Source organism: Vidua chalybeata, chromosome 1, assembly GCF_026979565.1.
Source record: "Vidua chalybeata isolate OUT-0048 chromosome 1, bVidCha1 merged haplotype, whole genome shotgun sequence".
NCBI lineage: Eukaryota > Metazoa > Chordata > Aves > Passeriformes > Viduidae > Vidua > Vidua chalybeata.
The window spans coordinates 62,808,744-63,385,459 of NC_071530.1; the positions used below are offsets into that span (position 1 = coordinate 62,808,744).

The window sequence follows — 576,716 nt, forward strand, 5'->3', positions numbered from 1 at the left end:
TTCTGAGTGCACTGCCTGCCACACCTTCCAGCTGGCAGGCAGTCCACGGATTGGAGTGAGAAGAAGCTTAATATCAAATGGTGAGATCAAAGTCAAGTCTTTTTACACCATCTTATGGAAAAATCTTGGCCCCTTTCAAATCAGTAAAAGTCTCCAAGGTGTTTCAAAAGGCCCAAGAATTCATCATGAGCTTTGATATAAGTCTTAAGATGCTTGACCTGCATCTTTGCCAAAATGCAGGTGGATCTCATTCAAAATTTTTATAAGGAGAGATAATCAGTAGTATATGCTCCCTGAAGATACTGCACTATTGCTTCAATATGACCGCACATTTGGGGTAGGTTGCAATTACTACTGTGTGCCCAAAAGGGAGTGCTGAAAGAAAAAGATAAAAAACCCTGCTCTTTCTCCCGTTACCCTTATTCCAGAGAAGTACTGGATGTTTAATGGTTTCTTATCTATACAAAGCCACAGAAAATCACCTCTTCATCCTAAACCCTGCCCTGAGCCTGGAGGCTCCTTAGGCTAGCGGCACCCCAGCATGCCGGTGCCTGTTGCTGGCGGGAGGGCCGGGACTGGCATTGCAGCTGCTGCCGCTCACTCCCCTGCCCAGGCAGAGCCTGGGGCAGCACAGCCAGGCAAGGCATGGGGTGCCTGGCACAGATCCGGAGTGAGCCTCGGCTCCAACACCTGTGGATCTGCTGGAGACGACTGCAGCCCCTCGGGCAGCTCGCCTGCCAATGCAGCACACACAGATGCTATCAAAGCAGTAGCCCTACAAAAGACTGGGAACTGATTTCCTTGGTTTTCTCCACACCTCTTCCCTGTCTTTCACCTGGTCCCGTGCCTGAGACAACACCTTTTCTTAAAGCGTGTGTTCTCCTCTTGCTTGTTTTGATTTTACATTTTGAAGAGGTTAATCATCACTGTCTGACAGATATACCAAATTCAAGATTCTAAGAAGTCTTCAGGTTAACTCCTTTTCTAAGAAAATTAAATGTATATTTAAGCCTCATGTTTCAAAACATTTAATCTCACCAAAAACATCTTTCACAATCTTAACTGGCTGAAGCATGACCAACCAGCAAAGCAGGCTTACAGCACTCCTAGACTGTTATAGTCCTTCTTCATAGCATAACTAAACTTTCAAGAAAAATTCTCTACCATAGTTTTTCTTTTCCATTTTCAGTAGCAATGTGCTATATAACTTAGAGGACACTTTTTAAGATTACCATGCGCTGCTTATATATTATATATATTAATATTATATATGCTCATACAACACTTATACCAGGATCTCACAAATATGAAGAAATAAATCTTACCACATATGTTTACAGAGCTGTTTGCAAGATTTTGGAGTCTAATTAACTGAAAGTTCTCCCCACATGAGAAAATTAAAAATCACAGGGAGATTGAGAAGTGGCAAAGGAGTGGAATTGTCTCAGGAAATTAATCAAAATGTGCATAACCAATTATTTGACAGATATTACTTCTTCTAATTATAGCCAGATATCGCAGCTGACAGAGAAGGTAAGGTAGCTTTTTACATAACAGCAGAGCACAGGACATCTGTCACCAAAATCTATTCCACAACTAATTCTCTTAGTATCTCATTTAAGGCTGTCTCTGATCAAAATCATTGAAAAGTAACTCTCTACATTTTCTATTCTGTGGCTTTGTAAGCAAATGAAGTCCACAAGCTGCTAAGTCTGGAAAATACTGCCCTATGTGCTCAACTACCTGCCCACAGTCATGGAGAAATCCAGTTGAGACTGGTCTCTTGACCCATGCCCAGCTTCTGCTTGCAATAGGCTTTTGTGCCCACGTTATCCCATGCCACTTGAAAACACAAAACAACGTTGCTGAGTTTCTAACATCCATTATTTAATCATTTTATGTGCTGCTAATCTTCAGGGCTGAGGAGGACTTTGTTTTGTTTCAGAGTCATCAAACTAAACTCAGTCCTCTAGGGTTAATTCATCACCAGCAATGCTGGCAAGATTTTTATGCTGCTCCAAATACTGCCAATGTACAGTTCAAGCACACATATATCTGTGTTCACACATGCCCACACACACATAAAGGTGTGTATATATAAACTTATGGGTACACACACACACAGAAACAAGCACAGTTTCATCATGCTTTCCTTTAAAAATAATTTTAGCCAGTGGCATTGCAAAATCTGCCTGGCCTATAACCAGGAGCCTGCACCTGCACAGATCCCAGTTGCAGAACCCATCCTGTAATTGTTAAGCAATTTGCCTGTTAAACACCACTGGCAAGAGACTGGCAGATCTTATGTTCAAAAAAAATACCCAGTATTTGTTTGGCTCATATGTTACTAAGACACTGCACTGTTCCTCAGACCATCTAGAAAGCTGTTGTTGTCATGCTGGCAAGAGGTTTTGCTTTTTCCTTTAAATTAATGAAACATTCCTTTACATGCAAGGAGCACAGCTCAGAAGTACCAAATCCTTCCTAAAATGATGTTTCTATCCTAGACGCTCTTCCTATATTTGGAGACGTAGGAAGGAGCAGGGCTCATCGTTCCCTGTTCCCACTCCTACTCTTTTAAAGAGGAGCTTACTCTGGAAAAGGAGGTTCAGGCTTTTTCCCTTGGAGAAAACAATTACTTTCTATTTCTTCTCACTTCAGTCTCTTGCCAGACTTTTAGTTGCTCCTTCACGAATGTTAGCATATCCCTCCTGGTCAATACAGCTGGCATGGGCAAGAGCAGTGAAAATGCACTGCAGCTCAGCTTCAATATATGACAGCAGTCAGACTAAAGATGACCCACAGACTTTGGGTTCCCATGGCTCTCTGAAAACCACATTGCTCTGTCTTCACTACTACTGCCCTGTTAGCACATGCTACTTATTGGTGGGGTGCAGAAAAACATATCCAAAACCACCAGCAAAAACAAGATTTGCATAAGCACTGTAACAGGACTGCAAATAAAGGCTCTCAAGGACATCAGGGAACTGCTGGCAGAAGAGGTATAGAGGTGAGGGCTGAGACATATTTTCCATTCATTTGATTCCTCGGGTTCCAAGAAAGCAGAATTACTTTCTAGAAAAACACAAATGTTGATCAAAACTATTCACTGGATACCTGGCTATCCATTATACACAATGTCCAAGGCACTACATTTTGGCTTCCTGCTCAGCTCAAAAACAGACAACAAAAATTAGTCATGTTCTCCATTTCCTTGAGCTTCTCTTTCTGGATTCCTCCCTTTCTTTCTCGGTAGAACAGAGAAAGAACAAAAATAAGCAAGTGGGCAGACCAATGTTGAAAAATTTTCAGCTTTTTCTGGAGCTAAGTGCAAAATCACTTCTCATAAAATCACAACCTCTCTTTCAAGAAGCACATCTGCTGACCTGAAACATTTGTCCTCTCCAGTCAGAACAGGGCAATAGCTTGACAGATTAACCCTCTAGAGGTGTCAGACTCAGATATATGCCCTGGACAAGATAAAACAGACTTTGGAGATGCCTCTCTCTCCAAAGTTAACAGTAGGAGTACCCTGGAAAACTTTGGTTCATGTACGTTTATAAGGGCAGTAATACATGAACGACTGGCAGTGAAAGAGCAGAAGTCGGTGAGAGAGGTCCTGCCTTAAATATCTTGTGGCAAGCATAAAACACACACAGAGAGGCATGGCAAGTCTGAAGTGCTGATTGCTATAGAAACCATAGTACCATTTCTGTGTCTTTTTTTCTGTGTCTTAATTTTTATTTCTCCTGTAAGTCTGGCATAAGTAAAAATCTGGACTACCAGTCCTTTCCTTTGTGGTTTGTTTTTTTTAACAGAACAAATTTTAAGGCCATTCTTTGCTTTCTTTACAATTTCTCCCCACACACATACCAGATGAAAAGCTTTCTACCCATGCCATTAATCTGCAGGTGCTTTAGTGAGGAATTGATGTGCAGGTTTAACAAACTACTGAAGATCAGTGCTTGAAAAATGAGGACCATTATTATTCCATGCCTTGCAGATTATGAACTGATAGCTGTAGCCTCCATCCTTTGCTTGTGCTTCATAACTTGGAAATCTCTGCACATTCAGAGAAGCATTCAGTTAAAACGGAAATGGATTTCTCTGTCTAATTAGACTAAGTGCTCTCTCCTAGCCTTTGTCCTTGTCTTTCTGGGATCTCATTTACAGTGCTATTTAAAAGGAGCCACATCTGTTGCAATGAGCTGTCTGTCAACTAAACATCCCATATCAGACACAATTTTCTCTCACCTTTTACTTATACTTCTCAATAACAAGATGATAGATGCAGATTTTAGTCAGCAGTTTTTTTTAAAACTGCTGAAAGGAAGTATGCCCTCCTCCCTGTTCTCTTTCAGCTTGCAATATGGTCCTGATTTAGAGACACCATGAACACTGAATTAAAAACCTGGATTAGTTTGGCCTCTAAGTTTGCTTTTATTTAGACCACTAAAATAAAAATCATCTTGGTCTTTGCATGTTTTAATTGAAAACACTGTTAATCGCTCAGTAGCAACGGACATATGCCTCACTGTAAATTTTACATTCACCCCTAGCAGCTGCAGCTGGTGTTGATTTAGTGTTACCCTGATAACCCTGCTGGGTGGTTTTTTTACTTGATTTACATTCCCTGTGAAGGGTGGAGGTAACATTTCTGAGAGTGTGAAAACAAAGTGACCTTACAGCTAAACTCTCCTTCCTACAAGCAGCAAAGCAGTATTTTTTACGGTCTGACCTTTAAAAGTGAAATTCCAAGGGTCATCCTGAGCAACTCTGCTGCAATAAGCTTTGTTTTAATCTACCGTCCACAAGCATTCAGGGTCAGCTCTGAATGTTTGCTCATTACTTTGATTTTCCTCCACTGGTGTTTTTTGCACATGCCCAGGGGAAGGCAAACACAGCCCAGGGGAAGGAGGGATCCCCTGCATGGGTGGCTGGCTGCAGGTGTGGGTCTGTCTTGGGGATACAAACACACACAGCACCATGCTAAAGGCTGCTGTGCCACCTCCAAGCCACTCAACCATGTTTTCCAGCCCAGTGCTGGACAGAGAAGTTAACCTGGGTCCTGCAGCCTCATCAAGGCTCAGCTCAGGGCAGCAATCATGTTGCTCTGGCAGGGGCTGCAAGGATTCAGCTGCAATTTTCAGGCTGGATGTTCTCTCCACAGCAGCTCACTGTGCTGCTTTTTATAAGACGGCTCTTTCTTGTGGCTCTCTTGTGCATTTAACCTGTGTATTCCTACTATTTGTTGGGCCTGGTTCATCAGTGATCTGGTTTCACTAGGCCTTCAGGGACTCAGTCATGACAAAAATAATGATTAATTGTAACAATAAAATCCTTTGTCTGAATTACCTGTGTATCATTTGTAATGGATAGCTGGCCACTTTACTCTGAAAGTTTAGCATTCTCCAAGGAAAATAACAATTTAGGTTTTTTTAATCCAATCCCTATAAGTGTGTCATCAGACATCACACAGTTACTTGCTGCTCTCTCGTGTACAAATTCCTGTGGATCTGAAGCCTAAGTTTTAGTCTAACATTTCAGTCTCAGTTGAAAAGCAGACATTGCCCTTCCTCCATCAGTTGTGTATTGAAAGCCAACCTTAACATTTCATGTGGAAACTGTGAGAAGAGTGAGCAGAAGCACAGCTCAGCCTTTACAAAGACCAAGGTGTGCCTCTGCCTGAGTGAAACAGCTGTGACAATAGGTGGGACCAACACGTTGCTAACTGCTTCTTTATGTCATTTTCTATCATTTCCCTTTCAGGCAACAAAACTCCATTGGCACCAACTGCTGCTAAACATCTAATGTTTTGAAAGATTTGGCCTTTTGGACTGCAGTAGGATTTAAATTAAATTTTGACACATCATCTTAGCATACCTCTTAATATCTCTAGCACTAGTTTACACCACGAGGAGGGTATGATAGATGCATCCCTTATCTGATCTGAGCCAGCCACAAAGCAGGCAGTCTTTGAGGCTTTTTATCTTACAATACAGATACCTTCTCTTGGATTGTATTTTGTCTTTGCCAAATTTAGTGTGAAGCACAGTGTACAGCCAGAGGGAACAAAATCTATGTTTTTAAACCATGTTCTTTAATGAGCCTGCCCCAAATTAAAACAGACTCTGTTATAACTTCAAAAACCTTCCCACATCTCAGAGATACACTCACTGCATATATCTCAGAAGCAAAGTTCATGCCAAAGGGCTTTTTATACTCTTTTTTTCTAGCTTAGCTGCCAAATGCTGCATTAACTCAGTAGCTGAAATGCTGACTCATCAGACCTTACTCATCAGAAATGACTGTGTGCTCTCAAACAGAGATTGCTTTCTTTTCTGAGAGTTTAGATGCCTCTTCTGTGACAAGTTTCAAGCTTTATGGCCTCAAAAGATATTTTATTCTTATTTGATTCTGAATTGCCACCATAGATTTAGACCTATTGGCTACCCTTTCAAACCCTCTCATGTCTGAGTGACATGATATTATTATTATTATTATTACTACTATTGTTGCTGTTGATGTTTAATATTTTTATTGCTGAATTAAATTATTTGCTCTGGCGTTTTTATAAAGTTTTCTCATTTGAAAGCTGGATCACAGGTGTTGCTATCTATCCATCTTGTGAAGGATGTTTGTTTCAAGGGACCCCAGCTCAGCAGGCACACATTCTTTAATTGAAACCAATTTACAGTACCATCAGCTCCCTGTATTTTCAGATTTCACTGAAATCACAGGATTTCAGCAGGAAGTTGGAAGTAAAGACAAAATTAACAGAGGAGCAGAAATAATGAGAGAATGGCACAATGATGCCGAAATCGCAGGAAACAGTATTGTTTGGGTAGTTCAAGGCAAAATTAATTGCTGGGCAGAGACAGATGATGTGGCCCAAAGTGTGTCTAGTGGGGGGCAAAATCACCTTGCTCAATAAATGTAAGAGTACTAATTTTCTCACATACATTTGGTAAATGCAGTTTAGAAAAAAAATTACCACTTTTTAACCTCAAAAATGCCATAAAATTTACAACCTGACTTATGAATCTTAAGGGTCTGAGTCTGGCAGAATCTTTTCAGGTTGCTTCTCTGATCAATGAATCCATAATAAACAGTTTGGATTAAATTCATTCCTACGCAGACAGTATATAGACCATAGAATATGATAAATTTCATAGCATGAGAAAAAACAAAACCTCACATCTGATTCACACAAGTCTGGTGATGAAGAGATTCCAGCAAAATTTCATTTTTACATTCAAAGATACTTGGGTTTGGCCTGAATCTGTTCAGATACATCTCCTGTTGCTATTTACAATGTTATCAAGTGATAGTGGTTTTTAAAACATTGTAATTCCCCTTACACTGGTATTTTATGAGCAGAAGTCCCATGATCCCTCATGCAGCTGTCAAAACCTCCAACTTTCCCAGGACAACTGTTTCAGTTTATTTAAGTGCTGTCAGTGCCAAAATCTGGGGCATTCTGGAAATCTGATGGTAGCATAAAATAAACTGAAGCTGAGTGTCAGAAAAAAATGGAACGGAATATATTACTCACTGACTGAGTTAATAAGAAAATGAATTATATAATAAATTTCTTTGAAAAGAGCAAGCCACCACCAAAATTTTTAGTTTTACTGCAAAACTCAGTACAGAAAGGCTACAAAAAGTAGGCACTTCACCCCAGAACTGAGGGCTGGCTTTGCACCACTGTGCAAACACAGCTTTTGCCACAGAACAGTCACGTCCTTTTATGGCTTAATAAACATGGCAGTCATCCAGTCACGTCCCATGCATGCCAAACCTTTACTTTCCATACTCAGCCCTCCCCATCAAAGACTTTTCTTCTCTGGTGAGACCCCACCTGCAGTGCTGCATCCAGCTCTGGGGTCCCCAGAATAGGAAGGACATGGACCTGTTGGAGCGAGTCCAGGTGACTGACACCAAATCATCAGAGGGGTGAAGCACCTCTCCTATGAGCAAAGCCTGAGAGAATTCAGATTTTTCAGCCGGGAGAAGAGATGACTTCAGGGCAAAGTAATTGTGGCTTTCCACCTAGGGAGCCTACATGAAAGATGGAGAGGGGCTTTTTACAAGAGCAAGTAGTGACAGGACAAGGGGGAATGGATTTGAACTGCAAGTAGATTTAGATGAGATATTGGGAAAAAACCCTTTTGTCAGGGTTGTGAGATACTGGAAAAGGTTGCCCAGAGAAGTTATGGATGGCCCATCCCTGAAAGTATTTAAGGCCAGCTGTCTAATGCCAGGATGGGGCTCTGAGCAATCTGGCCTAGTGGAAGCTGTCCCTGCCCCTGGAGGGGCCATTGGAACTGGATGATCTTTAAGGTCTTTCCCAACCCAGGACATTCCACAATTCTATGACTCACTGTGACTTCTACAGGGCCATTTGCAAGGATGGGAGAGATACCAAGATCTGACCCTAAAGGACCCAGGTATGACAAGCAAAAAATGAGCATGTCTGAGAAAGATTAGAAGAGCAAAGACAAAGGTCATAACAAAAGTTTATGAAAGCCTTTTCTCCTTGTAGGTTTGCTCGCGACTTTCTTGAGAAGAACCTGGTCCTCCCCAGTGGCAGAGGGGCACTTTGGAGGTCAGTGCTGGAAGGTAGTGATTGGATCAGCCAAGAGGCCACAAATCATAAGGCTTTTCCACTGCATCTTTTAGATTTGCTGGCCTGCTGAGTTGCACAGCTTTTCTGATACAAAATGTAGCATCCAAAGAAAGCACACTGATCAATCTTAAGGTAAATGCAGGGTTACAGACTTAGTTTTTAAAGTTTCCTTTCAATTTATTGTAAAAAAAATTAAATTGGTGATACCAAATTTAATGACAAGGTTACCCTGCTGAGTTTGGAGCCCAGAAAGCTATTGTCTCCCTGGTCTATGTATCCTAGACTGTGCTAATGTTTCCTATAATGCGGCTAATAACCAACCATCAGCAATAAATGCCTTGTCATCTCATTGTTGCACACAGCAATAGCTGGAGCAGTGATACTGACAAATGAACCTGTGTAATCACTTTAGATTTCTTTGTTACATTTCACAGTGTGAAGACTGCTTCTGCTCAGCACGTCACAAAAAAACAAACAAGAGCTATAGCTGTCTCTTCCATCAATCTCAGCTTATTTTTGTCAGTGCTCTGCCTGTACAACCACAACCCCACCACTGCATGACAGTGAATGAGAGAACTGAGGGTTTGAGGAAGGGAAGATGGATGGTGGTCAGAGCGAGACAGATGGACCTCTGCACTCTCCCTTCTCCTTTGTAAACATTTTTTGCCTTGAGAGAGCAAGCAGGCAGGGGGAAACTGAACTTTTTTTCCTACTTTCCAAGGCTGCTTCATATGGAAAAAGAGAAAAGTGGGAAGGGGGGGACTCTCATTAAAATCCAGTCGAGTCTGCCATTTTCTCTTTTACCTTTTCAATCTTTTTATAGTTTCAAATCATTAACTATCAGCATGAAGCTCAAAGGTAGCAGTAGCCGTCTATGAAACAGTGACACATTTGACAATAATGCTTTTGAAGAGCTTGTCACATCCTCTTCCCAAATCAGTCTCATTAATGCTCAGACTGTCTTCTCTTTTCTCCCTGCTTCTTTTCTCCTGATTTCTCTCTAATTAGCTTGTTTTTTTATGCTCCCTCGTTCCGCAGTTTGAGCTTAAAAAAAAAAAAGAAAAAAGAAAAAAAAAAGAAAGGAGGTGGATGTCATTTCCATGAACCCCAAGGCCAAGTTAATCAGCAGAATTAATGACTCTATTACCCATTAGACTTGGGGCTATGGTGCTTGTATGGCAGCACCCAGTGTTCTTCAATCCCACGCTTCTTCACTTTGCTCTCACAAATGTAAACTTTTGCTGCCTCCTGCAAGCACACTCCCTGATGCAGTCTGCCCATCACGCTCCCCTTTGTCACAGCAGCTGCCATGACCCCAGAGGCAGCCTGGGCACGCTGCTGCTGCCCTCCATTACCTCTGCAACAGGGAAGGGAGAAAAACTTATCATCTGAAAAAAAGGAGATGGGGAAAAGTGGGGTGGTATTACTTTTTCTTCTTTCTTTGTCACATTTATCTCCACAGCACCGTGCCCAAGGTGTGTCAGTCCCACTGCACGCAGATGCTTTGGGCTCCTGACTTGGAAAAGTGGATGGCAGATCTCAGTGCTTCAAACCCAAGGTGAGGCACGAGACTCTGCAAAATAGGATGTCTGCGGGACTTATCTCCTCCAAAGTGCTTTACATCTTCACAACCCACTCATGGAATGGGCAAAACATCACTTACCTTTTCCTGGAACAGAAATGGGAGCAGAAAGACAGACTTCAGTGCCAGAACAACCAAAGGGTTAGAATTATCATACTGAGATGTGAGCTCATGATGTCTGTGGTGTTGGAGGATGACCATGAGGATGGATGGCAGGGAAGAGCTTGCACAGGCCAGGAGTCCCTCTGTAAAGCCAGTGGGTTCCCCAAAAGCCATATGCAGGGTTTATTTTGAGAATCCTATCACGGCACAGAGGACCTAAGCTGCCCTTATCAGCTACCCTGCTGAAGGGTGCAAGTCCTGGCTCTTCCATCACTGGGAGCAGCAGAGCAGAGGCACCCGAGACCCCTTGGCATGGGCAGTAGCATTGCATTTGAACTTGCTTTTTTATAACACCAGTATGACACCAGTGTGCAGATTAGGCCAGGATTCAAACTGGGTCACCAGGACAGTTTGCTCTGTCTTCTGTTCCTCACTTTTAGGAACACTTTCACCTGGGAGAAAGTAATGATATTGCTTGCATCACTGGAGAGAGGACATGCAAAGACCCTGAGCTGACAGAGGGTTGCTCTTTTTGTGTCACTGAGTTTCGCGTGGAAAATTTGGGTAATTTTTTCTTCTGTTGATCCAATTGCCTGATCCACAGTTTTAACAATATTGTATTGCTACATAGTCAAAATACAGACAAAATACTGCTCCCCCATACTCACCTACCTCTGCTCAAGAAACAGTGATCAAGAAAAGGATATGATAAGAAAGGGCTTTGCTCAGCTTGAAGAATGAGAGGGGCTTAAACTGTCTTTCTGAGAGGATAACCTTATTTTCACTCTTGTAACCAAAATAAAGCATGATCCCTAGGAATTATTTGCGCACCTGCTCTAGTCTGTAGCCATGCAGCCTTAAAAATCAGTGGCAGCTCTTCTTTGATCTTGCTAGGAGTGGACTGACTTCTGGCAGGCGTCTTGTGCTGAAGCAATGCAGCAGAGCATCATCCACTCGACTCAAATCTCCCAGAAGTCACAGCAGCCATCACAGAAATATCTGTGCGCTTCTGGAAACACCTCAATCCTTTTAGCCTGGGTGAGCCCTATACTTTAAAGGAAACAGAAAATTGAGCTTCCCCTCACACCGTTTGCCCATTGTAGCCATTTTGCCAATAAAAACGCAGCTTCTGCACTGAGGTCAAAAACCTCTCCCCACAGGAAAGTGCAGGATAACAAACCCAAGCTATATGAGGTACAAGCTGCTTGCATGGCAACTAGTGGGATATTTTCAACTACCAAAAATAGAAATAAAAGGCAAAAGGCAAACATTACACGTCAACGCATCCGAAAGCATCTTGAAAAGACAGCTACCCCTTCGTACGTGCACCCCATTAGCTCACTACACAGATTTCACACACAGACAAATCATGATGTAGCACAGATGCAAAACAGGGGCAGACAAAACTGAACCCTCCCTTCTCCTTTGCTGCAGAGCACAGCATTTTAATGAAGGGGACAAAAATAGGACAAAGCCTCCAAGTGGCCAGTGTGGTTCCCTGCTCCTCCAGGGAGCAAAAAGGCTGGAAGCATGACCTCTGCCAACTTTGCTGTCTGCCCTGGACAAGCTCAGCCTCTTGCCAGAGTTTTCATGTGATAGCTTCATTACGGCCACCCTGGTGATCATAATGACCGCTCATGGTTTCCAGCTCTGTCCCTGACCATTTCTCTGAGTACTCAGCAGTGCTGATTTGGGTGCCATGGCTCACCCCTGCACCACATCCTCTTCCACTCAGGTGTGAAGGTTTACGCTGCAGCAGCTTGCATGCTTGCACCAGCTGCTTACAGTGCTAAGCAAAGGCCACGCTGAGCCTCAGCATGCCAGCTTCTTTCTGTGGGTTGTAGCCAGGTGGAAGGTGGTCTCATCTCCCAAGCACCAGCAACAGGAAAAGAGGAAATGGCCTCAAGTTGTTCCAGGAGAGGTTTAGATTGAATCTTAGGGGCAAAAAGTTCTCAGAAAGAGCTGTCAAGTACTGGGACAGGCTGCCCAGATAAATAATTGAGTCACCATCCCTTGAAGTCTTTAAAAGCCATGTATTTGTGACCTTGAGGGACATGGTTTAGTGAGGGATTTGGCAGTGTTAGATTAATGGTTGGACTCAACGGTCTTAGAAATCTTTTTCAACCTAAGCAATTCTATGAAAACTTTTCTTATATGAACTCTACAGTGCAGCAGAAAAAGTTGGCCTCAAATTTCCCTGTGAAACAGAGCGCAAAGTTACCTTGGTGGTCACCAAGGCAGAACAATAATCAGTGAAAAAATTAGGATAAAATCCATGAGTAAAAACCGAGAAATAGCCGGCCAGTGATTATCATTAGTACATATCCTACATGGAGCCATTATTTTGCCACCATATTTTTCACACGCTGTTGTTTCAGATTCACTGGACCAATGTGACTGAGCAAGTGCTCCCCACACCCAAAACTAAACTGACCTGAGAGAACATCTTTGATTTTTGCCTGGCCTTAAATGCCTGCTCAAAATTCAGTGCTTTTTTACATATAGCTTTAGTATGCGCTTTTCCAAAGTGCTTTCAACAGTAAATATAGGAGGCCAGGGATAAATTTGGCCCAATGTGTTTAACCACATGCAATAGAACTAAGGCACAGGAGACATCCTTGAGTTCCAACTCATCTGCCCCCCAAAATCCATAGTTAAAAATATTTTTATTTTAGCACTCATATCTGAAGGCCTCCAGGTACTTTAAAAAAATGTACAGAGTAGTAAAAGCAATTTAGTCCCCAATACTTGCGTATTTTAATTCATGGGATATTATTATTCCTCTGCACACATATTGCTTTAGTCATCTACATTTTTATGCCCTTTCTTTTTACTGTACAACTGAATTCTTAACTATATTTATGGAATGCTGTATTTCCCCTGTACACCTATGCACCTTATTATTTATTCATAATCTCCCATTTCCTTTTAAGCTATTGATTGCAGTATATTTTTTTTTTAATTAATAGTAAAGCTTAAGCTCCAGATTTTGACTTTTTAAACTAGAGACCACACAGGGCTAAGTAATGCTTTGTTTACACAAAAGAGTGAAGACAGGATTTGGTCCAAGGATACATCACTCCAGGTATGAGGGAAACCATTAAGATTCACACTGCATCCTGCATTTCTGGCACACAAACAATGGGCAGACAAGTATCAGCCAACTCCACACTCATTGTGAGGAGTATTCACTTTGCTAGCACAGACGTCCCATTTATGATCAAAATTCCTTGTAGCAGCACGTTACCCAAGGTTTTGCCAGCGTGCTTCAGCATTTCTCAAAACACTTTCCTGGAAGCAAGGATACTCTTATCAAGTCCTTCCCAAGACCACTGTCCCCTCCAACAGCACCAACACAGGAAGGTCTGCATGCAGCCATTCAATACAGGAGCGCTGTGGCACCAATTATCTGCTTTGTATTCACCAGCATAGGATGCTTTAAAACATTACACTGCTCAGATTGGTGTTTTTCCACATCTTGTTCCCTTGAAGGGCTTTGCCAGAGAGGAAAACTGAGTACAGTTAATCTGAATTAACTGCCAAAATGGATTAGTTGAAAATGCATTAAATCTCTGTGTACGTATTCTCCTTCAGAATTAACTTGGCCTTTATGAGACTTATCTTACTTTACCTTAATTCTGAACAAGGACATCTACACAGGGATTTAATGAAATTTAAGCAGTTCACTTTAAATTCAGATCGTTTAGCTAGGTTGGGTTTCTTTTCTTCCACATGCCTCTGTAGACTAACCTATGACTCAACATATCTGAGGAATGGCTGATGGAGGGTAAGAATTTATACAGCATTGCAGCCATTTTCCTGAGACATGGTGTCTGCTTCCTATTTTCACATACATGTATGCACTCAAAAAGTCTGACAAAGCATCCACATGCCCTTGCAGTTTTCAAAGAAACTTGCTTCTGAAAACAGCCAGGATCCTCTCCATCATAACCACACAATGACACACAGCAATGGCACTCAGGAAGTCAAGGTCTGACACACCAGGGGTGACACAAGACCCTCCTCCACGTAAAATTGAGACATCAGGATGCAAGGGGACACCCCTACCATTTTTTGTTAATTGCCTCCTAAGGACCAAGTCATGAGGAGACACAAACACTATTTCTTAGAGCAACTCTTATTCACCAAGCTGTTATTTCCAAGAGGACATGACACAGAGGTTTTTTTTTTAATCTAGAAGCTATTCCAGCAAAAAAACAAATGTGTCCCTGGAGTTACAGGAGACCAGTTCATCCCACTTGATTGTTTTTGGCAATGTGTAAATGCAGATCATTTAAGCTGTTCAAGAGGAACTACCATGTTCCTCTGACTTCTCTGTTCCAAAAGGGAGGAAAAATGAGCTGTGAATGCAAAACCTTGCCATCTGCCTTACAGCTTTCTCTCTTTCCCCATATATTCGTACCAATATATCTAAGCCACCTTCTTCTTCATTCAGTATATTTCTCTTCAGAAGTCACATATTCCACTGTTCATCTCCTAAGGGCAGCCAGAATATCACATGAAAGGGAGTTGTCATTTTCTCCGCTATACTTTTGGGTTTCATATCATAATTCAGAAAGTCCCAGACAAGCCTGTAACCTGCAGGATTTTGCAAGATCTTCTTTCATGCTGTCTTTTCTAAAGACATTTGAAAACAAATTCTAAATACCACCAGCCTTGGTACATATAAGAAAAATGTTTTTTGTTGTTGGGTTTGAGATGGAGGAAGAGACACCAGTGAGAATCAGGAAGATGCTGCATTGGCTTAGAAACAAGTGAGGTGTAGGCTGTGTCACTGCCATCTCACAACTTAGCCAGTTAGATTGCATGAGGAAAGATGGAATTTTAACATTGTACCTGTCCAGCCACTGCTATCTAAAAAACAAATTTGGTTTGTCATGAACACCTGACACATCTCACCAGAGCTCTGTCAAAGATAGATAAGATTCATAAGCAGATGTGTTTGTTCCAGATTTCATGTTTGTTACTAAGGCAGTGGATCTATGTCTTTCCCTCCTTTGTCCCTCCATATAGAGTCAGGCAACAATTCCTCAATGTATTTACAGCACTGCTCTGTCTCTCTGCCTGCATCTGTCCTTGGCTCTTTGGCTCTACCATCATCTTCAAGCTCATCATCAAGCTCTGTACACTAGAGGGGAACTGCCATGGATTATCCCTTCTCTGACATATCTACAGAGAGCCAAAAAAAAAACCCCATTGCTCTATTTTCAGGTCTTCCTTTTTTCTGTTCAAATAATCAAAGCATGTGCTACTTACCTTCTTGAGGCCTACAGATTCACCCCTGCAAGGGATATTGATCCTTTGCAGTGGCATTACCTCCTCTTCCTTCTAAGCACCTTCCTTTTAAGTTGTGATGTTGGTCTCCAGCTTTGTGCACCTCACAACTTTCATATGCACTCCAGCCTGTTGTTTCATTTCCAACCAAATATCTCTTCCATGCTGCCACTGACACCAGCCTTGCTGCTTGCTCTTCAGCTTCTTGTGATGTTTTAATGTGCTGTCTAATACAGGTCTTTATGCAAACACCCTCTCTATGCCTGTACACCAGGTTTCTCCACCAGTCATGCTCATTCTGCTCCTCTCTGAAGAGAAGTCCCACAAAACCAGCCCCTCAGCAATGGCTGGGCAGCCGCCAGCCAGATAAGGCAATCTGCAGCATTTTTATAGCAATGGCTATCAAAGCTTGGAATTCCTTCTCTCTTCTTTGCCTTTTCTCCCTTCTCTTAGGCTACACAAACTTGTAGCCCAGGAGGAGGGAAGTATATACACACTTGTATAGCATCAAGTAAGCACTGCTACTCCCGAGTCCCAATTGCTCCCACTGGAATGCAGACATTAAAATACAGCGTCTTTGGGCACTGGAAACACCTTGAATGTTAAGATAGGCATTGCCTAGTCTAACACACACACACATATTAAGTGCTCACATAGCAAATAAGTGAGAGGCACTATTGAAGATACAGTTAGCAAATTGCCCTTTTTTCTTATATCTTGTTGCAGTAGGAATATCTGTCACTCTCTTAGTGGTTTGCTGCTTGGAGGGTGATTTTAATTAAAATGTAAAATGTCAAACATTAATAAGAAGGAGGATAACCCTGTGGGGAGTGAGGATGAATCAAATTTATTAGTCACTGAGCAGCAGGCTGGTAGCCCTTCACTTGGAGAAATCTTAAAGGCAGTTAATGTGAAATAAAGAATCATTCTAATCTCCCCCTATTCAAACTAACCTTCTGAAAAACACTATCACATGTTTCCACTAATTCCAGAAATTAAAGACAAATCTGCTGTAGAGATCAAAAAAAAAGCCTCATTTTGTGTGTGTAGAAAACACAAAAAGTTAAGTCCCATTTATGAACTGTAAAGGAAAATGCCTCTCTTAGGGACATTTCTCCCTGTCATAAAGAAATGGCTGTGTTAGCACTGTACACATTGTGCAATAGGATTGTTAGAGCCACTGGCATTTGGTAGCAAACATGAAAACCAACCCTTGGGACTATTTTTTAGGGAACTGTTTCCAAGAGCAGAATTTGCCAGTCCACAGTACTCAGGAGCAAGGATGGTTATAAAACCCTCAGGAGTAGAGAAGGTCAAGACTGCAGCACATGCAGGCTCCTCCTGTCCTCATACTGGCCTGATAGTCTCTGTAGTTCTGCTTTACACTGTTGCTGAATACATTGGATGTTTCTATCGTCCTTATCATCCACAGAAAAATAGTATCTCTGTCATTTTGCAATATTCCCTTTAAAAAAACATTTCCAGTGTATTTTTTACTTTGCTAATATAAAGTTAACAAACATTTTATTTTTTTCAAGTTTCAAATTTAATAGAGTCAAAAGAAGAGTAAAACAACATCCTGTCTATCCCATAAAGAGATTGCCTTGTGGCTTATTTCCCATAAAGGTAGCTGAGAAGCTTATGGGGACTTTCAGCGCCCTTTGCCTAACAGAAAATGCACATAGTGACAAAGTTAATGCTGTCTTGCAAAAGAGGGGCTGTGGGAGGCAGACTCGAGGTAGATTTTGAGCTCTACAAATGGACAGTGGCATTTTCTCTGGGCACCTCTATGAATGGCAGAAGTCACCGATTTTGGTTTGCAATCATGTCCTTGTGCTTATTTCTAGTCCCTGCATGCTGTTTAGTCACAGGAGAGGCTACAAGCAGTACTCTCTGGTCATTCATGGTCCACATTTGGGCTGTGCCCTCCTTCATGCTAGGGCTAAGCTAACTTTTGCAAAGGCGGAAATTCCCTTCCCAGAGAAGGCATCAGCTGCTAGAGAAGGAATCAAGGCAGCTGTCTCAACAGAGACATTAAATACAGGATAATTTTCGTACCATCATTTCACAATGCAATGCTTTTTTTTTTTATATACTTTTTTTTTAACTTATGATGGGGTGTAAACTCTTGTGAACATTTTGAACAGCTTTTATCTAAGTGTCCTTCAAATTAAACTGTTTGATTCAGCTTGAAATCTAATTCTATATGGCAGAAAAGACAGGCAGCATTTGGGAGGTGGGGGGAGAAAAAAAAAAGAATAGAGCAACAATATAGAGCTTACAAATTACAACCAAGTGGAGCTGTCAATAAGATCTTGCTCACCATATTGTCACAGAATTTTCCTTCTGTGTCACGTTGGTCATTACTGTAACACTACATGAGAAATCACTCCATCTGTTAAAAAAGAAAAGAAAAGCAGCTGCTATCCTCCTGCAAAGATAGAATTAACAAACACACAGTAACTGTACTCCTTTAAACATTTGCAGCCACAATTTTAGTCCCATTTTATTTGTTCCACACAAGCCACCAAGCAATTCCACTGCCATAGTAATAAGGCCCTCAAAAAGTTCAGTAACCAACATGAAAGGCGCTACCTATGGAAACTGTATGACTGTGACAGCTTTAGTTCTTGCTCTGAATGTTTGGAGGACTTTGGATTTTCTCTGGTGGCAGGGAAGGAGAGTTGAACATTTGGGGGAGGGGAGCAGTAACCCAGTGATAGCAGGAGACTAGGAGAAATCTCCACAGAGATTCAAGGTTATTTTGCTGACTTAGCTTAGCAGTGGAAACAGGTGAGTCCCATTATGCCCAACCACATAAAATAAAAGCATTTGAATGCGTGTAGCAGGAGAGCCTGGATCAAGAGCAGCAGGCTACCAGCAGAGGCACTCAGGCTCAGGAGGAAGCCTGGGTTAGGATTTTATGGCTTGCCATTAACACTAAACAATACATGGAGCCCCTGGGAACAGGCTCCTTCAAGATCACAGCTAGGCTGTATATACCAATAAAAGGGTTGGGTGCAATAGCACCTATGTGCCACAGTTTTCTGTCCCTACATTATGCTAGAGGGTAACCTCTGCAATTTGGGGAACATCGATCCAAGATCAGGGAAACCCCAAATCAAACGCCTAACAGAGAGCAAATCCCAACAGTCACATTCCTCCCATGAAGGATGAGATCACTAAATACGACTTAACAGCAGCAAAACCAGACACAATAGCCAGTGCATTTGAAGAGCTACTGAAAGACAAAGGCTGGTTTGGATGTGATCAGGCAGGACTGTACTGGAGACAGCACATTCCAGGTAGATGGAACCACTTGTAACATCTCAGGCAAGCTGCAGCCTGCCTGGGGGACACCCCTTCTTCTTCATATTTGTGTGTACCTACTTGCCCTCCCCTCCCCTCAGGCTTGGCTCTGGATGTATACATCCCACCAATGTCTGCCTTCACACTGGCAGATCCCTGCACCAGCTTGAGCTGTGACCAGCCGTAGTCAAGAGCCATGGAGCAACCAGAGGGTGTTCAGACATCATGCTCATGTCACCCTTCTTACACCCTTCATCATGCAGCTGCTCTTGGCCAGGAACAGGGATAGGAGCCTTCTTAGAGGCTGTACAGTGAGGACAGCTGCCACCATGCAAGGGTGACCTGGTTTTTGGCCTGGCAAGTTGCTTCAGCAAGCCTGTAGGCACATCTATGCCGAAAGAGGAAACACAAGAGGCAAATGCAGCTCCAGCTGTTTGAACAGAAACACCCTGTACTCAAAGAGAGTTCACTCCAGGGGCATTCCTGATCCATTTGCTATCCTGTAGGACTCTTCAGTTCACTAGGGAGTGATTTGCAGCTATTTTGTGGCAGAAGGAATATGGCATTAGGTAGCATCATTCCAACAATCTGCAAGATGGTACGTTAATTTTCTGGAAAGAGTGAACTTCGCTATAAGCGTGTAAGTTATATCTCTGCATCTGGTCTGTTAATTCATCCAAAGGCTTCACAATTCTAATATGCTCAATGGCTACTGTAGCTGGTAAGGCGCCTCAAAATAATTATTAAAGGTATTCCATTAAATAGAGTATTATTTACTTTGGAGCAATACAGAAATCCAACTGAGATCAGTGTTCCATTTCCTAGCACAAGTGATAAAAATCTAGTTCCAAAAAATTATAATGGAGAAGGCAAGTAATGGGAGAAGGGAAATTAAGACACAGAGATTTGAAGCACTACTTCGGCAGGGTAGTAAAGCAAGAAATGAAATTATCTGTTTTAACCCCACTGACACATTTATAAACAGGACCTTCATGTTAGTATCAATGTAAGGTATTCAAATAAACTGTACTGCTAGTAAAAGTCAGCTAAAAATTTTTTAAAAAACAGTGTCGCATTAAAGATGATTAGAAATTTTTCAGAGCTTGGATCAAATGTCATCAGAAGGAAGTATGATTTTTTTCATTAAAACCCATTCGTTTCCAGAAGGGGAAAAGAAGAAAAGTAAAACAAAGCAAAGCAAGAAAGAAAACCTGTCTGCAGAAGTTTCCTCAATCCCTGGGTGAAATTTCTGGCCATGCATAGAGAAAGCCCTAAGTGACTAGAGCCCACTCTAAGATGATTCAAACCACAGACTGGCCCAAGGTTTCCTTCATACTGGAGCACTCTGTCATGGCAGGCCGAGTCCTCCTCATTTTCCCTACACACTTTTGCAAGTGAATACAGCTGGACTGATGCAGAAGATCAGGTTTTCTGTCCCTGTTCTGAATAGGACTAGAAGAAATATTATACAGGGACTTCCAGCCACAGGATTCATCTTATCAGCAGAGTAGTCAGATCTCCTCCTGCCTACCTCTGCTACATACACACGACAGAACCACTGTCATAGCATACATTGTGGATTTTAAACACAACAAAATATTCTGTAAGGGCTGCCTGACTTTCCAGCCCTATTGTTTTTACCAGGGATAGACCAAAGGGTTTGGATGCATGCAGGGATTTTAAATACCACTAAGTTTATTAGTACCATTTATGTGGCTTTGGTTCAAGCCAATCCATTCTGACAAAAAAGGAAACTGTTTTTTTGAGGCAACACAACATGAAGGCATTCAATGCATCTGCCGGCTGCCATCATGCAGTTTTTCAGTGTAAAGGGTCAGCAAAACCACTGCACCACACATGAACTCTTACATAGCAATATTTATTGTGCAAATGAAAAACTATTTTACACAGCATGCCCAACCAAGAGCTTGGCACCACAGCAAGAACTAGTCTCTATAGCAAACTGGATTTTATCGCAGGCTGAAAGACTCTTAAAGTCCTTGAATACAAAGAGCTCCATTTAGAAAGAAATTGCAGTGTGTAAATATAATCCACAATCAAGGCTCTCAGAGTCACAAAATAGCATGACTATATCTCTGATTACTAATTTAATCAGGCACCACAAGCACTTAAGTGAAGAACCCCAACCAGACAAAGGGAGCTCCTTACAGTTGTTTTTAGCAGGCTGTATTTTGCAATAGGCATGTGAGCACAGATCCCAGTTTGTAAGAGATCCCAGGTCTGAGGGGCAACATTTACCAAAACAAAGTGAGATTGCAGTGAAATTAATCACAAGAATCTGCACAGACCCTGCACAGACCCAATCCTGCAATGCTTAACTGCATATTCTGTGGTGTGAGCGAATATGAGTCTTGGCACCATCCACACTGACTCCTTGTTAGTTGAGATGCGTAAGAAGCAAGAGCTAGCTCAAAAGGCTGAAAAAAAGGCACTTATATTAGAAAGATCCACCATTATTTTTACTACTGAAATCAATAAATGAATAAAGTCAAATTAAAACCAGATAGGTGTCTGCTACTGATGTGAGTGTCATTCCAGACTAAGCAAAAGTCTTCAGTAACTTACACTCAGTAAAACAGCTGAAGAGAGCAAGACTTGGTAGGACTTTTCTGAGCTGAGACTTCCCTACAAGTTCCAGAGGCATGAGGGTTACCACTGTCCAGCCCAGGGCAGCAGCACTTCCCACACAGCAGCTGTAAAGTCTCCCTGACCTCCTTCCCTCCAGGACCTCGAGCAGTGTCTGGGGGGAAAGTAGGATCTTATGTCTCTTTATTCTTTTTTAATTGCCAGAGAGCACACAGGTATCTCCAGCTATATATTAGGTGTCTTAAATATATTTGTGGATCTCTGTACCAGAGAATAAAACAGTGTGAGTATGCAGGCAGCCTTTGGATTTTAGCCCATTTTCCTTTCTCCCCCATCCACCTTGTTCTGTCTGCTGACACAAACCCTTTGGAGTGACTCATCTACCACAAAGGCACCTTCTTTGTGGTGTTCTGCCAACCTCATGTGGATACCTCCGACACAGGAGGCCAGCCAAAAAGGATACAACCTTTACATACCTATTGGTAAGTGCCGTGACCAGCCCACTGCTGCCTACAGACAAGAATTATGTCCACTAGCTTAATTTTCTGATAATATCTCAAAGTGATATTAAAATATCTATACAACACATACCTTCTCCTCTCCCACCTTCCTCCCCACTCAGCCCTAAGTAATCAATGGGTAAAAAAAAAAAAAAAAACCACAATATCACAATGCCACACAACAGGAAATCTCTGCTTAGTTGGATGTATTAATAGTTCAACTCATTTTCTGATGTAATTGCTTTAATTGTTTCTGTCCCAGCTGGTTTGCCAGGAGAAAAAGGAAGGTTCATTTAAATATTAAACACAGAAAATGTTGGGGTTTTTGTTACGGCTTTACGCGCAGATGTGAAGCAGAGTGCTAAATATCAGCACTCTGCCTAGTTGAAGACTGTTGTGTTAGCAGGAATCCTCACCTATTCGTACAAACTAGCGTGTACCAGATGGCTCCATGGGAGTCAGGAGGCTTGAAATGGAGCAATCATTCAGTCTGCAGATGGAATATACAGTACGTTCCCAGTTAAGTAAGGGGCTCATTTATTCAGATAGATTCTGCATATATGGAGCGTGTCTCAGAGGATAAGCCAGTTTTGATCTCCAAATTTGTAGCAAATTTCTAAGCTAGGTCCATCCTCCATATACTTCTGCTACTAGACTCCAAAAAAACTAAAGTTCCCTTACTTAAAACATGAAACTTTGCTCAAGCTGTGCTGAAGTATGACACTGAAAACAATAATCTACAATGTTTTAAAAATCTTCTCAATCTGGAAAATAAAAGGTGCTCCAATATTTTTTTCGGTACTCATTATGCAAACATTTGGACAGAACCTCTGGATTCAGTGTAGAAGAACTACATATTTATAAGCTAGTTATGACTATTATTTTATCACCAAAAACTAAACCAATGACTTAATGGCAAGGAAGCCCTGAAGCAGCAACACCCACTGCTGCCGTGCAGAGTCCCAGCAGACAGTCAGCCATGCCTGCCTTTGACTTCTGCAGAAGCACAGGGGCAAGATGTGAGCCTAAGGGAAAGGGGCAAGAAGGAGTCTGCCTCTTGAACAGACACCCTTAGGAGTCCAAGCTAGAGGTTTTTGACATGGGACTGTTGTTATTTGTACAATAATATGAAACAGATGATGTCCTGAACATGATTAGGGTGGGAGTTAAACTATTCAAAGATATTGCAAAGCAACCTTCGTCTCAAAGACAAAGATGAAGCAAGAATTCTAGCCTCAGATTTTCACTGGCCTACTGAAACTTTTCTGGGCAAATAACCAAAGAAAATTATGAAAAAGCTTTTTCACTTGTCAGGGTGGAAAATATTATTTGTTTCATAGTGTAAAGCTTTTTAGAACCTAATGTGTAAGAAAAGGAGTATGAAAAGATATCTGGGTTTTGGTTTGTCTTAGCCAAAATGCATGAAAACACAAGTGCTCATGTTCCACAGAGAAGGGAAACACATCCTCCTGTGTTTTGGCTTCCCAAGCCAAGTGATTAAAAACATGTAAAGCTTTTCTCTCCATACAAAGTCTGAAAGTAGATCCTGAGAGCCTGGTCAGGCTATGACCTAGATCCACACCCAACAATGCTGCTTTCCACAGTGGTCCTTCTGGGACACCAGGTTACTTCAATACACACAGCTGTGATGGTTTAACACCAGCAGGAAATTAAACTCCAAATAAGTCACTCCCCTTCCCCCTCACCTCTTCTGGTAAAGGAGGGAAAAAAAGCAGAAACTATGGGTTGAGATAACATTTTACTGAAAGCAAAAAGCAATGGGATAAGACATGCGTGATAATAACAACAACAATATTAATACCAAAAGTATTCAAAGGGAGAAGGTGTTTTACCCACAGAAAGGTATTCACCACGGGGAACAAAAACACACAGAGGCTGACCCAAACAGCCTCCCACAGGAGAGGGGAAGGCAAACATGGCACACTCCCCATGGGACGCCCAGCTTTTCTCCCAAAACCAAGGCCCCTTGTGATGATGTGGATAGTGCAGAGCAACAAGCTTGACATGCCCACACCTTATCTCTGCCCCATCTCTGCAACCAGAACAACCATCCCCTTTTCTGCCTCTTGGAAGCACCAGCACCTCCTGGCGTGAGCATTTCCAACAATTTTTGGCAGCATTCATAGAGGCAAAGGGAATGTCTTCCAAGCTTTGCTGGGTTTGCCCTCTCTATACATCATGCTGCAGCTGCCTTCTGGGGGACCTCTCACTTGATCCTGTATTTGGCTCCTGGTACCTGACACAGGCAGTGTAGCATGTGATAATGGTATAGTTTACAAATGTGAACATCACAGGGTAAGTATTGATTTATAATGACAAGCTGGCAGAGCAGGAAGAGGGAATTGTTAAGAGACTGCCTCCTATCCTTTTCCAAGGATGGGAAGAACTCAATTATACCCAGCAGCCTCACCTAACGTAATTGTATTCACTGTCTGTTTGCCTTTGAAGTGCCTCTCCTGCAGTATGTCTTGGCAGTGTATTCTGCCACATCAAAAAGGAAAAAGTTTTACTACCTGTGCTTTTGGAGGGCTCATTAAAAATACACCAAGTAGAGAGATGGAGCAGAAAATTGTTATCAAATCCTCCGGGGTTTTTTGTTTTGTGTTGTTTTTCTTCTCAGATCACACAAAAGCCCATGCACTTCGTGGACTCTGTTACAGAAACGTTGATAGCACAGAATGTTGTTAATTCATCACAGCTTTGCTAGGCCACTTGTCTTCATTTGCCATGAACACAAACAAATTCTACAGACACACCATATCAAATCTGTTCTCCTGAAAAGGCACATTCACTGGTGAAACAAAGAGAAACGTAATGGCAATTAATAAACTAACATTTACTGCACTAATTAGCATCTCCTAGAGGGCTTGATTATCTGTTTACACCAGTTAGATACAGCTCAGTATGAGAAAATACCCACATTTCATACATCAAAAGACATTTCTTTCATATTTCCTCTTCCATTCTTATAGTAGTGAAGTGTGAAGACAAGAGCATGAAGGAAGGTAGAATAATTCATTACCTTGTCTGCTACTGATTTGTACATTCAACATTTTTTTGGAATAAACACAAAGTCATAAATTAGCTTGTAGCAAAACAGAATTAATTGAATGTCTTAGTAGGATCATCAAACCAAGGTTTAAAGTCAATTTATCTGCCTGGGATATTGCTAATGCAGCTTCGGCTCATTAGGGTGAGAGCTGATGCTGTGGATGGGACTACACAGGCTCATGAAAACACACACCAACCCATGTCTTCCCTATGTAGGGACAAAAATGCTTCATCTGTTTCATGCACAAACACATGCATATGTATGTACATGTATTGACATTCACAGAGAAAAAATGTGAGCCATAAAATAAGTACTCTCAAAAAAGGGATTTTATATCAAGGATTTCAAATGGCTCCTGAAGACATCTAGTCATATTTATAAACCTAGATTGTCACAGCTTCCACTGGATCCTTGTAGCACCATGTTAATTCCTTAGCTCATGAACAACATAGATGCCTCAGTGGATACCAAGAGGCAGTGTGGTTACATCAGCCCTTCCACCTAAGAGTGGAATTCCAAGGCTGAAAACAGGTGCAGGACAGTTAGGACACGGAAGTCAGTACTGTGGGTTTGGGAGACATGTTGGGAATAAATACCATAATAATCTCTCTGGATGCTTCACTACAGCCAGAACATTTGCTGTCAGGAGGGCTTTGGACAATAAATGCTCCAGCAAAGCAAGGCAGATGGATGTCAGGCTGCAGGAGCAGCCTGACACGGAGTGTGCTATCGGCTCCATCAGGCAGCTCCTATAGGCAGCAAGTTGGAAGGGTTTCCTGAGCTGGTGTCACAGAGATGCAGGATTTAACAAGCACCTCAAATGCAGATCAGGACTTGAAGCTTATCCTAATACTCTGTGCTCCCAGATGTGTTCTCCAGCAAGAGCAAAAGATTTTCATGGGACTGGTGAAAGAAACCCCAAAACCATCATGGCTCAAAAGCAGCTCCCAGTTGTACCAGGCTAAAGGAAAACCCTCACAAGAGTCGAAGTACAACCACTGTGTGTCATTAAGTGGAAGGATCACACGCATTGCAATTCAAACAAATTCTGGGGAAGGAAAAGGCAACGCAGTGCAGCACTTCAGCACAGCTTCAGGTGAAATTCGTGACGGTTGCACAGGCTGATGCCAAAGGCCAAATGCAACACCTGGCACATGAACAAAGTCAGTGCACTGAGACATGCAGTCAGGATATAAACGGCATTTCAAATCTACAAACCAGTGACACACAACTTGCCAGCTGTGAGCATCTCACTTCTGTCACTACATACCCACCTCATGCTCTTATTCCTCTTTACTGTTTGCATCTTGGGAGGACTTACAGTCTCAGCCAGCTGTGCTGAGAGCCACATAAGTGTGTGATGGCAGAGTCTGTATCTCACAGTCTAGTAAAAGGAGGAAAGCAGCTGCAGCAATGATAAGAAATTAAATGATGAGACCTCTCATAAAGGGTCTTAAGTGATAGGCTGCTCAAGTCACATCTTTAACACTCTCTTAAGCACAGCAACACATTACTGCATACACACCTAAAGATTCAGACAGCAGAATTATACAGGTCGCAATCTCCAAAAGCACCCATGTTCAGATCCTCCTGAATTGGGCACTCAGAAGTTTTTGATAATGCCAGTAGGTGCCTATGAATGGTTTGCTGAGAAAACTTACTTTAAGAACTTCAGGGTGTGGGAGACACTTCAATCAAACCTTTAGTCCTTTAGTTTAAGCAGACTCATAATGGCAGTTTTAGTGACAAGCTGTGAATAGAACACTTCTTTATTTACCAGCAGCCCAGGGGTAACCCAGAGGTGTTACCAGCAGCCTTACCCTTCTGCAGGGGCAAAGCAGTCACCCTAGAAATCTTTCATCTCGCCACCACTTTTGTTCAACAAGCTGGCCCTGACACAGACTGTAAGTCTGGTGAGCCTGCCACATCATAAATATGGGGGCAACCTCCTCACCTGCACACCCAAGCCATGAGATTGAATTCTGTGTATGGGTATGAGCAAGCTGTCCTAGGCTCATTCTCCATTAGGCAAAAGCAATGCCTGTAGGTGTTTCAAAACATGTAACAAAGGCTTCTGGTGCTCAGGTGACTCCACTGGACGTTCAGGCCTGACTTTTTCCAGGCTGCCAGTTTGCAACAAAACTGGATCAGATGCTGCTTTTAGATTCCAGGGGACAGTCATAGGAGGAATATCCTTTTTTGCATTTCAGGCTGTCCAGAAACTTTGACGTCTGCTGCTGCAGTTGAGATTTTTACCATTTTGAAATCATTGAAACTTCTGTCCTAAGTTTCAAAGATTTCTAAGTACAGCAAGCTAGCTCTGTGAGCATATGGAAGCATAAAATGGATGCAGAAACATTTTTGATCTTTCTTCTTTTTGACCACCTCCCTATTATTCTACTGGCCCCTCTTCCCCATTTTCTGATCTGTTTGCTAGAGGCAATGCAGTGGCTCCTTAAATGGGATATATCCAGCTGGGACAGGGAATCTAGCTGGCAGCACCACTGCCTTCTTCTAATGGCCCCAGCTTTCAGTTGTCTTCTCCCTTGCCAGACGTCTGTCCTTCTGTAAGCATTGCTGGCTGCACTCCATCTGATATGAAGACAATGTCTGGCAGCTCATGCTCAAAATAGACTCTTTGATGTAGCCCCTCATCCTTGCCAAACACCCCAGCACTAGGCTAAGGAAAAGGCAGGGCTAAATTGTGTATACAACTGTATAATACAAGACTAATACACATATTTGTCTAAATATTCAACTAGTATCAAACCAGCACCACTAGTTGTAATGGACCAATGCCATTTCACATCAGTCCTCCTAAACAGGAGCAAGCTGTTCACAGCATGTTTAGCTGTAGATACAACAGAACTTCAAAAACAATTCTTTATGAAAGACCTGTTTTCCTAGTACCTTAATCATCCCTCTTTTGGGCAAAATTCCACTTTCATTTTATGGAGGTGAATTAGGACTAAGAAGTCTTAGAAAGAGTCAGCAATAAAGTAAAATCAGGACTGCTCTGAAATCCAGCCTATAAACTGTGTGGTTCAGACTCCGAACTCTCCCATATTATATAGATTTCTGATGTGCATCTGTGTGTCTTCAGAATAGTATTTGCACTTGTAGTTTCCCATTCTGTTCACACAAGTAACTGCCTTCCTCTCCTAGAGAGAAGGCATTTGCCTTTCTGCTATGTCTTCCTCCTCTACAGATTAGAAGGTCCTTCTGGCCCAGGGGGTATGGCAGTGCATAGTTTCTGCACACTTTTTCAGCAGCTAATTTTTCAGCTACTTGAAAAAGCAAGAATTTCGAAATATCCCTGCTTGAAGAAAAGCAACCTGTTTGTTTTCTTGCAGTAGAAATGACCCTGCTTTAGTTAATAAAAAGATTGTTTATTTTTGGTGAATTTACATTTGTTGGCAGCTTGAATGTCACACCAGCTCCACTGCTTCCCTGTCCCTCCCTTTCATGTGATCTGAAAGCAACTTCGGTTTGTTTCTCACTCACAGCAAAACAGAGCTGCAATAACAGCAAATGGTCCTTGGAAATCACAGTCACATTAGGCTTCTGTTCAAATAGCTTTTAGGGCTGCGATAATAGGAGGCATTCCTAATAACTGGTGACTCAGTGAGACCCTGCACAGAAGGCCTCCAAATGACAGTACACAATTTAGAATTTAATCTAGAAACAGCGGCGGTGATGAGATTCCAGCTGGGGACCTTCTGGTCTGGAGGCCAGTGCTGTACCAAACAGTCTACAGCAACTACTTTATCTGACCAGAAAGGGGACGAGTCTCTTCTCTCTCCTGAACTTCACTACAACTTTCAGGGTGGTATTTCACCCATGAAGCAGAGAGGGCCTTCAATGCTGCCTTGGCTCTGGAGACTCACAATCTTGAACCATGGCATATTAAACTGCTAATATGTGGACAGCATCCAGTCACGCAGCATTAATACTAAAGTTAGTTCCTGAACACTGAATTTCAGCACACCGGTTCACAGGCCACCTGTACTGGACTGCCATTGGTCTGCTATAAATCTAGACTGGATGCTTGCCCAGAGAGAGCAAAGAGAGAGCTGTCCCCATGCTCTCATTTCCATCCAGAACACATCTTATGTCAAAATCACACAATGCTGCTAAGCATGACCTGTGCTTGGCAGCCCAGCAAACATAAAGAAAAGGTTTCTTTTTTTTTTTTTTTTTTTGTTTTTTTTTGAGAGGAGAAAACCATGACCCTGGTGGCAGAAGAATTATGTTTTGTTTCTTAAAATAGAGCCTTTGAACACTTAGTCTTTGCCTTTGTGATGTGCAGAGAGGGGAATGTGGCACAGATTTGTCTTTCCAAGAAGAGTCTTGAGTGGGCACTGGAAAACAGACAAACACAGTGCTTGGGAAGAGAGGATGGACAAGGGCCTCTTGGGTACACACATACACCTCCTGCCCTCCTACTTAAAGTTCCTCTGATGTGCCCTGGCAGCATCCAGTAGGAACAACAGGAAATCTCTCACACATAGGAGAGAAAGGAAAACTCCACTTCAGGAAAGCAGGTTGAAAGGAGACATAATTGCACTCAGAGAGTTGGGTCCCACTTAGTGAAAAAAACACTGTGGACAATAAACTTCAAATAGCCAGGACAGCATTTACTGACTAGTGGGCAGAAAAAACAAATATTAGTACTTAGGATTTTTTTTTTTTTTTTACTATCAGGGGTCTTCCAATGGAGTGCAATATTTGCTAACATTGAGTAATTTGAGTTATCCACAGGTAGTTCAAAAAAACAAAGAGTTCATTGCCCAGATATCTCTATTGAAAATAGCTTTGCTTTTGTTCAACAGTGTAAGGCACATGGCTGAGAAATGGCAAGTTGCCAAAATGAAACTGCTCCTAATTTTCAGAGGAGGCCACCGGCTAATTACACAGACTGCAGGTGTGAAGAGAGAAGCTCAAAGTAATCAATAGTAGTAATTAATCTGCTAGACTGGAGCTAAAGAGCTAACAGCTGGACATCAGAAATGGACACATGCAACAAGATCAGCAATAATTACCTCTTTAAATATTGAATTTCCATAGCAACAATTAAGCATATAAATAAAGGCTTGAAATCAAGGCTCCGAGGCATGATGCTGAATTGCAAACACAACATTCTCCAAATCAACCCTTTTAATAAAACAGTAACAATATGCTTGGGCTGGGTCGACTGGTCTCTGGTGCTAGCAGAAACTCAGCTTCTGCTGCCTCCAGATTTTTTGGCTCTTCTTCCTTGGCTGCCTCCAAACCCTCAGGTTCTGCTATAACTTCTCCTCATCCAACTAGCATCTAAAGAGACCTAGTGCAACACATGCCTGCTACTCACCCCTTCTCTTCTAAGGCTGTCCATGTAACAGCTTTGTTTTTTCCTCTCTCTGGAGATGGCTTCCCCTTCAGAATTCTCTGCTGAGGCACCATTTACTTTAGGCTAGCAGTGCCATCTTGCCTGGGCAGCATCAAAGCACTAGCTGCTAGGTGACCTTACTGCAGCTTTTGCTGAGCTCTCACAGATGGATCAAGGGCCAGAGGAGCAGCTCTGCTGTTCATTACGTTTTCAGCTGTCTGAGATGGCTTCCATGGATCCTGTTCTCTGTAGACTGCGCCTAACCACAGGCCATGTCACTGCAGTTCACATGAATTTTAGCATTTAAAGCAGAGAAGGCCAATCTGCCTCCAGCTCCATCCTGCTCATAGCTTGACTGCAGAGATGAGTTGCCTTCTCCTTCACAAGAGTTAAATAGTTAAATCTCCAACATATTTGACAGGCCACATAATAATTCACACCCCAGTAATAAGAAAGAAAAAAAAAATCCACTTGGCAGCTATGAACAGAGGCTATATTGAAACACTGTCAGGGGCATTATCCTCTCTACAACTGCTTTAGCACAAGAAAAACTAAATCACACCTATAAAAATCCAATAGAAAAAAGGAAATCCTAAATTACATACTTCAGTTTGATCCCTACATTCCCAGAATCAAACTTGGGGCTACATGAAAATTTGAGGATCTGTTTTTACAATTTTTAAATTTTCTGCATTTTAAATATTCCTATCATTTATCACTTCATTAATCCTGCTTTCCAGAATTTATTTTTTCCTTAAAAAAGCTAGAAGAAAGGGACACATTTCTATAGAGTAATACTGGCTCCAGTTAGATAACTCAGCTGAGGAACAGAAATGCCTTGAACTTTTCATTGCTTACAGCAAAACATTATAAAGGTCCACAATAAGTACTCTTAGGGTAGGATAGGGACCTATATTTTTTGCCTCAGAAGGCAGTGGCATTTCTTAATTACCCTCATGTATTGATTCACCCAACCATGTCAGCAATATTTCTTTGTCTCCATGGTCTGTAAATATTTCTACACACTGTGTTTCAGACTCTTCTGTAGTATAGATTTATGATGTGCCTGTCATGCTATGATGTTTTACCAGTGCAGTGCTTTTGCAGCTTTGGTACTGACGGTGTTTTTTGTCTTTCTAACAAGTGTGCAGCAGTTCAATTCTCTGTGAACAACCATTCAGGTTGCCAGGTGTTACCAACTCATCTAAGTTGAGTTTGCTTTAAAAATTATGTGCTTGGCTGGGTGACACATTTGACTTTGTATCAGGTGTATAGAAACTATTAGCTCAACCCAGCCACTAGCCCAAAACCAGCTGGATGAGGATCACCTGCTTCTCTCCCAGGTTCTCATCCATGGAAGAAGCAGCTCAGTTGTCCATAGGTGACACATCTCTGCCATTAAGAAATGTTTGGGAGAGGTAGAAATATGAGGCTTCTTCCCAGTCTCCACTCTGAAGGGCAATCCCATCTGCTCTGGCATCTCAGTGGTTGGTTGCTAAAGATCAACATCCAGGAACCACAGAGGTGCCTGGCCCTGGTGAAATACCAGGAAAGGCCAGAGGAGACAAGCAGCAAACTCAGCTCACCATCAAAACACAGCTAGAAAAAAACTCAGCAGATCCAGCCATCCGGTGCCTCATATCTTCCATCTTATGAAAAATTATGCATTTACATGGTATGAGAAGTGCTGCCATTCTGGTTCAGGGATTGAAAACAGAGAGCCCACAGGAATGTCAGCTCCATGGGGCTGAAGATGAGTGTTTGCTCTTAACTCCACTGCAGCTCTCCTGTGACACTTAGCTAAATTGCTCACACCTATCTTGTTGTACCCATTCATAAATATGTTGGACAGACACATGAAGAAATTATTTTCTTTCCTGAATCACCTATTTGGTTTTGACTATTGAGGATCTCTTTCTTAGAAAAGTTTGTCTAGATTAGGCAGAGAATTAAAAATTAGCCTACCTTCCCCTAAAATGGGCAGATACACACAGTGGGGGCCAAGGTCTGTATTAAGGTCCTTCCCTATCATTGTGCAACATCAGAGATCACTGAATGAGGCACTCATGTTTTCCAGCCGTTAGAGGATTCCAAAAACAGTACTAGACCCCAGTCAATCCTCAGAGTTTTTTTGCCAGTGACTGTTCTTGTATCACACCAGCAGTCCCTCCACATATGAAAACAAAATTGGAAAAAGCCTGTGAAACACTTTTTCTCCCTCCATTATTCGGGATATATCAGGAATCCCTGTCTGTGACCTGAGGAAACAGGGACGCAGAGAAAGAGGGATCCTGTCATACACAAACGTAATAACCAACAGCTATTCCCTCTGCCCAACTCTAGGCAGTAAATTTAGGTGCCAACACTGAGGGAGATAAGTCATCCTAAGCTGCCCGTTTATTGAGAGAGGAAGTTACCCCTCTGAATTTGTGGTCAGAGGAGGATATTAAATTCTTGTTTGCCCTCTTCTGCCTGGTGCACTAAGCCTCCTAAAATGCATGTTGCACATGATTCAGAGGTTGATATGTTCTAAGTCAATGTTGGCATATGCTTAAAGGTGGAGTACAACTGTGTTTTGATAGAGCAGCAATTATTAAAATACAGTGTAGAAAAAGTATAGTTTTTAATATAAGTACAGCTGGAAAACAAACTAGGGATGTGAAAGAGATTCTTCAGTTTCTTTTCCATTCAACTGTCTTTGGGGGAAGAAACCACAATAAGCTGTCAGGTCAGTGTCAGTTCATAGAAAAAATGCCAAGGCTGCCTTCCCAGGATATTTTGAGAGCATTAGCACTGGAAATACACAAGAATAAGAAGTCTCATGACATTTCTGCCAATTCATGTCTGGATTGCATTATCATTTGAGGAGAGACTGAGTCCCTCCCAGAACAGGGAGTAATTTCCATGAAGTGCTGTGAAATGGAGTCAAGGCTTAGAGCATATCAAGGGGGAAGCCAGTGCAGCCTCAGGCCCCCAGATTACCCTGTAGCAAGTGGGGCAGTCCCTCAAGGTCCTGCTGCTGGCAGCGGGGGGCAAAGCCAGGAGCCCTCCTTTCTGACTAAAAGTCAGGAGTCTGTTTTCAACACTGAGATAGGAGCTTAACTTTAAAGACACTTCTCTCAAAACCAGAAAAAAATAGCCTCTCCTAGATTCACATCTTCCCATGATGGGCATTTATTCAGTCATACCAAAAAGATCATCTCTGTCAAGAGAAAAGCTCTCCCACAGGGAAATTACCAGAAGAAAAAATTCTAGCTTTGCTGCTTTAGCACATAGGAGGAGTTTCTGCCTTCCTCTTGACCCAAGCAGGAGCCTGGAGGCACTAACCTTGCTGGGCAAATGATAACCTCCGCAAACACCTCTTCAGCACTATAAAAGAGTTTATAAATTTCCCATCCAGGACAAGCTTGCTCACTACTTTGCAGAATCAAATTGACTTAAATCAGGTATGTATAGGTCATGTGCAGATGTACATACATACATACATATATATATTCACACACATATATGTGTGTGTACATGTGTGTATATATGCACTTGCGTGTGTACAATAAACAACTTCATAATTATTGTTTCAGTATACAATAGACTTTCAGAGAAGCATCTCATTGTTAAAAGGTTAAGCTTAAATAGCCCTGCTCTCCCTGTTTCCACCTGGTCAGATTAGGGTTTCCCACTGCATAGCTGGCTGATTAATTAATCCTGTGTTTTCCATATACCTCTCAGCTTTTTCCTCCCACATCATGTGAGGCACTCGCAAGGAAGTGAGCTTTGTGTGTATGGTTGCTGGTTGGGGCTGGTGGATCCTGACAAGTGCATCCTCTAGCAGGGTTCACTTCTTCCCTGGGCTGGCAGCCAGCCAGTAAATTCCAGCTTGACCACCTGTATGTAGCATTCTGAGACATAAAGAAGATGAGGAAGCACAGCATTGTGTGCAAAAAGCAAGGACCATGCTGGATGGCAGAAAGATGTAGCAAGAAGTTGCGGTATGAAAAGCTCACAACAACTTGCCTAGAATTGCCAACCATACAGAATAATATCAACCACACAAAGGTTTACCAGGTGCTTTTGAAGTCATCTCCAACCCAAAGAAGCCACCAAAGAGACCCTACAAATTGCTAAATGTTCTTTAGATCTATTTCATTGACAATATGGTCAGTCATCTCCAGAAGGAATGTCTGCAACAGGACAGGGGTGGAATAAGCACTGAAGTTCCTATTCCTGCATGCTGTCATAAGCCACTCGCTTAATGACTTTGTGTGAGGATATCCATTTTATCAGACCAGCTCGGCAAAGAGACATAACATTACACAGGCCTCCATCTCCTTGGATATCTATGAATTAGAAAAACACTGTCACATCAGGAGCTGCTGTTGAGTGAGTGTTAAGGTAGAAATGTCTATCAGTGTGACACATCACAGCCTGTAGATACTGAAGGAGACATTTCACTAAGGTCACATGTCTAGTGCCAGCAGACGGGCAGCTCTTGCAACCCTTGGAAATGACCCAGAGCTTAATGCAGACAGCCATTTCAGGGAGACTGACATGATATGATTATTCTCTGTATTGCAGCACAGCTCCATAGCTAAACACACTACTCAGCTCACAAGGACTGAGAATTGAACTAAGTTCTGTTTCCACATATCCTCAGCTGAAGTCATTGCATGGGGGTGGGGGGTGGTGAATGGGGGAGTTGTCACAGGAAAAAAACAGGTAGTCAAGTTTTTCCAAACTTGGTAACTTGTGAAACACTTGGACTACCATACTTGGAGATTAAAAACATGCACAAGAAGCATAAGAGCATCTACTGTGACTGTGTAAATATCTGGCCTATATAAACCCAAGTCCTCATTACTGGTTTTGTTGTCTTCCTTCCAAGTATTATTATATCTTCTCAGACTTGAACTGTAAAATACTTCAAGAGTAGAGCATTTCCTACTTTGGTCTTACACAGGATCTAGTGCAATGAGGCTCAAGCCACCATGTTACCAAAACACAACATCTTGGGTATGTGATTTATTGCTGCTGTCCTCATACATGCTGACACAGAGGACACCTGGTTTAAAACAAGATGATAGCTCTAAAGACCTCGGAGTTTTGATTCTCCAGATCTGTATGCTGACCCCTCCTGCCCCACCCTGCTTTACAGGTCCCCATTCCAACTTAGTGGGATGCAGAGTAGGGTTGAACCTCTCCATCCCGCCAGATGCCACTCAAGCAGCTGTTAGTGAACACTTTCTCTTCCCACAGTTTAACATCTTCAGTGTTTAGTAAAACTACACGTGTACAATGCTTGCCATGCTGTTCACACAGGAAATCAAAACTGTTTATTTTTGCAACAGGCAAATTGTGGGCTAATTTATACAGATGTATTTATTCAGTGACTCATTAACAGTAAGTATCACGAACCTAATTTACTGCAACATCAGCCCACAGATTGTGGCAAATTATGTTACAGAAAGAAACAGGACCCAGGTCTGTCAGAACTGACTTTTAGAATTGAGGTTTATTTTTAGCATCCATTTCACAGCCAGCTTTACATCAGCAGGATGGATTTTGTCAGTACCTTCTGCCTATGCTTACTCACCTACCTTCAAGTCTTTTTTATTAATTTCTGTTCTAGTGACAATTTTTTCTGCATGGCAAGACATAAGTTTTGCTGAGGATTAAGTACAAAAGTAAGGTGGGATTTGAGTGCTTTAAAACACACTTAAGTGAAATGACATTACTAATTGATTCCTTATACTTTAATCAAACTAAATAATATTTTGGGAGCAATATAAGGAAGAGAAATATTTAATTTTTCTAGATCAGCTTTTTAAATTAACTTTGTTTTTTTTTTTTTTTCCTAGGAAACAAGTGCAAGCCAAACTTATTCTTCAGATCCAGTTTGAAAAAAGTTTGTACTTAAGGCACTTGCAGTGAAAGAAGATCAGAAGTAAGGATGAACACACACACATGCTGCAGAAGGGGACCAGAATCTTGCCTGCAATTGTCTAGTGGTCAGAATATTCACCCTAGAGGCTAAAAAGCATTTTCCTTCCCTCCACCTGTTTCAAAGAAATTAAGCCATGCTCTCTAACCATCAGGAGAAAGTTATAACCATCAGGTAGGCTGCAGGGTATTCAGTTTTTCCTTGATTCTCTCCTATTGGAGTTGTTCTGCTTCTCAATGAATATGTATGAATTCATTAAGAGACAGAGAAAGAGAGACTAATTAGTACACTTAGCTGGGAAGGCTGGTTACCCTGTCCCAGTCTCTGCTCTAGTGAATCTCTCATTAACCATACAAAGAGGAACCAGGGGCAAAAAACAAGTTATAAACATTCCCCTTTCCAAGCCAGAGCATCCTATAGCTTAGCAGGCAGAGGTCATATGTGCACATGATTGAGTGCCCTGAGAAGAAGACTTGACACTAAAAGATGATCCATAGTGACCAATCTAACCTCAAAAACCCTGCCCCTCCCCATCTCTAAGCATTTAAGAGTCAGAAAAGAAGGGGAAAGGCAAAGGTCCCATTCTGATTTCCAGACACACATTGAGAAATAAAAGCCCCTAAAATCATCAGTGCTTCCCAAAAGCTTCAGACAACATGTCCCCTTCCTTACTTCTCCAGATCAACACCTGTTAGCTTGGTTAGATGCTCCCAGAGTTTTTTTTTAAATATAAACAATGCATATGTTTTGACTGCTGGGTTTTTCTCTCACCTTACTTTTCCCAGATTGACACATGAAAGCTTTAGTATAAGCATCCATTTATTGCTTGCATTTAAATTTATACACAGCCCATAAAAGATTAATACATATCCATGAAGAAGACTTTTATATCAGTCAGATCAAAATTAATGAAACCAGTCGAGTTAGTAGGTGGTTGGTTTACATGTTTTTATTCTAACATTATCCTATCACATTATACTACCCTGAAAGTGGTTTAATGTATTTTGTACGTGTTGTGAAATGCTTTTGTGGTCTCTTGCCACTGCACCCTGGTGAAAAACGCCCCCTGGTTAGAACTGTTTGAATAAATTACTAAATCAAGCACAAAGGAAGAAAGCCAGTACAGAAACTGGGGAGGAGGATAAATCAGTGTGAGGAGAGAATATATTCTGAGACATAAAATCCCTTGCATAATACTTTGCTCAATAGATCATATTTTTCTTTAGCACGGAGGGAAGAGGCTTTTTGCAGATTAGAACATTTTGAGCATTTGACTGAAGGCAGAGAAAGTTTTATTTATAAACAGAACTGCAAAGGAATGATAGGCACTAACATCTGTAGTCATTTGTGAGTTATGTGTCTGAGTGTCAGCCTGAGAATATGAATTATTTCTTTGCAGACCACCCATTTCATCACCCAGTCCAGTTCAATGAAAATAAGAACCCCTACACTACCTTTATTTGTCTTCAAGACTAAACATGTACAAGACAAGGGCTTTTGTTTTTGAGGGTTTTTGGTTTTTTTTGGGGGGGGGGGTTGGTTTGGTTTTTTTTTTTTTTTTTTGAGAGCAGACATATTTTGTTACTGAAGAGCTTTTAAATCATGGGGGAAGAAATAATTTCCTCTAACCCTTCTCTTTCTCTCCATTGAAGGTATAAAAACTGTGCTCCACCTGTTAACACTCACAGACCAATAACTTAAATTTTTGGCACTTATTTATAGACTCAATAGATCCATCCACACCTGCTTTTCCCTTAATTAGTTGACTATCCAAAGGCTGCAGACTGGCTGCTGCCAGCTTCCTGTGCTAATAGGAAGATCATTTAGGGCTGAGGTAAAAGCACAAAATAAATGAATAAATAGATCTTATGCAGAAACAGTAACAAAGGAAATATTAACACAAGAGAGGAAAAAAATAACAAAAAGTGAAAGGGACGTGTATTGCTGGGGAGGGTTGGTTGCTTGGGTTTGCTGGATTTTTTATAGCCAAATCTGAGAAACATTTACACGTCTAAAACATCTTTAGAGTGATACATAAGCAGAGCAGGACCCAAGTTCAGCACTCTTGCACTACTTCCAAGGAGTTTGGGATCACCACGGAGGAGATGAAATATTTAGCCTTTACACACTTTATAGAAGAGAGCTATTGTGGTGGTAGGAGTCAAACTATTATTAGATTAGCTATTACTCAGAGGGAGGAAAATGCTTGAGAGAGATTTTCTTTTCACTGTGCTATCAGCTGAGATGTTAGAATAGTAGGCGTTTGAAGACTAAAATGACAGGAACATTGTAAGCACCTAAGCGGGCAGGGTTTTGGGTTGTTTTTTTTTTTTAAGAAAACACTTGAGTCCTATTTTTCCAGGCTAGTAACACAGAGGCATCACTTACTACATTTAGCCAGTGAACATCCTAGCACAGAAGTTAAGTCTCTCATCCCCAGATAGGGACACTTGCTGAGTGGAGCACTTGCATCCTGTTTGAACTTGCACCTAACCCATTTCAAAAGATGGAATTAACTCCAAACAAGGGCTGCAAGTAGCACAGAATATAGTGGTTTTCTTGAGAGCTCTACTGCTTTTAAGTTCCTGCCTTAACACAAGACGTACAGCACCTAGCACAAGGACACCCTCATCCATCTTATGCCCTCCAGACAGAGCCGTAATTACAAAATATGATCCTACTACTGCTCAGATTGTTCTAAGTTTTATTTTTAGGAGAGCAGTTCCAGTAAAGCACTCAAGTCATACTGTTTCCAAGGCTCAAATGAAAAAAATTGCCTGGTGGTGCATGTTAGGACAGGAGAAAAGGAAAACTGTGTAATTAAATACCTAATGATGAAATAGAACTAGTAGGATAGTAAGAAATAATTACTCATCTGGAGGTTTGCTTTGACCCGCTATTCTGCAGTCACACCTATTTTACTATTATGTTACAATAACCCATTTTGTTCTGCTTCTAGGCTCAGATCTATGATATTACATTAGATGAATTTCCCATGTTGTCCTTTTCTATTTGGGAAGTAGTATAATTATAGTGACTGATTTGGGAGAGCAACAGTTTGAAAATGTTGCCTGAGGCATACCGAAGTCCCTTGACTTTTAATAAATCCCTTCTCTCCCCGGGGCCTCCTTCTTGAAATAATGTTAGCACTTCATTGCAACGTTTTCCTCAATTTGCGGGTTTGCCAGAAACCAGGGATAAGAGAAGAGGTTCAGGTGCATCTGACATATCAGAGGGCCAGCTTGGCTCCCACACGGGCCAGGAAATCTTTCCTGTTAGAAGGCTGAGTCTTCAAAGAAGTCTGAAATCACTGCTGACTCAGACTATACCTTACCTGAAATGCAGGGAGGCAGGATGGAGATGTATCAGCCTGCTGTTGCAGCCCCCACAGGAAAAAATACTGAAGACTTGGAGAGACAGACCACAATTTTGAATTCCTTTCCTCTTCTGTTAGCCCACAGACATTTCAAAACATTACTATAATTTCCATTACACATTAACAAAACTGATTTTGTTACATAAAAAAGAGCACAACCACTTGAACATAAGACACCTTATTTCGTTTTTAGTGATCTACATACCAAGCAAACTTATGTGTTAATTTCAACTGCTTAAGTCACCACTATTTTCAGTAACAACAACAAAAAAAGAGCTTGACAAAAAAAACATTTCTCTTACTACTGAATAAACCTAGGAAATTCACTGACAAATACCTTTGCTATCAGAAAACCTGGGCTGCCCAGTAACTTGTATCAGTCTGGATAAGCAATCCTTTGAAAATAAAAAAAAATTCAGTTGCACAACTATTTCTTGACCTCAGTTCCCCAGCATCACACTTTATAAAGACGCAAGGAAAGGAGGATGACCACCAATAACCACAGTGAGACAGCATCCAACCCCTTCCGTGTGCCAATACTAGCTGCACTGCAGGTGTGCTGTGCCAGAGGGAAGTTACGCACATCTAACCCACACCCAGACACACAGCCTACAGCAGCACCTCACTCCAGCACTAAACTTGTAAGTCAATGTTATCTTATGCCTTTCTACCATGAAAATCCCATTTCTAGGTACATCTGCTTACTGCATCGCAGTGCTGAAGTGAAATTCTGAAGTTCCCCCACATGCATACACACACACAGGTATGTGCATTCAGCTTCTCCTCTCACCCACTCTGAATTTTTTTCCTTTTATCCTCCAAGCTCTGCCAAACTCCAGCTAATCCTTCCACCGTTCAATACTGCTCCAGCTAATACAGTGACTGCAGCTGGAGTGGTTGCAGATAATTCCCAGTGAGCAGCACTAGCTCCAGGGGGCCAGAGCTAATGTTTTATTGTCATGTACGTTGATTCTGTACTTCCTGGGTTTGAATTTTTCGTTTGGAAAGGTCTCTGCTACAACTAGGTCATCTTAACTCTGCATTAATAGGGATTTGTTTGGGTTTTTTCCTTATAACCCTCAGAGCTTCTTTGTGGTAAGGTAGCTGTAATTATCTTCAAAGACTTTCTTTCAGAGTTTTTAGCATCTCATGTTGCATATCACCTCTAGAATCAAACTGAGATTTGTAAAGCAAATTACATCCCAAATACTGAATGCAGAAAGCTGTAAATGTAATTTGACCAATAAGACATCTACTTACAAAAAGAGCACATCTCTGCAGCATTACAGAGTGAGAAAACCCAGTGCTAGGTGTGGGGGGAGAGGCTCTGCATGTGCTGGGACACCAGGATGGAGCCAGAAGCTCACTGTAGCTTTCAGGCAAACATTCGATTCCTTGGAAGCATACTCCAATCACTTAAAGCAAGGATGATGACTGCAGCAGGTTGGAAAGCTGTGGTGGGCTTTCAACCATCACCACTCCTAGGGATGTAGGATAAGTATCATTCTCCTTTTCTGTCCTTGTGAACAGCCCCACTGACGCAGCCCAGTGGGAGGAATTGGTGATTCCCCCACCCCACCACCATGAGCTAAGCAGCTCCCTTCCCCAGACTCTCTGGACCAAGTAGGCATCCCAAAGTCACACTCCTCCCTGGGTCCTAACAAGTGGGCAGCCAGCAGGAGCTGCCACAAAGGAACCCAGATGAGCCTACCAGGAGCAGCTCAGCACTGTACAGACCCTACCAGGACAGCACTGCCAGCATTTCACACTCTCAGTCTAGGGACAAGTCAGGCAGGGGTGTGTCACCATCTAAAATAAAAGCCTACAAGCCCTGGTTGACCACCTGCTTCAATCCTACTTCCTGCTTCCACACAATGTGCCCTGGGGGAGTCTTCTTCAACACTATGCCAAGCTGTAGAATTATGACTTTATTCTGGTGGTTTAGCCCAGTTTCAACATTGTCCAAGCCTTATATAAATGTAAACTTCCTGCTGAGACTGAGAAGAGGGTGAACAAGGTTCTGCCGCTTCTCCTTTTCATCATTGCTCAGCTGTAAACCATTGCAGAGCAGATAAAGAAGAGAGCACACAACCCCATGGTGGCCACAGAGAGGAGAGGGCAGTGCCAGCTGACCCTGTGTGAGGTACCTGCTTTCATAAAGGGAAGGCCCCTATTAATCCCAGGCTTGCAGTATGCCATCAGCATCACTGTGTTCCAGCGGGGCAGAAGATGGCAACTTCCCCTCTTCCTCCTACTCCAGCCTCCATGACCATCCTTTTCCTTGCCTTTCTCCAAAGTGACCACTATCCAGCCACAAAGCAAAGGTTTCCTCCCACATACCCTGTGAATGTGTTCTCCCACCCAATGCCTAGAAAAAAGTCAGCAACTTGACCCAGCCCAAAGCATTTCATCTCAACATGTGACAGTGTCACCACTGCTACTACACATGAAGCACACCTGCCCACACACGAACAGTCACTTACAGGTGATGCCTCTGGGATGGCTTGAAAGCAGACCTAGGTTCAAGCCAGCTATATTATGTATTAAAGCCTGGAGCTGGAGTTTTTCCTTGATCATCATTAAAGAACATGACAGCTTTCACTAGACCAGGCTAAAGGATGTGGATAGAGTAGTTTATACTGACCTTGATCAGAGGTTTCTCATTCAGCAGCACAGGAGATGTCAAAATTTGGCCAAACATTTCTCCAGAATGACCCAGTTGTTTCAACACGAACAACCATGGGGTAATATGCTGCTTTTTCCTCTTCTCCCTCCCTCCCTCTGCAACTGCAATGTCACTGGGAAAAAAAGTTCCCTTATCTAGTAAATAAAACAACCTTTAGTTTTGACTCACTCTTAGGAATAAACAGGATTGAGCAAAGCTTATTTCTTGAGAAAATTCTTCCATGTCCTCTATGTCCTACCCTATCCTGCTGCAACACAACTTGGATTTTAATTCCTCAACTAAAATGTTTGGCTTCTGCATTCCATGCAGAAGTTTTTAAGTAGAGACCGCTTTTTTATCTATTCCTACAGCTGCTTTCTTACAATTACATTAGCTATCTATTTATTTTCCTGCTTTAAAAAAAAAAAAAAAATTGTCAAACCAAACAACTCACCATTATGTCTCTTAAAGTATATATGCACTTTTCTATAAAGCTCTGGAAATCCGACAGCACTTCATGCCCTTCTTCTCCTAATAAGACTTATTTTAAAGGGCACAAATATTCCCAAAGAAATGGTGCAGCCTTCTCTTACTGCACCAGAAAACACATTTCAAACATAAACAAGCTAGCAGCGACCATATCTTTGCTTGGCAAACGGAGTAGTCTCATCACTTAGTCCTGTTCATAGCAACACACAAAGGAGTACTCTGTAGCCAGGGGTAATAGCTGATCCCATAATCTGGCAGTAACACTTAGAAAGATTAATTACCCTATTAAGATCTTAGACACTACTAAGAAAATCTTTGTATAAACCTTTTAACTCACAACAAACGCAGCATATTTGGTGCCATCAGTTTGTTGCACAATAAAGGTTCTCACCCTCCCACACTTGCTCAGTTTAGTCTCTGTCTCCCATACTATATAAAAACACACACACGTGCTCACACACACAGCACTTCTTTCCTTTTTTTTTTTTTTTTGCTTGTTTTTTTTTCCCTCTTTTCCCAATACAAAGGAATAAAGTACAAGTGTGTTTGGAGCAGATAAAGTAAAGACTCCTTCTGTCCCCAAATTGGCTGCCTCAGAGATTAAGCAGCAAGAGCAGACACTCGCTGATTCAAAGGCTGCTGCTGTGTCAGAAACCAGAGGCACCTAAGCAGATTCAGGTTGTAAACCCTACACAAATTATATATCCAAAAATATAAGGAGGGTTAAATTATAAAAGCACATTATGAAAAGACACCTTCTAAAGTACATGGTTCCTGATTAGCGCCATCAGATGCCAATGCAAAATAGCTCGTCACCTTGGCACGGCCTCCCACTTCCACACTATCTCACTCTCTCACTCTGTCCTTCTCCGCCACATCGTCACCAGCAAGAAAAGCTGCAACAGTGTGAACAGACTTAGATAAAGCAAATGTGAGGCATCCAGCACTGTTTAAGATCACCATTACTGCCCCGACTATCCATAAGGCGATTGCATGTGATTAAAGTCTGGCGCAAGGGAAAAATGTGTGCTTTGGGCACAGCCTGTGGGGAAGCAGGCAGGGGCTCTCCTCAGCTGGGAAGCAAGTGGGAGGATGCAGGGAATAACACTTTACCTGCACCCTGCTTCCCTTACTTCCATCTAGGGACTAAGCACCAGATTTTCTACTCAGGGAACACTTGGCCTGAAAGTCAAAGATGTGGTTTAACATTTCACAATCCTTTTCTGAGGGACCATTTCCAAAAAGAGCATTGTAAAATCTTTGATACTTCTGTCTTGTAAATGAAGTGGTGGGAGAAACTGCTAGCCTAGATCCTAAATGCAAGAGGCATAAGCAGTAACTTCCAGTTGCCAGCACACTGCCCATCCTACAAAAATCACATCTGCTTTGATGCATTCCCCCTGAATGCTTGTTGTCTGAGCTTACTATTTTGATTTCAAAATATATCTGAAGAAGCTGACCTTGGAAACATACCAGGAAACAAAAAATAATAACATTCACATCCTAAAGCATAGTTTTCTTATTGCTCATCACTGCTTTTCTAGATAATTGCCAGGCCCCAGTTTTGTCAAGGACGATTTCATTTGTCAGAGGATGGTGCGGGTGGGTACTGGCCAGCGTTCCTGGTACACAGTGAACATCCTACATGGCTACAGTCCTTCACCAGGAGCTATATGAGCATCTTTTGTTATTCCCATCCAACACCAGCCACACAAGTAGCTGCTGTTTTGCAAATCAGACCCAAGTTCCCAAGCAGACTCGTTGCATTTTCAAAGCTTTGCCCACGAATACTCAGTTAGGCATAACCCACTGCTCAATCACATTGTTCATATATAAGCACTCAATGACATTATTTGCAAAAACCTACGCTGAGGATGACCCATTTCTTCCTCCCTGACATCTGGTAGGTTTTGTGCAACTCAATGGCCAGGACAGAGTGCAGTAACTCTAATAATCTTCCTCTGCCATGTCCAGGTCCCTTTCAGTGCCTTATGGCCTGCGCTGCTCCTGCCGCAGCGATTATGGAGACAGCAGTTGTGCTGTAATTAGGATCCTCCTGGGCAAGCCAATCTGAGTTAGCAGCAGAGGCCAGCTGCTCCATTGCCAGCCACATCTTTTTGGCACACCCTCCTCGCAGGCACTCATTCCCTTCTCTCTTCCCAAGCACCGGCAATGCTCCGACGGGCCTTGGATGAAGAAATTTGCCTCCTTTCCACCACTGCCAGCCCCATCCAACACTGCAGCCAGACAAAGCTTTCCCCAAGGAAGGCTGAGCCCGGAGCACAGCCCAATACCCCCCTGTTCTGTCCTACAGGGACCTGCTGCTGTTTCAGCCCTTTCATGCTGTTTTCACTGCCAGAAGCCACATTTTGCACAATACGGATGTGCACGTTCCTTTTTGCACCAAAATATAAAGGCGGGAGGAAGGAGGGGGTGCATGTTTAGTATAGTTCTACCCTGTCCTTTTTACTTCCTGATAATGACCCAGACAGTTAGAATTTTGACCACCTCTGAGTCACACATCAAGAATCTCATTATAGTTCCATCTTTTAACTTTTTCCAGAGTTAGAGTCCTGCACCATTCCTGTTTCCTTTCATTACGAAAGAAAAAAAGTGTTGATTTTTTTTGTTTGATTTCTACTGATACCAACAGCATATAATAGCCTGTCCTTAAATATATAAATTTTAAAAGAAAAAAGAACAAAAATCCACACAGGTGTCTTTTCTCTTGACTTGTTAGTGTCTCTGTTTTTTATCTGTTCAGGCTTGAGCAACAGACAGGCTATGGACACATTCATTCTTAGTCAGTTTTGCTTTCTATTTTTATTATTATTTTACTTCCTATTTTTATTACTATTACTTCCATGCTGCAATGAACTGCCTTACCTTTTTTCTTTCATTTTTAACATTATTAGGAAAAAAAAAAAAGGTCTACTATCATCCCTCAAGAGCACCCCCTTAAAAGCATATCTTCCAAGAGATGGCAAGACCTTTGCCTGCAGCATTTTACAGTACAGTGCTATGACCATAGCCATAATAAAAAAAAGTCTAGAGCAGAGATGCACATTTAGTTTTCTTCTTACAGGAACAGTAGCTCATTCTGGCATTTCTAATTTAACCAAACAACACCTTGCAGGGAAAATGGATGGTCCCCTTAATCGCAGTTGAAGGTGAAAAGAGCATAGCTACTCAGTGCCTCTCTGGTGACAAAGGTGACCTTAGTTACTTTTCATAATCACAAGTCTAGGGCAGATTGGTAAAGAGCTACCAGGTTTCATGAAATAAGGTCTGAAAGCAAAGAGAAGTTGTTCTTCAGTACTTCCCATGGGATCAGGTTGTCTTTACAACCGTGTTCCCATTACTAGGTTGAAATTGTCATCATCTTGCTCTTAAACTAATTTCAATTTGCTATGTTTTCAATAAAAAAGAAGGGGTGTCTGCGGTGCACTGCTTCAAGAATACAAAAAAAAGTTTCTATCTGCTTTTCTTAAAGATTTGGTTTTGTTTGTTTTTTTTTTCTTTCATTAAATTCTGTCGAAGGAAAACAGTCCACCTACTACAATTCTACATGTTCTTCACCTATTAGGTCCTAAGAGCATCAGCTCTCCTGCCTTGAGTGGATAGACGGAGCAGACTGGAGAGGGCGATAATTCCGTGTAGTTTTCCTCCCTCTAGCGATGGAAACCGATATTGCGGGTTGCCCCTGCTCGGAAAGAAGACAAGAAGCTAGAAGGAAATACCCCCTCAAAAGTTAGGCACCTCGCCTTATGCTGGAGGAGCCCGGTGACCCTTCAGACCATCTCCCAGACCCCAGCACACGAGTTCTGTGCCAGCCCAGGGGCTCAGGAGCCCTGCTGTCCATTCTCCACTTGCAAATAAACCCTCTCTGCCAAGAATTAGGGACAGAAATTTCAGCCTTGACCCAAGAGGCATCCAAGCGCATTTCCTTCCACAGACAAGAACAAAATGGGGTGATAAGCGTGAACAGCTCTGGCTCTTCCATTGCATTTAGCCTGGGTTTAACGATTGTGGGGCTCATAAAAGAGCATGTGTCTTCACAGGGCTTCTCAAATATTTACAGAATGTATTTGGTATCCCCTGCTAATAATAGCCCATTAGGTCCCCAGATAGAGTGCAAGAGACTGAGGCACTCTTGTTCTGGTTGCTATTTCGCAGCCTTGCTTCACAATGCTGAAAGGCTCCTCAGTTCTTGTAAAAGGGTAAGAGACAGGGAAACAGATTGCAGAGGTTCCCGAAGCTGTAATTTTAGGAAACACTGCTTCATCGGTGGAATTGCATGCTTTCTCCAACCAGAGTTGGGTGAGGTTCACACTTACTTTGCTTCAACTTACTTGTTGAAATTAAGAATAAAACCCCTCATAAGTGGACAAGTTTGCTAGACAGATTTCTTGGGCTTACTCTTCTGAAGACAAAATTACTTGTTTTGACCACAATACATGTCTGATACCAGATGCCAAAACACCATTTCAAAGCTGCCTGTCCTTGGCAATGAGCCACCCCAGCTAAAGCCTACCTATGCAATGGGCAAAGCCAGAGTCTCACCCTTTGCCCATAGGGTCAATCCTAAACTACCTGGAGCTACTCAGATTGGAGGAAAGGAGTTTATCTTTCATGATCTGGGATGATAAGAGCCAAACAGGCTTTGTGGGAGTGCTTGCCAGGCAGGGACATATAGGAAAAAACATATTTCCCACACCCTTCCTTTGATCTCTGATACACACACACACAGGGGCCCCAGGGACCTGAAGTCCCTGCTGCAGTAGGAAAAGGAAGTCAACAGCATCAACCCTCTATGAAATCTCTGGGAAGAGGGGTTACTTTGTATTGCCCATTCCCACAGCAACCCAAACACAGTTCCTCCCATCCCATTCTACATCCTCTCCTCTCAAAAGCCACAGATCTGGTCTCTCTCTGGAGATCCTCCAGCATCATATCTGTGGATGCAGAGATAACACCTGAGCTAAGATGGGGTCCAGGGACAGACCTGTACAGCTGGATGGAGATAATCACTCCTGCCTGTACATCACTGATGCACTCAGGGTGCAGGATCAACAAAATCCAAACTCCTCCCCAAACAGGCATAGACAGTCCCTCTTTCACTCCTTGTATCCAGCTGCAAACATTAGAGAGGGATCAGGCCTGCCTCAGCTGCAGGTCTTGCTTGGCGCAACAGGGCAGTTACAGCCTGCAAATGAGATCCAGGTCTCGACTGCATATTCCCTCTCTTTAAGCTTCACTCAAGTCCCACTCAATCTCAGTTTGACTCCAGCGTGCAATTAAATTCTGTCCTAAGTGAGAACACTCTTATGAACTGGGCTTACAAACACAGTTTGCCCAAAGTGTGTTTTAGGAGCAGCAAACTGAAGAGAATGGCTGCTGTCAGGCATGGTGCCAAAAGCATCACCAACAAAAACAGTCCCCCAGGCAGCAGGGTCGGAAGCAGGTTGATCCCAAATAGAGTTGGGAAATTTTCTCCTTCCACACATGTGCTTTTTGGGTTTTTACCCCTTTTTTTTTTATTTCTTTTTACCTCCCCCCACTTCCTTCCACCTTCATGACTGAGGGGGAAGGAAGAAGCACAAGTCACCAGCTGTATTTTGGTGCCAGAAGCATTAACAGCACTGATCAGTGGTGGCAGGGGTGCTCTGTGGGGCACATCTGGGACTCCAGAAAACCTGGAGCAGGGCCAGCCATAAAGGAGGCACATCTCTCTCTTGTTTTCAAGAGCACAAAAGCAGGCATACCAAGGGCAGAACCATATTTTGTATGAAAGTCTTGCATAGGATGGCAAGGAAGCCCAATCAAGGAGATTTGATGCATAAGAACACAATTAAATGCCTTTCTTTCCTGGCTTTATGCACAGTCTTCATACCGGGCTGTAAACAAGTACCCTAAAGCCAAAATGATGCTTCATTACTCAGAGTGCTCCATACAGAACAGGCACTGAACAGAAACCATTTCCAATGCATTTGTTGTTTCCTGCAGCACAGTGCTGCTCTGGGCTGAGCCCAGGTTCTTACTGGGACAGAAATGTATTGACCCGAAAGCCTACAAAGTGAAATGCTCAACAGTCGTGGGCCTGCACCCTTCCCCAGAGCACAGCAAGTGCACAGGGAAAAGGGAGGAGATTCTTCTAAACAAGTCTAAAAACTACCCTTAACAGCCAAAAGACGTGTTAACATTGGCACCAAAAAGAAGCAAGGACGAGTCCGCCAGTTAAGGAAAAAAGACATGTAACTGCAGTGGAATTTCTAGGAATAGCTTCATTTCTCGTTCCCTCAAGAATTCATGTGAAGAGCTGGAAATACATAGGATGAAGCTAGGCACACACAGATGTCCCAGGGATGTACTGAGGGACGTGCCAGGGCAGCTTCTCCAGGCGCAGTTCCCTGCAGATGGTTGTTAAGTACATCCGTATTAGGCCAAGGGTGTTGCTGCACACCATCTGAAGTCAAGGAGATGGAACAGGGCTGCACAAGCAGAGGCTGTACAGAGAGCCCCCAAGGCTTCCCCCTTCCCAGTCACACCCTTTCTTCCCACCTCAACCAGTACTGGCAGTCCCACACGTGACACATAGGGACAAACGCTGACCATCAGCACTGTAGAGTTTGCATTGACTGGGCTTTCTTGATTCACAAGAAATTATCTGCCTTAAGCACTCTTCCACCACATCCTACAGTGAGAACTGCTCACTCCAGGCTGTTGCTGCCTCATCCTCTTGGGCAGGTCCTTTTGCTTAACCATTTTCACCCTGTTGGTCACCATTAGCTTCCTCCTAAATCCTAAAAGCTCCATTAGTCTCCACCATCAGGGAGCACTCATCTACTGGCATCCCATAGGACACCCTAAGACCGACAATACTGGGAAGAATAGATCCAAAAATGTGTGCAAAAGGTGCACATCTGAATCCAAATTGCACCTGCTTCCAAACTAGCCAAGCTGAGTCTCCAAGGACATCACCACAAAGCAGCCAGTGTCATCACAGACTGGAAGACTTCCAGACTGTGCCTATTTAGGTACTGGATCCTCTATGCTTTGGTCCCTCCCATCCAAGCCAGTACAGCCTGCAGCAGCATGGGGACACATGCTTTTGGGTGACTCAGCCTTCTCCATTCCCAAATCTAAAAGGAAACCTTGGAACAACCCAATACTCCATTTCAGCTCACTTCTTCTGGAGGGAACAAACATATGCACGAGTGTGAAAGTGAACACCTGAGAAAGATAGGAGTTGAAGAACATACATACATACACTTGTGGTTTATGTGCATTTGATTCATGATGGTTAAAGCATCACCAAACACATCCCAGCAGCATTTAACAAACCAAGAGCCATTCCTGGTTACTAGATACAGTAATTTTCTACACAGATATTGCGATTTGTCCTTCAGAAAACTTCACAGCCTTGTCATGAATCTCTATGATTTACAGTACCTGCTGCTAGCTGGAGCTCACAGATGGAGCGCCAGTACTCCAGACTGACAATACGCAGCCAATAACACTGAGCAGGGATGTGTCACCTCTATAAAGGTTGAAAATAGGACAAAAATATCTGAGAACGGAATAAACTTCTAATAGAGGCTATTTTAGTCCTCTAATCTGAATATTGAGGCTTAATTTGGTATTTTACATGGGGCCAATTAGACATCCACAAAATGACGTGAGACTGGTTTGCCACTGATGAGTATTCTGGGTTTGTATTTCTTCTGTCAGCACACTTAGTCACTTGCTATTTCATGGTCAACTTACAGATACCTTTCCAGGGAGGTAGCAAAGAAGGAAACATATTATCTTAAAAAGATATTAATTTAAATTCCATTAGGAGACCATTCCTTCCCACTTACGTATGCAAGTTTACTTAACTATGTTGCCTGCCATTTTCAAACACCAGAATTTCAATTTTTCTACCAAATTAAACAGTTACCTTTCTACCCCAGGGGAAAGCTGCACGGAGGGAGGAACAGGGGGAAAACGCATACACATGGGCACACATGCACACTTTTCTGGCTTTTAGAAACAAGGAATAACTTTTTTTGTTATAGCAGCATCAGATCATCTAGAAGAAAAAAAGAAAAAAAAACGTAATTGTGGGATTTACCAGTTAGTTCCAGCAAGGGTATAGGGTGCTCAGAAGGGAACATGCAACTGGCTATCAGTGGAAGTCTCTGCCACATCAGTATTGTGAGCCAGCGCTTCTCCGTTTGTGGCACAGCCTGAAAGGGACTGCATGCCTGTCTGTCATGAGCAGATCACTTAAGAAGTGATGAGAAACATTTCTAAAGGAATGATGAGAAGTGTCAAAACATTTTAAGTGTTAAAAGCAACAAAAGATTTGATTTTGAATTTTATTCCTCTATCCAGCCAGAACTATTGTCATCAAGGATGCCTGAATCTTCTCAAATATTCTTTCTCTTAGCATTGATAACCAGAACTTTGCAGGGTGGCATCCTCACCTAAGGAGGTTTAGGCCATGCAGGAGACAACACACATGTTCAGCACAGCTCTGTGCCTGAAGGGCCATGCTCTGTGGAAGGGGAACTGCAGAGCTTAGTGTCCATCACTGCATGCACGTGAGAGTGTATGGGCACAGCCATGGCAACCACTCAGCAATTTCAGGTTAAGAGGGAGAATTGAAAAGCATAGCAAATGGTCAGGATAAATAGACCTTTATTTTATCTTTATTAGAACATATCTAATAAGCAAAACTACAATGATAACACCAATACCTTCACAGCAGCTGGCCTCCAACATTCTTTCAAATGCTACCTTCACAAAGTCAGAACTCTTCCCAGCTGAGAAAGTAAACAAGCCATGTTCGCCCTGCAACAAACCTGTAGCTGACTTGGGAAGATACTGCTAAGCTCTCACTGAGGGAGAAAGTAGTGCTTGTGCACTAGGTTTGGTCCTGGGGCACTCTAGTCCCACAGGAGTTTGCAGAGGCAGCAAACACCAGCCACAATCTTATGGGTTGAGGATAAGATTCAGGTCATGAAAGGGGTCTCAGCTACAGACAGGTCTTAGAAGAGCTTTGCATCCTCCAAAAAAATTTAAGGAACTGTTTTTTCCTAGGAAGAAGGCAGATTTTAAGTGACCTATTTCCAAAAAAAATAAGAACTAAAAAGAAGTTGTATTACAGTTTTCTGTTCTCCTTACATCTTTTACTTCTCATTTCCTCTCACACACTGAGAACTCCCTTCTAATCAACTTTAAAAAAAAAACACAATCAGAATTAAAGAAAAGGGCAGCCTTGGACCTGGTATCACATGCTTCCAAGACAGGCAGAAGCTTTTTTCAGGAGACTAACAGATCAGTCAAACACAGGACTACTCATTTTTATAACTCCCATCAGGAGCCTTCTTGCCCTGACAAGCCTTCATTGTGCTCTCTGCGGGCAGCAGCCAGTGCAGACCTCCAGCATCTGATGAACCCAAAAGGATCAGTGGCTGGAGGGGAAAGGGGACAAGAAGGGTGACCCTCCTAAGTAACTTTTGCAAAGTGACTCATCCTTTCACTGACAGCATTAACATCTCTGCTTCTGCCAGCTGGGCAGCTGCTCCAGCCCTCGGAACAGTGAGGAATGTTTTGTTCCAGAGATGGGAAAAGGGGGGCGCAGGGGGAACAACCCTTCTGTGTGCATGTGAGCGTGCATGTGTAATTGCCATATGATTTCAGCTATTTTGACCTAATAAGAGTTATTGCATTAGTCACCAGCCCTGGTACAAACAGATGGGTTTGCAAGAATTTAAAACAGAAGGGGAAGGGAAAAAAAGATATGAGATGCCACAGTCTCCAGGGCAAAAGGGTGTCCTGGCCATGGGAGCTGAGGAGGTCCCACACAGCACAGCCCCACTGAGAGCAGCTGGCCCACAGCACCTGGTGGCTTCCCGCCTCTCTGCAATGAAGTGCCAGGAGACCCCATCCTTCATCCAAACAACTGGACTCAACACTCCCCTTGTGCTGAAAAAGTTTCTCATGAAAAAGAAAAAGCACAGCTGACGTTATACAATGGTTTCTTTAAAACCCTCCATATTTTTGTCACATTGTAGGATCAGTTTTCAGGTCTTCATCATAAATTTGCAGTACAAGTCAATAAGGCTTGCTTGGGACACAGACTGCCTGGTTTTGTTCAGGGAGCATACTTGGTGCCTGACTAAAGAAAAAGGCACGGCAAGGCAAAAATCAGCCTTCCTACCCTCTGAAGCATCTAGATTAACCAAACATAAGCCTCAGGTCCACAGGATTGAGCCCACCAACGTTAGGAAAGCAGATTCAGTGCATCTGGAGCTCTGTTCCCACAGCCAATATTTACTTTTCCAAACTAGAGCAGGAAGGCTTTGCCATCATTCATGGAAACATGGGCAGTTCTCTACTAAAAATACTTTCTAGCCTTCCCCCTTTCCTCCTCCCTACAGCATTCCCTATTTTCTTTCCAAAAGCTTTGGACAGGCCTCTGCAGACTCTACTGCCAAGAGTGACTGGACACACACACACACACGTCTTTCCTGCCTGGCTCCAGCAACACTCCCGCCATCCACACAAAAAGTCTTCTTCACCCAAGAGCTCTGTCCAAATCCACAGGAAACTCCCATTGGCTTCTACCTTGGAGCATTAATTCTAAAAACTCTTCTCTGAAGTCTCTAACTTCCCCACCCTATCCTTCTATATTTACTCTTTGCCCCAGCACCTTTCATTAAACCAGTGCAATCAATGCAACATTCCAGGTACCTGCACCAGAGCATTCACCAAAACACAGTTACAGTCAGTCCTGCACAGGGTTGAAGGTGGGACATGACAACAGGGAAGGGGGTTCAGTTCTAAGCACAAGAAGCCCATGGACCAGAACATACTACACCTCTGCCCAAAAAGATGGGAGCTGGGAACACTGATGCCAGGCCTAAATATCAACCCTGAGCCCCAGTGTGCAGGGAAAGGGAGGGGGAAGCTTCTTGCACTAAATCACAGGTCTGAACATCAGTGAGAGTAAGCCCATTCGACGAAAGCTTGTAAGAACCTGCCCAAGCACATACATTTTCATTCTGAAATAAAGAGAACAAATTTGGGAGCATAAAGGTTTTTAATTGTTGATTGGAAGATTTGCATGTAGACAGAGTATTGTTTTCTTCTCCGGGCTCACTGGGTAGCAAAACAGAAAAATTATGTGTAATTAAATGGAAACAGTATCAATTAGCTGTGATTCTCCAAGCTGTGGAATGAGTAAACCAATGAGGAAAGACTGTTCTTGTCCTCTGGCAGCCTCTTCATGTCAAGATTATTCTGAAGATATCTTAAATCCACTTAAGCATGAACTATGCAAACAAATTTTAAAAGAAATCAGTGCAGGTGGAGGGTTATTTACTAGCCAGCATATTACTCAATCAAACATATCCTGAGGAATTAACTTGATTGCCAGTACTTGAGCTCATTTCATTAACATTACATCTTTGTCCTACTTGAGTTATGCCCCTGAAGTTTAAAGACTAATCTAGACAGAGACAGGCTTATCTTTTACCACTATAGAAAGTGGCCTTTGAGTCAACACTTTTAGATACTCCTAGAAAAAGGACACACACAAGGACAGAAAAAGTCAACAAGTTACTGTATCCAGTACGCACAAAATCCTGAGCTTCAAAACAGTCAGGCAGACTCCACAAAGACATTGCCCATAAGTCCTATTGCACAATAACAAATTCTGAATGAAGTAGTGTTTTATTATAGACTTATTTTCCCCTCTGAGATATTGTTAAGTCAGAAATGGCATCACTTAAATCTATTAACAATAAGAACAACTTGCTTTCCATAGTATACTGAGTGCACAGATCAGCAAAGATTAATATTCCTGGTTTCTATTAGTGTTTCACACAAGAGCAGAGTTGGACCTGAATTCAGGTTCTTCTAATAGTTCTCATTCAAGAGAATAATTGCTGAGACGTGAAGGAGATAATTTAACGCTTTGTGGTGCAAATCCAGCATCTCAACTCAGACTTCTACAAGACAGACATCCACCAAAACACCATCAGCACATTGGTCTCCCATTTTTTAATGCATATTTTTAGGCTCAGCACCAAAGGGGCAGAAGTACATAGAGAACACATTTGCCAAAAAAAAAAAAAAAAAAAAAAAAGGAAAAAAGAAGTTACCATTTGACTGAGTCACCATTTGAAGCCATTTCATAAAATAACACTAACTTCTTCCTGTCCCAGGAATGATTTGTTTTGGTTTGGTGGTCTTGAGAGCTTGATATTAACACTCCCCAACTAAAATTTTTTCTTCTGACCAAGCAAATGGCAGCTTGTATTCTCTAAAACCTCAGGACTGGACTGCTGCTCCCTACCTGGGGATTTTTGTGGGTACCAGGAGTGCACCTTGGAGCTGAAAGGAATGGAAACTGTGTGTGGCCAAGAGGAACCCCCTTCTACACGCCAAGGTTAGCCCAATACCATGTGTCCTGCCCATTCTCCACCATGGTGTGACCCTGTTGGCCTTCCTCCAGGCAGGGAGCATGCCACCTCCATAGCACCTGCCAGCACCCTTTCAAACTATTTGTCAAGTAATTTGTGAAGAATTCTTTTAGTGCTGATACATTTTATAAGTTGGCTGAAGATAATTAACAAATAGGGGAAAAAATACAATTGTGAAGTAGAATAATTTCTTGCTAATTATTCTCTCAGGTCTAAGAGAGCTGCTGACCTTCTCGATACATTTGTTTTAGTTAAATGAGTACAAACAGATGCTGACCTTCATCAAAACAGCATTGATAGATTTCCTGAGGAAACACAAATGAGAGTGTAAGGACATAACCAAACATATCCCAGCCAGTCACACATTAGGCATGAAGAGCATTTTGCAAAGTGCTTACTTGGTTCTAATGCTTTGTGTTTTGGAGGGGAGTAAAGGGCACGTCACACCTCTGACAACTCAAGTACAATAGTCCCGGAGTTGAGCAATTGAAAACCCAAGGGCAGAGAACAAGTGGATATTTCAGACCATTTTATATATTGTTTTGCACTTTTTTTTTTTTTTTTTTTTTTTTTTTTTTGTCAAGACAGCTTATGGACCATTGTTACTCATCATTTGCATCAAGTTTTAAGCTAGGGACAGCAAGAACTGTGAGTTTAAAATGTGACACCACACATCACAATTTAATGAGGCCTCTAGGGCTACGTGCAACACAGCCCCATTCCCTCTGCACGTACAAACACACTCAGATGGTGAATCAGAATAGAGAGCATCTTGTAAAGCACCCCAGGGCTTTATTTTAAGGAAAAAACCCTACAATTTGTCAAAGACACTACAGCTCCCTGGAAAGAATGAGATAGTCTGAGTATTTGTGCTCATGCAGACTTAGAGATCCTTGTCAGGAGTGGAAAATAGAATCGTTCTGGTTTTTAATCCTGAGCAGAAAGTCATTTTAACAGTTTCTACAAAATCATTTTTCTTGACCTGAAAGGGTACACACATACAGTCTCCTACAGATGTGAAAAGCAGTTAAGTCAGTATAGATGCTCCATTCAAGGCCTTCCTGAACAGAGATGCCAGTGCTACATAAAGACAGGTATTCATAGCATCCTCTCAGAGCAATTCCAGCCATCCAGCTTGGACATTATTTACAGCAGCTAAACTAAGAAACACAAGTTTCCTTTGCAGTCCCTGGAGCGAGGAGACTGACCAAGCACAACTGCGATACTAGCACCATGCTATACTAGAGTGGGATGGGCTGAGTGAGGACCACTGCTCCCTGTCAAGAAATTTTTGAGATACAAATCAGTGTCCTGTGTGCAACAGACCTCACACAAGAAACTAGTTGAAACCAGGTAACAGGCTACAATCAGGCACTTTAGGCAGCTTTGAAATAAAATTACCAAAACATCACATATCCTTTTCCCTGGCTGCTGGGGTAAAGAAAGAATCAGAATTACAATAATAAACTTCTGCTTTTAGTGTTGAAGGATGAACTGACAAAAAACGTTCAGTGCAGATCCACATCCCAGTTTCCTTCTAAGGCTCCCCAAACATGTATTTCACCTACTGCTCATGCACACTGAAAAAGCTGAAAACACTAACTTTGATCTAGCATAGAAGTCATTAATTACAGAAGGGAGCTTAAGCTTCATCTTTTAATTTTCAAAATCCTATCTCTCTGTAGGCTCTGCATCTATGATGCACACATAACATACAGGAGAGCTCTGTTTTTCCAAGTACAAGCAAACTGCCACTCATTATGAAAGTTAGTACCAAACTCTGTTACTTACACATGGAATCATAGAACATTAAGGGTTGGAAGGGGACTTTAAGGATCATCTAGTCCCAACCTTCCTGCCATGAACAGGGACACCTCCCCACTAGGCCAGGTTGTACAAGGCCTTATCCAGCCTGGCATTGGACATTGCCAGGGATGGGGCATTCATAACCTTCCTGGGCAACCTGTTCCAGTAACTAACCACCCTCATAGTAAAGAAAATCTTCCTAATAGCTATCCTTAATTTCTCTCTTTGTGTTTGTGAATAATCTGACACTTGGAAATTAAGGCCCTTAACGTAGGATTCATATTTCCCACATGGCACTGCCTTAAGTGTCAACAGTGGTCTGATAGACCACTTTTTCCTACCTACCAGGGCGTTGCACATTGTCCACAAAGTCCAGGTTTTAAACTTTTGGAAGGTTTATTGAAGACCCTACAACACTGCCTGCATATCAAAAAGCATTGGGAGGGCTGGTGACACTGTTAGACCCCACAGCTTTGTGATGGCTGAAAATTCCAGACATCTGGAAAAGGCAATTTGTGTCCTATATTGCAAAGAAAAGCAAATAAAGCCTTAAGGCTTTCATCATTTGACCCCACACATCATTCTGACTTTGGGCATTATGTAACCAGCCCTATCCACAGGAGTTTAGATCCCCTATCCAGAGCTCTGCTGACCATGATATTTCAGAGAAAAATAAGAGCTAAAAAACCAGGAGAACAAATTCCCAAGCTTGGAAAACCCCTTACTAGCAAGCAAGAAAAAAGTTTGACATCCGTTTTGCAGGCTGTGGCCCAACAGGAAACACAGCACTCTACCCCATGAAAAGAAACCCTTCTTTCCTGAATATCCTCAAAGACAGGGATGAATGAAGGGATCCTTGTACCAAAAAGTAGTTGCTGAGTTCACAAAATCTTATTGTTTAAAAAATACAGCAAACAAAAAAAAATTTTTTTTTTCTTTTTTTTCCTTTTAAAGCTGCAAGTAAAGCTCTCCTCTGCTGAGCTGCTCCTCTATTTGCACTACACAAATATCTGCAACACCATCTCTCTTACCAAGATTAAACTCAGGGAACTGACAGGGACTAGCCAGCAGCTCTTTCACAGAAAAATAGTTCTGGAAAAGGTGTCTGCGTCTTCCAATGGAATGATCAAGTTATCCATCAGTCTGATTCACTGAAATGTATGAACCTCTTTAGATTCACTTCATAAACAGATTTTCTAACACCCTCGTCATTTTGCTGACCTTCCCTCAGATTTTATTTGCACCTCAGCACTGATTCTATTAAGAATTCAGAGAGGGACTGTGGTCCTTTCAACATGAACTTGACAGCTTTAGGTAAAAAAAAAAAAAAAAAAAAAGAAAAGAAGAAAGGAATATCAAGAAGATAGGAAGTTAATTTCTCTGAAGGCATATGACTGTTTGCCCGTTTTGACAACAAAGTCCCTTTCACAGTGTAGATACAAGTTATCATCCGTTGTTCTCAGAACATTAGCATGCAAATGTCTGGATTAGCACATCTAGCTGGAGCAGAAGGAACTGCATTATGGATTTCAAAGGTAAAGAAGAGCCCAGAACACCTGAGCATCACAAGTGCACACAGCATACTGTACTTTGAACACCAGCCAGTGAGACTACATTGAGCTGAAGCACAGGAGGGATGACAGTCTTACTTAAAAGAACCAAAACAAAATCCAGCATGACTTGTAACTCAGCAAGTAAAACACTAACTCCTAAGTTAAAGCTAGGACAGAAAAACATGCAGAAAACAGTGTCTCCTAATGAGAAAAAAAAACTATAAATAGTTCTTCAGAAACATGCATCTTCCTTTACTCACCATCTTAGCAAAAGTATGAAGGAGGAAAGCACTCTTTCAACATTTTACAAACTTAAGAAAAAAATCAGTGAATCCCTCAAAAACAACAACTTACCTAGGACTTTTCCCAAAGCTGGTCTACTTCCCTCAGGAACCACACAGAAAGCCACCTCACTTTCTGCAGCTTATAGCCATGAAGATCCTTTACAAATACCTGTCTTGCTCTCTGTAGACTTTTGTGATCCTAAAATAGTGTTCAAATGGAAACAGCTGCAGAACTAAGGGAGTGTTGGAACTAACATACCTTCACCCTCTTTTCTCCTTGGTTTCACCTTTGCACTAGAAGATGCAAGTATCTGCAATGCTTGGTCTTTTGAGACTATTCACTTTCCTTTTACTTTAAAGTTATACTTCTCTTTGTTACTTTTAATGTTCTGTTTGCATGTTTCTTACTGTTTGCAGAACCATCTTAAGAGGCCTAGGAAGACAAGGCTAAATCCCATTTTTGCCTCCATGTAAATGATGTTATCCATGGGGAAACCAAATTCAACTTTTCTAATAACAGCAGAGAGAACATATAATGAAGGGATTTGGAGAAAGCTGGGTCTGACCAAACCTTGGTAGTTAGTGAGGTTTGGGACTGGAGATAAGAAATAAGTCTGTGGTGGGAGATGCAAGGTGGGAAGCTGAAAGTAGCTATAGCTTTGGTGGCTGGAAAGAAACCCAGGGGCTACAAGGGTCAGGCTGACCCTGGCCTTTCTGGAAAGGTCTTTTTCTGTCCCCCCAGCTTTCCATTTCTGTAGTCACTGTGACTATCTTCCTTGCTTCCATTCCTTTTCCTCCTATTCTCCTCCTTGAGAAAAAAGAGAAGCTCAAGGGGTATTTTGTAGTACTGGATATCAGCATTTGTACATCTTCTTGCTGTCAACTCCTTCACATGCTTCCACCTCCTCATGGCAATGGTCAAATACAAGGCAGGGATGAGGTTCTCATCTGACTGGGGCAAGGCAGGCAGGTCCTTCTTGTGGACCACAAAGACCACACACACAGCTTGGGGACTGCACCTGTGATGGAGAAAGCCATGCTGAGCCAGAGAGAAAGGAGGGCAGATACAGCCAAATATGTCAGGACTGCTGAGGAATCAGCCATGCCTCAGTGATGTTGGATTCTGCTCTCTATTAATAGGCCACCAGCTTCCTGCTCCTCCAAAAGTCAGAGATGCTTTGAAGTAAAATCAGCTTTTCCGGGGACTGATCAAAATAGAAACCCAAGCTGCCTAAATCTGCAATGGAAATTTCAATCAAGATTAAGTTTTTAAATAAAATTTGGACTCTATTCTGGTTCAAAATGAATTGAATAAAGAAATCAGATACACAAATAAGGCTTTTGGTCAGCTTTTGCTTTACATTCACTCTAATAAAACTTCCTGTAAAATGAGTATTAACTCTAGGAGATCCCAAGTCCTCACTTGTGTTGAGACACTCCAAAGATGCCGGCAGTCAGCCCAAAGAAAACAAAGAATAACTAGAAATTTTGTACAGGTGGAGACCCCATCCTCCAGTCCTGACAACTCCCAGTTGGTGAAGTCAGCCTCCCAAAGAGTTAACGTTCAGTGGGCCAATAAAGTGTGATTGATTCATCGATAACACTCTGCTGCCTTGGGGAGAGGGAAGAAGCCATCTCCAGAGACAAGTGAGGCAATTGTTTGCTGTCCCTGGTGCCCGCAGAGTGCCCTGCGGTAACCCCTGTGCTCTGGAATACTCATATTGGTTATTTCGAAGCGGGGTGCAGAGCTGTGCTTTCCCATGGCTGCCACTAATGACTTGCAGCTGTTGCTAATCCGTGCCTCTGATTTCCTTTGATTGCTGTGTGTATGGATGCCTGTGGTAAACAGGCATCTGCCAGGTGCCAGCACAATCAGGGGGGAAAATATAAAAAGTTCCCTGTTTCAAATTCAATGTGACATTGTGCTTGTTGAGAGGCAGCCGTTTAACTATTTAAGGGGAACAGTTTCCTGGGCTCTTCACTGGCCTCCTGGCTATGTAGGATATTCTCATGCATTTTGGTGACAGCAATCTCCCAGCCCCAGCTGTAGGAAATAGCCATGGGGAGAAGCCGGTGTCTGCAGGAACTGTCCCAGCCATATAACGTAGCCCATGACATGTGAGTTTGGCTCTGCTATCCCAGAAAGCAGGGGTTCTCTGGCTCCACTCATTCCTCTCTCCTCAGGCACAGCATCCCAGAGCTTTAGAAGGACATTTTTTCCGATGTGAACACTCAGGCTGACCTCAGCTTGCCGCCCCTTTCTCCTCGACATTCTCTGCTCTTGCTTCATATTACATGGAAAGGCAGTGGAACACCTCAGCTCACAGTTCCAGGCTAAAAAGAGTGGAGGAGTGGAGCAGAGGCTTCCTGCAGCCCATTAGGAAAATATATGTCTTGATGGAAGCCAAGGCTAATATTAAATTTTCTGGAAGGAAGCACAAGGGTGTCACAATAAGAAATGTCCCTGAAAGTGTTTCCCCAGCACGGTGCTGTAGCCTGTTTCTTGCACTAATGTTTTGCCTCAGCCCCACAGACCCTCCAACCAATTTCTCTGGGCATTTCTGATTCCCCTCCTGTCACAGCAACCAGCTGAAGATGCCACCCAGCTGTTCCGTGCCTCCATCCATCATCCTTCCTCCTGGTAGCAGGTAATTATTCCCAGCTGTTCATTACCCAAGACTATCACACCTGACCCATATTGTTTGCCTTTCATTTGCACCTCAGATACAGAAAAGAAATACATAAAGGAAAGCCTCAGAGAGGAACGGATTATATGCCAGAGCTAGAGAAAGGGGTATCCTGCTCTGTCCAAAGCTGTGTTTGGGGTTAATTTCCTTGGATTGCTGCTTACTTGTGCACCAGGTCACATTTAAGGGGCAACAATAAGTCAAAGGCACAAATCTCCTGGAGCATTCATAGGTATCCTCAGCATTGGCTCATTCTGGTTTCCCTGCCTGCTCATCCTGCTTCCCTGCATGCTGTGAGCAGTCCTCAGGCTCAGGAGAGTGAGAGGCTCTGTGGAGCACAGCAAAGGATGCAAAAAAAAACAGTGCTGGAGAAAAGTAATGGATATTGAAATTTACTGCAGTTTCTTTAAGTCTTGTTCTACTCCCTATTAGAAAGAAGGGGGAGCTCAGCTTAGGAGATGCCAGTGATGTTGCACCTGAAAAGCCAGGAGGTACAAGACTGCAAAAGTTATGTTCTCTGAGAGTCATAGCTGTGTGCTGGCATTTCAGATCTCCTTCCCACTTAAAAAAAGAAGGCTGAAAATGAACCATATATCTGAATGTGCACACACAATTTCTACAGCCAGAGCTGTTCACCTTGGCTACCAACTAGCAGCTAAGATAACAACTAAGAGTTATTTGACTCACATCACTATCATAGCCGATACTATCCTTTCAGTTTTGTGCAAAGTGCTAATTCTAGTTCCCTACAGATAGATGACTGAAATGGAAAGCTGAGCACCCTACTCTCCTAAAACAAGGCAAATAAGGTGCCTTAGAAATCTAAGGTATCTCCGTTTAAAATGATAGGGTTGAGCTTGGTTTCAGAGAGCCAGGATGACAGAGGGAGTTGATGAGAAGCTGATGCAGATAGAGAAGGAGAAAAGCCCTTCATCAGTGTGCCACAGTGCACAGCCCATAGGAGAAGTTGAGAATGGGATTTCTGAGCTAGGGGGCAAGTGATGAGAAATGGGGCATTTGAAGAAAGAGGCAGCCTTATAGTTGTTTGACTGCTAATGAGTTCAGGGTAACACAACCTTATACTTGGGAAATATCATCTGACTTCAGAGACAACTGAGTTCTCTATCAGCCTTTTCTCCTCCGTGGAATAACTTCAACTTTAGTTGAAGTTTTGGTCATTATGTCATATTTAGCTGATATAGAAAAAGCACACCAATTTTGGTCACTGAACAAGAGAAAGCAAAAAAGTCCTCTAGCAAATATAATGTACATCCAAAAAGTTTTCTTTATCTTTAAGACTGGGTGATTTTGGGCTTGGAGCTACACCGGCCCTCAAGACTTCTGCCAAGGAAGACTGCTCTGCCCCTTTTAATCAACACTGACACTCCAGACTTCCTCTGGGCTGTAAAGCAAGGCTTTCCACATTCCCAGTTCATGGGGGGAAAAAGATGGACATTGGCAAAGAGCAGCAGGGTGAAGGTCACAGCATCTCCCAATTAGCCTGTCAACTCCCTTCAGAAAGTCACATATCCTTGTTCAGATGTGGCTGGGGACTCAAAGGGACAGGAAGGTTTTACATTTCACCACTGAGATTCCCAGAGGTTTTGCCAAGTACTTACCAAGTTATTTAGAAGGAAAACAAGAACTCGTCTGGGCTTCTCCTTTGTTTCAGTCCTGCTCTGGGATCAGGCACCTGAGCTGGCAGCTGCATCTCTTTCTAATGACACAAGAGAGAAGGGGACATTCATGCTGTCATCCCTGCTGGCATATCTTGTTTCTGTAAGTACACATCTTGTCACTAGCCTAAGCTAGTCAGCGCTGTGTTTTTCAAGGAAAAGAAAAACATCTGAACTTTGGCATCAAACCCCTCTGGAAACTGGCCATTGCCTAGGACGTAACCAAGCCCTTCAGCTCGGCTTTCATTACAGCAAGATTTCCCAGGAGAAAATGCACAGAGGTCTAACAGCAAGGAGCTTTCTTAGGATTTACAGTGTCACAGACCTGGTTTCTGCAGCAGTAAAACACATACACCACCAATCCCACTCAAAAGCCATTCACAGACCCACACGACCTCTGCTGGGAGCACACATCTGTTATCAGCCTCCCCCCAAGCAAAGTAGGAGGGTGCCTGAGTACCACCTGGATGCCAGTGGCAGTGAGCAGGTTCTCCCAGATATCCCTTTCAATGTGGCAGCAGGCAGCACAAAGAACAGTGGGGGCCCAGGGTCCCGGCCCAAGGAGGGTGCCAATGATGCCAAAGAGAGATACCTGCCCCTAGGAAGGCCTGTAGGGTCACTCCCCATGAGGGAAAGTTGAGGATCAGAGCAGACGCAGAGTCTGACCCTGCTTCCCTACATGGATTTGCACTCTGTCCCCTGAGCATTATTTAATCTCCAAGGTACACTGGCCACTACCAGGTCTCAGTGATGGCCCATTTCACAGCTCCAGCCTCCATAAAATAATAGAGTGGGGCAAGTGCCTCACAATGGACGGATGCACTGCTCAGTTTGCCACTCTAATCTCTTCCCACCATACCTAGGAATGGTTATGAAGATAAAAGAGAGGCTGGAAACTGTTATTGTATCAAAGCAGATCTGCAGTATCCAGATTTTTTATGGTTCTGTCGTATTCTCCTCTGCTGACTCTCTATTTTTAAAATCTGAGCGACAAAAAATAAATTACTCTCGACCTGAGTGTGAAAAAGAATTTTCTTTTATACTGGAATCTTAACTTTATCTGATAATGAGACCCAAGTAATTTCCTTGAGTTTCAGCTGCAGCAAGTAATGAAACAGTGAAATCTTTCTTCGCTGATTAACAGTATTAGGCTTCCAGGGAACTGAAGCAATTCTCCAGTCTCAGGGAACATGAGAAATTTGCAGGTAATCCTAACCTCATCCGTGTCCCCTCTGACTCCCCAGCTTCTGTCTCACTCAATATGTTAGGTTGGCAGAAATGCAGCAGAACATAACTTCCCAAATCATTAAACTGATTTAAACCTCTTGGGGAGAAAAAGTTTATGGGATTTGTGTTGTTGTTTTCCAGAGTTTCAAATCCTTAAGGGACACATTTCAAGATTTTTTCATAACAAGGAAAGGAGACCTACTTGCTCTCCCTTGGTATTTCTAGCTGTGTCATCTCAGCTAAAGTACACAGAAAGGAGAGACTTTCCATTAACTTTAGTGGGCTCTCAAGCAGTGGGCTTGTCAAACAACAAACATTGTTTTAATCCAGAAATAAGTATAACTCCCTATAAACTTATATCTGCATTCAGGCTGTGCTGTGAATCCACATCTTAAACATATAAATTACAATTTGATTATTATATAATTATAAACTATCCACATTTTAATTATATAAATTCCACATCTTCTCTTACAGGTTTTCTGATATATCAGCAGAAATGAGAAATGATATATCAGCAGAAATGAGCACCAAGCCTCAGCACTTGTACTTCACAGTGATCGATCAGCAGCCAATCAGCTAATCTCCAGTTTTCTTTTTGCAGCCAGGAGACCATAGGCAGTCACAGGCAAAAGCAGCCACATTTTGGGAAGAAGTAAGTGTGTTGTAACAGAGACCAATTATGACAATAACCCATAGCTGTGTTACAGAAAGAATAATCTAGAGTCTTTTTAGAGAAGTTGTTTGGAAAATAGCTCGTAATTTTGGTGCCAAATGGGATATAAGCATCTGGTTTCCAAAGACATCTCTGCAAGTTTCACACACTGGCCATTAAAAAAAAAAAAAAAAAAAAAAAAAAAAACCACCAAATTTATCAACCACTAGGCTGCAACTAGTTCTTTTTCAGAGGCAAGAAAATTAGTGGGATGATGAAGCTGCAGATAAAACTTCCAGAAGGTTTTTCTTTATTTCCACATGCTGTATCCTTTGTGCTGATGCTTGCAGACCTGCTGCTCCTGGTGCCTGCACAGCGTATGGTAACTGAGTGTGACATTAATGCTCAACTCTGTGGCAACCACATGCCTGCCTACAACTGAAGTCAGTTGCACACACTCGTGTATAAGCCTACTATTTGGGTATTAATTGAATAAGCTTTCAGAAATAGTTTAAGCAAATTAGTTCCTGATACATTGCACATCTTGAGCTTTCCATTTGTCGCCTTTCATTCATAGGCTATCATCCACAGAGTGAAAAGAAGCACACTTCACTCTAATTAGGGAGGAGCTAATTATCCTGCATCAATTAGATCCTACAACACTTATCTGTAAACAGTTGCTGGAAAGGTACATAACAGATTAGTGACTGAAGACCTAATTAATAAGGAATAATGAGCTCCTTCCTGCAGGAGATAGAGGAAATGTGCTCTCACTCCTTGAAAATGCCTATAAAAAAGACCATAAATATGGCAGGAGTCATTTTGTACATAAGAGTTTTCTCATTTTTACATCCGATGTGCAGCCATGCCACACCACTCTGCCTGCCACCAACAGGGTCATGCAAATAAAGTGAAGGAAATGTTGGATTTCCCAGCTCTTATGCCTCATCTGCTAGTTGTACTTCTTTTCATTAAATTAAATACGTCTATTTTCCTCTGCCTATTTATAGAAAGGCAGCAGTTTAGTTTTTTTTTTTTTCCTAACTGGCTTCACATGTGATTTTTTCTGCTTACACCCCAGCAGTTTTATGCTGCTCTGTCGCAGTCACTGTCAGTTACAAGTCCCCATTTCTACCTATCACATAAGTCCCTTTGATTTCTAGGTCTTGGCTCCTGGTGCAGTTGGATGTTGCTGTCCTGCTCAGTTTCCTCTTTCTTTCGCATCAGGATAGTTTACCATTCTGCTTTTGTTAACAGCAGTTTCAGTACCTGACAGTTCATTTCTCTTCAGTATTATCTTCCCAGAAGACACACATTTACCTGTTTCCCAGGCTTGTTGACGTCTGCTTTTTGAAGTTCACTACTCTTTTTCTTCTCCTTTCACTCCTTCCTTTCCCCAGAACAGTGATTCTGTTGTTTCATGGTTGCTTTCACTCAAATTTCTTTTTAACTCTGGTTTATCTCCATCCATTCATCCCTTGCAGAGTCAAATTTTAAAACAGACACTGCTCTGATATTTTCAATATTATAAAATCTGAGCTTTTTATGCACCAAGGTGTCTCACCAAGATGTTTCTCTTACACTCCATCCAGTGGAAGAAACTCATCAGGTTACAGTAAAACCAAATAAACCTGGATTCCTTTAAAATTGCTTAACTCTACCAGTATTCAGTTTAAAAAATATCAGGTAATACGTATTCTGCAGATAAATAAATTATATCAGTCAATGAAAAGTTCTGTGAGTGTCCTACAAAAATTGTTCTAACCCACATCAAACAAATGTCTAACTTTGAAACCTTTGAAAAGACAGGGAAATACATTACTCCTGAGGAATCACTGACTGAGATTACTTAGAAATAAAATGAGGAGGGGAAGGAATTTAAAAAATTTAAAAGGAAACCACTCAAAAGATCTCAAAAAACCCAGCAAATGCCCCTCTTAGTAGTTTCCCTCTGCTGTTAAAGAATCTCCAGTAGTGATTATAACAGTGCAGATGAACAAGAATTTCTAAGATGGACCTGGTCCCAGTCTGCTCCAGACTTCAGAGCAAGAAGATTTTGTAAGGGATGAGGTGACAGAAAGCCTGATTATGATCTGGCTGGGAGGGAAGCAGCAGCAACTTCAGCCTGTTCCTGCAGCATATACAGGCTTTTCAAACTTCAGCATTTTCCTAGAGTGTGTGTGTTAGTCTGCAAACCCAGGAACAGGCAGAACAGAGCAATGGACAGTGATTTAATGCACACAAAAGCCAGATATAGTGAAGCTTCAGAGTTTTGAGGAATGAACACATGACAGAGTCCTGATAGTTTTCCAGAAGACAGAAACTGGTCAATATTAGAAAGCTGTAGAGGAAACAGAAAGAAAATTTGCTGCTCCTATACATAGCAACTTGTTTATTCTGCTCAGGATGATGAGTTAAGCCTCAACTGGAGCATGGTCTCCAGTTCTGGGCATCACACTTTGAGAAAGATAAGGACTAATAGTAAAATATTTAGAGAGCCACAGAAACAATCAGGTCTCAACGGGTTTACTTTTTGAGAAAAATTAGTTTGAACAATGCCAATTTATTCAGAGGAGAGAGAACTGAGAGAAGTGGGATGGGTTTAAGAATTAAGTGTTTTATCCAAGGAAATCTGTTTCACATACTGAAGAGAAGAAACAGATGCCCTGCACTACCATATTAGGGAGGGGAAAAATCAGGTAAAACAATAGGAATGGGATTAGTCTTACTAAAAACAGGTGTCTCTGCTGTAGGCATCTTGAGCTGAAGAAATCAACATCAGTGAAGGCTGTGGTGAGACTCTTTTTGTCCTCAATAGATGACTACAGTCAAATTCAGCTACGCTGAACAGAGAAACTAAATGTCCATCGAGCATCACGGCAGCCAAGAGTGCTGGGTCAGAATACAGAGAACAAGGGAAGTCCAGTTTCATGGAGCAGGTTTCATTCCAGTCAGAGACCAGAACTGTGACAAAGTCCACTAAAAAAGATACAGAGCAGCTGGAACTTCTCAGGACTCTCATTCAGCTTAGCATCAGATAAAAGTAAAACTTATATTCAAAATACTTTTAAACCAAAAAAGTGCCCATGTGTGCCAAGATGTACTTGAAGGCAGCTTTAACAGGCATCTTACTAATAAAGTAATATAAGTAACCTTAATTCACTGTGAATATTTATATATTTAATAATAGTACACACAATACTTAGCTATAATATGAAAAAATAAAATAAGGTTTCAATGGGAATGTTTGAGAGGGCTGTTACTAACTCAGCAAAACAGGGACTTTTGGAATACAGACATCTTATCAGCCAGCTGCCTGCTTGGGTAGATCCTGCAGACATCAAATCAAACTCTAAGAAAGCCATTCTGAATAGAGCACAGATAAACCTAAATAAACCAATACAACAAGCCCCTGGTGAATTTGGGGCAAATCCCCATTGCAGATCAAATCCTCAGCATTCAGGGCTACCTCTGTTTTCCAGGTCCCACAAGGCACAGCTGAATGGCACCAAGGCTGAAAGAAGATTTTTTGCTCTGGACCCAGATCTGGCACTTTCACTCACCCAGCTGTTGTACCAAGCCACCACCACAGAGCCCCTCTGCCACTAGAGCTGCTAAAGAGCCAGGACCATGGTGATTTGCACTCTGGTCACTTACAGCAGTGTCCCAGTTGCTTCTGCAAGCATACATGGCTTGAAGGAGGCTCAAGAAATGTGTGATCTCTGACTCTATGGGTTACCTAAACAAACGCTAAATTCCAAAACATTTTTAATCCACACAAGGTTAAAATCTAGGCCTGTCAAAAAATTTCCCTGTGCAAGGCCAGCTTCTTTTTCAATTACCCAGCTCAGACACTGTCTGACAGAGTCCAGAAGTGCAGCTCCCTTAGGATAAACAGGGATGACCTGAGATAACACTGATGAGATGAGTAGGACTGATTAGGATTACCATGTCAGGAATTTGTCCGTCCTTACCTACCTTACCACAAGAACTACTGGACAAACCTGATGGCAAACCACCATTGCTTTCTACCTCAAGGGCCCTGGAAGCAAAGACCAAAATCATGCTCATTTGTATGAAAGCAAGCATGCCTTCAGATGCAGAAAACTTCAGTGAAGAGGTTTTCATTAAACATTATTGTCCATATAGAAGCCATGATTTTTTTAAAACATCTTCAAGACATCATGACCCAGTGAAGAAATGAAAGACTGCCACCAAATCAAACAGAAAAGGGAATCTATGTGGATGCAGTGATACTCTAGCTGCTCTTCACACCCCAGGAATGCTCCAGATGGGAATGAATAGATTGCAGTGTTAAAAAACCAAGGTGATCACATGTGTTTTATTTCTGCATGTATCCACCACTAGAAGCCCTTGCATATCTCCTCCTCTGAGGAAGGCTGCCCTCACTTAAATCCCTGTGGCTGAGCACAACAAAAAATTACATACTTTTAAATCAAATTCTCTGCTTGAGGAGTTCCAGCCCAAATGACTGATAAGAGATAATGGCTGAAACTTTAAGCCTGTGATTTTTCCTGCCTTAGCATCCAACGCTCAGCCTGGGGGCTTTAGGTTTGATACATAAACTTCAGCAATCTCACTTAGGCTTCTTGTCCAACTTATATCTTCTGGCATCCTTTCAAGACAAAGCCAGATAAATTTTTTTTTAGTCCATGTATTTAATTCAAACAATATCAGAGGATTATAGTTCACCCGTGTGCTTACATTGTGTTTATACAAACTGCAAAAGACACGCACAGTTTTCTGCCTGCCATGCAAGTAAAGCAAAGCACTTTCTCAGATGTTTTTAATTAGTTTTACAAGGAGTTCTGAGGTCCCAATTTTGGTCCTCTGATGCAGCTGGCTGTGAAGTTGATCTGAATGTTTGCCATGTGCATGGCTCCTAGCATGGGGAAAGGCTGTGATGAGACTTTGTTCATAATACAATAATACAAATTCTCTTTTTCCTCTGCCTCTAATGTTACTTCACTAGAATCATCTTCTGATTTGGCTTATTGAAGCCAGCTGGTCATTTCTGCATCCTCATATATATTGGGGGAACGAGAGGATAGAGGGCAAGAACTTGAGTGTGACTCCTGCTAGATCCTGCTTCCCTATCCTTATTCTAGCAGAAGGTAAAAAGTAACATAGAACAGCTCTGGAAATGTAAGGCACCTGAATCCTTTGCAAGGAAGATATTGCAAACATTAGGATTTGACATCACCAACATAAAAGTCTTGTGAACTATCATCTAATAAGTTTGGGGTATATACTGCTGCTCTTGCTATGCCCTGAGCCCAATTACTCATGGCTTTGTTGCACCATGACTTTGGGAAAGACATTGCATCTTGATTTGGCAACTTAAAATGATGGAGATTGCACCATACAGCCCAGGAAAACTGTTCCAAGAGTAACACCCCTAGTTACAAATTTGGTCTGGTTTCTAGTCTGGACATGCACTGTGTACGTTGGATAATGCTCCATGAGAGTCTTTTCCACTCATAGCTTGCCATTATTAAACCTGTTGGGTACTACATGCCCAGGGTTTGGTATTTGTGGGCTAAATTCCTCCAGATGGACTCAGTGGGACAAGACAAAGTGCAAAATCCTTCCTGATTAGTGACTCTTGGTCATCAAGTGTGACCAATGACAACTCCACTGATGCAGAGGACACATCTATCCTGGAGCTTAAGTTCTACCCTGCCCCAAAATTAATGCCCAGATGTGGTGTGGCCAGATGTTTCACGAAGCTGGCCTCCTGATAGGAGCAGCAAAGAAGGGATGCAGTGGCCATCAGGAGCTGGCTGTGCCCAGCAGCAACTCTGCTGCCCCCACACTGCAGCCCCCTCAGCCACAAGCCCAAAAGCTTACAGGTACATCTCTCCTGCTTCTTACTGGAGACAAACTGGGGCAAAACAGGGGCTCATCAAATCCAGATGGACCTTATTAGTTATCTAGTGCCATGGTACATGCCCAGGAAGGGAAAGTTTGACCTGTCTACATGTGGCTGGTGAGGAAATGGCATGTGTCTCACCTTGTGAAAGTCACTGCTCTGCTTTTGTGCACTTCTCACCACCTTAGTCTCATTTGCACTCCTCCAGGAGTTTTTTGACTTTACCTCTGTCCAATTTTTTTACCTCCCCAGTGATCAAAAAGTATAGCAAATCTATCACAGCAAAGATAGATTCACCTTCAGAGCAGGGAAGTACTTCACCACCATCCCCTCATGAGGCTGTCTGACCCACCAGCAGACCCAATTCACCTCTCACATCCCCACCTTAGTGCACTGTCAGCTCCTCTGGGGTCACACACACATCACCTTCCTGTGTCCAAACAAACCTCCCAACTCCAATGAAGGGGACTGTCATCTCTAATTCCCTTGTAACAGTCTTTAAAACATTATAGATGGATAAACAGTCATCACATTTTTAAGGCAATTACACATTTGTTCCCTTTTTAACAAGAGATCATTAACCTTGTTTCAAAAATACACAAGTTGGAAAGCAGTAGTTTGAGTGTTATATTCCTGTTTGGCTGCTTGCACTGCCCTTGGTGCCAGCAGTTTGCATCTTATCAAGGATTTAAGCTCTTCTGGGATGATGGCAAGGTTTTTTCTGATGGCTGAAAGCAAGGGTCACTCCAAGTAATTACTACAGCTGCCCCCAAAGACACCAGCAGCACCAATGATTTATCACCATGACTCCCTGAGATGCCAGGGAACAAAAAGGACTGAAGGAATGGTAATGAGACACCTGCAGTATTTCTAGGCATCCTGCTTTCAGCAGCAGAAGACCTCTTAGTGGGTCTCCCTGCAAAGCTTCACGCTTGGAGGAAGACACGGCAAAAGGGGATATAAGGAAAAGTCATTGTGTAATATGCTCTTTCCATGACAGATCTTGCAAGATGCTGTTTGGAGGCAGAGGGAAGAAGCCTGCTAGGTGGTTCTTGTCAAAGATATTTAGAGACACAGGAGCAAGGTTTGAGTGCCCGTAACATATTATACTGGGATGAACAGGCCACAGCAGCAGCACACACAAAGGAGCTCCAGGAAGCTTTCTAAAAATGTTTCCAAAGTAAAAAATATTATCTTCATCATGTTTTTATTTTGAAGGAGCAGAAGGACTCACAAGTTTTATAGTGAAATCTCAGGCTAATCAGAATTTATAGAAGCTTCTTTAATTTCTGTAGAAAATGCACAGATTTTCACCTGTAAGCTCAAGAAAGTCCAGTTAGAAGTTGATTCATTGCAATCCTATTAATTTTCTAGAGCTGGAAGGGTCAGGATTTGTGTGAGCCCTATAAACCATTAAACAATCCATTAATGCCCTATTTCTCTGCTTTTCTAGGTCTGCCTTACACTTCTCCATGGGAAAAAAAAACATTATAGGTTGTGGTCCATTGTTATTAGGGGAGCCTGAAGCATTTGAAAATACAAAAATAAATAAAAATAAATAGATGTTTCCCTTTTGAATTGAGTTCCCTCCAGATTCATCAGCAAAGTTTATCTCAGGGTCTCCTTGCCCTGTCAGGGGCATCACCAGGGCACTGTTACAAGCAATGAGCACAGCCAAACAAAGCCAACTCAAATGTGCTCAAATGTGGAGACACAATGCTATGGAGGAAAAAACCCAGCTTTAATTTTGCCTCAAATCTGGGAATAAACCTTATTCAATAACAAATATGTTTCATGACTAATAACCCACCAAAACCTGTCTTGGCGTGCCGGAGTTTCCCACGGTTGTTTTGTAGGCGATACAGGATCCAGGCACCGCGGTGTTTCAGGATTGTTTCCCCGCCATTTGTCTTCGCCAGCTCAGCGACCTCCGCTCGCAGCCCTGCACTAGAACCAAGCATTTTTTTTGACATTTTTCGGTACCCATGAAAGTCACTAGATGGCAGCAAGAAACTGCACTTGGCAACCCGATGGGCCTCTGCCCACCTGAGTGCCCCCAGCTTCCCCTCGCCTGAGGGCAGGGGCAGCTCCTGGGGGCTGGGAGCTCACTTTGCCCGGGAGTATCAATCCCCTTTACCCGGGACACCAGGGATACAGCTTGCTGCCCATCGCAGTCCAGCAGCTTTACAAACCCAACAGCACCCTTAACACACAATAAGATCACTTAGAGCCTAAAACTTCACAAGTTTCACAATGCAGGCAAGCGTTACCTTTCCAAGAAGCTGGAGGCATGTTCCCATTTCCAAATTCTCTTCATGCCCTTTTTATCACACCTGCCTCATATCACTTCTTGCTTTCCCAGCAGTGAATGTTGTACATCCAGGTGGCAGAGAGGGATCTGCTGGAAAGGCCCTCATCCAGCTGCATCTCCAGTCCATCCCAAATCAGGACCTCCAGCAGGAAATGCCTCCTCAAGAGCATCTTTCCTCCACTGGCCCCTGGTTTCTCTAGTAGATGCTTTCTCAAGCTGTGCTTACAACAGCAGGGGTCACACACACTTGGTGTCAGCAGAATGCTCTGTGCTGTGCTTTCTGAAAACCTTCCTCAGTTACCAGATATCTGTGTTTAGCCTTCCATATGCCCCCACTATCTCTGTCTCTTGCCCTCTGATAGAGCAGTTTTCTCCCAATGATAATTTGGAGCAGCTTTTCAGAGTGTTCCCACACACACTCACTTCTCCTTCAGCTCTAAGGCCTTGGTTTCTTTCACCAACCCCTCTTTTGCTTTATTTTCTATTAGAGTCAACTTTTTATATAACTGTACTGATCTGCATGAGAGAACTGTCTCTGCCTGCCCCAGCTCACCCCTCTGTCCTGACATACCTATAGAGATGCCCTCCTCACCTGCCTGATGGGATGGAAGGCCAGAGAAGAGAAAATAAATGGAATAACCCATTGGATTTGCTTCATTCTCTTTTCAATATTCACTTAGAGGCCATGGACAACTTCGGTCACTCACCTGACCATGCATTGTGCATTTCCATGACAGCTCCTCTCAGGGGGCAGCAGAGTGTCGCCTTCTGATGAGAAGGCGGGCGACCTGGTTTCAAGATACAGCACAGCAACCCGGCCTCCCCCGGGTCACTCGGTCCACTGACATGCACAGACCAACGTGGTGGATGGTCAAATGGCATTTATTATCTCATCTCGTGAGGTTAAATAGTCAAGGGGGCTTTACTACGTCAAAAGGGGATGGTGGGTCTGGCTAGGGTTAGTAAGGAGTGGAAAACTACTGGGGTTAGGAGGGGCTGCATGCTTCAGGGGTGATTGATCACTTATAGCAGGAAGAGGGGGAAGGGTCTTGCTTTCCGTCACATCCCGAGATTTTCCGTTCGCCTGTCCCTATCTACCACAGCAGAGTCACTAATATATCCTGCTTTTGTCAACACATTGGTGTCTCCTATCCAGGGGTAGAAAGAGCAACATGGAATAGGATCTTTAAAACATATGACAACAGGCTCAAACTCTTCTGTGGCACAAGAACTAGGACTAAAGAGGCTGCTCACAGCTTTGTTTTCCCCAGCTTTATTTCCCACACAGAGGCACCCAACTATGCAGCTTCTCAAACTGTGCACCCCTCATAAGCCTCTGCAAGCAATGACAACCAGTGGCCACCTGGAGAGACTATTTTAAGGGCCTTCCAGTGCTGCTCAGGGGAAGCTGAGGGATTGTACTGGGGTACATCATTTGTTACACTCCATTCTTATGCTCGTTCTTTAGGTGAAGAAGACAGGATGGGTTTGAGGTGACTCCTTTGTCTACATAAGCAGCACAGTGCGTATGTTCATGCCACACAATATAAAACACATACCCCCTGTATTTACTTCTGCAAGCTGCCTGACTCTTCGTGGGGGAGCCCCAAACCTGCCAGCACCAGCCTTGAACGTCTCCTCGATCAGCCACAGAAGCTAAAGAGGAACACAAATTGCCCAGTCTTGTATCCATAATAACCACCTTTCAACCCCTTACTGGCAGAAGGGGAGACCATGAGCACCTCTTACCATAGGAAGGATGAGATCTGACAGACAGCCAAAACTCCAGTTACAATTCCCCTTTTACATCAGATGCATTTAGCATCATGTGCACTTAATCCCCCTTTTCTGTTCTCTCCCCAAAACTCATCCCCTTACAGTTATTCCAGAGCAGCCCACAACGCAAGGAAGCCCATATCTCATCTCTGCTCTGCCACAGGTGCCTGGTGCAGGAGCCAGGACCTGCCCTAGCTACCTCCTGCAGCCAGGACACACTTGGGCAAGGCTGGGGTGTGGGTTGGGAGGTACAGCATCCCCCAGCTATAGTCCCAGTCCCATGGCAGGGAGTGAGCATGTGAGAGCTGCCAGTGCTGACAGCAACCTGAAAGAGTCAGAGGTCATTTTGGCAAACCTGTGCTTTGTACCTTAAAGCTACACAAGCTTGGCCAGCTAAAGCGGCTTCCTTCTCCCTTCTTTGCTAACACTGCTCAGATTCCTTCCTTCACTGCACTGGGTTTCTAAAGACCAGGGAGGAAACATAGCAAAGTGAAAACAGGAAGTACTTTCATACAGTCTGTGTGCATTTCTCCTTCCCTGTTAAGGCTGCTTTCCTCCACTCTGCTAAATCTGCTCGTTCAAAACACACACTGACCTTTGATGTCTCACCCACATCCAGTTAGTGTGCTGCAGTACCCCTCACTGTGGCAGTGATTCTGTTCAGAGAGCCCCATTTCACTCAGAGGCTGCAATTTCACCCTCTCTCTCTTTTTTCCCCAGCATTTATTCCAACCTGCTGCAGCACTACCCCAATTCATATTTGCTAGCAGCAGCCAACCTTCAGCTTCACCAGCTTTCTAGCCAACCCAACAGCAGTTCCAGGGAAACCTCACAGGCAGCAGAAGGGAATCCTTTGGCATTTCCAGACCTTTTAGAGCCCATGCCAAGAAGAAAATAAAGACTTTACCAGGAAGAGTATAACACTGTTTTCTGGTGCCCACTCTAAGAGAAGAGATATTAATTTTCTAAAAGGCAAAGTACTGGCTGTCATCTTCAGCTGGATTTACCACCTACTGGGAAGGTCACTCCCTGGCCCTTGCCACAGTGGCCACTTCTGCAGTTCCAGAGCACTCATGCAGCTTTGGCTCTGAAATGACACTTGGCTGAAACCTCTGTATTAGTCCTCTGCTTTGTCCCGTGGGGAGAGCAGCTGCCTGGCAGAAGGGTAAGAACATCAATGATTTCCCTTAATCCTACCCCTTGCTATTTCTTTGGGTCACACCTAAAGAAAGGGGAAGAGCAGCAAAGAAAAGACACTAGAAAGCCTTCAGTACACAGAAGAAACTCAGGTTGTTTCCAGACTCGTAAAGGCTCTGTTCCTGCAAGTAGTAGCAAAATTTTCCATACAGAGAAGTGTCTGAAGCATTTCAGAGACATGCGTTAACTTCCATGAAAAGCGACACTGTTTCGCTCCTACAAAGCCTCACACATCACAGCTGAAGCACACAGCAATCCATGGTAAAAGCCCTTATCCCAGTTAATGGGAAGTTGCATCACCCCAGCAACACAAACCATGTTTGGATGTGTCAGATGTTATGGCATTTGGAGAATACAACCTACTTCCTCTGGCTGAATTTTCTCTTATTTCCAGAGAATCAACCACTGCAGCACAGCCAGGCAGGGGAGCAGAGCTTGCACTCAGTTGTGCTGCAAATCAGTATTTAACCTTCCCACTGCTGCAAAGGGGAAATTGCTGTGTATGGATCCTTGTAGGGCCAAACCTCACTAGTTCATTCCATCTCTATTCCCACCCCTTGCTAGATGTCAGATAAGAGAAATGGACACTGTCCAGCAGCTTGCATGGCCCCATCCCCTCCTGCCCCTCTGTTCCCAGATTTTGGAAGTTGGCACTTGCTCAGTCAGAAGCCATGAGGTGCCCCATTATCCAGTCATCAAGCCCACACACAGGCATGATTCAATTTCTTCTGCAACCCCTCCAAGACCCTTGTTCTCACTGTTTAGAGCCCCCAGACTTGGCCCAGCTGTGGCAGAGTACATGACCATGGTCAATCTGCACCTCTGAGAAAAAGGATATCCTACTTTCTGGAGCAGGAATGTGGCTCTGCCCAGTGTGTCGGCTTCACCCATCCTTGAGGCTACACAAGGAAGATCTTTGGGGGAAGTGGAGGAGGAGCACAGGGAGGAGCAAGGACATAAACACAGCTTCCCATTATTGCTCAAGGATGTTCAAGTCAGGTGCTTCCAAGAGTTATGCAGAAGAGCCCCATCAAGTCAAAGGTGTGCCCACCTGAAGCCCTAATATAGGCTTGAAAAATTCCCCCAGAGATGTTGGAGAAGAAGATTAGGTGCTGGTGTCTAAGATGTCAGCTCAGGGCTCTGTCCCACCCCAGTGCTGGATCCACTAGGCAAAAGGCATGATCTCATATGACATCCCCTGACAGCAGGGCAGAAGGGTCCCCACATGCTCCCCCTCTGTGGGTAGCTGTACATCTCTTGTGCCCTGTGGAGCCAACACCAGCTCAGCAACACATGCAGGTCTCCATGGGGTAATTCATGCTGTGGTGTGTGGTGTCCATCCATGTGCCAGTCCCTGAGCTGCCACTTTGAGAAACCCAACTTCCAGACCCTCATCACCCACCTCCAACATCCAGAATCACTTCTGCTGATTCCTCCAGGAGCATCAATGTGCCCACATCAACTATTTCCCAGCAGAGACTGGGCAAATATTAAAGGAAAAACAGCTAAATCACTCCATTAAATCAGCTGGCAAGAATCCTACATTGTTTTTTTGCCTTTGAGTCAGACAATTATTGTAACCTGGTTTTTGTTTCCTGGCCCCTGTTTTGCCTGTTCACGCCTGTAATCCCTCATTTACAAGTTGTTTCCCTGCCATGACACAGGCAGGAGATTCAGAGCAAGGAGCACAGCCAGCAACTGATGCCTCTCCACAGCTTTTCTGGCAGCTCCATTGCTTCCTGGGAACAGAGATGATGTAGCCCAACCTGCAGTATCATTCCGATGGTGGCTGTGATGGACAAGGAAAACTTCAGAAGTGCAAGACAAATCTCTCTGACACTCATCACTATTTCCCTCTTGCTCTCCTTCTCCCTTCCCACATTCGCTTTCTCCTCTGCACAAAGTCACTGGTGAGCAGTCGCTGTTCCTGCGCTGCTGCTGTTCCTCCCTCACGCATCACCTGCCCTGTGCTCCTCAGGGATGCAAGCAAGGTGGTGAGCTGGGTTTTACCTAAGGGCATTTGACTCTCAATGTTACCACTTAGCCCAGAGATGCACTGAATGGATTTACTGCGGTTACCACAACAGTAAATGGCAGAGTCCTATATCCAAGGCAGTATTTGGTTTTTCTTTTTTCTCTCTTTCCCACCTTCGACTTGCACATCTTTCCCCCACTGTTTTCCCAAAGATGTAAGTGAAACACAAATGATACAGCATGAAACAGTGCAAATGGTTTCTAGTTAAACCCTGTTTAAAAATAAATGGCATCTTTGCTTTTAGTACATTAGCATCCATTTTTTAAAACAAATCTTGGGGAGGAAGCTATTATACTTTGCTTGATGCAGTCCATAGAGTATAAAACAGTCTCTTCTTCCTCTGTCCTGCCAGGCCACGGGAATGCTGCAGCCCAGCGGCAATCCCAGCAGGCCCACATCAGTGCCAGCTTTACAGGAAGCTTTGGATGTGCAAAATCCCGTAACAAGAGGCAGAGGACACATCTTTAGCCAAAATCACTGTCATTTCAAAGAATGACCAGGGCTAAGGGGGACAAGGATGATGGTGACACATGATTTGCAATGAACAAAATAACTTCATCTTCCTCCACAAAATGCCTCCATCCTCCCCTAGCAAAGCAATGCCCTACATAGCTCAAATGCCTTATCACCCCTGGACTTCTCCAGGCCTCAGACAGCCAGGTATTTTAGTTTCACATGCACTGGAGCATAACCATGTTTGGGAAGAAACTGGTCACTTCAGGTGTTCCAAGATCACCGTGTGCATATAAATATATAGTTAGATAAGGACAATTATATAAAATTATATGATAGTATAATGATAACATGAGTAATGGGGCTTATAATAACACCTCCACTGCTGAGGTCATAAGCAATCCTGGTTGTCACTGGTGCTTATCCTTCCAGCGTGACCTCAGTTTAATGACAGTTGCAGACGTGGACTGACACCAAACCCTGGGTCTGAGAGGGACTCACCTTCCCAGAGGAGTGGAAGCAGGATTACTGAGTACCTTGCTGCTCCTGTGCAGATCAACCTGGGGGAGAAGAGGTGAGCTACAGACATACCTCCCTGCCAGGGTATGTGTGCTGGGGGCACACATTTCCTTCTAGGCCACCCTCACAGCCAGAGATAGATAGATCCTTAGATTATTACTTGTAGATACTTACAGCTGTAACACCCCCTAGCCCAGCCTGCACAGGCTCCAGGGTCTGCTGGAGTGAATGTTTACTGTTCACTTAGAAAAGCCACCAGGCTAGTTAAAATCAAGTCTCTCCTTGATTTTAACTAGAAGGCTGGGTCTCACCATGCCTTAGTAACACCTAAAATACATGGATGCAGGAGACACAAGCTGCTTAGGAAAAGAAGGGATGGTGTCAGGGAATGGGTGTCACCCATTCCCTTGCGTGGTGTCAGCAATAGATGAGGCTGCTGGAGGGAGGCAGGCATGCAATTCCACCAGACTCCGTGCCCACTGCCATTCAGGGTTTGTCTCCTGCAGAGATGTCATCCCACAAAAGTTTATACACAGGCACAAACTTGGCACAGAACACATTGGCAGCAATGGGACACACATGCACACATATCACTAAGCACAACCACAAGCCCAGGCCTGGCACCATCAAAACCCAAGCCACAGCTGGCAAGAGGGACCAAAATCCTTAGAGGGACTATGAACCACCAGAAGCTTAGAATTAAGGGCTTGCTTTTAATTAACAAAGAAGTACATGCTTGATTTTTGGTGAGTTACCCCCTGTTGTTTACATACATGCTCTTTTCTTTGAATTCTTTTATTGATCCCATATGCCTCAACACTGGCAGCTGAACCAAGTAATCTTACAAAAATTGACAAAAATAATGTAATCTTACATATTACTCCCATGATTTGTTCTCCAACCCAGGCATTTGCCTTTCCCTACTTTGAAAGGTGTTTTCTCTCTCTGCAGTCAGGTTTTCCCTCTGCAATATTCATTTCCAGAGGGATTTGGAGGGCCTCAGAGGAAGGGTCTTGCCACACCAGAAGCTAACTGCCAGGAAGCAAATGTGAGCAGAGCCCTGGAAGGCAGGAGAGACACTGGGGCAGCAGCAGTCAGGTTCCCCCTGGGTCCCCAAACCTGCCTCTTCTTCCAGGCTCTTGGGGAGTATTTTTCATATGCCCTGATCAGGTCCAAAGCTAGGATTCAGGACATTGGACAAAAGCTTCTACAACCATGCCCATTCCCCTTGTGTTTCCTCTATAAACGGGTCTTACCTTAAGCACACAGTTTTACTGGCTCATCTGAGATGGGATTAGGGCATTGTTGAAAAAAGTTAACTCTTACGTGGAGAAGAGAGATAAAAGGACCAAATTCATGACAAAACTCTCCCTTCATATCACCATGGAAGTACCCTGTCCAAGCTCCCTACAAGTGATGAACAAGTCCAAGCCAAGCTCTGTGCAGCAGCACAGCCCTGCAAAGGAGACACATTTACCACCTCTCACAGTGCTCAGGCAGAGAGATCCTCTGGAGTGGCTGTACCGGGCACCAATTCAAATAATTACAAAACACCGTGAACAGCTGTGCCACTTGTCTGGAGGGAACAGGCAGAAAGAAAACCCACAAGCATCACAGTCTATATGAGGGATAGGACATTATGGGAAATCATATATCTTCACAAATTAGAATTAGTAAGAGGGTCATATTTACCAGCTGAACTTTAACCAGGACACCTTTGGCTAACTAGTGAAGTGTTTTTTCCTCCAAATACTATTTGCAATACAGACTGAAGCCTTTGATTAAACACTACCACCACACCAAATGTTATACATTTGGTGGAAGAGAGAAGAAGAAAGTTTTCTTACAGCCACCCAGAACCTCCATTCCACCTCCCAGAGTTCTCCTGCGGCCCAGAGCCCTATGACCACATATCAGGGTGATGTGAAGACAACATAGCTCAGAGGTAGTAGAAATGAGTGTAAAACCCAGCCAACCCACCACTACCACAAGCACTCTTCTGGTTTCTGAGCCACCACAGATTTATCAGGCCCTGCTGCACTTCCTTGCTCAGCCAAGAGGGACTTGGGTCTGGCTGCAGCCCAGAACATCCTTGTTACCACTTTGAAACCACTGCCCCTGAGGAGCCATAAACTGCTCCCTACTGAACCTTGTGATGACACATGCTGGAGGCCCCAGGGCACATCACATTTTAGTTGTTTGTAGTCATAGCCTGAGCAAAGCTAAAAGTCTCCTATCCATTCCGATAGTGTGTTTAAAATGACACTACCTCACTTGGTGCCACTGGCACTACGACGCTGCTCACTTTAGCCAACTTTGGTAGCAGACATGCCACAAGGCTTCTACAGTTGAAAGATCATCAGGAACACTGTCCCTTCCAGGCAACATATAGGTCAGCAAAACTGAACACAGCATAGCAGAAAACAAATTAGTTCCCCTCTCCTGGCAGTGCTGGGGGCAGAACAACAGAGCTTAGTCAAGCTTCAGTATCCCAGATATCAATCTTTCCCATTGTATATCTCACTGTACGCTCTGACTGGGAATCCCAGGAAGAAAAACCTCCAAATGGGAGCAAGTACAGCTAAAAAAACAACCTCAAAGCTTTCTCAAGAGACATTCACCTGAGCAAGGCTCAAGGTCCTGAACTACCTCCTCTCCTATCCAGAGCACTGCTTCTGGGCACTTCCACAGGGCACTCCCTGGAGTCCCCTTCCTAGGGCCTGACCCACAGACCCCCATCCCACAAAATGGTTAGGGTTGTAAGCATTCTCAAGGTCATCTAGTTCCACCCCCTTGCCGCAGGCAGGGACAACTTCCAGTAGACCAGGTTGCTCAAAGTCTTAGCCAGCCTGGTCTTAAACACTTCCAGGGATAGAGCACCCACAACTTCTCTGGGCAACCCAACCAAGCAATAGAATGTTCAGACACACTCACATGGGTCAATCCAACAGCTCCCAGAGCAGCTTCCCCACTAGCTGTAGTGCCCAGGATGAGCAGGGGCTGCTGGAAGCAACAGCAGTCTCTTACTTCTCACACCTGGAAACCACACACTACCACAGGCACCTGTGCCAACCTGGGCTTAAATATAAATTTTTTAGCCAAGACCCAGGAAAACACAATTGCCAAGTAATTGGCCAGTTCTCTAGGTTTCTCAAAGTCTGAGCTCTTGACACTGGCATGGATCTCAAGAAGGTGAGACTGTGAAATTACCGACTGTGCTTGATAATGGATTATGCTAAGAAAGGGTGAGCATCAGGAAGGATTTTTCATTTCTTCGCTACATGATACTACCAAGGAAAAAGACATGGGGTGCTCTTGCTCAGAGGCTTCACCTTTCTGCAGACACTTTTTCTAACCCCATTTTGAGAAATCAGAGATCCTGCACTTTTCCCCTTTTGGATAAAACATGAGCATGTCTTCAGGCAGGTGTGGACACAAGACTTGCTTAAGAGCTCTGACACAGTTATTCCAGCATCCCTGCTAAATTTTATAGTGCACCTATTGCTAGGTGCACTGCTCTCTAGAACACCTAGAGCTCAGATTAGGGAAAGGAATGACAAGAAAGTATTTTATTTTTTATATTGAGTATCACAATACAGATTTGAAGACTTGAGTTTGCCCATTGCCCTGTGAGACTCAGCATGGCAGTGGCTGCAGACATAGCTCACTACAGAGGTGTTAACAAGGTGTTCTCTGGGCTGAGAAGCTCAGCATGAGACATCCCATGCAGGAAGTAACCCATGGCACCAAGTAAAAAGCATTTCCTCTGAGAAGTATGATTTTGTGGGTGGTATAGGATGTTGGTTTGGGTTTATTTTTGTTGTGGGTTGCTTTGGGTTTTTGATTTTTTGGGTGCTTTTAAATTGTGTGATATCCATGGAAAGTTCTGTAGAAAGACAAGCCTTTTTGTTCTAATTTTCCATGATTTCTGGTTTCCAAAAAATTAAAAGTTTCCAGACCAGAAAAGTTGTAGAACTTGAAAGAGAAAGGAGCTGCCAAGCAAGCACCAGGATCAAAGGACATTGGGAAAGGTATTTGCAAGGGCAATCCTGAAAGGCGGGCCATTGCTGCTTACAGAGGAAGGATTCCCAGGAGAAGTCACGGGCCCCCACAGGAAAATGTGACAGAATGATGATGGGGTGGGCGGCACCACCCACAGGTTCACCCCAGAGCAAAAATGGGAGACCAGGAAAGGCTTTTTAAGAGGGTGATGTGGGTTGTGTTTGTCAAACTGGAATGATGGATCAGACTGTGAGTAGTGTAGAAGTGGGTGTGGGTGAGTGGATGGATGTGCACACACAGAAGTTAGGAAGGTAAATGACATCTTACGTCATTTCAAAAAACATGTCGAGTTTAAAATCGAGGGATTGGGTTACAAATAACTCTGAAATAAAAAGATTCTGAAGAAAACTAATCTTCATGACAAATGCAGGAGCTGAGAGGGGAACTTGAACCTTGAAGCTGGGATCAAATCAAATTTGAATCCATTGAGTTTGTTTTTATTTTCCTGGTCAGAAGATGTTTGGGTTGCTTAGATTAGTCTGATTTGGAATTTTAAATACTGGAAATTCAGAAATGTGTATCTTTTTCTTGGGAAAGATTTGTTGGTGTTTTCTTCAAAGTTGCCAGGTGAGGAGCTGGCAGGTCACTCCTCTACCAGGTGGGAAGCCGGGCAGTTTGCCCACCACTGGCAGCTGGCAGGCTGGCAGGGTAACAGGCACACTGGCTGCCAGCAGCTGGTGTCCATCACAAGTCTGACAGAATGGACACATTCCTATCAGAAAGCTGGTTCTTCAGTAATCAGCAAGATCCTCTGAAGAAAAAGTGCTGTGCAGGAAATCTTCAGTCTGCTGCAAGTCATCACCTTTGTTAATATGTGGACTGGTAAGTCCACTTTGTTGCACAAGACCAGAGTCTTGAACACACACATTTAAATTTTACTTTAAATGTTTAAGTGGAATAGTATCAGTGCTGAATTTACTCTAAGCAAACTTGTGGGGGAAAAAAATGTACATTCATGACCAAAATTTGAGCTTTAAGTGACAATGGTGGTATTCTCCTCAATCTTCATCCTGAAAACATGTTCTCTGAGGCAAAAAAAATAGAGACCTTTCAGATACTATATTGAGGTGAAAAGCCCCACAAATGACACACAAGGTTTTCAAGGATGTGTCAACCAATTGGAAAATCCTACCTTCAGATGCTGAGTAATTGTAGCTAAGCTAGAAATATTTAACATAAACATCGCCTTCGTGTGTGATACTCAGAACCACAGCTGTGATTGTCTCTCGTAAGCACTGCAGGATGTGGGAGTGTGAGGAGCATGGATGTCTGGAAATGCACAGCAGGATTCAGCCTTCCATCAGGTCTTTTGGAAACTCAGAGCAGGACAGGCAGGGCTGAGGGAGCAAGTGAAGAGAAAGGGGGCTCTGAAGCAGCAGAGTTTGCTTTATGTAGCCTGCCACACATCCCACATCCACTTCCTGGGGTAGCTCCAGCTCCTGGTAGCTCCCAAGCCACAGTCTCCACCAGACTTCGCAGGGGAGCAGATCTTTAGTAATCCTGCATCCCACCTATGGAGAGCAAACACCACTGCTGTCTGCAGGTCACTGCAGCAACTCCCAGGGCTCATCCAGATCCTGCCCCACGCTCTCTAAAAGGATTTTAATGGCAATTATTCTTGAGAAAGTAAATAAGAGTCAAGACTCTTGATCCAGCTCTTTTACCTTCTTTTATCCTCAAAATTTCCATTAACCACATCTGATGTATTCAAATTCTTTCCATAAATTTTCTATGTTATCTTTTTAAAGGCAGTTGAAGATTACAACAAAATGAGATGATGTCTTTACACTGATTTTTTAATGTTGCACATATTGCATTTTATAACACCAGAAGAAAAAACCCCAAAGTAAACCTTAAAGACAGAAAATAAATATAATTTTTATGAATATATGCAGAGAGAGTGCAAAAAACTGCATCTGTAAAACATTTAAATGCTGAATCATACCACAAAAAAAAATTTACAAAAGCACTTATTTCTTTATACGTCAGCTTTCTTCTTATAAACACAAAAATATTTTAACAAATCTTACAAAGATCAAACCCTTTTGCCCTTCACCAGAAGAAAGGTGGTGAAGAAAGTGTATTACCCAGAGGAAAAGAAAAAACATAGAAAAACATATAAACAGAATGTAAAATCTGCGAGGGGCAGGACAGGGGTCTATGGCTGCCGCTGATTCACACCACACGCACAAACACACCCAGTGTCAGACTTGGACACTTCCATCTACACACATTTTAAACACAGCCTTTTTTCAGAAATAAGCAATGCTGGGGCAGTCAAAAGAGCTCTCACACAGCAACCCTTGGTGCCTGTGATGCCAATACCAGCGTGTGGAACAGTTCTGCTTCTCTTCATTCCCAAGCCTTGCTCATTAGGGAAAAGTAAATTATCAGACCAGCTGAGCTCCAAATAGCTCATGTCAACTGAAGCTTCTGTGAAACTGGACCAGGCCAGCAGCAAGAGACGTGGAAAATGAACAGGTTTACTCTGGGTTCTGGGGCATTTTGGAGGTGGGCTGGTAGCTATGGAAAGGGCAAGCTTGAGATAGGGCCCCTGATGAAGATCCAGGATACGCTCGAACATGGTGAGATGGCCCAGCACATGTGCCATAGAACTGGTGACATTTAAATCCTCACCTGGCCGAGTCCCTTGTGCACCACATCCACCACATCTACTGCATGGGCCCCAGGAAGCCATAAAGCTCAGGCACCTTCTTGAAATTTAAGGAACTCATTGCGCACGTGCTGCAGCATTGCACATTCAACGTGTCGGGGATCTCCCGGCACATGGCCACCAGAAGCTGCAGCTTCTGTCTGGACATCCAGAAGGCATAAGCAGATAACTGACATCCTTAATTTTCATCCAAGAAAAGATAAAGTTTCTTGGGAAGAAGGAAGAAGAATAAGATTGTGTCCTCTAAAAAGCTGGGGGACCTTGCCAATCAGTATCATCTTTTATAGCTCAGATTGTGACAGTCAATAAAATTCATTGCTAGGAAATTACCTTTTCTAACAATAGAGATTTGCTCGATTCAAAGAACTTGAGGGATCATAAAAAAACCCTCTGATATAATTACAAAATAGTAGGAAACATTTACTGTGGACTGCATCATATCACAGAAATTTACTTTGCAGGTGCACCATGACCTTCTCTATGGGAAGCAGAGGAGAAAAGCCTTCCAGTATGAATTCGATTAAAATAAATGTATCTTATGATAAAGGCAATGATACTTCATCCTTAGTCTTTTATAATTACTAATTATAAATTATATTTGCATTGCATAAATTATAATAATAAATTATAAAACCACATTGGTTATGAGAAACGAGTGTCATGACACTTGACACATCTTTGGGCTTCCTGTCCAGCAATATCATTCAGCTCTCACTTCATTATTTTACTAACTAGAGGAAAAATGAAAATGAGACTGCAGTTCTCCAGAGTCTTAGCAGTAATTCAACCTTCCAGAAGACTGCAGAAGAACCAACTCTTGCTCTTCCAGGAAAGGTAAATTTTCACATCTTTATTTTGAGCCATGTAAATTACGATCTCATCCTACACACTCATGTGTGAGAGATGTCTGACAACTGTTTTATAACTAGTACACTCTGTTCAACTGCCTCAGCATATTTATGAGATTATCTTCCTGGTTAAGTATACCCTAGAAAGCCTCCAGAGAGTGAGTCCTTAAATTATGAATCTATACAAGAGAAGTATTTTTGACTTATATAATAAAAATATATATACAGGATGTAGGGTTTCTTTTGTTTTTTTTTCCCCCCAGCACATTTCCAAAGGAGTCTGCTTAACAATAGAAGCATCTCTTCTGTGAAGCTCAAAAGCTGTATGGCTCCCGTATCTATGAGCTCTAACAAAGCAGCCCTTATTTAGGTCTTACAAGAGAACTTCTTAAGCCTCAGTAAGTTTTTCTAAACAAGCTAAGTCTGGAATTTCTAACTTTGGTCAGGTAACTCAGCATCAAATTTCTTTTTAAAACCTGGGAGAAAATGGCTGGAAGATTTTTTATCCTCATACGAAAATATCTACTAGCTTTGCTCTAAGACTCTTTGGCCGGAATACAGGATGAAAAATAAGATCATAAAAGGAATTAGTTTGAGAAAGAATGACTGGAAGAAGGAGATTACAGTGCAAAACAGATTTCAAATTTTTAAAGTGGCAGGCACTACAGTACAAGCACCCATTGTGGTACCAAAAAAATGGAGTGACCAAAAGTTGATTTTATTGTCCCATTGTGGAAATGCAGTTGTATCTGTCCACTTGTATTTATTTCTTCATGCAAATATGGAGGAAATATCCAGTTTCTCTTAGTTCATTCAAGTAAACTTTGTGTACATTTTAAACTTATCTTTGGACTTCATGCTGTGTTACTGGACAGACAACAAGATGTAGCATTTAGCATCATTAAAGCACTGAGAAACATTCATTATTGTTACCCCTTGTGCCCGTCTTTGGGGTAAGTAACCCCACGCACCAAAAATAAACCATCACTTACTGAAGGACAACACTGAACACCCACTATAGTTCTGGAATAAACACTGCAGAGATGCACTTATGCTGTAGCATGACAAATATCTTCTTTTTATTAAGAGATGGATTTGAAAGCAGGTATCATCATCCTCATTTTAACACATGGACATGGAATGCTGAGTAGCATCTTCAGCTGTATCTGACACAGATCCAGTGACTGCTGGGAAATGACATGATATGTGTCCATGGAGATTAGTGGCCAGATGCAGTACAAATCCAGATTTCTAGGATTGGTCTCTTAAGTTTAGGAACTGACCTTTAAACACCTAGAGCCCAATTTTCATAAAGTCTGAATGCTCCTGGTTCAGAAGGAATGGAGTACTTTCCACTTCTGTTCTCCAAGAGAGATGTCTGTGAATGTAACATTAAAGGCCCAAAACCCCCAGGATGTCTCTCAGTGGTTAAAGGCCCAAGAACAAACTGGTGATGAGTCCAGGGTGGGTAATGTGCTCCTGTGTGGTACCTGCACTGCCACAGCCCTGAGCTCTCCCCTGGCTGCTGCCCCCACACCAGCCACCTGCCACAGGGGCAAGAAGAGAGATGGGAAGAGCAGTGAAGCCTGGTAGTTGGTATTGTGCACCAACTACATCGCACAGATGGAGCTCAGGAGAGTGGATTTACAGATACCTTGATTAAGAAGAGTCAGATGTAGTCAGAGTCCTGTCGTCTTTCATTCTCCCTAATTATTACTAGTATTATTTGTCATGCTTTCAATATATCTTTTATAAAGTGACTTTAAAGTTTCTTACAAAGTTAAAAAACAAACAAAAGCAACACAAAAGCAAAAGCCAACACTGTAAAAAGATTCCTACTAAAATGTTTCTCTGGAAACTCTGTGAGCATAGCCAGTTGGTGCAAAATAGCTGCCTTCTGGAAAACAAAGCAACAGGGCTTTCCTGCTCCCAGCACTTCAGCGCAGGTAATGCTTAACTCGGCCAGGCCAGGGTCTACTTAAATGCACATGCTCAAGTATTCCCACGCAGTGAAAAGCCAGGATACGTGGGGCATTGGACATGGCCTTTTAAAGAAAATCATTGTAAAGCCTTAATTTTAAGCTCTGAAGATGTCTAGAGTTTCTTTCTTGGTCCACTTGTTGCACCTACACAGCCAAAGGAAGGGGTGCCTGTAGCTCATGCTCTCCTTATCCAGTTTTTGTGTAAAGATCTCCAGCAAAAGCCTGGGCTACCAATCCACATCTAGATTTCTTAGATGCCTGGACTGGCACTGAGATTGCCAGGCTGCATGATTAATTTATACCAGTTTTGGTACGCCCACCAGGCACGTAAACTGGTGCAAGAGAGCTGCCTTCAGCTGCATTTCTTTAGCAGAGGGAAAAACCTGACAGTTTCATTAACACAACAGTATTCATGAAAAAAAGATCTGACACCTTCATTCCAATAGGCATTTTAGCAAAAACAGGCCAACAGAAAGAGGGAGAGGACAAGGAAAGAAACCAGACTAGCAAAGGATGCATTGGTCGTGGGTAAGATCACAAAACATGAAAAACCCTCAAATTTCAACATGCAATGGATATTGGTACACTGCAATGCTGGTTATGGTTAAAGAGACTGTACGGCTCCTACATCTTTGTCCTTGAGGCTTTGTTAAAGTAAGACTTGCAACTTCAAGTTCATAAATAAAATGGAAATGACAGTAGTGCCATAAAAACATAGGTAGAAAAATAGTGCAAAGCCAAGGGCTGGACACTTTAATCTGTCACAAGTACCCCAATGCACTACCATTAGTGCTCTTCAAGAAAACAGATACAGAAAACATTCTTTATTTATTATAAATGGCAGTTGCCTGCATTGCACTCTGTATTTAGAATGTACTGTCTACCCTTCTGCTTCCCTTCAAAGCTGAGGATGAAGAATAAATATAGCCTTTCACACTGGCAAGCACTGCCTGCCCTCCAGCCACGACTGGTAGCAAAGTCAGACAGTATTTATAAAAGAAATCAATTAAAAAGTAAAAGAGACAGTATCATTTAAGGCCTCTGTCCTTGCTACTCTGCTCAACAGACTACACTTTCTCAAAAGAAGATAACCTGCCACTTTTGTTACAGTAACCAGAGAGTGAAGTTGAACAGAAAAAAGGTCACATATACAGCTGCCAAGAAGGCAAAGTTCCTGAGGCTCGGCCAAACACCACACACAGACAGCACTCACAGCACCCTCGCATCACTCTCCAGGTGACCTGCGCTGTGTGTTTGGAGAGGGACAGCTGGGCAGAGCGCGAGCCCGACACCACACTCAGACTAAGCATCTCCTTCAAACCCTGCAGCCCTTAAGGAAAGGGGTTTGGAATTACAACCAGTTATACAGTACAAACTTGCATCTGTTCCCACAGATACAGAATGCACAGATGGGAGTCCAGAACAAAAGCGCCACCGGCCCCGGTTGTGAGAAGCACCATCCATTAAGGAAATAAACTCCAGGGAGCAGAGTCTGATCTCAGCTACTCCTGACTGATCCTGGAGTAATTCCAGCTCTTCAGTGAGCTTTCAGTGAACTTATACAGGTGTAAGTGATACCAGGGTTTGAATTGGTTTGGTGGTGAGGCACCAAATTAAAATGAAGTACTTATTAAATGACAGCCTTTCAGATTTAGAGTAACTAAAATATTAATAATAGAGTTTGTTAACCTTGAGCAGGATGAAATAAATACCCACCAATGGACGGAGGTCACATTTACACAGCATTTCTCAAGTATTCACTTCAGCAGGTCCATAAGATTTTGAAGGAGGGCTTGGCTTAGCCTGGTTTCAATAACTTTTTAACAGGGTTCTTGCTGCCACCCCATGTAAACTGTTGAAAAAAATACACTGACTGCCCATACGTACTTGGTATATCTGTGCCCATGCCACCACTCTGTACACACCCACCAAGATCCCAACACTGCACAAAATGGGAACTGTATCACAGTCTTACAATATTACCTTCACTGTGAGTTTGCTACACCCATGATACTGACAAAAGGCGTGTCCAATGATAGGGAAATATGCATATTTCTAATATTCCATGGTAGATATGTCATGTTTGATGTGAAAAAAATAGCAGCTTTCTCAAGGTAGTCCAGTCTCTCAAAAGAGAGCCCTATCTTAGAAACAGTTGTGTTGTTTTTTTTACTTCTGTAGTTGAGATCAATGGCAAAAATCAAACAGATTTCAATGCTGAAAAGAAATGCCATGGCAGCCAATTGACAGGAAACTACCAAACATATTTTCTGAATGGTTTGTTACATTTAACTGGACATAAGCTAGCAGACAGAAGAACCTAATCAGGCTTTTCCCTCTCCCTCTTTCACAAAAGACCCAAAACTTTCTGAGAAATCTGTGTCACCAAAAACCAACAGCAAGCACAACAGTAATGACTGAATCTGCAAAGACAGAGTAGTGCGGCAGGATCAGGTCATGTGCAGCTGATGGAAAATGGGAATGTTCTATCAGTCTTGAACAGTAGATCATACTAAGGTATGAAGTACTGAATGGTGTCCTGTTTTCCTCTTCAGGAAGCAAAAACCTACACTGCATGTACTGCACAATAATCTGTCTTGTTAGTGATAGAGTAGCCTGTAAAGAATAGGCACTTATCCCAAGAACTGGCAAAAAAAAGGGAGCATTATTTGGTAGGTATGGCACCAAAACACAACCATTGTGCTTTCTCACATACATATGCTGTACAAATGGAGACTCAAAAAGACACAGAGTTTTAGGTTGTCGGCAGGCTGGGTTTTTTCTTTTTGCTCCGGCAAGATTTGCAAATGCAACAGATGATGCATGGAGATGCCACAAGCAGCAAGGGGGAGGTAACCAACGCTATGATACCTAGTCCAACGAGGATCCCCACAACCTGAAAGACAGGGTGGTGAAAAATACATATTTAGATAGCATGGAAAAAAAAAAAAAAGCATGTGCATGCATAAACATAGCATAGGTCACAAAAAAAGAAAGATTAAAAGATGAAAATAATCATCTTGGTTCTTCTCTGAAGGCTAAAATCTCGTTGCTTCATATATGCATGAGAGCTCTGCCCAGCTGGCTAGGGACACACCTGTGTTCTGTTCCACATCACTGAAGCCCGTGAGTGGCCCAGCTTGTTTCTGCAAGGGCCTCTGTCGTAATGTCGTAAGAAAATATCATTCTGAAAAACAAAAGGAGAAGCTGTAAGAGCAGATTACAGAACTGCAGGGAGAAGTTCAAGACCAGAGTGAAAACACAACCTTCCTGGCACTGCTTTGAAATTGCCAGCTGCCAGCAGACAAGTTCACCTGTCTTCTAAATATTACCTGGAGTAACTTCTTGCAGTTTCAGAAACTGGCATATGTTTGGCACCTGAGCTATTATACAGCATCTTTCCTCCTCCACTTTTAAAAAGCATAAGCACATGAGTTTCATCTAATTGCACAAGTACCTGGTCTATAATTTGGTGATGATAAAGGGAACTGAAAACAAGAAGCATTTCTGAAAACTAACAATGTGAGGGATCATCTTCCTGAAGTATTTTACCTTCTGTTCTCCTGCTGTACCTACTTCACAGTAGTTCTCTTCTTAGACTTAACAGGAAAATACAAAAAGTACAAAAATCCTGTTTCATTTCTCTTTCACCATTAATACTTATTAAACTACCCCTTCTTTTCTTCAGAAGATGACTCATGCCCTGCATTACCCTCCCGAAACCACTGTGCTGTAACCTGATGCTGCTTCCCCTTTCATTTTTCAGCTCTGCTCTCTGGCTTTGCAGGTATTACCTTCATGTATGCCCGGAGCTCCTGTAACCCCCACACATTCATAAAACTACATTTGAATCACACAGGTACAGTTTCTTTCTCTCTCTCTTTCTCCCTTTGAACTGACAAGAATTCTATAAGGGCATGTCTGCAGAGTCTGCGAGAATTTGACACTCTTCTCGTTTAGCACAGAGTTAAGCAATCACCATGTACTGCATGTACTCTGAGGCAAGCCCTAATACTCATCTTGAAAAAGCACATTCACCCACAGAGAAAGGGGACATAACACTAAGGGAAACCTGTTTAGCATGCTAAGTAAAGGATGAAGACTGAGGAAGTCTCGTTTGCTGTCTATGGACAGGAAAAGACAAGAAAAGCTAGGCAGCACGTAACATTTTATTTCAAGTGCTGGTAAAGTCCTTTTCACACTCCCACAGTTGTTACTGGTGACTGTGCCAAAAGGGCAAGCTGCCATATATAAAAGTGCATTACTTCCAGGACTCTTCATGCTGCTAGGATACTTGAAGTCCACACGAGTTGAGACTGGTTTGCAACCTTTGAGAAATAACTAGCAACATGTACTTCACAATCCATGTTCATGATCCAACATTTTTATCCTCAAGCCTAACAGCCAATCATTCTCTTCAGCAAACACAGCACTAGAGATGGACTAGTAAAGGAGACCTAGTCCTCCCTAGCAGGGAGCCCTTAACCCACCATACCATGGAACAACCCCCTTCACCCAGTACCATATCATTTTTTAGACACCATTTTGTGTCCTTTCCTTTTGAAACAGGTGGAAGACATCTATTTCCCTTACTCTCAACCAAACTGTTTTTAGGAAGAGGGAATCGGAGCAAGGTATTGCTGGAACAAACCTCCAGAAAGCAACATTAGTCCCATTTCCCTCAAAGAACTAACATGGGACCACAGACATGGCCATAACCCTTTATGGAAGAAATAAAAAACTATATTGATACAAATAAAAGGACTGGGTGAGAGAAAGCAACTGAGTCAGAAGTTGAACTGAGCCAAGAAATTCACTAGGATAGCAATGAACTAACAAAGAGCTTGCGCAGGGCCTCAGACTAACCCTAACCCCATTATTATTTATCCTGGTGCTTTTTCTGCAGCACTTACATCCAAGTTCTGTAGACAGTACCAGCAAAACGTGTGCTTGCAGTTCTTGCACATCATCTGAGCACAGCCCTCGTTTCGCTCAATATAAATTCGACAAACTGGGCACTGCTTAATTGGCGCCTCTGTCTCTGCTCCAATAAGGAACCTAGAAAAGTAAGGAAACATTAAAGTGAGATGTGAACAAAATTGTTGGTATTCAGGTCCACTGCCTGATGTGTATTGTGCTTATTTTTCAGAGCATCTAATGTTGTTGTCCTAAGTGTCCTCAATGTGAGAAGCTTCTTATCTTCAGTACAATACACTGAAACATACTCACTACAAGTGTAAGACTATTAATATCACATAAAAGTGAAAATCCCTTGCTTTGTTCCTATATGCTATATAAAACCAGCACTCAGTACACCCACAATTAATCACCTATAGCATTAAAACTTAGGACATTGTTACAGAGACCTTGCACAATTCACTTAACAGGACTGGATTATGCAATTCGTAATCCTTGTCTCAATAAAATAGGCTTAAACTCCACCACAGCCAGAGATCACACCTAGAGAAGTAAAATCATAGCAAGAACTTTTTGGCAACTCTTATTCCATGGAGTCTTTAGAAAGCAGAATGCTCTAGGTTTGAAGTTTTTCATTTATTGAAAAAAAAAATTATAGAAAACTTTGAAAATATGACTTAACATAACATGATTCTGAAAACAAAGATGGATAGCCAAAGACATGACATAATTTAAACACAGAAGTCTCTCCTCTACAGATTAATGCCTTTTACAACCTGAACTGCAGGTTGTTTGCACTTAAAGAAAATTAGCATAAATCAGGCTTCTCACTCCAAGTGAAATTTACACTGTGTAGGAGTTAAGATTTTTCTATGCAGAGATTCTATAAATATTAAGCAGGGGTGATTTCTGAATCACAGTATAAGCAAAATTTGAATCTTGCAATATTGGTATATGGGATGTTTTGTATGGGCACAGGTCATAATTTTAGCATGTGAACTAAGCCTTTAGGCAGATTTAAAGTCCTGGAGGGCTTCACCTTTTAGAAGAGTCAATTGCAACCCAAGCTTGACAAGTACACAGATAATATTAAGTATTAAAAATAAAATGTATCATTTAAAGTAATATTTAGACTGGAATTGTATTTAGGAAACACCAGGAGAGGGACAGTCTCTGAGCTGAAGCTGTGGACCTAGAAGGAAGTTGATCCATGAACCCGATGTTAGGCCCCATGATGAAAAGAACCAAAAGACGGCATGGCCATTGTGGATTCCCATCTTACCCCTGCTCGGTCGGCATTGGAGTCGTTTGGTTTTCCTGGCACAGGTGCTGCCCATGCCACGGCTCCTTGCAGGAGGAGCAGAAGGTCAGGTGGCAGGTGGGGCACTCCACTGGCACCGGTGCTCCCGACTCGCTCGGTGCGATGTGGCACACTGTTTGGCAGTCGGCTGTGGGGCACCATGTTCTCTGGGGGTCCAAGTGGACTTCTGAAATGCACCAGAGAGAGAAATAAAACTCTTTATACAGTCCCCCTCTTGTTTCAGTGACGTGTGTCTAGGTATACAACACCCAATTCTGCACAAGAGTGTGGAAGCCAAAGCGCTCCACACCCACGCCCATGGGCATTTGGGCCTTCTCTTCTTGAGGCAGGTCTGCATTTGTGCTCTGCTAAGCAGTTGCACTGAAAGCATTGCAACAATAGAAATACACTACAAAGAATGTGTTCCTTGACTTTTTATAGGGAGGTTCCTATAAAATATGAACCTAACTGCTGCTTGCTGAGAAGCATGTGTCTTCTATAACACTAGGCCACTCCATGTCTTTGACATGTGCAAGCCATGCAGTAACTTCCATATAAACAGCAGAAGAACTGTAATTAAATTAATGTCAGGTCACTTTCCATGCCTTACTTATTCTTCTCTATCTATAAACTGCAGTTAATATTCACTTTATCATATCATTACTATCTGTCTGGTATCGGATTATTACAGGAGTCAAGATTTAGGGTGTAGACACTGAGTTACAGTCATCACCACATGGAGAGCACGATAAATGTTGATCCTCTCTCTCACTTCCCAATCTTTATTCAAGGAATTTGCAACAAAAACCCAGCTGGGACATATTCACTGTTGCTCATTTGCTACTCAATTCCATGAGATGCAACTGAACACTCACACCCTGCAGAGCCTCCCCAGAAAAGGGCTGTCATGCCTGCAGGAGCTACCTTGCCCCTTCTCCTTCCCTGGGAGCTCTCTGGTACCACCACTGAAAATAAATAGATGGAGGGGATGTCTCTGAAGTCATTGGAAATCCTGACTGTGAGGTAGCAAAAGCCATTACAAGGTACCTCCAGCCATTACAAGGTACCTCCAGCAGATAAAATTAGTTGTCCCACTTGAAACAAAAAGCTGCACAAGGACCTCATATATATGTTCTTTGGCAAATTTTGCTGAAAGCATAAATGGATGTTCATCTTCTCTGCTGGCTGCAGGACACACAGGTATACAGTGCTCTGACTCCGGGTAATTTCTGAGTCTGTGTCAGAGTGCTCCAACAGATGTAGAGAATTTCTATTTCCATGCAAAGGTTGTCACCTACAATTTAGGCAGTGACAGCAAAACACCTGTACCATCTATCTTCAGCCATTGCATGGATCTAGTTGCATTCTTTTCTCTGTCTTGCACATACCTTCTTTACCTCCCAAACAAACATTTTGCTTTCTACTGAATGAAAGCAAAAACAAATTAGTTCTCAGCTTCATTAGTAGGGAGAAGAGAGCCACAGCAAATCAAGTAACTTTTCATGTTTACATATTTTAAAAGGTAATGTCCTGACTGAGAAATTTTTATTTCTCAATGTTCCTTTGATGTCTCTTAAAAGAAACTCTGAATTGGGTAAGACTATGGCCTAGTACTTGCTATTGAATTTAATCCTTCACACAATAGGTTCTGCATGTTTTCTGTTGAAAATTCAGCTCTGGAAACCTAAATTCCACTATCCTGTGTTTGGGTGAAATACAGAATGTCTGGTTTTGACATCACTGGGAGGAGGGGAGTTGGGTTGTAAACCTGTTTTTTATTAATTTGTTGCAGCAAGATGTAATGCAAGAGATGAAAGTCCCTCCTCTTCTACTTCCTCCATTTTACAAAGAACCTACAGATGGTGTTTTGCAATCCATGCTGTCTCATACTGTTTGGTTTACCATGGAGTACAAGTGAAACCAGAAAAAACTAAAAAGGCACAGCCAAAAAAGGGAAAGAGGCTATCATCCTGCTCTGGCAAGTTGCTCCATCTCTTGGTTAGGGCCATTTCTCTCCCTAGCCTTTCCTCTGCTTCCCTGCAGCCAGTTCAGTCACAGCTCCCTCCACTCTCAGGAGTAAAAGCCTTCCCAAACAGTGCCAGTTTTGGGCATGGATCTGGCCAGTTTTCATAAAAAATGCAAGCCAGCAGGTGAGATGTGGGTGGCAGACAGGGGGAATATAGCACCCTGAAGAAAATAATTTCTGGCTCAGAAGAGGTACTCACTGGAAGGATAAGACTATGGCTGTATTTCACAGAAATCTCCATTTAAAACAGACTACTTTTGAGTCAGGCATAAAACGGAGATTCTCTTCATCTACCACTCAGCCTACTGAGTAACTGTCACAGAAACAAACATAATGCATGTGCCCTAACCACTTACCATTCCTCTGTTTCTTTACTTCTGTTGACTACATCAAGACCATCCTAAATAGTTGTAGAGCAATTACTGTTTTTCTAATAAATATGCTTCACAGAAGCTCTGCGTCTTAGCCCTGACTGGATGCAGAGAAGTTAACAGATATGCAAAAAAAATCTTCTTTTTAAAAACACATTTGCATTTTAAGAACACAAAACTCACAAGAGAATAGCATATTATCAGTGCATCTATTATTAAATTTAACAATTGTCTACAGATACACCATTCTATACCAATTACTTCTCACTATGTTTTCACACAATATTATTGACCCATTAAAAAAAGAAAGCAATGAAAATGAGAAGAAATATATTCTATTAACATAGCTAACACAGATGGGGGATGGGAGAAATGGCTTTTGGATACATAAGACCTTCTTGGGGTGTTCCAAATTTTCCTCAAAGTTCATCTCACAATGGAAAATGTCTGGAAGGGCTCGACCAATCACTTGAAGATCAGGAAGGAGTCTCTGGACAGATTCTGGGTCAGAATTCATCCCCTGCAGATGCCATCAGTGAGGTTTATTGTTAGTTCAAGAAGAAGAGTGTCAGACCAGGGCAGACAGGCTTTGCCAGGTAAGTCTCAGGTCTGAGAATGGAGCTCCTGGCCAGCAGAAGCCAATAAGCCAAGTCCCACTGATGAGTGCAGAAAGGTCAGCCTTGGGGACAGCACTAAATCCAGGATAGGCAAAAGGTCTTGGCTAAGACTGGGATTAGTGCTGGTTGTCCAGGTCAGAGCTTTAGCTAGCAGGAATCTTTGTTCCCAGACATCAGTAAGCTGGATTTATTGCTGGGGCCAAAAGGCAAGGTAAAAGGGCTATGTCTAAGTCTGCTGCTTGGACGCCAGTTTTATCATAAAGGAGCAAGGACAGATCTTAGAATAATAATGAAGAGAGATAGCAGAGGTGGAAGAGGATTTGTCAGACTTAGGCAAGAAAGAAAAGGAAAGAAGGATTTAAAAAACAGACAAGTTTCAGACTTCTCTGTGTGGGAGGCAGGGGAAAAAAAAAGTAACAGTGAGTTGGGCAAAAGATCATGAGTTCAGCTTTGGCTAGTTATAGAGGAAGAGATACCAGGAAATCAATAGTTTCAGAGTCTTCAGTTAAAAATGGTTTTACAAAAAACAGATTAATGTATTGCAAGAAAGTCTCTTTTTCTTAACCCTTTAATATGGTGATTTAACAAGCTCTGATTTCCATTGTCTAGGACTGTAGACAAGCCACTTAGCTTATGAACTGGAGAGACTTCATAAGAAATCCTAAGAATAAACAAGAAAGTGGTAAAACAGGAGAAAGAAATAAAAAATAAAAGCAAGGTTTGGGGTTTGGGATTTTTTTTTTTTTTTTTTACCTGAGTGCCTGAAAATCATAGCTACAATCTGCAGTTGCCCATAAACTCTGGGGCATATTTGAGTATTTTGCAGTTTTTCTACCTTGTGGTCATTCACAAGGATTCATGTCAGATGAGATTCTGTAAAAACCTATATATTCTTCTACCCGACCAACTTTTCAAGTGCATTAATTTGCCTAATTTTTACAGACCTCTGCATTGCCAATCCATTACATCTAAGCAGGCATGCAGAGCAAGAATATAAATACAGTCTTTCAAGGAAAGTTTGAGAACAGGCAGAGTGGGGCAGTGTCTCAGACACACCACTCTGCATATTACCATGCACTGAGTTCTTTGAAAAACACTGCACCTTCCAGCTGAAACTTTCAAACTGGTGACAGTCTTTAAAACCAGAAATGGGATCTCATCTTTAAATAGCAAGTTTATTCTTCAGCCTTGTCAAGGAACAATCTCTTGATGCAGAAGAGTGACTTATGGGCATAGGAAAGCTTGGCCTCGGTGAGACTTTCAGATTTAAACTTCTTTACAAAGTAGGCCTTCCTCAGGAACAAGTGGACCTACTATTCCTTGGGGAAAAAAAACTACTAGATGAACACACATGAGGCTTCTACATAACCAAATCTATTTTGCAGAGATGCTTGCAAAAATTCACATTGCATTTCAGAATATGTGTCCCCCAGAAGCTCTGACGACCCCTTTGGATGTGTAAAAGGACTGTGTGCCCTGGCCAGCACCAGGTGCCTCTAGCGCCTTGACAAGTTCTACCAGTACAACCAGCTCAAGCACCCAAGATGAACATGCCATCGGAAGAACAATGGAGCCCCAGGCACACAGGCTGAGAGTGTTGCCCACAAGCTTGAGGAGAAGTCTGGTAATTCATTAAGATGCTGCTTTTTTGATTTTGCAAAACAGAGAATTTCAAATTTGTCTGTGGAACACAGTCAGACCTAGTGACTGCTCTTAAACTATTTCAAAGCAAAGACATCTTCTCTGTCTCTTCCTTAACTCACTCAACAGGCTCAGTCTCCGCCATATATAACCGGGCTGCCTCCACTGACAAAAGAGAAGAAAATAGAAACAAAAAGCTTCACACCTCGTTCAAACTTCAACCTCTTGTATAACTCAAACAGGTCATCAGGAACCAAACAGGCAATCTGAAATGAGAAATACACAAAATAAGCATTAGAAATACAAACTTTAAAAAGTTAATAGGCACTATGTTCTACACACCTGCTTTCCTAAGTTAGCTCTCAAATTCACCTTTTTGTTCCTGCTTGCTTTCAGTACCATGTTCTTCCATACCCTCACTTCTCCAAAACTTAAAAAAGTAGTTCTTAACCTCCCCTATTTCAGCCACACAACCCAGTAGTTCAACCCATGTCTTTCTTACCATGCACACAAAAACCTTCTCTATCGACTACCTATTTACTTCAGGCTTCCCAGTTTTATTTCATGTTGGTTTAGTGTAACAAAGGGTGTGACATGTTGCCAGCCCTGGAGATTGCAGCATGCTGTTCATGCACAAGAATACGACTCAAATGAATGGCTCTTCATTCATGTCTCCCAGTGTTAATGGCAGGGGCCACTTAGCTCTCAGGAACTGAAAGCCAGTCTGGTTTCCATTTTTTAATCATTTCATGGGGTTTGGGCCAAAACAGCTAATGCCATTGCTGTTGGAATTTGCCTTAGACACGGAGCAGCCTATTGGGAACCCGACTGACGTTAACAAATTTCGTTGGCATAGACAAGCAGGCTGATACTTTTTACACATTACCGTAATTAAACTAGCAGCCTAAAAGGCTAAATGCTCTAAGTCCAATTAACAGTCTACGTAAGAAGACCAAGTGCCCTATTTAAAACTAATAAGCAAACCTGCATACAGGGTATGGAGGGGTTTAAAAGAAACTTCACAGGCATTTCAAGAGTCACACGTTTGTTAGATTCAGAATGTGGGACTATTCTCTTTATCTGATCCATTTGTAATATTGTACCAGCGCTGGAATTTTTTTTTTCTCTTTTACTGAAAATAAACCTAGACTAATATACGACCTGGACCTGATCATTTGAAGCACTGTGATATAGTGTAGAACTGACAGCTTCAAAGTGACAGGCTTTCAAATCTCACATCCAGTATCCTACCACAGTCCTTCAGATTATTGTAAAGGGCAAAATTTGCCCTCAGCGAAGTGTACACTGGCCCTTGCTGTCCTCCTCAGTTGCGGGGTATAGCACTCATGAGAAGAAATATAATGACAAAAATCCAATATATATTCAATATCATGCTGTGAATACATTCTCTTTCACAGATGGAAAAAAAAAACTATTATAAAATACAAAATTGCTTTATTAATATCTCAAATCAATTGGACTTGATTGCACATAACTGTATTTTGTAGCATATCCTTGGATCATTTGCTTAACCTAAGCCAGAGGAATACAAAAATGAATCCAAATTATGTCAAGATTTAATAATTTAAAGATTCATATGGCTGTAATTAATTAATATTTAAGATTAATATGACTGTAAGACATGGAGATTTTTCTGGGAAACTCTTCACCTGTTCACCAGAAGTCAGCTGAAACAGTCTTGGAAAACACAAAAAAAAGCCTAAATCAAATGGGCAAAAAGAATGAAGTTTAGTAATTTCAGCAATGACACATCATTTCAGTTTTGCCCTCTCCTCCCCAGGGCAGCTTTGAATATAAATAGTTTGGAAAGTGAAAAGAGTAATCTGCATTTCTCTAGCTGGGTGAGCACTGGCAACTACTTTAAATTTTCCTTCATTCCAACTAATGAAAAGAGTGAGCCTCAATGTTGTAAGAGCCACTTGAGTGAATTGTTTAGTTGGCCGAGGTCCTTCTGTACTTGCTTTTACTTCTAACAAACAGTTTTTTTTAAAAGCACTTCTATTGAGCCCAGAATTTCCCATGTATTAAAAATCAGCCTTTTTGATTACAGGGGGAGCAGAGTTATGCGCAGATCTCAACAGGAAGCGGAGGCAATGCTGAAAGCTTCCCATTCTCCTGCGGAAAATTTGAGCTTACCATACCAGTTTTCCCCATTGGCTTCACTCAGCTCCACTCTTTTTCCTACATATCCTCTTCACAGTTCAGCTTCCCCCTCCCTGTTTGCAGCCCATCACCTGTGCCACTGACTTGCACAGGCGTGGAAACACCAGGTCCTGAGGGCACCCGCAAATGGGTCAGCCTGAGAGGTGCTGAGCCAAAGCCTCTCACAGATTTAGAATCTTCAGGCATGAGGAAAACAATGCACAAATTCCTGCTGCTTGAATTCAGTGCCACGTGAAAGCTGTATGTGCAAACTTAATTGAAAAAAAAAACAACAAAACAAATATTAATATCAGGTCCCTATAAAAAAGCAGAAAATCCTTTCCTCAGGGAACTTTTAATCTCATTTACACCCAATCAAGAAGGACAGTGGTAAGTACAATAAGTGGATTAGGTGTTTATCTCCTACTTCTTGGCATCAGTCTAAATGTACATTTCCAGACAACTTCTCAAGCCCCACCTGGGTGTCTGTCCAGCCCATACACCTCCTCTCCTGCACAATCACTCATGTCTCTGGGCTGGTCAGGGTATGGAAATCTGGGGGGGCAGCAAACCAGCAACCCAGCAGATGGCAAAGAGCCAAAAGAGGAAGACCATGAGCATACCAGAAAGCAGGCTTTTCTTATTCTATGCTATGAAATTATTCAATGTAGGAAGAAATGCTAGAGGACAGTTTGGTGAACTTTTCCTTTTTTTTTTTTTTTTTTTTAATACTGAGGGTTTTAATAAAAAAAATACAGGCAAAACTCTCCTCTCCTGAAAATATCTTGATTTGAGACTTATCAGGCTGTTAGGAGTTGAAATAAGTTTTCTGATTTCCCATATCCTGTAAGCAATATCTGCAGTTAAAATACTCTTTCTACACAGCACGAGACACACAAGAGCTATTGCTAAGAACAGCAGCATTCACCTGAAGTAAAAATATTGATGGACAAAAGCAAAATTTTGAAGGCCTACTACCACAAAGGCCTCCACAGCTGGATCCTTGTCAAGCATCCAAAAAGATCATGTCATGAAATGTGTCACAATAACCAGGGTCCCTGCTACTACATGAGAAAAAAAGAGCAAAGAAAGAAAACTGAAAGAGTTCAAAATAATTTGGTTCAGTGTACACAGCAGCAAACTTTTCCAGGCAGTGTAGTAACCAGGACCCAAGGAAGAACAACTCCCCTGTTTTTAAACACTGGCTACCACAGTGGAAAGGGAAAATCACTACTCCACCTATTCTTGGACTTTCAAGAGAGATGCAAGGAGGCAATCAAGCAAATTGAATAGATCTTACTTCCTTTCACACCCATATGAATCAAACCTTGATAATGCCAAGGGAGGGAACTTCAGCAGGACAAAAGCTTCTCCCTTTGTCACTTCAGCAGACAGGCGGCAAGGACAGATCCTGCACTGGCAGGGTGGCAATGCCCACCTCTGCCAAAGCCCCACTCACAGAGGCAGTGTCTTCTTTTGCAAGCAGTGTAAAACGGTTCCAACAGGGGCTCTGGCTTGCTTTTGAAAGGGGTATGGGAGCTCAGTCTCTATGCTGTTAGAAATTACACCCACAACTTTCTTTGTCAAGTTACCATGCTCACCAGAGTCATAATGAAATACTAAATTATTCATGTTCTCCATTAAAGAGCTCTTCTCTTCTTTAGCGACAAATAAAAACAAAATTAAGGCTCTCTCACTTGCTCCCCTAGGTTTTATTTAAAAACAAGTAAATAAGAAGAACAAAAATTTTTATTTTGACTCTGAATAAGACAGGTCAGCCTGCAACATTTTCTCACATTCCTTCTCATTTTACCATTTCAATATCTTCTGCAGCAAAACGTAAACCAATTTTGAAATTAAAAATAAAACTGATATTTTAGACCAAGTCCCAGTGGGATTTTGTGTTTGGCTACATATGGAATATAACACAATTAAGAATTCTAAGATCTGGGTTACTGTCCTATTTCAGCATGGCTTTACAGAGTGCTGACAACCCCTCTGTCAGGTTAGCACTGGTGTGGATCACGGATTTACACAGACAGAGGGATAATGAGCAGAACCTGCGCTGCATGCAAAGAAGTAATTCTGGACAAATTTAAGAACCCAAATCAGTGCCTCTGTTACCGACTGCTGCAGTTTTAATCCAAATCAGATTATGTATACATGGATCACTGCATCGATGTTATAAACCTTAGAACAATACAGGAATCAGAAACAGCAAAGCACAAAGCCCTAGATATTATCCAAGTGAGTATTACAGTAGAAGTCCCTGTATGCAGTGGAGATTTACCCTGATTCATAGCTTACACTGGTGACTGGATTCACACCAAGTGAAATCATTTCAAACCATGATAAATTACCCCTTATTTAGATTAGGGATATTAACTGGTCCAATTAAATCAATGGAGTAAGTTCCCAAGAGAGACAGAAATATTCTAGACAGAAGTCTGCATGTTTAAAGAGAACTGTATTAACATAAGATGTTCCTTCTACCTTCTGCTTCCAGGAAGGAATCCAAGTAATCTTTGTTTATTGTGCCATGGAGCTTGAAAGGGCAAACATTTTGTTTAACAAGATTGCTTTTGAACTTCCCCTGTTTTGGGTAACCAGCTATATGAAAAAGAGTCTGTAGCCAAAACCATTGCCTTACCACCACCACCCCTCATTTATTTCTGCTACAAGACAGCTATACTACAAGCAGCTGCTATCTAGATGTAACAGGGCAAGATGTGACCTAGGATTGCACTTGATTTCCAGCACTTCAGTGGAACAGTTCCTTCTGTTTGAATGCACTATTTGTCAAAACAAAAAACCTACTGGGAAATAAACCAGTTTCAACTAGATATTGTTGAAGGAAAAAGAAACCCAAGCCAGAGGGGTTTCAGAAAACATATTTTCAAAGTACTGAAAAGTACAATTTTCTAGTTCAAATGACTGCTCACTTTATGCATTTTAAGAACAAAAAACCTGGAACATTTTTTCCTGAGGTCTAGAGGGACCTCAGAAAGTAAAGCCTTAATTCCCAACATCTCCTATACTCTATGAATAAGCAGTTTATTCCTCAAGCACTGATGAAATATTCAGCTGTTTTAGAGAAACACATTCCTACTATTCACACTTGCTCATTTCTTCATGAGACATACAAGAAGAAATTTTATTCTGTGTTTAAATTGTTAACCAGAGTTTCTCCCTCCCTCCATTCCCCAAAAGCAACTGAAGAAGAATACAAATCAGAAGCAAGGCAAGAGCTTTGAAAAGGCTCTAGTAATTTAGGAGCAAACTAGACAAACTCTTCAGAATTTTACTGAGAAAATAAACAGGACTTAATTCTGATTTGTCTAAATGAAGACAAACAGGTCACTGGAAAGCACTGAAGGAATGTTACACACCTTGAATAAGAACCTTGAGAGGGAGAAGAAGAGGAACTTTCATAGCTATACTGTGTTCATAGCTATACTGTGTTATATATGCTTATAAGCTTTGTTATTAATTGTTCAGTTTTCTAATTGAAGAAAGCTCAACCCAAAATGCACTGAAGTCAAGGAAGAGGCTTTCCTTCACTTCAAATTATATCTAAAATAATCACCTTTATCTCCCTTGTGCAGGCTATAGCAAAAGGTGTTTAAAAACGCAGACAAAACAACTGCTTTAGCTAACATAAAGAGATGCATTTGGCCCAAAGTATAGGACCCAATTTAGCAACATGTCCATGACAAAGACAGTTTGAACTGCTATTTTTTTCTCCAAATTGTAACAGTATCTGATGAACAGCAGTCACAGCATAGTCTGAAATGAACATGACATGAAAAATATACCTTTTCAAAACACAGATGCTATCTTAGAGGAGAAAAAAAGGACCTTTTATTTTGGTTTCTCCCCACAGTACACGCAAAATGTCATTCCTCATACCATGGTCCTGGTGAGGAACCTTGTCCTGACAGAAGCCAGAGACAAAAAATCCAGACCCCTCCAGAGGTGAGAAGCCTCCTACTTTTACACCAGGAGTTTGAGAGTGTAAGGAATAAACTGTTACTCTAAACAGTACTACCATGCCAAACAATAGTCCTAGTTAAGCACATTCTGTATCATCTGATACGGTTTTTTAAGAAATAGCTTTAAAAGGCCACATTTTCACAAAGAACAGTCTTTATTTATAGAGAAAGAAAAAAAAAAAGGAATAGAGAGTGTTAATACATAAATCTGTAGTTTACATACTGTTCTTTTGGATTGTGAACAGAGTCAGTCTATTCTTTCTTTCATTACCGTTTTTCTGTTTTTTTTTTTTTCCTTAGAGAAGTAGATATTTAGTAAAATACATAAGCAGTAATTTTAACCAGGTTGGGGATTTGTTTGCTATTCAAGCAGAAGGCTTGTGTTTCAAGAACATTGCCAAAAGGGAGTGTCAGAACATTCAGTCATCCATGGGACACTAATGCACATTTGGGCTGTTTAGTCATTCTGCTGTCAGCCCAAAAAACACCCAAGGATTAGGCCAGTGGTCCATTATTAAATACCCCTGGAGTGTCCTTTACTAAGGGGAAATACATCTTTCTTAATTCCTATAGCACTATAACCCTGGTTGAACAGAGCAGAATTCTTCCTGTCATTTGGCAATTTTCCTTTAAAAATAGATTTTCAATAAAGGCTAGATGCCTCCAATCTGGTGCAATGGGTTGAAGAACATTGCTACACCCTCTCTGTATCTTTGCAGAAAGAGGAGAAAGGGAAACAGCTGAATACTTTTCACAACAGCTGGATTCAGCCCAAAAAAAGGCTCCACCATATGCCTGCATGCCATTACAAACATAGCTGAAAGTCCCATGACCTGATTCAACTAAGCATAACATTTCAAATGTATGCTAGAGAACAGATCCAGAATTTTTTCTGGAGAAAAAGTCATTTTTGGTATCGGGAATCACACTGTCACTGATGGCATTTGAATAGGATTATATACTTCTGCCACAGTTATGGCATCTGTGTGCACAGGGCTCGAGAGAATCCAGAAGACAAACTTCTCTTTTTCAGTTCAAGGATGGAGATCTAATTCTCCTTGATTTAATTCCTCAAATGCTGAGAGAATGCACAAAACCAATCAAAATTCTTTAGCCATCTTATTTTTTTCTGTTTGGTTGGGGTTTTTTTTGTCCTACTTGTATCCTGAGGCCCAGCAGGGACATTCCTGCCTCACAAAGCAGGCAAGCAAGCATCCCTTGGGTGTATCCCAAGAGACACCTTCCGTATCTCTTAAGACCTACTTCTACCTGGTGTTGTGCAGGTGCCTTTCTTTCCATATAATTATACAGCCCTGCATGATTATATTGGACTTCAAATTGGTTGTTGCAGCCCAAGATCAACATACACAAGGAAATTCTGGCCTTGCAAACCATAAATCCAAGTTCTTGCTCTTAAGAAAGATACAAGAATTTCAGTGTTTGCAGTCAAATCAAATCTGACTAAACTGACAGTCTAATGGAGGCTCAGCAATTCTGGTATTCTGGTTAAGTCACCGGCATGGGTAATTCAGAGGCTGTCCGGATGCCAAAGGAACTTCTCCCCGAAGGCATAGAGGGAGGGAAAAAGGAGCAAAACTCTTGAAAAACATCTGTTTGTTTCTATCGCCTCTTGTCAGTCAGGCCTCCTGCCAAAAGCTCATTAAAGGTGATTAAAGGGAGGAAAAATTGTATGATTATATTTATTACTATGCAGAAAAAGAAATTTGGGGGATATACATTAAAAAAGAAAAAAAGAGAGAGAGAGAGAAAGAAAGAAGTATGAGAATTATAGATACCTCTGCTTCTTGTATGGTCCCATGGTTCAAGCATACCACGTCTGGACATGTGATAGGGGAACCACAACCTTCCTGAATTGCCAGCTCTGTGTACTGTTTTAGACACTAGAAACAAGAAAAGCAAAGAAAAAAAAAAAAACGTTATAGCCCACATGTTGGTAACAGCCAGATGTCAGAGATGCTGTGCAGTTCCCACCTTCACCACCTTAATTGGCTGTCCTGAAGCTCCAGCACACAGCAAACATCAATTACTGTAAGTGTGAATGCTACAAGTCATTACATTGGAAAGAATGCAACAAAGAACAATTAATTATGCATGACTTCATCTGCCAAGCACTGCATTTACCTAAGTCAGCAAGTCAGACCTTTCAGACCTAACAACCCCTATGCTCTGCTAAACTGGGATTGGAGGATTTGGTAGGGGTGAGTATCTTTTATCCAAATTAAACAGGCTTTGTGCCTTTGTTTTTCCTCCTGTGTTCTTAATTCAGATGCTCAGCCAACAGTCACTGTTGTAGGAGAACTCTTTTACAAGAAAGACACTGTTCTCAGCTGCACAAAAGAGGAAAGGGGTTTAGCACCTGGTTGGGAGGTTATAATCTGCCCTAGAAGATGTGCAGCTACCAGTTTTTCCTCCCCCTCAACCCCACCTGCCCCATAGATCAAATAATTTCCATAATTTATCATAAGCCTTTACTCTATCCAAAGTCTATTTCCAGCATGGAGACCACTTTATGAATGTTTCCAAATTGTTCCATTACAAAACAGCAGGTTTCCCCTCTAAGTTCAAAAAACAATCTGTTCTCCTCACACTTTATCTGGCATGCAAGTTTCAAATATATTCAACTTGTCTTTATAACATGTATTATAGAGTCTTCAGTAAAATCACGGCACAAAACTCATGCAATGGACCAAAGAACAGTGCTTGAACTGTTCCTCCAAACTGAACAGATAAGTAAGAAAGGTCACTTCTACATAAAACAAAACTATAGTCTCCTCAAAATAACGGCAAAGCATACAATAAATTGCAAGTCACCATTAAAAGAACAACAAAGTATGGACTTCTGACAGATTTTGGTATCAGCTTGCATAGTTTACTGTAAATGAAAATAAACATATGTTATGAAAAGTAGGACTAATGTAGTTTTTTCCCTACAGTTTTATGTTTCATGCCCACATTACAAACCTCCTCCGCAATACTGCTGATTTCTTCCTTATTGCCTCATCAATTTTCAAGAAATACGTCAAAGTGAAATATGGTTTTGAGACTTCTGTCTCTCCATCAACTTTTGGAAGAGGCACTGAGTTCAAAAGCTAATAGATGACTGATGGGAAAATCGCAGACCTTCTGCATATGGCAGCCTTAGACTCTTCAAAAAACATTGGTTTATTATTTACAGGCACATAACATTCAAGTCTGTGTTAGTCTGGACTGTTCTGAGAAGGCCTTGCATATTGTGCTCTGATTAAAGAAATTTCCTAATTTGTATTTTTTATTGGAAAACTGATTCCCTCTAAACTGTCAAGATAATTAGGACTCTTACAAATGGAAATGAGATTTCCTTATTATTCTGTCTCCCTACTGAAATCTCCACATCCACATTTTGCTCAATTCTGATGAGCTATAGAGATATTAGCTCAAACAAGTAGAATCATCTTAAGTTAGTAGCATTTTAAATTAACTTACTTTTGATTTGTAAATATTTGAAGTGTATTCTCTTAGGAGAACATTGGGATATAACCTCACTGGTAAGCTTTAAATGTGTATCTCATTAAGGACTAATGTGTTCAGATCCAGCATGCACTCCTATAGGAAAGCAGCAGAGCAGGTTGTAAGGAATTGATGGTGCAAGTAGTATGTGGGAGGCGAGGGAGATACTCACAAGTGAAAAACAAAAAATAAATCGTGTCAGTCACTGAAGGCAGTATTAGCTCCCTAGGGATTAACAGCCCAGATGTAATCAGGGGTTATTCTTTTATTATTCCAACAGCAGTCTCAGCGCCCTGTCCCAACTTCTCACCCACTCCTCCCAAAGGCATCCAGGCACAGTGCTTTTACAAAGTCAGTTTACTCACGGGATCAAATCACCCCCCGGCACAGCAGCTCCCTCACAGAGCAGTGAGCAGTAAACAGAAGCAGGTATGGAACCACAGTGGTGTCTGGGAGTGGACTCCTGGTGACACTGGAGCTGCCAGGGCCGTGCCCATATCTGCCACCATGGTCTGGGCAGTGGCAGCAGGCGACAAAGGGAAAGCCCAAAAAAAGCATGACAAGAGCCCAGGGGGGCTCTGAGTGATGCAGATGGAGGCTGTGGGTGACCTTGTCCTGAAGCTCTGTATTCATAAGCACTGAGCATTGCCCACATGCTTCAGCATGTATCACAGAAGAAATGGGGCAGCAAGTGCTCACTCCCTACACAGATTTTCTCCCTGTTTTGTACCTGTACACAGCCACCTCCACAATTAATGTAAACAGAAAATTCTGCCCTCAGGAGTCCCTTCTCCAAGGCCTGCACATGCTGCAGTGTGTTGAGTGCACTTCTTAGATACATGGGCAGAACCTCCTTACATCTCACTTCATCTCCTCATGGGAGACCTGATTGCTTTCTGGATCAAGTCTCAGGGCAGCATTTGGTGAAGGGCAAATGTTTCCTTCCCGCCAAAGCATTTTAGGTTGCCTTAATTCCTCAGCAAGCATGAGAGAGCAACCTTTTACTTTTGCTAAGATCCTGGCTTCTGTCTCCTCTGCAGTGCCGCCTGATACTTAGTGATGTGTTTTGACAGCATGGTACAGTGGATTTGTATTCTGGGGGCAGCTCAGGTCAGGTGGTTACAGAGGGAGGACAAAGCCTGCGAAGTTACTGCAGGCCCAGGAGCAGCCCAGAGGCTTGTTCTTAATTTAGACTCTCAGGACAGGAGCTCAAGAGTGCTGACAATTACGCTTCTGTACAAGGATGGGCATTAAGCTCTTAAGGAGCTTCAATCCACAGTATAGATTTTGCAATAATTTTCCATATGCAGTATCTAAGTCATTAGGGGTACCAAGCCAGGAGAACAGAGGTTTCTGAGGATCGCTAATGATCTGGATTCTTCTTCTCTTCTAACCCACTGCTTGGATGTAGGGGAACGTAAGTGGGCAATCAAACATTCTGTGGTTCTTTTAGAGGTTGCTGTGTTTTCAGCTTGGAGAGATTTTGTAACTGGGCTGTGCAGTGCCATGGCTCTTCAAGTATTTCCCAGAAAATCTCCCTGTTAAATCATCTTCGTATCTATGATATGAAATCTTTGGTCTTGACTTTCTGTGCTTGGAGAAGGTACTTTGGGTGCAATACAAGAAGGGCTTAAAGTTGCTGGGAAACTCAAAGGAAGCATTTAATATTTATTGCTCAAGGATTAGGCTTTTTACCAAAGTATGTACATGAATGAAGATGTGAATTTCTTGTTCCCTCTTAGCACCAAAGAAGAAACACTGGAAAATCACTGAAATTTTAAAATGTGCCTTCACTTTGCAAAGAAACTGTTTTCAGAGGGGTTTTACCATTATTTACAGCTCAGCTACTAATTTAGCTGCTTACTTGAGAAGTGGCAATGAAGAGTATATGAAAAGATGCAAGCCAAAAACGTGATGAAAGACGTTTCCATGTCTGTATAATGAATCACGACTGACCTTCTCAGCAGTGTGTCCTCCCACACTTTAGAGAATACATTATTATAGATATAAAATGGCAAGATTTTTTGTGCATTTTGTCTGCAAAAATCAGCAGTGTCTCAGGAAAACTGCATACACTACATATGCTACTTAACTGCTCTTCAAAGCAAAGGGAAAATCAAGATGCTCTGCCTTCTGTGATACAAAGCATTGCCTGAAAGGGTCTTAATCTTGACATACTAGAAATCATGAGATCTCAACACCCTGGGCTACACTCTCCCACCAATTTCCTGAAGTGCAGTGACTTTTGAGCATGGAGAGCAGTCAGTGGCTGGAGCGGCCTCAACACAGGATCTGTGGTTTATGGTGACATTAATGCCATGCTCTTATTTTCCATGGCCAGACCCAGCAAAGTTTCCCAGAATATGTCATACAGCCAAGGCAGAATGGTTGAGACAACAAACTAAAAATCGACCAAGGTCTTGCTGAACAGGTTAGAATCCTTCTGACTACAGATCACACACTGGAGGCTTGATTCCATTACGTTCACCCCTCAAATAAAAAGCAGACACCAACACAAGTGATTTTAATTCCCATAGCTCCAAGTGTGCTTGAATCAGTTAACTCGGATTTTCCTCACTGAGCAATTATATCATGTACATATCTGTGTTCTGGGAAACATAATAAAATCCTGAGGCATTCAAGCAAGAGTGATCAATTAAAATGTGATAATATAATTCCACTAGTAAAACTCAGTACACCTAACAGAATGTTTTGTTGCTGATCTAGCTTTGCAAAGCACATTTTGCTCCTGCTGGACTACTGACAACTTCAGTCAAAAGAGGACTACAAGTATTTTTTTTCTCTGCCTGAGATTCATAACATACAATGACTTTTTTTTTCACTAATTTGCTGTCTAAGCGTTTTGGGGCAAGATTTTTTCCTCTTATGCTGCTGGTTTTGTCTTTTAGGCCATCACCTTCCTGTGTTTAATAAGATCAATATCCGATATGCAGTTACTTGCTTCACAAAATGCTACTCATGAGTATCTAGGAAGTTAAGGCCTATAAAGTACCTGGATCAAATTATCATGCACCATATATGCATTTCTTTTTCTTTTTATCTTGCAAGACTTGTAGGAAAGATTATGATTTAGGCAAATTCTTACAAATTCCCCAAGAACATATTCCCCTCCTGGAGCTAGGGGTTAGTTGAAAGACTACATTGAAACGTGACAGAGTAATCTTTAAAAATATACTGAAAAGACTAATCAAGGAATGCACAAACTAGTAATGTAAAAGATTCCTTCTTCAATAATAAACACAAGTGCTTTCTATGGTCAGCTTTGAGCCTAAGAAAGAAAATTCTGTTCAGACTATTCATAGATTTTTCATTTCAACACTTCTGCATGCTGCTCTAACTTCAACCTTTTTTACCCCAAAGTATATTGTACAGAGGCTATTTTTAATGTACTTACCAAGAAAAAGATGTCTGTTTGGTTGTGTATTTACTTTGCAAAGGGATCATAACAGTTCTGCATTTTAACACAAAAATGAGTTCAAAGTATAACTTCAGTGTTAGGTTGCTAGGTAATGATGTGACAAAGGCACTATATCCCTTTCACTGTGAAATCCAAAATTTTTATTCAAATCCGCTTTCAGACAATTTGTATCAAAGACAAAAGATGGATGTCAATCATTCCCACATAATGCTTTTCAAGTACCTGGACATGCTCTATTACCTTGCTCCTCTCCGACCTGCCTGCAGCTGTTCAGCTCCCAAAATGCAGCCTCATTAGTTTGGATAGAGAAGCATGAAAGAAACCCCATATGTAATATGACAAAACTGAACAGATATCTTTATTAATAAAATGGAGGGTGGGCTAGAAAGAAAAAAAGAAACAGAAAACACTGGCTTATTTTCCTGTCAAATATCACCGATACTGCTGCCAGCCACTGTGTAGCAGTTGGTACAGGATAAGCAAGGGTATTTGTCTTTAATTCAATTATTGAAAAGTGAAGAACAGATCTACAGTATTTCCCAGACAGTACTAGTTCATGATCTATATTAAATGTGAAAATGCACAAAACGATTGAAGGCATCTTGCCAAAACAAGGTCTTTCCTCCTAACATATAACTTGAAGACAATTTCCATTTCAAAAAAAAAAAAAAGAAGAAAAACTCAGGTCTTCCTCTTAAAATCCACAGGAATTATTTACAGTGTTAAATCTGTCTTCCAGAGATCTTCTCAAAACTGTTTGAGGTTTGGGTTTTGTTTAGCCTAGGCTTTTTTACAAACTCCAGGTTTGGGGCAGGGCATGGAAATACTGTATATGGAGAGAACACAGCTTTTCAGTTGACATTCCAGAGTGTCTCATGCTTCAGAATAGATTAATAGATAGGCATTCAGTTTTTATTTTAGTTCTGGGCCATGGTTATGTACTTTTTAGTCAGTAAGACACAACATTCCTTTATTTCTTATACTTTAGAAATGTTACCTGTTCCTTAGTGTGTACACAATCTAGTATTACTAATTTTGGTGAGTCAGTTCACGTCAGAACTCTAAATTTAACCACCTTGATCTACCCAGTATCTAATCAAACATGTACTAAGATAAATACACCCCCTAGACAGTACTCGTAGTGTTTATGGCAGATCTCTATACTGTTTAATAATACATTCATCATTGCTGTGACATCTGCACTTGCACATGTTCAATCACCAAAATGGATCAGTCACTTTCAATGTGTGGTACTCAAACTCCTCAAGTATCTCTCAGAAGGTCTTAAAACTAGATTAAACAAGTGTATTGGCAATTAGCTTGGAGGCATTTGCACTTCACTTGGAAAAAAAAGTGAGGCTCTTCCAATTAAAGTTTTTAGACAAAAATAGAAATCTCTTCATTTGCTACAAATAAACTTATGATAGGCACAGTTTAAAGTGAGAAACAAAATTCCAATGAAATATGCATATTGCCCAATCTCTATTTTAACTGCTAAGGACCAGATACAGTGATAAATGAATGGATAGAAGATCAAATGGATAGAAGATCAGGCCATGTAAGAGCCTTATCAAGAAAGATGCTTGAAAGAGAGTGAAAAAATGCCCCTGTAGCTTCAAAGAACATACAGTCAGTTCATGGTTCAGTATGAGGGAAGGAATAACATCACTAACAAGAATTTAATTTTGTCATGGCCAAGTGAAAACACCAAGCAAATATGACAATGGACCAGAACGTAATTGTCTCCTCTTGGTCCACCAGCCTGTTTTTTATGGGATCCTTCAAATGTACCTGAGAAATATATTGTCATCAACATTGTCTCAAAATATCTACCAGTGATGCTGAATTCTGCTCAGAAACACAGCCTGAAACCAATTTACTCATGGCCCAAGACATCCTGGCAGCCTTTCATAAAAAGCAGGAAAGGTTCCTGGTAATTGTTGCCATGAAGTGGTACCACAAAACAGAAAAGGACCAGAGAACAGGACCAGAGAAACTCATCCTTCACAAAACTGAACCAGTTGCAAATATAATTTCTCTTGCCAAAAATCATGTCAGGCCAAACCCAGTCTTACCAACAGCTACAAAACAGACACAAGCATGATGCTTATGTCAGAGTCTGGCTCAGTTATTGTGGCACTTCAAGGCATTGACAATTTACTTCACATCAATTTTTTCATTGGTTAAATGGAGGTAACACCAACTGCATTGATGCAATGGTGTCATTAAAACATTAGTTCCCTCTTCCTCCCATCTTCCCTTGGCCATCATCCAGAGGCTGCCACCTCTACTGACTTCAGAAACATGCAGTCCCTCTTCCTCCATTGTAGTATCCCTCAAAAGTCAATGGGTACATCTATACTCTTTTGGTAACCCAACTCTGCCTTTGGTGTTACTCTGTAGAGAAATACATGCAAGAAGTTCTTAAACCATCTAAATTACTACAGAAGTGCTCTGTGTTCAGTGCCAATATTACCAGGTGTAGGAATTCTCTTTTTTAAAAATTATTCTGAAATTATTCTGAAACATTTCAAATGTCGAGCTGGGAAAAAAAGAAACCCAAATGTCAACACTTCCAAATGGAAAACAACCTGAGATGAGCTTTATATAAAGTAAGTGGGGCATTGCAGCACAAGGTATATTTAGGAAGAGGAGAAGGTAGTGAGTGTTCTGGTGCAGTTGTGAAAAGGTGTCTCATAGGATGGGGAGAAAAAGAGAACAAACCCCTTCTTGAAAATGAGGACAAAGAAACAGAAGTGATACTAAAACCCAGTGCTGGCTAGATGATGGCAAATCCAAGTATTCCCTTACTCCTAAGTTTTACTAAGTATTATTTCAGTGGGTTATTGATATACAGTTGTTTCACTTAGCAGGCATCCCATTCCTTTTGCCATCTGCCTTCTCCTTGTCCTTGATCTACTTGGTCTACTCTGCTCTCAGACTAGACTCTCATGTTTTTTGTGAAGACCCCTCACATTACTTTTTCCAATTTCCCACTGCTCCCCTCCACAAACAGTCTGAAACTTCGCAGCGCTAAGGGCCAAATGTCACTATTCAGCTACCCAAAGGAGGCAGGACAATGCACAGCTGTTCTTGAAAAGATTAAGGAAAGCAGAGGAACCTTACAGCACCTTGTTGATAAAGTACCAACAAAGAAACTCCTATTTCTCTAAGAGTTTCTTCTTCTCCTCTACTAAAAGCAGCTGTCAGCAGCCTCTTTCTGAGGCTGAAGGCCCCCCAGGGCCCAGGCAGGTGGCTACCCATGGCACCCACAGCAGCAAAGGAGCCTTTGGAGCCCATGTCTAGCCTTAGCCTTGCTGTCATACATCGCTACAGCAGAAAATCTTGTTCTCCAATTGCCTTTGGAACACCACCTACTTGTAGAAGCACAAGTGAGCACAGAAGCTACCTGGGCTTGCATGCTGACTTCTCCTTCTCCTAGGCTGCATGAAGTTTAATCTCATTTGGACTGCATTGTGTGCACCAAAATTACAAACATGTAGATCACCATGGTATTTGTTTTGCACACTTTGTAACCCAGTTGCCTCACACACTTCTCAGAAGTACAAGACTCAACAAAGACTTTGCTTGGGAAAAAAAAAAAGGGTGAATCATGTTAGTTCTGCATAAACCTGTGCCAACAACACAGAATAACATACTTGAAAGCATCTTCTGTTTTCAGTTTATTACACATCTTCGACATCTCAAACCCTGTGCCAGTAAATAACACACAAGACAGATGGACGTAAGCTGCTGCTTGACATAAATAGCAGCAATCCCATTTACTGCTCACCTGGCTCTCATTGGGGCCCTGAAATGCTTAAGAGGAGGAAAGAAAAGAGGAAAGACAAAACCAGAAAGAACTGATGTGCAGTTCTGATGTGCAGCCGATGCTGGTTTTTTACTGACACCTAAGACCACATTTCTGCAACAGCAGTGCACTGGTTCCCTCCTGTCACCACTGCCACCAGGGCAATCTTATCCCACCTACTAAAACCTCTCCTCCACAGCTGCTTACAGGCTACAGACTCACACCGAGTCTTTCACAGGGCCCTTGGCATTTCCAGTGTTACTGTTAGTCCCGCACTCCTCTCTAGCGCTTCCAAAGGGTAGAGCGTGCTGTGCCAGACACCAGGGCAATTCTACCCAGGGGATGCGAGATGCACGTGATCACACCACTCACTGTCTCTCCCTGCTGCTTTCCCAGTTTCAGCCATGTTTTGAAAAGGCAGGAGTCTCTTAGATGCACACTTTCTGGACTGTCTAATGAGCACCAATGCCTGGGCAACACCCAATGCACTGTGCAAACGCAAAGTGGGGAGGGTGGCCTGTCCATTCCTGGCACTGCCCCACCAGAGCACTCCTGAGTCTTACCTGAGTGAGGCACTGCAAGAGCTCTCTGGGCAAAGAAGGAAGGAAAAGAGCAAACATTTAGGAACTTTTATTAGAAATAAGTATAATATTCAAAGTATTATTCTGTAAGAGAATCAATCAAGAAGTAATTAATATTAGTTTGCTTTGGACTCAGATACACTAAAGTGCACTAAAATACTGTATTTTTTAACACTATAATGGTGTGAATAGACACGGTGTATAATTATTTCACATGCGTATGTGAGCACCATGACCACCACAGGGGCAAAAACCTGAGTAGTTGCACATCCAAAGAAGAGAAAATTGCAACAAAAGGTAAACCTAAGGGCCTGCTAATAAGAAGGACATCCCCCCAACAAATACACAAGGATGAGTGGGAAGTCAAGGAACAAGATGAGCAGTATCAGGAACAGATGAGGCTCCCCTCCCCTTTCGGGAAAGGGACAAGTAAAGGTGACAAAGGGACCATAAAATAGTGCAGCTTGAGCAGTACAGATATTGCTGAATATCCATATGTAAAAGCGTGCACCACAGCATGGCACTCTGCAGAGGTTTTATAGATACAGGAAATGAACTGAATAATGTAAAGTTCAGACCTCTGAAACTTTCACAGATAAAATATATCTCACATCCCTTCCCAACCCTCTTCAGGGATCAGTCTTTCATTCAAAACTAATATAAATCCGACACAATGAAACCAAGTCATTAGGTACACTACAGCTATTTCCAAACTCTTGGGATGTGTAAATGTGTGCTTTATCTCACACTGCAGTGGAATCTTATGCCAAGTGCAACACATGTTGAAAAATACAAGGCTAATGCCTCTTCAGACCTGGCTGAGCTACCAAGTAAGATGGCAAGTATGCTCTGCAAGCCATCTGCTTTTTCTGCTGAGAATAGAGAGATGTTCACAGTTATTTGAAAAACTCCTGCCCTACTAGCAACATTCCACCAAAATGCAAACATACACATTCTAAAGCACAGTTTACTTATTTTGGCTAGAACACAGTTTTTATGGGGTATTTTGTTTATTGCAAGAGTTTCCAAGCTGAAAAAAATAGCTGTACACAATTCTAAATCGTTTGAATGCCTTGGTTTTACAGGTTACAAATGGAAAGGAAATATAACCTCACCCCCACAGATATCTAAGTAGTAACAATTTCCAATTATTTCCACAGCCACATACTGTGAGAAACAATCATTACAGTTCAGAAGAAAAAAAAAAAAAAAAAGAAAAGACTTCACATGCAACAGAACAAAAAATTAACTAAATTTTCACCGTATTGGAGCAGAACCTATTACGTCCATGTCAAACCCTTTTCTATTTCAGGTTTAATACCACTCCTGGATCTATGAAATTACCCTGAGTGACAGAAGGATAAGCTATACAAGCTGAGAGCATTGCTGGCTGAGAAACTGCAAAACTGATTGGTGCTCAACCCCATAGCTCACAGTGGATATTCTTACCCCAAAATCTTTCTTAAGTGTAGTGTGAAGATATCTAGATGTCCTGGCATGGGTGAGAGAAAATTTAGGGCATGGCACACCAGTAGAGGTGCTGCAGGCTGTGTCCCAAGCAATCCTCCATGCAAGTCCCAGCACTCTGTGTCAAGCTGCTTCTGACACTGCTTTTTGGAGGCTGCCCAGAAGTGCAATTCATATGGCCTCCCAGAAACTGCTCTGGCTTCAATACAGAGAGCCATGTAGCCAGGTTAAAAGTTTCCAGAGTCCTCTTTGTTACAGGATACAAGATCTATATGTCTGGGCATGCATCAGCCCAGACACATCCATCGGGAGGACGTTGGGACACAGGCAACAGTCAGACAAATGATGGATTTGGGAGCATAAACACAACTGAGACATATTATGCCTATTGAAATAAATAGAGCATGTCTAAAGGCTTCTCCCAGCAGCACTCAGGCTCTCTCATGGCTAGCTCTTGGTTCAAAGTCAGCAAGTTTGCGCAGATGCCAAACAACTGTGACTACACCCTCCATGTCACTGTCACAGCACTGGAGCACCAAGCTCACCATGGACACTCTTCCTGGTGCTGGCCAGGGAAGGAGTGTATGAATGTGATGGCAACTGTGGCACTAACAGGGGACATGTGTGCACAGCAACCTGCCCAGCCATCCCTGGCCTCTCCCTTTGGCCAGTGTCCTGTTGGAGTGCAGAGACCAGCTCTGCCTGGCAGAGTCCTCAGCAGCCCATGCTTCCCTAAGGGTTACTCTACCCAGCTAGCAGTGAGGGTCATGTACCATTAACAATACTAAATCAGAGACACTGAGTTCTTGGACAGGAGGGGGCCACTGTAAAAGTATTAACTTCTCCAATTTTCTGGGGTTTTTTTTGTATTTAAAGCAGTATCTTCACATCTACCTTTTAGGTTATGTGTTCTTCAAACTTTTGTTACAAACTAAAATACAGAAATGCTCCATCCAACTCAGTATGGAAAACAAACTTCATGAAGTTCAGGTTGAAATGCATATTAATTAATCTTATCCTAGTTTCTTGAAATACACAGCTAGATTCTCATCCTGTTTAAGTTACCCTGAATTCAGCATAAGTGAAGATATTCTCACTCTCACTGGCTTCACAAATATCAAATTCCTTCATTAATTCAAACAAGGGCAAAACTTAAACATACTTCCTTGATGCTTATCCACAATTTGTTTTTTAAAAATGAAATCATGTACATTTATTCTAGAGTTTAGAAAACCAACAACCCTGAACAAAGCAAACAAACAACAAAAAAAAAAAAAACACCACATCAACATCCTCCAGTGACTTTTGACCTGTTTTCAGGTCAGGTACATTGGTTGCCATTAGTGAGGTGCATCAAAGTCACTATCACCAGAGAAACAAGGTCCATTTTTCCCCATGCTGACAAAGAGACCAGAAGAGTACTACTATCTGTAGGGCTTTTATCAGCTCATTCAACCTCTCCCTCTATCATTTCCACCAGCTTTATTTGATCTGAATTTGCAGGCCAAAAAGTCCTTACTGGCTACTATAGGCAATGCATGACCTGAGTAACACGTCTGCAGCACAGAGGCAAAGGTTCAAAAGGCCATTTTCGTTTAGGTTTTCTGACTGCCCTTAAAAGTTACATAGAAGACATTAAAGGTCCCTGAGAACTCAGAAAAGGATAGTAGGGAAACAGAAGCTCACAGCTATCCTATGATATTTCAAGATTTTGCTTCAGAAAAAAGTAAGTACTGAGACTGCATGCAAACTGTGTATGTTCTCCAACACCCTTAAACTGCATCTTTTTCCCTTTTATTCCTGGGTTTTACTAGTACTTCCTATCGGAACATATGTTAGTTACAAATTATCAAAAGTAAAATGACAAGAGAAATCTTTCAAATAAGGCCAGACACCAAATGCTCTTCAGAAAAGCATCCTGTGTCAGCATGGGTAATACATCCTTCTTGTACAAGACAAGCTATCCCATCTCATAGTTCTGTCTATCTTCCATTATCCCACTTCTCTAATGTAAAGGCACTGACAGATCTTACCGCTGTACAAAAGATGCAGCTGCATTCCTGAAGAGTGGTCATCTTATCCAGGAAATATTCACAGAGACATAGCTTGCACGTGAGGAGAGGCTCCAGAGCTAACTCTCCAGCTTCTGACTCATCAGCTGTCATGGTGTGAGGACAATCCTTCCCAGCAGAGCCCATTCAGTCATTAATGGTGCAACTCAGCCTAAAAAGAGAAATTTGAAAAATGAAAAGGAGCTGAAACTTCGTACAAGCTATGCAGTCACTTCCATTGCTCTGAGAATTTACATCTCAGATCCATAAAAGTACCTGCACACCCAAATGTACTACTCAATATATTGGAGCCAGTCTCAACTTCAGGCCATTCAAAATTTACAAAGAGAGCACACTTTCTCAATAGACCTGAACTGGCTGGGTTCTCTGAGAACATTTACCTTGCTGGCACAAAGCACCTCAGTCAGGCTGCTTAACATCAAAATAAAGAAAAAAACAAACACAAAACAAAACTCACAGTGATGGGGCATTATACATACATATATATATAACTCTGCCTTTTCAAATGAGTTTCAGACTCATACTCCTCCCACCCAAATGGGATCTTTCAGTCTTAACTGCACCCACACAGTTCCAGTGAATGTCTCCACTCCCACTTTCTATTCCAGCTGGTGGCTTGGAAACTCCCCTAAGCACTGCAAGACAAGAACAGATTCCCACTTTCTAGGCAAGCACTTCTAACATTTAGTCTGTAATGTTGGTGGTGGGTACCATGAACTCCACCTTCTCCATGAGTCGTCACTGAGATAGTGAGCTGGCTCTCTATTGCAAGAGGGATGGCGAAGGCATCTAAACCCAGGAAAGAGCTTCAGCTTGCACGTGCTACTTCACACAGGTCTAGAGCATAAACCAAATGAGTAAGAGCATTTCATGTGCAGTCCTCTTTTTTGCATTGTCTTAATGATGCCAAAAGGTAGCTTTTGTTCACCCCACTTCCTGGCATCCAGCTCTTCTATTTATTTCATAGACCTCTGAGGCATTTAACTGATGTTTGTGAACCAAGTGCCCTAGCACTTTGACAGAGAGATGCTCACCAGAGCCATGTTCTCACTACACATCACAGCAGTGCTTGGGGATGAAATTTCTCTTCTTTGATGAGCAGCAGATGGAAATGCCATGCCTGCATGTAATACTTTCCGGCCTAAGCATTTGAAACCACCACACCATAACAGTAAAAAAATTGCAAGATCCTCATTCTTACACAGTAACACTGAAAAAGGAATTAAAGAGAATATCCTTGTGCTTAAGCTGAAACAATGCAAAGCCTATTTGCAGATTTTACTCACCTTAGCACAGACAGTGAGGTTCGCTACAGTATTTAAGGCACAAGAAAAATCTATCCCCACCTCTAAGAAACTTGGCCCAACTTCCACAGACCTCCTTCTGAATACACTTTGCTGATGGCCTTCACACATATTTTACAAGCAGAGACCTGATAGCCAGCTGTGCACAGCTGCTTGCAGCAGCACCAAGAGTGCAGCTCTACTAAATCTGAAGAGCTGCATCACAAATGAAGGCTGCATGAACATGAAACCAACCAAGACCTATCAATGTGCCTGTCAGATCTGACAGCTCATGAGGGAAACCAGAAACTTGAGCCCTTTGGTCCTCTTCTGCTGGCCTCCCCTGCAGCCCTGAGCACCCTCTGGGCAGGGCTGTCAGGTCACATTTGGCAGCATGTCCCTGCTGCCATTCTGTGGCTACCAGACTGGCCAACACAGCTGCAGACCGTCAATGCATATGTGATGTACTGACTTGCAGTGCCTGCTGAATTCCTCCCTAGGGGAGAGTGATGTGGCTCATGGAGTTTGTGGAACCTTTCCCTGCAGCTCCCACCTCATAACCTTATTCACAGCTGAGCCCATCCCCAGTCCTGTCCCCAAAGTCTCATACCCTCTGCTCCCATAATCTGCAGGAAGACACCTTCCCTTCAAAAGCCACAAAACCACAACAAATCTGGGTCAGAGAACACTTACCGCTTTTTAATTTTTACACTTGGTAGTCTCCTAGCCTAGCCTGTCAGAGAAGCCATCAGATTTGTACCTTGGAATGTCTTTCTTGTAAGCACACAGTTTTAAGAGATATGAACATCATGGCCAAGATTCTGGCAACCAAATTCCTGACCACAGATCCAAAGCAAACTCTCCTTTTATGGCTTGCTATCAGTAGTTCATAACATACGCTATTCCTACATTATTCTTGTTGCAGTCCTTGGGCTTGCTACCATGATGCCCCTCACAATTTGCTCCATAAAGCTGCAGAACTGGAGCTCCAGCATGGCCAGAAGCCTTAGAAGGATGCCTCCCTCTGAGTCAGGACCTGCAACAATCTTCTGTAATTACTGCAGCGGGGTGAGGGGGAACACTGAGTCACTGGAAACGCTATGGCAGATCAAGAACTACCTGTTATTTAAACCTACATGCTAGACGTTATCTCAGTATTTAAGAGAATTGTAACACATTTACTTAGGTTGCTTTTCAACAGCAGCTGCATCTGTACAGGTGAGCAACTCACCCTCACTCTGCAATGATTTGAAATCTCTTCATTTACACAGTAAAAGACAGCAATGCTAAAAGGATGGATGCACAAAAGAACAGGTAGGAATATTTCAGGATGTGGGAATGGATATAAAATGGATATAGCTGTTTCAGAAGTCAGTGTTCTTCTTGTAACTAAAAGGGTTATGACCCTGCATGCAGGCAGCATTAAGGCAGCTGTAGGAAGATTCAGGTGTATGATTGAGGTTTAGAGCTAGAGGCTAATTTTAGATGGCCTAAATCCAGCACTCAGTGTGATAGTGAAGAGCAGGCTCCTGATACACCGCTCTGCGCTAGTAGCAACCTAATGCCACAGTGTGATGCTTTAGGGATTCACTATGATATCCCATTGTCATTGATGATAACCCTTGTCCCCAAAGACTGCAGGTTAAATTCAGTTTTGCTCCCTGTCCGTGCATACATTCACCCTTCCCTCACACCAAGATGCCAGAGAACAGCTGAGGTTCTCCCTAAAACAGGCAGAGCACCCTGTGGAAAACACCAGCAGACAACACCATGCAAGCCTGGCACATCAGAGGATCCATCCCCAGACAGCCCAGGCTGGCTCAGCTCACCGCAGCCTCATCAACTCCATCGGAGTTCATCAAACGAAGTGAACAGGATCAGAGAACATGGAGACAGCTGCTCAGATGAACACGGAGAACACGGAGACAGCTGCTCAGCCCTTGAAGGAAACATTGTGGCTACCAGGAAGAGCAGTCCTCCCACAGTCCCTGAGAGGCCAGCTAGTCCACAAGCAGCTCTCCGGGTCAGGCTGGCACAGGCAAAGCCATCCTGCTAGCGCTGAACACCTGCCTGCCAAAGGGAGAGCAGATGTGTGGCCTGCTCCTTCTCCCAGAGCAACCCAGCCCACTGGTCCTTGCATCTGCCCATTAGAACTGGGACTTCTGTTACTTCTGCCAAGGGACACATGCTGGGGAAGAGCTCAGGGTTACAAAGAAGGGTAGCCCCATGAAACAGCAGCTGGGCTCTGAGATCAGGTCAGCAGGAGAGGTTCATTCTCGTCATCCTCAGATCAGATGGTGGTAACAATATCTTCCTCCAGTTCCCAGCCTCTAGTCCTCCTGTTCTTTCCCAACACTTCAAAATGTGTTGTCCTCTCTCAAGATCTCCAACTATCTCCTCAACATTATAAGCCTGGCGGAACTGACTTTTCTAGGTGCTGCAGGGAAGCCATGAAGTTCCACCTCAGCTGCTCTGAATTTTTATGGCTTTCACTTTGCTACGCTTATTCCACAGACTGTCATTACTTAATTACACATCCATCAGTCCTCTTCACAGAGGATTAAAATTCCTATTGTAATTACAAGTGAGTTGCCAATAGATCAGATTGATTATTAAGCATCTTGGGTGTATGTGTTGTGCACAAGAAGAGGGACTCACTGAAGAATGAGTTAGGAACAAAAAGTAAAACACCATTCCATGTTTAGTTATATGAACAAAAGTAATCAAAAATTAAAGTAAATGGAAAGTTTCTGAAAAACAACGGACACTCATATAAATACAACACATTGTTAAGCATTAAAACCTTGCTTTCATGCTTAAAATAAAAATGCTGTTTAGGAAAGCATCCCAAACAAAGCAAGAAATGTGTCACAGAAACTGTAGTGCAGCACCTCAACTCCACAAAAAGAACTCCACTGAACGGCAGCACAGGCTCCATGAGACATTGTGGAATACGGATAAACACTTCTTGAGGGCATTCTAATCCAGAGAAATATACTGGTCTGAATCCTGTACCAGCATGAATCATGGCAAGGCAGGGTCAAACTGGCCCCAGCATGCATGAACACTCAGGAACTCTGACGATCCACTTTTTTTTTGTCTCCTATCAGCCACATGCACACACGCAAATCATACTCTTTTCACACTGCACAGGATTTCCAGGAAATTGGACATCTTTCCTCAAATTGTATGCTGCTCAGCTCATAAGAACACTCATACTTTCCCTGGCTGTGACCCTGATGGTGCTGATGCCACAGGACGAGGCAGGACCAGAAAGTCTGAACAAATGTGAGCGAGCTAGGGAGGGTCAACCCTGCTGGGTGTAAACTGCACAGCCACCAGGACCACAGCTCACCAAGCGCTCAGACCTGTCAACGTTTCTGTTCCACTCATCTGCCTGCGGACACTTTCACTTTGTCTCTGGTTGTTGACAAAGCTTTGTGCTTTCTTGTAGCACTGGAACATCTCAACATCGCCCGTAAGCAAGAAAACATTAGAGTGTGCTCAAAGCAGAAAGGGCTGAGAAGGGTAAGTATAAGCAGAAACACTAACACAAAAGCATGAAGATTTTGAGTGAAATATGAAAAACAGGAGAAAAGCACTGGAGGAAAGAATGCAGAACTTGTCTGCCTTCGGGGCCTCCTGACACCAGAGTGTCTGATGTCTAACCTTGAAAATTACTTCCTAATAGCAAGTATCTGCAATGCTTGCTTCTAGACAGGTACCCATTGCAAATCCTGGCATTAGCATCCCGAAGTGGAAACTACTAACTCCCTGTGACGGGGGTGAGAGAGCAGCTGGGTGGGTGTCCGGGAGACATCCAAGGCCAAGCCATCTCAGTTCCATAGAGGTATCAAAAATCGATGCAACCTACTGCTGAAATTTTCCCTATAAGCAGGAATTTTAAGGTAACTTCCTTGTTACAGTCACACAAAGGCTCACTTGAGCCTGCCCAGCTGCCTCAAACCATGACTACCACCAAAGAACAGACGTTACTCTGTATATGCAATAGAGAAAACAAGTCAGGCAGTCTCCTGAGCTACAACATCAGGACTTTATCAGTGTGCCTGCAACCAAGTCACTGTATTCAGCTAAAAAACGTGTCTGAATGTGACTTTCACCACTTAGAAACATCACACAGAATCATTAAAGCCTCCTGCACTCAAGCTGGAGGAGAATGGATGAATTATGTTCAGCACCACAAGTTACACATTCATTTTTCATATGCTGCATCCAATTGCAAAAAAAAGTAGCTTGGAGAAGCTACTTCAAGCCTGTGCTTACAAAAAATTCTGCCGAAGTTAGTCAAGCTGTATGCTTTTATCTGCAATTAGAAGGAAGCCAAAAAATGCACAGGTATGAGACACATTGCTCCAGGAAACATTCATGGAACAAAAAGGATCCTTAATGTGTCCCCCTGTCGGCTGGCATGTCCATCCTGTGGGTAGGGTGAGACCTGAGAGGCCCCTCTGCCCCAGTACACCCATAAACCAGCACTCAGCACGTGGATTTGCATAAACATGGTGAGATTGAAAAGAGGTATAAGCATACATGTGGGTCTAACACCTAGCACAGTACTACCTGTTTTACCAAAAAAAAAAAAAAAAAAAAAAAAAAAGCATCAAAACAAAACAAACTCACAGCATGTGTGCTACACTCCTATTTGGTGTACCAGGTATTTATTTTTCTCTCTCGGAGAAACATTTGCAAGCACTGCAAGTAATTCTCTCATGCCCTAGAGATTTTTCAAGTAATCCACCCATTATGAAATTGCTTCAGTGCCATACAAAAACCTGGTTTGACATTGTTCACTCAGAATTCTATTGTTTCCTGTAAATAAGGTTCCTTCCTTGAAAAAATAAAATAGAAAAAGAAAACTGCCTGAAAAACATGAGTATTCAAAACCAATGCTAAAAATCAGGTCCTTGGGGAAAAAGAGTAATTACAGAAAGATTTTAAAAATGTAGCAGAGTGGTATTAAGATTATGGGGTCAAATTACAAGATATAAACTGGCTATGAAATGAGGACTTGTGAAGACAGCTGTCAGAAACCCACATTTCTATCAATTTCAGTGAAACACCGTCATTACCAGTTTTGGTTACAAGTCCTTAGCTGTCTCAGCTCTCTCAAGACAATGTCATTCAAAACTCATTACTAAGACAGACTTTTTAAAGTCAGCATCTCTACTCAGAGAATTAGTCTGAGTCAAGTGCACTGGAGCTTCTGTAGTTTTGCAGACAGACCACTAACCAACCCATGGTGCATTAATTTGTCCTTATGATGTGCACTGCCTACACAGAGCTACCTATCCAGTCCACACAGCATTACTTATCAAGCAGTGATCCAGTTAGGCTTCAAAACATATGATTAAAGCCACAATTTTAAAAAGCCTTAATCTTCAAGAATGATATTTAATCATATGTTTAAGTGCTCCTGTGTATCAAAGCCTGAATGTTCTACTTTATTGCAATGAGGTTATTAAGAAGTTAAAGAAGTACTTAGATTTTCTGAAATCATGGTCTCGAAAAAAGCAACCAGATCCACAAATAGAAGGTCTCATTTTAAATACATTTTTAATATATTCAGAATTACTGTATTACATCTGAGCCTTAAAACAGCAAGCAGTTGATTACATGCATGTACAAGGAGAACCTATTTCTGGATTACCATAATACACTACCAAGTTGAAGCATTAGAGAGAATAAAAGTATTTCAATATCTGTTCTCTTTGAGTGAAGCTTAAGAAAAGTCAGATGTATAATATTTCATGACAGCTTTCTACACTGTAAACTTTTTATTGTCAGAAAACTTGTTTAAAGGACAAGCAGCCTAAGTAAATGTGCTGGTACATGAGAACACACCAAAGGCAATTTCTCTCACTTGTTTTCATTGGAATGCCTGGGAAAAAAAACCAAAACCTCGAGCTGCTGCTCAAGAAGCAGTAGCTATATGGAGTATTTTCATATCATTCTAGCAACCAAAAAATAAATATATAAAATACTTTGAAAGGAATGCAGTGAGTGGAAAGCCTCTTGCACAAAAAGAAAAGAAAAGAAAAAAAAAAGTTAAAAAAAGTTAAGGGACTGACTAGACTGACTATAGTAATTCAGAATATGATCCAGATTTCTGCCAGGAATTTTTATACCAGCACTTCAGGATATTTAAAATACACATTGAACAGCTTCCCAAATATCACATGCACCCAATCATTCCAAAACATTCTAATAAACCAAAACACCACTAGCACACATATATATCAGTCTCCACAAGGCTTTGAGAATATGCTTGTTGGGCAACTTCTCTACTCTACTGTAATACTGTGAGGTATGAATAACTTTGAAAATTTAGAACACCAGTTCTTCACAGCAACTTCTTGTGACCCTATGTCAATTCATCCTCAGGGAGGTGGGGTTGCAAGACCATGAATATTAACTGAATATAGCAGAATATATTTTTTTTTCTGAAACAGATGTGAATCTTCAATTGTGGGAATCCTTTATAGATTTCCTTGCAATACTGCTTGAGAACAGGCAAGAGGGAAAAAAGTGGACTTTTCCCCCTTCCACTCTTAAAAAGCAAGAGAGCTCAAGAACAGGGAATCTATAAGATAATGGTGAAATAAATGCTGCTACTCACAGCTGAAGGGAGCTAGGAAAAGCACTTTTGGATCATTTAAAGATAAAAACATGCCAACTATGAGAGAAATAACTCAACCTGTTATTAAACTGAAATGCATAATCAAAACATGGTATTTGACTCTTTCCAATACTGACAGGAGCCACACAATGGCAATACTCATTGAATCCATGAAGATGGGAGCAAGCCATTCTGCAGGGGATGAGGTCAGACCATGTTGCAGAAGCCACCACTTTCACTCAGTTCTGTGCTTGAAACTAGCACATATCATAGTTCAGGACACAGCTCTATCAACACGGGCAGGCTGAAAAGTCACAGCTTCCTGCACCAGATCTACTGGATGTGAGTGCTGGGCAGGCCTGCGGGTTTCCATCTCAGGGTGACCCAGATGTATCAGGCTTACTGTGCCTGAGCAGTGGCATGGTGCTGGGCACAGGCTTATGGTGACCTCCGGGACCTGCAGGAGGTCAACAGCAGGATTCTCCTAAGGTTTTATGTTCATCCTGGTCACAGTGCTCAGCAAAGTTGATCAGCACAAAATGCAGTGAAACAAAGTGCAGTCAGACACGAGAACTAGAGTGTTTTGGCATGAAACATTTCCAAATATTTCCAAAACATATTCAAACAACAGAACTATACCAAGTGGAATTCCAAGTACTGGTTACCAGGTCTGAGATTAAAATCTAAAGCTTTTCTAAATAACATCCTCTGTTCTTAAAGACACTATGCAACATATGTTAATGCTAAGCTACAAGGAATTTCCACCCAAACTAGTTTGGTGTACTTTACTTTTAACATCCTGTTGACAAGAGGTAATATACCACTATTAAATAAAAACACATTCTTCAAAATGACAAATGATAGATATTTCTTTCAGACCACATGAAGGCTTTTGTAACTGTGGCATTTACTAAGTAAAATGAATTGACCTTTTGGGAGGTCAAATGGGTTGATAACTTGGCTAGCTGTCTCTGCTGAAACAGGAAGAGAAAGTCAGATGTAACAATTTGCCTTTGACACAGAAAAAAATGTTTATTTTTGTAAATCAGATAACAAAACCTTGGGATATGCTAAATCCCTGAGCTGGAATGTTTACAGTTTCAATAGGGTGTGTTCAGAAGATATTTGCAACACTGTCCTGTTCTAACATAAAGGATTTTTAGGAGATATTTGTAAACACACATAGTTAAAGTGAAAGCAGTGGAAAAGCAGTGGAAAACAGAGGAACCAGCTTCATGATTGCAGTTTGCACTCTTCTTCTAACAAGAAACTAATTGGGCTTTTGGGGTCCCCTGGCTGGAAACTGCCAAAGCTGTGTCTGGAGCAAGCAGTGTCCTTACTGCAAGGCAAGCAGATCAAGGCAAATAGAGATGTGACACAAAGCCAGGCCTCCAAAGGGCCAGCAAGAAATTTATTGGTGTCAAGAAGAGAATAGAGAGTTTGCCAAAAGCCAAGGAACAACTCAACTGACAGGAACAATGAACCTGATCCTCCACTGAATTCTGCAAAATGTACTGAAAGCCATCTATTGGGAAAAAAAATTACCATGTGCTTATTTTTAGAAGGGATGATCTGAGAATTTTTCTTTCAGTGCTTGCAATAAGATGATACCTTTAACATCTCTGTGATGTAGTTTTGTTAAGCCACAGAAAGTGCAAACTTGCAAGAATATGGTCCTATAGACTCTTTTCACTGCAAGCACTGAAAAGCACTTTTAACAACTTTAGATTTGAATCAACAGAAATAACAGAATAAGTTGATTTTCCTCCTATAACGATTTTTGTGTGACTGCTCAGTGAACAAAACTAATACATATAATATTTTAATCTGGCCGTATCTTACAGTCAAATACGCTGTTCGTTATTAAACAGTAAATATGTTATTTGAAGTAACCAAAATAAAACAATTAAAAAAATTGAAAACTGCCCTTGATCCAAATGTATCTCAATGATTTAGAAAGCTTACCCAGTGGTAACTTTCAAGTCTTAGCTACAGGGACAGTCAGTGAATCAAAGACTGGGAGTTAAATCTGAGGATTAGACCTTGGGGAAGTCACTATCTCTAACATAAGCCTTTGCCATTAAGAAAACAACACGAAGAGCTACTGACTGTGCTGAAATTTGGCAAGAAAAATAGTAGAGGTTTGGACCCGGACATGAGGCTGTTTTGAAACTAAACACATTTACTGAAGTAACTATTACTACTGCTTCTCATGACTGGTAATTAAATAAGTCAGAGTGTATCCCTAAACCACTCCTCTGCCAGCTCCTCAACAAGTTCTCCCAAAGGCAACTGGAGATGAGAAAAGGACAAGTTCCAGCTCTGGCAGAGCTGCAGAGGCAAAAAGGAGAAGTAAACACCAGTAACAATCCCCTGACTTAGCATCTCTCTGCTTGTACTCTCAGTATTCACATTTCATCTCCCTCTTTCCCAGCACACACATGGGAAAACGTAAGAGCCCAGCATGCTGTGAGAGAGATCATGGGAAGAATTCTGCTGCAGGCAATTCCTTCCATATTGCCTACTGCTCCAGTGTGGAGGAGCCCCATGTGCCCAGGCTTTGAATTTGGGGCACCTCTAACCTCTGATAGGCCTCACCTACAAGCTACTGAACAGAAGATGCAAACTATGCTGGAATTGCAAAAATACCTTCAACTACTATTAGTCTTAGACTCTTGACTAACAGCCATGGATTTTTAAAACAACTGTATATTCCCATTTTTATAAATAAATAGTTTTAACACACATTATCTATTGTGCTCTGCATTTTATTAACAGTGTCAGACAAATACGACATTTGCTAAAACCTGAGTAAAAAAGCTGTTTGACTGATGACACTATCACACAACATTGTGTCACTGCTGCCCTGCCCTCTCCCACTCTATTTTCCACATCCCCCTTCTGTCTCTGTGCTTCAGGCTCCAAGCATTCACAGGAAAATTTTTGCCTGTACTGTGCCAAGCACAGGGAACACAGTTAGTTTCTCAGGGGCTCGATGCAACTACTTAGAAATCCAGGTTAATATAAGACATAATAAACCAGAGGTGTCCATCAAACGCAGTAAGAGGTTTGCATTCATCACTCCCTCACTTCAATTCCAAATTTCAGCATTGATTGCAGAAATAATTACAAGGGAGAACAGCAAACATACGAGATTTCAGCCTCAAGTGCCTCAGCACCTGGTAACAACTCAGTCTCTACATGATCTTAGCCATGCAGTCCAAGTCCTGCCAAGGGGAGTGTTTCCAAAGGAGTGTTTTTCAATGGACCTGTGCATTATGTGTGCAAAGATAAGCAACTGGGAGCTTATCTTTGAAAGAAGCTGCCCCACCTCCCAAACTCTCAGAAAAATGAGTAAATAGAACTGAAATGAACTCATAGACTCGTTACATGATAGGAGGGCAGTCTTACAGAAATCTTTCTAGAAACTTTCTGCTAGCTGGTCTTTTAATTATGACCATGACAACTAATGCCGATAGGCAAAATAGGCACTTTGTCCTCATTTTTACAGAATTTGGAGAAAACACAAGAATTCTTGACTTTTTTCTACTCTTCACAAGTGTATGTTTCCTTAATTTGTTGGTTCATCCTCCCAAAATGTGATAAGCAAAGTTAACAAGGGGGTTGAAATTGCTCAAGCCATGCACACTGTTGGGTATTTGCAAAAAAAACATTGACCAATCCTAAAAATACATGTCCTCATAGTAGTACCATCTAAATTATGTACACGTATGTGGCTTCTATTTCACTCCTGGCAAAGGGCATGATTGCCTTTCCCACAGATTTTCTGTGGAAACTGTGATGAAGAATCCCCACCACTGAAACCATCAGGGCAACTGTGGAGAGGTCAAGAGGGTGCAAGATTGCATCTTCTTCATTGTGCAAAATTTCAGCAAGCAAGTTGTTGCTGGCCCTGTGGATGTTATCGTAGCCCTAAAATGGGTAAACCCCATGGGAAAGAGTTCTAGTATCAGTGGTTGGCAGAGCATCCACTGCTGTGAAAAATGTTCCAGTGACTGCAATGGTAAACAGCCCACAGGATCAGCTCCATTTCCCCAATGACTACAGATTTGGAACAATCTGGTTTTTTGAAGTGGGGGGGGGGGAAGACTGGCTTGCTTTCCTTCATCGTCTCACCACCTCCATCAGAATTCTTCAAAAATTAATCACAGGCAGAACATATGAACACTCCCATCTACTGTTCAGACATAACCAGTGCCAGCCTGTGTGTCACTGCTTCTACTTAATTCTGGAATTTTCTTTGCATGCAAAGGATTAGCCTGGATGCTAGTTGTCATGAAATGTATTTTTCCTTCTATGTACATAGGGATTTAGAGCGTGTAATTTTGAACTATTTGCAGCTATACATACACATGTGCAAAGAAATCTCTCCTACGCCACAGCAACTTACAGTACGTAAGAGTATAAGCAGACGTAGCCTCGAAGGAATCGTTTCAGTCCCTGAAAATGGATACAGCTCTTCTGTTCCCATGATTTTTCCTCTTTGCAAATATATAGAACACATAAATGTTTTCAGATCTGCAAGTTTCGTTCCTGTCTATCTGAAAATTCAACAGTTTGTATAACCAAACATGAATATCATCAAAGCCTCTGTCAGATACTCAGACAACGTCCACTCCTTGAGTAATGACTCATGTCTTATACTCTCCATCCTCTCCTCATTTTTACAACAAAGCAAAAGGCAGAAAAGCTTGCAACAGACACAAATACTGACAGTCTCAATTAAAGGGCAGAAGCACGAGCATGACAGTAAAATGGTAATTTTTCCTTCTAATAAAAAGTGATTCTGTATTCTGTCTCCTAACCAGCATCTGGACAAACTACAGAAGTGGGTGCGTAAGAGCTAAATGGTTCAGCAAGTTCAAGCGCAAAGTGCTGCACCTGGGTCAGGGCAATCCCAGACACGGGTACAGAATGTGAGAGGCATTCACTGAGAGCTGCTCTATCAAAAAGGACTTGGCGGTTCTTGTGGATGAAAACAGCATCAGTACTTGCAGTCCAAAATGCCAACCACACCCTTGGCTGCACCAAAAGCAAAGTGGGCAGGAGATTAAGGGAGGGGATTCTGCCCTCTAATCTGCTGGGACCCCACCTGGAATTCTGAATCCAGCCCTGGGGTCCTCCGCACAGGAAGCACATGGCCCTGTTTAGAGCATGTCTAGAAAAGGGCATCAAAGATGATCAGAGGGCTGGAATAACTCTCCTCCAAAGAGAGGCTGAGAGAGCTGGGATTGTTCCATCTGGAGAGGGGAAGGCTCCAGGAACACATCAGCATGGCATTCCAGTAGCTAAACAGAGCCTATAAAAAAAGGAAAAGTAATTTTTACACAGGCAGATAGTGATCGAACAAGTGGAATGGTTTTAAACTAGAAGAGGGGAGATTTACATTAGGTGTTAGGAATAAATTCTTTCCTCAGAGGAGTAGTGAGACACCAGAACAGACTGCCTAGAGAAGCTGTGGATGTCTCATCCTCGGAAGGCCAGGTTGGATAGGACTATGAACAACCTGTTCTAGTGGAAGGTGTCCCTGCCCATGGCAGGTAGGCTGGAACTAGATGGTCTTCAAGGTCCCTTTCAACCCAAGCCATTCCATGATTCTATTCTCTCTTGTCTCTCCTTGCAACAAAAAGCACGTATAACAAGTACCCCTGATAGCTGTGTCTACAACAAGTTCGGAAAATACACAGGAAGAAACTCCATGCAGGGAATTTGTTCTAGTGTGCATGGACCCAAAAGTCAGACTCCTGTGTCCCAAATCCCTGTGCCTGGTGCTGGCTGGCTTTGGGACCCCAGAGATTTTGACTCACTCAAAATGAGCAAGGATGCTAAGTTAGCCCAAACTCCACCAAAGCTGGAACTGTGCTTGCACAAACCAAGGACACTCAAGGCAGAAGGTAAACTGGTGACCTTTCTAACAATGTATTATGGATTTTCTCTTGCAGGCTGAGCAGATTTCCTTAAAAATTTAGGAAAAAAACACCCAGATGCTGGGCAACTCAGGACATTTTTTCATTATTATAATAGAATAAAAGAAAAAATGAGAAACGCTTATGTCATTGTGCACAAGTAGCAATACATACAAACAGATCTAGGAAACTCCAAAAAGGAAGTGGGTTTTTACATAGCTACATTTTTTATTTGAAAGTATATTTGCAATGCAATTAACCTAGTTATGCTCTGGAGCCTAAAAATTTCTACTTGGCACCTCTGTTTCTCCTGGAAGACTAGGAGTTGGAAAAGTTCTACTTCAGCAGGAATGGAAGGATAAGGACCTTTGTAATTTGAGATACTCTTTTTTTTTCTTTTAGTGTTTTAGTATCTCCTTGCAGTGACCTACTTTATGAATATAAAGCCCACTCAGTTGCTACTGAGCTGAAACCATTTAGAAGAGACACAGAACAGTTACTGAACACTATTTTCTTACTGATCAGCACAAAGTTATTTGGCACAAGCATCTCTGTAAATGTTTGTCCAAGACTAGGTAAATTTGCAGTGTACGATGGCCCTCAGACCTGTGCTTCTGTCAAGTAAGAAGGCTCATAGTCTAGCATTGCCGCTGAGCTATGCTTCAGCAGAAATACAGAATGCTAGAGGCTGAGCTTAATATCACTGCTGTCTTTCCCTCTGGATTTGCTCTTTCTTGTTTTGTTCAGTGTTTCCCTTTGCAAACCAAAAGAAGATTAGTTTTCACGTGGAATGAATGTAAGGGCAAAAAAGACAATTTGGAAGTGCATTGGCATGGAGAAATCAGAGGAAGAGGAGAGAATTGTACCCAGCTCTGGGCAAGTACCAGAGAAAAAGCACAGCTCCAGAATCACTTTCAGCCTCATGAAGCTGAAGGCAAAGTCTGCTTTAGGATACGCAAGGAGGTCTGATGGAATCAGCTCAGCGACGCTGGCAGCCTGCCACAGTATTTTGTTCACGTGTGCCTGAGATATCCATGGGCCCAGAGCTGTAATTATGGTCTCAGATATCACAGTACTACTAGCCCAGGAGATATTTATGGATTTGATACTTTCAACCTATAGGCACTGTGAAGTTTCAGGCACATTCAAGAAAACTCCCCACTCCAGAAGAGGGACAGCAAGTCTACAGCAGTTCTTTCGAGCTACATCAAAGCAAAACACTCCACTGGGTCTCACCACTGAAAGTCACTGAAAGGTCTGAACAGGGTGAACTGCAGGCACAGGGCTCAGGCTAACACCACAGATGATATCAGAGGCATACTAATGAGCTGTGAACTAGGTTAAGCATTAGCACTGCTTGTTTCCTTATGGAGTGGCTTGCTCATTCTCACAGTTGCATTTTAAACTCACAATAATAATATGGACAAGTACATACTTTCCTCCACCAAAAGGGAAAGGCCAGACAACCACTTCCACACTATTTATTTCTACAAAACTTATGAAGCATTTAGAGAATAGAGTGCAATCCAAGAAACTAGCTAGAGAGAAAAAAACTTCATATTGTTTGCTATCTATATTGCTAACTTTTGGCCCAAGGCATACTATCACATAAACAGAATCATCAAAATGTCACATCTGTGGGAAAGAAGCCCATGACCACCAGCAAGGTGCATGCAGAATATACTTCAGCATGGGGAACAGAAACTATTCCAGGCTGTCAAATGCTAGTTCCACATGAAGCCTAGGGAGGTTTCTGTGTCCTTGTGTGAACAGACAGGACTTTGTGTGAAATACCCCCATCAGCCAGTAAGATGCATGGGAGAAAAGGAGTCTGATTCTCATCACACTTGCTTGGCTCTGGAGTAGCTCTGGTTTAGTTTGAAAGAATACCTCCACTTTATTACAGCTTTAGACACTCTGCAAACACACACTTCTCAATCCATAATCTAAAGCATTGCTTTCAGCAGCCTAACTGCAGCCATGCAGGCTTTTCAATGTGCAGTACTTTCTCAAAATAGCTTACGTTCATTGATGGAAGGGTTTCATCCACTTTCATGTTAAAACAACAACCCAGACACCCACTCACATTCAGGCACAGACAAGTTCTATACAGGACAAGCATCAGGATAATATGTTTGTTTTGAAAAATATTTAAGGACAGGATTTTGAAACTTCTGTTTCCGTAAATATTGGAATCCCAAACCCAGTGCCTGCCCTTAACCGAGACCACTTGCCCTTCAGGCTGAGGGCAGCCAAATGTATCAAATTGCTCTGCCTGCTCACATGCAGTTGGAAAGCTGCATGGGGGTATTTTAGTCACAGCCTGTATCTCTGCTAAAATTTACTTCTTTAAAGCATTTGGTGTCTATTGACCAAGAGGATTGAAGCCACCCTGCAATTCTTTCTTTACTATAGTAATTCTAAATATTTTACAACTTACAGTGCTCTCTGAAGGAAGACATTGCTGTATGCAGTTAGGAAGCAGAGCGCTTTTGTATTACAGAAAATACAGAGCTTTAAAATAAACTAGACTGAAATATCTTCATTACTAAAGCTGCTTTGCACTGAGAAAGCCTTATGATGAGAAAGCACTGCAAACGTTCCAGTAAATGCAGTTGTCTATTCTCAGTGTCAAAAAAAAATTTAAATGCAAACTAGAAAACTAAAGTATGGCAGATTTTGTATGTGCTTACATAAACGACATAACCCTAAACCCTGATCAGATTAGAAGCGTACATTAACACGGATTAGAAGTTAACACATTTACAATACAGATGAACGTATTTTTTCCTTCCTGATACCAGCTGCTTGAGACTGTGGCAGAAGAAATGCCTTTAAACCAGGAGAAAGTACCAGCATTTTAAACTCAGGCTTCCTCCAGCTTAATCAGGTTTTTTTCAGTATGAAAGAAAGTTCTTCTATTTATACTAAAACATATGCCATTTTAGCAATTGCCTTTCACATGGATATATCCTAATTCTGCAGCATTTTTAAACACTTCACACAGATATTTTTCTAAAAGTTGCACTGACAAAAGTAATTTCACCCTTTTGGGAAGTTCTTGATGTCTATTTATTTTCAGCCTTTTAACAGTCAGGACACCAAGGTTTCCTTCTGACTCAGCTCTAAGCACCATATAGTTTGATTTTAGCCAAACCACAAATAACATTTTTTAGCTATTTAATTATTCTAGTCCTTACCTTAAAAAAAAAAAAAAAAAAAAAAAAAAAAGCTTTTCCAATTTCTTCCATTAGAAGCAAATGCTGCCTTTCTGTTCTTTTAGGGTATCCTTTGCTGTTAAGGAAAAAAACAGACAGAAATCTGTATTCCAACATACCTTGAAAGGAGAGTAGCACTCGCTGCCAGCTGTGTGACTTTTCAGTGGCTGCACTCAGACTCGGGCATTCCCAATAACCACGATGTCACAGAGCCCCGGAGCTCGCAGTGAGGAGCGGAGCCGATTGCTCTCACACGCCCTTCCCCGTCCCTGGGTATTTGACAGCTGAACACTTTTAAGGGCTGCAGCAGGGCTCGTCTCCCAGCCCCTGTGCCACTCCGAGAAATCATCCCCTCCCTGCTATTAAGCACATGCTTCCATTATATCTTAAACGCGCGTCACAGCCTGCATGCAGTGGCTGTGGGAAAGCTGCATCTATTTGTACAGGAAGCTTGAGCACAGCACTTCCTACTTCCCATGCGAGACTCAATTCAGCCGCAGGTGATCACTGACACCCGGGCAGCTCCCAGCCAAGGCACACCCTCACCTTCTGCTTTGGGTCTCTGTGCAGCTTTTAACCACGACTCCCATCCCAACCCCAACACGGTAAAACTGAAAGCAGCGAGGCTTTAGATGAGACACTCATCAAAGTCTTCCCAAATTAACCTGTTTGGGGAGAGCAGTTTGCATAGCAGCTGATGTCTGAAACCTTGCTGGCTTCTGCTTGTGAAAAATGTCATCTAAAAAAAAGAAAAAAGTGATTTCTTCACGTTGGAGGGGAAGTGAGCAAAAAATCTAAACTCAAAAGTAAAGTACCCATGTAATTTCAGATCTGAGTGTTTAATGATGATGGTGCTCGTCTTATTCTGTCAACACTAAAATTTCACTCTTTAAGCTGTCCCTGTGTGCAAGAGGGGTTGGGAATCCTGGGGTTACGTATTCCAGACCTAAGGGTCTGATTCACAGCAGCCAAGTAGCAGGAGAATATCTAATTGTGCCACATGACACCAAACCCTCAAGAACTTTTCCTGCTGTAGGAAATGCACCACACCCACAGATAAGAAATATAGTTATATCAGAGTGCAGAGGGTGCAGAAAAACAGAAGGAAGTATAAATGTTAATCTACAATTTTCTTATGATGAAATAAATTTACTTTGTACTTCATGCAATCATTGCTGGCGTTTTGCCTTCAGTACTTTCCTGTGAAAAATTATATATAGGCATTTCTTCCGGGGTGCATAAAAGCTCACAGCTGAGCTTTTAGTTATTTTCAGACAATTATACCTCATCAGATTAATTTAAGGGAAAAAAACAAAAAAAAAAAAAGTCTGTGCAACTTTAATTCAGCCTCCTTGCTGAATTATTCCTTTATATTACAACTTTGCTTGAATTACCATCATATACTCTTTTCCTCTCAAAATAAGTACAAACCTAGAATTTGTCTATTTAACTGGATGTTCATATAACTGGATGTTATATGTAATTTTTGATATAGTTATAATATATAAATACAATTTATATAATTTTATAGATACAATTTTTATAAATTTATATATTATTTAAATATATATTTAGGGAGGGAGGGGATAATAGCCAGAAAAACTATAGCTGTTCCAACATGTGGAATCTTGTTTGATCCTTATGGTATTCATCAACAGGGTTACAACAGGATTAGGCAAACTAGAGCCATGTCACATTTACTGCCACTTGAGCTAGCAGAGCATTTCCCAACAGAATCAGACATATATATTGTCAGCAGTGGCCAATCCTAGACAAGACTCAAGAAACACTGAGGGCTCAGAGCTATTTTTTTAGGCTCTAGAGCAGTACTGAAAATGTGGAATTCTTTGGAAAACTTTACGAGTAGAAAACTACTCTCCTTCTGTGGTTAGATTTTTATCCTCTGTGTTCTGTTCTAGTATGAAATAGCTTGAGCCTCTATCACTAGTCTCTTCACTACCTTCCCTCTGCTTCCAGCTCCTATATTTTCCTCCTGCAGCTGCCCCCTTTGCTACTCTGCCTCCATCACACAAGTACTTGATAGGCCATAGATGAAGCTCAGCAGGAAAACTCTTCCTGTTCTCAGCCCCTGTGCTCAGCACCACAGCACGTGAACAGCAAAAGGCAATTATCTCAAGGAGGAGAGTGGTGAGAGGGAGGATGAAGGAAATCAAGTCATTCATGCAGGTGTAGGAAAAATAGCAGGGCAGTAAGTTCAGAAGCAGAGCAGGGCAGCTGCCAACAGCGGAGTAGCAAAAGTAGCATCTGGTTTGGTACTTAATCCTTGCTGGCACAACAAAAGAAAAACAAGCTTCACTGAAGTAGCCTCCACTAGTGAAGAACAAAACTACAACAAAGATTAGCCATTTTCTCTTCAGATAAATGATGAGGCCAGCTTGTATCTGGGGGGGATGTTCTTTTAAACTATGAAAACTAGATTTAGTGCATTAAAAAGCACAAAAATTCTGGAATCTTCAGCTACAAATGTCCCATCGTATTTTTATCCCATTTCCTACTGTCTCCATGCAAATTATAATGTGATTGCATAAACATGCAAAACTATTTTCCCTTAGACATCACAAAATTGGTGAGAAAAATTATGTTTCTCGAGACATTTAATTAAGTGGAAATGTTAAGGTTGTTCCAAGCACTCCACTTCTTGGGTATCAAATCCTAAACTGTGGGGCCCAGATTTACATGCCAGACAATCACTTACTGATGCTCTGTGGACAGCTGGCTATGCCCCTGCTTCCATCTTCTCTTCAGTAGTTGCCCCTACTTTTGTGCTTATCCTGGATCTCCACAGCAAAGGGGAGCTGAAGGTGACGTGGCATTGTGCAGGAGCTCAGGCTATAAGGACTTGAGATGATCAATACTGATGATTCTTTCAATTGCCATCACCAAAAGACATGAGCTGGACTTTTATGAGCTCTTCTGTCAAAATTATTTCTCTTCCAGCTATACCTCTAACCCAGGTACGTCACAGTTTCACAGAAGCACATCTTCTTGGCAAGCTAATTTTATGAAGTGTTATGAGTCATGCTAAAATTGCTACCCAGCTCAAATCCCTGAATCTCTTAACCCAGATTGATTGGCTTCCTTTCTGAGCCAACAAATAAAAAAGAGGTTCACATTGTCACACAATTCCAGACAAGGCACAAGCTAAGTTCTCCCCATTTGCTTTCTTCTTGGACAGCTGTGATATAAAGCACAAAACTGAAAGGGTCCAATTAATTTTTTGGACACACTTAACTGATGCTTTTATACCTCCATACTGGGGTAATAGCTGATTCTTTGAGATGTCAAAATGCAGTATCACTGGAAACTTTTAGTTGAGTTACTAGCCAGAATAAGAATAAAGGCTGGCATAGTTAATTACTAACATGGCTGTGTCATCCTTGAAATACTTCAGAAATGACTAAGCCATTCTGCATTAAATGAAATTACTAATTAATTTTTGACATAGATAGGTAAAAAAGTAATAGCGTGACCAGTGAAAAGATTGCTGACATCCCACAAACAAAATACCATTAACAGCAAGTGAAAACACTGAGTTAGTGTATAACTAACAGTTTCATTGTAATTCTACATAAAGAAAATAGGACTAGCTTAGGAGGGGAAAAAAAATTAAAATTCCACTACCCTGTTTTGCAGTTTTCAACTAACAAAAACCAAATAACCTGAAAAGCAATAGCTATCTATAGGTGTAATATAAAACCAGGTTTTATAACAAAGTTTTTAAAATCAGAGCCTAACTAAAAAAAAAGAAGCTTTATCCATTTTACTTAGTGTATGTGCAAATAATCCATTTCCCTATGGAAAAAGAAAGTATTTGTAGATGTAAGAGAGACAGTTTCACAACAAAAATAGATACTAATGAGTAACATAACCAATGCTGAAAACAAAACAGGAAGGGGTTTTGCACCGGGAGTACAAAATACATATATTATCTGAAGTTGCAAGTGTGACGCCCCTGATGTCATGGACTATTAATAGTTGTCTTCAATGGGAACTATTTTAAAGGGGAATTACACCATAAAAAGTCATTTGTGGTACCTTCATTAACCAAATGTTTTAAAAAAGAATCTCTATTCCATATATGTATTTATACAATCACAACAATGCTAGAAATCAGATGTCAGTGCAGAAAAATACCGAGCTATGTAATATTTGCATGCAGACAAGCTTTAATCAGTATAGCTACAAGAAAATCCACAGGACCACATCTTTTTCCTGTTTAAATAACCCTATTGTTCTACAATTCTGACTTGGTATGCAAGTCATTCTCTGACAAACCAGGCTTGAAATCTTCATTAATCCCTTTAGCTAAAATATAAAACTTTATTATTAGTTTTCTATGGAAGTGAAATAAATCAAGCTAAATGATTTTAAAGAATAGTAGGTGCAATGTCAAGAGTTTTTAATTTTACAGTAAAAAAGGGAGTGGGATAGCACACTGTCTACTGAACATTTATGATTATGATCTCAAAATGAGTGGATTTGTCTCAGACACAAAGAAGAGTGGTAGGTGACTTATAATCATCCTGCTCCTACGAACAAAGCAAAATGCAATATTCATTAAACTTTGTTGGCATAGTGGACCATCTCCAAAAAAAATCATATGGCTTCCCTAAGTTCTATATTTCTTCTCCATCCATATTTTTTTTCCCTGTGTTTATACTTTAAACGATCTTTTGGTATTTGATCCATACAGAACCGTGCTAGAGGGGGAAAAATAAAACAGAGCCTTAGCAGAAAACCATGAGAAGTCAGCCTGCTACCCCAGTGGGTGGGTTCCAGGTGCTTAGAAATTTCAGCTTAAAGATCCAGGCCGATGGCTTTGACAGTGTATTACTGGAATTCCAGTGCAACTTGTCTCCTTGGGACCTGGAAGCATCAAAAGAGACAAAGTGTATTTGCCCCCATAGCAAAACCTGCTACTGGCAATACCACAAGGAGTGGACATTTTGCCAGTGGCACCAAACAGCTCTGCAAAAGCTCTACAGAAATTTTTGCTTAGGCTAACTCCTTCCTGCTCACTAAGTGCATGAAGAACCAGCCTGCAAGAAGAAAACAAGTTAAGTTGCTATGAGCCTGCCATAAATAAGACACTGATGAGCTGCCAGTGAACAGTAGGCATCCAGCCCAGAGCAGCACCCTCAGCCCAGGGCACTTCCTCAGCCACCTCCTTGCACTCGGGATGCAGGGAAGAGGCAGGCTACTGTCACACTCCCCCCTTGACCTTCTGTGACATGAGGTGTGCCAGCCACAATCTCACAAGGCAGTTGTGTCCCTCCCCAGCCACACAGCCACACATCAATGAGGTGACAGCACTGCTTCTGGAGACTCTGCAGCCAGGGTCATTGGACACCTCTCAGGCCCAGAGGCCACCTTGTGCAGGCAGGTCCCCAGCTGGACAGAACATGTAGCCCCCCCAAACCAGCACCACCGCATGAACTGATGATAAAAAATAAAATTAAACCAAACAGCTTGCTTTGCTCTGATATTCATGTGTTATACATACAGAAGTGGAGCTGCTCAGTTTTATGAGCATCAGATAACAGGTGAGACTCTCTAGCTGTAAAAAGAGTAATTTATAAAGCAGCATTGAAGTAACCATACTAAATACACATGAAAGAGGAGACACTGAAGCTGTCCTCTTCTCCTGCCTTCTCTTAAAGTTAGCACACATTTTTAACAAGAGTACATAAAGATTTCATGGGGATAACTTAAGGCTCAGATACATTAATTTGTTTTCTATTAACTGTGCTTATAGCTAACTTCAGAGCATGGCACAGACTTTCAATCATGCACAGATTTTTTTTTTTCTTTTGATTGTGTGCGGCAACAATTGTGTGCCCAAAATGACACATTCTGTTGACTTTTAACAAAGTGTTTTGGTAATGTACCTGGAATTGCAGTGATTTCAGACATCAGAATCATCATCAGTTTAAAAATGGAGAGGGAAAAACCACCTGGCAGCTAACACAGGAAGCTTCCTCTGTAACAGAAGAGGTCATCAACCTGTCCTTGTCATGAGATAAAAATGTGCACTGTTTTCACGTCTCTGATTCTACTGTGTTTTCTGTCCTGCCTCAAGCTCTTAACTGCTTTTTTGGGAAATATTAAGAGACAGCTTTATTCCTTCCAACCCAAGCCAGTCTCCTAGGTGTTGGCTTTGCCTTAGCCTGATGAGACTCTATCTACAGGTTTATAAGGCAGGTAGAATTTGGAGGGGAGGGTGGCAGGGGGCACATAATAATACATTTCAGTCCAGACCTTGTTGATTTAATTAACTTCTGAAGTCAAGGATGGGCACGTCAGAGATGAAACAGAGCTGAGGCACTTAATTTTATGGCTATAAAAGCCAAAAAGAAGACTTTCACTGATATATGGCAGGAAGGACCAATGTATGGAGTTAATATACACCTTTGAGTCATAACTTTTCTTTAGTATTTAAGTATGACACATACACTTTGGTTTATTTAGGGTGAGAAATATTTTCCAAGAGGGATTGGAGAGGGGTTACTCCAATGGACTGGCTATGCAGGGAAATAATGGAGCTGAAGCATACTCATAGGGGAAAACCAAGAACTTGTCCCTCTCTGCCAGGATCCCTCTCCTTACTCAACTTCCAGGAAGGGTCCCCATGCCATTTCACTCCCCTTTTACAGTCTCCTTTCCCTACCAGAATTTACATCTCACCTATTTATGATGAGACCAGATATGAAAAGGTTTGTCCAGATCCACTTTTTTCTTGATGGAATTCAATCATGTGGTCAGATAACACAACTAATAGTTTCTAAGGATTTCAGCCTCTCAGTGCACCACAGCAGGGCTGTTTGATCTTCTCCCTGCTGCTTTAGGCTGGCCACCTTTGTAACGACAGCATCCAACAAGGACACAGTACCATTTCCCAGATGAGAAGCAGCAACGTGTTAAAACATGTGCAACTGTTTGCTGGCAGCATTCTTATCACATCACAGCTGTAGTAACAAAATCCAACATTGCTTCACATTCTCGTTAGGATAGTGATAAAACTTTTTCTCTCCTCTGCTTAGAGCAGAGCAGACAGCAATTACAACAATCTCCTTGAAAGGACACCTTTAACACGCACCAGCTAGCAAGCAATTGTTAAATTCAACAATCCCAAAATTAGGATAGTCGGAACTAAAAACCAAGCACATTCCTTGCTTTCTGCAAGTGACATAAGAATTTATTCAGTTGCACTGAAATAATTTGGGAAAGGTTTACTTAATCTTTATTTTTGTATCTGTTACAATCAACTGCCAGGTAACTTCATTAAAAATAGGTGCTTTTAACCTAGTAATTTGTTTAAGACTCTTATAAAATTAGGGATACCCAGCTGGGCAGAGAGAATCTCTAGGAAAAGAAACCTGAGTTTTACAAGACTGATCAGGGGCAGGAGGGCAGGAGACATACCAAAACCTTTGGTTTTCCAAACACTGCTAAAATCCAAGCAAATAGTTTTCTGCTTCAGTACTATCTGCGGTCATTGAAGAAATTACAAGTGAAATCACATCTTTTTGTTAAGCTTGACTTCATCTTTGAAAAGCCCCTGGCTCCACTTAACTGCCCTATACTCTTCAGGAAGAAATTTAAACAGATCAAGTATTTCCTTCAAGTTTTGATTTTATACATGTATACATATTTTCTGGCATATGACAAAACACAGTCAGGGCAAAATGCATCAATAAATCTGTTCCCACAGAGAATTACTTTGCATTATACAATATAAACAAAGCTTTGAAGTGTGAACTCTGAATTTTTAGTTTCCATGAGTTCTGTCTTAAAAGGTGAAGAAATCTGTTCAGTGACCTCTGACTGTGAGTAAATTTTTCTAAACTAAATTTTTCCTTACATTATCTTTACATATCCTTTCATACTCTCTGCATGCTTGCAATTTATATATCTTGGGAAAAATAATATCCTAAATCACAGGGAATGGAAATGCTGCATTATGGAATAAGAGAAAGTGACATTAGACAAAAGGAGAAACAACTGGCCTGCTTGCAAGGAAGAAGTCCTGACACCTCTCTCACTTACCAAATGAGCAAAGCTAGGTCAGATCCCACCTGCAGAAGGCAGATGGGAAGAAACTTCCAGCATCTTGAAATCTGCCAAGGAGGTGTGAGAGAACATGAAGTTTAAGGAAGAACTTAACACAGAAAGATTGGTGGATGAGAGGCTGGACATGACCCAGCAATGTACACTTGCAGCCCAGAAAGCCAGTTGTACACAGGGCTGCATAACAGGAACCATGGCCAGCAGTGTGAGGGAGGGGATTCTCCCCCTCTCTGCTCTCACAAGACCCCACCTGGAGTGATGCTTGCCCCTCTTGGGTCCCACACACAAGAAGACCATGGACCTGCTGGAGTGAGTTCTGAGGAAGACCACAAAGATGATCAGAGGGCTGGAGCACACCTCCTACAAAGACAGGCTGAGAGAGTTGGGGTTGTTCAACCTGGAGAAGAGAAGAGTCCAGGGAGACCTTATAGCACTTTCCAGGGACCTACATGGGAGCTAGGGAAGAAACATTTTAGAAAGGCAAGTAGTGACCAGTCAAGGGGGAATGGCTTTAAACTGAGAAGTTTAAATTAGATATTAGGAAGTGGGGATGGTAAAACCCTGGAAGACATTGCCTAGCAAGGTGGTGGATACCCCATTCCTGTAAATGTTCTAGGTCAGGTCGGATGTGGCTCTGAGAGGTCTCATCCATTAGATGAGAAGAAGATGTACCTCCCATTGAGGGGAGTTGTACTAGATGGGTTCCTTCAACCCAAAATGCTCCATGAGTCTCACAGACGCCAAAGGCAGGGAAACCATTTGACTTTCCTGAATATGAAATTAGCAGCATGAAAAGACTGAGCATAACACTCTCCAGTCTTTCTGGTTTTGGTTCATGAATAGAGTACATTTGCTATACTGAAAAAAAAAAAAAAACAAAAGAAAGGGAAGAAGAATCATACACACAGAATATTTCAAACATTGTGTGAAAAAGCACTAAGACCTTTTAGCTTTGTATATCTTCATGCCTTTTTGAACAACATAAACAAAAAGATGACAAACAGCCCTTCCCAATAGCCTTGCAGAGAACAAACTCAGTGTCAGAATCCAGACACATAGCATCCCCAGCACCCCTGTTGGTGATCACAAACATCTCACCAGTCTCTGGGTGTCCCAGGGAGCAAGCCGCCACAGGCTTCAGCTGGGAAAGCAGCACAAAGCACCTCTGTGGGCTGACAAAACTGGAACAAATAGGCTGCTTCCTACTGAGCAAACCTCAGAGTAATTATACAGCACCACTTGGTAAGAACCCAAAAACCTCACCTGAGATCTTCTTGAAATATGGTGATCATCACACTATGCCACAGAAACAGGATTTACAACAATGGCTTCTTGCCTTTGGGTTAAAAATAGTATCAGATCATGATGTGAGATGTAGCACTCAAACTTGTATGTGGAAACTGAATTCGGACAGCAGGAGAGCATAGCTTATTTCAGCTATGGATTTATTCCTGATAATACTGGTTTAAGGATTTGAAGAATTTCTGGCAGTTCTGTTAAATTGTTTATTTAAGGATACTTTTTCTCTTTCCCCAGGGAAAATGACAGGAAACATGAATCAAGACTATTCAAAAACTAAAATAACAACTTCCTTTGTCCTTATTGATAACATTTTTGGTTTTGTGACCTGAGCGGGTATTTGTGAGTGTGTTTACTGTGTGAAATCTTTTTATAAAGAATCATTATTTTGATGCAATATTTTACATAAAGCAAACAGCTGATCTTTTGTGTAATTTCTTTTGTTGTCCTACTGACAACAAAAGGACTAGGAAGGAGAGGAGAGAACTGAAAAATATGTAGGAAGAATAAATAAAATTAATGTTTTACAGGAAATCAGATGTTCTCTGGATGTTCTGCTGCTGTTAATTTCCACTAAACACAGCAGAGTATGACGGGAATGGAGATAGTGATGGCGAAGGAAAAATTCCAATAATGTGCTTTCATTCTTTGATTGTCTTTCCAGAGGAGCTGCTTCAGCGTCCTTCAAATGGCAACAAGTGCGCAATAAATTTTTTATCTCTTAGTGATAACTCAAATGTGCAACACTCCACATACCAAGATGTTTTGAGTTTCAATACTATTATGGGCCACAAGGCCCATCCATCACTCTGTCTAGACCACACAAAGTCTGTTATTGGCACTGTATAAAGGTTTAAGATTCTCTCACATTAAAGCATCCATAAACTGATGACCAAGATCTCTGCTCTCTATACCATACATTGCCAAACAACTTTATTTTTTCTATTGTAAAAAGATTTTTAAAAGCTTATGCTTTTAAAATAATGAACACTTGTACAAGTGTTTCCAGCATGTTCCTGAAAACCAGTCAGTGAGTAAATTGTTTTCCTCACTCAGAAGATATTGCAAACCATGGTTTTCCCCAGAAATGGAGGTTTATTAATTTGGCAGATTTTATGCTCCAAACTCATATGTGAAGAAATGGTTGAGCAGCAAAACTGACAAAGCCTGGTTTCTAAGGATTTGTGTGCCTTAACACTACTAAAACAATAACCCTAGTTCCCTAGTATCACTTCCAAAGTGCCCCTGGAGCGTCATAAACTGCACTGCCCCACATGCACACTGATTAGCGAGCCTTATACATTATGCTGCTTTTTTGACTGGATGTACCAGAAAATGTCCTGCCTTTTTACATCGATGGCTCAGAAAGTTGTCAAGCATATCAGCAGACAAATAGTGTAAACCACATGAGCTCTATTTCCCTAAGAAATTCAGTTAAGCAGGAGACTTAAATCAGCTCAAACCTTTAAGGACTAGACTGATCATTTCACAAAAACATAGCAAAAGTCAGGGCAGTTTACGGGGTACTCTTCAAACATCTGGGTATGTACAGCCCTTCGGTTTCATTATACACAGTAGGAGGTAAAGATGAAACACTTTCATTTGACATGCTGGTTTTGACCAGTGGAAGTCAGCTTCAGGAGTTTTGCAATAGGCTTTTCAGCTCTTTAACAAAAAATACCTGGAGCACAGATAAAAGGTTTAGAATTTTTTCTTCTTCTTTTCTATATTTTGCCACAAATACCCTCTGACCTTGGAAAAGCACAGTAATTTTATCATCTCTAACACCACAAAAAAACTCCACAACCTTACTTACTTGTATACAAAGTATACAACACATGCCTCAGCTGTCCTGTATGCTTTGTTATGGAGTGTTAAGTGTCTTGCATTCAAAAGCAAAGCAGTGAAACACAAATTTTCAAAGGGAAATCTGGAGTTAATTAAAAGATGAAAAGTTAATCCCTATAAAAATAAGTTTTCTAGTGAACATCACTGATCTGATGAAGTATATTTGTTTGGAAGATAATACAAATGATCATTCAAACAATACAAAGTGTCTACATGTGTTTCCATCAATCTTGCCAAACTAAGGTAGAAGAAATAAATGCCATATACATTCTACCCTCCGAAATACTAGATGCTAATACAAAATAAATACAAAATGCCTGCAGAGGAGCCAAGGGGCCACTGATACCTCTCATTTCTGAATCTCCTCCTGTATTCTTCCTCCCACCTTCCCACCATCTTCCCTTTGACTCATGCCCTTTCTATCTTGTTATCTCAGCCATACAAAATGTTTGGCAGACAGTTCCTAAAACTTCCTGCACTACCTGTCTGAAACCTGTCTGAATCTACTCTAAAGGTCTAAAATCTTTTCACCTTTTCTTCAGAATAGTTACTTCCATAAGTAAACAAAATTCCAAATATCCCACTGTGAATATGGCACTAGCTCATGATTTTTTTGTATCTGTAGAAATATATAACATGCTCCAGTGTGCTTGATCTTGTTTTTGCCTTAAAGGCCTTCTTGTGAAATGTGTTGAACAAACAATTTTTCTTCTAGTATTTACATCTGGGTTCCTGTGCTACTGCAAATGTAATGTGCATGACCATGACATTTTACTGTTTGTCATTAATGTGTGCATAGGATTATCAGAAGGCAACTCCTTCGGGTAACACCTATTTGACAATTCCTAACTGCTAACATTTCTACTCTTAAAAGTAATGATAAGAGGCTCTACTTTGTGAGACTATGAAATAGCCTGGTATCAATACTTTTTATGTTACAGGTTTTCTGTACCCTACTTCAGACTGCAGTCCGGCTGCAAGGCATCACCCAAACACACTGTCAGGGAGTTCACAGTCTGAGTTGCAGTCAGAGGGAACCAGAGGAAGAGTTGTGAAATAACACAAAAATCAAGGCAGGAGGAATGTTACAGGAAGAAGATACAAGATACCTTTGTACACAATGAAATCAGTCTGAACATCTGACATTTCTTCTTCAGCCTCCTTTCTTTCTCATCAAGAAAATAAACAGCTGCAATTCTTGACCAGCATTAACTAGTCATCACTGTTGGCTAGCCACAGGTACAAGTCATAGAGGAAGCAAAGAAACTGAAAGAAGAGATGTTTCCCTTATGAATAATAAGGCAAGGTGCTTTTTTTTATAGATGGGCCCACATAAAAAAATCCTAACAGCACAAGCAAGGATGACATCAATGGCAGAAGACAAGGGAGTAGCAGTGAGTTGTGAAGGACCAAAAAGGTAGAGAGGAGAGGCAGCAATCCTCACTGCTGAAAGGTTGTGGGAGAGAGGGTTCCAAGCACAAGCTACAGGCCAGTGCAGGGACTGAGCAAACAGCTGAACAGCCACAGCCAGCACCACAGGATGTTTGATGGTAACACCTAATGCCTGAAAAACACTCACAACAAGAACCACACATTTCCTTTCACTGTTTCCAGAATTGGTCATTTTGTCACTTAAAAAAAAAAAAACCAACAAAATCCCCAAAACAACAACAAACTTTTTCAAGATTCTATCCATTGGCCAGAACACTATTTCAGACTTAAGAGCCCCATGAAGCACTCATCGATCTCAAACATTTTATCACAAAGCTGACAGTCCCTGCATGGGGACTGTGAATAATTCCTGGGAGATTTCCCCCCTTTTCAGCTTTTCCTAGTTCATCCACCAACCCCCTCCCCACCTGCCCCCTCCCCCTCAAAAATCCTCAGTGTTTCAGACAGGTCTGGTAAGAACCTGTTTTAGTAATCAGTAGGGTGCTCCAATTACTTCATCCTGACACAAATATTGCCAACACCTCAGATGCAGAGGTGTTTCTGGCAGAGTCTGTGTTTTGCCTTGTAGCCTTCCTCCACAATGGGAGTCACCTTAATAAAAGAAGACATTTTGCTGACATGCATAACTGAGAGGAACTTTCCTTGGCATTTGTAATTGGAGCCTCAGTAACTGATTGTCCTGAAAAATGATACAAGGAAACTATTCTAGGAGGGATTAGCTCTTAGTTAGGAGATAGAAACAAAGCAGAGTGTTTAAATGCCATGAAACCAAGGAGCACTCTACAGACCACTCTGGAAGAACAGCTCTGTGTGGATCAGCTTCCTGAAAACAGACATAGAAGAATGCAGAGACCAGGCTCTAGAAAACTCCTGTTTGTCTGTATGTCTCTGGGGTTGGCAGTAGCCAGGCAGACAGGTTAGTGATCCCCTGACTCAGCACCCTTGCAGTGTCACGTCACACAAGAAAGCTTTGGCTTTTCTTGTATACGAAGTCCCAAGCCCTGCTGACAGTCAGCAAGGGATCAACTATCCCAGTCCTTAGCTAGACACGTTTCTCTTTCCAAAGTCCGTTTGAGCCATTTAATTATCATGAATGCTGTCTTTACCAAGCCTGCTTCCAGTCAAGTGGCAGATTCAATACTACTCAATACTGTCTGGCAGAGTAATTGAAACTCATAAAGCATGTGCAGAACAGCACTCTGCTCCCCTGAAGCTCGGATAACTCTTGAGCATTGCCTTGCCATGATTTTAGACACTGGGAAAGATTTTTGCCTTTGAGAAACATAGGGGCTCCAGAGCTCCTCTTCCATTTCCACCTCTACTTCCAAGTGAGAACAATTAATCCATTTTGCCAGCCTGACCCAACTGAACAAGCTCTCCTCTTTTTTATATACATCTATTTTTCAGTCCCTTCCCCCCATATTGACACCCACTACAAGAAAACAGTATTGGCCCATTTGTGCTTCCTGCAGCTATTCAGCCTCTTCTGGGCCATGCTACATTTGTAGACTTCCTCTCAGGACAACTGCTCCATGTTAGGTAAAAATACAGTAAAATAAAAAATGGCTGACAGAGGGGTCTGGCCTGAAAGTCAAAAGGTTCACACAGCATGTTACCAACATCTGAAGTGTTGGACAACCTTTAGTCAAGTATTTTGATCATACAGTTGCATTATTTGTCCTAATATCATGCACAAAACAAACCTGATGGTATCTAATGAGCTTTTCAACTTCTGCAAAAGGCAAAATCACTAATGCATACTAGCACTGTGTATGAATTTCCAATAAGGTTTCCAAGAGGCAAAAACAAATGTGATAAAAGCCCTCTGCTTCTGTACCCTATCTCCTTCAAAGAGCTGCTGAGCAAAGTGCTAAACGCACATGGCTACGAGGTCACCTGAAAACCAGCTCTGACCAGTTATTCAGTGGTTCTTCAAGAACAAAATAAATACTGGACACTTCAAAATGCAGGTCATAGTTATTATTTACCCTAGCTTAAAAGGGGAATAGTCAATAAAATAGAAGACTACTTAGTCAAAGATACTGCAGTAAAAAAAAACACAGAAAACATTAAAGAGAGAATGCAAATTAAGAGTTGTGATAACTGGATAGTGTCTGGCATTAGTAGGCTGAAGAAAAACACACTGCTGTGTAAAAGATGAATAATGTCTGGAAAGAAGTGCAATTAGGACCAGCTATCACAGGATTTAACACATTATCTCATCAGACTACACCAAACAGATTCATGAGGATCTTTGTTAACTGAAATCAGATAGATGCTGCTGAAGGAGGAAGTTATTGGTGTTCCCAGTGGCTCACTTGCAGGATAAATGCCTTTGAGATCCAGAGCACCAAATAGTGCACTAAACTACACTTTACCTTTTTTGATTGTTTGTCTTTCCACACTGACCATAGCTTGCTCATTAAGCTTTATTCACTCCTCTTTCCACCTTTTTACTTTGCTCTGCATTACAATGTGTGGGGTAATGTTGTTAAACAATCACATTTGTGAATGTTAGAAAAAAGTATCCTTTTGAAATAATTCAGTGGGAATCAGAAGAGGAGTTGCATACAAGGACCAAAGATTATTCCATCCCCTCCAAAACTGTGGCTTGTCAGAAGAGCTTCAATTTCCCTTTTGATGTAACTATATGCCAGTCTCAATTTTAAAGATTTCAGTAGAGCTACTGCCTCTGCATTCTTTTAAACTATTGTGAAGAAATATGAACACAAAAAGATCTATTTTTATATCAATATTCTAAAGGCACATAAAAGGGACTCAAGCTTTGTCCTCATGATTTATATTGTCAATAGAAAGCTTTAACTAAGTTACAGTAATATTATTCAGTTGGATTTGGTCTTTTTTGTACAGCAAACATATGTGAGCTATAAATCTCAAGAAACAAAAAAATCTATTTAGCTGTAGGCACTTTTGTATCACCAGCAGGCTTAGGTATGCTTTCAACATTTTGTCTGTTCAATGCTAATGGCAATGGATTAGGCAGATTAGATATGCCTACCAGTGCAATTCTCCGATAAATTACAGGCTTTCTATCCTCAGCAGGCCCTCAATAATTCCATTTTCTGTAGAAATGAAAATGTGTCTTTGGAACAAAAGAAAGTACTCAGTCTTCAAGCCATTCACAGAAAGTTTTGCTGGTATACAGCCATATGTCAAAGCATGCCTACTGTTCTCTAAGTCACCCTGGGAACAGCAGGACTAATGAAGCCTGGTTTCCTACAGAAACATGTCCTACATTTAGCACCCACAGTGTAATGCAGTGTCTGAGCCCTCCAGTGTAACATAGCTGTATTGCCTATGCTCCCTCACAGCAATCTTGCACAATACCTGAACTGCTCCACCACATGCAGCTCTGCCTGAGTGTCCCCTCACAGCATTTCTTCACTGCCTGCTCTCCACACCCTTCCCCTTCCTAGAGTTACTGCACTCGTCCTTCCTCCTTCCCAGCTCCTGCCAGCCTAGTGCTACATCTGCACTGATGGGTGACCAGCAGCAGCTGAAAACTAGACCTGAACTCTGTCTCCTCCAGCCTGGCAGGAACCACTACAAGTTAGGCACTGAATCCAACACCATTAGAAGGAAGATGGACAGACAAAGGGATACATACTGTATTTTCTATGAAAGCAGAAAATCTAGTCTCTTGAGAAGGCTGCTGAGATGCTTCTTGGTGCTTCTTTTCCGGAAACACATCAGCATGACAGACTTACCAGAAAATTCACCCTTCAAATTGCCCTGAGATAATTATTTTCATTGCACAACTTCTGCTTCGGAGAGTTTATTCACACAGCTAAGTCAAAAGAGAGAAAATAGCCAGTAAGTGTGTATGTTAAGTTTTATGCATTTTATTGAAGCCAATAAGAAGCTATCTAAGAAGATCAGTACTGCTGCCTCAGACTGAGGTTCTCAGCCCTATCTTCCACCTACAGAAAGGCCTTGGGATGACAGAAGAGGATGCGCTATGCCATTCCTCAAAAAATATGGACTTGTGGCAAGCTGTTCAGTTTCCTCTAGCTGTGAGATATCAGAGCTGTATCAGCAAGAGATTTAGCAAGGTTTTGGCTGCTGTGTTATAAGAGAGATCTCAATAGCAGCCAGACAGTTTTTGTATTTGTATTTTTAAAGTGTGTCATGGACTCTAAAGCAAAATTTGCTCTATGGAGGAAATGTGCAATTGGAAAAAGTATGAACTCTTGGCAAAACAAACATGGATAGCTGGGGCAAGTCCACAGGATCCAGCCTGTCTTTGTGAATCTTTGGACAGGCTGTCCCATGAAAACTAAATAAAAAGCAATAGTGGAAAGATAGGGACACAGTCATGGGTACACTGAGTGTGTCTGTATGCTTTGCATTGGGAAAAGGGTTATTTTTTACCACCACCCACATAAAATTTCCCACTTCCAGCTAACTTCTCAGCTGAAAACTGGGAAACATCAATTTTAGATAACAGGTAGAGAAAACTATATCTGCATACCTATCACAGAAAAGTATTTAGCTGTGATTACAGTTGCCAACGCCCACCTTCTGAGATTATGAATAAGCTGCATTTATATGAAAAGCTATTAACATTAATTATATTGCTTATATGGGTTACTAAATACTTTTGGGGTTTATAAACTTCATCAAAACCATAGACCTCTTCGGCATTCCCACACCTGCTGGTATACAAAGTAATGGGAATTGGTTTGGCCCTATTGTCACCATTTTCTATTGGGGTATTTCTAAGTCAGGGTCTAACATTAACATTTCACTTTTTTCCCTTCCTTTTCTTTCACTGCCTATCTACAATCCAGATAGACATTACTTTTTCCTCTAGAAAGAGCCATGCCTTTGAAGAATGATATTAATATAACTTGTTATAAATTAAAAGAGGCATTGAGGCAAATAATACTATATATGAAAAAGGATTACCCACATTTGTTAAAATTCCCAATCCCCACATTTGTGAAAATTCCCAACAGAATTTCTTTCATCAGAAAGACAGAGTTCTAAATGTGCTTTTAATTCTTGATTTTTTTTCTTATGATTAGGCTTGGCATGTTTACTTATTTACAAAATGTCACAATTATACATTTCATTAATTTTTTTTATGTTTTTACCAGCAATATAGTCAAATGCTGTCTGTAGCAAGTTTTTGCTTCAGAATTTATGTAATACAGAACAAAATTATTCTCCTTCAAAGAATCATGTCCTCAGACAAGTTATCATTTTAGAATTACTCGATTCTTTTAAACATAAGCCTTTATCTTCTAATAATGTGAAATACATTAATGTTTCCTGACTCTATTTGTCAAAATTTAGTTTCCTCCTGATGTGCTGCAATTCTTGGCAATTATTTGAATCTTGCCCTAAAACCTAGAACCGAAAAAAGCTAAAAATATTACAATACATTATTTCAAGTAGGAATTACATATATGTATATATTAAGTCACATTAGCAAAAACTTAGTAGAGCTAGGAAATGAGCAGAATCACAGTATGTCACATTCTATTTTTTATTCAAACAAAGTCTGGTCAAATAGAGCTAACCATGACACAGAAGACTGAAATATTTTTTAAAGGCATTCTGTTCTTTTCACTGAGCATTCAGTCCATTAAGCTTAGTGCCAACACAGGTTCTCCTTAAACCCTAGACTGCACTCATGGGATAAACTGCTGATTATATCAAAGGCATCTTCTCATTGCCAAAGCATTTGATACCTGGCTGGCATTTTCCCTAGGCAAGTGTGTTTTGCAAGCTCTATGAACTGTGTTGTAGCTTATGCTATTTTGGTTCTATGATAGTTAGAAGCAGCAGCTGAGACAGATCCAAGCCTGCCAGCTTCTAGTCTAAGTCACCACACACATCATGCTTCATCAGTGATGAAAAATAGAAATATAGCATCCAGACACATCTTTGGCCATAGAGTGTCCAGAAGACATTTTAATGAAGTCTAATGTCCATAGGTCAAATTCACTTTGTGTGCAGCAAACTGAACTACACAGCCAGTGCATTCATCCTCAAAGAAAACTGAAATTACTTTGATTCTGGTAATTGTTAGGTCTAATATTAGAGTGTTTGGGGAAAGACAGCTATGCTATCCTCCATGGAATCACTTCAAGGCACCTCAGCAAGATGGATAAAACTAAATGCTACTGCCCCAAGGATGAGAAGAAGCTAAGTACTTATGTCCTCATTCCTGTGCCAGCAATATTTAGAAACAGCAGGGGTATAGGTAGGGCAGAGGTGATAGGAGTGAGATTATGGTAGGTGGACTGCAGTGGAGAAAGGGTGAGGACACAAAAAAGGTCTGGAGGATTCCCAAATGTCCCTAGGGAGTGGGTACCAGCAAGGAGTTAGAGGGTTCTGAGCGGGGTAGAATGTTTGGGAGCAGTCAGGGACGATTTGTGCTTGTAGCAGGTTTTCTTTGCCTCTTTTCCCCCTAACCTTCCCATTTCTCCTCACAGTCTGACCTCAGTACAGCAGATCCCTCAGCCTATTGCTTTTCAACACTGTATCTTCTTTCCCTATCTTTTTCTCTGGCAGGCAAAGCACCCAATTCCACCTCTTACATACCATTCTCCAAATACTCTCTTTCTCTTATGTGGCAAGCACATTTCTCTCTCTCTCAGGATTTTTTATTGAGGTGCACAGAGAGAAATGAAAGAGAAAACAATTTCTATTTCTGCTTCTTGTTTTTCTCTTGTGGAATGTGTTTGGAGAATTGTTTACCCAGAGTGACTGCTTAGTTGGATCATGGTGGATAGTTTGGGCCTGATGGCCAATCAGATCCACCTGTGTCTGGGCTCTGGAGAACAGGGTCATGAGTTGTGAGTTAGATATGATAGTTAGAGAAAGTAGCATGTAGTATTTAGTATCCTTTTATATAGCATATTAATGTATTATAACATAATTATAATAAATCATTCAGCCTTCTGAAATGGAGTTAGACATCATCATTCTTCCCATTGGGTTCGCCAACATCTACAACACTCTAATTTCCCCCAAGAGCTTCTAGCATGTAAGAGCAATTAAGTGAGCTTGATGGGACTTGGAGGAGAGAAAATTATAAAATGGACCCCAATGTTCTTTCCTTGCTCTCTTTGCAAGCTGTTCTGGTCAGTTAAACTTCACTCAACATCAGTAAGAATCTTTTCTGACTAGGAAAGATTCCTTCTTGTAAATTCATAGCCCCCTTTTGAACAATGGATATTTTGAGTCACCAAGTCTCAGGAACCTGAAAGAAAAGCCAGATGGGAATAGATCACTCTGATCTTGAAACAGTTCAAATAGATCTCCTGCTCTTGGGCCCACTACATCATTACATTTCTTTACTTCCAAAAATTTCACTTGGAGGCAGAATGTTTTGTACAGAACACCACCACCAAGGGCTAAAAATAAGTTGCATATACCTGTGACTGGAAGCAGTACATCAGGGCCAGGAAAATACAAGAAAGTGGGGAATGTTTGACAGACAAAGAAAGTGTCTGAAGTAAAATTACCCTGCTGCTGCAAACATTATTTAAGACAGAAAAATCTCCACTGGTTTCTAGAACATTGGTCCCACAAATGAACTATCTCTCAACCTTTATTTAAAGTCTCATTTGCTGCTTTGATGACTGACTTGCTATCGGGAAAAAAATGCCCTTCATTTTTCTAAATAAGCAGCCTACTCATTGTTCTCTACAAAGTCTACTCTTGAAACAAGTATACGTTTGTGACTATTTAAAAGCTTTACATTTGAAAGCACAGTTGTACTAATTTTATTTCATAATTTCAGGCTTCCCTCTGACAATAAAAAATTATGCTACCTAGAGTGATGTAAATTGGGTACCATAATAACTAATTCAATTTTTAATGTCTCTCCCTTTCTCAAATATCAATTACCTTCTGCAACACCACGGTGTCCTTGAAAAACACTCAAATTATGCACAAGAACAACTATACAAGAAAAAATCAAGAAGATGTATTAAAAAATATATCTGACTACAAAGACTGTGTAAACCAAGAGCACTGTTCCCCTTCAGCTTATAGAGTGGTCCTCTTTTATGATTTTTTTTTCCCATCAGCATAGAGTAGGTTTTATAGCTCCTCCTCTCCCCCCATATGGCATCAACTAACTCTAGAATAAACACACTCAGTCTACATATCAGGCAGTGTAAGATGGCAAAGCCTTTTCAGGCTGCACTAGAAATTCAGACCAGCTAAGAATCATTTTTTACATTCATAAAACATATAATGTTTGGCCCTTTTTTGAAAAGCAAGTTCAAAGTTTTTGAAAAACACTTCCAAAGAAGCATAGCTACATTTTACATTCACCTCTGCATACAGCAATCACGTTTATTAGATTGCAAGTCAGACTTGGGCTTCATAATACAGGGGCTATTATAAACTAACCACCATGTAAGGAAAGACATTTAAAGGTGGACAGACAAGCAGAAAAAAATATAAACTATGCACATAAGATAAATTATCTTAAAATAAACCACTTGGAAAGGGAACATGAAAAAGATCTTGATTGCTAATCAAAAATATGTATAAAAATTTAAACCAGTAGGATGCCTACATATAAAGGCAACATTTCTCAAAAATTCAAACACTTGCTATGTAACAACAGGCTAAACTCCTCTCCTTTCAAAGACATTGATTTATTTTTTTCTTGAAAAAGGAAGCCTTACACTATTCTAATGAAAACAGTAGTTTTGATTATTTAATTCAAGATACCAAAATGCCTCAGACATATCCTCAATGATAAACATGACGTGGTATTCTTTTGCTTTAGTCTAAGGAGCCCTCTAGTGCTCACTAACAGCAACAATAATACATTATTTCAAGTAAGGAATTTCCTTGCAAAGCTCTGCCTATTAGCTCTACCAAACACCTCCAGCTAAGGGAAAAAAAATGAATCTGAGGTACTGGGTGATACATCTGGATGATGCATAAAGAAAGTAACTTAAATTCCATAGTTAAGACTGTTATTTGGAAAATATATTTACATTGCTTTCTTATAAAAAGGACTCATGGATTTAAACAACTTTCAGTCATCCTCTAATAATATTCATTGATACAAGTTTATTTATATATATAGAAAAAGAGCCTTCAGTTTTCAAAATTATTCAGCTCTGTCAGTCACCACTGATGAAAATCAGTGACTAATGAATCATGCTGCAATTATCTCCAGACAGGTATTTTTTTTTCCATAGAGGACCTATTCAGGTAACTTCATGAAGGACCACCCCATTCCACTTTAAACAATTAATTCACTTTAAACAAAAACCTCCAGATCACGTTGTGGAGCAAAGGTGCTATTGGCTTAAGACTTCTTATTCATTCACATGCCCTATTCCCTCATTTGGGTCAACAAAACTGCCTGTGGAGATAAGCTGTGAACCACACCATGACATTCCTCAGTGCTACCACAGGCTGTAGAAAAAGAATAGAGAGAATATGACTTCAAGTTCCCTATCCACCATCTGAGAAAGGATTTTAACCCATTCCTCCACTGAAAAGAGCTGCAAAACAGAGAGATATGACAATCCATAAAATTGCACAACATTTTCTTACATTTTGTCTGGAGGGAATCTACTGATAGACTAATTTGATCCACTCTCTAATGTCCAATATCCTGAGTTCCTGTTCCTAAAAAAGTTTAGTTTAGCACCACAGTACTTGTTGAATCTTCCAACCCCCACCAGTAACAATCCCATAATGGATTTACCAGTGAAGGGTGGTTGCCAGCTATCCTAGAATGAATACCATTCCCATTTTTAAGGGGAAACTGATTCTTATCCAAGCAGCTATAATAATAGAATGAAGTTAGTACAAAACTGTAACTAATTTCCTTTTCTTTTCCTAATATCAGCAAGTTACTGTCACTTATACCTTAGAAACACTATTTTGTCAACTGCAGTCACAATCCAGATGTGAAAGAAAAATACATTCTCTGCACTTCAAATTTAAGAAACTACTTATATACTTACAAACACATGCCAGAGCATTATTCTTTCATTGTGCAACCAGTATCATACTAAAGCCCATACCCAGACTCTGCAGGAAGCTTAAAAAACAAACAAACAAACAAAAACAAAAACCAAAACCAAACAAACAAGCAAAAAAACCCACAAAAACACACACACAAAAAAAAAAAAAAAAGCAACCCCCCCCTCAAAGCACCAAACCTCCCCTCTCGTTTAGCTGAGGACCTATATATCTTGTATTTACTAAGGCACAGACAGAGCCTTTGGTCCTTTGGTCCTAGTAATGGCAAAGGTTTAGATGTAACACTGCCACCCTTAGAGACAAGAATCATGCACAGGAGATGATGAGGTTTCTTCAGCTCTCACAATTCTCCTAGACCCCACTATGCACCCAAAATTGTCCAGGACAAGGTACTTCTACTACCTGAGCCAGGAGTAGAGAATATATGTGTCTAGAGGATAATGAGATGGCAAAGATAAAACTATTGTGTTCTTTAAGTCATTACTTGTATGGATTAAATGGTTACAGTGGTACTTCTACAGCACTTTACTAGCCTTGATACAGCTCTTGAAAGTGAATTTTAAAAAGTTTCTCAACCTGAAGGATCCTTGTTGTCAGTAAGAGAGGCAATTCTTCATCTACACCAAAGCATTTTCTTTAGGGAGATAATGCAATAGATGTCAAATTATTGTGATATTTTATTCTTGCTTCTTTCATGATTTGTAGTAGTTTTTTATATCCACAGCATGATTGCAATTGAAAAAGGGCTAGAAATTTAATGCTGCAGTGAGATAAAAGCTAATATATTAAATACTTTTACAAGAGATATTAGATTTCTATAATTTCTTCATTTTTAGAAAGACTGTGCAAAAGTTTTGAGAATAAAGTTTGGTAGCAAAGACATGCCCTCTGACTAAACTGATATTCATCCTCGAGATGTCATTTCAAAGTCCACTTTTGGATTTGCTTTAGTGTAATGTTATATTATGTGCAATCAAAATCACTGTGAAATTAACGGGATTAGGAGGCATAGCATCTGCCTTTGTCTGAGCTCTGTTAGGCAAGCTGGACATATGAAAAGCCACATAGTGACTTCTTGTTCACTCTTCCATTAGGAAGAATATAGAATATGTAACACAGTCTTAACTCCCATATGTTTACCTACAGGATTCTTTCTTCAGGGACTTGTGTGTTGCAGTCGCTGTAAGAACAAGAAGTGTAAATTATTTTAAATATGCAATGAAAATGTTAATTCACTTAACTCAGAGAACATTTGTGCAAAGGCTTTAGAAATGTTCATAACATCCTGGCATTAGCACAAGCTGGTTATCTAAAAGTAAATGAAATTTATGTTTCCTATGAAATCAGTAAAATTATCTAGAGAATATAAGAAAAAAGAAAATACATTAAATCCTGTAGTGAATTTAGGTCTGTGGAATTATTCTATTGAGGTCATTGATGACAAGGTCAAAGTTCATACAGCTTCACCAAGAACAACAACACCAAAGAAAACCTTGTTTTCCCAAAGGAAATTTACTGCTATTTTACTACTATTATAATTTCCCATGTAAATTAGAGTTCATTTCTCAGTGTCCTGTTATGATTTCTCTCTTCCTGTAGCCTCCATTAGAAAATGAAATGCAGTATGAAAGAAAGCAGACTGACACTGGAACAAATTAATTATGATGCTCTGACACAGGGGATTGGATTGGTTTATTATATTAATGATAATACAGATTAATTTTGAAGAACCCTACTGGTCCTAATTCACAGAAACTAGAGATGCCACAAGACTTTTGTTAAAACAAGCAATAATTTTCAAGGTCAGGGAAGAACTTTGTATGTCATTATTTGACAGGAACATTTTCAAATACTTTCATGACTCAAAAACATGTTTGACAGCTACTCTCAGGTCAACTGTCGCAAACACAGGGTTTCATTTTCACCCTGACATAGCCAAAACTATCAAGTAATCTATCCCCTGAGAAAGTCACAATATACCAAATTAATTCAACTTTTTTTTTTTTTTCTCCTCCTTGAAAAAAGGCCAGGGTAAGGAAAGAAACATGCACTACAGATCCCTGTTGAGAGATGACTCTGCTAAGGTCAACTCAAGTAAGCAAGCATATTTTCTTTATCTGAAAACTGAAAACCATAGCATGAATACCCATCTTCTGCAAATGATTTAAAAAGAACTGTAATTCTGTAGTTACAAAGGTTACAAGTGCTTCTGTCTTCATCTTTTAATAGTACATTGAACAAAAATAATTTGCAAGCTGTAACTTCACACTTTCTGTTCCATGTTGGATTAATGACCTATTTTTCTTTTGCACTTCTCAGAGAGATTTCAGAAATGAACACATTTTCCTTCTGCAATCAAAAGGTTTATGGATCTCATAAGACTTTACATTGATCTCTTCAAATGCCTGTTAACATTACATGTAAAAGATTAGGAGATTTATATATTTGCCTGAGATGCTTTCAACCCATTTCAAATGAAATAAAAGTCAGACATTAAAAGTTTTACAACTGTTTCAAATAAAGTCAAGTATGACCTGAGTTCCTAGTTGAAACTGAAGCTTCCTTCAAATTCTGTGGAACCCAGAACAAAGCAGGGAGCTGCTGCACAATGGCAGTACATGCTACAGCCACCATCCTGCCTGGAAAAAACAGTTTGTAGCCCTGTACTCAAATGCTCACTTCTAGCTATGAAAGCTTTAAAGAGAGCAGCCACCAGTGCTTCAAAGGCCTCACATTGGAAACTGGTTGAATTGTACAGAATTAAGAATGGTGTGACATTAAAATTCAGGACTTCAGAGCAAATCATAATAGTAAACAACCTGAAAAGCAGCCAAACTCTTGGACCTTCCAGAGGCAGCTGGAGTGCTCACCTCCCAGCAGTGGCTGCTCTCCTGGTTCAGCAGTGCAGTTCTGAGTATATGTCTGGGGGCTGCCTGCAGCTGTGCACAGACTTTAGACAAGCTCAGTTTTGATTCCCTGCATTTACAGCATTGTGCTTCACGGTAACATATCACATGATAAGCAATATTTGGCACATAAATCTCCAATATTTAAATAACATTATGAAACATGATTTTAAGCAGTTATTAGGTCTGTAATTGTCCTTCCTACAAAAATACACTCAAACTTTTAGGGTGCCTTCAAAGCTCAAATTTACTAACACTAACATAATGAAAAAGAAAAGAATGTATTAGAACTCAGCTCCATACATTAGAACCAGCAAGTTTTCTCTTCTAAAATAAACCTAACTGGGAAGGCAACAGGATTTGGGAGTTTTTAAAACTGTTCTTTGTAAAAGTCTTTATATACATTTAACTGTTTATTTAATGAAGAAGTAGCAGGGGAAAAAACAACTGTTCTGAAAGTTGTCCAGCTCCACAAAGCTTCACTGTGTACTTTAATATCTGTGGCTCACATGGCATAGTTGAGCCTTCTTTACATACTGGAAGACTGCTCTAAGGTCTTCCTCGAGCCTTTTTCAGGCTGAACTACCCCAACTCTCTCAGCCTGGCCTCCTATGGAAGGTGCTCCAGGCCTCTGACAGTCTTCATGGCCTTCCACTGGACTTGCTTCAACAGATTCACATCTTTCTTATGCTGGGGGCCCCAAAGCTAGACACAACACTCCAGGTGGGGTCTCACCAGAGCAGAGCAGAGGGGCAGCATCCCCTGCCTCAACACACATTATGCTTCTTTGATGCAGCCCAGAATGCAATAGGCTTTCATATTCGGTTTTTCATCCAGCAGTTCCCACTAGACTCTCTCCACAGGGCTGTTCTCAATCCACTCGTTGCCCAGCCTGTATCTATGTTTGGGATTGCCCCAACCCAGGTGCAGGACATTACAATTGGCCTTGATGAATTTCGTGAGGTTTGCACACTCCCACCTCTTAGGCCTGTCCAGGTCCCTCTGGATGGCATTCCTTCCCTCCAGCCTGTCAACCTCACCACACAGCTTGGTGTCATCAACAAACTCGCTGAGTTGGTGTTGTTTGTACTACCCAAGTACAAGCAGTAGTCCTAAACCTAAAATAATGTTTAGTGAACAAACAACCCACTGTTTTCTCAGAACACATCCCCCTTTCGCCTTGTTAATGTCATCAGGTTGTCTGAGTTCAGTTTGAACTAACAGCTTTTTATCCCAAACTCTTCTGTCAGAGGGCCAAGAGAAGAGATAATGAATAGGCAAATGACAAATGAGTGCTTGGTGGCACTCATTCAGAAGATGGACATAGAGAGGCAGGAGCTCAGTAAATTCACACACACCAATATTCTGGATGAGGGAGGTCCTTAGGTACCTTCAATTCCCTCCTGCCACCCCAAGGGTATCACCATATGCACGCTCTTGATCCCTCTACACATTGTGCCAGTCCAGCTTCTGCCTGTGCTTTAATTCATTCCTGCACCCTTTCATTCACTAGTTGGATCTCCTTAGCTGATGGACAACAGGACCATCACAGCTCCCTTAATTCCCAGGCAGCAACTCAGGACAAAGTAGCACGTGCATGTGTCTCCTGAGAATAAAGAACCAGGTTACAAAGTGCACAAAGGGAGTCAGAGGTAATGAGCACATAATCAGAGCTGAAAGGCACTCTGCACACTCTATGACTTTTTTTAATGCCTGCCTTTTACAGCTTTTGTAAATTAACACACTTAGAAGGCTGGTGGGAATCTGAGTCATGTGTAACAAAAAAACAATGTATTCAAGTGTTAAAAACAAGCAAGTATAAGTTTCAGGGTTTAGGTGATATTAGAATTGTAATTTATTTTGTTTTGCTAATAAAAATATGTTCATGTATACTGTGTAAAAATCTAATGTTTTATTCAGTAAATAAAATTATTCAATGAACTAGTATTCATATTACTTCATATTTGTAAAGACCCAAATCAGCTAATCTCTGTGGATGCTGCAAAATCTGATGATTAACACAGACTTTATTAACACAAAAAAGAGAAACATTTCATAAGAGCTAAAAAACCCCAGAAGCATTCAAAATAATTGAAACAGTGGTTTGTTTTGTTAACGACAAAGGTCTAATTCTTATTAAATTTTCCCTTTATGACAAAAGCCCAACTATTTTATTCAAAAGCAAGTCATTAGAACTGTGAGGACAGAAAGAAACGTACCCTCAACTGAAATTCTACTCAAATTTGTACTTTGTTATTTTAAATATTTAGATGTAATATGTCTTCAACACCTTCCAATCTGGTGCAGCTTTGGGCTTCCCCTGAAAAAAGAGCTCCTACTTGCCTCGTTCCCCCTCACCTCTCTCTTCCTTAGCTTCATCTCCACTGGGAAGCAGGTGGTAACTTGTGGAACCACAAAGACAGTTCCGCTGACTGATCTGACAGAAGATTTAGTCTTCTGCCAACCTCCAAAAAAGAAAAACAATTTTCATCAGACCAGTTTACTGGACTTGCCCCAGGAACAGAGGAAGTATAAGAACTGGCACAGAAATGTAATAGAAATCCCCTTCTTCCTATGGGGATGGCAGTTGTACTAGACAGCATCATATCCAGCCACATGCTCAGGGCATAGTTTTAAGCTAAAACTGATCTAATTCCGTCTCATCCCTCAGAAAGAAAGAGGGTCCTGACTTCTATTTGTGCCAGAATAGCACTGATGTAGGCACGTGATCTGCAAGGTCTGGGCACTAAGCAGAGCCTTAAATGACAAAAAAACTGATCCCTTTCCCAATGGTCCATGTCTATTATCCAGTTAATTATGTGGCTAATAAATGCTAGAAGCAGCATAAAAGAGAGCAGCAACCACTTGGTGAGTGGCCAGGAGGAGGACAGAGACAGAAGCACAGACTGAAGGTATTTCTATGCAATGATGAGGACAAGGGCAATTCCTCCAAAGGCCCAGAGCAAGGTAAGGAAGGAGAGGAGCTCCACCTCATGAGGCCAACAGGCACCAACCAGCACATTAGTTCTCTGTATTCCTTGCATAGACCCTTGTGATGGATGAATGGTCAGGCACATGAGAAACTTTCTTGTGTCTGAATGGGTTCTACAGTTTTTTCACATCCTTCCACTCTCCAGTATTGTTCATTTTCTTCTGACAATTTAATGAATGACAGAGTGATCTTACTAAAGCAGCACACTTTTGCAATAAATACACAGGAGTTCTCTTCCCAGTCCATTACTATTTTAATAAATAAATAAACCAAATCATTTCACTTTAGCTGGTTTTATTTTTTTTTTCTTCCCATCTTCATCTCATTGTACTGAAAGGATCTGGAAATCTACTGCCAAACATACATGCTGTACATGCAACATTTTTCCACCCCTCTCCTCATCAGCTATAAACATTGATTAATTCATTTTTTCAATTACTTACAGATTTGCTTTTAAAATATCCTGAAACACTTGAGTTCTTTTTCAAATGTATCTGAAGACATCAACTGGCACAAAAAACCTATAGACAAATTTCCATATTGTACTATATTTGCCAGAATAAAATGCAACACAGAAAGCAAAACAGACCAGTAATCAGCTCTGCAATGACAACAGAATGCAAGTAAGCAAAAATCTGCATTCCAAAAAACAAGTTTTAAAAGTCCCAATATGCTGTAAGCATGAAACATTTAATTTACATGAGCAAAATACAGAACAGAAATAGTTGCAAGTCTATGAAGACAACTTATTAACCCTTTACAGAAGAACCCCAAGCACAAAACCAGGTATCCTCAGAAGAATGCAGAAACCAATACCTAGTAGTAATTCCAAAGAAGCTGCTTCCAGCTGCTCTGAACTGTTTCAGTTCATTTTCATGACTGTTTCCCTGAGGTCAGGAGCAGAGCCTATGCCAAAGAACATGATCTGTTTCACTAGTCAAAAGGGAGTATTTGGTTTGGGAAGCTTCAGGAATGTTTAAGGGGGCATATTTTGTAGTTTTTTGCAGGTTAGTACCAGGAAAATTCCAGATTATTTGGTCTAGATTACAGGAGAAGAAAGTGATGTGTAACTACTTAGAGGTTATAAAGAAGCTCAAAATGCATTACTACACACTAAGTTTGAGAAGCAGTGTTCCCAGCCAGAACTATATAAATGAGAAAGATTACACATGTTCATCCAAATCAATCTGTACAGAATGTAATCGTAACTCCAGAGAAGGAAGCTTGCCTTATCCCACCACTAACTGCATTCAAAATTTCCTCTTGTACAGTTTCACTGTGTGAAGACCTTTGGGATCAGGAATGCCCACATGAGAAGCAGATTTTTGTACTGCTTGAAAAATGTGGAAAGATATTCAAGAATACATTCAAGAATTACATTAATAAAGAAAAGGACTCTTACAGCTTATCTACACAAGGAAATTGCTCAGTATTAATTGAAGGCATGAATATATAGTACAAATTCAAACACTCAACGACTACTTCCACATGCAATGAGCTGAACACTCCAGTATAATGGGCATTATGATTCAGTATAATTTACATTGAACAAGAATATTCAGTAACACCCTAGAGTGGAGTCAGTGTGGAGCAACACATGTTTTGTACATTCTGCTTTTTTCCCTGGCAAATTCCCTTGGAAGAAGCATTTTCAGTATCGATAAAACATAAACAAAACCAAAAAATAAACAAAAACAAATGAACAAACAAACAAACAAAATCACCAAAACCACCTCACTATACAGTTTAACTTAACACAGATTTCCAGGAGAGAGCACATTCCTATTTCACTGTTTGTAGACAGATCATTTACAGAGATGTTCTTGCTACTGACGCAAGTCCTGCCAAAGCCTGAAAATGTCAGGGAACACTGAAGATGTTACCCCTTTTTGCTGCCTGGCCCCCTTTCTGCAAAAGATGGCCCTTGCTGCAGAACAGTAAGCAATCTGTCCGTGCCTCGTGCCTCCCCAGCTCACAGTCCCCTGTATTTCCCTTCTCTGAATGTAAGTTTGTGCTGTCTACCATCTGTGAACCACCCTGGCTGCTCAACAAGTATCCATGTTGTTCTGTTGCTCTTTGTCCAGCAGACTGAGAAGAGCAGAACAGAGAACTAGACATAGTAACCTCTACAATCACCATACCACAACTTAAAAAGGTTTATTATCCAGAAATTTCAGGAAGATTAATTTCAAAAAGCTTTTAAAATGTATTAGTTAAACCATAACTAAAGTTTAAAGGTGACTGTAAAATGCTCTTGCTTAAATTACTTAAGTAGTAAATTTAACTTAATTTGCTTCAGAATTCACAAACAAAAGTCACTTCCAAACAAAAGAACCCGTAACAGATTTGAATGTGATTTAATTGATAAAATTTTGATGTTAGCTCAAATTAAAAATAAAGAATGTTCATGTTGTAATTTAGAATATTTTTTCCTGAATGTTCCCATATATGCAAGCTGAGAGACTGCTATTCATTTTTTCTGAGAGAGAAAATGCAGTGAAGACAGAGGGCTGTGTTTAGAACTGGGCAGGAAGGTAGCTATGAAGAAGTGTGAAGTGAAAATATTTCAAGTAAGTATTTTTGTAAGGCACTTGCAAAAATGACAAAAATTGCTCTGTTGCCTAGCTCATTTTTCAACTGAATTACTTAACCAGATGGTAAGCCAAGATATGTGACCTTCTGTGCCAAGTAAGGTCACATATCTGGGGTTTGGGGCTTTTTCCCAATAACGTTTAAAAGTAAAAAATACTCTGAAAAGACATGCAAAACTTTTTTTTTTGAAAACTAAAGGTGAATGCATTTTCTAAAGGATAATTGCTTAGTCAAGAAGCACACAAGAGTTGTAATCTAACAACACTCAGACTTCTAAGAAAATACCTATATATAATACCACCCCTGTATTATTGACCATTCTGATGCGTACTGCAGGCCAAATTCTATCTTGCCAAGTCACCTCTTAAACACACCAGGAAAAAAAAAAAAAAAAAAAAAAAGAGAGAAAATGACATATATATGCATATTTTAAATAAGAAATAGCTACAACATAACAAAATTCTTACTCTGATGAGAGCCATGGCATTTGTTTTTGATAAGCCTTAAGTTCTGTAGTTAATGCTAGATCCTGTTTAACTTTTCAGCATCTGCATTCCCTCACAGCAAAGCCTGCTGCAGATTAGATGGGGACTTAAACTTACAAATTGAACTGCATTTACAAGTCAGAAGTGACACACAGAAACTCTGCAATTGAATCACTCAGTCTGGGTACACTCTCAGCTGTCTTCAGTAACAGGATACATCAGATTGTAATTTACCATGGACAAAAATACTTTTTTCACAGTTACTACATCCAGGACTTTGTTTAAACATTGGAAAGTTTTTATGAGGCTTTAGGACCTGACAGATCTTATAGAAAATTTTAAGGAAAATTAAGCAAATTGTTAGTGTTTTGGACATGTTTACTTTTAAAGCCCAAAATGGGAAGTGTTATAGAACAACCAGGCTTAATAACATTAGGTAGTACTCTCTTATATAAAGCTTTAAAACCTGTTACAGAGATGTCAGCTATGTTACATTATTAAGGTCTACAATCCTACACACAAATGTAGAAACCTTGAGTATGTGAATAATCCACCTTTATTTGGTGAGCAAATCAGGAAACCACTCTCATAGGTACTTACAGCATTGGCGTTTCAGGACCTGTTTCTGAGATGCAGACTTCTTCCAACACATCAGAGTGTTTGGGTTACAAAGCTCACATGTGACCAGGGATCTTGTCATCAATGCTGCAATCCACCACCAACAAGTCTAATACTAATGAGTAATAAAAGCCGCTTTACATAGTGGGTGTTAAGTATTTCCCTTAAGGCCTAACTAAGCATCCAAGGAAGCCTCATCCCATCAAAGCAGCAGCAAGTGCAGTAGGTATTTATTCATTTGTACTAATTTACAGCAGTTTAAAAGCACAGCAGTACAAGCCTCACCAAACCATAGCAACCAGCATGCAAGTCTTTCAAAACAGCATAAAGCAGCTAAGAGTAAACTAGAAACAGACACCAAAATTTTAAAATACTTTTTCAATTTTTTATTTCCAAAGTAATTAAACCCTCAATGAGAAATGGCCACGCTAAAACTGTCAGATTATGCAGTTGTGTTTATATAACACCAGTCTCTTTCTCCAGTTACATTTCAAATGGGAAAAGCATACCATTTTTTTTTTAAATCAAAACCAGCCAAAGTATTTTCCCATAAGCTTTCCAGGAAAGTCAACTTCTGGACTAAAACCAAACATAAAACTTTCATTGGGAAAGGAGAATATTTCATTAAATTGTGAATACGCAAAGACAACATTTAGACATAAAAATAATGGAAAAAATTTCTTATGTAACTTTCCACTTAGCAGCTACTACAGACTACCACCTATTATAACAAGAACATAACATAATTATTTATTTCAAAAAACTCAAGTCAAGGCACAGGCATTACATTGTCTGTTCTCCACTTCTGTCTCAGTTTTGTACATTAATCTTCAGCATCAGGAACGAATGATCAAAAAGCATGAGAATATGTTCTACTCCACAAAGCTACTTTTGTCCACATAACTATGCATGTTTTGTTCCAAAAACCAGTAGATAATTTCATAGAATCACAGGATTTTGATAAGTTTGATGGTTTTCATTTTTCAAGTATTAAAGACTTTTAGCTTATTTATAAAATAATTACTTGGAGAAGTTGGGATATGTATTTAGAAATATGTATCACCTTCCTATAAACAGAAGAAATAATAAAAATAACTGCAACAACAAAGGTTTTGTAAGAAGAAAAAGTCTGAAGTGTCTTGTAAAATTATTTATATAAAAACTATAGGGTAAAATTTGAAACACTCCAGAAACTTTTGCAGAAAATTAACAAACCCAAGGTCTATTTTACCAGTTCTTAAATCTTTCAAAATTATTGTAATGCCTCTATCTGTGGATACTGGACCATTAATAAGATTTAAGTGAAACACTTGTTCTACATAATGTTCAAAATAATGCACCATCTTAAGCAACTTCAAAAAAATAAAAACAGTTTTGAAGTTAATTTTGCATTTCAAAATCTACCTTAAAACCTGTTCACAATGTACATAAAAATGTGGGAGTGAGAATACAGGAGACATCAGACCTGTGCATACTTTGCTCTCACTAACACCTCTTTGTCCTAAAATAGGGCAGCTACAGTAACAGATGTTTGGTTGCTTTGAGCTGGAATCCTGAAAAGCACAAACAGCCAAAGTTTTAAAGTCACCCTCAGAAACTGAAGAAAATAATCGTGTTACAGTTTTCGTGCCAGCAAAGCATGCATCATAAAACACATACACATTCACAAACACAGAAAATAATACTTGGAAGAGAAAAGTCATCCGTTTATATCCAGTATATGTTTGGGTTTCTGTCCTGAATCCCAGCTGCCTTTCATGGATGGCAAGCCAGCACTTCATCCTAACACACCAAGCTGTAGAGCACAGTGAGGCTGCTGCTTCATAGGCAGCAAAACCACCAAAGAAGACAGAATGGACATCAGAACCATTTCCAGATAAACTGTTCCTGTTAGAAATTAAAGGTCTTATGGGACTGTACAGTTTGATCAGCTTACTGTTCTACTGACTTTCAGGAAAGATGTTGTAAATTTCCATTTTCTTTTTCTACTGCCCACACAGTGTGGATAGAAATCAGCAGACTTGGAGCCTATTTCCAGTTCTGCTATTAAATAATATTCATACTATGTTAATCCTCATTTTACTAAGACATAAAAAGAAAAAACCCCAACCAACCAAAATAACAAGGAAAAAAACACTGACTTTACCTGAGAAGCTACTCCAAATTTGGTGGTTTGGAGGTGGTTTCATGTAGAAGTGGTTTCATGTAGAGACACTAAATGGCAAACTCCAACTAGTTTAAGAATTTCACCTAGCTAGTCTGTGCATTTTCTAGAAAAGCTTAACCAACGATGCCTGTGGGTAGCAATGTGATGTTATTCCTGGAAAGTGTATTTGTAGTGTCCACATTTCAGAAGTGGCATCTTCAGGCAATTCAGTACTCAAATTCTGCCTTCTGTGACATCCTTGCAGTAATTTTCACTTGTACAGGGATTGCTGTAACTGTAGTATTTTACAGAGCAATCTAATTTTTAGAATTTCATCAAGTAAAATAGTGTATTGATATCATCTGCAAAATAAATAGGATACTAGGGTACTGATTGCCAAGTAAGTGGATACTCTTGTGTTTGGGTATTTTGACCAGAAAGGCTTAGCCCAATTTTACAGGCATGACTCAAAATACAATGTACAATTCCCTTGTCCATTTTGAGAACTTATACAGCTACCATTCACCAGGCATCACACAATATTTCATTTTTTGAGTGAGCTTCAGAATATCCCTGCTAGAGCATGGTGCTAACAGCACCAAGATTGTGGGCTCAATCCCCATACGAGCCATTCACTTAACAGCTGGACTTGATGATCCTTGTGCATCCCTTCCAACTCAGAATATTCTGTGAATCTTTAATTATTTACTCCATATTAAATCTACAAAGCCCAGGTACAGAAACCTTCGTAATTTGTCTTTGGTGACACAGGAGGTAACAGTCAGATTCATACACATAGGACTTGCAACTTGTCTTCTAGTTACATACTGAAAAAACCTTTCCACTTTTTCAAAGATGAAGAATTAAGCAATATTTGGTAAAAATATTTAAATTTTGAGCAAATGTTTTCTAAAATCCATCAACACATGTAAATACACTACTTTACACTAGGAAGACTTCAGAATGTATCCATTATCATCATGTGAAAAGGACTGAAATACCAAAAAGTCTGTTTAAAGGAACAATAAAATTTATAACTACATGGTTCTTTTCTGTACAGAAAAAAAAAAAAAAAAAGCTGAGCAGCCATTCAAGATCAGTGACTTAAAGTCAAATGTCTTCATCCACAACAAATGGCTGAAGTGCTAGGGGTAAAATTTGGGAGAAGTGAAATTCTGCAGAACTGGCTCCAGCTTTTGCATAGCAGCATCTCCAATCACTCCTACTCCAGCATCTTAATTTCTTTATACCATACCAAAAGTAATGAGTGTCCTTGAATTTCACTCCTACTTGTTACAAGCAAAATTATCCACCTCACGTTTTAACATGGGGATTTTTCTCTTACCTATTATAATTCCTTCAATCCAGATTGTTTTATCTGGTAATTACCAAGGCGCAGTCTTTATTTTAAGCTCTGGTAAGAAAGAAATTTTTATCACCATGTCCACAGCTGCTAGTCAGGAATTATTATTTTCACAGCTTTCAGACCTTGCCACATCATTTGAATGCACTATACAATGGCACATTTCAGAATGATGAGCTTCTTCAGCCGGTACATCCACTGGAAAGAATGGTGATTGATTCAGTCCTCTCAGCCTAAATGCACTCTCCCTTTTTACAGTTTTTCATAATCATGACTGCATATGGATACCTCTTGAAATTACTGTAATGTATGCATGTCAGTACAAATCTATCATGCTCCGAACTCTAAATAAAACATATCAATTAAAGTTTACTTGGAAAAATGATAAATGAAAAGGCAACAGGGTGGAGAAATATAGTTACAGAAACTACAATTAAAAACTTCTAAACTTTCTAGAATGTTTAGATTGGGCTGCAGCTCTGCAAAAACTTCCAAGTATTTATTTTAATTTTTCCCTTTATGTAACAAGCAGTTGAGTCTCACATACAAAATTAGGTATTAAACCACGTTTTCTCCAAAATAAGGATACTGCTATCAAAAGTGATATTTCAGGTAAGTGTTATAAAATTTGTTTCCACTTAAAAGTATTGTAACAACATTTAAGTAAGACTTTGACAATCAATTTCCATTCATTCATATTTGAGTATCAAATTTCTGTATAATAAATAAAATGAGGCATTTCCCCTTTACATACTTTAATAAATTAAAATATGTCTTTCTAGGTTCTTATACTGAAAACAAACTTTACCTAAATGGCCCCTTAAATACGCATTAACACGGAACAAGAACAAACCAAGACCTGACTTACAAAACAGTAAATTTTCTGTCCTGTGTTAAACCCCTGCAGCTCTCTACAGGCTTCCTGCAACTTTCCTTGGTGTCCTAGGCCATGGTGGAGCCCACCTCACACTAAGAGGAAGCCAGATGCAGAAACCAGTGAAGCCTCTGAGTCCAGCCACCAGAAAGGAATATATGATCTTCCCATATTTAAATTGCCTCTCTTTCAGAATATCATTGCTAGAATTCTTGTAACACTTTAAAAGCCTTTCTCATCTCAACTTTGCAAGTTTATTTATGTGTGTACACATAAAATAGTTTCCCTAAAGCCTTTAGTTCTGTCATATCAGAATTGCCACTAAAAAGTCACCAGGACTGAAAGCTTATAGCTTTTAGCCATACAAAACAGCACTGTGGTTTCTTGTCTCTACTACAAGCATATTTCCAATTCTGCAAGTCCTAGTAAAGAGGGGAATCAATTAAACTGTGCATTATCTAATTTACATACAAATCCTGTATTAAAAACTTTGACTTGAGCTGGCAAAGTAAAAAAAATATAACGGAAGCTATTGAAGAAATTAAGGCTCCAGTTACAGTCAGGTAAATCTGTGGTGACAGCTCTGAAACAAAGTTACCATGGTGTAAAGTCTGAAGTAGCTGGGAACAGAACTTGGCCACCTGGCATTTACTTACTTCACTAAACCTAAAGCCCTGCAATGGTCAATGAATAACTACATAGTTTGTGAGAAGAAATGCCTAGAAACCCAGGACACAGAGGTCAAATGAGGATAAATGCTTTTCTTCCATACTGAACTTTATGGCTTTTGTTAGTTGAAGCCAGGTCATGGATATTGCTTCAATATGCTATTAATATTTTCAGTGTAAAATTAAATTCATTAAAAAATAAGGCATGATTCATACAGAATTCACATGGAATTTTAAAGTAGATTGAATATTACAACCAGATGTATAAACCTTTAAACCACTTCAGTTGGGATTTCTTTTTCCACATAATAAATGTAATTGTTTCAACTATGGACTAGGAATACTTGGATACTTTAATATTTGTTTCTGCATCTAGTTTATGTATTTCATAGCAAACACTAAGGGCCTGAACCTGAAAAATATGAAGATTAATCACAGCAGCAGTCCCTTCAAGGCTAAGAAGCTTTTGTAGTGTTGCACTTGTACCTTACATGTAGCAAAGCGCACCTAAAGAAAAGGTACATGAAAAACAACTTAAAACTTAAAATTGCCAAAATTACAGAGAGAACAGGCTTAAATGAATGCTATTTAAAATAAAAAAGAAACCTCAATTAGGCTTCAGAATATTGCTTGTAAGGATGCAAAATGAAACCCCCACTAAATGCCATTATCCCATTATGTTAGCCTCGGAGCATACTTGCATTCCGAAGCTTCCAGTCGAGAGGAACCCCACGCAAATCCCAAAGCAAACTTCAGTTAAACTTTAAAAGTTCACCTCTTTTGCATAAGGTAACGCAATTAACACACATGCTTCGAGCCAGCAATCACCTCCTCTTCACCTGAAAGGCGGGGGTGGAGAAGCTTCGGGAGAAGTAGGGAAGGGACTCAGCTCCCTTCCCCGCGCTTGCAGGCGCCGGTCGGCGCCTACCCGGGCCCCCCGGGGAAGAGCGAGGCGCCGGCGCTGGGAGCGCAGCGCCTCCCGCTGCCGGGGCGCGGCGGCCGCTCGGGACCGGCGGTGCGGGGCGGCCGAGTCCCGGCGTCCGCTGCCGCTCCCTACCGTTGCCTGGCCGCGGTTTTCTCCTGGGTGCGGGGCGGGCGGCACTCCAAGAGCGGTATCCCACGGGAAGACGGCCGGGGAGCTGCTGCGAGCCCCCGGGCCGCGCTCGGGTGCTGCCGCCTTCGCAGCTCCTCTCCCGCGTCGCGCATCTGCCTCCCGGCCCGGGGGCTGGCGGCGAGAGCAGGGACCGGGGGTGCTCCGGCCGCCGAGGCCGCTACCGGTGGCGGCCCCGGGCGTGCAGTTGCAGGCGGTGCTGCCGCCGCCGCCTCCCACAAAATTCATTTTCCACGTCCCGAGCGCGGCGGCGGAAAGGCTCGGTGCCGGGTGCGTCCCACCGCTACCGGGCGGCTGTGGGGGGAGGACCTCTCTCCAGAAAGAAAAGCCTATTGTCTTCTGGACAGCGTCGAATTGTATCATGTCAGCAAGACAAGTTATTACCAAAATCATCTTAAATTATTAGAAAGCCACTGTGTTTTCCTTTTTCTCATCTTTGGTTCTTTGGTGTTTTTTTTTTAAATAGAGGTTGCCAATACCTACACACAATGTGTGTGGAAAACCACTAGTTTTCACTTTGTAGCACAACTTGACGGTCTAAGTGTAAACTCCTCCTAGTGCAAAGTAGTAATAGCCCCAGCAATGTTTTCCATGTACAATAAGTTCAAAAATGTGATATTGTAAATGAATTATACAAATACCTATGGACTTGTCAAGTAGAAATTTACAGGCTCTAACCTTTAAGGCGTAAATGAATGAACAGTGTTTCTTTTTCCAAAGTGTGAGTTACATAACATTTGCATTGCTCATTGGCACATCCAAGCACTATTCATTGCAACGCTCTCCCCAAGGCAGCAGGAGGCCAGTAACTGAGTGAGCACTCACTGCGGGTCAAATTCTGTCCTTGCCATGCTTTACTCTGGAAACAGTCCTGTGAGCACAGCTCGACAGTGAGAAGCGAGTGAGACATTAAGACAAGGGCCGTTTTACACCCTTCTCCTTGGTGTCAAAAGCAGAGTTCTTTAGGGCTGTCACCTGCCAGAGGTACAAGTCATCCATGCACAGTTCCCAGGCTCTTCCTTCTAAATACTGCATAGAACACATAAAAGACATGCATGCTTTGACTGAACACAGAGTTGTAGGTCCTCCCAAACACACACAAAGTGGTAAATTTCAAACCCTGCAAAGTAGGATTTGACTTTGTGGTAAGTGGAAGGTAAACAGAAATCCCCACACAGAGCTCAGTCTGACAACTCATCGATGTTGTTATTTAGACACCAATTAAAAACATGTCTTTATATCCTACTTTGATTAATTGTCTATCTCTGATGTTTCTTTGTACTCTACAATTTTGTTGAATCTTGCACATACTTACCCTGAATCATGGCACAGAAAGGGATTTCTAAAGTATAGGGAATCTGTTAATTGATTTCATATTGATTACACATTTCATGTTTGCAAGTATTTGTATTTACAGGGACAACTCTTTAGGCTTCTTTAGGGTCAGTCATGACAAACCTGATGATGGATGCAATAGCCTGCTAATCCTGAAACATTTAGATGGGGTATAAAAAAGGAAATGAATGTAGGATGCAGGACCCCCTTAGGAAACACTGTGCAAATTGAGTGTTCTTATCAGTAAATAAATGTAAAATGCCTTGCACAAATGTGCAGTGAACACCTGAAAATTCTCAGCTTATGTTATTGATCACATCACAACTTAACTGCATACTACCCAAATAGTTTTCAAGTTCTTGTCTTTTAAGATGTATTAATTAATACAATTATTGGGTCATATTTAGATTCCTGCTTTCAGCAGTGATTAAATAACCCTTAGATTCAAAAGCCACACACTGCTCCTAATGGTAATAAAGATGTACTTGGTATTCGCACAGAGTTTTCTCAGAATTTCACAGGCCAGGCATTTTTACATTTCTAGGAAACCTTGTCACATGACTGTTAAAAAACCCTGAAATGTGGACACACACACACACATATATATTTAAATGACTCATACAAGAACACAAAGCAACAGTACCTACATTATTAAAAAAGTAGCATCCCATCATTTGTTGTTGTGGTATTTTACTCTATGGAGTAAAATGAGAGGTACTTAGTGTCTACTTTGATGCAGGGCACTTTCTCTGCAATCCAGAGCTGACCTTTTCTATAGTTTTGCCCACAGCAGACTTGCCAGTTTCTGTGCTGATGGCAGGACATTACAGTAAACAGGTCACTTTGGAAACAAGATAAAGGCAACCCTGGGGGACTTTGTAAAGGGAAGCCTACATTTCTGCTCCCAAAAGCTTCTCATACGTTCTTTTATGCTCTATACTGAGAGCCAATAAACATTGCTTGCTAATACAAGCTGCTCTGAACTAACTGAAAAGAGCTGTTTTTATTAATTAACAGCAGCTGGTGACCATGTTTAAAACTGCACTGTCTGGTGCACTTCAGCATAAAATACAAGCTTGTAATGTATGCTGAAACATGAAGCAGCTCCTTTTTACAGTCCACTCAAACCAGTTTTTCACCATTTAATGCTACTGAGCTATGATGTCTAAGAAATGTACCCTTTGATATCTAAAAGTGAGCCCCAGGTACCTCCAGGAGAACTGTGTTTCATAGAATTGGCAGATGGAGATAGCTGTCAAAACTCACTGTGTCCTTAAGATTAGGACTCTAACAGTAGAGAAGCACGCTCTCTGTGATGGAATAAGGAGAGCAGGCTATAGGAAGCAGCTCTTAGGAACTACTTAAAATTACTTATCCCCTTCCAATTTGTCCTTTTTCCGGGACCAAGGTTTTTAGGTTGCATTTAGAACCTTTCATTACACTGTCTAAACACCTTAGATAATGCTAATATTTTATACCAATATCATTATCTCATCCAGGTCTTTCAAATCTCACCTGAAATAATATAATTAAGTGAACTTCCTCAGACTGGGAGAAGACAGCAATATAGAAGTGTTGATACAGCATATCATCCCAAAGCAGTATATTGAGAATCAGCATTCTTACTCATAGTCAAAATGAGAAGACAAACCTGTTTCAAACTATTTTCTTGAATTTAGAAATTTCCCTTTAAAACATATCTGATTTTTTTTTTTCAAATTGGTCCCTTCCTTCTCCCAAATTATAGCTTTGCAGATTTTTTCTGAAGTCTTCTTAACCTGTATTGTCTCAGTCTTATCTGGGAGATGCAACAACCAGTTATTAAACTGTTGACAGCATACTGAAACTACTCCATAAAGCTGTAAATCAAAAAGATACTATGAAGGGCAGAGAAGGTTTCAAAAAACACAACCAAGAGAAGTTATCATAGCTGTTGAAGTTCTGCCAGAGGAACCTGTGACAAAATGAAATTTACCTGCACCAAGTATATAAATTCCTAAATTACTGGATTTGGTTTATGTTTAAGGGTCTGTCAGCTACTAAAGTGGTATGACTTCACTAAAGGGATCAATGAAACCATTATCTTCTATTTCTCCTCAAGATGAAGGAGGTATGAAGGTGGTATGTGTGGAATATCAACATATGTAATTCAGTTAGGCAAATCATCTCCATTGGGTAAATACCTCCCTCTTTACAAAAGACGATCTAATTTATCATCACAACCTGAAGCACAGCCTTTGGATATCTTCTGTCACAATTCTGAATTAATCCAAACCTATTCATCTTACAGGAAGTAGTTTGTTGTCTTCAAACATCTGTCTTGTGCCATTTGTGTAGCCCATGGCTCAATTATATTTTTGTCTCCTTATTAACAATAAGCTTGTCTAATTACATATTGTTGGTAAATAACTTACATTTTCCCTTTTAAAATGACTACCATTTGTGATTGCATGGGCTTAAAAAAAAAAAAAAAAAGAAAGCTTTAAAACAAGGAATCTGCATCTCTCTTGCCTAAATTGGGCGGTGATTAATATACCCTCCCCAGACTATCCTTTTGTACACAGCATATAAATTGTAGTATTTCCTAATATCTTTATCCTACAGATTGCCCAGAGCAGCTGTGGCAGTGTTCAAGGCCAGGCTGGACAGGGCTCTCAGCAACCTGAGCTAGTGGAAGGTGTCTCTGCCGGGGGACTGGCACCTGATGACCTTTAAGGTCCCTTCCAACCCAATCCGTTCTTTGAGTCTAAATATTTTGTAATATTTGTGTTACATGTATTTCCTGTGTTTATTACTAATTCTACGGGACTATGTTTTACATCCATCTAAGATGAACAATTCACAGAAGTGTGACACTCTTTTCATTTCCTCTCTTATACTGTACCTTTACCTCACAAAGTAAGAGCCACATACCTACAGCTCCTCACAGTAGCTAAGAAACTGCTCTTGGGATAACACGACTTTCAGACAAGTCACCTGCACTGGCTAGTTCGGGCTGCTTTCCTGCAACATACCGTCTTGTGTACTTCTGACTCCTGTTGAAGGCAACGTGAAGACCAGCCTGGCCACCTCTCAGGCTTCAACTTAAGACCTGAACTCGGGCCACAGCGCGGGGAGTGGCCCTCGGCTCTTTCGGGGGCCGTCTGTGACCCTACATTTTGCAAGAGCAAGGAGGCGACCTCAGCCCTTGCCTCCCGTTGGCCGCTACCCCCCGTCCCCCCGCGGCCCGAGCGAGGCGCGGCCGTTGCAGCGGCGCGGGCCCGCCCAGCGCCGCATCCCGCCCGCGCCGCCGCCGCCGCCGCCGCCGCAGGGATCCCCCCGCGCGGAATCGCGGCAAGGAACGGGCGCTTTGCTCCAGCCCCCGCGGGGAGGAGCCGCGCTGGAGTAATACAGAGGAAGTGGGAAGAATGCCACCACTCCTGGGAATTGTTCATCGTAGGCGCGCGTGAAGCATAGTCACATAGAACTGGTAGTAAAAGTAGGATATATGTGTAAGACAAACACTAATAAATACTTAAGAACCTAGAACGAATTGGGTTGGAAGGGACCTTAGAGATCATCTAGTCCCAGCCTACCTGATGCTGGCAGGGACACCTTCCACTAGCCCAGGTTGCTGAGAGCCCCATCCAACCTGGCCTTGAACGCTTCCACGGATGGGGCATCCACAGCTTCTCTGGGCAACCTGTGCCAGAGGTACTGGGAAACACTACAGTGTACAAAAGCAAAGTCTGGGGAGCATATATTAATCACCGCCCAATTTAGGCAGGATAAGTGGTGTGGATTCCTTATTTTAAAGCTTTTTTGTTTTTAAGCCACCTTAGTTAAAGACAGTGCCAGTTTTAAAAGGGAAAACGCAACGTCGCGCCGCTCACACCCCCCGCCCCCTCTCCTCAGGGGGAGCGCGCGCCCGCCGCAGCGCGCGGCCTGACGTCACTGCGGGCGGGCGGGCGTGACGCGCACCCTCCCCGCGCCGGCGGGGCCGCGGGCGCTGATTGGCCGCCGCCTTCCCGCTTCCTCCTCGCCGCCCGAGAACCCGCCATTTTGAAAACCTTGTTGATTCCGGGAGGGAGGGAAGAGGGAGAAGGAGAGGGAAAGGGCAAGAGTTGTTGCTGGCTGTAGGACTGCGCCGCGGCGAGGCGCGTGTGTGTCGCTGCGCCCGGACCCGGCTCGTCCAGCAGTAACTGCCGCCTTCAGCTGCTGCCGCCGCCGCCGCGCCTGAGGAGGGAGCCGGGGCTCGTGCTGAGGTGGGTCCTGCCGCCATGGCCGTAACGGCGCTCGAGAGCGGTCCCGCCTCGCCGCGCCCGGGCCGAGCGGGGACGGACTGTGACGAGGAGAAATGAAACGCGGTCGCCGTGCCGCCGAGCTCCCGTCCCGCCCCCGGGGACGCGCCGTGTGCGAGGCGCTTGTCACCGGGGCCGCCTCCCTCCCGGCCCCTGCCCGACGTGTTTCCTGGGTGCTCCGGTGTCCTGCGGCGGGAGCCGAGGGAGGGGTTGGAGCGATCCCGCGCCCGGCTGGAGCGGGGAGGCGATGGCGCCTTAGCCGCCGGCGCCACCGGGCGCTACACGTCGCCGTCGATTTGCCCCAGCATCCAGCTTACAAATCGGGAAGGAGGGATAGGTGGAAAATCCCCGTGTGAAAAGCCCCAGCCGAGGGCGGGAGACCCTCTCCCGGTAAGGGTGGATCCCCAGAACCCTTTTGCTCTAAGCAAAATGTCGTCCCGAGCCCAGGTGGTGGAAAGCTAAGAAGCCTCTAACTTTCCTTTCCCACTTCTGTTTCCATTGAAAGGGGAAAGAAAGACAGCTTGTAAGTGCTGCTCTTGCTTTTACTCATGCCTTCAAGTAAAAGTGAGTAGTTGCCGTGAAAATGCCAGATTACTTACTACAAATGAAATATTGGTAGTAATACCCTGAAGGATGTATTTTTCCCTGGTGATTTAGCCAGGACACTTTACTTTTCCCCGTACTATTGGTAATAAATATTACCTCATGCTTTCTGTCATTTGGAACACGACTGATCTCTGGCACCTACTAATGCTGCACATAAAAAGCAGATTTAAATGTTACTTTTTGTACCTGATTACTTGCAGATAATACTGGCTTTAGTATTACAAAAATAAAATTGTTAATTGTGTGAAATTCTGTTCCAGATCTAAACGGTGAAAATTTTTGAAAGAATTTTTTTTAAAATGAAACATATAGTTATCTTGCTCTATTGGATAGATATTTTTCTGTTAGTAGGAAAATGGTACATGTATAACTAAGATATTTTCGTTTTAAAGCTTACATATAGGCCACTTCAGATGTTAAGAAAAGACTCTTAAATATGCTGAGTATGAAGCATTTATTCTTTTTTGTTGTAGATCTGCAAATTAGAACCAGGAAGTATTTTCATGCCTAAAGATGCAGCATCTGTCTAGGTTATGAAAGCAGTGTTAATTCTTTCCTGAATTGTTTGTAACTTTTTTTTTTTAATGTTTCTTTTCCCATTTCCCATCTAAATAAGTAACTTGTTTAAGTTACTAGGAAACTTGTATGCATAGTTAACCGTGATCAAGAATAAGTATTAAGTTTATCGCAGGGTGCAGTAAAATAGTGATATCTTAAAACACTGCAGTTTTTAATAGATAACAGTATCAGCTGCTTTGAGTGGGTGCTTCCGAATGCTTCACAAAAGCAGCTTGAAGACTTGTGTGTGAATAGAATTTATAACCTCTTAGAGTATTCTTAACCAGACTAATTGCAGAATGGATGGCAACTTCTTCTGAAAAGTTGTGTGTATTGTGTGTATGCCAAACACCTTAGTGATTAGAGAATGTGAACAATCACAGTACCAGCACGCTGCTTCTGCTGCACAAAGAGATAATTTTTGAAAGCAAGATTTCCCTGATTTTTATGGATGTTGTTCTGTTGATGATGGTTTCCCCTGATTCTTTCCACAGAAGCATACACCATGTCTTCTGTTGATTCATCAAAAGAAGATACAATGTTGTCAGAAAAAACAGATGAGAAACAACCTGAAACTGAAAACAAAGCTGAGGAAAGTGATGAAGATGAAGAAGAGGAAGAGGAGGAAGAGGAAGAAGAAAAGGGTATTTTTTTCTCATTGAATAAGTTGTTCTTTAATGGATGCCAAGCTATTGAATGCAGTCTCCTGTGATTTTGGCTAATTGTATAATTATTGAGGAGATTCCATTATGCATCTGTCTCATGGGTCATAATAGCTTCCCAGTAGCCTATAACAGGCAGTGCTAAAAACAGTAGTGCTGATTTGTCTCAGAAAAGATTTAAGGAATTGCCAGCATCCTGGACTTCTGTACTAGGGCTTTTTTTTGTTGATGTATAAATTTTTCAATGATTATAGGGGGTAGTGTCCCTTATCAAATTGTTTTTTGCCAGTAACACTCTGAAGTGATCTGACGTTTGCAAAAGAGAAACTTTTAATTGTGCAGTAGTTTTGGAAGCAATATGGATGTCTTTGCTTAACTACAGTGAATTAATTTTCTGGGTATCCAAATGTAATTATATTGAGTCAGCGGAAATTCCTTTAGACTAATTTTGGTAATAAAAAATTGTGGCAATATGATAGGGTGAGCAAGCAAGGCAAGTTTTTTGTTGTGGCATGTAATTGAAGGTAGTCAAGGAGAACAAAACAAGATGAAGGAACTACTAAGCAAAAATGTTAATTTCTGTTGTGAAGTCTCCAGGCATATGTTTTCAAAAGCAAAGCATTCATGGAAATAGAGCTGTGATGTGGCACAGTGAAAACCAAGTCACTGATGCTCTTGGATCTTTGAAAGAGATGAAGGTTGTCTTTAAGGAAGGTAGTAGAAAGAAGATGGATTATGCCATTTGGAAAACAGCAGAGTAATTAGCATTGGATTTTCAGAAAAAAAATTATTTTTGCTCTGGTTTTGATTCTGTTCATACAGGTTTTGAAGCTGCTTTCAGATGTTAAAGCCAGGACAGCCCATCTGTTTAGCTCTAAGGATAGTGTTACTTGAGGTCAAGTATTTTAGTATTAAATGTTTAGGTGAAGCTTTAGGGGTTTCTTTCAGAGTGGTATCATTAAATGAGCAATGTGCAGGGTGTACATAAAACAATCTAAATGTATTCATTAGTAAGCAATACCAGAATTACTGGGAATAATATTGTTGTTGTATTCGTGACACTTATTATTGTGCCCTGCAGAATGCTTCTCTGTGAACCCTGGGATGTGCAGCACAGTCCCACTGCACTTGCGCTTCTGCCTCTTCTGCTGAAATGTGCAGTTTCTCCAGTCCAGTAGTGGGAAACAAATCTGTATGCAGGCATCCTGGACCCTGCTTTTGCCCATCTAGTGGTAGTATTCTTCAGAGTGCTGTGTGTGGAGCTGTGTGCATAGGGACTGCAGCATCCAAGGAAAATGTGTAAACAGGGTCAGTTTCATACCTGAAAAAGGCAGTGAAAGGAGAGAAGGATGGATTTCTGAAACATGTAGTCTTGCAGTCTCCATCATGGTAGTAACTTCCTAAAGTTGCTGTCAGGAAATGCCCAGTCTTGTCTTCAAGGTTACCTTGGATACAAGATTGTGGTGAAGGACTAGAGAGACTTCTAGTTATGTACGTGCAGCACCATAGAATCACATTGGCTTATTAGCCAAAGGTCTGAAAGTGTCATAGTACCTGATTATGTCATCATCCATTTTTGATTTGCTATTTTAAAGAGTCAGTGTTGTGTTGCCTGTCACTTAGTCATATCTGCAATGAAGAATATTGTGTTTAAGGAAGCTGTCTTTTGCAGAGAAGAGTCTCATCGTTGAAGGAAAGAGGGAGAAGAAGAAGGTTGACAGACTGACCATGCAAGTGTCCTCACTGCAGAAGGAGCCTTTTACAATTACACCAGGTAAGCTTGACTTCTCACATATGAATTGTGAGTGTTAGGAATGGTAATGAAAACTCTAAAAAGATGAAATTACTAATTTGTTGTAGGTGAGACCTAGTTTATAAGTCATGATCCTTTTTGAAATAATAAGGCTATTACATGAAAACCCTCTTTTATTCTGTAGCATCAGTTTATACTGTAAAAGTTACATGATATTTAAACTTACTTGGATTAGGATCTTTGGTACCTCACTACTACTAACAAAGGCAGGAGCAGCCAGAATACAAAGAAATGCCAAATCCTTGTACCCTTATCTAAGTAGTATCAAGTAAGGCAGGTAAAGAGCCTGTCAGGATGCCTGATAGGAAAAGGCCTGCTTAATGTTTGACCTATTATAATGTCTAATGCTGTTTTTAAGTAACTTATTTGCTTAAAAAAAAAAAAAAACAGTTGAAACTTTAAGTTATATACACATAGGTAAATATGAATGTGATGAAGAGCATAAATTATTTCAATTGTTTCAGGAAAAGGACAAAAACTCTGTGAAATTGAGAGGATACAGTTCTTTCTGAGTAAAAAGAAGACAGATGAACTTAGGAACCTGCACAAACTCCTCTACAACAGGCCAGGCACTGTAAGAATTTCAATCTTATATATCCATTAGTTCTCATGTATAGTGAAAATGTTTGTAGTGCAGTTTTTTACCCTTGCACATATTGATCTATTTAAGTGTTATTTATTACAAGCTACTTAGAAAATGAGTATTTGCAGGACCAGTTAAGTAAGCCTCCTCCTTTTAACTCCTATAAACTCTCTTCCTATAAAAATCCTGTGGTAGGATGTACTAAATCAAAAGTCTCTTGAATATAGATTTTTTTTTTTTAATGGGGTATGGTGGATTACCTTACAAGAATGAGTTGGAAATAATTTATGGTTCACGTACTAAAAGCTGCTGACATGCAGATGACAGTCAAAATACTCCATGTATTAATACATAGCTGTTTATCTACTATTTTTCTCATTGTTTGCACTAAGCAGTAGAAAGATAAAAATGATAAAAATCACTATGAAGATTTTATATATAACAATTTTCCTTAGACAATTAAAATATTATATTGTCCATTTTGTATTTAAGGATGACACTTATATTATAATGGCAAATCTTTCTTGCAGTGGTTTATGTATCACCAATTGTGCCTAAAATTTCAGAGTAAATGTGACTCATTTTCCTTGCTAATGGAGGCAAAGTGTGAAATTGAGGCAGATTAACATGTATTTCTATACATTTACTATAATTATTGATACTTTTTAAAATATCTTGGTGTATTTTGGAGAATTGAACAGCTAACACAGAAACCAGAAATTGAGTATTACTAGTACAGATGTGTGCTAGCTCTAATTCTCAGACCACTGCTTCCAATGCAGTGTTTGTTTAAATGGCAAAGAATGATCTGTACCCACAAGTATTGAGTAACAGAATATATCAGTATGGTTTCAGTCAAAACTCTATCTAATCATTTTTGGGAACTCAGAATGCTGTTTAATATAGTGAAGGTCAGATCTTGTCTTGTATGCATGTTCTTGTATGTGCTTTTAATTGTAATTAACACTTCTAGTAAAACATACCAGTATCACCTGCAAATTTTCTTAAGGTGCTGGACAAAGCTCTTGGGAAAAGGAGCTCAGCTTTGGTAAAATTATAAACTAGTGGAGAAACAAAATTTGTAGAAATACTGAAAGCTAGTTCAAATTATTCTTGATACTTATAAAGAACACAGAAGACAGAAAGATCTGGGGTTGCTTTTTACTTTTTTTTTTTTTGTGAAAGGAGATGAAGTGAAAACAAAACTTAAATACACTTGTGATCTTGATGGGAGCAATTTTCCCATTATAAGGGCTGTTGTAATGGAAGTTCAACCCAGATCGGACATCAGGTGTCATGGTAGAAGCTGTAGATTGGGTGCTATGTAAGCGCAAAAATTGGTCCTACTAATATGAGGTTCAAAAATATAGTCAGGGTTCTATATAAGACTTCAGAATAGCTAGTGAAGCAAATCTACTTCAGCAGATTATAGAGTAAAAAATAAAATTACCTATTTTGTAACAAATTACATGATACAAAGCATGCAACCAGCTTCATAATGTTGTAGTTTTGCAAACTTGTAAATCATCATGCAGTACATTCTAAATGAGCTTGAAATGGCAGGTGACTTTGTCTAGTAAGTTATTAAGAAGTTGAGCTTAATTCTTGTAATTTGTCTGTCATGAGATATGTAAAGGCATAATCCATGTAGGTTATAACTTCAAAGGTGTAGCTTTGTCAACAGAAAGCTAAATGCTAGAACAGATTTTTCTTGTATGAAAGGTTAACAAATGTTATTTGATTAAATCTTTTAAACTGCTTGCAATGAAAAGTAATCTGTGTGCTCTGTTCTAGGTTGCATCCCTAAAGAAGAATGTGGGTCAGTTCAGTGGGTTTCCATTTGAAAAAGGAAGTGACCAATATAAAAAGAAGGAAGAAATGTTAAAAAAGTAATGATCTCTTGATAGTTAACATGGCTTGATTCATGCTATGCACTCTATTTTTTCTTTTTTTTCTTCCACAATTTTACTTCAGATTAAATTTAAACTATAAGCCAGGTGGCTGTTTAGTAGAACTCTACATTTTTTTTCCGAGTTCATTTTAATCACACAAACTGGTCTCTTTAGACAGCTTAAAATGTATTAAGAGTTATATTGTGAACATTTTACTCACAATTCCTGCATTCCTGACTTTAACTATTGCATACTAACTAGTAGATTCTTCTGCCAAGTAAGAGGAAAGCTTTATTTCCCTGGGGCAAGCATAGTGTTGTGAAAACACAGTTGTACTTCATTCGTGGTGCAAGCCTGCATCCTTCTATGCCTCAAAACCTTCCTGCTTCAGAATCAAAGCCATTTCTGCTTATTATATATTAAACATACTAGAATTGCTGTAGCAACTAGTCTCAGAAATGTTTTTTTCTTTTTTACTGGCTCCCTTTGTAAATTGCTTTTGCATCAACAGGGGAAGCTGCTGCAGCTTAGTTTAGGCTGCACTGAAAGGGTTTAAAATGCCCTTGCATATTTGTGTAGCTAGTTCTAACAAGTGAAAGAACAACTAACACCTACACAATATATTCTAAAACTTGGGAGTTTTTTTAGTACCTGTTTGCTGATAGTGGGAAGGATTCCAGAATTTGGAATTTCCAAATTTTTCTTCTTCAGCTATGCAGTTTTCCAGGAGTATGGTTTGTCAAATATATGAGAATCTACAAGACAAACTCTTATCTCCCGATGGGAGTTTTGAACATTTCCCAAAGGTTTAATTGGCTAATTCCCCTTATCAAAAAAAAAAGGCTGCAAAATAAAGTAATTTTGCACAAATTTTTTCATATTTTCCATATAAAACAACTGCTAGCAGCAAGTATTCTGAAACCTTGTTGCTTTGGGTTGCATATGAAGTGCAGAGCCCTGTGTGCTTGCCTTACTGTGGTAGCTTCTGCTGCTGTTTGTAGCTTGTAGAAAACAAGCTGTTGATCAGTTTGTTAATTTGTTGTGCCTCTGTGGTTGATTTCTGCCCAGTCTTTATACTTGCATGTCATATTTTAACAGCATTGAACAAGATGAACGAAGGTCAAGAACTATTTTACAGAACCTTACTATTCCGGCTATAGATCATAAAGAATGTAATACTTTTTTTACTATGATTCCTTAACTTTTTTAACTATACTATTATACAGATATATAGATTTGGGAATTCTCTTTTATTTTGCTTTATGTAATATAGTGATGATTCTTTGCTTAACCATAGATAAGACTGGAAGTGTAGTTGACTGTGTATATATATTGTCAGGTGGCAGACACAAACCGGACAGCAGCTTCTAGCAGTCAAATGTTGACTATTTAGTATGTGATACTGAATCTCTTTTTTTCTTTTCTTTTTTTTTTTTTTCCCCTACAGATTTAGAAACGCAATGTTGAAAAGTATCTGTGAAGTTCTTGACTTGGAAAGATCAGGAGTTAATAGTGAGCTTGTAACCAGAATATTAAACTTCCTTATGCATCCAAAATCTTCGGGCAAGGTGAGATACAGGTTGTTATGCTTGCTTTTATAGCTCTGTTCTGATGGAAAATGCATCTGTTCTCTATTGCTCATTGTTTGCTTGTTTCCAGTGATAATACAATTTCTGTTCTAACTTACTGAAGTACGAATGACTTCTTGAAAGAAAGTAGTTCTACTACTGCAGGCATCCATAATGGGGTGAAGGCTTAAATAGAAATTCTGTTTACATGTGGGTGTACCCATTACACACTGTTAGTGCACATAGGTGTGAGTTCAACACATGGAGCTAAATACAATATCCATTCCCAAATACCAGTTAGCCTCTGCTTTGTGGGTGGAGGAGAATAGATACATGAAAGGACAGGAAAATCAAGTGTCAGATGTTACTTGTGTTTGCTGTATTTGGCAAATGTATGTTATCACATTTGGACATCACCAAATGGAATTTGTTGCAGGATACAAGACCAGTGCACTAGATTCAGAGTGCCACTGCTAAGACTGCTAAACTCTGTTGTTAATCTTCTTGGACTTTCAGTTTTTAATCTAAGAGTAATACTAAAATAGTTGCACTGATGCTCAGGAAACTAAATCTATTCCCAGCAAACACTGGGAAGTGATGTCAATAAGGGGCTGGCATGCTGCTTTAGGGACACAGGTACTGAGTTACTGCAAAACGCAGGTTTGCATAAGAATTCTTGCCTTTAAGTTTTCTGAGTTGTCAGCTGACTTGTTACCAAAGGAAAAGGCTTGTTTTATGGATTGGTAGGTAAAAGAACAACCTAGAACTTTTCTTGTTTCCCTTCCCTAATACCCAGTCTTTGAAGATTTGTTTGCTTATAAGGAAGGTGTGCACTTAGCTTAGAACTGAAATTTCGTTTTGCTCAACTCTGTCTCAATAGTGAGTATTTGCTTGCTGCAAAATATTATGACTTAAATGTACATAAAATAGTCCTGGGTTGTGTTAAGACACCTGTATATTTGTTTACTATTCTTTCATGTAATTGGAAAGAATTTATCTTTTTTAAATTAACTTTTGTATTCCTACTTGGATTACACACGTCTCTTGTTTCTCAGCCGTTGCCGAAGTCCAAAAAACCGCAAAGCAAAGGTGGCAAAAAAGAGCGCACTAGCTCTGGAACAACAAGAAAAGCAAAACGTACCAAGTACCCAGAGATCTTGTCAGATGAATCCAGTAGTGAAGAAGATGAAAAAAAGGAAAAGGATGAGTCTTCGGAAGATAAAGAAAGTGAAGATGAGGTAATGAGTTGTTTTCTTTGTTTTTCAACATTATGTCATTGCTATCAATTGGTAACTCTTGGAACACAGAGTTGGGGAGTAAATGATGTTTAACTGAAAGAAAAGGGAACACATCTGCAATTTATAAGAGGTTTTTTTAAATTCTTAGTGTGTTGAATTTAGAGAATCATTTAGATAAAAGGCAAAAGTTCTGATTCTTGGGTGTATGTATGCAACTTATAAAACCATTTGCTATGTGTCATTTTGGGGCAGCCAGGATTGCTAATGTAATTGATTGTATTTCTTATATCATCTTGTGATGACTTCATTGTAATTTCATAATGCAGTGTTTGATTTGATACCTAGGACTTAACTTTGAATTCGGTAGGAGTCACTGACCTACCTGACTGCATTGGTGTGGGATCTTGTTTCCATATTCCTCCTGGGTTTTATATCTTAAACTCTCTCTTCAGGTTTTATGTCTTAAAGTAAGCAACAGCCTTAGAAGGATCCCTGCAATCTCTGAAGTGTCTTCATCTCATTGTATTTTGTGTTTTCTTTGAAAGTTTTTGCATACTAGGCAAGAAGCATCTAATCATGGAATGGTTTGGGTTGGAAGAAATCTTTTAAAGGTCATCTAGTCCAATCCTCCTGCAGTAAGCAAAGATATCAGCTGAATCAGGTTGCCTCATTCAACCTAGCCTGGAATGTTTCCAAGAATGGGCATTCACTGCCTCTCTGGGCAACCTATTTCAGTGTTTCACCACCCTTATTGTAAAATAAATTCTTCCACATTTGTCCTCTAAATCAACCCTTCTTCAGTTTAGGACCCTTAACACCTTATCAGACTCCTGCAACAAAGTGCAATTAGTCAAATTGCTGGTGCCCAAGAAAGTTCTTTATGGAAGCTATGGAACCCTTGTCTATAATATAAGGCCACTGTTTACTTGGGTTAGGTTCTGTCTGTTGAAATGGATGTGTGACAGGGTGTTAGGTTAATAGCCTGAGCTATAGGAAATTGTAGCAATCTTTAGTTGAAAGGCAATTAATGTAACTTAACGGTTTGTTTTGTTGGGATCATTTTGTTAGGTGTTGGGTTTAATGTAAAAAGGTGGTTCAAGGAAATTTTTATGCCTCAGTGAAGCAATGTTAATGCTTCTGTGCCTTTTTCTTTATTTAAAAACGGCAAATTGAAAGAGGGCTGAAATATTAAAAGTTGACATATGTGTTAATTTTTTTAGGAAAACAGGCTTCCTACTGTGAGGAGAGGAATATCTGTTTCAGAGGCAGTTGTTGTCATATTTCTAAGAACTCCCTTATTTAAAAAAAAAAAAAAAAACAACAAAAAAACCAACAAAACTCTAAAACCCTCCAAACAAACAAAAAGGTCTAACAGTAAACTCCATTGATGTAACTGGGTAATCTTTGTCTTCTCTCAAAAGGTAGGAGTTAGGTATGTCTACAATGGCTGAGTGGACTGAAGTCCTCAAAAACTGAAGTTTAGGTGCATGGAATAAAAGCATAATTATTCCAAAATACTGGTTTGTCAAATTAGTTTGAAAATAGGACCTCATGAGATGGAAAATGTCTGTACAGCTTTAAGATTGCAGCATTTTTTAAGAGTTAGGTTTGTGACACCTTTTGATATACTAGAGTTAGAAGGATGTAGGCAGTGTATCTGTTTTGCTGCACTAGCTCTGTTGGAAACTTAGGCATGGAGTGGCTGGAGTAAATTGTCCTCAGAGTGGAAAATTTTCCTTTATGGAAAAGAGGTATGGATTGTTGCAGTAATACCCGTTACTTTAATTTTCTGATTTTCTTTTTGTAGCCCCCAAGAAAAGTAGCAAAAAGAGAAAGAACTAAAAAGATGACTTCTAAAACCAAGAAAGCTGTGAAGGGTGCAAATGTCAAGAAGGCAGACAGCAGCACTACTAAGAAAAACCAGAACAGTTCTAGAAAAGGTAAATGCTTTTAAGTCTTTCATCATACATTGCCCTGTAGCTTAACTGGCATGCTTATTAGAAAGCAAGCTTTTGCACCTTATTGTGAAAGAAAATGGAATTTGGTAAATTGTTGGTTTGCTACTTGATGTTTCTTTTCTTGAAACAATATTTAATAAAAAAAGCTGTTGGTTTGGATAGATTTCATATATTTCCTGCTGTGTGCATGTATAGATTTTATTTGCATATAAACTGAAAGTATCAGCCACATTCTCCATTTTGCTGGAAGAACCATTGGTAAAGTTCTGTTTGGGCCTCTACAGTGGCTTTATGCAAATCTTGCAATTGATCCAGTGGTGTGTATCCCATGTGTGTGTCTTTGGTTCAGCAGCTTGATACGGGTTTTTTTTAACATGGATACGGTTCCTCCATGCATCCTTTTGCAGTTAGTTTTCTCATATCTCATGGTGTGCATAAAGGATATACAGACATTGAGTTTCTTAATAACTCTGTAAAGATTGCAGTAGTGAGGGTGGGGACGGGGTTGTCTTCCCAAGCACATTTGCCGAAAAGGGCCTTGGCAGGGGCAGAAGGTTCTTGCAGGCAGCTCACGGAGGCTATTCAGCAATGGGCACTCCTGATAAAGAGCACTGACAGCACTTGGGGCTCTTGCAGCAAGTGTGGGGCCAGTGGCTCAGGGAAGTGACTTGGCACCCTGTTCAGCACCTGTGAGCTGGCCTTGGCAGCAGGGTCCAGCTGTGGGCTCCCTGGGGCAAGGCAAGCATGGACATCATGGAGCAAGTCCAGTGGAAGGGCACCTCCACTGGTGAGGGGGCTGGAGCACAGGGTCGAGGAGGGAAGGCAGAGAGAGCTGGCCCCGTTCAGCCTGCAGAAGAGACGGATGAAGGGGGATCATCTTGCAGTCTGCAACTCCCAAATGGGAGAGTATGGGGAATGCAGGGTCAGGCTCTGCTTGGAGGTGCACAGGGAGAGGATCGGAGGCAACAGGCACAAGTTGTCACCAGGGACACTGCAGTTATTTGTTAGGGGAAGAAACTTCACCATGTGGGTGGACACAGAAATGCGGCGTGGAGGAGTAGTGGAATCCTCATTGCTGGAGATGTTTGGACATCAGCTTGGTAGGGGCCCAAGTACCCAGCTCCATGTTGGCCCTGTTCCAAGTCGCAGCTTTGGTACCAGATGATCTCCAGAGGTCCTTTCCCACCCTAAATTTCTCTGGCACTCTGCGATAGCAGCCATGTCTCACAATTGTAGTCTGAGTTACTAATGCTGTTTATATCCATGCTGAAAAAATACTTCCTTTAATGCTGACACTGGCATACGCATGCTACAGAACAAGCATCAGGTCAGATTAGTTACCCTTCTTGTCAGTGCTTTGCTAAAAGGTGCAGGTAAATTCTTGGGCATAGAATTATGCTAAATTTTTTTCATAGCCTTATTTCTCAGCAATGTAACTGAACTCAGTGTATTTTCAGTTTGATTTCTAAATGTGGCTGTGTTGTGTGTACACCTTATTTTGTCATCAGCATATGCATGTACACACAAATGTTATATATGTGTTTTTCCTTTAAGTTATGTAATATATTTGTAATTTCTTATTTACCCCTCCTGCATTTCTGTTTTCAGTTTATGTTTGCTGTGCAAAAAATCAAAATGTTAAGTAAGTCATTCTGTAAGGTCATTATCTAGTTGGTTTGGCATCTGCTCTGAATTTTTTCTTGTTGGCAGTAGAGGAACTGAGTGGAGGTTGGAATCATTCAGTCTAATTCATTTTCTGCTGGAAAAGATTGTAGGAGTGTCCTGTGCCCCTTCACTTAACTTTGTTTACAAAATTCTCCCTATTTGTCCTCTTCTCATGGTGCTTCCTGATAGTAAGTTTTCAAAATTACAAGAGCCTAGTGTGCGACACTGTTAGGGGAAAAAAAGAAATATAAACTCCTTTTTAAAGGAAATAATTACTTTTTATTTTCTTAGGGCCATAATACCTGAATTAGAATTGTTCTAATAAGTATTTTTCATTAGTTTGATAGATTTAATTAGTCCCTTACTTTTTATAGTTCTTGTTGATTTGTAAACTGATGGTTCATCAATAATTACACAAATTCATAAATAAATGTAGTACTGATTGCATTAGCTTTGTTTTTAAATGGATAGTTTAGCAAGATGTCTATTTTAAAGGAAAACATCTGGATTGGATGTTTGAAAGTTCTGATGGCTTCTATTTTTAAGGAAGAAACAGACAAACCGAAAACCTATTACAATCCAATTTGTTCTTCCTATTTAGAAAGCGAGTCTGAGGATAGTTCAGATGATGAACCTTTAATTAAAAAACTGAAGAAACCACCCACAGATGAAGAACTGAAGGAAACTGTCAAGAATTTGTTGGCCAATGCAAATTTGGAAGAGGTTACAATGAAACAAATCTGCAAGGAGGTAAGTACAATTTTGCAGTCTCTTTATAGGTAGTAGATTGTTTGTGAACTGACTTTTATCATCCTATCAGAAATGGAGGCTTGTACTCTGTTGTTCAGAAACTAAATAGTTTTGCATTGGTTTATTTACTTACTGATAGCTATAACAGAGAGAGATTTAGTCTTTAGATATGCAACACTGGTATCAGCATTGAAAGGGAAATACTAAAACTAGCTACCTGGAAAGTAGTAGTATTACCTCCAAACCAAGTGCCATGTGTGACAATGCAAATATCTGACATGTTTAGGCAGTGCAGCAGCTTTGCTGCTGTCCATAGGGGAGGGCTGTGTCCTGTGCTCTGTACATTTCTGCTGCTCACCTTGCACACTCTTTTTATGTTCTCTTTATAAGTCCATTCAGCTGTTTTCTATCAGCATCTATCAGTATAGTTCTCAGATGAGTTAGTGAGTTGAATCAATTCAGCAAGAAATCCAGTAATTGTCAGAACAGGTGGGAACCATGTGCCCAGAAAAGGGAAAGGTGGGGAAAAGTGACCAAAACACAAACAGTACAGTTACCTTTATATTTTCTGGTTAACTCACATGTTTGGTTTTCCTGGTAATTCCAAGTTGTCTTGAGAAAACTAAACAGAAGTTATGAGAAAACTGTATGTAACTTCTTTCATATTTATAATAATTCTGGAAGTCTGAGATTTGGTATGCTGAAATAAAATACTCTGAATTGATTGTCAGTATTGGCATCTGGTTTTTGTTTGATCCTCTCCCAAAGAGTAGTTGTACAATAACACTCAAATATGTTGACTCTTCAGTTAGTCTCTTGAAAGGATCACAGTTTTGCTTATTATCAAATACCAAGGCTTATTTATTTTTCATTAATTGTTTGGCTTCCTACACTAATGTAGGGCTATCTGACTACTTAAGAGAGCATTTAAAACAAAAATTGGAGAATTCTTACTTGTATGATATGGCAAGCCAAGCATTTCAGTTTGTTGATGTGAAAAATTATAGTAGCAGTTTAGTCAGTGACCAAACATAAAAGAGTACATGCGTTTAAATATTTATGTGGTCAAAATAAGGGCAGAAAAATAAGCTTGTGTCTTTCCCTAATTAACAGAGGGCATTTTGGCAGTTGTAGTACTAGAAGCACCAATGTCAGTTTTTGCCCTAATTTCACTTAAGCTTCTTCTACTCATACCATCTATTGAATGAAAGTAATTTGAGGTTTATGTTTTTGTTTTGCTTTTACTTTTCTTTAGGTATATGAAAAATATCCTAGTTATGATTTATCTGACAGAAAAGACTTCATTAAAAAAACAGTCAAAGAGGTAAATACTTTATCATTTAGAAAATACCCTGGGTTGGGGTGGGCATGGCATGGCAGCTTGGCATGGCATCCTCTTACACCAGTTTTAATAGCTTTTTGTAAAATACTGAAAGTTTAGTGCTCATCTAAACATAAACCTTTGGTGTTTGGTTAGGTTTTTTTTTCCCTTGTGTTTCCCTCTTTAAAAAAATAATTGCTTCAGATTATTTTCTTAGCATGCCACTACTACTCTTACACATTTCTTTGGTAAGCATAACTAGCATTAAGGTTATCATAGTTTTTAATTACTTGTACTCTGAAAGCTATGAATTTGCTTTAACTTGCAACCTTGGCTACAAGATGCACTTTAATTCAGGCACTGGCCACATACATTGATAGATAACAATGCATGAGGTTGTACAAGCTCAGCAGACTTGTCAGATAAGGCAAAAGAGAATAAAGATGGATAGCTTTTCTCTGTCCTGGTGGTAAAGTGTGGTAACTGGTGGTACAGTTATGATGATGTTGCCTTTGTGTTTGCTATGCTGAAGATCAGGCCTTACCTACTGTACTTAAGATAGAGCTTTGTAATTTATATAAAATAAAAAATCAGGTTTCATTACTTTTTCTTGCCCTGAAACTAAAAATGGAACCGTAGAAGTGAGGTTCATTTAGTGGAGTTAATAAAGTAAACTTCACTTTCTTGTGGCTTCACTCGGTGATGTTGATACGTGGCTATCTAGAATTGCTGTGTCTATGTCTTGTGCATAGACAAGCAAGATAGTGTCCTATCTTACTATCCACACTGATAGTCCCATGTCACTATCAGCAAAGGCATGAAAGAGCAATTTGGTTGCTCTAGGGATGTTTTCGGGTTTTGTGATAGCAAAAGGAGAGTGTATTTTCATGATTGTTTGATACAAAAGGAGAGGTTATATGTGATGGCATTGAGAAAAAGGAGAAAACTAATAGACTTCTCTTTTCAGTTGATTTCATGATCTGATTTGACTGTGGGACATGAAGAATCCTGGGTTTATGTTTCCATGGATTTGAAGATCTGATAGGCACCAGCAAAAGGAATGTGTCTTACCTTTGTGGTATTTAGTCAGAGCTAGTTCTGCTGATCTAATGTTAAGAGTGTTAATGTAAATTGCTTTGTGTGGTTTTTTTTGTTGTTAAACAGAACTGCATTTGATGCAGTTTTTAGTTGAACATACTTAAGTTTCATGCATGGCAATAAATGTTCCCTTTTTATAGTTTTGTACATTTTGAATTGCATTGTATAACTAGATTCATTAAAGCCATTGTAACTTTTTAGTGTGGATTACCAGCGTACAGGAGATTTAAAAATCTACTAAGATGAAAGCTGCTTATCTACACGTATACATGCAGAGACTGGAATATTGCAGTATTGGTTACAAAGATATTTTGAATACATATTAATTCTGAAAATAAGAAGAGTTAGTCACGTATTAATCTCTTTTATATTCTGATAAATTCTACAGATACAGAATTATTCTGAATCTAGATTACAGTCTTGCATGTGTAGGCACTGAAAGAGCTCTCACAGCATGGTAACTAATTGGCATATAGATGTTATTTTTGTACTTTCAAAAGGTTTTTTGTTGTGTATATAAAGTTATTTCAAATTTCTTTTGTGCAAATCAGTTTTTTAATCTTGGTATCTTTGAATTTATGACATGAAATGTCAGTGCTCAGCAGTGAGGCAGTACTAACAAGTGGTGTGCAGAAGTTTCATGAAAATGAGATGAGGTTTCATGATGTTTGTCTCATCTTACCTTGTACAAAAACTAAACTGTAGGTTTATACCTGTAATTTAACTTTATACAAAGACTACAGACATTGTTTCAATGTCTTGGATGTAGTGCATAAAATCCCTCCAAAGGCAATAGGAAAATTTCTAGCATCTCACAAGTGGGTATCCAAGATATACAGCTGGAGGCTTGATAGCTTTGGAAATCCACAGTAGGGCTTCTAAATCGGACAGCACCAATGTGAACATGTGTTTAGCCTCTCTTCCATGTGGGAAGACTTTTCTGAACCTGAGTTTCATTGCCTCAGCATGAACAATGGAACTTGTAAGCCTGCAGTCTTGAACTTTGGCTGGCAACTTTTAGGATCAAAGTGAACTCTGTGCATAAGTTTTGTTTAGGTTTTCTCCATACCCCTTGTTTCTAATATAGGACGTCCTACACTTAAAATCATGAAGCTAAGAGCTGCCAAAGTGTGGGCTGCCATTCACACTGTGAGCACAGAATCCTTCTGACTAGTATGGATGGAAAGACAAAGTGTATTTTTTTGAATTTTATTATTGTACAGTTGAGAAGTAAGGGTTCATAAATTATCTAAATTCCGAAAATGTTCAGCCAGTTAGACTGTTGATCTTACATATACACGTTTGAATTTCTTTGCGTGTAATCATTTATAATAAGGCTGAATGTAATGGGGATTTTTTGTATTCAATAAATGTGTTTCACAAAAATGTAAATCAGTTTTAATCTAACATTTGCTTACATCTATAGTAAAAAAAAAAAACCTATACAGGAACATTGTTGTATTTATCTCATCTGCTAGAAAATATTGGCTTCTCTACTTTAGAAGACACTATTGCTGAAATGTATGTCCTTGCACCAGGATTTTATATCTTTGTGAGGTTGATTTGTGTTTTGTTTTGATTTGTTTTGTAGGTTTTTGTCTCTGAACTGTCTTAGCAGAAAGAACACTTTTTAATTTGCAATTTAAAACGTCAAAAATTTCCAACTCAGTCTTAAGAGCAGAAAGTTACTTGTATTAAGTTTTGATGTTTTACAAATACTTGATCTGCCTTTTGATTTTTATGTAAATGTACCAGTTTTAATTATATGGGTCAGGAAGTGTTTTTAAAATTCACAACTCCAAAGTATAAATATTTTTAAATAATTTAAATTCTAATGAAAACTTAAAAAAGGATAGCATACTTCTATTTATTGTATATATGCATTAGTTGCCACTTTGGAATTGCATAGATGGAATGGAAATGAACTTGACATTCTTCAAATGCTTTGTTTAAATCTCTTAACAACTCAGTGTTAGTCCTTAATGGAGAAGAGGACTGCCTGTTTCCTTGCTAATCCTTACCAATCTGGCTGCAGCTGATACAGGATTCCAGTTCTTTCTGCAACTGGGAGAAAGGCTGCAAGATAGTACTGAAAGGTAAATAAAATCTCCTGCTTCTCCTGATGCTGTTGGATTAGAAGCACATCTGATCAAAGATCTATTCACAGTGTCTCATAGAAGTAGAAATGGGTTAACTGGATAAAAGGTAACTGAATAAATTGTTCAGGCATGTGCCTTCCAGATGCTTAAGGTAATGCTCTGACCACTGTACTCTAGAGAAAAATAGTCCTAACATCTTAATTGGATTACTTCCAGCATAATTCCTACAGTCCAGTCTGTTGGTTTCTCTCTTTGGTTAGGTTTTTGGTATTCAGTATTTTGATTGGTGACTTGCAAAACCACAAGTTAATCTGAATGATTTGCATGTATAAACACCTGTTCTTATGGGCACTTGTGACAACAGTGTATGGGACCTGTAGGAGAAGGAAGATGGAGAGGGCTAGGTGGGAAGGAGATCAGCAATTTGGACTGAAAAGAGGTTACATGCATTTAGAGTTATGTAGTAACCCATGGTATAGTGGTCAGGCTTGTCTAACCAAAATGAAATTACAAAGACACCAGCTGTAAATTCAATCCCACTTTTTTCCAGAAGCTCTAGACTAACAGCCTTCTTGGACCTGAGTAGGCTGTTTTTAGGGTCTATGGTCTTTCTATGTTATCCTGTTACAAGGCACATGACAAAGCAAGATTTAAGAATTTCTGAGTTTATATCAGCCACTGCTAAGTACTTAATCTGGAGGAATAAAGCCCCTGGCTGTCAGCATAGTGATTCAAGTAAAATTTATTATTAGCTCTTCTGTTTCAGTGAGAGGGTGGCTCACGACCACTTGGGCAGATGTAATCTTCCTTGTTTCCAAATCAGAAAGTTGACTATAATACAGTAGCTTAAACTGGACTAGATGAAAACATCCCTGAAATTACTTTTGGTGGTTTTTATTTAGGGAGAAGAATGGAAAAATCTGTAAGATACCAGAATACTGTCTAAAAACTTGCAGTAAGAAATTTAGTAAAATCAATATTCTAGTCACTGAGAAAAGAAGCATCTTGAATGCTGACAAGTGTGGTGTTTTCCTTCTGCAAAGAAATGTTTCTCCTGCCTTTGGATTCAGAAGTATTTATTAAAGCAAGATGCTGGAAATTACAGGTCTAAAGGTTTATTCTTGACTTGAAGAAGAAAGGGATTGACAGGAATCTCATAGAGGTTAACAAAAGCAGAAGCAGCATCCTTCTTTCTGGGACAGAGTATCTCCACTGAGGGTCAGGTCAGTGGTGTCTTCCCAAGCACATTTGCCGAAAAGGGCCAGGGCAGAAGGTTCTTGCAGACAGCTCACGGAGGCTATTCAGCAATGGACACTCCTGATAAAGAGCACTGACAGCACTTGGGGCTCTTGCAGCAAGTGTGGGGCCAGTGGCTCAGGGAAGTGACTTGGCACCCTGTTCAGCACCTGTGAGCTGGCCTTGGCAGCAGGGTCCAGCGGTGGGCTCCCTGGGGCAAGGCAAGCATGGACATCATGGAGCAAGTCCAGTGGAAGGGCACCTCCACTGGTGAGGGGGCTGGAGCACAGGGTCGAGGAGGGAAGGCAGAGAGAGCTGGCCCCGTTCAGCCTGCAGAAGAGACGGATGAAGGGGGATCATCTTGCAGTCTGCAACTCCCAAATGGGAGAGTATGGGGAATGCAGGGTCAGGCTCTGCTTGGAGGTGCACAGGGAGAGGATCGGAGGCAACAGGCACAAGTTGTCACCAGGGACACTGCAGTTATTTGTTAGGGGAAGAAACTTCACCATGTGGGTGGACACAGAAATGCGGCGTGGAGGAGTAGTGGAATCCTCATTGCTGGAGATGTTTGGACATCAGCTTGGTAGGGGCCCAAGTACCCAGCTCCATGTTGGCCCTGTTCCAAGTCGCAGCTTTGGTACCAGATGATCTCCAGCTTTTCTGGGTGTAAAAGGATGGCAGTATGGTTTAACTTGCCCTGCCTTTTGACCTGACATCATTCACTGGACTGCACTATTTCACTTTTTTCTGATCTAAGTGTTAGACAACTGGGCCAAAAGGAAAAACATACCCTCTGTTTTTTTTAAGGATTGTAATTGTTATGGGGGAAGTATGATGTAATCTGCTGATTTGTACATTATTTTAAAAAGCAGTATTTAATTTCAATTCTAAAGCTTGTTTTTCTTAAAATGTAGCTATCATTTTTCAAAAGCAGCATCAGGTGTAATGAGTTGGCATTGGGAGAACAAAACACATCTTCAGGATACGAACTTTGAACTGCTAACCAAATATGACAAGTTTAGGGGAAAGCAGTGAATCTTGCCCCCAGTAAAGCTTTCACTGGTTCAGACCTACATGTAGGTGAAATAAACTTTCAAAGTATTAAGAGTATTTTTCTCTTAAGGCAGCTGCAGTCAGACTAAATGAACACCTAACATCCCTGTCACGAAAAACAATGTACATAAGTGTTACTAGAAATTGTCATATTTTGTATTTTAAACATTTTGAGTATGTAGTCAGGCTTGCACATGCTTATAGTGGTCTGTGCTAGTAGGAACCTTTCAGGACCATGATCTTACAAAGCGTTCACACTACACTTACTCCATGAAAAGCATTAAATGCTTATTTGTTAATATTTGAAAATCATGGGACATGCTTCTCAACAATTACTACTAGCTTAAATTTCCTCAGGCCTAAGGAAAATAATCTAACACAAGCTTATGAGTTGCTTTGTAAAACTTGGAAGCAAAAGACAATGACTACAGTATTGTCCAAAGAAGAGCAGTTAGGACTTAGGCTTAATCATTAGTTAAATTTAAAGAAAAAAAACCCCAAGAACCACAACAACGTGGATACTTTCCAGTTTTATTCTGCTGCCATAACATAGTCACACAGAAGAACTGAAGTGTAACAGATCATGCTCTGCATTCAAATCTTTTTAATACCATTTAAACAAACGTACTCAAAGAAAACATTCCCCAGTTCTTTATTTGAGGGAATAAATTAAACACAAAAGAAAAAATACATACATGCTTGAAATAAATTTTAACATAGATATTAAAAAAATTTTTGGGCAACATTAAAGAATGAAGTCTCAGAACCAGCCTGATGTTCTTACATATTTCAAATGAACGTAAATTAAAATGGAACATACTTATTTACTCCTCAAACTTCAGTGCAGCACAAAACAGTTTTAAGTGCCCTGGCACAAAAACAATATACAAATAGTTAGTAGACTAGGCCATTGGTAAATTTATCATTTGTTACCAGTTTTTCTAATGTTGTAAGCATGCATCATGTAAGGCTGAATATGATAGTATTTCTTCATGTCCATCTCTCTTCTCTAGAATACAGCGTTTATCTAGCTGCAAAGTTGTAGGTAAATTGAAAACCCCAAGTACAAATTAACAGAATGACATCAAGCATGTTCATACAAACTTTGGACTGGAGAAATGGATGCTGAGCTAAACTTTCCAGACCATTCCTACCTGAAATGTGACATGTTTGTATCTATTACTAAGCTGACTGAGGTTTTTAAGCAAGGTTAGCTGAAGCAGCCATTGAATATAAGGTTTTGGGCTTGTAGTAATAAGCTTTTTTTCGCACCACCAGAAGCTCCTCTCTTAATAATTTGTCATACATGATAAAGTGGGAAAGTAACTTGGAACTCAAACAAACATACATAGATCTCAATCCTTGCTAGTTATGCCATAACTTGGCCTGTAATATATGAAATTAACAAAGTGCAAATGACTGCTAAAAGCAAAATTTGATGTCCTAATTGTTTTTATCATCAGAAGGCTTTGTGTTGCTTCTTGCAGCCTTCAAACTGCAATTTAATAATTGGAAATACTTTAAAACTGTACATACCAGTATTTATGTAGAGGAAAATTATGAGCAGTTACACTCTTCCTATTAGTCCATATAACTCAGCTTTAAGAAGCAGAACAGAATATATATCTGAAAAACATCTAGTTATATAAACATCTTCACCTTGTCAATTAGAGATTGACTAAAGGGTTTTAACAATATCATACCTACTCTAAAAACAAAATACTACATTTGAAAAGAAGAATTGCATTTATTCAGTAGGACCCTGGTGGTGTTCCAAGACAGGTTGGATAAGGCCTTGAGCAACCTGGTCTAGTGTGAGGTGTCCCTGCCCATGGCAGGGGGCACTGGGATTAGAGGATTGTTAAGGTCCATTCCAACCCCTTAACATCCTATGATTTTTCTTAAGATTGCCTGTTGTTTGTTTCCAATGATGCAGCTTTAAGGAAATAAGCACTTTATCATTCTTAGATGAAGGGTTTAGTAAAAGAGAAAAGCCTATGCATGAGAATGGGGCAGGATAGAGTAAGCTTATGTTCATTTCAGAAATCATGACATCTGTGCAGCCAAGTTACAGAGAAAGTGTGGGGGAAGAGATCTAAAAGTGGATTTAATTTTTTTTTAATTAATACCAATATAGTGGAACAGTATTACAATAGGTATCCCAGTTACATCTCTCTTTTCATCATTTCTGTTGAAAAATATTTTCCTCTCTGTCCCATGAAAAAGCTACTATATAGATGTCTAGCCATTACTGAATTACTCTCTCAAGTTGTTTTTAATAATACTTCCATAATAAAAGAAAAAAAATAAACTTCAAGTCAAAGTGCAAGCCACCTTGTTTCAGCCCTTCATAAGAATGTTAACTTTTTTCCTCATTCATCTTCACTTATTTTTTAATATAAAACTTCCATGAACTATTAGGAACTTACAGTCCTGCTCTCCTCACTGTACAGTCAAATCAGCAGATACTTCCTCTATTCAGTCCAAATGAATCTGGAAGTTTCTTTTCAAAATAATCATAGCAATATGGTATTTTTAAGCTGTCCGGTTTCTACAGAAGTAATGAGCAAATCTAAACTCTTAGCCTATTATTGTAACAAGAATTTCTCTGAATAAGTAGCAGAGATATTTCATAGTTTGTTAAAGTAAGCTAGAAGTTAATTTTTCAAGTTTTGATCAGCTACAATAACCTTTCTAGGATTGCACTGTAAACTGTTCCAGTTCTCTTATTTAAAGGAACAAACTTCATATCCCAAAGCCCACTTAGTGGATGCTAAGAATATGAAAAAATATTATAGAAAAGGTTACTGACTGCAAGTGGGAAAAGTGATAGTTGAGTTTCTTCCTACATTAATCCTAGATTTTTTTTCTAGGCTATTCAGGCTCTTGGAAGCCAGTTTGAACTCCTATGAGCATAATCAACCTGAGAAGCACAGTTAGCAGAAAATTCCCATATCATTACTAACTGCCAGCATTTTTAATGCTGTATGTTAACTTAGTCTTGTTTTAATCTGACCTTCTGAAATGAAGGTTCACAATAGCATGACTTGAGCCATACAGAAGAGGACTCTTGACAAGAGTTCTCTTAGTTAAGCTGTGGCTGATGATTCCAATGTCACTCCTGCTAGCAATACCTTAGCTGGAAAAAAGCCCCCAACAATATGTATCATCAGGGCCTAAAAATGGGGTGGGGGAGAAAGAGGAAAAGGAAGATGAAGACTTTATCTTCAGGTACCATATACTATTCAAGTAACACGTAGGAAAAAGGCAGCAATAGGAAACTTGAAAATAGTTTTACCCACAGAAATCAATTAAAAATATATCTATAAACACAAAATTTTGGTACTTAAAATGCTGCTATTTTGCTGGCTTCTCGAACCCCACTCAAATAAGCTCCTGTAACGGTCTGAGGAAAGTGCCTATTTGTGGCCTGTATTAAAAAAAAAAAAAAAGAGAGAGAAAGAAAAAAGTCAATTGTTTCTAAAACTAATAGTACAAAATTTTAGTTTATAAGATCAGATTTGTTTTCCTTAAGCATATACCTACATTTTTAAAAGCCATGGGAAACTCCTTAGAAAGAACATTAAAGGAAACACTCAAGATTTTTAGCAACTTCAAAACTTGCAAGCAAGTCAGCTACAAAAGCAGTAGTCTGTTCTGCTATCCGCACTTTAGTGGGGCAGTTTAAGTTCTGCCCCAGTACAGAATGCACCCTACACCATCATGGTGCATTTGTTATGTTACCCACAAATTGAGTAACAGAAAGACAATTTGAATAAAAATTCATTTTACTCCTGACCTGAAATATTTGGCAGACTTCCTATGCCCAGTAATAATATGAATAGAGAGGGCTCTGTGTCAAGAATCATTAGCATATTTATATAACAATATTTATATACTACCTCTCCATTAATGGTGTCGGGTAGCAAGAGGTGATCTTCCATAAGAAACTGCTCTCAGTAACAAAGATACTTACCTCACCAGCAAAAAAAACTTTTCCTTGTATATCTTCAGCTATCATGTCATAAGCTTCACCGCTGCCCCCTGTTTTCACAAAGCTGTACGCCATCTGCAGCCAAGGGTCATTGCTCCATCGAGTAACAAAAAACTTCACTGGGTCAGGAACCTCCTGCATAACCAAAACAGAAGTCAAACACTGCAAAGAAAAGTTCAGAATTGCACAGCTTTTTCTCAAACAGTTTCTAGTAATCTTTGGAGTATTTAGTATTATTAAGATACAGATTAGATCACAATCCAGAATAAAATTCCGTTATTTTATTACAGTACTAACCACAAAAATAATTTTGTTTGCTAGACTCGCCTGATGCCTGAAACATCACAGCTGCACTATTCTGAATACAACAGATCTGTATATTGTAATAGACCAAGAAATCCACAAGAAAAGAAATCCCCTTAAAATACGTATACACATACTCTTGTAAGCAAACACAATACTGATACTGTTCAACATGTACGTATGTATAATGTAAGCAATTTTTGGTTACATAATGTCTTGGGTAGGCATAATGCTTATTACATCTTGCTTGTTAAATCTCAAAATTCAATTTTCATTTCGGAGGTAATTTTATTCCAATGGATAAATAAGATGATTTATCTAAGATCAGAAAATGAGCTGTCTTGAAAACTAGGTTCAGGGAGAAAACAAAAACGAGGAAGTCAATGTCTGGCTGAGCCATGACAAGTAATACTGTGCATTCTTTGTCACATTGCAGCATGCAAATTCCACAAATTTCTACTAAAAAGAGCCTGAGTAACACTTGTATGAAGGCTTAAGTCAACTACAGCTGTGTCTTACTCTGAAGGAGCTCATGACAAGTAAACAGAAGCAGCTCTGCTTTCCTCTTGCACAAGGTCTGGTATCGACAGATAAAATCCATTCAGGCAGCACATGAGAAACTCAAGCTCAAGCAATCAAAACAAGGACCAGCCAAATATGACAAGTTGTATGGATGTCCAAGAAGTAGCTCTGGTACATCCCTGAAGCTCTTTTGTCTTTGAAAATCCCACTGCATCATCCTCAGGTGACTGAAATTCACAACTGCTGTAAATCATGGAGACAGCCATGAAAATCACTCTTCTAGACCAGAGTGGCACTGAAACCAAAGACCCATTTGCTGCATTTTCATGAGATCAAGATACAGGTATGTGAATTCCCACTGAATGTGGTTCTAGTAACAATAAAGCCATTACCAAACATATGTTTCTAGGAATAGTTGAGTTTTCAGATACTGAAGTTCTTCCAAGATCATTAATCCTAACATTTGAACCATCAGTAAAACTTGAGAGATCACCCCTGAACACAGTCATTCCTGGGGATCTAACTGTTCTAAGTAAATTAACTGAGGCATTATTGTCTCTAGAGTGGAATGCAAATAACATTGCTAAGTGATATTGTTTTGCTTTCCCTGATTTTCCTATTAAATTTTATCCTAATGATGATCTGGGGGAAGGAAAAAAGGTAGAAATTTTTATCTAGTGTTTTCTTTTACATTCAGGATGTAGGGCCCGTGCTAGATCATTTTGCCCGTACCTCCATCCCAAGACAGCTGAGAAAGGATTGTTAGTTAGTAGAAGAGAAATTGATTGGATTGGTTTGGGAGTGTTGTAATTTCAGTTGCCTTGGCATGGCAGAAGTCAGAAATCAATCAAATTCATCTAGCTTAAAGATCTTATCACGTATTAGAAGTGGCGATGACCAGAAAAAAAGTGACAACTAAGTAAGAAGTATGTTTTGTGTTACCTGCCTAAAGTACTGCTTTTAATTAATTTTGCTTTTTAAAAGCATTTTAAAGGATGATAGTTAATTTCTATTTTTCAGTTATATACTACTGTCCTTTGGAGAGATCTACAATATTTCAATATACATTTTTCACACAAGAGACCAAAAACTGTAATTTTTAGTATGTCTCAAAGAAAACCTATTCCCTGAAACTGAGAAGAAAAGAAAAATAGTTTTAAATGTCAAAGGTCTGCCTATACATCAGAAAATACTACATTTGAAACTTTGAAGTACTGCATATGAAAGCTTGTCACCAGAAAGCTTCTGGTGACAAGGTAATTCATCTCTTAATAGAAGAGACTTCTCTTACCTGCTCCTTAAACAGCTCGCGGAGTACAGTCATACACTGTTGCAGTACTTGTTGATCATCTAAATTCTTAATGGTTGTCACAGCATCTCCGGTGACCACTGACATTAAAATGCTTTCTTTGCCCTAAAAACAAAACTTTATTAAGTATTTAATAAATAGTCTCTTTTTATTGGTATTGCAAAGATATTTTCAGCTGCAAAGCAACTGTTGTTCTAGAGAAAAGCAGGTTTGATTCCTTGGAAAAAAGGGTGCATAATATACAGTATTTATGCTCAAATTACTACATCTTCTGATGCCTTGTTCACAGATCTGTTACAGTTAACCCCTTGTACAACTTGCTGAATTCACTGAACACTTCCTATCTACCTACTTAAAGGCTGTACCCCAAAAAAATTACATTGATAGTGTTAGTCTTTGTACACCCTCTTAAGCTTCAGTTTCATGCCAAACTTTCACCTCAGCTGTACTCCATTTTCAAAATGTGGTGACAGAGTCTATTTAAATACTAGTTAGATATGTTTTTGATTAGACCAATACTAGGTTCTTACCAGCAGATTTTGGACCAAAAAACAAAAGGTCACATCTACTACTATTTTTTCCACTTCATGACATCTGCTACCCTGCAGAAGTTTTAGAGGTGAAGTAGTAGAGTAGGGTAGAGTACACAGGTTCTGAGTGCCTTTAAATAACTCTGCCTCTCTTGTTTATGTAAGGTAATAATTCTTCTGTTACTAACTTTAATAGCTAGTAGAGAATAATTATCAAGCAAATTAAGCATTATATGTAGGGTCTCTGGACAGCACCAGCACACTGAACCTCTTGTAGCACGAGTTTAAGAATACTGGAGAGAATTCATTTAAGCAAAGTTCTATACAGGCACAAATCAGGCAGTAACAGAGCAGAAATGTCACAGGATGGTTTCCTTTTGGAGTAAGACATCAGGTTACAAAACGGCCTTTTAGTTACTGCCAAGTAGTAAGCAGCAGTTGTTGTAAAATTATGAAGAGGTACAACATTAATGTGTAATGTATCTGCTTGGAACTGGCAGGGAAGAGAAACGTGATGTCAAACCACTGGTTTGAATTTGCTTTGAAATTCATGAGTATGAAACTGACCCTACAGATCTCAGTTTCATGCAGAACTTCATGTTTGTCTTTTCTTCTGCTAATCTAAATAGTTATTCAGACTACTGCAAGCCAGTAAGCATTAGTAAGTCAGCATGATCTTTTTAACTGGATTTTTAGCTGATTTCAAAAGTGAACAGAGTCCTAAACTAGAAATGACTAATAGCCTTTTTCCCACATTAGCAGATTTATAGTAAAGTATTACAGCCTTGTCTTCAGTAGAGATTGAGAATGTACTTGCTTGTATATTAGTCTGTATCCAAACAATGAAATACATTCCCATTTATTACAACAAAATATTGATGAGCTTTATCTAGATAAATAACACTGCTTCCACTGCTTTTAATAGTTACAGATGTGGTGGGGCAGGGTGGGGTGGGAAGAAGAAAAATTTTGTTGTTCAGTAAGTATTGCACCTAGATTTGAAACTCAGCTTATGAAGGGCCAAGAGAAAACACAGTTGGCATATATCATACCTCTGGATCCATGTCATAGAAGACACTAAAGAGCCCACGTAGGGTGGAATTGGGTGGAACATGACCAAAAAAATCAGCTCCTTGAATTTTACTGTCCCAAAATCTATATGGAAACTGCAAGGCAATCTAGAAAGATATAGAAAAATGGTATTTAAGCATTTCATACCACACAACTCATAACAGGATATGGTATATGTTCTTCTAATCCATTTTCCCGTTTCCACTCATTTAGATACTGCTCTTCCTATGAGTGGGTCTCAACAGAGAACATATGAACCTGTCCTCCGAGGGGGACAGGCAAAGAAAAAAAATGTTGATGTCATAAATTGCAAATGCACAGAATATCAAATCCACAATGGAAGTAATTGTGTAAAATGCTCAAGAAATTCAGATTTTTTTTTTTTAAACCTAATGTATAACTTAAATGAGCGGCATCCTGTATTTGGAGTTTCTTAATCTTGTCTTTAAGTTTCAAGATTGTCATAATCCTGTTTCTGGCATTACTTTGTTACTGTTTTGTTCAAAGCACACATCTTACTGGGGAGCTTTTCAGGAGAGGCTGTGTTTTTGTATTGGGAAAGGGTAGGAGATTTTACAGTGGTCCAACACACAATTTTCAGTATTCTTTGCAAATACTTTATTAATTTACTAGGTTAAAATGACCTAAAATAAATACATTATTGGAATTCTGAAAGATCCAAGACCATCTTGAATCAAAATTAATAACAAAATATTTATGCCATGAAATTCTTCTACAAACAGTTTCTTTAAAAACACAATTAAGTTGTGAGATCTAATAAACAGAAATACATGCGATCCCTGATAACATTTTGCTCTTCTGGGTTACTGTATACAAGCAAAACATAAACGTATGTTTCTGCATCATAAACCCTGATAAATACACTGCAAAAGTAACAGGGACAAAACAGCCAATGTTTCTATGAAAAGAAAATTAAAGATAATACAAAATCACTTACTTTCTCAATGACTCCTGCTCCCAAACTATTAATGGCTTTAATTTTTTTTTCTGATAGTGGAGGATTAAACTGAATGGCATTTTTCTGAAGAAGGGCCAGTGGTACAGTCACTAATACCTGAAAGAAATAGCTACAATCACAACAGTACCAAAACCTGAATACAGCACTTAAGCCTCACAGCATCCTCCTAAATGTCTTGGATTATGCTAGTAGGATGCAGCATAGTAACACACCAGACATTTCTAGATTAGTGTCTGGTTTTAGTTCCCATTAATGGGAAACACATGCCTTCCATTCAGGTGGGAACCGATCCCACAGTTCACTGATCTTAAGTCACAGTCTGATGAACTGCTTGTATCACAGTGGCTAACCATGCTACCAATACTTCAGTAAACAATAGTCAATGGCTCTCAGATTAACAAAACCGTTTGTTTGAAATCAGAGATAGATAGTCAGTGATTTGGTTTGGTTTGAATTTCTTCAGAGATTCCTTCTCTTTAAAATACACTCAGTAACACTGTTGATGTCAATCCAAACTTTATCAAGTTTACATATCATTTTAAAAATTACTGAAAGCTAAATTACTCAGCATGAAGAAGGGGGGGATACAAGGAATGAGAGACTGAGAAGTAGGGGTTGTCAAATCCTGGAAATTTTAACATGATACACATGCTAAGGGGGTAAAGCTGAGCACGGAATGGAACTAGATAATATAAATGTTACTTCAAAGACCAGATAAAAATCTATTTGCTTCCCATTTTCAGTACTACCCTTTATAGTCCTTAGTTTTTCAAATCAACTCATACTCAGATCTCAAGCATGCTCAAAAATTAGGCTCTAGGATACCCAAATAAAGGCCACTAAAATACATGAGTATTCATCTTTGAATGGGGAGAAAATGGACTAAATAGTAGTCTAAGAGAAAGAAAAGAAAAAAATGGACATGTACTGTTTGTTCTCTAAAATTCTCAGTCTTGAAGTGTACTTGGTACCTTTTGTGTTGTCCACACTGTTCCATCTGCAGTAGTGATCTGCACTTCTTCACCAGAATAGTCAATACTCTGAACCTATTGAAAGACACATTGAGAGACTGTAGTACAAAATGTACATATGCAATGCAAATTCCAGCAAGAATAGCTAAAATAGCACTGGTCAGCAATCAAGAAAGTGACTAACACAAATTTCCAGAGAAATCCTGAAAGACAAAAAAATAGCCTTCATAAATCTGAAAAAGAAAAATCATCTTGATTTTAGCATGTAAGATCATCATATCATAATACTTAAGTACTGATAGTCCTCAGGGAGAATTTCAGAAATGTTGAAATTGTCCTCTTTGTTCTTTTTAAAAACAAACTGAAACAGTCACAGGAACAGATTTGCCTGGTCCCAAAGAATACAAATATGACTGGGTGTTTCAAAGCAATCCAAGACAGGCACTGCATCAACGTTTTCCAGACTCACTGGGAAGTTCAGCCGGATGTCCAGCCCTTCTGCCAACTTATCAATCACAGTTGAATATCCCACAGTTAGAAGAGTGTGATCTCCAGCAAACTGGGCAAAAAATTCATTGTGGTCCCATGAGCGTGCAGATACCTGTGGACAGAACATAACTGGCTGTTTCTACTGACAAGGGGACACAGGTACTATGAGAAGTTTAGAATAAGCCACACTAGCCCCTTTGCAGCTGGGAAAAAAAAAGTGTATTAGCAGAATTTATGGCAATGCTGACAAAATCAAAATGCTTATTTACCCAATGCTAGTATGTAACACATGAATTGCTGGATTAAGAAAAGTCATAACATGGGTTGGTCACTAGCAGGGAATTTATGGTTCTGCTTAGTAGAGAAAACAAGAAAAATAGTACAAAAATCCAGGTGAATTGCAGTGTATTTATTTCAGTTGTCTGTATCTAGCAAAGTAATCAGATTTTACAGCCTTAGGACTTCATATAAAAATGGAAATAGCTTATTTCCCAAAATGAAGAGGAAAATAAGACACAAAAAAACCCCAACACAATGGAATTTTTCTGTCACTTTGGAGGTTGTTTCATGATACCTTTCATTGACTTTGTCCTCCAGCCCCTGCAACCTTATAGTTAATAAAACAGTGGTATTTGCACTAAGCAATTGCCACTTAGCAGTGAAAAATCTGAAACAATTCTTGAACTACTATTCAGATGCATAAAATCAATCACATTTTGATTTTAAAATTAAAGGTAGAGGTAGATTTTTGCATCTTTCTTCATTCCCCTGGGTGCTTATGGAATATGAAAACTTGACCTATCAAAATATTTTCCAGTGACTACTCTGGTATAGCATTGTCTTGCAGGTTTTTGGTATGTTCTTGTGTGCTTCTCAGTTCAGATTTGTGCATGTGTACATGTCAATCAGCTGTCCCACTGCTGTAGTACAATTGACACTAAATGTCTTTAAATATAGCAACAGGACTGAGTAAACAATGCACTGCCAACAACATGATACTCTTGTATTTCCTGGAGCTGCTTGGCTAAAACGGAAGTCAGGAGGGCAGCCAAGTATCGGGTAGCCAAGAGAGTACCTAGGAGTGGTGAACTGGGGCTCACCACCAGCGGGTTGGAACACTTTAGGAGTCAAATGCCTTTATTCTCAAGATATGTAGCAGGGTAGAGAAATACCTCAGTTTCTAAACAGAACAGAGAAGCAGAAGTCACACCCAACATCTGAGGAGGAATAACTCTTCTGTGAATCATATCACCCAGCATCTCAGCAAAATGCCAGCTCCCTTCTAGCCATCTACTCTCAACTTCTACTTAAAGGGTATCTCACTGGAAACACATCAGAAACTCCCATCAGATTAAATAAGGCAGTGTTGGAGTCAGCGTCTCAGTGCTTTCAAACAACAGGTTATGGGTGTAGGAATAGTCAGGATAGCTGATTCTTCCTCTAGGGCCATCTAGGAGATTTCTCAGGGTTACTTCCGACTCTGTCTTCTGTGAAGCTCAGTCACTTCACAACACAGCTGTCAAAACTCACCTGAGAGAGATTGCTGCCACAGGCATATTCCAAATTACTGAGATGGAACTGTAGTACTTTTTCTTCCAGCTCACTGAACTGGATACCAGACTCCTGAATAAAGGCTTTATAGATTTCTTGTATTTTTTCTGTGAAAGAACACATTTAAAGTAAGAATATATGACAATCTGTCAGAAGTGCTACTGCATTTCAACATGCTGCTCCCTGGATCACAAGATTTTCACGCTTATTGCTAATTTGTACCAAGATGTTTTTCTTCTCACAGAAAAAAGAAAAAAAAAAAAAAACAAAACCACCTTTTCAGTTATAGAGTACAACTCTGTTGTTTACTCATAGGTTTCTGAGTGAGACAGGAGAGAAATTAATTGTTTAGCTATCAATATACAGTTGAAGATTTCAGGTAAAATACACTTTAAAATAATGGAGGATCCTTGCAAATAAATCCTGATTAATTTTTACAAAATCAAAGAACTGAGAAATTTGATCTAGGGTTCACTGCAGAACATAGGAGGTACTAATTCTGTCTTGCAGAATCCATGCTGAAGAGATTTGATAGGCAGACATTTCTGAGCAAGTTTATTTTTTGCTGTTGAGTTTGCAAGCTGTAAGTGTGGTGGGAGGCATTACCAATGGAGATGACACTATTCTTGCCAGCAGAAGGCTTTGATCAGGCTCTTTTTTAGGCAGATTAGTCAACAAGTGTAAGAGCTAAGTCTAGCTATGGTCTGCTTCAGCCAGAAGCTAGTCTTCTGAACTGCTAGTGACACTAGTTATACTGAAAAAGCTACCTCATGAAAACAAGGTACAATATCAGAAATATCTATTGGATTTAAGGTCTGATGGACAGCCATACACTTCTAAAAATGTCTGATGTAAGAGCCAATTTAATATAGAACTTTATGAACACAGCCAAAATCTTCACTTTGCAGTACATGTCTCACTTACCACCAAGAGGAACATCTTGATGTTGGGTTTTATCTTTTCTCCACTCAGAGACGACATCTAGGATGGCATTGAAATGGAAGTCCATACGTTTATCAATAGTGGGATCTGTTATCCTTCCGCCTTCCTGGATCAAGTCACATTTCTCCCCTAGTTTGTGCATTTTAATGCCAAGCTTAAGAAAAAGACATTTTATTGGTTTTTTTAAGTATGGAAAAACTACAGCACCCAGCCTGCTCAAAGTTACTTAACCTAAGGTGAATGCCTCACATTTAAGTGATACCATTTAAAAAAATCAACAACTTCAGTCAGAGTAACTCTTGCACTCTTCAAACTGGAATATCAATAATCCTTCTACCTGTTAGTTGTCCACAAATTGTTTTTTTCCCATTTTTTTCATCCTTTCCTTTATTGGGGATTCACAGAAACTTCCTCTGGAACATTCCTGTCAGGCAAGGGCTAGTACAGAAATTTAGTCTGGTAATCAAACATGATGAACCAGTCTCCTTTATTTCTACCTCAATTTATTTTCTAAGTCACAATTAAAATCAGTTACTTTCTACAACTTTCTGGTATCTGAGGCCCAAACAGTTCCCTGAATTCAGGAATTGACAGGATATTGCTTGCCAATTAACCACCAGTGTTATTAACAACCAATCAAAGAAAGACATTATTTGGAATTAAACCTTGCTTTGCTTGTCCAACCTGCATCAAAAACACAACAGAGCTAAATTAAAATGAAGATGGTTTTGCATTCTACAGAGTCAATCCAGAAAAAATAGCACAAACATAGTGCTAATTTTTTCCTAAGGCCTTGTTACTTAGGGCATGCTCCAGTGTTTTTCACACATCCTCACATCTCTCTGATCTTAAGATACAGCTGTATTTTCAATAAAAAATTACATTAAATGACCACAAAGGGATGAGTATCTGAAGTGTGTCCAGAAATCATTGTTCTCCATTTCATAAATAAAGCATGATTTTCTCAAATAACTAGAATTTCTTCATGGCACTATAGGGCACTAAACAATTAAAACAGCATGAGCTGGATTTGCATGTGTGTCTGAGCAAAACCCATACTCAGATTCCACATGGAGAAATTCAGATTCCTACCTCCAAAAAATCAAAACCAAACCAGCAAGTAATAAGAATTTTTAAAGAAATTGAACTGCAGCATGTTTGCATCAGTAGCAATTTAGTTGTTAGACATGTTATTCTTAACTTGTGCAGAATTTAACTAGAAATATCGAGAGGCAGCAAAGGCAAATCCGTCACAAAAGCAGTAGCCTCCCACAGTAAAGCCTTTCTCAGCCCTAAGGAAAGCTGCTGGGGACCTTTTATGTTGCAATCTCTAGAAAAGAGGAAAAAATGGTTCCTTCTGGTTCTGAAGCTGGAGCCACCTTGCTTTTCTTTACATAATGTGCCTGAAACCATTCTAGAGCCCTTCTCTGTTCCCAACTGTTATCGAAGATATATTAGCAACATGGAGTTTACTTACAATGCAGAACAGGATTTTAATCATGTCACAAGAAAAGGACTCCCACCCTTACCCAGCCATCTGAGCCTGGCTTTAACAAGTTTTTCACTAGTGATAATCATGACCACTGCAGGAACCCACTTGCTCACACATTAGTGCCATTGGGTTGTTGACACATCCGTTGACGATTTGTGCACCTCTTCCAACAGTGACTCCTGTGAACGTCTTATCGTCCCACACTCGGCCACCAATTCTGTCTTTAGCTTCTAATACAATGACCTGTGGCAAAGTGCAGCTTAGGAAATTGCAAGATTTAATTCTATTAAACATATCTGTTCAACTCCAGAGCAAAGGAGAAAACTAAATGAAAAAAAAAAAAAAACCCTGAGCAATCCAGCAATATTAGCAATCTTAACACTTTTTTTTCATTTCTGGATTATTTGTAGTTAATTTATGCATTTAAATCATCTTAGGTTACACTTTAGAGTATACACATATAAAGATAACTGTTACTTTAGAAACAACCCTAACAAAAATAAGCCTTCTTTTTAAAAAAGCTGAAGATTTATTCTGGAAATCTCAAAATTGGAGTTTAAGGCATGCTACAATCGGCTAAACACAATGATCTGGGTGCAGTGTCTATACAAAATATATATATGCTGCATACTGTTTAATTTTAGATACAAATAAATGCTGGTTTTAAACAGCAGGTTTACTCAATAAAATCCCAGATTTCACAGATTAATTAGGGTGCTCTATACATACATGTTTGTAACAAGAATGTAGGCCTTTTCTTTTTGATGAACACTTTTCAAAGAGAGGAAGTCTGATTTTTTTAAGTAATGTAATCTAAAGCTTCTTACCTTAATTCCAAAGTTGTGCAGTTGTCGGGCTGCTGCTAATCCTGCTGCACCAGCCCCAACAATAATGACAGATCTCTGAAAAACATTAAAGTATTTAAATAAAAATAGTTAGAAATAAAATAGAAATTGTAATTTCACTTTCATTTGCTAAAGGTAAAAATGTTTGTATATTTCAGAAGTCTAGGCTCTCTTGTCATCTAAACTAATCTGTGATAACTTTTAAAGATGGAAGTGCATTTAATATAGAAAAAAGATCAGTGGCAGCTTTGAAAATAGTTAAAGTTTTTAAGGATTTCAAAAAAGATGCCTCAGGTTTTTTTAACAGAAAGAGCTGAAGTAACAAAAAAACCACCAAAAGTAGGCATCTAATTGAATTTATCAGACAAGAAACATACTTACCTTGTAAAGATTTCAATCATAGATTGGGTTGACCAGAAAAAACTATTTTATAAATTAAAAACATCTACAAATACACTTTCCAAACATGACTTACAATTTCTAGGTGATATCCTGTTACAGAATACAGTAATTTAATAAATTTTGGGTGCTATCTAACAACTTGCTAGTCATAAACATGTTCTGTCTTAATCACAGATGTTGCAAACCAACCTGGAATAGCAGTTTCCTTACCTATGGAAACAGATGTATTCTAGGAGCCACAGAACCTCTGTATTTTTCACACAGTTCCCATCCATTGAACAGCACTTTGGCAGCACAAATCCATGGAAATTAATTCCATAGATTTTGGTGGAAAAAAATCTTTTTTGGAAGGAGTCTAATTGATGTTGTTTCCATGCCCATTGAAGGCATAAGAGAACAATGTTAAAAACTTCCCACATATTAGGTTTTAGATGTAACTTTACCTATCATTCCATCCATTTATGTAAATGAGCCAAAAATCCAAAACCAAAAAAATTATTGCCTGCACCATGTAGTTTTATAGCACTAAAAATGTAGGGATTATTACAGCAACTTACATTGTGGTATTCCTTAGGAAGAAGGTACTGGTCAGGACTGACTGACAAAATCCCTGTATTAATTAGCCCTTTCCTTGTCATAAAATACAGGATCCTCTCCATTTCCTGTACACAGCGAATCCGCACAAGCCCCCGAACAATTATATGATGGATACATTTTTGAGGGGTGAGAGCCTCCTGCAAAGGAGAAAGGAAGAATAGAAATCGTTGATTTTATAATATTCTGTTTATTCATACATTTACATCATATTTCAACTGTAAACCAAATGGTAAAAAATCACACCTCAGGTTTATGAGAGCATTTTAAAAGAATTTTTGTGGAAATTTCTTGTTAGCGAGCTTTACACAGTAAGGTAACAATTTATTAAGTAAGGTTAGCATGGAATAAAACCAAATGAGTCTACAAGAGACTTCTGATAACTCCATGGTGTGTTCCATAAGTACAGGCATGGTATTGAAACAGATTCCTGTTTACAAAATGAATATACATGGTGGCAATGTTCACAATGGCATTCCAGTAAAATCCATTCCAAAATGGCATTCTGAAGGAAAAGGAGATTAATATCCAAAACCTTTCATATAAATGTAGACATCCATATCAGAAAGCATTGGTATGTGAAACTTCAGCAGTTCTATCAAAGATAGTGCCATAGGTTTAGCCTAAATAAAATGACAATCACCTCCTTGTCCAACGATCAGGTTAAAAAAAAAAATCAAATTGTAAAGCACCACAAAACACTGTTTTGTGTTCAAGCATCCCTTTAACAAGTTAATAGCTGGGCAAGCATTGTAGAGTAATAATAATTTTAAAACTTGATTTTTACTGCAGAAGAAACTTCTATGCAGGGAAGGGATAGGGAAAGGGGGAAGTGGGGGGGTGGAAGGGGGCAAAAAGGTTGGAAAGGGGAAAAAAAAGGGAGGGAAGGGGAAAAAAAAGGGAGGGAAGGGGAAAAAAGCAGGGGGGGAAGGAGGAAAAGGGGGGAAAAAGAAAAACTCTCAACACCAACAAGCCCCCAAAACCCAGCCCATCTTGGAATGGATTTTCAAAAATATGGGAGCAATTTTTCTGGTGCATAAGGAGACATTGAAGAAGTGAGTCCCCATACCAGAAAAGCTGCTATTGTTTTTAAACAAACAAATTAACAATGAGCATCTCTTACCTTGCAGTTTGTGTACCACAAAGCCAAAATCAAGTTTCTCAATGCCAGGTACATGGTAGGGTCTCGTGAATATTCTGGGAACTCATAGAGCTCATCCAATTCCATGACATCTGGCCTCACACAAAGTGCTTTCCCACATTCATTGGGCTGGTAAAAAGGCTGGAAATACTTGTTCATGCCTGCAACTGCATAAAGAACACACCAGGAATTAGTCATACTCCATCATATCTTCATCATGTCCTTCTTCCTCTAAAACAATCCGCGATCCTCACACAGATAACAAGTAAGGAAGCTTTCCAGCCTCTAGGAGCCTCCAAAATTATTTCATCTGCATGGCTCTCCTCCCTCTTGTCCTCTTGGCTGTGCATTAATTATTGTCCTGTTGTCTCATGGGTACGACTGGGACCTATCAGAGCTGAAGTTTTGTCAAAGAAACAGTAATGCTCCAATGCTATGAGGAGTCCAACACGGAGTAGGATCTAAATTCAAGTGTGAGGACTAGCATCACTGTACAGACTCAGGCAGTACTCTGAACTCCTTTCTTCTTCAACACCCAGTACTGCCCAGAGGGGGTACTAGTTAATCATCTTCCACGTTCGGTATTGGTAGCTCTATGTAATGAAGTTTTCTGTTAAGCAGATATAACATCTGTTGAACATATGAATAGATTTATTTTCAGCACCTAAGGAGAACAAAGCCTGCTAAGACAACACAGAAGCTGAAATTTCCTCAAAGCACTCTCTCTGAGATAAGTATGAGAATCCTGAATTACCTTTCTCTATACCTGACCTATTCTGCCGATCTGTACTCCCAGGCTGTCACTAGCAAAAAAAAAGAAACCTAAACAGAATCTGAATGCCTTAAGAAATCGATTTCTTTTCTTCAAAGCCCCAAAGATCAATGATATAAAAACTAGCTGAATCCAAGGGTTTTTGATAAATCTTCTTTTCTTTAAGAATGTAAACAGTCTTTAAGTACCCGCATGGTAATTTCTTGTTTCTGTACACAAAAGACAGTGGCACACAGAAAGCCCCCGCAGTCTGTGCTTACTCCCTAAAGAAAAGCTATAAGAAATGTATTACCTTTATCTTACAAACAAGCAAATGGCATCAAGCAACAGAGGCAGTCACACAGACTCTGTGTATTAGTACTGAGAACAGAACCAGTATTCTGAATCAGGGGAATAAATGTGCCTTATAAACTCAGTTATAAGAGTTTATCACATCTATTTAAGCAACAGAGCCTGCAGATGGCCCTTACCAGTCACATTAGGCACGCTCTTTAGGTGCTCTAACTTCACAAGGTTGGATTCACCAGGTAACCGATTAGTGCTGGTACAGGATGGACTCATGCCCACGCAGTCTGGATAATATGCAGCTAGAAAGGGAGCTGCCACACTGTCTTTCAGCAAAGGAGGGAGTATGAGCATGGAGTACCACCAATGGTCTGAAACTTCAGCCACTCTCTGGCCAAGCGGAGAAGTGAAGGAAAGAGGGGAGAAGAGAACATGTCAGTACTTCAAAAACATTGGAAAATGAACCAATTTCCCCCCTCCCTCCAAAACCGAGACCAAAAAGCACGAGAAGTACCAATCTCAGAATTGCAAGTCATAAAGACATTTTCTCTCCCTCTTTCCCCTTCCTCAGCCTGACACAGAAAACCTGTAGTATTGATCTCTTCTTAGACACGGAGCTGAAACTTCACAAACTCCACACCACGTGGAAAGCAAACAAATGAGACATGCCAAAACAACATGTCTATACCTTATCAGGCTCTTTATAAAGCATTTACAGTCACTTATGCATCTAGAAATCTGAACTTAGAACTACGTCCACACTAACTGATTAATTTAATTTAGATTCTGCTATCCCCATCAAAGACCTACTAGAACCCTAATACGTGCTAGTGATTCACCCTTAATTTAGAAGTCAGACATGGATTAGGGAAACAAAGCCACAAAGCTTCTACAAGAGTCAACAATAAGCTTGAATGCGTTCCCTGTAGAAGTACCCTGTAGAACACATAGAAGTACCTCAGGTACACTTGTGAACAAGGTTATTGAACATAAGTTTATATGAATCAGAAATGCAGAGTGACATTATCACAAACGCCTTGAAACACCAATATACATCTTGTATGTACATTTTGTATTACAAGGGAGAGGAGAGAAAACATGCTTAGGTGCTCTCTTGCAGTCTTCAAAAAAGTGAGACTAGCTTGACTAAAAGACCTGAAAGACAAGGACATTTTAGGATGTGGAATTTTACTTGAAAGCTGGCAAATTAATACTGTTTTGCCTGATCAAAAATGAGAACTAGGAGTAAACTTTGAGTCACAGGCCATGACTAAAGGACACCACAAACCACTTGAAAGCTACTTAGTATGGTAAGGGAAAAGAGGAAAAAGAAGAGAAAATAAAAGGCCCAAGGCTCTCTTGCAAATAGTGTCTCTCAGTTTCTTGAGCAGAATGCATAAATACTGACATAATTGGCCAAAGAAGCAAAATAAAAAAGGAAATAAATATGGCATGCTTCAAGACTGTTTTCATATTCTAGGACAAATGAGGAGGAACAGCCACTACTCACCAAGTCCTCAGGCATGGAACACTGGTCTGAGCCCTCAGTCTGAAAGAAAAGGGAATGGTATGAGAGCTTTCTTAAGCTGTATGGAAAAAATTAAGTATAAAGCAAGACAATTTTCTCTAAATTAAAAAAAAAAACAAAGTGCTTAGTGTTAGCCTACTGTAGTAGACATGATTGCTAAAAAAAAGGTAGAGAAATGTGTAGGTTAAAAACATAACATACCATAAAGCAAATGTTTCTCATTTGTTAAGTTAATTTCTACTGACCAGACATTAAAATATACATTCTAGTCCATAAAAAGGGGTGGAACACTTGAAACAAATTCAGAAAAAAACCCACAGAATTTTATAGAAAAATTCTGGAAATATCCCACATTTTTCCAGAGCAACTCTTCTAGTCTAGAGTAGAAAAGAGAGTTTCTTATTTATTTTAAGAGTATCTTTATCACAGAGTTTCAAAATTAAATGCTGACCCTTCTGGTTTTCATATGGTCACTATTTTCATGTTATGCTTTTTCATGTTATAAGCGCCATACAGATTCTATGGCACTTTTCCAAAGTGCCAAATTTCCAAACTCTTCCAAATTTCAGGAGTTATCTTCATGCCAAAGCTGAAACTTTTTATGTAAGGCTCTATGAAGATTTGATAGCAAGTAGGAAAAGCTCACTGAGTTTTTCAAATGCTTTCCTCAATAATGAAAAAAGGCCACACAAAACTGAAATGAGAATGTTGGTATATTTCTATTTTGTACATACTGATAATAATCCCCTAGCTGAAGAATTTTACAACTGACTGTGCAGACAAAGATATTTCAGATGCTTCTTTCTTGACAGAAAACAAAAAGTCCAAGCAACATGTAGGCCTGTCACTGTGCAGCTCTCCAGGCCATCATACTTTCATTTTGACATTAGAGACACTGAGCAGCAAGCAAGAAGAAATTTATTTCTGCAAACAAGAAATCCCAACTTGTTAAGTTTCAATATGAGCAAAACTGTTGTGAGGTACCTTGGTGGAATTGTTCAGTTTCATACCACATCTGTAGGTTTTTGCTATTTGTGGTGTCAGCTGGATTTCCTTTGTCAGCTGACGCCATTTACCACATTCTGGTTTTGTGCACTGCACCTACAAGTCAAAAAACAAACATGTTTTTACTTGTTGCTTGTGATTACAGATAAGATTAATGCAACTTAAATAACCAATTAGAAAGAAGCCAGACATGAGAAAGTTGTAAAATGCAATTGTTAAATATGTTCTTGTGTAATCATCAGGTCATAAGTACTGTTTGATCTACAGAAATCTTGTACCCATTTCTGCAAAATTGAATTTCTGCACAGAACCTAAGGCCAAAATTAATTTAATTCACCATTACTATGGTCTTAGTAGACTTTGCAAGCATTACTTCAAAAATATATTCTTCATCACTTAAAGAAAAAACAAAAAAAACCCTCAAACAAAACACCACCACCACCAAACTTCCTTCCATTCCCATCTTTCTTCTGCTCTTTTTACCAGGGAAATACAAAATCTGATTTCAAAGTCTTTCACCCTCATACTTTTCCTGCCAAATCTTATTCTACCTAAAAATCACAGCTGCTGCTTCACTGAAAAGTAACAGAAGATTGGTCTTGTGGGGTGTGGAGAAAGTCTCCAACAGTGGAAGAGCTGATCAGAATTTTTATCTTGAGCTTTTTCACAATCCTCTAATACTAGGAAAAAAAAACCCCAAAAACTCAGCTGACCTGCTGCTTGAACAGCAGAATATCAGAAACACATCAGAACATCACATTCCTATTAAATAAATCACCTTTCACCTTACCCAGTAAGGAAGCTGTTGATCAGCCATAAAAGCTTTTGGACTGGGCTCACTTTTACCATTGCTTGTCCAAATCCTTTTCCAGGCAGTGTATTTCTCATAGCCATCTTTATGGCTAAGAAGAAAGAGAAAACAGCAAGCAGTCAGAAAATTGAATATCTAGTTCGCTTCAAGCAATAGCAGTTACTCTAAAATTAAACATTTTATATAAGGACAGAGAAATAAGTCTGTAGAGAGCACTGTATTTCTGCTGTTAAAAGGAGAGAATCATGGTTCTTACGACAGCAATAAATTGCATCCTGACCATTATGTCCAGTTGCTTATGAGCACAATTCCTGGTACCTAAGGCCTGGACTGACTGATGGGTACTGCTGAGCACATAAGCACACAAAAGTCTTGGTAGAGCTGGATGTAACTCCTACTCAAATGGGAAGGAGCTTGGAGCTGAAAGTATTCTGTCAGCCTGATAGGAGTCTTCATGGTCACTGAACTGCAATAGTTAAACTGATTTCTAATTGCTTTTTATTGTACTGCTTTAGAGATGCAATGTCTTCCCAATGCACAGTGTAAAGTGAATTTATAAAGGAAAACACATTTACTCATAATTGTTCCCATAATTTAAATTTCTCTGACATTGTTTTTAAGAAATACAAAAGCTTCAGAATAATTGTACACGCAAACCAGCCTGCCTGAAGTAACCAGTTTTGTTCACGCTGCCCTGTTGAAGTTGATTAGTCCATACAACACCTGCAGATTTATCATCAATGTCTAAGCCTCACTCTGAACAAAGCAAGCAAGCACAGAGGACCAATCTTTGTATTATGTCTATGTACATGATGTTTCAACAGCTGTAACAGCTGCCAAACTTTAATAAGCTCTGAACAGACACAACCTTAATTGGTAAATCTACCTTCGGTAATAGTGGTCAAAACATTCATTGCAGAAGTGTTCCCCACAGGACAGATGATACCATCTAGACGTATACCCATTTTTTGCACATCTGTAATGCAGGAGACATAGAAATAGTTTTATAGTACATTTAGGGGGGAAAAAAAAATCTTTCTATTGACAGTAGCACGTTCTAGAATGTGAACAAAATATTCAGAACAAGCCAGGGCTTTATGTTACATTCATGATGGCTGACTTACACATGGCACTACAGCCATACAAATAACAATGTTATTCCAATTGTCTCAAACATTTCCAGTTTCCAAACTAAGCAACACCAGATGCAAGGGAGGCAAAGCGTACACAATGTGCAGTTTTATAGTTGGTCTCGCTTTCAGCGGCTTCCCTCTAACAATGGTCATCTGAGCCTGTCTTTAGTACCCTGTAAGCAGGCATTTCCTGAACATGAAACAGTGAATATGTGCTTTTTGAATATGTAAGCCTTTTGGAAATGTGTAAGATGACAAAGCTTCTCTCCACAAGAACTTAAGAGTTCCTTTACTTTGATGTATTTTCTTCCAATATTAGTGCAGAGTTGGGAGGGATCATTCAAATTAACATTTTTCTTGTACATGTGATCAATTGATTCATAAGTCATTACAATGTTCTGTCCTCAGAACAATTGGCAAAACTATAAAGGCAAATCTGAACACAAAACAGATGTTCCATACTTTTTTTTCTCATGAACAACTTGTGATTTTAACCCAGTGAGACAAAACCCTAAGGAAGCAGTTACGCATTCTGGGCATTTGTTCTTTACTAGTCTCAAAAAGAAATATGCATTACAAAGATTACATTCATCAGATAAAGCAATCGTTCTTCCCTTAGAAGACTCTCATTAAACTCAGTGAAATTATTCAAGATAAATGCACAAAGTAAAAAGCAGTGACCTAAACTACTAACTCAATTAGCCATGAAATGAGCTCATCTCAAATAGATAAAGTTGAAAGTATGTACTTGAGGGGGTGGGAAAGATGAAAATCAAAATACTAAAAAAACAATTCAAGAAGATGAGTAAGCAGTATGCATTGTTTCCCAAATCAAAACTATAATATCACCAATGCTGATTTCACAGGTGCTCACTTCCCAGACAAGTCTCTCAGGCAACTGCCAAAACACTTGGCTTCTCTATGACAACATCCAGAACACACTGACTTCCTGCCACCCAAGAACAATCCATGGATATAACTAAATGAAACATGTAATTAGTTTTATTTATTTTTCAGTGGTATAAAGAAGAAAAGTTTGTCTCAATTATCAGGGAGGGAAGAGTGCTACATAACTACAGTGTGCCTGCATCGTAATGAGGTCTAACTTGTTGCCTATTATAGGTATACATTGCCAGTATCATGCATTCAAAACCACCAAGTCAGAATGCAAAAGCACTTGTGAAAGTGCAGAGGAAGTGTACAAGAACAAAGAGTTGATATAAGTATGACTATCTCTCCTATGACCTAGAATTTCAAGGCTAGAATCTCACCTCAGATTGCAAAGCATTCCAGTGAAGGAGTGGTAAAGACTTTCTACAGTAAACAATGGTTTCATTTTCCATCTTGAAAGCAAGTTTAGCTTTCTCAGATTACACTAATATGCTCTCAGTTTCATAGAAGCAAGGCATGTTCCAGAGGACACCATTAATAACATAAATAAGCATATCCCAAAGATACTCTGTATCTGAATTAGCAACTTGCACAGGAGAAAGTTATCGACAAGAATAACTTGTGACATTTTCCTGGCACCTTAAGACTTCTATTAGCAGCATCTTTCAATTCTCCCTCTACATTTAGATATGAAGGAATTTTTCAGAATATAGTTAGAATCCTAAACTTCAGCAACAGATTTAGAAAGTCCATGAAAAATGCAAATAAAAAGTAACAAACCTTTCTGCTGCACTGGCAAAGCAAACGGGACATGTTGCAGTGCATCCAGCTTTTTCACATTTTCTGTATTTCTTCTCTGACGCTTCATCATCATCATCTGCTGCTTCAGCTGCTTTCTTCTTCACCTAATAAAGAATAGTTGGAATCTGACCATAAATGACACAAATGCATCTTCTACAAAGCAGCAGACAATTTTGCAGCTTGTGAGTGGCATCCCCAAGTTAAAACAATCCTAATGAAAATCTTTGTAGCCATTGTGAACTAGCTGCAGCATGAAACAGTTGTCAAATTAGGTCAGATTTTTCCACTAAAAAAAAAAAAAAAAAAAACCAAAAAACCCAAAAAAAAAAAAAAAAAAAACACAAAAACAAAAACAAAAAAAAAAAAACAAACAAACACAAAAGCCCACCAAAAAAGCCTCCAAGCCCAAAGTAAGACTGGAAATATCATTTATATCTAAAAATTTCTTGCCTTGGTCTAATTGATGGCACTGAAGAAATTATAAGCAAAGCTTCCAGTTTAAATAGTATTTTAAGCTCCATCATGTGTTATTGAGTCAAGCCTCATGCATTCATTTTATTTCTCCTTCAGAAAATCTCCTCTTTTATAATACTTATTGATATTAATTACAAGTGGCAATCCTATCTGTGCCTCAAATAAAATATTAGGGTAGGCTTAGTATGGGTGTTTGCATTTTTTGGATACAAAACTGTATACCAAATGTCTCTTCTGGGCCTCAAAAGTACTGTTTATTATGTTGTTTTAGGCTTCTGTCTGGATGGGCAGGCAGCTTTGTCTGACTGTACAGAAATCTGTGATTGTATTTTTAACACATTAAGTACTAACAGGTTATATAGAGTATTTATCCTTTCTGAATATTGTTTGCAAACTGAGACACTTGACCTGCTTAATGAATTAACTCATTCTCCTTCTCTGTGGATAAGTACTCTAAGGCCTAACTTACCCTCAAGGAAGCCCACTTCCTTTACAAATGTCAACAGAAAATAAAAAATAGCAAAGTATAAACCCATGTGTTTTTAAATTATTATAAATACCTGTCTTCCAGAACTCCTCACAGGAAGGTTGTCTGGAGAGTGATCTGAAGAACATGCCTTTTTCTTTGTTCGTACCCTTCCTGTTGACATCGTATTGTTAGATCTGAAAAATGGTAGGCAATAGTTAATTAATTTAAATTGCTTGACTTTGCAGAACTATCACAGCCACTCACAATACTACTTTTCACAGAGTTACCTAGGTAAGAATCTGTTCAGCTTGACTGTTAATTTGAGAGGAAAATGGGAACAAGGCATTACGGGAAAGGAACAATACTACTATTTTAAACTAAATTCGTTGTTAAGATTAGATCCCTGAGTACATCTTGACAGGATGTTCCAGATGAGCATATATCCTGGATTTCAATAATCTGATTTGCATTACGTGAAGACCTGGACTGGAATTTGGGTTGGCAAAGTGAACAGACATCAGCTCAATGCTGATGCAAGCATTCAAATACCACTCAGAGTAAAACTCATCCTGCTAACTACTGACTTATTGGCAGCAAGAGATTTGCATGGTAAAGCACTTTTCCAAACAGTGAAGAGACATCTAATACCAGATGAACAACCAGTTCCCAGACTTGCACAGCCTCCTATGGAAAGAGATCAGAATCTGAAGTCTAGACTACCATAATATTGCAGCTGTAAGTGACTGGAATATCACAAAGTTTGTTGTTAAGTATTCTATTGGTCAAAATAAAATATTTACGGCAGGAGAGCACTCTGTAGCTGTCTTTGACTGCATTGGTAGGAGCACAGAATGGACCACAGTTAACCATGCAAACTGGAAACCAGAGTATAAGAAAGTATGATGCAGAAATATGAAAGCATATTTTAAATCAAAGGCATTCTTTTCACAGGGAGTAAAGCACAAAGACAGCCTAGAGGAAGAAGTAAATCTAAAGAGTGCTCTACAACATACAGAAAATAAGTGGAAATTAACCCCTTGTACTACAGCACTGCATCGTGAATGTTATTTTGTTGTAATAGGGATCAGTTTGTAATTACATTTTGGGAGGGTTTTTTTAATATATATATATATATATATATATATATACTTCTCAATTCTCCCTGTTTCAGGATGCAACTTCCTTATTCAAGCAAGCTGTCAGTGATGGACAAGGCAGCAGTATTTTCGTTCAGAAATTCTGTTAAAAGTCAAGGTGACAGGAGGAGATCGGGAATTTTTACAAAATTTTATATTAAGCTGATTCAAGTCAAGTAAACTGGTGCTTCATTCTCCTCTCAAGATAGGAAAAATTATTTGTGAGAGGAAAAGAAATCACATGAGGATATCCACACAAGAGAAAAATTAGTTCAAATAACCCAATACAAAATTAAACTTTCTTTCTTGCATGTATCACCTCCAATTACAACTAGTCAGAAGTAGGAAAAAAGTTATTAAGTCAATCTCTCTTGATTCCTGAAAAAAAAAAAAAAAAAAGAAAAAAAATCAGCATCACTTCACTGTAACTTACCACTATATGGGGGTGGACGAGGTTGGAGAATAAAGAAAACCAACCAGTTTCATTTGCATGAGATTTCCCTAAACTGCTGCATAACGCCCCAGAAAATGGTGGTTTTTTTCCCCCTAGAGCTTTCTTTATGTATCAGTGGCACAACAGTATCTCTCTGTGACACCTAATCTTCTGATGGTAAATAATCGTTCTGACATGCCATGGTCCTTACTGTCAGAGGCTTCCAACTGAGCAAGGAGTGCCGAACAAGGCACTAGGTGACTCATTTTGGTGACCATCAGGTGATCGCAGTCTGGTGCTGCTGTGGGACCCTTTTATCCAAGAAGGTAAAGGAACACGTGAATTTTGCATTATGTATGTGGGGAATAGAAAAAGTGTCAATCACTAGGAAGCTTGGTAAAAATATTTCAGATGCAGAGAGGCTGCCCATTTTGAAAGGCAGAGGTCAGTTGTACAGAATTGCAGACATATTTTTGTTCTTATCCCTTTAGGGATAAGAGGGAGGTGGGGAGAAAGGGAGAAGATCAGGTGTATGATACTTTGTGCCCACTTCCCCTGACAAGCCAAAAAACACCCACCCAAAAAACCACAATTTTTTATAGAACAAACAAACATGGCTTACTCTACGAAGCTTTACATGACTTTGCATCCTATCCTGTAGACATCTTACTGGCTGAGAAAATAAGCCCTTTAAAAGGAGAGGGATGCATAATGCGCGAATGTCACATTCAATAACGTTTCATCCGTCTGTAATGCGTGGCCTATATCGGAAAGCTTTCTGGGGTTTACCTGCACAGTTTGCAGGAAGTTTGCCTTTGGGAAAGTGAAAAAAAAAATAAGAAAAGAAACCACACAGACACACACTGTCAGAGACAGGGAGGAAGCGAGAGCAGCCTGATTAACACGGGGAGTGCACACTCTAAAACTCAGCCAGAGTGAAGCGGCGGCGCCCAGCCCCGCCGGCCGCGGCTGACAGCGTCCGCCCCGGGCCGCGGCTGCGACAGCTGGCGGGGATCCCGAGGGGCACCCCCGGGGCACGGGAGCCCCCGCAGCTGGCTGCCCCGGAGTCAGGCGGGGCGGTCCCGGCGGCGGCGGCGGGGCAGGCGCTGCGGTCGGCACCTAGCACTCACCTCGGGGCCGGGTCACTCGGGGGCCGGAGACCACATTCACGCGTGTCCGCACCGCCTCCTGCTAGAGCTGCAGCGGGGAAAAGGGGTGGAGAAGGGGGAAGGAAGGGAGGGAGGGAGAAAGAGAAGGGGGAAGGAAGAGTGAAGCGGGGAGGTGAGGACGGGGGCAGCGCTGGCACCTGCCCCGCCAGTCCGTGGAGGGACAAGCGGCCCCGCGGTGGGCGCTGCAGCTGAGGGAGGGAGTCACTCACCGCCACCGCCGCCGCCATCCCCACCTCCATCCTCCTCCTCCTCCCCGGTGCCGTGCACCCTCAGCCCGCCTCCTCCTGCCGCTGCTTCCGCTCTCCGCGGTGCGTAGTGAGGGGGAGGGCGGGGAGGCACCGCCCCGGCCCCGCCGCCCTCACGGGACCCGCGGCCGTGCAGGTACCGCGGCTGCCGCTGCCTGGGTGGGGGGCGCCGAGCGAGGCGGCGAGCGGGGCGGTGCTGAGCCGCCTCGGGTCACCCCGCGGGTCCCCCGGGCCCAGCAGCCGCTCGCCTCCGCCTTCTGCCCGCGGGTTTCATGAGAGAGAAATGTCGGCATCTCCCTCCTTCGTTACCGGGGTAGGGGGGCTTCTGGATGGGTGCGAAAAGGGAGGCCACCCGCGGACCCGCCGTGCTGGACAGGCGCGTTCAGACGCCCCGGGAAAAGGGGTCTGGCCCACGCTATCGGGAGCAAGAGTGTGCCGATTGCTCTGTCGCGTTCGGTACATTGCGACTGTCACCAAATGGTGATCTCTTGAGATCTACTAAATTTTTGTCCGGTTCGAGGAAGTAAGAGCCAGTTCCAAACAATGCATTGGGTGGGGGTAATTATTTCCTCTTTTTTCACAGCTACAAGCATTCCCTGGAGATATGGACCACTCAGCCGATGGTTCCGGGCTCCCGGAAGGCTGTGATGTTGAGTCTCAGAAAGAGAGAGTGGTGACAGAGGAGGAATGGCTACAAAAATGGGAAATGGGTAACATCGGGTTTCACAAGGAACAAGGGCATCCGTACGTGACTTCACTCTTCTGCCTAAGCTGTTTTAAGTAATGCCATGAGATGAGTGGCTTGGCTCATTCGAGAAACTCTTAATTGAAAATGGAACATTTGCAAAAAGCAAATTATCTGACATGGGCACAGCTTGAAACAAAAATTAATATAGATATTTCTGTGACCTACATTTGTCAAAGGACAGAGAAAAGAAACTATTGTAAAAGATTAGAGCTTTTACTCTTGAATCAGGTTTTAAACCTTAGAGCTTGGATAGTTTGGCTAGAAAATCTTGAATTTTCTGATGGACATGCTTTACACTATTGTTCATGTTGTGAAACTGGGCCTTGAAACAATGTGCAGAGGGCATCAGAACAAATACCATGCAGTAAAAGACAAGGACCTAAGAGAACAAACCTGATTATATAGTCTTTCAAGACCTGTAAAAGTTAATTGCTTGATGGAGAAGTTTCATAATCATTCTGTTTAAAATCTCTATTATGACCCTCTTAAGGTGGGTTGATTGGATTGTTCAGTTGCAAAGACAAACAGAAAATAGAACAGAAATGTGTTAATTTCTGAATGATGTGAAATTTACTTTCTTGCTATGTAAGTAGAAGGTGAATGCTTTTATTTTATGTTTTTATGTCTAATGGCATGAAGCAGGTTGAGCTAATTACATGTGTTCCATCATGGAGTTTTTATGCTACCTGGCATAGTGTGTAACACTTGGCTTTTCATGTGCCAACACAAATACTCGCAGAGTTAAGTAAAATGTATCTGTTCTGCAGGCTCCTTCAAAAGTATCTGGATGTTCTTTTAAATGGCAGGAGTGGACTGAGGATATTTTTCCCACTTTGTGGAAAAGCAGTAGAGATGAAATGGTAAAACACAGATAATAAGAGCAAAAATCTTATTTGATGTGGGGAGGGAGGGAGGGAGAGGGGGAATTCCCAACCTTATATTGGCCAGTGGAAATGTGCCACATTAGTACTGCTAGGAAAACAGTGTCACTGGAAGCTGAAGGGAGGAGAAGGCTGATGTTTCATATAGTAGCATAAATTGAATGGGTAAGGTCTGATCTGAAAGTCCTACTGATTGTCCCAAGTTCAGCTTGGGGAATGCTGAATTTAGATGGACAGAGTGACTGAAGCTATGCCCTTACCACTGCTGCTTTTCGTAGCAATGCCAGCTTAAATTGCCCACAATGAGATCAGTTGTGTTAGACATTTTCAAGACACCATGTGGCATGCCACTCTGGAAATTTAAGTGATTTGGGCTAAATGTAACTTCCTCTTTTTTATATTTCTTATTTTACTTTTACCTTTTTTTTTCTCTTTCGGAAAGGGATTGGGGGGGGGGCAGGGGGAGGGAGTGTTGTATTTAAAAGTAGGGCCTATATAAGCCAGTGATTCTCTTGGAGGGAAGGAGCACAATCCAAAACCTACATCTTCAAGTAATCCAGTTATCAGGTTTTATCACAGTGCCTACTTCCTAGGCTGACTGTGGGCTCTGACACATGTTGGTGTTTTGCTGAGCTGCAGCAGTGCAGAGGTTACTGCATCTCCTTTGCTGCCCATTCCTGCCAAGCCACAGAGGCAGCTGGGTGGACACTGTGCCTCAGTCACCTCAGTTCAGAGTACAGCACCTTTCTGAAATGGACAGTTTCTCAGTGTGATCACCTCTGTTTTCAGCAAGTTAGTAGGAATAAATGAATAGTTAATTAAATCTAAATAAAGCATATGACTCCTCATCAACTGTATGCTGAGTGGTGCCAATTTAAGCTCAGATCATGGAAGGGAGCTGTTCAATATCATGTGAACACTTCAGATAGTTAGACATATCAGGGCACCCTAAAACTAGGCTTTCCCTAATAAATAAATGATGTATGTGAGATACACATTTTGCCCCCCCTGTGGGCCTCATGTAAACCTGGGCCTTCTCTCTCTTGTGTGCAGGCTGGCGGACATGGGGCACAGTATTGTTGGTGTGGAACTCAGTGAGCAAGCAGTAAAGGAATTTTTTTCAGAACACAGTCTGCCTTATTGTGAGGAGCAAGTCCCTGAGATTTCAGGAGGAAAAATGTTCCAGGTATGTCAAATTATCTGGTGTGGTTAATCATGCAATACTGGCATAACTGAGCAAACAAGTCATTCTGCTTTTATGCATCTGTTTTACTGGTAATCATTCACCTCTCCTGAAGAGGTCTAAAAGGAAGCTCTGAGTTGTGTTTTTGGACTAAAAAATTATTCTTCTAAACTTACTACTTTGGCCTTCTTATGACAGTGAAGCACTTGAATGTAGATGAAATGTGTTTTAAAACTGGAGGCATGCCTTGATAGATTAGAACCTCTCTGGAGGGGATCAGAAGAGTTACCTCAGTAAATTAAAACTAAAAATATTTCTCAGCGTTTTTCCCCATTGCGCATAAATGTATTTTTAAAATTTAATTTTTAATAGTGTATGGGTATATTTTAAGATATATATATATAGATATATATATATATATATATACACTTATGAGTGTGTATATAAATATAATTAGCTGATAAGGATTGTTTGCTTTTATTGTAGAGTACCTCTGGCAACATTTCCCTCTACTGCTGCAGTATTTATGATTTGTCCAGGTAGGCATACTCATAGTGTTTTACAATTCTTCATAATCGAATATGTATTAATACTGTCCATTACTATTATTTTATTTGAATCGTGCAAAGATTTGTCAGGTCCTCTTAAGCAAACTTATATTCATTTGTATGAGAAATCTGAATGGCCAATCTCCAGCAAAAGTCTAATCCTGTTGTTAATCATTAAGGATGACCTATTTTACTAATTATATTTAAATGGACTTCTTATTCCAAGCCATTCTGTGAAAGTTATCAAAAAGCATTTTTGCTTTTACAGTAAAACCAAATTATCTTTAACATTACTGATGAACTCTATGAAGCAAAACTTTAACACAATCCCTTACTCAGAATAACTTAGTAAAGATAATTTATCCAGAGGTGTCTTAGCACAATAGTTCCCTCTTCTTGCAGTTCTTACTCAGATGTGATTTTTTTCCCTAGATTATAAGGTTTTGGTGAAGTTTTTTGTGTTTGTTTGCTCTTCTTACAAACAACTGTCAGGCACAAGAATTTGTCCCATGGCTCTTCAGTAGGAAGGAGGTAAAGTCTGGGATTTCCATAACTAGTACATACAGGTGCAATAGGTAGTTCAGGACCCCAGAACACAGAGTTTACTATATGATTTTTTTTTTCAATCTGCCAAAACACTGGAAAAAAGACTATTCATTACTAGAGTCCAGAGTCTTTCAGACAGTAAACCATGACTGTGCCTTCTGCTGCTGCAGCTGACTCCAGTCTGTTTGACTGGTGTATATATGTATCTAGTCCTGCAAAGTGTCCAACAGATGCGGTGTGAATGAATGTGACTTTGTAGATACTGCCTAGTTTCTTACCCGCCTTGTCCCTCCAGTATAGTTACTTGCTACACTGTCGATCCCTTTAAATCTTTCTTGCTGTGAGTTGACAAGTTGCCCAAGGATTGCTTAAGCTTCTCAGAAATTTTTGAAAAATTCAGTCATAAGTTTTGTAGCAAATAGTGTGGTGAAACTTGTAACTTCTATCACAACATGGTGTAATAATACTTTGAAATAAACAAAATTAGGTAATTAGTGACAATTTCAGCCCATATCACTGGATCCAGTACATAGTTTATGGTCACAAAATAAATTGGCAAATAGACGTTCTGAATGCAGAATGAACTATATTCCCATCATCAGTCAGCAGATACCTGTGACTAGAAAAATGCACACACACTTCTAGTTTCTGTGTACAGACAATTTGATTAATTACCCAGTAATTATGGAAATTAAATTTATTTCTCTCTTGCTAAGACTGGCCTACTAACAGGTCCCTTTCATCTCCATTAGCCTAGCATTCATTAGAAGAAAACTCAAATGTGCTCCTGACCTTTGTCAGAATGGGACATTTCAAAGACTCTTGCTAGTTAAAGAGTAACAGGAATTACTGCTCTTTCTGGGAATTCTGGGACATATGTAAAACAGTTATATTACACAATCACTGTACCTCTTAATACAATTATGGCTGCAAGACTTCAAAAGAATATAAAAAATTGCATTTACTGAAACTACTAAACTTATGCAGATATAGAAATTCACAAGTTTCCTCTTAAACCCAGTGGGTTTTCTGCAGATATGTGAATTTCTGATTTACATGTTAATTTTTTTTAGATGTAGTAGTACCTAACCCATGCTGAATGCTGTATAAACACATAGCAGTGTGTTACAGTGAAAAGTGCTTCTTCATACCTTAGCTTCATCGTGACTCCACATCAGGATGAAAGACAGTTGTGTGCCTGTTTTGACTGTTTCCTCATGGCTTCATTATGTTGTGAAGGAAATTGGATGTCCAGAGGGACAAGGAGCACCCAGACACTCAGCAGGTCCTGAGATCTTGGCAGTCAAGAGACCAGGACTGGGACAGGGCCACAGCATAAGCCTGCCTGCAGCCTGGTTTGTCTGTAGGCCTTGATGAAATTGCTTGGGAGTAAAGCACATGAAATGCATGTTTGGAGCCACTGCTGCCATTCCAGTTAGACCAGATTAAAGCTGGAAAGAAAAACCAAGTGCAGAAAACCACAATGGCTTGCCTGAGGTCACCCAGCAGACTCATCTACACAGAGAGGAGAACTGCCTCCAAGCCTCAGAAGATCAAGTTTGTCACCTGCCCCACTAAACTCTCCTTTGTGCCCTGCATGTCCATTGCTTGTTTAACTGTCTCTTTAAAAATCTCCTTTCAGTTGTGAGGCTGGTTATTTAAATTAGATACTTAGACTTGGCAAACTTTAAAAGAAGTCAGCACTTGAAAGTTTTATCATGTCTCATCGCAGTAGAGTGGGAAATACAAGATCAGCTTGCAGGTTAGATACCAGAGGCTTAGCAATGCCATTGCAATGAAGAAAGCAGTGGGCAGAGAGAAGTTCTCATGGTATAACTCTGGCTGAGGTGGTGGAACTAAGCACCACACAGCTGCTTGCCCACTCTCCCATCATCTCATGACAGGGGACAATCAAAAGGGTAAAAGTGAGAAAGAAACATGTGGAGATGAAAACAGTTTAATCATTAAAAATAAGTTTTAAAAAGTTGTAAGGAAAAAAAATTACACAAAAAAGAACAACCAAAGAAAGAGAAAAATAAAACCCAAGAAAAACAAGTGGTGCAAATGAAAGCAGTTGCCCACCACCAACCAAGCAACTGTTGCCTAGCCAGCAGCCAAGCAGTACTCCCATCCACCAATCTCCCACCCAGTTTTATTGCTGAGAGTGGAGCCAGATGGTCTGGAATATCCCTTTGCTCAGTTGGGGTCAGCTGTGCCTGCTGTGTTCCCACCCAGTGTCTCATTCATTCTTGTGCTCTCCAGCCTACTCACAGGTGTCAGGGTGGGAGGAGCAGAAAAGGTGTTGGTGCTGTGTAAGTGCTGCTCTGCAGTAACTAAATTGCCAGTGTGTTATCAACATGATTTCAAGCCCAAATCCACCAACCCATGCAAGCTGCTATGAAGAAAGGTAACTCTACCCTAGCCAAAATCTGTACAGAAATGAAGACAGAGGTGATGCAACTGGTCTTGGACACCTGCCCACTAGGCAGAAGGGTATTGCACAATTCCATGACACATTTTTCTAAGTAAACTTATTCAAACTTTCTTTAAAATGACACTATTACTTTATTACTACCTTACTGTCTAACCTATTTTAATAATCACCAAAACCAAGGCTCTTTCTTATCCCCAGATATTCTTTTGTGTTGCTCTGGCTGCTCTTACTATCCATTAATAAAGGCATTTCTTGATAGTCTTGCTCACTTGCAGGCTTTGGGTGGCCAATGAAGCCATCTGGCAGCATATCCAGGACCAAAACTAGTGTCTGCAGCAGAGTTGCACTGAGGCAAGCAGCAGTGTAACTTAGCTTTTCTAGCATTAAACAAATTGCAAGCTGAAGCTAACTGTCCTGGGCATGTAGCTGGGAATTCAAGTGGCTAAAGTTACTGAATGTGCTGAGTCAATGATAGTAAAGCAACAAGGCACCTTCCTTAGCCTGCATATGAAATCATGCGTGCGTTTTAGAAGATGGTCAAGAACTGTTGATGTGCTGAGTGCATGTTAGACAGAAGGATGCAGTTACTGAACACCCAGACTTGTAGCCCAAATGTGTTAAAACTACATTACTTCCTCCCTGCCGTGTCACAGCAGCTCCTAAGAATGGGGCAGCAGTGACCTATTCCCACACCTCTGTACTATCCCACACCTCTTTGCAGTAGGACAAAGAACCAGGAGGGTTTCTTGAGTTCCAGATCCTGTTGGCTTGGATTACGAAAATGCTGCACCATAACAAAAAGGTGGTGGGGAATCTGCATCACTGGCTGCAGAATCCTTGTGACCTCACAAAAGAAGATGAAGGTCCCTTTTTACTATTTTAAGCCTTTTCCTTATCTCCTTATAGCTCAATAGTTGGCAAGTTTGATGGGGTTTGGGACAGAGGAGCTCTTGTAGCCGTGAATCCACGCGACAGACAACGGTTAGTAAATTGCATTGTTACTGTGTTTTCTCTGAGGTATCAGTGACAAGTTTTTGATCCTGTGACTTGTTAATCAGTCCTTTTTCATTTAAAGGACCAACCTACACAAGTTCTTCTCTACCACAAGCATCTGGTGCAGTTGCAGAGTGCTGTACTCTTCCTTCAGGAAGCCACCCTGCCTCTTGGTGGGAAAATATGTGGTTTGTTCCAACCGAGCAGAAGTAGGACTGCAAGCCTCATCTGAATTCTATTATTTCCTTTTCATCACATCTGCTTCTTCTGTCTTTGTTCTTTTCCCCCTCACTCTCTTTGATTACAAATTTTTGTTCTTGCCTATAGTCAGCCCAAATTTAGTTTGAACCTGCTCCCAGGATTTTTAAATTAGATACAGAATCTTCAATTCACAATAATTTTAAAAGATAAGTACTGTACTGTGTACTATATTCTAGACTGTGGCAGATGAATACTTTGCTTGTCTGTTAATCTTGAGTTCAATGTGCAAGAAAAGATAAATGCTTATGATGAATAAATATAACCTTTATTTTATGTTCTTCATGTGTAGCATGAATTTAATGCTCCTGAAATTTAAACTATGTTTTGCTTAGTCTCTCTGCAGTTCAGTTAAAATTCTGTCTGCATAGAAATGCAATTTGTTGAATATTTTGAATGCTGTCCTTGAATGCTTTACAAAAATAATAAAGTATAATTTTATTCCTTTTAGCTATGCCAGTTTGATGATCAACCTAGTGGAGAAAAATTCTTCTTATCTCCTTGTTACGGTTTCATATGATCCAAACAAACACAAAGGTGAGAACTTTGTACTGTTCATATTGTGATTTTCCTCTAATACAAACTGTATAAAGATATAGTAGATGTATTAGTATCTTCCCCAAGATTTTTACCTGTATAGATTTGTTAGATGGTGACACCAGTATAACTGTGGGTTAAAAAGTTTAGATTTTGACCAAGCTTGGGACTAAATTTGTGTTTTCTCTAGCATTCAGTAATGCTAAAGTTAAGTTGAGGACAGTCATGGTATATTAATAATGAAGCTGGAAGTCAGAGCATTTAGTAACATCCTGTCTGGCCTCGGGAGCTTGAAACACTCCCAAGAACATCAGCTTCATGCTGTTTATCCAGTATTTGCAACCCAATGTGTTGCCCATCTTGTGCGCCTCTCTCAACCACTACCACGCTCTGAATGTACTTGGAAAAGGTGAAAATCTGTAAAATCATAGGGTACTTCTCCTTTTATCATTTTTGTATAATATACTGAAGTGGGAGATTTTTAAGTTAATATTAACTCACAAAAGAAAGAGATCTTTTTCTGCTTTTGGGTACTTCAGCATAATTATCCCCCCAAAAAATAGGTCTTGCTATCACAAGCAAGAACAGTTTAATTCATTACTTTTCCTCTGACAATGTTCAGCTCTTAGCCTTAATCATGCCATTGTAGTCTAAAGAGATTGTAGACTGGATTCATACAGCACACTGAGAGTGGTCATATCGACGTCACATTCATGATTCCCTGCTGCAGCTGGAGATCAAGCAGCAGCAACACCTGAAGCTGTCTGGCCCACCAAGGTACCACAAGATCCTGGACATGCCTTCTGGCTCCTGCTGATGGAGCTGCACCCTGGGGCCCCATTACAGGCCAGGTGCTGTGAGTGAAGGGGTTGGCTCTCCTACTGCAGTGTAAATTTTGTCTTCTTCCCATGTCTCCTCTCTGATTAGCTTCACCCCTTTTCTTTCAGGCCCACCATTTTATGTTCCTGAATCTGAAATTAAAAGTTTGTTTGGTGAGTAAAATTTCACCTAGCCCTTAGGAATTTTTTTCCAAAACACATAAAGATGTTTATGTGCCTTTACCTTGCCCTGTGATGAGTGATACAGTCATTTGCTTCTTATCTAAAGGCTAGAGTCATGGAAAAGTACTGGGAAAAATAAATATGATTTAGCCACAGGGATTTTGCTGTCACGGAAAATTCTCAGTTCTTCAAAAGATATGAAGAAAACCCAAGAGACAAAGAGTTTCTTGTCTCCCTTTGGTACCTTTTTATTCTCCCAGGATTCATAATGCACTCAGTAATCCTGTAGCTGCAGTCTTAGAGTCCTATTTGACCATTCTGTCTTTGCCTGCACCTCATCAGCCAGTTGCCCTGGTTTTAATACAAGTCCTACCAGTGCTACAGTTTCTACTGTACTTTTGTGACAAAGAAGAAAAGTAGCATGGCACTCAAAGAAAATGCTAGAAATGTACAACTCAAATCCATCAAAATAATGAAATGTGGAACTATGTCAGGAATTTAATTTTAGGAGTTCCTCCTGATGTGCTGTAATATCTCACTTTTAAATTTACAACTTTCTGAGACTGGCAGTGTTTGCGTGCAGTGACTCATTGGCATAGACAGTTGCATCCCAATGCAAAAGAGAGCAATTAAGTTTTCCCCAGTGCAATTTATGTCACTCTGTTAGGCACTATGGGGAAATCTGTGGATAAGATTTTTTTTTTCTGGATAGTTTGCATTTTTCATTGACTAATCATTTACTAATTTGTTATTCTTACCTCCTTTTCAGGCAACTGCTGTGAAATTAAGTGTCTTGAAAAAGTTGATGACTTCTCGGAGAGGCACAGACAATGGGGACTAGATTATTTTCTGGAGGTGCTGTATCTATTAAAGTTTGTAGCTTGATTAAAATTTATTAAAATAATTTGCCTCCCACCTTGCTATTTCTTGTATGTCACACTTTAAAATGGGGCATTCTTAAAGCAGGGGCTTTGTGCATTTTGCTTACCAATTCAGGTCTCCTGCACAGCTGCCTTTACTACCTTGAGATGTGAACAGCTTTTCTTAAACTCCATGCACAACCAGCCATTACCAAAGCATACCTTTTTCTTCCATATCGATACAAATCATGAGAGCTGTGAGAAAGAAATGTTCGTTTTCAGCCATTGCTGGTCAGTGCTGTCTGCCTGGCACTCTGCAACTCGGCCTTGTCAGCCAGCAGCCCTGGGGGTGTGGCAGCTGTGGTTCAAACACTGTTTTATGGGACACTGGCCTTGCACCAGGCTGGGCAGAGAGAAGTGGGAAGCTGCTGTAAGTTGGTTCTCTCCATCCCTGTGAATATAGGTCAAGAGAAGGGCTGGCAGTGAGTGGGCAAGGCAAGGCAGCAGCTGCCAAGAGGAAATTACCATTCAGCAAGAAAGGCTGGAGGGAAGTAGACTTGGATGACAGGGAGAGGGGAGAGTATGGGTGGAAAATGTCCTGGCAGTTGCTCACAAGTGTGCTGCTCCCTCATTTGAAAGTGCAGCTATGGGCAAGCAAACTAACATGACTTGGGTAAGAGGGTTCAAGGAGTGCTGAGAGAGCTGCAGATGTTATTCCATCATAGCTGAAAGGTCACAGAGTATGGGAGGGGTGCCTGAGGACTCGAGGAAAACCAATGTCGCTCCAGTCTTGGAAAAAGTGCAAGGAGGACCTAGGAAACTATAGGCCAGTCATTCTTACCTTCATCCTTGGAACAACCCATCCTGGATGTCACCTCTAAGCAAGTGGAGGAAAAGAAGGTTATCAGGAATAGTCAATATGGATTCACCAAGGCAAACGGGCTAGGTTAGTGGACAGTGAGGTAGATTGAGAACTGTCTGAGTGGCAGAGCTCAGTGTTGTGATCAGGCTAGTTGGACGGCTTTAGCAAGCAATGTTCAGGGGACTGTACTGGGTCCAGTCTTGTTCACCTTATTAATCAGTGACCTGAATGAAGGGACAGAGTGTACCTGCAGTAAGTTTGATCATGATACAAAACTATGGGGAGTGGGTAACACAACACAGTGCTCTGTGGCCATGCTGCAAGACCTGGCCAGGCACAGGAGCCAGGCAGGGAGGAACCTAGTGAAGTTCAGAGAAGGCAAGTGCAGGGTCCTGCACCTGGGGAAGGAAAACCCAGGTCACCAGCACAGGCTGGGGGCTTACCTGCTGGAAAACAGCTCTGTGGAGAGGGACCTGGGAGTCCTGGTGGTCAACAAGTTAGCCAGCAGTCTGCCCTTGTGGCCAAAAAGGCCAGTGGTATCCTGGGGTGCATTAGGAAGAGTGTGGTCAACAGGTCGAGGGACGAGATCCTGCCTTCTACTCAGCCCTGGCGAGGCCACATCTGGGGTGCTGAGTCCATGTCTGGGCTCCTCAGTACAAGAGAAACCTCAACATGGAGTAGGTCCAGGACTATAAAGATGGCTGGGGGACTGGAGCATATAGTTTATGAGGAAAGGCTGAGAGAGCCATTGTTAATCCTGGAGAGGAGGCAACTGAGAAGGGACCATCAATGCTTACAAATATCTTTAAGGGTAGTTGACAAGAGGATGGGACAAGACTTTTCAGTGGTGCCCAGAGATGAGGAAAGGAGCAAAAGGCACAAACTGAAACACAGGAAGTTCCATCTCATTACGAGAAAAATCTTCTCCACTTTGAGGTTGACAAAGCACAGTGACTTCTCCCCTTTGCAGCTTATTTTGAAAGGAAAGGTATGACTGCAATGTAGCGTATCATCATTCATCAAGAACAGAAGGCAAGTAAAAGCCATGGGGCTTTTTAGAGTGCCATAGTCCTAGAGCTGCAAATGGGTCTGCTGGTTTTAGCACAGTCCCCACGCCCACAGCTCATTGGAACACTCAGTATTGCTCGTAAATACTCGTGTTTTGAGGCTGGGTTGACAGAGAGAAGAAGGGTGTAGCCAATGGGCCAGTGCAAACTGGGAGCTGCTGGTTTTGTTTGTTTTCACTCCTGGCCAGTACTGCAGCTACCAGGTTAAAGCATCTCCTTCCTTTCAAGTTTTTTTCCAGATGCAACATGAGAGCTCCCAAAGTTTATCTCAGACTTTGAGATATGTGATAGCTGCAAAGGGCCAGGCTCTTGGCACGAGGCTGCCTCATGCTATGTGGTGTCCTGCACAGGACTCCCAGGCATGCGACAGCCTGGCAAGAGCAATGCCACGTGCCAAAACAGCCATTTTAGGATGTGTAAGATCTGTGTGTACCCTGCAACTACTCTGAGAATACCCTGTAAATACACCTAGCAGAAGGAGCACATGCTGTCCATGCACCTTACAGAAATGTGTGTACGTGCCTGAGAAATGTGTGTACGTGCCTGAGAAATGTGTCTACAAGTGATGAATGTAAATATTTTCTAAATTTTGCCAGAACAGCAGGAAAATCCAATGAAACCAAGATGTTCAGAGAAATGGAGTACCTCTCCTATGAAGACAGGTTGAGAGAGTTGGGATTGTTCAGCCTGGAGAAGGCTCTGAGGAGACCTTACAGCAGCCTTCCAGTACCTGAAGGGCCTGCAGGAGAGCTGGAGAGAGTTTTTTTACAAGGGCATGTAGTGACAGGACAAGGGGAAATCTGACAGAGGGTAGGTTTAGGTGATATATTAACAATAAATTCCTTAGTGCAAGGGTGATGAGACTGGAACAGATTGCCCAGAGAAGCTGCAGATGCCCCATCCCTGGAAGAGCTCAAGGCCAGGCTGGATCAGGCTTTGAGCAACCTGGTCTATTCTGGTCATCCCTGCCCATGGGAGGGGGATTGGAACTAGATAATCATCAAGGTCCCTTTAATCGAAACTGTTCCGTGATTCCACGATTCTGTGAAATTGTGGCTTAATTCCTTACTCTGACAGGGACATAAAGAGTAGTAGGGGTACAGTAACTTGATAACTGGATGTCTGTAAGAATCTGGTGGATATGTGAGTATTCTGGCGGGTAGTTGAATATTCCAGTGGATATTTGGATGTTCTGGTGGATATATGAGCACTGGTGGATATCTGCGCGGGTGCAGCGGTGAGTACAGGGACACTCCGCGGTCCCGGCGGGAAGGGCGGCCCGGGCCCTGCTCCGCTCCCGCTGGCCCGCAGGGGGCGCGCGGCCGCCTCGGCCGCGTTCAGCGCCCGCCCCGCTGGGCCCGGGGAATTCGGGGCCGCTGCGGGGGCTCCGATCGCTCTCCTCAGGCGGGGATGGCGGCGGAGGACGAGGCGGAGCTGAGCCTGCTGGAGTGCCGGGTGTGCTTCGAGCCGTACGGCCCCGACGGGCAGCGGCGGCCGCTCAACCTGCCCTGCGGGCACGTCCTCTGCCGGGGCTGCGTGGGGGCCCTGGCCGCCGCCGAGCGCCAGAGGCTGGAGTGTCCCTTCTGCCGGCGGCTCTGCGGCCCCGCCGAGACCAGCGACTGCCTCCCGCTGCTGCAGCTGCTGGAGCTCCTGGGCCCCGCCGGCGGCGGCCTCGCCTCGGCCCTGGGCAGGAGCGGCGGAGGGGCGGCGGGGGCGGCCCCCGCGGGGCTCGGGCTGCGGCTGTGCCTGGGGGGCTGGGGGTCGCTGGTGAACCCCACCGGGGTGGCGGCCTGCCCCGGGTCGGGTCGCCTGGCAGTGGCACACGACGGCAAGAAGAGGATCCACGTCTTTGGGCCGAGCGGGTTCTGCCTGCGGCGGTTCGGGGAGCGGGGGGACGCGAGCAACGACATCAAGTATCCGCTCGATGTGACGGTCACGTCGGACGGGCACGTGGTGGTCACCGACGGCGGGGACTGCTCCGTGAAGGCCTTCAGTTTTGAGGGAAGGGGGGTCCTGGCTGTCCGGGAAGGCTTCTGTTTGCCCTGGGGCTTGGATGCCACCCTCAAGAGCGAAGTAATCATGACCGACTCGGAGGCAGGCGCGCTCTACCGCCTGGCGGCCGACTTCCAAAAGGGGGAATTAAAGAAGTGCCAGATGATCCGGTCCCAGCTTGTCAGCCCCAGAGCGGTTGCAGTCTGCCAGACCTCGGGTGCTGTCGTGGTAATAGAGCACCTGAAAGCTCGAGGACTGAGCAAGGGCAGCACCCGAGTGACGATATTCAGTGCGGCGATGGATCTCATCGGCCAGATGGACAGCTTCGGTCTGAACCTCGTTTTCCCCTCCAGAATATATGCTACGGCTGTGGCCTTTGACAAAGAAGGTCGTGTTATTGTAACGGATGTTTGTAGCCAGGCTGTCATATGCTTAGGAAAACCTGAGGAATTTCCCATCTTTAATCCTCTAATTAGCCACGGGCTTTCTTATCCTGTTGGGCTGACTTACACGGCAAACAATTCCCTCGTCGTTTTAGACGGCGGTGATCATTCAGTGAAAGTATATAGCTCTAGCTGAGTGGGCTTAGATGCTTACTGCTGCAGGCTCAAGCTGCTTCTGGCCATAAAGCATGCGGAGTTCTGGAGTTTGTAGGAGTGGAGGGAGGAGGCGGTTTTGAGGCTTTGAGTGAAATCACCCTCTGACCAACACGCCTTGCTTCCTGCAAAACTTGTACCACGTCTCTTGCCTACCTGTGGGAGAGGACTTGGCTGTTGCTGCCTGTAGCCAACAACAAATCAACCAAACAAATCACTTAGCATTTTAAAACTATTCCATGCCTTGACAACTAAGTGGTTTTGGTTCTTTTTGACACGTAATCAAAGACCAGCACATGTGAAAGTAATGCGTCATTTATTTACATTTCCCAACACATAGTTATCATTATTCTTAATTAAGTATAGATATGCTCCTGACAGAACTGTTTCCAGGAATTGTGCACAAGGAAGGAGATTGCCTTGACAGAATGATAGGAGAATTGGAAGCCTCCATTCAAGGTTGCATAAATCCAGCTAAAATCATTGTGATGGAGGAGCTACCACTAATGAGTGAGTTATGAGAAGTGAAATCATGTTCAAAGTCTTATTTTTTCCAGGAAAATGCATTTCTGGGGGCACTCTTTTCTCTGCTAGTTTATTCCCACCTTTATTAAGGTTGTACTGGAGCACTTTTTTTTCCTATAAAATGCCCAAGTCTGTGTCTTTATCTGGAGGTAGTCTGGTGTGTGGTTACACAGCGTGAGCTGCTTTGCCTAAAAGCCTCTTGAAGCTACGATTAGACCAGAAATACTCCTGCATATTAAGTTTGAGTTGGCTCTGCTGCTAACACGGCTACATGTAGGAGGTTCTCAGCACTGCCTGCTCCTGTTTTGTCATTAATATAGTGCTTTTGCACTCTCCAACCCCAGGATTCAACTGCAAATTGCAATGTTAGTGAGAGGTAAGCCTCATTTTTTTTCATAGCTTCCAAATTCGATTTTGTTGATTGTGAAAACACAGGAGATTTAGATCAGTTTACATTCTCTTGTTTTACTCACAGTAATATTATATTCTCACTTATATTCTCACAGTTTTACTGTGAACACAAGTCTTTTTGCCTTATTGCATAGTGGAAATTATGGCATATATGACTTTTTTTGAGGAGGCTTTAATACACCCACTAGAAGTCAGTGCTGCATTTTTAGGCATTTACTTGCTGCTAAAATGATTACTTAGATGGTTCAGCATTAAAATGAAGTTAGATGTAAATGCTATCTGAGGTAGAGATGAATAGGTTAAAAGGGCATAAGACTTTTGGGATAATTTCTTTTTTTTTAGTAATTGAAATAATTAATATTAACTAATATAATTTGAAATTCACAGACAATCTACCAGTAAATTTTTTATCTGGCTTTTGGTCTGACTTCAGGGCATTTAATAACTGTATGTGTTACAGCACCAGTGATTTACCAAATACTTGCATTAAATTGGAGCAGTTTAGCTCTCTAATTCAGCCAATATGTTAATCTGTCACATGTCAACATTTATATAAACAAAACAAATCTATTAATCGCAGCTATTTGTAAGAGTTAATTGAACAGTCACCTGCCAATAAAGTGTGATTTGCTTACTTCTATATTTTAATAATTTAGTGATAATTCCTCATATCTTTTCATCACATGTTTCCTTGTTACAACACCATTTCTGTATTGCAGTTGCCCTGTAGATGGTTTCTTCTTCTGTTTGGCGATATCCTGCAGAAGTTGTTATAGGGCCGTTTTTTGCTATTGAAAATTATATGGATGTGCACAGTCTGTATTTTGCAGCCTTCTCTACTGCCTGGCCAGACAGCAAGTGCCTTTGGAAGAACCAGAAATCCTCCTTGCCTGTTCTGCAGCACGAGCTGTATGGCCCTGAGCACGAGCCCAGTTGGGAGGTCAAGAAGGAAATTTACTCAGAGAAGGAGACCCCTGGATTATATATTCCTTTCTAGATGCCAAGGAGATGCCTGCCTTTGATAGAACCAATTAGATAACACTTCCTTTGGGAGACTGCTGTGTGTCAAAATGCATGCAATGCCCTCAATGCTGTATTCATACAGAATTAATACTTAGTCACGGTAACACTTCCTCTGAACCATGGGATGTGAGCTTTCATCTTCTCAAACCTTTGTGTGCACCAGGAGCTTATTTTTTGCATCCATGAATTTGCTACTAAATTCATGGATGGGAAAATTTCCTAGGACCTACTGCCATGTAGGCAACTTTCCAGCAGTTGAAATGCAGATTTTTAAACATTTGACTCATGCTGTTTTAAAATCTACAAAAACTCCCATTACTGCCCATTCTGTTCCTGACTCCTTTGGTAATTAGAAATCACTTGAATTTTTGATTTGTAAGCAAAATAAACTTTGTGACTTTATTCTACCTAATAGATTTCTTTTTTCTTTGTGCCATCTCCTGCAGTCTCTGTTTTACCTACCTACTGAAAGCAAATGTAGACTTCTTCTGTGAACAATGCAGCTGTTTTCTTTTTAATCTACAGCTTGGTGCTTAGTGTTGTACACCACTGCATCGAAGGAACCATTACATTCTGCCTGAATTAATTGATGCAGGTACCTAAATTGAGGCATAATGAACTATATTAAAAATTTTGAGTTCTTTGGTGCTTAAGGGAAAATGCAGCAGTAAAGCTGAAATCTTTCTTTTGACACAAGATCTTGTGTTCTGAGAGAGGGATGGCAGATATTGAAGAGCCCATGCTTGAACTGATTCCTTAGGTTTGGGGTCTGACTGGCTGTGCTTGGAATGGGGATAGCTAGATGTGTGCTTACCTTTGGAAAAGAGTGGTGGCCATTCCATTTAGAAAGGAACATAGGGCTGTGTCTAGATGCTTCAGTGACAATTAGTGTTGAGTTTATTTTTTAAAAATCCATCATCTTTGCATAACTTTCTGCACCTCATGCTCTAGCCATTGGATTAAAACCAAATAAATATAATGGACAGTCTTCCTTTAATGTCATGTCTTCAGCCCGTAGTAGAGATTGCTATGTCTGTTGTACACACACACTGCAATTCCTATTTGGTTTATTTTTAAGCACTGATCTCAGGTTGCATATCAACATATCAGGGTATGTTTATAGTGTTAAGGAATTAAAGGAGTCAGAGGAGTTTCAGAAATGCATATTGAGATGATGTTCTATAACATCTATATCATCTATCTATATTTTTTGTTTTGCTTGGGAAGAAAATAATTTTAGATAAAGACTATATTTTTTTCGGATTGATGAATAAGAGAGAAAGGTAAAAAAAAAAAGTAAAACTTACTTCATTTTGGACATTGTCCATTTGAGCACCTGTCCATTCCCTCCACTCACATTGCTGTGCACATCAGTTTGATCTTTATATTTTCCCAAAGCATGCATGTAACATCACTGTAGCATTTTTTAATATGGATTGATTTCAGGGGAAGAGGGGATCTCCTGTAATGTCCAGTCCCCAAACTACTAAGAATGTTATAGAGCAGGTCCATCAAGATGATAGCCTGCAATATAGGAGTCCTTTCAATTCTGGAAGGGTTGATGGAGGTCAAAAAGCAGCTCTCTTTCCTGGGACCATGGGTCACAGTGCTGTTGCACTCCACACAGGAGGAATTTCTTTTCTTTTCCTTTTATTCAATGTTTGGGGTTTTTTTCCCTGACTCTTCTCAGAGGCTCCTCTTACAGTTTACATGTCACCTGTGAGTCACGGCTTGCCTCCATAGGAGCAAAGCAAAAACTACAGATATTTTTCAAGGGAGTTTTAAACCTCGCTCTTCATTCAGGCATCTTAGGAGAACTGACAGATCATTCGGAGAACAGCAAGCACTTCTTTGATAGTGTTCCATAAACATCCAGGCTTTCTCTGAAGTGCCTCCTTTGTGTTACATGCCTGACTCTCCTGGACAGCTGCAAAGCTCTCTAATACTGGAGAGGTTCTCAGGGAGCAGATTATGCATTGCACTTTCACCTTTTTCTCACTACTGCTCTCCAAGAGATTTACAGATATTCCTGAACTTGGCGCTCCAGCCTCTCTGTGAGGCAAATACAGCACAAAAATCTTGGCCCTGCAGCTGCAGACAAGAGAGCTGAGAATCAAGGGAAGCCTTTGGCAGACTTCAGGCTAGATCTTAGAGTTCCCATCAAAAGGTTACCTTAATAAAGCAGGGAGAGTCTGTGTTTAATCACCCTCTTGTCTGGGAGGCGCCTTACTGATTTTGGAAGAAGTTTTGACACTATACTGATGATCTGGTTACTAATTCCTTTGGTGTTTCCTACAAATCATGGAAATTAATACTTTTCCAAACCTCAATGTATTCCTAGATAATTGCTTCCAGTGTGCTCCACAAAAGTGTGTGGTTTTGAAATGCTCAAATTTCACATTAAGGATGGAAAGGAGGGGATCAACTCTGAAAAGCAGAAAAAATTAATGGAAGGTGTCTGTGGCTTAAGCAGAGGATGAAGTCCACCAAGTCAGAGAACAGAGCACACCCATCATTCCAGTAAAGGGAATGCATTCTTAAGAGGTGAAGCATTTCAGCCTGGAAAATGATAAGGGCTGTTGCCTTTTGATTTGTATTTACCTCTGGCAGAGGAATAACCTGCATTTGAACAGATTTTCCAGCTACAATTAGACACTTCTCAGATGGCAATTCTTAGGAGAGTTATCAGTTACTTGTAGCTTTAATTATCTATTAGTTTGTAGAAAAAATCTGGGGGGGGGAGATAAAGATTTTGAGCAAACTAGGCATTTTAGGGAAGTATGCTTCCTGTAATTGAATTAATACATATGTAGCATTTTTCTAACGATCCCTCTTAATGTAGGCAATTTTTATTCTTTGCTCACAGGTGAGGACTATATGGGCAGAGAGTTGAAGTGAGAGAACAAATCCTGCTTTCATGGAATATATTGTTTTTTATATCAGGAAACTATTGCTTGTCATAAGATTCTGTAAAACATTTAAAATACTTTATCATTATATGCCTTGTAATTAATAAAGTGTAGGCAATTTTAAGCAAGACATAGGATTAGAGTTCTAAAATTATAACTGAGAAAAAGAAAGGATTTACTTTGAGAAAACTCTGAAGACACTAAGAAAACCAAACCAACCAAAAAATATTTTTTTTTATCAAAGCTTGCTTTTAAAACTTCTAGTACCAAAAAAAAAAAATCTTGAACTGTACACCTACATAATCACAGGAGGTAACTCTTACTGGGAATTTTTCCAAATATAAATAGATGAAAGGTAAAACCCATTTGATACTCAGCTAGCATGAGTTCCTGAATAATATGGACTGTGGAATTTAACCAGTATTTAGTAACTACTCATCTCTACTAAGAGTAAGAAACAAAGAACAATTGTGCCTTTTATTATCACAGACTAAGGCACTACCATGAGAAGAAATATAATGTCATTATAATATGCTTTATAAGAAATATAGCAAAAAGAGTCAGACATATTAAGTATTAAAAATATATAATCACTTTAATATGAAAAGGATGTGCCTGGCTCCCTTATTTGTCATTGTCCTTAATTAGGTAGGAAATAGGGCTCTTCAGTGAGTTCTCTGCCAACTTCCCTTCAACTTACAGCATGATATTATGGAGCCAGAAGTATTTAAGGTACGTGTATTAGTCTTTTTCTATTCCTAATATTACTTGAGCTGACTTGTTTGAGTTGAGACTTGCTCTGTCATGAGCATTTTATCTGTGCAGTCATGAGTACTGCAAATGGAATTGTCCACATAAATAAATGCTGCAGGACTGGGCTTGAAGTCAGGGAGATTCAGATTAGTGCAGAGGTTTGCCCTGGAGAAGTCTTTGCAGCAGACTTTAGGATGACAGTTTCTGGGAATGCTGCTTTGGGGTTTTATGTGCTGAAAGTCCTGTGCATGTTTAGAATATATTATGAACAATTATGACTTTCAGCATCAGAAATCCTTTGTGAAATAAATTTATTGTAGTAGTTTAGCTTTTCTTATTTATTCTTTCATAATATACTGAACCCTTACTTGGTTCCTAACAGTCCTTTAGACTGAGTGGAGCAGTACCACACTTCCCTTTTGGCATGTGCAGTTGTTCAGTAACCAACCAGCTGGGGCAAGACCCACTTTGGACCAGCTTCACTGAAGCTGGTCCTGAACATGTCTTGCACATCCTATAGAGGAGGTTTTTAGTCTTAGCCAACAGGTTAGAAAAGATACAGTGTTTACACTGTAGTAGAGATTACACTGTAGGTTCTAGTCCCAAGAAGACTGTGTGAAAACATTTCTAAGGCTGCAGGGTAGTTAGCCACTTCTAATTTTATTTTGCAAGAAGAATTGCTGCCTTTCAAAGATCAAGTGAAAAGTGCACCATTTCTTTCCTAGTATGGCAAAATGAAATTGAAGTTACGCCAGGCCCAGCATTAGAACTTTTTGTAATTTATTTTGTGACATTCATAAAGCTGTTCAGTACTTGGATGATACTATCATTAAAATGCAGCTGATAGTATATTTCAAATATTTCCACTGTGCCAGTGTTACTGAGATAAAAAAAAAAAACAAAAACAAACCCAAACCACTTAGAAAAGTGTACCTTGAAGGCAGAAGTAAATCTTGTCTTTCTTGTATCTCTCACTGGAGAAATAAAAGCCATGCAACTGAATTATTATCAGACATCTATATCAAGCCATGGACTTTCACCCTTTTGTTTGACTTGACTTGAACCTCAAGTCAGTGTTCTTGATGATAAGGGTAAAGTTTTGATTTTTGAATTTCAATCACATTCTTCCTATTTGTGACTTCTGCACAACCCTTACCCATTATTCCCAGCTGGTTTAGTCTGTTCCCGAACTGTATTTCTCATTAGCTGTTGTTCAGTCAAACTGTGGTGTACATGTGTGTCCTCCCCACTTTGATTTCAGAAGAAAGGTTAATTCCCCCAGAGGTTCTGTCCATGTTTTGATTTTGCTGTGTTTCTTCTCTAAAACAGCCTTTCATCTTTGCTGTCAGATTAAAGGGAGGAAACCTCAGATCACAATATGAATGGTGGGAAAGGACCTAAGTCGTTCAGGGAATGCCTCTGGGAGACAGGCAATGCAAGCTTTATTACAGGAGATAAGAGGGTGAAGGACTGTACAATTAAAACTGTGTGTGGACTAACAGTTTTAGGAATCCTTCTACCCCAGCTCCTCCTGTGCAGCTCCATTTGTAATAGTGATTGTGGGAAAAATTAAATCAGAAGTCACCAACTTGCAAGTCACTGGTTTGTTGGGGTTTTTTTCAGTCCTCTGCAATAGCAGTAGGCTCGTCCCAGTGACCATGACCCTGTATTGGATTTTGTGGGTGATTGCTATAACTAGTCTGAGTTTTCATATCAAATGCTGGTGTAGACAACTTACAAGAAGCTTGGAAGCTTCCATAGGCCATCTGTTCTTCAATTTATATTTTTACCTGCAAAGAGCAAGCCTTTTGTCATGTGTTAAAGAAGATAAAATTTGAAGTGACATGACAACAAAGGATACCCAGCAGTTGAACTCTTTGACAGTCTTCAATAGACAAATGAGAGTATGATCTGTTGCTGATAATTTTGGTGGTGCTGGTAGTTACGAGACTATTGTTTTTGGTATGTTTTCTTCAGACTGGAGAGAACTGGGAGGAGAAATGATGGGGTGTTTTGTTTTCTAAATAAAAGATCATAAGTCTTATAATGCACCTTAATTAGCACCTTCAGCACTTGTTTCTACCTTCTACAGGAACTGATGAAACCTGCTCAACTTAATGTGACTCTTCCTGATGACTTCCAGAGACAGCATACAGATCCAAGATCTGTGCTGACCTGACTTCCATATGTTTTGACAAACACAATTCCACCTCCTCTCTCAAGGCTTTGCCTCACTCAGCTTCCTTACTTTGCTGACGTACCCATGTGTACTGTTCTCTTTTCTAATCTCTTTCAAGCAAGAGCTTCTTTCCTTCTCCACACTTTAAGAACATAACACGTTTGGCTGGAGTGCTTATTTGTAGGCATCGCTAAAAAGTAATTGCGTAAGGAGGAATTTTGGCTTGGCCAGCATGGTTAACAGCTCAGCTTACTTAGTAAGCAAGCTTGGTGGATGTACTCCTCCCTCCCCACCCTCCTCTTCCTCCCAGGGGCAAGGCTCCAGTTCCAAGTCTCTCCTATGGTAGCCAGCCAAGTTCAGCTTCTCTCTCAAAGCAGAAAGTAAACCAACAAAGGGACTGTGACTAAGTGCAGAAGGGTTAACAGGAAAGCTGCTCTTTTGTTCCAAGAGGCTGCTGCCACTAATCAGGCTGTTTATATTTACAGCTTTCCCATTCATCCCTACTGAGCAAAAGGCTCACCTCTGAAGACAGAGTCTGAGCACTTCTGTGTGTTTGACAGACTGCATGTAGTATCTGTTTGCTAACTGAAGGCACTTGAAGGCTCATTTTTCCTACCTGTGGAAAGGCACACACCTGCACTTAGCAAATGCATAATAATTTGTGATGCTCTGGACAATGTTTGTGAGCCAACTCCCTGCTCACAAGTGCCCTTAATTTCAATTTGGGACTTGCAGTCACAAGAGAATTCCATGGTTGTGCTGAAGTGATGCTTGCATACCAGACATTCCTAATCATAGAGATGAAGAGGGGCAAGAGCTTTCTGGGTAGGGGGAAGAATGGCAGGGTTGTCTTTTCCTTCAGTTCACTGGGGCCTGCCTACCGATTTAAATTGTAAATAACTTTACAAACCAGCTATGGCACTTTGTTTAGGCAAAGCATCTGATTTCTACTAATACATAGTAGAAAATTGAAAGAAAAAAAAAAGGAAAATCTCTATTAATTTAACATCAATCCCTTTACATAATTTAATAGTTATATTAACCACAGATAGGTGATGTCAGCTCCTTTGGGACCTTGTGATCTTACTTTTTAAGAGTACAAAACTGTTTCCTTTCCCTTCCCTTTCCACTACCATAAAACATTATCATTACCATGACGTTTAAAGACTGTATAGTGGCACATGTCTGGTAGGGTCAGCAGGAAAGGTTCCCTCCTATCATGTCACCTAACCTAATCAAGCTCACTCTTAAAATTAGCTTAATTTAGTCCTCTGGTCTTCTGTGTAAAAAGCCATTCATTCCTCTAGGGGTAGAAGTCAATTCATTTCCAGCCTGAGACAGAAGCACAGAAGGATTGAGGTTGGCAGGGACCTTTGGAGCCCATCTGGTCCAACTCCCCTTCCCAAGCAGGGCCACCTAGTTTTGAGTATCTGTAAGGATGAACCTTCTACAACCTCTGTGGGCAACCTATGCCAGTAGTCAGTCACCTTCACAGTGAAAAAGTGTTTCTCAGTGTTCAGAGGGAACCTCCTGTGTTTCAGTGTGTGCCTATTGCCTCCTGGCCTGTCACTGGGCACCACTGAAGAAAGCCTGGCTCCCTCTTCTTTGCATTCCTCTTCAGGTATATATGTATATATCTATACATTGATAAGATTCTTCCCTTTAGTCTTCTCCATGCTAAATAGCCCCTGTTGTCTCAGCCCTTCTTCTTAGGAGATGCACCAGAGCCTTAATCATCTTTGTGGCCCTTCACTGGACTGTCTCCATTATGTCCATGTCCCTCTTGTACTGGAGAGGCCCGAACTCTCCCCAAACCAGCATTTCAGGTGTGGCATCACCAGTGCTGGGGTAGGATCACCTCCCTTGACCTGCTGGCAGTGCTCCTCCTAATGCAGCACAGAATAAAAGGACTGTATAAAAGAGAGTTTACTCCCATTTGTTCTTGTCCTAGTGTTTTTCCTGGAACTTCAGTAGCACCATGCTTTTGACTGGCCTGAAAGAAAGCATAAACAGCCATATCCCTTCTCAGTCTTTATTTTGCTAGACTAAACAAACTGAACTTTTTTAGTCTGGTCTTCTTTGATAATGTTCATCACTCCACAGTTCTCCCAGTAACCCTTTAATGGATCTCTTCTGAACTCCTCTTCCTAAATGCTGTACTGAATTTCCAGATGGAATCTCAGCTATTCTTTTTATCATGTCATCTGTACCTCTTCTTTCACTGTAGGAAATAATGGAAGTGATTACTGAACTACATAGGTTTTCATTCAGGTATTACTTGGTTGAGTCCAGGATAAAGACCCACAGCCCTGCTCTCCCTGGTATAAACAAATTTAGGAAGGTATTTGAGTTAGGGGTGGAGTGTTCCCTGAAGTAAAAAAGGGATGGCATATAGATAATTAACATCAATAACAACAAAAATGTTAATAAAGCCATCGTTTCTTTCCTCGACAACTAAGGAACGTGAGCTACATAGAACATGACTAGCTATCAGAGGAAGACACAACTGTTGCTCATATCTGAGGTTATAATTGCAGGGATGTTAAATTTCCTGCCATAACCAAATCCCTCCCAAGATGACAGTAAGGTTCAGTTTGGATTCAGTAAAAGCTTTAGTCACACTTTTGTAGTATAGGGAAATGTCTCTGAACAATATAAAGAAATTTTCTTTATTTCCCATCAGTTTCCTTGCTACCTTTCCCCCCTTTTTTACTACCCATCAGTTTCTTTGCTATAGCTGCATTACTCTGCTTCTAAGCTCATTTATTTCTATTAATAGGACTTCTCATCTGTAGGTAGTAATGACCATTAAAGTTCTCACAGTAATTTGAAACTATTTTTCTGTTCTAAGTGATAGGAGATGGGGAACAGAGCTCCCTGCCCCCTCTTCTTCAGTGAGTGGAGCAAAGAGATTGTCCTCTGCAGAATGGTCATGGAGTTAAATGTAGCTAAAATTGAGCAGCTCCACTTACAAGTGATCTTACTGCACTCAGCTCCACTTACTGCACTGATCTTGGGATGAAGTTTATAAAAGCCTATTGCAATATTGTATCAGAGGCAAGGAGAAAATATCAGATTTTATCAGTAAAATTGCATGTGATATTTTTCCCCCCACAGCAAGGAATGTTTCGGCTCAATGGAGATGTGACTACGCCTGTCTTGGGGACGTTGATTTGTTGTAATTGTTCACCTCTGATCCCAGTGTGAGATCTACTGTAGACCAGCCAGGGTGGGCATGGAGGCAGAGCTAGGGTCTAGCAAAGGTCATCACCCCAGCAAGGTGAAACCAATCATGTAATTCAAAACATTTGTAAATTAGCCTGTAAGCACAGATTTAGTCTGTTCATCACAGAAAGGCAACTGTTCAGAGCTGAGGTAGGTTTAAAATGCAGTGCCTGTTCAAAGCTATTTACCTTGTGTAGCTTTGAGCTACCCCACCTGTCAGGCAGGGTAATGTTTAGGTGCATATATTCTGCATTTGTTCTTAATGCTGGCAGTCCAAACTGCTTCATTTTTTTTCCTGACTGTCAGAAGAGCATTTGTCACTGCAGCCCCTTTCTGGGCCCAGAGTGTTGCCATAAATATGCTGGACATAGAGGACAATTTTCATGCCTCCTGCACAGCTTTAGAGACAGTCAAAACAGATCTTTGATAAGACAGAGGTGGCAACCATCCAGCCTGACTAACGTCCAGCTTGAATTTGGAGCAAGAAGGAAGGGGAAAAGCAGCCTGAAAAGTGACCTCAGACAGGTCACTGGCTAAATTCCTGCCCTCACACACTTGTAAATTCAGTGCATCTGTCCAGTAGGGTTACTTGCAAAACCTGGTGATGTGTGACAGAAGTTTGGTTCCTGGTGTGCAATTATGGGCAGACAGTTGCTTCCCCAGGTTCTGTCTAAATGCATTTTATTAAATGAAAAATTCAAGTTTGTCTGCATAACAGGACACTCATTTGTGTCCTGTCACAAATTTAGTCATATTTTATCCCACCCCTCCAATATGAAATATTTCTCCCTTCCATAATGACCATACCTCCTTCCTATGTGCTAAATGCTATTTTAAAAAAATGCACAAATTATTAGCCATTCTTCTTTCTCAACAACATGAAAAGTGAATGATTTATCAATTATTTTGTTAAAGCTATGGTTTCTTCCTGTTTTTTCCTAATTTAAGTGTAATGTATTAGATTATTAATCTTAAAATATCTGTTGGTTTTATAATATTTATAGCTTAATTTTATATTTATATTATAAATAGTATATATTTGTTCATCTTACCTCTGACTCGATGATGCTATAATGTGTTTGGGTTCAAAATAGAAGTTTTTTCTCTGTTAATTCAAATTCTAAAATATACTTCGTAAAATTTTGGAAACACAAAACTCTTATTTGGGCCAGTCTTATAAAATACGGTCCTTGGGGTAAATTTTGTAGTAAAAACCTTCATTGTAAGCATCTCTTGGATTTCAGGTGCTGTAAAATTAAACACATTGTCTTTCTTTTATCACTTTCAGCACCAAAAGAATAGCACTGCTTTCCCATGCTCCCACCGCTGCCAGCTCCTCCTCCTCTCTGGCTCCTGTGACACAAGATGAAGTTAGATGTGCTAGTGACAGCATGCATCAGTCAGGCACAGTAAGGTATGTGCTGGGGATGCTGCTGACAAGATGGATATTCTTGGCAGGCTCCGTGACATTTCTCCTTGCTCTTTGCTGAAGAAAGAAGGTCACTGGAACACCATCAGGGCTTCAGGCATCAACCTGGATGCACAGAATTACTCCCCCATTTCCATGTCATGAAGCAAAGCAATTGATCCTCCTGCTCAGAATATATGGGAAGATAAATTGTTGTAATTGGGCAAATCACATCAAATCCCATTACCTGTGGTATGCCTTGGGAAGATGAGGAGCAATTGAAACTTCCCACCAAACCAAAGGAAGGAGCAATGTTTTCTTTATGCTCTTTGCTGAACTGTGGATCAATGGGCAAATGTACAGAAATGCTCTAAGGCAAGAAAGAAGAATGAAACAGGTGGAAAACAAGAAATAGACAAAGATTAAATCCTGGCCCTAGTAAAGCTCCAAAATTCCTGTTGACTGCAGCAGTAGAGAGCCAGAAAAAAAATAGAGGGTGGAGGAAAATAGAGGAAAGAGAAATCAGGGAAGGATGGCTCCAGATGATTTTATCCCCATGTTTCCATCTCAGTTCCCCCCACCCACCACCAGTCTCCACTTTCTCCAGCTCTCATCTTTTCTCATTGCTGAAGCAGTAAGTTGTCATTTCTCATCCGCTATCTCCCATCCATCCATCAGCATGTCTGGGATAGCTGGCAGCTAATTCCGATGGGTTAGCGACCCATCGGTATCCCTTGCCAGTTCCCACGGGGCATGTAAACTGATCAAGTTAACAAATTCTGACAGGTGAGAGACATTCATCCTCAGCTGCTACCGGTAGCAAAGACAGAGATGTAAAGGGTTCCATATGGAATTCAATGGGGAGATACAATGCCAGAAGAGAAACGTCTCGTCGGCCTGAATTCAGAGTTTGTTCTTTGATCTACCTAGTAGTCTCATGAGGCCTCTATAACATGACCCTCTTCCTATTCTGCCCTAATGGCAACGGGTTGGGAGAGACCAGAAATACATTCTACTATACGCCCAGTAGGTGTGGTCCAGTCATGGTACAAATGTTGCCAAAAGCCCTTTCTTGAGGGGGCAGAACCAAGACAACATTTTTGGCAGCTGTTTCTCAGGGTACATTGATGTGAATGAAAGATTAAAAATCCCTTTCTCAACTACCTAACACTTGAATAAATCAGAATTTCACAAGAAGTGAACAGTTACAGTCTGCATTAGAACAAATTAGGTTGCATCTGCCTTTTCAAAGAGTTTTGCATGGCTGGCTTTCTGTACCTCTAATGATGGAATATGATTCACAAACCTATACCAGACATTCATAAAAATTTTTTCTGAAGACTCTTCCCACAGCCAAAATCATAGTCAATCTCATAAAGACTCTCCTTAGTTTCTCTTCAGCTAATGTAATTGTTTTTATGTAATCTTGCAATGATGTAGTTTTTCCACTAAGAGGTGGAAAATTGAGATGGGAGTATTTTCCCTTCCATCTGTTGGCTGTCTTCTCTTTCCCAGCAGTGTCCAAATTTCACAGAACAACTCCCTTTTTGCACAGCCATTTCAGACCTCATGCGTTGTCTTGAGCCAGCGCTTACTTTGATCTGGGTTCTTACATTCTACAGCAGTAAATAGGATGTCTCATGTCAACATCACTCCTTCTCTTTACTCATTGGGCCATGTGCTTATGATGCATTTCATAATGAACTTCATTCCTTATGCCTGCTTCTACAGGCAAGAAGTCCTGGTACTTCTGCTGACATTCTCCAGATGCCTGGCTCTATTTGGTAACCTTTCTCTTTTGCTGTGCTAAATGCGTGTCTCGTTTCCTTTCAGCATTCCTGTGAGTTGTGACCATTCGGGACAGCCAGGCCTCCTCCAGAAACAGTCCTCTCAGTGGCTTTGCAGGGCCCTTCTGGTTGGTGTGCTGGCAGCCAGGAAGGGGTTGATCTTCTAAGCCTCCCTCCATTGTTTCCACCTCTGTTTGAAAGGTCTGCTCTTTCTCAGTGCAGCTATCTATTCATCACTGGTTGTTTAGCCCATTCTCCCAACAGTGGTTTAGCCCCAGAGTAGACAGAATAATCCCATTTGGGTTTGAGCCTGTCTTCCGTAAAGAAAATGTTACAGACATCGCTGTTTTGCACTGGGATTCCTGCCAGTTAGCTGCATTGATAATAAGGATTGATTCTTTGGAAGATATTTTACTGACACTAAGGAAACACTTCTGGGGAGAAAAGGTTTTAACAAGACACTTTGAAAAGAGCCCTAGTGTATTTTTAACTAAAATTCTTTCCTGGCTTGCCCACTGGAAGCTCGGCCATCCTCGGAGCTCTTGGTTGCTGGATAAAACACCATTGTTCATAATGCTTTCCCCCAATACTGAACTGGCCACTACCCTGTCCTGCAGTGTTTGGCCTGGCACTTGTCAGTGGCGGCCCGTCGCTGCCTGGAACAGCAGGACAGTGCGAGTGGCCCCGGCACTCCGCAGGTAGCCCATTTATAGCCAAGGAGGTGACGTGCAGGCTGGAGCCTGGGCAAGGGCTCCTTGCTCCATCACCTCGAGGTGCTGCACCGCTTCCATGCCTACATGCACGTTGCACCCAGGTCATCCTGGGTTGTGCATATTTTACCAAAAAAACATCCCCTGACGCTATAACATTTTTTTTTTCCGTGGCAGATAGTGGCTGTTCATTTCTTTGTCCCAAGGAAACCTGATGTACAGTCGGGCAAGCCGGTGTCTCTGCGGTGGCGGCGTACACCTGCACAAGGCAGGACGGTGGCTGTCGGGCAGAGCCCGCGGGCGGATCCCACTCCCGCAGCATCCCCGCTCCCGCCGGCGCCGCCTTCCCGCGCAACGCGCATCCCTCCGCGCGTGCTCCTTGGGAAGCAGCGGCTGGCCGAGGATGGGGCGGGGGGAGAGGGAGTCTCCCCACGCCCCCGCTCCGAAGGCGCTCGGGTGTTTCCGTCTCTCTCCGGCGCCATCGCCTTTCCCCGCCCCCTCGCCGCCTGCCTGGCCGCCCGCACTCCCGGCGGCGCGGCGGGAGGAGGAGGAGGAGGCGGAAGATGGCGGTAGGGATTGGCAGGGAGGCGGCGGCGGCGGCAGCGGTTCTGCAAGCGAGCCCGTCGGCAGCCAGCGCCGGCGCGGCCCGCGGCTGAGCAAGGAGGTGGCTGGGGCTGCGCCACCGCCGCCCTCCCCGGCGCCGGACCCTCCTCCTCCTCCTCTCCGCTCCTTCCCTCCCTCGCTCCCTCCCTCTGTCGCCTTCCCCGCCTGCCCCGGCCCTCCGCCCTCGCGCCCGGCCCGGCATGGACGCTGGCGCTCCGCCGTGTCGCTGCCGCCGACGGCGCTGAGCGGGGCCGCCCGCCCGCCACTCCCGGGAGCGGGGAAGATGTCGGACACCAAGGTGAAAGTTGCCGTCAGGGTCCGGCCCATGAACAAGAGAGGTAACCGGGGTCTGGGGGCATCTCGGGGCGGGGGCGGCACCGGACCGCGGCGTCCCCCCGCGTTCTGCCCGGGCTGGTGGGAGGACGAGACCCCTCGCCCGCCCCCCGCCGCCCCAGCCCCTCGCTCCCGGGGGAGCCGGCGGGGGCCGAGCTGCACCGGCGTGCCGGGAGAAGGGGGCTGCGCTCGCTCGCCCTGGCTGCAGCCCCCCGCCGTGTCGCCTTGCAGAGCTGGACCTGAATACCAAGTGCATCGTAGAGATGGAAGGGAACCAGACTGTGCTTCACCCGCCGCCTTCCAACGCCAAGCAAGGAGAAAGGTAAAACCCCGAGTCGCCGTGGCCCGAGTGGGAGCCCAGTCCCGGCTCCTCCGCCTCGCCTTCGCAGACGCCTCGCTTGGCTTTGTCAGGGCAGTGGCGGGGTCCCTGGGGTGTCGCTTGGTGCTTTTCGGGTCTGCAGTGGGAAGGAGAGGGCGAGAGGCGAGTGCTGACCGGGGCTGCTGCGTTGGGTTTCCATCCATGGGAAGTAAGGGTAGGTTTTTTACCTGGCTTCCTGGGGGAGTCAGAGGTACCCAGTGTGGAGACAGAAGATCCGTGTAAGTTTCCCAGGTTTAGAAGTCGATTCTTGATTGACTGCTCAAAAAAAATAAACTGTTGAATAGGTAAGGACTTAGACTGTGTGTGTTGTTTTCAGAAATTTCCCTTGCGTGTAGGCTGTTAACAACTTGGTGTAACCTGTGGGGGAACAAGAAGCAGAATCTGATTTTTATGCTACTGATGGATTTTTTTTAATATGTAACTTTGTTTACTAGGTTTTAACCTATTTGCATTTGAAAAGGCTGTAATTGCTAGATCCTTTATTAATTCAGTGTTGTTCTGTGAAGTAGCCTATGAGAATATGCTAACATATTTTTGAAATCTGGCATTTAGTTGTGATGCCCCAGTAAAGAATACCGTTGGAAAAAATCCAAAATACCAATGCACTAGACTGTAAAAATAGATCAGAACAGGAAAAGATTTCTTTCCTTTGAGGGAATGTGGGGAAAGACGGGGAGGTGCAAGGGGAATAGTTATGTTGTATGCTCGTGTGTTCAGTTACCTTGTGTTTTTATGTGCTCGGTTACCTGTTGACTGTTCAAGTTGAATTGATCTTTTAAATGCATTTAATGCCAGATAGTGAGAAATCATTTGTATGGGTACGGAGATTTTCAGCCTAGCACCTTCCTACTACTTAAGCCTTTTTAAAAAACATTTTTTACTCAGTTTATAATAGTTATGAAGAAAATGTAGTGTGAGAATATTTTTTTTTTTTTTTTTTTGCAAAGGCAGAGTGTCATGTTTTGGTAGCTTTCCAACGGAAAAGGCTGAGATCTTTTGTATTCTTACATGTCCAAGGTGTGAAGGTGCTTCTCACATTAACCCAAGTACTAGAATATAGCAGTAATCACACCAGTTTATTTTAGATCCAACTTGCATTGTCTTCAGAACCATTGTTGTGGCTAAAGTGCTGGCCTGCATCTTGAAAGATCTGTGCTTGTTTCCTGCTTCTTTCACAGATCTTTGTGTGATCTTCTATAAGTTGTCCTGCCTCTCTGGGTCTTAGCAGCTCATCTGTGAAATGGAAATCTTGGGGGATTTAAAAAACTATTTTGTTTTAGAATGTATGGGTTTTTTTTCAATAAATAGGAGTTTCTTGAAGTGTGTATATAGCTTCCATCAGAACACTGGTGTAATAAGAATAACAAACTCCTCAAAGTGAGTGGAATTGACAAGTATGAAACATAAAATATAGAATTGATAAAGCAAAAACAAAATTAAGATTTAAAAATCGCTATTTCAATAGACTTGAGAGACTAAAGCCAGCTAGTTTAATGAAGAGCTGGTAATGTGGGAATTTTGCTTGCAGGTACTCAGTGAGACTGTGCAATGACTGTCTTTTGAGAGCTTGTGTGTCTTGTGTTTATCAGGCTTTAATATCTATAAAATATATAAATTCTCTTGGTGGGAACTGGCTTCTGTTTCTACGTCAAGAGCCTTATGGGTGAGCTGTGACGCTTGTGTGCGACCTCACTGTCGGCAGCTGTGCTGGCAAGGGATAGCTGTCCTGCTTGCAGTACAGTGTGAGGCTGGAATTTGGCTAGCTGCTAACTTGTGTATTTGAAACAACTGCCAGATGTGTTATTGGAAAGAACAGTCAGAAATACTGATCAGAAGTAACTTTCATTAGTGCAAACAGATAGTTTGGGTGCCTGCTTAATGGCAGACATTGTGTGTAAACTGTCAAGACGCCTAATGGGCTTTCCAGCGCCTTATGAACATCCTTACCTTTCCTTCAGTGCTGAGCTGCTGGTTTGTATTTTTTACTCAATATAAATAGTTTAATTTCTCATGATGAGAAATGGATTTTGTTCTTCTGTGTGTACCCACCATAGAATGTCTGTATAAACTGGCTCTAAATTGCTGAGTAGTTGCTGCTTGTACTTGGATTGATGCCTTGGCAGGGTTAGAGATGTCAAACGGATTTTTGGTTTTCTTTGTGTAGCTTGTTTTTATATAGCTTAACTGTATTTTTCTTTCAGAGCAACCATGTCATTGCAAAAATGATTTAATTTGTTAGGGTGATTAATTGGTCTTTCTCTATTCCATGTGTTATTTTAATATTTTGTTTAGTCTTACCTTTCCCTTTTTGTGTTTTATCTTTTTATATGGAAATTTCCCTTTTCTAACTGAATGGAAGTACAAGTTTGTGCTGTGTTTTGGAATAAGAATAAGTAGCCTTCTAAAGCAAATTTGGTTTCCAGGGCTGCTTTTTTTTTAATTCAGCTGAAGCCAAGAGACTATAGGGTGTAAGGAGTAGAATTCAGGACCATGCTCTTTATTTGCTTTGTTCTCTCAGTTATAATTTAAAAGATAGTGACAGAATTTTCTAAAGTAAAATTAGGTAACTCTTTAATAACTATAAAATTACAAAATTTGCTCTTGGAAGAACATCCAAGGTTAGGAAAATCAGATTTTATTAGCTTTGTCTATGCTGTATGGAGTTTTTGAATTAAATCTAAATTCAATTGTATTATTTTAATTAGTCTTTAGGCATTATTAAGGATAGTTCTGAAGGATTTTAGATGGGCAAGTAATGCTAGTTTTACAGATGATGTAAAAGGCCTAAAATCCCGGACAGTGCTGTCATTTGTCCAACTTTCATTTTGTGTTAGAGGTAAAGTTGTAACCATAAAGTAGAACAGGATTCTGACTGCGTTTTCTAACTGCTAGACCACACAGCACTCACACTGTAACAAACACAGCTACAAAATAGTAATTGTTATTGAATGCAAGTGTTCTGTCTTTTTATAAGCAGCAGGCCTGCTGTTGCCCACAGGCACATGACTTCCAGTGTTCTAAACTAATGAAGGAGGAAAACCAGAACATAGTAAAACTGAACAGTCTGAGTCTGAAAAGAAAATCTTTATCAACTGAAATAATAGGAGACAGAGTTCAAAAAGGAATGGTTTTCATTAACTGCTATCAGGTGCTGGCAAAGTTTTTGGAAGTTCGTTGTTGGACTTCATACCTTTAACCCATGTTTTGCTTTTACTGGTAGCAGTAGTTTCCTTTATATGTGCTGAAGTGTGCTTGTGTGTTCTTTAGTTACCTCTCATGTCTCTCAGGCATTTCCTTCCCAAACCAATATAGATATCCATTTCTTCCCAAGAAGTAAGTTTCTGGGAACTCTCTGATTTTTCTCCTGTCTTTACCTAGCAGCCTGAATTTCCTTTCTCAAAGTACTTTCTTCACAGAAAAAAAAAAAAAAACTATTCTAACTTATAGTCTTTTAGAAATGGGTATTATGTTTCAAAGCCAATCGAATACATCCTGCTGTCCTGCTATAAATGTTTGTATTTAGTTGTTGGCAACAAGGTGCCATATTGAAATGTAACTATGAGATAATTAGAGAATAGAGTCACAGACAATCCTGCAAAATGATTGAGTAATTTTTTACAATGGAGATTTTACATCTCTGTATCTACTAAAGATCCGACTTTACATTATGGATGTTATTTTTCAGTAGGACAAATGAGGTCTTGCTGGATTGGTTCCTCCTCTATTTCTGATTGTTAAAATATGCTTTCCTTCCTTTCCGCTACAACTTTCTTACACTGAAAAGTTTTATTTTAGCTCCCTGATAGCAGTTCTTCATGACATGATTTTTCCTTTAGTAAGCAAAATATTTGTCTTGACAGAAATAAACAAGGAACCATGGAGACAGTAGAACTGAAATGCTATTTCATCTGTAGTTTTAACTGAAACACAAATTCGTTTATTGGGCAATTCATTCCATTAGAGCACAGTAGCCTGATGCAAACTTTGCCTTAATAAAAATCTCAGATCAGAAAATAAGAAAGGTGTCCTCAGATTGTAGACCTGAACTCAAAATCTCACTTTTTTCTGAAAGTAACCTTCTTGCTTGTCTTAATTCTTAACCCCCCCACCATGCTATGACTTGTTTGTTCTGCTGTCTTCCATCCTCATTTTGATAAGACAAGTAGCACCAAAGCCCAATTCTACTTAAAAAAACCCTCTTCCTATAGTGCTAAATGACTGAAGATTTCAGAATACGTGGAGACTTTCTTGTTTTTTTCATAGGTTTAAGCTCTTTAATAAAATAAATAGCTGGGAACAGATGTGTGTGTCTATCTAGTTTTTGTAGATCATAATACTTTCAAAGATTAATATCTGAAGCACAGATTTCATCCCTAGGCAGCTTGTCCTAAAACTCTTGTTTCCAGAAAACAGCTGTTGCACCTTCTGCTTTGGAGAAAACAACATTTTGGATGGTCTTTAGTACACAGTCCTTCCCTTGGTGGATGCAGTACTTCATAGTTTTTTATATGTTGCTTTAAGTAGCATCAGAGATGAGTGAGAGCGCTCTTGGAGGCCTTCATGATAATGGTAACTTTTTCAAACTGAAACTTCTGGAAGCTGAAATAGGACAGCTGCTAATTAGTTCTGTATCTGAAGAAATGACTGACCAGATCACGTCTTTGTTGTGTGAACTTCCAATTATCACCTGTCGGAGGTGGATCATAAAATAGTAGAAGGCAGCAACTTTTATCTTTGCAGGAAATTGTAAAAATAATCTGACTTTGACCTGTGTAACTTTCCTGTTAGACATCAGTGTTCAGGATGTGAACTGTTAGCTTTGAACCTTGGCAGAGGAGATGGATTTGAATTATGTGTGGTTGGAAAATGTCATTTTGGGAGCTACTTTTGCATTGCTTTAATCCATTTGTGCCTCAAATGCAATACTTGATGCAGTTCCTTGAAGCTGCTTTTCTAAAATTCCATGTAATTTGGAACACAATGAGGCACAAACTTGTAGTCCAAAATACTGTGTGATATGGCTCTTGGTTCTTCATGAGGCGACCTGAACTGTGAATAAATGCAATATCCATTATTTTACCATTTTACCATTATTTTTGTAAAATCCAGACTGCTGATAGGACCTTGTAATTTGTTCTTTAAGTGTGATTCCTAGAGGAAACTACTGTTGGAAGCTGTTGGGATAATGGGTAAGCGCCCTGTAGTACTTAGCTGGCAAAATTTCAGAATAAAAATAGATAAAGCATTTGAGTAGAAGGAAAACTGTTCTTAGAATGACCATGTTTAGGCAGTCGTTGCTTTGTAGCCATTCTGTGCTTTTGGACTACTGAGTGTTATGTTCAAATATTTCTGAGTAGAACACAATTGAATGAGGTGCAGCTTCAAACCTGTCCAGTTTTTCTCTTTTGCTGTGTTGGAAGTATCTAAGTTGTGGAACGGGAAAATAGGTGTAAAAAGATCAGTAAGCCTATAGACATGCTTAGCTTCTGTGTTTGGAAGGTACAGCTATGCATGCATATGTTTATTTCTGCAACCAGGGGTGTTTTTGAGCTCTGGATTACTAGTCAATACACCTTGAATATGTTGTCTATTGAAATGAAATATGAATTTTAAAAAATTGCAGCTCTCTTAAAATGGAGGGGGATTTTTGTCCTTTTTGGGGGGATGTCAGGACTAAAGGAAAAGTTTTCTTTTCACCCCCTTATCCTCTTAGTGTAAATAGAGACAGTTGTCTTGTTTTGAAAACAAGATTTTCTGCTCTGTTGTGCATCTAGTAGGTTTATTAAATGTGCATGTGGTAAGACTCCTAATTCACTGTACTTTAATAGTTAAAAAACTTGGAGTTAAATGATGCTTGTAAATATATTGTAACCCAGATGTGGGTTAGATTCAAGATACTTTAGGAAGTGCTTAAGAAGTGCTGGTGCTGCAGAACCTGAGCTCAGGGAGCAGCAGTGCACACCAGCTGCCCTTCCATGCAGGTCTGTGTGCTGAGCAGAGCTGGGGTGTGAATCTTGGCACAAAGTGTCAGGGACAAAGCAAATCCCTTCTCAGCCTGATCAGGCCTGTGGGGCAGCATGTGCAGGCAGGCAGCTGCTGTTCAGGCATTCAGCATGATGGTACTTCTAGTAGTAAGATTAGAGCTAAATCTTTAAATTGACAAATGCACTTGTTGCTATTGTGTTTGAGACTTCACCAGATTTGAACTCCTGCGTTCCTCTGGTGCAGACTGAGTAGTGGTGGCTGCCTCTGGCTGCAGAGCCAGTGTCTCTTCCACGGACAGACTGTCTTTAATGATGAGAAAGTACTGAGAGAGAAAGTACTGATGAGAAAGCCTTTGCTTATTTGGCCTGCCCTGGACATGGTTTGAATCTATTAATGGAAACAATTACTGCCTGCTCTAGTAAGATGCCAACTACTTATTTCTGAGTAATTCCTCTGGTTGTTTGATATTTTGGGAGAATTTCTGTTACTGATGGCAGACTGAAGAAGGCTCTTTAAGGAAGTGTAAAGTGTTGGCTGGAGACAGTGAGCGCAGGCCACAACAAAAAGGTCCCTGCCATGCAATGATGTGCACCACAGGACACAACTCTTGAACTAACTTGTGACCCAAAGCACCAAGTTAACTAAAACAGTTGTGTCCTTGCCTGGAAGTAATTTTGCTGTGTATGTTACAAGAAGGAGTACAAGGGCCATAAGTTTGTCTACCAATACATACTTTGTATGTTGATATGAAATTGGTCATTAGAGTTTGAGGTTTGATGGAGCTTGGGGTGATCGTGTCTGCCTTTGTGGTTCTTCTATGTGAAGCTTGAGGTGGGTGTTTGCTGTGGGGTGATAGAGGAGCTCAGTAAGTTATCTTAGAAAGGAAGGTCCACCAGAAAAATGTATTGCTGACAGGAGTTGAAAATCAATGACTTCAGCTCAAGATATCCATGTTGGTGAAGAGCAGGAGTTACACAGGCTGTTTTCAATGCCAGGGGAGAGTGTCCCTTTATCTAATTTCTCATTTTGGGTGAAAAATGAGTAAGTGGCTTTCTTGTAATGTTGTGCTGGGTTAGTGTTATCATCTGTAATTCTGGCCTTTTTTTTTTTTCTTTTGATAGTCACCTTTTAGTATAAAATCAATAGTTTAAAAACCCAACCCTCAGCCATCAAAACATCTATAAATTCATAACCATATCCTGAACTAGTATATTTTGTACTTACCAGCCACACCCTTAATTTGGCATTTTATTACATCCCAAATAGAGACATCTTCACATATATGCTTACCAAATACTCCTACATCATCTTTGGATAATGTGAAGCTAGTGGCTTGTAAGGTGGAACTTTTCCAAGAGGAGGTAATTCGAATGTTTTGTCTCATTTCTCTTGGATCACTATAGAGCAATCTGTGTACTCACAGCCCCTCATGAAGTCCCTGGCAGCTTATCATCCTATAGTGACTTATTTGTTATAACTCAGGACAGAAGTTTACACCACAACTACTATTTGACAAGTTAAGCCATGATTATATTTTGGTGCTTATTAATGGTACAGGGCTTATTTTGAGGTGCATCAGTCAGCACAGCAGCAGAAAGGTGTGCCTGAAACATTTCTGGGTGCTTGTGTTAGTGCATGGTACGTAGCATGGTTAATGATGATGCTGCAGATGGGTGCTGAGAGGCTCATTGTGCACTAGCAGCAAGTTCTGTATTCAGCTGCTTCTTAAAAACTAGTCTCCACCAAGCCTGTGCTGCTGCCTCTTCATGTTCAGTAACAACACAGACAACAGGCTAGTAGTGGCTGGAGATTCATGGTGTCACGGCATCTTCTTTTTGCAGTGTGTATGTGTATTCCAAGAATGTTAAGCATTTCATAAACATGAATCAAAGCAGCTGCCGTGGCTGGAATGACATGCTTATCTCTGCATGTACTTAGGGAGATACTACTCCATATGTTTCAAAAAGTGCCAGGGTGCATTGTGAACTGTAAACGTTTTATAAAGTAACTTGATGCTTTGTTTTAAAAACATATTGCTGAAAATGTCAACCCTTGAATATTTTTTTCTGAAATTTCTTTGTATTAGAGAATATTTTAGGCTTACAAATACAATGAAAAAAATACACATCATATTTTATTTACTGAGCTTACATTTCATTAGTTTATTCCACAGTTTCTTCTCTTTTTAAACACAAATGTCAACTCAGTTAAATAGTGTACAAAAACCTCTCGTCAAGATTAAATTTTCTTCTAGTGTAAGGCTTCAAAATTCTGAATCTGTCTCTTGAGCTACTGCAATAATTTTTCTAGTGTTAAATACTAGTATGTGGAGCAGTCTGTTTTGCTTAATAATTCTTGCATGATGACAAGGAACAGAAGATCTTAGATAAGAAACTATAGGATTTGATACTTCTTCTCATGTGGTTTCCCCTTTCTGTCTGACTTCAGTATTAAAATCATGTCCCATGTAGCTGAGGTGGCCTTGCATAAACTTGATTCTTTCAGAGTTGAAGCAAAAAGGATCATGTGAGGTGGAAGGGGCAATTTATCTGCAAAAGAAACTGACTTGTATGGTTACTGGCATTGGCTGCAATGCAATTTTTAAAACTTCAGGGTTCTTATTCTTGTTGAATATTTACTTTAAATTCAGTTTTACTTTGTGATTCAAAAGCCCAGGCTTATTTTACAGTTGACAAGCTTTTGCAAAAGATAAATCAACAGAGCATTCCAGTAGAGGCACAGAGCTGGTGAAAGTTCTCTACTGGCAAAGCTGCCTTATGGCCCTGAATGAGTGGCGTTCTGTTCTGCTTTGGAAAGTTTCTTTGTCAGCATCTATCAGTGTGAGTTTTTAAATACACAATGTGATGTGAGTCTGCAGTGCTCCAGACTTGTTTTGGCTCAGTAGTGCCAACTCCCTGAATGATGCAAGTCCTTTTTTTTTTTTTTTTGATGATTTTTGATTTTTTTAAATGAGTTTTGGTATTTTTTCCTTCCTGACATACTGTGTTGTCATTCTTTAAGATAGTTCTCAATTTCTTTTTGACTTCAAATACGTTTTCAGATAATTTTGTCTAGCAAAATCAGACTGAAATAGAAACTGGCATTTTGGTAAAACAGAGAAATGTTAATTTATTCATCATATGTAGCTGAAGATGTTACTACATTACTTGTGTATCCTCTGAATGCTCAGAAACAAGTAGTTGAGCTTGAATATGTTTTCTTAAGAGACCTGTGCAGTTATGTAAGGGAGTAAGAGCAAAATGTATTTGCAGATCTCCTGTGCTTTGCTGTTTTATTATATTGATATAAACATATGGTTCTGAAAGTTTTGTTTTAAGTGTGTAATGGACAATCATCCCAGCACTCATGTTTTGCTGTTTTGGAGCTTCTTTCTGGGTCCACAGCAGATATGCTATTCTGAAACAAACTCTCCAGAAGGCAAGCTAGTACTTTCCATAGTGCCCATTACATTTAAAAAGAAGGAATTTTTGAATAGTTCCTATTCTTCTAGTGTAAAACTAATCCTTGAACCTGCATTTTTGATAGGAGTGCCCTTGAGAAATGCTGCTTCAGTGTCTGCAGAGAAACTGACACATAAGGTAACCCAAGAAATGGCTTGTTAATGGATTTGCTGCTGATGTGGAAGAATATATAGGGAAAGGATACTTGGGAACCGGGACAATGAAAGGCAAAAGAGAGCTGCAGAAAATGTTTGCCCAACAACAGGATGAAACTCCTTAAAATACTTGTTGGAGAAAATCAAACCAACCAACAACCTCTCCTGCCTTCACTCCCCACCCCTTGCAAAAAATAAAAGCTTCTTTTCATCCTCCTGAAAACCTGGCATTCTCTGGGGTGGTACTAGTCTTCATGGGTGTTCTGGTTGAGATCCAAGTTGAAAACAAAAAGGAAAATCAGTTATTGTACCATTGGGTAGCTTGCTATGTAGCTTCCTTGTCAAGAGCTTCCAAGTCCTTAGAATGTTTAATGTTTGAGGTGTTTATAACATTGTAGCTAAGTCCATGGCATGTTTCAGTGCATGGCTGTAATCCATATTTTAACACTGAATTTTTAGTGTTTATTACATTAAATGTCATGAATGAGAACCTTTTTAAGTTGACTGTGAAATAATCTAACGGGAGACAACTTGTGTGTCCATCAGAAGGATGAGTGTGTTTGAAGATGGAGCATTTAAGTGTTCTCCTCAGGTCCCTTTCAATGGAACAGTAACTTGCATATTTTAATAAATTAACATTGCAGTACCATGATTGGATTCCTCTTTACTGTCAGAATTGTTGTGTACTAATGGAGGGAGATGTCTGACTTCTGCATGGTGAAAGGTAGAAATTAGCTCTTGACAGTTCTATTTTCAAGTTCTCAGCAAAGTGTGGTGGATAAGTACTGAACCTGGATAGACGTCAGTCTAATCTCTCCTTCCTTGTTTGTTCCTTGGGGCAGGCTGCATCCTCTCAAGTAGTTTTTGAAGTTTCAGTTTTGCAGATGTGAATGTGACAGTGGCGCTCTTTTTGTCAGAAATGCTAATGCTGTCCTTGCTGCCATCTACAGTCACAGATAGAAGTTTTGTGTGTGCTCTGAGGAATGTGGTATATCTCTGTTTGGAATTTCAGGATGTCCTCTTGCAACTTTGGGCTAGTTGAAACCCAGAAATGCAGGTTGGCAGTGTTGAGTTGGCTGAATGCCCTTAGTGTTTTGCAACACGTGTATTTTCTAAGTTATGGTTCTTCTGGTGTGTGGCCTGACCTGTACCATTGGTTGATATTTCAGAATTTCTTACCTGAATGAGGAAGAAATCCATAGCTCATGTGCAAGATAGATCAAACAGACTCTGAAAACACTCTTGTACTCACATGATCAAGGTGTGAAACTAGTTTTATTAAAACTTGTCTAAGTCAAATTGATCTTAATCTGTCATCCTTTGTCTAGGATGACTTCTGAAGGATCTCATGGTTCAAATGTTTTTCTGAAGGTATTGGCATCTTCATCATGGTTCCAAAAAGAGAGGCAGATGAGCTTGCCTTTGCTCAGATGGAAAAGGGAAAGTAAATGCTGGGTCTTTGTGGACTCTGAAATGGGATATTATAAAATGGAATTGCAGAACTGAATTTTGAGTAAGGAATTTTTCATTAGCAGTGTTTACCAAAGAATGAAAACGGAAATACTGACAACAAGCAGTTGTGTAGGAAATGAAAAAACTGAAGCTAGCTAGTTTCATTAATTTCAAGAAACATTTGGAAGTGATAGGAGTCTGACAGCCTGTTGACTAGTAGCTGTAATGAGAAATGTCAGAGTTCAGTGAGCTCAAAGTGTTTGATTTGACGAGGAAACTGGCACATTTTTTCCCAAATAATGGAAATATTTCGTATTTGAAATACTTTTGTAATTATCATTCTGCTTTGCTTCCAAAATAGAAGAAAAGTTATAAATTCCCTGCAGAATGTTTTCTCCTAATAGAAGGAACAAAGGCTGCTTTGTGTTGGTCTCCTGTGGCATTTTTGGTTGGTTTGGGTTTTTTTTGTAGTATTTTTCTCTTAAAGTACTATTAATCGAAAAGTATTTGAAATAGGATACCTGCCTTAGCTGCTGCTACTCTTGTAGCATGCTCTTTCAGTTTCATGTCTCAGTTTGCAGGTGTAGTAGATGAAAATAAATTAAGCTGGTGTGGAATTACTGATCAAACAACATGTCTTAGCCATTTTTTTAGTAGAATGGTTATTTAGGCAAAAAAAGGAAACAGATGACTCCTTATTACATTGAAAATTGAGAGCTGAGGTTTGCTCTGACTTAAAATATTAGTCATGATGGTCAGAGTGGGAAAGCTACACTGAAGAATCAGTGTGATAAACTTTTAAATTAATTTTGAACTTAATGCTGTATTGAAACCTGAGGGTTTTTTTGCAGTATTGCTCCTCACCTACTTTGCTCTTTCACATTCTTATCCTAGTGTTACTAACCCCGAACTGCTGACCTCATTAATGCTGCTCCCTAATTAATGTAATGCTTATCTGAGTTCAGAACCTGTGTGCCCTTTCATATGACTTTTCAGGGTGTTTCAGACTGATCTGCTTGCTCGGAGTCCTTCTTGTTCCTTAATATATGGCTTCTCATTCTCTTCTAAGGATTTTTGTCAACTTTTTGAGAGACCACATGTAATTCTGCTTTATTTCTTCTTGCTTGTTTTGTGTAACTCTATTCACTATGCAGGCAGATGCCTGGATAGATCATTTAGGCCGTGGGTTATTTATGGCAGAGATAATTAGCTGAGATGCAGCTCCTGAAACAGAAGAATTGCAGATCAGTGTCGTGGAAGTTTAGCTGATAAGCTTTGTGGGGCCTCAGCTCCTTCCGTGCCGAGTCAGATCAGGAGACTCAGTGCTGGACTCCCACAGTCGGGGTGTCTAGCAAAGCTCCATTAGCCTGTGCTGCCCATTCTGTACCTGGTGTTTGCGGCAGTGTTGGAGTCAAGAGCAATGCCAGGGACAGGAAAGGGCAAAAGATAGGTGGGTGTGGGCCTCCACTAATGCTCTCCTGGTTCAGATGCAGTGCAGGATGAGCATGTTCAGGTAACGAGGCAAAGCTGATGGGGAGTCTCCTAAAATTCATGTGTGAGGACTGGCTGTGTAGAGATATCTAATGGACACCATGGTGTTGATTTGGTGTTTGAGAATACCTCAACATGCAATACCACAACATGCCTCTAAGTGTACACTCTTATTATCTGGGATTTTCTGTTTCCAGAATGGTTCAGCCTACTCCCATCACGAGTGGTAGAGCTGGTTGCAATTGCAACACAGCTACTAAATGGAACTATAAAGCTGTGTCTTAAGTAGTATTTAAAGTATTTTATTGAATACTAGAAACGAAGTAGTTGAAATACTTTGCCAAAAAGTCCCAAATCAATCACAGATTGATTTAAATATACCTGCTGACCTTACTGATTGAGCTGAATGTTAAGTTTAAAGCACAGTTATTTGCAGTACCTGGAGAAAAACAATCATTAGGAAGGAATAAATTTTTCATGGTTCTCTCTTTCTATGAAGGAGACTTTCCATTGTGTAACTGCAGTACAGCAGCACTGGTGAACACTTCATATCCCAGTGCAAAATCCCAGAATTCCCTTCTTAACTGCCTCTGACTGGGTGCCAGCACAGGCCACAGATCCTCCTGCAGTCTCTGGGTCAGCATGCAGGAGCTGGGCCCAGTAGCCAGGCCTGACTTATCACCCTGGAGGCTCTTTAAACATACTCAGCTAAACCAAGTACTGTAATTTCTGTGGAAGCAGATCCATAGATAAAGTTTATGCCTTTTTCTGTTCTCCTCAAGTTTAACTTCCTTCTTTTTCTACCTTTTGTTCTCCTGACCTTTTACCTGCATTCTCCCATGCCCTTTAAAAATACCATGTAAAGTATCATCTCCAGAAATGATGGTGCTTCAGAATAGAGCTTGAATGCTATTAGCAACTCCCAGCAGCACTCTGCTGCTTACTCTAAATTGGAAGCTTTGATTGCATTTAATCATCTGTAGTTATTATGGTAGTGTGTGTGTCATTCGTGTTTCAGCTCTTTTGTCTGCTTTGTGTCTCACTCCTCTGAGTAACTTCCCTTATAGTAAGTACTCACTTACAGGGATTGGGGCTTTTTTAATCCTATTATTAACTGATTTGCATTTATATTTTTGTATGCTAATTGATAAATATCTTTCTCCTGCTCTGAAACATGTCCGGGCTGACAGCTTCATTTGATTTTAAGATGTCTAATGTAGAGTTTGGTTGTTTTTTGGTTTTTGTTGTTTTTTTTCTGCTGCAACACGACAACTCTTATAACGGAATAACTTTTTTCATAATGTAGTTGTGCTTAGTATGCTGCTGCTGAATGAAAAGGCCTCTGCATTTCTGCAGGATGGTATAGACTCTCCCGTTCTCAAACTCTCCCTCTCTTAACCTGGAGTGTTTCTTGGCACACTGTATCCATGCTGAAGCTGGGCCCCTTTTAGTACCTAATCATGTGCTTTCCATTGCATGAAAGGGTCCATGCACCTTCTCTATTTTTAGGCATTGATTTGTCTCTTTGCCACTTCTTTGCTTTGTTTTATGCCCCGAGTTAAAAAAAGAACCCAACACCTGGCTGGATTCAGTGCTTGGGTATTTTACCTGCACAATAAATCTGCAACATGGCTAAAATTCTCACAGGTAAAGGCAGTGGGAAGATACTTCAAAAAAACTACTGCCTTTTACTATAATAATACAGTAGTGGTCCACTCTTTTTAAACAAATATTCATAAAAAGATAAACCTATCTCTGCAGTCTGAGATCATAGCTAAAAAACATTTTGATAGGCTATTGTTAGCTGCAAGCCAATGAGGGGAAAAAAGATTCCAGTAGGAGTTTAAGAAAAATGAACAAGTTTTTAAGAAAGAAGGATTATCATATTTTTAAAATATTTGATCTGTATATAGGCTTTGAGTAAAATTCCACTGAGAATACTGCATGTTGTTTGAACGTGTGTTTTTAAATGTCAAAGTATGTGTAGAGAGAAACAAATTGTGTAAGGAAAAAAGTATTTTCTGACAGCAGCACACTGTGCCGGCTACCAGTCAGAGTTCCTGTGATGTCTGCTATCAATAAATGTGAGAGTTGCACAGTGTAGGAAGTCAGTTTGGGAAGGTGATTATGATGACTGGCAGTCTTTGAGTAAACTCTGTCAGGAACTAGGTGGCAAAGTTGCTGATTTTGTCAGTACAACCTTTAAACTATGATAGGGCCTGAAAAGATGCAAAATCAAATTTTTGTTAGTTATTATAGCCCTGTGGAATTTTAGAGGCTAGATTCTTTACTTCAGATTTCTTTATTCTCAGTTCATTGTGTCTGTGCTGCCTGTCACTCTATCTCTTGGAGCTTAACACCAGTTGCTGTGGTAGAAAAGAGTAGATGTACCCGTCTTTCTTTTAGTGGCTTTGAATATGAGAATAGTAATTTTGCCAAAGCCAGCATGCTACTGCAAATTCACTGGACAAGTTCTGTAGAGAGAGAAGCTGTTGATCCCAGCTAGACATTTTTCAGAGCAAAACCTGCTAGGACATGTTTCAAGCACATTTCAGTGTTTATATGCAGAGCAATGCATGGAATAAATTTGTGATCAGAGGTTTGGTGAAGCATGTTACAGGAGTAGTTGGGCTGGGCATGCTTGTGTGAAATGTTGGGTTTTTGGGGAATGGGACAGGCTTCAATTCAGAATTAAGGTAAATTTTTAATGTTTCTCCTAAATTTACATTTGAACTGGGTTTTCTTTTGTTTGCTTGTTTGTTTTTTTGTAACAAAGGCTGTGAAAGCTTAAATACTTATTTTCAGAGTTTTAAAGTTTAAAAGTCAAAAATCAAAAGAATCCAAATATTTTAGTGAACAAATGTAGTAGTAAGTTGTAGATCTCTGTAGGTTGTATACCAGTTGTGATTTTAAAATGCTGTAAAAACAGTGCATTACTGATTTTAGTTTGGGCTTGATTTTTTTTTCTTTTTACATGATATTTGAGATAATGTTTTTAAAGTAGACATCAAATAGTTCCTATTTTCCATCCCTTTGTCAGAATTGCCTTTTCTGAGCACTTAATTCTCTGGGACCTCAAAAACAGGTGAGGATTAATCACTTCTGAGCATGTTCTTGCTGTCAGAAGGATATTTTTCATCATGTTCCCAATTTTCTTGAACAAAATGTTCCAGCTGTCTTCATTCAGTAAAGATACCATCAATTACAAGTAATTAACAGGTCAAATCAGATTATGATCTGTGGATTTTCTTTTTGAGAAGTAAGATGATTAAAATGTCTGTTTTAATCTAATAATTCTGCATATGGCAGATCCAACCTGAAGTAGTTTCTGAAGAGGAGAAATGTATTGTGGATGTTTTTTCATATTTAACATTAAGAGTTTAAAAGGTCAATATATGAATGAGTGCTGAAATTCAACAAATTGATGAGAGGCCAGATTACTTTGGCTTAGTAGTTAAATCTCTCCCATGCACCTTCTTCTGGCTTTTTGAAATGAAGTGCTGCATAACTTACTGCTGAAAGTTCCAGCACTTTTTCACAGAAAATTGAGTGAAACTGTAGAACATTAACTGGGACTGGATGAACAACTGGCCTTGAACTGAAGAGTGTGATCAGGTAGTGCCTTGCACATCAGATGGAGAGACATCAGAAGTTACTACCCTTCATCTGTTTAATACTGTGCCCTGAGAGTGTCAGTGTCAATGAGGTTCTTTGTATTTCAGTTAATTTTTAGCTGTAATACTTAGGTTTTAAGTAAGAATATTAAAAAAAATTACTATTTTACTATTGCTAATGGTATTTTACTATTGCTAATGGTAGATGGATAATTTCATACAAGGAACAGAAGGTTTCATAAAATACTAAAGACTAATAGTTGAAAGCTCAAGTCCAGTGGAGGGTTTGGGGTGGGGGAGGGGAGGACAGAAGACCATTTCTTTAGTTATTGGAAGAAACTGCTAAAGGAAAGAAGGAATATATCTCCTGACTTAAGGAAACAAGATAGATGCCTTTGATCACTTTGTGCTTCTCTTGTTTCTGAATTGTATGGTGGGTGAGACAAGTCAGTCTCCTCTCTGAAGTGTGGCATGCTTCGACTTTGACTGTTTGGACAAAGCTGGGATGGTGGTCACCATCTTCTGAGTTTCTGGTATCGCAGAAAAAAATCTTTGGTCTTCAAGGCCTGCACTAAGAACTACACCTGCAACATTTTCTTTCTTTAATACTGTGTCTCAGGTTGCTGGTGGTGTGGAATGTTGGTCAATAATGAGAATTATAGTAAGAAAATTTTAAAATTGTGAATAGTTTCTTCTGAGTCTCAGTATGGGATTTCCCAGGTTTGAGAGAAAGTATGTGATAACACATTTTGCTAACCATCAAATATAAGGTGGTAATTAACTTATTTTCATTGCCCATGTCTATCAGCTGGGAACACTGCCTTTTAAAAATAGCTTTTCCTTTGGTATTTGTTTGGCCTGTGTATTTGGGCTCAGCAGTTTAGTGAAAGATAAGAATCGGGGATGACTTCTAAATGTGAAAAATTTGAGTCACTTGAAGGCAGAAGGTTTACCACTGAGATGAGTACAGCTTTGGATAGAAGCTGTAGGAGGACAAAAGATAAAAGGGCATTGTGTATTATGAGCTGTATCAGGGGGGCTTCTTCTGTAACGTGTAGATGAGAAAGAAAAGTTTTGAGGGACCATGATAGAATCAAAAGCTGGTAACAGTTCACAAGAGAATTTCTACTGCATTTGTACATTTAATAAGCTAAATTAAACTGTTCAAGTTGTGTTTCCTTGGTGTTCATGCTTATTGATGCCTACAGTAACATTGCAGTGACTTCAGAGAGGAGGGAGAATGGAAAGCCCGCTACAACTGTTGTTAAATTTCATCCCTATCATCTCCCAGATTGTAGTCCCAAAATTCTGCAATTTGCAAGCAGGGGAGCATAAAATTCTCCAGTGTGTATTTAAGGTGACAGATTGCTTGAGCAACCCAGTAGTTTGTCTTGTCTGTTTAAATTATAAACTGACATGTAAAGACTGAATAATGTTGCAATTAAGTGATGGTTGAGTGGTAAAAAATTGTTTCCTTAACACTTACTTCAGAGATGCTCATTCTCCAACTGCCTCTAATAGCATTATAGAGGTCTCTGATTTTAGAAATTTATTTTGGTTTGCATACAGGAAACACCATATTGCCTTGATGGAGCAGCTTTTCTTTTTTTAAAGTAATTTTGGCTCACTTGATAGGCATATTTGAAAAAAAACTCCAGCATGTAATTGTTGTGAGGCTTTTTGTGATTGTTATAAAAAACAGGTGCCAAGTAAATAGTCCTGGAGTTTTTTTTTAATGGTGAAAAGGTTCATGGAGATGCTTAGTTGTCTCTCTGATGTAAGCAGAAACTTTGCTATGCAAGACTGCTGTTAATGAGCTTGACTTTTATTATTGCCAGCTGAACAAGCAGCTCAAAGCAGCTAACAGAATTTTATGTTAGTCCTATACCAGCTGGAGTCAGCACAGATGGCAGTAATAGTTTCCATCACAGTGCAAAGATAAATGGCTGCTCTCTTGTGCCATGGCAGAGTGTTAAATAGAAATCCCAAGTAATGCATTTACTGGTACTTATTAAGACATATAGAGTATCTGTAAGACCAAGTCCTGAATGTTAAATTTCTCTGAACATTATTATGAGCTGCCGTGATGTGAAGAAAAGCACCTTTTTAATAAATAATAAACTTACTTCAAGAAGGAAGTGATGTATTTGTAAAGAGACAAGGTTTATGGATCAGATACTGAATATGTGCAGTTACAGTAAATTAGAATCATCAGTCTTGGATTTGGAGGACAGAATTGCTGGGAAATGTTTTCTTTTTCCTCAGCTTGTGGCAAAGGTGCAGAACAGAGGCAAGGTTTCACACAGGGGCTGCAGGAGGTTGTAAATAGAATGGTCAGTGTTTAGTGTTGGAAGAAAAATCCTGTGATACAAATTGAAGCTTAGATGAGGTGATTTAGTTGGAATTGGGTCAGAAGGCACTGGTGCTGTTGGAAAGGGAAAATTGCTGTTAATCCCTTATCACAATTTTCTGAGATTATGGAAGTAATTTACAGTGATGAAGACTAGATGACTTTTAAAAGCTCTTCAGGAATTAGTCTGAAAAAAAAAGTACACAAAAGTAACTTGTCTGTTTTCAAATGCAAAAGCATTTGAAACTTGTTCTCTGAAGAAATACATCTGTTTGTGTGTTGTTTGGGGTTTTTTTAAAGCTTTTTCCAGACTTAGCTATTCTCTAGGTTATGGCATGGAGGAGAACAAACCATTCAATAATTGCTTTGACTTTACCCACATCCTGCAAAGAACTCTAAAACAAACAACTGAGCAAACCTGGAGGGCAGAGGACTTTTTCATTGTTCCCTGCCAGGGTCACCAAGCCTCCCCTCACTGAAGGCAGCAGGCAGAATCTCCAGCATCTCACACAATCCTACAGGTAAAATGAAGTGAGCATGTCTGTGGAACAGCTTTGGATTACAGTTGTTCACATAAGTTGGTTAATGGGGTGATATACTGGAAGAATATTTCTAAGGTTGGGGTATTTAAGAATTCTTAACACTTCTTCCACTGTTAATCTAGTGTTGCTGTTGGCAATGAAGGAGTGAAGGTAGGATGGGTGTAGGTGTGCCTGCTGCTGTTGAGCACCAGAGACAATCAAATGTTGCTATGCTGTGCCTCCCTTCTGGAGAAGAGCTACTGTCAAGGAATAACATTTTAACTTTGATTTTATGTTAATGTGCCAGATTGCCAAGTTTTGATACCAAATTAAGATGTATAAGAACAATAATCTTTCATTCAGGAAAATCTGGGGTATATTTTACTGCAGTGAACAACTCAGGTCTGACCATGAAAATACAATTGGCACTCACAGATGGCTGAAGTATAGTCAGTGTAGAGAGTATAGTTTCTTCTTTTTATGTGATTTTTTTTTCCTTTTTCTTCATATGTGAGGTGTGTTTTTGGAAGAGAGTTGCTATTAGCGACAAGTTGTTCTTAAGAAAAACTTTTTTGAGACAATTCTTAAAATTGGCCAAGATAAGCTTAGTGAGATTTTAGGTTTGCAAAATCTACTTTTAAGCAGCTGAGTTTGTTGGAAACAACCACTTCACCCAGATTTCCCTGTATTGTTGTCCCTGCTATTGGCTCCCCCAATAAAAACATACGTTTCCAAAATCTTTCTTGGAGTTGTTTGCTTATGTGTCCCTCTGAAAGCTTAACTAGGGGATAGCTACTCATAATGCAGTAACAATAGGTTTACATTAGTTCTACTAAGCTGCTCTCTCTGATTAGTATTGCATGGATTTTATTCCTTTGGAAAATTACTAGCCAAGATACCAAGTTTACCAGGGGTGCTGTCATTAGTCCATTGTTGTTGTTTGTCCCAAAGCATGAAGTAGGTAAAACGCATATTTAAAGTTCTTGCTGTTTTGGGATCTGATGCAGACACCTTTGTGGTCCTGGAGTTTTTATAGGTAGGTGTCTGTTTATGTTGGAAGTACTCTTAGAAGCAGAAATGCTGTGTGCCACCACTCATTGCACAATTCAGAACTTAGACCTTTTCCTGAAGTTCTCTGTCTGTTTCTCTACCTTTAAAACAGAGAAATTAACAATCTCTGAAGTTGTTTTTTTTTTTCTAGGCCTCTGATTAGCATAGTAAATATTCTTGAGTTGTATCACCTTTTTTTTTTTAACAGGTTTGCTGCATTTCCACAGAGCATCCCTTTTTACTGTAATTTAGTGTTATGTTTGACCTGAAGTATGAAACTCATGAGTACAAAATATCTGGAAGGATGGTTCAAGGACTGGGCTGCTATTGAGGCAAGACTCCTAGTTAATTTTTGTGCCGATAGTTAGAAAATCCCAATTAGAAAACAATTACTTTTGTTGGTAATTGTTCCTTCAAACGCTCCTTTGAGGCTGTTCCTTCATAAGGAAGGCATGCGCTTTGATGGAGAATATTGCAACATATTTTTACCACTGTTTTTCTGAGGAGAATCTTTTTGAAAAATATTAATTATCTGTGAACTATTAATACAGTGTAAGAAAGAAAAGCTCATCTCCTGTGCCTCACATATGCAAATGATGCTGAGTGTGCAGTTTTTGGTTGTGTTAGTGCTGTGGGTTGAGCATTAGTATGCAGAATACACATGTAACATGCCCCAGGACACAGACACATGAGTTGGTTAATCCATGGCATTTCACGCACTCTGTTTTGAAAGATTGCAGACACCTCGTGAAACCCCTAAAGGTGATTTGTCTATAGAAATATGACTATGTGTATCTCTGGGTGAATTCAGGCTGCATTTCTCACGATGAAGTTCCTGCTTTTCAAGGCACAATCTTCTGTTTCTCATATTTCTGACAGTGTCTGGTTGGCATATGCACCTGACTTGATCTAAGGTTGTTACTTACACCTTACCCTTTCTGCTCTGGATTCATAAAGCATTATTTCTGTAAGTTCTTGGGAAATCTTGTAGTCAAGTACTGTAGGGTCTAGCCAGCCATTGGATTATCATTCACGTTATTGCAACTCTGTGTTCTGTGTTACAGTAGTTTTTTTCTGCTTGGTTTTTGTATATATTGTATTTTCCCTGTGGCACAAACCAGCTGATTTACACATTCTTTTCAGATATTTTGGAAAAACACCCATTCTCTCACCTTGTATTTCTTTAATGTTGATCCTGTTATATGAAGGTATTGCAGAATATGAATTTCAGAATTAATTTTGCAGAATGCTGGGTTTCCCACCAAGATCACCAGTGAGTTACAGAACTCTCCCCACACACCCTTATCTTCTGTTCGTCATATCTAACTGGGCTGTTGCTTTGGAAACCGTTGTAGTGTCGCAAGTGACTTCATTATGATTAAATGAGGGGAAAAAATAGCACAAAAGAGCACATTCCTGTTTCAACATGCAACTTGGAAACTAAAACTGTCTCACATACATTCTCTGTGTTTCAGAGCACTTTTTGGTAATAGTACAGATCTGTCCTGCTAGTCAGGAATAAAATCTATGCTTTAAAATTCCTATTATGTATTTCCTTTAAATAGAATCAGTAATCAATTGATGTAGTTAACAAGGATGACTGGCTTATACTCTATTAAAAGCTGTGCGTGGTTCTGTCAAAAAACCATTTATTGTTCACACTTCTTTGTCTATCACAGAGACTTAATTAGTTGTCTTTAATACTAAGAACATTGTAGTTTCCTGTTTTATCTGGGAGTATTTTCTATTTATTTCTAGTATCTGTATAAATATTTGGGTTTCTGAAGCAGGTCTAAACAGAAGATTATAAAAATGTGCCAGGATGCTGCAAAACTTTTTGGCACTGTGTCAGCATTGTTACTGATCTGAAGAGATTGCCATGTATTTTGTGGTTATGTTGGAGGTTTTTTTCTCAGTTTACACTTAATAGCTTGTCTAGTAAATTTAGGTCTCCAATGCTATATGGTAAATAAATGAAATTTACTAATGACTGAAGAAGAAAAAAACAGAGTTATGGTTTCCTCGACCTTCCCCCTTCATGCTCTAGAAGCTGTTTGCAGAAGGTTGCATCTAGTTTTCAAAACAGTAAACTCTTCTATCTGTGCAGCTTCCATTCAAAACCACAGAATGGTCAGGAGCCAGATCAATGATAGTTGCTTGGAGGTGAGAGTGATAGGAACAGGAGGAGACTCTGCAGGAGTTCCCACCCTCCTTGGCACTATGGTGTATGTGCATTGCTGATTGGATATCCACTGGTTAACTCTGGTCCTCAGCTCTGGGTCTGGGTCACTCCCTGGAGTCTGTAGTAGCTCAGTGTGCTGCTGCTCACGTGCCAGCGCTCTGCTGGGAATCTCTCCAGAACAGGTTACTGAGCCACCAGCTGGGCCTTGCTCTGGGCCTTAGAGAGAAAGGGGCTGGCAGTCAGAGCACTCCTTGCTATGACTGCTCCTGTGCCAAGCTGAAATCACTAACAGGTCTGCAGAAATTTAAAGTGCTAGGCATGGACAGCTTGATTAATGCCACAGCAAATGAAGATAGTTTGCGATGTGTTGAAATCCAATTCTTTTTTTTGTTTTTCTTCATTCAACTTTATTGTCACTGGTTTGTTACAGTGAATGAAGTGGTTGATGTGTGAGATAATGTTACAGAAGCTGGGGAAGTATAGAAAATAAGTGGGGTGTGAGACTTGCTGCAGAGACTAGTATTTTTTCCTTTGGCTATATCCATATGAACTGCTAAAAATGACATTTACAGCCACTGATAAACTTTTAAGTCATTAATACTTTCAAGTAATTTGTCATTTTTTTCCCTGTGTGTCCAACACCTTCCTTTTTTGGCTAAGCAAAATGAATAAGCCTATCCTGAGTAATACATGAAATATCTTTTCCAGTATCTGTCAGGAAGTTCTGATTGTTTCTAAAACGCTGCGTACTACTGATCTGCTACCTGAGGAATGTGTCCACTCCCTCTATTGTATAAGTACGTGGTGTAACCATTAGTATGAATTTGTTGTTCTCTTGTTCTTTCTGGAAAAACAATTAACGGTATTGAAATAATGTTTTTTTATACCAAAAAAAAAATTATTTCTGAATGTGTATTTTTACCATCTGACTAGGTAGCTGCAGATGAGCATCATATCCCTAAGAATCTCTGCATAATATCATGTCTTTTTGCTTTTGTGGCTGGAATCCCAAATTAATTACTGAATCATAAATTCTGATCTTGATCTTTATCCAGACAGCCTCTTAGTCATGGTATTTCTGTACTACCAAGGACAGTAGTGGTTTATCCAGAAATATATGCATATTCCTCGATAAATCATATACTGATAACACTCACATACACTTGTTCATTATAGTATACACTTCTTCAGTCAGAAGTCCATCAGAGAAGTACACCATCAATTATCATCATCTAAATAAAAGAGATAGGATGTGTAAACAGGTATTTAATTCACAAAATTCAGAGGGACTTACTTTACTGAACATACTTGGTATTTTTAGCAGATACACGTTGAACTGAGGCACAGTATTTGTGAGAGGCCAGTTCTTTCTGAATTCTATTTATAGGCCGGCTTGGAATGCTCACATGATGATACTGTTTGTAATCTTGGGTGTTTTTATTGCCAGTGATGCTATGGCAAAGAGCTTCTCAGTATTTCCATTATACAGTTCTATTTCTAAGCTGTATACCTAGTGCCTAACTTAAAAGCTTGGCTTAGAGATTGAGGATGTGATTCCTCTGCAACTGGAATAAATCCTGTCTTTGTATTTTTGGAGGAGTTATGTGATTGCAGTGACTTGTATAAATTTCATTATGTTGCTACAACAAAAAGCACATGGTAGTTAAAACAAGATCTGAAAAGTATCCATGGAAAATGGTCAAAGAATAGACAGAAAACTAAAACTGCAGTGTTGCAGTTTGTGAGCTCGCTCTGGTACAGTGGAGTTTAATCCAAAATGTTCAAGCCATAAATGATTTTGAGCTCAGTTAGTGAGCCTGATAAAAATACTGGTCAAAATTAACATTGGCAATATTTCAGATTTTTTGTTTCAGCGTTCTTCAGTTTTATTAGATTCAATCCAGTTCTACAGTGTTAAAAAAAAAAAAAAAAGGCAACCAAACAATTTTATTTGAGGAGAGTAGAAAAGGAGGAGCAGAAAATAATCAAACTGGGAAGAAAAGAATAATACTCATGTGTAGTTATAATAAAATATGTCAAAGCAAAAAGGAAAAGAACTATTTCTTTTGGTTGAAATTTTTTTTTTGGTCAGCTGCTTAAAGGAATATATCTATCTTCCACCTGATGACCACTAATGGTCATTTTCTTCTATAAGGAAAAAAGAATCTTTCTCTTCCACTTCTGGCCGTCACTCCCTCTTTCCTTCCCTCCTGGGTAGAACATGATACTATTGCCTTTTCTTGACAAGCAGGGTTGCATTTGATTTAGTGTATATAATATTATTTTCCCGAGGACTTTTTTTTTTATCGAGTGAGACAGTATTTAGAAAGTGCTTAATACTTTTTGCAGCACTTTACAGAAAATGTATCTATTTGTAATTGCCCAAGAATCAAGAGTTATGGTTCTCAGTGTAACTAAAGGAATTACCCTATCTACCTTATGTGGATTAGTCTAAAAAGAGCTATTTGGAAAAGCTAGGTTTCTATTGAAAGGTTACAATTTTTATATATCATTATATTGTGGAGTTAACTTATTTTTGTCTGAGCTTGACAATAATGTTTATGCAACTGATGCATTACTAAAGGAAATGTTGTATTGAGCTTTTGAGGTTTGGTTCTATTTGTTAGGGATAGGTTCCATTGCCTACAAAGAGATTAGGAGACACACACTAAATATGAAATAATTGCATTTCTGCTTTTCTGTTGACTAGTTACCTACTGGCGTTGCACAGAGGAGAAGGTACATGTGTGTTCAGTAGGGCAAGCAAAGAACATCCTTTTTTGTCAGATGTAGCATAATGTACATTAAATAAAAACAAAATTGCAATCCCAGAATGTACTCAGTTTATACTACAATAATAGATATGGAAAGCTGTGTTCGAAGGAAGCTTTTGTGTGTTTCACTTATCTTGATCTCAGTATTTGGAAAGTGAGGGGTAGAAAAGATAAGATGTTTGTATAGTATTCCATTGCAAACTGTTGAAAAGAAAACTGAAAATGAAGCAAATATTTTTAGTCCCTCAGATATGCTGTCTCTAGCCTTGCTTTTTTTCTTCTGGAGTACAGTTTCTTGGGTGCAGCTTTTGAATTAGATGATGCCACATAATTTGTTTGCAATATATTTAAATAAAAGAGTACTGAGTATTGCTTCATGTCCCAAGCTTTAGATTTGATTGTGCATACACGTCCAAAGGTGGAAGGGTATTTTGCTTTTGAAGGATATGTCAAAGCTCAGTACTGTAATTTTGATTTTGGACTTTTGTATTACTTTCTTTTCTAAGTGCTGCATTTTTTAATTCGGCATCTTTTTCTTCTGAAACAAGCATAAATGGTGTTCTAGTAATGGCATCATCATTTCAGATAATTGGGAGAGGCTGACCAAGAGGTTCTGTAGTTAACTTATCAACACTTAGTTTAGTTTAAAAACCTAGTGTCTAGCAAAAATACTGATAGCGTTTTTAAGACTCAAACTTATTTTCTACATTGCTTTTCAGCAATTCCTATATGAATGGTATTGGGTGTATAGTTTAGGTGTGTAAGGTTTTGCACATGATTTGTTCCGTTTGGAAGGGATGTGCAAGATTCCTTAGCCTGTTTTTATAAAGACTTCTGGAAGATTCAATACTCAAAATAATTTTACAGTGAGTTATTTTAAGCTATCAAGGCACTGATATTTGTGCTTCAAGTGCTTTGGAGGGAAAGAAGTCAGCCACAGCTCACGGACTTGTGACTTTTAGCTTCTTCCACTTAATTAAAGTAACAGACTCAGTAGGTATGAGCCACATGTCCAACCAAAATCCTTTCTTTCACCCCTGAACATCTTGTACGGAGTCCTGAAGAGTCTCTGCTTGGTCTGGTATTTCTTCTTCTATAAATGAATGCCAGAAGGGGTGAATATGGGTGTGATGGAATATATTGGCAAGACGGTGTTGGTGTGGTTTCTGTTGGAGCATGGCAGCCACAGAAAGCTGTGGGATAGCCTTCAGGTGGGTTATGGCTGAATGATAAAGGGGTACATGAAACTCACAGTGAAACACAAAGCTCTTATGACCTTATGTACCCAGCCATGGTTTTTGGGCTCCCTGTTCCCAGGCAAATCACTTTGGAGTTGTGCTCATTTGAGGGAAACCTCAGTTCAGTGCTCAGCAAGTGGGTGAAAAATAGCAAGAGACTGACATGACCTACTGGGAAAGCATGTTGGGAAAGAGCAGGGAATGAGGGAGGGAGTTTAATGTCTCTCTATGGCTGCAAAGTGCTCTTCACTGTTGTGTTTTATTCTGGCCCTCCTGTCTCAAAAAGGTCTGCTGGAACTGGGAAGAGAGAATGGCAGTAAGGGCGGTGAGCTTACAGACCACTTCTACATGAAGAGCCAATAATAAAGCAAGTAGTCTTTAGTCTAGGAGAAGACAGCTGGGAGGGAAAAGGGATGTGGTTAGGGATCTGTACGTCCATGAACAACAGGAGAAAGGATTTACTGCCCATTGCCTTGCAAGAGCTGTGGGACTTTAACTTAAATTATCAGAAGGTGGATTCAGAGCAAGTACAAACATATGTCTATAATTAAACTGCGTGCTTTGTGACAGGATGTCAACTTTCAGAAGTCTGGTTAAAGAATGGTTAGGTAAATTAATATATAAAAACCCAGTCATTGAAGGCCATTAAGGTTAAACATACCAGTCAATTCCGTCTGTAGTTTCTCACTGTCCACGGCTGCTGAGAAGACCTGTGTTTTGCAGCTGCAATAGGCTGCTGCTGGGTTGTCTGCTGTGTTCATCAGGTGGCTTGATAAAAAGACCAGATAGCTGTCAAAGGCAGAATCTGCCCCTTCTGTGATATGGCAGTGATCTAGCAGTCAGTACAGCTTCACCCCCTCTCCCTTGGTTCCTTGCACATTGATGCTTGCTATGTACATTCCCTGCATTGGTAGACCTGGTTTCTGGTTCTGTAAAACTAAGATAATTTTTCAAATAAAGAATGTCAAAGCAAATTAACCTTTGCCCAGTCCTCCCATTGCCTTGCATTTTTCTGGCAGAAGCATAGCAGAATATGAGAGGCTGTGGCATGGAGCTAGGAACCAGAGGTTGGGGAAGAGCAGAAACTTAAACTGGCTTTGCCTCTTAGGCAATTACAGTGAGGTTTTCTTAGAGCAACTGTTGCCAGTGTCTTAGTCTGAAGATTACTCATTCTGCCTCAGACCTGAAATAGTGTACACACTTGAAACCTTACCTGTTTTTCCTCCTCCCCCATCCCCTGCAGAGATAAAGATACAATCTCTGCTTTCAAAGTTTTCCTTTCTCTGAGATATTCTCAGAAAGAATTTTCTAGCTAAAGTTTCTAAAGTTTTTTTGCTAGCTTCAGGTTTCTAAAATAAAGCAATTTCTAGGATTCTCACCTCTTTTCTGGTCTCTAATGCAAACCCAAATGTGTAATGATTCTTCCCTTTGCAATTCACAGAAGAGTTAGGCAACATTTCTTCAAGAGTACTGAAGGAATATAGCAAAGTCTGGAAAGAGTTACCCTTTCTGTGCAGAAAGGTTTTTTTTTTCTGTATTTTCCATTTTTTAAAAATTTAAATGTTCCTTCATGAACAGCTCAGTATGAATGCAACACAGGAACAACGCCATTCTGAGAGACTCTTGGTAGTATTGGACTTGGTAATGTCTTGGATTTTTGTTGTGTTCTCTGCATTTCAGGTTCACTATGCTCAAGTATAAATTCAAACTGATTGGAAGAGGAGGAGAACTGCAAAGCCTCCTTATGTAGAAGTGTGTTTAGAGGTGTGAGGGAAATGCAATGTATGACAGCACGTGTAGAAAGCCAAGTTTGATTAAGGGTTAAATTACAGGACAGTGTTGGTACAAGAACAAAATAAATTGATTCAATTTCTTCACTATCAAAATTTGGGAAAGCTTTCTGGACAGCAAGAGAATGAGTCAAAGTAATTAAAAGTCAATGCTGTTCTGCTTCATGGAAGGCTACTCAATCTCAAAAGACTTTATGGCATTGTTGCCTGTGACAGTTGTAGACTATATGACATGGAGATTCTTGCTCTTCTATTGCTTTATTCAGTCAGCTAATGTGTACTGGCAGATGTAAACTCACTCTTTAGCTGTAAGAATAGACACAAATAATTTTTGTTTCTGTCTTTTCAGGAAATACTGAAAATCCATTTTGTTTCTTAAGTGTCTGATCACATTAATGACTTGTGTACCATTATATTGTGACCTCTTTCTAGACTTTCTAAAAACCATCAATGTCTGTGAGGTCTGAGATGGCTTCTTCTACTATCTTGTAAACTGCATTCTTGCTGTGCTTGTAATCCTGTGAGTTCACATTTACTCTTTGAAATCACCATTTCTTATATTGAAAACTGCTTGTAAAACTTAATCAGGAATTTTACTCTTGACCTACACTGTAGTATTGCTGTTGGTTTTCAAATGAATTGAAATTTTTATGGGACAGAGGCCAACTCTTTGGGTATTGTAAAAATGAAATCTATTGTAACAAAACAAATAAATTATGCTGCTCTTCTGTTTTTGAGTTAAGCACTACACATGCTGGCATTCAGCAGTGGACTCATTCTCCACTGAGGCACTTCAAAGCTGTAACTGTCTTCCCTCTATAGGAGAGTCTCTGTGTAAAGCCAGCAGTATATCAGCTTTGTCTGTTTTACCCATTTACATTGCTGACTTGCACATGCAAATCTCTTAAGATTTATTCTAATTTGTACCTTATCCCTTCTCAGTCTTACTGAGCGTTTTTTCAGTTTGTCTTTAGGCATTTCATTTCCACTGCAGCTGTACTGTCACTTTCATAGTAATGACTGTGACCATCTGCTTAGAACTAGAGAATTTGCTACTGAGATGTTAAATGAAGTACTGTCAAAGCTTGTTCAGTGAAACTTGAGAGGTGAAACCTGGATGCCCAGCCTTGCCTGGTAACTTCACTTGATGAGCACAGTGAATAATATTCTTCACAGAAGACTGCCTGTATTTTTTTGGAGATGAGGAAAAAATTTGGTCATAAAAGCCAGCTATGAAATCCCATTGAAGGTTGCTGAGCTGCCACAAATTTTATATTACATTGAATTTTTTTTTCTGTGAAACTACTATATATGGGTTGGTGTGGGAACACATGGATTTTTAGAGGTGTTTTTTAATTGATTTCTTTAAAATTGACACAAGTCTGGGATTATAGTAATGGTTAGAAGTTCCTGAGTCTCAAGCCTTGCAGATTACAATTTATACATTTATATGGTAATGTTTTTATATATTTATATATGTAATGTCCATGCTACTGCTGTGTACCACATCTTTAAAAAGTGATTTTAGCTTTTTTTACGAGAGTGTTGAGGTTGGACGCCATCTGGTCGAACCCCCAGCTCAACCTACCTGCTCAAGCAGGGCCACCTAGAGCAAGTTGAGCAGGACTGTGGCCAGACAGCTTTTGAGTATTTCTAAGGAGGGGTGTCTACAACCTCTGTAGGCAGCCTGTGCTTGCACTTGATCACACTCAGAGTGAAAAAATGGAACCTCCTTTGTTTCAATCTGTACGCATTGTCTCTAATCCTGTTACTGAGCACTATTGAAAAAAGCCTGGCTCCCTTCCCTTTGGACCTTCCCTCAGATATTTGTATACCTTAATGAGATTCCCCTCGAGCCTTCTCTTCTCCAGACTGAATAATGCCAGTTTCCTTGGCCTCTCCTCACAGGAAAAATACTCCAGTTCCTAATACTTAATTTTTTTTTCCTTATGATTTTATTATTCTTCGTCATATCAAGCCAGGCTTCTTTAAGAACATGAATTCAACCATTTAGAATTCAATTAGATCTAGCAAAAGAATTTTCTTAATATTATATTGAAATATCATTTGGGTTTTTTAATTTATCTGTTAAGTTAATATATTTCAGTCATAAAATGATCCTTGTTTTTTTAGCCCTGCAAAGATGTTAGACTTGTGTTGTGACTTGTGTTAGACAAAGATGTTGTGCTGCTACAAGTCTAAATATTTCCTATTTTGTTGTACAAAAGCACTGTGTACTTCATTTTTCAGTCCAGGAATACTTAGGGATCTTGGCTTTTTTTTCCCACAGTGCTTGTTCTAGTGGTTGGCTATAAGGGTGGTGTGTTTGTCACTCTAAATTTATGATTTATCATAAAGCATCTGGTCAGGAGGTGGTTGTCATTTCCACCAAGTACACATTACATACATCCCATAATGCCTGCTAGAGGGGCCTGGCCTGCAAGCTTTGCTTTAAAAAAAGGAAATGCTTGTGGCTCAAAGTAACATAATATTTATACAAATTGTCACAAATTCACAGCTCACTGGAGAAGGGGAGCCTGTTAAATATTTTTTTTCTCACATCCCTTGTCATGTAGGATGTTCTCTTTTACCTTTCTGGTGTCTACTAGAAAGGCATCTAACCTCTGCCAAAGGTCCTCAGATGAAAAGAAAAACTCTGAGTGCCACAGCAGTTGCCACCCATCTCTACTGGGAATGAGCTATTCTCAGATTGAAGAAATGCTCTCAGGTTGTACCTTTCCATGATAGATTCAGTAACTTAGTGCTTGATGTCATCTCTCTGTAAAGGTGCTTACCTGCCTGATTTGTTAACTGGTAAACTTGGAGCTCACACTGTGAAGAATTTTTCTAGTCTTTAGGTTAATTGTGTGGCTCATTTCATGGCACACACTGGGTTGCTTCTTAAGCTTTGCAGAGCTCTGTGGAAGGATTTCTAGAGGTGTCACTTGTATGAATAATGTATAAAAACCAAGTCTCCTCAGTACTTCCAGCTGTTTGTCCTGCACCAGCTCAGGAGATCTTACTCACTATTTGAGTTGATTTGAGTTGACATTCTTGGTATAGTGTTCCACACAATAAACCTTATTCATACCATGAATCATCATCTTTCTCTGTATTATGTCCGCTTTCTGGTAAAGGGTAGCAGTTGTTAATGCTGTCTGTTAAAACAAATAATGTCATCTCAAAGTTACCAAAACAGCTGGTGATGCAGCCAGCTGAGATAGACTAGACTCTTTTTTTTTTTTTTTTTTTTTTTTTTGCAAAAGGCTTTTGGTGAATTTGCTGTGCTGAAGTGTATTGTCATCAAACCTAAGTGCTAATTTTAATTACAAATTAATTAATGATGTTTTCCTTTTGATAAGTTCATTTAATAGTCATGTCAGTAAAAACACATAATAGGATGAAACAAAACCAGTAATTTGTGAGTTTTGCTGAATCTCAGATAACATTTTCATACTGCAGTTGTTTGAAGAATGCTAACATAGGATTGCAGAGCTGTGTGAAAGGAAGAAGTGTCAAACCAAATTAGCATCTCTCTTGAAATCTCATTAGTAAAATAAAGTAGATGACAATTGAATGGTAGTTTTCCCTGTTATGACAAAGGAATGTGACAGTGAAACCTGGAGGTTCTTGTCTGTTGTCCAGTCAGAATACATGGTCAGGACTGGTGCACATGCAGTAACTTCTCAACAATATCCTTGTCCTGATTGAGTAAGAAAAATATGCCTATCTTGCATTAGTAAGAGTGGAGTTTTTTTCTTTTTTTTTCATTTGTTGAGGAAAGTAAAGTGTTACAACCAAAGTTCAGATCCAGTTGCTTGATTTACACCTACCCTTTAGTTCTTTCTCATACACAGTCTTTCCACTGAGGAGAGATCTTCTGCTTTGTCAGTGAAGCTGTTAATTACTCTGTTTATGTCCATTCAGCAAATTGTAATGCCTGAGTTTTGAACCAGCAAACTAACAAAATTAAATTTAATTTATGAAATGCTGTGTTGCTTATAAATTTTTTTTCACATACCCTTGGAAGTCATCTGTCTTGGATTAAGTACTTTATATAGTGATAAAATAGCAGTATATTTTTCAGAAGCTTTGAGCACTACTTCCACAGGCATGTATCTTCACTGGTGTTTTTATGGTTCTTAAAAGCAGCATTTCTGAAGGAATGCTAAAGGAGTAGTAGTGTTGGAAGGGGATATTTTCCATTGACATGGGAAACTTAGGAGGTAGTTAATAGCTGTCAGTAGCCAACTCCAGTGATGGGCTGCGTGTGAGAGTCTCCATAAAGTATGTGTACAGAGTTGAAATGTCAGTTAAGGCTTAGGGTGTTTTCTCCTCAAGAGCACTAAATGCAACAGGATAAGAATAACAGGTGTCTAATAAATTCTGCTGCAATTTTATTAACACTCATAGAATATGTTTCCACATACTTTCCAGACCTGTATCATGTTTGCTCTGACAGCAGTTTCATTGCATTCAGGCTAAGAATCATTCATTTGTAGACTACCCTTAAGGGCTAATAGATCTTGGGTTCTGAGATCAGATTCTTCTCCCCCTCCCTCATTTCCTTGTCCTGATTAGTTAAACCTGATTAGGTGGTAAAAATCTACTTATTTATATTCTTGCACTTTCAGTTTATTGAAAAGGTGAGGAAAAGAATTGGTTTTAAAAGGGACAGGACTACTTGATAATGTACCTGGGAACATTAGGTAGACTTTCATTCCTTTGCCTCTTTGTCATGAGGCTATAGCTGCATGTTAGTAAGAACAAGCTTGTTATCCTTGTGGTTATACTATACTTGTAATTGATGTAGCAGGTTTTCATTACAATAACTAGAGTCTTGGATAAGTTTTGAATTAGTATGATTAAAGACTTGGTGAAAATAGATCATTTAACTTGGGGGGGTTCTAGGTGGGGTCTCATCAGGATTGTGTTAAAGCTCTTCAATCTCAGATCAGAGTGACAATTTTAGTTACTTTTTGCCTTTTCAGTGAAACTAAACAAATTAACTGAAACAGGTTGTTCAAACTCCAACTTATTTTGTGTGGGAGAATATTCAGATTTTTAGTTTTTTAGCAAGTTTTCTAGCAGAGTAACAAATTAATCTTTCTGCTAATGGGTGGTGACTGCTCTCTTAAGGCAGTTGCTGTTCGCAAAGTGATGTGCAGTTGCATGCAGGGCAGGTATCAGTCCTTTTTTGGGCTGTTGATAGAACTTGTTTTTACATGACATCAAGGCTTCTGTGTAAAGGTTAGAAACACTTGAACTTCACATCAACAAATTGTTGGCATTGGAATAATAACGCCTTGGGCAGTAAAAATACTCAATTTGTGAGTGAAGGTAAGTTAGCAACTAATGATGTTCCTGGACAGCTGTCACTTTGTCTTCCATCTTGTAAATGTCAGAATATTATGCCTTTCACTTATTTAATGAGCTTGGGTTGGTTTCATAACCTGGTTCATTTCCTTGCTGTTGTGACTGAACTTCAGTAGAACCCTGTTATGGTGAAATATCCAGGCGTCTTTGTTGCCTTTGTGTCATGGAAGTCACCCTGCTACTGTAATGTCTATTTTGTTTAACTTACACTGCAGTATTTGTCATTCTGATTTCAGTGTCTGACTTTTCTCTCTTTGCATGTGGTATGTTTCTGTAAAGCATGTGAGAACAACTTATAATTAGAGTATGCATCTTTCTCATAGTGTTTCTGATTATGATCAGCTACCACCTTATTATGCAGGCACTTGCTCAAATTGCTTTACTTGTTAAAATGTTTGGGGTTTTTTTTGCTGTTGTTCAAAGGATTGTTTTGTCTATAGGACAGGCTTTTGCTGGGTAGAAGGATTAAACATTATTCTTGCTGCTCGCCTTATGCAAGAATATAAAATAACTAATGTGTATGTATGTGTGCTCACACAGCATGTAAAGTAACTCTTCCAAGAATTGCATTAGTCAGCTATACAGGAGGTATCCCCAGACAAGCACAAAGGTGGGTTGCTGTTCCCTTTAAGGGCACTGCCCCTGCCATTCGCTTTACTCTGTGTTTAGAAAATTAATGGGAGAAATGGGCAAATAAATGTCCTTTTTCTGTGTTCTTTGTAGAGAAAGTGATGTACTACCAGTAGTTTGCAGTGTATAATCACCTGAAACTGCTCCTGTGCCAGATGGTGATCTTTATCTAGGTATTTTAGTATGGTGTTCATCAATAATATAAAGCCACACTTTTTAAGGTGCTTGGTATCAAGCCTGCAGGTAGTAGCCTGCAGTGATAAACCAGGAGACAAGGAAAAGTCCTAGAGCAGCATGACCGTACTGTGAAAGATAGGAGAAACAGGATCTCTCTGCTTCTACATAATTTACACTGTTTGTAGTTAGGAATGTTTGCAGTTAGTGAGTGCTTGCTGTCTCTGCTGCTGCCACTGTGGAAACTGCACACACATGCATAAACAAACAGTGCAGTTACTTCTGTCCTGGATAGCGAGGCACACTCCTTACAATGATCCTTCCACAGGTTTGCTCCCTTGCACTCAGCCATTGAGTGAGGCAAACACACAGTGCTGGTGACAGGCTCAGCCTGAGCTGTAAGGCAGCCTGATTTTTAAAAACAAAGCTAAATTTAAAACCACTCAAAAATATTATAATACTTGTTTTGAACAGCTGGTCTTTAGACTCCAGAGATGCTGGAGCAGTGAAATGTAAGAAATATTTTTATCAGGATGATCTTTGCAATTTGATCATCTTTATGCTTGCAGAGGAAAGACTGTTATATGACAAGTTGAAAAAAGACCTGAAGCCTTTTCTCCATTTTCTTGTATATTGATAATTGCTTGTAATAATTTTTTTGACCAGTGACCCTGAAGAGTATGTCAATGACTATGTAACCACTAAATGTAAACAATTATATATTTGGGAAATCAGTCAGTACCATGAATTTACTGTGGTTGCACATGTGATGAGAGCAAAAAGTTTTTTCAAATGCAGTGTTTTAAATGTTGACTTTCAGTGTAGTCAGCTTACAAGAGCTGCAAATTCATCTGGTTCATTCATTTATAGATAATGTGTGTGGTTATTTAAAATAGCTGGTTATGGTTGCTTCATCTTGATTAATGTGAGAAAGTATAGGGAAAAAAACCCCCCAAATACTCTCCAAAATGTGTAATAATTATAGTACAATTGTGACCTACTTGGCTGCTTAGAACAGTTGAATTGAAGATGAATTGGGCTGTGCGCATGTTCCAAAGAATCTAAGACCTGTTTTTCAGAGATGCCTTGTTCCTCTCTGTCCTTTAATGTGGAATACCTGGTTTTACACCTACCTTCTCATTTTACAATGTACCTTGTTCCTATTGAAGGTGACTTTCTTGACTGAGGGTTGGGGGTGGGTGTGGTAATGAAGCTTCATTACGTGAAATGTAGAGAAAAAATTGTTCTTTCAAGGGTTTTTTTGATGTATAAAATGTCTTTCCTTCTGATGGAAGAAAAGACATTTGTTTGAGAATACTGACTACAATCACTAAGGAACAAAAAAAGTCTTGTTTTAAAAGTTACAAAGTCTTTAAGATTACATTATTGCATACTTCTGGATGCTCATAGTGCAGAAGTGTCTTTTGTTGCTTCCAATTGCATGGGACTAGTTTTCTAGTCAGAATATGTAATGTCATCTTGTATCAACTTTTTGTATGACAAAAGGAGACTCCTATGAGAGAGATGATAGTTAAAAAAATGAAGAAAGAACCTTTGCTGCTGTTAAACTACTAGCAAAATGCACTCCTTGTGGTGTGCTGTCACAGGCAATGGGCTGAGGTGCTAGAGAGAAAATGTGACTGCAGTCAGGAAGACTTCTCATTCATGTGCTGACATAGAACATGAGAATTGAAATTTTGTGAGTCACTTCTCTTACCAAATGTGGCAAGTATTGAGTTTAATTTCAGCAAGAGATAACAGAATAAAAAGTTGACATTAGCACAAACCTTTCTGTAACCTATCTTTTTTTTATCTAGCTTAAAGTTTGAGGTAGCTAAGCATTGAGATCTTGATGTGTGTTAGCCAAGCAGGGCAGGAGAGGCTTAGTACTGTTGTGAAACAAAAAGCCTGAGTAGATACCCACAGAAAATACACTGCTCAGTAAAGTTAGAAAATTATTCTGGTGATATTTTACTAAAGTCAAGGACAAAGGTGGGAGGAAGTCCAGAAGTTCAGTGGGCTTTGTGGTCATGAAATTCATACTTTTCTTTTGACCTGTGAGAATATTTTTCAGACTCTTGGTTGTATTTGCTTGGGTTTTGAATTCCAGGCATGTTTAAGAAGTCAGTCTTCTGTCTGAGTGTACAGATTGAAGATGCCCATCAGATTAAACGAAAACTTGCTGTTGTGCAGATGCATTACAAGGTTAGGTAACTTTGATAATTTCCTGAAGTATATACTAGCTGTCTGCTTTAGAGAAGATTTTGTTGTCAGTCAAAAGGCATACGTGTATCTTGTCATTGACACCATGGATGACTAGACACGGAATAAAAATTCCTGGAAATAAACATTTTAGTTGCTGTATCGCTGATCTGATGTCCATACATGTGTTTAGTGTGTGTCTGCCTCTCCAGCCCCAGCTGGAGACACTGAATGACCACATTTGTATTGTTGCTATTTAGTAAAAATTGAGACAGCTTCAATTACCTATGAAGCTGAAAAATGCTAGAAATGGAAAGAAGTAAGGAAGCACATACTTTTAAAAGAAAGACAGCAAAGCAAACAAAAAATATATGTCAAAAATTGGTTAGGCTAATGCAAGATTTTATAGCACATCTTTAAGCTGCCACAGATGTGATTTCTGGTAAACTGTAAACAGTTTTTAGTTATTAGTTTGAGTCCTTTGATTGAAGTATTTTGGAGTGTTTCCATCTGAATCACTGCCAGAATGATGGTTACACTGAGTTGATTAGCTGATATATCCAAATAGCTTAAAAATCTATCCTGTGAGTTAATATAGCTGACTTATTCCAGAGGCCTTTGATCATATTGCTGTTGGTGATGCAGGGAGTTGCTGAAGTTGGTATTAAGAGTTTGGAGCACTTGGATGTGACATATGGTAGGAAGCTGCAGCTCCTTGTGCTTTGAAATCTCAGAGATCAATGATGCTACTGGGAAGCTCTGCCGTCCACCGGGGATTTAAAAAGTGACTATTACACTTTTCTTGAAATAGACATCAAAGTAAAGCTAGAGGAGACTTCCAAAAAGGTAGTGGCTTACACTGCAGAAGTAAATATCTTAAGAATCATGTGTCAAACCATTTGTTTACTTCAGTGATGTTCTGTACCTTTTCTAATTAGGGTTTATAAGAACGATCCCAGGAAGAAAAAGCAGTTGGTAAACTTTCTGTTGGATTTTACTTCCAAATAAACTGTTTAGGACTTTGGCTGAATCTGTACAGCAGTCTATCAGGAATTCTGTAGTAAAGCTGATATAATCCTAAATTATTTTTCAAGATATGAATGTATTTAAAAGCTTTTCAAAAAGCTTTGGATGACTTCTTTCAATAAGAACTTCTCTTGGAAGTTTAGAGGTGGTCTAGACAAGCTGGTAACATTGTAATTGCATCACATCTGAAAATGGATTAAAATGGTAATATTCAGGGTAGAGCTAAATGTATTTTTCAGATCAATGAGTGCATTTTGCACAATTTCTGAGCCACCTGTACATGAGCTAGCCATGGACGGAGCTATGTAGCCACCACTAATGGAAGGGTAAAACTCCAGCAAGTGGTTTGGCTGGAGGCAAACAATGTTTGCATTTCACCAGTCCCGTGTCCCAGCTCTGTAACTTCTGTTTCAGGCAGATGTGTCATCTGAGGTACGAGCTGAGAGTAGGCAGAAAAGATTGTGTAAGATATGTTTGTGGATTTGCATCCCTTCAGAGTTTTTTGCTGAGCCCTTGTATTATGGGTTGCTAAGAAAATTGCTCAAAGTGCTTTGTGTCTTCCCTGCCCTCCTCCCAGCTTGGTGGGGTTGGTATGTACAGACTGGTGGATGAAGTCATGGCTTGGTCCCAGGTGTTTCTGCACTGAGACTGCAGAAATATATATTTGATATATTTGAATTTTGTGTAGCGTTTCTGTTGCTATACCTTTCATCTGTGTCCTTGCCTTATAAACCTTACTGCATTCTCTGCTTGTGTTGTTTGTCTATAGACCTTTCTCATTGTGTTTTTTCCTCTTCATCCACATTTTCTTTCTTTCCTTCATCCATGCTTTATTTCCCCTTCATGTGAAGAACGAGTGGAAATTTCTTATTTCCATATATAATTTAAACATATGCCTAAAGTTGTAGTTTTGATGAATGGCCTAAGTCAGTCTAGCTCTGTACTGTATGTTCACCTCCTCTCTTGGATTGGCATCAGGGAGCACAGGGCTGCACAGTGAGACAGGACAGCGATCTCGCTTGAAACCAATCTCACCAGAAAAACCCAAGGTGATTTAATGTATAATGTGGCCATATACCTGCCAGCAAAAGCATAAAAGCATTTAAGGACAATTTGAACTACTCTGAGTTGTTGTCTTTAGACTGGGGGTTTGTTAGACTGTGTTATTTCTGATAGCACTTGGAGTTGGGTGTGAATGGTGATGGTGTTTTTGCATTGGTTTCTTATGCACTGTGTGGACTTTCTGTGACCAAGGAGAACACAGCCTACACAGGTTTCTTTTTCTTCACTTCTGTAATCTCTGCAAGAAACATTTGCTTCACTCTTCCTTGGATGTGCTTGTGCAGCACTGCTGACCTCAGTGGGGCTTCACCCTAGCACCTTGGTCTGGCAGTTTGCAGGCTCAGTTTATTTGCCACCAGAGATGGGCTGTGTTTCATCTTTTATGACAAAATAATTACATGTCTTTCTCCTGGAACACAGCTCAGTTAGATTTTTATATCTATAAGGAATCTGGCACTTTCTTTTTAATGTGGGACAGTATTAGTAATCAAGTTATTACTGGTTAAAAATATGTGGTGTCTCATTTAAATATCTTCTGATCTGATTGCTCTTAAATACATTGTGGATTTTAAAAAAGTTTAAATTATAGTAATGACATACACTGACTTTGTTTCTTTTTTTTTTTATTTGTTCCCTTCTCTTTATGTGAATGGTGTACTCATGCTTCTCATCACTATTGCTGGGTTTATTGCCAATCATCTAGAAAACCACCAAAGGTAAGTATTTTGTCTCTTTTTACATTTGCGTCTGCTTGAAAATATTGAGCACTGCAGAAGTATTGGCCATATTGCTGTGGTGTGTGAACATCACAGCTTCAAAAAGGGAAAACATATTAAAAAATCTGTTTTTCAATCTTCCAAGATAAAAGCTTCATAATTTCAGAAGAATATATTTTAATCCAAGTGACATGCAGGCAAGGCATATGGCTTGTTAAAGCTGCGACCAGGATAAGCCAAACTTTTAATACAGTCATAAAAACATTTGAAAGACTGAGTAAGTAGTGTGTGTAAAACATTTCATTACAAACAGTTCTGTTTAAAAGTTCAAATACTATTTTTAAAAGGCAACAAAAAGCATCTAGTAATAAATAAACAATTTTTGTTTGCACTTGACAATAGTCAGGCATTAGTAATTAGTGTAAAAGTTGCCAAAGTGCACCAGAATTCACATAGAAAAGACTGTCTGTTGTTTGTAGTGCAGGGGAAGGGCAGAAGAACAAGTGATATGTACCTGTTGGGACATTTAATAAAATTCTTCTATCAGTTGATATGCATAATAGAGAGTTTGATCACTGGTAAACATTTTTTTAAAAGGAAGAAAACTCTCCTTCTTTCTGTTGTTGTAATTCCTCCACAAACTATTGTTTTTACAAGAGCCTTCATTTTCTGTAGTGCATCATTTGTGTTCCATTATAGGCAGATAAAGTTATTCTGGACATTATGTAAAAGCTTACGTATGGCCTTGTGCTTCCTTGACAAAACCAGAACAGCTGCACTTGTGCGTAAATGCCACATTATTGTTAGGTATAGTTGGATGGTCATTAATATCCTTAAGCTATAGTGCTGAAACTTATGACATTATGTGGAATGTTTACCAGATTGAGACAGAAAAAGGTTAGTACCATCTGTGAAAAATTGGCATTGCTGAGTTTGTAAAGATGTGGTATGAGATTTCTTGGTTTGTACAGTTTTTAGGGTACTGCACATAGTTGATTTTAAAATCAAAAATTTTTAAAACAAAATTTTGTAAATATTGGAAGTCTCTTTACCTTTATACTTTATCATCAGCCACGGATAAATTGTTTTCCCAAATCAACTTGGTAGTTCAGAAGCTGTGAAAAAAATTATGTAAGGATATTGGGATGCTATATTGCTTTATATTTTGCTATTCCTGCAAACATTCCATTTAAGTGTAATTTTGTGGCAAAGGTAAAACAGTTGTTCTGAGCTGGGATCTGTGAGCTGTGTCCCAGGGTCCCTTCAGATTTTCTCTCCACACTTCCTTAGCCCTGTCACAGGTCTTGTGTTTGTCATAGTGACCAACTTTATTTTTCAGTTCTTTATTTGCTTCCATGGACATTAAGCTGACTGGTGTAGACTCTGTCTGCCCTTTCCTTGTGTATCTCCTGTATTACTTATCTCCATCAGCAGTTGTAAGAGGGATGTAGGGACAGCTGCCCAGTGAATGCAAACTTCCCTTCCTTTCCTATTTCGGAACCAGGTAGCCTCATAAGTAACCTAGTCTGTCAGACTGACTGCTTCTCATTGAAAGCAAAATGTGATTGATTGGCCATCTCTTGGTCAGATAGAAATGGTTATTAAACATTGACCATACATTTGGAACATTTTATAGCTGCGCAGACAGTGTGTTAGGGATTATGTTCAATCTGGGTAATGCATTGCTAAATGCTGGAAGCCCCAGACTCTGCCTGGCCTATACTGAGGATTAGACTTCATAAGAATAATGAATGTGAAATTAAATTCCTTTTGAAACTAATTATGTAATTTGGCTTAAACTGGCAGGCAGTTAATATTGAGGATGGTGCTCATTACCTGTAATTAGTTTCCATAAGTATACTTACATGCATAAACCCTTAAAATTATTATTTCTGCAAGCCATTGATTAGGAACCAAAATGAAAACACGTTGTGTGTTATAGAATATTCTTTTGGCTTTTTAAAATGTGAACACCCATTTGGCTGTCTTTCCAGATTCTGTGATACATTACTGCAGCAGCAGACACAATGGCTCCTCTAGTTTAAAACCTAATTAAAATCTGCAATTTCATTTTAAAGCCACAGGTACAGATGAATGTGAGACAAAACTCCAGAGTTTTCACTGACACATGTGATGGATGCATGGACCTGCATCCCAGTTTGCCTTGTTGAAGAAGCCATAACTTCTAGTCGTCTCCTTAGCAAAGTAACCATGAGCTCTCTTACACTGCTGCAGGTGTTTGCTGGAGCAATCAAAGCCCCATATCTTTTATTTTTCTTAAATGTTGTGATCACCAGAACAAATACGTTGTACAATTTCTAAGAGTTGCTAACACTCCAAGTATAGTTCTCTATAACCTAGAAATGACCTGCATAATTTACTTCATTTAGGCTAATGTGCATATTACAATGACTCTGGATATAGTAGTGGCAGGATCCAGCTAGCTCTTTCTCATAAATTTCCATTTTTGTGTGATTGTGCTGAATGTACCCAGTTAATCCCTTCATTCAAAATCTTTGCTTTGTAACCTACTACCCTAGTGTGGTAGGTTTCTGGCAGCTCCCTTTTATCTAGCTTTCTCTTTTAGATGCTAGGATGAAGTATAAGATATAGAATCTTGCAGAAAATAAGAAAATTTTAAAGGCTTGTTTGTTAATTCCCTCTGTTGTTTAAAAGCCCAGAACACTATTAATGAAAATAAAGAATACTATTAAACACCTTCCAAATGTAGTTAAAAACTAATTCATATAGGGTGCTTGAAGAATAAAAAGTTCTGTTTGAGTCACAGATATCATTGTTCAAATACATTTCAATAGTTTTGATGTAGTTGGTAGATACACTTCTGGTACAAGTTGGTAAAGATTTTTGCTAAAAAGGCTTTTTCGGTGCCTGATAATGCCCAGTTTGAATATTGGCTATGATGTCTGAGACTTGAACATTAACAGAACTTGTCATGGCTTTGATAGTTGTATTTACAGGTGGATTAATACCCTTTTCAGGAAAATCGATTCTGGGGAGAAAAAAAATATTAAGAGAGAAATAATTATTCTGCACACTTCTATCAGAAAAAAGAGTAATGCCCACCACTTCCATTTTAAGGAAAATAATCAGGGAAGAGAGGAGAAAGAAAGGAGCACATTAGATAATATTTGGAATATTTAGTTGTTTCTTCATGGCGTATGTTCTGTGTCTTAACCCCAAGTATGCTTCCATGCTCAGTTTGGGATTACTTGTCCTGCTCTTCCTGCACTGGGCATCAGAAAAATATAAAATAGTTATCTTTTTATCATCTTTTCTGTACAACGGTTATTCTTTTGGTAGCATGCTGTCCTACAGATATTTCCCATAAATGCCTTCTGGATGTAGATGTTGAAGAGCCTTGCTGATTGGGACCACATTCTTGCTCCTGTGCGCCTTAGTTTTACTCTGTTAATTCCTGTGTTTGCAATCTGTTTTCCCAAAGGTCTCAGTTGTCCATAAAATTGTTTTGGTTGGGTGAATCCTTAAGGTATGGTTGCTGGGAATGTTCAAGGTTGCTGTTTTGTCATCACTAATCAAAGCAATGTTTAAGTGTTTGCCTGCCTGTTTTAATGGAGAGGGGAGTTTCGCTGCAGCTGCTCTGCATGTTTTGCAGATAGTGCATGCTCCAGCAGTTTCTGCCTTTTTGCCTGACACTTATTTTTTTAAAGTAATCTTGTTACTTGTTAGAAGGATTTGGCACATTTCCAGAACAGTATTTATAAATAGACTAAATCCAAGCCCTGGCCTTTTTATGTTTATTATGGAAACAAACTAAAATGCTATATTTACATTTGTTTTATCTGAAGGCAGATTTTTTCTCTTCCTATTGCATAATCATTTTTGACCTTTTGAAAACCAGTCTGGCCAATTTTTACCATTTTAAAAACATCTCAATAAAATCTGCTTTTCTAGAAGAAATACTTGGCTGCAAGCCATATTTTAGTTTTAAGAGTCTCTTTGCAAGATCAGTGTTTAAATTAGAAGTCATTGAATGATCCTGTCTTCATTTTCCATGTTAACTAAGGGGAAAATGTGTAGGACAACAGATTAAATTGGCCTGTAGTAGTGCTGTATTGACATTTAAGTAATTACACATGAGCATGTATAGCCAGGTAACTGGTCTGTGTGATCCACTGCAGATAACACTTAGTTTTAAGGGGGAAAGAATGGTCAGTTTTGGAGCATTACAGTAGGGTCTGTTTTTTTTCTGTAATTTAATTGCTTGCCATTTGATCATCAGAGAGACTAGGTATTGTTAGCAAGTCCAGTGACAAAAATTTCCATAGAATTTGAATATGAGTAGAGAAACATATTGGATTATAGAAGTTAAGGTTTGTGTTCTTACTGATGACATGGTTTTATGCCTAAATTTGATGATCAAATGCACAAAAGGTAATTTAAAATGCCCTCAACTTAAGTGAATGTCTGAAGACAAGGTGGAGTAACTGCTGCATTTTACTTGCAGTTCAGTGGCCAAACGACATCTTTGACTCAGTCACATCAAGGATCATCCTGATTCATGATGATGTCTGATTCTGTTTGTGCTGCAGTGACTCAGGCCTCCCTGTTAGATTATTATTATGGGTTTGTTTGTTTTTTCTTCAGAAGGGAATTCCAGAATTCTTCACTCTTACAGACTAAGTGTTGTCTCAGTATTAAGTCTTCTCTAAGGCCATTTGATGCGTTTTGCTTTAAGCTGGAGGAAAGGGAAGGAGGTGAGGTTGTTGTGCTAACCTGGTGTTACCTTGTGTAATATTTGCAGCAGTAGATGTTCTGGGAAGGGTTAGATTGCAGCATATCTGTAGATTATGTTATGTAGTAACTCTGAATAGCTGGGACTTCAAGATGTTCTTCATCCCCAAAGCCAAACGAAAGTGATCCATCTTCATCCTCACCTCAGGATTTGTCCCTAGGGAATTTGCATATTTTGGCTAACAGAGCCTGTGGCTCTTGCTCTACACTGATATGCATGGTTTGTCCCACAAAGGAGATCACCTGTTGGATGACCAGGCAAAGACAGTCTTTGGCAAAGTTTTATTAAAAAGGTGGTTTGAGATTTTCCCCACCTCTTGTGCTTTCCCCCAAAAAAACCCAAACCAAATAAGAAAACCAGAATCTATACTGTTAACTCATCCACAGTCAGTTTATCATGGCAAAATATGGAAAATACACTGCAGCTTTAGGTGTGTTTGTAGCAACCTAAACCTTCAAAAAAAAAAAAAAGTTAAATGTCCGTCATGATGTTCTGGAATGTGCAGGAAGAGAAACTTGGATGAAATCCCAGAGTGTTAAGTGGTTTTACAGGACACTGTTCCAGGTTTGCAAGCCCTCTGAGCACAGTATTGAATTTCATTCAATTTCTCCCTGGATCTCTTGACTGAAGTGATATGAAGTCTTTTCATTAGAGCAGGCTCTGATAACTTGTTTCTCAATAGAGCTGCATCTTCTATTTGTAGTTTCTGGGCTTCCTCTATGGAGATGCAGTACTGTACTCTTTGTTTAGATGGATAATCTAATACTATTTATTTGCTCTTTAAAGCTTGTGAGTAGTAATGCTCTTCTAAGTATCAGAAGTGCATCCCATGGTAAAACTTGTGTGTATTGTGCTGATGTCTGCTGAACAGTCATCTCACCAAATTCTGTATATTGAGTCCTTGTGCTGCTATTACCGTTAACAGAAACATTTGTCACTGTTGGTGCCTGGAGAAGAGTGGAGTTAATTATTAGGTTTTGTCTGTGTTTTGTAATCTGTATTAGGGAAGAGAGTAAGGAGCAATCTGTATATTATCATTCAGGTAGAAAACAAGTATTGAGCTTTGTAACTCTCATGATTGCACAAAAGTATTTCTGCTGGTTATGCCTTTTTACAGTTCTGATTTAGGATCTGCAGAATTAGTAGAGCCCAACTGCACTTACAGTGTCACACATATGTACTGCTTTAAAACCAAAGTCTTATAGCCAGGGTTCCTAATTTGTCTTTTTTATATGCTTCTACAGGTGTTTGCCTTTGATCACTGCTTCTGGTCCATGGATGAATCAAACACCACAAAATATGCAGGTAAACTATTTTCTGTATGTTGGACAATGTAAATAATTTGAGAATATATGGGAGTTTGGGCCTTTGTTTTTTTTGCAGTTGATTTGGGGTTGTTTTTCTTTTTTTTTTTTTTCATTTTACACTGTGATGCTCAAATGACTTCTTCACAGAGGCAGACTTAGCATTTTTACAGGGATTGAGTCATCTGGGTACTAGCTCCTCAGCTGAGAAGGAATGCAAGTTTTAAGGTGCCTGCGACTCTGTTCAGGAGGGGTGCTTTTACATCTAAGCTATAACTTGTCTTTTTTATCACCTGGAAGTGCCTTTTGTTGTTTCTGTCACTTACAATTTCATTTCTGCATCAGCAATTACTTCTGACTGATGCTAGTGATGAATGTGCATGTTTTCAGTACTCTGCATCTCTCTGCATGAGAGGGGAATAAAGCATGTTCTCCTCAGACAGTGTGGTTATATCTCAGATCTTTCAAGTGATTCATAGTCTGACTGTTCAGAACCCTAATGTGTTTTGAGTGATCAGCTTTATGACTCCTTCCTCCCAAAAGCTGGATAATCCAAGTAAGACTGTAATCCTAGCAGTTTTCTCATAACTGGATTTGTCTATTAGTATATTCATATTTTATAAGAGGACTTGTTTTGGTAGACAGAGCTCTGAACACTGGGATTTCAAGGCTGTGGTCCATGGAAAGGAAAAAACCCCAAGCATTCAGTTTGGATATTCATATTATGAAATTTTGTGGCTCATAAGAAATCTTGAAAGATTGTAGGCTTAATTTCCTCAAAGTTTATGATCAGTGATCTCATAAATGAGCTGCCATGTATGTGTATTAAAAATATATCTCTGACTACTGTAGGCTCTGGTATGAAATCTCAAATCTTAAGGACTGCACTATATTTCTTAATTGCCTGAGCAAAGAGAGGCTTCTTCAGGAGAAAAAGTTTTTCACTTGTTCAGCCTCCAAGAGCTGTGTTTGCACTGAACAGGTGCACTGCACAGTATTTGTAGCTCAGGCTGGGACAGCCATTGGAGTGCACAGCACCTTCTTATGTGCCTGCACACCCCTGTTTCCTTTAAAAGGAAGGAGGTGATAATGTGCACCCATATCTTGGCCCACGTGCACGTGGGAGCTCCACCTGTTGGGTACACCATGGCACTAACCCACAGCAGAGACAGGATGGACCTGAGAAACACTCCTAACCAGTTAAACTTGTTTAACAGATAAACTGTCTCGGTTTAACCCATCTCCAGGTGAATTCAGTGGGGTTCTAGATCTATTTATTTTTCATTTGAGTGAAAGCTAGATCTCTCTAGTGTGTTTCAGAAGTTGTAATTGGATTTGTCTTATCTAAGAAATGAAGTTTTATTATCTGTATGTAGATTAACCTCTTGTTGGACTGGTTTTTAGAAAATGGTGTCTCACATCTCCTCCATTTTTTTACTGGCTAGAAAGTTATGAGGTGGTTTTTTTTTGCCTATTCCAGTTAATATTCCTGCCTGAGAAAAAAGAAAACTGAAACTGGTTTTTGGCTTTGGGGTTTTCCCTTATTTTGTTTGGTGGGGGCTTGGGGGGGTGTTTTGTTGGAGTTTTTTTCTTGGTGGAAGGCTGTGTGGGAGGCTTTGTTTTTTTTTTTTTTTTTTTTTTTTTTCTTTTCAGAAATATGCTAAGAATGTGATCTTAAAGACTTGCATACAAAAAAACAATGGTTTCACTGTTTTTGTTGTTGTGTTTGTTGTATGATCTTGAGGCTATCTTGTGACTGCTAGCCCTTATGTTCTAGAATATAATTAATTTGATACAGTATCAAAACTAAAATAATTAAAAACCAAACCCATAGTGTTTCAGGCCTAAGTTACTGGGCTGTTCACCTGCTTAGGCATGAGTTGATGCTATCCTATACAACAGTAGCATTTCTTGGTCCAAAAACTTCTTAGGTCCAAAAAACCAAATGCTGATAAGGTAATATTTCAGGTTTTACATATTGTTAATATTAATGCTCCTTAAGTCTGTTTTCGCAGCTTGGCCTCAATGTGCATATGTGTTAACAAAAAACGAAATTACAGTAACTGGATTTGGTTGGGATTTCTGATAACTTCTTTGGCTCATAGAACAAACCTCCATTGTCCTAGGCACCTTGTAAATAACCATCTTGTCTTGCATCCAGAGACTGTTAATGCTGTAACAGTCTTTGGTACAATGTTAGCGTCCCAACAAGTCATCTGACCACCTGACTTCTGGAGCTAAACTGGTATCTCTTGGATGCTGGACTGCAGAAGGAATGCCGATCTGGAAGCTAGGTGCATTAAGCACTCCCTGCCCAAAGTACCTCTCTGTGGATGTGTAAATTCAATGTCATTGCCAGGAGCAGGGATGAGTTGCACAATTAAAAGGAAATGTATAAAGCTTGAAAGCTAAGTCCAGACTGCTTGAAAATGTAAGAGCTTTTTGTGTATGAGCTTTAGGCTGAAGTAAAATTCTTAGAAAAGACATGTGCGATGAATTTAGTTCCTTGAAAAACCCTTTTATCTGTATCACAGAAATACAGTGAAAGGTTTAACAAGTACTGGGCTGCCCTATCAGTCATTGCTCTCTGTGCAAAACCAAATGTGCTCATCTTGCATTGTGTTGAATGGACATATAGTTGTGTATATCATACTGTATTCAAGATTTAGCTGATTGACAAGTGGGTCATGAGAACACAAAGAATGGTGTGTACCACAGACAATGTATGTGGATAACTCTTCCTTGCTGTTATTTTTTTAATGTCCATAAACCCAAAGTTTGTCCACTCCAGGAAATGCACATTTATTACAGGATCTTTAAAACTATCACACATTATCAGATTGATTTTATTTCTCACTTTATTGATCAATCTATGCTACTGTCAGCACATAGTAATATTATTTGCTCAAGAGTGAGATTCCTGTTTGGATAAACTAAATTGCATGGGTAATTGAAAACAATTCTCAAGCTCTGGGGGTGTAGGGCTGACCCTGAAATGGTATTAGCCATCTTTCTTTTATCAGAGATCTTCAACTTATTTGGCTGAACATAAGGCTTATTTTTTTCATACTAATTTTCTTTCTGTGCTCATGTTCGGGAAGTAACTACCTTATCTTTTCAGCACTTGAAAACATGGGTATTGTTGCTGTTGGCAGCAGAATTGCTTTTTTAGCAATTTTTTTCCTGTTGAAATGGAAACTGCAGTCTTAAATTCTAAGTCATACAGTGATATCACCAACAGAAATATGAGGGTAACCTTCATGTAACGAAAAACTTGTAGAGGGCATCTCTGCAGCTGTCCTTGCAGGACTATCTCTTATAAAGACAACAGGGAGTCTGGAGTATAGAAGAGAAGTAAACTCTTTACAAGCCTTTGTAGAACTGGTGCTCTGATCTCTGCCCCCTAAGATAAGGGGATACTTTAACAACTTGATATATTGTGTTAGAGAGAACCTGTCCAACCTGTCCTGGAACACTTCCAGGGATGGGGCCTCCACAGCTTCTCTGGGCCACCTGTGCCAGTGCCTCGTCACCCTCACAGTAAAGAGGTTTCTCCTTATAACTCATCTAAACCTATACTCTTTCAGTGTGGGGGGCTTTTCGTTTGTTTTTGTTTGGTTGGTTTTTACACTGAATATTGATGCTGTACATTTCTGAACAGTTTGTGTCTGTGTTATTCCAAGCAAGGAATGGTTTGTGCTGATCATCACATGCTAGCTCCTTTACTTTTTTTCTGATAATTTTTTTCTGAAAGACATAGTTAGATGTTTGGTGCAAATATGGATCTCTCATTGGGAAGGGGTGAAGAAGAAGTCAATGAAATAGTTTTTGAGGAGGGGGGGAATTTGGTTGTAAGACAGAATGAGTTTGCCTTGATCTGGAAGAGGGATGAGCATTGTCTATCAGCTGCAGTAGAGGTGTTTTGAGAGTAAGCAAAATAGTTTATTACCATTTGGTCATGGCTTGAATGGGTCAGGAGTCAGTTCATGGGTAAAGGACACACCTGCTTGCCTTGAAAAGCTCACAGAGACAAATAACTGCTTGGCATTTTGGTGAAAAGAAGGATATTGAGAAATTCTCAGAGATGAGAACAAAGGATTCTTTTTACAAGCCTGGACAACAGTAAGACCCTGTTGAAGTCTGCAATGAAGTGGATTTTTAAAAGGAAGAAAAGAAACCCTTCAGTTTGGGAAGGATTCAAGAGATGGCATAAATAACTACTCTGCTGCACTTAGGCAGGTCCATTCCTAGGACCCCCCGCTGTATTGACTTGCCCGTGGATTTTTCATAAACTCACTAACCTGCATCATGTTTGGCCTGAAATCTCAGGTCTATGTTTCTGCAGGCTCCTGAAAGGCCATACACCTGACTTGAAGCTAAACTGTAATTTTACAGGAAATATGTATGCTGACTGCAGCACTTTCCTTTTTAAAAGGAAGCAAACCAGGCAATTGACTTAAAGAACTCTGCCCTTCTACTCTCAAGAGAGACAGTGAGTTGTGGAGTTTGAGCAGACACAAGTGTCTTGTCTACTTGTAGTTTTCACTTAACATTGAAGGTGTTCCTGGTCTGCAAGAAAAATTCACTAGACTTTGCTTCCCTTTCCTCAAAAGGATGCGCAGAAGGGAGATCCTGGTGTGTGAGAACTGGCAGCTCATCTGCATACCCTGGGCTCCCTGGCAGCCGTGGACATGCTGTCCTGAGCTTGCCCCTGCTCTGAGCAAAAGGTGGGAGAGGAGATGGATGTCTCTGGCCTTTAGTTGTCTCTAAGATGCTAAATTGTCTTAGCCAGCTGGAAGATTGGGAATTCCCTTCTTAAAGGCTGTAAGGGTTAATGTAGGGGAAATCCTCCTGTTAGGCAATTTTATTTTAAAAATTTCTCCCATTTGCAGAAAATTAAGTCATAAGTTAAGCCCCCTGCTTACCTCTTTAAATGCTAGGCGTCTGTGGAAGAAAAGTCACATAAATAAGAAAAAGTATGGATTGCAGGCAGTTTAGATTTTTTTAGCAAAACAGAAATGCAGCAGTGTTGACACTGGATCTATATTATTTCTTTTGACTGTAAATGCATATGGACATAATTTTATATGATACAGAATTTGTAATCAGTTTGCAGACCCACTAATAAAATTCAAGGGGGAAGCAGTGTGGTTTCTTAATGAAAAATAGCAAAATATCATGGATGATATACTGCTACTCTCAGTGCCCTGCATTTGCAAGTTAATAAAATATCCATATTTGAAGTTCAGCATTTTGTGTTCTTTTCTGTGAGTGCACTTAAAACCAAATCTTATTTTATCCCATGATCATTTGACTGGTTACTGTAAACAACACTCTTTAATGACCCATTTGTCTGTGGTGGTATTGCTGAGCTCTTCAAATATGTAATAAAAATACCGTTTTAGGGTTATATATCAGTGTCTCATTGATTTTCTGTTTGTGACGACAGTTTGAAAATTAAGTATCTCCTGAAAAATAAACCCACCTTTGCTGGTGAGATTTAAAGTGGATTTCTTCCCTGATAATTATCAGTGAAGGAATCTGTAGGTCATCCTATGGTCATTATGACCATGCACAGTTTTAGAGCACTTTGGTATTTACTTTTTTTTTTCCCCGTAGGAAACATGGAAGAGGTTACTGGTTTATTGCTTGTCAGAAGTGGGTGATAAAAGTTTTTTCCTCTTCTGACAAAAGGTTTTGCCTTCCACTCACAATCACTGTGTAATGTATATATGCTTTTTCTTTTAATATTTATACTCGGCTTCAGTCTTTGCTTGATTTTGTGTTCTTACTCAGCAAGATAATAAGTGGCTCCCTCAGGAGCTGGTTAGAAAGCACATTTTTGTTTATTCTACATTCTTATTAAAATCTTCTGCTAATATATTTCATTCATCATGAGTTGAACATCCTCTGTTTCCAAGCTGTTGAACAGTGCTCTCTCAGCTTAGATATTATAAAATGACCAAATGACCCCTAGTTGAAGAAGTGACTGATTGAGCATGGTGAAGGAAGTGGAGTTACTCTAGAATACAGTGGATTTTCCTCTGTTTTTAGTTCCTATAGTCAGTGTTTCTCAACTGTGTTAATGCAAGTCCAGTGATACTTTGGAACTTAAGAAATTCAGGTAGAAAGACACACAAAAAGCATTTTATAGTGTGTCGCTGCACTAGTTGTTTCTTTACAGGAGAAAAAAAGTAGGTTATAATAAAAGGAAAATGAAAGTAATGTACTTTCTTGTCCTATTTACATGCCTCTAAAACATTCTGCAGTCATTCCAGAGGTGTTTCTGAAGGAATTCTCTGGTCTACACAATGTAGGTGTTCTCATAAGTAATTGTGTAGCAAGATTTATGCTAGTGTATGCCATTTTGAGAGTACAGAAGTCACTACTGCATCCATAGTGAGAAATAATTTCTCCCAACTGACAATTGCTGAAACTCCTATACCAAGATGAGAGAGGCAGCTGATCACAGGTGTTCAGAAAGTCACCAGACAGTGAATCTAAGTTTAAAACCATACACCTGAAGGTGAACAAATACTGTCCTTAGCTCAGCTCTCCTTGTTTTGGTTGTACACACAGCTGGTGTAATTGTCTGATCAGAACTCAAAGCAGACAACACAACTCTTTGTGGTGTGCAAATTCTGGGCTTTCCTATTAAAAAAAAAAAACAAACAAACAATATGACTACTTTCATCTTCTACATCTGAAAGATTGAAGTGCATCTAAAATCTGCCTGGCTCAGGGAGAGAATTTTCAGACTATCAAATGCTGCAGGTGATGTTTCAAATTATGGATTTGGCAGAATATGTCCTCAAACTGCTCTGTTGAAGTCTCGCAGCCTCCTAATACACATTTTCTTCCTGGATGTCATTGGAATGCTTTTATCTTGGTTCCAACATCACCTTGCCACAGGGGGGTTTGTAATGGCATATGGTGAAACTTGAGGCTAGTTCCCAAGAGAACAACTACTTATTCCTATGTGCCCCTAATGTCCTGGTTCACCAATGGGTTTCATTGAAATTTTGTTACAGGACTCTTTTGACTCTTTTTGTTATAGAACTCTGTGATTAAATAATGCATATTAATTGCAGAAACCACACAGAAATAATAAAAAATGTAGACATTTGTGTTATTTTCTAAGCATTCAACTTCTATGACACCTTTTGAAGAACTGCTCAGTTTACAAGATAATCAGCAATATATTTAAACACAGGTAGCAACAGTTTTGATCTTGTCACTCAGTTGTACATGAATAATATGTTTCCGTTGGTGCTCTTAATGATAAAAATAATGTGCAAGCCTTTTTTATGCTTGATTTTGGTTAATTTTATTATTTTATACAATTTAAAATAAACCAAACTATTTTCTAGGTCAAGAAGTGGTGTTCAAGTGCCTTGGAGAAGGAATTCTGGAAAAGGCCTTTCAGGGATATAACGCTTGTATTTTTGCCTATGGACAGACAGGTGAGTGTCCTAAGTGGAGAGAACACTTTCTGCACATGGGAAGTGAGAACAACAAAACATAAATATTAAGGTAGATAACATTTAAAAATTGCATTTTGAAATATCATGATATTTCATATATGTCTAGTACAAGCAGTGACAAGTGAATTCTTAAAAGCAGCTCTGTCAGTATGATCCTGGTTGCTACCTGTTGAAGCCTCTTTTAAAGTGTGAAAGGAGTAGCCCCTACTGGAGATTGATTCTGTTTCTAGTGTTTAAGTGTGTTCCAAGGGGCCCCAAGTAATGTCCCTACTGAAAGAAACCTTCAGGATAATTTCTCTTTTTGTTTACCTCTACCTTGTCCAAAGAATAAGCTATCTCTCTGGAATAACATGTCATGTTGTTCTGATACATGTTTCTGCAGCAATAAAAAGAGAATTAAAATGTGTTTCTTGAATGAATGAGTAATTAAGAAATTATATTCTAAAGCATTTTCTTCTCCTTTTTTCTTTTAGGTTCAGGAAAATCCTTTTCCATGATGGGCAATGCAGAGCAGCTGGGTCTGATCCCACGGCTCTGTTGTGCTTTATTTCAGAGAATCTCTGTAGAAGAAAATGAATCTCATACTTTTAAAGTCGAAGTGTCCTATATGGAAATCTACAATGAGAAAGTCAGAGATCTGCTTGACCCAAAAGGGTGAGTAACTTCACTTTCTCCCACAGCCTTCTGTATTTTTGTCTAAACTCTGAAAATAGGAATTGGTTTTGGAAGTCCCTGAGAAGGTTTTTTCAGAATGTATGTTTATATGACTTCTTTAGAGAGGATTAGGTATCAAACACCAGAAAGAAGAGGATATTCATGTGAAGCTTGTATATGGAATAGTAACTGGTGTGATTAATTTAAACATTCGGATACCATCCTACTGATGCAAACAAATACTGTATGAAGTACTTTACCACCAGAAAGCAAGACCACATATGAGTAAATTCTGGGGTATTTTTGCCAGATGATACAGGCAGTATTTGTGTAGGAATTTTCATCAGCTAGGAGAAATTTGAAGCTTATTTACAGCTTGGTCCTTATGGTTTATATATCGAACTTTTTTGAATGTGGAAAGGTGACACCTTAGAATTTACTTAGGAATTCTTCTGTTTTGTCTACACAGGAACAGTGGTTAGGCACTCTGGCTTGGAGATGTGTATACAGGAAGTAGTTTGACAAGACTTGTTCAACTGAGCATTGATATATGTGGTTTATATTTTAATTCTTGAACAGAACTGCTGAAGGTGTTGTATGCAAGTTAGTTAACAAGATAGATTTCAGACTTACTTGGTATGTGTCAATAAAGTATAGAAAATGTGATAAGAATGGAAGCTTTAGCAAATTGCTGGGGGAAGGGTTTTTAGTCTCCTTTTTTTTGTTGTTGTTGCTCAACATTCTTTCTGCCAATTAAGGCATTTCAGGTTTTGTTCCAGCCACAAATACTGGGGTGGGAAGATGCATTAAAAATAATTCATGTATATAGATCAAAACTGGTTAGATTGGTTTGAGTTTTTATTGTTTGAGTTAAAAATTCAAGAATATTTTCTTCTTCCTGTTATAATTAAAAAATACATAAATTGACTTCTGCTATATAAATGGTACTTATTTCATATTAGGGTAAATTTTGGATATCCATGCCAATTAGTAGATTGTGCATGAAGTGTACTTTATTCCACAGGAGTCGGCAGTCCCTCAAGGTTCGAGAGCACAAGGTGTTGGGTCCATATGTTGATGGCCTGTCTCAGCTGGCTGTTACAAACTTTGAGGTAAATCTAAGCCAGGGACAAGTTTATAAATAACATCTATGTACATGAGCAGTAGGAGTCTCAGAAGAGGTAAACTAATGTCTATTCAGATATTTTGGTTCTTGAGTGATTATGGCCTCTGGCCTTATTGGCCGTAATCACTGGCCTATTAGCCACATATGGCCGAAGATCTTTAATTCTTCAGGAATATTTATTTCATGTGGAAGCATTGGGTTTGCCCTTATATTGTCAGTTACAAATATAGCAGTGGTAACTCATTAATTGGCAGTTCCACTGCATATAATATATGCCATGAACACTACATTTGCTTGACATAGGAAATACAAGGATTCTAAAATAAGGATATTAGTCTTCCAGCATGAATTTGACTTTGTTGTTGAATACTGCATTCTATTTTATATATGTGTGTATATAGGTAATTCATAACTTAAATCAAAGCAGCATCTAAGCCCACTTGATTTACCACAACACATTCAAATAAATTAGTATTGTAGAAGGCAATGAACCACTGTAGGCACAATGGAAATAACTAAAACAGTGCAGTTTTATGAATTGTGTAGGACTTTCTTTTTATGAATAAACTGACTTGGAAATCTGATTTGGAAGCGTTTTTTAAAAAAAGTTAATTATTTTTGTAGTGTTATGTCCTACTTTTTATGTTTCGGGGTTTTTAAAACTTTTCTGCAGCATCTGGGCATATTATGCTGTTACAAAAACTGCTTTTACAGCTTCTACGGTGAATTGGTTAGTTTGAAAGCGCACCTCCTTTGTGGAAATTCTATTATGTGTTGTTCATGCTTAGGTTGTGGAAGTCTCAGTAAGCACATATATCAGGCTCAGCATAGTCATCTTTGTCTTGTACAAAGGTACAGGTTGAAATGAGGTAACGTTTTGAGCCAATTAAGTGAAGATAGCATTAGTGCAGGTTGGTAAAGAGATGCCCTGTGTTCACTTGTGTAAGTGAATCCATGCTGGCCTGATTCCTGGCATTACACAATATGATTTGTGATGTGGATGTCAGCAATATATTTCAGCAGCAGATAAGGAAAAGGTGAACTGACTGTAGTTGCTGGGCTTTAAGTGCAGCACTTAAAACAGGGATATGATTTAACATTGTTCTGTGGATTTATATGCCTCTGTACCAATACATCTCAAAATGTGCAAAGAATTTTCTCATTACTTCTACCTTCCCTTCTTCCTCTCTCCCACACACCCTTCCATCTAGATGGGGATTTTGTTTAGCAAGCACAATACTTTGCTTTTATCCTAGCATCCCGTTTTACTCTTTTTGCTCTAGGATATTGAGTCACTGATGTCAGAGGGAAACAAATCACGAACTGTTGCTGCAACCAACATGAATGAAGAAAGCAGCCGCTCTCATGCTGTGTTCAATATTATAGTGACTCAGACACTGTATGACCTGCATTCTGGTGTACGTATTTCTGTTGATTAATTCATGAAGTTGTAGTGGATTCTTCTTCCTTTCTCTTCCACATACTTTATCTGTTTAATTGTGTTTTGACTTTTGATGCCGTGGAGTCCAGTAATCAAGATTGAGAGAACCCTGGAAGAGTGAGGAAGCACACCACATAAAACAAACAATTGGATCACTTTCTAAGATTATGTTGACACCATTAAACTTTCTTAGGTCTTAACTGTTACTGGAGTTAATGTGTTTTAATGGCTTACTCTGCCATAAAGTGATTGATGTTACCACATGACTGATTCTGGTTCCTTGGTGCTTCAGGCCTTTACTAGAAAATATATGGGTGACTTTCAAAGATCTGTAAGACCTCTGACAATTCCTTCATGTCTCATGTCTCAAATGTGATACTTTAACCCACATTATTATGAAAATAGTGTTTCATGGTGCCAGTGTCAAGCATGTTGGTGCTTCATGCCAGTGTTTCTTAGCTGCTGTTCTCCCATGTCCCATCTGTGCAGAATTCCGGAGAGAAGGTCAGCAAGGTCAGCCTGGTGGATTTGGCTGGGAGCGAGCGAGTGTCCAAAACGGGAGCTGCAGGAGAGCGCCTGAAGGAAGGCAGCAACATAAACAAGTAAGACATCGGCTTACGCAGGCTGCAAGCTCTAATCTTGAAGGAATCACTGTTGGTTCCCTGGCCACCTCTTGGTGTGCTTGTCACAAGTCAGCTCAAATGAGCTTCATCAGAAGCAGTTCAATATGGCTCTTTCAGCTGCTCTGTGCTGAGAAGCATGTGTTTCCTGACATTGGCATAGGGATCCTGATTCATACTTGACTCAGATGAAGGCTATATGAATTTTATCTGGAAAAAGTGACAGCAGTGCTCTTTAATTAAGCATATACCTTTTGTGATTCATTTATACACCCTGTCCCCAGGCTCATGTGTTTGTCTCATCATCTGCTCAAGGAAGAATGCAAAGTTGCAGAGTTGAATGGCTTTGTTCCAACATGAATTAAAATATGTAAGGGTATAATGCACAGTTTGAGAAAATCGGATCAGAATGAAGCTGTGTTGGTTTCGCATTGCCTTGGGCATTTGTGCTCAAGTAATGACAAGTTTCAAAGCATGTTTTTAGCCATAATTACTGTGCTATTGTCCAAAAGCAAGAATGTAGCACACTATTACTGCTGTCTAAAATATACTAATTTTTTGGGGAAAAGAGAGTGTAACTGTTACATTAAAAGGTCCTGCTTTTTCTATTTATTTCAAAATGTTACAGAATGTTTTGGTTTTTTATGTTAACAATGACAGTACAGTGTGTGTATGAGCAGCACACATACTTACAATGATTCAAATTTACCTCTTGTTAATTTAAACATATTTACTCTTTCTAGCTTACTTTCTAATCTACTTTGTGTCTAATGTGTCATATTGGTAGCCACATTGGCATAGTTCTTATGAAACAAAATGATGTGGCTGTCTTTGCCTAATGGCAGATACTGTAACCTTACCCCACAGGTTCCTAGTTAAATTGAGATTGCTTTTACTAGAAACTATATTTGTATTTTACATAAACAAAGGTGAAATTAAATGTTTCTTTCTAATTTTTGGGAAAGAATTCAAATGCCACTTCTCCCAACAGCAACTAATAAATTACAAATATAACTATGGATGCAGAAAGACTTCAATTTTTTTTTTCCCCTTTTAGGATCTTTATTCAGTGTTAAACTTGTACGGTATCAATGCAATAGGAGAGGGTTGTTTGGCCTATGCTGAACCTCTGACATTACAGAACTTCAGATAAAAGCACCAAACATGTCTGTAAAAAGTTTTTTAAAAAGAAAGCTAGGCAGCTCTACATTTTCTATTCAATTAAATTCTTATATGATATAAATCTGTAATACTTAGTCCATTTATTTAACATTCTCTATTTGAAATCTCTTTTGGAACTGATAGGCGAAAGAGACTTCTTAGTGCTTGGTGTCCTCTGTTAGAGTTTTGCTGTTGGAGCTTTAATGAAGTCTGACTTTTTTAAGCCTAAAAATAGATGTACATGTTCAGTCAGACTAGTTCTTTGGAGGACATTGTGTGCAATCTTCTTTAGGGTACGATGCAACTTAGTCATTAGGGAAAGATAATAATTTTTTTCTGGAGTACTACATGGTAGAGTATATTTAAACCTTACTATGTCAGCTCCTTTTCTTATTATAGTTCTTTTATAAAAAACCCCAGTAACATATATCAGTGGCATGTGTTATGTTTAATGAGATAAAAAATGGAGCTGCTGGCAACTAAACTTGCTGCTAGTTTTATGTTTTATTGCCTTGAAGAAAAATGTGGAAATAATGTGCCTGTTTATTCAGTGTATGTACTGTTTGTTTCTCATGAAAACTGACTAGAGCTGTGGCTAGATGCAACCTTGGTCCCACCTAGTTGTTAGATGCAACCTTGAAACTTTTCCTGTTGAAAACATTCTTTCCTGTCTTGGGGACAGCATGTTTCAGAGTGGGGCTGCTCTCCCACTTACTGAAGCAACTGAGAGTTGTGTCATTTTGCGTCAACATTTCCCTCAAGTTGTAATAGAGATGACTTCTGTTTTTTTTCTCAGAGCTGGTGCAGAGTTACCTTAGTAAAGGAGGTTTTTGGGAAATGTGCCATACCTCATAGGAAAGCTGGATGTGCTCTTTCCTCTCCAGGATGTGCTAGTTCCCATACCCAGTGCAGAAAAGGAGGTGCTTAACAACTCTTTGTGGTGTAGTTAAAGAACTTCCAGAACACAGTAGTAGGAGGAGGCAGAATAAACAATCTGTTAATTAATGGCTACCAAAAAAAGATGCTTTCTGTGAGCAGTCTGCAATTTTACCTCTGATTAGTAAAATCATAGCTGTTGTCATTTTAACTTTTGAATGCAAAAAGATGATGTGGATGGGGGCAAGGAATGGGTTGGGACAGGTCTGGCTCCAAGCTGATTTGAAGGAAGCTTTTAGTATTCAGAGCTAACTAATAGAAAAGTGGATTCTGCTCATTGAAGTATTTGGTTCTAAATTGTACAGAAGTAGCTTGAATGGGTGTCACTTAGGGACAGAGTTGTTTCCCTGTGATGCGCAAGTGCCACTTCCTTTTGAATGCTGCTGGTTCAGGCCTGTGGTGTGAGTGTGCAAGCTTCCCACTGCCCACTAGCAAGGACAGCCTGGTGCCTGAGGAACAGGGACAAGGAGAACAGACAGTGTGCAGAAATAGCACTTTCCTGTAATCTTGCAGCAAGTCCACTGTGTTTCTTCTGGGGTGACTCAGTCTGCTGTGTGCTGTGGGCTTAGGACTTCTGGTTGATTCATTATATAAGTACCGTGAGATAGGATCAGAGTAATGACAGATCTGATGCATCATCCAGTAAAAAGAGATGGCAGCTGATGAGTCTTGTAATTATTTTGTTGGCCAGCCATTCCTTTTGCTGCTTCCCTTAAGGTCTTTAAACAGCTTTTATTATGAAATCTCAAGCAAACTACATAAACTATTCCAATTTGGCTTTTATTGCAGATGTTACTCTTAAAATAAGATCAGTATTTATAAGGGGGATTATGTTATCACATTTTTTAATCCCATGTTAATAAACTGTACCCTATAATTTTCTGTTTATTAAAATACAGTACCCATAACTCAAATTGGTGTTGCAGCCCAGTTGGGAAATAGTTTTCAAACACAGGTCTTTTTGAATCCCTGTTCATCCTACTTCCCTTCTGACTGTCCATTTCTTTCCCCTCCCTCAGGGTTTGGCTTTGGTTTTCACTTTTCCCCTCATTTAAAGAGAGAAAGAGGAATCAGAGGAAAGTAGTCGAGGGTAGTTTTTTAGTTTTATGCTCCTTGGACTCCATTAGGAGTGTGCTGGTGGTGCTTTTCAGTTGTGCTGGAGGAGGTTGCTGTAGAGCAGTGTGGAGCATCCTACTGTTTGCTCTTGCATGTTTAGCATGCTGTCATCTCTCTCTGTGGAGATCAGTGGCTGGAGGCAAAAACGAGTTCTCCTTTTTCTATCCTCCCCTCACAAGCATTCAGTGGTTATTGGGCTTTTCTTTAGGCTGCAAAACTAAACTTAATTTTCTATTTTTGCTATGAGTTTTTCAGAGGTGAAATCGGAAAGTTATACTACAGGCAAATTTACAAAATAGAGGGCTCTCTTGGGAGTTCAGATTACCTACCTAGCCTTTCCTTAAATTTCTTTTAATTTTGCTCCCAGGTCTGTGCTGTGTTTATATGCAATATTGCATACCTTTTGTGGCACATGTAATGGTTCTTGTTAACTTACCCTTGGATATCTTCCTTAAAATACTCTTCTGCAACATTTTTGTCATTTTCTAAGTGCTATTTCTGAACCAGTGGCGGTTTCAAGCAGCACTGAAATCTCTGTTATAAATATGTGCAAATGCTGCCTATAAACCAAAATAGTATTACTTCTTTGAAAAAAAACATAAGAGACTGGAGTGGAACAGTACAATTAAAAGATTTATTTGACTATCTAATTGCAATGCTGCTAAAGCTTTTTCCTTGGTACTTATAGAGAGTAGCTGGATATTTGAGCCGGAGTGTGACAGACCCAGAATTCTCTTGGGCTTCAGCGATGTCTCCTTTAGGCATCTGTTTAATGTTCTCAGGCTCCTCAACAAGCTCATTATCTTAAACATACTCACCCCAAGAGCCCTGATGTCACTTAAAATTTACACAGGGTTGTATAAGAATTGCATAATATAGTGCACATATGCTTTGAATGGATTGCTGGCAGAGTTACCCCTGTTGGTAGAAGCTGTACCAAAATGCATGAGTTGACTATTTTCTTCAAGTTTCTAGAGTGTTTGGGATTCAGCTGTCTGCTAAAGCAATTTGGGGGCTTTTCTCTTTCACACTGGTGCAGCACCTGTGTAAGTGGGAGATTGTTTGGTCTGTGCCCCCCAGAAGAAGCTGCTGAGGCTTTACCTCAATTATAACCCAACCCATTTGTCAAGGGACCTCCTAATCTGCCTCTTCTGATCAGCAGCCTTCTATGGCTGGTCACTGCTTTACCAGGCAGATGAGTACTCCTGGGCCGTAGCTGGATTTGTTCTGAGGATGCCTCCTTATGGCTGGAGAATTGTTTCGTTTTAGCTGGCATTTGAGTCAGCGTTCTTAAACGCTGTTCCCAGAGCCAGGGGTTCTTGCTGTGCTGCCAACGCTGACTTGTAACACTGTCACGAGACTGCTCCAAATCAGAAGGATTTTTATCCTCTCAGAAGAGGTAGATGTCTAATAAAGGACAGTGATTTTTCATATACTGAAGCAGTCTATTTTAGAGTTTTCAAACTATTCTAAATATTTCAACATAATCTCAGTCTTTCTGAAGTATGATCTTAGTGCCACCTACGATGAAACACTGTCGATACCAGTTTTTTTCCTCCAAACATATAACTTTAAAGAAATACACTGCATTGTTTGGAGCAGGGCAGTGGGCTAGCTGATCTCCTGTGGCCATTTCCAACTTAAATTATTCTATGATATTTTAAAAATTGGATGTGAAGTTCTGCAGAGCAATCCCTTTTTTCTGTGTTTTATTAAATCTGCATTTGGAATATGTATTAAAGCTGTTTTGGTGTTTTGCATTTATAGGTCACTTTCAACACTGGGCTTGGTTATATCATCGCTTGCTGACCAGGCAGCAGGAAAGGGGAAAAACAAGTTTGTGCCTTACAGAGATTCTGTACTCACTTGGCTTCTCAAGGTAATTTATATTTTCTGTCCACCATGTTCACAAGATGTCAGCTTACTCATTTGTAGGATCATTATAATATGCCTCTGTACATGGACTTCCCATCTTTTTTTAAAGAATTGAGTGAAGGTGCTGTCATAGCTATGTTATTCCAAGTAATATGGACAGCTAAGTGTATCTTGTGTTAATTCAATGCAAAATCCTACTTGAATATTTTCAGTTGTAATAGAATCAAAGGTTGTAGAGGTGGCTAGAAATGTTTATAGAACACACAGATTAGTTTATATCCAGAGTACATTTCAGTGCCTAAATAGTACTTTCAGAGCCTTTATTAAGTATTTTAAGTCTCTTTGTGAAGACACTGTATAGTCTCAGAACAATTTTTAACTCCTGAACTTTGTGTGGCTGCTCTACAGGACAACTTGGGAGGAAACAGCCAAACTGCCATGATAGCCACAATTAGTCCAGCAGCAGACAACTATGAAGAAACGCTCTCAACTCTGAGATATGCAGACAGAGCCAAAAGGATAGTTAATCATGCTGTGGTGAATGAAGATCCAAATGCTAGGGTCATCAGAGAATTACGTGAAGAAGTTGAAAAACTGAAAGAACAGCTCTCACAAGCTGAGGTAATTTTATACACAGTACAATGTAAAATGAGTTTCTCAAATGTCACATTCTGGGAGACCCAGCTTTTTTACAAAACATGGAAAGGAAGAGTCTTGCACCCATTCTTTTTTCTTTCTTTCCTTTTTAAAAAAAAAATTAACCTTTTTTCCTGAATCCAACATAATATCTGCTTATCTTTAATAACTTTTAAATGAGGACAACAGTGTACTGATGGTGACTCTTTTCAGTTCTTGAGGAACTCAAGGCCAAGCAATAATTGATGCAGCACAAATAAGGACTAGATTACATCTTCACTGTGTAGACTCATTTATTAGCAGATTTTTTTTTTTTTTTTTGCATTGCTGAACTATATGTAATATCAGTTGGAAAAGTGTGAAAAGCCATAAATCCATTATTGGACAATAAAATTCAGGGGACATATCTCTCTGACATTTGTGAAAATCTATTAAAAATTGTCAGAAATGCAACACTGAAAACCATCAACAATTTGCTTCACTGCTTTAATAGTTGACACAGTATGATAGATGCTTATCTTAGATTTATACTTCTATTTGAAGAATGAAGTATCCAGGTAGGATAGTTTATTTTGTATCCAGGATATCTGAACAAATTAGGTGCTTAAAAGGTTGGAAAATATTTTTGATCTTTTCAGGAAGGACACAAAATACTTATAGAAAAGGAACAGAACTGTGCTTGAGGGTAAATTTGTGTGGTGTTTAAATTTCATCATCATTTAAAGAATAGTGTTATTCATGTGAACACTTCTTTATAGAGTGAAATGGGAAAATCTTCTTTAAGGAAAGGGAGCCATTCACTTTTTTCATAAATAAAACCCTGTTCTAAGCTCTTATTTTAATTTGGAAAACATTATTGTAGCATGTTGGCAGGCTGCAGCTGAACACAATCAGTAGGAAGGTGTCCAAAGTCTTACTAATTATTTTGTTAAGTGTTTTCTCATCTACTTTCTGTTAAAAGCAGTTATATAGGGTTATAGGCCAGCCTGTTGAATTGTTACTTGGCACTGGACATCTTCAAGCCCTTTGCTTTTGTTTCCTGTTATGAAATGAGAAGCCTGTGTTAGCTCCAGAACATGCCTTCCTTTGAAGATAATCAGGGTCAATCTGAAAGCTTTAATGCAACTCTAAGAACACTTAAAAAGCCAGGATAAAATGGAAGGCTAAATGTCTAGAGGAATTTGTGTTTGAAACTACTGTTGGAAGAAAGATGTTGCACTTGAACTTCAGACCGCTAGGAATTAAAGTTTTTAAATATTGACATATTTTTATACAGACAGTGAACTTTGAGTGGCCAGGCCCAGATTTTTGTTCTTTTCATTAGCTCTGGAGCTATGTCAGTCTTCAGCTACTTCAGATCTGGAGCCAACAAAGGTGGTTTCTGTCCTTCTCCTTTGCAAGTTTCCTATTTCTTCAACTTCTACCTTGAAAAACCTGGGGACATAGTAAAACTCTGTGCTTGTTGCATTTGATATTATGTTGCTGTGTTCAAGTTCCTTGTGCAAGCAGATGTCACAGTAGTAAAAGAAGCTGAGGGTTTTTGCCAATTTCTACCTTTTAGGCCATGAAGGCACCAGAACTGAAGGAAAAATTGGAAGAATCAGAAAAGCTAATAAAAGAGCTGACAGTCACCTGGGAAGAAAAGCTAAGGAAAACAGAAGAAATTGCACAGGTACTTCAGAAATTTTCAGGAGGAAAGCCAGATACTCATATAGTACTAGTCAGCTGAACTTCATGAACTTTAGCAGAGTCTGCTGTTTTCCCACCACCTCTTTGAAATGTCTGTGAATTTTTGTCTTTTCCCCTTGTTTCTGGTTTTGGGGTGGGTTCATCTGGTTGTTGGCTTTTCTTTAAAGTCTAGATTTTATTAACCTTAACCTAGTGGTGATAGTCATGATAGTATTGATAAAAGCCACTATTTGATTTTAAAATAAAACATCAAAGTATGTTTGGGCAGCTCATTTATTTGTAAGACCACAGTGGGACCATAGACATGTTTCCCTTGAAGTGACTAAGGAAGTGAAGAATGACAGAAGGATCAGAATTGTGGGTGGTATTTGTTGCTTTTGCTTTTAGTGATTTCTAGCCAGAAAAGGAAATTGTGTACATGTAGTCACTAATGTTTGTTTATTATTATTTTTGTATATTAAAAAAAATACTTCTGGATTCTAGTGTACTCTTCCATCATTGCCTCCATCCACAGCTTGAAGAAAAAGTGGTGTTGGTTTCTCTTTCTAGTCCTGGTGTTCCAGAAGCATATTTTCTGCAACCACTGTTTAAATAAATTTTGAAAAAAGAAAAGAAGGGGCGAGGGGAAAACCCAAACCTAACCAGCAAAACAAAACAAAACAAAAAAAAAAAAAAAAAGAACTAAAAAGCCCCACATAAACCACAAAAAACAAACAAACAAACAAAAAACCCTAACAAAAAGACTCATGTAATCAAGTAAGTGCTTTAGCTGAATTAATAATAAAACTGCAAAAGAATAAGCCTAAACTGTGGCAATGTTATTTTCTAAATCATCTATGACTATGATTATCTTTGAAGTACTTAGAACACATTGTGTTACTTATATATAGGTTTAATAAACTCAGTAGAGCTGTGTAGGTAAGCCTAATAAATTTAATAGGACTGCTTAATTAAGCTCCACTTTGGGGAGGCAGGTGTTTGAGGATTACATCTAACTTTTCATGGTTGGTGTGTAAAAATAAATTCTACTGACCTTATGGTACCTGTCCAGTATCTGGTGGTGATATGCAGAATACATACTCAACATGTGTATCTTCAGCTTTAGTTGCTCTGTGCTTGTCCCTACATATTGCAACAGGCAAGATTAACCTATTTTTGTGCTTGCAGGAGAGGCAAAGACAGCTGGAGAGCATGGGAATCTCCCTTGAGTCTTCAGGTATCAAGGTTGGGGATGACAAGTGTTATCTGGTGAACCTGAATGCAGACCCTGCGCTCAATGAGCTTTTGGTTTACTATTTAAAGGTAAGGGTGTGAACAGGATATGTACACAGAATGGAAGAACACTTGCTTTGAATTTCTAGCTCTAATTTACTCAGAGGGGATGTAGATTTTTTTGCTGCAAAATAGGGTAGGCCTCCTCCTACTGTTTAGGCTTTTGTTCTCCCTTCGGTTCAGCTCCCTGCAGTTCAGCTTCACTGTTTTCCTAATTGATCTCCTGATTGCCAACAGTAGGAGAAATGCTCAGCGTGGGCTAGTGTTGAGATAAATTCTAGCTTTTCCAGGCAGGATGTGCCTGGCCGGTGGTCTTCTGGCCTGAACTTCAAGCAGGAGCTTCATAGTAGATACTTCTTTTTGTTAGGGAGCTGGGAATTGCTTTAAATAGACTTAACCATAAAGAGATGATGTTCAGTAGTACTCAGTAAGAATAACATAGTCTTCAATGACAGGAAAGCTTATGAGAGAGGGGGTTAAGAAAAGCACTGCTAAAAATTTGCAGAAATGTATTTTCGCAGTGTCATTAGCTTTCATACCATTCTGTTTTGCATTTCCCATGCTAGAGTGAAGAAGTGTCAAATACAAACCTAGTAGGTTTGTAGGGAAATGTGAGAGCTGCTTGTCAATAATATATGAAAGACTATTTTGTCTTATTTTATAGCTACTCTTCTGCTTTGATAGCTGAAGGAGGGCTTAAGTATTTGAACAGTAGCAAATAAAACACAACCTCTCAAACACTAACAAAATAAACTATTTCAGCAGAACATAAAATATGACTTAGAAGTATGTAGAGAATAGTATGTTTTGTTGAGTTGCTGTATAGCTGTTTTCTGAAAAGCAGAGAAGTGCACCTTGTTTTACTATCCATTCTGTTCTCTTAATTATGCCTATATGACATGACTGATTTTCTTCTAGTTTTTGTGCTTAATGTATGCATGCAGACATAATATGAGAATACTTCTAAATCAGAATTTGTGTGTCACTGCTTTATATTGCTTTAGCTAAAACTGTATGAAGATGAAGTTCAGGGCAGAACAACGGTTTGTGTGTGATTGTTGCAGTCTTCAGATCTGCTGTGGCACCATTTCTGCTAGACAGACACGCAAACTCTGCAGTCTCAGCACTTCAGCTAATATTTTCTTAGTTATGTCAACAGTGGTAGTTTGCTTGTCTCTTAGTAACAGCTTGTTTCCTAGGATCACACAAGAGTTGGTGCAGATACCTCTCAGGATATACAGCTCTTTGGTATAGGAATCCAACCAGAACACTGTGAGATTGATATTGCTTTAGATGGAGAAGTTACACTCACACCAAAAGAAAATGCAAGGTAAGGAAGATCAGCAGCACTTTCCATTGAAATGGAAATTTGCTTTTCTTTGACAGATAGTGACTTTCATGTGTTTTTATTTTACACAGACAGAAGTACCTTTATGTTCTGATCAATGAGTATTTTCAAGACAGTTGACTTAAACAGATACTTAGAGGGGAAATTTGGCAATTAAAACTAAGAATTCCCTGCACATGTAAACACCCACCTACCCACCCGCTCTGCGGGGCAACAGGCTATCAGTGGTATGGCTTGGAATAAGCCATCCAGGAAGGTATTTGGTAGGAGTGAGGGGCCATTGCCCGTCTGTATCTTGGGTTATAACAAGATCCCTCAGGTGCTGCTGGCTGTCCTGGCCTGTGTGATGGGATTGTAGCCTGTGTCTTGATGGCAGAGAATAAATGGTGCCTGTTGAGTAGTTCCTGTTGTAAAGTTCAATATTTTGTGAGGAAGAGGTGCTTTAAAGGTCTGAATTCTTTTCTAAATCCTTAATTACTGTTGTGTCTAGTTAATATGCAGTGTAAAGTAACACTTCACCTTTTGTTTCTACTTCTGTATTTTAATCATTTTTCATCCCAGGGCCACTGTGGCTCCTTGGGTGGAATTATAAATGTCTTTGTCACTTGATCTCCAATAGCATGTGATAAAGCAGTACCTGTGTCCTAGTTAATAGTCTTGCTGCTTGTCTGAAATTTGAGTATCTAAATAATGTACAGATTAGTATCAGAATGAGAAACTGAAGTTTGAGAGACACATAAAAATCTGATTTCTTTCATTCTTCCTTTAGTAAAATGCATTTGTATTTTTCTTCTGCAGCCTACAGTACAAAATTTCAAACAGATGGGATTCAGGCTTGTGGTGATAGAGTTACTGTACTGGAAATCAGTCATTTTGACTGGCAGGAACAAGGGCACATGTCAGTGGAAAAAATATATTTTGTTTTACTCATGGCTGATCTGCAATGCTTAAGTAACTGTTCTTAAGATATGAGTATCAACAGAAATTTAACTACCAGAATTTCATTGAAAAAAGTTAAAGATGTGATTTAAAATGAAATGTTTACGTGTTTGTGTTGACTTACATGAGAAAGACTGCTGAAATGAGAGTGCTCTATCTGAAAAGCCTTTTTCATTTTACTGAATTTTTTCCCCTTTGAAATAAAATGTTCTGCTGTGTGACTCACACATGCAAAAGTTCAACAGCTCAATTTTTCCCATTTTGTGATTGAAACTTAAATACAAAGAAACCTACAAAGAAATACAGCAGTATACCAGATGTTTGCAAAAATAGACCCTTGTTAATAATAGAGACTCCATTTGTTGAAAGAATAAAACTTGGATCTAAGAATCTTTTCTTACGCGTGAATGCCGAATATGTTAACAGCATGTTTCACAACTCGGTGTTGACTAAGTTGTATCTTGAAGAGCTCTATCAGTAGGATTTGCATACATTTATGTTTGGACTTCATAAGTTTATAAGAAACAGGCAGTGACCCAGTTTGAGAAACAGGCATTTAAAGAAAACTTTGCAACCAAAATCAGCCCTGTCTGTGTGTTTACTGAAGAGTTGTACCAGCCAAAGCCAGAGGGGAAAGGTGCTAATTCTGACAATAGAAATCAGACCAGTAACTTTCCCATTGATTCTTTTATGAGAACCTAGCTGGTTTGGTACCATATGATTCAAGTGACTGTCAGTAGATGGGAGAAACAGCAGCTCTTCAATCTTTTATATTCAGGATTTCACTGGAGTTGTATTTTTTTCTTTCAGATCCTGTGTAAATGGTGCACTGGTATGTTCTGCCACTCAGTTATGGCATGGAGATAGAATATTATGGGGAAACAACCACTTTTTTAGGTAATAGTTAATGTTTATATTCCACCCATTTTACATTCAGCCTATTTTTTCCTTTCATTGTTCTAGATAATTTTTTTTTATAAACTGAATTTCCATCTTTACTCAGAATCAATTTACCAAAGAGGAAACGTCGAGATTGGCTGAAAGACCTTGAGAAAGAAACCTCCTTAGGAGAGCATGATCTGGATGCAGCTAGTGAAGCTTCTTCAGAGCCAGACTACAACTATGAGTTTGCACAAATGGAAGTTATTATGAAGACACTGAATAGCAATGGTAAGGCAACTGTCAGATAAAAATGTTCTTTTGGGTTGTGTAACAAATTCAGCCTGGAACTCAATTTCTGGGTCAAACAAGCAATACACTTGTTTCAGGGGTATTTGGGGGATTTTTAGGAGAAGATATTATACAGAAACAATGTTAAGTGTGTGCAAATATATATATATATATGTAAAAAAAATATGTGCACCTAGGTATAAATACACACACAGGTTAGTAGTTGGTTTGTGCCCTGACACGATTTTATCTGTACCTCTGCTCTCTTTTATAGTGCAGCTGAGTTGTAACCATATGTAACCATATGTCAAATGATCATCGAAGTTTACTAAATTCTTGGTTTTGCAAGTTACTGTAGAAAAAAGGGATGCATCATATATGGCTCAGTTAGTTTCATCCTCCTTTTTGTTTCAAATGTTACTGACACCATTTTAACCTTATTAAAAAAACATTGAAATGATAAAGCAATAAGCAAATGCCAACTTGTTTTTCCACTCTTGATCACTCTCAATATTTCATTTCATCTTTGTTAAAACAAATTGTGATGCTTTTTTGGAACAACATAATAAGGTACAATATAGATAAAATAATGGTATGGTGTATATTAAATAGGCTTTTTCATGATTTCCAGAAGGCAGGTCATAGTTCATGTAATACAATAGAGTATAAAGAAATGCTGAAAAACTTGGTAAACTACGGAATGCTTTGTACAGGTGTTTTAAATACACAAAATCAGAGAGGCAAATACCCTGGAGTTTGGTCCCTGATCAAGAAGACACAGTAGATGGTCGTTCATTGCTTTCTGTTCTCCTTTCTTCATCTCTTCACAGTATTTCCATTTTTTGCTTTGGTTTGCATGTTGAAATACAGCATTTACTTTTTATTTCGCCTCCTCTTATTGTTTTACTTTCTCTGTTTTGCCATTGAGTACAGGATGATGGTTTCATATGTTTGATGCAGCAATACTTTGCAGGGTTTTTTACAGTTTAATGAGGTTGCTTCTTGTGTGAGTTACAAGATCAGGTCACTTAAATTGATATGAAATTGCTGTTTGATAACTGGAATAATCTCATTATGGTTCACTCATACCAGGAGATGAATTTCAGAGGAATCTGCCATCATGGTGGTCTTCAGTCTTGTCATCCCTTGTGAAGATTCTGTTGCCTGTTTTAAGGCCTCAAACCATCCCATATCTGTGCCAAAACTGGGACAAAGGTTTTGAACTCAATTGGCTTGTGCATGAGGCTGCTGGAAAAGTCTGAAAGCATTAATTGATGCTTGATCTGCTTGTTACTAACTGGAGATTTGACTCAAGTGTATCAGTCTGTAATGAACAGGGGGTCACATTTTTTGGTTTTCATGTGTTATCCAAGTGATTGAAATGATTGTTCACAACATTCCAAGCGTCTTTACATTTTAGTTCAGTAAGCTTTTCTGATTGTGGTCCAGACCAGTTTTTATTTTTGTTGATTGCTTTCTGTGTCTTGGTCAAGAACAGTTTCAGACCTTGCTGTTTCTTAAAGCTCTTTCTTCTCTACTGCAGAACAAGTGTTTGTAGTCATACACATCACTCTGTTTCAGAAGGGTAATATCCCAGTTTCTGCTGCTTCTGCTCACTCCCACATAGGTGTTGCTTAACTAAATTGGAGTAGTTAGTGATAATAAAATGCTGACAAAACAAGTGACTGTGAGGATCATAGCCTGCTCTTTTGATTTGAAGTTAGATAAACAGAACCTAGCAGCACTTTCTCAGTGGTATAGCTAAAGTACCTTTTTTCTTTCAGTTTGTTGTGTAAGTGAAGTGGCTTTGCTACAGTACCATTTATTTATTCTTCCTTAAAAAGAAAAATAGATGTGAGTAAGGAGGAAGAAATAACTAAATGCCTGAAGACTGTTAATTCTATTACACATATTCTCTGGGGAAATCCTAAGAGGGGAAAGAAGAGGTACTTTAAAAATTTGATTAGATAATTATTTTATAATCTTGTATAGATACAGCCCAAAAGCAAGAGGGTTTGGTTTTCCTTTGTTTTGGTTTTTGGATTCTTCCCCCCCCCTCCCCGGATTTTTTTGAGAATTATAATCCTCTTTAAATAAATATCCTGGCTTCTCCAGGGTGCAAACACATTTGTTTTTACAGCATGTAACCAGTACAACAGTGTCACAGACTCCATCCAGCTCCAAAGAGCCTCTGAGGAAAATATGTAACTTTGAAAACTGCTGTAAAGAAAACATCCCGATTCTTTCCTTCCTTCAGCATGTTAACTTTCTTTGTGGGATTCTGTCAGATCAGCTTTGTACTGCTAATTTGTGATGCTGGTCAAACACAGAATGCATCAAAGAAGTTTACTTTATTCTTGTATACTGTGCAGCAGTTAAGTAAACAATGTGATTAGGTTAGGCAGCTTCTCATTTTAGCAAACAAAACTGTTACAGTTCAGGGAGAGGATTTTCATAAAACTTAGCAAAGCAGCCTGTGTCATAACCCTTTTCTAGCTTGCTTAGACAAATATACTTGCAAGAAATGTTAGGGAATTTATTCAGCATCAGTGTGACTGGATTAACAGATTCCAGATGTGAATTAAGTGACATTGTAGCAAGGTAATAAATGCTGCTCATCCTATGAAGAAAATAGATCTTTATATTCTGTGTTAGTAGTGTATGATTTTGCAGGGGATTAACTGCATATGAATATTTTTTCAGGGTCATTGAACTCTTGTCATATAAATATGTAAAGGATTGGGACTTGGAACTTCTAACACTGTATGGAATTTGCTGTGTATTTGGCAGGCACTGGGTAGAATCTTCCTTAATTTATTTGACTTTGCATGAGGAAGCCAAAATTGCAGAACATGGTGTTTAAATTTAATTTAAACACTGTTGTAGCTCTTTTGAATTGTAAAAAAATCATGACTGTTTATTTCTTCAAATTCTACCTTGATAGTTTATAACTCGCACCATATTTTTTTCTTGTGACAGCCTTAAATGTTTTCTTAGTAAACGCTTTCAAAAGCTAAATGAAAAAGTTTTCTAAGACTGTGAATTTACCTTTTGCATTACAAGACAAGCATAATCCTTCTTTTTTTCCCAAGCAGTACAGGATTATGTTACAACTGGAAAGTTTTATACTAGGTTCTTGCATCTCGTTCCAAATACTTATCATGGTGTAATTTGATCCTATGGTTGTTGTGATCCTGTAAATCTAAGTAGCTGAAAAGTTTACTTTTATTAAAAAAATCTGCTTCTTGAACTCATAGCTGCTCTTTGAGCCATTTAGGAAAGTCTCATCTTAATGAGTCAGCCTTAGATTAATTCCCTGTGTTTGCAAACACAATGGAGGGATTTTAATTTCTTCCATGTCTCTATCATCTGTGTAATACCTGATTGTCTCAAACATTCTTATAAATAACTAAAACTGGTTTGGGGAATTATGCAGCAAAGCATGGTATTATCTGGAGGAGTTAGGAGGATCATGATGGTGCAGATGAACATTAATAACTTGTTTTGTAGCCCAGAATTTTAGAACTTGGTTCAGTCAGGGTTTTTTTCTTGCACTGTTTAAAAGCTAATAATAGCTAACTTCTTTCTGAGAATGTCATGTACTAAAAAGTAATATTTCTAGTTATTTTAAGACACTTTTATGCATCACTAGTTTGCTATTTGGTTGCTATTTATACTGACTGATTTTTAACTTTGTGCTTTATAATTACCGTTGTGGTGGTATTTATGATGCCTTTGTGTGAGGCCAGTGATTTCTTCCATGAATAAGGCCAGGGACACAGAAGCAACTTGCAGAAGTGTTTGCAAAAAGCAAAGAGAAGATGGTTTATAACTAAATCACACAGATGTGTTTTTTGGTTTTGTCGGGTTTTTTTTTGAGTGGCACACCTCTAGTCACAAAATGGGACAGTGTAATTAAATCTAGGTTTATTTTTCTCTCTCCTTTGCAATAGACTGGCATCCCTAAAAGTTGCAGCAGCTCCTTTTTTTTTTTTTTTTTTTTTAGTTTAATAATGAAATGGAAGAGGTATCACAAACAATTATTTTAAAGCTGAAGTTCTTTGCATTTGAAAATCCTGGCATGTCGTAGAGCTGCAGTATTGCTTCCTCTAACAGTCAACCACTCCAGCTTCGGAACTCCTATCCCTTCCTCTTGTGGTGTACAGAATCAGCAATCTATTGGGTGGTGTGCTGTCACTCATCTAGATTGGTCCTCTTGCAAACAACTTTTTTTGCTATATTTGAGCTTTCAGAGATTTGTGCATGAACCAGGTATATATACTGGTAGTACATAGAACTTAATCTATTAAATGGCTCTTTCAGAGGCACAGGCATTGGACCTAAGCTCGGGAACAGAGAGAGTAATGTTTCATTAATTTGAATGCACTTCAGATTTATCCCTAGCTGATTGACACAAGCAGTTTTTTCAGGATAGAATATCCAAACAGATATTTGTTCAGTGTTGATACCGAGATGAAATGTGGTTTGTAAAGCTAAATGCAGAAGGCCCCCCCACAGACGTATTTCGTCTGCCTCAGTGCTGTGCAGTACATTTGCGCAGTGTGATGCGTGATCAGTCATTTGTTTGTCTCAGTTTTCATCTGCAGCTCTCCAACATGTTTCATTCTCTGCCAAAACAGAGAAAGTACATTGCCTTTTACTTCCTTAAGTTGTTTCCTCCTCTGGTTAACATCATCTTCCCTTGTGTTTTGCTTTGTTTTCTTATTAATTTGTTTCCTTTTCCATCCATTTATTTTTTCCTACTGGGATTCTGGACTATATTATAACTACACAGCACTTAAATGTGCAATAGGCAAGGGTCTTAACCATTGTTCCAGCCTTCTGCATGCCATTTATTTTTTTAATTTTAGTTTGGGTGTATCTATTTAATGCAATATTTATTAATTTGGATTCTGTTTTGGGATGCAGTTTGTGTTTGCAGACTCTAGGGTACGTTGATTGCTGTTTCCAACTAAAGAATGGGTGTCCTATAATGCTGAAATGGCATTTTCTCATGTTTTCTGGGTTTTTTTTTTCCTCTTTTTTTCCCCTTCCCTTCTTTTTAGACCCAGTACAAAATGTGGTCCAGATCTTGGAGAAGCAGTACTTGGAGGAGAAGCGGAGCGCTCTGGAGGAGCAGCGGGTGATGTATGAGCGCGAGTTGGAGCTGCTGCGGCAGCAGCTCTCCCCTGAAAGGCAGCACCAGCATGGCAGCGACAGGCTCTCCTACACTGCTCAGGCTGCACAGCAGAAAGTGAATCTCTGGACAGAGGAGAGGTAAGAATACCAGAGTTAAAACAAACAAAGTAGTAAGAACTACAAATGGTGAAAGATGTGGCTGGAACCTTGCATCCAAAATCAGTAACACTTTTTGTGGAGTTGATGTGCAGAATAAGATCTGCAGTTCCACCAAAGCATTAGCATTTTGTTTAGGGCTGAATTGTGATGTTTAATATGTGGAAGATTTAACACACAAAAGACATAAAAAATGTAGCTTTTTTTGAGCAATATTATAGTTCAGTTTTCTGTGGTTTGCTTTTTGTTGGTTTGTTTTTTCTTTTTTTTTTAACTTGAAAGCTGCTTATGAAATGTTTCGTTTTGCAATTACTGTTTTAGTTAGTGAAAAAAGAAAAGAATAGTGCAGAAAGGTAAACTTGTCAACTAAGACTAAAGAGTCCAGTAAGGAGTATTGTGTTTTGCAGGTATACAATGAAAGCAGTAATATTTTGCGATCAAAAAGCCATAAAAAATACAGAGAATGGGGAACAGTGTATGTTTGTACGTGTGTGTTTCTAAACGTAAGCCCAGCTTTAGCAGAGACTTGCTCTCGTTGAGCTGCTTAGGAAGTTAAAGGCTTGCCATGAGGTGAATCGGCCTCTTTGCAAAGGAATAACAGGCAGCTGAATGCAGCCTTCATGAAAGACCATCATGAGGTTTGTGGGAACAGTTGAAAGGCAGTCTAGGAAGATGTTAGAAGAGTGTCTACATTTTGACAATGGAAGAAGCTTGTTCTTGGTGTCATTCTATATGTAGCGAGTTTGTGTGCTCTTTTTTATGTAAGTATTTTTTGCTTTATTCTTCACCATTAAAAAACCAAATCAAATTACAAGAGGGATCTAAACCAAGATAGTGAAGATTGTTTTGCAGCTTTAAGTTGAGAGTGTCAGAAATAGAACAAAACAGATCTTGGTTTAGTTTTTGTGCAAGATTTTGTTTTGTAATTTCTTCCCAGTTCAACCTGGGAAAAAAACCTAAACAAATAGCTAACTGTTGACCAGTGATGACTAGAATGTTTTTCATGGCAAGTGTAGGGAGAAGCAGTTCTATGATTCAACATTAATTAAAATAATTATTTGCCCCTGTAAAAGCTAAAAACAGAATCATTGGGATCTGAATGTAAAATGTCGCAGAGTCATGGTTGGGATTTTCAGACTCTTTTAGGGCTGCACAAGGAGTGCAGAGTGAGAAATGTGTTAGCTGGAGGCCTTTGTATTTAGAACTGCTTTGAGCACAGCAAGGTCCTCAAGAAATCATTGATAACGAACTGCAGCAGCAGAGAAGATAACTGGGCTTACTGGTAGTGGAGGCAGTACCTCTAGAAAGATGCAGCAGAAGGGAAAAGGGAGTAGCAAAAAACTTGCCTGTCCTTGGGAGCTGTGAAGAGAAAATGGTAATTGATTTGCTTAAGATTACCCACCATAACTAAGTAATCACAAAAAAGAGAATCTGGAGTGATATCAAGGCTAAGTGTTCCATCAGCTTTCATTTCTCAGTAGTTATTAGGTCTTTCTGAGGAGGAGCTATGCTTTGAACAAGAAGTTTTGCCTCTGAATTTCATGGGTGAATGCTATACTCTGTATAATTGTTGAACTGCTTGAAGCCTGTACTTTGCTGCATTGTAAAGAAAAGGAGAATGGATTCTCATTGGAGCAATTCATGAGCAGTCTGATAATGTTTTGGTGATAATGCCATTGACTAAGCGGTTTTCTGGAAGAACTCATTATCAGTTTCCTGTCCTTCAGAATATCCTTTTAGGTATACTTTTTATTTATTTGTAGTTCTAGAAAAGGTTTTGGCTGCTGAAAAAATAGGAAAAAAATCATCTTAAAAAAGAAACCAGGAAAAAAATCTTTGAGTGGTTTCTGCTGTAAAAGCATGGCAACATGTTGCTGAGTGGATGTTTACCAGCCAACTGGCCAGAGGTCAAGAAATCCTGAGAAGAATGGGAAGACTGGATGTGAAAAATGTGCAAAAGTTCAAAGAGTCTGAATTGCAAGGGATTTGGTGGGTGTAGTTTTAGCTATCTCTCTGTTGCTGTTGCAAATGAAGCTGAGCTCTAATGGATCAGCCAGCAAAATTAATTTGATAGGTATCGTATGTGGGCATGTGGCTGTATCTGTCAGATCAGTTGGAACACATTGCACAGAGGTTATTCCCACTTTCTGTTGACTGTGGAAGGACAGATGATACCTGGCCTGTTGTTAAATCCTGTTGGCATAAAGTTAACTCATTGTAACTTTGAACAAATTTTATTTGCTGGGGAGGTGATGAGTGTCAGTTGTTTCTCTTTGTCTGGCTTAAATGATTATTTCAGGATTTCATGTTCAATGAGTATTTGCTCCAGTTAATACCCTAGTGGAGCTTGTCATATGTTTAATGTAGTGAGAATTAAAAAATCCTTTTTTTTTTTTTCTCTCTCTCCTTAACTTTCTGGAATGTTTCGGGCACAGCTGTATGCAGAAAAACACAACTGTTATAAGAACTGCCCATAATAATTGGCTGAGTTACTTGTAAGTTTGCCTTACAGTCTTAAACCATTCTTTTCTCAAGAATCTAGCTAATATTGGTGTGGGAGCCTCCCAAAAAGCTTTCCAGATTCTGGTGTCCCAGATTAAGGAAGTGACTGGCTGTAGCTGGATCCAATGGCTCTCACAGCCCTTACATACAGATAAAAGCTGCCTTCTGTTTCCCAAGTTAGGCAGTTGTTTTACAGTGACTGTAGGTGTAGTGCAGTCTCAGTATCAAATACTTACTTGTGATTAATTTTTGACTACCTTAATTTGCCATGTGAATCCAGAATTATAGCTCACTGTGGAATGTGTCACTCTCATGGTCTGGAATTGCTTATTTAATTTTGATAGCCTGGATAACAGAAGCAAGAAGCAGGGAAAAGGAATTTTCCATCTAATGCTGGGAGGAGATATGGAGGAAGTTGCTAAAAATTCACTGACAGTAGCAGCTATTTCAGACCCAATAAAACCTACCACTGTTGCAAACCGAGGCTGGGTAGGGGAGAGAGACAAAGCTGCATGTTTTAGCATGTTAAAGGCACTAAAATTCAGGGCTGCTTGCTAATACTGCTGGCTATTTACCACTTTGGTTGTGGTATCAGGGGAGTGTCAGAGTGCAGTTTGAATTATCCATTCCTTGGGATTTTTTGGAAAAAGATAACACTCAACTAGAATTCTGTTGGTGACTGAGAGTTGTGTTAGCAGTGGGCAAACTTTGGCTGTATTCATAGGAAGACCCTTGTTCCTCCTACAGTTGTGTATAATTTAAGGTGTTTCATAGAAATGAGAAGTGTATGTGCTCAACATGTACCATATTTCAATAGGACTTAGCATAGAAAGGCTAAAAAAATCATACAGGGGAGAGGTGGTGACTGAAATATCCAAAGTTTGATCTTGAGTTTTATAAAGTGATGAGACACAGGAAGTGCTGTTGAGATTACAAAGAAAGGCAGAATGAACTGTGCTCAGAGGATAATCATGATCATTTTAAAAGGTAATTTAAAGATGTGACTCCCAGGTGAGGGCATATCTTAGTACACAGGTGTATGTATAGTGTGTGTCATAGCAGGTTTGCCAGGTGTTGCATTAGAGTAGATTTGCTCAGACAGGCCTGAGAAACCTCTTTGGAATTTGTCCAGAAACTGAGTGCACAGGCTTTAACCTGTGCTCATCCATTTGTTACTTAAAAGATACCTTGGGTAAATAGGATTTAAGTGGGTTTTATTTATATTTTTTTAATGTGTACGCTTCAGTAAGTGGGGGGAGGTCTGTGGTCACTGCAAATCCCTTGGAGTGATACAGAGCTGTGGCCTGCAGTGAATGCAGGTTCCAACATTATGGTCTGAGGAAGAGCAGGTTTTATCAAGATGAAGTCTAGCATGTTGGTACTGGTAGATTCTTTGGAACAGGACTCCAGATTAAAGGCAAAGACAGCTGCAATTATTTCATTTCTTGAAAATTCGAAATGTCCTCAGGGCTTTAAACAAATCATCACTGTACCAGCTCTTGTATTACCAGGACTTTTTATTTGGGCATCACCGTACTAGACGTGCCTCAACGTCTTTGTTTGTTTAATATGTGATCACTGCTTTCCCTCAATGAAATTGTGTTTTGTGTTCACTGACACAGTGCTACTTAGCATTTCCTCTTAAACTTGTTTCAGAAAAGTCTTTGTTAGCACCTCTATTTGCAGCTTTCCAATAATAGAAATAGGTTTCTGTGTATTTTTCATGTTACCTACTGCACCACAGGGATGAATTGTTTCGACAGAGCCTGGCTAAACTTCGAGAGCAAATAGTAAAGGCAAATACTCTGGTGAGAGAAGCAAACTTCTTAGCAGAAGAAATGAGTAAGCTAACAGATTATCAAGTAACACTTCAGATCCCTGCTGAAAACCTCAGTGCCAACAAAAAGGTAACGATAACAAAGAATGCTGGAAAACATAGCTTTGTGGCTAAACTTTGTAGACCTTGAGCCAATAAAATGTTACTTTTGTTAGATTATGCATAGACAAAATAGAAGTGCTACCTGATTAATATACTGAAACTGAGTAATTAAGCAATTAAGTAAACATGGCAAGAGCATTAAGTATGGCTCTTGCTGTTTTAAAGTGTGTGATCACCCTATGTGCACTGCATATGAACAGAAATGTATGTTCCTATAGAACCTGCATTTTAGTTATGTCTGCAGAAATTAATGGGTTTTGTTACGGTTTCCTACAATTTTATGTCTTAAAGGGTTTTACAGTGCTGCGGTACATACAATAGCAATTAGGATAATATGCTTGTCCTAGAGGCTTTGATTGAGTGTGTCCTATGGGAATGGTCATGTTTGAGAAGGATAAAGAGATCTGGAAGGTTGGAGATGTGTATAGGCCATGCAGTGTCTGAGGACAGAAGTAGCATGACTGGCATGCAGAGAGAAGCTGCATGTTCTGTATTTTATTCCTTTCTAGGAATGCAGTTTGAGTGAAGAGTTAAACTACTTACATGGACATTTGCTGCACTGATTGTTTTTTCTTCTGATTTAGAGGGGTGCAATAGTAAGCGAGCCTGCAATTCAAGTGAGAAGAAAAGGAAAAGGTACTCAAGTGTGGACTATTGAGAAACTGGAGAACAAATTGATTGACATGAGAGATCTCTATCAAGAATGGAAGGAGAAAATTCCTGAGGTAATTTATATATTTTTAAAATGGATCAAAGATTGAGTTTGTTTTCTTTATATCCCTTTTAATATGTTATAGACATCAAGTGCAATGACTTTGTATATGAAAGAATAGGGTGCTATGTTTTTTAAAAAAAACAAAACCAAACCAAACAAAAATCCAGAACAAAACCAGTATGACTAATACTAAATATTCAAAATCCCCATGCATAATAAAACACAGGTATGTCCTATCTCACTTGTGTTTTCAGATGTTAAGTATGCTGATGTCAGATATAATTGTGCTGAGACTCACAATGCCACTAAGAGCCTATGTTTACCTGCTATGCAGATGACCACCAACTCTGAAAGGAAGCAGTAAGCTGCATTAGAAATAAAATTATTTAATGTGTCAAAGCTAGCAAGGATGCTGCTTAAGGTGCAGAACATACTAGTGGGATAAAACTTGATTTTAAACTATGAAATATTCTTTAATTTCATTTGTATATTTCCCAGCCTTAAAGCAGGGAAGAAATCAATTGAAGATACTTAGTCTACATTAGCATTTCTGTCAAAACCAAGTGGTGTTTTGTGAGAATTCAGGTAGCACATTAGCCTTGGCAAATAAGCATGAGATTTGCCAAAAACTTGATTGTTTATTAGAAAGAGAGATGATATTCGGTATTCCAGAAGACATCATCTAAGTATCCAGGTAGAAGTGCATAGGAAATATATCTTATTGTCTTGTGGCTGTTAGGAAGCACCTAAATTACTTGTATCAAGAATAATTCTTAAATATGTTTGAACAACTCTTGTGCCTTTGTTACATGCTTTGGACGGGACAATGGGAATCTCTAAAATCATAACACAGGGGAGGTCAAGCACTTCATCTTGCCCATTGAAGACAACGATGATTTTACTGCTGACTTTAGTAAGAACTGATAGCACATATTTGAATATATTATGTCTGCCTGAGCCAGGATCATTCTTTCCATGACCTATGTTGTCCATAATGCATGTGTTCTATGTGCTACATAGAAACACGTAGGTCAAATGCTGCATGTGTTGAAGACAGAAGAGGAGAGGAAGGGAAGGAACTAAAAAATTCACTGAGGAGTGCATATTGTGCTAGGAATCCGCATGAATTCTTTGTGGCTGTATGGGGAATGCTTCTGGTGTGATCTCAGCTCTGTGGGAGTCATACGAACACTGTTGACTTAAGTAGGAATCATCGTGCACCTTCCCTTTGCCCTTGTAGTAGTGGTAGCCAGCAGCCAGAGCAGCACAACCTGAGGATGGTTTGACCTCTTGTTTAAGAAGTATAAGCAGAGCAGAAAAGGTGAAACATCTTGAAATCAATGGCTACTGCGATTGCTCATGGTAAATTCTGCTTTGCCTTGACACAGCTAAAATATGCAGGTCGTCTTATTATTATATCCTGTAGTAAAGAAAGGATTGTATAATGTCTCATCTCAAAGATTTCATTTCTAATTTGTAATATGATTCTAGCCTCTTTCTGCCTGTGTAACAGGAAGGAACAAAGATGGGTAGTGGAATCATTTTTGTGCCATGACCTTTTAATACTATGAGGTTATTTGATCTCCTGTTCCCACACTGGTGGTTTTGTGACATCTCTTTCATTATCTCTAAAACAGATAAGGAAGCTGATTGGCAAGAGAGGTGATCCTTTCTACGAAGCGCAGGAGAACCACAACTTGATCGGCGTCGCCAACGTGTTTCTGGAGTGCCTTTTCTACGATGTGAAGCTGCAGTACGCTGTGCCCATCATCAGCCAGCAGGGCGAGGTAGGGCTGGACTGGGCATGCTGAGAGCTCCTGCAGGACTCTTGGTGCTCCTTGTGCACCAGGGGTTTAGCAAGCAAATGGTGCCTGCTGTCCTGTTCCCCAGTGAATAAGTGTTTTTCAAGTGGCCTTGTATGTTCTCTGTGTAATTGCCTTCAGGTGGCAGGGCGGCTGCATGTTGAAGTAATGCGTGTCACTGGGTCTGTCCCAGAACGTGTGGTAGAAGGAGATGACTCGTCTGAGAACTCCAGTGAAAGTGGGAGTCTGGAAGTCATGGATAACAATGGAGAAATTATTCACAGAGCAAAAAAGCTCTCCTGTAGGGTGAGTAAGAACACCTGATGAAGTTTACAGTTTTGAGTCTCTGTAACTATGTAGCCAGTCTGATGTAAAGTACTAGGCTATGTAGACTATTGCTTGCTGAAAAGTCTCTGACAGGACTTCTCTTGTTCCAGTTCAGGGTAGGCCAGTCAGTGGTTTCCAGTGGCTCATTTAATTTGTTTTAGTTTCTAGTAGATGCAGATCCGCATCATAAATACTGGTGTTACAAGGACAATCCTTTACAGACACAGAAGGGGGAACAGTTTTTCCTGTAACTATCTCCTGTAGTTTGATCATCTAATGTGATCAAGAATATCTAAGGGTGGTGTATGGATTTAATTTCTTCTGTGATGAAGCATTTCATTGTCCACTCGAGCTTATCAGCTTCCTCAAATGAAACATGTACATGGCTGAAGTCCATACGTCTACATTTCTGGATATGCAAAATCAGATTTTCTAAATGGGAATATCCTTACTGTTCTTTGAAACTTCTTGGCTGTTGGTCTTCAGTTTGCAGATGAAGAAGAAACTGTCATTCCTGACAACATCTATTTTATCTCCTCAGGTAAAAATAAAAGAAGCAACCGGACTGCCACCTAATCTCTCCAACTTCGTCTTTTGTCAATACACATTTTGGGATCAATGCGAGTCAACAGTTGCAGCACCAGTAGTAGATCCAGATGTGCCTTCACCTCAGAGCAAAGATGCTCATTTTACAGTGACCTTCTCTCACTGTAAGGTAAATATTTTTATTATGAAATAGTGTTACCAGGAGGATTGTTTGAGAGTATGAACCTTGTTTTGCTGGGGGAAGAAGGAGGGAGTCAAGTAATGTAACTAATGACTTTTAACTATGCTTAAGAATGCCTTAATATTTCACTTCATTACTTCTTCAAAATGTAGCAAAAGGAAAAGATCTTTTGATTAGGGATCTTTTAAATTCAGATGTTACCTTTAATGTGTGGAGAAATCTATCATTTGTATAGTGACAGCTGATTATATACTTGTTTGGTAAGCTCAGTAGCTTAAAAGAAATCACTGGAGCTGAGACATCGCTTTTATGATGAAATGTGGTCTGCAGGAGCATGAATTGCTGAGATTTTTACAACTTTCATGTCCAGAGTTGAGCTTTGTGATGCAAACTGTATGGTTGATCAGACAGGAAGTTAGTTGATTGGTGTGTCCTTACAAGCAAGTTGAGGAGATACAATTATTTATTATGGTTGAATGTGATTTGTTTTTCTCATTGCCAGGACTATGTGGTGAATGTCACGGAGGAGTTTTTGGAGTTCATTTCAGAAGGAGCTCTTGCTATTGAAGTGTGGGGTCACAGATGTACTGGCAATGGCAGCTCTGTTTGGGAAGTTGATTCTCTTCATGCAAAAACTAGGACACTGAGAGACAGGTACAAATGAATGCTTCCATCAACTTCCTAAAAGTTTTGTAAGACCAGCTGTGCACAAATACTTTGAGGCAACCATGAGTTTTTATGGGGATGTCTTTTTAGATGGAATGAAGTAACTCGAAGAATAGAAATGTGGATTTCCATACAAGAATTGAATGAGATGGGTGAATACACTGCAGTTGAACTCCATCAGGCAAAAGATGTAAACACAGGGGGAATTTTCCAACTTAGGCAGGTGTGTATCTTTTCCTTGCCATCTTATTCACGTTTAAATTACTTTTTAAATTTTATTCTTAGTTTCTCTCTCTCTCTCAATTTCTTGCTTAGGGTCATTCTCGCAGAGTTCAGGTGACAGTGAAACCTGTGCAGCATTCAGGAACATTGCCTCTCATGGTAGAAGCAATTCTTTCAGTCTCTGTAGGTGGAGTGACTGCCAGATCAACCAAACTGCAAAGGGGCTTGGACAGCTACCAGGTAAGGCAGTTAATTTCTCAGTTAGGTGTGGTTCTGCTGTTCTTGACCCAGCCCAACACAGTTACAAAAGGGACCTTAGCACACTGGTACCTGATTTGCAGTTTTACATGTGCTTGAGGTTAATACAAGTAATGTGAGCCTGTGGTGCTAAAGCTGCTTCTTTTTCCTTATAACTCAATGTATGACTGATAAAGTACTGAGTATGGCAGGACAGAAGGAATATGAGAATTGTTTTTACCTTTGTGTGTAAAGGTGATTAATACTAGATTCCTAGTGCTATTAGTTTCCCTCCCTTCCAGAGATGGTGAAAGTTGAAGAGAGGAAAAGCAAAAAAAAAAAAAAAAAGAAAAAATTATTGAGAAAATGTAGTGAGATACTATTTAGCTTTTCAAAAAGCACCAAGTTGTTATTTGATAAGAATCAAAAACAGTCATCACTGAATGTGAAAGGGCTATTCCACATAGCCAAGGAAGTCCTTAAGAAGCATAAATTATTTCATATTGGACAAATTCATATTGGTAATAAAACATGATTTGAACAGTGGTAACAAAGAGCAAGTTGAATATGACACTCGGGGAAGCAAGGTGCCTTTTGTCAGAAGGTTTGTATTCAGTTCCACAAATAATTCTAACCTTGGATACAGATGAAACTGTAAAATTTGAGATGAGTAATCTGCTTGCCCAGTCGTTTTTCTGGCACTGGATTCTGTGGTGATTTTAATTATTTTATTTTTTAATAAACATATTCACTAATACTCAAATCATGGCTGACCTGCTACAGTCTAATGAAAAAAAAGTCTACCTCGAATAAGACTTGTTTGAGTGCTGTGATTTTAACATTTTACAAATTTGTGGCAGAAATGAAATGTTGGTATTCATGTTGTGGGTTATTTCTGTGAATTTCTGTTGAGTGAAATGCATGGGTTTTGTGTTTTACAAAATGTATTTTCTCCTACCAGAAGGAGGAGGATGATGGTGGTGATATGGATAGTTACCAGGTATTGCTGCTCTTGCTGTCAGTCCTGCGGCATGGGGCACATCTAATGCTAATGGCCAGCAACTCTCAAATGAACAAGCAAAAGCGGCTTTGAAATACACACATGCTGTGCATTTTAGAGGCTACCTGGGCTATAAAACACTGCTGTTTCAGTTTACCTTGTGACTTTATACTCTTACAGTGTCCTTTCTTCTCTAGTACTCTGCAGTCAGCTCTCCTAACTGGCTACATGAATTGCTATGGGAATAAAAGCTTTGAAATTTTAATTTAGAATGTAAGCAGTTTCTGATGAATATCACAGGGAAAAGAACCAGCAGCTGCAGTCATCTTTTCCAGGCAAATTATGCAGCATAAGATATTTTGTTTGTTTTCTAAAGAAAATATCATAACCTTTTATGTTGTGCAGTTTTCTGAAATGCTTGAGTGAGAGTGGAGGATGTGAATGGGGATAGATAGAGAAGCTTCAGTGAAGCAATTTTCTTTTATCTGCACAAAGCCCAACCTTGAACCTATTTTCCTGTGTGATAAGTCACAATTTAGACAGTGTAACAAAAGACGTATTTTAAAAGGTGACAAAGAGCAGAAGAGGAAATCCCCTAAAAGTAAAATAAATTTCAGATTTCTACACAGAAGACTTTTTTCTAATAGGCAGTCCAACAGAAGTAAAACCAGTTAGGTGAGAATGCTGACATCCCTTAAAATGATGTGTTAAGTTTCCTCGCAATCTCAAAAATATAATTTAAGGTACTAACTTCTTGCGGGCTGTTTTTGCGCTTTCTGACATATCACAGAGAAGAACCAACCAGATTTTCTGTGATACCACAAAGCATGATTGCATGATGGGTTTTGTTTGCATGAGAAATCTTTTAATTGCACTGATAGCAGCTGCTAGCAATGGAATTTTGTGCAGGTTTGAGGGCGTACTGACCTGTCTAATCTTCAGGAGAACTTACGATCAACTGATGATACTGGGTTTTCCTCTTCCATGTGCTATTCAAAAGATTGATTGCCGCCTCTATAAGTAATTAGCCCATGGTGTATAATCTGTTCAGCAGCAGAGGCAGTCACATTTTCTTTTCTCCTGTTGAAATCTGAGACTTGAAAGCAAATAAACTTCCCTTCATGGGTGATGAGGTATTTAATCAGTGTGCATGTCATTCGGGGGAAAAAAGTTTCCTGCATCGTGCAAGCCATTTAATATAAATTCTGACTAAATTACCACAAAATTTACTGCTCTTTTATTCTCACCCACATAGTCTAGTGACTTCCTTTTCTATTTCCATGTTAGGAAGAAGATTTGAACTGTGTACGAGAAAGGTGGTCTGATGCATTGATAAAACGCAGAGAATACTTAGATGAGCAGATCCAAAAGATCAGCAACAAACAAGGTTTGCATCTTGAAGTCTCTGTCATAAGTACTTTATGGCCTATACCACAAAAAGCGTGTCTCATCTGTAATCCTAATCTCTTCCACTATAGAAAAATCTGAGGATGATATAGAACGAGAAGCCCGGCTGGTGGAACAGTGGGTAGGGCTGACTGAAGAGAGGAATGCAGTGTTTGTTCCAGCACCAGGCAGTGGAATTCCTGGTGCCCCCGCAAATTGGTATGTTCAGAAAAGCCACTGGGGTTGCCAGCTTTTTGTACATAAACTGTGCATGCTGCAGGGTACAAATCTAAGGATGTTTTGGAGTTTCCTGTGTTCTCCTGTGATACTACAAACTGCATTCAACTGACAGAAAGTTTAGACGGTCAAGTGTTGTTCTGAATGTAAGAAAGATTTGCTTAGCTAAGATATTACATAGAGTAGCTTTGAATTAGCTTTCAAGGTTTGAAAAGCACCTTTGAATATAATATAGTATTTTGCAACTTTATACAGTTGAGAAAACTATCCAGTAGTTTGATTCCTTTCAGAAAAGGAGTGATTGAAAAACGAATGGTAGAACACATGATAATGTCATTGATAAAGGGTGGAGAGGGAAGAAACTGATTTCAAAGGATGTGTTCTTTGTTTCATCTGAATTTGTAATATATTTCTCTTTAGTTTTATTTAAATTTGTGTTTTAACTAACATCTTTGGAACTGACATGCAGAAATGAGGAATGCAACATATTAGGTTTGGGAAAGTATGGACAAGAAATACTCCTCTAATCAAATGTACACTACTGTCTCCAATAGTATTTGGGGAATAATGTAGTAGTACTCTTTTCTTGCCGTTTTTCCCCTTATCCACCTGAAGCGTGCGGTGGACATATAGTTAAAAGTGTGTTTATGGATATTATGAGTGCCAGTAGTTGCATATCCAGTTGTTTGGAGGGTTACTGACCTTTATGTGTGAGATGACTACAACCAGTTCACTTCATAAGGAGCAGAACAGGATGTTTAGAACTCTGGTCCTCACAGTAACTGCCACATGCTGTGTGGTGTGAATTGAGTTTTGGCAAAGCTCTAGATTTAGCTCTGCATGAGCTAATAAAATGCTGTCTGTGCCACACAGGCATTCAGAGTAGCCATCAGAATGTTGATAGCTTTGGCCATTGGTTACAGTTAATGAATATTGCATGGAGATCTGTTTGCCCAAATAAACTTGAATTTGCCTTTTTTGTTACCATTTTGTTTTGTTTTAGGATTCCACCTACAGGAATGGAAACACATATACCTGTCCTCTTCCTTGATCTGAATGGTATGTTGTAAAAGGAGATTAAGAAACTTGTGGAGGGGGAAATAGGAGTTAGTTTGGGTCAATAAATGGTTAAATGGAAGATTGGACTTGAAAGGTGTAAGAACTCAAAGTGCTTTTTCTTCTGGCTGTGTATGTTGGCATAATAAAGCACAATTATTTTAGAATAAGGATAAAAGTCTGGGAACACAGGAGTACAGTGAAAACACTGTAAGAAAGGAAACTTAGTTTGAATCAAACAGCAGATGAGGAAATCCTGTAAGTGTTTTGATGTACAAATTCACATGTCATTAAGGCATTAATAGAGAATCTCCCACTGCTTTCAGAGCTCCTTCCACTGGCATTTCTGTAGAGTTTTAAACAGCTCATTTAATGAACACTGTTAGGACTACAAAGAGCTTTTTTTACAGAATCTGAGACTTCTCCCTTTGAAGGTATTTAGTTCTAAATGCAAGAAGAATATTAATACATATTCTTAAGACACAGATACACAGTCTAAGTAGCAAGAGACTAGAGGTAGCTCTTCATTTAAGGACTGTTTGGGAAACAAGTCTAATTATAAACCTGAACATAAAGCACAAGAGGATCTATAGGCCTTATCACATCCAGCACTGGAGTGGACTACTTATATAGGCAATGCATCAATAACCTGCTTTAGCAGATACTTTTGGAAAGTGAAATACCCTCTTCCTTCATCTGTGCTCACAAGGAATGGTTTATTTGTTTTGGTTTTTGTTTGTTTGTTTGTTTTGTTTTGTTTTGGTTCTTTTTTTACTATCAGCAGAGATTATCAGACAAAAGATCAAATCAAATAGGACATTTAAATAGGCTCATTGTGTCATTGCACACCTTTTGTTTGTTTAGCTAAAAGCGTAATGTAGCCAGAACTGCTGTTCTCAATTTCTTTTGTATGCTGAAATCATCTTCAAAATACTGCATAGTACTAAGATTAAGTAGGATTAAATGTAATATGAAATATGAGTAGGCCTTTATTACAACTTTGCCTCTATATATTCATATCCTTTGGTATAAAACTATTTCATTCTTTGCACATTTGTTTCATTAGCTGATGACCTCAGTGCCAATGAACAACTTATAGGTCCCCATGCATCAGGAGTTAACTCAATACTACCAAAGGAGCATGGGAGCCCATTCTTTTATCTGCCGATCTTAAAACACAGTGATGATGAGGTAAATTGTTAGCAAGCCTCCTTTTTGACAACTCTAGCTTGTGTAAATGCTTTCTTCTTATGTTTTATTTCCTACTTCTATGTATTTAATCATTATTATTGTTATTATTACCTTTTTGTCTTAGAAGTACCATCTGTATCTAGTGCTGCCTTTATTTTCCAGCCTATTTATTTAGAATTTAAGAGGCTATGACTTGTTAGCTCTTTTGCTTTAATTCAGATCTGACAAGTCTTAGCTCTTGGCAAAGAATAATTCAACTGCCTGACTCAAAATCCCTTTTCCTGCTTTCCTCACTCCTTCATCATTCCTCTTGCAGGCTCTTAACGCTTCAGAGAAAATGAGGTTTTATTGCGTGCACTAGGCAAAGCTTAATGCTTAAATAAAAATTCTTTCTTTTTTAGTACAGAGTTACTGTTTTTTAAATATATGGTTTGGGAATTGTTGGAAATTAATGGTTCTGAATCCATTTTGGAATTTCTTAACTGATTCCTTCCATGTCCTGCATCTACTCAGGCCATTGTTTAAGAGACTCTTTCCAGAATAAAGAGGACACCAAAGTTGGGGGGAAGGCAGAGGGAAGGAAAAAAAGTACTACAGAATGGGTGCAGGTTTATTCTATCTGGGCTGTTAACCTAATCCAACACAGGTGGAAGATTTTACATTGAAATTAATACACTTCTAATACAGTAGCAGTAGGATTTGTATTTCTTCATCCAGTCCTTCTTCTACTTTCCTTTCTGTCTCTAGCCATGTGAAAACTTCCTTTTGGGGCAGGGTTTGCACAATGCGGGGATTGTGATCATAATTCTTTTCCCCAGTATCTTAACATCTCTTTTATGATTCTTCTGATAAATTCCTTACTATGAAAAGGAGGTTTAACTCCACTTTGTTCAATGATGGTGATTTTTCTCTCGTTAAGGAATTGTTTTACTTCAGGTTAAATCATTGTAAATTATACCTTTTGTTAGAATAATAGAATCTTTGATTTCCCTTTCCTTCTTCCACTTAATTTGTCTGCATAGGTTTCAGCCACTGCTGCCTGGGACTCTTCTGTCCATGATTCAGTGCACCTCAATAGGGTAACTCCTCAAAATGAGAGAATTTACTTGATAGTGAAGACTACTGTGCAGCTCAGTCACCCTGCTGCAATGGAGCTGGTATTGCGCAAAAGGATTGCAGCAAACATTTATAACAAGCAGGTAATAAGTTTATATATTCTTTTATTCTTTGTTTTTTTTTTCATATTCTTAATTTAATGAATTTGTTTTCTTAGCTGTTTGCTTAACTTTTTGAGTCTGGTCTCCCTAGTTCTTATGAGAGAGAAATGAAAACTAGATGTTTATAGGTTGCAGTGAAGCTGTGTACTGGTATATTTCTTTGACCTGTCCATTTTTCAACTGATAGAACTTAGTAGCATTGTATACTGAGCACAGTGCTGTAAAGAGTGCTTAAAATATCATAAATGCTAAAAAAAATTAATAAATTATGGTTCTGGTTGGCTTCATAACCAGATTTTTCATTGCAACTTTTTATTTCTTAGGATGTCAAATATTATCAAAACAGTAACTGAAAATTACTTACTTTCTTTCTAGAGTTTTACCCAGAGCCTGAAAAGGAGAATATCCTTGAAAAATATATATTATGCCTGTGGAGTGACTTATGAAATAGTATCCAATATACCGAAGGTAAATCATACCATATTTCTATGGCAAATTCACAGAAATCAACAGAATTGACCTACTGCAGTGGGTGATACTGATTAGAAAGTAAATGTCCTGCTTTGCTGGTATGAGGCAGGTTGCCAAAGTGGATATACTGAAGTTCAGTGTGAGATTGTGTTTATCTTTAAACAGTTGAAAACTGTGGGGCTTTTATTTTCTCTTCTACTGTGTTTAAGTTTTTGTTGTAGAGTTATTTTTGAAGGCCCATTAGCTTAAAATCTACAGGGAAAATACAGAGGGTACTCAGAGGAATGTTCAGGTTTGTGGAAACAGAATAGCTGGGAATTTGAGTTCACAGAAATATAAATTACTTTTCATAGAAAAAAACGTCTATGAGTTGTAAATGTACTATAAAATTTATTTTAAAAGTAAACAAACTGAACAAATTAAAACATAAATAGTCTTGAAAGTAATTGTCACTTTGTTGCAGTACTACTTAAATGTTAAACTCTAGGGAAATCACGGCATATTTTAAGATTTGGGAAGGAAATTACATTTCCTTGCCTAGGAAGTTGTCGTTAGTTGAGCCTTAACATAACACAATTTCAGGTTAAATATGCATTATTTCTAGAAGTGCATTTACTACAGCAAATGCTCAAAACTTCTCCTAAGCTTGATCTCTTCAGCATCATTTGCATCTCTATGGAACAACCCTGGATCATTGACTGTAATTAGGTTTGCTGATTAAGTTTAAGATGCCCAAATCAAATTAATTTCTGGATTGAACTGGTCTAAAAAAGTGAGCTAAAACAATTGGCTTTCGTTTTTGAAACCTTGACTAGTGTAACTTCTACTTTAGGCTACAGAAGAAATTGAGGATCGTGAGACCTTAGCACTGATGGCTGCAAGGAGTGAGAATGAGGGCACGCCCGATGGCGAAACCTACATTGAGAAATACACACGTGGTGTGCTGCAAGTGGAGAACATTCTGAGCCTTGAACGGCTAAGACAGGCAAGGAAAAGGCATTTCTTGCACCCTTTGTGCTGGATTATGAGAATTCAAGAAAAGATGATTGATCTTTTAAAAATACCGTGATGCCTTTTTTTTTTTAGTTGGGTGTTTCTTTAGAGATCATTGGACAGATAAATGTAAGATTAAATTAGTTCTGTGAAATTTCCAGAGATGGAGGATGTAGTAACTAAAGCTGACAATGATGTAGTACACAGAACCTGAACAAGCAAAGGCTAAAGAATGAATTTCAGACAGAAGCTTTGGTGGTTGTGTGTGCAAATTAAGAATTAAGATTTGTGAATGCAAGCCCTAATTGCTGCTGTTAACTACACTGAGAAAATGTACCTATCCTGCTTGCTCAGTTCTCCTGAGGAGACCATGACGTTGCTGTTAGTGTTTTGTTCTCTTTACACAGGCAGTCACTGTCAAAGAGGCTCTCTCCACCAAAGCCAGGAACATCCGCAGGAGCATCAGCACTCCGAACGTGCACAACGTAAGGACTCTTCATCGTTAGCACTGATGGGGCAGGGGCTGCTGTCTGTGTGCTGATGTAATGCTTGCACAATGGGATATGGTAAATGATTACTCTGTGCTGGGACTAACCTGCCTGTGGGGAAGTGGCCATGAAGTGAAACCCCCTCCCCAAAATTGTCCATCCTAGGAGATAATGAAGTTAACAGGGAAGAGGGAAGGTTGGTTGAAACTCTTCTCCTTTTACAAGGAAATCCATTTGGGAAGTAGTTGAGGATGACAGCTGCCCTGATTCAGATTACTTTTACCTCCAAATCCCTTTAACTTTTTTCATGGTATAAGGGGTAGTTTCCATTTTATGTGTTCTCTCACACACTCATACAGCAGAAACTTAGATGTCTTTTTACATAATCTGTTCTGAAAAGAGAGAGCAAAACAGTTATTAGGACTAAATGATCACAGTGTTTCCTCAAGGTTTTATATCTCACAAATAAAAAGTAGGCATTTTGTCATTCTGCCTGTTGGTGTCCTGTAGGTGTCCTGTAGTCGACTGGATCTTTCTGCCTGTGACGAAGATGACAAGGTATGGAAATGTAGCAACAAACAGTTCACATTCCCAGATTTTCCATCCCTGCCAGAAGCAAGATGTGTTTGAGAATTGGGGGGAAAAAAGGAAAATAGAAATAGTATTTTCCTTTAATAATATTTAAAGCAGTTGATATACATAATATGTCTTAAAAGTTCTGCACCCTTTACATATAATTTTGCATTAAACCTTACTGTCCTTCTCTGATTTTCATATTATAATTATATAAACCAATATGTAAGAAACAGAGCAAAACTTCAACTACTTCTCTGACCAGCTAATTACCTTTTAAACAATGCATTTCTGTGTGACAGGAAAATTGTCTGAAGTCAGTAATTGACATAGCTTTGGTTATTGTGGGGTTTGGTTGACTCTTAACACCTGAGTTTACCTATTGTTTTTTTTCCACATTTGCCTGCATCATCATGCAGCTTTATGTATTTTTATTTTTTAGGGTTGGTCTGAAAGTCACCTAGATATATCTGACTGTTGTTCCAGTTATCAAGATGTATCATGCTATGGTACTTTACCCAGGGAGTCACCTCGCAAGAGCAAAGACAGCAGTGGTGAGATTTCATATGTGTAATGAATATGTAATGCTGGTGGATTCTTATTTATTGCATTAAACTGAAAATTAAATTCCCAGTGCTCTTTTCCTAATAAATATGTTATCCAGCTTCTACTTAAGGAGCTAAACATAATCTGGAAATAGGGGAGAAAAGGAGAAATGCATAAGACATCCAGGAAAGAGGGTAAAGAGGAGGGCAGAATGTGCTAAATATAAATCAAAACTGTAGAAGAAAAAAAAAAAAAAGAAAAAAAAACCACCCAAAACAAAATATCACACACACACACAGAAGAACAAAACGCAACTGCTGTTATTTTATGAATTTGAAGATGCTTTTTTTAAAGTAGGAAGCGTCCTTAGACAAGTTCTTTACATGATATGTGGATATCGGCTCTGGCTCCCTGCCAGTGTGTCACAGGTGCCTTGATTCCTTCAGGTCACATTGACCAGGCAGTGCAGGTAGAAATACTGCTGCAATAAAGTGGGACTGGGGGTTTATTCATTGCTTCCTTGCTTATAATTTCCTTTTTGATCATGCTGGCTGTTCTGGATGGCTGGCTTGGTTACAGCGCAGATTTGCAGTCCTGTGGGCAGAGGTCAGGTGAGACACAGGAAGCATATAGCTTCTCAGTTCTGTTTTCAAGGACACTTCCCACTGGTTTTATGACCAAGAAGAAAAGGAGAAATGTTGGAGCCTCAAAATGGAAGGGGCAGGTACTGCTGTTCTCTGCTTTCCTTCTGTTTCCAGATTTCTCTGAGGATCTTACTGAGCTCTGCATTATTTCTTGCCTAGACCAGTGGTTAAATACTTAAATATTGACATTTTTCTGTAGCCAGCAACTTTGTCAATTGCATGGCTTAACCTTCAGTTGTTTTGAAATATGATCTTGTAGTCAGGATATGAAGAACTGAAATACACTATTTTTGCTTTTTTACCTAGGTGTCGTAGCAGAGAATTCCCATGCTTTAATGGCCAGCCCTTTTAAAGCATTTTCTCCCCAGCCACCAAAGTTTTTCAAGCCCTTAATGCCAGTGAAAGAGGAGAATAAGAGGAAGACCCCACTTGAAAGCCGACCCCTACTTAGTCAAGAGGTAATCTTTGAAAACCACCTGCTTTTTTAAAGGAGATGGAGTGATTTTGTGTACTTGAAAAATCATTTGCATCTGTTGCAACAGAATTTTGTAATTCTCTGGTAAAAGTATTCAGGTCACTCTTTATATCTGGTGTTTTGCTTTTTGGAGTTTTGTTTTTTACCTGAATACAGGGTTTGTATATTTTGGGGTTTTTTTACTTCTTAGTATGTATTGCCCGTTACAGGATACTTATATTTTAAAGTAGCAGTAACTACTTTGCTACCTTTACCCCTTTTTCTTTTTATTCTTCAGTAAAATGTTGGTGTGGTTTTTCACAGACGAAACATAATTCTGTGAAACTATTCTGGGGTGGTTATAATTCTGGTCTTTATTCCTCACCCTCAAACTCTGTGAGGAGTGCATGAGTTCCCCTACCCATTAACTTGAATTTTGATGTCTGTATGGCCAATGCTGTTTCACCTTCATCACGTCTTCACACCTTTCTGACTTGGCACCCAGTTAGCAGCGTGGTCAGAGTTGTGGTTTGTGTGATGTGTTGTGTGTCTCAGCCTTTGCAGAGCATGCCTCCATTGCAGGTGCACTGTGCTGGCTGTGCTGTGCCTGCAGGAAGCAGGGCCAGCAGCATGCCTGAGGAGAAGATTGTAAGTTTTGTACCAGTTTCTGTCTCGAGGCCTGGTAGTGGGCTTGAGGCATTCACACTACTCCAGCAGGAAAAAGAAGTTGTGGAAATAACCACTTGTGACTGATTGTAGGTTATGGTTGTAACAGTTGCTTGCCTGGCTTGCAAATGCATTCTGTTATTGGAACTAACTCTACTGGAGTTTGGTGTTCTGTTCCTCTTTTGTTTTGGGTTTTAATGTTTATATGTCATATGTCTTGTGGGGTGGGGGGAGAGGGGAGTCTGTAGTATTTACAGGGCACAAAAGATCAAGAAAAGGATGGGTTAGTGAGCAATGCTGTTGTCACTCTAATATACCTTGTATGTTACCTAGATTTTGTGACTATACCCCAGAGTAAATGGAATGATCCCATTTGGTGTAAGTAACCGTGCATTTAGGTGTGGGTACACTATAAAAGCTTCTAATTGCCTGACATGGAAGTAATATGACTAAGATTGCCGCTCTTAATTAACCTGCAGCCTGTCTTCATCATAATTCAGGTGGAAATTGAGGTGGAGGGCTTTTGTTTTAATCTTCACTTGCTAAATCCTTTTCTCACTGCTGCTTCAACAAAAGGTGTATCATCATTTCTGCTGTATGATGGTTTTGGTTTTGGGGCTGTGGAACATGGCTGCAAATACTTGCTTTAATCAGATCTTTAGATTTAAAATTCAGAACCTTCAAATTAATTCCTGTAAGTCCTATGGGACAGTTTTCCACAAAATCCTAGTGATGGGTTCTGCTATTCAACAGTTATCTTCATTCCTACCATATAGCCAAGCCATTAAAAAAACTGCTCTGGATTTCTAATGCTGTTTTGTAAGTTGTTAGACCAAAGTATCCTGAGTGTTCTGTTGTATATATTTGAAGCTTGGCTGCTGGGTTTGGGTGGCAGCTGTTTTATTCTTGAGCATGTTAATTTTCCATAAGGTAGCTGATGTGCTGACTTGCACTGAGGCACTGATACAAATAGCATGAAGGTATTTGGAAGAAAAAATCTTCTAGTTGAAAAAACATCCCTTGGAAAATAAATTGTTACAAAACTTCCCATAGCAACTTGAGGGCAGTTTTAATCCCTTGAGTGAAAACAAAGTCCCACCCCATCCATGCCCTGAATTAACCCAGGCATTTGCCTGTGCTGCTTTCCACAGATACACAGAAGCTTTCAGAGCTAGGAAAGGGCAACATCCTGCTACCAGGCTTTGCCAACTAGAAGGGATCTAATTCACTGAACACTGTAAACCTACTGTAGCCAAAAGAACCATAGAAAGAGGTGTTCTTTCAGTTCTCAGCTGCTTGACTCGTACTGACTTCTTTCTTGTATCAACACAGCTTTTTGTTTGTTTGCACAGGAAGTCAGATCAAGGGAACTGATCCACCCAGGTGATGGCTTGACTACCATGGAGTTTTTCATTTGGATCTAGTCCTCTATCTGATGACTTTTTAGACCCTTGAGGGTCCTGGAGAGACAGGCAAGAAGTAGCAGTTGCTAGTGGGGAAGAAGTTGACACGGCTCCATTTTGTAGCCCTGACAGCCTAGGGTGTTGTGTTTAGCAAGTGATGTTTCTGGGGGGTTTTATTGCTTTAGGAAAGAAGTCTTTGAAGGAAGTAGGCTTCTCAGACTACCCCATTTTTCAGAGCTTCAGTGAGTCCTATATTTTAACTAGGCTGAAGTATTCCGATATTCAAAACACATCTGCCAAAGGAAGGGGGAAGAAAAAGCAGCTAACAAAAAATATTTTTTATTCAGTTAGCCTGAAATATAGCATTCAATCTGAAATTTCAGAGAGTACTTACACATGCTTGATATTACAGCTATATCAAAACAGTATGATATAGGGGCATGTTCTATATAATATAGGAATACAGTGACTTATGTTAAGGTCTGATTAAATGTTTTCCTTTTAAGTGTATTTAAATACTGCCAGCAATTAACATTTTTAAGGGAGGGTTTGCTAAGAGTAAACCCTTCTAGTGGGCAATAAAAATTGAGGCATCTGTGGTGCAACCACTAGATAAGTATTACTGATTTTTAAATTAGTAAAATGGGAACTAACTTGTTGAGGTTACTTGAGAGGTGTAATTTAGGGATTTGAAAATGCAGATGCAAAACAGGTGTAGAGAAGCTGCTCTGTGCTCCTGCTTGTTTTGCTTCTTTACTGCTAGAACGTGATGTATAGTCTTGTCTCCTTAGTTCTTGCTGTCATGGTCTTCCTATTACCAGTTCTTAAATCTGCTTTTCATTATAGTCATTCTGTTAACATCCCAGGGAAGTTGCTGAAGTTTCTTGACCAGTTTTTCAAAGATTTTATCTTTATTTATACCATTAGCCTGAGCTGTACAAGGCACCTTCTTTCTTTTTTTCCCCATCTCACACCCACAGAAATTTGAAAAACTCTGAAATTGCTTTGTTTCTGGAATTTCCCAGTCAGGAAACTTAAGATGGGCTCTGTAAGGAAATATGTCTTGTCCCCACCAAGGGCATCTTTTGTTTGTCACAAGGTGATGTCTCTTCACCTATTCACAGCATTTTTCATAGCCCATGTTCTAGTAAGAAAACTGGTTCTCTGTAGCTTAGCTTTTATACTTACAATGACAGATAACCCTGAAATGGCACATGACTGACACTGTGGTTACTTGTTTGGCCTTTCCTAATCACTCTCCAATGTCTGTATGTCTGTAGAGCCATTTCTCAGTTACAGCCTCTTATCCAGTCTGATTCTGAACAGGGAATCCACCACGGTGGAGTTTTTTCAGTCAAATGAAGAATCTTGCAAGTTTCAAAGGAGACATAAAGAACTCTTATAAAAATACCTTTTGGTCTAAAGGGGACATTTAGCTAGTATCAACTAGAAATACTTCCTTCATTAAATATTTATTAGTTTGGAGTTCGTATATAATCTTCAGCTTTAAAAAGTGTATTTGATAAACTCTTAGTTTTTAATATTTAAAAAAAAAACCCAAACTATAAGGTTCTGCATAGAACAAAACTTAGTTTTGCAAAAGTAAAATTGGTAAAAGGGAAGAAGTAAGCAGAATGATTGAGAAAACATCCCTCAGAGATGAGCAACCGGTATCCTGCAATATGCAAAAAAGATGCTTTACATAAGGCTTTAGTGCTTGGAAGGATATTCGTAGTCTCAATAAAGGAAGTATTAATTTTTTTCTTTACTTCTAAGGAAGTGTGGATTTCAGATGTAAGTAGCAAGATTTTCAACAGTATAAATAATACTCAGTAGTCTTACATGACATTTTATAACACTAATAATAAATAAAAAGAGAAATAAATAATTGCAAATTAAAGCCTTCATCCAAATTCTGTATGAGAAATAACTCTGAAAGAGTGCTGTGAAAATTAGAAAGCAAAGGATACCAAGCCTTTGCTTGAGCAAATATTAATAATCTGAAATGTGGTTGGATTTGTCAGATATACTTAGACAAGTAGAAACATCCTGTTCAGATACTGATAGCTGTGCCAACAAAAAATTAATAGCATTGAAAATCTTGAGTCATATTAAAAGGCTATCCTGCCCGGGTAATACTGAATTATATTTCCTATGAGTTTGCTGTGAGTTTGAACATGGTAAGAATGGATGTGAGACCTTGTTACAGATAAGGGCTGTCTGACAAATGGGAGAGGCTGGACTATCTGGAGCTGTTCAGCCTTAAGGAGACCAGTCACAGGGGCATCTTATCAATATATTAAAACACCTGATGGGCCAAGGCAGGGTCTTTTCAGCAGTGTCCAGTGACAGGACATGAGGCAAATCAAAACACATGAGATTCCATCTGACCACAAGATGGAACAAGAATACACTTTTTCTACTGTGAGGGGAGTCAAACACTGGAATGAGTTGTGCAGAAAGGTTGTAGAGATCTCTGAACCCACCCAACTGGACACTGTCTCGGACAACCTGCTCTGGCTGACCCAGCTTGAGCAGAGGGAGATTGGGCTAATTGACCTCAAGAGGTGCCTTCCAATCCAAACAATTCTGTGATTATTCTGACATGGGCAAACTGAGCAAATCTGTTTCCTGTCTGGGCATTGGAAGTTTTGTTATACAAAGTTATTTTGAGCAGTCTTAGCTATTTTGAAGCGAGGAAACATTTTCAAGAGGATGTTTAAACTGATATGTTGGTACTCTGTGGTCATCTGGTTAACTGTTCTGCTTTTCCTTTTACATTGGTGAATCACAGCAGGTGTCTGAAAGCATCCAGGTACTTCAGATATCACACAGGATCTGCCTTGATCAGAATTTGAAATCTGTGATGCAGATAAAGGAACTGAGAAATAATGGGGGCTCCAGTTTCTTTAAAGGACTTCAGCAGTTTTCATTTTTCTTAAAATACAATTATTTCTAGTAGAAATTTCCTGTAAACTAACCAATTTTACTATATATGTGTGAGTATACATATACCTATGTTTATACCTGCATATGTATGTGTAAATGAAGACATATATATGTATATAAAAAGTCAAGTACTTAAAAAAGCATCCATGTGGAGTCCTGCCTGCAATATTTTATCTTGGAGGAGCAGCCCTACCATGTTGCTGGAGTCTTTCTCAGATTCATCTTTACAGACTGAAGTTCTCAGCTTCAGATGGACTCTGTGAAAGCCACATCTGTGGTCTGGTCACAGTGGATCCCCACACATCACCAAGGGGAAATTCAGGGAGGCATCTCCAAATTCTGCTAGAGTGATTAGTGTCACCTATTTTCCTCCAAACACGTACATGTCTGCATACAAATGCTTCCTTGAAGATTTGCTGTAATATTTGATCTTTTTGCTTGTATATTCAAACATCCTGAACACGTTCAGCTGTGATAGCCAGGGGTAAGCAAAATTATTTAGCCTCACTGATATCAGGTTAATAGAAAATCCCACTGTGCAAGGTTTTTAATCATCCCGAAGTTTTTAATAACCTGTATTGCAGCAGGGACTTTTTAAGGCCTTTACCATTCATATTTATGTTTTTCTTGTTGGGTAGTGAATTAACTCTACAAAATACCTTTAGTAGGTTTAATTAGTCTAAATCATGGGGAAAAAAAGTTTGTGTATGAAAATATGTAACTTTGGTTTATATTTTCTGAACTATTTAGAATTTATTTTCTAAAAACTGAATAGCTCAGTGTAGATAGGATACATTCCCAGCAGCTCTTTTCAATGGTGTCTTCCATTCTTCAGAATAAAGAATATTAAAGGTATATATTTCTCTATGCTCAGAAAGGAAAAAATCAAGGATGGTTCATTTATTTTGGAAACCTCACTGTCACAGGTTCCTAATCCTAATTCCTCTTCTCATTTGCAGGACTCTGAGGAGGAAGACAATGAGTTGGAGGCCATTAATAAGAAACTGATAAGTCCACAAAGTTTTCAAAATTTCCGGCCTTACGTACCGGAAGAGTTTGCTGACTTCAGTGTTTACAATGCTAGCCTGGAGAACAGGGAGTGGTTTTCCTCTAAATCAGACTTCATGAGCTCACATGTTCTTGAGAAAGAGGTGTCCCGCAGCCCCACCACTAGCAGCATCACTAGTGGCTACTTTTCCCACAGTGCCTCTAATGCCACCCTGTCTGACATGCTTGTTCCTTGTAGTGATAGCACAGACCAGCTAGCCAGTCACTCCAAGGAGCTGGACTCTAGTGATCCCTCAGGATCATCCCTTGCACATGATTTAAGATCTTTGAACAAGGAATGTCGAGAATCAGAAAAGGAGCTAGCAAGAGAGAAGTTACCTGTGGTACCAGTGAAAGGAAACAGTGCCTTAACAGAGCAAGTACCACTGTCATTCAGTGCCACTGACAGAGACTCTCAGCAGTTACCCAGAGCTGGATCTCTCTCAGCTCTAAGTTCCTTGGATGGCAAAAACACCATTGAATTTTCAGCATGCGAGGTGACAATTGAGCACATGACGGACGTTCTGGAAGATCACTCCTTTACTGAGTTCATGGGTGTTGAAGATGGGAAGGACTTTGACCATTCAGCAGCTCTGCAGTCTTGTTCCCTTCTGTCCTCTAATGGAGCGAGCACCTCAGAGTCACCCCGAGGCCCTGGCAAGGGTCAGAGCCCGTGCACAGGCCAGCAGAGCTCTGCAGCAGCAGCAGGTGACAACTGGCTTGAGGATGCTGTGGAAAGCCCTTTTTGTTCTCGACTGGTGAAAGACACTTCAGATCCTGAGACTTATCCCGATGCTTCCATGGACGATTTTATTATGAAGGACCACTTGGATGGTTCTGATTGTGAAGAAGGCGCTTCTGCAGATCAAGCCCACGTCTTGCCAAGCTGGGTGGCTGTGGGCGAGCAAGTCTGTGTTGGAAGTAATAAGATGGGCACAGTGAGATACGTTGGAAGGGTGGATTTTTCAGCTGGAATCTGGGTTGGAGTTGAGCTCAATGTTCAGCTGGGTAAGACTAAACGGGTTCTGAGTTATCTTTGCAGCTAGTGTGACCAATTTTTAAAGTTATAGTACAATCATTCCTTCCAGTTCAGTACTGGGAAGTACCTCCAGTTTCATGAAGCTTGGTATCTGATACACCCAATTCTCGACTTTCTGCTTATAGAGATGCTCTGATCCATTTTTAATTGTCTAAAAGCTCTGCTTTTGCATGTTGTGGTAGTTCCCTGTTGGTACCCATCTGTTCTTACAGATCAGAGAAACAAGCAAAGCTTAAAATTGGCAGATATTTTTTTAATAAGTGTGCACACATTCATGAACAGTACTAACAGTGTGCATCACTTATCAGATAGGTTTGCTGTCAGTGACTTTTAGAGATTTATTGTTGTTTTCCACTGGGGAAAGATGAATTTCAGAACACAGGTTTTCTGTTACTTCATTTCAGAGGGGTCAGAAAAAGTCAGTGCTCTGCAAGTGTTAAGAAACTTCTATAGAAATGCTTCAGGTCATTTAAAAAGATGTTTTTAGTAGTTTAACAGGTAATATCACTTATGCCCAAAGTTTGTCTCCAGCTAAATTTTAAGCTTTGCAAGCAATTGGTTTTGAGGACAGTTTATTTTGCAAAATGAACACATTCGTGGCTTTTTAAACTGTTAGTTAACAAAGCATTATTTTAGGAAATCATATTTTTGGTCACATTTTAAGCCTTCCTTTCCAAGTTCTGTTCTCCCTAGTGTTTGGTGAGCATCTGGCTCTGTCACTCAGCAGGAACAATCTTGACTACTTGACAGATAACCAAAGCTATTCACACTTCAGCCCCTCAATTGTATGTGTTAATGGCAGCACCAGCATTTAATCCTGTGCATTTCTTTCCATTGAAGGGAAGCACGATGGAATTGTGAAAGGCAGAGAGTACTTCCACTGCAAACCCCGACATGGCGTTTTCGTTCGTCCAGGGCGCCTCAGCAAAGCACCAGCTCCCGCAAGGAAATGGAGTAGCACTTCCCGGTCTCAGGCACCTTCCACTTCAGAGAAACAGAAGAGTTCTGTGCTTCAAGGCTCATCAGCCACTCCCAAGACAGGAGGAGACGTCCTCTGCCATTCAGGAGATGCAGCGGCTTCTGCTTTTTCTAGGAAACAGGAAAACAGGAAATCTTGGATTAACTAAACCACAGTATTTTTGCACTTAACTACACGCATCACTGTGTAGAAAACTTTATGGATTTTTGAAGCTATTGTACATTTTAACCTGTCCATATGGAATGTGTATTCTCTAGAGTCCTTGACTTAATTCTCTAATTTTTTATAAATAATATATATATTATATATATATGAATGTGTATCTATAGTTTGTCTGCCAGTGGGCAGATACTGCTGCACACTAAAACACAGTTAAAGTTGATTGTAGATAACTGAGGTACTGGACTATTTGTTACACAACAACTTGGGAGATATATTTTAAACAACAAAAGATATTTTATTGAGGAAAAACCAGGATGTGAATCCGTATTTGGAAAAAAGACCCAACCGCTGTTCATAATTACCAAAGAACTTGTTTTAGACTGACATATTTGCTGTTTATATCTTTCTATTGTAAATGTTTTAACTGGTAACTTGGTGCCATGTTCCTTTCAGCCACTGGGCACCATGCAGCCTCCCGTGTTTAAGCACACTGAAATATCCAACTGCTTCATATGTTTTGTCTTCCTTGAGGCCTGCCACTGTGCTGACTTGGCATCGGAATGACTGACGATACCTGAAGCTATGAGTCTGGCATTTCACATGTTAGCAAAAGCCAGCTGGGCAGTTTGACTGCAGAAACAGTATTACTGCAAGAGTGTGAGAGGATAACATTCTGGGTTTTTTAGGGGGTTTTGGTTTTTTGGGTGCAGGGTGGGGAGAAATGGGAAATAAAGAAGCAGTAAATGGATCATGACTGCAAACTTTGCACTTGTTACTTGCTGGTTTATTATCAAGATGAAATAGAACCTGCTAAAGTAATTTTAATCTGTAAAGTTTATTTTAATAATGGGAATGATGGAGGGATTTATGTCTGGTGCTCATGAATTCCTAAGAAGGTTGTTCCACATGTAGATACTGTAGATGCCTGTACAAGCGTTCTGGATATTTGTAAAGCAACATGGTAAAAAATGAGTGAAGTGAATGGCCTGCTGTATCTTTTCTTTGTTCCTTAGCAAGTGAATGATTGAGATACCTGGGACCTTACTGAAAAGCTGCTGTTCTTTCTCTGATTGTTGTGTACAGTAAGCGGACTCTCGTATTTTACTATTTACTGTAAAGAACTGTAATTTATATATTGCCATACTGTATTTAATTGGTGCAGACCTGTTGTGTGTTAGAATACAGACCGTTTACTTGGGATTTAAAAAAAAATGTTTTACTTGTGTTTGGTACAATTAGGCTTAATGCTCAAAGAGGGAGCTGTTTCTAGCTGGTGCTGCTCAGATGCAAAGGACTTGGTAAAAATGCTGAAGGATAGTGATGTTGGAGTGGAAGACTAAGAGGGTATGAACCCATCTTACCACTGAGCCTCAGAGGAGAATAGCAGCCCCTTTGGATACACATTCCTCACCTTCTGCTTTCCCCATCCCTCCCAGGAGAGGGAGCAGAGGTGGAGAACTCCTGCCAGAAAACAGAATCCCATGGGTTAAGGGGAGATGGGACAAGTTCCTGGAAGACAGACAAGTGAGTATCATTGCTAAATATATAAAGGCCCCAGCTGCTGGCAGCTGGGAGGGCAATGTGCTGGAGGAGGCAGTGAAAGGAGGGGCTGTGAAGTACAGTACACTTGCCCTTGCCATGGCTTTTGTCCCTTCTAAGACAGGATTCTTAAGTGTTAATTGATTTTGAAATGTGTATCTTTGCAGAACAGTTCATGCTTCTGGTGTCCACCTGGAGTTGCTCTCACTGCATTAATGACACTGCTGCTGGAGGAAACTACTGTAATAGAAAAAGATTTTATGCAGAATTATTTTATCGGGCACAGATGGTTGTGGAATACTGCCAGGCATTAATGCCAAACACCCCAGTGTCTTGAAGTTAAGTTTAGATGTCACTTTAATCTTTTTATAAACATTTTAGGAAATCTCCTTACACATTGGCATTAAAATATTTTTCCAGGACCAGTACAAACAATTCTGAAAATCAATGTGGCCATTTTCTTATGGCACACATTCAGTAGTTACACCAGGTTAGCATCAGCCAGCATCAGCTGGGCTCTTCATTGTTTCAGGCTGCTGAGAATACAGAATGCATGATTGATTGCTTCGGAAACACTGGGATAATTGTGCTCTTGGAGTAGGCAATCTGTATATGCCAAAGAGACCAAAGCAAGCCAACCTTGTGTCCTTCTGTACCCATTTCACATAAACTATGCCATAGTGAGTTCTGTTTTTATTAAAAGACCATGCAAAGCTTGCACATGAACATGCCCTGCCCTGGTTTGATGCAAAGTTAGAAGGAGCACAGCTAACAGGTGCAACAGTGTGATAGGAAGATGAAAGCTTTGTGCTCCTTAAAACTCTAGTACATAAACAGAATCATTTTTTTCTTATTAGCAATGTTGGACTAGGATTTTGCTGTCTTGAACTTTGGATTCAAAATGGAAGAAAATTGTGGTGATAGTGCAACTGTGAATTGTTTTTTTTTCTTTTTAAGATTAACTAGCAGCTAAAACACACTGCCTAATAAGCACAGTGTACAGTCTTGTAGTAATATCTCAATTAAAAAAAAAAAAAAAAACCCACCAATCATGATGCTGAATAACATTATGCACAGCCAATCCCTCATTCAACAAACCTGCCATCCTGTTTGTTTTCCCAATCTGCACAGAATTAATGGATTTTGACATCAGGGTCGTTGGAATGCTAAGTAAGATCACGCTAGCCTTCACCTTGTTTTCTGAGTTTATGATGTGCTGTTTTTCCGAGCACGCTTACTTTCATGGAGACACGGAGTGCTCAGGGAACAGCTGTGGCCGCCCACCAAGCCCCAGCACAAGCGTTCAGTCAGCACCACTCGCTGTTGTCAGCATTGCCCCGCCAAAGGCTTCCTTCGAGTTTGCAGCTGGAGGCCGAGTACGAAGTGCTGGTACTCTGTAAACAATAACAAGTGCTGTGGAGCAGGGTAATGAGGGAGACATCGGCTGCCAGCCCCTGGGAGCAGCCTCTGGCTGTTCCCTCCCCTGCCCTCAGGTGAACTCGTCCTGTGCCAACAGGAGTGGGAGACAGGAGCTGCCTCCCGGGCTGGACAGGCTGCTGGTGGACTTTGAAAGAGCACTGTGGGACTTGCCTTTCAGCCTTTCCCCTCTTTGGGTGCATGTTTTGGGGGCCTCTTCATCTGCTTAGCTGGAAATTTATGGAATCCAAAGGGAGGGGGGAAAATGTGTCAAAACCTCTGACTGAAAAGGACGGTAATGATTTAAGGTTGTTGGGGAAGGGTGGAGAGGAGGCGGCTGGATGAGAGCGCTGCCTTCTTTACTCAGCAAAACATGCTAAAAACAGTTTTTCTCATTAAAAAAAAAAAAAAAAAAATTGTGTGCTGTCCAAGTGCAGCGGAGTTTTCATCCGTGAACGCGTAAACTGCGAACGCCCAAGGGTGGACCGCAGAGAGGGATGACGCTGGAAAGCCATCCAGCTTTCCTGACCTATTTGCGTCTCACTCCATCCGATACGTGCGCGCTCCGGCACGGCGCAGGGACAGCGCAACGCCGGGCAGCGAGTCGCGGGTGCCTCCAGTGCATCCATCCACGCATCCATGCCGCCTTAACACCGCGGGAGGGCGGAGCGGCGCAGCGCGGGGCGGGACGTGTGGTGCCGCACGGCTTAGCCCCAGCCGCCGCCGCCGCCCGGGGCGAGTCGCAGCGGGCGGGCCGCGAACCCGCGGCCCCGGGGCTTGCGTGAGGGCGGGCGGCCCGGCAGGTCGCCGCCTCCCCCTCGTCGAGGCTCCGCCCGCCCGCCCGCGCTGTCCCCTTCGCCCTTCTGCGGGCCGGCAGATGCACGTAGGCTCGCAGCCCGCCGCGGCTCCGTCCCTTGCTTTTCCCCCTTCTTCTTAAAATGCCGGCGGGCAGGCGGGTCCTGGGAGCTGCCTCGGGTTAGCAGCGCAGTTCGGAAGCGTCGCGTAAGTTGAATGTCGGCCGAAAGCCCCGCTTTGGAGCGGGGCTGAGGTCCCCCGTTCTGAACAAAAGCGGTGATCCCGGCCCCGAGGTCTGGTGTTGGGGATGATTCCTTGTTCTGCAGGTGCAGGGGAAGCCGTGACGAACGCTCGCAGCTGGTTCTTTAAGGAGAGCCCCTCACAGGAAGCAGGCAGAAATACGCGCCCTGCCTGGGCCGCTGACGTTTGATTTATTTCTCCCCAGGTGAAACACTTCCGAGGGATCCTGATGTGTCTCTTTCAATCTACCGCTAGAAGGTTGGTTTCCCAAGTGCATTGTGGACTTAAGGCCTCGTCTTCAAAGAAACAGAAGTTTTGTTTGGAAATGGCCCGTCCTAGTTCAAGTAAGACGTGTATTTGTTTGCTTTAGCACCCCGGACAGGTTTTTAAGGTGGATTTGAAGTGCTAGAAGGTTTTGTGTGCTAGGTGAAACCCATGGCTTAATTAAAAATGTTTAAAACAGTGTGAAGTTGCTTTATTTGTCCCCCAGAATAGTGAAATTACCTTTTACGACTGTATTCTGTATAGTTCCATAAACTCTTGCAGTCATCATGGTTACAACATAAACACCTTTTTAATGCTTATAATTTATGCACATAAGTATGCAGTGGTTAATTGCATTTCCCTTTCATAATGCTAATGAGTAATAAAACTAATTCCTCATTTCTTTGTAACAAGAATGGGCCTTGAGCATTTGTAACAGTTCAGGAGCTGGGTAACCCCAGGAGCCCTGTTCAGGCTAGGAGTTAAGGCTGACCTCTTTTCACTTGTTTGGCAGTATTTTGGTTTTGTTTTTCAATTTGAGAATGTGCCTTAACTTGAAAACTGCACACGGGTACAATACAGCAACTCCTTAATGTCGGGTAGCCAAGCCAAACTTGCTTTTTCCGCTGCCTTGAGCATCAGCATTTGGCTGCTGCCAGACACCTGGCTGGGAGGGCTTTTGGCCTGAGCTTTACACATTCAAGGGCTTGTGAGGTTTGATTTGCAGCAGCAGGTGGGGTATCAGAATAGCAGTGTTCTCTGCTCAGTCCAAGGTTGTGGGCCTTGGGACCTCTCCAGTGGCTCTTTCTCCCTATATGAACTTACCTGCCTTTGGATGGGCTTTTTTGTGTGAGTGTGGCAGGGGGGAGGGAGTAGTTTTGGTTTTTATTTGAAAGACCACCTAGTAAATTGTGAGGATTAGGGTTGTGGTGCGCAGCTCAAAATTCAGCTGGAGGCTGCCCACTCATGGGATACCATAGGAGTCCATACTGAGCCCAGTGTTGTTAAACACCTTCATTAATGATATAGACAATGGACTGGAGTGTATCCTTGGCAAATTTCCATATAATATGAAGCTGAGAGGAGTGGCTGATACTCCAGAGGGTCCTGGCCCTGGGAAGAAATAGCCCCAGGTACTAGGACAGGCTTGGGTGACCAGCTGGGCAGGAATGTCCCTGGGGATCCAGTGGGCACCACGTTGGCCTTAAGCCAGTGATGAGCCCTTGTGGCAATGAAGGCTCTTCTCAATGCATAAAAACACCGCATGGTGTTTGTCTGCCGTGAGGGTGGTCAAACAATGGACTGAATTGTGCAGGAAGGTTATGGAATCTCTATCCATGGAGATATCAAAAGCCACCCCACAGGACACTGTCCAGGGCAGTCTGCTCTGCCCAACCCTGCTTAAGCAGAGGGGGTGGAACAAGACAATCTCCAGAGGTCCAATCCCACCTCAGCCATTTTGTGATTCTAACCTGTGTTGCTTTAAAATTAATATCTGAGGTAAACTGCAAAAGATATTCTTTTTGTCTGTCTGTAGCTAACCTGTTCCTGTTTAATCTTGTCTTGACTCACATAAAAAGGCAAAGGAAATTTTCAATCTTTTTCCCAAACTACCATGCAGGGGGAAATGGTGGAATAACACATTAAAAAATATAAAATACAGTTGCAAACCTAGAAAACAGGAAAAATGCCTCAAAAGGAAGTGCATTTTCCCAAATTACCTTAATTTTGAAGGCGATACTTCATGGAGGAAAAAACCAAACAAAAACAAAGCAAATGTATTTTTTTCATCTCAAGATCTTAAGTGATAATTAGGAAGCAAACTGTTCCTGGGTGGTGGTGCCAACAGTTGTTATTGGGGTAGCATCTAGTGTGGGGTTTTAGTTAAAGGCTCTGCCTTTCCACTATTGACTATAATCACATTTAACACATGTTGCCCTACTGAGCCTGCTCAGACACATATTTTGAGGATCTCCAGGAACTGCCCTTTAAAATCCAACATAGAGAAGCTCAGGAACCAGTTGGTGTTCCAAAATGAAAGTCATGGGAGGTGTGTATGGAAGCCATTTCTGGATGCGTAAGTGTGGCCTCTTAGGTGAGCCTGTGAGTGCCTGAACAGCTCTTTGTTTTCCCTGCCCTGGCACAGACATGGCTGATTTCCGAGAGGTGTTTGCCAAAGCCAAGCACATCGCCATCATCACCGGAGCTGGGGTCAGTGCCGAGAGCGGCGTCCCCACCTTCAGAGGGGCTGGAGGCTTCTGGAGAAAGTGGCAAGCCCAGGTAGGTACTGGTGGCCCATGCCTACACAGCCACCTCTGTGCTCATCACACAGGTGAGCATGGAGGGTCAGGAACAGTTGGAGAAGAGGGTGGAAGTTCTCCCATGGCAGTGCAGCAGGGACAGAGCTCTCCCTACAGTGGCCTCTGCAGCTCTTCTCCGTGCCCTCAGGGATCTGCTTCTGTCCTTCAGTTTATCAGTTGCTTGGGAAAAACAACGTTCTTGCAGGTAGCTCTGGGTCTTTCTACCATCTTTGTTTTCCTGCAGTTCAGCTGTTTGCTTATCTTTTGACACCCTGACTGTTGTACCACTGTGTGGGGCCTTTCCTGTTTTAAACTCTTTAACGTTTAAAACAAACCAAAATACCAAAGAAAGAAGTGACGATAGAGACTGGTTGTTTTCTTTTAATCTTGGTGTCTCATAACACCCTTTAAAAATGCTTTAAGACTTGTTTTATTTTGGGGCAGGTTTTTTAATTTTCCCACAGGCTGTCTCTGTTGCTGGAATGATCTTGCCAGTGCTGAGAGCCACAGGGGTGGGAGAGGAGGTGGGAGCAGACACTGGAAGTACGGCTGAAGGCACCAGCAGTGTGAGCTCTATGGGGGCCTCATGAGTCTCATCCTGCTGGTGCTGCAGGTGTTTCAGCAGCTGTTTTGCTGTCAGTACCTGCTACCCCAAATGCTGCAATCACACCTGCTTTCTTTGTGGTTTTTATTTACAGCATTCCTGAAAGATCTGATGTAGCTAAAAAAATGTCAGAGACATTAATTTTTGAAACTGATTTGAATCTAAAGATGACGTTTTTGCTTTCAGTGACCATCAATTAAAATAAAGCATGTGTGTGTATAAATGTTTGGTCCTGCTGCATTAGAAACTTCCATTCAGTTTCTGTGTCAGAAGAATTGAGCACTGAGGTGCTGGACTGAGCTGCGTTTTTGAGAAAGAGAAGGCAAAATTAAAGTTAGTGTGAAAAGCAGCTTCAATTTTACCTGCATGCAAAATACAAGACGTTAGACTTTGGGTTTGACGACGGGTATAATTTGGCTTGTGTTATACTTAAATTAACGCAGAAAAGAAATTCCTGGCAAAGCAAATATATTCACATGATGCTGAGTTTTATGGCTGCCATCAAAAAGAGAGTTGTGGGTGTGCATTGGAGTGTCTGATTTGCTTTGTGCTAAGCTCCTAATAGTTTGGTAGGGCAGCACAAAGTACGGTTGGAGTGTAGTGTAAGCCCATCTACCACACTATTTCTGTAAGTTATTTGCTCTTTTGATCTGACACTTTGATGTGTCACCCTTGTAAGGGCTGTGGAACAGTATTCTTATCAACTGCATGTGGTTATAGGTAATCTGCTTTTGATGACCTTGTGATGCAGGCAGCAGTATAAATGGCAGAGATCCCACAGGCTTCATCTGGGGAAGGGATTCTTCTTTCGTTGTAGGACAACTGTTATGTCTTTTGCAGGAGCTGGCTACTCCAGGGGCTTTTGCACGAAACCCTTCCCGTGTGTGGGAATTCTACCACTACCGGCGAGAAGTGATGCTGAGCAAACATCCCAATCCAGCCCACATTGCCATTGCAGAGTGCGAGAAGCGTCTCAGCAAGCAAGGAAGGAGCGTTGTGGTCATCACTCAGAACATTGATGAGCTGCACAGGAAGGCAGGCACCAAGCACCTCTTAGAAATCCATGGTAAGAGTTGGCTCACAGGCTTCCTTCCACAGGCCAGGAAACCTGAGGTGGGGAGTGGGAAAAAGGGAAAGCTGGATAAATGCAGAGAGAAAAGAATTTTGTCTTATAATTACAATAACTTGCATAAAGTTATTTGCAATAACACCCTGTTCTCTTTTGGAAGTTGTTTCAGGTACTTCATGGCTTCTCTTTATTCCTCACTTTAGGATCACAGAATCTCATCTTTCTGTTTTTAATGGATTCTGACAGTACACAGGAACTGGTTCTCCCTTTTCGCTTGCACAGTTTTCCACAGATCCACTTGAATTCATGTGGTGGTCACACCTGGCTGATTTCACTTAGAAAAGGGGAAAAGAATCCCCAGAGATTCCACTGTGGGTAGTGGTGGTGTCAGACTGCCACCAATAAAGGGTGTATTGGAAGCCTGGCCTCACCAGCCCTGGTGCTTTCCTTCTGTCCTGTTCTGTCCGGTCCTCACTTGTGCAGTCCTTGGCTACAGGAGGACAAAAGGGACTGGAAACAATTAAGATTCCCTTACCTTTCTTTCTTGCAGCCAGTGGCCCTCCCCTTCTCTTCCCTGTAGTCAGCAGCATTCCTTACTCCCACAAAGTGCCAGAAGAGCACATGACAGGTGTAGCACCTGGGCGTCAGCAGGGGTTTGGGATCTGAGGAAATGTACAGGTATGGAGAGAAAGAGGGGGTGGAAGCCCTTCTCCATCCTTGGAGGTGACTCTGCTCATTTTTCCACTCCTCATGCCTTGCCACAGAGTGGAAGTCTCCCAGGACAAAGACCCATCCTGGTCCTCCAGCACTATGATACTTTTTAACTCCAGTATCACCTAAAGGCATAAATGGGATTTCCCACCACCACTTTTGTGCTTTGGACACAGGAAAGCTAAAACCTGCACAAGCTGTTTTGCAGTTGTGGATCCAATGATCCACATGAATCCAATGATCCAATGATCCAATGAAGCCTTGGCAAGAGTTTAATTTTGGTTATTTGTATTCTTTTTAAAATGGACACAGTTTTTAGCTCTTGGCTATATTGCATATCTCAACAGCATGTTAGTAATGCTACAGAAGTTTTGGGAGTGGAGTTTTGCATCAAACAAAATGGTGTTGACCAGCATATTTTGTTAAGAAAATGTTTCTGATGTAAGAGGAAAAGCAATAAACAGAAATTATCTCCCTCACTGATATTTTAAATTATTATTGTTATGAGACTGTGTATTACTCATGTTCCGAGGCAGAACAAGGTGACATAGTGGAACTTTGCTGTTGTGTTCCTGTTTTAAGTTACCCACAAGGTGCAGCCTTCAAGGTCTGTAAATAAAAGCTGCCCAGGATAAACACAACCACTTGCCTGCACAGCCACGCCTCAGAGCTTCATCCCTGATGTTTCCTCTTCGTGTGTTCCAGGTAGTTTATTTAAAACTCGGTGCACCAGCTGTGGAAACGTAGCTGCGAATTACAAGAGCCCGATCTGCCCCGCATTGTCTGGGAAGGGGTAATCCATTCTTTCTTTCGTCATTAAAAAAGGAAGTGAGCAGGGGGATGGGCCAGGCATGAACTCAAAGATTTTTTAGGACTTTTTTTTTTTCCTTTACATTTCACCAGAATTTTAGATAGTTATAATAAATAATTATTGTGCCTTTGACAGTCTTGGCCAGCTTATTACAGTTGCTCAGCTCCAGGATAATTCTGGACAAATTCTTGCTTGCCTTGTGTATGGTATTTTAGGATTGTAGTAGGTGTTAAAGTTGGCTGAAGTTGCAGATTCTTTGATTGGAGGGTATGCTTTAGAGAATATGAAGGTTTTTAGAGAATAATATGTTTTTTATTAATACATAAAATACCTTTTGTACAGCTGGACATGTATTTCCATTTTGTAACTTCAGGGCTCCAGATCCTGACACAGAAGATGCTGCAATTCCAGTTGAAGACCTTCCTCAGTACGTATGGACCACTTTGTTAGGCTGTTACCTCTTCATGCTTTGTGCATCTCAAAGCTTCATGTTACTGGTCATGTTGTTTTGGAAGGACATTGCACAAAGAGACAAAGAACTCTGGAAGTCTGCCCCAGGAAACTGAGTCTAAAGTTACTGGGGCATCAGACAAGGAGTATGTAGAAGTTACCATGGTGCTAAAGGCATCACACTTTTGTGAACTTGAGCACCAAGATGAAACATGCCCAGATTCCTGGGGTTTGTATGTGAAGTAGTAGGAGAATTGCAGCAAGAGAGTGAGTGCTACAGCAGTAAATGTTCTGTTACTTTGCAGGTGCCACCCACTGTTGGTCTGGGAGACAGTGCTGGGGTCCCCTCACAGGCACAGAATGTGCCGCAATGCTTTTTTATGCTGCCTGAAGCTTTGCCTTAGTTAGTTGCAGGTGGAAAAAGCCACATTTTTCATCCAATTCCTAAGGAAAAAGAGGCTAACACGATGCTTCTGTCTTTTGGTTCATTTTCTCCTTAAAACCCTGTCAGCCACTTTGTTAAAGGAGGCCAAGTTTTAACTTTCATGCATTTCAGGAGCTGAGTAAGGGGAAGAAACAATTAAGTATCTGTGCTGAACAACTGTTTAGCACCCCCTTCCTTGGGATCATGCAGCACGTGTACTTCCAGCACATGTGTGTAGCATGGCATGAGCTGCCTTCTGTCCAGCACATGGTAGAGGAGGGTGTAGGGAGGGCTGTGAAGCAGGAGAAAGGATGATGGCAGGTAGGACCTGCCCAGGCGGGAATGAGAACTGCTTTGCCGTTCTGGAGCCTGAAGCACCCCCTTCAGCAGCGTGACACTGTCCCGTTGTGGTGTTTGAGCAGGTGTGAGGAGGACGGCTGCAATGGGCTCCTGCGGCCCCACGTTGTGTGGTTTGGTGAAGCCCTGGATCCCGGCGTGCTCACGGCGGTGGAGAAGGAGCTGGATATTTGTGACCTCTGCTTGGTTGTGAGTGGCACTTTCCTTACCTGTCCTCTGAACTGGCAGGGAGGCCATGCTAAGGACATGGCAACTCCTGGGTAAAGCAGACGCATCTGTGCTTCCCTGAGGGAACTAAAAGCCCCAAAAGGACTCTCTGGTGTCCAGTGCAAAACTTTAAAAGACCTTTCAGTTTGAAAATGTACACATGGGTTAGAGATTAGACAATGTTTGGCTGTTGAATTTCACTCCCCCTCTGCTCTGCCCTGGTGAGACCCAACCTGGAATACTGTGGACAGTTCTGGTGCCCCCAGCATAAGGACATGTAACTGTTGGAGCAAGTCCAGAGGAGAGCCACAATTTGATAAGGGTACTGGAGCACCTTCCCTACGAAGAGAGGCTGAGAAAGTGGGGCTCTTCAGCCTGGAGAAGGGAAAGCTCTTGGGAGACCTTAGAGCAGCCTTCCAGTACTGAAAGAGGCCTGCAAGGAAGCCAGAGATGGACTCTTGATCAGGTACAAGGGGTGATGGCTTTTAACTGAAAGAGAGTGGCTTCAGATTACATACAGGAAGAAATTCTTTACTGTGAGGATGGTGAGGCACAGGTTACCCAGAGAAGGTGTGGGTGCCCCATCCCTGGAAGTGTTCAAGGCCAGGTTGGATGGGGGACTCTGAGCAACCTGGTCTAGTGGAAGGTGTCCCTGCCCATGGCAGAGCGGTTGGAACAAGATGATCCTTAAGGTCTCTTCCAGTCCAAGCCATTCTATCGTTCCAATTTCTCAAACAGTAAAAAATACAATTATTTTGATGGTCAGTTTGAAAAAGAAGTAAGTTATAATGTGCTGCTTTTTTGCAAGGTGGTTTACATGCTGTGTAGGTTCCAGATCCCTAACCAAAACACTTGCTTAGACTGTTGTCTTCCTTTTGCAGGATGATCTCAAGTAACAGAAGGAACGTTTTGTTGGGTTTTTATTTTTCCTTGAAGACAAAGTGTGCCATTTTGTTTCTGGGATTTTTTTTTTCCATCTACAGTTACAAATGGGTTTCTTTGGCTGCATCAGAGAATCAATTCCTGATTGCTATGCTAAGTTAAATAGCTACATCTGCAATGACACTAACCAGATACTGATTCAGTTTCATTTCTGTAGGAATCTCCCAGGCTTCACTGCACATGCAGTTGTGAGAAGGGCCCTCACCTCGGGGCTGGGTTGGTTGGTTCTGTTTGAGTGCTGTCCTGCTACGCCTGTGACTTCTGTCCTGTTGCCCGCAGGTCGGGACCTCGTCCGTGGTGTATCCTGCAGCCATGTTCGCCCCGCAGGTCTCGGCCAGAGGAGTCCCAGTCGCGGAGTTCAACATGGAACCCACTCCTGCCACCAATAAGTTCAGGTAACGCTGCTCAGGCAACAGCCTTCAGTCCCCCCCTTCCTGCCCTGCTTTGGTCCAACAGCCGAAATGCTGGGTTTAGACAAATACGGTCTAGTTTACCCCCCAGCGCTTATGAAATACTAAGTTTCTGTTAATAAGTAAGAAAAGAGGATTCTTCTTTCATGGTGGAATTTTCACTGAAGACACAAACCGTATTGTTTAAAGGGTGAGGCTGAGGTCTGTCCCTACGCCCCACAAGGCCTAAACCCCTCTCCCCTCCTCCTCCTCTTTCCTCCCTCCCTCCCGTCTCTCTGCCAGACTCGCCAGGTAAAGCAGCGGGATGCGCCGGTGGCTGCCCGCGCCCTAAACCTGCCGCTTCCTTCCAGGTTCCACTTCCCGGGCCCCTGCGGGACCACGCTGCCGCCGGCGCTGGCGCGACACGAGACGGAGATCATCTCCTGAGCCCTGGGATCACCTCCGGAGCAGCCCGGGCTGGCGGGGCCCAGCGCGGGGCGGGCGGGCCGGAGGCGGCGGCGGGACTCGTCCCCACGGCAATAAAGGCGCGGCGGCGGGGCCACCTCCGATGTGCTGTGTCTGTGCGCGCATCCCGCGGGGCGGGGCGGGGCGGGGCGAGAGGCGCAGGGCGGGTGTCCCAGCGCTCGGCATTCCCCGGCGGAAGGCGAGAGCGGTTCCGGGGCGGGCGGTGTAGGGGCCGCGGCCATGGTGCGCCGGCAGAAGGCGAAAGCGGCGGCCGCGGGCAAGCGCAGGGCTCCCGCCGCGGTTCCCAGCCCGGCCTCCTCCTCGGAGGACGAGGCCCCGGAGGAGGTGCCCTTCGGCGTGGCGAGGGAGGCGGCCGAGGCCGAGCGGAAGCTCGTGGGGGAGGCGGCCCGGAGGTGCGGACACGCCGGGGCCTCCTGCTCCCGAACGGCGGCTCTCACACCAGCGCTTCCCTCCTCTTACCCCCTTCGCTTAGCCCCAGTCATCTCCCCTTTCACCCTTCTTACCACCCCTTTAACTCCTCGCTTACCTTTCTAATCCCCCCTCCACCTCTCTTACCCTCTTAGACCCCTTTTTATCCGCGTTCATGTCTCTTGCCCGCTCTTATCCTCCCCTTATCCCTGCTTATTTCCCCTTGTTGCCTCCTTCCCCCCCCCCCCCCCCCCTTATCTCCCTTCCTACCCCACCACTCCTCTTATGCCTCCCCGGCCTCTTCTCCCTCCTTATCCCGCCCGTAACCCCTTCCTCTCCTTTCATCCCTCTAAACCCCTTTCACTTTTACTATCCCTTATCCCCCCACTTGCCCCTCCTCACTACCTCCTTTGCCTTTCCAAGCCCTCGTTCACCCCGTTTATCCCCGCCCGTAATCCCCTCTCTCTCCCCATGGAATGCTGACGGCGGCTCCCGCCTCCCCACAGGCACCGGGAGCTGTTGAAGGAGAAGCGGCGGCGGCACCAGGAGCTGTTCGCGGAGCAGAAGGTACCGCGCTACCCCCGCCGGGCCCCGGGTGTGTGTGCCGGCCGTGTCCGTGCCTGCCTGACTCCCCTCTCCCCTACAGAAGCGCAGGCTGCTGCCCGAGGCCGTGCTGCAGGAGCTGCAGGATGTGTCCGCACGGTGAGGGGACCAGGGGAGGCAGCGGTGGGTGTTGGGATCCTCCTCTCCCTATCTCCCACCCATGGGGCAGCCCCTTCTGGTCCCTGGGGGTTTTGTGGCTTTGAGTGAAGGAAGAGAGTGTGAAGTGAATTGAAGAGTAACCTGTTGCCTTCCCTTTGCTCCCCAGGCCCGCTGAGCAGGCTGCGGCAGATGACCCAGGTATGTTACAGCTCGCTTTGCTAACGAGGTGCACATCTGATACTTCAGGAGTTCATTCCTGTGCCAGAGCTCCAAGGGGGAGCTCTGGTGAAGAGACCTTCTCCAAGTCTTAAACATGAACACGCCAGACAGATTGTCTTTTCCCCAGGAAAAGAAATATCTGAGGAAAAATACAAAGTCAGAGTCAATCTAATTCTTAAACCTTTTACAGAAGCCACTTGCTGTGCGGCGATTTCAGTTAAAATAGCCTGAAGTGTTTAAGGAAATCATGGGCAGGTGATACAGCAGAAAAAGCAAGGATTACCAAAGGTGGATTAATATTTAGCCTTTTTTTTAAGTAATAAAGGCTATTCCTGGATAGAGTTGTTAAATTGCCTCTATACTTTACAGATCAAACTACAATTTAATAGCATGTGTAGAATATTAAGTAAGTTTTTTCGAACTCAGAATTACAAAATCAAGAGTCTAGAGTGTTTGACTGCTGTTTTTGCTTCATCTGTACTTCAAAGTACTTCATAAATTTTTTTTTATTTAAACAGTTCTCTCATCCAAACCTCACATGCTTCTGTATGGTGTAACTGCTACTTTTTCTTGGTTTTATTTAAAAAAGATCTGTTGTGTTGACATAACAAAGAGATGAGCTGAGGATGAAGCAAGACTAAAGCCAGAGCTGGATTTCCCTTTATGGGTTACCCATAGCTGTTGTGTTGCATTGAATTTTTGTCCAGTGATGAATCCCATTTTGTTGATGCCGAGGAAAGCAGGCTAGCAGTACTTTGGGTTGCTTCACTGAGTATATTTCTTTCCCTCCCTCTTACAGCTGTTCTTCCTAGTCAGTGCTTCTGAAAAATACTGCTTAAGTCCTGTTCCTGTTTCACTGATTGGTTTTGATTGATAACATTTGGGAAATTTTGTTTGCAAATTACTCTAGGTGAAGAACTTGAGGCTGGGGCTGTACAGCTGGAGCAAGGCCAGGCCCAAAGGCAAGGCCAAGGTGAAGTGCAGCAGAAGAAAGGCAAGAGGAGCAAGGGTGCCAGGTAGGAGGAGGAGATGATTTTGCCTGGTGTGGGAAGGGGCATCAGAGCAGCTGTTCTGTCACTGCATGGCTGTACCCTCTTCTGCACTTCATGTTCCTGTGTCCTTCGTCTGACTGAAAGTGTATTTATGTGCAAAAAGCACCTTTAATATTTGCTGTTTTAGCATACTTATATATATATATGTGGTGTAAATAATTTTTACATACATGTATGTAACTGCTGTGAGATAGCTGGGCAGTCGTAAGCACAGCAGTAGACATTGTGTTGTGTGCTGCTACAGGTGGGGTGGTTGGGCACCGAATTCCTGCATTTCAATCTATTTTTCTCTCTCCTCTATTTCTTTGTCACTGATGGCCCTAGAGAGTAATTGCCATAGCTTCTGGTAGGATGAGCTCAGGACGCCCAAGGAAACTACTCAGGGCAAAGGCATATGACAACAGCTTGAGAGTATTGGTCCAGCTCTATTTTTTTAATACTGCCACAAAGCTCATCTGAGTATCAGAAACCATCGCTGGCTGCTGCTGTGCTCAAGTAGCAAAGCTTGACAGCGGTATCTATTGTTCTGGATCCTGTAACCAGGCTGCAGGGATTTGCATCTCTCTTTTACTAGGACAAAAGGGAACTACATGGCTGTGTGCTTGAAAGACCACAGTGTAGCAGGCCTCCACCAACAGCTGGCCAAAGACTTCCTAAATGCTCAGCTCTATGGGCCACACACCAACCGGGTACCGGGTAAGCGCTGCTGCTTGGGTGGGTCTGGATGGAGCCTTGTCTGGCCTGAACTTGGTTATTAACACCTGTCTCCATTTCAGCAAATGAATTTTTTTCCCTTGCCAACAAGAGAGCCCCAGTCAAAAAAGCTGCAGTTCAGTTTGTGGACAAGTCTTGGGGTGAGTATAGAAAGTCAGAGTAGGTACTATTTTCTGCATATGTGGCTAAAAGCACACTTAAATAAAATCAGAGTTTCCATGCTGGAGCATCATGGCTTGTGATCCTCTAACTCCAAGCACCTGGAGAGTAAGGGAAGGCAGCAGAGCACTGTGGCCTCAGTGGGTGTCATGAGCACACCCCCAGGGATGGTGTACGAGACACAAGTTGACAAAAAATTACCTCATTTTTTTGTATGTTAAGAGACAGCTCTTGTCCTAGAGCCAGGGCTGCTCAATGAAATAAGTACTTCAGTAGCTGTCAGCCTCCAGTCCCTGAGCTGTTGGAAGGCATTTCAGATGCATCTCACACTTAAAAGCAGGGATACCAAGATCCCAGAACTTCTGTGTGAGCAGGGAAATAGCACTCATTCCTCCTTATTTCCATAATGGATGGGGACAGTTTCACACCCATACAGTCTGTGAGGCTCAGGAACACCAGAGGGAAAAGTTACTGATCCCCTGCTTTCCATCTGCACTCCATCACTGAAAGCACCACTGTATACCCCCCACCCTCCTAAGGAGGCTGGTGCAAACTGGTACTCCTGGCCAGTGGAATGCACCTGGGGCACATAAAATACCTTAGGAAGTTTATCAGTGTTTGAGGTGGCTGTTCTGTTCTGAAATGCTGCTGCAGCAGCCAAGGGATTGCTGCTTCTCCAGCACACAGGCTAAGAAAAAATGGTAACTAACAGCTATTTTTTTTTTTTAAGGGCAAGATAAAAAGGAAAAAGCAGCAAGGTTTAAGAAACGTTGGCTGGCGCCACAGATTAAAAATGGACTATGAAGACAGCTTTTTCAGAAGATGCTGCTAAGGACTTTAGTGACAGTTAATCTCAGCACAACAGAGGTGTTTCTCCCCATTTCACCATCACTTTGCTTTCAGCTCCAGCCAGCAGAAGGCACCAAGCTGTGCCTCATCAGACTTCCCTGTTCTCTCCTCTCCCCTTTCAGAAGTTCTTGGGGAAGCTACAGAGCAGCCAGGCCAGTGTTGTAGAACAGCTACTGCTAGGACCAGGCTTGCTGAGCTGCCTCCATGAGGCAATGCCTTTGCAGAGAATAAAGATGAGCAATGTTGTACCTACTGTTGTGGATGCTGCATTCCTTAAAGCAGGCACTTATTCCTGCTGCTTCAGTGACTTGTGTCTCTAAGGAAAGCCTGTACCCTAACAGCAGAATCATTAAATCAGCTGCCACAGCAGGACACTTCTCTCCAGCCTCATGATTACTTTCCAACAGTAAGGGATTTTCCCCATCTGCAGGGAGTCCTGAGTAAGCTTCCTGCACTGTTAGCTAGACTCACTGTGTGGCAAGAACATGGCAAAGCCTTCCACTTGGACCAGCCCAGCTTCCACAGGGAAGTGGCAGCCCCAGCTCAAGGGGTGAGCCACTCCCCTCACAGGTCTCCAAAGGAACCACTGTTCTAGGATGGAGCTCTAGAACAAGACAATGTAGCATACACGTACGTCCATGCTACTGTGGCTGTAGATGTAAGTTTTTAATGGCTGGTTAATTATGATATCACTACATTTTATTGCAATATAGTACTATTTAAGCACTTTTAAAAATGCAAGGTGTACAAAGATTAAATTAAGACTGTAAATTGACTAAATATTTGGTTTTTATATAAATAGGTCATAACCACACTGTGTTGACATGTAATACTGTTATAATACAACAGTTAAACTGGTGAGCCTACACAACAGAAGCTGTCTGTAGTTAAACAAGGAAACGAAGTTGAAAAGACCATGTTAAAACAAAAAACTACTAAGATCAACAGGTTGGGATTGTAAGTAGCAACAAACATATTCACTCAGCTCCTGAGTAATTCAAGTTTTACAGTACACATTAAAAAATATCATTTCTTCCCATCAACACTATATATCCAAACCATTTGCATTTTGCAAATTACACTGATTGAACTATGTAACAATGGGGGTGGAGGTTGGCAAGTCGATCCTGCTTGACGTTTACATCACCCACATGCTAATACATCCATGTTTTCTATTTTTCCGTCCCACCACAAGGTAGCAGGATTTTTGGTTTGTTTTGGACAATCATTCAAAGGATTGGTACTTGTCAATTTGGATGTCTGACATTACCAGTGATATTTTCAACTCTTAGTTGTCTAAGAGGTTTAAAGATGGAAATCTCCTAACACTAAGTTAGAAATCATTTGCATCATGCTGTAAACTAGGAAGCAACATAAAGCAACAGACTTGTCCTTAGTACATAATTAAAATTCCAAATTCCAGTCAGCAGAGCTGGTCTACTTTCCATGTTGAATATGCCACAACACCTTTCAGACCTTCAAAATGCATAGCTAGTGTAGGTAGTCTTCCACTGTGGCAAATGCGCAAGATCCAATTCCTGACCGGGCCATCAATCCTAGACACTGTGATGCCTGTCCCATGGCGAGGGCAAGCGGGGGTTGCTTTGGCAGATTGTGAGTCTCTGAAAAAGAATCACATTGGCAGTTAAAATACACTGAAAACTTGACATTTAAACTACTTAAATCATTCATCTGCGAGTTTGCTCTTAGAGCAAGACACAAAGCAGAAGCAACAAAGTGACCTTGCACAGCACCATTACTGAACAGGCCATTTTTGCTCTCAACTACAACAGCAGACAAGTACCTGTTATTTTACAAACCCTCCAATACTATCCCTCTCTTCCCAGAAGAGTGTACCCAACACTGCTATCCTTACAGTGGAGCAGCAGGGCCATCTATGTGGGACACAGGGGAGGCACCCTGAGTCCCCTGGGCAGCCAGTGGGCCACACTTACCTAGTATTGCACTATTCAGCACGGAGCACACTGGTTCTCTTTGTATCGGATCAAGCTGATTTCCAACAGGGCTGCTCCAAGGATCAGAATATGCAAGCAAACTGAATGCATCCTGTGGGAAATTGACTTCTATTACATCTACAGCTACAAGCTACTAGCGAAAAGAAGGGATATTTCGTTCAACTAATTTGACTCAGAATCACAAAGGTCACTGTCAGTGTCCATCAATACAAAAAGAGAAAAATTGTGACAGGACTTGTTCCATTTAGTGTTCCCAAAAGCAAGGCAAAAGGTAGCATTATTTTACTAAGTGATGGGGTAAGAGCAAACGGACTGAAAACTGCATGCAGTCTTTGGCAGGAGAATTCTTTTCCAGAGCAGTCCCAAAACAAGGCAAACTAATTAACATGCAGAGTACTAATGACAGCACATTTTGGGCATCTCTACCAATCCCCTTGCGGTTCACTTATCACTGACAACAGATCAAAAAGACAAAACCAGAACTTCAATTCAAGAGTCCAAGTTACATGGTCACAAATGAGAGAAAGGAAAGTGCTAAATTAATTTCTGTGTTTAACTGTTTAACAGCACAAAATTATCTTCCCTGAGCATGTGCTACACAGACAAAAAAGAAGACAGTGCTACACCACAGCTGACCAGAACACCTGCTCTGATACATGTGAAAAATGGCAGAAGTTAAAGCAGAACAGTATTACAGCACAACATGCTGTGGGAAGTTCCTGCTGGCAGTTATTCATTCATCTTTACATGAAGATTAAACATACCTTGAGCATTTTCTTATTCACTGTGTTTTTGCCACATTCTCTTCTTAGCTGCTCGCTCATTGCTTGCAATTCTCTTCCAAAATGTATCATCCTTTCAATGGCCGCTTGGCTGCCACCACATAGCTGGCGTCTTAACTGACTTGAATCTACTTCTAAAGAAACGATATCGTCATCATCACCACTGACAGAGCTGAGGATAACAACCTATGGATCTACAGCCTCTGCACCGATTCACTCAAACACAGCTGCCTGCCCAGAGACAGCAGGTCAGCCCAGACACCCTGGCCCCATGTGCTCCTGTACCACACACTGGGGAACTGCTTTTATGAACATTTGAGAGACCTGGTTAACTGTGGCAAAGGCTGTCACAGCACGTGCTGTTTATTCGCAAGGGGCAATTTTAAACTAATTCGAAACCAAACCAGGTTTTACTCTAAAATTTTAAGGGAGTTTAAAAAACAACAATGAAAGCCCACAAAGTTCTAACTTTCTTAATTTTTGGCACTGCATTTCTAAAGATGCACAAAGTTGGCAACTAATAGAGGGTAAAAAAATGCCGAACTTCCTCAATAGCCATGATGGATTCTGCTACAAGACAACCATTTATACCGTTCCTACTCCTCGCAGAACACATTATCTTAATCCTTTGGATATCTCAGGCTTCTTTTGTCATCAAGCAGGACACTACAACTGATTTCTTTATGGTTTCCTACAATATTCCCAATAGTAGTGATTTTAAAAGATATTGATGCAGCTTATGAATAGTAAATCAACACCTGGCTTCTTTAAAAAATATGCTTTTTTAAAATTTACACCTAAAGCACTGCATTAAGAAAAAGGCATCTATCCATTCCTTGTCTTTTTTCATCAATGGAATCAAGTTTTGAAATGAGCATTTTGATAGACTCTTCAATTACAAAACCACTCTTCTTTTTGACTTTAACACTGCTATTTAGTGATGTATTTTTGACTACTATTTCAAAAAAGGATTTTTAACTGGCCACTTTTTTTTTTCCTTAGATGCAAGTATATCACCTCTGGAAAATACCTGCCTACTTAACCTTACCTACACAGCACTAAGGAGAATATATAAATATTTCAAAAAGTGAAAAACCACCAGACTCAACCTGGGGCAGGGTGTGGGAGGGTAAACAGTGTAGGTGAAGCACCCACAAGTCTTCAAGTAGTGGTGTTTGTCCCTAGCTCAGCCTAATTCTAAGATATGACTTTCCAAAGGCAGGAGACAACTACATTACAAAAAGCACAACAGCTGCTGCATGTCTGTCACAGCAAGTCTCTGCAGAAAAGCCTGCAAGGGAGCAAGCACCTGTTTGGGGTTTTCTGTCACAGATATAAAGTCTTGTTAGTATCCAGTCTCAGAGCACAATGCAGGGAAAATGTCTGGCAACTTGTATGCCTCCTTGCACAGCTGTAACAGAATGACATTTGCTGTTCCACTGCATTTCCCAGCAAAGCTGCAGGATCAGCAGCAGCAGCACATGCCCCGGAACTGGGAAGCGCTCACAGACCTCTGCAGGCGCTGCTGCATTCTGAAGGTCTCCAGTTTCACATTTCATTTAAACTACACATTAACTGACATTTGCTTAAATCAATCGTTTGAGTACCAATTCTGCAGCTGCACAAAGGGCAAGCAGAGGGCATTTAAATACTCATTTGTCACCAACATCAACAGGCATGAAGGAGTATAAAGCAAATTAAGTAAAACGAAGTTAATTTTTAGCTCATAACTATATAAATTGGTATTTTTTTGGTGGAAAACATGGGAAAAAAGTTCATTTTTCAGTTTTACATTTCCCTAATAAAGCTCTTGAGCATTAAATATTAGCACTGTGCATTTCAATATAAAAGATTTAGGATTTCTGTGCTTACTGTGGAGCACAAAGATGCCATGAGAACCATGAAGGGGAAGAGGAGAAGTAATTTCCCAACTCAAACACAGGGTGCTACACAACTGCGTGTTTCTTCTCAAAAAAACTTCCTTAGAAATTAATGCTAATTTCAGTAGCCATGAGTTACCCATTTCCCCTGTTCTCACACTGATATTGGACCACCTAAATCAGTGGTTTTACAATTTACATCTAGTAACAGCAAAACAAACAATCAAAAAATTAAGATTTGAGCTAGTAACCCTAATTTTCAAGTTGGGAAGCATTGCAAGTAAAAACATAACCTTGTTGCCATCACTTAATAAAAATGTAAGAAATATCACTGCAGACCCATTTCTGTGTCACATTCTTCCATTTCGTGATCATGTTTAGAACTACCATTTAGGAAGCCATTGGATGAAGTCTCAGCAACCCCATTGGAGTAGTGATCTGTTTCCATGTCTACATCATTGCTGAAAAGAGAGTAGTAAATACAAGTTTTACTCATATTTAAGTACTTAGGTTATCTTTACAACTTCATCACACTACTTCCTCATCTTAGCTACTGAAAAGCTGCTATTAAATATTACCAAGCTAGACCACAGTTTCTTCGATAGCAGCTGGTGATACCAGAGCACTATGAGAAGTTTTAAGGTTGTCTCAACATTAGTTTTCAGTAAAATACTCTTTTCAGACGCTGAAAAATTAAACATGTCCCCCATTATTCAGAAGTAAAGAATATAACACTTTCTAAACACAGACCAAAAAGTTCTTACCTTGTTTATATAACTGTATGTACACAGAGCTGAAGAAAATACATTGAGAAAATATACTACTCCCACTTTTTAATATAGTTAATATTTATACATAAAAAATATAATTAAGTCAATATACATCCTACATGGGAAATACCATATTTAGGCAACAAATTATTTTGAAAAAATGCATTTCCTCTTATTTACTCTATGGAATGACAGAGGAACAACAAAAAAAGAAAACCCTAAAGCAAATGCTGAGTAAAGCAGAACACTGAAGAGACACTGAGTAGCAAATGCAAAGCATTCAACTCCTCACAACCCTCTGCTTACAGCAGCTCACAGAAGTGCTTTTAGAAAATGCCAGCGTGGCTTTGGAGACTGAGCTTTGCTGACAGTTGCATCCTGGCCTGTTCTATTCCATCACAGAGAATAGCAACCTAAAACCTCTGTCAAGACCAAATAAATTCAATTTGGAAGTTTAATATCTTGCTTCTAAGCAACCAAAAATACTCAGCTTCCTTTGAGGACGGAAACCAAAAGGCCTCTCTGACTGGGCAAGAACACAGCCAAGGAACTGTCTTCCTCCCTGAAAAATCTCCAAGTTGCCTGGACACTGCCAGACATTTTGGCAGAGGCAGCTGCTGATGCAAACAGAAATTGTGGAAAGTTAAAAAGTAAATTGTAACTCTTACCTTTTTACCCCAATTATCACTATTCAACTAAAATAATTTTGGTCATCACCACCACATCATCACATCCTATGTGGTAGTTTTGGGAATCCATTTTGCACAATGCAACTGAGTGCTGTTGCATTTCACATCAAATTAGGTTCTGCTGCACCTATGCAACCCAGAGCTTAATATGTACTGGTTATGAATAACCATATTAACCCTGGTTAACAGATTTATTTTCATTCTCTGAACTGAGTGAGTTTGCACTAGTGACAGTGACTGGAGTAGGCAAACAATCCTGGTGTATACAGTGAAAGGGAATCCACACTTCACGGGCATCTCAACTGTGTTTACTTTGCAGATACTGCCACAAATGGAGAGTAACTGAAAACTTTTCATTACCTGTGTGCAACACACTTAAATCAGTGTCTGTGGCTTCAATTAAAAACTCAAGTGCCAAAGAGCTAATTAACCTTCACTATGGAATTTCAAAACTGACCATAGCTATAAGCAAGGTAATTTATTTTTGTCCACTGCATTTCTTTAACCCAACAGGATAAAAAGGTCTATTGAGCTTGAACTGTCAAACAACCAGAGTTATCGCAAGCTGCTGGCTCCTTGCACTACATTTCAACTGTCTTGGGGAAAAAAAATATCATCTCAAAACTCAATATGAAAAAACCTCAAATACTGAAAACTCTTCCCTGCCGTGCAAACACATGGAGAACACAAGCCTTAATGTGATTAAAAAACACCTAAAGTTTATTTACCTGGAATAGCTGTTAACCTGCTGCGATCTGGATACATTTATGTTGTTGAGCTCTGGTACATTCAAGCTGGTGGTCGTGTGTTTACTGTGACAGTAAGACTGATGCACTTTATTTGATATTACTCCATTACTGCAACTACTTTCAAACCCTGCAAGAAGTTTTAACAGCTGTAGTCAGAAAGTGGTACTTACAGATAAGATTGTAGAAAGAATGAAGTAAGTGTAGCATTTACTGACCAGGAACGAATATGCTAAATTTGCCACACAAACTCAAGTACTTCACCTCCATGTTTCAGGTATTTGAATCCTTAAGGCTTCTAGAGTGCAGAAGTTAAGCATTATTTAACAAGTACGAACAGAGACACAAGAAGGTTTTTCCAGTTGTACTAATATACTGGTAAAACAGAAAACTGCACTAATGTAGAGGTTTTTTAGAAAATTTTTTCTAGGCCACTGTAATCATTATGAATGGAAGTAAACATTTTTAATTCCTGATCACGTAATTATTTTGATAAATGTGCAGTAGAATTCAGCGCTGAATACTTTGCATGTTGCTATACTTAAATACAACCTCCCTCCTTCACCATGTAATTATTTTAATTGTTAATACTGTGCTTTGCTAAAAAAAATTACACCATGCTGTAAAATCATGATGCCTAGCTAAAATCTCTTCTGCTCCTTCTAAAATATAACAGGAAAACTACCATTTGAAGCAAACATGTAATTGCCAGTTCCATCAAACCAAGAGCTCCCAAGTATGTTCTAAAATAGAAACAGGTCACAGGAAGGGCTTCTTATAAAGAAAACAGCTGCTGCCATTTATAAAATCCTAAACATCAATTCTAGTAATACATTAATCAACCTGCCTCTATTTTCAAAATTTCAAAAATTACACTACTTTCTACACTACATCCCAGTAACCACCTGAAGGACAACCAGAAAATCTGAGTGGCTCTCCACTGACACACGTGACGGCACTCTCTTGACACAGAGGGAAGAAAAGCAAAGCTACTGTCCCCTTCCAAAGGCATCAGCTACTCTGATGGCCAGGCTACCCTGACTTTCCATTCCACTCAGAGAGAAAAAAAAAAATAAAGTGCCCCCAGTCAGCTCCAGTTTGGATTTGGAAATTAAACAGAAGTGCAAGCTGATGGTCTCTGCTACCTTAAGAGTCTTAGTCTTCAATGATGCCATGTTCAGGTACCATTTTAACATGCTCAGCTTCCACTCAGCAGGGGTGCTTTGGAAGGCATGGGGATCTCCACATAAGCTTGGGGCAGCTCTAAATATTCATGGCTTCCCACTGAAGATTCCCCACTACTTCAATGCTCTAAGAAATGTTTCAACTGTGCAGACGGAAATGTGGCACGTCTTTTACTCAGCCATACCACCAGGTTTCTGGTGTTTCCTGCTCAACCACAGCTATTCTGACTTCTCCATCAACACCACAGGAAATGGATCATATACACTACTTACTGGATTTAAACCATCTTGCCCAAGCCATAAATTATCATCAAAAGGACAAGACAAATATATGTCAGAACCTTCCACCTCCCAGAGGGAAGCACTTCTTAGAAATTGGTAGCAACCTACTTTGCAAGAAATAAAGCCAAGAGCACATGCAAAAATTATGTGATGAAGCTTTCGTTTTTCCCAGTGATTTGAAATCCTGTATTTTAATCATTAACATTTTACTGTTACACACAGCATCCAGCATAAAATCTTAAGCTTAAACAAAAAAAAAAAAAAACTCCATGTGGTGTGGTACATCCAAATCTGTGTGGTCTAGCCTCCACGTGAACTTACCAGTGAAGTGTGTGCTGCTCCCTTTGCCTGTTGCCAAATTGTGAATATTCATTCCATGGCTGGGACTCATGCTAGGACTACTGAATGACCGTGGGCTAAAAGGGTAACTGTCTTGAGATTTTGGACTGTGGCCTCCCAAACACCGCACTTCACTGTCTGTACCATTCACCATCTCTATGAACTGACGCACCCTAAACAAAAGGCAAAAAGTTAAGCTAATAAAACCATTTACACATTTCAAATTACCAACGATAGCAATGATTTTATTTTAGTGTTAAATATAGAACAAGTCTGACTCAACAAAATGCTGAATGTCAGTAACGCAATCGTCAATAAGCTCTGGAGCATTCCACCAAAAATACACAATTACAAATTTGTGAGGGAGCAGAACAGGAATATTATCCTTGGAGGACAGCCTTTGTCACTAAGTCCTCAAAGTCTAGAGATTTAAACTGTATTTCCTTGTTCTAACTGTTTTCTTTTATTGGCAGGGGCAAGGTTATCTCTTCAGAAAGATATGTCATTATGTTGTCATGTCTGTCATTTCTCTCAAAGTAAACGAGAACAGCGTTTGACTGGAACATTAAGCATTAAAGGGTAACTCTTAACATTAAACACCTGCACTAGAAAATAGTCTGAAAAGCAAACTCCCATACAAACCTTCCCTTTAGAGGCTGTTGCTCTTTGTCAATTTCATTTTAGATAAGGAGGTTTTACTGTGGACTTTAAGGAAGCTCAGAACTCCTGCTTTATGCTTAAGGCTTCAGTAGCCTCAATAGAACAGGCAAAATTTAGGAAGACAGACTGAGAAAAACATAACATAAAATTGATGCTATTGAGTGAAGTCTTTCATCAAAATGTTCACATTTTGTGAATTCTGTGATAAGTCTGGAGTACTATCACGTGAATTCTGTTCAGCACTTGAGCATGATAGACTTCAAACACATTCCCAGTTACTGAACTGAACATAAAATTAAAGTGCTTTGTTCTTAGAGGTGATAATGCATTTTTTCCACATTCAAACACTGCAATGTGATACAAAATTCTGGAGAACAGCACAGCTGGCAAGTAAAAATGCCAGAATGAAGGTGACTATTGTGTGCCTGGAAAGCCAAGAGAACTCTTTGGGATTATAGAATTTCCACAGTTTTAGCCAGAGGTTTCTAGTAAAGTGGCTTGGAATGAAACAGCTCATTTAAATTGGTATTTAAAGTCAGTCACCCCTTTGGAGCATAAGACTAACTTATGCTGTCAGGATTCTTAATCTTCTTGAACGTACTACTATATGAGTTTCCATTTTAAGTTTTACTTGACACCCAAATGAGCGTCAAGTCTACAGGGAGATGTGAATTACGCTGCAAACCAGGACCTCGATGACAAAACCTAGTTAAACATGTAGCAAATAAGAAGAGCATAAAAAAGTGAAATACACACATTTTCTAAAAAGCGCTGCTTAACTTTGTATAAATTTCTGTGAAAGCGTTAAATGAGTAACTGTCTTGTCTCAGAAGGTACTGTGCCATCTATAAACACACATCTGTATAATTTGAAGACTCACTTTAATGCAAATAAGAGATTAGGATTTCTTTCTAGTAAACTTGGATACAACTGTTGTGTTGTTTCAATGGCTTCTCCCATTCTTCCTGCTAAAACCAATTTCTGAATTCCTGTTCACCAAAAAACAAATAAGAGATTAGGATTTTTTTCTAGTAAACTTGGATACAGCTGTTATGTTGTTTCAATGGGTTCTCCATTCATCCTGCCAAAACCAATTTCTGAATTTCTGTTCAACAAAACTAACATCAGTTAAATGGACAGCTTATGGATTAATACATGTACATTAACGATTAAAAGACACTGTAACCATCAATCAACAAGATTTTTTTTCCTTTCAGAAAAAAAAAATAGTGCAAACAAAGATCATGTTTCCATAAAATGTTCAACAGGAAAGTTTAAGAACTGCACTCCACCTACATGTATCTAAATGAGAACTCAGTATTTTTATTTATTGCCAGCATCCAACTGCTTTGTAGTCAGACAGTGGATTTAGAGCTAGAATAAGACTGCAGACACTCTTCTGTGAGTTATTTCTCATTTTCACAACTTTATAAATAAGCACATTTCACATTACTGTCACTCAAGAACATCCAAATTGCATTGCACTCCTACAGGTTCAATTTTGACTAAGAAAAACAAAAATTTAGTCTCTTTCACCTAAACACATACTTCCAATCAAACAACAGTTGAGTAAAATCTTTCACAAAGGTCCTTGCTTTAGCTGATGCTTCTGTGGCTGTAACTTGGCTCAAGTTGCAAACAGCCTCCCAGCTCTCTTCACCAACAGAGAAACTGATCCAAATGTAAAAAAAAAACAGCAACAAATGTGTTGTTTTACAACCAAAGCAGTTTCCTCATGTGGTATGTCATACAGTAACACAAATGCTGATGGTCACAGAGCAGGGATTTAAATGGAAGGGGAAGGCACTGTTCCATCAGGCTGCCAAACAGCACTGGCATGGCAAGTTAGAAATTAACTGCTTAGTTGTCCTTGTCCTCTTCCCCTCACATCTGTAAGCAGGAAAACTCAAGTTTCATTTAATTTACAAAACATTCTCTAAACTCAATCCCTTTTCACAGTTCAGATAAGAATATAAATGCTTGTCAATACTAAGTTTTATATTCCTGTTTGTGACTAACCATTAGCTCTCACAAACACTCAGAGACATTACACACACTTGTTTCAGACATATCACAACTTTCCATTCAAGAGAAAAGACAACAGATAATTTACCACATTCTGCTACATCAAACAAGTTACAAAGTATTACTGTGCAGATTTTTCATACCCAGCTGCTCATACATGTGTAACATTAGATGACAGCAAAGAACTGTGCTATGGAGTAGTGCTGCAAGCAAATTCTACAACACTACTTAAGAGAAAGCTTTATGTAATATGTTTAAGGAAGGAAAAAAGGGATGCAACATGCTTTCCAGCCTTACTTTGTCTGTTCTTAATGGAAGCTAATTCTTCTAGCACTGTCTGGTCTGTGGATCTGGCGAATGCCTCTGCTGTTGCACAGTATCCATGGTGAACTAAGTAAGATGATACCATTCTAAAAATAAACAAAAACAAAACTCAGAAATACTCATTAAATACAAGTAAGAAACCAAGAACTCTGTAAAAACCTTTTGATAAAATAACCTAACTGAATTGAAAAATTCAGCTTGAAATGCAGAGATTTCTACACAAGTCAGACAAAAGTAATTCAGTTAAGAGTCAGTATATTCTTCAAAACACTGCACAGAAAAATAATTATTAAAAATAATAAATGCATAACTTTATTATGATGAATTTTAATAGCAATTATTCATGACCCAAAGGCAGGGTCAGTTCAAATATTAACTGCTAATCAAGCTGACTTTTTTTTCTCATTACCACCAACTGAAGTGAAATTGCTGCACATTAAGTTTTTGTTTTCACTGAAAAAAAAAAAATGCAAAGTCACAGCCACCATTTTTCCAAGAAACACTACTGATACACAACTAAACCTGGCATGCCGAAGGCTGAGAATGCAAAGGGAAATTTCCAGAGCCCAGAATATTAAAACTGCCCATTACAACCACGGCAACTTTCCTACAAACTCCCCAATCCATATTAGATAGGTCAAATTAGAACAGAAGTCTTACACTCATCATTATAAGGTCCAAATTATTAGTGACACAGAAACTCTGCCACAAAATCTGTTCATGCTCCCTTTTACACTGTTATCAAACCTGGTAACAAAATTACTTGTACTATTTTTTCATCTTATCTATCACTTTTTGCACAAGACAACAGATAGAATGCTTTAAAGATCTCTGAAATTGTGCAACTAACAACTTTTTAAAAAATTAATAGTATTACAAGTCTTACTTCTGAATCATTGTTTGCCACTCTCCTTCCCGATCTCCTATTGGAAATCTGTCAATCTGTGCTTGAATTTTGGTTCTCCACTCTCGCATATAGTCTTCAATATCAAATACAAATGGGTGTTGTCCAAAATTAGCATCCACAACCTCTCCTGGTGTTTGAAGCCCTACTGTAGGGTACAAGTTTGGCTGCAAGAAATATTTTAGTTAGTTTTTGACACTTGCCCTAAAATCCCCACTGTTGTGGGTTTGGTTTTTTTTTTTTCCATCTCTAGCAATAACCTCACTGCTTCTAGTAGTGTGCTCCAGCAGTAAAAGCAGCTTCAGCCAATACAGCAATACAGTGACTGACTAATTTTATTCCCAGTGCTCATAATTTTTTTTTCATTTGGAAAAAGAATATCTTATTGACATTCTAGTCAGAAAATATGCTTTTTTAACTGTGCTACGTGTTACAACTTTTGGGTTCAATTTCATGAAATATTAAGCAACAATTTTTGATGATTTTTAAAGACCAGTTTTTTTCTTTTAAAAGAGAACAGAACTTAAACTTACAAAGTGGGCCATTTTCCTTTTAGGGTGAAATACTTAAAACATCACTGAGTTTTAGCGGTAAGAAGAACTGACAGGAGATAGAAAACTCAATAGCCTCAAAGTCCAATTGTACTGCCTAACAAAAACTGTAACAATGCATTGAAGTTTTCGTGAATTCCTGGACTTGTATCTAGGAAAATACTTTAACAGCATTTCTTATTGTCTCAGTTTAATTTTCTGCTTAGAAATTAGGTCCCCATGCAAATTTAAAATGTGCCAAATATGAGAAAGGTACAATCTGCCTGTTGGGATAAAGGCAATTTTCTTAAATGCAATGAGCATTTCCGCAGTGGCAAAGCAATCAATTGTGTGAATGGGATTTTGTTGCTAGGGTCTTTTGTGGGTGTATCATGCCTGTATCACTAGTATAGGGAACCCATGCCAGTTTTAAGAAAAGCACACTTTAATTGACTCTAAAGCTACAAGACTTCAGATATGTGCAGCTTAAAAAAAATTGATACATTTGATTCTATGAAGCAAAGATCATGAAAATCAGGCATCAAGAATGAGTTACAATGAAAATATCTCAAGCAGCCATCCACCCTGTTGGTGTTTTAATACAGCTCTGACTTTGTATGAAAGGCTTGAATGTGCCAAAGCATGTAATAACTATTTGCATGTATTATTATTCTGCTAAAAAAAAAAAATGAAAAGGAAAACTTGTTAGGATTGGTGTAAAACCAAAACACTTTCTCCTTCAATTAAAAAATCACCACTGAAATCATGATGAGAAATATCTAATATTAAATTGGCTACTAAGATTATCATTGTGATTCCATCAAGCATAGAGTAAATGCTAGTCTGATCTGAAACATCTGTGTAAAGACAGAAAGGAAAACTGTTTGAAAATGCACTTATCTTACCGGTAAATCTGTGAAAGCAATGCCTGTAATAAAGAGAAAATTAAGATTAATTTCCATGTGTCTGGATTCTAGCCTCATTTTCTTAAATGTATCATTACCTGTTCAGAAATCTCACTCAAACCATCTCAAAAATAAGCTAAGTATGGTGAAATCCATGATGCTTACGCACAATTCACGTTTTCTAAATAATAAATGGTGGTATCTGGCAAAAAGTAATCATCATTCAAAAATACTTGAATTGCCCTTAATTTTTTTCAAAATAGGTTATAAGATTTAGCAAATCATTTAGATAGGCAGATTAGAAAGTCTGAAAGTTCTAATTACATACTAAATTTAGAGAAGAAAGGTAAGGATATCCGAAAATACTTTTTCACTTGCATGTCACGATGCTGCAACATCAAGATTTAATGGTATCTTTTTTTGTTTGCTATTACTTTTATTCATACTCACTCACAATTTTTACACAAGCAGCACATGTCTATAATACTCCAAACCAGCCTACAAATGTTTCACTCCAATCCACACCCTCATGCTTTGTTTTTCAAACAGAACAGCTTAATATCTTGTTACATAATTACAAGCATCCATCTACCTGTAAAACGAAGGGAGTGATTTTGCTGTCTCAGGATTAGAGAAAAATAGGACCTCTATACACTTCAGGAACTCCAGGCAATTTTGGGGGGTGGGAAGCTTTCAGTTAAAAAAAAAAAATCAGTAATCTCCTTCTGACAGCCAAATAATAACAGTATTTCAGAATTTCCTTTATTGTTGCTAGTGGGTTTTTTTTGTTTTAATGCGGAATTATTCAAATCCACTTCTGCCTTCAAACTTCAACTTATTTTGTACCACCATCTTTTCAAATTTAAGACAAAAAGAAAAGCTCTGAACCTTTTGTCCTAAATTCCATCCCTGTTTTCAATCTCTACTCTTCACCAGGATTTCAAACCTCAAGAGCATCTGGATTCCTTACCCACATCTTTTGAGACAGAAGAATGACATACTGAGTGAATCTGTTTCCTTTGTTTCCTCCCATCATATCTCAAAGCTGTAATTTTATTTATTCCCTGCTCTTACCCTATCTTTTTCCGAGTTATATCATTTTTTCTATTTGGCAATTTTTTCATCCAACTTGCTCTTTTCCAAAATGGAGGCTGTAGGCATGACAAATAAATGATGACTAAGTGATATGTAGGTGCTGGGGTCTTGGGGGGTGGGTGCAGGATTTGGTTGGGGCTTTTTTTCAACCCAGGATTTCACACTTGCATGAGAATTACTTAGCCCTTTCTGCAGCATCAAATTCCAAGCTGAGCCAGAGACTTCCTATATTCTAGACCATATACATGGGCCCAGAGAAGAAACATAAATGTCCTCCAAGTCACAAATGTACAGGAATTCTGGATAACTAGCAGCTGCAACAACTTAGACAGACAAAATTTTTGATTTTTTTCCACTCAACACAGAAACAATTTTCGTATGTCAGAAGCTAAAGCTAGCAAAGTCCATGACAGCAGAACAGCTGTCAGGTTTCCTTCTGAAATCCATAAAGTGTTTGTCAGACTCAGTCTATGACAGATGACATTTTATTAGCCTCCCCTCACCTATGCCACTCTGGTCTCCTCTAAAAACAGATTTTAATCTTTTGCACTGTTGTTTTACAGTAGGCCTAATCCAGTCAGCTTTCTGTTTTCCACTGAAAAGGAGGGTTCTGGTCTTGCCTTCCTAGCTCGCTCACACTTTCATGTGACCATAAGGGTAGTGAGAACACTCGTGTCTCTTTAGTTGATCACATGATCCAACTTCCCTGCAGGCACAGTGTGAATGTTTCAAACAGGGAATAAGGTAACACTGCTTTTCTCAGCTTTAACCCAGTTAAAGATTAGGGCAAACACAAGCCCGTTACCTTCCATTTGTACCTATCCTGCAACAGGATGCCAAAAGAAACACAGTGCATGCTTCAAGTGTCCAACTGCCCTAGGTCTCAAAGTATACAGACTCATTCAATTTAGAAGGAATATTAAATCATGAAAGAATATAATCACAGAAGTGATTACATGGAATTGACCTCAGGAGGAGACTTCTAGGCCCTCCTTTGAGTAGAGGCAGGAAAACTCCCAAGTCAGATGTGTTTGCTCAAGACCTGAGCAAACAAACTGTCAGTCTTGTTCAGGGAGGCTAGAAAAGAATTTAAACCACATCCTTCCCCCTTTTTCCAAACCTACTTTGTGTTTGCCAATGTAAGAAAACAGAACAGCAACCCTCTCCTTTACTTATCACATTTCTACCCATCACAGAAACTTTGTTCTTCTTTAAGCTTTATCCCTTCAAAGTTCCTACTCCCCTCAGCATAATTCCAAGATCTCTTCCCAAGCCCCCACTCCTTTCTTAATGCAGGAAGTAATTTTTTTTCTTCTTTCTTTACACTATCTTGATTCATTAAATTACATTAAGTAAATGAAATAGATATTCCATAAAAATTTTTAACTCCACCCACTCCTGACATCTTCAAATTCAAAAATTGTTTTGCAGTGTTGCCTAATACTACAATTTACTGTATGAGTTTAATGGACTTAACTTTAGCTCAACTTTTATGATTTATGGCTTTAGCCCAACTATGAATGACTCCAGACTGGGAATCCAAAAGACACTGTTCTCCAACATATACTCAAAATAACATGCATCCAGTGTAAGGTTTTAGTGAAGGCTGGGTGTTGCCCCTACAGCAGCAAGGAATTTTAGCTATATCCATTCTCCGGACCTTCAGTTATTTTATTATCTATTACTTTATGACCATCAAGCACTATTTGTGGATTTAGTAATGGAGTTCATTAATGCAGATCTTGTGGAATGAGATGCTGTATGATGAATCCTCCTGAATTCACAAGGAACGTTAGTGCTAATGGCACAGAACAAATTCTTTTCCCCAGTTCTTTAATTACTTCATAGACTATCAGACTACCAAAAGCACTATTCAAACCCTTTGCTCCTGATGTGAAGAGGGCTTCCTATTCACAACAGACTTAAAAACATAATGCTGTCATGAAAGGCAGCATTTCTTCATACCCAGGCTGTGTCCATTCTTGGTGTAGAAGCAGGTGTTATTGATAAGGTTGACACAACAACCAATGACATCACCCGTAGTAAACGTTGGGCCGTAAGGTTGTCCCGTTCCAGAGGAACAGAATGAATGTCCATCGTCTCCATGGTAACCATATGAATGTTTATCCCAACCTAGAGGACAAAAGCATTTGCAATTTATTCATTTTCTTTATTATTAAATAAATTGAAGACTGTGCTAAGTTGGTATATTCTAGCCAGGTTAATACAGCTAATTACTACGCTCAGCTTTCTGCTTTCTAATATTTCTTATCTAGGAAAGCCACTGTGTAATCTTTAAAATGACAACTTCTTTTATCAAAACGGCTGAATAAGTAATTGCATTTGTAGTATGTAACAGGTAATGCAAATTCAGATAACACATTTTTCTCTTCACGCAAACATACAATATTACCAACACCAAAAATGTAATCCGCTACAATGCTGAAATTCAAAAAGCTATATACAGATCTGACATGTCCCAGTAAAGCAGTGAAGATTCTCCTGTTCTCCCTTTCATTTTGTGAAACTATTGCTACCATATGTCATAATCAGATTCTTCCTGGCTACAAACCAAACAGGCATCTCTGGGGAAACATATTTCTAGTCCTGATTATTCTCAATGACTATTCAGCAGCAAGCAGCCTCTGCATAATAAGAGAATCTCCAGACTAAAGTGTAACTAGCTATGCTGCCCCTGAAAATAAAAATACATTTTAAATAAAAGGAAAAAAAAAATTAGCAATACAGGTGAAAATCAGAGCCAAGAGCTAATCATTATGCATGCAAATATGGTACTAATTGTGCAGGTGAAGAAGCTGTAGAATCTTTAAGAAGCCTCATACTGTTACACTATTCAATGAAATTCACAACAAACAATCTTGGTCTGTGCTCTTTTATAAATACCTATCTACACAAGTGCAAGTCAGTACTGAACCTCTTCTGTCAAGCTGCTGCCTAGCAGGTTAATTTGGAAGTATTTTCCACACTTAGACCCTAATCTTTATCATCAGCAGCTTCAGCTGGTACCATATTAAGCATTTCTCAGTAAATTAAAGACAACCCCAAATTATTGCTGTTACATTGATTAGTAGTATCTTTGATAATTACAGCATCCTAAATCATACTTAAACTTAATGCCACCCACTAATAATTCATCAGCCTTAGGGGGGCTCACAGTGTAACAGGGACTTGCAGTCATCATATGAATCTCTACCAGAGCATTTTGGGTAAGAAAGTTAAAACTCGAAAGCAAGAAAATGCAGATACTCAAAGGTCAATTCAACATGGTTTTATATTTTGGTAATTACAAGGAATTCAGTTGGTTGGTTTTGGATGGATATTTTTTTACACATTTAAAGATCTGTTAGAAACTCAAGTCTTTTATGTATACACACACAAAACTTTCTTAAGTACTATTCACATATGCTACAGAGAATTGTTAACTAAACAGTGTCCCTGACCATGCAGGTCAATGGAACAGTCACAACATAAAACTAGGCTCTTACTATGAAGGCTGGAAAGCTAAAAGTATAGAAGAGTGACAGAAGGAGAGTTCCCTCCATGTTTGAAAGAAAGTTTTTACCATAGCAGTTAATTTTTATTGCTAGAAATCCAGTGTACAGAGCATGGAAATCTATAGCTTTATTTTTATCAGGACACATGATGAAAATTTTAAACTGTATTTGTTTGCTAAAAAGTATCTGCATAATGTTAAAAATAACAGTAAGAGCTGACAGAAGTAGTACAGGAGTAAATGTACAGTAAAAGTTAAAACTTTTCAGCCGCAAGTGTTACATAACTCCAGTAACAGATACAACACAGAGGTGTCATGCTATACTCTATTGCTTACCAAAGCTGAAGCATATTTTAAAAAGCAATGTAAGTAACTGAAACATACCTGGTAGTCTGTTCATGTTCACACCCTGTGCCGAAAGCCCAATTCCCATGTAACTAAAAAATGAAAGAAGAAATGCATCCGTCTCTTACAAAAATACATATGTATGTGGAACATTGCCAAGAAACACTATGCTGACTAATCATCTACCAACTAAGCTACTGAGAGGTCATTTAATAGTGGCGTAAGAAGACAGGATTCCCAGTATATATGGTTTAATATGGACAGATCCTGTCGCCCAAGAAGGTAAGAACATCTTTCTTTTCTTTTTGGCATCCTGGGTTGTTGATGGAGAAGAATGGTATTAGCTAAAATGTTTAAAGCATGAACCAAGGAAGCCAAAGGTCATAGCTTATTTCCAAAGTAGGGGTACAGCCACACACATAGCAATTTCATAATCTTCAACATACCTAATGATGTTTTGCAGACAAACTGGAATGAATAATTTCATAAAATACATGCAACACTGCATTCCTTTAGCAGCAAAAGGCAACCTTGCACAGTACATATGAAAAAAATCACACTGAAATATTAAAGGCCTGGATTGTAGAGCAGAATGTTAACTTGAGAAATTTACCAGCGATGGCACTCAGCTGTTTCTAATCTGATGGCAAACTTTAAAGAGGGAAAAATATTTGTACTACACTAACCGGTAATCTGAAATACAGTCCAAAAGCCAGCTTTACAAAAAAGTGGTTTTAATAAAGTCAGTGTCGAGTAAAATTGTTAACAATTTAATAGCAAATTCTAGGAAGTTGAAATGAAGAATTTCCTCATCCCTAAACAACACTATTAGAAGTTAGCAAAATCAATTTTGCTTGTTTCTTAGGCAAAACTAATACCATTACCAAGACAACAGGAATACAAACAGACAAACAGCAAAATGAAGAACTAGGCTTTCACTATTGTGAAATAAAGCAACCCCCCTCCAACAATGAAAGCAAGCATCCAAAAATCACCTAAACCTACATTTACTTATTATCAAATAATTCAAAATATTTTTACACTAGTTCACATGCGTTAACAAGAATTTGCTATGCAATAATAAACTGAATGAAAACAAAATATTTACCTGTGGCAATCTGGAAAGTTTAAGTCAACAAACATGACCTTTGTATTCCTGTCTTATAAAATGAAATTTTTAAGCAACTATTCCACTTAGAAGTGCAGGTTAATCTGCTATTTAAAATGCTTCTGACACAGAATGAAACTGAGCAGAACATCTCAGAAGTGACATGCTTAATTGTGTATGGGGGTTTCTGCTTTTTCTGTGAATCACTTCCAACAGTTATGTTACCCAATTCTATGTTTGATACTTAAAAAAGCCCTCCTCTGATAATTTCTCATGTATAAATAATACCATCTTCCTCTCCTCCAAATATATCAGCATGAAATGGAACCTCAGAACCATATATAGCAGATATTACATTTAAAAATACTGATGAGCTGAAGCAAAGGGCAACAAACAAAAGGATCAGCCTTTGCTGCATTGCTGAATACATTACTGAGGCACCACTGCAGCAGCAGATTCAACAAAACAATTCTAAATGAAAAGCAACAAGTGGAAAGTACTCGATTTTGTCTTAAATAATAAAGGCAGGGTTGTTATTAGCATAGTCTAGGGTCTGACACATGAAGGATACTCATGTGAAGACTGAAAATCTCTTGTTCATTAAAGAAAGGATGTTTACTTTTAAAAACAATTTTAGATAACTTGAAATCCACTGACTGCAAAAAGCCTTTGAATGCACATCAGATTAAAAATGCAATCAAGGTTTTGTTTCAGTATTTTTATAGTAACAAGACTAAGGTTACACAAAAATTTAAAATATTAGATGGAGGATCATTGTCTAGGCAACATTTTGATATCACCACTGTCTTCTTCCTCAGATATCCCAACTTCCAACCCTCCTCAGTAACAGCTGTAAACACAGACAAACTGTATTTAATACAGCTGGGAACAAGGAATTTTTACCCACTGGTAGTGACTGGAAAGCACTAGGCACTAACACCATCTCAGGAAGAAGACGGATGTTAACAATATGTATTTTTCCCTGGGATTCACTTCCAACTACTCAAAATGTTAACACCATTGTGTGAAGGAGACTTGCTATTAATAAAAACCGAAGTTAGATAAAAACATTGCAACTAATTAATAAATTTACTATAGACATCTTTCACAAGACAAAAGGAATGTCTACAACTTATGGCTTGAAGTGAGCAAAATCAAAGGCTCACCATTAAACTAATTTATTATTGTTTATAGTTGAGAGGTAATCTCATGTTCAATTAGATTAGTATAATATAAATTGATGGGGAAAACAGTACCATGACAGGCTTTAAATGCTCTAAAAATTATTATCAGGAGTTGTATTGATGCCAAACTACTATATGAAACTTTCTTACCTTTTCCTCACACCTATAACCTTCACAGAGTGGAACTGACTTTTTTGTTTGTTTTTTTTAGGACACTTAACCCTTGTTCCAGTCAAGAGTCAGGGCTTGCAAAAAGACTTGCTTTAGTGGGAGGAAATACACAAACTGTCCTCCTGTTTGCTGTTTTAAGTTCATATTTCATGCATATCAGGATCAGAAGAAGAGTGGCAGAGCTACATATTTAAGTTTTCCTCCCTTAGTTTATGACAAAAATGATGGGCAGCACAACAAGCAGCCCAGGTGCAATGCAGGCCCAGAATGTTCTAAGTATGTTCATGATGCACTTCTTGCTGTCCTGTCACACTAATAGGTTTGGTCTAGGAGACCAAAGTGGACCTGTTCTTCCTGTCTGTAGCTGTGTCAGCCATTAAGAGCTGTCCTTGGAAAGTGGAGGTTTCAGCACCACTAAGCAGCACCCTCAGTCCCCTTCCAAAAATGGACCTGACACAGAGTGGCTTCAGAGACCAGAGGAGGGTGAACAATGGTGGTGTGGTTCTGATGCTGCCTCTCCTCAGTACCTGAGGACTGTCCCTCCACCCTAGCTCCCTACCCAGACACATCCCTGGCTGCTGCAGTGGGAAGATCATTTATCCAGGCAAATGGCACAAAGTGGCCTGGTGCCTGTTTTATTAAGCAGCCCATCTTTTTGCGCAATTTCAGTCCCACTGGCTGCTACTCATCACCTCATTAACATGCTCAACTCTTACAGGATCTCATAAAATAACGAACAAGCACTCATGGAACACATGAAATCAACCCATGAGAGTCTGAAATAAGAAGACTATAGCTGGAAAATAATTTAAAGTGCAGGCAAATTGGTATTAAGGACCAAGAAAACAAGTGTATTTTACAAACACTTGTTTTTTCACTTCAAATTGTATTTATTCTTGTTCCAGTCCAGTTCAATTAAGATATAGGTTACCATTTTAGTGTCTCAGCACATTTTCTAGTTTACATTTCGCAAGTCATATACAAACTTCAGGAACACCACAAAACTACAGAATTTAAAATTCACTGAAGATTCAGTTTTTTTACCACAAAGCAAAAGAGAAAATGTCAAAAAAAAAAAAAAAAGGCATTATGATAACTATTTTTTTTCCTGTAACACATACTGAAAAGCCTAGGCTTCTCTGCAGAGAAACATTTAAGAAGTAGAAAGCTCACAATAACTATTTTCTCCTCAAGCATCTTTCCAGTCAAAAAACCAAATGTACATTTTTGCTGGAGCCTAAAGTTTCTACTTGGATGCCTGAATAGACTAATTGTGAGAAATAAAAAGAGCCAGAGCCAAATAGAAGGAAAAAACAGCAGTAAGAGATGATACAGAACTGCAGATGCTAAAAGATCAAGAAATTAACAAAACCCAGAAAGAGACAGAACTCTGATTTTTATTTATAACTGTTCCATTCGATCTTGTAGCCACTAAGTTGAAGGTATATGGAAGATCTTTCAATATGAAAGCTGATAAAAAACAGAACTCAGAATAATTATATCCTATCCTGCTCACTCCATAAAGAGGAATCTCAAAAACTATACCCCTACTACAGAAATTTCACATGCTATCTGCTTAGAGTCAAATTCCTTCTGACTTCCATTGTGCCAACATATGCTACTGAAAACATTATAACCTGGGGGAACTGTTCCGTGATGCTTCAAAAAACAACTCTTTTGGTGTTGCAGAAAGTAAGTAATCAACATGGTACCTTATTCCCTACATGGTATCCATTTAAAGGAAGCAACTTCAACCATACAGCATTACAAACCTAAGTTACCATCCTATCTGTAGGGAACCTTAGACAAAACACTAACAGATATCTTCAGCCATAAATAAGGCAACTGAAAACACCCTAATGTTTCAAATGCATTGATTATTAAGAGAAGTAGAAGTAACACTGAAAAAAGAATATAAGCTATATAACAGGTATAGTTTATTTTATCATTATGTTTGTATCTCGGAAAGAGGACAAGGAGAAAAAAATGCATCATCTGTAGGAATTTAAAGACTCAATGAACTTCTACAGGGCCCTTGCAACTGACTTCCAATGACATAAAAGGTTTGAATGTTCTCCCATAGTTTTCTACACTGCCTTCGCTGACACTATGAGGCCAGAAATAAGGCACATTAAAAAGGTACCTACATTTTTCTTCAATATACTTACTCAGCATTAAAATTTTGTAGAAATGTGCTAATTCAAGTCCCTTATTGTCTGCACGATCACAATAAGAAATGAGATGTTAATCTATTTAAATGTTTCAAAATATGCCATAGACAGTCTGAGTCTTTAATTTCAAATTGAAAACAAGTTTAATTTTACGGAGTATTTCCAAGGAAACAGTATTTTGAACATGATAAACCCAGGTTTCAGACTAATGCAGTTCTGCATAGAGAGGAAAAACCAAAAATATATCAGGCAGTCATTTTGTATAGTGCTCGAAACTGTTACTCCTGTAGCATTTTGCTTGTGATTGCTCTAATGTTCCTAGAAGGATTCTCATTTACTGACGTCCCTCTCACTTTGAGGTTTCACCATTTCATCTTGTGACACTTGTCCCCAAGGACAAGAGCCTTTTTGGGGACCATACTGTCAGAAAAGAACAGCTGCAAAAAAAAGAATATAATGTAAATGTGGGCTACAGTAAAGCTATCATCTATACACTGTATTTATGTGAATGAACTTGAGAAGAAAGAAGTAAAAGATTTTTCAAGAAGATCAAGAAATTAAATATATTCTCTCAACTCTCTTTGTAAATTACAATTTTCAATTTCTACCATACACCATCAAAGAAAGAAAACTTGTCACACTTCCAATATTTCTGAACAGGTAAACACAAACCTCAAACAGTCTTATTATAAATTTAGTTAAATGTTCACTTCTGTCAATGTCTGGTCTCATACACTCAGGTAAAAAATGAATTACTGCTATAGTTTAAGAAAAGATACACTTGCTGATTCATGACCTGCTCTCTTCTTGCAGCTGCTACAATTCAAATGAAGACACTAATGAAAGAAGGATACTTCAGACCTTATCAGGTTCTACCTTATACACAAGTACTCTGCTAATGATGCTGCAAGGCCTACTTATATGTAAATAGAGACTGAGTGAAGTTTTGCATATTGTTTTAACAAATGCCTGTTCTTGTCTGAAGACATATTAAAACTATAAAAATTGCTCTTAGGACTGCACAAAATTTTCAGAATACATTAGAATGGGTATACTAGATGCTAAAGGAAAAGCCAACTTACTGCAACACAAACAACTTGTAATAAAAAAGTATAGTTTGTGTTTGAAGAGCTACACATACGTCCTCTAGAAGACAACAAAGCATTTATGACTCACTCTAAAACAGTTCAGGCTTCACCACAGACATAGGTGTCATGAACACTCAAACTTAATTTTCATGGTATTTTTGTTTTGGATAGTTTTTCCTTTTTTACTTCACCACCTACTTCATCACATACACAACACATACTACACAAGACAACTACCAAAACAACAGATGACTGATTGTATATCCCGTGTTAAAAACCAGCCATAGTGTAGCAAGTGTTTAAAGCCTTATTAACACTGCTTTACCAAAAACATACTGATTATTTGCATGAATTGCTGTACCAACATTTTATTTTAGTGCACTGCATTTATCAGAACTTACACATAGTGCTATAAAGCCTGGCCATGAAGATCTGCATCAGCACCACCACACCACAGACTAAACAACCCTTCTCACAGAAGTGTAAACTCAGTGCTATCTGCTAAAAGGATACAGCCTTTCTAAACTTACTTTTCATTAATTCTTCTGGATGGCTCACCACTTCCAATCCTTGTTTTCATTCTTCTTTAAAAAAAAAAAAAATAGGCAGTGTTCCAGGCCAGGTTGCATGGAGTGCTGAATAACCTGGTCTAGTGGCAGGTGTCCCTGCCCTTGGCGGTGGGGCTGGAATGGGATAGTCCCTTCCAACCCAAACTATTCTGTGATTCCATGATTCTGCATTTTAAGCATACATCTTCCTCAGCTGTTCTAAAAGCACTGAAGACTGTCTAGAAGTACATGGTAATACTATCATTTGCCCATTCTTATTAGATGTATTTTCAAATCAATAAATAAGAATGGACAGAAATTCAAGACATGAAGGATAAAAGTATTCTTCCCAGAAGTTCATTTTCCCTGGGAAAGAAACAGGTCTCTCCTGCTGAAATATTTAAAAAGCCAAAAGGCTGTATTTTAACTAAATATAATGGGTACAAGCTAGTACCATGACTGAAAGTAGCATTCCCAGTCCCTTTATTTAAGATTCTGATTTCCGCTCCTAGTTTCACCCTCTCTTGCTGTCATAGCTACTCATGAAACGACATAAACAGCCATACTGGGGAACAAAACTGAATGAAAATCAACTCACTCTGGAGGTCAGCTTCTCGAAAATCAGTTATCCAATCAGGTTTACCATGGAGCTGACACAAACAGTCACAAAGTGGGAAAAGGGACATCAACTCTGAGTGTTCAGAGACTGCTCCTTCTCATGGCCAATTTTTTAAACTCATTATTAAGTTAAGTGGACATTTCAACAGAGATGCAGACATAACTTACTATTAGTTAATAGTCCCCTTCCTACCACACTTTCTAATCATCACCTTGGTACTGTTCCCCATACACCCATTACCCTTCTACTGTTACTGTCTCCAATTGCTCACGTAACTGTCCACAATGTTCCATGTGAGCCAAACACAGCAAAGCCAAAGAGAGTATAAGAGGAGAGAATATATAAAAATAGAAGCCCTCAGGCTACAAAAGACAACATGAAACTAAGAAAGAAAACTGAAAAAATAAAGAACAACAGGAAATATTTACAAAGCAATATGACAACTGGTTAGAACTTCCAGCAAGAATTTAAAAATATCTAGGGTAATTATTTCATGTATCTGTACTGTAGCAGCACATTAGGACTCCTTGTGTCAAACACTCTACAAATACCAGACAAATACAAAGACAGATTTTCTTTGAATGATATTTCAACCTTACTACTTTTACTAAACTTAATTCTCACTTCCCTTTTTCTCATCCAGTACCATCAGTTACTGGCCCTATCACACCACGTGGAAATATCAAAAAGCAACTTTGCTGTTCATCTACTCTGCAACACCAATTCACATATCCAGTTCTTCCTTCCTAGTAAATCTGGTTTTTTCACACTTCCTTCAGTGTGTTCATAATGTTATCAAAGTTGGTCACAAACTTCTGCAAAATTAACATATTACACACCTTTAAATTCCTACTCAAGCCAGTTACTCCCTAGATAAGCTAAAGAATTTAATGACCTAGGTCATTAGAGTGACAAAACCAATGCTGTGCTCAAACACAGCCACAAGAAGCCATGCTATATCCACACCCTAAACAAAAAAGAGCTGTGCTTCTTCAAAGAATAATTTTTGCCCTGCTACTTTCAGATATGCAAGATCAGATTCCAGGAGCATCATCTTCCAGTGCTACAGTAGCATGAAAAACTGATCTCCTACAGCAGGTTTTTAGTAAAGGGTTTTTGATTATTTCAGGCAAGTCACACTAAGTACAGCACACAAGCAAGAATGCTGTTGGACATACTCCTGTAATATAGTATATGGACTAAATACTTTAAGCTAAGTTTATTTAAAAAAATAAATAGAAGTACTAAAGGCTACTACCAAAGGGAATTCCAAACAAACACCACTAAATTACCCATGGACATTTATGAAAGTTGGAAGCTGTACTTCAGCTTACAGATAGATATCTCTGTTGCATCGCGTAGTCCAGGATTTACTTTAAACAGTACTGTAAAACACAGCTCTACTGCTTCCACAGCTAGACTAACACCTTGAAAACACTTGATTTTACAAGTAAGGCATTTTACCTAATTGACCCAATTAGTTACATGCTGGTCTTCTACAGACGTGGTCCTCCTGAACTCTGTCCCCATTACCAGATGACAAAAAGAAAAAAAATGGCACAAATGTACCTGGAGCAAGTCAGGTGAAACACAACAGGCAGTGATAAGGAACTAATAAATCCAAACCATCAGAAATTGGTTTCTATAGTCCTATTTCTCTGCATTAAATTCCCCAGTTTACTTATTATGGAAAAAATTTATTAGTATTAGAATGCAAGGTAACACTGAACTGTAAGAGATTCATCCTGCATCTCATTAAAGACCTCCTGGACCTGAGAACAAGGTCTAGAGATAAACATTTAACATCCAGTGAGGTGCCACATGTTGACTCCTGGTCTTTATCAGCCAAGCTACATTTGGCTTTAGCTGTGTGTACAGTATTTCCCATACCATACTATCTTACACAATTAAAAAAATTAACATCTCAGCTCATTATGCAGCTATTCTTTCACAAAGTGACACTAAATGAAGGTCACAAGGCTGAAGCAAGGATGAGGCAGTAATAACTAAAAAAAAGTAACCCTCTGGCAATCTCAGCAGGCAACTTTGCAAGTCATAGCTATGTACATCTCACATTTAAATACAAAACCTTGAACAACTTTATTCAGTGATGTTTTCCCACTTTTGCAGGATTGCCTTGAGTGGTCTACTGAATTTGAAATTACTAAAATCCAACACAAAATATCTAAGGTGAACTGTTAGAGGAGCTATGTAAAATGACATACCCACATATGTGGACACTTTTTGAAATCCATCACTTCAAAAAAGCTACCTTCCAAACGAAGTAGGCAGAATTCTCTTTCAAGAAGAGACACACCACTAGCAAGTCACAGTAAGAACCTCTCCTTAACCCACAGCAGCAGGATAACTTTTTTAAAAAAGATTTTCATAGCAAAGAACTCTCCCAGAGATTACTTTTGAGAACAGAAATAACAACAAACACATAAATTCTCCTACAAAGCTGCAGCACTACTGAGAGGCTGTTCTTTCAAAATATCACTATGCGATACTGGAAGAAAAATAAAGAAGTTTGAATACTGTTTCTGACTTACAGAAGGCTTACAGGACTCTGGGAAAATGAAAGAAACAAGACAAAGAAAAGACAAAGGCACTGAATTTCATCCATAGTTCTTTTCTCTCAATATTTATTTTCACAACAGGGCATAAGCACCTGCAATGTGCTTGTACAGTACCTAGAACAGGGACAGCCAGTCCTGACTAGAACCTTGAAGCAGAACCAGAGAATGTACTACAGCACATTAGAAAACAGTCCTACAGTGTATCAGAATTAACACACATCCTCCACCAAAAGCAGTGAAAGATGAAAAGGAATTAAAGTGCTTTATCAAAGATTTTATTAGCACTTCAAGACTTTCCCAGGTGAGATTCTATCTGCCTCAGCAGACTTAAAAGCATGTTGAAGCACACTTGTGCTTCAACAGATTCATAATTCGGATGGATTATGGGAAGCAGCAGCTTCTTACTCATCAATTCTTGTTCTTTCTATAGGGTGACAAATTCCCAGGCACTTATTCAGAATATTCCCCTTTATTCTTATTACTGTTCACCAACAAGTAGCCTTAAGAATAACTTTCTGTTTCAAAACTGGTATGACATCCATGAAAAGACCACACTGAGGAAATAAGTTGGTCTGCTACACACCCTAAAAATTACATAAAAGTCTGTAAATCCATATAGCCAAGATCCAACACTTTTAAAGGTAACAGCAGGGTCAAATTGATCATTCAAGCCCTAACTTCTTTGTCAAGAAAAAATGAGATGATGTTTTGGTGTTTATTGTGTACACTAATTTGTGGACAACAAATACCACAATCAACTCTCTTGAAAGAATCAAATATAAGAGTGTAACTTCTCAAGATTAAGGAATCAAAATGGTAAAATATAAGTTTTGATACCAAAGACATCTGTTAACTGAAAGATGATGTGAGGCAGTATTTCAAGAAATTTCATTAATTCACAATGCACTCTGCTTACCCATCTCTTCCCTTACTGACGATTTTAACTTCAAAATAGTATATGCCACAGGCTGCAGGTATAGGATGTGTAGCTCGAACTGAAGCAGCATCTTTTGGAGTTTTTCCATGACCTAAAAAACAAGAGCATTCAGAACACACAAAAAACGTATTTTAGTAACTGCAGAAGGTGACTCAAAGCTATGCATGCCAACTATTCAAAACAAAAGGTTTACGCACTGAGCAAACAGCATACAATATTCTAATCAACCTGATTTTTATGCTAAGAGTATTTTGTTTCAAATGCTGTAAGCACCTGTATTGCAACCAAGGATGCTAAAAGAAGTCCTGGATATAGTAATCCAATTAGGTCCTACAATTATTTGAAAGGAAACCAGGAAAAAGTTTCACCATTCTGAGTAACACAATTGACAAAAGGCCACCTGTGTTTGAAAGAACTGTATGATTTCTCAAATGCACAGGGCTTACTCATTTTTATAGACTGAAACATGACACAAGAGAGTTTCATCTAATGCTTAGTACTTCTGAATCTACAAGTTACTGAAGATGCTTCAATTCTAACATCCTCCAGAATAAACATCAGTCATTATACAGAAAATGCTACTCACAATTAATTTCCATGTTCCAAATGTCGTTTCAGGACAGCATTAAGCCTTATAGACTGCAACTGAGCTCATGCAGCTCCTAGTCCTTTTTCTTATTAGGCTGACTATACATTAGCTCTGCCACAATAATGCCTGATTTCAGCTCTTCTCAGGATTTTCAACCTAAACCCAAGAGCCACTTGCATTCTACTAACACCAACCTTCTGAATGTGTCATCTTCTTCACAGCCCTTTACAAAAGGAACCTGGAAGCAAGCTTTTGACCAGACGACTTGTTTTAGCAACAACCTGCTCAAGCAAGCACAGTGTCTCCCAAGTACACCCAAACTCGCAACTTTTGTGTGACAGTCATGCATGGGGCCACTGGACAGTTTAAAAAAAAATTAACAAACAAGATGGAAAGTATATTGGATCATGGCAAGAGGTAAGGTAATTCAGTAAGATGGAAACCAGGAAGAGGCTGTCACTGCCATAAGAATAATTCACACAGATCCCATGCCTACTCTTGAAGTGGATCTGTAGCATGATGAAAGTTGCCTGTTTCGAGTGTGCTGTACAAATCACTTGTGCTGCAGCACTCCAGCTGTCATTTCCAGTCCAGACAGGGAGGTTTACTGCACCTGCACAGTAATTGATCTGCATATGCAGAAGTCCCACAACCAAACACACTTCTTCCAGGGGCATTAACACTGGCATTACTGCTCAGGCTCAAATTAATCATGCCTCAGGTGCAGCAAGTCAGGTCATACAGCAAAGAAACTGCAGAAGAATGACAGCCTAGGCAGGCAGAAAAAACAGTACAAAACCTCTAAGGGCAGAGGGTCAGGGATTGACCTGTACAAAACCTGTGAGCACAGTGCTCCCTTGTGCAAATATTCATAGAACTGTCAGTGCTTATGAGCCTGCAGAGCCAGCACCCACCAGCTCCTAACCAATGGCACGTGTTCAGTCAGGGGGAACTCTCACCAAGGCTGCACTAGCAACCAAAACCTTTCTAGCACACCACAAATTCTTCACCCACTGACATTAGGTTTAAACTACCATGTTTTCTCTGATGTTAAGGACTCACTACTTAAACACAAGTGGCCAACCACCTTACTTTTCCAAGTGCAAATCCATTGCTCACTTCAGTGTGTTGCCAATACTACTAAACATTTTGTGCAGAGATCCTTCGATCACCTCACAGATTTGACAATGTTAAGTTTGCTGCCTACATTCTGCATGTTGATTTCTGCACGTTGATGTGATGTAGCACATGAGGAAAAACCAGTAATTTACTCCTCCATACATAATATGTTTTATTGTTCGCTACTTTTAAGTTATTTCCTCAGGCTGTGACAACCAGTATAACTACCAAGTACATAATCTTAGTTAGAGCTTCCATGAGTTTGCTTGGTTTTCAAATGCTGGCAGATCACTATTTAGCTATTACAGATTACCACACCTAAGTATGTAGAAATCCTTCAGCTAAAAGGGCAGAACACTGAATTCCTAAGACATCCCTTCAGTTCAAAGAAGTCAGAATAAACAATGCACTGGAGGAACAAAAAATACTTTCTTTAAAAATGTCTTTAGATTTTTACTTTAAAATAGACTGCAAAGAAGTTCCCTTGGTTACTCTATGCACTTGACAATCTGTGTAGTTTCAGTCTGAGTCATTCTCCTTATTTGGGAAAGTCTTCCACATAGAAAAGACTAAAGCAGTAGGAACCAGCCAAATATTATTGAAAATGTGAATGTATTACCCAGCAAACTTAGCTTTGTGAAATCACAATCTAAATGTTTGGCAACAATACCTATTTAAGGTATTCTTAACACCTCTTCTGAAACTCCCCTTCTCCCATCTCCTCCCCAATCCAGGCATTTATTTGCAAGGACATACCAGGAACCAGATTGATTAGTTGATCAGGGTTTAAGAAACCTACCAGATTTTTTTAAGCAGCAGATCAGTTCCTTGATCCAGTTCACAACACAGCCATACACAGCTGTCACACTGCAAATAAGAGGTCAACAGAGGAGCAGAAGTAACAGGATAGCTTACCAGTATTGCCAAACGCCTCATGTGGTGAAGCAACATGCTTGGGGAAGTCAGTGCCCAAAACTACTTTCATCCCATTAAAACAGAAGACACCCTAAATTTAGAACTGCTGTTCTTTTAATGTAATCTCCTATGAATCCCATTTTACTGCTTGAGCATACTGCTTTTATTTGTACTTACAAACAATTAATATGTATAGCAGAAGGCTAAACATCATCCAGTTAACTACTTTCCAATATTCCAAGTATCTCTACACTGTCTAAACATGGTAGTTAAGTCTTTCAGTACCACCAGGCTACACTGAATTATGCGTGGTCATGAGATCCTAGTTTATCAGCCTGCTTTAAAACAAGAAAGAAGGTCTTAACAGTTAGGTGAACTGCAAAACTTCTTACCAGAGGATACTATGTTAGATGTTAGTGTTTAAGAGAACACTGGGTAAGCTTCTAGAACTGCAGTTAACTGAGACACTGCCTTGAGTTCAGAATGTCCTTCAGCTTAAAATGGCTGGAAGCTGAGAGGGGAAACAGACATATAACCCTTTATGCCAAACATGTTTTTAGATTTTTTTCTCAGGCACTTGCAACGACCACCATCACCGATGGGACTCTTAGGCTAAGTGGCCCATTAATTTGATGTCTTCTACTGCTGCCACATTCTTTGGTAACCTGAATCCTCACTTCCTTGCTTGTGAATAAAAAAGAACTTCCGACACCCAACTCTGAACTTCTGAATTGGAGGTTCCAAACACCTCAACTAGATCACACAAACACTGCCCAATGTTTCCTCAAAACAGATCCCTTCCACAATCACGAGCTATAGGTTGAGTATTTAAAAGAACACTTTTGAAGTATGTAGTATTTAACACTAAGAATTTTCAGCATTAAAAACTCTGCAAACAGATGCACAGGGGGCAGAGAAGGGAAAACAGGTCTGTGAATCTTGAACTTAACACTGTAAACCAGATCATAGGTAAGTTCAATTATTAGAACTGTTTTCACTTGGGCTTTCATTAGAAGTGTTTGACAACCATGAGGTGACCATGCTTTATTTCATTTTTTAAGCACTCACACAAATGATTTTTAGTAAGTAGTATCACTACTACTTAAGCAAAATTACAGTGAAATTAATCTAAATTTAAATTCTATCTACTTGAAAAAAAGCTAACTCAGATATAAACATATTCGGAGAAGCCATCTCTGCTTTCAAAAAATAATCTTTGAACGTAAATCTAAGTTTATAATGCATACACACCAAACAGTCCAAAAGAAATCTGTGGGAGCACCTACCTAGACAAAAGTAAGTGTGTTTATCAGTTTAAATCCTTAAATGAAGTTTACATAAGCTGAACTGCAGTTATTTCTAACAGGTGGTTCAATAACTTGCTCACACTGCCAAAAATAAAATAATAAATGCCTAATCTTCTGTTGTATTCATCAGGCAAGTTTCACTGAGACAAGAATGGAACAGGCTGCCCAGGGAAGTGATTGAATCACCACCCCTGGAGGTATTTACAAAACCTGTAGATGTGGCACTTGGGGACACAGTTTAGTCGAGGACTCAGCATTACTGAGTTTGTGGCTGGACTGAGTGCTCCTAGAGCTCTTTTGCAAACTAAATGATTCTATAATTCTAAGAAAGAAAACAAATCAAAAGACACAAATTACTAATTTTACTTTAACTTCTTCCTGAGTTTAAAAAAAAGCAAGACAGAGCAACAAAGCGGTCCAAAAGAGGCAAACTGTACTGAATGTACCCTGAGCATTTTATGCCAGAAAAATCAACACCATTCTTGTAACACTGAGTGACAACACAGAACTCTTAGTTTAGAATCCTCTTCGTTTTTCAACAGGAAATGGAATGCATAGTTTGCACTGAAAAATAGTTTTTTTTTTTTTTTTGTTTTGCACTACAGACAGTTCAAAGGCAACTGCACTGTAAATAAATGTCTGGCTAAGATTCCCTGGCCTGTGATACATTAGAAAACGTCCATGCAATGGCAGCTTACTCAATATTGCATAACTTTCTTCAGCTTTTTTGGACAATTGTCACAAGACTAATTTAAGTGAAGTTTCTATAGGAGTTTCCATGATTTCAACACCAATTATTTTGTCTGCTTACCTAATTCTGTATATAGTTTCTTCCTTGGTTACAAATTTGCACTGAGTCTGTTTTTATCTCCTTACACTACATAGTATAAATCACTACCTGCTGGAAACCTAACTTGTCTGTCTAGCGGACCTTTCATATCACACCATTTATGAATTCCCTATTTTTCAACAGGATCCATGTGTCAATTCTGAATATTTTAGAAATATGTAGGAATATTTTAAAGACGTCTTACCTTACAAGCTACATAATTTTGTGCAGTAATGCATGCTTTATGTGCAGCATGACCTTACGCTTTCTTTACCGTTTACCTACAGCTCAGAGCTGTAAGAATTATAATTAAGTGAAATTACAATATTTTTCCTGCTTTTTCCTGTCTCCCTTACAAAGATACACTGCAAAGAACATGTAGTAAGACAGTGTTAGCTTTCTATCAGTTTGCACAGCTCACTGGCAGCAACACAAAAATGTATGTCTGTCCATATGAAAAACATTTTGAAAAACAAAAATACTCTAGGTATAGTCTTTCAAATATTTACAGTATCACTGATGCCATTGTCTATGCATTTCGTATCAAGATTTTAACAAAGCTACCTAATCTGCTAAACAAAACCACCACCCCATTTAAGTTTTCCTTTCCAAGTAACGCTATGATTCTGAGAGCACAAAAAAGCACTGACTTTTGGGTTTTGTTGACCTTAACAAAATTTGAAGAGCTTTTATCCTGATACTAGACTATATTCCTTTTTTTTTAAACCTCCACCACTAGATCAATGCCTGGTTTTGTTCCAGTTTTTGTTTTTAAGCACTCTGTAGGACGCTTGCAAAAAATCTTCAGGTCCAGAAATGCAGTACACAAAACATCCCAGCTGCAATGGGTAGAAAGAGACATCTGCACTTCATGTTTCCATACAACTTGTCCATTGGTAAGCATGAAAATGAAAGGAATCTTCAGACATTACATCAAGAGGACTATCATTCATCTCGCAAACCAATGAAACAAAAATATCCCTGCTTGCAATACATCAGCACATTAAAATTATGAAGGCAACTATATGAAAAATAACTTTTAAAGCTTTTGCACTGATTGTTCTTCTCCACCAAGTTTTCCAGTAGCCCAAGCACATCCAAGGTGAAGGCAAAGCATGGTGTTAACACTTTCTGCCTCTTATCAGTCACAGAACAGAAGGAAATTACTCCAGAAAAACAGTTCTATAGCCAGAAATCTACAGAGACAGAAGAGAAAATTTAAGCGCACAGGGCACCTATACTACAGTAATAGAAAATAGTAGGAATTGCTTTAGGTTACTGGCTTGAGTATTTTCATCAAGAATACAACAGTTCTTTATCCCTGCTCAATATATAATTCATATTTCCTTTCAACAAAAGCATCCAGTGTTCTTCCACTAATACTTAGGTAATTTCAGAGGCACTGAAAGCGCCAATATTAGAAAAGAAGAAGCTGTGAGCACGTTCTTTTGAAAACTGATTTGTAGAAACACTATTTCACAGTCCTAAGCACATTCTTACTTGCCATCTTCCCTTACTCTCTTCATTGAACCTCCTCATTTTCTCCCCTTTTATTGTATTCTTAGGGCTGAAGGATCCAGAAGAGAGAAAAGGCAGGAGATGTTTAGCATGTTTGCCCCCTGGTTCTCAGGTAGAAATACTCAGATACCATTCACTTCTTAGCCCAGTTAGCAACTCCAGGTGAGATGCTGATAACATAAACATGGAGTTGCCCTAACAGCCACCTTCATTAAATTACCCCAAAGAAAAGATGGGCCACTTAGGAAGCTATTTACTTCCACCTGCACTTAGGAAAAAGAAAAGCAGAGACATGCTATATTGGCACCTTTCCTTTTCAGAGTCCTTTGGGTTAACCTAGGAACTCATCAACCTTCAGCACTTACCATTATTGAAGAGCTAGAGTAAAGGTATTTCATTGTTATAACCGACTAACTGTGCTTCATGACTTCTGTAATTTCTTTGAGGTAATGATTTTCCTTAACACCATGGCAAAGGAGGTAAGTGAGGAAAAACAGGGATAGTACAAGGAAAGCTTGAAAATATACTTCTGCAATAATACTGAGAGATCAGAGAGGTCAGACCTCTAAATTCTAGCTGATGAGAAAAAGAAGTTGGCCAAAGCAAAACAAACCAGCAAGAAGGAGTTGATAGTCACTAAGCTATGATCATCATAGAAGAAAAAAACACCAAAACCAAACAAACCACCGCCACTAAGCACCAGAAAACACAAAATGTTTCTAAAAATACAAGGTCATAAAACACTGAACAAAAGCCACGAAATTCAGAGTTGAGTATTAAATTACACATCCTTAAATCACTCGGGGCCTCCAGAAACCTGCTTTGTAGTCATCAAGCTCCTTTATTATCTTTGTACAGTGCATTAAACTTAGCATTTTTAACAGAGTATTTTGTGTGTAATAATAAAACCTCTCTATTTAAAAAAAAAGTCTCCGAGAGTACATTTAATCCTTTCATGGCAGCCAAATACTGCCATGTGTTTCTGTTGCCGTTTTCCTCCTCCGATTAAACAGTAACATGTTTATCAAGATTTCCCTTGAATTTCTCCACTGCAAACTCTGAGAAAGGGTAATTGCATGGCTGTTTTTTTCCCCTCCCACTTTGTTCATTTGACTACAGACTGACAAAAGATCCAGTTCTTCACAGCCAACTCAGAAGTGGCTTTGAATCCACAACACTTCTACTTCAGGACTTTAGGCCTAGAACACCAGATGTGTCTGTGTTTTTTCAGGTCAGAGTGTAGGCTTATGTTTCCAGGTTTTATGACATTTCATAACAATCAACACAAGTTTTTCTTCTAATGACTCTCACTGATGTTATTTTTTTAATACAAAAGCATACTGATTTTTACCCTTTATTTGAAAATGTGTAACTTTAACTGTGAAACTGTGAAAGAAAGTTTTAGTCACCTTTATTAATGTAAGTCCTATTGTCGTTCCTCCCCTCAAATCACTCTGTGCAATAGTTAGGCAAGACTATTACCAGTGACTTTAAAGTAATTTTTTTCACAGTTTAAAAATAAACCGTGTTTTTCTCAGTGCTTTCCCCTCCCGTCATTTCCGTGTTCAATAGCTTAACGCTTGCTGCTCTTAACTCCATTTAACCCTTGCTTTTCTCGAGAGGGAAAAAAAAAAAAAAAAAAAGCAGCCACTTCTTTTTCTCGCTCATTACCATAAACAGGACACGTCATGCCGAGCGTCCTTTATTCTCCTGCCTCCGACCCAAACGTTCCGGCGATACCTGAATCCACGGAGGAAGTCTCGGAGTTTACATAATGCCCACTCCAGAAGCATACGGAGGCGGGGGCGGCCCCTTGTGTCCCCCCCGCCTTTCCCCGCACGGCGCCAGAAACGAGGGGGGAGGGGAAAAGAGAAAAAAATAAACCTGAAATAAGGGAAAACAAGCCCCTTATCTCCACGCTGCGGGGGGAAATTTAGGGGATCGGAAAATAGGGAAGAAGGAGGGAGAGGAGCGTGTGTTATTTCCTGTTATTGTTACTCCTGTACCCACTGCTCGACGGAGGGGTCGGGCAGCCCCCAGCCCCGGGGGGGGGACAGGGGGTGTCGCGGCGGCCCGGGCCGCCCCTCCTCACCTTTGTAGTGCACCCGCAGGTTGTTCTGCGAGAGGCCGATGTAACTGAATTTGTCCTTCGGGCTCCAGGAGCGGGGCAGCGGCGTCTCCTGCTCGTCCACGGCCGGGTAGAGCCTCTTCAGCCGCCGCTTCAGCTCCTTCTCCTGTTCGTTCAGGGCCGGGTCTCCGTGCGGGAAGGGCGCCGGGGCGCTGGTGCCGCTCCCCGCCGGCAGGCCCAGCGCGGCGCCGGCACCGCCGCCCCCCGCGGCCGCGGGCCCGCTGCCGCCGGCCGTGGCGGCGGCGGGTGGCGGCGGCGCCGCGGTGGCCGGAGGCGGCGGTGGCGGGTGGAGCAAGAGCGCGGCGGCCGGAGCGGGGCCGGGGCTCGCGGCGGCGGAGGGGATCCCCGGCGCCGGCGGGGGAACGGCGGCCGCCAAGGAAAGCTGTGGGGACGGCGGCTGTTGTTGCTGCTGCTGTTGCCCGGACATCCCGGCTCCGGCCTCCTCCTGCTCCTCCGCCGCCACCTCCCGCGGCGGTCGCGACTGTCACCGGACGGGCCCGGGGGCGGAGCGACGGGCAGGCCCGGGGCCGTGCGGAGCGCGGGTCACCCCCACAACCGGAGCGTCTCAGAAGAAGACGGGGGGCGGGGTGGGGGAGGGTTGGCGATGACGGCGGCCGGTGGAGGTGCCCGATGGGAGCGAGGGGCGTCGCGGGGCGCGGCGGGGCCGGGGGCGAGGCGGGCAGAGCGGCGGCGGCAGCGCCGGGCGGAAGCGGGAGGCGGGCGGGGAGCGGGCGCCGCGGCGGCGGGGCTGGCTCGGCCCCCGGCCCCTCCTCTGGTCGGGGGCGCGCCCAGCGCGCACACGTTCCGCCCGGCCTCCGGCGCGCTCCCGCCGCCGCGCGCCCCCGCGTCAGCTGAGTCCGCGGCCCCGCCCCGCCTCCTCCCCGCGCTCGCGGCGGGGCGGGGCCTCCGCCCCTCGCCGGGCGCGAGGCGCGGAGGGAGGGGAGGCGGGAGAGGGGTAATGGCAGGAGAGTTGGACTGGCGGCACCGACAAGGCTCCTTGGATCTGGTGCTGGAGCGATCCGTACGGTCCAAAGCTGTTGTGGGGCATGACCCGGACCTGTCGCGAGCTTTTCTCCAGGGGGGAAGTCTGAGCGACCCCCCCGAGGGTAGTGGGGAAAGGGACACTGACCCTGAGGGGCTTACTGAAGGGTGTTGCTGCCGAAGGACAGCCAAATGGTGACTGTCCCCTAGTTACAAAATTATCATGGAATCAGAATACGCCACTGGAGAGCTTTGTCCAAATGTGTCTTGAACTCTGCTAGGCTTGGTGCTGTGACCGCTTCCGTGGGCAGCCTGTTCCAGGGCTCAGCCACCCTCTGGGTGAAGAATGTTTTCTTGATCTCTACCCTAAGCCTTCCCTGACACAGCTTCATGCTGTTTCCTCAAGTCCTGTCACTTACATTACAGTCATGGACTGTAGTGATAATTCCCCTCTCGGTGTTGACCTGGGCACAGCAGAAAAGTTTTCTGGTGTCACCCACACCTGTTGAGAGGTGTTCTCTGGGACAAAGTCAAGCTGACCCTCAGAGGCGTAATGGGGAGAGAGACATGAACCCTCAGTGCATTAATGACTGATTCAAAAGGATTGACTAACTGGAGTGAGTCCAACAGGGATTGTCTCCTCCTGAAGAAATTAAACAGTTACCCTGCCTTCTGGTGTGGGTCATGACATTGAGGCTCTGTTCCCATTGGGGTTGACTGGGATGGTGGCTGAGAAACATAGATGGAGACAGGCTGGTGTGTGCCGCTGGGGAGGCTGTGCCTCCTGACAGGCACAATGCGGGTCTGCTGCCCACACCTTGTGTCCAGCACTACAGCTGGTATGGGGAAATGCCACTAAGAGCATTTCCCAGAGATGTGAAAGCTTGGGAATGCCTCAGCTCAGGGGACAGGAGGAGCAGTGCAGTGTTTCTGAGGGGGTTTTGTTTGGGGCCTGTTTTTCCTTTGGTTTGTGTGTTGCGGGATGGTTTTGTTTGTGCTTAATGTTGTTGGTCATTCAGTGGTTGCCTGCACTAATACATTCATTCACGTGGCAGCAGTGAAAGAGAAATGGTTTACAGATTGGCAAGCTTGCCTTGGAAAACATTAGAAAAGGAAAGGAATGTCACTGGCAAGTCTAGAACCTGTGTCCTGTTCTGGGCTCCTCAGAGAAAAACAAGGAGCTCCGGAGAGGGTTCAGCAGAGGCCACAACGATGATGAGGGGTCTGGAGCATCTCTCTTATGAAGAGAAGCTGAGGGAGCTGGGCCTGTTTAGCCTGGAGAGTAGAAGACTGACAGGGGATCTCATTAATGCATATAAATATCTCAAAGGTGGGAGTCAAGAACATGGTGCCAGATTCTTTTCAATGGTGCGCAGCAATAGGACAAGGAGCAGTGGCTATAAATTAAAAAAAAAAAAAAAACTTTCCCCTGAACATGAGGAAGAATTTTGCACTGAGGGTGGCAGAGCACTGAACAGACTGCCTGGGGAAGCTATGGAGTCTCCCTCTCTGGAGACATTCCAAACACACCTGGACATGTTCCTGTGTCACCTACTCTAGGTGACCCTGCCTTGGCAACAAAGTTGGACTGGATGATCTCTTCCAACACTAACAATTTTGTGATTCTTTGAACCTGAAATGTTGATCACTTCACAAACCCTTTTCCAGATGCCAGCATATTGGAGTATAGGCACAGAAGCAGGAAACAGAGGAGATTAATTATGCTTCATCTGTGTGAAATGGCATGTGAGGTAATGGAGGTGTGACACTAACAAAGGCTTGTATGAAGCTAAACATTTCTCATCTATAGTTACCAAAATATCCTGTCACATGCAACTGCTTGGTGATGTCTAATAACATTTATGGCTGGACAAAATGCAGTTATCTAAAAATACCCTATCAGGAGTACAGTGCAAACTGTACAAGAGTAGAAGTGCTTAGGATGGATGTTGAAACACAAGCTGGACCATGCCTGAGGGTCAATTACCCTGGCACTGTAGGTTATCTCCCACTATATATGTTTGCTTTCTAATGTCTAGATGTTGTTGTAAACCGTGAAGCTTAGTTGTTTACATTTTTTATTAAAAATACAGTATTTGGCTAACTATAGACATTGGGAGATACATTTGTTATGTTCATAAGTGTAGATGTGTCTTAAGTCTTCTGTGATTGTCAATAAATTTTCTGCCATATCTATTTCCTCAGCTGTGTCTCACTTCTAGTATTTGTGCCAAAATGCTTCATGACACCCATTTGAGATTGCCACCATGAGGTTTCTGTTTCTTGAACAGTAAGACAGGAGAGCAGATGTTTCTGCACTTACTTCTTGACATTATTTGCTACTTTGCTACTCTGATGTCTTTTATCACATCTTTTGCCATCTTCCAAGGATAAATAATACAAGTGTGACAGAACATTGTTTTTTATAAGTCTTTTCTCCAACCTATGCCCCTAGACAAACACATTCACATCACTTTTTCTGACTGCACACTATGCCAGAGGTTTTATAGAGAATTCTAATAATTGGCATTAACCAGTATGTTATTTATTCCTCCTGTGTTCTACTAACTTTTCTGACTACAGCTTTGTGAGGATTAGAAATAGCAGATAGACATTTACTTAAATGCCCAGTTTACTTTCCAGTTTAGTATAAATGAATGGGAGCTTGTCAGATTTAGAAGTGGAACTCACGTCCCTCCTTAATGTGTGTTGTTTTGCATTTTCAGTATTGAATAGAATTCACCATTACATGGTGCATTCTGTTTCGTTAGCACTTCCTCATCATCACAGTCCCCTCTTGTCTTGCTTAGCTGAAATAATTATGACAGCTGCAAATGTTGCCATCTCACAATACAGCCCTCTTTCTAGATCAGTGGTAAATACATCAGCAATATGAGACTTGCCGCAGAGCCCTGAAGCTGGCTGGTGTTAACCTTCAGCCATCACAGAAACTTGCAGTTCAATTCTGCTCTTTGTTTTCCATCTCCAGTTTTTGAACCATGATTGTACTTTTCTTTTTGCCCAGTGATTATTTAGCTGCTTGAGTCTTCTCTGGCTAAGAGATTTAATCAAAGACCTTTTGAAACACTGTAAAACATTGACTAGTCCACTAAAATCTCATTGTGTTTTTTTGGGGAGTTTCTTTTTTTGATGCTTTCAAAGAATTTCAGTAGATGGATCAGCTAAAGATTATTTAGCTTTGCAGAAAGCCATGCTGCCCTTTTGTTAGGCCTAATTTTGACATTCAAATGCAAACATTCTCTTCTATATGCTTGATTTTCATTTATGTTTACTTTAAGGGACCAAAGAAAATTTCTACCAAAGAAAATGCGATCCAAGCATTCCAGGCACTGAGGGTATTTGTTTGGCCTCTCATTGAGCCTATCAGCAGGGAGTCAACTTGTGGAACATGTGTTTTAAAGTGAGTGCAGGTGCCATGTCCTCCAGACAGATGTGCTGTATGGGCATCAGCTGACTGTCAATACACCCATTGCTCTCCTTGGGGAATCCAGAGCCAGAGAAGAGGGGAGAGCAACCCTGGCTGACACCCTTCAGGCACCAGTAAGAATAAAACTGTCCTGATGGCACAAACACATCTTCTTCTCACAACAGAGCTTTGTGCACAGCCTCGATGTTGCAGAGGTTAATTTAGCTCCTGGATCCTGTGTTAGCTGTTCTCTGTGTTTTCATTAAGAGTGAGTAAGTGGGCTATGGCCATCTGTGCCAGTGATGCCGATAGCATTCTGGCTGTCATCAAGAAACAGAGGCAGGATTCTCCTTGGGAGTCTATTTCTGTATGTGTCCTTTGTCCCCGCAGTAGGACCAAGCCTCCTAGTTGCACATGAATTTAGTGCTTGTGCTGTGGCTGCCAGCCTGACACATTTCCAGCCACTTCTCTGAAATTTAATATCTCCTGTTTGTAGTGATGGTAACTGTTTGCTGTTCTTTGTTTAGTATTCCTCCCAGTTAAGATTTTCCAGTGCATAGTTTCTTTGTAACTGTTTTGGAATTAATTTTCCTGCTTCTAGAAGCTGCTTGGAAATCAGCAGTGTGCTATTTATTATTGTGCCTACTGAGCTGATTTACTGGTCCTAGCAAGAAAAGAAAACCACTAAGAAGTAGGCGATGATATTTCAACAGTATGAAGGATAGATCTCTTTAAACTACCTGAGCTTTTTTCTCTTTTTTAGCCCTGCTGATTTAATTGCTTATGTATAGGATAGGCTTGATGAACTGACAAATGGAATACTTGCCAAAATGAATCACTTATGAATTATAGGCCATCATCACCTATTAACTTTGTTGAATCAAATGGTAATCCATTTGCAATTTACAGTATTACTATATTGCTGCTCACAGTGCTTCTGCTTTGATAAAGCTGAGCAATCTGCTAATAGAAATAATTTTGTTGCATGACTCAACGATGCCTGTGCTATCTTAGAGCAAAAGTGATTAGAAATCTCACTTGTTTGCCAATGTTTCACTTGTGGTATTTATATATCTATACAATATATAGGGAAAGATATAGATAAATAGATAGATATCTATGTTTAGTTAGTTTTGGTACCTGAACATCAGCATGTATACACAGTGGGATCAGGCTTGTTTTCTTTGTTCTGTTCTTACATTTCTGGTCTGTACATGACCACTGTAATCTACAGGCACACCAAGTTTTATAGAAGTATGATTCACTCTATTCAAAATCTCACCAAATTTAATCTCTGCAGTCCAATTTTTCTTTCATTATTTCTTTGTATTTTGTTAATGACTTTAGAGAGTTTATTCGCAGCTGACTTCATGCTTTTCTTCAAAAATAACTATTCATATGTCTTTACCATATCCTCTTTCCATGCTGAAGAACAATTATTTTGGATAATTTTCTGCTGCATGGAGTTGTGGGTTTTTTACTTAATATTAAAAGTCAGTTTAAGGAGAACTGAAAATCTGTTCACTGGAATAGATCATAAATAGAAGATTTTGTAGTCTCCGCTGCCTGGGTTATTGTACAAGCATCGTATTCTAACTAAAATGTCAAAATGTGCACAAAATTAAAATGCCCTCCATGCTGAATAGAATGCTTTTTATTCACAACACAAATTTATGTGGGGGCAGGATAGAAAATATGATGAGACACACTGGCTTATTCCCTTTGTGAAAGCAGATATCAAACCATAGCACCAGTAGAAAAGTGATTCTCAGCTAGCAGGACAAGATCCATTTCTGAGTCATCATGAATTTCTGCTGAGGGTGGAAGCAAGCTGGCATGATTTAAATGTTGAAATATAAGAAAAACTATTGAAGGGTGAATAAAAAAAAAAACCCACAGTGGCCAGATTTTCAATGGCAAAATAGTTTTTTTGGCCAGATCAGCCAGGACTAAAAAATCCTGTTGTGGTGTGTAACCAAGGCTGAAGGACAGGAGGAGATTAAATGAGAGAAGCGAGAAGAGAAAAGAGAAGAGAAGAGAAGAGAAGAGAAGAGAAGAGAAGAGAAGAGAAGAGAAGAGAAGAGAAGAGAAGAGAAGAGAAGAGAAGAGAAGAGAAGAGAAGAGAAGAGAAGAGAAGAGAAGAGAAGAGAAGAGAAGAGAAGAGAAGAGAAGAGAAGAGAAGAGAAGAGAAGAGAAGAGAAGAGAAGAGAAGAGAAGGTCACCATGCAGCCTTCTTGGACTAATGGATGGAAACACTCTGTGCTCCCTTTTGTCTTACCCTGGCTGGGCACATCAGCAGCCTGACTCCTGCATGTGTCTGGAGCAATTCCATCACCCTTTTAGCTAAGGGGGGGGCAGATGTGTCAGAAAACTGCCGAGTTTGGAAACTGCTGTGTGACCAGGCACCATAAGACATCCTCTCTATGATGTTTAGGATGGAAATTTAAGAGTTACGCGCTTTTGGTAAACAATTTAAAGTCCCCCTGGCAAACCAGGCAGTGTTTTGTTTCCAGCCTGTGCATTGGTAGGGTGCCCATTACCATAGATGAGCAAGCTCAAAGACTGCAGGCTTTCAGAAACACATGGGATGTGTCAAGCTGACCCACTTCTTGAAAGCCAGGCTAGGCCTTTGTGAAATGTCCTGTACTTGTTAGATGTTAGGATGTCAAGAATGTTTAAGTCTCCACTGACGAGATAATTATTGTTGTGGTGTTTATAGAGGTGGGAGGGCCCTAAGGGAAAGGCACCCAAAAAGAGGAATCAGGAAGTGAGATGAGTAAAGCTCCAGGAATTGCACGCAGATAGAGTTTTGTCTTGCTTTTCTCTTTAGCTCACTTGGCTCTTCAGTAAAAGAGATACTTACGTATAAGAAACTATTTTTTTCCTCTCTGCATCTGTCACACATACAAATTTAAATGCTCCACATGTTAATTTAGTGGCAAAAGTAGATTTTAAATGGACTTTAGTGATGTGAAATTGTCAGGTGAAAACACAGTGTTCTAATAATCTTTAGCTGTTGTAGCTGCTTCCACTTCTACCAATCTGTAGTTTGTCTCTTTCACATCTGTTCCGGGGAAACAAGCATTGAATCCTGAATATCTGCTGAAATCTGAAATCCTGAATATCTGCTGTGCTTTTTAGACTGTAGTACTTTATTGTACATGACCAAACACTATATTATGATTTATGTAGTATGTTAAATATACAGGAAGCCTGTAGGATGTACAGACAGTTGCCTTCTTTTCCGAAGTATAAAAACATGTCTACAAAGCACATTGTCTGACAAAATGCAAAGTATTTTTCTGACTTTGTTCAGTCATAGTAACCTTGGAAAATATTTGCATGACAGAGCAATTAAAATATTTCAAACAAGGTCATGCTTTTGCAGGTGATTGTTTTTAAGATTAACTTGCCATTATGTATGCTGTCATGATTGCAGTGTATATGCTCAGAAGCTTGGAGGAAGAGTAGCTTCCTGTTCTAGTACATATTATTATTGTTATTATGATCAGCAATTATTGTTGTTTGCCAAGCCAGACCTATGCTAACCTCTGTCATCAACAATATTGTTTAATCAGCTTGAAAATAACTAAATCTTAGCTGTTTGTCATCTTCTTTTATCTTATCTTATGAACTTATCTGCGTGAGGATATTATAGAATAGGATATAAAAATCTTCAGCATATAAAAACCACAGTATCATCACTGATTTGTCATCACAGCTGCATGGCACTGCCTCCCTTTGAAGTGTATCAATAATAATTCCTTTCTAGGAATCAAAAAGTTGAGAAAATCTGAAGGATGATCTGACATCCTGTCCCCTCCATGGCTGGACCTGCTATGCCATGAGCATTCCTGTCAGGTGCTTGCTTAAACTCTTCATTAAACCTCCTGTGACTGAGACATTAACAGGCTTCTCTTGTGTTTTGACTAGCAGCAATGCGTGAGTGGTTTGAAAATACACATTTAATTTGGATAATCTGAAATTAAACTGAATACAAGCACTTCTGTTGCTTTAAATTTTTTTCAACAGTTTTTTTTTTTTGAAACACAGAATTTAAGTTTTGATCCAGATTTACATTGCCACAGTGAGTGTTCAAAACTCATGAGTCAATGCCCACCCACAAATGAGGTTGGCTTAAAAGCCCATTTTCTTAAAAATAAGACATTTAGAGAAGATAGGTAGGTGGTTGGTTATTTGCCATCTGTTTTATGAGTTTTTAGGAGACTTTCTTTTCATATTTACAAGTTTTGTGGTACAGAAAATTAAAAACTTGCTTAAAAAATAGAAAAGGTAGGATTCTTACTGCAGTCTCTTGACTTTGACCCCAGAACAAAAAAGTATTGAAGGATTTGCAATGAAATAATAAAAATCAGCAACCCTTAATTTGACCTGACAGCGTTCTCCTCAGTGCTACAGCTTTGTAGAGAAACAAACAGTAATCTGTATATATAGGTCCCCTCACATTTAATATATTTTACATATTTTCAGAAAGGCTGAGGAAAAGTGTGGAGTGCAAATCCTTTCCATCTCAAAAAGCTCTCCATTGTATATTGCTAGCTGCAGTTTTACTTTTCTGCTTCTTAAGGTAATTAATGCATAATAGGGCTTGTTAATAGGCAAATACTGTCTGTACTCCTGGGTCTTAATAAGTTAAGCCTCATGGTAGAGAGGAATTTATTTTAAAACATAGAATTTGCAGCAAAATAGCAATTCAGTGTTGTCATGGATTTGTCACATTTGGCTTCTTCTTGGTAATTAAAGGAACTTTTCAATAAATAAGTGATTTACTTAATTTTAATGGTCTGTGCTAAGATAAACTTGCTTGTTAGAGACTCCTTATTTCTTCTACTGAATATATTGTGTTAGAGTGTCCTTATTTCTTCTAGTGAATATGTTACCTTGTTGATGTACCAAGCAACTTTGAGTAAACTTTGTGAATGCAAAGACCTCCTTTTGTGCAGCACCTTGCACTCAGCTCGCGGGCTTGGTGAGAGCACAGTTGTAGCAACTCGTGAGTTTCCTGGAGTGCTGTATTAAATTCATTTGACCCGTAGCGTTCAAACCTGGCTCTGAACTCACCCTCCCAAAGGTGCAATCTGCAGGAGGCCCAGTGCTGTAGAGGAGGTCAACCCCTCCAACACTAACCAATAGCAGGAAGTTGTATTGAAGAACCAGCTCATTCATAAGAGCAAGGCAAATCCCATATTAAAATCATATCATTGGGTTAGTTAAGTTTGATTTTTCTTGTTTGCAACAACCTTAGGGTCCATGCTAAAATGAAGAGCCTGAAAATGCATTTTCAAAAGTTGTTGCCATACTGCAGAAAGGTACAAACTGGTGCATAAAGAGACATGTTTCACTTTTTGATTGCCATAAGGTTTCTGGGCCACCCAGGCCTCTTAGCCAGTGAGTGACACACTGTGGGAGTGCACCAGGAACCATCAAGCACTATAGTTTCTCTCTGTGCAAGGCTTGCACCAGTCATGGATCAGCTGATGCTGAAATTTACTGGGAACGAATGTAGTACTCCCAGTAAGAGTGCTCTGTGTCAGTACCAGAAGCATGAATCATTTCACTGACCACTACATTGAGCTTCTTACCTAACTTCTCACCTCAGCTGTGTCAGCATTTAATGGAGAAACAAAGGTGCCTGGAGACATCCCTCCCATTACAGCATATTTGACAAAAACATATGAACCACTTCCAGATTAATCAAACATTCTGTGTTCCTAAAAAAGTTATATGTGATCATACAAATTAAGACAACCAGGATGCAAGTGCACTCAGAAAGAATAAAAGCTGCAAATTTTCATCCAAATGATCATGTTTCTAATTATTATGGATGCTTGACTTTGAAATCTTTATAATGTCTTACAATATTTTTAAAGGCATGAAATCTTTACATTAAACACACTGTATGGTAATTTTTAATCTATGCCCTTTTAAATAGTATAATTTGGGGGGAGAGGAGGAGGTGTTTGTTCTTAGTGATTTCTTGTAGTACATATTTGGCTTCCAGAAACAGAGTATTATTTAAACCATGCCTTTAGTGACCAAATCCTCTGCCTGCAGCATGAAACCCGTTATCTGATGCAATATAGCACAAGGGTCTTTACCTAGCCCCTGTGGGTCCCTTAGGAGCCGTTTGGTGCCACCCAGCACCCTGATCACCATAAAGCCAAGCTGTGCTGTAGCCCAGCCTGCACACAGGTGGCCCTGGACACAGAGTGACAGTGGGTATGGGCAAGTTTACTGTCCCTCCACCCTGCCCGAGTTTTGTGTCTGAGCAAGGAGAACAGGAGGTAGCACTGGCAAAAATGCTGAAGAGGTGGGGACAAAAGCTGCTGAAGATGCAATGCAGCTGAAGTGAGATGTGACTCAGTGACTTGTCATCCTTGGCTCATAGGAAGAGGTGAGACAAAAGCTTGGGCAAGAGGAAATACACTTGGAAAATTAAACACTTTATAAGAAAAATAGCATCTTCTCTCTTCCTGATGTCTCAATTTTCACTGCTTATCCAGGAATTTCTGTATGTATTATGAGACATTAATGCTGGCCCTAATTCTGGTGACTGTCTCTCACCAATAGAATAAGATTTGACCTTTTGCAGACTTGCTACTTCTTTGCAGCATTTTCTCTCTGCCCTCCAAACCTCAGTCTGTTTTCTGCATTGAACTTTCCTGCTGTGTATCTTTTAAGCTCTTTTTATGCAGAAGTAAAAGTTCCTTGTGGGCAGAGATGCTTATTTGTCTGTCATAATTTATCCTCTGTATGGGAATCATGAAGTTATATAAACCAGCAATACTATTAATAGCAGAGAAGGCAGTAACTTCTCTTTCAAACTTTTAATACAAGTTCTCTGTCAACTTAAATGGAAGCACAATCCATAAAGTGGCATAGTCTTGTGTACAGGAATGTTCAATCACAGTGAAAAATGCAGGAAAAGGAAGTATTATAACCATGCCTCCTCACAGAGAATATAAATGCAGCCACACAAATCTTTTAAATGTTCCTTGGTCAGGTGTGTGCTTACAGCTCGGTATTGGCTCAGGTGGGATTAATGTGAACTGGAAAACAAACCCAGCAAACATTGTTGGAGCAACAGGGCAGGAAAAGTTTAGGGCAGCCCCCTGCTGTAACAAGAAACTGACTGCTCCTCATTAATGAACCACCAGTGACAACTGTGTGTGAAAGCAGCAGTGAAAAATTGGCCAGTAAGAAGTGCCAAGTGATGGATATCTGAGCTTGTGCTTTCTGGCTCTGGAAATCGAGGGCTCTCTGCATTTCCAAAGAAATGAATGCTAATGATTACATATCCAACAACATCTATTAAAGAGGTGTCATGAAGATGGGCATCAACACTACTTGAAAGATAGCTCTACTTCCTTTTAATATGGATCCTAAAATCAGGGGAAGGTGGGAAGAGGAGTAAGGACTTTGTACCACAAGAATTAGTCACGTATTTTATCAAAATCTTGTATAGTTTCAGAGCCTGTATAAGAATGAACTTCAATTTTTAACTGAGAAGAAAGGACTGTACAGGTCCAGTGCTTAACATAGAACTTTAAAAGCATGGTAAGAAGGAGCCAGGTGTCTATTACTGTATTGAAGTTAACTACATTGCTGAATTAACAAGGCCAGAATTGCTATTCTATTTATTTACTTATCATTAAGTGATAGAACATTCTCTTCCACATCCTGAAGGTCATTACCACAGTATATTTATTTTGGCTCTTTAGCGATTTCGAACATCCAGTACTGTGCCTTTTACAAACACATACATGAAAGAAATTCACTAAATCATTCTCCTTCAGTGCTGCCAAGAACACAACAAAGTGTAACCAGGATGCATATGGTTTGACTGTGGTAAAATGTCTTTACCCTGCATACACTGCAGATATAGCTCTACTGGAAGAAATATCCCAAGTAGGTTTCAAGGGCTGGATAACATCCTCCTGGAGGAACTTGAGAGCCTGGTAGAAGAGATGTCCTCAGCTGACTCCAGTTTGATTCTCTCATATACTGTGTCTTAGATGAGAGTTACATTCATTGTTGTGGTGCACTATTCTGATCCACTAATATGTTTTCCTCCCACAATTATGAAGTAGTAAGGAGGACAATTTAACCAACAGTACTTTAGTTACAAAATCAACAGATGCATGACTTGACTTTGGCACTGCAAGATGATACACTTAAAATAAATATCAAAATACTACTGCAGAGTTTTGCCTTTGTTTACTAGGGCTCAGATGATGGAAAAATCATTGACTCTAATACTGCAAAAATCCCTGACCAGCAGCTCCAAAACAACAGTCTTATCATCCAGTCTCACTTGTCTTAGTAGGATTTTGAACTCCCTTGGATTCTCATTGGTAAATCAAGTTTCACATTGCTGTGTAGTGTATCAGGTGTCAAAGCCCCATCTCTGAGCAGGAATGGAGAGCTTTGCTATGAAGGGGCATGCAGTGTTTGAATTGTGCCATATGTAAATGAGGAAATAAAGATGAGGTTACAAAGAAAAGGCAAGCCAGGCATAATCTGACTAATATCCCCCTTTGGGGGGATTTTTTTTGATACATAAGTTGAACTCCTAAAGTGAATTTAAGAGATAAGATGGGCTTATTACTATACAAGACAATTACAGGAACATGACCGTGTATGTTATACAGAACCTTTCCAGTAGCTGATGTCTGTCAGAAAATATATTTAGTCCTAATTTACTATTTTTAAGAGAAGATTATGCAAAAGAGTGAAAGAGGAAACATCTTTTAAAATTAACTGATGCATCTCTAGCCAAATTACTTGGCTGTTGCACTTGCATCTCTTTAGAGACTCCTCAATCTGAGGACCTGAAATTTACTGAAAGGCAAATTTAATCTCACTTTTGGGCACTTTTTAAAGAGGCAGAGACACTTTCCTAATTTGACAGTTCTTCTGTGTGGAGTTAAGTGAACTCTCAGGCTGGACTGACTGGAAAGTAAGTGTCACAGTGAGGCTTTTAAATATAGGCAGCTCTTCCCTGCCATGTCCTGAGGCTGCTGCAATTCAAGCAGCATCCCTGCCTGGCTGGGCCAAGGGCATGCATAATTACAGGTATGATAAATTTTGTATTTGTTCCCTCAGAGGCTACCTTAATAAAAAAATTCAAAACAAAGAGCAAAGTCTGCATAGCATGTACATGTTCCAAATAGTTCACAAACATCTAATTTAAAAGCTTGTCTCTATTACTGTTGTGGCTTTTTTAAAACAGGCTGAGGAAGAGAAACATTCATTGATCGTCTGTTTCTGCCAATTCTGTCGTAGGTTTATAAGCACTTTGACAGGTCCTCTTCACATTTTGATCTGCTAAAAACAAAACAAAGCAAGGGAAAATTCTGTACGTAAGTCTGCTACATCAGTGAAACCATTGCTGTAAACAGGAACTGTAAACTACACAGTATTTCATCTGTAGAACTCCATGTGATTTCAGAAGGGGTTATTACCCTATACTTCCTGCTGGCAAAACAGTGAAGAGGTGCAGAGACTTGGCCAGAGCTCACCCAGCTGGACAATGTCAAAACTGTGAATAAATCCCAGGACTAATTCTTTATCCTAGAAGCTGCCGCAAAATAAATAATACAAAGAATTGTGCAATGAAGAGTGCTCTTGGGAACAGTGGCAGAATACAAGACGAAAATATATATAACCAACTAAAATACTGTGAAGTAACTGGATTCAAGACAAGAAAATAACTACAGAAGCATGTGTGAGATCGAGCATCGTGTAGTAAAGGAACTTTGCTTTGGCCAGGCAAAGTTTTTATTAGAACATGCCACGTTTTCTAGATTATGTCTCTATTAATGAATTTTATTTTCTTTTTTTGTTTTAAAAGATCAAGGGTAGCAAAAATGGCTACAGCCCTGGAAAGATAATTGCCTGAAACTATCCAGAGTTTCTAGAAGTAAAATAGATACACATTTGCAGACTCTGGATGTAACTGATGTGTTTGACTCGGGTATACTATCTAATGAGTTCTGAAGCCTGTTTCATGAAGTTTTTCCATGCTCTCGCTGATAGAGCATTCAGCTGGAAGTTATCCACCACAGCAAGAATTATGGCATAGAGCCCTCTTGATCTATGGGCACCTTGGGGCATCCGCAACCCAGCTGACATCCCAAGGCCCTTGTACTGGGAATTACTGTGTACACATACACTTCAGCTCTTTGCTCTGCCCAGGCTGTGTGGATGACCACACACTTCCAGGACTAATGTCTGAAAGATTTCCCACAAACTTATTTTGTAGCTCTGGCACATAGAGAGCTCTCAACTACATTCATCCCTTCAGAAAATTAGTGGAAGCAGTCAGTCCTGGAGGAGTTACTGTCTTCAGCCCTTGGCAGTAGAAGGAATGCATGGATGGAGCTAAAGTAATTAACATCTACTTTCATTTGTCGTCATGTCTTTCATGTTTTTCCTCGTATTTATTATCATTCTTTTCCATAAGATTATCTTGCAAACTCCGCTGAGTTTAGGCTACTGCACAGAACTGCAAATCACAGCCTCTGATATTCATACTGTTTCTTCTGTTTTTCTTTCAAATAGTCCCTAAAACTTTCTACTTGTCTCTTTCAGGCCAGTCATACTTTCAAAATAACCCCATCATGTGACTGAAATCCCTCAATATGGAATATGTTGCTTAGCTACTGCCAAGCTGAAGGTCAGGTTTAAAAACTACTTTGCCCTGGGTTGCAGCTGCCTACCTTTTGGGTTCTGTGTGAACAGATCATTAAGGTTTAATAACATCTGGCCAGCCCATTGCCAGAAGCACTTGGAAACCCAGCCCAGCAGCAGGTTGTGCGCCAAGAGGAGAGTCTCTCAAAGCAGAGTTCACATCACACTCACACACACATACACAGAGCTATGAAGGTCTGAAGAGTGAACTGGCTGAGATGTATTCCTCCAATCGTTGCACGTGTTGTCCCAGGGCATGGGGCCAGCTCTCTCACTGACCCTTCCCCACAGTAGCATCCTCATGAAGGGAGGATGGCCCTGTGCTGCAGGAGGGAGACCAGCCCCTCTCATGGGGCCTGAGGGGTTACCTGGGTGAGACAGGCTTGGTTGCTGCCCACATCATGTTGAGGTGGCAGACCTCTCCCTTGCAGGAGTGCCAGGGATCCCACTTCAGCCACACGTTCCTTGGGACAGCAGATGAACTAGTAGATGGATAAGTTAGCCAGAATTTTTCCACATGCTTTTGCTGCTGCACAGCACTGATCGCCAGCTGAACTGTGGTTTCCAACTGCTGTCTGGTCCTCATGCTTCTAACACTAACAAAAAAAAAAAAGAGGTTTCTGCTTCCTGACAGAGTGCTCTGTGTCAGGACACTGGGAATCCCAATGCTTGTCCAGTGTCAGGCCCCTGCTTCCCTAACATTTTTCTGAATAGCCTAGCATATGTTGGAAAACATTTGGTCCTTTCTGCATGCTTTGCTCCTCTGTCCCTCGCACCGGCTAAGTGTATGGACACAGTCAATTAGAAGAGACAGCAACAATACTGAAAGTGACTTGAATTTCAACCAGGGCCTGATAGCAACTAGAGTGCAGAGAGCTGAGGGCAGACAAGGACCTGCTGAGTGCCCATATAAGCTAAAAGTTGTTTTTATTTTAAATTTTCATTTCAGTCTTTACCTAGATTCAGATTAGTTGTTGATTAGCAAATGCTGATTTCTTCTGCTATTCTTTGAGTACATGATCATGTAAAAGAAACAGTCCACTCCTGGAAATATTTTCTACTAGACAAAGCACAAAATCCTTCTTCATTTGATGGGTCCTCTTAGAAAGACTGTAACTTCTGTAAATGCTCACAGTAAAAAAGCAGCACTGATGTCAAACTATACAGCATGGGAGACTAAGCATTAATTGAAGTCTTATTATAAATTTCTATTTATAAATTTCAACCTGCATTCAGGTTGAATCTAGAGCCCTCAATCAAGACAGGCTTCAGCTGTGCTAAACACTACATCCATGGAAATGACAATTTGCACTTTAAAGCATTTAGCATCTAAATAGACAACATGAAATAAGCTGGTGTGAAGTCAAAGAAATGAAAGATGCCCACCAGCTCTTCACCTGGACACAATCAGTAGGCTACTTGCTGCATTCAAAAAGCCTGAACTCCGTTTATCTTTTGACAGCCTGAAAATGCATTGATTTTAATGGGAGAGAAGCACAGGAGTTTTTTTCCCTGAATACATGAATGACCAGCACTGAGGAGGAATTTGAGGATGAATGACTTACTGCTTTACAGGCTAACATGGCACAGATGGCACAGGAAGGAATAGAAGACAATCATGCTTTTGGGAAGGCCATAAGCAGTGTCTTCTGGAACTGCCCATAGCAGCAAAAGAGTCCTCGATTTGCACAATCCTCCCTTAGGAGCTTTTCAAGTGCAGATGTTCAAATCAGCACTTTCTAGTTCTGTGGAAGGAAGTTTCATTTGGCCCTGTTTACACAGCATATCATCTCAATTATTCATGCACACATTTCCTGACACCTTTTTCACCATAATTAAAAGAGCTTCTGGGGTTTTAAGCCAGAATATGAATCATGGACAATACTGTGATGAAGTTAATCAATCTTTACCCCTGAACTACTCTACCTACTTTATTTCTAGCTTTCACATGCCATGGGATGTGGCTATGGTTTTTGTCTGTAGACAGTTATAGAGCTCCTTGCAGTTGAGAACCTGCACAACCTGCTGTTCATCACCAGGTTTTCTCTTAGTCTCCTTTTCAATAAAATAAAAAGACTGATTGTAAGTCTTTTGCCATAAATCAGCTTTGCTTAGATATCATGTAACTCTTATTACTCCTTTGTGAAGCCTAAATTGTCAACATCATTTTTCTCAAGTGTGGGCACCAGAACAGGACACACCATTCCCTTACTGTTACTGTAATATCACCCCTCTACTCCTACAGAAGGTATTCTACATCCAGGGATCACACCAGCTCCCTTAGTCTTGTTCTGACAGCTCCTGTGCTGCGGGCTGCCCATGTGATGAGGTTTGTTGCTAATTCTTGGAATCCTGTGATTCATTCAAACCTGTCTGAGCTACTGCAAGCAACAGAGTAGAAGTCACTCTAAGTCACCTAGCACCTGCTGAAGTGGCCACAGGCAGCAAGGTGCACAGCAGTGCCTCTGCAGACCACTATTGAAACATTTCTGTCATCCCATGAAAAAAATCCCACACATTTAATCATGCAAAATCAGTCACTGAGCAAATTTGTGCGTTGGTCTGAAATACATCCGCTTTGCCATGCTGCCACGGCCCCATAGCCCAAGGTTTCCTGTGGGGCACAGGGATGGCAAAACTTCCTTGGAGAGGAGGAGGCTCTTTTCTGTAGACAAATGAGTATCTCTCCAAGTAAATAAACAGAGTTTAAAAGTGTTGATTAGAGAATAGTTGTCTATTTTTCTTTCCAAATGAACATACAGTGCTACGTCTAGAAGCCTATGTGATGATGTAAGGTTTCTGTATGCACATTTATTTACCTGGAAGATTTTGTTATACTATTTAAAGTTTAGACAAAAACAAATTAAAGGATTACAAAAGTAGTGTGTTGTATTGTACAGGTATTATAGCATTATGATATAAGCCAACACAACAGAACACCTTTAGTTTCACAAATGTGCTTTTAATTACCATAACTGAAGACAGAATTCTCATTTCACAAATATTCTTTCAGGTTTTCTATCTTAGATCTATGTTGGATCCAAGTAAAATGATTATGTTCATGGATGAGACATTGCAAAAGACTAGAGTGTGCAATACTTTTAACTTTTCTTGTCTGAGATTACAGAGCCAAGACCCACAAAATTAAAAATTAACAGTTAAAAGACAGTAAGTTGGCTATTTAGCCCTGGATACACAATGGTGAAATTTGGATTTAGCTCTGTACCAACAGAAAAAAGTATGAAGGAAAAGAAAAAAGGAAGACACCTAGAAAAAAATATATCAATGTAGGGTCACTGCAAGCCAGAGTAGGGAGTGACAAAAATTTTCTAAGAGAAATTTGTTCAAAGGGTTAAAACACCTGATTATTTTTTACACCAATTAATCAGAATACAACACATGGCGTATTTTATATATTTTAATTTTTATAATAGTGCTGGAAACTGAAACATATGTCAGTTCAATATAAGACAGACATAAATTCATCACAATTCAGTACCTGCTTATCCTTGTTCTGGTACTAGAGCCAATATAATTAGGAACAAATTAACATGTCCTCTGGGTCAATGTATAGATTCTTCATCATGTCTGTCTGTGACAATCTGGAGACTGTGCCTCTGTATAAATTTTTGTATTCTGATTTAAGGTAAGAAATTGATGAGTTACTGAATGTACTGGCAGATGTGGAGCTGAACTGTCAGATCCATGTCACACACCTTCCAGAGATGAGAAAGCAGAGATTTAGTGAAAGCCAATTGCTCCCATTCAAAATAGGACCATCTCTGGAAAGTCAGATGGCTGAAGGATGAATCAGTTTTGCCTAGTTTACCTGATGTCCAAGAGAGAAGAATGGAAGAATATTCTTGGATGCAGAGCATGAAACAGCATTAATCATGGATTCTTCAGTGCTGTGGTGTATGGTGTGATGATACAGCCAAGCCTCTCTGACAGCTCTCTGACAACCACACGGGGCAGTCCTGCCTCCTGCAGGTTGTGCTAATGTGATCCTGTGGTGAGATGGTTCCTCTAGCCAATCGAGCAAAAATACTGCTCACCCTCTGTGTCACAGTTAGTTTTCTGCTGGATTAGGTCCCTTGAAATCCTTGCTGTGAGACTAGATGACCTCCAGTGCAACAGGAAGGGAAGCTGCTGGGGTACATGGCTGGGGAGGAGGTGGAGTGGGATTTCCCCTTTTGGCCGCAAGCAATTATTAAAATTAATAAAGGTGAAATGAGCTGTCTAATCCCACTGTGGGCCTGACAGGCTGGGGGTGCTCTTGCAGGCACAGAAAGCCTGAGCAGAACAGAACAGACAACCCTCCTTTCGTAGCATGTTGGTTTAGCTGTGAGATCCAACTCAAACTGAAGAGTAAGTTTCCTATGATTTGGAGGAGAGCAGAAGGCATCCAGGTCTCTGATCCCAGCCCTAAGAAAGCTCAGAAGCCTCAGGCAAGGAAAACCACACAGCTACTGATTATTTTGCACATGTCTGTGTATTCCTGGAGCTGCCTCAGTAAGGCATGTTCAGTGCTAGCACCCCTCAAACACGTTGTGCCCAATGGCTTCCACAACCATAAGGCCATGAAGAGATGCTCTGTACTCAGTAACTCCGTGCTACTTTATAGGAGCAATTATGTTTTGGGAAATCATATGATCCAAGTTGTAAAAGGTTTCCCTTTCCACAGAGAAGTAACAGAGGGTCTCTATGCCAGAAACCGAGGATAGAGCCAGCTCTGTGAGCTGATCAGATTGAAAACAGAGGGAGAACATGTAGACCCAATACAGCAGACTCCACCTAGGAGCAGGACTATATGACAACCATGGGGCCCAGCTGAACCTCTTTTTTCACAAAATTTTGCCTTGGTGGACTATCGGGAGCTTTTTTTGTCCAGTCTACATCTGTATTTCCTGAAATGAAATATGACATACCCTCCAATGTCCCCCCACCAACAGTGCCTTATTTACATTAGGGGGGAAAATGATTTGCAGTCACTACTTTTTTGCAATATATTTTTTTTATTTTAGTATCTTTTATCAGTATTCTAGACTTTGCCTGCTGACATAGCCTGCATTAATAAAGTAAAATGCAAATGGTGTGCTTACCTCCGCTGACCCCGACTTTGAAAACTGGTTTTTCTTTTCCTGCTTCTCATCTTTGACAAAAGAGAGACAGGGATAACCTTAGAAATCAGTAGGTACAGCTGCTGGTCTTCCAAGTGACCTGAATCCCTCGTCATTACACAGACTTTCAGTACAGTGGATATTAGGAAATGGTGATGCTGTAGGAAATGGTAGATGATGGATGCTACTTAATTAGGCTAATTAAATAGCTCCATATTTCTCAACAAAATTCTTTCCCTCCATTCCCTTAACTATCTCTCCTTATGGTTAATTATTCCTTTCCAACTTGCTGATTTGTCTGAAAACCAGCCTTGATGCTAAAGGACCATGTAGATCCATCAAGTTTCAGATAGAGGAAGGAAAAATCTCTGAAAACATCTTCCCTACGTGTGCTACCAAGCTTTCTCCTATGAATTGTCTTCACAGTGCAAGACTGCATAAACCAGTTCCTGAAGATATCAATACTCACACCACCTCTCTTTCACATGCTCATAACACTTCTCTGTCTTGGTCCCTCTGTCCTTCAGAGCCTTCACTAACTTTCCTGTAGTGTGCACACTTATTCTCAATAATCACAACAACCCCTCATTTCTTTGGCTCAAATCTCACCAAGACTAAAACTACAACTCTCACGCAGAGAGTACTTCTAAGCTTCTTTTCTACTCTGTCTTACATTCTGACATTCTGCTATCTTCTCTCATCACAATACTGAAACCACTCTCATGACTTCTGCCTCCTTAAATGATGTTGTTTTTTTTTGTATCTTTACTGATCCCTGTCTCTTACTTTCTTTTTCCCCCTCAACACTTGTTCTTCTTGGCTTCCAGAACTCCATCTTTGCTTCTTCCTTTTGACAGCTGAGACTTCCTTTTCTATTCCCATTTTCCGTGGAAATTTCAGCAGGTTTTATTTCCTGGTGTATCAGTACCCAGTCACATTGGCACCAGTGCATTTATCTTGGCCTCTCCATCCATCCACCCAGTCCTACATTTTAGCCATTATGTTTTCTTGGGGAAGTGTCTTTGCCAATTCAACTTTCATGTGGCTGCTGCTGAACTTCCAAGGAGCCCCCTGAAGTGCTAATCCAATTCCTCCAATCTCTTCATAAGCATTCTTCTTCATTTTGTCCTACCCTGTTGCTTGAACTAATCAGAGTCAGTCCTACCTCAGGGCAGATGGACCATGCCCAGCCTTGCAAGCTTTTCTCTCAAAATCACAGCATTGTTGCATGTTCCCTGCCTTTTACTCCCTCTCTGTCCTTATAGGAGAAATCCTCAATAGCCCCTTCTTCCCTATCACAAACAAAAGCTGGTACACTTATTCTTGCCCATTTTCTCAATTTTTTAATCTGTTCCCTGACTCTCTCTTTTACCATCACTCAACTTTTAATTTTCTTCCTCCTTCACAGTCACACCCACTTCTAACCACTTTTAATTCTTATCATGCCATGTCTGTCTTTTCTGCTTTATCTGTGATATAAACACTAATCCTTGAAAAATCTGTTGCCACTCCTTTTTAAATACTTATTTTCATTCCACCTGAATAGCTATAATACAAATATAAAACTTGGGAAATCTATCTTCCCTTTCCACCCTGTCTCTTTCAGGTAAACTTGGAGAAACTAGCTAGGAAACTGGATTTTTTTTTTTAGTAGTCTTAATGAAAAAAAAAAAAAAAGCCCAATACTGATTAAAGAACAATTTGATAAAACTGAAATAAATGGTTTTAGTGGTTGTTGATTTTTTGCTTCCCTCCACTGAGGGATTAAAATGTACCATGAACATTTAAAAATGAAATGTAAATTGATGAAAGTCAAGCAATCACAAATATATGAAAGAATCTATTAAGTGCCTGGAGTGCACTGACATAAACATTAAAATATTTTAAAGGATGACATGGGGGATAGAAATTGTGATTTCACTGCACTAAGAAAGGAAGAAAATGAATGAGATGAACTTACAAGACTAACAACTTTTTTTATCCAGTCCAGCAATTCCACAGTCTGTTGGAATTTCTACCTGGTGCTTTCTAATTTAGGGCTTCATCCTCTGCACAGTGCTTAATTCTGGTAATGTCCACAGACTCGTGAAATAGTTTGGGTTGGAAGGGAAATAAACAAAGTAATTTTGCAACTTGGGAGCCCCAGATCCTGATACTCTGTAGATACAGCTCTGCCACCACTACTAGAAGCCATAAGCATGCTTATATTTTTGGCATATAACCAGTCTCGTAGAAACTCGACTGACAGTTCTGCCTAATACTAAAGCAATGAGTAAGGCTGTACACGAAGATGCGTTCTCTCTTCTTCACAATTTTAAATCAACATCACACCTGAATTCTGACAGAACAAGTGAGCTGTACAGTGTACATAGTCACATCCATGACCAAACAGTGCCTTGGGCACTGCACTTTGTGTTAGTGGAGCACAAAGTCTGAATGATGGCAGACTGGAGATAACTGGGGAAAGGGAAGCTGTGGAGGAGGCTGGAGTTACAGAAATATAATTATGCAGTTACTTTAGTCATGCATGGAGCTAGGTCATGGAATGTTTTAGGTTGGAAGAAACCTTAAGTATTGAGTTCCAACCACTCTCCACGAGCAGGGACACCTTCTACTAGACCAAGTTTTTCATTGGTTCAGGCTTCCTGGCATTTTTTTCCTGACTTCCTCTTTCTTAAATTTCCTCTTTTTTGATATGGATCGCTCCTGAGGTTAGAGGAGGTGATCCTTGAATATTAACCAGCTTTCTTGGGCCCCTCTTCCCTCCAGAGCTTTATCCCATGATACTCTACCAAGCAGATCCCTGAAAAGGCCCAAGTCTGCTCTCCTGAATTCCAGGGCAGTGAGCTTGCTGTGCTCCCTGCTTGCTGCCCTGAGGATCTTGAATGCCACCATTCAATGGTCACTGCAGCCCTGGCTTTCTTTGAACTTCAAAGTTCCACACCAGACCCTCCTTGTTAGTGAAAACAAGGTCCAGAACAGCACCTCTCCTTGGTGGCTCCTCTATCACTTGGAGAAGGAAGTTACCATCAATACATACAGAAAATCACAGGATTCCAGAAGTTAGGCATGTGAAGGTTTTTCTAAAACTGACCAGCAAAATTTCCCTTATCTAGGGATTTTTCTCATTCTGTTTTTACAAGGAGAACTATGTACTGCTGCAACTACATCAATATAATTAAAACACAATAAATTAATTCCCTATGAGGGAGTCTGATAAGCTGTATAAAAGGGACTTACACCAGTCTATGTTATATCACTGTAGCAGGACATATAATATACACATTTTTGTAGATATTAAATGCTGTGTTTGGTGCTTGGAGAAAAAACAGGGAAATCAAAAACCAGCTCAGCAGGGGCTGATAGCATTGCAATGCCTGCAGGGAGAGGAAAGCTATGCTCCCTGGAGAGGGGGGCTCCCAGCAGTGCAGAGAAGCTCCCCTGTATCAGGGGGCTTGGGGAGGCCCCAGCTGTGGGAAGGGAAGTCCCAGCCCAGAAAAAGTGGGGTGGGAGGCAGGAGGGTCCCTGCTGTCAAACACATCTCAGACTGGATTCCGGGGAAAAGCAATGTCACCAAGCATCAGTGGATATGCCAAAAAGCCTGAAGGATGTGTCTGAAGGTAAGGAAGGTCTTGGAGAGGCTTGGTGAGAGAACAGTGGCTGGTGAGAAGACTAAAAGGAATTTTTTCCTGTAACTGTCCTGGACAGCTGTGAGGGAGTGCCCAGGGAACCAAGGTACACCCTCGCATCAATGCAGCTATTTTGGTCATTAAATTTTAGCCTCCCCCTCCTCATGACACAGGCCAAGACAAAATGACTCAGGCTCTCTCTACAGTAGATCTCAAAGCAAAACATAATCTCATTAGTACAATAACCTAGGTTACTCATCCACACTTTCTGCAGCCTCCTTCCAGACCTCCTACTCTCCCTGGTGTACCATTTATTTGGTACAAAAATGCTTTACTCCAAATTAGCCCTGCTGTCACAGCTTTTTGAGAGAGTTCATCTCCACAGAGTTTGTATTCCTGGATTAAAAATGGCTGCAAGTCAGCCTTTCTCCCCTTGTGAGCAAGGGGAAAGTTTTCAGCTCATACCATGCAAAAACCACTTTCTGATTTCTCACTAGGCATGTGCCATGAAAGAAAAAATGTAGTTATGTGAACCGCACATGGGAGGGCTGGGAAGACTCTAAAGCTCTGCTCTGCAGTCTCTCAGTCATATGTATTAATTACTTAAATGAACATCTGTCATAAGCAAGTGATCTCAGGAAGTTAAGTCCAAACTCAGGACAGGCCTCTGAAGCCCACTCTAGCACGTTGGTACTTTCTGATAAGAATTCTAGCACAACTGTTTAAAAAAACCCAAACCAAACCATGGGAAAGGGGAGGAAAGGAAAAGGAAAGGAAGGGAAAGGAAGGGAAAGGGAGGGAGGGAGGGAAGGAAAGAAAGGAAAGGAAAGGAAAGGAAAGGAAAGGAAAGGAAAGGAAAGGAAAGGAAAGGAAAAGGAAAGGAAAGGAAAGAAAGGAAAGGAAAGGAAAGAAAGAAAGGAAAGGAAAGGAAAGAAAGGAAAGGAAAGGAAAGGAAAGGAAAGGAAAGAAAGGAAAGGAAAGGAAAGGAAAGGAAAGGAAAGGAAAGGAAAGGAAAGGAAAGGAAAGAAAGGAAAGGAAAGGAAAGGAAAGGAAAGGAAAGAAAAGGAAAGGAAAGGAAGGAAAGGAAAGGAAAGGAAGGAAAGGAAAGGAAAGGAAAGGAAAGGAAAAGGAAAGAAAGAAAAAGAAAGAAGAAAGAAAGAAAGAAAGAAAGAAAGAAAGAAAAAGGAAAGAAAGAAAGAAAGAAAGAAGAAAGAAAGAAAGAAAAGGAAGGAAGGAAGAAAGGAAGGAAAGAAGGAAGAAAGGAAGAAAGAAAGGAAGAAAGGAAGGAAGAAAGAAAGGAAGAAAGGAAGGAAGGAAGAAGGAAGGAAGGAAGAAAGGAAGAAAGGAAGAAAGGAAGGAAGAAAGGAAGGAAGAAAGGAAGGAAGAAAGAAAGGAAGGAAGAAAGAAAGGAAGGAAGAAAGGAAGAAAGAAAGAAAGGAAGAAAGGAAGAAAGGAAGAAAGGAAGAAAGGAAAGAAAGGAAGAAAGGAAGAAAGAAAGAAAGAAGAAAGAAGAAAGGAAGAAAGGAAGAAAGGAAGAAAGAAAGAAAGAAGAAAGAAAGAAAGAAAGAAAGAAAGAAAGAAAGAAAGAAAGAAAGAAAGAAAGAAAGAAAGAAAGAAAGAAAGAAAGAAAGAAAAGAAAGAAAGAAAGAAAGAAGAAAGAAAGAAAGAAGAAAGAAAGAGAAAAGAAATGGATGATGAGGCAGGAGACAATGTAAACCTGTTTGACCAGGTGTGATTGAGCAAAAATCAACATACTATAGCAAGTTACTGCAAAAATTGTATGAGACAAACCCCATCCCCTTCACCACTGCTTTGAGTAAAGTGTTGCTTTTCATAGGATCTCCTTGATTCAGCCTAAGACTAATGCAGCCATATTATTGGGATGCAGGTCTTTCCCAGTGGGTGTATTTTAGCCTTTTAATGACACATTTGAGGTGTTTGTTTTGAAAGCAGATCTGAGCTGCTAGATTGTGAAGTGTCAATGCATTAGGTTTGACCCAGTGTAAAATTCCTTGGCAGTTCAGCTGATGTGGAGAGCTAATTCTTTAGCCACACTACATGTGCAACACAAGCTTTATTTCAGCCTCAGAACACATAAAGGCAAGTTGGGAGCAAAATCAGCAAGCCTTGAACGTGACTCCTCTGTTCCTCTATGAGACACACCTGACTAAGTTAAACCAACAATGTACTGGGAACAAAAGACTATTTTACATCCTCTTTCTTTGGCCAAGATACCTTCGAATACTAATCCGTATCATGTACAAAGAGTCTGTAAAAACTTCCTTCTAAAATTATAACAACAGGAGAAATTAAGTCAGCTGCTAAAGAGTAGGTTTGGTATAATGAAGCTATAGCACCCCTGGGACAAAAAAGGTAGTGCTTTTTGAATTTGCATTTTGTCAACTTGCACAGATTATTGCGGTGGGAGGAATTCAAGGCAAATAACACTAAGACAAGATTTTCCCAAACACTGGAAAACTGTTTGATCATTAATCACATTTGCTAAGACTGTGATTAATTGCTCTGTATTTCTTTTCACAAACCCGTTGTCCCTGGGGGAATCAGGAAGAACTATCCCCTGCCCCATGAAGTGCAGCACAGCCTTGTTGCCTCTTTTTGCCTTTTTTTCCACCCCCCAAAGCGCCAAATACTTGCCCCTGAAAAGGCACAATACTGATGGCTGCATACGGAGTAGCCTAGTGGTAGGATCTACTAAAGTAGTATCTGTTTCATTGTAGTTTTATCTCATTTGCTTTCTAGGTGACTAGTCATTCTTTGGAGTGAGTTTTCTAAGTGGTTACTTAGCAGTGGGAACACAGAGCTGGAGTTTGAATGGACTTCCATAAAATCTTTCTGAAATGCTACTTAGTATTTGAAAAACTTCTTTTCTTCAGTGTGGCTGGTGGCAGCAATAGTGCACAAGGTCTCCTGTCGTGTGAGTGGCTGTGCAATGTATTAATGCTGCCCTCATTTTGGGCCTAGCTTTTTTTTTTTTTTTTTTTTTTTTTTAATTACACAACTGCATAAAAAGGTTCTTGTCTGAACATGAAGCAATATTTGAACACTCTGTTTTAATTACTAGCACATGCATTTCTGTGACACACATCCCTGTGGAATCTAGGCATTGCAACTTTAATTTAGAAACACTGATATCAATATAATGAGCATAATGCAGACCTTAGACTAAGTAAGGCAGAAAGAAGAGCACAGCTCCTGTTTTCTCTCCCTGCAAATTAAAAACTCCCTTGGATACTGCAGCATTCTTTCTGTACTGTGGCTGTTAAAAGTTTTCTTGTGGGTTGTTGTTTTCCATGCTTATTATTTCAACAAGTATAAAACGTGTTCAGTTCTAAAGAAAAGAAAATAATCCTGGTCTTCCTGTCAGTACTACAGGCTCATTCCTATGCTTCAGAAATCCATTGGATTCTTTCCCTCTCAGATCATTAGCTACTAGGGATCAGCAGGATAAGTTTATGCCTTGTTTACATTGCACAACAATGCTGTCTTCAGGTTCTGCTCTCAGTGTGTGTGCACAAAATGTAATTGCATCCAGCTCATTTGCTCTTTCTCTCTGTTATGTTATTTCTGAAGAGCCAAGAGGATTGAAAAAAAAAAGCTGCAAACATTTGATGTGGTTATTAAACCCAGTTCATCTGACTTTAAGTAAACAAAGTAATAAATCTATTCAGAAATAAGATGTAACCTTTTACAGCCACTTTCCAGGAGACCCATGCCTTAAGGAAGAAAGAGAAATTGAGGAGTTTTATGCCAGAGGCATTCCTGAGAAAGGTAAAGAGGTATGCAAATAGAAATCTAATCTGGCTCTGACGTACGTGCTTGGGCAGAAAGCTATTGTTAAACAAACATGTTCCTGAGCAGCACAACCTAACGAAGCCTGATTTCCTACGGATTTGAGTCCTTTGTCCAACATCTCCTTCTCTTCACCACAATAATCCCAGCTCTCCCCATGCCTCCAATCACGCTGCCACTACCAAGAGACAACAAACCGGGGCTGTTTTGAAGCTACAAATACACTCACTGTCGGCACGTGTGTGCTGCCTGGCCAGCTGGCTGGGATCAGCACATAATGGCTGAGAGCCTTTTCTTCAGTCAGGGCAGTAACTCGACTCTGTCCCTTATCCTGCTGCCAGACTTCACAAAATGTTTAAAAAAAAACATAATCATGTTCAATACTATCACTCTCTCAACTTTAGTCAAAACCTGATTTGCCAGAGGGCTACAAAAATTATTAGGTACAGGACAAACACTGATTGTGTAAGCGTTGTTTCCACAGGAAACTCTATTCAGAAGTTCAGCTACTTTTCTCTTAAAAAACAAAAAACCCCAACAGGGCTAATTAGGAAGTTTTCCCACAGTCATTTTCAGCTGCAATAGTTTGTATAAGAAATGGTGACTGACCTGCTGTCTCACACCAATGCTTAATGTCTGATTCATTTTTTACATAAAGAAATGTGTGAAAGCTTCTATTCTGCTGCTAGCACTGTCACGTTTTATATGACTAAGTATTTCCAGCCTACTGCATAATCATTATTGACCCTTTTCAGAGAAAAACATGCTGCCTCCTCTGTGGCTGCTCTCTGTGCACCTCTTCATGCCGAGCTTGAGGAGAGCTCCATTGGACTGCTTCTCACACTGCCTGGACTTTAGACTACATTGAGCAATAAACATCGTCTGCTCCTAGTGTTCCCTCTGGCATACTTGCTTGAGTTGTGACCTCATGTTTTGGTTTTGTTGTTTATTCCAGCTTCTTTAATACACACTCCAAATGCTCCTTCACCAAGCTGTCAACTAAGAACATGCTTTAAAGGACCTTATCTATTTCTCCTGATGAAAAATAAAAAAGAAGTAAACAGAGGACAGGTAGGCTGAAAGCTTGCACCTCCAAAACCACTTAATTTCATCTTCCATCACACCTGAAAATCTCGATTATGCCAACTCTTGTATTGGTGGAGGAGGGCAGGATGACAGACAGCCCTTGAGGAGCAGCAGATGTGTGTCATTTTGCCAGAGGCAAAACACGGTGTTGCCAGCAGGAGTGGGGCTTCGGGGCTTCGGAACAAAGGATGAGAACACAGAGGCTTGCAATGCAGTGTTGCAACATCCCAGAGCTGGATGGTGACCAGCAGTTGGAGTTGGTGAACAGAAAAGGAGCAGAGGTTACTTGTGTCATTGATACACAAGAAAAGGCTTTCATTTAATGTGTTCTCCTCAAAATGCCTGCAGCTTCTCATCAGCCTTAGCTGGCTTGAGACCAGGTATTGGAATTGCACCCTAGATCTCCAGCAAGAGGCTCTGCAGCACCAGGACAGTGGGAGCAGCAGAGGCACCCTTGGGAGGTGCCCAGACAGAAGTCGGGCAAGGCTGTGGTGAAATGAGGCATCTGCAGTTTTGGGTTGAATAAGGAAGAGAACATGCAAATCATAAAGGGAGATCAAACAGACTGCAAAACAGCCAAATTGCTTGTAAGCCTTGGATTCGGACACTCCAAGAAGCAACTTTTCATGGCAGTGTGGGAAACTCCTTTTTTCAAACCAGGGCTGAGTGTTCAGAAGTTACTCTGTTTAAATACTAAGGCTGGATACAGTGAATGTAGATAAAACAGGGCAGATGTGTCCTTCCCTGCCCTCCCTGCATGTGTGTTTGTGTATATTTCACACATTTCACACAGATTTACCCTTTTTCATCTTTGGACTTCTGGGAGCAGGAGAGAGGATCCATCAAGGTGTGGTGAGGCAGAGAGCAATCAGGCTGAAGACTTTCTCTGGGCTTGTTCATCTGCTGAGGACCTAGCAGGAAGGGAGGATAATTGAAGTACAAAGTATCTTTAGCTGTAATTAGATGTGCATATATATTAAATATATCTCTAAAAAAAATTTAAAATATCATTTCAAGATCAAAATAAAGCGTAACACACTTCAGAATCTAGATGTTTCCCCTTTTAAACTCATGTTATATTGAGGGGAATAGCCCATTAGTGATGTCTTGAGTTCTATAGTAAATTATTTCATATGCATTAGCAGAAGATTAGAAAAATAATAAAACCCCAAGCCTTTAGAAATCACATTTTTCATACTCATTGAACACTAGGACATGACGTGTTTTTTGGCCTACTGAGGTTACTTTAAAAAATGCTGACATAGTCCTGACATTTGAACCAGTGGGTATAATGTTGTATAATAGCACTGGTAAAGGTTTCCAGATAGCCAAAAATAAAAAAGCATTTCCCTCCAGTGTTTACATAAGCCTAGAGCAGAGGTAAGTTCCCTATGGAGTCCTATCTTTGCTAAGATAAGCACAACACAGTATAATGTGACTCTGCTGGTTCATGCAAGTTTTCCAACCACGTCTCTTCTTGCTGCTTCTACTGGTCTCCTATTCCAAATCCTAAATTCTCTGATGGTCAGGAATATCTTTATAATTTCCACCCTAAGTGTACTTGTGGCAAGTCTATGCCTGTCACCTTAAATAATTCTTTCCTTTTTCTTGTGTTTCTACTAACATAGCACCTGTGAGAACATTCCCAGAGTCTGCTTGGCTTCAGTTTTCATTTGTTAGAGTAACTGAATTATATTTCTGAACAGCCTAGTAGCTCTTCTTCAGAACACTTACAGTTTGAATTGGTCTTTCTTGAACAGCAGTGAACAGAATTCTTTTTTGTCTTCCCATCATGAGGTAACTTCTTAACAGCATTATCTTTGTATCTCCTTCAAGTTAGATTATGTGGAAACTGTAGTCAAGATCTATTAGATCCACTGTGTTTCTCTTACCTAGAAAGTCTGTTATAGAGTCATTACCAAAGAAAGCTGCCACATTAGTCTGGCACAATCGACTCTTGATAAAGCTATACTTTTTGTGCAGTTTTCCTTTTACATTTCCAAGTATTCTTTCTCTGTATTATTTGAACAGCTCCCGGAATGAGTGGAAGTAGCAAGCCACAGTAAATGAAATTGAATGTACTAAGGAAAGAGCTCAAAGAAAATCATAATTGTCATACAGATCAAATGTGACTTCATAAGTCTGTCTAGCTGACTAACATTTATCTCATACCAAAAAGAATGAAATAAAGATTCTGGCAACAGCCTATAGCAGTCCACAGCATCAGTGCAAGGAACTAGGTCTCTGTAACACACAGCTGTACTTAGGCATATTTATCAATCTCCATCACAAGTGCCAGTTACATATTTGATGAGCACTTCCATCGATCTGAACTTTGTGTTAGCAGAGACCACAAATAAAAAAAAGCAATCCATGTACAGGTCTCCTGGGACAAGGTTTAAATAGAGTGAATCTATTATGCTGGCTAGCTAGGGACTCATTACTGAATTCACTATCCTTTGTCTTTGGAAATGCTAGAATCCATTCTGCGACAAAAGCCCTTCAGCCCTTGGGATCCCAGCAAAAGAGTAGAGTCTCTTTTTATCATTCAGTGGCCCTATTTTATCCCCATTGCCTGAAAAGATTATGCCAAGGGTCATTGTTTCTCGTCCTCAGGCAGGCTGGGATCTCTTCTGAGAGGGCAGAAGTTCAAAGTGCTTGCAGACCTGGTAAGAAGTGCTATGAAAAGCAGTCAGGAGCTACCTTCCTGCTCCCAAAAGCTGGATTTTCCTGTATAATTATCCCAGTAGGAGCTGGAATTTGAAGGACTCATCTGAGTGTGGGACTGAGCAAGGCATAAAGGCTAGCACTGGCCAGCTCTCCCAGCCCTATGCAGAGTGGAAAACAAGGCAATCTTTTCCCTGGCAGTGCAGGTATCTTTCCCAGCAACAGAATTGCTGCACTGTGTGTGATGATTTGATGCTGACATAATGCTTCCATGCAACCTCTGAACATGGGAACTTCGGCACAGACCTGTTAAACCATCCTTGCCTACATAGCTGCTGTCCAAAATTGCCTCGTAACTTAGCAACTAACTTGCTCCTGCTATTGGTCCTAGGCCTTCTTTAATGTTACCATTTCTTGAGCTTTTCCCTTTCATTATCTGTATATATTTCAAGTATTCCTCCCCCTGAGGAGTGCTTCAAGAAGCAACCCACTTTTCTTGGTTTTGGCCTTTTATAGGCTATCTCTAATCTCTCTAAAGAAATCTTACCGGCATGGCTACAACTCATTGTCGTAGATCTATCACCACATCACTTAGCCCAGCTGTTACTTCAGTAATTAGCAAGGAACAATCAGCCTTTGGTCATTAGCAATCAGGACCCAAACACAGTATGCTAGAGCAACACAGGTAAAAGATCTAAAAACCAGCCAACCCCCATCACATGTTTAAGTTATGATTTTCACACCAAGTCTAATGCAGTTTTTATAAAACTTCACTTATTTTTAATAATGTGCTTCATCCCAGGACAGCAGAAAAGTACACAAAATAATGTTCCACTTTAATAGAATCAGAGAATGGTTAGGTTGGAAGGGACCTTAAAGATTATCTGTTGTCAACACCCCTGCCATGGACAGGGACATCTTTCAGTAGACCAGGTTGCTCGGAGCCCCATCCAACCTTGAGCACTTCCAGAGATGGGACATCCACAACTTCTCTGGGCAACCTGTGCCAGTGCATCGCCATCCTCACAGTGAAGGAATTTCTGGGTTAACACACTGCTACCAGCAGTTACAGGAACAGGCAGCTACACTTGCTGCAAAGGCAGTTGTTGAGCAGCTGCCTGTCTCCATTGCTGGGTTTTGTCCGAGAGCAAAGAGGAGCTGCATGCCCTAACCTTCATTAATGGATCAAAGAGACTGGCTTCACTTATGTTTTCTTTCACCGTTGCTACTGTCATATCTATTTGGTATCTTAGATATTTATACAGTACACAGACTTCTAGCACCTTGCAATTCCCTCCCCCCCATATTTGTATCTGTTTATATGCAATCCAGTCGCTTGTTTTGTTCAGAGATTTTTGAGTACCTCAGGGTCTTGTGGTTTTGCTGCATGTGGTGATGTACTAAGAGTGTACAAAAATATTTAAATTGCTACTTGAAATGCAATTTGTACAAAAACTTAAACAAGCATCGATCAGAAGACTGATATGAAACCTCCATATAAATAAGCCTTTAACTTCAGTCAGCAAGTAAAGGCTTGCAAGGGAGCCTTTGGTCTATTTTAATGCATTGAACACTGTTTTATTAAGAAGTACATTAAATCCCTCATTAAGAACACACTGAAAAACAACCCCTGCCTCCTCCAAATCTCTCTACAACCTGGCAGGGACAGGAAAGCTTGAAAACAATATTGAAACTACAAATAGCATACCAAAAAATCCAAAAGAATTTATTAAATGACATATTGAAAACTTGAAAATAGGAACTTGCAAAGGAAAATGAGCTAAGAGTGCCCAAGTACAGACCTATGATTTTTTTTTCTTTTTTCCTGCTAGGTAATAGCAGAAAAAGAAAATTCCTTTCAAAAAGCTGGCCTTTAAGTAAATGGAGATGAGGTTTCTATTGAAAATTTACCTTTCACAGTGAACATATTTTTGCTCTGTTAGCTGATGACTACCACTGTTTATCAGACATTCCCAACCCTCCAGTTAGCTGCACCTTATGAATCACCAAATTTATAACTTGTCAGGTGTGGTCTGATACCTCAGGGCAAACTGGGACCCTGTTGCAAACAAGACACGTTAACTGCCTAAGCAGCTCTGCTGACAATACGTTAAATGTGCTGAAGTCTTGAATGCATTTTTACTGTAGTAAAAGGACAGAGTAATCTTAGAATAGCTTTTTTCAAGAGCTGTAGTTTGGGCATGCCCAAACCAGATTATTAAAAATGAAACAATTCACATACAGGAACATGCTGCAATGCAGAGACTGGAAGGTGGCTAGAAGAATTAAAGAAATAAATAAACTCAGTGTTTTCTTAAACACTGTTCCTTTTTAGAGGGAATGAAAATACTAACATCTCTGTGATAATTTTCCTATGGACTTTTGGAAGTGTGAGCCGTATTTTGCACTTTCTCCCCCACAATTTCCATACCGTTTGAGCTCCTTCTTAAAAAACTTCTCAGGGCCCAGTCCTTCTGAGTGGTGGTGCAATGTAACACATGAGACAAGGTAACTAACTACATCAAAAAACCCACTGAACAAAAATGTTAAATCAATGTGCAAGATCCACACTAGTCGTATTTAGTCTCTTCTGAGCACCAGCAGAGGTCTTTTTTTTTATGGGCACATGCCTGTCACTCTATTTGGTCTCAAATGCTCAGTGAAGAGCTTGGTAGCTCAGACAAGAGGTGGCGAGGTCCTTGGCTTAGCTAGAGTCAAGGAACACAAGGGAACTCTGCCTATAAATCATGAGGCAATGGAACTGACCTCTTTTAAAGCCGTGATATAAATGATTTGAAAAATCTCCTGCCACTGTCTGGGTCTAGTTGCGGTAAGTAGCCTTTAAAAGGAGCTTCTGAAGTGGCCTTTGTATTTATTCATTTCTTGCATCACTGTGAGAACTTCGTAAGTGTATAAAACATAGTATACCTTAGCCACAAGAAAACAGATTCTGGGTAAAGAGAGAATGATTTGGAGTGACCCATTATTCTGGACAAAATCACAATTAACAGTGACACATTTAATAGCTGCCTATTCATGAAGTAACATGCATTCCCCACAGTCCTGCACAAGAGGACTACAGGATTTCTAACAATGGAGAAAGACCAAAGCATGCTGGAGATTAAAGTGCAAGCAGTATAAATGCTGACTTTTCCCCTCATGCTGAGAAACCTGACCTGCTTCCATTCCTGACCCCCCCCAGACAACTATTACTTGTCTCTGTCGGTTCTGATGCAAACCCTGGAGCCCTGTATACAAACTGGATTTGACCAAATTCAGTTGCTTGCTATAAATATGCCACTGTTATATTCATGTACCACACAGCTCTGTTTAAAGTTCTCACAGAACATGTGCCACTTCCCCGCAGGGAGAAAAAACAAACCACAATCAAAACAACACACCACTCTTCTTTTTCCCCCTCACTACATTTTTACTCATCCAACAAGACGAGACTGTTCAGGAGTAGTATTACTCATGACTCGAGTCAAGCTGATATAACTTCAGAATACAACAAGGAACCTAATGAACTTCCAAGAGTTTGACAGGGTTCGTATGGGACGTGGAGTATTTGAAATATTACACCACACTGACATGCCTCTCTATGGGGATAAACATTGGCCCAAGGTTGATATTTGTTGAAATGTTTTGTTACTTATTTCCAGTATTTTGTTTTCGATACCAGCTAGGCACCCTTCCAAGAAAACCAAAATCTTCTTCCTTGGAACGGGCAGACTTCAAAGGAGCATTATGCAAACACTGGCTATCTTCCTCTATGATCTCCATGTAGTTACCACACTGCATGTTGAGGATCAGGGGTGACTGCCCTGACATAGAACATAAGCTTAAAATAAAGAATCAACACTAGTGCTTTACAATGTTTAGCAATAGGGTAAAAAATATGTTTTAAGCCAAAGGAAGCTTTCCTAACAAAGACACAGCAGGCCATCTATCTCCAAGGGAGCATGTATTTGTTTCCACTTAAAGTGACCCCCAAAACTCTAGGCACATATTTGATTGTAAATGAACTTTCTATTTAGAGACTAAAGGAAATGTATTGCTTATGCAGAAATCTTTATTCGAAAAAAAAACTCACCCCAACACCCAACAACAAAAACCTCACCAAACATTCCTTTAAATTCAAGATCTATATAAATAAAGGGAAAACAATTTAAAAGAAAACATTATTATTTGAAACTAATAAATAATTTTCAAATATATCAAAACATTAAAAATTATTTTTACTGTGTACTTATTTCTTGAAAAAAGACTTCAAATAGAAGTTTTGTAAAACAGTAAATTGTCTTGCAGCATTCTGATAATTCTTAGAAATCATAATAAAGGTAGTTTACCTGATTCTTGCAAACTCAATGGGGAGATGCAAAACTAAGTCTTGCTCACATCTTGCAGTAGTTCAAGAGAGTTACATGAATTTACCTAACTCTGCACATTTAAAAAAACCCAAAACCCCAAACCACATGAAAAACTTCATCAGTTTTCCTGTCTGCAGATGGTAGCAAGAGTAAGAGGAGAAAAGTCCACTAAATCAGTATGACTCAAAACATCTTGAAGGTACTGTTAATAGCTGCTTGGAGATAGGATTTCACCATTTTTGGAAAGGTCATTTAAGTGAACATTCACAACTAGTAGAAGTGTTATTCTAGTAAACCAAAACATTTGTGGTTAGTAAAATTGAAGCAGATTTCATATCTACATTAAAAATATGTTTCCATTTGTCAGCTTGTGGTTATAAGTATAACTCTACAACATTCTGGGAAATGAATGATGCAAGCAGCACTTCCAATAGAGAAAGGGCTAGACTGTGTGGGATTTAATAGTAAAAAAATACTTGAAGCAAACAATTTGTCTAATACATACCAGTGAAAGGGAGACTGCTCCCTTGCAGAACAAGAAGGAAAGCAAAATAGACCAACTCAGGATACTCCCAGTAACATATCACAAGTAAACAGAGTTTTGTAAGAACTCTGGATCTCAATTTGTTCTGCAAAACACAAAGTAGTACTGGTGCAACTTAGGCTTTCCACCAAATGGAATGATTCTCAATTTCCTTCTCCAGAAAAAAAATATTTAAGAACATCCTGTCTTTGCTATGTAAATGGGGAAATTCACAGGAAAAACTCACAACTAGTGTTGGTATAGACAGACCCTTACTCTTACATGCTCACAATAGAAATGGACTTTTCTTGAAGGCAAATTAGGGCTGGAGCTCAGTTTCAGCTTGCATATTGACTTAAAGAGCGAGCATGAGAGATCTAACATTTCTGGATATTTTTTTCTTTTATTCTTTTTTATTTCTTTTTATGCCAGGCAGGAAATGAAGAGATACATGAGATTAGGTCAGTTGGTCAGAGCACGGTGCTAATAATGCTAAGGTTGTGGGTTTGATCCCCATCCAGGCCATTCACCTAAGAGTTGGACTTGATGATCTTTGAGGGTCCCTTCCAATTCAAATATTCAGTGATTTCTGAATCACTGGGTAGCTGCTGCAGGTTTTCACAGCTGAAGTGGTTCTTTGGTAAAACAATCTCATTTATTTGTCACTTGCATCTTTTGACAGAGCTCTGAAAATTAAAAATCAAAGCAGAAAAATATCTCTGTATATTTAAAATTGCTCATGATTCCAGTTAGACACAACATACAGCATGATACAGTCTTACAGAAACAAATTTGGAAAATTGCCAACTTAGAGCTTTTATTTATGACTTTAGTGATCATTTGACTCTCAACATTCAAGAGCTGTGCATTTGCAGCCCAGAAAGCCAATTGTATCCTGGCTGTATCAAAAGCAGCATGGCCAGCAGGGCAAGGGAGGTGATTCTGCCACTCTGCTCTGGTGAGACCAAACCTGGAGTGATGCATCCACCTCTTGGGTCCCAAAATAAGATGGACATAGGCCTGCTCAAGCAAATCCAGAGGTCAGGAAGATGCTCAGAGGGCTGGAGCACCTCTCCTATGAAAGGATGAGAGATGGGGCTGTTCAGCCTGGAGAAGAGAAGGCTCTGGAGAGACCTTATAGCACCTTTCAGTACCTGAAGAGGGGCTACATGAAAGCTGGAGAGGGACTTTGTACAAAGGCATGTAGTGACAGGACAAGGGGTGACAGCTTTAAACTCAAAGAACATCAGTTTAGATGAGGTAATAGTAGAATGTTCTTTACTGTGAGGGTGGTGGTGCACTGGAACAGGTTGACCAGAGAAGCTGTGGATGTCCCATGCCTGGTAGTGTTCAAGGCCAGGTTAGATGGGGCTTTGAGCAACCTGGTCTATGAAAGGTGTCCCTGCCCATGGGAGGGAAGGTGGAACAAGATGATCTTTAAGGTCCCTTCCAACCCAAACCATTCCAAGATTCTGTAACAGATTCTTGCCTGTACCAAAATGCTCATTCCTTGTGTTTAAATCTCTTTGTCAGATTCGTGTCTGGAAATATATGGAGGGATTTTCTAAATTTTTGGAAAGCCAATAAATACATGTGATATATATGATGAGACACTGTTAAAAAGAGTAAATGAGAGAAGATTTTGTGTGCATGCACACAGACTGGGAATAAAAAGCTTTTACACAACCCTTGAACACTTTATGGACTAGGAGATAATAATTATGTTCTATTTATAGTGTCTTTTTCCTGAATGACACATTGACTTTATTCCTTGCTCAAACACCACGAAGTGCTGGTTTGCTGACACTTTTGTAATTCCAAGATGCTGGCGCTCTATAATCTTTCACTTCCTCCTTCCACCTGCCCTAAATAGAAATTTATTTGCACAGTATCTGTTTTTAGCAGGATAGACCCTATGTTTAAAATTAGTTTTAAACACTTATTTTAGCAACTATTTTTCAGATGCACAAGCCTGCAGGCCAACATGTACTGATTTCATGGACATATATAGAACCATCTGCCTTGGGAAGATAAGACCAAGAGCAAAGTCATTCTAAAAACTGAATTATTGCTTGTCTAATTTGAGAAGGTGTCAAATCCTGTAACTTAGTATAAAAAATAATTTAAAAAAAAATGAAGTTCTTGAGTATAAATGCATTAATTTAGAGGGGCTGTTAAGTTAGTCTACAATAGTAATTTTCCTTATGTTATTTCTCTTCAGTGTATTGGAGGGGCTGTTGACTTTGCAAATTCTTAGTTTAAAAGACTTGCTATGAGCAGTGACTTACCTTCAACCAGAGAGACCATTTTCAAACCAAAAAGTTGCTTTTATAATGAAAACACATCATATTCTATGAAATACTCAAAATTCTTTATTTCAGGCCAGTATAGTATTGTTACAGGCATCCATCTCTTCCTCTGAACTTGCACATGATCAAAGTTGGCATTTCCAACCACAAAAATGTTAAATGGTTATTACAGTACAGGCACAAAGTAGCCAAAAAGCTTTACTTTCATTAAGCAAAGCCATTATTGTGCTCTAACAGCATTTATCACCAGTGCATAAACTAAGCTCCCCTCCTAAGAGCAAGCAGGAAAGGGAAATTTCCCTTAAGTGAAGGAACACAGATGGCAGCTCTGCTACTAGAACAGTCATTTCATCAGTGGAAGAATGACAGATACCTGGATAAACTGGACATCTTTCTTCACTGCTTTCAGTGGCACTTCCTGATTCACATGGGTTTAACATCTTTACAGTTGTCCACTACTGCTTCAATTATTATAATCACTATCAGAGTTCCACATTTGAAGAGTCAACATGATTTTTTAAGAAATGAAACAATAAAAGCCTCAGAAGACTGTTGGTACTGTAGTTCTCTTGCCTAAGAGCCTGCTTCATAACCACCATTTAAAATCTCTTTCCTTTCTAGAAGCATCAATTCCCTTCCATCAAGAAGGCAGCACCTGAGACAATTTGTATCACCTAATGACAAATTAACACGACCAGTGCACGTTACTGCATTTCCAAGTTCCAGTTACAGTGGTAAGGTAAGTAATTAGCATATGGAATGAGTATCAGATACTTACGTCTACCAAAGGCAAGTTAGTCACAAAAATCTCTACAAATACCTTACAAACAAAACTAGCAGCAAACACTGCGATCTTTACACAGGACTCATGTTCATGAACACAACTGACTGGGCAGCCATCTGGAAAAAAAAGCTGATAGCTATGTTACAAAAATAGCCAAACAAATATTTGATCATAGTAAGAACAAGTTTTAGAGGGAGGGAAGTGAGCATGATTCAGTTAGCACAAACTCCACTTATACAAGAGTGCCTCCAAGCCACAGAACATGTAGCTTCAGTTTTACAGTAATAATAAATACTTCAGGTCAACACATGCAACTGAGTCTGGCCAATGTGTCTAAGCAGGCAATGGAATATAATTCCATTGATTTTCTCTACAGCATGCAGGCCCACTCCATTGTCAGGAATGCCAGTCTTTGCCTACACAAAGGCAGCAGCAGGTGCCCTTCAGCTCAGAACGGAGGGAAACGGCAGAAGTGCTTCTGTCAGAGGTAAGGTTCAATGTTGGCATGGTATGTGCACAGTTTGTTTTTAGGCACGTCTTTGGTTACATTCTCAACACAGTCTGCTTTATAAAATAATAAATAAAACAGTCAAGATTTGGTTAAAAATTCAGGTAAAGATTAAAAACTTCTTTTCAGAATCTCAGGCAAAGAAGTCCCTTTAAATTCGTGTTTTGTTATATCCATAAACGATAAAATCCCAGTGCTACAGTAAGGCATGTAAATACTGAACCTGAAAGAAAATAAAGATGGAAGGAAAATGGCATTAATATTGACATTAAATAACATTAAATCAGTATCACTCAAACATCTCTTCAGAAAGCTACGTACACATCTTACTACAATACTAGAAGTTCAATGACTTCCCCACCCCCATGTAAGAGATTAAGTTTTTCATTTACAACAAACCATTTCAAGGTAGGAAGAGTATAAAAATGACAAATAAAAAGGAGAGGGGAAAAAAAATGCTGGAAAACTATCAAAAGGCTGAAAGAAACCATTACTTGCTGACCATTCCAAAAAGGTCAATATAGCAAGTTACAGACGTAAAACAAGGAAATAAATAATGGGATTAATAAAACACAGTCAAGTATTTAGCAAAAAAATGAACAAAAGCCATTTTTAATGAGGCTTATCAGTTTTACATTTTAAAAATTTCTACTGAAATGGAATAAAATTTTTATTTCAAGACATACACACAAAATATTTTTGCCTTTGTTTGCAACGGGAACCCTTCAAACAACACAAATTATTTTATATTATTTTTTTCCATGTAGAGTTCAACTTGTTTTTAAGTAGGAAAGGTAAGGAAAAGAATTTCCTCTCATTTTAATAAAGTACCTTTTATTTTTCATTTTATTGGTTGTCTCTATATGTCTGAAATACAGTACTATTAGGCTTATGTGACTGTACTTTTGACAAAGCCCACTGTGAAAAAATAATCTGAAAATCTAAATCAGAATAATTTTCTACTGAAAAACCTCATTTAATCATACTGCACACTCAGTAATAAAATGTCAAAATATTAAGGTTACCTAGGGCAATAATGTAGGCACACATACATAGTATTTTCTCCAAGCATTTGTGTAAACATGCAAGTTTAAAGAATATGTGGCCTTGAACAGTCAGAAAAACTGAAATGTTCCTTTCTACACATAGATCTCCATCAGATGGATGAAGGAATTCTAGTAATGCATGCAGCAGACTGCTTAGTCAGGCACAGAACTTTTTGGTCCTTGTTAACAGGCAGTCTTTTAGATTTCTCACACACATTATTATTAATAGTATAAAGGACAAACACCTGAAAAAAGCCCATGCAAAATAAAGTTGTGAATCACAGGAAACTTCTTCTGGGTTGGGTACAGAAATAAGGCTGCTAATCTTGCCTAAGACTATTTCAAGTTTGTGGTTTTTTTGGTTTTTTTTTTATAAAAACAGCCTTTATAAATACAGCCAATTGAGAGTCTGCCAAACATTTAACAATGTTTGGCAGTTTCACCATCAGAGACAACCACCAGATTCCTTACCTGCTAAGTATTTAATATTATCAAGCTTGTGTGATTCGAGCATTGTTTTCAGATCCGCAACTTCTGTGTCTATTTTTCTGTCTGTTTGGGTCAAAGCTCGGTCTTGTTGCGCATGCTAGAAAGCCAAGCAACAAAATGATGCAATTTGAACACTTCCTAGTTCATTTAGAAATTTAACACATCCCTTCAAGTTGTATTTTTGCTTCCTCTTTAAATACATGTTAATTTGCATTCTTACAGAAGTTACAGAATATTCTGAGTTGGAAGGGATTCACAAGGATCATAAGTCCAACTCTGCAGTGAATGGCCTGTACAGGGATGGAGTCCACAACCTCGGTGTTATTAGCATCATGCTCTAACCAACTGAGCTAATACAGACCTTAATCAAAGACAACAAGTTCCTTCTTAGCTGATTGTATCCAAGGAACTGAATAATTTGGTGAACTCAGGAAATTTATGTGATTACATGTTCCTTAAAAAGTAATCTAGAAAGTGGCAGAACTGGATGCCTTCTTATCTCAATCTAACAGCATAAACATTAACTTCAGTCTGTCATTCAGCCCACTGACTAAAGTCACTGCTCAATTGTAAGGGCTACTGAGAAGCCTAAGAGCCTCTCTTGACAAAGTCATACTGGAGCAGAGAGATTCATGGATCTTAAGAAAAATTGAGAATTGGTTTTGTGTTGTAGAAAAGCATGTCTTTGTCTTACAATGAGTTTTACCACAATATCAGCTACAAATTCAGAATTTGAATATGACAGAAGACAGGGCTTCTGCTAAAAAAATATGGGATAAAATTATTACTCAGAAGAGACTGAAAAATCCAACTTGTAAACTAAGAACAACAGCTGCTGAGTTGCTGATAGTTCCAAATCAGCACTACTGAAACATTGTGAATCAGTCAATGATTTACTGCTAGATGACTTCCTAGGGATAATTCAGGAAACAAAGAGAAGTAGTAGTGCTTGGTAAAAACCTCCTCTAAAATGAAAGCAAATCAGTCTAGCAATGAGTTTCTCTCTACACATGGGGGAAAGAATTAATTTCACATTGTGAGTGGAATTTCATCTACAGAAAATACTACATGCATGAGGTTTCAAAACAAAGTGACTACTGAACAGCTCATACATACATGCAGAGTGTCTAATAATATATATGAAGGTCTTTTTATTCTGTAGACACTTAAGTGTCTACATAAGGACATCACCAGGTCCAAAAAGGATACAAGTCTATAATACAAGTACAAAAATATTTGCTGTGTAATAATCTAAATTCTTACCAATTCCACTATTTCTGTCCTCATTTCAAGTAGTTTTCTTTCATTAAGTGAATACTAGAAGGAGAAAAAAAAAAGTTAAACACGATACTGTCTTTAAACTTTTTTCTTTTTTTCCCCACTTAAAAGCATGTTTCTTTGTTTCCAAATTACATAGAATATATAATCTGGACAAGATTGTTGTCTGACAGCACTTGGGAGACAGCATTGTAGGGCACCTGCTGTCCTTTCAAAAAACACACTTCAAAAATGTGAAGTGCAACAAGTTCTTCAGACACTCATCTTCCATAAAATCTGTATATATTAGTAAGCAGCTGGAAGAGAGGCTGGTAAATTTGCATTCCTGAAAAGCAAGGACCTATGACTCTAAACAGTAACTCTAGAACAGTTGACTAATCCACTGAGCATACAAGCACAATCAAGAGTGAACCATCTGCTGCCTTCAGGAAGGGGAGAACACTTTTAAATCACATCAGCTATCAACAAAATGTTTAGCCAGCACAATTTGAATCGTTCTGACCTCTGTCATTTCATGGTATATTTGTTAAAAACAGAAAAATTGTATTGCACATGAAACCTTTTGTTTGTGGATCATCAGAAGCTGCTGTCTTATTTTTAAGTTATGGCTATTTGGGTTCAAGGAAAAGTTAAATACAAAATAAGGAAGCATACCTTTAAAGCAATACCTTTCTGACTCATGAACAGGCTTGACACTTATAATGGTTCCTGCCCCACTACTGGAGCAATTAAATTATTCATAGACGACTGATAAAGCACCAGTTTCCAGTGAAGAGTACTAAGGTCATCAGGCACCCATCTCAGAATCCTGAGTTAAACAGCAATAACCTTATCTATTGACATTCCCACGTGGAAAGTCACCTTATTTTTCCTTCACTCTGGAAGCTTATTTAACATTAAAATCAGATTAATCTACATAAATGCTTTAGCAGTGAAAAGCATTCCTTAAAGATCTAGAGCTCTGTCTGGGCTTTTGACTGATCTCAAGTTGAAGTTAAAAGACAGCAGGCTGCTACAAATGTAGAAAATTACATAAAGACAAGTAACAGCATGTCTACAATTAATGGAGTCACTAGATTCTGAAAAATGAAGACAGGGATAAAAAAAAGAAATTCAGACATTTTATATAAATCCCCATTTTTGAAAGTGTAAAAATGGCAGAATATTTATAAAATAATCTAAATTTTTTTTTTTTGTTATGGTAGAAATGCAAGAATTGGACCTCACAATTGAGGAATTGATCACTATCAAAAGAACCATGAGAAGTAAAATAATTTTATGGACTGAAATAGTTCATCTGTTTAAATAGATGCAGTTAGCCAAATACACATCTTCTGAATGATTTATATTCTACAAGCTTCTTTCTGGATGTTTCTTTAAGTTTTGCTTTGCATTTAGAATGTCTATGTCAGACTCAAGGATCTTACTCTTAGGTTTAAGACAGTGAAATTTGCCTTTTACTGCAAGCCATCATCACGTCTGTTACAACATAAACACAGTGCATAAAAAAAAACAGAAGGAAGGACAAGGCTAAACCTCTTGCTCTGAAATTCAACAGGGAGATTTCCCCTTAAGTCTACATTTTTCACAGTGCAGGAAAAATTCAATTTTGTCAGATACATGTTGAGGTTTTTAAGAGCAAGCTTAGAGGCACTGTAATGCATGAACACATGAATATATATATATATATATAAGTTTTTGTACTGCACTTCAAGTTTTTAAATCACATCTGTCCACTGAAGACATAAATCACAACATAAAGAGATGTGCACTAAGCAATGTAGGATTCTCTGAGAAATAAAGCAGAAGAGACTATAAAATAATAAACTATAACAAATAAAAGATAAAGCATTTATCTAGAATTTGAAACATTAAACACTGCCAACATCAGTGTAGGCAAACTAAGAAATTCTCTTTCAGCACTTACTCCACAGAAAATGGAAGGATAAGAACATTTTACTTATTGCTTCAAATTAAAACAATTAAAACTTCAGACATTTCTCTTCTGAAAAGTAAGAATATAGAATGCACAGTAACCTTCAATTATCCTTAGTTTTTTTTTTTTTTTTTTTCCTCAGAAAGCCGGATATTCAGTCCTTAGTCACACTACAATTGAAATAAATATAACAATGATGCTGTGCCTACTATAGACAATACTGGATTACATTTTCCCCCCAACCCAGCATATGTGCTACAACCTGCTCCCCATTCAGCTGCCTTTTTCCTCTTCTGCTCATGCACTGTAGAGCTGGCAATTAAATGGTGGGATGAGGGAGGTAAAAAAAAAAAAAAAAAAAAAAAAAAAAAGAGCAGTTTCCATAGAAACTATGAAATTATAGTTGCACAACAGACTACAAAGTTGGTCAACGTTTTTAAGAAAAAGTTGACATGCAGTTTGCCTTTTCTGGGGGGCAAAATAAAGTTATGTTCTACACAAAAGACCGAAGTCCAGATTCCATGATCCGAAATTAACATACAAGGAAACATTGCTCCCTAATTTATCACTGCTGCAGTGGATTCATATAAGTTTTGTAAGCCCAAATTATTGCAAAGCTTATTATATACACAATGACTACATTTCATATGATGTTTTTTTAAAACATTAGCATGAAGTATTAAGCTTTAAACAAGAAGTCTACCTGCTCAAATTGTACTTTATTCAAGCACCTACCATGGGTTAACAGACTTCTAGTCATTATACTGAGTCACCAATACAGTTGTTACCTAATCACTCACTACTTCTAGGGGCACACAGAGAAGACAAATGGTATCTACTTGAACAGTTCTTATCGCTTGGATTGAAGATAAATATTATGTCTTTATAACACACCCAGGAATAAGAACTGAGAAAGAAATAACAATAATTTAGAAAAAGTCATTGAAAGATCCTTCCATTTAGAAGATTCCATTTCATTGAGATCCTAAAAGCTACTGAAAAAAAGAAACTATGAGAACAGAACTCTAGAGTGCTATGCATAATGCAAGAACTCATTAATCTTCTAATTTTACATCTACATTACCCTAATTTAAGATTACATGAATTCAGATCTACCAGGTGTTTGTTTCAAAGCTCAAAAGCAATATGAACCAGGATAACTTACAATTAAAAAAAAAAAATTTACAACTGGTTCCACAATAGGTATTTTCTGACAAACTAGATACAGGGAAATGAAACATCTCCAATGATGACTCAAGAAAATGCGTAAGTAATATTAAGTCTGTAAATAGAGAAAGAGATATAAAATAGAAAACCCTCTAGGCAGCTAGTCAGCATATTAGATTAAATATCTAATATATTTAATTGTAATGTGTCAATCCTGATATTAAAACAAGATCAAAACAGATAAGGTAAGACATACAGACCCAAACATGGGACCTTGCATATACCAAGATAATGACGAGTAACTTGGATTAATACCATCTTGAAGCTGAGTGATACTATAGGTTAGTAGGAAAATGCTCTTTGGCTAAGATGCTCTTACCCAAATTTGGAGATTTCTCAGTGTTGAGATGTTTCTAGAAGTAATTAAAACTTACCAGTTCCTTTACTCTGCTCTTCTCCAGGTTTAGGTTTAACTTGTTATCTGCACGAACTTTGGTAATTTCATCCTAATGGGAAAAATTGATAAACAGCAAGCAAGATTTTCTGTTTTATCATAAGCAGAAAAAATTGGGCAAATACATTTTATCTTTATTTTCATATCTCATGAATATGACCTTCTCTCCAATTAATGTACATAATTTTCAGAAGTATTAAGTATTTATATTCTTCACCTGGGAAGTATGACATTCTATAGTATGAATTGGATCTCAAAATCAAAAACTAAAAATTACTTTTAACCCTGAGAATAGTACTTAACTGAGAGCACATCCTTCTATAAATGCAGAGAACATTTCATATATCCTGTAATCTCTCTAGTGTCTAGAAACCCATGTCTGGCTACACCTGTAAGTTGGATTTCTTCCATGAAGCAATCTTGTGCTCAAAATAACATTCAAAGCAGTTTCTCACCTTCCAGTGTAAAAGAAAATCTGTTTCTAAAGACTACATCTGGGATTTTCAGAAAAAGCTATAGACATTTGAAAAGTCAGGAAACATTTATTGTATTTTTAAATCTAACTTGTTAAAACTACTATTAAGTTGTACATTTGCATTTGACTTTATCAATAGCTATGAGTCCTGCTTTTCCTGGTGACAGCTGCCATTTTAATGAAACCTCCTGGCAGGAATTCCAGCCAGCTGACAGTTTGTCATGTGGCAAACTGCTGATCAGATGAATATGTGGGAGAAACAAAAGATTGCTGATGTTCTGGGAGATTCTACTGCTAGAACCAAGTAAGCATTTCTCAAGTAGGCCAATGCCAACTCATTAGATTAGCATTAAAAATAATTAGACTCAATTTCTGTGTTTGAATTTTGAACTTTAATTGATTTTTCATTAGTTGTCATTTCAACAGAATACATCACAGTTTAATAAATCAAAAAATAAAATTTTTCCTTGAAGTTTTACATTGTGTCTTTTTGTATGAGCAAGTACATAACAACATGCCCTTGTGAGAATTGAATTTACAATTAAAACTAAAATATAAAGGCATCTAGCTTTTAAGAAAAGATGACTCAGATCCTTGATGCTCTACCAGTGGATTACACTAACTCAATTTACATGCAACTAAAACCATAAAAATAAGTTACAATTCAAAAATTAGATGCCAAATGTGTTTTAAAACAGAGTAAGCTTTCTACAGAACCTGTTTTCTTGCAATGGTCATTTGCTCCCAAACAAATGGGACCAAACATAATGGTCCCAAACTTGGTGGCCTTAAAAAGCCATTAAAATTCTGGACAGGTAACAGGAAAGTCTTCAGAGAAAAAAAGAAACAAAAAAACCCCACCAAACCAGACAATCAAACCCCCACAATTAGTAAGTACTGTGATTTTAAATGTATGCTGTATCTTTAATGTACCGGCAGCCCTAAATGCAGAACTTCACTCAGCCTTAACCGTGACATGGCAGCTACTTTCTGAATTGGAATTAAGGACAGAAGAATATCTTCAGTTGTATTTTGGTTCATCTCTTGTACTAGTCACAGCTTCCTGTCCCTGTAAATGAGGTATGCACAAAAGTGCCATTGCTGCAGACCACAGTGTCAACAGCAATTTCAGTATCACATGTATCGTAACAATTAAACACAGCATAGAAAATAAAATTCTGAAAGTAGCATTTCTTATTTTTTCCAGCTAATTAGACAGGTGTTAATGTTTAATTATATTGATACAGTATCTTACCATGACTTGCTTCTTTATCTGTTGAAGTTCAAGTTTTATTTTCTGTGAAAGTACAAAAAAAAATTTTAGACTTTATTACTGTATATAAAACCACACTATCTAGAAATCTGCTGAATTTGCATCATCAGTAACAGTGACTGTAATCCATAATATGAAAAGGCAGGCAAACCAAGTACTATTCTATGTCCTCAGTATGTGTATAGATGACTACACAGGCATATTTACTCAGTACTGTGCCCTTCCAAACAACAGCACAAGGCAGAACTCAGCAGTGTCCCAACTGGCCGCTGTCCTAACACAGCCCAGAGGCTGCTGGCTGCTTTGGCCATAAGGGCTCATCACGGGCTCATGGTCCACCTGGTGTCCACCAGGTCTGCCCTGCCAAGCTGCTTTCCATTTGGTCACCCTCAGCCTGAGGGTATTCCCCAGGGGCACAACTGGGCATTTCCATTTGTTCAACTTCATGTGATTCCTGTCATCCCATTTTCCCAGCTTGTTGATGTCCCCATGAATGGCAGCACAACTGCCTGGTGTATCAGCAGCTGCTCCCGGTTTTGGATCATCTGCAGACTTGCTGAAGGTGCCCTCTGCTCTGTTCCATCAACAAGGTCATTAATGAAGGTGCCAAACCATCCCAGCCCCAGTCATCTCCTTCGGTACAAGGATGGTACAATAATGATGCTTTTCTATATCATTATTAAAAAAAAAAAAAAAAAAAAAAAAAAAAAAAAAAAAAAAGGCAAGTTCTAGACTACAACTTTCCAAGACAGTGATTTTTACCTCATTTTCTGAACGGAGTGCTGAAAATTCACTTTTTTCCAAAATAATCATGTCCTTTTTCACACCAGCAATATGGGACATTACTTGCTGAAGTGCAATTTCCTTTAAAAGAAGGAAGAAGAACCTCAGAACATATCACAACTATAATACTTTTCTTCATCTGTGCCTACAAATATGAAAGAATATTTTCGTAGCCTGAAATTTTAAATTCAGCAATTTCAGATTGATTATTCAAGTTTCAGAAAGCAAGACAGAGTGACAGTGACAAAATAAGCAAGTTAGACTCAAATGCTGGTAATATCTGACAAAAATGGCAGTGCTAACACAGATTAGAATAATTCAATTATTAGCCTAGGAAACATTTGCTTCCAAGTCATCAAATTCTTAAGCTAGCAAAGGCATTAGGGAGAGCTGTCTCTGAGCCAAATGAGGAAAACTGGCCTTCAGACCAAAATTCCTCAGTGCAACCATGCTCTTCTGTAGTTACCTCCTTTTCTGCCTCTCCCTGCAAGGAAGTCTCTGCCTCACTGCTCAGAATCACGCACTGATGCTTTGAATTGCTCTTCTCAGTCCATTACACTGAACTGACAGAAGACAAACAAGAATTCTCTGCAACTTTCAAGGAAGGAAGTCTGTAGGCATTGTTCTAGATCCTACACTACCCACACATGCAGGTAGGAACTGTCTTCTCTACTAGATATCTTCCTTAATATGTAGTCCCTTGCTTTTGGTTCTGGACTAAGACCCCTACAAATCTGATACAGTACTCTAACTTCAGTTTTGTCACAAAATGCAATTCTACCTTGCAGCATTTTATTTCTAAGTAGCATCTAAAGATGCCTCTCCAGGCTACCTGACCACAAGACTGAAAAAAATGGGTCAGTATTCTGGACATATTACAAAAAGTCTACAAAAAGAGTACTGCATGGACACCTCTTTTCTTACTCCTCAGTGTCTCCAGATTGCTCTTGTTCTCTCTTCTCCTCAGTGGACTCAGCAAACAGAGACCAGAATCTTCCATATTCTTTGTCTTCTTCATGCCTATACATACACACACATGTAAATCTGTTTTTCCCTAAGGTTTTATCTAACCAAGGTAATACTTTGATAATAGCTCATCCACAACATTCCAAATCCTTCTTCAAATTCTTTGTTTTCTTTCTGAAGAAGCCCTTGTGCAATCAAAGACTATAGGGATGTACAAATTTACCATGTGGCCCAGTGCTGACGGCGCATACACTTCCCAAGCTGCCATACAAACCTACACATTGCATCTGAATGGCAGAAAGTCACTCGAGGGTCAAATCTAACAGTCTCAGAAAATATCTACCATCAGTAGCAACATTATATTCAACACAAAACAACTTTCATTCAAAAAAGCTAGGCACAGAAGGAGGCTGGGACTGCTTGTTGTAAAATACAGCTAACCATGGGAGGCAAGGACCGTTTAATGTGGCCTTCCCTGAATGACTATGGAACAAATTCAGCACAAGAGGAGGACTGTAGGCTTGCCTACAACCTAAAAGCTAGGAAGATTGGCTTGAAACCTTCCTACATGGAAAGTGTCACAAAATCCACTTTTGCAGTGTCCCACTTTTTAATTAGAAACTCTTCTGCCGAGACTGTTACACTCCAGAGACAGCAGCTGTTTTCTCAGGTCTCAAGACAGTAGCCTGGTTACAATGAAACAAGTTGCATCTTTTGTGCTCGGAAGGTGACCTGGGGCTATGAACCCCAGGTTCACAGAGCAGCCCCAAGGGGCTGTATTTCAGCTCGATTCTAATACAACGTAAATGTCACTGTGAGACATAGAGAAAAATAAAAAAGTACCACATAACAGGGTGGTAAAAAACTGAGGGGATCTGTTACAAATCTACAAAATGATACATGTAGAAATTCAAATACATGCATTGAATGCCTCTAAGCCTTCTCAGTAACTCTGTGTCATATTACTGTAAGGTTGAAAATAAAAAATTACTTGTGGTTTGCACACCAACGCACAGTACTAAAATCTCAAGGTCCCTCACAACACTGTGGCAACTATCTGATAAACTCAAGACAAAATGAACCAGTCAACAGATAGAGTGGAGTGTTTGATCTTCAAACTTTTAAAATGCAGCATGTAACAGTAATAAATAGCAATGCATATTTCATTAGCAGGCATACAAAGCTTTAATTCACTTTAACCCCAGCACTGACTCTGATCTAACCTGCTGTACTTTGGTGACCATGTCCTTGTAAATCATATCCAGGTTGGTGTTCATGATTTTCACTAATGCAGATACAATGACCTCTGACTGCTGAGTAGTGAACCCTAAGAAAAACAAAGGGCAACAGTCAGAGAGAGATCCAAATCTGGACAGTTTACAGAAATGCCACTTGCTGATAGTCAGCACCAAATTACAACAAATGTCAGTTATGAAAGATAGTAAAACATAGAACTCTTGATCCAGCACTAACAAAAGAACACAGTCAGTACCTGCAAGTTTCCCCACCCCAAAACTATGTCTGCAACATAGGATGACTGCTTCCATAGTACAGCACTATTATACTAACAGCAGGGTAAAACAGGGAGTTTTCCAGAGTTATTGTGGAATGTCACCTCTCACATGTGGTTACTTCCATGAGCAAGCAAGAATTCTGACTCTGAACAGCAGATACTTCATTACACTACAAAACTTCAGTGCCACTGAGGACGTACAAAACTCAACAACTAAAACCACAGCCAACTGTCCTGACTTTAGGTCTACCAGCTTCTGAGTGCCTATTAGAAACTTTTTGAACTGAATATACTGGAAACTATACTAAAACACTGTCCCTAAAAATACCTTCATCTTTTCCACCCTCAAAATGTAGGAGTAAAAATGTCAGGAACAAGAGTTAATCATTATGAAAAGAAACACTTGCAAAAGCCTGATTACTTCAAACTCACTAGCAGTTCAGCATCAGCAAGCACAGCTCAGAGCAAGTCACTTTCAGTAGCTGAGCTGATATAAAAGTTTACTACCCCTAAAAGGCTCCCTCTCTCCTTATCCCTCCTCCTGACACTCTGACCTGTGCTCACTCAACTGATCCAGCAGCTCATTAAGCTAGTATGTCAGAATACCAAATAAGAAAAAGAGCTGGAGAGTTTCCTGAGAAGTTCCCAGCCCATAGAAAAAGAAGAAATCACCTGGTAGGGGAAGGGGACTAGGACCTCTCCGTTTTAGGAATGGAGAGCTGTTGCAAGTCACTTCAGCTGTACTGAGCTTCACCTTAGGGTACCTCTCCCACCCCAGCATTGAATTCAAAATAATCTATTCCCTCATCTATATTTTAGCATAATACTATTTTTAGAGTATTCTATGCTCCATCCTAAAAGCTGCACTGTACAAAGTACTCCATATTCCATCCAATTGTAACACATTGGTGCATATTCAAGGTGTAATATACTAAATATGAAGGAATCCAATTAAAACATTTTAAACCACTGCCTTGAAGACTCTAGGGTTCTTTGCTCTCTTTCTTAAAATTTCATTTTTTCTTAGCATTTTTAAGTATCAACAGGATAAAAATTATTCCAAACAAAGTTATATAAGCTCACTAGTTCCTTTTTGAAGCCCAAGAAAACCCCATATGTCCCTACCCAGTATATAGATAAGCCTCCAAAAAATCCATAAAAATCAAGGTGTAACACCGCATGTTAAGGAAAAGGAACAAACTTTGTAAACTAAAAAAAAAACACTCAGAAAGCCATTAAAAATAGCTACTTGTTTGAAACAAATTACCTTTTTCTTCCAAGAGGCATACCAGCGCATGAGTGTCAAAATAAAGCCTCCTATTTCCCAGTAAGGAAATATTCTCTTTGCTTTGTAAAGATGACACAGAGATGCTTACATCTAGGGGAAAAAGAAAAAAGTTATTTCTTCAGAAAGAATATTTTATCAATATGCTTTCTTTCCAGGAGTTTCCTTACTACCTGGAATATTTTTCACTTATGACAAAACAGTTTGTGTTGAGATTACCACAGCTTGCTTGAAAGAGAAGACATCTGATCAATAAGTTCTATGCGCAAGAGCTGGAAAACAGGACACTACACTACTGCTCTCCTTACAAGAGCTCTCCATCTTTCCAATGTTCTGGAAAAAATCCCTCCAGTTGACAGGGTCCTGCATGTGTTCCTTTACTAAAAGGACCTCAGCAGGTAGGGACCTGTGAGCATTTCAAAGCTGGAGGGCTAAATCCACACACTCTGTCTCTTCTTTGTTAAAGAAGTGAACTTTCATCACTTGCCATTTAGGAAAAAAAGTAATCACTCACAATTTGCCATTTTCGTTTTTGCAGAAAATACTTCAAACACTGAAAGCCAATCTAAGGCAGTGGGTTGTTTCCACTGGGCTGTGTAGTGTATAAACTACCCTGACAGAATGAACGTGAGGTGGGGCATGAGCTGAACTGACAAGAGGCAGAATATAAAATCAATTAGGTTGGAAAAGACCTTTGCGATCATCGAGTCCAACCTCTGACCGAACACCACTCTGTGAACCAGACCATGGCACTGAGCGCCACGTCCTTAAACACCCCTAGGAACCGTGACTCCACCACCTCCCTGGGCGGCCCAGTCCACAGTCCACTCGCCTTTTCTGTGAAGAAATTCTTCCAAATGTCCAACCTAAACCTCTCCGGCACAGCTTGAGGCTACGTCCTCTTATCCTGTCGCTGGCTGTCTCAGCGAAGAGGCCGACCTGCGCTTTGCTACAGCCCCGTTTCGAGTACTTGTAGAGAGCGATAAGGTCCCCCCCGAGCCGCCTTTTCTCCAGGCTAAACACCGCCATCTCCCTCAGCTGCTCTGCAGGGACCTGCGCTGCAGACCCTTCCCCATCCCCGGTGCCCGAACTCTCCGTGCTCTGAGGACGCCCCATTTCCACGGGCTCACCCCGCTCCCCGCGGTGCCGCTGGCTCCTCCCGCCGCCCCTTCCCCACACGGCGCCGCCGCCGGGGCCCGGCTGCGCTGCGGGCGGGCACCGCCAGTCGCCGAGGCAGCGGCGTGCGGGGGACGCGGGCGCGCGGCCGTCACGTGAGGCGCCGTCCGAGCCGCGCGGCCGCGGCCGCAACAGCAGCAGCAGCGCGCGCGCCCCGCCGCTCGCGGCCGCCTGGGCCCCGGCCATGGCCGCGCCACCCGTCCCGACGGCGGAAAAGGGGAGGGGAAGGAGGGAAACCGCTGCTGCCGCTGCTGCCGTCGCCACTACTGGGATGCCATCGACGGGAACACGCCGCCCCGGCGGCTCACTTCCGCCGCAGGCGCCGTCCCGCTTCCGCCTCCGGGACGCAGCCAAACACGGCAGGTGACGCCGCCAGAACGGCGATTGATTCTACGACTCACGGAGCGACCGCTCCGAGAAGAGCGGCGCGGGCGGGCTGGGTTCCCGCGGGGCGGGGCTAGCGAGGGCGGTGCGGGCTCGATGCGGTGGAGACAGACACTCCCCGGTCATAGAACCATGAAATCGTGGGATCGGCAAGGCTGGAAGAGACCTTTGAGATCATCTAGTCTGAAAGGAGTGAGGGGCTTGTCTTTACAAACAAGCTGTGGATCTGCTGGTAAATAAACCTAGTTTCTGAGAGATAAAAGAAACAATGGGAAGGATGCTACTGATTGATAAATGGAATGAGAGATTTGTCTTTACAAACTGTAGGTCTGCTGATGAATGAAATTGATTACTGAGAGATGAAAGAAACAATGGGAAAACCCATAAATTCCATAAGGAATTCCACTACTTGACACAAGGAAAAGACAAAGACGGGGGTGTTATGCATTAGAAGGGGGTCTTAGGTGCTTCAGGGAATCTGTACCTCTCAAGTTCCTCAGCCAATGGGGAAAGAGAGAGGGAAATGCAGATGGGAAATTATGATAAAAAGGAGGCAGGGCCCTCCAAAAATTTGAAAGACCCCAGGGGAAATGCCCCATGATCTCTCCCTTTATTCGAATAAAGTAACAGGACTCCTCTGTCTCCTTTTTGGACATAAACCTCTGGTATTTGTGGATTAATTTTCCTGACAAGTCCTACTGTCAGTGCAACACTGCTGCTGTAGCCCCTAAACCACTAATCCAGACAAACAATTTCAGACAGAACTTGTCACTTTGCAATGGGACTGAGATTTTGGGGCTTGAAGATATTAACCAAGTAATTCCCAGGACTGGGCAACTTGGTGGGTCTGGAACCTTAACAACTGAACAAGTGCCCTAAGCACTAGAGTGGGCCAGGTGTGCTGTTTATTTGGTTCTGCTAAAAATGCAGGTTTCTTGCAAATACAGGAAAACGTGGGGTTTTTTTCCTTATGTACTGTTGTTAAGACACATTACTTAATAGTTGAGGAAATTAATAGGAGAAGAAGTTGGTTCATCCCACCGCCATTTTCTCCAGGCAGCACTTCAGAGCAAGTTGATATTTTTCCTGTTAGATACTAATTCACAGAAAAAAGCATGTGGCACCTTTTCTTCTTCGTAGTAGAATCAATAATTACAGCAATTCAGCGTGAAGATGGCATCATTTGGGTGTTTCTATATAAACACAAAGGTGGGTGACCCACCGTGGCACATGGCAGTGTCACAGCAGCGCAGCAGTGTCTTTGCAGCTGAGAGTGCACGTACACAAGGCCAGCAGGTCTTTAGCAGCACTCCCTTCTAGCTGCTGTGGTGATAAAGCAGAACAGTAGAAGCCCTTGGTGTTTTTACAAAACAAACTATAACTACTACTTCTGCGTATCAGAGAGATATCATTATACTTGCAGACTGCATGAACAGCCATTTCTTAAACCACTTGCGCTGTTGATGGTCAGGGACATCAGTGGGCCGACTCACACAGCCATGTTTGTTTTCATTGTAAGTAAAAGCAGAAATATTCCTAATAAGTTCACTGCATCTGCTTGGCTGTTCCATGCACACTGCCTGGCAGTAGTGCAGCACTGATTGCTGACATTTGTGAGTCTGCAGGCAATTGTTTTTTCATTCTATGGATGATTCAGAAACTGGTGCAGTGTATTTTCTTTGATACTTTCTTCAATGGTCCCTTTCAAAGCCCTGCACTTGTTACAGCAATTGAAAGGCAAAACTATGACTGCTGAAGTATCTTCTTTTATATCATCTGCCAGTTTGCATTTTGCAGGTTTTTTTGTGCCTGGACATGATGACAGATAATGATGCAAGAAGTGCTGTACAGATGGAGGCTCTGACTGCAACTGGAGCCAGCCCATTCAGGGTCAGATGCACTCACACATGCTGGCTGTCACACAGTGCAGCTTTTCATCTTCTCTAATGAAAGCAAAGTCACTACCATGAGCTACAGAGATCTCCTAGGGCAGATGACATTGTGTCAGAGATCAACATTTTCATTTTTTCCCTTTCCAGTGTCATGTCACCAGGTTGAGGGAGGTGATTCTCTTCCTCCACTCAGCTTTTGTGGAACTCCACCTGGAGTAGTACATCCAGCTCAGGGGTCCCCAATGGATGAAGGACTTGGACCTGCCCGAGTGAGTCCAAAGTAAGGTCATGAACATGATCAGGGGGCTGGAGAACCTCTTCTCTAGAAGAACAGACTGAAAGAATTGGGATTGTTCACCCTGAAGAAGAGAGGGCTCCAGGGAGAGCTTGTAGCACCTTCTAATACCTAACAGGGGCCCACAAGAAAGATGGGGAGACTCTAATTTCAAGGGCATGTAGTGGCAGGACAGGGGGGAATGACTTTAAACTTGAAAGAGAGTTGGTTTAGATTAGATATTAGTAAAAAATTATTTACTGTGAGGGTGGTGAAATACTGGGATAGGTTGGCCAGAGAGGCCATGGATGCCCCATCCCTGGCAGTGCTCAAGGCCAGGTTGGATGGAGCTTTGAACAACCTGGTCTAATGGAAGATGTTTTTGCCCATGGCAGGGGGGCTGGAACCAGATGCCTTCCAGCCTTTAAGGTGCCTTCCAACCTTCCATGATTCTGTGATCTTCCACATCCTATTTTTGATCATTTTCTCTATGTTGGAGACTGTTGTGTACTACCAGCAGATAGATTTCCTGCATTCTGGAGGCACCTTCAGCAGGCTACAGTAACTTCAGAGTTATCTGTTTTGGTAACTGAGCACTGGGGACTAATTTCTGCATGAAAAGGCAGAAATGGTGCAGTTTCAAGCCAGGAGAGTCAACAGGACAAAAAATTTTCTGCTGTTTCATGATTTTAAGTTGCTTAATGCTTGACTTTAACCTATCCATTATGCCTTGATAGCCGATAAACCCTGCTTAAAGACTATAAATGAAGCAAATGCTTAGTGTCCTGAAAACTTCATCCCTGCAGGCACACAGCATTCACTGATCTATGGAGTTACAACCCCCTTGGTTGTAAAAGTGAGATCTGCAGAGACAGAACAAGTGGTGAATGACCTTAGAAAGTAGAGTAACAGAAAGGCAAAGTAATGCCAAGTGCAAAATAAGGACCAATTACAACATCTTCTGTACTTCTAGGTGAAAACTGAAGGAGGGTAAAGTGAGCTCTGGGACATATTAGTTGACCCACCAATGTGCTATGGCTTCAAGGAAAGCAAATGTAACCCCAGGGTGTATCAAGTTGGATATTTTCAGTGGTTCACATGGAAAGTTTCATTGACCCTTGAGTATAATGTAATTTCAAGTATGAAATACAGTTCTGGTAACTTCAGTAAAGATGAATCCAATTGAAACTGAGACCCTTGTGTAAACAGGGCAAATAAGGGGAGAGAAGCATCCTTTCAGTTGCAAGTGATTAAAAAGAAACTGGCTTGTTTAACTAAGGAAAACAAAGCTTGAGAGAGGTTCTTGTTTACATCTGTAAGCAAAAAGAACTACTGTTTATGTAAAATAACATTACTGGTAAAAGAACATTTGGTATTAAGTGGCTGTAAATAAATGTAGATTGGAAATCAATAGGTTTTTGTTCAACAGTACAGCTTGTGAAAAGCTTCTCCACAGGAACCGGGAGAGATCAAAAACTGAAATCAGTTCTCAGTTAAGTGTGGTTCACTTGTGAAAGAGATTTTACAGTACAGTTCCCTATAATAGCAAGGGACTAGTTCCTGTGCCCTTGCATTAATTCTCTGCTATTGAGGTTCTTCACTTTGCACCACAAGCATCTGGCTTGACAGTGGCTAGTCAGAGACAGACTAATGAGCCAAAAGTACCACAAGTGCAATCCAAAATAGCCTTAACTAGTACTGTTACTTACTTAAAATATTTTAACACAGTAATTGTATAGAGTTCAGGGGGATTAACAGCTGCCACGAGTGATGAATGCCTCAAACTGTTCTTAATTCTAAATGGAAAAAGCTAAAAACCTCCCAGAATGGAAAAGAACGAGAGTCACCAGTGCATGAATGCTTTCCCACGTTGAATGGATGAAAAGGGCTGTAACAGCTTTCGCATGAATATGCAAAAGATAAGGTGCATTTCGAGTAATTTCAGTGCTGTTGTGTCGGGGATGAGCGTGCTCCAGTGATTTTAAAGTGAAGGCAGTGCCCAAAACACCGAAGGCAGAAAATAACATACTATTGTTTTCCTAACCTATAGCAGCTAATAATTTTAAGTGCTCAAAATCCTCTCCGATTCTTTTCAGGGAGATGCATAGGTGAAGTCCTTCCTCTGTTATTTTGTCTTCTTTTTAGGGGACAAATAATTGATGAGTATGAGATTTCTTCCCTTATACTTGTTTATGCACGCGAACAGGTATAGAGCTTGTAAGGAAGAAAGGATCGCTGAGGAATGAAGCCAAAATGATGCTACCCGTAGGTGGCAGCCGTAACTGCTGCTGGTGCTTCCTGTCAGTGCCGCTCGGTTTCAGCCTTGGACCCAGACGAGGTTTAAACCAATTGACCTGATCCTCTGAGTCTCTAAACAGCTATTCCAGAGATCTTAAAATGGGGTCATGCACCGAACTCCTTGCAGAAGACACCAGCAGAGTGTATCTCCCTGGAAGCTGGTTCAATTGCCAGAAATAACCCTGCTGTGATTTCTTGAAGGAAGGAGGTATAATATTTATTGAAGTGGTATGGTTGACAGCAGTAAGAAATGGCATTTATATGAGAATATTAAATCCTGCTGTATTCTCGTCGGATGTGATTTTCCTGTAGAATGAACAGATAAATACCATCTGTGTTTAAAGCTATCAAAACTGAGTGACATTACAGTGGAGGACAATTTGGACCAATTTCCCTTATTGCTAATCCAAGATTTACCTTGTATACAAGATATTTATGCATTTGCCACCTTTGACTGAATAAAGGCAGGAGGAGTTGTTGCCGTGATATAGAGGGACAGCAGCAGCTGTTTCTGACTGCTGTATGCAGGAAGACAGAAGTAAGGTAAGATATTATCCGTAGGAGTTTCTTTTTTTTCTGTCTTTACATGCTGGGAATCATATAAGTTGCAAATAAGAATTTCATGTCTCTACAACCCTGGACTTACTTCTTTCCTAAAGGAGTCCTGCAGTGGGATTGGCAGACAGGACTTTCTGTGCTGCATTTTAATTGCTCCTCAGAGATCTGGTTCATTCTGGCAGGAGATTTGGAAAAAAAAATATCCTTTCCAGGCAAGCGAAAAGGGAAGGAGAAGATTGGAATTTGGGGTTCATTTCTACTGGTGCAACCTTTCCTCCCTAGGGATTATTGTGCACTGGCTTTTTAACTTTCTGGAAATGCATCTATTATTTACAGGTTTTCCCAAGTATCTCAGGCAGGGCAGTGCAAATATACAAGGCAAAGTCAGCAGCCTATATGTGCTTTTTAAGAAGGACATGATATGCTGTGAAGAGAATTAGGATCAGAACCCATGTGATGGTCTGTGCAAGGATGCATGAGCAATCTGGGTGCGTTGCCAGCAGTTTTAAAGTTTTACCACTGTCATATGAGGACAGTAATACTGTAGTGGTCTCTGGTGTAGCAGGCACTGTGTGCAGTGCAGAAAGTGTGGATTTGAAGAAAGATTTTAAGGAGGAGGCAGAGAAGAGGCTTTGTGGAGTAGTCCAGAGGTGTCTTCCAGGTGTAAATGTGCAAAAGAAAGATTACAAGAGTTAGTAGTAGGTAAAAATGTCTGTAGAGGGAACAGACCTGAACTTGAAGTGGTGAAAGGAGGACAGAGGAGATTAGCATAAAGGTTTGAAAAACAGGCTGAGAATATATTGAGAATACATGACAGACCCAGAGCTGAAGCTGTGTTGACTCTGTGTGATGCAGCGGGGAAGGATACTAAATAGGGCTGGAGGAATCTGAATATGGGCCAGGGGACTGATGGTAGCAGTGATATTTTGTACTGGGCTGAGGGGCTAAAATGGATGTCAAGCAAGATTTGGGTTGTCATGTAAAGAAAGGAAGAGGCAGATATAGGGAAGGAAAATGGAGGTGAAAAGTGGACGGCTGTTACTTGCTGTTCATTATTCGGTGAGACAGTTAAGCAGTGAATCAATTATGATATCAAGAAATTGTGTAGATAATGAGTTAAGCAATGAGGCAGTTATACAGCAAATCATTTCTGATATTAAATAAAAACGGAGAGAATCAACAGCAATATGAATCAATTATGCAGAGAACTATTACTGAAGTCAGTCGGTTAAGAAGAGAAACAGTTATACAGCAAGAGAATGAATAAATTAATTATCAAGTGGGACCATAAAGCTGAGAATTAATTATGAAGAATCTTCCTTTGTGATAAGAGGCATGTCTGAGGCAGCTTCATGCACAGAAAAAAATCCAAAACAAAACCATAAAAACAGGTGCAAAGCTAATGAAGACACAAGTCCTGCACCAGTTGTCAGACCCTTTGTGACATCCTCTCATCTGTCTTTTTGGGCTAGACTAACCCATGTTGCAGTAGGTTTTGAAGCCATTGCAGAAGCAGAGCAGAGGAAGCCTGTTTCTCCACCAAGCCTTCCTGGGAACGTGGACATGAGATAAAGGAAGCTCAGAGATTACTATGGCTCTGACAGGTAGAAGGAGCTCATGGTCTCTGGAGTCATCTAAGCAGCATGGAGAGGGTCAGGGTTCTTCATGGCCCCTGGATTACTCAGGGTCAAACTGTACTTTCTACCAAAGAGACTGAAAGCTGGATTCTCCTCTGCCTTGCATTGGTTTCCACCTCTAAAAAATAGGTGTCAGCCATCAGCAGAGAAATGTTTCCATTTTGTCAGTTGTCTCTACAGTTACAACTGGATGAAAAGCAACCAACCTTTTGAATACTACGCTCCCTGATAGTGTCAAGTGTAAGGATTCTGCTTCAAGAGACATCCGTCTTACTTTAAACAGATAAAAATGCAAGGCAGACCCCAAGGTGGTGGAAAACAAATTTCCAAGTCTTCATTCCTGTGGTATCAATGAAATACACTGATTTATAGAGAGGACACAATATGATGTATCATTTTTTCTTAAAAAAAAATAAAAAGCTAAATAAGCTAAACCCCAAAAACCTTGCAAGAGGGAAAGGGATCTGTAACATCTTTGAGAGAACAATGTGTTTTACCAGTTAAACACTCAAACCCTTTACCTAGACAACACTTCCATCTAATCTTGTGATAGATTGGCTTGACTTCTGGATCCAGCTGAGAAGAAATGCTATACTAGATTCTTCCAACTATTATCTGTTCCAAGTCTAAGTTTGTATTCTTAAGATGGCTGGCAAAAAGCCACTCTTGCTGCTTCTGTTCCCCTGCCCCACCAAGGTTAAGGTTGCTATTTCTCACTACAGCTCAAAAGAGCAATACTGAAGAGGTCTGTCTGTCTACAGGTTAACCAAAGCTATAGCCTCTCTTTTGGCCAACACTGCAGTGTAAGCACAGAATATTCATGTCTAAAACATGTTTTTCACCCAAACAAGTAAAGATATAAGTTCAATTGAAACAATTACTGTTTTTTCCAACAAGGTTTAATGTCATGTTTGTTGGTTAGAGAGATAAGTTATACGGTATGTTCTGATGATAATGATAGAAACACGATAATAGCTATTCCTATGTTTTTAGTAAAACTATTGTGGAACTAGTAACAGAAACTTCTTAATACATTAGCCAATACTGTTAAAAGCATAATAAAGAAATATGTGAAATAGAAAAATATGGCATAAAAGTAAGTTTGAAGGAAAATGGGATCTGCTGAAGCTGAGGCAGACAGAGGTGGTTGAATATGATGCCACCCTATTCCTGTTCAGCCATGTTAAAAATGCTGTAAACTCCTATTGTCATCTGAAATAGATAATGTTAGCTTCAGCTCTTGGTAGTTGCTCCTATCTGTGGCTTTCTGTCATGATTTTGGAGCAGCACATCAGAATCAAATCTTACACATGCAATTGGTATTGATTGCACAGGATTATCTCTAAGGCAATATGGCAAGACCTTTATGCTGAGGGTCAGGGCTGCTGAAGTTAGCACTGCTTTTATAAGCACCCAGCCATTCAACTGGGCACTGTACTGTACAGGTACAGTATACACATGAATAGAATATATTTTCTGAGTGGAAAGTATGCAGAAATTATAAATGCAAGAGATGCAATTTCAGCTGCATTAGTCTGCTGCTTGTACTGTTTCTTTATTTTGGAGGAATGAGCTGGGGCAAAGTTGCCAGTTACAACTAAACATTTCCTTTTTTTTTTCTTTTTTTTTTCCTTTAAGGTATGAGAACTGGAATCAGTATTAATCAGTTATTCACACAGATGCTTTGTGTTGGTCTTTGCATCTACATATATAATTTTAATCTGGCCTCTAGGGTTTTTTTAAGGTTCCTGCAGACTTTTCTGCATTTTCATTTCAGCTAGAAACTCAGTTTTAGGGAGCAGGGCAAACCTGTGGCATGCTCTATGCAAAAAGGCTCAAACTGAGTGTTTGCTTTCAAAACAGGCTTTCAACACCATTAGTTTGTTTCTTTCACTGCCGCTTTCTTTCCAAACATCTCCATCCTAGAATTATCATCTATTAGAACTATGGAGTTTGTTTGGCTGAATTTAATTGCATGTTATGCGTTTAATGCTATGTTAGTGTTAAACCTTTTTTGTTTCTTATCCCCAGTGATGTTTTAGGTGCTTAAAACTAAAAATTATGTATACACCTCAAGACAAAGACACAGAAGTCCTGAATGTCTGCTATCAGTCTGAGTTATAGCAATGACTGACATTTTAGGTAGCATTGTTGTTCTGTGGCAACACTGATGTGTGTTCAAAGAGTTTTAAAGCTGTGGATAGAGGGCGGAAATTTTGCCAACAATAATCAGAAGAAAAACTCATGATCTTGTTTACAAAAACACGGACAAAGGGGAATAAACAACCTTGTTTCCTTTCATGTAACTCCTGAGTGTTTTTTTTTTTTTTTATCCTTTGGCAACAAGCAATACCTTTGGCTGTAGTTGCACTTCAGGAAATTGCTTTTCTTGACTTTGACCTGCCTCCTAGAAGCCTCCAGTATTTCCAGATGTCTTTAGTACATCTAGACTAGAGGCTGGCTCTGGACCCAAGGCTCTGTGGTTGATAATTATTAATATATTGCAAGATACTGTTAAATGTACTCTCTTGTTGGATTCAAATGATTCTTTTTGCCTCCATGGAAAAATGCAAACTCTGTAGTCCAGAGATGAAGAGTTTCTCTTTCGTGTAATATTCCATAGGAACTGTAGGTTGACTGAACTGGTTATAGAAGCATTTTCTGGACAACTGCAATGTTTCAATTCACAAAATTTTAGCTTCTAGGCAGATGCCTGTTAACTGACACTGAAGACCCATAAAGGCACGGCCAACCCAATGTCCTTGAGGATATGTAATCAAACTCCTTCTGAGCCTGGAAGCATTTGTTTAGGAATGACTATACAAACTCTGAGAAACACCGACGAGGTCCATGATGTACTTTCTGAAATATCAGTTGCTTTTGTAGAAGTCACACAGACTTGGTGAGGGCTCAGAGAAGACAGTCCATCCAAGGAATGGTGCACAGGCAAGACAGATGCAATCATAAGTTACTAAAATACCCTAGATGTTATCTAACACTTTGTTTCTTCTAATCATGACTTAAATATGAGACCTGGTCATAGACTCTCTGGGGAGGTGACATAAATGACAGAAACTGACTGTGTGTCTGGGCTGAGACTGGTTGCTCTACAGAGCACTGTAGACTCATCTAAAAATAGGGAATGTTCCCCTTTACAGATGACATGAAGAGTGATCTCTGCTGGGGTGCACTTGGAGTGACTCACAGGGGGGCTGAGATACAAATAACTTTATAACCGTAAAAATGGCATAAAATAAATGCCCATGTATTTGGGGGAAAAAAAAACCATTAAAATGTCAACATCACCTAGAGCTTTCCAAAAATAAATTTTGTGAGGCCAAAAGACCTGGAAGAAGACCTGTGATAGCTAACTGCTTAACTATTCAGAAAGTACCAACTAAGAGTTAACCCCCATTTCTTAAGGATTCTGCCAGACCACAATTCCTTTTTAAATAAAATGCAGATCATTCAGAAAATAAAACTTCTCCCCCTAACTGCAAGATATTATAAATTAATATAAATTAATACTGTGGCTGAAAGAAGTAACCTGTTTCCTTTCGTTACTGACCAATAGTCTAGGTTATAATATTTTATAGCATTTCCAGATGAAAGAAACCAGTCCAATAAAAGATTTCACATCAGTAAGGTCATTTGGGGACATAACAGTGTGTGAAACATTTTTGGCAATATGTGAAAAGAGACTACAGTTATGGGTGCCTAGTTGTTTTGAGATAGGTCTTGCTTGTGTAGAAACCTTTCTACCCTTCACTTAAGTGTCAAATTTCATTGCATTAAAAAAAGAGTACACATCATAACAGATGGCAAAAATGCCATAGAATAATTTTTAATAATAGCAGAAAGCTGATTGCTTGTCAGCAGAAAATAACTTTTCCAGAATTGGCAGAAACCCTACAGAATATCCATGTTGTTGGTGTAAGGTTTAAGCTGGTTGATTTTGTAAAAATCTGATAAAAATAGTCTTTGAATTCATCAAAGTACATTTAGGTACAGTACAGCTGCTGAAATAAGTAGATAATTGATGTGAAATGCTGCTGGAGTGCCAAAATGAAAAAAAACCAGATTTTAGAAAGATGAAATTACTTCAGTTATGACTTGTCTATCTGAATAAACAAGGTGCTCTGGCTTTTGGAAGAGCTTTTTATGAGTTTATGCACACAGAAGAGTTTCATTTCACATCTTTTAATTGCTTGCTAAACACGAATGAATATCCTTTTTGGAACCACTGTGAGAAATGGCAATATTATTATAATTCCTGTATTGCAGAGGTAAAGCCCCTCAATTATTATTTTTACTAAAAAAATATTGCTGACTTTTTTTTAATATATTTTCATCAATAAGGAAAAGCCCATACAATTCAGTAGACAAGTAGAAACTCATTATACATTTAAGTTATCTCAGTATTGTTAAGGTTACTGTGAATGTCTGAAAAAGTTTGACATTTTTTGTTTTATATGCTTTTCTTCTGAAGGAATGGCAAATTATGTATGTGCATTTTTTTTAACAAAACAAGGTAAAAAGTTACTTTGTATTTTAAAAAACAGAATTTATGTTTAAAACAAAGAAATCCTAAATACTGCTCCTAAGGAAGACCACTCAATTGTCAGTGCCTGACAAAACTAGTTGGCCCAAATGACTAAATCATTACATTTTTCCAGATTACAATGCTGTGTTCACAAGAACATCATCCAAAAGGTGATTTAAAACTTCCAGAAGAACTATTTCCATCAAGTATTTCGATTTTTTTGTATAACTCTAATTCAAAAATACTTTGAAATGCAACGGAAGCTGATAGCCATAATTTCTGTCTTAGGAGACACCTTAACCTAGTAAGGACCCAGGATTTTTTGTTATATCTTTACTTTCCTACAGCTGTTGATGGGAAAATTATCTCAATATTTCCTATCCACTGTGAGTCTTGTTCTTCTTATTTTGATATAATATTGAAGACATGGATAGCTGGAAGAATAGATGTATTTTCTTGATAGACAGAAACAGAAAATCAGGGGAATCTCTCATACACTGATACCACCCATCTTTGCTGTGTCAAGAAAGTCACTTGAAATCTGAAGGCCTTCCATGGAATTTACATCTGGCCTTTAGGCTCTGGAACTCATCAAGTTCTCAAACTCTGAAAGTTATCCTATCTGTTGACTCTACGGGTTCAGTATAAAGACCCTCATTTTTCCCTGAACAGGACTGTGCTTGGGGGAGAATCTCACTGATATAGAAATGTGACTCCAGCTTTGCATTTGCCAAGGGTATTTTTAACTATTTATTTTTGAGTGTCTGCTCTGCACTTTGCTTTAGTGATATTTTTATAAAGATAATTTGTAGCTGTGTAAAAGGTGCTGAGGATGCGCTTCCAGAACTCTTTTGTACATATGCGAAAATAATGAATAAATAAATAAATGCTCCTTTCACATGACCTCATCAAGAGCAAAGCCAAATTCTCACAAGAGAAAGCCAGCTGAGCAGAATTTTCCAAGTGCCTGGATTACAACATTATTTTTATTCCCATTGCATTTCAGGGTCCTAGTCACAGACTGGGGCATTACGATGCTAAGTGCCACACCAAAATGAAAAGGATCTCTTTGTTGCAAGGGGCTTTTGCAGCAGCAGTGGTCGAAACAGAGCAATGTCTGTCAGTGAGACCCAGGAACATTTTTCTGAGTGTGGAAGTGTGTGTCAGCAGTTTTTTTTAATGTTGGCTCGAGGACAGATGGGGTAGGTGTGATGACATCTGAAGTTCCATTTCAGATGCCGTGTAAAAACTCATATATAAATGCTTCAGAAGAACCAAGCTGTACACTTGCTGTACTTTGAAGAGGTAAGTTAAAAACCAAATGCTAATCAGCCAGCTATGCAAAGATGAAGTGGGGACAGTCAGCTCAGGTTTTCAAGTCAGCATTGCTGAGGCATTTTGCTTATGTACACACTTGTGATCTTCTTTTCTATGTCTACAACCATCTGAAATTTTGCATAGCTGCAGACTGAACATCTGCATAAATCTGAATGAAAGATTTAAAAAGCGAATAAGAAGATTATGTAGAAAAACCACATCTTTGTTGCAGCATTTTGGAGCTCAGACACAAAAAATCAGACACATTATATGAAACTAACAATATAAATTTGTGTTTTCAATACATATAATCCACCTGGACATTAACTTTTATCACCTGTATCTTCAGGATTGAACTGAAGGTGGCACACTACTAGGAGCAATGAAATCATTATGAATTGTTAGACTAGTACTGAAGACACCACATAGTTCCAGTAAATGGACCATTTACTGGAGTACATGTATTTGTGGAGGTAAAGGCAAACGGACTCATCTCTCAGATCCCACGGTTGTGGTTGCCCAAAAGAGCCCCAAGGTTTCACTAGTCTGAAAGTGACAGCTGTGCTTTGATTGAGAGTAAAGGATTTAAGCTCTTGGATCCCTGTGACAACTGACAGTCCCCAAATTTGCAGGAGTGCAGGAGACTTCAGGGTCCTATACAATGAACTTTTCTTCATGCAGTCATGCCATTGCCATCTTGCATCTCTAGTCTTTTGTGATACCCTTCCAGGCTGTGATTGTGCCCTGCCATGTGCCCTTCCTTGTGTATGCACATGAAGTCAGAGAAATGCACATGACCTGAGGCTGCATGGGAGAAAAGCAAACACATCTCTTCTTTAGCAAATGGAAAAATAATCTCTTATAAGGTGATTTTACGTATTGATTTTCCTTTGGCAAGAAGCACACATTGTTGAAATTATACACACATATGTCCTGCTTTCTCATCTCCTATGACTTTGGGGGAGTAACATTAACAGAGAGGCAGAGAAATGAATCTGGTATCTGGGAAACTTGAGAGTAAGGAAGATCTAGAAAGGGAACTGCAGCTTTAAATGGATTCCTCTTCTCTTTTCATTACTAGCACCTAGAGTCCTAAGTGACATTGGGCCCCATTTCCAGAAAGTACAACTAAATGCAAGACAGTTTACACAAAATCTCAATTTTTACCTGATTGCATAAAATGGAAATATTTTTGGATTGACCAGAATGAGAATGTTTTTCTTCCACTGAGCCAAAGTATTTCATGCTAGATCAGAGGAGAACATATCTGGGCCGCCAATACTGATGTTCTGTGTTGGCTAGTTTATCTCTGAATCAGGATCTTTGCCTATATTAAACCCTGGTACTATACCATAATATGCCTGTTAGACTGCACCAAGTTTGTTAGCAGGAGTGTGTTCAGAGGGAAGGGGATGAGGGGAAGAACACCCTTGGGCAGTTCAGCTGGGCACTATTCCATTTGGGGAGTGTTGAAACTTTTCAGTGAAATTAAAATGCAGCTGGAATTGGCTTTTTGAATGCAAGAAGTGCAGCTGGGAAGTAACTGGTGGGTTAAAACTGCAGATGAAAAGCCGTGGGCACTTGCAGCAATTAAGCAGTCTGGAGTCTTTCAGAGAATGAGCAAAAAAACACACATTTGAAATACTGTGAAAAATATCAGGCAAATATATCTCTGCAGCTTTTTCCTGGCACTTTATTTCATCAACCAGCTAGTAATACTAGTGTTCATACCCTATATATAATTTTTCCCAATAATTTTTCTTTAAAAAGAGGTCATTTTAAAAAATTATGATTGAAATTAGTAACTCAGAAGCCAACATCAGCAGACCCTTATTTCAGGGTGTCAATTAGATGGCTACTTTTGCACTGCTGGGTGGCTGACAATATTCAGTTAAATTATAACAATAATTAAAATCACTACTAGCCTCCTTTGCTTCTTCCTCCATTAGCTTCTATTGTCTTTAACATAAACCCTGGTAATTCTTCCACTGATTTGAATAAATAATAATTACAGTTCAATAATCCTTGTTATAGCATTGCCTGATTTGTCTCTGTAGCTGACTTAAGGTTTAAAGCATGAAGATAGAAATTAATTAAATATCAGATAAAACTCTCACATGAAACAACTTTCTCTCCAACATCATAGAAATGTTTCTCAAGGAACTATGGAAAAAAAATTGAAAAGCATATTAACTCATTTTCCTGGACAACTGCCAACTCTTAATTTGTTGATGTTTTTATTTTGCTCTCTTGGGTTTCAAGTGGAAGATGGCCCATATCTTGAAATGTAGGTGCCATTTTTATTTTTAAGTAATCTTCTCCTAGGAATGATGCTGCATGCATAAAACATCCAATATCAAACAGACAAACTAAACTCTTCTATGAGTATATTAAAGTCAATGGAGTTACAGACAAATTAATTTGGCCCAATGATGTATTCTGGAGAACAGAGCAAAGCCTATCAGACTACATACAAGAAAGAAGAATACCAGAGCTGCATAGTTGGACAATTTAATTCTATTTTCATTTTGTCTTGAAAGCTTCTCGCTTGCTGTTTCTGTTCTGCATAGTTTTTATACGACAGCCATCACCACAAGATCTGAGTACCTTCCAATAATGCATTAAATAGTGTGACTAACATCTGGTCCAAGTTTTTCTCATCTTCCCTAATGCTCTGGGAAATTCTGTTTATAATAAATAATTATTGCGAAGACAGGCATTGGTCCCTTAAGACACTAAAGAAGAGAAGCAGCATTTTTTACACAGATAATCAAATATTTAGGGGAAAACACACTTCTTTTCTACAATACAGAAATATAGCCTTGTATATTTAAAAAGTACTTTCCACAGATATCTCAGGAACAACACTTTTGTCATGGTTTGATACTGGCGCAATGCCAGCATCCCCATGAAAATGCACCTTCTCTAAATAAATGCTGTGAGATGTTATCAGGAACAGAGCAGAGCAGGCCTAAGTTTAATAACAAAGGAAAAAAAACTTTATTAAACTACTAATAATACAGAAAACACATAAACTAAATTTAGGATGAAGACTTTTTAAACTACCCCTCTTCTTCTCAATTCTAAAAACACCCAGCCATGAAACATCACCCGGGATTCTTGATCAAATTACCACCCTTCAGGTAATCTATACTTAAACTATCAAGAGAGAGAGAAGTCTCTCTTGCACCACAGACCCCCCAGGAAACACAGCTGCCACCCTGTGTTTCCCTGTCACACATGGCCACCGCCCGGAAGAAAAAATCTGCCAGTGTGACACTCTCCATTCCATGTCACAGTGCTCTCACCACCGTGCATGGACAGACTGCTCGTAGGGCTCCTTTAAGGATGCTTTGCCACGGACCCAAAGATATAATAGTTCAGTTTCTCATCCTGGGACTACAGTCCCCCCCATTTTCTCCTGGGGCTGAGGGGTCTAAAAACAGGACTCATCTTCTTTCTGAAGACAGAGGGTATCACCATTCCCTCTTCAGTTCTCTTCGTTTCTCGCCATTCTTGTGCTGTTTGAAGCTGAAACAGGTCTCCCTGGGTCACCACTGCATCCTCCTAAAATGCACTCTCTATTGCAGGAGATTTTGGTTCAGTCTATGGCTAATAAGAAAAGTCCAGCTAAAAGCTACTTCATCATCTCTTCTCACCTAAATATTTCTTCTTCTAACATCTCAGGTTCCGGACTATCTCTCTTCTACTGCAAATCAAGGAGGAGTAATACTTTTAAAAAAGCCCTCATTTCTTAGAAAAGGTTAAAAGTTCAGACTCCCTAGATGGCTGATATCTTAGTCCGGCGTTCCGCCTCTCACGCTAGGCATTTCCCCCCCTTCTCTTTCTTCCTCTGCCAGCAAATTTCCAGGTGCCGCCAAGCTCTCTGTTTCTTTCCCTCTTAGTGGGGGGGGGGGCAAAGGCATCTCCACTTCTCTCCACCCTTCTGTCCACAGGAGCTAGCTAAGTTCTAGACCCTCAGCCCCCTTGGCCTACCTGGACAAAGCCGCGTGGCTTCCCCTCCCCCACCCAGCCTAAGGCTGGGCAGGGGGGGAGTCTGCACTCTCTAACGACCAGAACCAAAAGAGAGAGTTCTCCTGAGAGTTCTTGCTTTTAATCCTCTGTGTTCTCAGAGGCGTGTCCATACTTTCAGTAGTCACTCCAAGTGCCAATATCTAAACCTGACCACTGATTAGTTTGACCCAACTTCCTAGAAAAAAATCACTTCCATGTCAAACTACAGCAACTTTGCAACACTAATGCCATCTGTACACAGAATTATGTCAAGGAAAAATCTTGGGAGAAGAAGTTGTATTGTGAGATTGGTATGAATCAAAGTGGCTCACATCTTTGTGGAAGATACTTGGCCATTTCTGAGAGTGGCAAGTTGAGAGCAGGGCAGGAGGGGAGAGTTTAAGGCTTGGATCGTGGCTGATCCAGGGCCAGGTGGAGTAGGCAGGAGGAGTCTCCACATGGCTCCTCTTTCTCCAGAATGGAAAGAAGTTGAGTAAAACATTCACGCAAATGAAATCAGAAATAAAGAAGAACTTGGGATTTGAGCAATCCCCTTATGAATGAGCAGTGTACTTTGCTCATGACACAAAAAGAAATCTTAAAAAAATAAAATGGAAAGATGAAGAAATGATCAGAGAGAGCAGAAATACCATGCTGCACAAAGTGACTTAAAGCCCTGCGTGCATTCAAACCCCAGGCTCAGTTCTTTTGATACATCTAACAGATAAATCACGCTGTTGTTTGATCATCTACATTTGAATCTTATACTTCAAATTCAGATGAATCTTAGCAAGCTTAGGAGTCCTTACTCCCTAATTTGAATTCAATTGAGTAACATCTGTGCTGAGAAGCTAATTGCACAGATTTTTCAGTAGTCTTTATGTGAAGTATTTCCTCTTATCTATTTAAGAAATGAGGCTTTTGTTAGCTCTGCAGATAACCATGGTTCAAATTCATGCCTATCATTCTTCTTTCTGTTTGTTGTTGTTTTCCCATCAGGTGTTTATGTGAGTTTGATTCCATCTTCTAACACAGTAATGCAAGATAACAACCCTGTCTTTCATCACATACTGCCTCTCCCTGGAGTGTAGGTGCTCCTGCAAGTCCTATCTCTTATTTTTGCAGAAGTTCCTCTTGACTTTGGATTCTCTGTGATACAATTTTTTTTTCAGTAAGGTTTTTTTAAAAAACAGTAATTTCAACAAAAAATAGAGGTAGAGCTGGAAGTCTGAAATTCAGGATGAAGTTGACTCCAAATTAATTTATCTTGGAAGAGTGTCTGGGTATGGTTCAAACCACTTTGATGTACTGACTTCTTAAGGGGTGAATTGATACACGATATTTCATCAGGCAGTTTACACTGAATAATTGACAGCTCTGAAGGCCTATGTGTGTGTTCTGCTAGCAGGAAGGATTGGTCCAGCTTCTGAGAAGGTGGTCAGGGGGTCAGGAATGTTGGTGACACAAAGAAATGGGTACTGATGGAATAACATGAAGGTAGTGACAGCAATGGCTTTCTGCCTAGTGCTGAAAAGGAACTGTAAGCTCACCTCAGTTATACTAGTGGAACTCCAAAGATAAGCACAGAAACTTGAAAGTGATTGTAATGTTGCAGTCAGTAACTTCAAATGATATGCAAAATGTAGTTCAGAGAAGCTGTGATTTATTTCAGTAGATCCCATACCTTAGAATCCTGTATTTTATCACTGAACCCATACACAAGACCAGTCTTTGTAGACATTTGTAATAACTGCTATAAATGTCGCGTTCAAATGGGACCAGACCCTGCTGTTTGGTAACATGCGTCTCCTCCTCTTCACTCCCGAGGGAGCTGCAAACACAGAATAACACCCAGCTCAAACTTACTCACTTTTAGCTTGGTGTAGTTTTCCTGTTTATAATTCTCTCATTTTTGTTAGAAAAATAAATTCTTCTCCTTTCTCTAAGAATTTTATTGATTCTATGTCCTAGAAACAAAGAGCTGCTCTTGCATCCTGCATTATTTTTTTTCTGGGAGTTTGATGGTAAATGAAGGAGACCAAATTCTTAAAATAAGCTGAATTCAGAAGTGTAGAGATAAAGGCAGGGGCATTTCAAGAAACAATTGGAATCCATTTTGAAAATGCAAAGACAAAAAAATTAAACAAAGCAGCCAGCCTAAATTTGCTTTGATCTCCTATGCTCCAGCATTGCTTTTTGATCTGTGGCTTTTCAGTGAGGTAGAAGAAAGTTTTTATCAAAAATATTCCTATAATTTGGCACTGTAATAATCTGCAATCTACAGGCTTTCAGGATTCAGAGAGGTTAGGTAACCACCTTTTGTTCATCTCCTCATTCTCTATCATTTTCATTCTAAGCACCTAAGACAGAATGTCACAGAAATCTATGGGTTGGTTTCTATTTGAGCTGATTTAAACAATGCTAAGTGCTACAAATGTGTTTATTACTATATTTAAAGATCTCCATAATGAGCAGGAGTATATCAGTGATTTACATCTCTTCTGTTACCATCATCCACACTAATAAAGAATGTCAAAATTGTCTCCATCTCTTGTAAAAATTATTTTGTTTTCGCATGTTCCATATAAAATTTGTTGATGATTTGTAAAATGCAAATGAACTGTGGCCAGGTAGATAGATTTATCTTACCATAATATTATGACAGTTTACTTAATCATTTTATTGTGTGAATTGTGAAGATTGCTGCTGCTGTGGAAACACAGCAAAAGGCTGAAGAATGCACAAAGGCAGTCAGCACCTGTGGAAGCTAAAGATGTGAAGCTTTGTATTGCTGCTGTAGTCTGAAGGGGAGGGGGGAAAGGGATGATCTAAAAAATCCCCAAAGACTCATTAAAAAGGATTCTATTTGCACATTACTGTATTGTGCTAAATTTACTTACAAATTTTGATGTCAACAGCGACCAGTACTAATGAAAAGCTTATGGAACACCACAGAATTTAGTAAAATAGAAATACAAATAAAAAAAAAAATTAAGGAGTTAAATTACACCAAACTGTAATTACTAATTCAAGATTACACAAGACTGTAATTAACAGTTCAATGATACAAACACTATCAAAAGGCAACTGATGACACATTTGCAGTATACACAAACACCATTGCTAGCAAAGTTTAGATACCATATGTTTATTTTCTTTTTGCTCGTGGTTCAAATGACTTAGGTAAACTGAATGCCAGTAGGGAAATCTAGCCAGGTTAATGCTATCTACTGTGTCCCAGTTAAAGACAGGTTTTAACATGCTGTTTGAATTCGCCTCTGTCTAAAAATAAATTTCCTAAACATATGCTTGACGGCATGTGCTAAGACCCCATGTCTTACAGCAGCATACACATGAATATTTTCCTGACTTAGAGCCATAAGGATACAATCTTCATTTTAAACTCCTTCTGAGCAAGGCAAATAAGAATTCAGAGTCTCCTAACAGGAATCTTATAATGTAAACCACACTTCTCTCCAAAACAAATCCAATAAAAGGAGGTTAGTTTTATTCACATGTAGTCAGGCCCTATGGAGAGACTAATTTGAAGATTCAGGGCTGATCTGGTTCTATAAAATTGTAAATTCCATGCCTTTTATGGACCTTCTAATTGTATTTTAGAAAGATGGCAAGGGATACCTGTCTTAACAGGAAGTTATTGATTACAACAAAATAGAAGCATAAGAGGTGTTCATCAAAGTAAAGACAGCTGGAGGCCAATGGCAGGACTACCTAATGTAGTAGACTGTACAATCCCCAAATTCAAATAAATACTCCACAGGGAAATGCTAATTGTGACACCTTTCTAGATTCTGCTGTCAGTACTGCTGACCAATGCATGGCAGCATTTGCCTGAGGGAAGTTGCAGAGCATGTGGACTTATTTAGCAAAGTAACTTAGAAAGATAAAAAACCTCAGTGCTTAACAGGGACCATCCTTGCTGAAGGAGGACTCACCCGTGAAGACTTACAGGACTCAAATCTGTCTCCATGAAGACACAAAACTGTCTCTACCTCCTTTCCATTTCTCTTTGCAATTTCAGGGTGAGCTGGTTGGTCAGCATAGGCTCAAGGACCACCATTATCAGTAAGGTCCAGTTCTTGTCTGTGGGATTGGATGAGGAAAGAGGAATACCTGTGTCAGATGGGTCCCACGAGACTGCAGTGGAAAGCTTTCAGAGAAGATCATGCTGTTACAATGCTGCCCTCACTGATTTACTGCCTCAACTGGTGCAGTAAAATTCTCTGATCCTAAATTGCATCACTTTGCAATGCAGTATTTGTACGTGTGTGTTGCTGCATCATGCTGCAGCTTTTGTGGTTCCTGTTTTCTACCACTTCTGGCTCAGAGATGGCCCCATTCTGGTGAGCAATGACGTAGCTTCAGCCAATCATCTCAGTGTTCATTGAGTTGTAGCTGCCTTATACAAGTGGGGACGCAGACATCAGAGACTTCCAGTCTGGGAAACCTCCTTAGGTCATCATGCTAGAAAAGCAGGTCCCCTCAGAAAATCTAAGTTACCTCTCTGCTGCCTGCTCTAAGATACTTTCCTGAGTGCTGGATTTCTAGGTTTACCATTCATGCACCCCATGGTAACTAGAAGCTTACCCAAGACTATTTTGTTTAAGTTCCTTTTCCAGCACCATGGAAGTTTCAGGTAGGAGCAGGACTCACCTGTGTGGCAGGCAGAGCTTCCCTTGCACCCACTGCTGGGATCTAACAAGCTGCTCTGGGAACACACTTTGCCATTCTCCACCTTCATTCTTCACCCCTTGCTGCTGCAGCTGCAAGATGCATTTCTTTGACTGTGTCACCTTTAACATGATGACAATCACATATGTTTATGTTTTTAAAGCATGCCAGTGGGTTTTATTGTCATCCATTAGATGTAAGGAGGCATCCTGTACACTCATTCCCCTACCCACAGAAAAGAAAGGAGAAGACCCCATCAGTGACTTCAGTAACATCAGGCACTTCACATACAGGCACATCTTGGTGTGGTGCTGTGCCTGAGGATAGATGGAGTGTACAGCTTTTCACAGGAAGCTGTGAGGCCCGCCCCCCCCTTGGTTTGGGAAGCACTCTTGATACAACATTTTAAATTTTTGTTCTCTCTCTGTTAGCCTGCAGCATTCCCAGAAAGGCTTCACACTGTAACAGAACTCAGATGGCTCACTGTTCCTACCTCTGTCTGTGCTCTTTGAACATAAGCTATCATCTCTGGTTTGCAATTAAGATGCTGTAGTGGGACTAACAGCAGGAGCTTCTGGTACACTGAGCTACCAAAGGTTTTGTCAGCTTGAAGAATTTAAAGGTGAAGTAGTGCAGCAAAGCAATTGGAAAAAAAAAAAAAACACTCATGAAAATCTCTTTCAACAGTCATGTGTTAAGAAAACCACGCAAAGCTGAAAGAAGAAATTACATACCTGAAGTATTTTTAACTTGCTATTTGCTATATGCAGCATATAAGTTGTTAACTGGAAGGTATTTTAAATATATTAATGACACTGCTTTGATCTGCTCTAGTCCCTTTTCTCTAACCCTTCTGGTATTTGGTGGTGAAAATACAGGAGATACTTGTGACTTGCCTGCAGCTAGATTACCTATCAAAATTTTTTGCACAAACACATTTGTGGTTGGGATATCAGGTGCAGGGAGAAATAGTCATTGTCATTGTAAAGTCTGAGCACTGTTCTCAGTGCTAAAAGAATAGATCCATGGATCAAGAAGAGTTTCATTCACATCAAGAACTTAAAAGAGGCAAATATATTGCTATTCTTTGAATATACCAACACACCTACCCTCACTGTGTCCTTTAATGTTTGAAACTCTGCATGGTGGCTTTAGATTACTTTTGAAATGCAATTTTCACATTCTTGTTTGTTTTGACTGATATCTTAATGCAATATAAAGTGCTTGCCAGAAACAATCCTTCTCTGTCAGACAAAGGCACCAAAGAAACATTCCTTGATTTGTGCTTGGCAGCTGTTGAAGTAAACCCATGTCAATAGAAAATTTCTTTTACTACAGTTTTACTGAAACAAATTGTTATTAAATGAATCCTAGGTGATTCAGAAGCATGCAACTCCTATAGTGTATTTTTAATAGTAGATTTTTCCCTTGATGCTTTCACCTTCACCTTGGATTTTTACTTTACCATAACAAATACGGAATTTTTCAGTCATTCAGAGACACAATCATAGCAGGAGCAATGGGTAGTCCTGCACTTGCCTTCAAGCATAAGAGTGGCTTGATCAGGGGAACCACAGAGAGCTGCAGAGAGCTGACCGGTCACTAATTCCCTTCTCCTACCCACTCCTTTTTGAAAAATATAAACATACCTGTCTTTTCCCTTCTTCCTGATATTTCTTCTATCCTTCCTGAATTTTTAAATAAGACCCCTGATAGATCTGAGACAGCTTTAGCAAGATCTTTTTCTAGGCTCAGCAGATAAGCCTAGGAAAAACTCATGCCTGACTGGAAAGCCTCCAAGCTCACCAGTGACAGTCTCACTTTTTCTTGCCCAATTTTACCTGTCACTGGCATTAATTTTACGAGCCATTTGCTCACAGACAAATTTTCCTTAAGGAAGACTGATGCATAAAGAGTCTTTATAGAAGATTTTTCAGTTCAGGATGGGGTTTAAGTTTTCATTAGCCTCTACCTCCCAGTTTACCTCCCCACCACACGGCCTTCCCTACTCATTGTACATCACTGTCCTCTCTGGGGGCCCCCACTCCTGCTCCCCCACTTCCCTTTGCTTCCCCACAGATGCTGCCCTATGCTTTCCAAGTAGCAAAATCTGGAGCACAGCATCCACCTTACCCTGTTTATTCTGTCTGGGTTTGGAAGCCACCACTGACCAACATGCAAGGAGGTCTGAGGGAGATTTTCTTGTAGTCTGAGGGTGCACTCACAAGGAAGAGCAGCACGTGTGGCACAAGCTGCTGGGACAGCCATCTGCAGAGATGACATGGGACCTTACTCTTCTCACCTTATGATGTCCAGAAACCTCCATATATGTCAAAATTACAAAGATTTTTTCTCTCCAAGAATAATAATTCTCATTTCAGATAAATTCACTCCAATCCTATACAACCTTAAAGACACCCAGCAGCAAGGCAGACAGGGGCAGCAGGAGCTGGGAGAGGGACAGGCAAGGAGAGTTATGGCGCTGGCCTCTGGAAAAGAAGGGGCTGAGTGTGCTCAATGCCAGATGTGTGCAAGCCATGGGGACAGGATGGGAGCAGGGTCTGGCTTTGCCAATGCCCAGGTGCAATTGCCCTACAGCTTTAATGGCTGTGCAGCGTGGAAGAGGATAAAGCTGCACAGGCAATGCGAGTCCGTGCTGCACCACCAGTGCAAGGCGCTGCAGTGGGACAGAATGCTTCATGCAACACAAGCTGCATGTACCAGGTAATCGCATGCAACGCTGGGAATGAAATGCACCATCTCTCTTCTTGTTAACAGGAACACAGGGCTGCTTCCCTTGCTGCCGTGTAAAGATACCCACAACGATTTTCCTCCCAATTCTCCCTTTGAAGCCCATTCAGTTTGCTCTGCAGGATTTCCCAGAGGTGTCTGGCACCACATGGTTCAGCTGTATCTCCTTGGTCAAGGAGACAGCCGTGATTCATGTTTCAGACAAGCAGTCACAGCTGGCAGGTAAGCATCTCTAAATGTCCTCATTGTTCAAGGTCTGGGAGTCACAGTCCTCCCAGCCCTCCCCACCCATTGTTGCCATAGCTCTGGACAACCAGGTGATATTGAGGTGCACTCCTCTGCTCCTACCAGGGGCTTAGTCCCAGGTCTAAACACCAATGCCTCCAGCCAAATCAACCTCCAGATAACTGGCCGTTCAAATAATGTGTCAATGGCAAGAGGGGGGAGGTTTGCAACCCTTTGTGTTGCATAAGCAGCTACTGATATTTTCTGTGGTTAAGGAGGGAGAGAGCTGACTTTTAGTCTTAACATATGAAGAACATTGGTCTAAACTTCATTTATTTTCCTCTTTGGAGGTTCCAGTAATGCTGGCTAAGTGCTAAAAGTTCAGTCTGATATCTAACAATGCTGTCTGTTTTCCCAATTTATTTTTTATGCTGTTTTTATGAGTACTGTTCAGTAAAGAAGCAAAGAACTTGCAAGTGAAGTTCTTCCTCATTTGAGATGAGAATGTCTCATTTCTCATTCTTTCTCTTTCTCAATCTTACTGCACTTGATTTTCAAAACCTATGTATAAAGTTTTGTCAGGACAAACCAGGAGAAATATATGAAATTCTGAGGTGGTAAAAATGAAGTTGGACAGACACTTCATGTTTTAATTTACCATGGAACAAAACAAATTACATTTTAATCTGAGCTTTTATTTCTACACTAGAAAGAGGGATAGACAGTATGCCTCCACCTTTTTCCAAGGATGGGTTGCTTTCACCTCAGAGTGGGCTTGGCCTACAATCCAAGGTTCAAATATCTGCAAGCTTAGAGGATCATGAGATCTGGATATCAGAAAGCTGATCAGTTCTGGGCCATCCCAGACTAACAGAGAAGAAGGAAGCAAAGCACGGCAGGGGAGGTTTTGCAATTTAAAAAATAAAGAAGCACTGCATGAGTTTTATATCTAGCCATCACTAAACCAAAGTGTCATCCATTCAAAATGTAAATTACACCACTGGCCACATACTGGCTAATGTGAATAAATCTTCCTATTCTACCCACTTCTACAAGATCACATACCGCAGCCCTGTGAGTTGCACTTCTTTGTGGTCTAGCTGCACCTGAAGCCAGCAGAGTTAGGCAAAACTCTTACTCCTTGCAGTCCTGCTAAAAGAAGGAATAATTCATGCCAGGGGAGTGTGTGTTCACTGAGTTTGCAAGTCACATCCGTGTCCCCGACGACCAGGCTCCACCAACACCTCTCTGACAATGCGAGGGATGACCCAACCTGCAGCTGGCTGCCTCCAAAAGCAGCAAATGCATGTGGACTCAGGCTTTAGAGGTGCCTGGACTAAGGGTTTCCAGGCAAGGACATCCTTCCCTAAACCAGGAAGAGCCCTGTGTTTTTAATAACCAGTCAGTTAGCAAGGCCAGAAAATGTAGGACTCCAATGCAAAATACATGCTGCAAATGACTTTCTGGCTGCTACCTGGGATGCTCCCTCATACATGCTGGCATTTCATTTTAAAAATGCATGGTTGAGTGATCATCCAGAAATTTTTCTAGCTTTAATTTAGTTTTCTTGCAATCTTCCTTTGCACAAAACACTTTACATACTTGTGCAGTAAACAAAATATTTTGTCTATTTGGTAAAAACATTGAAACACTATCACATACTCACCTTCAGTCTATATTTGAACTGTTGCAATGAATAACAGAAATAAAATCTGAGCCCTTCAAACCCACACATTAAGAAATATGCTTATCATGACAAATCTTTACTGAAAAATTAAAGTTTTATTGAGTGAAACAATTGCTTTTACATTAGTACTTCATTATTTCAGATAGCAATGGTTATATTTTTGTCATTTGCTTCCATGTCATAGTTTCCTTGTCTGCAAGATTACGGCAGATTTCATCGTTCCACTCATTAAATAAACAGAAACAAAAAGAAGTTCCCACACTATGACATAAATTTAAAAAATACAGTTATAGAAGGCAAAGTTACAGCAGCCAAACTCCTCTCATAAAACTCATATTACATTTGGTAAGCCTCAACTTGATCTGGAATTTAAAACCTATGGATTTTTTGTGACAAAGTAAAAAGTAAAGCAATCTATGATTAAAACTTCATTTTTTCAAGTTTGTTGGATTGAGAATTTTACTCTACAATCTGTCCATAATTCACTGGAGTGTACACACACAGTCTTCATGTTCTACCTGTCTTTGTGCATTATTTCTGCAATCTCTTGCAGAAGATCTACAGCTGTTTGCCCTTTCCACCCAAGCCCTATTGTGTGATCAAGTCTTTTCCTCCATTTCCTTATTTTGTTTTTTAATCCCTTTTCTCCCCCACATTTTCAGCACCTACTTGTGAAACTTCATTAACTATCTGCATGATTAATGCAGCCTCACTGACCTGGTTTTATTATTGTGTTTAATTACTAAAACAAACAAAAAAGTCATTAGAGATTTGCAGCTGACCCTGGAAGTGCCCCAAAAAGTTTCGGCCTCATGATTTCATTCTTCACTGAAAGAAAATAAGCTCTACCTAGTTTTATTGCAATAATAAGGTTTCCTTACAGTCACTCAGTTTTTCTAACTAAAAGATGGGACACTGATGTAAAGAGCATTAGCATGAAGACCTCCTGGGACTGCACAGAGCCTTCTGTGAGGCCCAGGACAACAAAATGCTGAGGTCCCTGCTTATATCTGGTAGGACATCTGAAGGAAGAGGCCCAAAACCTTTGCCCTGCTAGGCAATATCAAGAACCCAATGTAATGGGCTTGCTGTCTAAACAGCATCATTATTAATCATTTTATCTGAGAGCACCTCCTCTTCTTGGAATGAAGAAAGAAGGGCATGAAAAAGGCCACAGGTCTTAAGGAAATAAAAGATTCAGTAAAAGGTGCTTAAAAGAAAAATATATTCTTGCAATAAAAAAAGCTCTAGGCTGTAGTTTGGGATGGCTGCAGCAAGTGGATGAGGTAGATGCCATCACTATGGCAGAGAGAGATGATGAGTGGCTGCTCGGTCCAGCAATGTCAGGCCATGTGCTTAATAGAGCTAAAATCCATACAGTCTATGCCAAGATTAAATTAAATATTCTCTGGAATCTACTGTCTCCTGCACTCACGTGAACCAGACAATTTAAACAGGAATATTAGAATGCACAGGACAAACTCACATGTTAATGAGTTTATCAGTGCACATCCGTATAACATATAAACTAGCAATAATCAAGTGTAACACCTCAGATGTGCTGTTAGGACCAATAAAAATGACAAAGTCATTTCCATGGCTGTAGGAGTACAGATGTCTTATGTGGTCATATGGCTTATCAACAAATGGCACTAATTAGAATCTATTTCTAAATGCTTCATCCCACCTCAAAGTAAAAAAGAAGAAGCCATAGAAAAGGTTCAGGCAAGTGCAGTGGCTGGTGGTGAGCATGGAAAGCCTGCTGCCTAAGGAGAGATCAAATAGACTAGGATGTTCATCTTGGACAAAAGGCAGCCGAGGAGAAATACAAGGGATAAAACCCTGATGTTAACATCTCCAAGGATAGATGAAGTTCTGAGGACTGTAGAGGAAACAATATGCCATCATACCTCACAACTGCTTTCCTTATTGGAATAAGTAGGGCAGATGTAACAAGTATCTCAGGGGGTTTTAAGACAAGCAGACCTTTTCCACCAAGTATAGAATTAAATTGTGGGACCCTATGCTGTGGGAATTTATAGGTGTCAAGACTATAAGTGGGTTAAACACAACATTTAAAGGAATCCAAAGAAGTCCATAGGCAAGAATCAACCCACAGACACAACCTCCATCTCAAGAGATCTGAAACTGCGGATTGTCATATATTAGGAGGTAAATGAGGAGCTCTACATCCATGTGGGCTTGTATGCACATATTCCTTTTTTATGTGCATCCACTACAGCTGTGAGGTTAGAGAGACCCAGCAGACCTCCCACCTGGCCCAGGGTCAGCATAAAGCATAGCACAGCTTTTTAAAAGTAAGTAGCTTTTGAATGTAAAACCACATAAAATCTGGCTGCCCACCTAGGATTTCCTTAGTCACACCGCTCCTTCTTGTCCTTTGAGTGAGGTAGAGGATTATCTAATATGTTGTAATTAAATCAGAAATACAGTTACTGTTGTCAAAACATTAGTCATTTTTTCATGCACAGATCTGATTCCAGTGTCACAGTTGCAAAGACATCTTTTCAAACTCTGTAACACTGGATTAAATTTTTCTTCTGAGCTAAGCTGTCAGCAAAAACTGCTTAGCAGTGAGTGGCAATCAATCCAGCCTTGTCTCTCAACAAGTTAAAGAGTTTTGACAGAGTGTAGTTCTCATCTAGAGGTTTGCTTATGAATAGAAAATTCAAATGCTTTTTGAAAGCATACTGTTAATAAAATCATCCACTTTTAGAAAGAAAAGCACTATCCAAAGAAGTAGGCTGTTTGCCTCAGCACCTCTTGAAATTTCAGTAATATTGCCATGCATGCACTTGGGAAGATGCATTTCTTCAGTTTCACTTGACATTCTTGACATTTTTCACTCCTTAATGCAGAAAGCAGTGTCAGCCAGGACATGCCACAAAATATAGCCACGGATACGTGGTACACCATCTCAGTGAAGTATTAGCTGCTCAGCTACTGGTTGCTTATCTCTTTTGTTACTTGAATAACAAGGATTATGAATTATTCAGCTACAGTATGAAATGTATAAATATGATGCATTTCCCAGATTTCATAAAAGTTAAAATAGTGGGCATAGAAGAAAGGGACTACATTATGCAGAAGAAAAAAGATAGGATCAGTATGAGGCAAGTATTTTCTAACAAAGAAGCCTATTAAATGGCTGAGAAGTCCCTTGTGGGAAGAGGTGGAGGCCTCATCACTTTAGATATTTCAAACCAGACCAGATAAAGCATTCATCTCTACAAGGGCAAAGGAAATGGATAAAATTACTTATTAGGCTTCTTCCTATCCATCTCTGATTTCTACCATTTAATACATTTTTTAAAATGCAAACCACATTTGTATAGCAAAAGGCAGAAAAACAAAAAACATTTCCTACTTGTAGTGTTGCCCAGCACAATTAAACTTGATTTAAAATTAAATTTATGCTAGCAATTCAGACTGCAAGATGACTTGTCTTTGTTTAAGGTCTAAAACTGAAAGCTTTGCTACTATCACACGTGTCTCTAAAAAGATGATTTATTGTCCCCAGACTGGGAATTTATTCTTTGTGCCAGAACTCTTTGTGAACTGTGATGTTTCAACTTTGACAGAGGTGGCTGATGCAAAAGAAGAATGGTGCTTTACAGAAAAGTAGTGGAGTACGGGGTCTGTGCCTAAGGTCTGGCAGACTTATCAATTCCCTTGGAAATCTCCTGCACTAAATATTTACTGATGTCACTCAAAGGATAACGTCTAGTCTGCTAGTATGAAATTAAAAAGAGTCTCAGTCTCTTTCTATCACTTTGAATATCTTAAAATTATTTCAGAATTCTTAGTTCTTCTTCCCCACATTTTTTCTTTTTCTCTGTTTTTTATTTTTTAATCCTTGAAGGCAGTACTCCATTTAAAATAAAGTGCACTGTCTTGCTTTGTAGAAATAAATATGAAGAAATGGAAAAAAACCCAACCCTGAGAAGCCTTAGGATAGTCAAAATGTTTAAAAGTGTGACACTGGATCTTTCACTCCACCTACCATCCATATAGGAAGATGAAATCATGATGTAGAACTCCTGTACAAGAAATCAAGATGCACAGTTAAAGTGAACTGTCCCAGAGGCAATGCAGGGGTGGGTGTTGAGCCATACTGGTGCTCAGGCTTGGGACAGCCTTTCAGTAATTTTGAACCAGCTAAGACAAGGCAGGATACAGCCCCATGTTTTCCTTGCTTTGACATCAAAACTGTTTCAACAACATGCTGCCATTTACCCGCTGCACCCTGTTCACTCTCGCATCCTGGCTGCAATTTGCCATATTTTCAGTATTAGCCTTGCCATGCTGGACTGGGCTGCAAACTCAGTGTAGTAGAAAAGATTGCTTCATTTCAAAATAATGCTTACCCACAGTTTCATGTAGATTTGTTTCATGAGAGGGGGAAGAAAAGTAAGAGGAATAGTGAGTTGAATCTACCACTAGAACTGGCTAAAATTAAGAAAAACAATGGCCTTGTACCCAATAACAAGGAAGTCCCTCAAAAACTTCATCTGCCTTCCTGTGAACCTCCACAGTTCCTCTTCCTCAGGTTGAAGTGTAGCCACTTAGGTGGAAATCTGTGTTTTCCTGTTTTGTGCTTGTCTATCTGGCTTTTTGCTGCTGAACTCCACAGAATCAGAGAATTCTTTTAGTTGGAAGGGACCCACAAAGGATCATCAAGTCCAACTTTCAAGTGAATGGTCCATACAGGGATCAAAGCCATGACCTTAGCATTATCAGCATTATGCTCTGACCAACTTAGCTGTATCTTCATGTAATCAAGTCTGTTTAGAAGAGTCTATTTTTGGGTACATTGTTAAATACTGGCAACCCTGAAGTTTGCCAGTAATGTTATCAGGACAAGAGTTTGTTAAGTGTTATATATTAGCATATACAGTTTTATGGGCCTATAATCAATGTAGCAGGACCTACCAAAGGTCCTACAATGCAGCTAAATCAAGACATCAGCCCTTACTCTGGCCAGTCCTGTAGCTTTAAATAGTTAACATAACAGTGGGAGTATGCCCAAATCTAAGTATCCATTTAAATTAGAATGACGTTCAATACTTTGCAATTTGGAAAGTAAATGTACTCAATTGTAATAACAGTAGTGAATTAATTTAATTACCAAATGAATTTTAAACCCCAGAAGGGTCAGTATGAAAAACATTAAACCTTTTGCAGTAGCTCTACCCCAAAATATTTATTCAAAACAGCCCTTTTGTCCCAGGCATAGACAAACCCCCCCTCTCTTCTTTGCTCAGCTTCTCAGTCAGCCTAACCCCAGCTCCACGTCCTATGTAAGAGCCCACAGACTCTGTTAACCCATGCTCTATTAATTGCCCTTTGGACTCTGGGCTCAAGCCGCACCTGCAGAGTTTCATCCCTCACCAAGTCTTGCTCACAGGATGGCCCAGCTCAGCACATCCTTCCCAAGCTGTGCCCAGCAGCTGCTCCTGCATCATCCAGCCCCAGCCCTCAGGGGATACCACAATATCATACTGTAAATGGGCAGCTGGTGAGGAGAGGGTCTGCATCCGCAGGATAAGCAGGAATTAAAAACAAACAAACAAAAAAATCTCATTTGGACTAAATTAATCCTGTAGTAATGAATTTCTAGCACTTTGTACTTGGTTGAGTCATGTCTGGGCATAGCAGGAATAAATCCCATTGAAAGGGAATTGCCTTGGTGTGCAGGCAGTATTTCACAGCCCCAGGAGCCATTACTTCCCAAGGAGAGAAAAACAATCAGAGAAAAGGAAGGAAAACCAGGCAGAGAAGTATGCAAGTCTTGATTTTAGCCCCATTTACATCGATTTCAGCACAGTTATTCCACTGCAGAGGACACAAAAGTTTTCAGGTTTTTTTAGACAAAAGTCTAAAGGATGGTAGAGAATAAAAATAAAGGAAGAGTAATACCTGAAGTTCTTCTAGTCTCAGTCACACAGCAAAAAATCTTCTCCACAAATAATTGAGATTTATCTCCCAGCAATTCTCAATGGCCATATTGTAAGTCATAGAGGTATTTTATGATCCCAAAGTTGCAATAGCATGCTCTGGCTGACTGGCAGCATAGCTGTACAATCAATATGCTTTTGCACGCTTGCATCTTTCAGTGGGTTAGAAATGCAGCACAGCCTGAAATAACAGCATAAATTTAATGGGCTGGCAGTCTGAAAAGTAGAGAAGTATAACAACTGGTGTATTAATTTGTGCTGTGATGTGTAACTGATACCACTGTAATTTTGCTACAATTAGGCTCTGTTTTAAAACAGAGTACAAAATACCTGGCACTGAAGCTAAGATAATCAGCTGAAAATCAAAAGGAAAAGACAACAGGTAGCATTGTAGAGCATGTTGTGCAGAGGTAATTAATATATATCACACATTTGCAAAACCTATATCCTCTGTTAGTCAGCCCTTTATTAGAGACACTATATTCAGACAAATTGAACAAATCCTAAAACATATAAACCCCTAACACTACAAATACATCTTTCTGAAAGTTATGAAGTTCTATAAAACCACATAGGTTTCTGTTTTTCTTTTTTTTTTTTTTTTTTTTTTTGACATGATTGTTGTTGGATACTTAAAATTTATGAGTTCATAGATGAGTCAAACCTTGACTGGAGATGATTCCTCTTCTAACTACATGTGCTTTACCACAAACATTAAAAACAACTACTTAGGAACAGCATTTTCTAGGAATTCTGAAAATATTTTAGGCATAATTATTTTCATTACAGAAAAGTCTGAAACATTTCCTTTAATCATTCAATACATAGCTCCATAACTCCATACACTTGAAAACTATAATTTCGCTGTAAGTTTTCTTCTCACATATGTGTCTATATGTACATACACACACATATATATGCACTATTATAAAATGAGGGTCAAGAAAAGCAGGACCTTTACATTTCCACACTTTCTCTGTTTGCAATAGGAATAAAACTGCAGATACCACCTGTGCCATCTACAAAAATTGAACCAGCTTAATTTCAAATCCTCTTGACAGGCTCTGCTTTTCCCACTATCATTTTTTCATTCCTACAGAAGTGTGTTTGCTCTAAGAGTATATTGTTAGGCCATACATTCAATTTTCATGCAACAAACCTCTCTCCCTTTTACACTGCCCTGAAATGACTAAATCTTGTGCCAGACCCAAAAACCAGGCTTGCACTGCTCAACTCCACTCTGCTGTGCACAAGAAAACCAGTTTGCAGCTGCGGTGTTGCTAGACCTAGTTATACACATAAACATTAAATATTACTTATTTTTGTGTTCTTCCAGTAGTTCAAAAAGTAGCCTAAACCATGCAACATACAAGCAAGCCTTACAGGACCTGGTTCTATTTGTGGAATGGTAAAGTATCAGTAATTCCTCTGAGCTCCACTAATGGAGACATACTAATTGCCACATCTAGATTGCCATCAATTCACAGTGGTGACAGGGAGAGTTCAGAGTATTAAAACATTTTGAAGGACTATGCCTTAAACAGAAATCTTCCCAAAGTCACATTATCTCCTTACAGTGCTCATTCTGTGAACTCAGAACAAAAACAAACAAACAAACAAACCCCTAAACCCAAAAAAACCATCCAAACAAAACCTTGGTTAATGATTTCAGATTTTTTTTTCTCAAATTTGTATTACTGTTTGAAGATAATATATGGTTTCCTAATAGTTGTGAATAGAAGTCTATCTTGAGAATTAAAGTCACATAAGCCAAATTCTCCAGCACAGATACCACAGAGTACATGTGCATGAGGTTGGTCATCCATTAGGAAGGACTGGTGGCTTGGAAATGTCACTAGTGCTCATGGAAATGCTGGGAGGGAGGGTAAGCATAATAGAACATAGCTAGAGAAATCTGCAGAGCTCTGAACCCTCAAAGGGAAGCCTAAGGTGTGTACACTGAAATAAGTGCACCTGGAGAACAGCAAACACGTGTCTGGGTCCCCAGAAGTACTCATTAGCAGGAATATTTCATAGTGAGCTGCAACTGTATGACAAGGAAAAATGGGCTTCTCTTTGGGGAAAGTGTTCTGGAGACAAGTTTTTAACATTAAAAAAAAATGTTGGCCTCCCATGAGTATTTTTGCTGTAACAAGAACTAAAAAAAATTGGTAGTTTGTTTTAGTCTTCTTATAATATTAACTAGTAGAGTGATTTAATTTGCTATAAATGATGAGGGATTATAAATAACAAATATTTCAGAGCATGAGATGCTTTGGGTGAAGAGATGCAGTACTTGCATCTGGAAGGTGTCTGCTACAGTAATTTCTTCTTGGGTGAATCCTACAGCATGAACTGACTTGATCAGTACAATACAAAGCAAAGTCCTACTCATTTGAACAGTGGCAGCAGCAACAGACACCAAATTTGGCGATTTTGCTTTATCCGTTTCTAAAATTCAGCCCTTTAAAATCAACATGTAATTTTTATTTCCAGTTCTTAGCTCAAAAAATGCTTGGGGTGAGGGAAAATTCAGTTGGAAAAAAAGGAACCATGTAACTAGGGCCACTGCTTGCATTTAGTGGGATGGACAATAAGAATAAATAAGAATACAAAGAATACAAAAACAGGATAAATCAACTGTGCTACACATCTGGTAATACACCTTATTTTACTGTATTTGTTATCAAGATGACATGCAGTCTAGAACTTCATGGCAAACACACTGGCAAAAGCCATAAATCATGAGAATAACAAGGCTCGAAGGAACAAGGCTTACAAAGACAACCCCAAGGGTGACTTTCTTGGATACCAGTAAATAAATCCCTAAAGGCAAGGAGCTAAAATACAGCAGCCCTAGCAACCACACTAGCACCCGAATTGAGGTCTGGAAGAGCAAAGACGTGCAGTTCCACACTGTCCAGTTGTGGGACACAGTTGCAACAGAGTCAAAACTTGTAGGCCTGTAAAATTCCACCACGGGGGTTGAGTTCAGAGTCTGGGGACTTTCTCTTTGTACTTCCATGATTGTTATAACCAGGCAGTTAGAAGAGGTGTGAGAAGGGCTAACCAGAGATGCCAGCCTCTTGGGAGTCAACAATAGTTCTGTTGGGTTGTCTGGTAGGCACTTCTTTCCCTTTCCCCCACAAGCTAAATTCAGAAGGATGTTGTTGTCATCAGGAAGACTACTAACCTCATCGTCTGGCAGGCACGTTTCAAACCTGCAGAACGGGCACACTATGACTCCTTGCGGGGAGTCACCAAAGTCTATGATCTTGCAAAGGCATTTGGCACACACTCTGTGACAGCACTCCAGCACTTTTGGTTTTCTCTGCCGCAGGTTATAGCGGTTGTAACAGATCTTGCACTCAAGCTCATCTGAGCTCTGGGTCTCCACGGACTCCTCTGGTAGCTGACTGGTCATTTCTTCAGATGGTTTTCAGACTCGTGGAAAGAGAAGTCAAGGGATGAAGAGGTCGCTCAGTCTTATTTTAGAACATTTTCCTATCACCCATCTCAAACAGAAAAAGAGGAGATGACATCATCGAAAAGCATCAGTAGACATAATCAATTTTCAGCTTCTGCTAGGGATTGTGCACTGCATGTCCTTTACTCTGAGCCAGGTGTCCATCTGAAAAAGCCAAAGGGGAATTTTTGTTGAAAGCAAAGGCAAAAACAGGAAAGGAAAGGGGAAAGGGAAAAGCAAAGGGAAGGGGAGAGAGAAAAACTGAGAGGGAAAGCTTTAGCAAATGAAATATGCAAGTTCTACTTTTTATAAGCTCAGCTTCCTTTGCTAAAACTACCTCTAGGGTACCTTTTTTTCTGTGGCATACAAGGCCTATATAACAGTCATGCTGATGAAACTTAGCATCATACTGCATGGATTTATTTTAGAGTTGAAGCTCTGAGTGGTTCAGCCCATGAAGTTCTCATCAGAAGCTGCAATCTAATCACTGATCTGTGACCATTTATTTAAACTCTGGTTTCCCAAGGAAATGAGACTTGACAGCTGGAGCTTTTGGTCTTTCCTGGTAACTTGTGAACCTGTGGTCCAATTTCAAAAAAAATCAGCAGAGGGGCCACAGTACTGAAGATAATTAGGTTGCTAAAAAGAAATGAGCACTGGCAATTGGGTAGAGGAGAGATATTTACAATAAGTACCATTTATCCTGGAGGGCAGTGGGTGGTCAGCACATGCAACCTCTGCTCTGAATGAGCAGCATGCTGCCTGTAGCTCAGCCAGAGAGGAGAGCAATGCAGGGGGAAGCTGGTGATACTCTGGGGAAACAAAAAGTTTGGGGGAGTGGAATGGGTATGAAAGAGGTCCAGGGCTACGTGTGGACCTAGGTAAAATCTGGATTAGGCTATGTTAATTTTTCTGTTTGTGGAGCAGCCCGTTCTTTTTCTCCACCCAGCTGCTGGGCATACGATTACAAAAATAAGTGTTTAGCTTGAAACAAATGTCTCCTTCAATATGTGGCTGCTGGGATGAAGGCTACTGTGTCTTCCAAGGGCATTCACCAGATGCTCTGGTTTTCAAGGGTGTCACGGCTGTGACAGCTGTTTCACACCTCAGCTAAGGAGAGGTCCGTGGCACGCTTGCCCTGCTGCACTGCCACTCTGTGCAGCAGTTTTGCCACCAGAAGCACCTGCCTCACTTAAACAAATGTCTTGTCATATTTTGTAACAGGACTTCAGGAAACAGCACATGTATTATAAACAAAGCATTAATCAGGAGTATGTGCTCTGGGGATAGACAATCACCAGCATTTACAAAACCAGCTCTTATCTGCCAGAAGATAAAAACTTCTTCCAGATTCAGGCACATGCTTGCTCAAAGAAATGAGGGCAGAACTGCATTTTGCAGGTTTTCAAACTCATCCCTTCATTGCTGGATTAGCAAGGAATTGGCCACAGTCAAATGATGGGCAAAGTCAGCACTTGTGTCCAGCTGCCTCTTGCATTATCAATAAGGCACACTGAATATGAAAAAGTGTCCTATTTCAAGAAACTTATTTCCTGACTATTTGTTTTAGTAAATATAGTAAATATGTGATTTATTTCCTTTTCCATTGGGAAGTTATTACTCACTCTTAGCATTCAGATTTTTGTTCTTTTATTTGAGGACAAGACAGGAAGCAACTCTTTTAAGCACGTGTTCCTTCTGTCAATACATTTTACCAGCCAACCATCAGTGAAGTCTCTTTCATGAGCCTCTTGTTCTTACTGTGCTTTAAGTATTTTCCATTTCTGTATATCCAGCAGAAGATGGGAGATATGAGAGAGGTGGATGTATAACTTCTATAAGCAACATAATTTGTAAAACTCATCTCCAGGGTTTTAAAACAAAGATGTAAACATCAGACAATGCAGTAACAAAAAAACCATGACAACACAGTATGTAAAAAAGCATATATATTTCTCTAAAAATTGTTACAGACATAGCCCCCTTCCCATTCAATTGTTTCAATAACTCCTTTCTTGCCTCTTTCAATTTATGTCTTTAGTGCTCTAATGGTTTTCATCTCTGCCTCACTGTTGTTTTTATTATTTGTATTGTGGATATATTTGTGGCATGTTGCATCAGGCAAAGCAAACATTAGACTATCCACAATTTTCAAAGTGTACCAGCTAGACATCTTCTAAGACACAAAAAGTACATCTTTTACAGAACTTACAATTTAGCCTTTATCCTTCGTTACACTATGTGCTTCCTTATTAACTTCTACTACTCTTTTTATTTCATTCCAAATACCATCTTCTAGATGACTTTTAGGTAGATATAAATGTCACGAGATGCTAACTTTCCAAAGGATGAACAAACCACAAAATGGACCAAAAAAGATGAAACGCCAGCCTACAGGAAAGCAAAGAACTGCTGTAAAATTAAGAAGCCAAACAAAAAAGCAATGGTTTTAGGCTTTCACATCTTGGGTATCATTTGCCTTCTGTACCTGAGGGGAATTAGGATTACTAGGAAGGTACTGTTAGTGGTCTGCTGGCAAACGTTGTCCTACAACATAAAACTAGATTCCTGATTAACCAAAAATATTCTAAAATATGTGTCTGCTTCTCATGGAAAATGATGACCTTTCTTTGAAAACTTCCAACACGAAAAACTTGATATTTTGGTGTTTGTCCTTCTATTACTAATTAATATTTCCAGGCTTTTTACAAAACCCAACCCACTTTCCAACCAATTCTATTCAGACATGGATCACCTCTCCCTGAACCAGTTTTCAAGTGGAATGTGTTTTACTGATTTTACCATCTTTAAGTACTAAATTTTGATATTAATACAAGGAATAACAAGTCTCTGGGACTAGCAATGTCCCAGTTGCTAAACTGGGATCATTAGCTCAGTTTCCAGAGCACAGTGATCTTCCTATTGTAGTTTGTGTCACGAGCTATTCTACAATTTATTTTCAAACTCTTTTTAAAATATAATGTACTGTACAAGAAAGAGTGACTTTCATCATCTTTCTCACTTCACAGAGTCTCTAAAAAAAAAGCCTGTCTGTAATAAAACATTATTGATAGTTTTTTCTTTGGCTAAGTTTAGATGCTGGATTTCTCCTTACGTGTTTTAGTATGAATACTGCTTATTACTATTTGTTATTTATATATATTTTCATTTGAAAATTAAAATTTAATCACTAGTTCCTATTAGCTTTTCATGTATTTTTTACCCTCTCAGCTCTATGGTGGTTTTAGATGCTTCCTCTCTTGTTTTTGCTTTCCGGATTTCTTATGGAAATTTTTCCTTCTCAATACCCACTTTCCTGCTCTTTTCTTTTTTTCCTCTCCTGGGAACTGCCACCTTTTTGGGTTTAATTAATGCTGCCCTGCTATTATATACATAACATACACTAAAAAGTTCTCTGATCAGAGACTTATTAAAAATATATGGAAACTGAGGCTTTTAAAGAAATTTGGCTTCAAATAATTCCTATTTCTTGAGAAAATGAAGCATTTCTTGAGAAATATGGCCAGCTACTCCTTCAAGCAAATTCTGCTCTGTATCAAGGATTTTCTAGCTGATCTTTTGCATGCTTCTCAGGTGAAGCATGAGTATTTACTGGAAGCAGGCAGGATAAGGCATTAAAGAAAGGAAGAGGTTAACTATCGCCCCTCACCAAAATTCACATACTTCTACTTGTTGAGTGTTAAAAGCAATATTAAGCAGGGGAAAAAAAGAGGTCATGTCTATATAGGCATGTTTTATCCTCCTGTTTGAGACACTTTTTTTATGATGCCACAAGAAGACACGTCCCTATTATGTGCTCCATTAATATTTGGGCTGTTTTAAATATGAGCTGCAACATGCATGTTCTTTCTGACCTTGAAATCCAGGGGCAGTCATAATGAATCTAACCTCTTTCACATCAAGTACAAAATCTGTAGTGACTGGAGATCAAAGTGAAGCCCCATGTCTAATTTTAAAGCACTGTGTGTATTTTTATTTATTCTGGTATTTGTCAAGATTTTAAACAGTTACTTATGTCCAGCTTTTTACCTGAACCTAGACTTGTCTCACCTGCTTTTTTGATACCAAGAGACACAAGTTATAACTAGGGAAATTTCAATTACAGATTAGAAAAAAAAATAGTACACAAGGTATTCAAACACTGAACACGTGTCAAGACAGATGTAAATGAAATCTGCAACCTTACAGATATCCTTGACTGGATACAACTCTGATCAGGCCACTCTACCTTGGAACTGAGCTCTGCTTTGAGCAAAGGGAACTCGATTTCCTGGTGATTCTTTCTAAAACAAATTATTCTATGATTCAATGTTTTGCTATCCTGAACTCACTCTATGTGATCTGTCTGAAAAGCTTTATCTCTTACTGAACAAAGAATCAGGCTGCCAATTGTTTATGTAGATAAACAGCTATCCTAGATAATAATTCTTTCATTTAACATATGAATTAATTTTTACAAAACCTAGAATCCTTCTGCTAGCCTGTCTTCTAGAGAATCTATCTGATGGGATCAACACAATGCAATTGCAGACCATTTCATTCCCGTGAGTATTATATAGCATACAGCAGCTTTCTGAACAAAATATAAACTACTAGACACCACTATAAACTACTAGACACGTCCAATGATGACAGTATCCACAGCAATTTATTCAAGAACAAGCACATCTGTTATCCTATGACAAGTACTTGCCTTTTTTAAGAGTCCTGACTAAGCACCGCAGGAGTGAATCCATCATTCCTGTTGCTGCTCGAGCTCTGACTCCCTCTCTTTCTGTCCTAGTGCCACCTGTCCTGTACCTTATGAACTCCTCTACTTGAAACTTTTACTAAAAAAGGAGAAGAGCTGAAGACAGAGAGGCATCTTCTGGATGGTAGAAGACACAAGCAGGCCATACAGTGCTCCATGTGACTGCTGGAGGGCAGATCCAGAATCAGGGGGAATAACCTCCCTTGTGGATGAGAGGAGGTGACCCACAGGACCAGACTGAATCAATAATAGCAAGCTCTTATGTATGACCCCACAAACAGCCAGACTTTCTTCCCAGACATGGAAAGAAAGGTGAATAGGCTGTGCAACATGTTATGGCCCTTCTTTGTACTCATCTATCAAATACTGTGTAGACAAAGTGTTCTTATGAGAGGCCAGAAGCAACTACTTGTAGATGAAACTCTCAATGTTGGAGCTTAGTCATGCTGACAGGGCAAAATAGATGGGAAACTTGTGCCTCTCTTGCCTAATGGATCATCTTTGCCCAGTTCATCAAACCAATGTTCTATCATTCATCTCTCGCACTTTTTTTTTTTTTCTGTGAAGGGAATTTGCCAATACTTCACATATAACCTAAAATGAATATATGAGCTCAGCAACTTTCATAAGACATCATCCATGTCTATTCAACATGTGATATTTTCAAAGGTTTTAAAAGTTTCCTTTAAATACAAGCTGAGCATATTTAGGAAAGAAGAGAAGGAAAAAAATACAGATAGATAAATAAATACAGAGAAACTTACTTTCCACAAAAAAGAACTTCTTGGAAAGGTTCACTTGCAGGGAACACAAGAAATGCCTTTTCTTCTCAACATGGGAAAAAACTGGTAGAAAGGAGGGAAACAAAATTAGTAGAGCAGGAAAACAGCTGGGAGACTTTTCAGTCTATTTTCTCTGAAAGAGAGGAAGTAGTCCAACTTCTCTAGTTTGGATAGAAACAGCCATATGTTGAGATTTCTGTTTAGAGAAATATATTGGGTAAATCTCATTTACTAAAATTATTTCTGTAACATAATCCAGTTATCTTTATAGATCTGTTGTTGATTTTAAGCCTCTTTCAATATTATGTGCTAAACATTCTGAAGTGCTGCCTCTTCTAGCAACCACATATTCACAAATGTTAGCAATTCAATAATAAAAAAAACAATCTAAAGGCAGAGCATCCAAAGAGATAAACTGTGCTCTGAAAGAAGAGTTGTAAAAACATATTGAAATACTTTCCTTCACAAATGTCACAGAAGCTCTTTGATAATTTCTACTTTTCCAAACACAGTGTAGTCTCTTCTCCAGCACAGACCAGAAAGCAACCATCTCCTGTGGGCCACTGCATTCATGTTCCATGGAGGAGCTTTGCTGCATTCTGACTCAGCAGGAAATGACCATCACACTAGATTTTTCCAGCTTGTGCTAAGCACAATTCAAAAAAAACCCCACACCAAACTGCATTACTAATCTGACATTTGAATAGACAACATTCAAAATGCCAGCAGCCATCACATGTTCAACCTGTTTCATGCCACATTTCTGCTAACAGTGGATGGGTTTTAACAATGGGCATTTCTCTGTCAACTCCAATCAATGAGAGAAATTGCACAGGAGTTACAGAATGTGATGTACTGATCCATGCTTGGCTTATGGTCAGCTATGTAAACTGCTATGAAAAATGCCTCCATTCTTTTCACAAAAGCTTAGTTTTCAACAGCATAGGTAATGAGGTTATTCCTCCAATAACTATGCATGAAAGAGAAACCCCATGATATATACAGCAAAAAAGTTGTGTATTATTGACTGCTGAGACTATCATAAAAGAAAAACATTCTTATCAGAAGTTATTGTTACAATATTTAGACTCTTTGCTTGATCTCTCTCAATCCTCTACAATAATGTCACAAAAATGCAAAACACAGAAAATTATAGTTTTTCATATTTGAAGTGGAATTCATGGGTCTCTAATTATTTAGTATGGGAAGTCATGTAATATTAATGTGCCATCTCATACTAAAAGAAAAAAAATTAAGCAGTCCTTTTAAAAATCCTTATTCCTCCTCCCCATCCCATTAAGTAAGCAGGGAGATTTTAATGTAACAGGATTCACTTAATTCAGTGTTCGACACAGGCTCTTAGGGTAATTTTTACATCCTTTGCCTGTACATATTCAATATCATCAACTCCATTTCCTATTAACAATATAATTTACGATACATTTTTGTTATTCCAGTAACTCACATTATGTGTCAGGTAGTAGGGGAAAATTGTATGAATACACAGTAAATCCCTTATTGAAACCCTACTGTTCTCAATTACTTACTTTCTAGCTACAGACTACTACAGAATTTATATGGATCCTGCAACTGAGGTGTAGAAAAAAATGTTTTATTATTTAGGTTTGTAGGCAAAAACAAAACCTCTTCCAATATTTCTTATGAAGAAATTTTCCCTCATGTAGAATTCATGAGCTATTTATATAGTAATATGCCAAGTGACTACTCAATGTGACATACGGTTGTGGGTTGCTTTGTAGCTGTTTAAGAATAAAACTAATAAAGGACAAAGGATGTGAGCTTCTGTTAGCTGTCTTGATTTAAACTGGCTTAATTAGATTAAATCGATAGTAAAAAGAGATAGCTTGAAATTCGTATCTAAAATGGTAACATTTAATTTTGGAAATATTCTAGTTAAACAGAATTAATTCCTTTAAAATTGTTTTTAATTCTTTCACAACCTGCTTACTTGGGCTGTTTAGGCATTTTCTCTTGCACAGTTTTCTCACTACCAGTAGCTTTTTCTTTATGACTCTGAAACCAGTAAGTGATCTATTCCAGTTAATATATATTTCACAACAGAACTCATGACCTTACTTCTATTTCAGGGAAAGGTTAGACATTCTCCTCTTTGGTAGTAGGGGTGGTTTTTTGTAGCTTAATCAAATAAGATAGAGTTCTGCTTCCCTGCTTTAGTGCTTGTGCCCTTTAGGAGCTCTTCTGAGAGTTGAACAGACTGTAGGACATTGGTTCTAGAATATGACTTGAAAAGATACAAAATTATAAATAAATAAAAAGCTTCCAAGTATTGCTTAATATAGGCATAAATATTTAATCATATGGCCTACAGATATGTCTAGCATTTATCTTTATATTAGACACTATTAAAAGCCAATACAATTTTGTATTAGGTTTCAGAACACATGATGAGAGCACCATAGAATTTTTTCCTTGCTCTGCTTGCTACTGTATGCTTGAATGTAAGTAATTAAAATAAGTCCAGAAATGCAAGAAAATAACTTATACTTTTTAAATAAAAATTACTTCTAATAAAAGGCATTAAGTTACATACTCAAAATGTAACATCTCCAAACTATAACAGAATTCTCACTCTTTGGACATATTTTCTGTTATGTAATTTGGGAGAGACCAGGTGAGACAAAATGAAAGAAAATTTATCTTGATTACATCATTCAGTGAGAAATTTCCCTCCGCACAGGGGAATAATTTTAATGCATTATAATAAGTTCCAATTAACCTTCAAAATAAGATTTAGTAGAAAGTAAGTGTGGCATTAACTTTGTCCTAATGGAGCTGAAAACAATTGCAGAATAGGCTAGAAAAGAAGCTGTACTTCTTGCTTTTTCTATTGTCATGAAAAAATCCACCTAATACAAGTATGTTTAACTTAGTATATTCTGTTTCAGGCATTTTTGAGGATATGACTATATACAAAGATTTTACTATATTGTCTATTTTATGTTGATAGTGCAATCAGGAAATAAAAAAAAGGTGGACATTATACAGGGCAGTACTGATACTGGATTTTATATATTCTTTACATAAATTTGGTAACAAGGTTTTCTGCTTTAACTACTGCTCAGAATTTGCATCTTATCCTGTGCAGAAAGGAAATGGTAAAAAACAACTGCACTTCCTTCAGTCACAAGAATATTTGAAAACTCTACATCAAAATAATCCAAATCCAATACAGATTTCCACTTACAAACAATATTTTCAGACCTGGTCTTCTAACATCATGTCCTTTTTGAAACACTGGCAACTAAATTCTGATCCAGCTGATGTTGCAAATAGTCCCAATAGCTTGAAACGTGATGGGTCTGAGGAAACAGTGCTCTAACCTGGATTCAGTAAAGTGTAATTTTAATATTTCATTTAGTTCCCCTAAAGTACACACCTAAAAATACTTATTTCTGGGATAAAGATTATTCTTATTTTAGCAATACAGCAAAGTTGGCTTATAACCCCTCCTCTATCGACATTATTATATCTATTATTATTATAACATCATTATCATCACTAGAATTTCAATGTAACTAAGAATTTCTTAAAAAAAAAATCTTATTGATGTATTTAAAAAAAGCAAACACAAATCCCTCAGATGATATAAAAAATACAGTATTAGTAGATCTGGTTGACATGCAGTAAAGTTGTATGTCTTCAACTGATTTCCTGGGAAATGAACAATCCTAACAGACACGTGTCAGTGAGGAGACATTAACTTTGACAGCAACATGTACTGTCCTCTTACAACAGGCTTGTAGAAAAATTCTGTTTGGCCTGATTTGTACACAACATTTGTACACACCCACCATGCTAGACACAAGTACGTGAAATAAAATTGCAGGCACTGAAAAAGCTGATGGGAGGAGGGAAATTATTTTGTGTCAAATGATATTCAGATCTTCTGTTCTACTCCTTTAAGGAATACAGGAATTAAGTAAAACAAGAGCAGCTTTAAGTATTAGTCTGGTAGTATCTTTGTAGCTACTGGGGATGATCTGGGACTGTCAGAGCTCCATAAATTGCTACACCACCAATGTCAGAATCGCTGGAGTGTTCTGCTGGTGAGACTTGCTTAACTCAGATTAATGCTTATAAAGCAATTAAACTTCAGGGGGACTGATATGAATTGCTCAGCTTTAACATGTTATTTAGCAGTGAAATGTGCTATTTTTTTTACCCATTCTGAACTGTCAGTGAAAGAGTTGAAGTGCTACTAGATGTAATATTTCAAGGAAAGGGCAGAATCCTTATAGGGTGAAACTCTATATACAGTGCCCTTTGGACTGGATAAGAGGAGCAGAAAGAAGCTGCAATTTATTCATACGATGTATCAGAATCCAGTTAAGAATGCAGTGTATGTCCCTCCCGTGTGTTTCTGGTAGAAATATACTGCCACAGCAGCAGATAATCCAATCGGGTCTAAATCGATCAATAGGAACCTACAAAAAACCAGGAAAATCTGCACTTAGGAAATGTGTTTCTGAAAGAGCTGCATAATTCTATTCTGGGACAAGGGCAGCCTGGACTTTACAAATTCTCCATCATTCAAAAGAGTTACACTGGTAAATCTCGCAAACTCAGTGAAGGGTATGAAACTGTCTTTTCTTTGAGTAGAGCTACAGCATTTTGATGTCATTTGCAACTACAATGGTTGAAAGGTTAAACGAAATGAACATGTTTGAAGTCTGCCAGTTGAGCATATTCAAAATACAAAATGCATGAGAGGAAAGCATCGCTTCAGAAATTTTGGAAGTAATCAAGGCATATTCAGAAGCACAGCTTGTATATTAAACTAATTAAAAAAACCAAACTCCAACCAACACACAAAACAGAGAGAAAGTACATAAAATGGAATTCTAAAGGTTTAAAAAGCAACACAGTCCACAGAGAACCATTACACTTCCCTATTAACCTATAAATTTAGTTTAGTGTAAATTAATAACTGAGACCAGGTATTGGTATTTTTTTAACTAGTAATAATCAATGGGTTTAGTTTTAAGTGTTTTGCAACATGTACTGCAAGACTAGAAAAGCGAACACTAACAGGTTATGAATGTCACTTAGTGTAATAGAAATCCCAACATCAGCACAGCAGCTCTTCAGCAAGTACTCCCAAGGATATCAGGTTTTCTATACAATATCACAAATGAGCAGCTTGGCTAAGGCTTATGGAGTAAAGTAGGAAATTAAAACATTTCTTGCCTTCCACTAAGTAAGAAAAGATTTTTTTGATAGAACAGAAACATAACCAGGAACATGTTAAAATACAGATGTTTTAAATGACAGCTTTCTTTAAACTATTTTAAATAATGAATCTCCTCTGCTCTGCTTTCACTTAAGCAAGTGAATATAAGGATACTGAATGTTACACTGTGTAAGTATTTTTTCCAAAATCTGATACTAGAAAGATGTGCTAGGAAGTGAACTAATTAACTAGACATTAGAGGATAACATATATTTCACTGTTTTTCATTTCCGGTGTGCTGAATGCATATAATCTGAAAAGACTGAAGATCTAGGGAAAAAATCCTATATAGATGTATTCTCTATTCAAAAGCTAAGAAGCATTAGCCTTTATTTATGCTATTACTTTTTCATGGAAAGCTCCATGATTGAAGCACCAGGATAGCACACTGCTGTTTGTTGAGCTACTAAACCAAACTTCATGAAAGTTAACAACTATTGCACTAATAATCAGTGCAAAATCAGCATCCACTATGAATCTGACTTTTTCACATCTCTGCAAACACCAACCACATAATTTGCAGCAAGTTAAAATAGACCTTTTTCCTTGGACTTGGTTTCTTGACAGAAAGAACTCTCCATGAAATTGATTAAAATCCAATTTTGTTCCAGAGTCAAATGACTGCAATATTACTGGAGAGCTTCTGAGCTCATATTTGCCCTTCTCTGCTTCTGGAGGACTCTTTCAGAAAGTGTACCCAAAGACAGCACACCCTGAGGGGCATTTCTCAGTACTTGTGCTGGATATATTTTGCAACAGTGAGTACATCTACACTTTAAACTGCAGCTCAGAGTTGATATAACTGAGCAGAATTCGTAGTGGAACCAACCTAGCTATAATAACACGTAGTTCTGGAGGAGCTAAGTTAATCTGGCTTGTAGGAGAATCAGCCAGCCTTATGTACCATTTCCCACACTACCATCCTGTGCTAATGTGCTGAGCTTTGTCTACAACCTGTGCCAATATATCTTGCCTATCTGTAAGCCATCACTGTAGAGTGTTAAGCTACAGAAGACTGCACTTTGAAATATGATAGGAGGTACCCTAAAAGACAGCAAAAGTTATACCTTTCATTCTCAGATATGTCTGTTTGAACTGGGTTTCTGAGGATCAGTAACCATGGAAAATGGAGACTTTTACCTCTACTTTCTAAAAAGTTTATGCAAATGTTGCTATTCACACAATGTCTATCAGTGCTCTCCTCCATAGAGATGCCTTCCAAAGTTTTTCCTGCACATAAACACCTTATGTGTATGAAGTGACAAGACTTGCAGTAGAAGGCTTGAGAAACTTGATTTTCATGATTTTTCTCCCTGAAAAACTGGGAGAAAAATAATGAAAATTATTTTTCTGAGTTTCTCCCAGACACTTCTGCTTCTGAGTGGGCTTCACAGAACACTGCTATATGGACAGATCATAAGACACAGGTGGACTGGGGGAGAAGCAGCTGCTTCAATAGTGAATTTTATGTTAAGTAGATTCACTATATAGCCCTAGTGCCCATTTTGTCTCAGTAATGAAGCATTCCTTGTCCACAGGTGATGCCCAAATCTCTAGCTTTCAATGATCCCATTGAATTCTGTAAAATCAAAAGCTCTGCACAACATTTTCAGAGATGATTTGTGGTACTGTACAGCAATAAAAACATTCTCTCTTTTTTTGTCAGCGTGGTCACAAGTCTTTTGATAAGAAAAATGGCAACACAGAATATGGGTAATTTATTATACAAAAATCCTCTTGTGTAAATTAAAAGAGTGATTCAACCAAACAAGTTGCAATGCTTACAAATATGTCAACAAATAACATTGGCTTGTCTTAAAAATCCATTTGTTTGAGATAAAAAGTAGTTTTCCTCTTGCTTTCCCTATGGTAGCCTGTAGCTCTAAAGATGTGCTAAGAAAAACTTGAGGGATTTGTTTGTCAAAACTTGTCACTGAGTTTAGGTTGTAAAATGACAGCAGGAATTAAATCTCAGATGCAAACATTTTCTTACGATGCACATGCAGGCCTTTCTCAGGCAAAACGCTTATTTATTGGGTGACAGGGAGAAAGCTGGTAGAATTAAACTACTACTGTATGCTTTTCTTAATTTCTATTTCATAGGATACCATTTTGACGTTTCTAATATTTGTTACTGCCTCATTTATTCAGTTCCTAAATCTGTAATCCCTGCTAAGTCAAAAGTCATATTGAATTGACTAGAAAACTGACACAAACAACCATCAATTTCTCCTTGGCTCTGCTACTGAAAAAGAAAATAAAATTAATTGTCACATTATTAAATCTTGGAAACAACTGTGCTTCATAATATATAACTCCAACCAGGGAACATCATCAGTAAATAACTATGATGGCATTTAGTCATTCATAAAAAACACAGGATACTGTTCCCTTCCCCAGAAAGATAAAGTTCTTTTAATACACTGGGTTATGCAGAAAGGAGCAGACAAGATCTCAAGGACACTGTTTATGAATACACGAATTGTGGCAGCCCCATTGGCAGGATATCAAGTCTGAAGGACTTACTGATTGAACATTATGTGAATGAAGTATTTGATACACTCACACAGCCTCAGCATCACGTCCAAATGAGACACTGCAGCCTCAGATGTGTCTCATATTCTGTGAACATATCAGGTGGAACCACTGGCTTATTACACCAGTGGTTATGAAACAACTGGAGATCCCACTCACCATCCACAGCAATCCTTAACCATTTCACATGGTAAGATTTAAACTCTGCTACTCAAGAGGAACAAACTAAAGCACTACACGTTATAATTGTCTTTAAAGCTTATAAGGCATCGTACAGCAACACCTTAATAACCACATCATTAAGCACAAGATCTATGGAGCAAAAAAGGACCTTCAAAGTAAATGCTCACTATCTTTTCTCTCTTATACCTGTGCAAAGCCACTGGGCTCGATTCTGTTGTCTTACTGATGGCGCCTGAGTGCAACTGACCACAGAATACCATCTATAAGATATCGAAAGTCTTGGGATCCTTACAGAGGAGACTTGTGAACCAGAGAAAAGAGAGTAGCAGTATGATGAATTGGAAAATAGCTACAGTGAAATAGCAAAGTTCAGGAGAAAGCTGTTTTATTTAGTTGTACATTTACTCCTTGAATTGTCAGACCACCACCACGACAAATGGCTCGGTTCATTTACTGAGAATTCTACTAAGGATAAAGGCTGGTGGGGTTCACAGCAGATCCTTCAGTGTTTTTAAAGAAATTGTACTTTGTCAGACAAGTAGCAAACCAAAAACACAACTCCTGGCCCGCTCTAGCGCTGATAGATGTGCCTGATTTTGAGTAACGAGCCTTCATTCTGTATGTCCAACAATATTGCAGCAGAGCTGAATGAGAGAGATTACTTGTGGCTCCAGCCTCATAAAATCAGCTTAGGACCATAAAGAATGCAACAAGATGAGGTCTGCAAATTGGACAGTTCAGTCTGGGCACTGTATTTTTTTTTTAAGTGGGTACATAATCCTCATTGTTTGTGATTGATCCTGTCTCAGTCAACAACTGAGATGGCATTTCAATCCCAAGTCCCTGAAGTTCAGAGGTTTACAACCTTCTGATCAGAAAGATACCATGAATAAAATTTTTCAAGTGCAAGATTGTTTAAAACTAATTGTTATGCTCAGAAATGCCTTTTTTTTCTACCTAGGTCACTTAAAACCATTTTCAAAAAACAAAATATGGATAGTTCAAACAAACGAAAATAAAAGTGTAAGATTTAAGAAATGCCCATAAACCTACACTGTACTAATCTTATCACCTGTGCAGTGAAGTTAATGGAACATACTACTACTTTCAAGTAACAGAATTACAGAACAATTTACATTGGAAGGAACCTCTGGAAATCATCTGGTTTAAACCTCACATCCTGAAAAGTCCAGAAGACAATATTGCACCACTGTGTACCAAGAACTTAGAAGAGTTCAATGTGATATGTAGAATAGCTCAGTGATATGCACAGAGACACAGGTAACCAAAAGTTTGTTCAGCATTGATAATGGAGATACAATCCTTGTAGTGATATGGTGAACAGGACATGCCTAATCCTTGTTTTCAGGTTGGCAAACACCTGCCACTGCTGGATACGTATTTCTGTTGTCTTCAGGCAACAGCAAACAATCTATTCTTCCCATCCACTTCTATGAGTCATCAGGCTTTACTCACTGACCTGTCTCCTTTGTGGGTGTCCTTGGAAGGTCAGGTAGATGTGCACTGTTATCTCGATGACCTCATCTGGGTGCCATTCTCATGGTCCTTCTTGCATGGTTACTTTGGTCCTTCTACACCCATTGAATCCCATTCTCACCAAGGTGCCCACTACAATTCTCAACCAAAGCAGAGACAGGTCTGAAGAGCCTTGTCCATTTGAACATTATGAACCCTCCCGATGCTGGAGGGTTCACAAAGCCCCGGTGATTCACAGTGAGGAATGTAGTTTTATTTCAACCACCCATGAACTGCACTATCAAATAAAGATAAAATTTATATGAATGTATTTTAACAGGAACATTCACATTTCCAGGTATTTTTCTTTATAATATATTACGCCTTCGATTATTCTGATTTTCAAAAGCAGTTCTAACACACAGTGCATTTTCCAGCAGTGTTACAAAGGAGGGAGTGTGCTGTTTGACACACTATGCTTCCACACTTATAAATCCATTACTATATATTCAGGAAAATGCATAGATAAAAGCTGAAATTGCAATTTTCACATTGAAAATGAGCACTAGTATCTCTTCATAAAAGAAACCACATCAGATAGAATATTGTTGCTAATGACTGTTGTTCAACTGGAATAAAACACTGCATTTCTGAAAATGAAAAAAAAAGAAGTGGAAATCCGAGGCCAGGTTGGATGGGGCTTTGAACAACCTGGTCTAGTGGACAATGTCCCTGACCTTGGCAGGAGGGTTGGAACTAGATGATCTCTGAAGTCCCCTCCAAACCAAAACATTCTATGACTCCATGAAAAGTAGCTCAATATATTTCTTTAAACATTACATTAATAGATTAATGCTTTAATCTACATATATACAATATACAATACATTGTACATATATAAGATGTATGTGTACAATAATGTTTAACTGGATAGTTTTATCTGACATTTGAAGAAAATAATTCAGTCATAGCTGTGTTCTACAATGAGTACTTGAAAGGGAGTGACACACATACAAACATAGACATTCCCTGCTTTTAAGCCCACTTCACCAGAGGATACAAGGTGTCTCTATTGAAAAGTTGATTCAAGACTGAAGAAAAGAAAGATTTAACAGAATTATCAGGGAGTTACTTAAATAAAAGAGAAGCATCATTTAAACAATTTAAAGCTGGGGCACAATGGCATTATCACAATGCCGAGTATTAATTATTATGTTTGCTCTTTCCGGCCTGTCACAATGATGAACAATAATGATAGCACAATGATGAGCAATAATGGTAGCACAATATGAGCTATTCACCATTTAGCTAATTCACTCAGTCTAGGCAGGGGATCAAAGATGTTTCTATAGTGTCTATTCCTTAACAATGGCCCTTTTTGGATCCAGTGTAACTGAAAGAAACCCAAAAATTGGTGTGACCTGTGCATATCTTCCTTGTCATATCCCAGAGCCTAAAAGCCAGCTGCAGGAACACAACAACTTATCTTCAGTCTTTCCAGTGCAGCTGACACTCTGGAGAGGCAGAGCAGAGATCCAGGACTCAGTTCCCTTTCTCTCAGACTTGCAGCAGACAGAAAAGTTAGAGAAAAAAAAAAAAATTTCCAAGTTTCATGGACGAGTGGAGCTGTATGCAAGATGTGAGCTTTGTCAAGCGTCCTCCCTGGAACCAGTGGGTTGAGTTGAACAGACCCCCAATATTTACCCATTTCCTATCAACACAATTCCCTGTGGTTTCCTCATTATCACTTTGCTCATCAGTGAATGTATGATGCTTGCTGTTTGCTGCTTAGCACACTGCATTTCTTTTTGCAAATGGGTGAATAACCATTCATATCTCTGACTAGAGTCTTTCTTTTGCTAGAGATATGCAACTGGATTTGTGTGAGGCAGCTGCTCAGTATTTGTGTGCCTGTCTGAGTGGTCCAGTATGTCATGGTGGACAGATGACGTCAGTTCTGGAGCTGGCAGCACAGGAACTGGCCACTGCTTAGTGCTATGAATGCTGATGAAATTGCCTCCCCAAGATTTGTTTCTTCTCTCAGAACAATATGATCTTGCAATATATGGGTTCAGTTTGAGGTTTTTTTTCTGCAAGTCTTTCAGGCTTTGCCCATTGTCTGAGAGCTCTGCACGCCTTCAGTGTATTCTCTAGAAAATTTGATACAAGCATTGCAGTGTGTCTGGTAATGCAAAATTAGGTATTTTAACAAGTATGCTGCCAGAGCAGAAATTTCTTCTCATCCACATGCCAGTGCAGAAATCCCACTTGTAATTAATACTTCTTCCTGAAAGACTCTTATAGTCCATCTTCCTCACCATAAAAAAGCACAAGCCAAAACAAACCCCCCCCCAAACCACTCCAATCCATTGCAACTCAAAACTGATGCCAAATACTATTATCTCTTTCTTTGGAGTTTTCTGACATACCCTACTTGTTGCATTTGCATCTGTTTAGGCACTGTATTTTGCACAGCAAAATCCATGTTACTATGTCTTGTTCACGAAAGTTATTGCTAATATTTTAGCAGCAAACAATGAATCTAATCCATCAGCTACGTGCATTTCTATAACACACACATGGGCATTTGAATTTTAGATTTTATGAATATATAAACATAAAAGCAAGTGTTCATTGAAGTCAACCTGTATCAACCCTCCAAACATTCCCAGACAAATGCAACTCTTCAAACATGATCAAAGGAGCTCTGGACCAGCAGTAATGGAGTGGTATGAGTGTTACTTCTCAATACAGACAGCCACGTGCTGTATATTTTTTATTTCCCAGTATTTACTATTTCTCATAGCATTATTTCATGCCTCTTTTTGCTTTTTATCTGTGCTTTGCTTGACAAAGCTAATGTGTGAGCAGCAAAATAAAACGTACAGGGTAATTCTTTGAAACAACTTAAAAAAAATTCTCTGTTTCAATGAGTCTGGCTTTCTTGCATGTAAACAGACAAGACTGTAAGCAAAATAAAAGAGGGAAAAAGCTAAGCATAAAGATGTAACACTGCTAATGAAAATGCAGAGTGATACAGTAAAAAGGAGGAGGCATCAAATATGCAGCAGGACTGTTTATTACAAGTTACTATTTTACAGTCAGTGGATAGATAATTCTGGTTTGGACACCTGCATAGAATTATTTCCACAGCTGTACTTTACTGATCATACTGTGTGAAATTGTTTCTCTTCCTTGAGCAAAAGGCAAACTAAAGGTTACAGGGATGAATGTGTTTGTAAAGTAATATGCATCACTGAATGCAGAAAATTTCCACACCTGTATCTATGATGTCAATTTATACCCTTGGTCTGTCTGGCAAATATAAATATACATGTTCATATATATGCATAATTTAAAATAGTCTAGCTGTCTTGAGAAGGTACCGTGTATAAATGTGTGTGCACGCACGTGTGTGTGTTCTAGAATTAGAGAAAAGCTGTTACCCTCTCAGGATACCTACAGAATTTCAAATACACATACATGCACTATATGAGCTATCTGTATAAATGACAAACAGTGAGTGAAGACTCCTGTTAATGTTATTAAAACTGAAAATTAATTATAAGATTGGTACAACTGACATTTCTCTTCCTGAATAATTTTACTTTACTGAAACAGAAAATAGGCAGGCCACTTAATTTTAATTTTTAACATTTACACTGATGAACACACAGAGAACTGTCCTTAAGAATCTAAAAACCACACTTCAAAATGAAGCAGATATGTTGGCCATGTTACAACAGATTCATAAAAAGAATCTTCTTAAATGCTGCCATTAGCACAGCACACTACTTTGGAACAAGCTGTCTTGGGAGGTATACCAGGGGAAGGAAGGGAGGTACCACTGCACTCAGTGCTTCTCCATTCCAGGCTTACAAAATGCTTTTAATTTGACTGTCAGGTGGCACAGTTGGTCAAAGCAGTCATGTAAGAAAGTTTCATTAATCCTTAAGAAATAAATGACACAAAATTTACTGGAAACTTAGTTAACTTGGGATTTTTGTGGGATTTATCAATACGCAATATCATTACTTCATCTTTACATCACCTGCACACCATTTGTTTTCAGTTCTGACTTGCTCCTTCCAAGTCTTGTAAGAGCTGTTGCTCCATTTCCCCAAGCAAAAAAAAAAAAAAAAAAAAAAAAAAAAAAAGCAGCATCCTTCTTCAGATCCCTACCAGAGCACATGTAAAATCTCTGTATGCTTAAGTTCCACTGATAGTAGATGTATAGTTAAGTGTGATCCTATTGTCTTAAGCAGATACTTTATATTCTAGGATATGATTTTGCTAAATACAACAATTAAAACAGAAGTGTGGTGCTTCAGAAAGTATTTTGGTGAGCTTCCACGGACTTACCTGCCAGCTGCCAAGCTGGCTTAGAGCTCTAGGCTCAATCTATTCATCCATCCATCACCAAAGGGTCTGAATGACTGATAACAAAAACAGATGATTCATCGTTGGTATGCTTTCTGTTCTCTCTTTGTCCTATGGAAGACATGGCATTTTAAGATTAAGGTTGATATTTCAGGCTAAGAAAAACTTACGATATAAAGAGGGCAGTTTTTATATTACTGAATAAATACTTGTTCCTAATTTTTAGACCACAGAGAGAGCCAGAAATTAAATTTTTCCTTCTTAGCTGATCTTTAAATGAGCAGATACCCATGCCTATCATCTTGAGTGTAAATACTGTCAGAAGATGCTCTCCCTTTTTGGTCTTCTTAGATAGATCTGACTAATAAGATAATACTTCTTTTCCATTTACTTAACAAGTGTTATTCAAGTTGTTGACCTTGAATTTAATAGCACAAACATCAGGGACTTATCTCAGAGGCCTATTTGAAGGAAAAGACAACTTTAGGTCTGCCGTGGTGATGGCAGAGAAGAAAGGAGAAATATATTAGAATCTTGAGAAGCACAGAGAGCACTTCCACCTAACAACTTTGCTCAAGTGATACAAATAAAATGAGGAATGAACACAAAAAATGCTCTTCTCTTTAACATTTAAGTACTTGCTAGCTGCACTGTTAGTGTATCAGATTACTGTAGAAAAAGCTTTGACTATTCAGGTAAGCTAGACACCTAAGTTGCACTGTGAATACAGAATCACAGGTTGGAACAGTTCTGGTTGGAATGCACCTTTAAAGATCATCTAGTCCAACCCCCCTGTAATGAGCAGAGACATAGAGAAGTCACAGAGACAAATGATCTGAGTGTGAGATCTTTGCAACATGAATTTAGCAACATGGGAGGGAAAAACAGCTGAGATACCTTTTGGGCTGTGGTGAGAGTCAAACTAAGATATTTTGCACAGTCACAATGTTCACAATCTATATAGGATTTTGAACAGTTTGGACAGTTTCTCACAGGAACAGTGAGACAGTCACAAAAAAAAAAAAAAAACAGCTGAATAAATGTCCTTCAAGGAAAAGCTTAAAAGAGCTCAATCTGTTTAGTTTGCCAGAGAATGAGAGGCAACTTGATTACAGGAACAAGCATCAGCTACAAAAGTGCTCTTTGATTCAGTGGACACTGTAAAATATCTGTAATATACTGAAAGCAAATCCAAGTACTAGAGCATTACAAAACATCAGCATTCCACTGAATATATGTATAATATATTACAATATAGTTTTAGTCATACAATAAGTCATCATTTTCTTCCACAGGAAGCTTCACTGAGTTTGCAATATAGTCAGCAGTTATTTAGCAAATTTTTTTGTTTATTCTCATTGTATAATTTGTGGCCCTGCAATTCACTCATTGTACCATTTGAACCTAGCACCAAACACAGCACTGTTTATTTTTTTGACTTTCATTTAGCTGTCACTTTAACAGCACATAAGTGTAATTCAGTGAACTGAAAGATACAGGAAGATAAAAGCCCTCATTACACACACATTATACAACACTCCACCTGGTGATTCAAACACTACTCAAAATTTCTGCTTAAGATATTTATAAAATTCTAGCTGAATAAACTAAATATTCTCAATATTGGTAGAAACACTGGTAGGCCTTTTAAAGCTTTTTTTGAGAGTTACTTGAAGGAATTGTTTAAAGAGTGGAAAGCCATTATCAGCTTGAGTTTTGGGAATGTTGGTTTTCAGCAGAGAGTACTTCTGTGGAAATACTCCAGGTCTCCCCATCATGTATTGGGAGGCAAATGGCATCTGCAGGTTCTTGGTAAATACCTGCAGTGTTGCTCCTCAGCGGTCAAGCCATACTTTCACATAAAGATATTCCACAGCAGAAGCTTCAAGGTCAGATGCTTTTTCAAGCAGAGTCTGATCAGGTCACTGCTTGTGAGTCACCAAGAGGGGAATATTTTCTTTCTGTTCACAGGAGAACATCTCCTGCTTGAGTACAGACTGGCTATCCATCTGAAATGGGAGTTTTCTTTCTTTGCCATGCACTGCCTGCCAAGATCCGTTCCCCTGCCTGGAACAACACCTGCCTGAAACTATTATGGAAAGGTTTGGGTTTCCTGACCAACACTTTCTGCCATGGATATTGCCAAGACAGCCTTGAAGGCTTACAAAAGGGGGCCTAAAAGAAGCCTTCAGCCCTGAGCTGGGCCATCCACTGGGAGGAACTGATGCGCACAGTCTAACACCAGATTTTCCTGGCTGGGTCTCCACCAGGCCTGTCCCAGTCCAAGTCCTGTCTCAACCTGACTCCTCATACCAGTCCCAGGTAACTCTCCCACCATGCCCGTTGACTCCAGCGTATGTGTGCATCATGGGCTGCACATCAGCTCCCACCTTCTCCCTCACTACAGCCCCATATACACCGTCAGGTTTCCTTAGAGTTATTCTCAAAACCAGATTGTCACACCACTTTCTTATCTATAAAGCCACTTTCTGCAAATAACTTGGACAATTCCAGGTTGAAGTAGAAAAGCTGAGAGGTAAGACAGTCTGTCCCTATTCCTTTCTCCAATTTCTGAACTACCACCAGTGGTGGTAATCTTTATAGATGTTACTTTCAAAATGCAATGTATATCTACAAAACACTTGTGAACCTGAGTCTTTCAGAGAACTACAGCTTTGTTACACTTTGGCTACATTTCTTGGAAATGACAAGAGAGATCAGACAAAACCTAAATGGATTTGAAGTCTCTGCTCAATGTTTTAGAGATGCTGGAACATCTCATCTTTTCATGCTATCTGGACTAAACTTAAAGTGCTGCTGAGTTATTTCAACTTCTACTGAATGTTTGTGTCCACTGGTAGAAAAGATAAAATGGGAAAAGGAAAGGTATGTTGAATTATGGCATTTACTATGCCTAAAATGCTGTGCTGCATCATCTCTGCAGGAAAAAACCAATCTGAATGAAACACAGAGGATTTGGTTTTTAAAAGTGTAGTAGGTTAAAAGCTGTACATCTTATACTTCTTGATTTGTCTTTGCAAATGAATTTTAAACCTAAGGTACATTTTTAAGAGGCCTGAGCTCTTTGCAGCTTATCACAGCACATCACACTTGCAGATGTTTTGTTTTTACTAGAAAGTCACAATTATCTTATGTTACAGTGTGATACACAAGGTACACATCTGGCCATACTATATTACTGTCAGAATAGTAGTTTCCATTGGGCAGGCACTGCTTTAGCACACAATGTGTGCAAAGGCCACAAGAGCTTTACTCTCCAAGCTTTACTACTCCTGAGCTCTACTCTCCAAGGACCCCTAGTACTCCTTACCAACCTTGCTGGGAGAACTGAAATCACAGCCTCCAGGCAGCAGGTGATAAGTCCCTGTATACTTGAAAGAGTTGCTGGCTACAGCAAGCACATGTACATCTCCAGAAAAGATATTTAACAGCAAGTCATCAAACTAGGATATAGATAAAAATATTAAGATTGAACACAGCAAGAGGAATAGTGGCAAGTAGACTCCTGCCGTGGCCTTAGATCAAGGCACAGAATGGACAGCTTTAGATGATGCTTTTCAAGAAAATTTGACAACAGGCTTCCTATAAACCTAGTCTGGACTGAGGAGCACCAGAAAGGTGTGAAATGGCAGTCTGAGGGACTGTGATCTAATTGCTAGGACTGTTGACCACTAGAAGCCCTTTTGCATGTCAGGCTACATTATGGGTTGTATTATCTTTACTGAACTACTGAATTCTTTCCTGGTATTGCCTCAATTACTACATTTTTTTCCGCTGATAAACTTTGTTTAGTGGAGTTTGCGATTGTTCCAAAAGGAAAATTTTGGGACTGAAATGTCACAAGGCAGCATAACCATAAATATTTTGCTTATCCCTTTCACTTTTAAGGTAAGATATTGAGTTCTGATGCTTCTCATTCTCTGCCATGCAGTTATGGGGGTAGAAGTGTCCAGGCCCTTATTATACACAGCTGACCTTTTATTTCCTGTAAGTGCATTCAGTTTCAGGTAGTCCACAGTGTGGTCTTGAAATGTTATTTTCCATCATGCTAAACTAATCTCAGGTCTACATTTTTACACATTTTATGAACTCAAGAGTTTGCTTTCCTGTGTTGCATGAAAAACAGAGGTCATTCAGAAGGTTATAACTCTTTCAACAAAACAACTGTTGTGACACTTTTGAAAGAAAAGAAGGACAACCACTTATAAACACTGGGAAAACCGCTGCAGTCAACAAACATATCTAAGAAATCCCACTCTTCTTCTTCTTCTTTTTTTTTTTTTTTTTTTTTTTTTTTACTGGTGTTTCTAAAAGCAACCTAGCATTCCAGTCCACATATCATTATGATAATACTGATTTAAATGTTATATTGAGGAAAGTTTAAACTTGATCAACACTCATTTAAAACTTAATTTTATTTATACATCTCTTGCAAGAGAAGCCTGTCTCCATTTTCTTTTCTACTTGTATTCATGATTGCTGACGAGCTGTATCTTCTCTTTCCACTGTTTTCACATCATTTACTTAATAGTACAGGTAGCTCCACTTTTCACTCAGCATTTCCTTTATATACTTCTCAAACTTCTTCCAGTCAATGCTTAGCCTTTGAGTTTCGATACCCTGATATTACATTATGTATAGTGTTCTCAGTCTCAAATTATCTGATATTCAGATTACATATTACTTAAAATGTCAGTTCTTGTCCACCTACTCAATAACTATGTCCTCAGTGACAGTGTCCTCATCTCACGTACTGTTTCCCTTTTCCCCCTTGTTCACAGACAGGAAGATTCCCATCTTGAACGTGCTGCTGGATGCATACATGCACAGCACAGTTTTGCTTTGCCCCAGGATCTCGTTTATTTCCTAAATCACTCAGCAATGAACCACAATGACTGCTCCCTAGGACCTCATCATGCGGGGTCAGCCTTCTCTCATCATCAGGAAGTTCCTTTGAATTTTAAACTTCTGCAGAAACCCGTGTCTATTCACACAGCCACTGTCATTCGGATGCTATTGATTACAGTCACCACAAGCATTGCTCAGGCTAATGACCTTCCCATCCACTCTGACATTCGTATCTCAGGAGGTGAAGACGGCTTCTTCTTGCCTAACCTTGGATGCTCGAGATAAGCAAACGTTTAGCATCTCTACCATCTTAGCCTTCTGACTCGGAAAGCTACAGACTCATTTTCCCTAAAACCTTTCCGTACACTTACTCCTAAAAACAAGCGGTAATTGTCTTGTTTACTCTACAACACCAATCCTTTACATTTCTTCTTTTTAAACTAAGTAGCTCATTTTAAGGTTATTACCCTATTCATCATTACTTAATAAAGCTGAAGAAACGAAACTCTGTAACCCCCAAATTTCCAGGGGGTCATATTTTTTTTATAACAACAACAGCGAAATTATTAGTATTACTATGAAGGGGTAACCGTAAGGACGAGGAGCAGCGCTGTCCCCGGCGGAGAGGGGCGAGCCGAGCCCACCGGTTGCCGCCCGGGGCGCGGAGACCGCCCGTGCCGTCTCCTCCCGCCGCCGCCCCGGCAGGCGGGGGATACGCGGGGGCAGCCGCCCCGTCCCGGCGCCCGCGGCCGCGCCGGGGAGAAGTCGGGAAGGGGCACCCGGGGCGCACCTGCGGCAGCCCTCCCGCAGCCCTCCCCGCTGTCCATCGGCTGCCACAGGCGCGAGCGCACGGAAGGACGGACGGACGGACGGACGGACGCCTCCCCCTTTCCCCGCGGCCGCCGCTCGACCCGCGGGGAGCCCCTGTCCCTCCTGCAGCCGTCCCCCGGCGGCAGCACCGTCCGGCCGGGAGCGGGCGGCGGCCGGCGGGCATCCCCTCGCTCCGTACCTGTCGGGATGTCTGTCCTCGGGAGAGGCAGCCGCTTCCCCCCGCAGCCCCGGCGCGGCAGCGGGCAGCCGGCTTTGTTACTACTCGGAAGAGCCGCGGCTCAGCGCCGTCGCTATAGAAACTGGCTGCGCCTCGAAGAGACACCGGCGAGTGGCGGGAGGGAGGCGGGAGCCGGGCGGAGGTGTGGGGTGAGGAGCTAGCCGTTCATTCAGGAATATCCTGGCCTTTTCCTCCTCCTCCGCCTGCAGCCGGCCCCCGGCACCGCCCAGCCCGACCGGAGGTTGGGAGGGCGCCTCGCCGCCCTCACCTCGACTGCATCCTCGGACTAGGATGAGGTCTCTCGGCTCAGAGCATCGCCGTCCCAGCCCTGCCGCCTCCTCAGGGAGACTTGTCCCCAGAACACACACAGAGGTACACTCACACTCCGATAAGGGATCCCAGGGCAGCAGGGACCCAGGGAGCACCCATGACATGAAATAACCATGGGAGCTGACATGCACTCTCGCTGCTGCCCTCCTGCCTTTGCAGCTTGTTTGGTCCCAGAGCATCACCACAAAACCCCTACAAAGCCGGGACCAAATTTTTAGCAACAGTTTTTCATTTCGTGAAAGTGGTTTAGCTCCACACCCTCAGGTGATGAACTGCTTTTGTGTGGGAACTTGCTTATGGGACCCCTCTGGATGGTGGCTCATGATCCAAGGGTGCCAGGGGTTTTTCTGCAAAGCATTTGTATTATGCAGCAGGCCCTATGGGTTGAGGAGCTGAAGCGCTTGTCCTGTGTGCTGTAAACAGGAAGGGAAGCATGGGTGATTGGAAGGAAGAGGAGGGAAAGGCTGAAAATGGATTAGGGTAAAGCAGCCAGGTATGTTGGGGATATCACTCTGTCCTGACATGTTTGAGATTTAGGGTTATCCTGAGTCAGGGGAGTGGCGTGTTTTCCTACAGCAACAGACTATGGTGCGTCAGGGATGCCCATCTTCAGATCCTTCTCCCTGCTTGACATGACTGACAAAAGCTGAGGCAGTTCCTCCGTTCTTCTTCCTTTCCACCTCCTGCATGGAAGGCTCAGCAGTATCGGCTTGTTGGATCTATCCTCTTCTAATTTCTCTGCCAGAAACATTCTCTCAATAGTAGTAAAGTTGATAAAACATCCTTCAAAGTGCAAGATGGATCTCCCCTTTTCTCTTTCCCTGGTTTATATTGATTAAATTGGACTTTCCAAGTTTGCCATGCCGAAGAAACCTAACATGCAAGGAGCAACTTGAAGGCTGCATTATCCATTGCAGCTACTGCCAAGCTACAGGGGATGACTATTAAGTATCCTCACTGCAAGTCACTGTGAGCTGATGAATCTGTGCCAAGAGCTGCTGGCACACTGCAGAAAATACTCTTTATGAAGAGTTTGCCAAAGACAAGAAAGACCCCCACAGGAGCTCTTCACAAAGCAGCCCAGCTTACAGCAGAGCTGCTGGCAGGGCATCACACAGCCAAATGACAGTGGCGGCACAAATGAGGGAGAGAGAAGGTTGGGTATGAAAGACAGGGGCACACCACACATTTATCTACCTAATTAGCATGCTAAATACCAATTCTAGAGTTTAAAAAGGAAGAAAAAAAGTAATATAAATCCAGTCAGAGCATAGAATAGCTTATTTTTTTTGTTTGTTTGTTCTACCTTATAGTGAATTTGCTTGCTTTGAGGAAGAAAGAGTAACATTAGAAAAGTGAAAGATCTGCAGCATCCTAGATCTCATAGCATAGGAGAAATTCTGCCTATTTTATCTGATATAAAACAATGCTCCCATCCTTTTAATCAAATGGAATATCAATATTCATAATAGACATAATTTTTAAAAACCTCAAACCCAAAAACCCTCTAAAAACTGGAAAGCATTCCATTATCTGAAATCTTTTGGAAGAGTGTAGAATGCTTTTAAACTTAAGATGCATTTAGAAAAGAAAGCTGAGCAATGAAAATGTTGCTCAAAGAAATGGTCATTATTTTGACAGGAAGAAAGCAATGATGTTGCTATAATGCCTATTAATTTTTCTTACAAATTAAATTCATAGCACTTTCTCCCAGGTGGATCAACATGCAGGGACAGAAAAATTATAGGAAAGGCATTGGTCTTCACTAATAGAAAGCACCTGAGTACTGATACCCTTTCATGTGTTCCTGGGGCTTTTAATCTACACACAGGCTTCTAAACACTTCCCTCTCCAGGCTGAAGGTAAAGAATAGCATTTCCAGAAGGGGCAGTTGAGACAGTTGGGTGATATTTTAAAGGATTTGCAGGAAGACTCAATTGGACATGTCTTAGCATTGTGCAGATATCCATGCCTTCTAGATTACTTTTCCTATCAAGGTTGCAGTGACATTTTACTCACAGAGATGAGCCAATTTTGTAGATGGATATAACCTGTATCTTTAGGATAGCCCTTTAGCCAGGTCATTGTTCTAGTGCTTGTAAAATGTTTTATTGTGTGGTTTTTGTTTCTTTTTAATTTTTTTTTTTTAACTCTGCTTGAATTTTTAACTGGCCTAATGTCATTTGGAACCTAACTTTTGCAATAGCATTTACAGAGTAGGGCACTAACTGCAACCATGCCAAGTTGTTGCTTGGCAGTCACAATAATTCTATACTTACAGAGAGGGGAATGAAACATACAAATATTAAACCCTTGCATTGCAATAATAAATCAGTACTAAATCAGCAATTGCAGTTTGTAACATTTTAACGCTAAGCTATCCTGCCTTTGCATTTTGACATTTTGTCCCCATATGTCCCAGTTTGGCTTAAGGACAATATATTTAAAATCTACATCTGGAATGCCTTCTGGAAGCAGTTTTTAAGGAGCATCTACTTCTTTGGGGTAGGGTGACAAACACTACTGTTTGTCTGTTTTTGTCCCAAAAACAAACACTGAAAAGAATGTGTGCTGATATGACAATGGCCATCTTCCTACTCAGCAGTGATGTGTGTGTCTTTCTCAGTGCAGTGGATTTTTTCCTGTAACTCGGTGTACTGAAGGAATTCATCATGGGACATTGAACAAGGGTTAACATTCATGTGGAACGGAGCAGCTTTTGATGGTGTCCCCTCTCTTCCTCAATTTGTTCTCACTCCAATGGTGGGGCCATTCGTCCCACCAAACACTTATTCCATTGGTCTATTTGTTCCCTGGAAACAGAGCAAAGTATCCTTAACCAGCAGCAAAACCTTGCATAAAGAATTCTTCAGCCGAAGGAATGAAACACATTCTTATCACATCATATGTAAACAAAAGATAGGAGCAAGCTGTGACAAAACTGAAGTAAAAACATTTAATATTAATATTAATTATTATTACTATTATTATTAGGATTTTGTTGCAGCCTCTAGGCTGCACCAACCCCAGGCACTGTTTTCCCACAGAACAAAAATGTGGATAATTTCTGCCCTGAGGAGTTTACCTTAGAATGAAATGTTTTTCCTGAGGGTCTGAAATGCCATTAGTTACACATTTGGGTAGTAGCAAGTACAGTAGAACTTAATTTAATTGCAGCCTTTTAGATATGTGTAATGTAAATTTTAAGTAATGTAATAATTGCAATAATTGTTCTCACAGGAGACAGTGCAAAACCATTTTTCTGTGTCTATAGGCTAGCAGTCCTTTTGGAAATTAGAGACTTTGAAACATGGAAAATCAGCTGAAGTGATAATTGAAAGAAGCAATGAAACATGAATATGCTAAAATAGGGGATGAACTTGTAGACTCCGTCTTTTGTAAAAGGAAAATATGCTTTCTCCAGAGCATTTTTTTTTCTTTACCTTGGGAAGGAATGCATATTTTAAACCATTGCTTGAGATTTCTGGATGTCCTGAGGAGACAAGGCTACAGCAGTACAGGAGGACTGGAGAGCCAAAAGGACACAGGCCTTTCCCAGCTCTGCTGGCTGCTTTTCAGAGGCAGCTCCAGATGGGCAAAGCCCATCTGCGACAGTGCGTGGCAGTGGCAGTGGCTCAAAGAGGCTTTCAGGGATGAGGGACACAAAAGGTTTTTTGAGGTGAGGAGAGCTTGAGAGGGAGCACTGTAGTTACCAGGTCCATGGTATCTGGGGCATGCTCAGATTCACAATCTTCCTATTTCTATAGATATATATTTTTAACCACATTGAGAAGATGCTGGTATAAGGAAAACCAAGTATGTATACATATATCCAGAATTGCAGCTGACCATTTAACAAAATAATTATCAGAGGTTTGTAAAGGCTTCTACCCAAATTTGTGGTGGGAGAGGAAGTACCATTGAGCATTCAAAACTGTCACAAAGCAAATATGAGCTATGGTGGGGCTGACTTCAACAGGGCCAGGCTCATGCCCACCCTTCACCATATACTGCTGTGCTGAGATACCACAGCCTGAAAATAAAAGCAGTGAAGGAGACTGCTGAGAAACAGACAATCTGTGGGTTGGGCCATTACAGACATGCCCCAATGTGTTAGCATTCACTGTGTGGGGCAGTGTAGATGCATCCCAGATCTAAACTTCTAGTGACCTCCTGTAACTACATGCCATCTCAAGGGAACACCTGAGTTAAAAGGGCTCATTAAGAATATTATTGATCCAGAAAGGGGTAAAATGATGCGGCATCATACAGAATGCACACTGTTATTTAATTTTGCTTACTGTTGAAAAGCCTCAGAGACAATAAAGGGAAGCCTAACCTAAGGAGCTGAATAAACACCATAGCAGACAAAGGGATTAATGTTGGGTTAGCATAACACTGGATGGCATATTTTGGGTTACTCACACAACCTACTGGGGCCTTAATCGAGTACAACTGCTCAGGAAAAAATCCATTACTGTGGAAAGCTCAGTGGACATCACTGTTAAACAAAATGCTAGTGGGAAGTTAAAAATCAGTCTGGAAACATTGTAATTTCCAAAGGTTGGTTATTTGATATGTCATGAGTACTTTCTTCATTTCTGGGAACTCAGATGCAAAATAGATACAAAAGACACAGAGATCATCTGGAGACGGGCAATGCAAATGATTAGAGGCTGAGAGAGAAAATTTTGTATCTGGGTGGCATGAAGAAAGGACATGATAGAGCTTTATAGAAAATAATGAATGGCACAAAGAAGATAAATCCTACATTTCTAGGCATCTTTTTTTTTTCATAATTTAAGAACAAGAGTTCGTCCAGTGGAATTAAAAAGATATAAATTTTAAAGGGATGAAAGGAAATACTAGCTATTAAAGTGAAAGCATTCACTGTTACATGAGATTAAATTTGGAGAAAGGAATAGATTGTGTAAAACGTGTAAAGGGATAAAAACGTTAATATTTCAATGCATAAGCCTGTCATAAAGCCAGAGGGACCGGGAAAGAATCATTAACAGAAATTCATCTTCAGGCAAATTATTGAATTTCTTGAAGCTTCTTCTGAAGCATTTACTGCTGATGATTAAAGGGAGAAGCTATGACAATAAATGATACTAGTTCTCATTTGAGATGCAGATTCATTTTTTCATCCAGGAAGGACTAATGTCCCACAACCACAGTCACCCATTTGTGCCCGAGTGAACATCCTCTCCAACTGCACACTTGGATGCTTCTTCTTCCACAGTTTGCCAAGGGCAACATTGCTGGGAAACTGCAAATTGTTCTTTTTAAACTCATTTGCACTAAACTCATTCCCTTCAGGGACTCGGGTATCGAAAGACACATCCATGTGGCAAGTGTATATCTGTATTTTTATAATCCGTGATCTAAGTAATCTGGCAAAGCACCCTCCCATTCCAGTTTGAAAACCTCTTGCTTACTGGTGCTAGTAACTTGCTGTATGTTTCATACTAAACCCAGCTCATGGCTATATTGAATGCGTGACCGATTAGTGTTTCTTCAAACAGATGCAAACTAACTAGGTGAAAACCAATAGAAGCTAGGTTCTTCAGAGACAGAATGTTTCCATTAAAAAAAAAAAAAGTTTAAATCCCCAGACAATGAAATTTTCACTTCAAGCCTTGCAGCCATTAGTAACAGGAAACTGCCAACTGGAGATATTAAGAGAGTTTTTCTTTTCCCCACAATAATATAGATTCACCCATTTTAGATATGTATTTTTTCATATTCATTACAACAAGATGCTAAATGTGCCTGGCAAAAAGAGTAGGGACTTCATATATCTTGGGAAAGATGACAATGTGACAAGAACACTCATATCCCAAGATGTTCAGCCAACTAAAAACTACTTCTACCTTAAAGAGGTTTACTTATATATAAACCTAAATTATGCTTAAATTTGATAGTGAATTATGATGCAGTACAGAGCTCTACTACACCTGTGACACTCTGTCCTAGTTTCAGCCAGGACAGGGTTAATTTTTTTCAGTATCCTGGAGGGGGACATGGTCAGACCCTAATATTATTTGATACCACCTCACATCATTACCAGGGACTGGGGAAAGTGAATATCTTTTGATTCCAAGGAGAAAGGCAACCTTTTCTAATTGGGCGAGAAACAGGGTCAGGAAGAGCTGGTCAGTATTTATTGTGGTTTTCCATGTAAATTTGGTTTCTTTGTCTTATAACTGTTTTTACTGATATTGTTGCTGTTACTGTTTGTTTTCTTATTTCATTGCTTTTACCTCAACCCATGATCTTTGCCTTCCGCACTTTCATTCAGAGGCAGGGGAAAGGGGAGTGAGTGGCAGCATGGTTTTAGTGGGAATACTGAATTGGAGAATACATTCCTAAACCATGACACCTTCTCACTCTTTTATAAGCTATGCCATCCAAACAAATCCTCAGGCTCAAGCTCTCTGTTTAGTACATGGGAATCACAGTTTTTTTAATGCTTATTTTTGTGTTAGACCAGTCTGAATTGTTCAAGTAGATTCACCAAACTATACTACACTTCAACAGATTCAAAATGTGCCCATCTTTTCTTGCCTTACATCAAAAGACCCGATTGCTGGTTCACAGATGGAGAAAACTGTAACAGAACCTCAGAAAACTGTAGCAATTGCATTTCAGTAGTCTTTTGCCATCAATACTATCTATATAATGTTTTGTTCTTTTTTGTTGTTGTTGTTTTTTAGAGTCAGGATGAATTTTCACAAAAATGTTGATGAACAACTACATACCCCACCCCTACCCCAAGCAACAGTAAGGAAGAAAACAGCAACTTAGCAATAGCTTGGCTTTTTCTGGGATGTGATTCTGTGTCTATCTGTGACATGACAGTGTCACATTATGTTAGGTCACAGGTTGGACTTGATGATCTCAAAGCTCTTTTCCAACCTTGTTGATTCTTTGATTCTGTAAAGTTTGAAAAAATCAAACCAAGAAAAACAAACCAAGAAAATGAAACACTGCAGCTTCTAGGTTTAAAGCCCCCAAAAAAGAGAAGCCAAAGACATTATAGCTTTTCCTTTCAACTTCCTCTTTACTCTGAATATATTATTTTCTTGTTTGTTGGTTAACTGCACACAAAGGAATTCATGATGCATATAATAAGAAGGCCTCTGCAGGCAGAAAAGGCTGAATTAATGTTCCTGCATCATTAAGATCTGTAAGCCTTAATAGTAACTTCAATATCTGAATCAATGATTTACCATTAATAATTACTGTCCTAAAACCAATTTTGTGTATAAGAAATATAAACCTTACATGAAATGTTGCTTGCCTTGTAGAAAAAACTCAAAACCGAAACCTTAAATTATCTTATGGTAAAAGTCAATTGGAGAGCCAAAGTAAAAAATGAAAACAGAATAAATTTTTTTAAGAGAAAGTGGCTCCAGGATTTGAAGGGAACTTGAGTAAAAGGGAAGCAATTCAGAAAGATAGGCTTTTATTGGGGGAAAAAGGTTTTCAAATATTATTTATCATTGAAAGAAGTCAACTGGTACAATCTAAATTTAATTTGGAGTTTTACTTCACTCCAATTTTCCTGATAAACACAAAACATAAAGTCTGTTTTTATTTGTATAATCAATAAAAGTCTAAGACTGGTTTAGGTCTTCACTCTTCTACAGCTTGTGATTAGAGCTTACTATAGATCAGTCATAGAGAGGTTTTACTTTCCAACTCATCTTCAGTAACTTGGGTTGTATTTAGGATTGTAAATCACAGTGGAGACTTGTAATGTGGAAGGAAGAAGTGAGTAACTGTTTGAAACAGAACCACATGCAAACAGCCAAGTATCTCCTAGGATTTGTGCCATTGCCACTGACAGCTATCCTATTCCATGCTGGTGGTGCTCTACCAAACAAAATTTGGGTAAACCTGGTAGAAGGCAAACTCCTGAAAAGGTGATAACTCTTTTGTCAAACAAAACTAGTTTTGAAATGGATACAGCTGTTGAGAATAAACAAGAATTTTATAACAAGAACAAACAAGTGGCATTTCAGGAACATCCTTTAGGTGGGTAAAAAATAAGGAATCTACACTTATGGGACATGTGGACATCTGGTTTTGTTTTGAATCTTGTATTTTATCCCCTGTGGATTCTCTGGAACTGCTGGTAGAGAATGACATTCCATATTGCACCCAAACTATTTAGAAAATAGAATGCTTTAATCTATACAAAGTAATGTCTGACGCTATTTGAGAAAAAAAACCAACAAACTACAAGAAACAACAGAAAGTTCTGAAAACTATTTATTGTAGGATGCCTCATCTTAAAACATATTTTGTCATCTGACATGTCACTTATGGGTTTGACGTATCACTGGCTGGTTGGAGAGACAAGGCTATTTTTTACGACTTCATGTGTGGCTCTTTTAGCTTAGGTGGATGATAAGCTTTGCACTGGCTCACAAGTTTCAGGGAACTTCTCATCATCCATGGGAAAGTTTAACTGATGTGGATGACAACCAAGGTGGAGAGATGCCCACAGGGTAAAGGAATGATGAAACAGACCCCTGCACAATTTTATACTGAAAAGTTAGAGAACACATGATTTAATACCCATCAGTTCCTACACTTGAATTCTCACTGCCTAGAGTCACATTGATTTTGCCTGTATCCATACTGGATAAGACTGTGGCATATGTCCTACCCAGCTCCAGCTGGAAACCCACTGGGCTCTCAGCAAGCAACACATTCCTCCATTTTTGCTGTAGGGATAGTTGGCATTGACGATTCACTTCCTAAGCTTCCAAAGAGCCTAGCTAGTGGCAGAAAAATGTGTTACTCCCAATACACCACTCTTTTCACTTTGGCCTTATATGCCAGGTGTGTTCCAAATGCTGATGTCTTGAAAGAAAAAAAGTAAGAAACAGGAGGAGGAACAATATGTCATAGATGCAACCAATTTTTTAAATTGCATTTCTACCACTTTTGCCATCATGTCCCAACTTTTTGAAAAATGTATATTAAAATTGATGCTTAATTGAAAGGAAGAAAAACTAATAAAAACAGGTATTACACAAAGTACCTAAAAGGGTTAGTAAGTTCTGGTTTTCCTTTTTAGGGTACTCTTATCCTAGATAGGATAGGAGATATAGAGATATATATATAGAGATATATAGAGATTTATTTATTTATTTATTTATTTATTTGTTTGTTTGTTTGTTCCTAGTAGGAATAAATCCTGATTAATTTATAAATGTATATTAAAAATCAGCCTACAGGGTTATAGAGTATTAAAAGATATTGATTTAGAATACCGTGAATCTGGAAATCTGATTCAGTATAATTTAATGGGAAATTCCACACTTTGGTAGGAAAAGAAGAAATTGCTTTCAAGAGATGCATTTTAACATTTTAAAGGACAGTTTCTATCTTTGAAAGCAGCTTAGAGGATTGAAATACTGGAGGTAGCTCCAGAGGAGATTAATTGACAACATGCAGGTGAATGGGTCAATTACACTAACAATCTGATTTAATCAGAGGGGTTTACAGCTTTGTCACTTTGACAGAGTAATAATGAAGTTTATCATATCCTGTAGGTGCCATCAGACACTTTGGCCTGCTACAAGCATGTTGTAATTGCACTTGAAAGATTTTCTACGGTCATTATTAGTATATAGAGTGGTTACAATGATAGGTTTTTTTTTCTGCAAGGGATAATCAAAGCTAATGTCTTTTTCTCTGCTTTCTTCCTTTGCCTGTGAACACATCAATAACAGATTTAAATATTTCAAGGTCAGTAGAGTTAAGCTGACTTTGGAGAAAAATGTGATAATGCTGCAGGCCATCATACTTGTAAGAATTTTTATATAGTTCAAGTGTTTGCTTAGCTACTCCTAAGCCCAGGAGGTTGGATATGTAGCGAAGATGGAATGACATAGGGCATTACAAATCTCTTGGCAGATAACACAGTGTTTTATGCAGAATATGTGTCAAGCATTTCATAGGTATCTGTGTGGCTGTTTTCTTGACGAGGTGGTGAAGTGGCATTTCAGGAACATCCTTAGTGAACGCTACAGAACTGCAGTTGTACATATCCATCTGTGCACTTTTTACAGGCATCATTACAAATCAGGATGATGCATACACTTCCTGAGATTGCCCATCCAAGCAAGATAACCAAAAGAGAATAATTTGCTAATTTTCCTCTGCACACCTGCAGTATTATGGCTACAAAATGAAACATGCAGCTTCTTATTCAAAGTACGTCTTGAAAACCAAGTCCTCTATTACAATGAAAACTGGCAGAATCTGGAAATGTTTCTAGCAATGAGCAGCTGGTGTGATCAGCTGTAAAATTTTCTAGAAGCAGTACTGAAAATGCTATATTTTTTTTCCTCTGTAAGCAGCATTATTCTTTGCCTGACGAACCTCTATTAAGGCTACATAGGGTGTTGTTGCCACCTAGAGTCAGTTCATCAGAACAGAAGTTCTGCATGTCTTTTTATCCTCTACGCTTAAAGCACAAAGAATCTTCCAACATGCCCAGATACCTCCCATCACGCTGTCACTTAGCCCTATTTTCTTTCCAGTACAAAAAAACCCACCATCCAGAAAAACCCCAAATTCAAAATCTAAAACCCATAGAGATGCGTTTCCAACAAGTTGCCTGCCTCTATGTGGCTTTGTGCAGAATGCAGGGCAGCCTGTAGCCTTACTTTTATCAGTCTGCAGAGAGACCACTTGGACCTGTCAGTGATCTTGACCTTCTAAAATGGAAGCACAGCTCTGGCCTCTTCAATTAACCAGAACTAAAACAAAACCAACTTACTCAGGAGTGACAAGTGCATGGGATGCTCTGCCAAGGCTAAATGTGGAGCTGCTGGGCTGCTTTGCTGGTGGATATTCAGGAGCTAGGACCCCTGTCCCCTCCCATCCCATCCCATCCCATCCCATCCCATCCCATCCCATCCCATCCCATCCCATCCCATCCCATCCCTCTCCCCTTTTTTTTCTTCAAACCAAACAGCTCATATCATTGGTTTTGGTCACACAGAGATACAGAGGGTCAGGAAGGAAATGAAATGTGGAGATGAAAACTGGTGGAAAATGAAGTCCCAGTGAAGGTTCAACAACATGTGCACATTCACAACTCTTCTTTTATGTACGTATGCACTTCTGCACTGGACAATTAAACTCTTACTTCTAAAACAAAATCAGTTTATTCACTTCTTTATTTTATTCTGATTTATTCCCAGACTAGTTGGAAAACAGAAATTGAACAGAATTTTGGTGAAGATCCCAGTATTATTCTCACTGCTCTCTCTTGTGTCCATTTTTAATAATCTTTACGAGAAAAAGAGCTCTAAACAGGAGCTTTTGTAATCCATAAGTGCTTGACCAGACATTTCACAAAGACAACTCCTTGACTCAAAACTTTAGAAAGGTAAAATATCAGGACAGATAAGTGGGGTGAAGTAGTGGTGGAAAAAGTTAGGAAGTCATCTCAGTAGAAATTCACATTTTCCAAATGCATGGGAAAAATATCTGTATTGAGAAATTGTAGATAAAAGTTGAAAACCAAGAGCTTATGAAAAATATTAGTTCCATTAATTTCTTCAGGCTGAATATGCTTTTCAGAGCAGATTTAGAATTCTGCCAGCTGAGATCACTTTTTATTGACATTTATCACTCAGAACCATCAAGAATGATTTATAATATAAATATTGTGCTTCCACCACTAGTAAGAACTGTCTCAGTCATGGCATATGTACCTATATACTGAAATATTTGTGATATTTTTAAATTAATGTAATTCTGCTTTTTTGCTGAGGGAAGTTGACATTTTCATTGACCACTGTAGATAAATACTCTGTTCTCTCCTGGAAATATGGCCAGGCTTCCTGTGACTTGTAATTCCCCTTGTCCATTTAAGAAAACCACTCACACTGACTAGCTAACTGTTGCTCAATCTTTAGATGAATAGCAATAAAACTCTTCCTGAAAAATAAAGTATTTCATTTTCTTTCTCCCTTCATCCCCTCTCAAAGTGCCCATCCCCTTTCTGAAAATAAGCAAACTAGAATTTTTCTTTTAGGATACAGTTTACAGAATAATCTGTAAGGCGAGATCATCACAAACAAATAACACATCCACTGCTTGTTAAGGTGGCTTTGTCACTTTGAACACTTGTGAGACATTGGTTTTTCTTCTGCTTTTGAAACACACAGTGTAAACTGTAACATCCAGACCAATTCAGAGGGTGAGGAGGGAACACAAGGAGCTTTTCAGTAATTCCTCCTAGCCATACACAGCAACAGATCACAGTCTTTATTTCACCGATCTGTTTTACTACTCTGCTCAGGGCCAGCATGGACCATTACGAAGGGAGGATTTTTTATTGACATAATAGGCACACCTCCCTGAGGCAACCAAACCTCCCAAGGAAGAAAGAGAGTTCTTGTCCTTGTCATGAGCACCGTAATTTTAAAGCCAATGGCAGTGAGATTAGTTAGATGAGGTGTTTTACAATAAGAATACAGTGACCCACAGATATGACAATGCCATTTCAGACTTAAATTGGAAAGAATCTTAAGTCTTGTGAGAAATGTACTTCTTAGAAGGGCAGAATTGTAGGCATGGCTGGTAGTGAAAACCACTCAACTTGTAACTCTGCATTGAAAGCTGCCAGACCAATTTATTGGAAGACTTGGAATTTTCCAAATTATACCGTACTGTATGTAGAAAACCGGCTGCTATCCTCCAGAGGACACCAAAGCAAATTTTTTCAAAACTTGTATTTCAGTAGTTTGTAAAATTTAAATAAAAATAAATATAATTACTTTACAGTTCATTTTATAAGCCTTCATGACCAAAATTGAGAACTCATGGAGCAGTTTGTTTGGCTGGTTTGCTGAGGAAGATTGACCTTTGGCTCAGGTGTGCTCTCTAGAGTGTGTTTAATCTGCCTCATAGGAAACATTCAAGCAGCATCTGGTCTTTCTCAAAAATGCATGAATAAGTAAACCAAAACTCAAATCAATATAAAATGTAGATCTCATTACATTTTAAATAGTTCTAAGGAGAAATTACTCACAAATGTTTATATCTAAACCTTGAACTTGCCTGAGAAACAAATTCTTTCATCAAACAATAAGGCTTCTTTTGCTATTGAGAAACTCAACATGAATAAGAGTAGCAACTTCTGCCCATTCAAGTCTCAAAGTAAAAGAAGGGGAAAAGGGACAGAGTGAGAAGGGATTTAGTTTACAAAATGTTGAAGAAGAGAAACATGATAACTGCAACTCTGAAAGACCTAAAATTTAACTTGCAAAGCAAAACCCTTAGTCTCTAAAGAATATTTATGTAAGCCCTCCTGCCAAATCCTGACCCTTCCATCACTCCTTCCCAGAGAAGAGCATCAAGGCATTAAGTCTAAGCAATGGCTACTTCCTTCTCAGCTCCTTTACCTTCTCAGGCTGTTAGTGAGGCATATTTGTGCAGAAATGAAACATAATCCTCATAATGATACCCATTACCCTGATTTTAACGTGATTTTAAAATCTATGTTTTTATAAACTCAAGTGCTTTCTTAATAGGATAATGCTTTGTGTCCTTCTCTGTCAACATTCGTACAACCAACTAGCTATTCCTAATAACTTCTGAATCCATTGGGCAATTTCAGCTAAGATTAATAGAGGAAGAGTGGTTTCAAAAATATCAAGTTCCTACCAGTTTTGTGGAAATAAGTGGCTAAGGAGGGGGAAAGAATGCATTAATGCTCCCCATGGAAGTGCAGAGGTAGAAGCTCACCCTTTATTAAGTGGGTGATTATCTCACTGAGCAGCAGCCATTAGTTGTGATTCTCATGGGACTATTTGCCATTTATTAGCTGCTTCTCCTAGCACATGCAGGGATTGTTGTAGTCAGAGGAAAAGCATATTTCCAGAAGCAGTCCAAAGCTGGCACCAGGTGTAAGGCTGGCATCTGTTTATGCTCTGCAGTGGTTGTTTACTCCATGGATACTGAGAGAAAATGACCATGGTAATGACAAGGAATTTGATTATAGGGAATTAAGCTTAGTTTTGCAACTCATTTGCTGGAGTAGGTTTTTCTTCAGTTCCTTAATATGAGCAGAGGTGATCAAAAGTGCCAGACTTGGCCAATGACATTGTCAGGATCCCAAGGGCACCACAGTCCTGCTTGTGCTCCAACTGCCCTGGGGCTCCCCCAGTTCTGACCAGGGGCCAGGACCCCATTTCAACTCCTGCAGGGCTCTGCCACACCATGACTGGGGATCAGGACCCTGAACTGTGAATCTCTGCCCCAGAAATGTCACAGCAGGACCAGTCTCCAGCTCCCCACAGCTCTGCCCTGTCCGGTCACAGGCCCATTTCAATCTCCATGGAGATGCTGGATGCCTGGGGCCAGGGCTGGGGCTGCCTAGGGTTGGGGCTGCTTCTCCTCAGGCTACCCTGCTGCTGCCACCCTGGCATTTCTCCCTACCCACTCCTAGTTGCACCCTGACAGCCACTCTATAAAACTACCAGTGCCCTTCTCTGAACCATGCCATGGGATCACTTCCCACCTGTACCACTCAGTCTGGCGTTCAGCTCCCTAGAGGAAAGGAGATGCCAGAAGGACAAGCTTACAGGGCTTCTGAAAAACTTCTCCAATGCCTTCTTCAGGCTAGGGGCCAACAAAGGAGTTAGTGAAAAGCAGAGAGAAGGAGGTTTAAAGACAAGAAAATTGGATAAACTGGTGTCAAGGCTCTCCTGCTGATCTCTTGGCCACTTTTGGTGCTTGTCTGGCTAGGCTGTGGTGTCTTGGGAGGTTTCTGATCTCAGCTGGCCACCTATTCAACTAAACCTGATAGGGATCAAGAAGAAGATGCCTTGGCCACCAGAGTCCACCTCCTAGTTGTTGGGGAAGATGAAATAGCAAGGCCCTATAAATATGAGGGCCTGGCAAAAGAATCAGAGAATACAGATATCGAGATGAAAACAAGGTTTGAAATACCAAACCTTCATTACTGAGCATCCCGAAAACAATAATGCAATCCCCCCTTTCTGATAGATCCTAAGGTCAAATGGAATGTCCTGTCTCACCCCCCAATGTATGGTTCATCCCTCACCTGTAACCCTCCCCTGAAGTATCCGATGTCTGTAACCCCATTGGCCCAAGTCCTGTCCCAGCCCACCTTGAAGCCCCCTGATAAGGTGTGGCCGAGGGACCGGACGCTCTCTCTCTTGGACCCTCCTGCTGGGACACCCACCTAGCACCATCTCTCTCTCCCCCTGCTCTCCCCGGGCCTGCCACGAGTTGCAGCTAGCAACTCTAAGCAAGGCCCTTCATCCTTTACAATAAACCCTATGCTCTAAAGACCGGGCTTCAGAGATCCTTCGTTACCACCCACCCAAACCGTCCTGGAGTCCAGCAATCCCCGCAGATTGGCGCCCAACGAGGAAGACCGACCCCCACAGACCGGCAACCCCAGGTGTCTGAAGACCTCTTCAGCTTTTCTACCTGTGGGAGACTTCTCCATGGACGGTAACTAAATAACCAGTTGTAGCCTCCTAATCGGTGTCTGAGCACGGCGTATCGTTGCTGAGCAACGTGGAAGCCGGAGCTCTATAACTTTGCCGAGGCAATCCTCGAGCACGGGAATTCGTTACAAGGTAGCGAGTACCTGTAGCTCTTGGAGGAATTTGCCTGGCAATCCTCGAGCATAGGTGGCCGCTGCTGCGCGGCAGCTACCCAGAGCTCTCTGAGGAAACCCGCCGTGGCACCCCGCCACGTGCACTGAGCACAGGCGAGCACTGCTCTGCACTGCCCGCACTGAAGCTCTGAGTGGAGGCTGGAGGCCCCGAGCACGGAAAGACGTTCCTGAGCGACGCCTGAAACCGGAGCTCTGAGGGGGACCTCAAGCAGAGTCCTGAGCGCCGACTGGAGTGCCTGGCCAGCCCCCCACGTCGGAGTTCTGAGTGAGGACCCTGCCCCTGCGATATCGAGGTGAGCTACACTGGTGTAAAAATGGGACAATCCCACTCTGCCCCTGATCGGGATCTCCATAAGGAACTTAAGCATTCTTTACGCTGCAGTAACAGTACTTTACCTAAGCAAGAGCTTAAAAACCTTTTAGAATGGACTCTACTTAATTTCCCGAATGCGGACCGTTCAGCCATCTTTACCAGAGACTTTTGGGACTCAGTTGGAAATAGACTCTTTAATGATATTTCACGCCGGGATTTGACTGGCGTTCCCCTTCTCCCGGCGTGCAGAGCCTTGGTTGAGCTGTTTGCTGCACAGCAAACGCCCGCGGCAGCCGCTCAGCCTGGCCACGCTGTCCCTGAAAATCCCCTCCATGCCGCCGCAAGTCCGCAGCGGGGCACACCCCCCGCCTCCCCCCCGCGCCAGGCAGCTGCGGCGCCCGTGGCCCCTCCCCCCGCCCATGCGGTCGCGGCGTCCGTTGCCCCGGCCCCCCCACCGGACCCCGCGGCCCCTCCCGCCGCTCCCTCCACCCCCGCACCCCCCACTCCACTAACCTCTGCTGTTCCGGTTGCCGCGGTTCGCCCCCCCCGCTCCGTGTCGGGCCCCTCCTCCGCCTCCGCCCCAGCGAGCCCACCCAGCAATGTGATCGCGGTAACACCTCCCGCTGCTGGCGCTGCACCGGCCCCGGCCCCCCCTCCCCCCGCGGCCCCGGCTGTACCCCCCCCTCCCCCCCGCGAGTCCCGCTGCTCCCCCAGCCATGTGCTGTGCCTCTGTGGCTGCCACCATCGCCGGCCTCCTGCAGAGTCACACGGCCACGTTTCTGCAAGCAGCGCAGGTTCCCCTCGCTGCCGCGGCGCTGGCGCTGCCTGACATCCTGCAGGCATCCGCCGCTTCTTTGCCGCCGGTGCCTTTTGCCGATTCCGCATCTACTGTGCTGACCACGGCAGCGTCCTTTGTGCCGCGGGACGGAGCGGTCCAGCCAGCCAAGCCGCCCCGCGCCTCCCGCGCGGTGCCTCCCCCACCGTTGTCACTGCCCCCCTCAGACACGCCCACCGCCATGGTCCCTGTTCCAGCCCAGATTGCGAGCTACCAGCGGCTGAGCTCCACGGCACATACGCCGCCTAGCCCCCCGCGCCCTGTCCCCGCTCCGCGGCGATCACTGGCCAGCCCTCCCCTTCCTACCACCGCTGCAGCTGCGCCGGGGACTGCGGCCACCGCCGGAACCGCGAGAGCAGCCCAGCCCCCTGCTTCTCAGCACCCCAGCGCACCGCTGTTTGCGGCGCCGCTGCCGGCTCGGAGCGCCGCGGTGCCGCCGCGGCCCGACCCGCCCCCATCGCGCAGGGATGCCCCGGGGCTCCACGCCGCGGCGCTGCCACCCCCTGCGGGCGGCGGCGCCCTGCCGTTCCCTTCTGTGGCCACAGAGACGGTCCCTGCTGCGCTCCCCGAGGCGGCCGCCATGATGCCTCACCACGCGGACCCCGTGACACGCCCCCCGCATGCGCAGTCCCTGAGACCCTCGGAAGATCTGCCTCACGCCGCGACACCGCCGCCGCCCCCCCACGCCGCCTCCACCACGCCTTTGATCCAGCCTCCCGGTTCCCACACGCTCCATGCTGCAGTCCACCCCCAGCCGACATCACCATGCTCTCCCACGCCAGCACCATCGCTCCCAATTCCAGCTGCAGGACACCAGCCCGTGTCGCCAGAACTTCAGGGATCACCGCATCTACAAGTGTCTCCGCCCACACCACCACCCCAGCCGGAGCCTGTTACAGCCTCATCACAAGTGGCCCCCACTGCAGCGCGCCTCCCACACCCTCTGGAAACTCCAACGCTACAGCCACCAGCAGTTCCTGCGCAGACGCAGCCTCCAGCCGCCCTTCACCTGCCTCCATCGTCACTGGGTACCGTGCCACAGCCACCGCACCCTGCACCTGACCCAAGCAGGACTGGACTACAGCCAAGCACACAAACCGTGCAACGAGAAGGGGGAGGGTCGAATGTGACACACATAGAGAACTGTATTGCATTTCCAAATGCCAACCCTCTTAATGCTGAAAAGTCACCAGCATCAATCACAAATTTAGAAAATCCCCAGAAAAGTTTTGACAATCTTCAACTGACAGACTGGAATCAAATCACACGTGACATTTGCAAAGAGGAAAGCCTAAACCCTATAGCACTGCCTGTGATATTCAGCCAGCAAGCCGGTGGTCCCAGAACTTGGACAGCTATCCCATCTCATGAGGTGAAAGAATTGCGAAAAGCAATAAAGGACAATGGTATCTCCTCTCCATATTTTAGACAATTGCTGAAAAGTACCCTGGAAGGACATACACTCACACCAAATGACTGTAAAAATCTTGCTGCTATAATTCTTACAGACTCACAGTATATACTATGGGAACTTAAATGGAAGAGACTGCTTACAGGGGTACTAAACACTTATAGACAATGTACTGATGCAGACCTTCGCGCCCTCACCCTGTCTAAATTAATAGGTGACCCACCGGATGACCAAAATGAAAATCAAGTGAATTTACCCAGAATGGTGTTAGATGACATCAAAAAGATGGCTCGCAAGGCTTTTTTGCAAGTTCAGCCTGCAGGAACTTTTGAAAAAGCCTACAATCTAATTAGTCAAGAGTCATCTGAACCATTCACCTCATTTGTGGACCGGGTGATCCAAGCAGCAGAAAGACAATGCGGTGATGATATAGCCCGTCCAATAGTGATACGGGACATCATTGAAAATAATGCAAACTTGGAATGCAAGAGAGTCATCAAAGCCCTGGGAAAAGAAAGACCTACAGTGCCTGAAATGATTGATGCCTGCAGCAAAATTGGGAGCCCACAGCATGTAGCAACAGTTCAAGTAAATGAACTTGGAGAAACTCTAGGAGAGAAAATTGAAAGGGCTCTTACAGCACAGGCAGCGCAAGCACAAGCACAAGCAGCACAAGCAGAAGCACGAGACCAAAAACTTACTGAAATCCTAACTGCCTTGCATCTAAGTTCCCAGCAAAGAGACAACACTGTGGCTGTCATGCAAGCTGCTGTACCTCCAGGACCTTGCTACTTCTGTAAAAAACCTGGCCACATCATGAGGGATTGCCCAGAGGTCGCACGAAGTGCACAAGCCACCGATCGCTGCTCTATCTGCAAGAAGGGAAAACATCTTGCCTGGCAGTGTCGATCCAGACAAGATGTAAGCAGGAAATACAATCCAAAAAACTCCAAGGTGAGCGCGCAGCGCCATCGCGCGATGAAACAAGTAATGGCACCCCAAGCTCTCGAGGCAAAATTTGTGAATACCCCGACCCAGAAGCTCTTCGCTTCATCACCAGCACAATCCCAAGTTATGACCCAAGCCTACTACCCCCAGGGACCTGGTGCACTTTGGCAACCTCCAAGCCAACAACCTTTTTAAAGGATGATGGCTATGACTATATTTCAACAGGGATTACTGGGCCTTCACAACAAAGACAAGACTTTCTAGTTGTTGGTAAAGAAAGGAATAGCATCTTGGGACTGCTTGTTTTGCCTTGTGTAATGTCTGTTAACTGCAGTGAAGAATTACTGGTGCTAGCCAATGCCTGCTACCCCCCATTGCATATTCCACCTAGAACCCCTATAGCTATTGCTATAGCACTGCCTATGGGGACTATGGATCAAATGCCACCACGCTGTTTCCCAGTTGCTTCTGAAAATCCTGAAGTTCTATGGATTCAACACATAAGTCAGCAACGACCAATGCTAACTTGTGAATTGTCAAATGGTGGGGTTCAAGTTTACATCAAGGGGATGATTGATACGGGGGCGGATGTCTCTGTGATCTCTTCTTACTGTTGGCCAACAGACTGGAAGTTGGTCATTCCCCCAGGTACTCTCACAGGCATTGGAGGTGTCACTCCTTGCTTGCAAAGTGAATCTGTGATCAACATTACAGGGCCTGACAAGAAGAGAGCGTCAATCCGTCCCTATGTAGTGCAGAAACCCATCACAGTGTGGGGAAGGGACTTACTTTCTGAATGGGGAGCAAAAATTGAACTGGGTTTTTCGTAGGGGCCACTAAAGCACTCAGCACCCTGAAACTGACCTGGAAAACTGACACCCCTGTCTGGGTCGACCAGTGGCCCCTGCCAGACAATAAGCTGAGTGCCCTCAAAAATCTAGTGGCCAAACAACTGCAAAAAGGCCACATTAAGCCCACTAACAGCCCCTGGAATTCACCTGTGTTTGTGATCCATAAGAAAACTTCTGACACTTGGCGATTGTTACATGATCTCAGAAAGATCAACGCAGTGATTGAGAATATGGGGCCTCTCCAACCTGGCCTGCCCAACCTTTCTATGATCCCGAGAAACTGGCCACTTGTCATCATTGACCTAAAAGACTGTTTCTTCAACATCCCATTGCATCTGGATGACGCTCCTCGTTTTGCCTTTTCCGTTCCAAGCACAAACTTACAAGAACCACTCCAGAGATACCATTGGTTAGTTTTGCCACAAGGGATGAGAAATTCGCCGACTATCTGCCAATATTTTGTGGCCCGTGTGCTGTCTCCAGTCCGCGCACAGTTCCCACAGTCAGTTATTCTCCACTACATGGACGATTTGCTCATTGCAGCACCAACACAAAAACAGATGGAAGAGACCCGTGATTGTACTGTTGCTGAGATCAAAAAGGCTGGACTGGTAATATCCGAATCAAAAATACAAGAGACTGCTCCCTGGAAGTATTTAGGTTGGAAACTAACAGAACAGTCTATTACTCCTCAAAAGATACAAATCCAAACTGATGTTTGTACCTTGCAGGACTTACAACAGCTTTTAGGGGAAATTAATTGGGTTAGACCTGTCCTTGGAATCACTGCTGATGAACTTTCCCCACTTTTTGATTTGTTGAAAGGGGACAATGACATCAGATCCCCTAGATGTCTCACTCCAGAGGCTTACAAGGCCCTGGAAAACATTACTGATGCTCTGCAGAACAGGCAGGCGCATCGCTGTGCTCCTGATAAACCCTTTTTCCTTGCGATTTTAGGAGAAAGGCTGAGACTGTGCGGTCTCATTTTTCAATGGGATTCTTCTCACAAAGATCCATTGCTAATAATTGAATGGGTTTTTATTTCTTACAGGTCGCCAAAGACAATCCTCACACCTCTAGAAATGATGTCTCAAATCATCATCAAAGGCAGAGCAAGGCTTCTTTCTATAGCAGGTCATGAATTTGCAATTATATATTTGCCCATGAAGAAAGCCTATTTTGACTGGGCAATGCAAAAATCAGAAGATCTGCTGTATGCTTTGCTCGATTTTCCAGGTACTTGCTCTATTCATTATCCATCACACAAAATGATCAAAGCTAAATTATGTTACAAAGAAAAACCCCTGATCAGTGAAGAACCCTTAGATGCAGTCACTATCTTCACTGATGGGTCAGGGCGAACGCACAATTCGGTTGTTACATGGCAAAATAAAAATACTAAGTCCTGGGAACAGGATGTTCAAAAAGTTGAAGGTTCCCCTCAGATTGTCGAATTGGCAGCAGTTGTAAGAGCATTTCAGCTCTTTCCAGAACCTTTCAACTTGATCACTGATTCGGCATACGTTGCTAATATTATTAAGAGAATTGAAGGATCTGTTCTAAAGGATGTGAACAACGACAAGTTGTGTCTTTGGCTCACCTGTCTCTATCAAACCTTATCACACAGAATTAATCCTTATTTTGTTTCTCACATCAGAGCTCATTCTGATCTTCCAGGATTCATGGCAGAGGGAAATGCACGAGCTGATGCACTGGCATCAGCAACGTCTGATGAGGAAGGTGCAGCAGGCATTGAAAATTCCACCTCAGTGCTTGCTGCAACCACCTTACCTAACATTATTGAACAAGCCAAATTGAGTCATGCATTTCTGCATCAAAATGCACAGGCAATCAAACGAGACTTTCGCATTACCCTAGAGCAAGCACAAAATATTGTACGGGCTTGCCCAAACTGTCAGCATGTTCAGCCGGTCCCCTCTTCAGGAGCCACCAACCCACGAGGGTTGGAGAGCTTACAGAAATGGCAAACAGATGTTACTAAGTACCCCTCTTTCGGGAAATTCAAATCCATGTCTCCATTGATACATTCTCAAACGCAGTTTTTGCCTCTGTACATACAGGAGAAACAGCTAAGCATGTCTGCCAGCATTTTTCACAAGCTTTCTCCTATTTGGGTGTCCCCCAAGAAATCAAAACAGATAATGGCCCTTCATATGCTTCACAAGAAGTAGCTGCGTTCCTGAATGACTGGGGTGTTCGCCATACATTTGGCATTCCTTACTCTCCCACGAGTCAAGGTATAATAGAAAGAACACATCAAACCTTGAAACGCATTTTAGATCAACAGAAAGGGGGAGAAGACCAGGCTGCACCTCAAAGGAGGCTGAATAAGGCTCTGTATGTTTACAATTTTCTAAATAGCTCTGCAGAAGAGCCTGACCCCCCCATTTACAGACACTTTTTGAACAACAAAAAAGCAAAACTAAAAGAGCACCCCCCAGTTTTGATTAAAAACTTAGATTCAGGACAAATAGAAGGACCATACAATCTTATAACATGGGGAAAGGGGTTTGCATGTGTTTCCACAGGTGGAGGACTTAAGTGGGTCCCAGCAAAGAACGTGAAGCCCTACTACACATCGAAGCCCGCTGACACCCTCACATCAGCCAGTACTTCCACAAGTACAAACCAAGAAGCAAGCACCCAGACCTGAGCTGCGCAGAATTATCAGGAGAAAGTGATCTGCCAGGAACAGCTCAAGAAAAGAATGAAGTTTTATCGTTTGCGCGCGTGCATGTTGCTTTTGTTCTTTTGTTTTAGTTCTTGTAGTGAAGCTTTACCTGTAAGTCAACCAAAGACGAATGTCTGGGTTGCTTTAGCCAAGTCCGCAGGCTCTGATACCATCTGTCTATCTGACACAAGCCCTGACAAACCTTTTTCAACCTGCTTAGTTGGGGTACCTCTTCCAGAAGGTTTTGATAATGTTACTCTTGACAAATACTGGCCATATGACGATCATCACGTATCTCCCACTCCTAGCCAAAGACACCAAACTTATATTGATAATTCTAAAATTGATAAATCTGACCTTCAAGAGCTAGAAATCCTAGGCTCATTAACTATGGACACCTGCTACTTCTTTCATTTCCTAGGTGAAGGCGGCCCTTATTTAAATGTTACCCCTTATCACCCAGTTTATAGCAATATAACCTCTTGGTGCAATCAAACTAAGCTTCTCATATATGATGAGCCTTACGCAGATCGTTTTAACAAACTTCCTATTCGATTTCCTAAAGGAATTTGGCTCATCTGTGGAGACAGGGCCTGGCAAGGTATACCCTCAAAAATAGATGGTGGCCCTTGTGCCATGGGGCAACTTACAATAATTGCTCCTAGTGTAAAAAGGGTGGTAAAAAAGAAAGGCAGGAGGATTAGATCCTCCTGGGGACATCAATATGAGAACGACTGTGATAGTGATTTTCACCCTTGGAGCTCAGGAAAATCAACTCTTATAAGTGTTTTTCTACCTCAGATAAGTTCCTCGATTGCATTGAAACAGTTAAACAAGTTAGGGTGTTGGCTCAGTAAAGAAGTAAATGCTACCTCTACTATAATCAGTGATTTGCTAACAGATGAAGAAGCAGTGAAACATGCCACTTTACAAAATAGAGCTGCTATTGACTTTCTTTTACTAGCACATGGACATGGCTGTGAAGATTTTGAAGGATTATGTTGTATGAATCTGTCTGACCATTCTGTTTCCATTCATAAACAGCTACAAAATTTGAGGGATTTAGCTAACCAAATTACAACAGATAGCCCATCCTGGCTAGACGATTTGTTTGATGGTTGGAGCTTTGCACCTTGGCTAAAGGAACTCTGTAAAGTAGGTTTGATTATTCTGATAGTGATAATTGTAGTTTTAGTAGCAGTACCCTGTATACTTCAGTGTGTGCAGAACATAATGAGTAAGACAGTATCTAGCATCTTAGTTGTTCATCAGAACGGGGGAGATGTTGGGGAAGATGAAATAGCAAGGCCCTATAAATATGAGGGCCTGGCAAAAGAATCAGAGAATACAGATATTGAGATGAAAACAAGGTTTGAAATACCAAACCTTCATTACTGAGCATCCCGAAAACAATAATGCAATCCCCCCTTTCTGATAGATCCTAAGGTCAAATGGAATGTCCTGTCTCACCCCCCAATGTATGGTTCATCCCTCACCTGTAACCCTCCCCTGAAGTATCCGATGTCTGTAACCCCATTGGCCCAAGTCCTGTCCCAGCCCACCTTGAAGCCCCCTGATAAGGTGTGGCCGAGGGACCGGACGCTCTCTCTCTTGGACCCTCCTGCTGGGACACCCACCTAGCACCATCTCTCTCTCCCCCCGCTCTCCCCGGGCCTGCCACGAGTTGCGGCTAGCAACTCTAAGCAAGGCCCTTCATCCTTTACAATAAACCCTATGCTCTAAAGACCGGGCTTCAGAGATCCTTCGTTACCACCCACCCAAACCGTCCTGGAGTCCAGCAATCCCCGCACTAGTAAACTGAATTTGCCACAAACACCTCAATTATATTGATATATCTGTCTGGTGCCTATGGTATGGGCAAATCACTACTTGTGACAAGTCAGTGACAGGGCAACAACCTGTGGTAATGTGTGAGCAACTTGGACCAGGAGCTTCTTAAATCACCTCAGCATGAACCCCCAGAGCCGGAGAGTCAGGGCTCCCAGGACATAGGTCACTTTAGTATCTTCACATATTTGTCACTCCTTCCTCTTCTAAAAGGCCGTCAAGTTGTCTCTGCCCACTCTGCCATCTAGTTCTATTAGAGGAGTTGCATTTGTCACAGCTCTAGTGAAAACTTTCCATTTTTCATTTCTCCATTTCTCACTGCTCATCCTCCCACGACATGTTGTCACCTGTTTCCTCAGCCTCCCCCTCAAGAAACAGTGGTTCCCCTTTTCATCCCTTATGTGCATCAGCAGGGTTGCAATAGTTTTGCTGATGACAGCTTGTGAGCAGAGCCCTAGGCTGAAGGAATGAGGGAGTGTGTAGGAGCTGTGTCTGGGAGAGTGTCCTACTATTTTGAAGAAAGTTGTTCCCAGAGACTTTATGGGAGCTCTCATGAGTGTGCTCCCTTATGTGTGTCTAGATGTCCTTGTCCCTCACCTCCAGGCAAGCTAGGCTCCATTCTAGGCTACCTCCAACAAAGCTACTGTTCCAGTGGCAACTACACACAGGATGCTTCACAGTCTTTGTTGGGTGTTGCTGCTCTCTATTTTGCTGGGTCTTGTTTTCTTCCACGAGTGTGGAGCTCTCAGGCAGTAGATATTTTCTTTCAAAGCTAAAGCAGAATGAAGAAGCAACTGTCAATATACAGAAGAAATATAAGCAAAATGAATGAACATACTTCAACCCTGGCATTTGGTATAAGGTCCCTTGTTTCCAAGTCACCATTTCTGACTCGTGTGGAATGCTTCTGCTCAGGGCAGTTGAATGAAAGTGTTTGTAAGAATGTCCTTCAAAGCGAAAGGAATGAAGATCCAAAATGTACTGGAGGGCAAAGCAATGTAGCAGTATATTCCAGCATCCCTTGCACATTTCCCTCTCGGGATGTCAGTGACAAGGAATAAGAGAGAAACCAAAGACTCACCATGAGATCACACCAAGTCCAGTCCAGTGGTGCTAGGTGACATAAAAGGAGATCTGCCAGAGGAGGAGTTTTGGCTGTCTCCTTTATTTAGGCATTTCAATGGCTCCTCCCTCAGGAGCTGGGTATGGAGCCCAACAGACTCCTTCTAATGTAAATCAGCAGTGGCTGTTTACAGGCTGAGTGGGCAAGGAGTTCTCAATTTGCTCCAGTGACCACTGTGAATCATTTCCATGCATAGGCTGTGGCAATATGCATCCAGTGTGATTAGCCCAACATCCCAGTCCTTTAGGCCATGACACCTGAATGATAAGATTTCAGGGTGACACACAGATGCACTAACAACCTCTTTCAGGTCATCACTCAACAGACCTACCTCCAGGCTGATCCCAAGCTGTGGGAGGGGTCCCCGCCCTCCCTTGGGAGGCAACTTCAATATAGCAAAAGTTGTCAATCACATGCTGTTTCCCTCCCCAGTTGAGGCTGTCTGTCAAAGCTTAACACACTCCCCGGTTCTAGAAAGTTCTTCTGTTCTGTTAATCCCATTGGACCCTGTTAGAATGCCACTCCTCTCCTGTATCCCGATTGGTTCATTACGTGTCACCCCATCCCGTCTCCTCCCCTCTACCCTTTACCCATTGGTTGGTTTGTGCCCTAGCCACTCCTATCCCTCTGCCCTTATATTCTCGGTCCCGCCCAGGTGCTGGGCTCCCGAAGTCAGCTTTCCCCTGAGAGTGTTGCTGGCAATAAACTTCTCGGATCCTGCTGCTCGGGAGACGTCTCGTCTTTATTTGGTGGAGCTTTCCGGGTTACATCTACCCCTCCCTGCGGACCGGTCAGCCGAGGATCACTCCCCGGACTGGCTGGGAACCCAGGGAACCCCCGGAGGACCTAATTCTATACACCAAGCTGCTGAGGTGGGGAAAGGCTCTGTGAGTGGAAGTCTTATCTGGGGGAGGGACAGAAATTATCTCATATCTTGAGGCCACATTCACTTTTGCAGTGTTTTGAGGAAGATACAGTAGTAGATGACTCCTGATGCTCTATCAGGCATACATCCATGTGGTTTTCTGATACCAAAAAGAACTGCATGGTGATTAGACTGCTGGATGCAATACCTCCTTGCTGGATAATGTGGAAAATCTGGGCAGGCTTCTGGAGGAGGCTTGAGAAACTCTCCAGACACAGTGTATGGAGAAAAGGCCTCAAGAAGGGAGGAGACAATTCTGGGGACAAAATGGGTGCAGTCAGATAGTAATTTGGAGGCCCGGAGTTCCATAGTAGCTTCATCTGAAATGCCTCCAATACCATGAGCAGAGCTGAACAGGGAGAAGCAGAGACAAGCTGTCAATGACTGGCTAGGAACCAGCTGAAGACAAAGGATTTGAACTTGTTGGAAAAAGGGAAAACTTTTATTATGCATGAGTCAGATTTCAGGTAAACTGAAATAAAACGAACAGTGGCACCTAAAAAGATATTAGGAGATTTTTTTTTTAGATCGAAGGAAGGAAGAAGCTGACAAGTGCTAAAACATGATTCAGGATGGCACATATTCAGAGCAGGTAGTCAGAAAAACTTTATCCTCTGCTGAATAACAATAATTTGGTGAAACTTTAAAAGGAAGAATGAAGAATAATCAAACAAGAAGAATCTTATAGTATAGCAAAAGAAAAAGAAAATATGCATTTTAATGAAAGCTAGAGGTCTAACAAACAAGATGACTTTAAAGAGAAACTTGATGGGAAGAAGGCAATTGATCAGATGCTTTAGAATTGGGGTAGAAAGCATAAAAATAGAGACAGAGGAGTCAGAAGCAGTAAAAAAGTGGTAACATATATTAGAGAAACCTTTGTGCCAAATCAAAGTAACATGCTAATTTTGTTTACAAGCAGCTCAAAACCTATATAGTCTGACATTTCTGGCCTAAGTCAGAAATATGCCATATCATATCAGTATTAAATCAAACGTCTGTATCTATTACATGCTGAGGGAGATCAGAGTTGCTGACAGAGCAAGAAATGCAACAACAGCAGCAGGTATCAATTTCCTACTTGTATATTGGATAAATGTCAGACAGGGGATTGATGCTACATAAAATGAAAATATTGTTTCTGCATGAAAGAGCATACAAAAGAAGAAGGAACTTTTATATTAGCCCAGAGAAACATGCACAACCTGATTCAAAATGCCCCTGCTCAACATACTTAGGGAACAAAACCAAAAAAAAAAAACAACCCAGACTGCAATAGAATTATGTAAGAATAAGGAACTTTGTAAAAATAAGCTAAAATGGATGCCTAAAGGTTAAAAAGTTTGCCTGGTGTCTATTTAAACATAGTGTGTAGGAATACATATTTTCTCTCCTCTGTGTATGGACAAAGACTTTGGAAAAGAAAAGCTGACACAGTTAACAGCAGGATAAAAGAATTTATTAGAAGCAGAAGACTTTCTTCACAAAATAGAAGTTGTGTCCAAGAATGGAAAATAGAAAGGATCATAAACTCTGTCAAGTTAAATGAAAACCACAACAAGGTCATCCATATAGAAACCCAGCAACAATTTCTGAAGATATAAAGGTCCATCAGTAAAGTGTCTGAAAGAAATTAAGATACCACTGGACAACAGAAAAAGCCTTCACGTGAATAACCTATTAAAAAGGGAGAGTAAAGGGTCATCATCCACATTTGAAGGAGGTCTCTAGTGATGCTTGAGGGGGTTTTGTTCTTGGGCTCCTGCTGTTTAACCTATTTATAAATGAAATGGAAAAGAGGGCATATGGTGAGAAGACAATTTGGTGGAGGCCCAAAGTAATTACACATAGTAGGGGTGAGTTGCCTTAACTCGTTTCAGGCCAGACCAGTATTCAGTTTAGGTGTCAGCACATGCCTGCACTCATCTCATGCTCTTTGGAAGGCCTGGAGAAAGCCAAATGATCATGAGAGACAGCAAAGGAGGGAAGAAAGGCAAATCAATATCAAAAGTTCAGGAACGTACAGATAGGGAACCAGAGGAGAATGCACCCCACCCTGAAGGCAACCTAGGAGCCAGTGGACAGTTGTTACTGATGCTGTGCTGGGAGACTTCAGAGGAAAAGGGAATGGATATAGGCACCATGGTCATCAGCACTTTTCACCAGGCTTCCTCTTTCTTCTGCTGGGGATGGTGGGGGAAGTTGATCAGGAAATCCCATGACTCAGTGGGACCACAGATGGGGAAGGTATTAAAAAAAACCAAACAAGAAGTCTGGAAGATGCCAGGAGAGGGGCACAGTTGGTGTGTGTACATGGCTGGGTCCCTGGATGACACACAATGGTCAGGGCATCCTGTAAGGCTTGCTGTCAGCACAGGCTGCTCCCAGGAGGAGCTACTGACTTGCATTCCCCGTGGGCCATGGAACCAACTAAGAGTACAAGGTGACCTACTGGGATCCCTAACTTCTTCCAGTGTAAGAGGTCCCATAGAATGTGTCTAGGAAAGTTGTACAGGCAAGAGAAAAGAGAGAGGAGCACCAGGAGGAGTAAACATTTCCACAGCATGATTTGGGGGCAGACATGCTGAACTTTAGACCTCTAGTAAAACAATGCCTAGCTGGGTGTAGCAAGGAGATATATCTTATATATATATCTTGTATACAAGATCCAAGAAGGACCTCTACAATGCAGGGGCTAAATGGGGACTACTGTTGCAGAACTGAGTAGAAATGTCTGCTCTTTACCGTCTGGAGAAGGCAGCAGGGATGACCCCACATGTAGGGCAAGCAATATAGAGTACACTGAAATCTGCAAAGATTTCTGTCCAAGATGTCCCCAGGCCTAGAGAGACAAGCACCATCTACCAAACCGATGAAAAAAGAGGATCCAGGGCACTTAAAAATGAGATATCAATGTGTATTTCCAGTGGATACTGCAGTTTGAATACAGCGCCTTGGGCTGCTTGGTTACCTGACAGCTCACTGCCTGCTGCTGCAAACAGCAAAGATGCTGGACTAGGTGCAGCTTCAGAACAGCCTTATCCTAATTCTTACAGTCGTGTGTATGGACTTGTGATAATCTCTTGCTCCCTTCTTGCCTAAAGGCAATTCCTAAACTCCCAGGCCAACACTATCTAAAGAGGTTTCTGATTTTGAATGCCTCCATTTTGGATCTGTTCTTTGGGTCACACTTCAATTTCTACTTGAGTATGCTTAATTCCTACTTTGACAAACAGGGCTGGCACATCTCAAATGGCTCACTCCAAAGTCCAGGCATTTCAGAGGACTGGCTGTTTGTGTATAATTAATTGGGTGTTATTTATTGAGCTGGCAGCAGCAGACAGTCTGTAGTACAAAGCTCTGTGCTCCCCACCAGGTCATAGTTCCAGTGTTTTGTTTTCTCAGTATTGCTGGATCATTACTGTTTAAATAGCAAAGGCAGTCTTTGACCCAACATCTGCCATAAAGGGGCAGAGAAGAGAACTTGTCCTTAAACTTTCCTCACTCCAGTTTGTGAGTAATCTACATACCTCTCATTAGCTGCAGCCTGGGAAATCTCAGTTGCTTTTACCTGCTGGTGTAGGCAGCATCAAGATCAAAGCATGACAGGAAAATAAACACGGGCTGCAGCTCTGCTGGGCTCCTAGAAATACATGACTGCTCTGCTTTTGTGGCTGTGGATTCTTCTGTCACTGTTCCTTAGCTAACATTGCAATGTTACACATACAGTATACTATTTAAAAAACTGTTGTCTGCTAAAACATATAGCAAAAGGCTTCCAGTTTTGCTAGCTGAACTGAAGCAGACAATTTTTATTGCTGCACAGATTAATAATAATAAATCAACAACCCCCTTTCACCAGAGACTTTATAACAGACATGAAGCACATGGATGGACCTTATTCACAGCAGGAGCTTAAATGCGGTGGAAGAAATGTCTTGAGAAAAATACTAAATGCTGTTTTGACACCTTTGTCTTAACCTTTAAACCTTCATTGTGGAGAGCTAAGGTTTTGGGTTTTCTTAAATGCTGTGCTTCCTGATGAAGCACCCGGGAGAAAACACATGAAATAAGCATTCTTATATATTTTGCAGCCACACACTGGAATAAGAAATCAGGAAAACTCTGCTACACAAGTATCTGAGGGATGTAGTACCTACCTGGTTTGAAGAAACAGGATACGATTCCATGAACAGTGTTTCCAAGGCTCTATCAACACTGAAAAGTATATACAGTCTTGACTTTTTAACCTTATCCTATGAATCCATCCCACATCCTTGTGCTTCTAGCCTCATTTCCCACAGAGAATGAAATTTCTGTGATCATGCCATCTGGCTGTCTATCAGCCAGTATGTTCTGAACCTGCTTTCTATCAAACTGACAGAGGGATCGAGGCTCAAACAGAATTAAGTGCCTATAAAATTCATGAAAATCAGCAGCTGGGTCAAAGATGAGGATCCAAATGAGTGCCCTTGCCAAGCGAAAGGTGGGCAGAACGCAGCAGTTTTACACACTGCTTGCTAATGTCAGTCATCACGTGTGCGGTTCTGGACTCAGCAGAGCAGATGCTGCTTCTTCAGTGAGATCAAGGGCTCACGGCTGCTGTAGTGAGTGGTGCAGGTGAGGGAAGGAGAGCAAAAGGCAACAGGACGCACTGCACAAAGGCAGGTCTCATTAGGTCCACAGAACAACGCATTTAATGATCAACTTCCACTTATTCATGTAACTGCATAGTTCCTGCAGTTGCTGAGGGCCCTCAAAGATGTGGATCTGTTTCTCATGGAGAAGGCTGACAGGCAATCACTACCTCTTCACTCCCACACCCGGACCCATGCCGCAGAGCTCCCATTGCTTCCAGTGCTCAGTGAAACTCAAAGCAGGTTCCAGGGCTCTGGAGACAATTGACTTGATCTTTGAAACCATAGAAAGGATATTAAAAGTTAGGATGGAAAGTACAGCCCAGTTCAAAGTTTCCCTAAAGAAAAAAATCCCTGCCAGGGAAAATTTAGAAACCAAATAATTTCTCCTTCCCTAGCAAAGGGAGTTTCAGCTTTTGTTTTTTATATCTTGCTCTCCTGCTTCATGCAGTGTGCTTTGGAACAGCAGCTGAGCTTGCAAATACTTCTGGAGGAAAAGGGCTATTTTGCTTGAAGTTATGCCTGTCCTGGAGGGAAAACCCATGTGTTTTTAAGAGTCCAGTATTTTAACTAACTGAGGAAGAATGTTGTTTAACATCACCTTGGCAAGTGTGTGTGTGGCACGTACATTTCCCAGTGCTGAAACCTGGCCCTTCACGCTTACCTTCAGCGCACTTCTCTGTGGGCAAACTTGTGACCCCAGCCTCAGGCTTGCCACAGCCCCCCTGGCTGCTGCTGGCCAGGCCACCAGGGGAAGGACTGCTGTGGGCTGACCCACAGCAGGGGCAAGAGCTTGCTGTGGTTTGCTCATGGGGGTTTCCTCATGATGAAAAGGGAGATAGAGAAAGGCTGTGCCTCTTGATGGGTTTATAAAGGGTAAACACGTAGCTCTGCAGGACTCACAGAAAGAGGCCCTCGGGTGAAAGCTGAGTGCCCTTCTTGGAGATGGGCTCAATGTGTGACTGACTCGTGGGGGCAGAAAAGTCATCATTTTAGTGAAGAACAGATGTGAAATATATTAACTGGAGCCCTCTTCTCTGTAAGATTTCCTTCAGCAGCACCCCCACTCCTATCTTCTCAAGGACTCTATTATTTCACACAGGAAAATGAGTGATTTTCTCTCACTCTCAAGAGATCCACTGGGTTTTACATTTCACTTGTACTTTCTAAGTAATTGATTGAGGTCCTGGTCCTTGAAACTGGAAAATATAAAGAGAAAAATAAAGCTTAGGGCCTGTTATATTTAACATTATGGCCAATGAAGATAGAAGCAGAAGTCTTTTAAAATAAGTGGGCTATTTCAACAGTGAGGCCCCCAGTGAAATTGCTGTCTGACTTTCTTCACAGAACAGACTGGAGTTTCCAAAAGTGTTACCCACCCACAGCATTTACTCATCTGAGTAGGACTTTTGCATGTGAGGACTTGTCAAACTGACTTCTCCTCACAAAGTTTTCAAGAGGTGATTTGGATTTAGGATGCCCAGACTGGAGTGGCTTCCAGAACCCTGGTTTTTAAAAGGGGCTGACCATACATTCTCCATCCATCAAATCTTAACCCCCCCCTCTCCTAAACAGTTTCTCTCCGTCATGATCTCAGTAGCCTAAAGACAGCAGCCACAATGGTTTTCCAAAAATAACATCAGCAACTTTCAGTTTCAGGATTTGTAAATGCTTCTGTAATCGACCTCGGACTTCCTCAAAAATTCTCCAGGGGTAAACAGCTCTCACAGATCACAGGGAAAAGATTTCTCCTCCCCCCTCCAGATAACTAGAGGGGATGTCCAAATGGTTACTCTTCTGAGAGCTGCCTTGACTTTTTTCCATTATGAAATTTTCCAGCAAATAATTTGTGGTTATGTCACTCCAGATGCCTTTTTTTGTCTTGAAAATGACAAAATATGCTAAAAAGAGATAATGTTCTACCTCATGTGTGCCTACCTGCAGAGTTAAATGTGTAACTCTACTAAACTAAAGTTTGTTTTGCTCAGCTATGCTGATAATTCCTGTTTAGCCCTAAGCCCCAAGTCAAAGTGTTTCCATGGTCCTGTGACCTGAGGTCTTAAATGTGGTTTCAGAAATGTCACATCATAAGGCCAATCTTTGCACAGGCACTGTGCTGTTAGAACTGCAGAGAGATGGCTGAGAGGGGATTTTGAGCTGGCAAGCCCTTTCCCCTGACATTTTGTCACTCAAGGGAGATTTGTTGAGTGCTGGTTTTGGTGGCCTTCACACCATCCCACAGTGCCCCTTGGTCAAACTTAATTCTGTTCAGATCAATACAGAGGGGGAGAAAAAAAGAAAAAAGGGAGATGAGTTGCTACCACTGTAAGTGCTTGCAGAAATGGGAGTGACCTCACAGATTTAAGGGGAGGAGCCTTGGTTCATACATGTAGGGATTTTCCCTATGACGAAAACCTCAAGATAAGTCTGGGGGATTCCCCAGTCTGCCTTCAGAAATATCACTCTAGAAGCAGTCACAGCTTCACTCTGCTCTCACAGTCCATCCTGTAGAGAGGCACACTGTTGCTGCTCTGTGATCTGAAGCAATAAAAGCCATGTCTTTGGGAGTCTGCGCTCTGCTCATCATCCTATGCAATGGTAAGTGGACAGCCCTGCAATTTTCCTTCTGGTCTTTCATGTCTATTTTGTGGGGATATGTTTTGGGAAGGCAGGAAAGATTGTGTAAGCAATCTTTTTTAAAGGTGATGTGTACCTGTGCTTTGCAGTTTGGTGCTTGATCCGTGGGACTTCTGTGATGATCCCAGATGTTGCTGTGAGGTGTGCTGAGGAAGTGGTGCTGCCCTGTAAAGCTCTTCAGGACTCCTCAATCTCCTACCAGACAGCATCTTGGTATAAAGTAAGAAAAAAGCCTAAGTTACTTGAGCAATCTGCTTTGCTTTCCTACCTGATATTGGCTTGTCTTGTATGAAATAGGTTGTTTTCTGCAGAGGAATCCTCCCATTAGTGCAGTAGAGAGAAGGCAGCACTGCAAACCTTTGAGGTGACCATGGGGAGCAGGCCTTTTCCATGTCTTTGGAGACAGGCTATTTGAGCATGATTCCCTGAATTGCTCTTGGCCTGCTTTTCTATCTAATTATTGCTGGCTTCTGTGGATCAAAATTCAGGTAATGCCCCGTGTACAACCTGCCAAATACTACTCCAAAGAGGAGTCTTCCAAGATTTTCTTCAAAGCAAAAAAATGGTATTTAAGCCTTGCAACATCAATGATGTTGCTCTTGTTTAATCCCCTGAAAACAGGAGATGATTTTTTTCTTTGAAATAGAAGAACTGAAAAAGTACTTGCTATTCTTTAGGAAGATTTGACTAGTGGGGTGGGCATAAGGGCAGAGTGTGAGCAGAAGGCAGATGGAGAGCTAGAAATTCTGAGTTATCTCTTTGCAGTCATGAAGTAAAAATCGCATCTTGACTGCTCTGATTCAGAGTTTCTCTCTCCAGAGCAGGAGAGCCCTGCTGACCACCTGTGTACAGGAGGGGTTACAGGAATCAATCAGCTAATGAGTAGAAAAATCCCACTCAACATTACCAAGATGAAATTTCTAAGAGAGGTGGAATTGACAAGTGGTGGCTGTTGACTGTACGGCACCATAAATTTGCACCTCAGTGAGAGCTTCAGCTTATGGTGTGAGCCAAATTAATGGGAAAAAAAGGGAAGGTTTTGTTCTCCTCCATTCCCCACTCCCAGCCGTACACTCCTACTGCTTATCATGGGCCACTCCTGGTGGTCCTCTTGTTACCTGTTAAGTCAACTCTCTGTTGATTGTTATAGTAGTGGAAAATCAAACTGCAAATAAAGATTTTGTGGGTTACAGAGTTGAATTACTTTCCCATGTGATGGTAGAGCAATGGAAGGGAAGAGGGAAAAGAACTTATTTATGGGTGTTGAAAACTGTTAATTTATCTCTGCCGGAACCTAAAGCCGCAGCCTTGGCTTCCTCAGCAGTTCGATCAGACACAGTTTTAAACTCATTTCCTACAGTAAACCAACAAACAGTGTTTGCTATTAGATACGGCTTCTGAGGTAGAAAATTGCAACGCATCTGAATTTCATTGCTGGTACAACAATGAGCATCTGCCTACAGACCAGATGACAACTGCACCTCAACAGAGCTGTTGTGAACATCTGACTGCCAACCCATCAAGTACAGCATCTTTTTCCAAATTGTTGAACTAAGCACAGATGGTAAACAGAGAGGAGAGAATAATGCTTTTGGTTGAACTTTACTCTGAGATTTGGAATATGAGTCAACTTATTCCTTTTTGTTTTCTTCCTCAAAAACTGGATAAGAATCTATATTTTCCATCCAGATATGTACTAATTATTGAAGGCTCCCTTTCTCCCACAGTGTCCAGGAAGGGCACAGAGCCCATGGAAGGCAAACCATGCTGTCTGGTGGACCTGGATGAATTGAGGAGAAGTGGTAGGGGGTGGGGAAGGAATAAACAGAGAGGCTGAGAGGATCCCAGAAAAATCTCCCCCAGAGCAGTGTTGGAAGTCAACAAAAACAAAAACAGGCTGAAGTGTGGGGATCCTCCAGAAGCATGTTCTTCCCCAAGTTCAGTGGGAGCTGGGAAGCCCAGGCAGCAAACAGCAGCCAAAAGCTATTCCCTGATGTAGTATAAGGAAAGCCTATAAACCCAATTCTGTGTTGCCTTGTAGCTCCTTGCAGTTCCACCTGGGCACAAAATGACTGCACATGCACAGGTGGTATTTGATGATGCCTTTTGTGGGGGCCCTCTCTGGTGCTGCTTCCCCTTGCAGCAGTCATGCTGTGACAGTGTAGACTGCCAATGGATGTCCCTTGCCCTGTCCCTATAATCCCCACTCCCTCCATGGTCTCCTTGCTCTTCCTGCTTCAACTGCTTTGCTCAGGAAAAGACTGGTTTTCCAGTGTCCAGCATGACAGAACCTTGCACTTATTTTCTCTGCTGACACAAAAAGTAACAAAAGTCTAGCTGTTGTCAGGTCTTGGGGCTCAGGGGGCTCATGGCACCAACCATGGTACTGCAGTCTTCTGTTAGCTTGTCCCATGAGAGAGGTGGGAAGCGGGGACATGCAGGCGGTGACGCCAGCAAAGCCACAGTTGCAGCCATATTAGGAAAAGCAGAGCACCAAATCTTAAAAGCCTGACTCTCCATGGGGAAAAGCAATCTAGGCTAAGTGTTTTGTGCTGAATAAGCAACACTTCTACTTATGGGGCTAGCTAAATAGGCAGCAGCTTGAAGATCTTTCTCCTCCCTTGCTACACTTTGGCTCTGTGCTGCTGTCCCCACTCAACACTGCAAAGGAGGGTGAGGGAATGGTGGAGTGTGACTGGGCTACCCAACACAGGTAATTACTCTATTATTTAAAAACAGCTACTGAAGGATTAATCAATAAACACCACATATAACCCCAAAGGACTAATTAAAAGGTAATTCCAACAAATTGTATGAAATTTCAGGCTGTAAATTTCAAGCAGCTGTTAGGCGAAATCTTTTGTATGAGGTCACTTTGAACTGTGAAGTAAATGGAAGCAATTAACCTTTGCTTCTGTTACTTTAAAAAAAATAATGGTGGCAATGTTACAGTGTTGCTTGTGCAGCTGTTTGCACAGGGCTAATGTTCTGTGAGCAAACCACTCCTTCCCACTGACACACCTCTGTGTGCTCAGGCCAAGTAAGGGCCGGTTGGTTACAATCTGCTAAAAAAAAAAAAAAAAAAAAAGGTTGTAATTTAAAAGTATTTGCTGTATAGAGAAGTAATTGTATAATGGAGTTAATATTCTGGTGTCAAAATCCAACTGGGTGTAAAAAAGGTTTGCATTCAATTCCTTTGCTTTTGCTAAGTCTCATACTGGAAAAAAAAAATAATAATAATAAAAAAAAAAGCATGAATGTTGGATGTGTTTGAGCTGCTGTGCATCCAGGATCATTGGAGCTAATTATCCTCATGCAGGAAGTCACCTGTGTGAGTAGATATGTGCAGAATCAGGACCACAGTCAGTCAGCTCAAACAAAATGATTTTTACTTAAAAATATATTAAGTAGGCTGCCTGAACACAATGGGGAGAAGGTAGAGCACCAAGTCTTCTTCCACCCTGGTGTAGCTCTCCTTCCATTCACTATGAGGCCATGGAAAAGAATTCATAATGATGACAGTCTTAAAGTGTGGTACATTTTTAGGAGTGCTGGGCAGCCTGCATGCCATAAAGCCATATATGAGTAGCGTGTAAGTTTGCCAGCTGAGAACTGAAAACTAGTTCTAGGTCTTTTTTGCCTAAGCACTCAAGCACTGGGAATTGTCTATGGAAATGCTGGTTTGAATCTCTACAGCCCACCTACATGACAAGAATCTGGGTAATGAAACTTTACTTACCTTTCTGCTGTGTAGGGCTATTGAAAACTGAACAGTTTCTCTTTGTGAAGTACATTGAAAAAGAGAACCACTTCATAAACCTTCATAATTATCACTTTATATCCAGTTTGAAAATCAAGTTTAAACATACACAAATGAAGTCCCAGTAGATATTGCACTATTTTCTTCATGTGATAGCCAGAAAAATCTTAATTAAAAATAAATCTTGAGGAAGAGGAAAGAAGGCTGTGCTTCAGAGGAGAGAAATCTGTTAACTTTATAGCACTTCCTTGAAAAATATAAAATTACGGCAGAACAAGAGGGGGAAGTCATATTACAAAATAAGAATAAACATTTAATATAGACTGCACCTTCCTTCAAAGGAAACTACTTTTGCTAAAAGTGCATAGCTGTGATATAGTAGCATAGGTAAATATATGCTAAATTACTTCAGCTGAATTTCTAAACTACACAAAGAAATGCAGTCCAATGATCCTCAGACATCTATTCATCCCCAAGTAGCTTCATCACATTAATGATTTAGACAGGAAGGGAGCAGTGGAAATGATTTCATGACCAAAACAATTCTTTTGTCTGACATGAGCTAAGCCTGGATGCCCTTAGCTAAAAAAAAAGAAATCAAACCAAGCCAAATCAAGTAAACAATAGTTTAGCTGTTTGGTCTGTGTGAGTGAGTCAAAGGGCTTTTCCAGCTGGCTCATGTGTCACACATAGTTCCTTCACTGTTGTTTTGGGGTTGGGTTTTGAATTTTCTTTCCTCATCTGCCCCCCTGCTCCCCCCTCCTCCTTTTTTTACAGCACACTCAGAGTTCACTCACATGTGCCCACAATTTATGTCTGTTATTTTCAAGTTTAACTTTGGTTTCTCTACATGACACTGTATAGGAACCATATGGATGCACCTTTAGCACTAATCGAATGTGGAAGTGTTTTTGTGCTGAAAATCACACTTATTAAGCAGTTTCAGCTCAGTAGTGTTTCATTATATGTTGGCTATTGGGCATTGCCAGAATTCTATATATTTTGCTTCAGAAAATAAATTCCTCTGGCCAGATGTAGAATTTTAGCTCTCTGTAACAGTCAGAAATTTCAACTTGGCTATTATGCCTGGTATGATTTTAAACAAAACCATTTTTACAATTATCTCACCCTCACTAGAAAATAATCTGATGTTAATATGTTCCACCTTTAAACTGACATCAGTTTTGGACCTCAAAATTTTTGCTGAAATAAAAATTTTCTTTTATGGGAGAAGTGGTTTATACTGGCACTTTGATTTACCTGGAAGACAGTGTACCACTTTAGCATGGGAAAAGTTTGATGAGAAAACTTATTTAATGAGAGCAGAGAACATGAGTTAATGTGAGAACTGCTCACTTGCACATGTTCATGATAAAATTAAATATTAATTTATTAGTTGGGTGCAAGCACTACAGCATGGGTGAATTGCTATTTTTAGGGTAATGCTGTAGCAGTTTTCAAAACAATAGCTAAAACCTAGCCAGCTAGAACTGAGCAAAATGTTCCTCCTCCTTCTTCCACCTTGTTTTTAGTTCTCTGAAAAAGAAACATTTGCTGAAGAGCACTTTAATTATTCTACCTATTTCTCATAATTCATACAGTCAGAGAACAGAAATATATCAGCTCAGTTGTATTTTCAATCAAACACATCCATTTTAATATCTACTGTTCTTACCAAAAAGCTCCAGGCTAGAAGAAACTTAATAGGAATCAGTCAATTGACTAGAGAATATATGTGGGGAAATCACAACCTCTGTAGACCACGTGTTTCCAAGATTTTGGGAACTAGAATAATTTAAACTCACTAAAACCTGACAACTAGAGCTGGCTCCTCAAGGCTGTGTCCAATTTAGTCCTGAATATCTCAAAGGATGAAGATTCCACACCCTCTCTGGGCAGCCCATTTGAGTATTCAACCACCCCTAGAGTAAAAAGGGTTTTTCTTTTGCTTAAGTGGAATTTTCTGAATTTCAGTCTGTGCCCATTACCTCTTTTCTTGCCTCTGAAGGCCACTGAGAAGAGTCTGCCTTTGGTTTCTCTATCCCCCTGTTAATCAGGTTGAGTCAATACTGATAAGATGATCCTGAGCCTGGTCTCTTCCAGGCTGAACTATCTCTTCCACCTTCTGCTCATATCAGGTTCTCCAAGATATTATCCATCTTTGTGCCCCTTCACTGGACTCCCTCAGGTATGACCATGTCTGTCTTGCCCGGGGAGCCCGGCACTGAACCCAGCACTCCAGGGTGTGTCTCAGCAGGGACTGAACAGAGGTGAAGGATCACCTCACTTCAGCATTTGCTGAAGATATTCTGCCAGGTGATTTCTCAAAGTCTGCCACAGACATTAAATATAAACTTATATTTCTTCTTTTTTTTCATTTTCTTAATGGCTAGTTTTATGCAGATAGGCAGAATTATTTTGCCAGGAAGTCCCTGTTCCCCAGCAAAATTCTGGGGGAATTAACCCCCAGCAGATTGCATGCTAACAAAGCCCTTTTGATGAAAATAGACTAAGTAGAATTTTCTACCTGTCCCCACACAAGTCATCATTTGCCTTTTGAAATTTGGTAAAGCCATTAGCAGCAAACATGGGAGCAGGAACACGCTCCTTTTCTCCTCCATTTGGAGGTGGGTAGCAGGGGAAGCTGGCATGCTGCATTTTGTTCAGCAGTGAGGTGTAAGGGACATGAAACGCAAATGAAACGTGAGAAGAAAAGATTTTTTTTCACTGATTAAAGAAGAGGATTGTCCCTACACAAGTGGATTGCTGTCTCTGGCAGTGCTTGCTTTGATCCCTCTAAGCTTGTGTGGAATTAATTAGATAAAACTCCCAGCATTTACCCTGGGCTGTGGTATCACCTGGAGGACACTTGGCATGAATTAGAGCTGGTTTATCATAGAAGCTTGAGCTGCAAAATGATCTGTCCAGCGAGAGAGTCTGCCACGTAATTCACAGGAGGCGGCAAGCAAAGTGGTATTTTTGTAATTTTAATTAGGTTTGTGGTGGGAAAGAGGTTATCTTGTATAGAGCAAGAGGCATAACGATGAGCTTACTGAATATCTCATGGACTTCCTTTTATAGTGGTGGGATATGAGGATGCACTCTGCAAATTTGCTCAGATGTTTTCTTGCTATGTAGAGAATTTAAAAATGGAGAGGGGTGTTTTGTTTTATTTGTTTTTTTTCTAATAAGATAACAGGAGATAAGATTGCTGTGAAAAAAGGCTTGGTTCAGGCATCAGAGAAAAGGTTGCTGAGACCCCTGAGTAGGGGTGGATGCACTGCCTGCAGAGGCTGGAAAAATGCCACCAGGTGTCTCTGCTGCCTAAAAAATGTTGGGATACTGCTGGGCACACAGCACGCCTGCAGTCTGCCTTGCCTGCCCTTGCCCTTCAGTAAAGAGGAGATTTAATGGAGGAAGAAAGGCGTGCAAACCCTGAATTAAACCCACACATGACCCCTTCCTCCTCCACCTCCCCAAACTCAAGGTTCACAATCCCCATTCAGGTCACCAGTGGCTTCTCAGCAAGTGAGGGAGCCAGATTAGGCCACAAAGTACCATGTCCTTCTTGTTTTGGGGAAAAGCTTGTTGTTAGTACAGTTTCATGACATCGGTTTGCCTTACACAGAGCATGTCTAAGGCAAAATTCTGACAGTCTTGTCTGCAGGGTCACCATCATTGTGCTTGCAACAGCAGCCAAGCGCCTTAAAAAGCTTTGGAGGCAATAATCAATCCTAACCCTCACTGTTCCCATGAAATAGGGAAGTTCAATCATTTACCCAAAATCTTGCTTGAAATAAGTGCATGGTCAGGCATGGGATGCATGGACTTAATTGAGCTCTCCCTTATAGGAGAAGTGCTGATTGCAATTACATACAGAAAGATCAAAGTGTTTTCTCATTCCCAGATCTCAGCCACAAGAATCACGCCAGCATTTACCTCCCAGGACAGCAATTTTTTATGCTGCCAGTAAATGAAAGGAAAAAACAAAACCAAAAATCCCTAAACAAATCCAATTTTTTGTGTGTAGCTCAGACCTCCTATCTGCAATTTAGGGCAATGAAAAGGGCAGCCAGGCTGGTTCCTTTTATTGCCCTGTGGGCAGTTTTAAATTTCACTGAGGAAGGGGGTGGTAAGGGAAGGGAGAGTGGCAAAAATTAGATCTGAGGGAGGTCAACTATATCCACTTAACTGCTATTGACCTAGTTGTAACCAGAGCTGAGCCCAGCCTGGGTATTGGAATTCCTCTGGCCACATCTCTGACAATGTGCAAGGCCTGAAAATACCTAAATCCCTGTAGCACACTGAAGTCCCTATATCCTGAAAACCACCATACATACTGCTTGTCTTGTAGCTGCTTGGGGTGGAGTGTAATAAGAAAGAGAAGCTGGGGCAAATTTATTGGGGGATTAAGGGGAAGATTCTTCCCTCTTTCTGGGTAAAGTGTGGAAAGCCCCAGGAAATTACTGCTCTTCTTCAGCTGATGCACTGAAAAACCCAAAACCTTTCTGAGAAAGAATCTTTACAATTAAGGAAATTCTGTGCTTTAGTCTCATTCCTCAGTTCCTGAAAAGTTCCCCATTTTGCAGCTTGTTTTACACCATTTTAGGCTGCAAAAATAGCAATGTTGAAGGGAGCATCAGACCCACACTTCTCTCCAGACTCTCGAGCGTGCTTTCCTCCTGCAAACACATGAAAGGGAAACCAGATACTCCTAGCCTCAGTATGAGAAAGTTGTGTTAATTTTAATAACTTACAGTGTAACTGTTATAACCCAATACAGTAGCTATGCTGATAGAAAGTAAGCACCAACATATGACCCAAAAATGTGTCTATTAAAATAAAATAATAATAATAGAAAGCCTTGGCTTACATTAGTTATACATTTGGCTGAAATGCTTAGCCTTGGACTTATGAGCTGGCTCTGGCTCTGCTGGTCCACAGAAAGATTGAATTCATTACTTGAGAAAGCTTTATGGAGGGCATGCTGCCTCGAATCCCAGGGAGCAACTTCGATGAATAAGAATGGACACAGGCTAATTCAAACCCTTCTTCCATCTTTCAAATCAACTTAGTGATTTCTCTCTTCTTTGTGGTTCCCAGCCAATTGTCATTTTCAGTGCATCCTATCGCCCCGCAGTATGAACTGTTCTGGGAATACACTTCATTCCTCCAGCAGCCTCTCAGCAATGCCAAGGAATGTAGCTCTTCTGGTTACAATTAAGAAATTCAACATACAAATGCTCCCCAAGTGCACCAGAACCTGCTTGTGACCTTCACACAACTGAATCTGAAGGAGTCAAAGCAATTTTTTGTTCTTTGGTTCCAGTCATGAGAGGAAGGGAGGGAAGTGGGTGGGGGGGAACCTCCATTCCTCCAGAGAGGCAGCGTGGTTTCAGGGGTCAGCTACATAGAAACTGGCACAGGAAAGTTCAGTTTCCAGGGTGGCATTCCCACAGGGAACTCTGGGCTGCGGAGCTGCTGGGAGGATGCCAGCCTGTGCTTGGCAGAGCCCTCGTGCAGTGGCACACTTGCCGGGTTAGCAGGTTTTATTGTCACCACTGCGTGGCGGAAGGCGTGCTGGCAGGGCAAGCACAGGCAGCAGTGGAGCCTCCCTGTCTGCTGCCATGCTCTCCTGGGCACCTCTGGTCCCCAGGGCCACCGCTAAGCACCTGGGTAGGGCTGCCTCTTGCTGCCTCTGCTCCATCCCCATGGACTGTCTCTCTCAGTCTGAATTCTTCTGGGGCCTCTGCATAGGCCCACTGAGAGCAGACTCTACCCCTGCCTTCTGTCATGTTGCTGTCCAGGTGAGGCAGTTTAAGAAGTGATTACAAAATAGTTCTGTAATTCCTATTTACAGAGTCCATTTAAGCAAAGTCCCATATACTTATGTATTGCAAGAATGAACATATTAAATTGATTTGTGGTTGTGCTCCCCCCTGCCTCTCTTCAGCCTCTGCATTTTCAGCCATAAGCCAGCTTTAAAATTTTCTTTACTCTAAATCTGAGGATAACACTGTTGCCCAAGAAAAAAGATATATTTGTGTTTTCCAGATGGCTGAAGACAGTGAAAGAATAGCATGGGAAGTCCTTGATATGGAATCTCATTTTCCA

At 40.3% G+C, this 576,716-nt stretch overlaps 12 protein-coding genes across 21 annotated transcripts in view; 7 read left to right on the top strand and 5 right to left on the bottom strand.

The window, feature by feature from the left end:
- Positions 1 to 87,044: 87,044 nt before the first annotated feature.
- RNF144B (ring finger protein 144B) lies at positions 87,045 to 181,009 on the bottom strand. 3 transcript variants are annotated; one of them, XM_053944638.1, is made up of 8 exons: positions 180,801 to 181,009; positions 120,910 to 121,099; positions 107,868 to 107,972; positions 100,122 to 100,182; positions 95,244 to 95,448; positions 93,958 to 94,102; positions 92,142 to 92,231; positions 87,045 to 91,940 (listed from the first exon to the last, which is right to left on the bottom strand). In XM_053944638.1, exons 2-8 carry the CDS (start codon positions 121,072 to 121,074, stop codon positions 91,800 to 91,802), a joined length of 912 nt encoding a protein of 303 aa, XP_053800613.1. In that variant the 5' UTR covers positions 121,075 to 121,099; positions 180,801 to 181,009; the 3' UTR covers positions 87,045 to 91,799. The 3 variants fall into 3 exon arrangements, with proteins under 3 accessions (XP_053800613.1, XP_053800630.1, XP_053800622.1); XM_053944655.1 differs by having other exon boundaries at positions 180,763 to 181,009; XM_053944647.1 differs by lacking the exon at positions 180,801 to 181,009 and adding an exon at positions 180,700 to 180,789.
- Positions 181,010 to 181,856: 847 nt separating this feature from the next.
- On the top strand, positions 181,857 to 199,170 carry DEK (DEK proto-oncogene). Of its 2 annotated transcripts, none has more exons than XM_053932389.1 (11): positions 181,857 to 182,030; positions 183,725 to 183,874; positions 185,565 to 185,666; positions 186,170 to 186,279; positions 188,083 to 188,177; positions 189,628 to 189,748; positions 190,804 to 190,986; positions 192,794 to 192,926; positions 195,211 to 195,359; positions 196,615 to 196,683; positions 197,648 to 199,170. In XM_053932389.1, the coding sequence occupies exons 2-11, from the start codon at positions 183,736 to 183,738 to the stop codon at positions 197,657 to 197,659; spliced, it is 1,113 nt and encodes a 370-aa protein (XP_053788364.1). In that variant the 5' UTR covers positions 181,857 to 182,030; positions 183,725 to 183,735; the 3' UTR covers positions 197,660 to 199,170. The 2 variants fall into 2 exon arrangements, with proteins under 2 accessions (XP_053788364.1, XP_053788432.1); XM_053932457.1 differs by lacking the exon at positions 181,857 to 182,030 and adding an exon at positions 182,220 to 182,456.
- Positions 199,171 to 202,681: 3,511 nt separating this feature from the next.
- On the bottom strand, positions 202,682 to 230,240 carry KDM1B (lysine demethylase 1B). 3 transcript variants are annotated; one of them, XM_053932283.1, is made up of 21 exons: positions 230,170 to 230,240; positions 227,562 to 227,664; positions 226,507 to 226,631; positions 224,589 to 224,678; positions 223,682 to 223,793; positions 222,871 to 222,987; positions 221,869 to 221,907; positions 220,544 to 220,748; positions 219,284 to 219,468; positions 218,124 to 218,300; positions 217,147 to 217,221; positions 216,425 to 216,562; positions 214,810 to 214,981; positions 213,865 to 213,992; positions 212,315 to 212,446; positions 211,846 to 211,920; positions 210,854 to 210,970; positions 209,877 to 210,002; positions 208,277 to 208,399; positions 206,143 to 206,295; positions 202,682 to 205,596 (listed from the first exon to the last, which is right to left on the bottom strand). In XM_053932283.1, the coding sequence occupies exons 2-21, from the start codon at positions 227,649 to 227,651 to the stop codon at positions 205,513 to 205,515; spliced, it is 2,463 nt and encodes an 820-aa protein (XP_053788258.1). In that variant the 5' UTR covers positions 227,652 to 227,664; positions 230,170 to 230,240; the 3' UTR covers positions 202,682 to 205,512. The 3 variants fall into 3 exon arrangements, with proteins under 3 accessions (XP_053788258.1, XP_053788099.1, XP_053788180.1); XM_053932124.1 differs by lacking the exon at positions 230,170 to 230,240 and adding an exon at positions 228,926 to 228,953; XM_053932205.1 differs by lacking the exons at positions 216,425 to 216,562; positions 230,170 to 230,240 and having other exon boundaries at positions 227,562 to 228,195.
- Positions 230,241 to 230,506: 266 nt separating this feature from the next.
- Positions 230,507 to 240,486, top strand: TPMT (thiopurine S-methyltransferase). 4 transcript variants are annotated; one of them, XM_053932747.1, is made up of 9 exons: positions 230,507 to 230,589; positions 231,037 to 231,197; positions 231,969 to 232,061; positions 233,136 to 233,268; positions 233,752 to 233,804; positions 237,700 to 237,774; positions 238,496 to 238,581; positions 239,529 to 239,573; positions 240,352 to 240,486. In XM_053932747.1, the coding sequence occupies exons 2-9, from the start codon at positions 231,058 to 231,060 to the stop codon at positions 240,465 to 240,467; spliced, it is 741 nt and encodes a 246-aa protein (XP_053788722.1). In that variant the 5' UTR covers positions 230,507 to 230,589; positions 231,037 to 231,057; the 3' UTR covers positions 240,468 to 240,486. The 4 variants fall into 4 exon arrangements, with proteins under 4 accessions (XP_053788722.1, XP_053788512.1, XP_053788642.1 ...); XM_053932537.1 differs by lacking the exon at positions 230,507 to 230,589 and adding an exon at positions 230,598 to 230,766; XM_053932588.1 differs by lacking the exon at positions 230,507 to 230,589 and adding an exon at positions 230,912 to 230,933.
- Positions 240,487 to 243,692: 3,206 nt separating this feature from the next.
- Positions 243,693 to 247,330, top strand: NHLRC1 (NHL repeat containing E3 ubiquitin protein ligase 1). Its single transcript, XM_053966638.1, has 2 exons — positions 243,693 to 245,469; positions 246,615 to 247,330. The coding sequence occupies exon 1, from the start codon at positions 243,782 to 243,784 to the stop codon at positions 244,940 to 244,942; it is 1,161 nt and encodes a 386-aa protein (XP_053822613.1). The 5' UTR covers positions 243,693 to 243,781; the 3' UTR covers positions 244,943 to 245,469; positions 246,615 to 247,330.
- A 13,423-nt stretch (positions 247,331 to 260,753) lies between these two features.
- On the top strand, positions 260,754 to 365,399 carry KIF13A (kinesin family member 13A). Its single transcript, XM_053946240.1, has 39 exons — positions 260,754 to 260,830; positions 261,057 to 261,147; positions 300,441 to 300,453; positions 306,472 to 306,532; positions 313,902 to 313,994; positions 314,489 to 314,669; positions 315,694 to 315,781; positions 317,079 to 317,213; positions 317,726 to 317,838; positions 322,837 to 322,948; positions 323,353 to 323,565; positions 325,142 to 325,252; positions 326,437 to 326,571; positions 327,741 to 327,871; positions 329,639 to 329,725; positions 329,832 to 329,998; positions 335,065 to 335,275; positions 339,540 to 339,702; positions 340,319 to 340,459; positions 342,087 to 342,236; positions 342,393 to 342,557; positions 343,120 to 343,293; positions 343,808 to 343,959; positions 344,062 to 344,194; positions 344,287 to 344,433; positions 345,392 to 345,430; positions 346,718 to 346,817; positions 346,909 to 347,035; positions 348,057 to 348,112; positions 349,176 to 349,300; positions 350,323 to 350,499; positions 350,893 to 350,985; positions 351,821 to 351,973; positions 352,389 to 352,466; positions 352,980 to 353,027; positions 353,485 to 353,596; positions 354,539 to 354,690; positions 360,664 to 361,759; positions 362,631 to 365,399. The coding sequence occupies exons 1-39, from the start codon at positions 260,776 to 260,778 to the stop codon at positions 362,915 to 362,917; spliced, it is 5,865 nt and encodes a 1,954-aa protein (XP_053802215.1). The 5' UTR covers positions 260,754 to 260,775; the 3' UTR covers positions 362,918 to 365,399.
- A 1,190-nt stretch (positions 365,400 to 366,589) lies between these two features.
- On the top strand, positions 366,590 to 375,994 carry SIRT5 (sirtuin 5). The gene is made up of 9 exons (XM_053959722.1): positions 366,590 to 366,888; positions 367,127 to 367,265; positions 369,332 to 369,465; positions 370,930 to 371,155; positions 372,575 to 372,662; positions 373,054 to 373,107; positions 373,977 to 374,100; positions 375,340 to 375,455; positions 375,821 to 375,994. Exons 2-9 carry the CDS (start codon positions 367,151 to 367,153, stop codon positions 375,894 to 375,896), a joined length of 933 nt encoding a protein of 310 aa, XP_053815697.1. The 5' UTR covers positions 366,590 to 366,888; positions 367,127 to 367,150; the 3' UTR covers positions 375,897 to 375,994.
- Positions 375,995 to 376,114: 120 nt separating this feature from the next.
- NOL7 (nucleolar protein 7) lies at positions 376,115 to 380,291 on the top strand. Of its 2 annotated transcripts, none has more exons than XM_053959755.1 (8): positions 376,115 to 376,327; positions 376,850 to 376,910; positions 376,990 to 377,045; positions 377,212 to 377,243; positions 378,175 to 378,280; positions 378,867 to 379,012; positions 379,093 to 379,170; positions 379,920 to 380,291. In XM_053959755.1, exons 1-8 carry the CDS (start codon positions 376,155 to 376,157, stop codon positions 379,991 to 379,993), a joined length of 726 nt encoding a protein of 241 aa, XP_053815730.1. In that variant the 5' UTR covers positions 376,115 to 376,154; the 3' UTR covers positions 379,994 to 380,291. The 2 variants fall into 2 exon arrangements, with proteins under 2 accessions (XP_053815730.1, XP_053815737.1); XM_053959762.1 differs by having other exon boundaries at positions 378,891 to 379,012.
- Positions 380,292 to 380,680: 389 nt separating this feature from the next.
- Positions 380,681 to 418,483, bottom strand: RANBP9 (RAN binding protein 9). Its single transcript, XM_053959711.1, has 14 exons — positions 417,763 to 418,483; positions 409,373 to 409,484; positions 399,028 to 399,080; positions 397,095 to 397,262; positions 394,035 to 394,057; positions 392,582 to 392,766; positions 391,669 to 391,781; positions 390,227 to 390,335; positions 388,669 to 388,859; positions 386,864 to 387,011; positions 385,016 to 385,137; positions 382,779 to 382,930; positions 381,994 to 382,105; positions 380,681 to 381,660 (listed from the first exon to the last, which is right to left on the bottom strand). Exons 1-14 carry the CDS (start codon positions 418,223 to 418,225, stop codon positions 381,530 to 381,532), a joined length of 2,082 nt encoding a protein of 693 aa, XP_053815686.1. The 5' UTR covers positions 418,226 to 418,483; the 3' UTR covers positions 380,681 to 381,529.
- Positions 418,484 to 456,473: 37,990 nt separating this feature from the next.
- On the bottom strand, positions 456,474 to 472,351 carry MCUR1 (mitochondrial calcium uniporter regulator 1). The gene is made up of 9 exons (XM_053959736.1): positions 471,521 to 472,351; positions 470,373 to 470,483; positions 468,816 to 468,919; positions 466,606 to 466,707; positions 465,826 to 465,867; positions 464,076 to 464,147; positions 460,524 to 460,577; positions 459,243 to 459,357; positions 456,474 to 457,948 (listed from the first exon to the last, which is right to left on the bottom strand). The coding sequence occupies exons 1-9, from the start codon at positions 471,750 to 471,752 to the stop codon at positions 457,893 to 457,895; spliced, it is 888 nt and encodes a 295-aa protein (XP_053815711.1). The 5' UTR covers positions 471,753 to 472,351; the 3' UTR covers positions 456,474 to 457,892.
- Positions 472,352 to 506,502: 34,151 nt separating this feature from the next.
- RNF182 (ring finger protein 182) lies at positions 506,503 to 507,240 on the bottom strand. The gene has a single exon (XM_053959745.1). It carries the CDS (start codon positions 507,238 to 507,240, stop codon positions 506,503 to 506,505), a length of 738 nt encoding a protein of 245 aa, XP_053815720.1.
- Positions 507,241 to 566,760: 59,520 nt separating this feature from the next.
- Positions 566,761 to 576,716, top strand: part of CD83 (CD83 molecule) — a 12,203-nt gene continuing 2,247 nt past the window's right edge. Inside the window, exons 1-3 of the mRNA XM_053963303.1 lie at positions 566,761 to 566,803; positions 566,932 to 567,062; positions 576,657 to 576,716. The exon at positions 576,657 to 576,716 is cut by the window's right edge and continues 157 nt beyond it. Coding sequence (XP_053819278.1) covers positions 566,761 to 566,803; positions 566,932 to 567,062; positions 576,657 to 576,716 — 234 coding nt within the window. The remainder of the gene's footprint in view (positions 566,804 to 566,931; positions 567,063 to 576,656) is intronic.

Excerpts from the sequence above, each read along its gene's own strand:
- NOL7 (XM_053959755.1), top strand. The coding sequence starts at position 376,155 with ATGGTGCGCCGGCAGAAGGCGAAAGCGGCGGCCGCGGGCAAGCGCAGG. Across the intron at positions 377,046-377,211 it reads CTGCAGGATGTGTCCGCACG|GCCCGCTGAGCAGGCTGCGG; the intron begins GTGAGGGGACCA and ends TTTGCTCCCCAG. Across the intron at positions 377,244-378,174 it reads GGCTGCGGCAGATGACCCAG|GTGAAGAACTTGAGGCTGGG; the intron begins GTATGTTACAGC and ends AAATTACTCTAG.
- SIRT5 (XM_053959722.1), top strand. The coding sequence starts at position 367,151 with ATGTGTCTCTTTCAATCTACCGCTAGAAGGTTGGTTTCCCAAGTGCAT. Across the intron at positions 367,266-369,331 it reads AATGGCCCGTCCTAGTTCAA|ACATGGCTGATTTCCGAGAG; the intron begins GTAAGACGTGTA and ends GCCCTGGCACAG. Across the intron at positions 369,466-370,929 it reads GGAGAAAGTGGCAAGCCCAG|GAGCTGGCTACTCCAGGGGC; the intron begins GTAGGTACTGGT and ends TGTCTTTTGCAG.
- KIF13A (XM_053946240.1), top strand. The coding sequence starts at position 260,776 with ATGTCGGACACCAAGGTGAAAGTTGCCGTCAGGGTCCGGCCCATGAAC. Across the intron at positions 326,572-327,740 it reads TTTTGGTTTACTATTTAAAG|GATCACACAAGAGTTGGTGC; the intron begins GTAAGGGTGTGA and ends CTTGTTTCCTAG. Across the intron at positions 346,818-346,908 it reads AAAGATCAGCAACAAACAAG|AAAAATCTGAGGATGATATA; the intron begins GTTTGCATCTTG and ends CTTCCACTATAG.
- KDM1B (XM_053932283.1), bottom strand. The coding sequence starts at position 227,651 with ATGTCAACAGGAAGGGTACGAACAAAGAAAAAGGCATGTTCTTCAGAT. Across the intron at positions 219,469-220,543 it reads GAGCGTGCCTAATGTGACTG|TTGCAGGCATGAACAAGTAT; the intron begins GTAAGGGCCATC and ends TTCTTTATGCAG. Across the intron at positions 208,400-209,876 it reads TCTATGACATGGATCCAGAG|GGCAAAGAAAGCATTTTAAT; the intron begins GTATGATATATG and ends TTTTGTTTTTAG.
- MCUR1 (XM_053959736.1), bottom strand. The coding sequence starts at position 471,752 with ATGGCCGGGGCCCAGGCGGCCGCGAGCGGCGGGGCGCGCGCGCTGCTG. Across the intron at positions 470,484-471,520 it reads GCGGCACCGCGGGGAGCGGG|ATGTAAGCATCTCTGTGTCA; the intron begins GTGAGCCCGTGG and ends TTTTTCCCCTAG. Across the intron at positions 460,578-464,075 it reads AGAGCAGAGTAAAGGAACTG|TATTCACTTAATGAAAGAAA; the intron begins GTAAGTTTTAAT and ends TTCTCCTTCTAG.
- RANBP9 (XM_053959711.1), bottom strand. The coding sequence starts at position 418,225 with ATGTCCGGGCAACAGCAGCAGCAACAACAGCCGCCGTCCCCACAGCTT. Across the intron at positions 387,012-388,668 it reads GAGCAGCACACACTTCACTG|GGTTTGAAAGTAGTTGCAGT; the intron begins GTAAGTTCACGT and ends AACTTCTTGCAG. Across the intron at positions 385,138-386,863 it reads CAGGTTAACAGCTATTCCAG|CAATGATGTAGACATGGAAA; the intron begins GTAAATAAACTT and ends CTCTCTTTTCAG.
- RNF182 (XM_053959745.1), bottom strand. The coding sequence starts at position 507,240 with ATGACCAGTCAGCTACCAGAGGAGTCCGTGGAGACCCAGAGCTCAGAT.
- TPMT (XM_053932537.1), top strand. The coding sequence starts at position 230,737 with ATGTCGGCATCTCCCTCCTTCGTTACCGGG. Across the intron at positions 231,198-231,968 it reads CACAAGGAACAAGGGCATCC|GCTCCTTCAAAAGTATCTGG; the intron begins GTACGTGACTTC and ends TCTGTTCTGCAG. Across the intron at positions 233,805-237,699 it reads AGTATTTATGATTTGTCCAG|CTCAATAGTTGGCAAGTTTG; the intron begins GTAGGCATACTC and ends ATCTCCTTATAG.
- RNF144B (XM_053944638.1), bottom strand. The coding sequence starts at position 121,074 with ATGGGCTCTGCTGGGAAGGATTGTCCTCACACCATGACAGCTGATGAG. Across the intron at positions 100,183-107,867 it reads GGACCATACAAGAAGCAGAG|ATTGCCTGTTTGGTTCCTGA; the intron begins GTATCTATAATT and ends TTCTCATTTCAG. Across the intron at positions 92,232-93,957 it reads ACTGTCTACAGAACTTGGAT|AATGATATTTTCTTACGACA; the intron begins GTAAGTGCTGCA and ends TTTGTTTTTCAG.
- NHLRC1 (XM_053966638.1), top strand. The coding sequence starts at position 243,782 with ATGGCGGCGGAGGACGAGGCGGAGCTGAGCCTGCTGGAGTGCCGGGTG.
- DEK (XM_053932389.1), top strand. The coding sequence starts at position 183,736 with ATGTCTTCTGTTGATTCATCAAAAGAAGATACAATGTTGTCAGAAAAA. Across the intron at positions 183,875-185,564 it reads GGAAGAGGAAGAAGAAAAGG|AGAAGAGTCTCATCGTTGAA; the intron begins GTATTTTTTTCT and ends TGTCTTTTGCAG. Across the intron at positions 185,667-186,169 it reads GCCTTTTACAATTACACCAG|GAAAAGGACAAAAACTCTGT; the intron begins GTAAGCTTGACT and ends CAATTGTTTCAG.